The 501280-nt window shown below is 47.3% G+C and overlaps 2 protein-coding genes, 1 long non-coding RNA gene and 1 pseudogene across 3 annotated transcripts; 1 reads left to right on the top strand and 3 right to left on the bottom strand.

Moving 5' to 3' along the window:
* Positions 1-14379: 14379 nt before the first annotated feature.
* Positions 14380-392171, bottom strand: LOC142576740 (TWiK family of potassium channels protein 7-like). The gene is made up of 3 exons (XM_075687020.1): positions 391518-392171; positions 61998-62302; positions 14380-22926 (listed from the first exon to the last, which is right to left on the bottom strand). The coding sequence occupies exons 1-3, from the start codon at positions 391981-391983 to the stop codon at positions 22513-22515; spliced, it is 1185 nt and encodes a 394-aa protein (XP_075543135.1). The 5' UTR covers positions 391984-392171; the 3' UTR covers positions 14380-22512.
* Positions 200743-262947, top strand: LOC142576741 (uncharacterized). The gene is made up of 7 exons (XR_012826951.1): positions 200743-200817; positions 219630-219844; positions 220679-220784; positions 221144-221358; positions 234753-234928; positions 244479-244606; positions 262863-262947. It is a non-coding gene; the product is annotated as an uncharacterized LOC142576741 (long non-coding RNA).
* Positions 392172-423015: 30844 nt separating the features above from the next.
* Positions 423016-423975, bottom strand: LOC142574441 (uncharacterized; annotated as a pseudogene).
* Positions 423976-426408: 2433 nt separating this feature from the next.
* On the bottom strand, positions 426409-427383 carry LOC142575063 (uncharacterized). The gene has a single exon (XM_075684024.1). It carries the CDS (start codon positions 427381-427383, stop codon positions 426409-426411), a length of 975 nt encoding a protein of 324 aa, XP_075540139.1.
* Between the last annotated feature and the right edge of the window lie 73897 nt (positions 427384-501280).

Here is a 501280-nt window from a genome sequence, read left to right as displayed (position 1 = left end):
CTTCCTAGCAGCCGGCCTTCAGCCCCTGGCATCCCGTCGATGAGGAAAGTTACAGCAGTCCCAGGGTTCTTGTCGTCGCTGTCACTTCATCGGCGAGTCTTCTTTCCTGGCCGCTTTGATTCTTTCACTGGAAGTGTCCGGACTGGTTGAGATTCGGTGAGTGCACACGCAGAACTCACCCGCACACGCAGTTGTCCCCGTACCAAGTTCGGCAATTTTCAGCTGTATGTCCCGTTCTGTCGCGCAACTCACATTTCAGCATACTCTTAGGTGGGGCACGGCAGTCAGGGGCCAAGTGTCCAAACCGGTGACAGAGGGTGCACATATGCTGCGGTTTCCTGTGAGCTTCAATTTTTTTCCCACAAAAATCCTTTGTGTTATCGGGACCCTTTCCTAGGTTTGTCCAGTTCTGCGCTTCAAGAAAGCGATCCGTCAAGCTAGCAAGTTCCTCAAGGGATTTGCACTCTCGTTCCTTCAAGAAAATGACTAGCTTTGGCTCACAACAACGCAGAAACTGTTTAGAGATCATGTGATCCCGTAGACCTTCAAATGTTTTAGGCACATTAGCCATCTCCATCCAATGGTCAAAATAGGCTGAAATTCTTGCTGCTAACTTTCTTCCAATTTCGCCCTCTACTGCTCGTTCTTTCCGAAACTTCTCATGGTAGCCTTGAGCCGTGAATTGGAATCTCTGTAGTAAAGCTTAAAGCTTTCTTAACCTTCGGGCAATCTAATGAATCGGCGGCTGTCATCCAACCGATCACAGTTAACGCTTCACCAGTTAGACGCATGCTCACAGCAAGAGACCATTTTTCTTGTGGTCAGTCCTGCCCTGTTGCTACGCGCTCAAATCGCTGTAAATACGCGTGTAAGTCATCGCGTTTCTCGTCGAACAAAGGAAGTAACTTCTGTGGATTGTGGGATGACGAGGAGGTGCTGGCTGCAGTCAAAATTTCAGACGCTGCTGCCGGCCCATTTCGAGCTCCTTCCTGAAGCTGAAGCTTTAGTTGGAAGATCTCGCGCTGCCTCTCCCCAGCTGCCACGATTGCCTCTCGCTCTGCAGCTCTCTCGTCTCTTTGTTTTGCGTGTTCGGCTTCAATCCATATGCGAAGTTGTGCGCCTGACAATCCTATTTGCAGTCCTATAGCCGTGATTTTCTCTAAATCCATGGTGCGGTCTACTAATGTGTGTCTGCGCTCAAGCGAAACTGCCCCCCTTCACTATATTTATGAGTGAATCGTGGCAAGCTCGCCAGTTTGTGATGTTATTGGGTGCAGGATCACTCCAGCTAAAGGCAGAAGCAGCACGCAGAATCACACACACATCAGACTTGTATTGACGCACACAACACAGATAACGGCACACACACACACGTGACAGTTCCCCAAAATGCCTCATAGACGCCGTGCACTATATCTCTGGATCGGTGGATTATAATTGGCCTACAGTTCCGGCGGAAGAGTGTGTCGCCGTGTCGGAGACCTCGTGGAACCGATGTCGGCCAGCGGGGTCGGACAGCAGTGTCGGCCGGCCGGGTCGGACGGCCTTTTCGGACGGTCGGGTCGGACGGCCGTGTCGGACCGCCTCGCGGGGCTCAGGTGGTCCTGCGCAACCGTCGATAGACGGGAGCCTCCGCGTGCCCGGTTTCCCTCCGGCGGGGTATGCGCTCGGGAGCTCACGGCCGTAGTCACTGGGTCGCGTCCACAGCTGGCGGGGTAGCCCTGTGGCCGCTCACCCGAACGTTCGATCGCCCCGGTTCAGGACCGCCAGCCCTCCTGGACCAGTAGCCCAGCGGAAGAGCGGGGCGAGGTAACCTCATAGCGGGCGACAGCGTTGACTCGGGTGTGGCGTAGTGACGCGGGCGGCGATAGCTCCTATGGGCCCGACGCCCAGCGAGGAAGCTCTTTGCCGTGGAACGCCGAACCGCGCGCACTGCTCACGCCACGGGGCCACGGGCCACACTCTCTCGGGCCAAGCTTTTTGAGACGCCACTGCCGAGGCTCCCAAATTGGTGTCGATGATGATGATGGCTCTCTTGCGGGTATTTACAAAGAGTCGCTGGCCTCTTCGCCACCGCACGGCGCACTGTCTTCGTATGTTTATGTTTCGCACTCCCGCGAACCGTATATTATAACAGTAATGAGTTGCTGCGAAGTCCTTAATTGTGGCGGCTCTTGTGTGAGCATGGCAATTTTTCGTCCTGTACGCTGTCAGTTTACAGGCGCGTCACACTCAAATATTATCAAAAATTGCTTGGTATCTCTAGCAAAAAAAAAAAAGGAATAGTGGCGTACAGAACACGTACGCCACTAGTCCTTTCTGTTGTTAAAGACAGCAAGCAATTTTCACCGAATTAACCAGGTTCACGTCAACATAGACTATAGAGCACAAGCCGAAGCGCGCTCATCTTCCAATGAAAAGACGCATCGAGCTGTTGTCATGCAATGCGCACTACATGCGATTGAAGCACAGCTGACAGCTACGGCTGTTGCATCCTTCCAGTCTATTCTACAAATGGTTTCATTGGAGGCCTTATGACCACTCGCATGTCCACCAATGATATGCATCGAGTCATACAATATCAATGCACTCGCACCTATATGTGCACTGCTTCCGCAAAATTTTAAACTCCGCGAGGAAGACAGGACGTAATCAGAAACATAGACGCACACACACAGCGCAGACCGGGGCTTTCGTAGAGAACACTTGCGTTCCGTAGAAGGCAGTCCTCACCCACGGCGCCAGCCTGATCGGAGGCGTGTGAGCCGACACGTCGCGCCGTGGAACGTGGTTCCGGACGGCCAGTCGGAGGTTTGAAGCAGAACTTCGGCCCCTTTTGCAGAGTCTCTTTGATGGCTCCCGGGAGGTCCCGATAGTGCCGTCACGTCCCCCGGGACCGTGACGGCACTATCCGCCATGGGTGCTCGTCGAGTGGTTGAAAGAGTAAGGTGCGCTCTTTGCCGAACAAACTCTGCCATTTGCGCACCGTCCTAGGTAATCCTGAAGCCGTCTCGCCGCAAGCCATTTGTCACATCCCTCATGTATGACCAACCCTAGCATAACCTCACTCTTCTTGAAGCTTCTGATTTCATGCTCGGAAAAAAAAGAAACTTTACGTAGCACGTATTGAGCAACAGAAATCTCTAACGGGAGTTCATTTTGCTCTGCAATTTTCTCCTTGACACATTTCATGCAAATATATAAATTGGTAAGTTGATTAATTAATTAAGACAAATTATATAAGTAGATGGAATACAAAACATAATCCCAGTTATCCTGCTGCTTTTTCCCTCTTTAGTCCCCTCCTCCCTATCTTCTATTTCAGTGTTTGTCACTTCCTTTTTGAAGAGCAGGCAGGCGTTGTGTCCCTTCCGGTGGCAGTTGAAAGCCTGATCTTCGCTTTCCCTTTCCTGTCAAATGTATATATATATTCAAAACAATTATTATTATTATTATTATTATTAATCTCAGTATCGCTAAGCGACAGCAAACATTACCTTGGTTCTTTCAAGCTACGTAGCATTTGTATGTTTTTGAAGTTTGGCCCAAGTGAACAATCCTCTATATGCGTTATACACATCTTTGTGCGCCATTTTTTTTTCATTTTTTTTTTCAATACCTTAAGCGAGTTCTCATATACAAGGATAGTTATTTCATCCAGACCAGATCCACTGGCTTAGTTTTTATGCAATCACGATCAATGAGCATTACCTGCAAGATTTCTCACCTCAAAACTTTGGCAAGTTCGGGGCTCACCGCCCTTTTATGCGCACTCGATTATATTGATCAAGAACTACCTAATTGGTAGGCAATTTTCTGCGATTAAACGGCAGATCTACCGTGTCTTTTGTGAGCTATTCGTCGCGGCTCCTGTGAGGAAATCGCGCGCGATATAAAAGAAACGAGCCACCAAGTGATCGTGGGAGAATATTGTGTATTAGTGATAGCTGCATCATGCTGTATTTAAGGCAACGAAATCGCTCACAAGGTTGCTAGAGAATCACAGAAAGGAACAAACCTTGTTAGTATATATTTATCGAAGACTGACGCGAGCCAGCACCCTAGCCAGCGAGCGCGTGATGTTAGGCTGTAGAATTTGCACACACCTGTCTTCACTCACCATCGGTTGCATTCTCTCGACCCTTCTGCACGACGAAGTGTCTTCTTCACAGAACACTTGTTTCTGTGCTCGGTGAATATTTAGTGAAATCTTCGCGTTTCGAGGTGCCTTGCCTCCCCGTCTGGCGGCCATGGACGCGGAGCATGCCAGGGGCCCGCCTAGCCAGAAGTCACCACGGCCGTCAATCGCAAGGAAGCGAGTTGGCTACCCCATTCACATCGAAGACGCCAATCTGTACTCTATGTCAGAAGACGACTCATCCGACGACGACTTCATACCCGTCCGGGGTGAGAGGGCAAAGAGAAAGATCGTCAACACAGCGCCGTCAACTACCGCGAGTACAACGACTATGAAGTCAAGGCCTGCGCGCTGGCCCCACGTCATCATCCTTATGCCGGAAGAACCGTCAAGCAACCTACGATTGCTGAACAGGCAAGCCTTATCCATTTTTCTGGAATATGCAGTGCCGGATCAAATTAAAGACATCAGAATAAATCCACGCAAGAATTAACTCGCCGTAGACCTGTACAACGAGAGCGCGCTTGGAAAAGTTCACGAAATCACGGAGCCACGCGGAATCAAAGTGCGCCCTTTTATTCCGATCGACGACATATCCACAGTTGGTGTAATATACGACATTGCCATTCCCAGTGATGACTTACCTAGCCTCATCAAGCCGGCAAACGAGGGCACGATCATTACGCAAGTGCGCCGGCTTGGGAATACGCGCTGCGTAAAAGTAATTTTCAAGGGGGATGGTATATCATCCCACGTTAAAGTCAGACATTTCCGACATCCGGTTCGACCATGCATCCAGAAGCCGCTTCAATGCGATCAGTGCTTCAGGCTAGGACACGTCAAGGGCGTGTGTTCCAACTCGCTGTGTTCTGAACCTTCGATGCCTTGGTTCTGAAGTGCACCAACTGTAGCGGCCCTCATGCGGCCTCGTCGAATGACTGTCCCCGCATCAAGAGGGAGCGCGCGGTTCCCAAGCAAATGGCCAGAGACATATCGGCCCACAGGGAGGCAGCCGAAGTAGTCCGGCGTCGGCACCATCGTACGTCTTCAAAAAAGGCGCATGCGCGAAGTGATAGTACCCGCTCCACTACGGTACCATTTAGTCGCGCCGCGAGAGGGCCCGCCACTTCTACGAAGGAATCAGATACGACTTTCTTTAGAGGCATGGGCTACGCTACCGAGCCGCTCCCTTTCTAAGGAACCTAACAAGGTCGCAACCCCACCGGAGCCTTCTCCGGCCTTGGATGATTCTCCTAAAACAGATTGTCAACTCATCTCGGTGCTCCGTTCCCTCATGAAGACCATCCGAGCGATTTTGGTGGACATGGGGGACACCGTTGGCTCGAACCGCACTTAAAGTGCTGGACGCCTTAAGCCTAGTGCCTGAATCCCTCAACTAGAGAGATGGTTACCCATACCCCATCCTTCAGGAAAGAATGCAAGGCAGCGTCCGTTATCCAGTGGAACGCCCGAGGGCTAAAATCACGAATTTCAGATTTTCGTAAGTTTGTGTACACGAATGGGTTTCCGCTAGGGGTGTGTGAATATTCGAAATTTAGAATACGAATGGAATATTTTCCTTATTCGAAGCGTATTCTATTCGAGAAATGCATTTTAGGAAATTCCCGAATATTCGAAGAGGGCCGAATAACGTTACAACGGCGAATATTCTGACAGACGGAATAATTGAACAAATAACGAATTATATGCTTGCTCCGCATTCTCCTCAGAACATGTTTATTCACTGAGAACCTCACATGACCGGCTCAATATTTGTATGCTGTTTCAGTCTATCTGCATGACGATTGTGAGACACGGTCAGTTTCAGTGTCTTATTACCAAGCTTTATTCTATGGCTGTTTCATAATCGTATATGATGTCCTGTGGAGCTCTGTAACTACATGCGATAAAATATGTATCCCAAAAGTGTTACCTGGACAATCTTAAGATGTTTGGAAATAAAAAAAATACGTCTGAGGAGAACGTTGCATCGCCATCGACGACTCTCGCCTTGTGTTCCCGCTTTTCTCATGTAATCGCCGGTTCTTTGCTACCTGCTGCGCTGCTTCTCCGTGAGACAAACGCAAAACACGCTAACTTCGCCACTGTGATATTTACAAGTATCTCAGTGCTGATACAGCCCTCGATCATGCGTGTTCTCCAAGAATGACATCAACTGCAGATGACGAGCCACCGAGCAAGCAAGGAAAGAAAGCCGGAAGAAGTCTCCTTTGGCACCAATACACAAAGCCCTCGCAGTCGACAGCTCGGTGCAGCGTGCGAACATGCACTTAAAATGCCAACGGGAATAACCACTACTACTCAAAATGACACGCAACAGCAGCCTTTGTTGATGGAAGAGCACAAAAAAGAGGCCACCGCAAACTCCCCGGTGAAGAATTAACCGACACTGGACGATATACTTCAGCAGAGACAGCAGTCATAGGCTCATAAGAAAGAAAACGCACTTTACCAGAATGTGGCAGCATTCATTTCTTCACTATAACTGCCACATCAGTTCAAAGCACTGGTCGAAGCAGCTGTACAGTCATGCTACAGTCAGCCATCTAGAACAAAATTGTCGCGTTAGCTCGTCCCGTCCATGTACAACGACACAAGAGCAAAGGTACGACACGAGCTCCGAAAAGCACTTGAACACGGAAGAAGCACTGTAGCTATTGCGAGCGATATCTGGACGTCGCTTGCCAACGAGGGTTTTGTAAGGCTCACGCGTCATTTTCCTGCGGTGAAGTTCAACATGAAAAAGTTCACTTTGAACACGCGACATATGCCGGAGAGTCACACGTCTGTGAACATACTGCGTCATTGGAGCAACTATGCACCGTCTGGCAGACACCAATCGACTGCGCGAAGTACATCGTGACGTACAGCGGCCGCAATATCCCTGCGGCTGCTATATCCCAGCGGCTGCAATATCCGAGCGGCTGCCATGAGAATGCCTTGGCTCCAGCGAGGCTGCTTTGCGCACACTCTGCACCTGGTGATGAGCAATGAGATGTCGTGTACTCCGTCAATCAGCAGACTCTGCAAGAAGGCAAAAGTGATCGTAGGGAACTACAAGCATAGCCCTAGGGCACAGAAAAGACTGAACGATCTGCAGACGTGGCTTAACAAAGACGTGCTCTATGTTGTGCAGGATGTTCACACAAGATGGAACAGTCAGTACCTCATGCACTCAAAGCTCCTTGAAATCTAAAGGCCCGTTTATAGTCCGACGCGCGGGCAAGCGTCGTTCGCGGTCAGTCACGCTACGTCGGGTGCGCTGCGCCAGCCGAGATGCCATCCCCTCTATACTTCCAAGCGCGCGCCGTCGGCTGCTATCTTCGGAGCATGCGCAGAACGTTCAGAGCTGCGCAGAGTATGCGCAGAACAACTCCGCAAAAGCCGCCTGCGGAGGTGTGCTGGCGCCTTTTTCTTCGCGCGCAATGAATTGTGGGTCGACGCGGTCGGCGGCGCCGGCGCGCGAATAGAGCAGGAGCCAAATTTGCGCCGAGCCCGTCGGGGCGCGCTGGCAGCCGCCGGTTACGTCGGTGCTGCAGTGCGTCGGACTATAGAAGTTGTTTTCGCCAACGTAACGTAGCGTGCGCGAGCGCGCGCGTTACGTCGGACTATATTTACGCCTTAAGAGTCCATCAGACTTGAGCTCAACCTTTCGGACACGAGCTTAGATACCTTTAACTATGCAAAGTGAAGAGATGCAGTTGAGCTTTTGGAGGCATTGAAGACCTTATTTGACGCAAGTGTGATCTTAAGTGCTGGAAAGGACCCCTCATTGTCCTGTCAAATTCCAATTATTTTTGGAATGCTGCATTGCTTCGAAGATTGCAAAGGCAACTAAGCGTTTGCTAAAAATCTCGCAAAATGTGTCAAGACTCGCTTTCTGAGTGCGAATTTGACGAAGTGGCCAACCTGGCCATGTTTCTTGATCTACGCTTTCAGGACACAGTTCATCTGGCTTCTGGCTAGATGATCTGTCTGAAAGACATTGTAACAAGGGAGCTCCACGCAGCTGGCGTAGAATCCAGTGAGGACACTGCCACGCCAGCGTCGAGTTGATGTCCGCTGGTGGTATTTACTGTATGGAAAGCTTTTGATGGTCGAGTGATGAGCAAGGAGAACGCACATTTGGTATCTGCCTCTGAGAGGGAAGTTAAAGACTACACAGAAAAGCATCTTCTCCAAAGGGACAAGGATTCTTCTGAGTGGTGGCAGTCCATTGGTCGCTTCACGGACCCCCTTTTAAGTACAGTCGCCCAGAAGTACATCGCCATCGCTGCCACCTCTGTTCCAAGTGAAAGTCTGTTATACCGTTTGAAATGTTGTCACAGTGCGTACAGAGCGTTTACTTTCTGAACATGTTGACCAGTTAATTTTCCTTCATGATAATCAGTAAAAAGTACATTACCTGACTAAAAGCATTACCAGTCATTACCTTAGTGCATTATCTGTAATGAGTGTCTTTTTAAGCTGCAGCAGCCTTGTAAAATGCAATATTATTTTTAACAAGGGTTATAAAGCTATTGTTACCACATTTTGCAACTTTTTAAAACTACGTACATATACGATATTCGAAGACAGTTTTTTGCCTTATCCGTATTTGATTCGTATTCGAAAATTTCAATACTCGCACACCCCTAGTTTCCACTCATCGTCGTTAGTGAGCCCAACTTGTCGAAACCAATCAGACTCTCAGGGTAGGAACTTATCATGTCATCAACAAATGGTGCATATAGCAAAATGATTGTTTTTGTTCGTCGTGAACTCACCTATGTTTAGCAACCAGTTGCATCCCACGACTTTCAATATATATGCATTAAAGTTAAAAAGAGCAAACTCTTGTTTACTGTCATAGGCGTGTATATATCGCCTTCCAGCAATTTCGATACCACAAATTAACGGATATCTTGAGTGTTTGTCCCACCCAATGGGTCATCATAGGAGATTGAAATGCACACCATCCAGCCTGGGGAGGTACAAGAACAAATGCAAGAGGATGAAGATTAGCAAGCTTCGCCTACAACTATGGCCTTCATCTGCTGAACGATGGTAGCCTCACCTTTCTTCGAGGCGTGACATACGGCAGCTCCCTCGACCTTGCTTTCGTCTCGAACTCTCTTGCCAGATGTGTGAAGTGGTTTCCAGATATTGAGGCACATGGGAGTGATACCATTCTCACCTATCTGAACATCAAAAGCTGGTCGTCTAGATCTGGCCCACGCAATACCATTCGGACGATTCAATGGACCAACTTCCCATCTGATATGGTAGATGCCTGCGGCGAGGGCCTATCCTCTGCGTTCAATAAAAAATAGGATGCAAAACGCCACTCGCATGATGGCGATCTCATCCACACGAAACGACTTCGACATAGAATTAGAGCGACTTCGAGCACTTCGTCGCCGGCCGCAACGTCGATATCGGCGTACAAATCAATCCATGACCTCAGGGCAGCCAGGAGGATGCAAAAGAAGATTCAGCGTCGTAGGGAGATTAGCGTCAGAACGTCGAGCAACGTTTTGCCAGACACTCGACCCCGCAAGCCACTGCTTCACATTTGTAAAACGGTGCAAGGTCTGCGTTGCCTTTCGGAACAGCATTTTCCATTCAAGGCGCTCGCGCTTTTCCAAGGGCGGCAAGACATCGATGTCGGAGAAGACTTTTGTGCACGGATCGCAGAGCAAGCGACACGTCCAGATCCTCCAGCCCGAAATAACGTCCCCCATTGCCGTGATTTCCGCATGGGCCTTCCTTTTTGAATGGAGGAGCTGGAGACGGCACTAGCTCTCCGCAGGCGCTCATCATCTCCGGGTCCAGATGATATATCATACCGAGCCTTGTGCTACCTCGGAGAATCCGCACGGATAGAATTGTTGATTGTTTACTACTCCTCATGGCAGGAGGGAAATGTTCCTGACGAATGAAAAGTAAGCCGCCTGGTGCCACTCTTGAAGCAGGGCAAATCTCCACTAGAGCTCACCTCTTACCGCCCAATAGCACTGGCCAGCCTCACGTATTACGTGAGGCCATTCTCGACGCTCTTGCGACGGTTGGCCTAAGTGGTCAAGTCTTTTTGTGGATTGCAAAGTTACCTATCTGCAAGATCATTCTATGTGCTAACTGACGATGGCCCAACTACGCGACGCTGTACCAGCAGGGGCGTTCGTCAAGGCGGTGCTCTCAGCCCGACGCTATTCAACCTCGCTCTTGTTTAACTTGCTCAATACTTGCCTACTACCATAAAAATTTCAATATAAGCAGACATCTGAGTCTGGACTTCGGCAGTCACACGTCCTCAGATACGTGCGCGGCTTCAAAGAGCGGCAATTTTGCCAGCGAGTTACTTGTGTAAACAAGGTCTCGAAACTTATGTTGGAGCTCGCACGAGGTCTGCATGAAACGTCACCTGATAGCAACTTCCATGTTGTGTAAATACTTGACAGGAAATACGTGGCGGATGTCAGTAGACGCAATGCTGAAACTCTGCAGAGGTCGCTTTCTCGGTTTCTTAAAATGTTGTCTACCTGCACTGAACAACACTTGCAAGACAAACATTCGTGTTCTGCATGCAGCACAAGCTCAAGCACTCATAGTTTGCCTTGGTTTGCCCAGATGCACGCCAATAGAGGCAACTATTGCGATTGCTCGCGACCCCATCCAATGCAAACTCACATTACAGTGGAAGCCCTGATAACGCACATAAGACATTTTGCACGTGCCCCCATCACCACCTTGCAACACTACCTTCAGACAGGCTCCAAGCACCATTCTCTAAAACTATCGTCAAGTACAACGACAAACTTCCCTCGGGCTTCACCAGTGCATCTAAACCATCGGTACCCCCTTGGTGTCTTATCAGCCCCAAAGTCTATCTCAGCGTACCAGGACTCGTGAAAAATTCTGACCTGTCGTCGCCTGTGCTCAAACAACTGTCTCTGCTTCTGCTGCACGAGAGGTACGCGAACAGTGTATATATTTATACTGATGGTTATACTGATGGTATACATCCAGTGTTCGTCCGGTGCCGTGGTTGTCCCAGCAAGAGCTATTACCATCAGCTTTAGGACTGACCACCCAACGACATCGACATCTGCGGAACTAGCTGCTCTTCGCGCTGCACTTTGTTTCGTTAATCGGGAACCACCTCGACAATGGTCAATCTTCAGTGACTCAAAGGCAGTCCTACAATCGGTGCTATCACCTCTGCGTCGTGAGCCATTCGAGCAGCTCGTATTCGATATTAGATGCCTACTCCATACATCCCATGAGGAAGGACACCACGTGACGTTTCAGTGGCTGCCAAGTCACTGCGGCGTCATAGGAAACGAAGACGCCGATAATGCCGCTAAGGCACACCCTTGAACACACAGAGGAAGCGGCCATACCACTTCCACGGTCCGACGCAGCCAGCAGACTTCGAGTACTTGCACAGATCACGCTCTCTCTATGGTACACAGCAAGCTGCCAGACCAACCAGAACAATCGTCAATACGACCTGCCCTCTTTGATGCATCTCTGTATGCCAAATGGACTCCACGGAGGAGAGGCCACTCTGCTTTATCGCTTATGGCTAGAGGTGGCCTTCACGAAATCTTACTTATATCGCGTTGGAATGGCCGACAACGCTGTCTGCAATGCCTGTCTGTGCGAGGATACGCCAGAACAAATTCTGTGCGACTGTCCTGAGTATAATGTTCAGAGACTGTCCCTGGAGTCCGTTCTAGCGCACCTTGAGAATAGACCATTCTCAGTTGCAACTATTTTCACATGTCGCCGACAGAAGATATGGCAGGTGAAGTCGACGAAGGGACTACTTAAGTTTTTGAAAGAGATGGACTTCGACACGCAGCTGTGACAGTGATATCACATACCGCGCGAGAATGACTGACTGTGACGATGTGTGTGCTGTGTTATGTGCTCTCTCTCCTCCCCATTTCTCATCCCCCCCTCCCGCTCCCACGTGTAGGGTAGCAAACTGGTTACGCTAAATGGGTTAACCTCCTTGCCTTTCCTTCTCCGCTTTTTCCTTCCTTCCTTATAATAATAATAATATTTGGGGTTTACGTGCCAAAACCACTTTCTGATTATGAGGCACGCCGTAGTGGAGGACTCCGGAAATTTTGACCACCTGGGGTTCTTTAACGTGCACCTAAATCTAAGCACACGGGTGTTTTCGCATTTCGCCCCCATCGAAATGCGGCCGCCGTGGCCGGGATTCGATCCCGCGACCTCGTGCTCAGCAGCCCCACACCATAACCACTGAGCAGCCACGGCGGGTCCTTCCTTCCTTCGACCCTTTTATATACGTAAATGCACCTGTTACCTGATCTGGTCGCAGGTTCAATGGGGGACTCCGGATTAATTTTGACCACTAGGGGACCCCCGACGCACGGGACACGGGCGTTCTTGCACTTCGCTCTTATCGAAATGCGGCCGCCTCGATTGCCTTCAGCGACCTCGTGCTTAGCAGCGCAATACCACAACTGGTAAGCCACCGCATATTTTCCCAAAGGCAACTGGCGCATGCATGGCTGGAACGAATCACAACTTTACCAAACTTGTTCTTCGGTTCAAGCTAGCGCTTTGAGATGATAGGCGCATCGTCGCATATCGCCATTTTTTTTTCTCTTGTGCGAGAGCGCACAAGCTTCCTCCATCTATCCCAGTGGAACACTAGTGAAGGGCAGCTTTGAAGGGCCGCCGGCACAATCGGCGTCATTTTCTCAGTGCACTTCTTTCGGCCCAAATCGTAACGGAATAGGTAGCAACGTTTCACCACGGAAGCGTAATAAATTAGTCGTGGTGTCACAGTCGTTCTCGTACCTCCTCCAGGCCGCCGTCGTCACGCTGACACTTCCAACGTCCCCACAGAATTCCCCGTCATACAAGCCCTTTTCGCACCACACAATAAAGAAATTGCAACCGCAAACGTATGTAAAGCTATGCGCATAATGGCTCAGCATAACATTGATTCCCACAGTATGTGGCAACAGCATAATATAAGCCTGGTTTATTATACTGTGAGAAGTACCAACTGTCAATATTGTAACTTTTGTCATAAAAAAATCGCAGTTGCGCCCTAAGGGTGACTTTGACTACAATAGAAAATACTAGACTGCTACACAAAGCGTTGTTCTAGTTTTACAGGCCGTATACATTGCAGTAAACATTCGTTTACTAATAAGACAAACAAGCGTGTTGTCAAGCGCACACTACCGAAAATGGAAAGACATAGCTCGATTACCGCGAGCAGTCGCTGTCACAACGCTGGCATATGGAGGGGTGCGAACGACTCTTCGTGCTGCCTCTGGCCTCGAATACCACTCGACCTCTAGCACAAGGCGCGCTTGAGGACAGTGAGCATGAAGCTTTTGCACTCACCGCAGTTATCCTCGAGACCTCCGCGTTTGTGCTCGGCAGCGTGGACAGCCATGCGCAGCCACGTTCGGGCTAGGGGAGGAGACGTGGGCTCACCTAGCGCGAGGAATTAAGAACAAAGCTCTGATTGTGGCATTTAGGGGCACGCGCAGTCGACTTACCAAAAAGATCCGCCCACGCTAAACTATGCAGTGCAGGGCAATAGCAGAACGCCAAATGACGGGGTAATTTCTTTTAGGTGCTGTGAGCACACACTTTACAGGCAGTATAAAAATAGCAGTCCTTTGTGACAGCCCTGCAGAGCCATACGACACAGATAAAGCCGTGTCGTTTGATTACAAATTTCTATTGTAATGTTGGTAACATTGCTTAATTGGTAGCAACGTGCGGAAGATAGTCACAGAATGTTGATTGCAATCTGAGACTGCCAAGCATTTGAGAGTATCGCTGTAAGTTAACGCTGCGCTAAAAGTGATGATGCGAACTACTGCCATTAACTCATTCAAAAGTGCTTAAATGAGCCATTTTTCGGGAATTCATTACAGCTGTCCCTAACATAATACAGCAATAAAACTTTGCACATCTCTACTTAAGTCAATCGTGTCTGGCCATGCAAAATCCATATAGCGTTTTAGCTTGGTGATAAGAGTGATTAAATACCTGTACTTTAAACATTGCGCTACAGTTGATCAGAGTGTTACAGAGCAGCTGTACACAACAGAATCCAACTAAATATCGGTTAACTTTCGGTGCACTACCTTGAGCAATACTACTTTGGTCACCGCGCCATGCTTGAAAAACTCAAGTTTCAGTTAGGAGGAGTATTAAATTTCAAACACGTCAAGTAGTTCAACTAAACACTTTATTTTCAAGTTTTATCATTATGTTTGTGGCACTTGGAACTTATACAACTTTACCTCTATTACGGCATACAAACACATCGCTAACTGACATTGAAAAGGAATGGAGAAATCTTAACGTTTCAGTGGCGCTATATAAGAACAATAAAGACAAAAGTAGGCATAAAATCAATAAAATTATGAGCACTCATGAGTCGGATCTGTCTGTTTTATTTTGCAAGATATGCTCAATGCTGTATTCTTCAGGTGGGGCTTCGACAGGATTCAACAGAGGCACCATCAGTAGCCAAGGAAGTGGCTTGTACCTTTAGAGTTTTTATTGAGTACTTTTTCTAATAGGTTTCAATAAAATGCGTTATACTTCTTTAGGAATTTAACTTTATTTAGCAGCAGCTAAATTAGGTTAGCTGTAGGAATGCCAGCTTAAAACAGCGCCTTTAGATCATTGCTGCTTCCGAAAAAGATTACAAGCTGCATTCTTTTATATTCGACTTCAGCCTTTCTCTCAAAAAAAAGAAATGCCGAGCAGGAACTATACAAATTCGCGCGCTGCAGACATTTTTGAGATGTCGCTCTCGCCTATCCGAGACTTGTTGAGTCACCACGACGCCGACCTAAATGAAACAGGCATGCAAGCTGGCATGCGACCTAGTATGCACTGATCACACGTGTAAACGAAAAAAAAAAATACAGCACATGGCATTTTTGGCATGACCACTATATTCGAGGAACCTAAGGATGCAACGAACTTGACACTACAAGGACGAATAGTACAACGAAATTTGGCATTCACATCACTTTCGGCTTAAAAAAGGCCCTGTACATACACGCGTTGCTTCTGCGGTATACAAGGAAGGTAAATGCCCATATCTGTGCCACGAGAACCGCTCTTGAAAACGGAAAGGCGGAAACAGGAAATCATATAGGACGATAAAGTTGGCAAAGGCGTGTATATATCCCAGTTACATACGTATACCAACAAGTTTCTTTTTACAGTCACTTCAACAGCACTGAACAACATAGTCCACCCGACAACACTGCATGCACAGTCTTTGTAGACCGAGTGGAGTGGCCGTCGTTGCAGTATCACAAGAGCCATGTCCGATGTGCGTATTCTGCTTCGTCGAACAGCACAGTGAAAAACGTACATGACCGATACGCACAAGCACTCGCGCATTAACACTTCTATAGTCTGGCCAAGCATAGTTGAGGACGGCACGCTAGAGACACAGCAGACGTCATTTTGCGGACAGCGGTCTGGAGTCCTTCGTAGGCGGCACTTCCGCACGCGGGTGAGCTTGCTTCGTTACTTGACGAAGAAGGTGCGATCTCAAGAATGAGACTGACTTCCCGCTGGACAGGCTCAGTGACATTGTAGCGTACTTCGGGGTCGCTGGAAAAGCGGGTTTTGAAGCGCCTGTGGTGAAATACCGGTTCTGTCTTTTAGCCTCTACGAAGCCTGAATTCTAATGGCAGTTGATCTTCGTGGATGGGCTTTGCTGCACGAATTAAAAACCCACGTAGACACGTGTCGATGAGTAGCGTTAGGTTAAAAAGCAATTTGCTTTCGAAAAAAAAAGTAGGTTTTGTTTGACGCAGACAGCGCGAGTAAAGACCCAATTTAGCAAGTTCGGTCAGGTGGCGCGTACTACGCTGAGTACAGGAAGCAGAAGTTGCGACAATTATGTTGCAAAGGGAGGTCCGGGCAATTGAGAAACCCACTACCAAGTTTATTCGAAAGATACGATATTGATCTTGAAACGGTAAAAGCATAGAAAGACGAGAACGAAGAGAATGGGCAGGACGAGGCGCTTACTCGCAAGTGGAAGATTTTATTGAAAGGACCGAAATATGTACACAGAAACGGAGTAGGACGGCTGCGCATGCGTCGAGTATCACGGCCAGTATCACGGCAAGTATCAGCCAAGTACTACGGGTTGTGTACATGTTTGTTTCTTTTCAATAAATTATTTCAGTTTTGAATAAGCGCCTCATTCTGCCCACTCTCTTCGTGTTTTTACAGTTGCAGGCTGCAAGTAAACGATCTCGCCCAGTTATCCTATTCTGTGATACTATATGGATACGCGAGGGGTTGTCATTCATGCGCGGAGGAGCCGCGTGCGTGTGTGGCAACAAAGGAATGTGCACACATCCAGGCGTATATCTTTCGAACAAAGTATGTGGTATCGGGCTGTTAACTGCCGCATGTGCATTGTGTTTATCTGATTTTGCGCAGTACTGTTGTAGAATCTGATAGAACAATATTTGGTTGTACAACAAGCTGGGCATCTAAGGCGCTATAACGTAAAGTTATTCCATTCCTACTTCATTCCAATATCGTGAACCAATAGCCTGAATTAAAATTTCCTAACATGAAAAAAATTAAATTATGGGGTTTACGTGGCAAACCCACTTTCTTATGAGGCGCGCCGTAGTGGAGGATTCCGGTAATTTCGAAGACATGGGGTTCTTTAATGTGCACCTGAATCTAAGTACACGGGTGTTTTCGCATTTCGCGCCCATCTAAATGCGGCCGCCGTGGCCAGGATTAAAATTTACTAGCCAACGATGCTAGGCAAGGCGCCGACCCGCAAGGTTGTGTCGAGTCTAATCGAACTTTTGTTTTTGTTTACATGAGGTAACCTTTGCTTGGTGCTAAATCGAATAGAATGGCCTACCGCGACAGGTTTCTCTTATACAATCGGCTGTCGAGAAACAAGGAGCGCAGAGGATAGGAGAACGTTTGAGTGGGGCGAAGTTAGCGCAGTGAAAATATATAGCCGCATGTGGAGAGAGGCGCCAGTCTCCGATTGGTCCGCTTCCCCCTGCTTAGATTGCGGTGGACCGTCGACGATTTCGAGGGCGTACAACGAGGCGTAAAAATGATGACGAAACGGATGCTGCGAAAACATATTGGAAAGCCATGTTATATACCTGCCTAAAAAGATTTAGAACGTTATAGTGCAAAGGGAAAAAATGTGTGCGAAAGGAAGCCACTGCTTGCAGCATCTCCGAGTACACAGCACCATCACTGCACTGCAACACAGCACGATCACTGAACAGCGACCTTCTATTCCTTTCGGTTCGAGGCAGTCTCCCGCTATTCCATTAGATGCTCAGTTTTGTTCAGCATATCAATGCATCGTTGTTGCGTACCGGTCAGTTTGAAGTGGTTACTTTCCGCGGTTATGCGGCGTCGCGTGGCAGACAGGCAAACTAGACATGGCGTGAAAACATTTTTATCATTTGCAGAAGGCTGGCAGTCAAAAAGGCGCAGAACCGGAAAGAAACGTTTTTCTTTTGTTCCGCATTATCATACATAATCGTAGTGCATGCGTAATCGTGAGATGGGGTGTTTTTGTTGTCCTTGTGGTGAAGTATCGTGACTGACTGGCGAAGTGGCTGTTGCCCCCAAAATGCCTGACTAATCGCGAAAGGCTAACGAAGGAAATCGTACACGAGCAGATTGGAAGAGCTTTATGTAATAGCTCCTCCTAGTTGACAAAACCTGGCCGTCTTTCATTGGATTTTGTGCCGTGAACGTTTTCTAAACCCTTTAGTGCCCACTGTTGCCCCAGGAGCAACCGCCTAAATGTTATGAGCGTCCCCTCTGGAACGGGGCGGTGGGTTGCGCCACCAAGCTCTTGCTACTATACTGCCTAATATCCTACCTAGGTTAAACAATAAAAAAAAAAACTCTATGAACTACCACGCCCAAAATTTTCTGATCCCCTATTGCGAACTGTGCTTTTGTACATCTCCGTCTTTTGTCATTTCCATACTTTTCTTCCGCCAACCCTCCAATCGCCTCTTACTAATGTCTATTGCGGACATGTTTGCTTCATCACTGCCCCCGCTGAACCCAAGGGCTTCAAGGAGGCCAGTGGTGCCTAAATCGACCGCTGGGTAGACATCTTCACACTCTAACAAAACATGCTCCGTCGTTTCCCTAGCTTTACCGCAGCAAGCACATGCTTCTTCTTCCTTCTTATATCTCGCCTTACAGGTGCGTGTTCTAAGGCATCCCGTTCTCGCTTCGAAAAGTAAAGAGCTTCCCTTTGAGTTATCATGAATGGTTTCTTTCCTGATTTCGTTTTTTCCTCTTAAGTGGTTGCTCATGGCAGGTTTCTTTTCCATTGCCGCCACCCATAAGATTTATTAAGCCTCTCTGACTTTCCGCTTGACCATTTTTGTTGCTGTGTTGCCCCCCCTACAGGCCGCATACTTGCTGGTAACCTTTCTAGTTCTTTTCCTCCACTGTGAATCAATGTTTTTTCTGTACAGATACCTGAACACTCTCCCAGCCCATTTACTTTCTTCCATATTCCTCAGCCGTTCTTCATACTCAATTTTACTGCGAGCTTCCCTCACTTCAAAACTTGTCCAGCCCATATCACCCTGCACAGCTTCATTTGTAGTCTTCCCGTGAGCGCCCAATGCGAGGCGACCCACTGACCTTTGGTTCCCGTCGAGTCCTGATTGTACCTCTGATTTAAAACAAACAACCGCATTTCCGAAAGTAAGTCCTGGAACCATTACACCTTTCCATATACCTCGGAGGACCTCGTACCTATTGTATCCCCATAGCGCTCTGTGCTTCATTATGGCTGCATTTTTCTTCTCTTCTTTGTCTATGCTAAACGATAACGCTAGCGCCATGTGTGGAATTTACCAAAAGTAGCGAGAATCTTGAGCTTAAAGTAAATACATAGAGATGGCAGCACCACTCCTTTGTTGTTTTTTTTCGTGAGTGTTCTGAGAGGTTCCAGCGCAAGGACCGCATACGTGAGTAAATTTCTTCAGCTACGGCGGTATAGGACACTTCTATGACAATTGTCAGACTTAGAATAGCTGCTCATCAGACCTTGTACGACATCTATGAGGAGGCTAAACGGTGTGGCCGCAATTTGTAGAACAGAGGTTTACGCGCCAAAGGTGGTGTTGCCCAGGAGCAACAACGGGCATATGCGGAGGCAGGAGCACATGTAGGGAGATATCGTTTGTGGCAGTTTTTGCTGTGCTGAAGGTAAAGCAAAGCAATCGCAGAGTGTTCATTCTGTCGAATAGAATAAGCGTTCCTCATAACGTCATATTTTGAGTCTTTTATATATATATGGCGATGTCAACAGAAAAAGAAGTGGCTTACTGATGAAGGAATTCAGGAGCTTATCTTTCTTCCCGACGGTGAAGCGACCCGGATAACCCCGACGATGATCCGAGAAATGCTCGAACATTGATTGATACCTGTCTAGTAGAAATAGCGAAAGGCATCTGTGGGAACATCAGCGAGGAGCAAATGAGGAAGTATCTTTCCATATTGGTGATTTCAGGGACAGTCAGAGTACCTCATTTCCAGATGTTTTGGCAGTGCGGCACAAGATTTGCGCCTGTGGCGCATCTCATGTCGTGGAATCGCTTCGAGGCCATCCATCAGTGCATACACATGAATGACAATTTGCAGGCAGTACCACGGGACTCCGAGGGCCACGACCGCCTTTTCAAGATGCGCTCACGTGTAGGCCGACTGAAGAAGAACATCAAGGCTTTGGCCCCAGAGGGGCGGCAAAGTATTGACGAACATATTATTCCGTTCAAGAGGAGGTCACCCCTAAAGCAGTACATGAAATCAAAGCCTCACAAGTGGGGTTATAAAGTTTTCACGAGGGCAGATTCTTCCGGCATTATGCACGACTTCATCATTTATGAAGGTAAAGGCACTGCGCACGACCAAGGGTTCGGCATCTCCGGCGATATAGTCATCAATCTGGTGAAAGATCTTCCGGAGCACAAAAGGCATAAGTTATTTTTGGATAACTGGTTTACCAGCCTGGGGCTTGTAGAGGAGCTGAGGCGCAAAGGAGCCCTGTTTGTTGGCATCGTCAGGGTTGACAGGACAGAGAAATGCCCGCTGGCTGTTGATGCAGCTCTCAAGGCGCATGGAAGAGGCTCTGTGGATTTTCGCTTGGATGAAGAGTCTAATACTGGCATCGTCAAATGGTTTGATAACAGCTCCGTCTACCTTGTCTCTAGCTACGCTGGCGTCAACCAACCGACATATGTAAGCGTTGGTAAGCGATAGTGCAAGGAAAAGCACACCGTCGATGTTCCACGCCCTTTCGCCGCAAACGAGAGTAGTGCCTTCATGGGAGGTGTTGATCTCGCTGATATGCTAATTGAGCTTTATCGCACGGACCACAAGTCCAAAACATGGTACATGATATTTTTTGGATGATTGATGCTTCAGTTGTCAATGGGTGGCTCCTGTACAAACGTCACTGTGCTCAGCTGTCCACCAAAAGAAAGTTGTCACTCCTGACCTTTCGAGCTCAAACTGCCCAGACCCTCGCACTCGTGAAGTCGAAGCCATTGAAAAGAAGATCAGGTGCCACCACCGAGCTTGGAATTCTGGCTGCAAAACAGGTGATCCATTGTCGGGTGACACTAAGGCCCACAGTGGGCGTGAGCTATGATGGCATGAATCACTGGCCTGAGTACGGCGGAAAGAACAACTGGTGTAAGTACTGCAAATGGGGCTACACTTTTCTACACTGCGCAGAGTATAACATGCACCTATGTCTCCTTACAAGCCGCAACTGCTTCAAGGCATTTTATGTGAAGTAGGACCACAGATGCGCAATGTTGGTCTGGAGGAACACCTCATTATGGAGCCATGAATAAACATAATTTTTAAACGCTTTACAGGCCGCGAACTTGCGATTTCGCCGTGGCCGTGCTCCGAGAAGTCACATGACGTCACAACGCGTTCCTCGTCGTTGCGTTCGCCTCCACTGGCTTCGCCAGCTGCGTCGCATGCCTGATAACATGTCGGAGGATTGAAAAGGAGCACGCGTGCGCCGCAATCACAGTTCAGGCGGCAGTATGGATGGCGACAATTCTGATAAGCAAGAGGAGGCCTGGAATCGACATAGGAACGAGATGAAGAGGAAATGGATCGCCCAGGAAACAGACGAACAGTGCGCCGAACGACTGGCTAAACGCCGCAACATAGCTAGACAACCAGACTAACCTGGACTTGCAATCAAGTTTTACCAAGGCTAACCATACTGCGCTTTAGCTTTCGCTACGTATATCCTGGCATAGCCGAGCTAAGCCACTGCCAATTTTTTCTGACAGCATATTTCGCATATTTTGTACGTCCTTTATGCAAGCTAAAGTTTCTCTGATACTCCATATTGAAATAATGTTTTGGGCATCAAAGGGTTAAAGACATCGCTTTGCAATAGGTAACATGGCCTGTCAATGTTCTTTGCAATATATACCTGCTGGCCTCATCTCATTGATTGACCAGGCCGATTACGCCTCGGTAAATTGGTTATGAGCTTCGTTTCTCCACGCTGATCAGTGCCGGTACGGCCACCAGCAGCAAGAGAAATACGACGAAGGGCACTAATTATAAAAAGCGCAGGAAGAGGAGGAATAAACTTTATTTTAGAACAGCAGATTTGAGACCTAGGCCTCTTACCTATATGATGGCCTCGAGCCCTTGGGCCCTGGCGGCATCATCGGACTGCTGTATTGCTTTAAGTCTGTCTTCTGGTGCACAGCTGAGCAACGCGGTCTCCCACTGCTCTCTGGTCTGATTTCCGCTCTTACTTTCTGGTGATCTGCTCCATACAGCAATGCCTTCTAGAATGAAAGCCACAAATTATGCCGTAGATCTCAAACACCGATGCGGCGGATTTGGTAACGGCTCTGCTATGAATCGGGCCCGCAGTACAGGTTACGAGTTGGGGAAGAAGACGGGCGCCGCCATGCTCTTTGGTCAGTCGGCGCACGGCACCTAGAGCGACAACACTGGGGAATGGCGGGAAATCGTAAAAGCAAGGTCGCGTGTCCCTCCTTAGTTCGTCTCAATGAGGAGCGCTAGGACAGCGCAATCAATCGTACTTCTAATAGAAATTCTAAATAACCGGTTTCAGACTGACTCGAGCACAGAGTACTTTCGCAATCACTTGATTTCGCAGCGAACAGAACCAGCATAGAAACCTTAGCTTGCAATCGCGCTCAAAGAGACTTATTTTTTCCAGCTAACCGACGAAGAAGGACAATGGGGCGCAACGCCTCTTTCGGCAGAAGTAGTGGACGCAGCAGCACATCTCAGGAGAAGTCCTCGTCGTCGTCGGCGTCCTTTATGATCCCGATGCGTTTGCCACAGTTTCTCACTTTGTAAATAACTTCCTCTTGCATTAGGTTGAAGCACATAGCTATCAACGCCATGCCAACCAGGAGGTAGAGCGAGCAGATCACGAGCTTCTCCTGGGAGCCGCTGTCTGAGACGACCGTGTCACCCGGCACCAAGTCACCGAAGCCGATAGTGCTCAGCGTGACGAAGCAGAAGTAGGAGCCATCGAGAAACTCCCAGCCCTCCCAGAGCGAGAAGATGACGGCGCCTCCGGAGATGTAGCCGATCATGATGACAAAGCATAGCGTTATCGGCACCGACACTCTCGGTTTGCTGACGCCGTCCTCATACACCTCGTCGTCGCCCGTGGCCAGGTTCTCGATACGGACCTACGGGAGAGAACAGAAATCAACACTCGATCAGCACATTCGACCACTGAGTCACTTGTTCCAGAACAAAATTACCGTCTTCATTATCACAGAGGCAATTCCATGAATCAGCTGACAGTGATAAACAAAGTATGCCGTACTACAAGTAGGAAGCCAGCCAAAACGTCCCGTAGTGTGCACTCACCTTGGCGGGAAATGCTGATTTTAACACATTCGAGCGCACACTGGAGGATCTGTGTGCGCCACATTAAGCTTTGTTGCTTAAGGGGAAAATTAAGCTCAGGGAGAACTTCATGCCGCTTATTCATACACATGCAATAAGCAGGAATTCTTAGTAGAGAACAGTTCTGGACTTATCTGAATGTAATTTGTTGCATTTGAGAGAGAAACAACAATTCTAATTACTAGTGTGAGCGGAATGTTGATCTACGGTTTGGTTGCTTTAACCAAAATTTCTGAATATCGGCTACATAAGAAAACGTAGGCAGCATGCTACACTCCTGTAGCACGTGAAGGCCAAAGCGTACTGCAAACTTAGTGATGCGCCGTCTCGCATCGTCGCAGTTAGGATTCTTCGGCTCGTTTTCCACGCTTACTGCGGTTTCGCGCGCCTGTATACCGCGGTCAGACTCACGCTAGCGACGTTTCCCTTCCACTTCACGTTGCATTTTAATGAATGTATGCACAGTTCACATCACATTGGTGAGCGCTTGTAGCCTCAGCGTTACGGGGGTATGGGCAATTGAGATTGTCACGTGGTTTTACAGAGAAGCTGTTTATGGCTAGGATTCCGTGAAATTTTCATGTGTGCAAGCAAAAACTATCATTATCAGCAATGGCTCATGCCACTGCTCGCGCGTTCATCGTCGTATTCTTCCACAGCTGGCTCCTTGGCGCCCCTCCGCGTAACCGCGCGAACGCGCTCATGTTGCTGCTCCTGCGTTAGTACTCTTCTTCTACGGCTGGCTCCGATGGCGCTCATCATGCCAGCGTTCCCATAGTGCACCTGCCTCTACAAAGGCGCTGACGGCAGAGGCCCACTACAAGCCGGTGCAGTGAGTTCAACCTCAAATTATTTGCCTCAATATATCGCGAAATCAAAACACCAATGCATATAACGAATATGCATAAAGAATGTACAATACAAAGGAACTCGAATGCATAAAAATAAATGTAAGTACATACCTTTCGTCACGATGACCACCACTGAAGACAATAAATGTATTCGTACCTTTGTTCGAAATTCTCTGTCACGTTCTTGTCGTGTGCTACACAGCTTCGCTGGTATTCGAGCCTTACAGATTGGACTGGCTCACAATTTTTTTGGTGCCACTCAACTAGTCGCCGCGTTTATGTACGTTGTATGCGTGATTCAAACGAATCTGTGCACTGTACGTTTCACTTTGCTGAGTGCTTGTAGCCTCTGCATTACGAGAGAGATGAATCATGTCATTTTTTGCTTGCTTAGGGGGCATGAGTCAGTACTGACGCGCGTTTTCTTTTTTTCAGGGCAATCGGGGGTATCGGCCACTTAAGTCTTTCAGCCTTAAGACCCGCAGTTTCCCCCGAAAGCGAAGCATTGGTTGTGATAGCAAATTAGTGGGCAGCTGAACGAAGAGTAGTACTTTTATCGGCCGTATGAAGTTGCAGGCATACACACACTAACTAAATTAACAAGCGTGCTGTCACGCGCGCATAAGCAAACATGAACACATCTCACTCGATGACGGCGGAAACTCGCTGTCAAAACGCTGGAGCCAGTAGAACGGCAGCAGCAGCGAGCGAATTGACCATCATGCTACGTCTCACATCAACGCGAACTAAGCCGCGGACACAGACCACGAGGCGGACTTGTGACCCCGTCGCAAATGGATTTCAGCATACAGCTTCCAGGGTGGGCGGCCTCCCGGGCCGCCAAGCGTAGAACGCGCCCCCTTCTCCCTCCGCCCAGAGCCTCGCGCGACGGAAGACGGCGCGTTTCCTCCCCGCTTCCCTCCCTTGCATGCGCGAGATTGAGTCACGATTGCCAGCTCAACCTCGCACGCGTTCACCCGCACATATGGCGCGCGGCCGCGATTTTATCGCCCGTTGATTTCATACGAAAGCTCACGGCGACGACGACGGGAGAAATGCACCTGCAGGGTCCACATAATTGCTATCACAAGAAAAAACAGAAACCCGGTGTCTACGAGAGCACTACCATGCGCTTACGTACCGTCTGTCTGCAAATCGCGGCCGCATGAGTACTCATGTCGGCGCTACCGAAGATATTTCATTTCATTTATTTTTCCCTTAAAGGCCCGAAGGCATTACATAAGGGGGGAGCAAAATCAAGGTCAAAGAGAAAGAATAAATTGACAAAAGATAACAATAACAAATAAAGAGTATGTAACAGTTAAATGTTCTTGTCACGCGTATACAATGCAAAGTAAATTTCACGGGAATTAAACACGAGAAAAAAAATATATAGATGTATATATGAAGCACTCAATTAATACACGAGAAAAATACAATGAAAAAGGCATCACACGGAAAACAAGTAAAAATAAAGATAATCAACGGTTCAGAGTGCCGAATCTAATATGATAGGAACCTTTTGCCCTCACGAAAAATGGTCATTTAGTTTATCCCGGAATGATGTGCGGTTAGTGCATGATGCGATGGTATTTGGCAGGCCATTCCATAGTGCTATCGCGTCCGGAAAGAATGATGACTTTAGAGCTAGGGTGCGACAGTTGATGCGTGCGATGCTATGGTCATGGCTTAGGCGGCTGGACGTCCTGTGCGGGGGTTGCAGCTTTTCGTGTCTCGTGCGTGGGTGATAGTAGAAATGATGAAGAAGACAGAGGCGAGATATAATGCGGCGTGACTCGAGTGATGGGATGGCCAGGGAGTGTTTCAGCGCGGTAATACTGGCTTTTCTTGAATAGCATGATGATATAAATCGGACGGCGCGATTCTGCACGGCTTCAAGGTCAGCGGCGAGGTACGCTTGTGATGGGTGCCAAATGGATGAGGCATATTCTAGTTTTGGGCGAATGAATGTTATATATGCTAGTTTTTTTATGTCGGGGGATGCGGCCTTCAAGTTACGGCGCAGGTATCCGAGTGTGCGAGAGGCTGCAGCGCAGATGTTTTGAACGTGGGTTACCCATGATAGCGATGGTGTTAGATGGAGGCCAAGATATCTGTAGGATAATGCGGAATCTATGGAAAATGAGCCAATACTGTATTGGTGCAGATTCACGGTGCGTTTTCTGGTGAAAGACATGGATTTGCATTTGTTAATGTTTAAGGAGAGGAGGGATTTATCGCACCAAGAGGAGACAGTGTCAAGATCGGACTGAAGAAAAGATGAATCGCTGGTTGCCCTAATCACTCTGTATATGACGCAATCATCGGCAAAAAGCGGTAATTCCGATTTTATATTGCAAGGGAGGTCATTAATGTAAATTAGGAATAGTAGTGGTGACAGGCCAGCGCCCTGAGGGACTCCCGATGTTACATTGGAAAGAGGAGAGTGGCTATCATTTGAGGAAGTGAACTGCTTGCGCCCTGAAAGAAAACTTTCGATCCATCGGATTAGGTTGACCGGTATTCCTAGTGATGAAAGTTTTTGTAGTAAATGATTGTGTGGGACCCGATCAAATGCTTTGGAGTAATCGAGGAATATAGCATCTATTTGGAGGTTGGCATCCATGGATTCGAGCAAATCGTGTATGAACTCTGCAAGCTGGGTTTCACATGAAAGGTGTTTCCTAAAACCATGCTGGTGCGGATAAAAAAAGTTGATAGATTCAAGATGTGTCATTAGGTTTGTGGATATAATGTGTTCGAGTAATTTTGATGGCACACTGGTTAGGGAAATAGGACGGTAATTAGAGGCTAATTTGCGGTCACCGGATTTAAAGACTGGGATGATTTGGGCAATTTTCCAATCATCCGGAACTTCCTCGGATTCTAAAGACTGGGTAAAGATCAATTGTAGTATCTGAGCCGAAGTCGTTGATGTGTTTTTTAGTAGTTTACTATTGATATGATCACAGCCTGCTGACGACGACAGTTTTAGAGAAGCAATAAGGTTGCTGATACCGTTAGTATCAACCTGGATCATAGGCATCGCCACTGATGAGGATTCTAGTGAAGTTATGGCGGTAGTGTTGCTTACAGGAGAAAACACCGAGACGAAATAGCGGTTCAAAACGCTGGCACACTGATCTGGTTGGACTGGTTCTCCATTAGTTCCCATAAGCGCTATTTGGTTCGGGCGAGACCTAGGGGATAGAATGCGCCAGAATTTGTTGGGATTCGACTGTAGGATTCTATGTAGATCGATGGAAAAGAATTTATTTTTTGCAGCAGCTAAGCTTTCAATGTACGTTTTTGTACATTGATGATATCGGTCCCATGTAGTAGGGGAGTTAGATTTCATTGCTGATCGATAAAGGCGCTTTTTCTTGTTTAGGAGACGTTTCAGGCTTACGGTAAACCACTCATTGGTATGATCGGACCTAATATTTATTTTTGGAATGTATTTGTTTCTGAGGTTTATCATTACTGTTTTGTATAATTCCCAGTTATGGTTAACTGTTCTGGATAGATAAGACTCGCGGAAATGCTCATAAAACCGTGTAAGTTCCGCGTTGATGGCATCGAAGTTCGCTTTATTGTAATTGAAGATTATCTTTTCAGCGGTTGATCTAACTTTCAGCAGTAATGATATGGAAATGTGTAGAAGTGCATGGTCACTTAGTCCAGGAAGAGCCGTTACACCTTTAATGTCTTCAGGACTGCACGTCAGCAAGAGATCAAGGGTGTTATTCCCTCTTGTTGGAAGTGTTATGGCTTGATGGAGACTGTAATCAAGGGTTAGATCGAGGAATTGCTTTGGCTCACTGGACTGCGATTTACCAGGTACGCTAAGTAGAGGCCAGTTAATCTGGGGGAAATTAAAATCGCCAAATAGAAAAAGAGGTGATTTGGGGAAGTTATCCCTGATATACGCTAAACTACGGTAGAGTGAGCTGATGAAAAATGTCCCACAATCGGGTGGCCGGTAACAAATGCCAATTATAGCTTTCATAGATGAGGTATGAACACAAACCCATGATAATTCGAGTACGTCGTCGTGGTATACTAAGGATGATGACAATGTATTTCTTACAGCTATTAGAACACCGCCCCCTCTACGGTTGCTGCGATCGCGACGGTACATGGTGAAGTTAAGATTATCGGGAAGGACTTCGTTATCGAGGATATCTTCAGTTAGCCAGGTTTCAGTTAGAATGATAACGTGCGCGTCAATGTCGTCGATGAAGCTAAGAAGCTGGTCACGCTTTGGAATTACGCTCCTTATGTTGGTAAATGCGATATGGATGTCGAGGTAAGATGGAGGACGTCTGTTGTGAACATGATTCGTTGCGCGTCATTCACTACTGTCAGCGTTGGGAACACGTGCCGTACATTCCGTCACCGTGTCAGTAGTGGTGTTGTACGTAAAGCACTGTTTTCCAACATGCAGCTTGTCAAGTCGTAGTTTGAAGGCACATTTTTTGGGGCAGATGAACTGCAGAAGTTTGGAACGAGCAAGGCGAGTTTCATAATAATAATAACTATTTTTCGCAGTTTGGCGAAATTTTTTCATTGTCTGAGTTTTGAAGATTCATGCCCCCTAGTAACCAATCTTTCTTTCTTGAGGCCGCTAGCGAAAGAACAAGTTCGGTCTGTTTTTAGGTCTCTTCAAAACAGCTGTAGTTGTGACGTTGAAGGTATGCAAATTCCACGTCTTAAATATATTAGGCATCTCATCACACCGATTCTTACCCATTTATTTAACCTTTGTTTCTCAAGTGCTGTTCTTGCACAAAGAATGCAGGTGGCTAAGGTTACAGTATTGTTCAAGAAAGGTGATCCAAATGACATCAAGAATTATTGCCCCATCTCAGTGTTGCCACATCATGAAAGGGTTTAGAAAAGTATATTCATGATCGCCTTTCAATTTTATTCCAGAAAATTTTCTTTGACGCCTGAGGATGCGCAGGTATATAAATATGAAGTATGTGTTCGGAAATAAAATAGTTGTGAGTGCAGCGAGTGCCGTCTTGTGTGTCTTCACTGTATCCGTGTCAGTGCGCTGCTTCACCAGCAAGGTATGATGATGAACTTCTAACACCAGCTCAATTTGGGTTTAGAAAGCATAGCTCTACAGAACTAGCTTTGATAGAATAAAGAGTTTATTTTATCACAGTTTTGAAGTAGGATGGTTGTACTGGGCCTGTACATTGAATTCACGAAAGCATTTGACTGCATTATTCATTCCATTTTACTCAAAAAACTTGAATTGTATGGAGTGCATGGCCATTGCTGGAATCTCATAAAATGTTACCTTGGCTATCGGCTGCAGTATGTTCAAATAGGTGAGCACTCCTCCGACGTATAACCGATTGCAAGAAGTGTGCCTCAAGGCAGCGCTCTAGGACCTTTTCTTTTTATATCTATATAAATGGTCTTGTAAACACATGCGCTGAAGCCAAATGTATATTGTACGCAGTCGACGCCAGCATATTTTTTCTGCTACAGACTTAGAGCAAATCAGCTACGCAGCAAACTCTGCTCTTGTAAAACTTCGGGAATGGTCTGCAGCAAATCAATTGAGGGTTAACACCAACAAAACTGAGGCTCTGCTATTTCGCCCGAAATCAAAACAGCTGAATATGAGCATAGATATTATTTAGGGTACCAAAAAAAAATAGAAACAGTAGGTAGCATTAACATTCCTGGGGTCAGGCGTTCGCGAAATATGCTATGGGATATTCATGTAGATTCTGTTTGCTCTAAACTATCAAGTGTCGTTGGTATTTTATCCAGATGTAGGTCGATATTACCATTCAGCGTAAAAAAAAAAGCAGATATATAATTCTCTTTTTTACTCTCACCTCTCTTACTGCTTTTTAGTATGGGGATCTACCACAGTAACTAACTTAACAAAGGTGTACATCCTACAAGAAAGATATGCTTTTTTTGATGTCCCCTACAATGCTCATCTGTTCATTAAATCAGATATAACGCCTGTATGAAAATTATACAGCTATAGACTAATTGCTGCGTTTAAGCGCGAATTAAACAAAAATCGCATTGTTTTTCGCAACCTATCCAAGCTGAAAATAAAGCCCACATCCTATATTATACGTCACTCTGAATACTGGAAGGTGGTCACTCCCCGTGCTAACTATTCTATGGGTACACTATCGTATATTTTGGCTAAACTTCTTAATATCTGAATAAATGTGGAATTGATTCAGGTCGTACTACAGCCCGCGTACTGCGCCTTTGAACAATTTGAATATTGATTTCCTTGTAATGCATTAAATCGAATCAATTTTGCGTTGTCTTTTGTTAGATTCCTGTATGTTTCCTGTATGCTCCTGCATTGCCTTGGACAGGGGACCGTGGGCTCTAGTCAAGCTGTTCAGTAGCTTTGACTCACGGCTCCTCCATCGCTTTGATGGAAATAAAGCTTATTATTATTATTATTATTATTATTATTATTATTACCGCAGCCTGGTCACGCAGGGTGTCTACGAAGTTGACATTTCCAAATTCCCCGAGTTTTCCAGGTTTTCTCTGAGCACCTTTGCGAAATTCCCTGAATGAGCCAGAACTTTGTTTTATATCAAGACGGGCTGACACCACGTTGCCCGATGCTGTCACTCTCTAGTAAGCATGCTGAAACAAAAAAAATGACTTAATCCAGTTTGAATAGTAAGGAGAAATATCTATTTTACTTAAAAAGAAAACAGAAGCAAGGTGTTAGTAAAATGCACAGCGAAAGAAATGGTAAAGCCCATTCCAAATTGAGTCGAACATTTTCAAATACGAATGAAAAGGAGATGCATACATAAGTAAATATTTTTTAATATGAGCTATTTCTATCAACTGATAGCAAGCTCATCTGTATGAGGCGCTGAACTTTGTCACAACTAAGGTTCTCTCTCAGCAGCTGGGAAGTCAACCTCAACTGTCCTGACATACTCTCAGCCCGTACACAACATCTCAGTGTTGGGTTTCACTGCTTAAAACAATTTATTTTGGTTTGGATGAGGGACACCTGTATCTCAGCGTCAGCCAACACTTAGATTTTTAGCTCAAGCTCCTTCACCCTTCCTTTCCCGTTAATACCTCAGTGCGTCGGTCCTTTCTGTTCTCATCCTCCTTCTACCACGATTTCACACATGGATCATCTGAAGCATCCTCTTGGTCAGTTGTACAGTCAACATTTGATTTTTCGGACTTCCGAGGGGCCGCAAAAAAAAAAAAAGGGCTGTCTGAAAAAAATTTATGCATTTCTTTAACTGCCTTTAAGGGCTAAAATTACCACAGGCACGTCTGAAAAAGCTCTGAAGGCCTGCCAGTACACTTATTAGGCATATCAGTGCTTGTACTGTGACAGGAGACGGGGTGCACGCATGTGTAATTAAGGGATACATATTGTGTCCCGTGGCCACGGCGGCCGCATTTCGATGGGGGCGAAATGCGAAAACACCCGTGTACTAGAATTTGGTGCACGTTAAAGAACCCCAGGTGGTCGAAATTTTCGGAGTCCTCCACTAAGGCGTGCATAATCAGAAAGTGGTTTTGTCACGCAAAACCCCATTCTCCAATTTTTAATTTAACTCCTGCGGGGACGGTAGAGTATCCGTCTCCAGTGCAAAAGGACCGTGATTCAAATCCCGGTGCAGCGCAATTCTCCACCGGAAAATACAAAAAAAAACGTGTGTTGAGAAAATTGCACAAACAGGCCTGGAGTGCGGCCTGATCCCGGTGACCAGAACCGGTAACGCACTCTCTCACCAGAGCAGGATTGGCCACCCTGGTGCAGTACTGGGCCACAACCTCCTATATGAATACAACAATCAAACCCCGGCCCTCAGTCCCCAGCAGCCGCGAAGCAACTGACCACGGCGGCGGTCAGATCTGTGACGCTGCAGAGGGTGCTAAGAATACCTGGCTCCGGACAGGCCGCCATTGGAATCTGAACCTGGCAACGTTTAACGTCAGAACGCTATCTAGCGAGGCGAGTCTAGCAGTGTTATTGGAGGAATTAGAGGGTAGTAAATGGGATATAATAGGGCTCAGTGAGGTTAGGAGGACAAAAGAAGCATATACAGTGCTAAAAAGCGGGCATGTACTGTGTTACCGGGGCTTTGCAGAGAGACGAGAACTAGGAGTCGGATTCCTGATTAATAAGGAAATAGCTGGTAACATACAGGAATTCTATAGCATTAACGAGAGGGTGGCAGGTCTTGTTGTGAAGCTCAATAAGAGGTACAAATTGAAGGTGGTACAAGTCTATGCCCCTACATGCAGTCATGATGACCAGGAAGTCGAAAGCTTTTATGAAGACGTGGAATCGGCGATGGGTAAAGTCAAAACAAAATACACTATACTGATGGGCGACTTCAATGCCAGGGTAGGCAAGAAGCAGGCTGGAGACAAGTCAGTGGGGGAATATGGCATAGGCTCTAGGAATAGCAGAGGAGAATTATTAGTAGAGTTTGCAGAACAGAATAATATGCGGATAATGAACACCTTTTTCCGCAAGCGTGTTAGTCGAAAGTGGACGTGGAGGAGCCCGAATGGTGAGACTAGAAATGAAATCGACTTCATACTCTGCGCGAACCCTGGCATCATACAAGATGTAGACGTGCTCGGCAAGGTACGCTGCAGTGACCATAGAATGGTAAGAACTCGAATTAGCCTAGACTTGAGGAGGGAACGGAAGAAACTGGTACACAAGAAGCCAATCAATGAGTTAGCGGTAAGAGGGAAACTAGAGGAATTCCAGATCAAGCTACAGAACAGGTACTCGGCTTTAACTCAGGAAGAGGACCTTAGTGTTGCAGCAATGCACGACAATCTCATGGGCATCATTAAGGAGTGCGCAATAGAAGTCGGTGGTAACGCCGTTATACAGGAAACCAGTAAGCTATCGCAGGAGACGAAAGATCTGATCAAGAAACGCCAATGTATGAAAGCCTCTAACCCTACAGCTAGAATAGAACTGGCAGAACTTTCTAAGTTAATCAACAAGCGTAAGACAGCGGACATCAGAAACTATAATATGGATAGAATTGAACAGGCTCTCAGGAACGGAGGAAGCCTAAAAACAGTGAAGAAGAAACTAGGAATAGGCAAGAATCAGACGTGTGCGTTAAGAGACAAAGCCGGCAATATCGTTACCAATATGGATGAGATAGTTCAAGTGGCTGAGGAGTTCTATAGAGATTTATACAGTACCAGTGGTACCCACGACGATAGTGGAAGAGAGAATAGCCTAGAGGAATTCGAAATCCCACAGGTAACGCCAGAAGAAGTAAAGAAAGCCTTAGGAGCTATGCAAAGGGGGAAGGCAGCTGGGGAGGATCAGGTAACAGCAGATTTGTTGAAGGATGGTGGTCAGATTGTTCGAGAGAAACTGGCCACCCTGTATACGCAATGCCTCATAACCTCGAGCGTACCGGAATCTTGGAAGAACGCTAAGATAATCCTAATCCATAAGAAAGGGGACGCCAAAGACTTGAAAAATTATAGACCGATCAGCTTACTGTCCATTGCCTACAAAGTATTTACTAAGGTAATCGCAAATAGAATCAGGAACACCTTAGACTTCTGTCAACCAAAGGACCAGGCAGGATTCCGTAAAGGCTACTCAACAATAGACCATATTCACACTGTCAATCAAGTGATAGAGAAATGTGCAGAATATAACCAACCCTTATATATAGCTTTCATTGATTACGAGAAAGCGTTTGATTCAGTCGAAACCTCAGCAGTCATGGAGGCATTACGGAATCAGGGTGTAGATGAGCCATATGTAAAAATACTGGAAGATATCTATAGCGGCTCCACAGCCACCGTAGTCCTCCACAAAGAAAGTAACAAAATCCCTATAAAGAAAGGCGTCAGACAGGGAGATGCGATATCTCCAATGCTATTCACAGCATGTTTACAGGAGGTATTCAGAGGCCTGGAGTGGGAAGAATTGGGGATAAAAGTTGATGGAGAATACCTTAGCAACTTGCGATTCGCTGATGATATTGCCTTGCTTAGTAACTCAGGAGACCAATTGCAATGCATGCTCACTGACCTGGAGAGGCAAAGCAGAAGGGTGGGTCTGAAAATTAATTTGCAGAAAACTAAAGTATTGTTTAACAGTCTCGGAAGAGAACAGCAGTTTACGATAGGTAGCGAAGCACTGGAAGTGGTAAGGGAATACATCTACTTAGGGCAGGTAGTGACCACGGATCCGGATCATGAGACTGAAATAACCAGAAGAATAAGAATGGGCTGGGGTGCGTTTGGCAGGCATTCTCAAATCATGAACAGCAGGTTGCCACTATCCCTCAAAAGGAAAGTGTATAACAGCTGTGTGTTACCAGTACTCACATATGGGGCAGAAACCTGGAGGCTTACGAAAAGGGTTCTGCTGAAATTGAGGACGACGCAACGAGCTATGGAAAGAAGAATGATGGGTGTAACGTTAAGGGATAAGAAATGAGCAGATTGGGTGAGGCAACAAACGCGGGTAAACGACATCTTAGTTGAAATCAAGAAAAAGAAATGGGCATGGGCAGGACATGTAATGAGGAGGGAAGATAACCGATGGTCATTAAGGGTTACGGACTGGATTCCAAGGGAAGGGAAGCGTAGCAGGGGGCGGCAGAAAGTTAGGTGGGCGGATGAAATTAAGATGTTTGCAGGGACAACATGGCCACAATTAGTACATGCCCGGGGTAGTTGGAGAAGTATGGGAGAGGACTTTGCCCTGCAGTGGGCGTAACTAGGCTGATGATGATGACTGTGTCCCGTGACAATTGCCCCCTTCCCACGCTTGTTATGCTTCACCGCCTAACACTAATGTACTGAGGCGAAGCAAACTTTCGGAGACTGGCATTACACAACGCGCTGTGCTCTGGGAGCTTCAAAGCCAATCGCGAAGATTACAAAGGCGGAGTCAGTGCCATTTGTGATAGCGGCGAACTCTTTCAATGAAAAACACGGCACCGCACGGGAAGAAGCTTAATAGCGAATATAGAAGCAGCTAGGCCTAACGTTGCCGCGGTGGTGGATACGGCTGCCAGCGGATCTGCGTGCGAGAGTGCCGGTTCGAGGCGGCGAGATAATCAAAATAGCGGCCTTGGCGGCTTTGATTAATGCCATTTCAGACCTGCAGTCAGGGCAATATACATTGACTGTATGGAGTACGTGGTGGTGCCGCAAAGCCGTGCAAATTATCGGGCATGTCCGAAAAATCGGGCGTCTAGAAAATCGGTCGTTCACTACTGTGGCAATACATCGTGCCGATGACACGGCGTCAATGACGATTCTTTGCGATTCCTCTGTTACTGGAGCCAGCATTAACGACTTTAGTTCCCTTTCAATAAAGTTACAGCTAATTTTCCCTGATAGAAGCACAAATTCCCTGAGTTTTCCCTGAGTTTTTCCAGACTGTTCAAATTCCCTGAGAATTCCCGGTTTTCCCGGTTTTCCCGGTTGGTAGACACCCTGTCACGCCTACCGATGCCCGGTGAAAATGGCAGGAGCATCGCTGGATCTTTCAACCATGTCGGCTGTCACAGAAAACGTCAGCGGATAGTGGGCGTCGCGAACAGACCATCAAGTACTAATGTGGTAGCTTCACGCCATCACAACGGGTCCCGGTGTCGACGAACTACCATGCGCTTACGTGCCGTCTTTGTACAGGTTGGTGCTGCATATCATGCTACTCCTAAACCTAAGAAGCGCCGTTTCTTGTCGACACCGTGGCCCTTGTTTTTGGCCATTTGCTTTATGGGAAGTGTGCATTTCACATGGTTTTGCGTTACGAGCTTTGTAGTGCATCTGCTTATAATTTTTTCCGGACACGTCGAGCTAAATCTTGGACCTCTGACAGAGGCTCAGGTTGCAAAGCTTATGAAAGCTGTTGATGTCATTCCTGTGATTCAAGCAAACCAGCAAAAACTTTTGAAGGAGGTCGCAGCTGTCCAGTCAAATCAAGGCTAATTCACGGAGAAACTACATTGTTTTGCAAGAAAGCTTTCCAAAGTAGAAGAGGTGAGGTCTTTCAGATGCACAGACTGCTGTCACAACCCTTCAGTCGACTGTTGAATCTCTGGCGAAACAAGTTCAAACTTTGTCAGAAAAAAACGACTTAGAAAACAGATCTAGGCGACGCAGCCTTGTTTTTTATGGTATTAACGATACTAAAAAGGCAGAAAAAAATGTTATCAATTTCTGTAAGGATCTGCTTGGTGTGAGGATCAGTCACCGTGACAGTGAACGCGCTCACAGGATAGGGCGATACAGCGTGTAAAAGCCACGACCAACTTTAGTTGCTTTTTCGTCCTGCAAAACTAAACAAGTCCTGCTTCAACGTCGGAAGCTTAAAGAAACGAGCTACGCTATGAGTGAGGAGTACTCCGCGCAGGTTCGCTTACAAAGGAGGCTTCATTCGCCAAAAAGCAAACGCACCCCTTTAAGCTTCGGCTTAACCGTTTGAATATTGGAAACAGCACCTACATCTTTGATAACGAACAAAAGAGGTGGTACAGTGAAATTCAAAGCAAACCCACGAAGTTGACCGCTCTGCGCATGTCAAACATAGTTTGCAGCTTCTAATTGTCAAGTATAACTCTTGCTTGGGCTAGTTGGTTCATGCTTGGATGAGCAAAGGCAAGGCACAAAAGACCAGGACTGAAGAAGCACACAAACGACAGTACCGGCGCCGTCAGGGCGCCGGTCATGTCGTTTGTGTCCTTCTTCAGACCTGGTCTTTTGCGCCTTGCCTTTACTCATTCTAGTTATCAACTGTCGCAGCATAAAGAATAAAGCAGATGAGTTGGCGTTCGTAATTTCCCTGCATTGTCCGGACATTCTCATTGGCACTGAATCCTGGCTGGATGACCGTTTTAAATGCTGAAGTGTTCCCAATAGGCTACACGGTTTATCGCTCGGAGAGGAAGAGGCACGAAGCGGGTGTATTCATACTTGTTTCGCATAACTTGCCAAGCTGGCCAATCGATCTTTGCAACATAGACTGCGAGCTTGTCATGTGTAAAGTTGTTTCATAAACTGGTAGGACACTTCCAATAGCCTCGTTCTATAGGCCCCCCGGAAATGACAGTGCAGCTATATCTAGCCTCTCTGAAGCACTGGCGTTAGTTTCTTTTGAAGTAGTTCTACTGGGTGGTGACTTCAACCAACTAGACATGTCCTGGGGCCGCGGTCTGCCGACCAATTTATCAAACTCATCGTTACATTCAGCATTGTTGGACCTCACAAGTACCTTCAGCCTTACTCAGTGCGACGAGTCCCCGACCAGAGCTACTGCTCTGTCATCCAACACCCTCGATCTCCTCTTCAAAAATGAAGCTGATCTGGTGTCTCCAACTATCTGTCTTTCAGGTATCAGCGACCACGCTGTTTTTTTAACCAGCGTTTCTTATCCACAGCAAAAAAAGAGCTCGGCTTACTCCGAAACTGATATTGTCACGTGGTCGTGACGTCAAAGAACACAGTAGCAATACTGTGAAAGGCAAAAACTAGCTTTTATTGGGCGAACCTGTGCCCACAAAACAGGCTACACTTAAAGCACAACGAGAGCGGCGAACACAGTCGGCGATCGTCGTAAATCTGATCTGCGGGTCAAGCGCGTCGGCTTTTATAGAGCAGTCGTCGAATGTTCCAGACTAATCGTTCGGACCCGCGTGCCTTCCACAAAGTTCTACACCATTTGAGTCAGGTGATGAAATCAGATAACATAAGTCTCTGCGACAACAGACAGCGGATAGAAGCATCGATAACTTTCCAGAACCTTCGGATACATGCAGGCGCGTCCCATGCTGTGCGATTACATTTGTTAGGCGGCGAAACGTGGTTGCCCGATAAAGATAAGTACACGTGTCAATACCCCCCTCTTAAAAAGCATCGTCCCGATGCTACAAATATAAGAGAGCGAAACACAAAAAGACACTTCTTAAACATAAGTAACAACAAAAAGAAATAAAGTCCAAAGGTCAGTTACGCGAAGCCACAAAGTTCATTAACGCTGGTAGTAGGGCTTGAGTCGCACAACGTGGACTATTTCAGGTCGTGAGCGGCGCCGCTGTGATAGCGAAATACCGTCTGGCACGACCTCATAGTCCCGTGCGCCAATACGTCGGATGATCTTGTACGGTCCGAAATAGCGACGCCAAAGCTTCTCGCTCAGTCCTCGTCGGCGTATAGGGGTCCAAACCCAAACACGGTCACCGGGCTGGTACTCCACGAAGCGTCGTCGGAGGTTGTAGTGTCGGCTGTCGGTCCTCTGCTGGTTCTTAATTCGCAGGCGGGCGAGCTGTCGGGCTTCTTCGGCGCACTGGAGGTAGGTACGGACGTCAAGGTTCTCCTCGTCAGTGACGTGAGGCAGCATGGCGTCGAGCGTCGTCGTCGGGTTCCTGCCGTAGACCAGCTTGAACGGCGTGATCTGTGTTGTTTCTTGTACCGCCGTGTTATAAGCGAATGTTACGTACGGCAGGACGGCATCCCAGGTCTTGTGTTCGACGTCGACGTACATCGCTAGCATGTCGGCGAGGGTCTTATTCAGCCGCTCCGTAAGACCATTCGTCTGCGGGTGGTAAGCCGTTGCCCTCCTGTGCCTTGTCTGACTGTATTTCAGAATGGCTTGGGTGAGCTCCGCTGTAAAGGCCGTTCCTCGGTCGGTGATGAGGACTTCTGGGGCGCCATGTCGCAACAAGATGTTTTCGACAAAGAATTTCGCCACTTCGGCTGCGCTACCTTTCGGCAGTGCTTTTGTTTCAGCGAAGCGGGTGAGGTAGTCCGTCGCCACGACGATCCACTTATTTCCGGTTATTGACGTCGGAAAGGGTCCCAGCAAGTCCATCCCGATCTGCTGGAATGGTCGGCAAGGAGGCTCGATTGGCTGAAGTAATCCGGCTGGCCTTGTCGGCGGTGTCTTGCGTCGCTGACAGTCTCGGCATGTTCTGACATAACGGGTGACGTCGGCGGTCAGGCGCGGCCAATAATACTTTTCTTGTATCCTCGATAGTGTCCGGGAAACTCCGAGGTGTCCAGCGGTCGGATCGTCATGTAGGGCGTGCAATACTTCTGGACGAAGTCCTGACGGGACAACAAGAAGGTAATTGGCGCGGACTGGTGAGAAGTTCTTCACGGGTAGACTGTCTTGAAGCGTGAAGGAAGATAATCCGCGCTTAAATGCCCTGGGGGCAACGTCGGTCTGCCCTTCCAAATAATCGACGAGGCCTTTAAGTTCCGGGTCCGCTCGTTGTTGTTCGGCGAAGTCTTCCGCGCTTATTATTCCAAGGAAGGCGTCGTCATCCTCGTCATCTTGCGGCGGTGGGTCAATGGGGGCGCGTGATAGGCAATCGGCGTCCGAGTGTTTTCGTCCGGACTTGTATGTTACAGTGATGTCGTATTCTTGTAGTCTGAGGCTCCACCGCGCCAGCCGTCCTGAGGGATCCTTTAAATTCGCTAGCCAACTCAAGGCGTGATGGTCGCTGACGACTTTGAATGGCCTGCCATATAGGTAAGGGCGAAATTTCGCTGTAGCCCAAACGATGGCGAGGCATTCCTTTTCGGTTGTAGAATAATTGCCTTCCGCCTTTGACAACGACCGGCTAGCGTAAGCTATCACGTGTTCATGTCCATCTTTTCTCTGGACCAGGACGGCGCCGAGGCCTAGGCTACTGGAGTCAGTGTGGATTTCGGTATCGGCGTGCTCGTCGAAGTGCTCAAGCACGGGCGGCGACTGCATGCGTCGTTTGAGTTCTTGAAATGCGTCGGCCTGCGGCGTTTCCCACTAGAACTCGACGTCACATTTAGTTAGCTGCGTCAGCGGCTCAGCGATGCGTGAAAAGTTCTTGACAAATCGCCTGTAGTAGGCACACATGCCAAGAAATCTACGCACTGCCTTCTTGTCGATGGGCTGTGGGAACTTTGCTATGGCAGCTGTCGTCTGCGGGTCGGGGCAGACTCCAGATTTGCTGATGACGTGGCCTAAAAATAGAAGCTCCTCGTAAGCGAAGCGGCACTTTTCCGGCTTCAGAGTAAGTCCTGATGACCTGATGGCCTCTAGTACTGTTGCCAGCCGCCTAAGGTGAACATCGAAATTTCCGGCGAAGACGACGACGTTATCCAAGTATACGAGACAGGTCTGCCACTTCAATCCTGCTAAAACCGTGTCCATCACGCGCTGGAACGTTGCAGGCGCCGAGGACAGTCCGAAAGGCATAACCTTGAACTCGTAGAGGCCGTCTGGGGTGATGAAGGCGGTCTTTTCGCGATCTCTTTCGTCGACTTCTATTTGCCAATAGCCAGACTTGAGGTCCATGGACGAGAAGTATTTAGCGTTGCAGAGCTGATCCAATGCGTCGTCTATCCGTGGGAGGGGGTATACGTCCTTCTTCGTGATCTTGTTCAGACGACGATAATCGACGCAGAAACGTAGGGTTCCGTCCTTTTTCTTTACCAGAACAACAGGGGATGCCCACGGGCTTTTCGACGGCTGGATGATGTCGTCGCGCAGCATTTCGTCGACTTGTTCTCTTATAGCTTCACGTTCTCGCGCCGAAACACGGTAAGGGCTCTGACGGAGTGGTCGAGAGCATTCCTCGGTGATTATGCGATGCTTGGCGACTGGTGCTTGTCGAATCCTCGATGACGTCGAAAAGCAGCCTTTGTATCGTTGGAGCAGACTTCTGAGCTGTTGTCGGTTAATCATAGGGAGATTTGGATTAATGTCGTAGTCTGGTTCGGGAACCATGGTCGTCGGGGTAGATGCGGCGGAATCCGAGAGGACAAACGCATTACTTGTTTCCAGAATTTCCTCGATGTACGCGATCGTCGTGCCCTTGTTGATGTGATTGAACTCCTGGCTGAAGTTTGTCAGCAACACTTCAGTTTTCCCTCCATGCAGTCGAGCGATCCCTCTTGCGACGCAAATTTCACGGTCTAGCAGTAGACGTTGGTCGCCTTCGATGACGCCTTCTACGTCAGCGGGTGTTTCGGCGCTGACCGAAATAACAATGCTGCAGCGAGGCGGGATGCTCACTTGATCTTCGAGCACACTCAAGGCGTGGTGACTACGAGGGCTCTCCGGCGGCATTGCTTTATCTTCCGACAGCGTTACTGATTTCGACTTCAGGTTGATGATTGCGCCGTGTTGGTCCAGGAAGTCCATAGCGAGAATGACGTCTCGTGAACACTGTTGGAGGATAACGAAGGTGGCAGGGTAAGTCCGGTCATGAATGGTTATTCTTGCCGTGCAAATCCCAGTCGGCGTGATGAGGTGTCCTCCAGCGGTGCGAATCTGAGGGCCTTCCCATGCGGTCTTAACTTTCTTCAACTGGGCGGCGATGTGTCCACTCATTACGGAGTAATCGGCCCGTGTCGACTAAGGCAGTGACTGCGTGGCCGTCGAGAAGCACGTCGAGGTCGGTTGTTCTTTGTCTGGCAGTTAGGTCTTGGCGTTGGATCACGGCTGCGTCGTGTTGAACTGAAGTCGGAACGTCGCGTCGTCAAGTCGTCTTTCGTCGGTGTAGTTTTGGCTTCCAGACTTCGTCGGGACGGCGGCGTGTCGTTATGTCGTCGAGATGGTCTCTTCGTCGTCTTCGTCGGCGGCGGAGGATCTTCGTCAGTTCGACAAACAGCAACCGCACCTCCATCGGTTGCTGCTTTTAGTTTTCCGGGTATGGGCTCGCAGAGCGGCCCCGGGCTGGGCCAGTGTATGGACGGCGCTGCGGCGACAGGTAGCGGCCTGGTGACGGCGAACGGGACGGTCGTCGAGAGTTCCACTGAGTGGCGGCTAGGTAATCGGCAATGTCACGTGGGCGCTCCCCAAGCTGTGGACGCGGCGCGTTGACGGCGAACCCTCTCAGTCCCATGTCGCGGTATGGGCATCGGCGGTACACATGGCCGGCTTCTCCGCAGTGATAGCAGAGCGGGCGGTGGTCGGGGGCTCGCCAAATGTCCGTCTTCCTCGCATAGGTGCGCTGGGCGACGGGTGGGCGCGCTGGCGGCGGCGGCGGCGGACGACGGAGTTGCGGTGTTGCAGGACCTTGGCGCGGTCGCGCAGGGGGGCCTTGACGGCGGGCGACGGCGGCGGCGTAGGTCATTGCTTCCGGCTGCGGTGGTTCTGGTTGCACCTCAGGAAATCCAAGGGATCGGTGCACCTCTTCTTTCACGATGTCGGCGATAGAGGCCACTTGAGGCTGCGACGAAGGCAAGACCTTGCGCAGTTCTTCGCGCACAATGGCCCTGATGGTCTCGCGCAGATCGTCGGTGGCCAGTGATTGAATTCCTGCGTAGTGGGTAGAGCTTGTGCGGCGGTTGAATTGCCGGTTCCGCATTTCGACTGTCTTCTCAATGCCGGTGGCCTCGCGAAGGAGCTCTGCTACGGTCGTCGGTGGGCTTCGTACCATTGCGCCGAAAAGTTCTTCCTTCACACCACGCATGAGTAGGCGTACTTTCTTTTCCTCGGCCATATCCGGGTCGGCGTGGCGGAACAGACGGCTCATTTCTTCCGTAAAGATGGCAACGTTCTCATTTGGTAGCTGCACTCGGGCGTCCAGCATAGCTTCGGCCCTTTCCTTGCGCACGACACTTGTAAAGGTGCGCAGGAAGGCGCTACGGAACAGGTCCCACGTTGTCAAGGTCGACTCCCTGTTCTCAAACCAAGTTCTGGCGGCGTCTTCTAAGGCGAAGTAGACATGCCGCAGCTTGTCGTCGGGGTCCCAGTTGTTGAATGTCGCGATCCGTTCGTAGGTTTCCAGCCATGATTCCGGGTCTTCGAATGTTGAACCGCGGAACGTTGGAGGCTCCCTGGGCTGCTGCAGCACGATGGGGGACGCTGGGGCTGCCATTGGGGTTTCCTTGGCCACAATCTTCTTGGTCTTCTCAGGTAGAAGTCCATGCTCCGGGGCAGCTGTTGAAGACGGCGGCTTGCTCGATGTTCCGGGACGGCGCTGGTGTTGTCTTTGCGGTCTGGGCTTGGATTACGGCTTGTCGGGGGCGTCCGGTACATGGACGTAAAGCACCTCCGCCAGATGTCACGTGGTCGTGACGTCAAAGAACACAGTAGCAATACTGTGAAAGGCAAAAACTAGCTTTTATTGGGCGAACCTGTGCCCACAAAACAGGCTACACTTAAAGCACAACGAGAGCGGCGAACACAGTCGGCGATCGTCGTAAATCTGATCTGCGGGTCAAGCGCGTCGGCTTTTATAGAGCAGTCGTCGAATGTTCCAGACTAATCGTTCGGACCCGCGTGCCTTCCACAAAGTTCTACACCATTCGCGTCAGGTGATGAAATCAGATAACATAAGTCTCGGCGACAACAGACAGCGGATAGAAGCATCGATAACTTTCCAGAACCTTCGGATACATGCAGGCGCGTCCCATGCTGTGCGATTACATTTGTTAGGCGGCGAAACGTGGTTGCCCGATAAAGATAAGTACACGTGTCAATATACTATTACGATCAGGGAAACTACCAGGCAATGAACAGTGAATTAACTGATTTTATTGCAGCTTTCTCAGAGGTTTTTTTAGAAAATATGTTAACATTGGTTAGAGCGTACTCAAAGATAAAATACTTGCACTAATTTCGGAGCACATACCATCAAAATTTCTACCTTCCAAACGTCGGAAAAATAAGCCATGGATCACCACCGAAATCCACCAACTCCTTAGAAGAACAGGCAGTCTTTTTCAGAACCTCAGGAAAAGCAAAATGCCAGTTCTTTCTTAAAAATTACTTTCAGTCCAGCAAATTTATAAATCAAAATTAGTGAAGCGAAGCGTCATTTTTTTCAGTACTTTAGATGCAAAGATTCGAAACAATGACAAAATTATATGGAAGCTTGCCAAAAAAATCAGGAAAGAGAAAATTAGCATACAATGCATCAAGGCTGACAACGGAACGATAACAAATGCTGAATTGAAAGCCACTGCTTTGTACGACCATTCCAGGTCCGCCTTTTCTGCTAATTCAGCGATTAACAATATTATTTTACTGGCATGCGCCTCAGTTCTTCAGGAAATTCCCGATATCACTTTATCAATTCATGGTATTTTTCAAATCTTTACCAGCCTAGACACAAACAAAGCGACAGGTCCTCACGGCATCTCCAATCGCGTGCTGAAAGAATGTGCTAGTTCTCTTAGCAACCCTCTTCCCACAATCTATATGACGTCATTATCTGAAGGAATCGTGCCGCACGAATGGAAATTTGCTCATGTGGTTCCTGTCCATAAGAAAAAAAATAACTAGGAACAATATAGGCAAGTTTCTCTCCTATTTGGCGCTTCGAAAATTATGGAACACATCGTGTACAGGAACCTAATAAGGCACCTGAATTCGAAAAACTTTTTTTTACGCAGAACAGCATGGCGTTCGCGCCGGATTTTATTGTGACACACTGTTAACGGAATTTTCTTTTGAGATAACATCTGCATTGATCACGGTACTAGCGTTGACTTTGTTTTTAAATTTCAAAAAAGTATTTGATCAGGTACTACGCGATTGTATAAGACACAAACTTCAGCATTTAAAAATTCCCGCTGACCTAATGAACTGACCTACTTCGTAAACGCACGAACTTCGTAACTACTTCGTAAATCGCAGACAGATAACAGTGGTAAATGGATGTTGCTCATCAGCTGTTCCAGTCACGTCCGGAGTACCGCAGGGGCCTGTTCTGAGCCCGTTATTTGCGATTTTTATTAACGATATTGCTAAAAACATTCAGTCGAACCTGCGATTGTACGCAGATGAAAGCGTTGTTTACCGCTCGATAAACAATCCAAGCGATCGCAAAATCCTTCGAGAGGACCTTAATAAAATTTCGAACTGGTGTGCCACTTGGTGCTTGACACTAAATGAATCAAAATGTAACTACGTGTGTTTTCCTAGGAAAAAAACTGACGTTTGTCACTCTCACAGGCTGAATAATTCGACAATTTCGAGCGCAACAGGGGTCAAGCACCTCGGCCTTCACTTCTCAAGCGATCTTACTTGGCAGGATCACATTGCCGAGATTGCCGCGAAAGTGATTAACACACTAATGTTTTTGGCTCGAAATTTTCACCCCTGTCTTCTGGCAACCAATAAGTTATTATACACGACATACGTACATACGTAAGGCGTATTCTTCAGTACGCGTGCACGATATGGGACGCTTATCACGACAACCTTAAATAGATGTTAGAGCGCGTGCAAAACCGAGCGACACGCCTTAGCACTGCGTCACAGAAAGGAAAAAAAAGCACTGAGCACTTTCTACGTTGCCGAACTCCGGCGTTGCTTGCGTCTCAAATTTTTTCATAAGATCTTTTGTAACAATGCTGGCGTTAATAAATGAAAATACATGCTTAACCCGCATTACATATCCCATCGCGGTGAACATATATTAAAAGTAAGGCCAATGAAGTCAAAAACGAACTAGTTAAAGTATTCTTTATCTCCAAAAACGATCAATGAATGGAATGCTCTGCCTGAGGACACCGTTTCTAAAACACCAAGTTCAGCCTTTTTCAATGAACTGCTTGACATGCGATCAGTTTGTGTGTTTTGATGTGGTTATTCGCGTTTGCTCGCCTACTATATGTATTTGTGAGAGTGAATATGTGTGTATATGCGTTTATATATTTATGTATGCCCATGCATGTGTATGGACGTATATATGTACATATAGTCTTTTTTTCGGTCGTTTTCCTTTTTGCTTGATAGTTATGGTGCCTGCACTGCAATATCGTCACCGTGTTTTTTGTTATATAACCGTAATTACCACTGGTATACATTTGCATTATCCCCCCCCAATCTGATGCTCTCTGAGCGAACGTAGGACTGTATAATAAAATAAAACGTAAATAAACAAAAACAAATAAGAAAAAGCATCAACACATTGCTATCTATGTATCAAAAACTAATACCGCAGTTTTGTAAAGTGTGTCCGCTGGAGAATTTAAAGCGGATAAAATTTGTAGATAAGTTTAGAGATAACGTGAATTTGCTACATCACTTACAAAGGTATTGGAAAAATCCCACTCACGAATTAGCGCTATATTTCACAGGGTCGGATAGTACACAAATTCTGTTCGCTTTAGATGTATATGTACATGCAATTGACATAATTGTGATATTCTTATTCATTGCTGAGTTACGGGGTTGTAAACATGGCATCTTTGCTCCTAAAATATTGAAATTTTGATAAATTTTCAATAAACACTGGCTTCCCACATTTTAAAACAAAACTACACCTCTGCTAAGTACAATCACTAGATTCCAACTTTTTTTGTTAAACGCGATGACACTAATAAAATATAAGGTCAGCTTAAACTTTTTTGCTTTCGAAGAATTAGAATGCATCCACTGTTCGGATTGCTCTTTGGTTTCTCCCGTTTCGAAACGAACCCATTTGTCAACCCCTGTAACGATTTCGGAATTCAAATTCAAATTTATTTTTCATCTCAAGGATGAGGGTAGGTCGAGGAGAAAAGCCGCGTTTGTCTCTTGAGGAGAACCCGAGCCTCCCTGATGCATGGACAACAACGAGGACATAAGGACGAGTTCATTGAAGGTAACAAAGCATGAAAAGGTTCCACACAATACAAGCCATTATATACATGGACACCAATACACACGCTACAATATACAACACTGCGATAAACAGAAACTACAATATGCACTTTTCTTAACGCCTAAATTAACATTGCATGTCTTTTCACAATAAAATAGCTTCCCCAATAATAGGCGGACTGCATTCATGAATTGTGACCTTCTTTTGGAGTAATTTATTTAATAACACAGGAACAGTGAGCCGTAGCATTTGTCGCTCAAAGTGTGCTTTACCGAATGGAATGGTCCGATGTTGTTTGGAGGAGTAGGGTATGGTATAACATATGTTGGCAGACCAAAGATATTCAACAACGCACGATTGTTATTGAACAGCGATTGCTTATACCTTATTGCTAGGTAATACTCGTAGAGTTTGTGAATTGGGACAATGTTAATTCGTTTAAACAACTCACTGGTGTGTGAATAATAATTGACATTAGCGACATACGTGATCACATTTTTTTTGAAGTCTCTATATCTTATTAATGTTGGTTGTCGTTGTGCTTCCCCATACCAGGTAACAAAAATTGATATGTGACAGAAAAAAAGATGTAACAAACTGGAAGAAGGGAACACATTCTTGTAAGTATACCTACACATATTGAAACATTAGTGATTAAATTATTAACTTGAGGTTCCAATGGTATATTGCAATTAAAGAATACTCCTAGAGTTTTAGCGGTCTCTACAATTTCAATTGCTGCGCTACCTAAATGTAATCTGTTTCCTGGAGAAGCAATCTGCTTCCGCGAGTGAAGAATTACAGCTTTTGTTCTTGTTGTATTGATGAATAATGAATTTCGTTCATTCCATGCATTAACCCGTTCTAACGCAGTAATATAGGTGTAGTTAAGGCATCCACATCGTTAGCGGTAAAGAAAATGCTAGTGTCGCCTGCGTACATTACGTATTTAGGTTTATCACTGATTTTGACAATGTCATTCATATATAAGTTAAAAAGCAACGGTGCTAAAATGCTACCTTGTGGAAACAGAGTTGTTATTGCCTTGATAGAAGAAAGGGAATCCTTAATTTTTTACATACTGGAAGCGGTACTTAAGGTACGACTTGAAGAGCAAAAGTGGGATGCGGCGAATGCCGTACAATTCTAGCCTTTCAATTAATGTGTAATGAGAGAGATGATCGAAGGCCTTGGAAAATGCATGAAGACTCCACTGCACAATTCTTTGTTTTTCAAAAGATTTTAGGATTAGTTGTTTCTGGGTTAGTAAAGCAGTCTCAGTCGATCTGCCCTTCATAAAATCACATTATAATGTAGATATTACAGCAAATTTATTACAAAAATTCATGAGTCTCCTAAAGATAATTTTTCCCAGGTCCTTTGAAAATATGGGTAGCATAAAAATAGGTCGATGGTCTGCGATTTCCTTTTTGTCCACTTTTTTATACAGCACTGTGACAACGGACAAGACCATTTGTTTTGGGAAACAGCCTGCCGATAAAGACAAGTTATAAATCTGAGAGAGCACAATATGTGTTGCATGTTCGATCACAGACATCTGAATGCCGTCTCTGTCGCGCGTGCTGCTGCTCTTTAGCGCAGAAAAAGCCAAAGCTACTTCTTGGATGATTCGGAAAAGACGTTCTTTGTTTGTTTAGTCACTGCATGAGTTACAGATGACTGCACTTTTTGCGTTGGCTGTGCAACATTTATGAGAAAATGATTGGCTTATTCTGCAAGGTCTCAATGTTAAACACGCGAGCATCTATGTTCATTTCAGTAATTCCTGGAGAATAAGGTTTCCCGTGAAGCAAAGCGTTAAGTTGCCACCAGAGCTCTTCATTCCCATTGCAGCAGTCCGCACGAAATTGTTCACTCAAGTAATTTCATTCTTATTTCCAGATAAATGCATTAACCTTATTGCGGTAGTGTTTAAATGTTTTTAGGTATGAAATGTCTTTTGTTTTTCAGAACTTACTAAAAAGTTTTTTATCATTTTTAAACATCCGTGATTTATCCATGGCTCTCGACTTTTACAGTTTCTTCAAGAACTTTTTTTTTTCAAAATGTTCAAAATAGATTTGTTTAAAGATAGCAATGAATGTTTCATAGGCTGAATCTGCGGTTTCTCAAAGATAGACTACACTCCAATCTGTTTGAGAAAGGCTTGTGTTAAATGCAGTTAAGGCAAGAGCAGTGATGTTATAGAGTGTTATATAGTTATAGAGTCGATAATTCCACGGATCTTTTGATAGCACGGACCGTAAAAAAAAATAAAGTGTCAAGTGGTCCCCAATGTCCCAGCATGCTACACCTGCCTCTACATTATCCTTGTTTGTGTTAGCAATAAACTAACGTTGCCGAATCAGGTGTGACATGTGTGGGAGTTTCTGTTACTATCTCATAACCACTTGACTCAACTGCAGCTACAAACGCCCCTGCAACAGTAGACGACTCCAATATGTTGATGTTAAGGTCACAGCCAAGAATTAGTTTGAAGTTGCCATTTACATATTTTAATAGTTTTTCAAGACTACTAAAGAAACTATTTACAGGTTAATCATGTGTTCTGTACACGACAGAATAAACGGCGTCCCTTCCAACGTTGGAAGGAGCCATTTCGCAAGGACTACGAGCGCCGACAACCCTTGAATCTGATATGGCACTTGATGACGACAGCGGGATGACATCGGCTGACGATCCGGATTTCGGCGCATGTGCGATTCTTGCCAACAACCAATTGAGTGATTACCGGCTGGACGGTATCAGTCTGCTTCATAAAGCAGCTCTCTTCAGTGCATCGACGGGGCGTGAAACCGGCATGGCGGTAACAGTGCACTTCACGATGTCTCTACTGCTTATGCAGGGTGGTAATAAGGAATCCTGTTATTTTTTTCCGTTGTTTAGCTTGCCGGTTTCACCCCAGAAATTCTTTCACTCTGTTCTGTCGCACTCATATACGCAACACCGTTCAAGGGAACAGTTTCGCCTGTTTCGCCGCTTCTCGTTTTATTTGCTGCTTTTGATATTATGTGGCGATGTTGAACTGAATCGCGGACCTTACCCTGAGGGGACCTTGCAGCAGCTCTTGGCAGGCCAGAATACGATAAAGGAGAAATTAAACAGTATTGAATCTGTAAAGGTTGCAAATAGGCTCACTATAGACTAACTAGGTGGTCGTATCAAATCTCTTGAAGGAATGTTAGCCAAACTTGATGAAATAAAATCGTCCACGACGGAGTGCACCCAACAATACGAGACTCAGGGTCGAGCTTTGAGGTATTTAACGTCAAAGGTTCACGATCCTGAGAACCGCAGTAGAAGGGGCAACCTAATTTTTCATGGCATACCCGACCAGCAGACTAACGAGACAAATGTCGACTCTGAGAAACAGGTCTTGGATATATGTTCTTCGAAGTTCGGAATTTCTACTGTTGAAATAAAAAGAGCTCACTGGTTGGGACGCTTTCACGCTGGGAAGAGTAGACCTATTATTGCTAAATTTGCCTCGTTTAAAGAAAAACCGCGCGTGCTAAGTAACGCAAAAAAGTTGAAGGGTAGTGCAATTGCTATTTCTGAAGAGTTTTCGGAAGCAATGCGAAAGAAACATTTTATGGGACTATGCAAAGGTACATAAACGGGACGCCGTTAAGGCTACCCTTAGGTATGATTACCTACTTTTGAATGGGCAGAAGTTTGTTTGCGATGATTTAACAATGCAGGCAACCTCACAGAGGTGACGATAACAGTCTAGCCCTGTTAACCTTACTTTTCTTTTACTGAACTGTAGGAGTATAAAAAATAAAAAAAAGATTCATTTTGTGCACTCATAGACGCAGTAAAGCCTTCAGTCATTCTTGGCACAGAATCCTGGTTAGAACCAAACATTAGTGATCAGGTGGTATTTCCAGCAGGATACACCTGCTACAGAAAGGACAGAAATTGTCATGGAGGAGGTGTATTTATACTCATAGATAACAGCATTAGGTATTCTCAGATTCAAGTGGATGTTGGCATATGTGAAGCCACATTGTGCAAACTAGAACTTCCAAATCACTTCCGAATCGTATGATCATTACAGTATGTAGCTTTTATCGTCCTCCATATGTATCACCAGACGTTCTCACCTGTTTTAGAGGCATAATTGATGGAGTGCATACGGATACCATGGAAATTGAGGGAGACTTCAATTTGCCGGACATTAAATGGCATACATCGACTACTATCACAGCTACTGCACTAAACAATAGAGAGAGGATGATTATGGTGAATCTGTATGCACTGCACCAGCTAGTCTTCTCACCAACGCGGGGAAACAATATTCTGGACTTGCTGCTAACGAATTGACCTGATCTTGTGCATTCAACACTCGTGATTCCTGGTATAAGTGACCACCACGCTGTCGTGTCGACGATGTCACTAGCCTATGTTAAAACCACAACCCATGTTAACAGAAGAGTGCACAATTATAAAAAAGCAGATCTAGATTGCATTAATCAAGCGTTAGACGCCTATATTATTGTGTTTGAAACAGAAGCCGACTGTAGGAATGTGGAACAGTTGTGGCGGTTATTGAAGCAAAAGATACTGGAACTGCATGAGCGGTTCGTCCCATCTTGGGTACTGACGACGGGAAGGAGTAAAAACAGACCTTGGTTTACGAATAGGTTGCGTCAACTCGCACAAAAAAGGCAGATAATTTATCGCGCCTTTTGCAGAACACCATCAAGAGAAACAGAGGAAAAACTGAAAGAAATAACTCGAGAAGTTAAAGGGACACTAAAGTGAAAAATGATTTCTCCTGCATGAGTAAATTATCGTTCTACAACACCAAAAACACCACTCTTACGACGATAAGACGTTTGGTAAGCCCGAAAAAGCGCAACAAAGTAATACAGGTGACGACGCCTACTTAAGTTCCCGCACCTGGGCGCTGTGACGTCTTGGATATTCATGGCATCTTCTAGGGCCTACTAATTATATGTAGCAGTACAGGTTGGCTACATTGTGTTCTAAAGGAACCAAATATTAAACACGACAAGTTTCGAAAATTTTCATTTAGCCAACGCGGCGAACTTTGGAATCCCTGACGTCACGCTGACGTACAGGCGCTGGGGTTTCGGCGCGAAATTCAAATGCTGATACTTGGACCTTCATTTTATTATCTAATAATCAAACTATTTTTTTGAAATGACTGCCTGCAGGGTGCTCAAACAATGCTTCATTTGTCTAAACTGATTTATTGTTTCGCTTTAGTGTCCCTTTAAGTAGCAACATGCACTGCTAAACACAGTTATTCGAAAACTATTCAATCACGATTAAAAGATCAACCAAAAGAATTTTGGAGAACCGTGAAAAAGAACGGAAAGGACGTAGTAAATATTCCCCCTCACGTGTCCGGTGATGTCACAGTTCATGAGGACACTGACAAAACAGAATGCTTCAACGCCTTCTTCTGTTCCGTTTTCACACCTGCAACAATGCTTTCTGCGGACGAGCTAACGCTGCTCGAAACGACAAGTGACATGAATGATGTTGTAATCAGCATGCGCGGCATCGAATCGTTGCTTCGAGGGCTCCACACATCTAAAGCCTGTGGTGCCGATCACTTACCAAACCTCCTGTTCAAATCATGCGCTGAACCGCTTTCTAAGTACTTGAAATAAATTTTTGACAAGTTGCTGCTCAAAGCCTCCCTGCCTGATGACTGGAAAACAGGTGTTGTGGTCCCTGTTCATAAGTCTGGCCCTTGAAGCGACGTTTCAAGCTATCGTCCAATATCATTGACATCCATCGCATGTAAAATACTAGAGCATTGTAGCTCATTTCAATACTAATTCTGTGGTTACTTCCTCCCAATACGGATTTCGTAAGGGGTTTTCTTGTATTATACAGTCGTTAGAATTCACAAATAATATTGCTTCCGCTTTGGATAAACGACTTTCAGTTGAATGTATCTTGCTCGATTTCAGAAAGGCTTTCAACACGGTACCCCATTTATTGCTCATCGAAAAAATTCATAAATATAAAATTCACCCGCAGGTTGTCGCATGGGTTAAAGAATAGCTTACCCTGCGCCGGCAGGTCGTGGTTGCAAACGGGGTTCAGTTGCACCCGCAAGAAGTTACATCCGGTGTACCCCAGGGCACTGTCCTGGGGCCTTTACTTTTTTTATTGTATATAAATGATATTGGCGAAGGTCTTACATCGCAGCTAAGGCTGTTTGCAGATGACTGCTTGTTATATAGGGTGACTATCAACATGGATGATGCCAGTCTGATTCAGGAAGACCTCAATCTAATTAGTGAATGGTGCACTAAGTGGCGCATGCAGATAAACCTAACCAAAACAGTGAACATGACATTCACTCGAAAGAAGAACTCGATAAGTTTCCCTTACACCTTGAATAACAATTTATTAGCTAAAGGAACACAGTGTAAATACATAGGTGCTTGGTACACGCCAGAATTATCATGGCAGAATCAGGTTAGCGATGTAACCGCTAAGGCAAGGAAAATGTTAGGTCTTCTTCTGTTAGGTCGTAGGAACTCCTGAGCATTCAGCACGTCTACACGAGAGCTGCTATACAAGACGTACGTAAGGTCCGTCCTTGAGTACGCCTGTGTAGTGTGGGACCCTCCGACGGCATGTGACATTGATAAACTTGAGAGGGTACAGAATCTAGGTGTGCGGTACGTGTCAGGTCGATACAAAGTTAATTTCAGCGTTACGAGTGCTAAGGAAGAGTTTAAATGGGATACCTTGGAGGTACGACGCAGAAGGCTGCGACTGAAGCTTTTCGATTTCATATTCTATGGTACGATTGGTACAGAAAGCGACAAATATATAATTCCGCCTCATTACCAATAACAACGCGTGGATCATGCGCTAAAGGTACGAGAAGTTCCATACAAGACAGAACTGCATAAGAAAACATTTTTTTCCGAAAACTATAGAAGAATAGAATAGGTTAGCTGCCAGTGTCATCAACGTCGTGTGAAATGATGTATTTTTTGCCCTGTTGAAGTGCCTCAATTAGCCCGATTCTTTTTTTTTAATGCGAGGGTAAATGGCTCAGGGCATACACGGGTTAGGGATGGGGGTGAATAGGGAGGATTAAATGAATGAAAAAAGATTTGCTGCCCTAATGAAGTCCAAGAGGGATCGATAATGCGGTCCCTGCGTCCAAGCAGTGTAATCGCTCGGATTATGCGGCGAGAGTCCCGCTGCTGCGAGGTGCCGGAGCCTCGTCGGTTTCAGTGCAGGGGAAACCCACAGCAGGTGGTGGATTCAGCATTTCGCGACTTGCAGAGTGGACACTCAGGACGAGGATATAACGGGCGAAAGTGCGGCCACTTCCTAGTCACGGCAGGAGTGAGCGCAACCCCGATCCGGATCCTCCGAAGCGCAACCTCCTCTGCACGGGAAAGACCGCGGGGCAAGTTTACCGCACACGGAGGTATGAGCCTGATTCTTTTATCTTTAGATTGAATTGCCCATGTATAACTTACCGTGTTTTGAAAATGCTGAAACTTCTGTTGTTGTTCTTTCTCACGTCGGGTAAAAAAATATTTTGTGAAAGTTTGTAACTGTTTTGTAAAACCTTCCCCCCCACTGTAATGCCTTTTGGCGCCGGTGGGTACTGAATAAATAAATAAATAAATAAATAAATAAATAAATAAATAAATAAATTATCACGTGAAATAAGTGTTAAGCATTCAACATCAGCACTGACATTCTGCCAGAAAATTCTGGCAGTATACGAGAGTCTATGCTGCTTTTTACTAGCACTGCGAGACCTTTATTCCATTAAGAAAGTATTATAACCTACTCGCTTGTAAATCTAGTCATTTAGAGTATACCAAGTCTCCGTAATCATGATTAGGTCAAAAAGAAAAGCAAACGTTTTAAAAAAAGCTGTTTATCTTGCTTGTGTCGTGCTGAAAGAATGGCTAGATGAAGGCAGCACCAATTTGTCGTGATACCGACTTCCTACAAATTTACCGACGTCCCAAGGTGATATGGCCGTTGAAAGAAAAACCGTACCGTAACGTGCACAGCGCCTCTAGGCGCTCTTTTCAACGTCGCATGTATCAGAATATCCAGTACATGCGCGTTTATACCTTTCTGTGCAAGAATTCATCCATCATTCGTCCACTCGAACTTCCAGCTCACCATTTTCTTTTAGCTATTGCCATGTAAAGAAGTTGCTTTACTGCTGGGCATAAATGTTCATTGATGAACACAGGCGTATTCGATGAGTGACCAAGATCATGTGTTGAGATGCGCGTCTTCTTTGCGTTCTGAAGCATCGAATCACGCTTAGAACGGCTCCTGAATTGCACTACAATGTTTGTTATTGAACTGGCATTCTTTGCGGGTACACGGCGACATTTTTCCACATCATCTTTGGAGATAGCCACTTTTTGCAGTTCGCCAATTCCGTGAAGGGTATTACCAGAGTCCTTCAATGCTTTTATGGTCCCGAACCTCCGCCCGCAGTCAGGGACAGAAGCTGCTGCTAGGGTCGCTGCGTGGGGGCATTCCGTGTCCGCACGCGCCACACTCGGCTGAGACTCTTGTTCCGCTTCGAGGCAATTGTTTATCTTTCATCAAAGAGCCAACATTCTACTACCAGCGGTAAAGGCCTCGGAATTCTTATTAGCCACAAGGTTTGTATTGCAGCACGAAATTATACCTCCCAAAACGCACCCTATTTACGAAAAAGAAATGATTTCATTTGCGTTCGCAAAATAAATTAAAAAAGCAAGAAGTTTACTAGTGTCAAAATTAGCTAATTTGTTGTCTTTTAAACGCTGATTTCGGTCACAGATATTATAAATCGCGTTAGGTCCCAATATGTTGCATGATATATTTCGCTAGTATACGGCGGTCACTTTTTCCTATAACGTCTACCTTTTAAAACACATGTTCGCTGTTCTTGTAACGAGAGGCCCCCTGTGCCCCGAAAAAAAAAATTAAATTATGGGGTTTTACGTGCCAAAACCACTTGCTGATTATGAGGCACGCCGTAGTGGAGGACTCCGGAAATTTCGACCACCTCGGGTTCTTTAACGTGCATATAAATCTAAGTACACGGGTGTTTTCGCATTGCGCCCCCATCGAAATGCGGCCGCCGTGGCTGGGATTCGATCCCGCGACCTCGTGCTCAGCAGCCCAACACCATAGCCACTGAGCAACCACGGTGGGTCCTGTGCCCCGAAAGGGGTGCACATAGGTTTTGATGCGATATCTACTTTCTGAACATTCAGGCTCAAAAAACCTTCACAGTGTTTATATGCATGATAAATGAAATTAAATAACCAGATGCGAAGTCAACCCATTTACAGGAAGGAAAGAGCAGGGTACTATGTAGTATCTACAATGATAGCTCTGGAACATGGCACGTGTACGGTGTTTTTCTGACCCATGGGGTTGGGCCTCATGAGATTGAAAACAAGGCGTTGCCGGCACATGGAGTCGGAATGAGCGGTAACTTTGAGTTACCTTGTAAGGCTCTTTTTAGGGCGCCATATGCGCTAAATCAATGGGATAACTCTGCGAAGCATAGAACTTCTCTATGGTGCCAGCACTACTTTTGCCCCATCAAGCCCTGATGAGAATAGTCAAGAGGGGAGGAGAATTTGTGATTACAAAAACATTTGGGCAACTACACGTACGTCTTCAATTATGCAACAAAATAAACCATGTACTATTATTTCAAGGAATTATCAAATCAATTATCAATTATCAAATTATCAATATGAATTATCAAAATATTTCAAAGAATGTCTAAAGGATGCCTGTTTGTCCGCTTGCGATGGTCCTTTAAACGTGAAGGCTTTTCGGGACTGGTGCAGGCAGGCAAATATTGACTGAGGCTACGTGGAACGATGTGCATCGGAGATTGCCGAAGAAGAAATGGGAACTGCCAGAGGGACGCCTTCTAATACTAAGTGAAAGAGCGGCACCAAGAGGTACTCAAGCCAAAGTTCTGCGTAGAGCCAAGCATCGGCGTTGTCGACAGGTTAGCACTTACAATGGGCATTGCCAGGAGTGTGCCAGAGTAAGAAAAATAACTATGTGGTGGTGGATTGCAGTAAAACACGTTGTGGGGCTAGTTGGTGCATAGCTTTCAATAGATTAGGCGCCAAAAGTGTTCTTTTTGTGTGCTGTCACTTTTGGCGCCTAATCTATTGAAAGGTGGTGGATTGTGTGAACGTGGTGGCCAAGCGATAGATCCAGACCTAATGTTGATAGGACTGCTAAGTATTTGGCTGAGAACAATCTGCATGTGGTTCAACGTGAGAAGGGAGGCTTTCTGGTTGTAGCAAATGATTATTTGCTTTCCTAGCGGTGAATAAGTGCTTTAGGAAATGTGATGTGAATGTAGAAAAAGTAAAGAAGGAGGTGATGAAGTTCTTGAAAAATTGTAACGAGGAAAAGCTCGCGTCACATGTAATGAACTCAAAACTGATGATATTGTATATATTTTTTACTGCAAAAACACACAAGCAAGGAATTCCGTTTAAGCCGATTGTGTCCGAGCGGCGCTGTTGGCCGGCTCTGGTCGTGGGGTTCCTGCAGAAAATGTTTAATTCCTTAGAAGTACAGGATCCGTATTTACTGAAAAACTGTGAAGGCAGTGTGAATTTTCTGGCATCAGATAGTACAAGTTGCAGCTGGGGATTCAGCATAGATATTTAAGATCTCTGCTATCCCTTGCCGCATGGGCCCCTAATGTGTCGGGTCAAGGATTGCGCAACAAATGAGAATGGCGATGTGTCATTCCGTAACACGTGCGGGGTGGCTGGCGAATCATTTCTTGAAATTCTGCATTTTTATTTAGCGAATACACACGTAGGGGGATACTGTGACGAAAGGTATATGCAGGCAAGGGGATTGCGCATCGGGTCAAAGGTAGCTCCCATCCTTTGTAGCATTTTTCTGGGAAGCATAGACTGAGGGCTGGCAAAAGATTTCAAAAGTGTAGTATTAGGATATACAGATATGTAGATGACTACTTGATTTTCGGCTGTCATGTAGACAAGGATGCGTTTAGGAAAAGGGTAGTAGAAGCCTTTAATTCTCTGAGCAAGAACTTGACATTTACTTCGAAAGTACCGGTAGATAATAAGCTACCGTTTCTTGATGTCAAGTTAGAATTTCTACTAGAACAAGTGTGTTGGTAATACTCGCCCCGAGCTGGAAAACTGCTAATGAACTATGCCTCAAACCATTCCAGTCTTGTGAAGAATGGTATAGTCATTTCATGTTTCCGGTCAGCGTTGTTGAAGTCATGTTACCACACTGTAAACATTGCATTTCTTGAACGAGTTGATTGGTTGAGAAAGGCTTGGTACCCGCTCGCTGTTATGCGGGCGTCATGTGCTAGACTAATGAAAAACCTTAAACAGGAAAAAGAACTATGCGCAATGAATCAAAGGCAGCAAGATTTAGCTTCCAAGGTTTCAGTGATTCGGCATGTGCACGGCCTTTCACAGAGACTCAAAAAGGTGGCCGGGAGTCACGAAGTAAAAGTGGTGTTTTCGGCTAAAAGCAAAATAGATAGCGTGTGTTCTAGGGTAAAAAGTAAGTTCGAAAGTAAGGATGATGCAAAGAAACAATTGAGTAATAAACATCTGAGTAAAAACCAATTTCTCTATTGCGCGAAGAACGTTGAGTATCAGATTCCTATGACGTGTGGTCATGTGTACGTAAGACTGACTGCGAGATGCGTTAACACGAGACTAAGGGAACACTTGTCTAGTCTGAAAGGACGCCCTAGTACGGATTTGGCAATGCAATGTCAAGAACATGCTTGCTCACCTTGTCTTATAAACACCGACATATTATTTAGGCATAGAAATCAAACCGTGAATGAAATTATTGTGGAAGCTCACTGGATTGCAAGACTAAAGGAAAAATACATCAGTCATCCTTTTGTTTCATTGTTAGATAAAGAGAATTCGCTCCTGTCACCATATCTTTAACGCGTTTTCATCTTAAGCGCTTGTTTTATGCGTTTTGCTGTTATTATTTTGACCGCATAGCGCCTCATCCGAGGCATTTTATCTCAAGTGTTGTTATAAAACTCATCGATAGAGCATATATGGTTGCAATTCCAAGCACACGTCATGCATTGTATTCAAAGGTTTGTCCCACTAGAACGCAAACTTACAAGAAAGTATAATCCATGGATCACCCGCGAGATAATTCGCGCTAAACGTAAAATTAGTAGGCTGAGGAAAGCTAGGATGTCTGGTTAAGCCAGTAATTTCACCGCTCAGATTTTCGAATTATCTAGAAAATTGAACAGCAAGATACGCGTTTACAAAATGCACTACTATGGTACCACTCTATCCAAGTTCATGAAAGCGTCACCAGCAAAATTTTCGCGTTACGTAAATGATAAACATAGCGATAGAAAGGCTTCTCCTTCAATAGAAACAAAAGATAAGGCGGATCAATTCAATCGCTACTTCCAGTCAATTTTTACAATCGATAATGGCCTAGTGCAACATTCCCCGATTATCCCATCTACAAAAAAAATTACTATAAATACCAGAAATAACCGACAGCGGTATACTGTGTCTGCTAGTAAACCTTGATGAAAAAAAGAGCTGTGGACCAGACCGGATACCGGACGCTTTTCTCAAACGGTATGCAGAAACAGTTAGTAAGTATCTACGCTTAATATTCACAAGATCTATCCAGGATTCAAAGATTACTTTTGAATGGAAAATCGCAAAAATAATCCCCGTGCATAAATCCGGTGACAAGACGATCCCATCAAACTACAGGCCCATTTCCTTGACGTGTACGAGCTGTAAAATAATCGAGCATATTATCCTCAAGTTCATCACAGTTTGTCGAAGACAATGATCTGCTACACCCCAACCAGCACGGATTTCGGAGAGGCCTATCGACCGTAACGCAACTCGTCGAGATAATGCACGACTTGGCCCAAGGCATTAACGAACACTTCCAAATTGACATAATCTTTATGGATTTTTCAAAGGCGTTTGATCGGGTTTCCCATGAAACGCTAGTTTTCCAGCTGGTCCGCAAACTTAGGGATGGGCCAATGAATCGATGGATATCAAGCTATTTGTCCGGCCGTCAACAATTTGTGCAATGCAGTCAGCACTTTTCTGACATAATAAATGTCACATTCGGTGTGCCCCAGGGATCCGTCTTGGCCCCGACATTATTTTTCTTGTTTATAAATTACCTGGCAGTCAACATTAACGCAAATATTAGGTTATTCGCAGACGACCGCGTACTGTATAAAGACGTTAAAAGCTACGGTGACCAAATTGAGCTGAACATTGCACTGAATGAAGTAGTGAGTTGGTGCTCTAACTGGCAAATGGTGATTAATTCAGACAAAACAATTCCAATGTCAATAACAAAAAAGAAAACAAGCTTGGCATTTCCTTATGGTTTTCATAACGTCACGCTCCGAAATGTAAGCCAGTACAAATATATTGGTGTAATAATAACTTCTGATCTCAGTTGGGCTGTTCAGGCGGAGGCTATAAGCGCGAAAGCAATGAAAAAATTCGTTTTCCTTAAGCAGACGCTGCGGCACGCTAACCGTGACACTAAGCTTTCAGCGTACACCACACTTGTCCGACCGATTCTAGAATACGCCAATACGATCTGGTTCCCCTTCAGAAGTAGCGGTATCAGCATGCTTGAAAACGTGCAGCGCAAAACGATTACATTTATTTTCAACCGCTATCGACACCTTGATTCCCCGAAAGAATTACTACGCCGTGCTGGTTTGCTCTCACTCCAAAGTCGAGCTAAAATTAACCGCCTGAAGTTCTTATTTATACTACGGCACAACTATTTTAAGATAGACCACACAAGATATATCGAAACTAAACAAACAAGGCACGTGCATCATACACATGATCTAACACTCTAAGAATATTCGTGCAACAACAACACATCTTATTATTCTTATCTCACTTTTCACAAGAAACACAGAACCCTGGACTGTGCACCATATTAGGACTAATTACAGCTCACAAATGCTAAAAAACAACGTACCAAGGCTTTTAAATGCTTACAACAAATCTGGCATTGATATATGCGCCCTTACCCCATCAGAATTTTCTCAAGTAATTCAGTGTGACTAATATTAATGTTTATATGGCCAGCTATTTCAGAAGTGCAGATTAGATGAGTTTACAGCTTTTTGTTCACATTTAATTACATATATATGTGTATATGTTTTTTTTTTCATCTGTCATATGTGAAACGTTTTGCAACTTCATTACCCGCAACTACTCACTTTTAACTTAGCGCTTCTCATGCGTTCTTGCAAAACTGTGTATTTTTGTATTGTTAAAAACACGCGGCAGCTCCGCGCTGCCCATGTCTAGTGGTCATAGGGGGCAGGGTGTTTTTTCAAGCTGCACTTGCAGCTTTTCTTCCCTGTCTCCCCCAATCTGTTGGAAATAAAGATATATTCATTCATTCATATTCATTCATGCATTCGGGAATGGAATACTCTTGAGCGACTTGCAGTCAAACAGCAAAGAATTGATGATTTCCTTGAGATGTTACATAACTCATTTAATACGTACTCATCAGCTTGATGTAATTTATTTGTATTATCCATATGATTATTTGTTTTTTCTATTGGTATGCTTGTCAATACTCGTATTCATAGTTATTGTTGTACGTATATGTTTTCCCTCTTATTTGTACTTGTTTAGCATATCTGCCCCTGATAATTACTATTATTACTGCTTATTTCTGTAACCCACTACTTTAATAACCCTGTCAAAGGGTTGATATTATCTTGAAATAAATAATAATAAATAAATAAAGATGCGCTATTTGCGTGTTCTGCTTACTGGATCGCGCAGATCTGTGGGTATTTAAGAAGGTTGTTCTTCGAAAATAAAAGCAGTTGTTAGAGAGCACTCGTCCTTGTGCTGCTCCTTTTCCTAGTCGGTTTATTTTGCGCACAAGAAGTTTTTCTGGAAACGAATCTGTTCCAACTAGGCCGACTCGCAGTTATGCTTCTGTACTATAAAGCATTATCCCATCCTGTGGATTTCTGAAGCAACAGCAAAGAACCCCAATTCGTGTAGGTGCAGTAAGCCTGTTGCGAGGACGCACAAAGAAATAAAATAAAGAAAAGTTGAGTGATCATGAAAGTTGCAGACAAACGCTGTAGTTTTGAAACAAGTACCAAAGCTGGAAAGAAGAATCGAGAGAAAACAGAACTCGTTTTATAAACCCACTGCACCTACATATTAATATTTCTGGTGTGTACTGATTCAACGAGAATAAATAAACGTAGGGATCACCTCAGACCGATCGCGGTACAGCGTCCTCGACGGTTCTGGGAAACAGTGCTTGCACAGGGAAGAAGATTCTCTGAGGATTGGGTACCTGGTCATCGCAGGCACGCAGCTTTTCCTGTCCGTCGAGCGCATTGTGCGAGACAATGTGGTGCACTCGGTAGTTCTCGGCCACGGAGTTGCGCTGCAGGTGGTTCGCTTGCAGGGGCACACGGCGCCTGCGCTGCGTGCCGCTCGGCCTGCACGTGCACAGCTTGCCGTACACGTATCGGAACGCCTTGGCTAGAATGTCGCCGATGTTGGTCAGGTAGAGCAGCATCAGAGGGATGCCCACGATGGCGTACAGGATGGTCACAATTTTTCCCCAGTTGGTGCGAGGCGCTATGTTGCCGTACCCTGCGTCGGCACAAACACAACCGAGACGTAAGAGTCCACACAAAGAATAAAAACCAAGAAAGAAAAGGTACGAATAACTCTTTGCTTTAGGGTGTTGTTGAAAGGCAACCTCCAAAGAGAAATGCGCACGAACTTCCCGTATGCACTCTGAGCAATCCTTAAACAAGATGTGCTTCAAGACATGTCAAAACAAACTTTATCAATGCACGATTGCGACACAATACCACCAGGATGAGCCATACCATCAACTCAACACTGTGTAAGTACAGGGCTAAAGTCCACCGAAACATCGATTTCATATACTCTATATACGCAGGTGCTTCGAAAAGCCCAAAAGCACTGAAATAGGTCTCACAGGGATGATATGCGGTGGTTTGTGGTGCAAGGGCCAAGTATGGCCAAAGGGCGCTGGGCTAGTGTTAAATGAGTTCGAAATATAGTGATAAACTTCGAAAGTTAGATGTGATGTGGCTATAAAGAGGCTTTAAAAACCGTCGTTGTAAATTGCGTAAAGTGCATTTGTAATAAGATGTCGGCAATTACTAAAAAAGTGCATGAGAACAAAAGGGATAATTTGGAAGGATATGATGTACTAAAGTATCTTAGAAAAGCACTACTGATTTAACACAACCCTTCAAACACGACGGTTTGGAGGCATGTGCTGTACAAAACACTGTCACAGAAGTATGCTGTGACGAGAGGATGTGCTGCGAATTTCTTCGCGTATAGCATACAATACAACATCACTCAAGAATCCTACAACTCGACTGGTTTCTTAAAAGGGTTCAGCACCAAGAACCGGGTGGAGATGGATATGCTAACGCTGTACCAGAGAAAAGTGTTTCCTTGCCTCAGATTCCCTTGCCTCACTTCACGTGTTTGAATTCAATCAGATTATCTTCAGTTGAGCACCAACGCAGTATTCAACACACTTTATTTCTTTATCTCGCGCACCTCCGCCCTCATCATTCCACCAGGGAACTCGTCTTCTAAAGCAACGTCCACTTCTTCGCGGAATGCACTTTTCTGTTGCGTCAATGTTAAAAGCGGTAAAATAGGCTACTGTCGCATCTATACTAAAATCATTCATAAAATCTCGCGATAAGTATGTTGATTCATTAAAAAACTTCCAGTCAGTCGATGTTATCTTCCACCGAAGAGTATGTGGTGCATACGCACCTTGCTCCACTCGATTAAGCACCATGGGGAAATGGTCCATTCTAGAATAATTTTTATTACTTTCGATTCCAATTCAGGAATTAGCGAGGCAGAGCTAATTGCAAGATCAATGGATAAGTACAAATTGCGCGTGAAATTAAAATATATAGGTTCGTTTTATTAACGAGGCATGCATCAGAGCTTAAAAGGAAATTTTCGACGAGTCGCCCTCTTTTGGCACACTGGGAATCTCCTCAGAGAATGCTGTGGGCATTAAAATCGCCTACGATTATGTAGGTTTGATGAAGCTGATCTACTTCACTTCACTTCACTTCACTTTATTACCTTAAAAACCCCATTAGAGGGGTATTACGTAAGGGGTGGTTAATAAAATAAACATTAGAAACAGGTGTTCATTTTTGAGATATGGGTGACAACAGCTTCCGTAAAGGCAGATGGGCTTGTAATGGCTGCGATGGCGTGTGGAAGGCCGTTCCAGTCCCTTGATGCTCGAATAAAAAATGATGCTTGAAAAGTGGTGGTCCGGGCACGTGCGCGTGCAACTTGAAGCGGATGACCGGTGCGATGAGATATGTATGAAGGGCTATAGGCTATAGAAATAGGACCAGGCTATAGAAATAGTCTTTTCTTAAATTCTTGACAAGGCCGCTGGTATACCTAGCAGATGGTAACTAACTTGTAGTACAAAATTGCTTGTGCTGCCACTGGCTCAAGAGGCACCCGTAGTTCAAAAGGGTGACATGCTGCACACTTATCAACTATGATTGATACACGACCGTGCGAGGTATTAGCATCGTCACGACCTTTTTGAGATTTGCCATGTCGCCGAGGAAAGCTTGTATGTGTGGACCAAGTGAGTCTCTTGAAGGCACAATTCAGCCATTGTATCTACGTAGGAGATCTCTGATATCGTCCAGGTTAAGGAGAAGTCCTCTGAGAATTCATTTTAGTATTCGTGTTTGCATAATAAGACCACTGTTTGTATTGGTGTTTTGAAGAACTGAAAATTAGCTCGCGGGGCCCTTTCCGCGTGCCATGACGTGAGGTTTGTCTTTTTTGGGGCGGTCTACAGAATCGCGCCGCTCCTTAGGCGCTGGCTGAGCCGTCACGCTGGGTGTCGGGGTCTGTCGGCTCTTTCGAGAGTTTCACGCTAATGCCTCGTCTCGAGGGTCGAGACGCTTGACGACACCAGCTCTGCGGGCCCCTTTTTCCGGGACGGCAAAGCAGGGCTGGCATCAGCCGCCAATGAGGCGGATGGCCTGACCGACGGCTCACTGTGGGTGGGCCGTTAAACCATCGGAGGCTGTTTTGGTACCGCCATCTAACGCGCCTATTTGGCAAAGCCGATCTTTGGCATGTATAATACCCACCAGCGTGCCTTCATGAATGATATGTTCTCTTTGGCCTTGAGTGTAACGATTTCTTTCTCTCTTTTTCCATGATGAGCAGGACCGCGAGTTTTCGGCATGCTCCCTATCACCGTTCACACATTGGAAAAAAATTTGAAAAAATTCAGAGTAGTGCTCATGAGCACTGCATTCTGCACAAATCTGGCGCCCTCGGCAGTTCTGTGAACTGTGGTCATATCGCTGGCATTTAAAGCATCCTGGAGCGTTTATGACATATGGTCTGACCGGAATCTTTACGTACCCTGCCTCAATACTCTCGGGAAGCACACTTGAACCAAATGTAAGTATAGGATGCTTGGTTTTGATCTCCTTGCTATCACGTCTTAGCATAATTCGTTTAACATTGATCACAATTTACTTGCTCCAGCCTTATCATAGTTCAGCTTCTATCAGCTGCATCAGGCCGCCATCGGAAAGAACACTGCGGGTGGTGCTCATCGTGCGCTGCAGCAATACTGTCATTGGGATGTACTCGACTGACACTAAGTTAGGCAGCTTGTCATGTTTCGAATGGCGGAGTTCCAAAACGAGATCGCGATGAGCGATCTTCAACGCTTTGTAGCTTGCTCCACGAGCTTTAGCAAGACATCTTGGAACAAGGAAAGGTGAGATCAGCCCCACCGTCTTTTCTGGTTTATCGGAATGGATGACAGGAAAACGCGGAAGATGTTGGGCTCGGTTGCTAAAAGTTTAAAGACAACCTAGGTGCGCCCTCGTTTCTGAGGGCCGTCAGGGAAGTTGGGGAAAGAAATATCCATATGTGTATCTAGAGATTTCGGCAAAAACGCCAGCCACCTTCCATGAAGCCCAACAAGGGGACGCTTGCAGTACTTATAAATAACATGTCCTGCGAATACCAACTATACGTTTCCGCTTTAGTTAAGTAAGTACAGCCAAGGTTGTTTCTGCTGTTAACAGCGCAAAATGTAGACAAGAGACGAGACAAGAAGACACCACAAGCGCTGTTTTCCATCCTGCTGTTAACAGCAGGATGGAAAACCAACAAGCTCAAGCTGCTATTCTAGCAAGGTTGTTTGTTCCACACAAGGTTAATCCTTGTTGCCGGGAAGATCGGATGTAACAAGTGAAGACAGGAAAGATTGAACGTGAGAGAGACAAGTGTTTGAGGGAGAGACAGGAAACGGCAACTGCCGATTTCCCTGCGATGGGTAAGTCCGGGGGTAAGTCAGGTGGGTAAGTCTACATGAAGCCGAGGCTAAAGAGGTGTGTAGCCTCCTCCGAGGGGCCTTAAGGTGCAAACACTCAGCATCGGCTCAACACCCAGAATCTCCTTTCCCCGGTAAACAGCAAAGCCTCGCATGGTTAGACGCGGGAAGGTCCAGCCCTAGTCTGCTTGGGTTCGTGGTGTCAGAACACGCCAAAATCCTGCTGACACAGGGGCCTCAGTGGGGGATAAGGGCGAGGGGAAAACTACACTGCATAGATATAGATGAAATTTTCAGCGACAGCACCAACCACCCACCACGGAGCCAAACAAGGGAACGATGCGAAAACTGGGAAGGACAGGTCGCGCAAGCGCCAGCTCTATGCCACTGCTAAACCAAATATGAATAACCACGGCTGGATATGTTACACAATGTTAACCTTTGCTGCCAGGAAAAACGGAAGTAGGAAGAAATAAAGTGAAGACAGGACAGATTGTAAGTGGGAGATGAAGATAGGATAGGAGTGCAGGAACAGGCACTACCCATTTCCCCCGGGTGGGTCAGTCCGCGTGTCCTGTCTACGTGATGCCGAGGCCAGAGGGGTGTGTTGCTTTGCCGAGGGGCCTTAAAGCCCATGTGCCCTACAACAGCTCGACCGCCAGGATCCGCTTTTCCCCGGACAGGGCTAGGCCACGTACAGCTAGACGCCGGAGGGTCCAACCTGCGCGTGCTCGGGAATGTGGCGTCGCAACACACCAAATGCCTGCTGACACAGACGCCCCTGCGGGGGTCACACAGAAGAGAGCTAAGATAAACGCGACAGTAAGAAGCACCAGAGACAGAGAAACAAGATTAACACACACAACCCTTTGTAGCAGCGTTCTTCTTGCCTCATTTTCTCCACAGCTTACCATCGCAACTCGTGAATAAACTTGACCAACATTGCACGCTTTAGCAATGTAATACCCACCCTGATATATGGGATTTTTAATACACCTAAACGCTTAAATATGTATAAATAATCCCAGATTGAGAGGAAAGAGTTTATATGTTAACGCGGTGATGGCACGGGAAGGTGTGTGTATAGACAATGCAGTACATTAATACTGCAGAACATATGTACGGAAATCACGAGCGCACACATAGTATACACTTTCAGTAAAGTTGTATGAGGCATGGCGTTCAACGTAAGTGCTAATATTCAAGGCCTGGTTAGACATAAAGAAGCTGTATCGCTACGGACGATTGTACCGATCTTCCGGTAGTCTGATGAGATTTCTAAGAGAAACAACTCCTGGCTATAAGCCTCACCCGAACGTGTTTCGCGAACGATGCAACGAACGAGCAATGACAAAGAGTCCCTTGCATCGTCACTCATCTGACATCTCGCGCAGAGACTACGAGGGCATTTTTGTCCAAAGAGGACGCAAGAACAGATTGCGTGAAACGCGAGAGGAGCTGGATTCACGGGAGTTGAAGACGCACCGGAAATATTTCGGGGCCGCCGGCCGCGGAATGGCTATGCAAAGGAAAGGGTAGGTGTGGAGGAGACTTCGCGAGGGGGGATGGCACCTCGCGTAGGCACGAGAAATGCTCCTCCCTACCCATGTCATTGATTAATGAGCACGCTGCCGAGGCGCGCCTAGGATTTATGGACGTCTCGGCGACGTGTCAAGCCTCTCCCGGACGGCAGGAGGGCTCCGGTGAAACCGGCGCCGAGCGAGCTTCCCCCGGGGCATGTTGGGCCGGTGTGTGTGCATGCACCCTGCGTAAGTATACATGGCGCGTGCAGCACGGTAGCCGCCGCGCGCCCCGGGCGTCTTTGAACATCGCTCGGTGTGCACGGGCTGCCGGTGCGAGCCTCGCTTCTCGGCCGTTCTCCGCTGGAGCTCGCCGCGCGTCGTCCATTCATGGTTCTTTTCTAGCACAGTACTTCGCCGTTCGCTTCGATTCGCCACCCTACCACCATCCTTCTGCTTCGCTTCCGTTCGCTCTCGTGTCGGATCGGCTCGGGAGCAGACGAAAGGAAAAGCAACAGGGAAAGAAAGCGGCCCAAGTTCTCGTGCCGTTGCACCCGCAAGATTCGCGCCTCGTGCTTTCTTTACGGTGCCTCCCCGGCGGTGCTTCCGTTCGCCCAGCTCGTGCCTTTCCGTCGCGCGTTCTTCCACCGCCTACGGACACTTTGCATTTGCACACGCTCGCTGGCGTGTGCCTGCGGAGCGCGTGCTCCACGGAGAAAAAAAAAACCAGAAGAGAAACCCGAACTGCGGTGAAGGGCAGGAGCGGGTGCGTCGCGCGTTACTGCGGAGGGCTCGGACGCCTGGTTCAGCGACCAAATACGAGTAGAGAAAATTGGTTTCCGCATGGTTTACAACGATTCTAAAGAGCCCTCCTCGCTTCCCTCCGGACAAGAAATTTCTGTTGTCGGCAGCGAGGAAAAATCCATGAAACACGACAAATGTGCTTCCGCACAATGTGCTTTTTTGTCCTCGCAAATATCGCGTGGAATTTGAATATTGCTAATCTGGAGAAATAGGATCAGCGTTACAGTGCGAGTAGTGATCATCCGACCGTGTGCACGCCTCGCGCTCTTTCGTTGCCACTTTCGTAACGACGAATTGTACTAAACAGCAAATCCCAGCCAGCACGCAGATATTTGGTGAAATTTAATTTCCTTAGTTCAAAAAGCGAGTGTAACTTGTTTTTATTGCCTACGCCCCGCGCATATAGAAAGGTTGTATCGCTCGCTCGAGGAAAGACGTAAACAAATGTGTACAATACCTTCGCGGAGCCGACGTGAGCTTTTGACAAAACAGGACCGACATCCCCGGAAAGAACGGAGGCAAGGAAATGTCAAGACATATAGCAGTAGCAGTAATTGGTTGTTTAATAAATGAATACACAAATAATAAATAGCTAATAAAGAGGAAGAGCAGAAAGGAAACCGAGAGCCGATTCCCGTAATATTTAAGGTTATAATGTTCCCTGCAGCGAAATGCTTATCTGCAAGCCCTACGGCGACTAAAACGCATTGTGCAAAATTAATCTGAGGCGCATTTTAGCTAGTTTATTCGGAACGCCTAGTTATTATTTCGTGTAAAAACGTCCGACATTACTTCGCTAAAAGTTCTAGGGTGCCTGTAGATGCTTGGGCAATCGGTGTTGCGAAAAAAGAAAAACTTATAAGAGGTAGGCAGAAAGGTAACGCATGTCATGCACCTGCAAGATTCGTCAGGATTGTGACAGGCTTTCGTTGTACTACAGCGCGAGTTTATGGACGCTGGAACACGGTCTTGCCACTTTATTTATTTAAGCCAGAAAGTTAATTAGTGAATGTTGCTGAATTACCAATTTATATATTTGAGCTGCCCTCGCAAGTCACGTCCTCAGCTTCGGACAATACCTGTACCTGCCGGAAACGATTTCTAGATATTTTGTTTAGACCGAAATAAACACCCCTATATGAGCAGAGCACTTAAGCCACAACAAAATTTGTTCGCTCTTCCTGGATGTATACTCGTGGTGCGCCGTCTCTCGTCCCTTTCTAACAATTTGGGTTTCGGTGCCGCTTTGTGGGCGTGTGGCCCGAAAACTGGCACGTCTCAAAGGGTGTGGCGTGAAAGAGCTGACATAACGACGGAGAAGAAAATGTCAGAACAACGTTCGGAAAAGCGCCATAGCTGGAAAAAGGAGATACAGCAACAGCTGCGCGTAATGAAACACGCAGTGAACAATACGCGGCCGTCGCATCCCCGTGGGACGCAATGAGAAACAAGGCGGCTGCGAGAGTCCTCGAATCACACCAGTACCAAAACTCCGCTTCGAAGTCAGGCGTGTCCCCGTAGACCAATTTGCGGTGGTTTTACAAGCGGCCAAAAGAAGGAGCAGTAAGCCGGCCACGACGAAATGCGGAAAAGCACGAAAAATACCGCACAAAGAGGAATTGCAGAAGGAACGACGAATAAGAAATGAAAAAAAGCGAACGAGAGAGGAAACTCTTGCGACACGGCGCGGCAGTACCAGTAGACTGACGACAAAATAAAAAAAAAAGAGCGCACGATACAAAACAAACAGAACAGTAACATAGGACTGACGCCGTCTCGAAAGTGCTCGAACTAGAAAATAGGATCCCCTCGTCCTTCGAGACCCTCACCCCCCACAGCGCCAGGAGGCAGATAGGCGAAACGTAAACCGCATAAAAACAGGATACAAAATCAAAATTAGAAAAGGAAACTTGTCTGCTGACACCGTCGTCGTCAAGGCAAGGAATACATGTGAAGCGGTGATTTAAAAAAAAAAAAAAGAAATGCTTTAACAATTGTGGCTTAATTAAATTTTAGGAGGGTCACTTCAGATGCCTTTCCTCGTGCAGGACATTAACAACCGACATTTGATCCTCACTGAAAAATCAATACATGTGTACGCCAGCAGGTACAGAAGAAAGTAATATTTTTTTCGGCGGCATCAATTCTTGACTCCTGTTCTTCGCTTTGCAAGTACTCACGAAGAAGATAGCCCGCAACGAGCACCACCAAGAGCAATGTTAACACAATAATAGCCGCGTCTATAATGCTTCTTCAACGCAGGCGGTGACTTCCGAAATTTTACTTCCGAAATGTTGCGCGGGGTTTTGCATGAACAGGAGCGGCCATTTCGGGCTAAACCACTGGCGCATTCGGGAAACGTGTGGCACTTTGGGGTGGATGCAATTAACTCATTTTGGATACATTACTCGCCTCCGGCGGCGCCAAAGAACCATCGCAGAACTGGCGGGCATGAAGAGGAGATGTCGCCTGATATCATTAGGCGGACACACTGCACACGCACCAGGTCTTTCTCTGTGACAGTGATAGAAGGCGCCATCATTCTGTTCCTGCAGATAATATTTTGATTATTTGGAGTCGCCGTGAAAGCGTACTTATGATTAAACATCGCAGACGACGAACGTGATGCACCTCAAACCCTGTAGCACTGACGCGAAGGTGGTTTAGCGTGAACAGTCATGGACAAGCGGTGGTTTGGTTTGTTCAACATTTGGTGCACGCGCGTATTAGGCGAATGTGTGCCAAAAGCACGTCACATAGACGCAGAATGGAGCAAGACACGTTATGCAAAAGAGAGGTAAGGCGTGCAGGTAAGGCGTACAAGAGTAGAGAAGTAGACAACACGAGCGCCGCGTGTGTTCGCCTTCGCCATTGTGCAAACAGTGTGTGTTATGTGAATGCCTTCTCTACTCTTGTGTCCTGTCTGCCCGCCTTACCTCTTTTTTGCATAATGAATCCTTACCAACTAGCTCAGCTCTCTCTCGTTCTAAGGAGTAAGATACTTTTCTCTGTTAAGCGTTTGCTTCTTGCGACTATTCAATGCTTTATTCCATGGGCGGTTGGTCGGCCTCTCACCGCGAAAGCTGAGAGGTGGGATGCCGCCCACATATATCTGTACTAACCTTGCAAATGTGGCGATCACTGCCTTTGTTCTCTAGTAAGCTTTACATGAGGACAACAAACTCTAAGCCAACTAGGTATCCTGACTAGAACACGTACACTCTTTCAAGAGCGTTATCCCTTGCGTTCTTGCATGGAAAAGGCCACAAAAGCCCTTCTGCCTTTCTTGCAGGACACTGGGTTCTATGAACGCTTGTGAAAGTGAAGATTCCTCCGCGACTGACTGTGAATGACGGACTATTATTTTTCTTTTCTCTCCTTATCTGCTCTTCCCATTTTCTCTCCCCAAGTGTAGGGTAGCCAACTGGGCACGTCCTTGGTTAAAGAGCCTACCTTTCTCTCTTAGTTTCTCTCGCTCTTTGCCTTCATGCACTGCGTTTGGTGCGTCTGCCCGATCGCTTCGTCACCGAGTAAAGTGGGCTAATCTCGGAGACTGGTCGGATATTGGCGAGTGTATAGTGAAAACTGCACTGATCGCGGATACACTCTAATCAATGGTTGGCCTTGGCAACGCGGTTAAATGGCGTGGTGGAGTCAGTGCGTTATCACGCCGCTCTCTTACCACGTGTGTCCTATGTTTATCCTTGCTTTGTCCTTTAGGTGGCTCATATGAAAAGTTTTTCAACACAACTCCAGCGGAGTTGGATGACGTTAACACTGCGTTTCCTAATTGGTATCGATTCCCTAAATAAGTGACCGCAACGCTCCGTTGCATCAACCTGTCTGGGTTGAAACGTGGATCGAAACGCAGTGCAGAGATTATGCGGTCCGCGTGGTTCACTTGTAGTCCGCATCCCTACAACCTTCGCCTGCAGTGCACAGAGACCTGCGTGCGCTGAGCATGTCTGATCGCTGCTTCGAGGCTGCACGCGCCGGGATGCGTCCTGGGCGATGCACAACGCAGGTGGCGACGCCTGGCTGAAGCTGTCGGGAATTTTGATATTTTAGCACAAAAAGAACAGCGTCTGCCCTTATTTCATCCCCTCCGGGAAGATGGCGGGAACACAAAGAAGAATGCTGAACATTTTCCTGGTTATGTCTATCGGCAGTTCTTACTTTATGAAAATGGAATGAGAAAAAGGTTTACCCGAGGCACGTCCGGCTTGCTACCCTACGCAGAGGAAAGGTGAGGGAAAGAGAGCGGGAGGCAAAGTGCACCAGTTGCACGCACACATGAAGATGTTCACCACTATCGCAGAGACCAGTCGCTACTGCGGCTTTCCCTGCGACCTCTGGGGACCACGGAGACAGGAGAGCACTCCACGGTGAGCTCCCGAGTAGGGGCTGAGCACCTAGCCAAAGCGCAAAGAGAAGGTCAAGCACCATTCTTGCTGCCCGGAACAAATGAGATCGCCGGGGTTGAAAAATAAACGCCGAAAAACAGACTTATTTTAGCGACGTCGAACCCGACGACAGCTGTCCGCCCAAGAGCTGCGTCACAGGAGAGAGTAGGAAATTCACATAAAGTGTGCAAAGACGGACATTAGCCTCGTGAAGAAGGAGATTAACGGCCGTAAAACATTGTGGGCGTGTAGAAAGTGTGAATGCACAACGCAGCCACCACATCTTGGACGAACAGTTTCAAAGAAACAGGCTTTGCGCACCAGGGTGGACAGCAAGAAAGACCGGCGACAGCGTCGCTGTCTGGAGAAGCGGGCGTTTGCGCTTTCGATACACAGAGCCGTAACCCTGCTCGTGTGAGGAACAGGGTTACGGGCTGTGAGGAACGGAAACCGTGGAAAGAAAAAAGAAGTCGTGACACTGTTTTACAACACACGCAAAAATATGTTAAAGCAAGAGAAAGCTATGTGACAATATACCAGTTATTATTTGGCGCCACAATTACATACAACCTAACTAGTCGTGGTGTAGGAACCCCTATATTTGATATTGAAGTGTTAGTCTCCAGCCCTGTCTTCCTCTCTGTTTTCTACATCACAGAACCTAGACCAGAGTGCGCGATATAAAAGAGGAGCGAATTAAAACGAGGAAATGAATCCTCGAGAAAGGTACATTCTTCAAACGGCTATTGTACTTTTAACGGACTGTAAAAACTATTTTTAATTTCTCACAATGCTAATTTGTATTTCCCGTCTTAAGAGCAATATTTACATAACACCCGATCAAACGTAGTGTTATCGCTACCACTACAGGAAACCCGTATAAAAATCACGTTACCTATTTTCTAGCACCATATATTCCGTTTTTTTTTATTTTTCCTCATTTTGAGTGCTAGGTAAGAATTAGGACTGTGATGGTCACTTTCACCGACATTTTCAGTTATCATCATCCCTGCCAGGCGTACTCCAATCCCCGCCATTCTCTCAATAAGGGCGGAGCTGGTGCACGGTAGCAGCTTCAGGCCAACACCTTTGCGCATCCAAGTTTTCATCATGCTATTCGCCCTCTGTTCTTGCAAATATTTCTATCACGACGAGTATGCGTAACAGCACATGGGCATGCCCTTTCACAGCCAACATCCCAGGATCCCACCCCTAAACTTTGGAAGGCCGCACAGCTAGTTCGCACCAGCCTGACCAGCAACACCAGGCGTGGCGGGCCCAACAGGAATACAAGTCCGCACAGATCCTCTACTAGGTCTAACAAGCATGTGACGCCCCCTCGGGCATAATTTTCATTGGCCGGCCAGGCTCGGTGGCCTGCCATGTTCGGTAGGCAACATTGGGCACCGCACAGAATAAACGCCGACCAGCTCAGCTGCTCGGCGTTCAATCATCGTTCGTTACCACCACGCTGTGGAGCGTCCGTCTAACCGAGGCTGCCTCGAGCCGTCCCTCGTTCACGAACCCGGGCGGATCGTGACACTGGCGAGGAGTACTCACGGTCCCACGCCGCCGCGCGTGGCGGACCGCCCACCGTTGCTGCCGCCATGCCGCTGTACGGAAGGCTCAAGCCATTCGAGGGAGATGGGTCCGCCTGGCCAATTTACGAGGAACAAGACCACGTGTTCTTAAGGGCAAACAACACATCCGAGGCCAAACAGCGGGACATTTTCCTGGCCAGCTGCAGGACCCGCGTCTTTAGTCTTCTGCTCGGCCTTCTCAAGCCAGGCAAGCGGCATGTTATGACGCTGGGTGAGCTGCTAGCCATACTGCGCTCGCGTTTCAACCCGGCACCATCCACACTAATCGAGCGTTTCCGCTTCAACCGGAGACGCCGTACAGGAGAGACCTTCGGGCAGTTCGTCGCTGCGCTACGAGGGTTATCGAGTGCCTGCGCCTTCGGCGCCCAACTAGACTCGCTGCTCCGGGACCGTTTCGTCTGCGGCATCAACAACTCCGCCATGGAGACGCGACTCCTGGAGCTTCCCGTCCCCTCGCTGGAAAACGCTGTGACGGCAGCGCTGGCAATGGAAGCTGCCGCCAAGGTCGCCAGCGAGATTTCCTGTGCGACTGGCTCACAGTCAGTGGAAGCGGCGGTCAACAAGTTGGCGACAAAGGCCAGTACCTGCGGTCGCTGTGGTGGTGCCCAATCCCCCTCAGGGCGCCAGTTCTCTCAAGCACAATGCTTCACGTGGGGGAAAACTGGGCATCTGGCACGAGTATGCCGAAGGAGGAGGACGAGCAGCAGCAGCAGCAGCAGCAGCAGCAAGCAGCAGCAAGCAGCAGCAGCAGCCTGGTGCAAGCCCACGTACCACACAAGCCCGCGGCCAGGGTAGCCGTCGCAAGGGTACGCGGCGGAGGCGTGCGGCAGTAGGTTCAATTTCTCCCGCGGCCAGGCTACACGTCGTGGCCGAGGTCCCACCGATTTTTGACATGTGGCACACAGGCCTTGTACCGTCGTCTGTGCAGCCGTACATGCTGACCGTCGAAATCTGCCGGCACCCCCTTTCTATGGAGCTGGACACAGGGGCCAACGTGTCAGTAATGGCCGGGAAACTTCAAGCGTACTTTCCCCGGCGTGTCCGACGAGGCTTCGGGAGTGATGCTGCGCAGCTACTCCGGCAGCTCTCCCAGTTCCAGGGTCAGGCACAGGTCTGCGTTCGCTCTGGCGACACGGAGGCAACTCTTCCCCAAGTTAAGAACGGCCAGCTGCAGTGCAAGTTTGCCAGCCATTTACCCCAGCGGTGGCAACCTAATCTTGGAACGCCGCCGCCAACCTCTAGCCACGGCGTGACTAAGTCGACTTTCTGTCGGGAGCAATACGCGCATCCTCCACTCTCCGTCGCTTCAGCTAGGATGCGTTCGACGAAGCAGGCTTCATGCTGAAACCGCCACCGTTACGCTCTAGTCTCGTCGCCGTTGTGACTGAAGGAGTTCGACGAAGCAGGCTTTGTGCGCAACACGACAATGCCGCCCTGTTTTGCTATGAGTAGGGGAGTTGCCGCGGGAACGCCGACGAAGGCCCCTTCCCGCGTGCCGACCAAGACGCAGGACAATGGCTACCCCGACGTGCTACCCAGGTCCCCTCCGAGTTCTACGAAATTCGTGTGGTGTCGGTTTCGGACCGTGAACCAGTGTGTGTGTGCATGTGTGTGTGTGTAAACCATCCCGCGCAGAGGCGGCTAGTTTACGATGACTAAAGGAACGTTCGCGTCACCTTGTATCACGGGAGGACCGAGTGTTTAAAAACTGCTGTTTCGCGGATGCTCGACACACTTTTCTTAAGCAGTCACGTTAGACTGAGACACTCTCTCAAGCAGTCGTGTTAGACTGACGTACTTTCTCTCGCTGTCATACTAGACTGATGAACTGCATGTAAATACTGTAAACAAACCCATATTCCTCGTTCTCGATGAGAAGCAGTCCTTCCCCACATCAACATCCTCAGCGTGGATAAGTTGGACGACGGTATGGACCAGCTACCTTCGAATTCATGCCGGACTCGAATCTTGACAACGGATCACGAGCGATGAGATTGAGCCCCCAACCCAGACACCCTTTGGTTAACGAAGGGGTCGTCGCCGACGCTGCTGGATGGAAGCTGGATTCATGCACTGGGCGATCGTCTGCCAAAGTGCCAGGAGGCCAGCCTGCATGTGGTGCAAGACGTCCCCAGGCTCCTGATCGAGTTGAAGTCCCTTTGCAGGCCAGGGGTGGGCCCATTCGCCGGCATGACGGCTGGCATCAATGGACCTGAAGAAGCCCGGCCCCGTTTTTTTCAAGCCTCGCACATTGCCGTTCGCCCTTAAGGATGGGGTCACCCAGGAGCTACAACGGTTACAGCGAGATGACATCCTGGTGCCCGTCAAGAAGTCTGGATGGGCCGCTCCCATTGTACCAGTCCTCAAGCTAGACAGAAGTATCAGGATCTGCACCGATATGCGATTTCACGGTTCCCATCAACCTCGTTACTACCGTCGAGAAGTACCCGTCGCCCCAGACTGAAGATTTCTGGTGAGAGTTGTGCGGTGGATAGCAGTTTATGAAGGCCGACCTCAGAGATGCTTACCAGCAGCTGGTGCTCCAGGATGCCTGCCAGAATTATGTCACAATATCGACAACGTTGGGGCTCTTTCAGTACATGCGCTTACCGTTTGGCGTGGCCTCAGCCCCAGCCATATCTCAGAGGGAGATGGAGAACCTCTTCAAAGGCATGTGGCACGTGGGGGTGTACTTGGATGATATCTTGGTTACTGGCAGCGACGATGGGGACCACCTGCAGAACCTGCACAACGTCCTGGCACAACTGCAGGACGCCAGCCTCAAGCTGAAGCTGGAAAAGTGCGTTTTCCTAGCCCCCAGTGTGGAGTACTTGGGACATGTCACTTCCCAAGCTGGCCTAGCCCCGGCTCGCAGCAAAGTTGATGCTATGCTCAGGGCGTGTAAGTCCCAGAATAAGAAGGAGCTTCAGAGCTACCTCGGCCTCAACTTCTACAGGAGCTTTCTGCGGAACCTGTGAGAGCATCTACAGCCGCACCATCTTCAGCTTCGAGATGGTCAGCAATGGGTCTGGAAGAAGGAGAAGGACCGGGCCTTCGAGCGCAGCAAGGAGCTAATGATGAAGGTTCCAGTGCTGGTAAACTTCGATTTTGCCAAGCCTGTCGTCCTGACCGTATAGGCGTCGCCGCACGGCGTGGGAGCCCTCCTGGCGCACAGGGACAAAGATGGCCAGGAACGCCCTGTGTCGTTTGCTTCTCGTCGGCTTCATGCTGCAGAGCAACGGTACTGCCAGCCGGACAAGGAAGGTCTGGCCCTCACGTGAGTTCGGAGTCGAACGCTTCCACCAGTATCTGTGGGGCCGGAAGTTCGAGGCAGTCACGGACTACAAGCCGCTATTGGGGCTGCTGAGGCCTGATAAGGCAGTTCTTGTGCAAGCATCACCTCGAGTGGTACGCTGGGCCTTGAGGCTGGCAGCTTACAGTTACCAGCTGGTTTACCGTCCGAGAAAGGGACCTGGGATCGGCTGATGTCCTGAGCCGTCTGCCCTGCCAGAAGTGCCTCATGTCGTTCCAGAAGCTGCTGAAGCGTTCATTAGCGAACATTGTTTAATTGCGGTAACAAACGGACCACAGACATAGCATGGGACAAGGACTGGCGCAGGCTTGCAACTAATGTTTATTCCACAAAGACCATATATAACTACACCCGCGACATACACCACTGCGCGTGCGCGAAAAAAGAAAAAAAGGTAAGATAAAAGAAAGAAAACCTTGTATATGCAAAACGCGACCTACATACGCTCGTGAATAAATCTCATCTTACTGTTGTGTAAATAAGCTGAGGTGTCACTGACACATTCTTGTCCCTTCTATCTAATATGGTACCCCTCGAGTATCTCTCTGGCTCGGCTATCTCGACAGCGGCAAAAAAATCTTTACTTCCTTTATGAACGGCTTGCACGGGCGCGCCAAGCACTGGACAGGCAGGTGCCCATTCGTTTTATTTCTAATTGGCAATTCATGCTCACGCAAGCGCACATTCACGAACCTTTCTGTTTGGCCTATGGAAAACTTTGCCGCATGATAGAGGTATCTGATAAACTACTCCAACACTGCAATCTACGTGGAAAATGGTGTGTTTTGTTCCGCACCCTTGGATCCTACCCTTACTCCTTCCTATGCGCGAGCATAGCCCAGCGAGCTTGCCGGGAGCCTAGAACGCTATCTCAAGTCCATACCGTTTCACAACCTTATTTAAGTAGTGGGAAGTCTTGTGAACATAAGGCATAACTTTACGTTTCTTATCCTTGCGCTCCCTTGCGTCTTGAGTAATATTGCTTTCCGTCTTTATCTCTTTAAGCACTGCCTCCACTACTGCTGAAATAACTGATTGCGGGAAACCTGCTTCTTCCAACCTTACAATCTGTCTGTCAAAGCTTTCCTGTATTTTGTGCGCAGGACTTTTTTAAGGCTGATATGATACACTGGGTGGCTATTGCCCGCTTTACCGTTTTCGAATGAGCCGAATCGTAGGGCAACAATTTCTTTTGGGATCGTGGGTTATATTTCCAGCACACATGGTCGACACAGAAGCTTATAGCGCTGTCTAAAAACTGAATATTGTTATCCTTTGTTAGTTCATGGGTGAAAGTGAAACCTTTGCCAAGGCGCTGAAATATGTGTAGTACACCTTCGATGGCGTCGTCATACACGTGGAACTGGCTTGCTTCTTTAAAAGTACAAGAAAATCGTCAACATAACGAAACACGCTAATAACCTGGTCACGATCGATCCCTTCGTTTACCGCCCTGTCAAATTGCGATAAGTAAACATTGCACAAGATAGGAGCAACGCAAGAGCCTATACATATACCTTGTTTCTGCACGTAAAAGTCTTCTTTAAACTGGATGAAGGTAGAGTTGAGGTAAAACTCAAGCAATGCTAAAAACCTATCAACAGTCAACCCGGCATAATTCTGAAAAGACACTTCGCCATTAACTTCAATACATTTCTGAACAGCCTGAAACAATGCAGCTTGAGAGATAGAATAAAACAAATCTTCTATGTCAATGGAAAAAGCATGGCCAATATCGTCATTCAACTCTATAAACCTAGTAACAGCTTCCGAGTTCTTTGTTTCAAACGCGTCGTCCACTTTCATGTGCGATAAACATTTCTGCGAAAACTTTGTGGAATAAACATTAGTTGCAAGTCTGCGCCCGTCCTTGTCCCATGCTGTCTCTGTGGTCCGTTTGTTAGCGCAGTTAAACAATGTTCGCTAATATGTACCAACTCGCCCAACAAGTTCTGCTAAACTGAAGTGTTCATGCTGGAGCACGCATACCTGGAGGTGCTCTCCAGATCTGCGGTATCGCAAGTGACATGCCGGGACCCAGTCCTGTCTCAGGTGGTAGAGGCGGTGTCCCGTGGGGAGGAATAGGTTCAGCAGGCCTATAGCCACAAGGCCGCTGAACTGAGCTTGCAGCAGGGCCACCTACTGTGGGATTCCAGGGTGGTGATCCCACAATGTCTCCGGTCCTCGGTCCTGCGGTTGCTGCACGCGGGTCATCCTCGCATAGAAAAGACAAAGTTGGTAGCCCGGTCCCATGTTTGGTGGCCTGGCCTGGACAAGGACATCGCTCACATGGTACAGAGCTGCCGAATCTGCCAGGACCTTCAGCGGGCCTCACGTCATGTTGAAATCACCCCCTAGCCGTTCCCACAGAGACACTGGTCCCGCCTGCATATGGATTTTGGGGGGTGGGCCCCGCAAAGGCCATTACTTCCTGGTGGTGTTGGATGCCTTTTCGAAGTGGGTGGAGGTTCTACGTGTCACCACTCCATCAGCAGGCGCGACCATTGCAGCGCTACGACAAGACTTCGCCGCTCAGGGGTTGCCGGACGTCATCGTGTCCGACAATGGTCCTGCTTTCGCCAGCACAGAGTACCTGGTCTGGCTGACGAAGAACGGAATCCGCCGAATGATGGTTCCGCCGTACCACCCTGCTCCAAATGGCGCAGCCGAGCGGGTGGTGCAAACAATCAGGGACAAGCTCAAGAAGAGCCAGACTGGGGATTTCCGGACGCAGATTGCCGGGATACTGTTTCAGTACCGGACCACGCCCCACGATGCCACTGGCCGTGACAACATGGGGCGCCCTTGGACGTCTTGCATCCAGACATCCGATCCAGTGCTCCTGAAGCAGCTGAAGAAAAAGCTGGCTGCTGACCGAGGGTGACATCCCGGGCCTCTGCCGGAGTTGGGAGATTCAGTTTTCGCCAGGAACTTCCGTCCTGTCCCACACTGGTCCGCCGGACAGGTGGTGTCTCCTGCTAGCGCATCATCACTGCTCGCCCACATGCCAGACGGGGCCACCTGGCACAGACATGCCGACCATCTCCGGCCCCGCCTCGGGACCTGGCCAGAACCCTCGACCACCACTTAAGAGGTCCAACCATAGGACTAGCGGCAACACCAGTCGCTTCCAGCGGAGCATCGCCCACCTCAGAGGCGGCAAGCATTGCCAGTGGTGCGGGGCCCATGGGGCCGGTGTCAAGCCCGGCACCACTCACAAGGCCGACCACTGCGGACCCTGCGGATGGAGCGAGGCTGTGTGAGGCAACACTCGGCATTGCCACACGCGGCCCGTCAACACCGGTGCCCAGGCGGAGTACTCGACGGCGCTGGCCAAGGGACCGTTACTCGCCTGAGTTGCAGGCACCGTCCACCCGGCTAAGATGGAGGCAGAGCCTCGTACATTGTAACTGGACGTTATTCTTTTGTTGTCGACAAACAAACTGGGGGTAAATGGGTGTAACCAGCATGTGACGCCCCCTCGGGCATAATCTTCATTGGCCCGCCAGGCTCGGTGGCCTGCCATGCTCGGTAGGCAGCATTGGGCACCGCACCCAGTAAATACCGACGAGCACAGCTGCTCGGCCGTCAGTCATCGTTCGTCACCACTACGCTGCGGAGCATCCGTCTCAGGGAGGGTGCCTCGAGCCCTCCCTCGTTCACGAATCAGGGCGGATCGTGACACTAGGGACTCTCCATCCCGGTGGCGTTCCTTCCTTTTTTTGTTCAGTAACGTTTATTGCTTCACCTGCTCTCTTTATTGACTATGCCGCTGTCTGTGGAGATTTAGTGAGAACAACGCTGAATATGCGTGTATGCGCAGCTCCTGAAATCTTGCATGTACGGAGTGGAGGGAGGCGAGCGCGAGTCGGGTTGCTCGTAACTGAAATGAAGAGCAATCTGAGCTGACAGAGATCGTTCTTTTTCGAGAAAATTGCAGTCATGAGTTCGCAAGAATTTCACAAGCATAGAGCGAGTAAACGACTTCAGTAACGTAAGAAAAGCACCTACAAGTAAGTATTACGAGTTCCTTCGTAATGCGAAACACAAACGCGAAGCGCAAAGAGTTGCGTCACGAAGTAACAGTCGCTGGTCATAGCGCGCCCCACGCACGAGGTTTAATCGAAATGAAATGGCGGCGGCCCATCTAAGCAGAGTTCCATGCGCCCAGGCAATGTCCATTTTTTACGAGTATCTTCGGCGATACTGCTACCAGTTGCTCCAAAACAACTTGTACCAATACGTAGAAGTTTACGTTAGCAAGCATGAGTGTTGCATCCCATCTGTTACAGTCGCTGATGCATTCATACAAGGTGAAACAGTCTTCCACGTCCATGTCATTTGTGCCGGTGAAAATCCTTGGGTCAAGAGGGTGCGATAGCACTAGATGTTATGAAGCCTGGGTGGATGCGGACGGCGCGGCGTCGTTTGAAGACAACGTGACGGAACGGATGTGGAGATCCGGATATGAAGATCAGAACTACGGAGATCCAGCACAGCGTCGTAGCGAGCGTACCCAGCACCTGCACCAAATGTGACGGAGGAGATGTGCACCGGTGCTTAAATAAACGCAGAACCGAGTGCTCCGAACCACACCATCAGAAAACAGTCAACCTCGTCTTCTTCTGTTTTCGCGCTGCCGTGGCACATACCATTCTGTAATAATATGCTAGCCTTTCTCAGGGAGTGCAGCGTTGGAACGCCGCAATGCTCAAAATTTGTGCTCACAGCATACACGTTGTTCTATTGCAAACACGACCGCAAAAAAAAAAAAGCTCTGGCTCCCAAAACAGAGAGAGGCAGAGCGATAGGTTAGTTGACAGAGAAGAGGAACGCATGCTGAGTGACTACCACGCGCCTGACACCTGAACACCGGTTAGGAATACGGGGAAGGAGGACAAGTGACGGAATAACGACAGAGATTGCAAGGAAGACAGAACTCAAAGAACGCCTGCGCGAACTTGCTAGTCCAAGGCTCCTATACTGCTCTATGATTCAAAGCAAACACGTGTGAAATTGATGCACGACTTAAGAAACAAAGATACCACTTAATCAGTAAACGATCCTTATGAATTGCTGTTGTAAACTGCCTAAACGCACCTGTGAAAAGTGGAATCAAAAGAAATTCTGCTAAAGAATGATAACTTCGCTCGTCTACCAGGACCTACATATAGGAACGCGTAGGGTCACTTGAAGTTTCAGATTTCGGGAGAGTGTTGACTTGTACAGCTGGTAGATTAGCGTCCGAGAAAAATGACAAATGATATAGCAGGGCAAATAGAAGGGACAAACGAAGTCTTCAATACTGCGGCCACCGAACTCCTAACTTCGTTAAGCACGACTAAGCAACGTCCAACAAATACGCCTTTTGGCTCCACAGTGTGACGCATAGTCCCCCAAGTTAGACGAGATTTTGGATTAATGGGCAATGAGACTGCCAGCAGTGTAGAGGGAGGGGATTTTAGATTATGAGCGCTGTATCGCGAATCAGAATTACGTTTTTTTAATCAGGATGTATTACTTTCGTTCCTTGCTTCCGTTCATTCGTTCCTTGCTGTGGCATAGTTAAAACATTCTGCTGGCATGCACGATGTCCGCGGTCGATCCCAAGCCGCCGCGGTTGAATCCCCGTTGCAGCGGGTCAGACTGCATGGCTCATCCACTCGAAATAAAATGTGCGGATGACACCATTTTAAAGAGATATCCGCCGTCAAACTTGCGGCAAAAATGTACTCTCGCTCTACTTACGTTCTTGACAAAACGTCCTTTTATCCTTCGAGGCATAAAAGTCACTGGAACGCCAATGCATTTCTCCGTAAAGTTCGGAAATTAGTACCTCGGAAGTGGTGTTATCCTGAGAATTCATTCAAAGTGGATTTATCTAGCGAACTTCCTGGCTAGAATTTGTAAATTGCAATATGTGCCATAAGGTAAATTGTAAAAAAAAAACATAGTGCATTTCTGTTAATTATTCGATTAAGCATATAAATTTTTTTTCTGCAAGTAGTGCCCGCCTCTTCGTGTAGACCAGCTCATGGACGAGAATTGTGTTTTCTACCACAGGCGATTTCTTTTAAAAAAATAAAGTTTCGCTTAAACAGCCGATATTTTATCGCTGATGGGCAACTGTTACCTGACAGGATGACGCTGGATTTTCACTGACGTTACATAGTTCTTTGATCTTGTGCTACGCATGCATCAGCTGTGAGCTCGTATGTTCCACCATTTTCGCTAATTTGTGTGTTCCTTATCGATACAGGCATAAATGCTTTTATATATTTATCCATTAACGTGTGAAAGTACCACGACATGCAATCGCTTCCAGCAGACACTGACAATCTGCCATTCATATCTTACTACTCCAGCCAGCCAGCTCTCAACAGCTACGCCAATCGTACCTGTCTACAGAGGGACGCGTGGTAGATGCCTTGCCACATCGCAGCGTTTCCAGCTAGGCGAACGAGTCCTTTGTTTGCCTACTAAAACTACAAGTGCATAGTTTTGCAGTCCACGTCAAACGTTCAAGTACAAATTATAGGGCTCACTTCGAGCTAACAAAAAAACAAAGAAACAAACAAACGGCGTCTATGTTGGAATACCACACTTAAAAAGCAAAAACATTCATTGGCATTCCGAATGCGCAGGTATGTTTAACGAACTTCGCGCATAGCGTAACACCTGCGCATCTACTGCAGCTACCACGTGAAGACATTCACATCAAAAACGATTACGAAAGGAGTACACAGATGTTTAGTGACCTGTGAAGGCGAGGAAAAAAGAAACTTCCCTATGCTTAAACGCGAACGCGTGTATAACGTTTTCTGCGAGGGTAGTTTGTAAACGACTGACACTGCTCGTCATTAGAGTTTCGATCGCCATGTTTCGCGCTACGGCAGCCTTCAAAGTTGCTACAAACTTGGATATTTTTAAAGCGTAGGCCGCGGCGTGCTCGATATGCACACAAAAGCGTACCTTCAACATTAAAAGCGCGTTTACACACTCGGCGCAGTTGGGAAAGTTCGGTACCGTCGAGCGAGCGCTGCTGCAAACTACAGCTCACACCAACGGCAAGCTGAGATGAGCGATATTAAAATAAATGTAGGCATCGAAAGTTCACGGAAAGCGGAGGTTCCGCAACACTTGTCGCACGTCCACGCAACGAGCGGAGAAGTGCCACAAGCTGTAACATCAGCGAAACAGCGGTACGGAAAACGTTAAATATTCGGCCACAGCGTTGCGCCTGGGAGCGCAATACTGCGCGTGTCGCTGCACGCAGCGGCTCGCTAAATGCATGCAGTGGGCGTAAACAAGCGCCGCTGACGGGTGGCCCACGGCGGCGCAGTTGTATGTCTGCTTCGAGGTCATAACGTTTACCGAGACGCCAGGCGTGTCAAGATTTATCCTTAAGCCAGACTCGGACGATGGGCCGTGAACATGACGCTACTTTACCCTGCGGCAACGAATAAAATTGTTCTCTGAGGGCAATGACCAAAGAAAAAGAAAAAAAAAACTAGGGTTTGCTTGTCTGACTGATCATTTAAAAGGCGAACAAGGCCGAAAGAACGTTACCCGAGAAACGGGATGACGCGCTTACTATGAGGCGGATAATTTATCGCCTGCGATGCTAACAAGATAGACGCAGTAGTAGGTGAGCTAAAAAATCCCACGACGTAAAACCACCAGATGCAATAGGACAGAATCGTTGCTTCCCTATCTCAAGGATAAGCGACGTCATGGCCAGTCAAGACCACCGAAAGCGAAATAACGCGCGGCTTCATGAAATGAGACACGCCTAAACAATTTCCTTCATGCATTCGTATCGATGGCATGTCGGGTTGGCTTCCTGCGCGTGCCACTCGGTTAAGTGGTAGACGCACACATTCGTGCGTAGCGTTTCCTTTCTTTTTCTAAGCGCTCGCTCGTCTTGTCGAGGGATGTCGGCCTGCGTCGAACCGACTACACGGTTGAGGTTGGCTCAGCCCGACCAGCTCGGCACGATGCGTGGCAGGTGCGGTTCGGCAGGAGTCGGAAGCTTGCAGCGAGAAACGAACGATGGGAAGCTGGCGGGGCTTGCGACCACCATGCACGGAAACAAGCTTACGTGATTTTTGTCGGGTACTGGCGCCTCAACCCGACTTCTGACTCCATTCGACGATTTAGAGTCCACGTAAACAAGCATGTCCGGGCACGACACCGCTCGGCACACCATGCTGATCCACGTATCGTTCCAGGTGCTGCTATGCTGGCCCCTTGTTCTCCCGTGCACATTACCGGACCCGTTACCATTGCCGACGCCATCCTCTGGCAACGCAACTGAACCCGTCGCCACCAACCAACCCTTCTCCGCCACCTTTTCTACGGGAAATCCAGTTGCAGCGCGCACGGAAGTGCCCGTCTGGCAACACCCCGCCTCGCCTACGTCACTTGTCACAGGACCGCACTAAGCACTACTTAACCGGGAATGGAATGGCGCCTGCGTGGGGCACGACACCGCTCGGCAGACCATGCTGATCCACGTATCGTTCCAGGTGCTGCTATGCTGGCCCCTTGTTCTCCCGTGCACATTACCGGACCCGTTACCATTGCCGATGCCATCTTCTGTCAACGCAACTGAACCCGTCGCCACCAACCAACCTTTCTCCGCCACCTTTTCTACTGGAAATCCAGTTGCAGCGCGCACGGAAGTGCCCGTCTGGCAACACCACGCCTCGCCTACGTCACTTGTCACAGGACCGCACTAAGCACTACTTAACCGGGAATGGAATGGCGCCTGCGTGGGGCACGACACCGCTCGGCAGACCATGCTAATCCTCGTATCGTTCCAGGTTTGTTACCTCGGCAACTCAAAGGATTTTCGTAGTAATGACCACTTTCTCATTGCGGTGTCTTGCCCCATTCACGTAAATTGGCGCTTTGTGATTTGTTTATGTAGTGACATGATTGCATTTGAACTGCTTTCAGAGCTTATGCTGTTATTGTCAGGTGATGTCGAGTTGAATCCAGGCCCACCTTGCTGCTACCGACCTCACCCCTTTGTTAGAGGCAATTCGAGCAGAAATCGTAGAAATACGAGCATTTCAAGCAAACCCAGACAAAATATTATTGTCCCTTCAATCACAAGTAAATGAGTTCATGAGAGTGGCCTGTTGGGCTAGGTGGTACATGGTTATGCTAGGAGAATGCCAGCAAACTTGAGAGTAATAATAATAATAATATTTGGGGTTTTACGTGCCAAAACCACTTTCTGATTATGAGGCACGCCGTAGTGGAGGACTCCGGAAATTTTGACCACCTGGGGTTCTTTAACGTGCACCTAAATCTAAGCACACGGGTGTTTTCGCATTTCGCCCCCATCGAAATGCGGCCGCCGTGGCCGGGATTCGATCCCGCGACCTCGTGCTCAGCAGCCCAACACCATAGCCACTGAGCAACCACGGCGGGTGAAACTTGAGAGTAGGCAAAAATCGAGAGGCAGACATAGACCTTCCTGTCTCTTTGTCTATGTCTGCCTCTCGATTGTTTCCTACTCTCAAGTTTGCTGGCATTCTCCTTGCATAATCACAAGTAACACTGCTGGAATGCACCAGACAAACACCAGACAATGATTCTTTAAAATCCCAAACAACTCAGATCCGCAACGATATTGCAGCCCTAAAAACTGCAAGCATAAATACTAGTAATAGGATGCGACGAAATAACTTACTATTCTTAGGATTAGACGACGGTGTCGGTGAGTCATGGAAGGAGTCCGAAGATAAAGTACTGGCATTGTGCGCAGATAATCTAAACATTAAATTAGAACCCCACTATATTGAGCGAGCGCACCGAATTGGTAAATTTTGCGAATCAAAGAAGCGGCCTATCATTGTAAAATTCACGCATTTTAAGACAAAAGACAACATTCTGTCTCATGGACGAAAATTAAAAGATACCAGCTATGCCATCAGAGAAGACTTCGAGGCTACAACGCGCGCGTCTAGATCTAAACTATTACAGTTCGCCCGTACTCAGAAATGTGCATTCAAACTCAGTTTCGATAAACTTCATATCGGTAGTAAGTGTTTTTTCTACGACATCGCGTCTTCTAAAGGTGAGGAATGCACACCACCAATGCGTCATGCAAACACGCGAACTATAAATTCTGTAAGTACACCCACAGTCTCGACCAAATGATGCCTCAAGAATACTAGCTCAAGTTCCACTCCCAAAAGGCTGCCTAAGTTCTTGAATTTCAACATAGCATTCACTAACACACGAAGTGTAGTGCCAAAGCGAGATCAGTTGCACAGCTATATTAGCGCCACAGAATCCGATATCATCTTGCTAACAGAAACGTAGCTGAGCTCGGACATAGACGATAACGAAGTTTTCCGTCTACCACTAACTTCACATTATACCGTAACGATAGACAAGGCCGAAGGGGAGGAGGCGTTCTTATCGCTGTTAGAAAGACATTATCATCTTACCTGATATGTCACGATAAGTAACCTTGAACTTTCATGGGTATGTGTCTATAACAATACGATAAGAACAGTTTTTGGCATTTGTTATAGACCACCTGATAAACAACAAGCTTTTGTTGATTTGCTGTCCCAATCCCTAGCAACCATTAAACTCAAGCTGCCGAATGCACCAGTTTTTCTTTTCGGAGATTTTAATTACCCACAGATTAACTGGAGTAGGCTGTCTGTATCAACAGGGACCTTTTCCACTAAAGCAATGCAGTTTCTTGAAGTAACAGAAGATTTCAACCTCCAGCAGATGATAACATGCCCCACCAGAGGCGATAACATACTCGACTTACTTCTTACAAGTCACCCGGACGACATTTCCGCCATTGCCGCGATACCTGGCTTCAGCGATCATTGTCTCCTGCACGTTGTTATTCGTGTTCCACTGAGTAAGAAATCATCTTCCCAAAAACTAATCTCTGACTACCGGAGAGGTAACTATGAGGCCATAAACAGTGGACTAGAGTAATTTTGGCAAAACTTTCAGAACACTTTTTCGTCACGCTCAGTGAACTCCAACTGGGAGCTATTTAGAAACGCAATGTTAAAGCTAAAAGATAAGTACATACCTACTATTGTCGTAAAATCAGACTATAACAACCCTTGGTTCACTAAACGTGTAAAATCTCTTCTTAAACGTAAAAAACGTCTCTGCAGGAAAGCAAATCAAAGTAATAGCACTGCAGCGTGGGAAAGGTATCGCGCATGCGTAAAACTGTATATTCAGGAGGTTAGTCAAGCTAAAGTTAAATTTAACAGTCACGACCTACTCTGCATTCTCCAATCAAATCCGAATAAATTTTGGCGCATGCTCTCCACTGAGGACAGATCCAGCACCATCGAACATGTTGACCTCGATGGTGAACCTATCCATGATGATGAATGCGCAACCACCCTAAATAACTACTTTTCTTCTGTATTTACTGCTCCCATTCACGTACCTGACCTGCCCACACTTACTGCTTCAGTGCAAACTATGCCAGACCTAGACATATACGCGGAGGGCATATTTAACCTAATCAATAGCCTTAAACCATCATCTTCCGCTGGCTGTGATGGTATTAGTAGTAAACTTCTGAAGAACACATCTGATGTATCAGCACAAATACTCTGCGTACTATTCAAACAATCGCTAGAAACGGGGACCGTTCCAGGTGACTGGAAGAAAGCTAATATCTTGCCCATTTTTAATCAGGTGACCGCTCAAACCTTACCAATAACTGCCCAATCTCCCTTACAGGCATCTCCTCAAAATTACTTGAACACATTATAGCCTCAAACCTAATAAAATTCCTTGAAAGCAATAATTTTTTCTACCCATTTCAGCATGGTTTCTGAAAACACTTATCGTGTGATTCCCAACTCGCCGAATTCTCCCACGACATTCTGCTTATCATGGACAGGAACCTGCAGATCGACGCCGTTTTCTTAAATTACTCAAAAGCTTTTGACAAGGTGCCTCACAAGCTCCTACTGCAAAAACTATCTGGACTTGGAATCTGTAATAACTTACTCAGATGGATTGAACAATTCCTATCCGGGTGCACACAATACACTTCCACAAACAATCACCGCTCACCTCTTACCGATGTGACTTCGGGCGTCCCTCAGGGCGCCTGTCTCTCCCCTTTATTATTTCTAATCTATGTAAACGACTTGCCTACTAGCATACATTGTAAACTACGACTTTTCGCAGACGACTGCGTAGTTTACAACACTGTTAACTCCTCTCACGATGTTCTTTGCCTGCAGCATGACCTCGATGCCATTTCGTCATGGTGCGAAAAATGGCACATGCCTCTTAACTTATCGAAATGCAAATCTGTCTTTTACCCGAAAACGCAGTCCTTTTCAGTCAACTTATCGCATTAGCTCTGTCAACATCAGCGCCACTTCATCTTACAAGTACCTGGGTCTTATTTTGACGTCATCACTTTCTTGGATAACACATATCGAAACAATACGTTGCAAAGCTGGTGTTGGGCTGCTGAGCACGAGGTCGCGGGATCGGATCCCGGCCACGGCGGCCGCATTTCGATGGGGGCGAAATGAGAAAACACCCGTGTGCTTAGATTTAGGTGCACGTTAAAGAACCCCAGGTGGTCAAAATTTCCGGAGTCCTCCACTACGGCGTGCCTCATAATCAGAAAGTGGTTTTGGCACGTAAAACCCCAAATATTATTATTATACGTTGCAAAGCTGCGCGCTCACTCGGGTATCTACAAAGAAATCTAAAGAAGGCATCCCCAGAGGTAAAAAAGTTGGCGTACGTCACATTTGTCCGTCCACAACTCGAATTTGCTTCTGCTGTCTGGCATCCATCTCAAGATTACCTAGTCGCATCATTGGAATCCGTTCAAAATCGAGCCGCCCGCTTTATCACTTCACATTATTCAGGGTACACTAGTGTCACTTCTTTGAAGCAAACAATAGGTCTGCCAACACTGAAGTCTCGCCGCATCATATCACGTCTTTGCTTGCTGCACTCTTTTTTTTACAATCCACGCTCAAGGCACCACCTTCCTAAACCACCATTACGAACTTCCTCTCGCATAAGTCACAGCTCTGCCATAGCACGTTTACCCAGCCGCTCATCTGCCATGACCACTTCCTTCTTTCCTGATGCAATCGTTTATTGGAATGCGCTCCCTGACAACTTCGTTACCTGTACTGACCGCAAAAAATTTCGTGAATCCCTAACAAATCACTTTGAATAACTTTCTGTTCCCAGTGTACATCGTTCATGAACCCATCATAAACCAATCGGAATAGTCTACCCTTGTCAACCCTTCCACCTAGTCTTCTTTTTTGTTTCTTCTATTGCGAATGTATTGCCGTGTTACTTCTTTCAATTCGATTTTTTTTCTTTGATTGTTTAAAGTCGTACAAAATCAGCAATGTGTTTCTTTTTCTATTTAAGTTGTTTTGCAAGAAACCACTCTTACACGTGTTTGTATTGCCCCCCCCTTGAGTAATGCCTTCGGGCCTTCAAGGTGATAATAAATGAAATGATATAGCAATTACGAAGCTGTCACATGACGAAGAACTGATGACTGAGTTGCCGACTCCGTATGCGTGGATGCACTTCTACGTTAAAGGCACACTAAAGAGCAACAATAAACTAGTATCTACTGATAAAATAGTATTGAAAAATATACTTCAGTTAATTTCAGAATGGGTCGATTATTAAAACAGGAATTGAGCGACACAGTTCAATTCTTTGAATTTCGAGACATAACCGCAAAGCCAGTACGTTAGTGTGACGTCAAGCATTTTAAATAATTTATTTTTTCGTATTTGGGACACATTCGTGGCGCAAAAGTTCAAGAAAATTGCCATGTTCGATCTTTGGTTCCTTCAGAACCCACGTGTCCGACAGACGAAACACCGGTTCGGTTCGGATTCGGCTTCAACGCGCTATGATTTCGTTCCGATTCTGTTCCAATTCGTGAGCAAGTTCGCAAGACTGAACCGGTTCGCAAACCAGTTCCGCACCGTCTATATTATCCGACCCCATGGCCAAATGCTGCATAGTACTATCGACTTGTGCCCATGGCGCGTGCGAAAGTGTCATCAAAAGGAAGCGTAAATTGACGAATGAATTATACAGATACGGGGGAATTTTCATGTACACAATAAAGACAGAGACAATTAACGAGAAGGTCTCCGTGGCTTCCACACAGGTTAGTTTGACAGCAGCGAGTCGGTTTCGTTTTGCTCCAGGTTTTTTTTTTTCAGACTGGTGGTGAGCGAACTATGGCATGTCCTCGAAGGCGTCGAAGAGAGCGCAAACGGACACTGTATCACAATACACTACAACCTGTAACTTCCAGGCTGGGGTAAAGAAAATATAGGAGCCAGCATTTGGGACCTAGCTCAATTAGGTATTGCTTTAGAAGCAGGTGAGGACACTGATGCTTCTGAACGAGGAGAAGGACGGTTTTCGCTGAATCACGGGTGGATCTTTCTTACGTATCTGCGCCTGCGCGTGCTCTAGCGCTGCTTTCTTCAACTTGAAGGGCGTTGTAGTCTGCCTGGCTAAGGTACCAACATGCGTTGAACCATATGGCACAAAAGAAAAGATTTCGCACGCCGTTTATAGGCGCCGTCACCACTCACTGGGAAGGCGCCGGCAGTGTTATGGTAATAGCATGTCACGCAGGTAGCTGAACTACTCGAGGACATGGCCGTTCCCGCTCTCCGTGTTTTACCCAGTTTATCAAGCTTTACGAACAAGTTGACCTTACGGCCGAAATTGCAGCCTCACCAGAAATATTGATTCCACGTAGCCCCTGAAACTTTTCAACTGCATGCGTCTCTGTCAGTGCAAGCGTCCCTGCCGAGGTGGCCGTAGTTACCTAGCACATACTCATCATTGTCGCACACAGTGCTACTCGTGAGACGTAACAATCTGCTGGAAGGGTGCGCCGATTGAAGAAGTATTCGAAGAATCATGCGAACACCCGTTGTCACCTTATATGTTTCAACGATTTAGAGCCGAATTGACCATCGTTATTTTTTTTTTTCGGTTCAGGTTCGGTTCGGGTTCAGGCACGTTCCAATAACGCCGGTTCTGGTTCAGTTTCGGCCGAAACTGCGGCTCGCATTCAGTTCCATAGCCTGTTTTGAGCGCATTAGAGCTTATTTTTATCGATATACAGCTAACTATAGCTTTTACCCCGCGAGCAGGCGCGGGAACTTGGATGCGATGAGGACAGCCGTACTTCGCTTTTGCGTTCTTTTCTTCTGACTCACCGAACCTCTTCTAGTGGTAATATTGCCATTTTCAGTACAGGTGAAATCATTTTTGTTTTGCTGTCCCTTTAAAATAGCGTCGGGCGCCAAGTCGCTGATACTGCGACTTCGCATTTCCTACGGGGGTATCCCTGCATGTGGGCAGAGGGTCCTACATAGCAGTCGGGGAATGGGGGAGTCGGGGGAGTGCGTCTAAAAGATGGGGCTCACATCCATGCGCCAGCAACGGTTGCTTCCAAGTAAAATAAACAGATATAAAAGGCCATGCATTTGGTAACCGCATGCGCCGGCAGCAATTGCGGAACCGGAAACACGTCACTGGCGTGTTTTGCACACCGCCTCCACAGAACAAGGACTTTGGCAAAGCTCGACAAACGAACGCTAGCTTCGTGCTGGACTGACTTGACAACAGTGCGCGGTGTTTGCGCGAAAAATGAAGCTGCATTGTAGCGACAGTTTTGCCGACGACGTGGAGCCCACAATCACCGTCATGGCGCTGTTGCCTCTGAGGGGTTTGCTCCTGGGCAGTGTTGCCACGTTCCTTCGGAAAACCGTCAACTGAAGATGGATCGAGGGCCGTAAACGTAAAACTATTCCAATATGTTTTTATTCCAATCTCCTGAAGTCAAATTTGCGTAACCGCCGGCGCAAGCATCGGGCGGTCACCCGCAGGGTTGTCGCAACAAACCAATCAAATGCTCCGCTCGTTCATAGCAGGTCGCTTTTGTTTGCTTGAAAAACGATTAATATTGCCTGCACTGAGCGGCTTCTCTGATCTAATTGTCTCACAAGAGGCGAGGAGCACGCTCAAGTGGAGAGGGATTCGATGGGGCCGAGCCACTACACTGAAAATCGATGGCCGGATGAAAAGGGCGGTGCCGGCGTCTGCGATTTGTCCGCTTTCTCTTACGTAGCTTGCGGTGGCTCGTCGACAATCGCGGCGGCATGCAACGGAAGCTTAAGAATGACGCTAAAACGGATCCTCAGCAAAGAAGAGTTGGCAGAACGAAGTCGTAAACGTGCCGAAAGTTCTCGAAAACATTACACGGTCACGCAAAAAGCTTTATTAGACGCAAATAAGCCCATGCTCTCCGGAAGGGGCGAGGAGCCAGTGCTGGAGCGATCGGCGGCAGCCATCTTTTATTCCTTTCGGAACGAGGCAGCCTGCGGCTATTGAGAAGAAAATTCACTTTTTTTTCGGCATATTAATGTGTCTTTAATGCGTATACGTCTCTTTGACGCGGTAAGTTTTTGCGGTTTTGTGACGTCGCGTGAAAGGCAGGTGAAGCGGATGCAGCCCTAAAACTTTTGACCAATAGCCGAGGGCTAACGGCGAAAAGGCGTCGAATCAGTAATAACTATTGTTGGTTGGTTCGGTCGAATTATGCATAAGCAGTGTGCACGCGTCATATCAGATGGGGAGCTACCGCTGTTTTCGTGACGTCGCTTGACAGGCAGGTGAAGTGGAGGTGGTCCAAAAAAGTTTTTGACCAATCGCGGTGGGCTGATTGCAGAACGGGAATAGAAAGGTTTGGAATAGTTTTACGTTATAGTGCCCCAGGCACCCACGCACGTGCCATCGGTCTATCAAAGACGGGTGCAGTGTCCGCAGGATGTTGCGTAAAAGAGCGAATAACGATGAGAGACCGCACGCGGTTGTTCCTCGAGCCAGGGTACCGCGAATCCCGGCACGGAACTGGTCGTGATTTCGGGAGCGTTGGCTGCTCTGCGACCACCCCTGCTTCTTCCGAGGCTTACGTACGAGTCTTACAGCCATGTCAATACAACTACCCTTGCTACTACTACAACTAAGTACCAGTGCGCCTCCAGCTAAGACATATTAACAGTAAGCCGAGAAATATATGACGATAACGAAAGTGACGTTGTGAATTCGGATGGCGATATTTTCGGCACCTGAAGGCTTTCTAACCCTGGCCCTCCATATTGGTATTGTGTACGACTAAATCCGCCACCGTAGCTTAGTGGCGTTGTTGCCCTCGTTTAAACCTGCAGCCGCCCTCAGTCGCGCGCAAATCACTTACGGAAATTAGCATTCTTGGTAACTGGCCTACGCGAACGTCGAGCGCGAGTCGCTATGAAGGAGTTCCTGCGTTGTCGGAAATACCGAACTGTGTGACAAGTCTCGACTATGCACTGTGTGACGTAGAATGTATTAGTGAAACGTTGACTCTGTGTATGGGTATGTGGCGTCTTGACGAACTGTGTGACAGCACACTTAGGGAGAGTTCAGCATTTTCGTTCCTTCTTTGCCTCTCATCTATGGTACCATTTTCCCCCTTCCCCGGTACAGGGCAGCGAACCCATGTTATTCATACAAACTGGGATACATAGCGCAAGAATGACACAGGGACAAACAGAAACACGGGACGAGCGCTAACTTTCAGCAATTGATTTATTGCAGCTGGTGAGCATATATATACTCACTGGGACGCCTTTGCAACAAACACACTGAAGGGAAGGAGGAAAAGCAGTCATGTGACTACTATGCCCAAAAATTCAAGTTCTTTCTTTGATAAAAGAATAGACGGCGTTCTAACTCCCTGGTTCTCTAACTCTCTGGTTAACCTCGCTGGCTTTCCCTTTATCTCTCCTTGCTGAGCACGAGGCCGCGGGTTCGATCACGGTCACGGCCGCGGGATTACGATGCGTGCTGTATGCGAAAACGCTCGTGTACCGTGCATGGGATGCCCGTTAAGCAAGCGCAGGTGGTGAAAACTAATCAGGAGTCGCCCTACTTGGCGTGCCTCATATTATTATTGTGGTTCCGGACGTAAAACTGCGCAATTTATATTTTCTGTATGGCGTAAACGCCTAGGCTCTAACGCAGCCACGCGCAGTTGCGTCTAGTGTTGTGCTCGAAGCCCACTCGTCGTGTTCCAGTGGAAACGCCGAGGCATATTTCATCACCTTATGTACACTCGCACAGAGCACAACGCGCCGATACTGTAAATTAATAGGTGTTAAAAAGAAAGAAAAAAAATTGAAATGTCTTCTTACTTGTGCAACATTTCTTCTATGAGAGAAGCTTATGGGTCTTGAATCGCTTGTTTCTGCTAGCGGTCAAAGACGAATCTTTTTTTTTTATTTTAGTAGAACTGACACCCGTACGGTAAGTGACAAATCATTCACCGTGAGAGAAGTGAGATTTGTTCGCCTCTTTAGGATCCTCAATTAACATTTGTGCGCAACTTTCCCAGTCACGAAAGTATAGGCAGACGGATCTCGTATGCGCGAGCCAACTGGCCTTAGTTTCAGAATAAGATACAGGTGCAGTCATGGAGAGTAATGCCACTGGATCACTACACGCGAAACGTCCAAAAACCAACAGAGGCCCCAAAGTAACCGTCCCCGATTCTCTTGAAAAAAAATTGGGCTAGTTGGTGATTGTGTAAATGAGGTTTCACAAATGTACCTTTCTCGAAAAAAACAACAACATATTGGGTGACGTAAGGCTCTTATAATTTTCTGCGCAATAAAAAAAGATGCCTAGAGTTAATTTTTTTTATCAAGTGTGAAAGAGGTGCACTAAAATATATTATTTTACAGTATTATACAGGTGTGTTTTTTCACGTGACGTCACAGGTGAACGAATTTATAAATTTTTCGCGTTTAATTGGATCAATAAAGAAGCAAAAATTGTGCGTTTTCAGAAATGTTTCGCATAACTATCGTTAACGTTGCAGACAGAATATTTTTAACGATATCTTCCCGTTGTGATAGTTCGTGCTACAATAATTCTGGACTATGAAATCAAGTACTTTGCCAGAAATTTATTTCCGAATTTGGAAAAAAGTTACTTTTTGACGACGTTCAGTCGTGGATTGGCTATAAGTAAGGCCCTCTATATAAACATACACGAGACAGCTCATTACGCGCACAAGCTGTCGTGCTTGTAATATGGAAATTTTAATTCGAGTAAACTTTGAGGCGAGAAAAAAAAAAAAACGACAGAAATTGAAATTGAAATGCTCAACCAATCTCACCGGTAGGCACTCCCGAGATATCTTCACCGCATAACACGTATGCGCCGCGGGCAATTTCTCTGACACACATATGCACTGCGACTATTTCCCGAGCGAATGTGTGCTGTTTCACTTGACATGACCATAAGTAGATCGCAAACAGCGTGTTTTCGTCAGTTCACGAGGCAGCCTGGCAGACGAACATGCCCCAGATGCGAGAGCTTTCTCAACTGCCACATAGTGGTTAACTTAATCTTCTGTTCTAAACGGAAGTAAAATAATCACACGGTCATTTTTCTTTTCTCTGCCGTTTTACACCAAAATCAAACCGGCACGTGACCAGGCCCACGGTCACTCATACGAGTCTATAGCCTGCAAATTGGAAATGTCTTTTCCTATGCCACGGTTGGCGAGTAAGTGTTGATGATTCAAGTTCTTGCATAACTTGTAATCTGCTGATACGTAATAGTCGCAAAATAATATATTAGCGCCGTGCACAGCGTATCCTGTCTGGTAACTATCTGGTCCTGACGACGACCTCGAAGCAGTCATGGTTTAATTGCTAAACAAAAATTATTTATCGTGATATGTAGCTGCGGCGGCATCAAACCTTCAAACAGCGTAAACGGTACTTAACTCAGGGTGTCTACCAAGTTGACATTTCCAAATTTCCTGAGTTTTCCAGGTTTTCCCTGAGCGGCTTTGCGAAATTCCCTGAGTGACACAGAACTTTGTTTTATGGCAAGGCGGGCTGACACCATGTCGCCCGACGCTGTCACTCTCTAGTAAGCATGTTAAACAGTTTTAAAAATGACTTAATTGAGTTTCTATGATAAGGAGTAGTGCTTATTTTATTCAATAAAAGTACAGAAAGAAAAGGGGGGGGGCTACAGTGAAATACTCAGCAAACAATATACCTTCGAAAAAAATGGTAAAACCTAATCGCTAATCCAGTCGCGTGTTCTCAAATACAAATAAAAATGAGGTGCATACCGAAGGAAATATTTTCGAATGTGAGTTATTTCTATCAATTTATTACAAGCTCATTGGTACGACGTCCGATCTTTGTCAACAGTGAGATTCTCTCTCAACAGTAAATTAAATCACCCTCAACTGTCCAGACATGCTCTCAGGCCGCGCACAACGCCTCGCTCAGTGTCGCGTTTCACTGCTCAAAAGTTTATTTTGGTTTCGATGAGGGAAACCTGCATCTCGACGTCAGCCAATACTTTTTTATTACTAATGGTCAAGCTCCTTTAAAGAAGTGGCCGCACGCTTCCTTTCCGTTCATTCCTGAGTGCGTAGACCCTTTCTGTTCTCGTCCTCTTTCCGACGCACGTTCGCTTCAGGAACCATTTTAACCATCCTCTTGGTCAGTTGTACAGTCAACGTACAAATTTTAGTACTCCCTAGGGGCCGCGAAAGCGCCCGTTAAATCGGGCAGTTCGACAATATGAATGCATGTATTTTACTACCCTTAAAGGCTCAAATCGCCGCAGGCACATCCGAAAAAGCTCTGAATGCCTGCCCGTACACTTATTAGGCATATCTGTGCTCGTACTGTGACAGGAGATGGCGAGTGTACGCGTGTATAATTAAGGAATACATACGGCATGCCGTGACAATTGCCCCTTCCCACTCATGTTATGCTTCACCGCAGTACTTTCGCGCATACTTCACTACGTAACAATACTGTACTAAGGCAAAGATAACTTTCAGGAACCTGCCTTATGCAACGCACCGTGCTTTCCGAACTTCGAAGTTAATAGCGAGGATCACAAAAGCGGAGTCACACTGCTGACAGTAGCGAATTCTCTCAATGAAAAACGCGGCATCAAACGGCAAGAACCTTAACAACGAACGTCGGAGCAGCTGGGCCTAGCGCTGCTGCGGTCGTGCCTACGGCTGCAAGCGGATATGCGTAAGAGAGCGCCGTTCCAGGCGGCGGGGTAATCAAAATGGCGGCGGTGGTGGCTGTGTTTGATTAATGCCATTTCTGAGATGTGGTCACGGCAAGAAATTCGGAAAATCGGACGGCGAAGGGTTCTTGAGTCCAAAATTTTGGATGTGCTTCTACATTGACTCTATGGGGCAGGCACGAACCCAGGATTTCTTTTTAGGGGGGGGGGGGGCGGGGGGTAGGCAACCCAAGATAACTGATATGCAAATGAGGTGGGAGGGTATTTTACTAGTACAAATGTGGATAACGTCGACCATTCGCCATAAAAACGCGTAAACCCCCAAAAGAGAAATGAAATAAGGTGTATTTTACAGGTACGCCTGTGCGATACACCTTTCCTTTACTAGGCATAAAAGGAACTACGTCAAATGGACTTGTGCAGGAAAGAAGCGCAGGAAGAATATTTCCAAGAACAAGTAAAGAAGCCAAAGTGTAAAATAAAGATTACTTTAGTAGAACACCACTTAAAAAAAACAGCAGTTGGCAACCAAGGCACACAAACTGCGCGGAGTTGTGTTACTTCGCCCGCCAATCACAGAAGGAAACAAAATCGTCATCATGCGGCCTTTTCAAAATGGCGTCGTACGCGATACCTCCGGAGCGTCTGCTTTTCTTGAAGAGTCTTTTCATCAGCGGAAGGAATGAGGTGTGCAACAGACATGGACAAAATTTATGGAGTCTGAGCATTTCGCTCTGCAAAAGCCTGCGGTGCCATTCATTTCACTGCTCAACCCGTTTTAGTCATTAAACTTCCCTGCCAACCGAAGTGAAACTTCACAATAAATAGTTGCTGCAAAGCTAGCATGTTATTTCAGTTAATAAAGAATTAGGATTTGGCCATTCCACTATAACAGGCGAGGCAAAAGGTACAAAATTACGCGCTAATAATTTTATTTCTCTGGTTACCGCCTTATTTGTGTAACAGGAAAAGTTTGAAGTACGAATTATTTGCAGCCTCGCGGAGGAACAGCGGCTAGCGGTTATGAGGGCGTGAGCGGGGCTTCATTGCAGACTTAATTTTTATCCCACTATGGCAGCGTTTATTGAAATAGCTCTGGCAGAATTATAGAGAAATAGATATGTGGGGAACAATCACATTTCTTTTGGATCCCTCACTTATGCTCTACGAATTGAAGTGCCCCAACCGACTCCTATTGTAATTTGGGTAGTTACGTAACGATGCGTGGCCGCCAGTCACATACAACCGCGTATAGTGCAGGAAGCTGTGATTCTACGCGTACTGCACCCACCGCGGAAGGTTAGAAAAGCTCCTACATAAGCACAGCAGAGAAGTGGCTACGTTAGGCGCCTGGAATGATAACGGTAGAAGCGTCATTCAGAACATACGGAATTGTCCTTCACTTCCGGTGGCGTTTTCTCTACTTCCGTTTTAAAAAAAAAGATGTTGATACATCAATATGTTCATAAACAACTGTTAAATATGTTAATTTTCGCTTTTCCTTCCTGTTTGGCTGTTGCCTTGGCTTTCTCCCTTAGTAGATCGCTTAAGTTCTCAAATCATTGCGACTCTTGTTTCCAGTTGACAATTTTGCACGAAAAAAGCTGTACAATTAGCGAAAAACCAGACGAGTTAACAGGTGACAGTCATATTGCCTATGAGTTTAAGGGTTATTGCAGGGTTTGACGATGGATGCTGGCTCGTATTATTTTATTTTCCACCTTATCTAAACCATATCACGCGTATATGGTTCCGGGGATCTGACAGCGTCGCGGCGAGCCGTCATTCGAGGAAATAATGAAACAAAAAGCAAAGTTAAACGCAATTGGCATCTTCTCTGGTCGGACGGAAGTCGTTCCACGTGCATACAGACCTGCTAACCACGAACGGAATCCCTTTCCTGGTCCCTGGATAAGTCTAAACAAAAAAGGTTGAACTAAAGAATCAACAGCGATGCGCGTGACCGTCGAAAAGACGGCGACAATTGAATGCATCTCCTGTTAATCGCGTTGGCACCGAATCAATGAAGAAACTGGCCTTCACATCCCAGGAGATTCCGATAACTACCGCCATACAAAAGGAGGGAAAAATGCACCAAAATGTTGACCGCCGAATAGCTGTCAAGTTTCAACATTGATTTGGCGGCGCTTTAGGAATGTGTGGGAGAAATCGTGACGAGGATGCGGGGGGGGGGGAGGAGGCGGGGGGAGGGGGGGCTTTGGTACGTGCCTGCTATGGGGTACGTGGTGGTGCCGCGAAGCTGTCCGAATTATCAGGCGTCCGGAAAGATTGTCTTTGACTGTACACTAGAATCTCCTCCAGCTGATGACACGACGCCAAAATAGATTCGTTACGACTCCTCTTTGTTAGTCGAGCCAGCATTACCGCAACTTTCCTTCCCTTTCAATACAATCAGAGCTAATTTTCCCTGATAGACGCACAAATTCCCTGAGATTTCCCTGGGTATTTCCAGACTATTCAAAATCCCTGAGAATTCCCGGTATTCCCGGTTGGTAGACGCCCTGATATTTAACGGGCATAAAAAAGCACGAGCCCATATTTCATGCATCAAGAGCTAATAAGCACGGTAAAAATTCATTTGTGGCCCGCACGTGTTCTGCAATGAAGACACAGCTCAGCAGTGCCTGCTGGTGAGTTTGGTTGTGGACTACACAATTGTTTTTCTCGCCTCAAACAAAGTTAGCTGAAATGAAAATTTTCTGATGCCTAGCTCATATTACACAACATTACCTATTTTATGTCTTTATCTTGAGGGCCTTAATGCCTAATTTAGGTCTGAACATCATCAAAAAGTGACGTTTTGGAAATTCACAAGTGATCTTCTAGAAAAGTACTAAATTTGATTTTCTAACATTATTTTTCGCATGAACTACGGTTGCAGGAAAAAATTTGAAAAGCACACAATTCCTTGCTTTTTCATTTAGTTATTTAAACGTGGAAAATTCATAAACATGTTGACCTATGAATGAACATTAATGATTCACGCCGGTAAATATTCTAAGAAAATTGTTTATTGTACTTGAGTTAAAAATTTTAGCTCCAACTGACATTTGCTTATTCGCGGAAGCATATAAGAGCTCTACGTCACCAACAAAATTTTTTTTTTTCGTAAAAAGTACTTTGCTGGAACCTGATTCACACAATAGCCGACTAGCCCAATTTTTCCAAAGCAATCGGCGATCGTAACTTACAGGGTACGGGACGTTTCGTGTGGAATGACGCCGGTCAGAGCATGGCTGTACGTATAAACTGGTAGAGCCGATACTTGGATGGGTTTCGCGCAGTGCCGTGTGCTTTGGCGCCAAATCTCTTGTCAGGTGGTGACAATCCAATGTGTTCTACGTAGCGTGCTTGTCTATACATGTATGATCTAACAACCGCATCGCATAATTTGACTCTTTCGTACTACAGGAAAGCTGCACTCATTAGGGGAGTAAAATTACTGCTGTAATGAAACAAACTATCCAACAAGATACTTTATTTTGTAAAATGACGGAAAAACAGGCTAGCAGAAGCGCGCGCCGCGAGAAGGCATTCGCGAAGGCGGATGACCAGCGAGGCTGTCTAAGCACGCACGACACGCAGGCGGCACGGAATTTTGAACAGAAGCACGCCTATTGTCTCGGTGGGTGGCGAGCGTGACGAAGAGTGCGCCCGCACATTTATTGCCTTGATCGGTGGTCATTATTTTACTCGTAACTGCAACCACATTCAATGATAATGCAAACCGATACACGTCCGCTGCTGGGTGCTTGGCTGGGCCGGATCGGTGAGGCATCCCAAGCGATGTGTCTGCAACAACAAACGCGTAAACCACTCTCTTTTTGGTGCCGACCCACCCACATTAATACCACCGACAACGATCACAGAGGTAGTGTCATCGCAGCTAACCCACGCAAAGTGAGTAGCCATGAACCCTACGAGACTATGAGCCATTGCATTTTTTGTTTCCTTAGCGGGGTATGAGCCATCGATCATGACAGTTTTCGATATGTTGTTCTGTATGTTGTATGCATGATTAGAAATTAGCATTGTTCACTTCTTTTTTGAGTGCTTGTAGCTTCTGCCTTACGGGGCTATGAGCCATTGCATTTCTGCTTGCTTACGGGAGCATGAATGCTTACGGCTGTATGAGTCATTGATGAGGATAGTTTTTGTTCACGGAGAACAAGAATGCAAGTAATCCTAGCCTATACAGCTTCGCTCTAAAATACATTACAAAAATTGCCATACTTCTTTCTGCTCCTTTCTCTCCACGAACATTTTGTCAGTTTAAACAGTTGAGCGTCAGCTGGATCGTGGACGCATGAGTCACCGTTCTGAAGCAGTCGGGCATCGAGACCCCCATGCTCTGCGTGATGCAACAGTGCCGGTGTGCGGGGCCGGGTTATAAGAAGTCACCGCCTGAATGTGGACAGCTGTTACCTAGTCACTCTGTTCCGTATATGCAAGTAGTTGCCTGTATATGCTAACGGGATCAGGCTGCTTCTCTGTCTTGCAAGTATAAAAGGATTCCCTTGCTGTTTCTATGTGCGTGCGCGTGACGCGAAAGCCTGCTGGAGTGTACTCCGCGTTGTTAACTCCCTGCGACATCAGTCTCTACGACATCAAATTCGGGTCCAGATAGACTACAATATATGACAGGGAAGATATCGGATGAACACGCTCAACAGTCTTCACGGAAATGCTGCGGTAATTTTAAGATTTCTGTCGGTAAACCTACGCAAGATAACCGAAGATAAATTATGAGCAATGCATTTCTCTCTTACATTTGACGTATTGGTGTTTTGTTGAGGGAAACACTACGGGAGCAAAATCTCTTCTGTTGAAATTGCTAAAGAAACGGTGCGTGTAATTCGTAAAGTGACGTTTTAGCGGGACACGAAGTGGCTTCTCAGGGAACGTACTTTGATTGGACTAAAACATTTTTCTATCAGCAGTGTATCAATCATGCATTACGTTCAATTTAACAGCAATTTACGTGCACAAAGAATACAAATATTAATGAAAGGTAAAAGAAATATCGTGTCGTTTTCTATGAGCAAATGTTTCGAAATGCTCATTGGCAATAGTTCAATCAATATTATCTCAAGAAAGAAGTACACACATATTAGGCCCTCCATATTTTACAGTCACTGTAGCTTGTCTGAATTATATATAGGATATATAATTTTTTCAGCGTACATGCAGAAAACTCCAAGATGCTGAATGTTGAGCTTCGTGCATTGACAATATGATCGAAAAACGCTCTGAGTGTAATGTTTGTGCCATTTACGCAGTTTACTTTCCGTTCTAAATGCATTGAGAGAATCTGCGCTAGGTTGTAATCTAAGTTAGTAGATCCTGTCTACCTTTTACAGCGGCAATTGAGCATTCCTCCGGCGCTCAACGAACTGCTTTTTCACTGTCTCCTTAATCACTGAACATGGTCACTCAATGAAGCGAGAACAAGATTATCAGACAAAAAAAAAAAATTCATACATCGAAATTCTCGTCATTCTGGCATCCTATTGCTACAACGACGCGCCTAACTAGCTTTGGGAGCGTTGTGAATGTGCATTGATTTCAGCGAATAAAAATTTTGACACCGAAACAATGAAAACAAAGCGATATTGAGGCATACGTACAGCCTGGTGCACCACTTGGCTTTTACAGCTGGAGGCCAGAATGTGAGAGGCGTCGTGCAGCGAGAAGCGGCGTCGCCACCATGGTTTCTCCCAGTTTTTGTTTTAGGGTTGCCCAAGTTCCGTTAACCAAAGCCGATGTGCGAGTTATGATGCTAATCTACTGGCCGGTTGTAGAGCGAGGTCACTTGCATGCTGATCTGCACGGCCTCAGGGAACAGCTTTTTCGATTTTATTCCATTTGATTTAAGAAATTAGGAAGAGAGGGAACGTTTAACTAACGCTCACGTTAGTTAAACGCGTAGCGCATACTGAGACCAGAAAAACGTGTTGCTACACCTCTACTCATTAGCTTCAAGGCGTAATGCTCGCAGGATATTAAAATAACTAGTTGCGCAGGGAAAGACGCCAAGGAACACATAGGACCACTCACTCGTACTTATTATTTGAATTAAACAAGTGATAAATTAATGGCAATGAAAGTGAATGAAAGAACAACTTACCGCAAGTGGGGAACGATCCCACGTCTTCGCATTACGCGCGCGATGCCCTTGCCAATGAATCCTCTGGCCAATGTGAAGACGTGGGATCATTCCCCACCTGCGGTAAGTCGTTTTTTTACATCCACTTTCATTCCCATTAGATTTGGCATTTCTTTAATTCAATTAATAAGTACAAGTAATTGCCCCTATGTTGGCCTTGGTGTCTTTGTTGTTGGCTTCTCATAACATGCTTAATAAAAAATCGGGCCCCTCGGTTAATTCCCCCCCCCCCCCCCCCTTTATCACGCGTCTCAGATTCAGCAACGCTCTGGGTATGCATTCGTGAAGGATGATGTTCAAGCCAGATACTGCAAACACGCACACAAAAATTCTATTCGCCTCTCTTCCTCAAGAATGTAGCTAATTATACTTGTATAATTCGTCACTTAGAGATTCCTTTTTTTTTCTTGCGTCCTTCTCAAGCGCTACCCACGAATGGTTGGTCCGCCACATCTGTGCGTGGCGGCTCAGTTCTTTTCTTTGTAAGGCTACCGTGCACGCCTATTTATCACACACAGTGACAAGCGCAAGGAACCCCAATCCACGCTCCACCTTTCTCATTTTTTTCTCACGAGTCCGCGAACTTTCTTTGTACGCATCTACCTTTTTGGAATAGCCCACAACAATGAAGCAGAGTCGCCTTTCACAATCTAGCGCGCATAACATTTTCTGCTGCGCGAAACGGTGCCCTGCCTCGCGGACCCACGAACGACCGCCGCTCTCGGCGTGATGGCGGCCGCGGCTGCACCGTCGCGGACGACGCCACAAGAGGCGCGCGCGCCGAGCGGAGACCTCGCTCAAGCGCGCGGGCTCCCGCGTAGATGCTCGCGCGCAGAGTGACCTCCAGCTCTCGCCATATTCAGGTGGCGTGCTAACACTGCGTGTGTGAAGCTGAGCCGTGCGAGGGGAAAGGCTAGACCACACGAGCAGCGCTTTGTGTTCCTCGCCTTTGGAGTTCTCTGTTTATTTTGGAAAGACAACTGCGTCGTTTCTGGTTGCAAACGTTCCAAGTGAGCCTTTCACTTCATATGTTATGGTGAAGCACAGAAGACCAGGAAAATCGAATCTTAATTTTCGGGATACCTATGTTTTCGGCAGGAAGCCTCAATAACTTCGGGACAGTCTTGCACTGAACGGCTAAGAATATCGGGGAGCGAAGCTCTGTCCAACTGAGCGAGTGAAGAATCAGAGCGAGCGGTCACTGACATCAAATGAGGCAGTGGAGCTGTTTGCCTAAGGCTTAAATCAATAATTCAATTACCGAATCAATCCTTGATTGCAATAAATATTGCATACAAATACCGGCGCAGCAACAATGTCGCAACTCAGCAGCAAAAGCATGCCAGCACCACGAAAAAAACACAATAAAAGAAGCACGAAGCTAGCTAATTCCTCGAGTTACGCTAAGCTACAGTTTCGTCAAGGGACTCTGTCTTCCCCAGAGCACATGGCGTATCTTCCACGTCATCTCTCTGGCGATCTTGTTTTATTGAAGCTTGACGCTGCTTTCTCTCACTTCTAACAAGTTTTGTTGCTCAATTTGTTTTCCTGACTTCACGAAACACAGAAGCGCGGCATGATAACAGGGCGGTACCATACACAAGAGAGTGCTCATTCTGAAAGCTTGACCAAGACCGCATACAGGCTTCCGTCGCAACACGCCGCCCCAGCGTTAGGTAACTACCGTCGTCTACCGCCACCAACATGTCTGGAAGAAATTCCGCATTTTCTTAGTAAGTCTTCCTAAGCTCCTTATCGCGGAAAAGAAGCAGTCTGAGACTCCTGCGTGCACACAGCTGTCACTCTTTCCCGGCTTTTCCTTTTCTACTCCATATTCTCTTACCGCACGTGTAGGTTATCAAACCGCACGTTTGTCTTCCTGATAATTGCTTCCTCTCTGACTGAATAACACATTTCCTCGCGCGTGGATCAGCCTTTGCAGCTCAAAGACCAGCACCTAGCTTGCCTTGCCCACATGTTGGGATTTAGCGACGTCGTAGTACAGCTGTTTAAGGCGGTACTGACATGAAATTGACAAGGTTTCTTGTTATATTCAATCATAGGGACATTGAAAGCGCGTTTTCGCCAGCGCCATTTGCATGGCCGTGCTGTTGCGGTATCTACGCGCAGGGGCGGCTGGAGAGTTAGGTCTCTAGACAAGCGCAACAACTTTGGCTACAAAAGCGACAAAGCCAGGTGCGTAACGCAGCGCTCAACAAAGCCCTGTCGGAGCAGCGCTGTGGCTGGAGCGCAGTGCCCACGCGCAATGTCGTTCCTGCTGACGGAGCCGCGTGAAAAAAACAACGCGGTGCATGCACTGGTCTAAGCAAAACGGACAGTAGACGTAAAGCTACATCTTTTTCGTACATCACACAACCACTAGAAACTTTGGCCGCATTCAAGCTTCCGAGCACTCTCCTGAGAATTTTTTTTTACAAAGGCTGTAATTTATCTGCGCATTTGCTCAATGATCGGTTGGTGTACCAATAAATACCAATTTATTCATAGTTCTCCCATGGCCGCGGGCTAAATTATCCGTCGTTCTTAAAACATATTTATAACGCTCAGGCACTTGCTTAGAGAATTTACTGCTCAAGCCGAAACTGATCTACGCACTTTGCACTTCACTTACACCTCACGCATATCGTACCTCTTGCACCAACGAAAAACAAGCTCCCACGTTTAGTAGACTGAGGAGACTGGCGAAACCAACTACGAACCTGGCATGAAGCATTAAAATAGCAAAAAAGAAGGGGCGTAGTTATTCGCGACGCTCTTAATGAGGCCAGAAACATAAAATCTTTAGGATGGAGAGATGGGATAGCTGGTATTTCACTACTGCGCCCCTTCCTCGCCTGTCGTATTTTGCTGCACTCCGAGTTTCGATACAGTAAAAATTTTGCCACCAATTACGCTTAACGTGTGTCAATTTTTGCTAAAGTTAAACTTGCTGTGATGTAGAATATTCTAGGACCATTGGAAAACAGCTGATAACAACCGTAGGTAGCTCGTGAGCACTTCCTTAAAATAGTTCTTGCAAAGGCTATAATGAACTGACACATTAAACACTTTGCCCATGCATCACGCATAAAATGCTTTCTTATGCGCTGAAAATTTCAACTTCGCGGCATGTTTATTTCTTTCCGGACAGTGAGAAAGCTTGCTCAGCCATTAGAACCTTGCACGCTTGTAACGAGTGCTTCCATATATTTTTGCGACGGGCAAAACAGACCCGCACAGTTCAAACCTTCGGTGCATAACACACATAAGATCGCCGCCATTCTCTCCAAATATTTACTTTCTACGGCGTTCGGCCCTCCCAGCAAAGTCGGGAAGCTTTCTAAGCGTTTCATATAGCGCCTTCCACAGATAGAAAACGGCAGTTTGGCAACTTTTATTTTAGCCCCCGATTGACTCGCACACTTCCAAGTTTGCCTGCATAGCACCCCAAGCATTCTCCACATTCCCTATAATCATCATAATCAGCATGGTTATGCCCACTGCAGGGCAAAGGCGTCTCCCATACTTCTCCAACAACCCCGGTCATGTACTAATTGCGGCCATGTCGTCCCTGCAAACTTCTTAATCTCATCCGCCCTCGTAGCTTTCTGCCGCCCCCTAATACGCTTCCCTTCCCTTGGAATACTGTCCGTAACCCTTAATGACCATCGGTTATCTTCCCTCCTCATTACATGTCCTGCCCATGTCCCCCTTTTCTTTTTCTTGATTTCAACTAAGATGTCAATAACTCGCGTTGGCTCCCTCACGCAATCTGCTCTTTTCTTATCCCTTAAAGTTACACCCATCATTCTTCTTTCCATAGCTCGTTGCGTCATCCCCAATTTGAGTAGAACCCTTTTCGTAAGCCTCCAGGTTTCTGCATCATAGGTGAGTACTGGTAAGACACAGCTATTATACACTTTTCTCTTAAGGGATAATGGCAACCTGCTGTTCATGATCTGAGAATGCCTGCACCCCAGCCCATTCTTATTCTTCTGATTATTTCCGTCTCATGATCCGGATCCGCCGTCACCACCTGCCCTAAGTAGATGTATTCCCTTGCCACTTCCAGTGCCTCGCTACCTATTGTAAATTGCTGTTCTCTTCCAAGACTGTTAAACATTACTTTAGTTTTCTGCAGATTAATTTTTAGACCCACTCTTCTGCTTTGCCTCTCCAGGTCAGCGAGCATGCATTGCAATTGGTCCCCTGAGTTACTAAGCAAGGCAATATCATCAGCGAACCGCAAGTTACTAAGGTATTCTCCATTAACTTTTATCCCCAATTCTTCCCAATCTAGGTCTCTGAATACCTTTTTATATATACATTTACACGTTTATACATTCCCTATAAAGTCAGTGAATAATCCAGTTCTTTAAAGCCACATCGAGAACAGCCAGATATTTCCGAGCTGTATTTTTCTCATCTAAAAGCTTCATTGTAAAATACCGGAAAACCGCAGAGCATCCTAAATAATTTACAATCAATGTTTTCCTACGGCCCGCTTCTTCTTCGTTTCTGAGGAAGTGTGTATCGGGAGGTCATTACAAAGAAAGTGGTCACGTGGGAACGGAGCATCTCGATGATTTGGCACTCGCTCCAGCTACATCGGCCACCCGCAATACCGATACTCATTATGCGGCCCCCCAGTGTAGCCGCGCAACAGCAGGCGACCGAGCGAACCAGAACGAGAGCCGAACCGTGGCGATTTTCTGCTCCTTCGTGGCCCCCTTGTGCATGACGACGTCACGACACAAATGCATACTTGGAGACAAAACCAAAACTGGCCGTAGGAAATATCATGTTTAAGGAGCTCTGAGGTTATCCCGTACATTTTCCGGAGTTTCGATATCCGGGGCCTTCATTTAAGGCACACACACACACAAACGAAAATGCCCCTTGAGTGTTCGCCTGAAGTGATGAAAGGCGCCAACTGTGTACACCTTCCATAGAAACGTACTACGTACTGGGCCAGCTTGAGCCGCCTGCCAAATAAACGCCAGTGGATACAGGAAAAGGGCAACTGGCACTGTCGAAAGGGTAGGCAATGGTGCACGGCACAGTCGCGTAATTTATTGCGTGTATCAATATAAATTTGAAACATGGGTCATTCAAGTGTACTCGGAATTTGTGATGACCCTAATGTGGGGCAAAGGTTCGTGTACTCAATGGTTCGGTTGGTTCTCTTAGGCGGAGCCTCCGAGAACCCAATTGAGGACAAAGCCGTTGGTTTGAACACACACACAAAGACTTTTAATCAAACTAAAAAGAGGCATAAAGCAAATAGAAGAAAATAGAAAGCATACCTAAAATAAACACTCAAGAAGATATTGCGGCAAAGAACACACATAGGGCTTGCATGTGGTTAACGGGTGCGCGAGTCCGGGCTTACCACGAGGGCGGGGACGCGTCACAGTCTTGACGCGGCGACGCGGCGACAAGCAGGCGAAAGGAGTGGTGCCGGTCTCACCATGGGGGGTCGCGGTGTAAGATGACCGACCGGGCGACCGGAGTGCGCCCGCCCTGGCTTGGCGAGGAAAAGCAGGCGGCTTGGTGGCGCGAGTAGACGGCGTCGGCGTTCTGGCCGGACAGCTGGCGTAGAAGTCGGGCCCCTAGCCCGACTGTTCTCGTGCTGCCCACGGGCGCAGAAGCTCGAACGCCGGCCTCGGGCAGCAGGCGGCCCGACAGACGGGGCGGACTCATGTGATGTGTGGTGCGCGACACGGTGCGGTGATTGGGACGGTCAGGAGCAGACGACAATGAGTGCACGAGCGCCGACGCGGATTCCGTGCTGGAGGAAGGAAAACAACGACGCCGAAGAGCGTCCGGCACGAGAACGCGCGGCGCATGAAAAACAACAAAAATAAAAGCAAACCAATTAGAAAAGACCACGGGGCGTCAGTCAGCCCATCCGAGAATGCCAAATCGGCCAGACAGAAGAAAAAAGCGTGGTGCGCTGGCAGAAGAGAGGACACGCAGGGAGACGCCGGGGAGACGCCAGGGGAGTCCCAGGAAGCGACGCAGGAGGAGGTCAACCACCGGAGCGGGCGTTGAAGACGGGCCGTCGGGTTCCGGACCCGAGCCCACCAGGACTTCACCCGACCGGGGCGTCCTGCCAACCTGTTCCTGTGCGTCGCCCGTCTACCTGAGCGTGCCGCCAGCTCCTCAAGGCCGGTGAGCTTCTGCGCCAGTGGGCAGGACGAGAACAGTCGGGCTTCGGGCCCGAGTTCTAAGCCAGCTGCCCGGTCAGAACGCCACCTCCGTCTGTCGTGCCGCCTGCTGCCCGAGGCCGGCGTTCGAGCTTCTGCGCCTGTGGGCGAAACGAGAACAGTGGGGCTTCGGGCCCGAGTTCTACGCCAGCTGCCCGGCCAGAACGCCGACGCCATCTACTCGTGCCACCAAGCCGCCTGCTTTTCCTCGCCTAGCCAGAGCGGGCGCACTCCGGTCGTCCGGTCGGTCAGCTGACACCGCGACCCATGGTGAGACCGGCACCACTCCTTTCGCCTGCTTGTCGCCGCGTCGCCGCGTCGAGACTGTGACGCGTCCCCGCCCTCGTGGCAAGCCCGGACTCGCGCACCCGTTAACCTCATGCCAGCCCTGTGTGTGTTCTTTGCCGCAATGTCTTCTTGAGTGTTTGTTTTAGACATGCTTTCCATTTCCTTCTATTTGCTTTATGCCTCTTTTTAGTTTGATTAAAAGTCTTTGTGTGTGTGTGTTCGAACCAACGGCTTTGTCCTCAATTGGGTTCTCGGAGGCTCCGCCTAAGAGAACTAACCGAAACATTGAGCACACGAACCTTTGCCCCATATTAGGGTCATCAGAAATTGGCGTCCGCGACAGGACAAAGCCGTTCGTTTGGATATTTTTTATTCTAGCGGCTAGGAACTATGGCTAGCGCACGAGACTTGTTAGCCTTAGCCGAGCGCATGGGGCTGGAAGGTGCGGAGTTGAGGGCATGGTTGAACGAGCAGGAAGCGCGGGCACGAGAAGAGCGGGCAGCGGAGCGCGAGGCCAAGAAGGAGGAGCTTGCGCTTCAGGAGAAAAATTTACAATTACGCCTTCAAGTCGCACAGGCTGAGGGCGCATATTTGGGCACGAAACAGCCAGAAATTAGTTTGTTTGACTTAGCCACCGGGGCCCAGCGACTGGGTTTGCATGGCGTAGACTTGCACAGGTGGGTGCAAGAGAGATGGTTGTTGATATGCGGGAAAGCTCAGAGGGAGCGTGACAGGCTAATTGCAGAACAGGCAGCTGAGAGGGAACGCCTGGAGGAAGAGCTTCGCAGGGTGCGCGTTCGCATCGAGGCACTCGCGGAGGCTTGCTCCGAAGGGACGAGCTCCATTGTTCAGGATGCAGCACAGCAATGCAGGGGCGACCCGAGGGTTCCCTCCGACATGACGTCAGGCCTTGGCGAGAGAAAAAGGTCTCAAGGAGAGACACCTTGTAATGATGCCATTGTAGGCAAAGATACTGAGGTATGGTCACAAGACAAGGAGCATACTGCTTCCATACCTCAACTAGTGCCGCGTGAGCACAGCGCAAGCGATGACTGGTTCGTGCAGGGTTCAGAGCTGGCGTGCATGGGCCTGGTTGAAAAAGTTGGAACCGAGCACCTCCTACAGGCTAAAGATAGCACGTCTGAGGGTTCGCACCAGGGGCAAGTTGAACCTGAAAACATCAGGGCTCCTGTGGAACCGTGTTTGGTTTCCACAAAAAGTACTGAGGGGTCTTTACTGCGTCCCTCGAATCAGACAAAAACTGTTTGTGACCCTATGGGCAGCTGGCAGGGCTCAGGCCTGTGTACCAAATCAACACATGGCTTTGATGATTCAGAACATCCTTTATGTTCTTATGCACTCGTGTGTGGTTCTACCATTGACACTGATGCTGCAACCACTCATTACACCGCTGACTACCTTAGAACGCAGGCAGTGACTTGGTCGACATCATGCAGAGACATTATTGCCTGGAGCGGTATTATCGCGGACTGGCCAGTGCTAATAATAATATTTGGGGTTTTACGTGCCAAAACCACTTTCTGATTATGAGGCACGCCGTAGTGGAGGACTCCGGAAATTTTGACCACCTGGGGTTCTTTAACGTGCACCTAAATCTAAGCACACGGGTGTTTTCGCATTTCGCCCCCATCGAAATGCGGCCGCCGTGGCCGACTGGCCAGTGTTCTCTGATCGAGAAGATAGATGTCTAGTCCGCTTGATGTGGGAAAGGGTCACCTAAAGGAGCCGATACCTCGCTTATGGCTTTTCTCGGACTTGTGACCGCGGACATGGTGACCTTGGACGTTATTGGGTTTTTTTCTTCAATAGGGTATTATGATAGCCTTTGACGCTACCATTTAATTTTCACTTGCTGTGCATTCTTTGAATTGTGTTTTCCTTTAATGTCTTTTATCTGTGTGCTCAGTGAACTGTGCATTGGAACCATACAGTGCGTTCTTGTGAACGGACCATGGCTGTAGTGTTCCGAGTATGCGTGAACTATGTCGCGCACTGAGCGGCAGTTTTACCTCAGAAAAACTTGTTAAAAAAGGGGCTCATGTGATGTGTGGTGCGCGACACGGTGCGGTGATTGGGACGGTCAGGAGCAGGCGACAATGAGTGCACGCGCGCCGAGGCGGATTCCGTGCTGGAGGAAGGAAAACAACGACGCCGCACGAGAACGCGCGGCGCATGAAAAACAACAAAAACAAAAGCAAACCAATTAGAAAAGACCACGGGGCGTCAGTCAGCCAATCCGAGAATGCGAAATCGGCCAGACAGAAGAAAAAGCGTGGTGAGCTGGCAGAAGAGAGGACACGCAGGGAGACGCCGGGGAGACGCCAGGGAGCATAGAGTTTCTAATAATACCCTAGAGGGAAATGTGGCGCTAGTGTCTACGGGGGTTCTCATGAGCGTTGCCTCAACCTACATGGGAATGATGGGAAGTACAGGCTTCGGATTGACTTCGATCTTTAGACTAGTGGCGTTTGCTTGCGGCGCATTAAACGAAGCTATACTCAAATATTATCGCATAAAAACTAATTTTATTTCTGCAGTATGTCACATAATGTACAACACCAGAGAAAAGACGGGGAATGCGGGAGATGGCAAGTCAAGACGATGAGCAAAACGTGAACAAGGTGAATGCAGGAGGCAACGTTTCGACAAGTGGACTTGTCTTCTTCAAGGCGACATATGCTTTCCTCGCCACAGTATATATAGGTGGGGTTCTTCTAAAGGGGAGGGGGTGTGAGGTGGAAGCGTGGAAACGAGGGAAAGTGTGTTAGCGTGTCGAATTAGTAAAGGAACGCTGTGTACAAGGTGAAAGCCAGGACCCCCCCCCCCCTCACCCCAGTCTATCAACCCACGCGCGTTAGCCGGCGTGTCAAGGGCGTCTGACACGCCAGCTGACAAAAAAAAAGAAGAAAAAAAAAAGAAGGGAAGAAAAAGAAAAGGGGGGGATACGCCAAGAAATCAAACTAAGTGTTGTTGCCTATAGCTTGAGGTTTAGCATAGCCAATAGATTCTGAAGCTCCCTTTGAAACGTTTACGCCTATTGGTTGCAATGTCTTGAACTTATGGATAAGGTATGATTCTCTGTATTTTCTTTCTCGTTCAGAACGGAAATTTGACTGTAAGATGTAGAGTTTAAGTTCATCAAAGTTATGACCTGGTTGGTTGAAATGCTCGGCGACGGCTTTGGGAAGCTTTTTAGCTGTGTCCGCGCGATGTCCGTTTAATCTGACGTTCATTGATTGTCCTGTTTCCCCGATATATTGTTTCTTACAGAAGGAACATTCAAGCATATAAATCACATCCGAACTTGTGCAAGTGGAGCTAGATTTGACTTCATGTGTATAATTATTTGCGGTGCTTTTAATTTTAATGTCACTTTGAAGGTGCCTGCAGGTTTTGCACCTAGGGCGACAACATGCTTTTATTACGGGGGAATGCTGCTGGCTGACTTTTGCGTGCACTAACATGTCTTTAAAGTTCCTGTTTCGGCGATAGGTAACCCTGGGTACATCCGGGAACGCTTTCCGCAGACGCTCGTTACTTGATAATATTGGGTGGTATTTTCTTAGGATGTTGTTTATGTTTGGGAGTGCATTAGAATATTTTGTTATAAAGGCCGGTGGTCTGTCAGATTCTAATGTGGGCTGTCTCTTCGCCAATTCCGACTGTCTCTCCAATCTTGACGCGGTATCATAAGCTCTATCGAGAGCAACTTGGGGATAGTTCCTTTCTGCTAGCGTTGATCTAAGGTCAATTAGGTGGTGGATATAATCATTGTCTTCGCTGCAAATTCTTCTTATACGTTTCGCTTGTCCGACAAAGATTCCTTGCTTGCAATGTCGCGGGTGATGACTGTTGTAGTCTAAATATTGCTGGCTATCTGTAGGCTTCTGGTAAAGTGTCGTTCTCAGTTTTCCGTTTTCTATGTAGACCGTCGTGTCCAGGAAGTTGACCTGACTAGGAGAGTGGTGAGCAGTAAATTTAATACTCGGGTGAAAGCGATTGAAATGGCTAATTAAGTTGGTTAAGGCGCTTGTGCCGTGTTCGCATATTATAAATATGTCGTCAATATAACGAAGATAGGTGTGGGGTTTTAAAGGATGGGATTTCAGCAGGTCTGCTTCAAGCTGTCCCATGAAAATGTTCGCATACGTGGGAGCGAATGGCGTACCCATGCTAGTGCCGAAAATTTGCAGGTAGTGTATAGAATCGAATTCGAAATAGTTGAGCGTGAGAACTAACCTAAGGAGCGATAAGTAGACTTCAGGAGCGTGCTCTTGGGGATTGATTGCGAGGGATCTAGAAACGGCTTCAATTCCTTCACTCATGGGAATGTTGGTGTAAAGGACAGAAACATCCAAAGTGACTAGTATAGCGCGGTCGGAAAGGATTTGGTTGGCGTTGATGCCGTCGATAATTCGAAGGAAGTGCGGCGTGTCTTGAACGAAAGATGAGAGGGTGGAGGGTATGTTTGACAGGTGGTGAGTTAAGAATTTAGATAGTGACTCAGTAGGAGTGTTGTTATTAGACACAATAGGCCGACCCGGGATTTCTGCTGTAAATATAATGACATATATATATAATGTAAATGACACGGGCGAGTTCTTCGAGTCCACGGTACTTATGGGAAGAAAAGAATTAGAGGACGCTTAAACTTCGCTTTTGAGAGCGGAACGAGATAGCATCCAACAATCCCTGACTGCTTGTCACGCTTCCCGGCAGGAAGAGCGTATATGTCACCGTAATGTTTACCAGGAAACCCTGGCCGCGAGAGCTATGCACGAAGGCGGGCTTTCTGGTAGAAAAGCTGCCTCGTGCGCGGGGCGCGATGGGGCTAGCGATGCGGCGGAGGCCAGCGCCATCTGGAGGTACAACAAAGAATCGGGCCCGCCGCTCAGGGGCCCTCCAGGTACTCGCGTACCGGCGCGTGCAAATGGCAGACGTCGTGCCCGGCCTATGTATGGCAGAAACGCTGGAAAAGGGGTTTGAGTATTCGCGTACCAGAATTATCTTTTCTTGTATAGGGAAATTAAAATTCGACGCCATAATGTGTGCAGATTCTGCGTAGATCGTAGTCGACGATTTTTCTACGTATTTTAGATTGATACATTCAATTCAGTAATTTTCTTGCGCCACATGCAGGGTGGCGTGGGTGGTTCGAAAATCTTTTTGCCAGAACGATGTTCCACGCCAGTCGCCGGCGCGGAACGCCAACGCCGGGTTTTCAGCGACACCGGGCCCTTAACGCTGTCGCGTTAATAAATGCAGATGCACGATTGTTATTATCAAAGGGGATAACATATCTCAGGTCGGTGCAATATCCATCGGCAAGACAACATGCGTTAGAAGCGCGCACTTGAATGTGCTTAAGCGGTGAGATAATAATGTCAAACCAACTAGCCCCAACAGCTTACTATTCTAAAGAAAAAGAGAGATGATAGAAGTTATGAAACAAATGCTACACCTCAGACATTTATGACTTCCAGTGAGGGCCAATGACAAGTCGGTGCACCGTACATACAGCGCGCTCTATTAGGCAGGCACCAGGTGCCTCGGTACATTCTCTTGTGTCGGCTCGGACAGTTCTGGCCGTGCCTGCATTCATGCGAGACGCGTTTCGAAACTCGTGGAAACGCGAAGGGGCCGAGAAGATTATCTCGCACCGCGCGCTGCTCCTCGTGGCGCTTCGTGCATTGCGACCGAGTTTGCGACACCGCCACTCTGAGATGTTGTCAGAGCAGCCGCGTTGCTAAGTGCGTTTCAAGGCTCCAAAATAAAGGGGTACACGTGCTACGCGCGCGGCGCGTTCGGTTGCATGCGTGCGTATGTGTGTGTGCACTCATGCAGAGAGTCGAGTGCGCGTTCTTCAGATTAGCGAGAAGCGTCACCGACGTAAGATCGAGACGAAGTCGCTCTTGACTTATGCTATCTGATAGGCGAGAAAGTCACAACAGATTTAACAGTGCAGTAGCGAGAATTAGTAAAGAAATTGTAAATACCACCGGGACACAAATCACCATTTTTCACGGAGGAAGAAGAAAGGAAGTGACAAACTCGCATCTTTCCTGCGCCGTAAGAAGTATATTCTCAGCGACAGCTACGGCTTTAAGTGGGTTCGCCAGCTCGCACTTATTGACAGAAATGTATTTATCCTAAAGGTGTTTCGCAAGAGCAAGGCAAGTCGCTCAAGCGAAGGCGGCCGGCCGATGACGAGCAACACTTACGAACAAAATACTTTGCCAATTGAACCCCGTAATGATTTGTTAAATAGAAAATTTTGACATTTGTAATATCGTTTACATCAATGCGATAACAGACATATCACATCACGTGTAAAAGCTAGTGATGGGCTACGAAGGAGAATCGAATTCTTGCCCCAGAGAAGGCTAGCTTGCGACGGCCGTCTCACTGGGTGAGGGTAAACGATCCTCTCTCTTCCCCGAGGCGTACGCGTCGGGGAAGAGAGAGAGAGGCGGCACCCGCCGTGTCCACCCGCTGGCAACACGTCACTGGCCGTGGACGGGATGTTTTGAGACGAAGGGGGAGGCACCACTTAGAAGCGCTGTCGCGTTGTACCCTGGCGCGCCTGGGCATTCGATACGATACGGACTCACGTAAAGAAACACTGCAGCTGGCTAGCCCGAGCAGGTACGACGCTGATCGTGGCTGTCTTTCAGCCTTTTTTTTTTTGCCATTTGAGCGTTTTTGTTGCCGCAGGGATGGCAGCATGAGAAAAAATACAAGTGTGTACGTTGCAGGAAAAAAAGAAAGGAACTTACATGCGGTTTCGTAAAACCACTTAATTTGTCCACAGCGTCGACCTATGCAGGGCACGATAATGCCTGTGGAAAAGGCGCGAAACCATCGAAAATTGCGTCCACATCTGTCATTCCCTGCGTTTTATCTAACAACGCGAACGGAAGTACAGACATGGAATGTATAGACGGCAAGCTATGCTCTGCACAATGTTCGCAATTTTCTTCGGGCATTCGATTTCGCGTCACAAGTTGCGCCATCATAGTTAGGATGTGCTACATACGACGCAATGGCAGCGTTCTTTCTTTCTCCTTTTTGTTTTGTTCACATTTAAGAGCACGTATCCTCGGTCATTTAAAAACGTCCGAACATAGACCTGTCCAAGAGGACGAACTTAGGGCCAGTTGGTCCGACATGTTTGAATAGGAAAAGAACCGCGACGGGACGTGACGAAGGAGTGGACAGGACGAGCGGTAACTAGCGGCTGAGGTTTGTTACCATGAAACACATAGCAGCAACATGTCCCATCTGCGCCCAGCGTGCCTTGATATACTGATGAACAAAATGAAACACTTAGCAGAAAGCACCCTATATGACTATGGAAAGTGTCAAGGGGCAGAAAATCAGCTGTCATCGGTTAATCATTTCTCTAACTGATTATCTTTAAAAAGCGATTGACGATGGTAATTTTGCAGCGTCGATATTCGTTGATCTATCCAAGGCTTTCGACACACTTATTCATACAATTCTTCATGCTAAACTTGATGCCATCGGAATAACTGGTCCGCCTCTACTTCTAATTCGCAGTTACTTACAAGATAGAAAACAAGTCATTAACATTTCGGGTACTACTCGAAAGAAGCTACTACTTACATTGGTGTACCACAGGGGTCCATATTAGGTCCTCTACTTTTCCTAATTTATATTAATGATCTGCCTAGTTGCCTCTCCTCATGGAAGTGTATTCTTTAAGCTGATGATACTACTATATTTAGTTCTAACAATTGTACATCAACGCTAACACGTCAGCTGAACGAAGATCTCATGAAAATTTCCACATGCTGTCAACTTAACAAGCTGCAGATTAACCATAATAACACCAATTTTTCGTGTTTCCCTCACATCAGCGATCGCCTGAGCTCCTTCCATCTATTTCCCTCAACAATCACCTAATCGCTGCAGTCGATAATTGCACATATTTGGGTGTGGAATTTGATCATCTTAAATTTCACCTTCACATAGCTAATGTGAAAAAGAAAATGGCATACAGAATACGCGTTTTAATCAAAGCACGACCATATTTCTCATTTTTTGAATTGAATTGAATTGAATTTTATTTCTCGTTCATTTAAACGAGGGTAGACTGAGACTAAAGGCACAAAGCCTGAGAAAGGTATCAGCCCCCACGAACGACAGGTTTGACAGCAGGTCACACACATATGCACAATTTTGCGCGTTACAACAACATTGGTTACTGTGAAAGTCCATGGTTATTCGATTCTTCAAATGTATAGTACAATGTACAGCAACGGCTACGTGCAAGTAAGCATTTGAGATGCTAATTATATGCTAAAATTGTACAATTATACAAGAAATAAACGTCAGCTAATTTATGGAGCAATATAGAGCAACAAACATGCGCCTAAAAAACATAATTGTGTGCCAAAAGTAATAAAACACTGGGAACAGTACGTGGATGCAAACATTTGTGTTATTACAAAACCGAACAAAAGATATTAAATGAAATCATGTGAATCCTGAAAAGAGAAAATATGGAATTCATGGCAGAAACATTTTTCATCTTATTACACGCATTTATTAAATTTTAAAGTATATGTTTTCCCTATCTAACCAATCTCTTATTCTTTCTTTAAATGTCTGTAAAGAAGTGTTTAAGGATACAGATGCACTGTAACTGTTCATTATTTTTGTGGACTGATAGAGAAATGTTTGTTTCCCGTAATTGGTCCTTGCTTTTGGTGTGTGTCGTGAGCTGTGTCGCAAAGGAGTATCCGGAGAGGTTACATTGACTACTTTGAGCGCTTGAATTTCTCTTTTGGATTTCTAGAAGAATTTTCATATAATATATCCTGTCCGCACACAGCATATCACATTTTTGGAATAGTGGAGCGGTTCTTAGATCTGAAAAACGACCATAATAATTTGCATATAAGCGGATAACTCTTTTTATAAGGTAATCAATTTTGTGTAATTTGTTCTGGTGGTTGTACCCCAAACCAATATCCCGTAGCAAAGCTTTGAATAAATAAGTGCATTATACAGTTGTTTTTTCAGCCATAGAGGGATCAGGTGTGCAATTTTATAGATTACACCGATGTTTTTGGGAATTCACCGCAAAGGGAATTTACGTGTGTATTCCATGACAATTCTTCACTGAAATGTATTCCCAGAAACTTTTGTTGTTTGACCTCTTTAATGAGGTAGTTGTTAAATATTACTTGTATTCTACCATCAATTCTTTTATTAGGCGCCCTAAATATAATGTAGGTTGTTTTAGTTGGGTTCAACTGGAGTTTGTTGGTCGCCGACCAGTCAGATAACAAAATTGTATATTTATTTACACACTGCTGTAATTATGTTGTGTTATCAGCTGTAAAGAACACATTTGTATCATCTGCATACATTGCCAATGTTTGTGAACTTGATAAATGTGTAATATCATTAAGATAACTTAGAAATAGTAACGGTCCTAACTTTGAACCTTGTGGGACACCTTGATGTAGGGTAAGCATGTCAGATGCGGTAGTTCCCAGCTGCACGAACTGTTTTCTATTACATACATAACTTTTTATCAAGTCATTTGCAACGCCTCGTACTCCGTATCTTTCAAATTTTTCAGTTAGGATATAGTGGTCAATCGAATCAAACGCCTTTCTCAGATCCAAAAACAGGCCAAGCGTTAACTTCTTTTGTTCGATGTTAGCAATTTTAGCAATTCAACTCTGAAGTCGCTTTATTATGCTTTTGTTCATTCTCGTATTAACTATAACATAGAATCATGGGGAAACACTTATAACAGCCACCTAACTTCGTTGCAAGTCATTCAGAATCGAGCTATTCGACTAATAACATTTTCACCTCTTAACACTAGCGCAAATCAGCTGTTACGTGTGCATAATATTTTGAATGTGACTGATCTTGTTAAGTAAAGCCTGGCCATATTTATGTTTAGGGCATTAAACAATGTTGTTCCAGTAACCATCATACCAAAGACATCCCTTACTAATGTAAATAATACTAGATACTAATGTAATAATACTAGATCGAAATGCGGCTGTCGCCACTGAAGATTGAACTAGCGGCCTCCTGCTTACCAATGAAACGCAATGACCTCTAAGCGACAGCGGCAGGTTTCCTTCACCAGTCGCAGCTGACTTGGGCTACGTTCAATGTCATACATTAGTTTTAGTCAAGACTGAGCCTGGTAAAACGAGCACGCAGTGCTATGAGGTTTCGAGCCTTTAATGAATCTATTACGTTTTCGTTCTTTACCAGCATTCCTTCTCTATATTTTTTCTTCTTTCCTCTAATTGACTCTAATTATCTGAAGAGAGAGATACAGAAGAAGGAGGAAAGGCACGGTTAACGAAAGCGGAATTTCCGGTTAGCTCCCCCACGCTGGGGGAACCAACCGGAGGGGGGGGGGTGACGTAAACTGGCAAGTAAGAAGAGACACAGAAAGAAAGTGAGCAGAGATGCAGAGTCGCAATCGATTACTGTCACTGCATACATTCACCCTACAGCAGAGTAGCACTTGTAGGTTCAGGCTACAGCCTTTTGTCCATTTCTGTTGTCTTTCAAAACTGCAACAGAGCCCTCGTCACCCTCAGTTGCGATGGCCTCTGATGGGCTCTGACAGAAATATGCGAAGTGTCATGAATCATAACCTATTTAATGTCTCACCACCAGTGTGCAGTTTAGTTGCAGATATCGCGCACGCCGTGGCAGTCAGAGCTACGCAAGAAATTATAGTTGCGCCATTCGACGTCGCCTACGTTCCATATAGTTTGCTTCATTGTAAGTAAACTGCACACATATTTTCGGCCGGTTCGTTACAAACGAAAAAAAAATTGCTAGAGATAATTACTGTATGGATGCATATGACAATGTGCCTTAATTAGATAAGGTACATAGTCCCTGATGAAATTGAGTGATTATTCATCTAATTTTTATATACGGAATACATTTATTCCAAGAGAGCTAAGAATGTTTCTATGAAACATCAAGCGTACAATTGAAATCCCAGAAATAAGGTCGGTGTAGGAAAAAGTGATTTACCGCCTCCGCTTCCGAACAGTTTCTCAGTTGCTATTTTCTTTCACTATGGTGGCTTTCAGCGGATCATCTTGTTTCCGAGCAAAAACTGCAGCCATGCAAAGAGCAAGAAGAGTGTTCTCCGTTGTGAGGAATAATAGCGATACCCACAGCACCAACCTTATCTACGACAAGGCCTCCAATCTGACATGCGCCAGCACGCGATCATTCTGCAAATGGACAAACAAACGTCGAATCCGCGGACAAAGTATGAACACCAGGACGCCTATCGAGCGGCTTATCACAACGCAACGTTAGAGTACAAACAAGCATATGCAATTGCTAAACATACTTCCTTTGGCGATTTACTACCTTCTCTTTTACACTCTAACCATCGTAAGTTCTGGAGCATTGTTAACGTTCCGAAAAATAATAACATTGAACTTCGTAATGAACTTGGTTCAGCGATTGCAAGTTACAGGTGCTGTGAAGTCTTGCAGGACGTTTTTGTAAACGCATTTTTTACTGACAACGCTTATGATTGATCAATTCTAGCTGATCGTGGACATCCTTGTATAGAACCTATCATTATTGATCAATTAGGGCTTTTAATTCTCATACTTAAATAGAAACATCACCGCCTGGCACAGATGGAATCGCTCCTCAATTCATGAAGCAGACTACCATTTATTGCTCAGTCGTTATTTCGCAACTTTTTTCCCAGCCATTGCCACATGCTTCAATGCAAAGCGATGGGAAGGGGGGAAGGAGATTCCTCTGCATAATCCAGGTGACTCATCTATTCCTTGTAATTACAGACATATCACTTTGACTAGCATCCCGTGTAAGCTTCTTGAACACGTTATCTATTCTAATCTAATCGCATTTCTCGAACAAAGTAAGTTCTTTCACAACAGTCATCATGGTTTTAGGAAACACTACTCATGCGAAATTCAACTACTTCTGTTTAATACCTATGCATTTTCGGCACGTGACAATGGTTCTATTATCGGCTGTATTTTCCTTGATTTCCAAAAGGCCTTCGACACCGTTTCTGACCGTTTGCTTTCGCGAAAATTAAGCAGGCTAAATAGTGACTCGAATTTATTGCAATTAATTAAATGCTTCTTATCTAACAGGAGCCAGCATATCACAAGAAGCCAACAAACACAGACGCCAGGGACAACTTAGGGGAAATTACTTGTGCTTAATAAATAAAATAACGAAACGATAAATTAATAGAAATTAAAGTGCATGAAAAAACAACTTACCGGTGTTCCGGTGTACCGCAAGGCTCCGTCCTCAGACCTATATTGTTTCTAATTTGCATTAACAACCGTCGCACCTTCATTACATCAACGATCAGGCTATTTGCCGATGATTGTGTCCTCTAACGCGTAATATCTAACCCGTATGTTTCTTCTCAACTTCAATCTGATCTTGACAGCATTACTTCTTGGTGTTCACTCTGCTCCATGATACTGAATGTCTACAAATGCAGAATAATGAGGCTTGCCGAAGAACTGCTGACTGTGCTATCCGTGTTTATTCCATTACTAATTTTCAGTTATCTGTCGGTGCTTAAAAATACCTGGGTGTCCACATAGATAACAATTTACCATAGAATACTCATAAAACAACGTCATTAACAAAGCCAACCGCACCATTTGTTTATGGCGACGTAACCTTGATTTGGCACCTCTATCCTTAAAACTGCTTTTTGAAGCGTTTATCAGGTCGAAACTCGAGTGCGCTTCTTCAACCTGAGATCCTCACTCCTTTCGACTTATAAACGCACTATAAACCATACAAAATAGTTCAGCTCGGTCCATTGTTGCCATTCTCGTACTACCAGTATTACGAGAATAATTTGTTAGGAAGGTCTACCAGGTTAGGAAAGTCTAGATTTCTCTAGACCTTCCTAACCTTTCTATCAGAAGGAAGCAGACCCGCCTGTCTTTTTCATAAAATATTTACAAATTCTGAACTGAAACACACATTGTCCTCGCCACCTTGTTACCTTTCATCCCGCGTCGACCATAACTTCAAAGTTCAAGTGCCGTTCTGCCAGACAAACATCTAATTCTATTCCTACGTGCCGAAGACATCATCCGAATGGAATCACCTCCCTGCCTCCATCGCCAGCAACCCTGAGCATGCATCATTCAAGACTGCCATTTTGAACATGTAACACCACTCTTCTCTGTAACGCCTCAATATCATTGAGGGTATTAAATAAACAAATAAAAGGCACCAACCATGTGACCCACATGAGGTTGGACAGTTTTGGTTTGCGCTGCTACACAGTCAACAATTGTCATTTGGATTACCTTCCTAGAGTCGCGCTTTACATCTCCCGCGGCCTCATCACAGCGAAGACCGAAACTATTTATTTCCAATTCACCGGCCTGATATTGCAACGCGTACGTCATTACAACCAGTAGAAAAGCGGGCTCCTGGTTGTAACGCGCAGCGAAAGTGAAAGCAGTATTCTCGATAGCATTAAAGATGCGCTGCGCGCGAGTGAAGGAGCGGGTAGCTATCACCCATGGGAGCACGAATATACTCTGGTCATCCCGATTCGATCCGAACGTCTAAGTCCCGGTCAGGACGTCATGTGGACAAGATGTGGACATTAATTTTGGGATCTCCTATTTAAGATATCCTTCGGGCATTCATACAATTGAACTTCTGGGATCTAAACAAGACAGAGAGAGAAAACATTTATTTGTCATGAGATTGGGCGACTTCCTCGCAGGGTGGAGCCCTTATTTCAGGGCCCCATTGGCTCGCGCCACTCCGCGTGCCCGCCGGATCAGCCGTCGCTGCTCTTGCGCGTCTGAGCTGGTCAGCGCAGTCTCCCAGGAGGAAGGTGAAGAAATATGGGAGTAGCCCGGAGGGTGTGGGCACTCCCAGGTGCAATTATATACTGTGGGCTCTGCTCCACAATAGGGACAGTATGAGGGATATTCTGTGAGGTGGAAAAAGTGAAGAGAAAATAGGCAGGGAAATTAATTAGTTTGAAGCTGTCGCCACGCGACGGCATCTTCTCGATTAAGGGAATTATGTGGTCGAGGGAAGTGTCTCCTGGTATCTCTGTAATATTGTAGAGTTTCAGTGTAGTTCAGTGGTTCTGTCGGTGCGTCATCTGGGTTGGACGGCTCTTCCAATGGCGCCCGGTTAGCGAGCTCTCGGGCTACCGCACTAGCACGTTCATTACCATGGATAGAGGCGCGTCCAGGTGTCCAGGCGATACGTACCCTGTGTAACGCTGTGGGGTGTAATGATGTAAGGATGCGGTGTGTGTAGGGTGCAACCCTCCCTTGTGTCAAAGTCCTGCAGGCGGTCTGAGAATCAGTGACCACTGTGATAGGTCCATCTGGCGCCAGAAAGGTTGAAGCGTGTGCGATGGCTAGGGCGATAGCAGCCTCTTCCGCCGTGCCACTGTCCACAGTGTTGAGCGTGGCCGAAGCCCTCAGAATGCCTGCACTATCTAGTACGACTAGACATAGGTACCAAAACTTTCCTCCTATGGATGTCCGAACGATGTTTTCAACGGGATGTACCACACCCAGTACATGTGGGAACAACACATACAATCGAACACGAACTACCTGATCATTTCGCGAAATGTGAAGTCTGTTTCTCGGCTGCTTTCAGCGCACGCTATTCCGAAAATACATGTAAGCTAGCAATGTGAAGCTGCTGCACTCAAAATTAAATTTCCAATACAGACGATAAATGGAGAAGTTGCAATGAACGATCGAAACTGCACAAGCATATCGGGAGGAAACATCACAAAGCAATACGCAGAGCACCGGAGCAGCAGCGCCATTACCGCAAGGTGTAATCGAATCAATTTTGTCCTACGCTCCTACGCTTTCCGAACATGTCGAGAAAGCCGAGTACGGAACCTCTGCAATGGCTCAAACCCTTGGCGTAGAACAGAGTAGTGCCTGCATTTACCCAGTCGAATCGTCACTGTGTGTTTCATTCCCGCGCACGCTTTGCGCTGATTTGCGCATAGTCGGTTCGGTCACATGACTCGTTCGCCCCCGTCACGTCGTGCTCCTTCTCCGACCTACTCGCCGCACCCCCGACCGGAAAACTAGTCAGTGCAGCTTCTGGAGGTCAAGCTGCAATGACGAAATTAGCACGGAATCCTCGCTTCACCTTACCCACGAACAAGAATCTTTTGGACGTTCTCGTCGACAATGTTCCCGTGTGCGCGTTGATTGACGCCGGGGCGCATCTGTCCATTATGAGTGCTGCTCTTCGCCGTCGGCTCAAGAAAGTTCTGACGCCCGCGCCGAACCGAGTTGTACAAGTCGCCGACGGAGGGACGGTCGCTAATGTTGGCATGTGCTCTGCCCGACTCACCATTGCTGACAGACACACCGTTGTTCTCTTACCGTCATTGAGCATTGCCCTCACGAACTCATTCTCGGTCTGGATTTCCTTGGCAATCATTCTGCCCTCATTGACTGTTCGGGCGGCTCCCTTCGCCTTGACTTGCCTCTTTTTGCCGGCCCTGTGGCCCCGCCTCCAAGCCGTTTGAGCTGCATGGATTTTATTCACCTACTGCCTCACTCTGTGAAACACGTCGACTTGTTGTCCTGATCAGCTGTGCCTGACGGTAATTACGTGGTCGCACCAATTCCGCCAGTTATACTTACACATGGTGTTACTGTGCCGCACACTGTGCTGACAATTACTGGCAACCGCACCTGCATTCCCCTTGTCAATTTAGCGCTAACCACGCAAGTTCTGCCTCAGGGGACTTCATTGGCTATAATTAGTGCTTTGCAGGATGATGAGATCGAGCCATTCATAGTGGAAGACCGTCACAGCTCAGCCCATACCGTGACGTCATCGCACGGTACTGACGTCGACATTGAGAAGATGGTTTCCTCTGACCTGACACCTGCTCAAGCTGAAGCTCTTTGCCACGTTCTTGAAGGCTATCAAGACATTTTTGACTTTGACAATCGACCCTTAGGTCACACGTCCCTCGTGACCCATCGCATAAACACTGGCGATGCGAACCCTATTCACCGACGTCCATATTGTGTTTCTGCGTCAGAACGAGCTGTTATCCATCAAGAAGTCAAAAAGATGCTTGCAAAGGACATTATCGAGCCTTCCTGTAGTCCATGGGCTTTTCCCGTGGTACTTGTCAAAAAGAAGGATGGAACGTTATGTTTTTGTGTAGATTATCACCACCTAAACAAAGTCACAAAAAAAGGACGTGTACCCTTTGCCACGTATTGATGACGCTCTAGACTGCCTGTACGGTGCCACCTATTTTTCTTCTATCCACTTACGGTCCGGCTGCTGGCAGATATCAGTCGACGACATGGAGAGAGAGAAGACTGCATTTGTTACCCCTGACGGCCTTTATCAGTTCAAGATGATGCATTTCGGTCTCTGTAACGCGCGCGCCACCTTCGAACGAATGATGGACTCTTTGCTTCAGGGTTTCAAGTGGGCCACCTGTTTGTGCTATCTGGACGACGTCATAGTTTATTCGCCCACATTTGACACGCATCTAGACAGTCTTTCAGCGATTCTTGACGTGTTCCGCCGCGCCGGTCTCCAGTTGAACTCGTCAAAATATCACTTCGTTCTTGCCAAATCACCATCCTGGGACACCTCGTGGACGCCAGAGGCGTGCGACCTGATCCGGAAAAAATTCGCGCCGTTACGAACTTTCCTGTTCCGAAGTCTACCAAGGACGTTCGTAGTTTTGTAGGGCTGTGCTCTTATTTCCGTCGCTTTGTGAAGGATCTTGCGACGATCGCACGTCCCCTTACCGACCTCTTGAAGAAAGACGCTCTATTTTCTTGGGGACCTGACCATGCCGCATCTTTTTCGCGGCTCACTACTCTCCTTACCACGCCTCCAATTGTGGCCCACTTTGACCCGTCTGCCTCAACAGAAATTAGAACTGATGCCAGTGGTCACGGCATAGGAGCAGTGTTAGCACAACACCAGCGTGGACATGATCGCGTTGTAGCCTATGCCAGCCGAATTCTATCACCCGCTGAGCGCAAATATTCAATCACAGAGCGCGAGTGCCTCGCTCTTGTGTGGGCTGTTGCGAAGTTTCGCCTATACTTGTACGGACGCCCCTTCTGTGTCATCACTCTTCACCACGCGCTTTGCTGGCTATCCTCGCTCAAGGACCCCACGGGACGACTCGCTCGCTGGGCGTTACGCCTGCAAGAATATACCTTCTCCGTGGTATATAAGACGGGACGCTTGCACCAGGATGCCGATTGTTAGTCCCGCTACCCCATCGAAGAACCGGCTGACGCGGACGCCATCGCTTGCGTTTTCTCTGTGTCCCAGTTGCTTGAAATCGGCAACGAGCAACGCCGCGATCCTTCATTACGAGCCCTCATCGACCATTTGGAATCAACGCTTGGCGACGCCTCTCTCCGGATGTTTCTCCTTAAGGAGGGGACATTATACCGGCGCAATCTCGATCCATACGGCCTTGACCTTCTGCTCGTAATTCCATCACACCTGCGTTCGACTGTCCAACAACTTCACGACGCTCCCTTGGCTGGACACTTGGGCGTCTCGCGCACATACGACCGTGTACGCCGTCGATTCTTTAGGCCGGATCTCGCCGGCTCCGTGCGGCGCTACGTTGCCGCTTGTGAGCCCTGTCACCGCCGGAAGAAGCCCTCCACACCTCCAGCTGGATGTCTCCAGCCGATCGACATGCCACCGGAACCCTTTTTCCGTGTTGGTCTAGACATTCTTGGACCATTTCCTCTCTCGGGCTCCGGAAATAAATGGGTCGCCGTCGCTACTGATTATGCTACGCGGTACGCAATCACCAGAGCCCTCCCGACAAGTTGTGCTACTGACATTGCTGACTTTCTGCTATATGACATCCTTTTAATGCACGGTGGCCGCGCCAATTACTCACTGACTGTGGCCACAGCTTTCTGTCGGCAGTCGTCGAGGACATCCTTCGCTTCTGCTCGACAAAGCACAAGTTCAGCACGTCCTACCACCCACAGACCAACGGCCTCACGGAGCGCCTCAACCGGACCATCACCGACATGCTTTCAAAGTACGTTGCGACCGACCACCACGACTGGAATCTTCACTTGCCATATGTGACGTTCGCGTATAATTCATCGCGTCACGACACCACCGGCTATTCACCATTCTATCTCCTATATGGCCGAGACCCCGCGTTGCCCTTAGACACTTTGTTGCCCTCGGCCACACATTCAGCCACTGAATACGCCTGCGACGCGATCGCACACGCCGACCACGCACGCCAGCTTGCCCGCGCCCGTCTCGAGGCCTCACAGGAGCATCAGAGACGCCTCTATGATTGCCACCATCGCGACGTGCACTTAACTCCGGTTCTCTGGTGCTTCTCTGGTCACCCATTCGACGTGTGGGCCTTTCAGAAAAGCTGCTGTCGCGCTACACTGGCCCATACCGTGTGGTGCGACAAGTGACCGATGTCACGTAAGAACTTAAGAAGTCATCCCCGCCAACCTCTCAGCGTCATAGTCGGCTGCAAGTGATATCGTTCATGTGGCGAGACTAAAGCCATACCACACCCGTTTCACCGCGGATTTGGAGGTTAAGCACCGGGACGGTGCTTCTACTGCCGGGGGTGATGCTACGGAACAGCCACCAAAGTGTGGCTGCACTGAGGAGAAAGAAGACGACGTGGGCCCCGTTTGATATGGCGTCGCCATGTTGGCCTTCCGTTAGCTTCCCTGTAAATAAATTGCGTATACATTAGGCTCCAGCTACACGTAACATTATTTTAGTACGTAACAGTGAAACCTTTTCTCAGTTGACTTACTCTATTCTTTCGCATACTCGTAGTGATGACCGTGTCGTGTGTGCTGTTGGCGTTTTGTTTGCGTAGCAGCGATTGCCAAAGTAATTGTAAAACTGCGTACGTTCGGAATAATAGAACTTTTCTTGCCGTTTGTATCGAGATCTGAGAATCTGCTTCCCATGATGGCCGGTCGCGCCGCTGAATTTAACTACGCGTGTATTTAAGGATGCTATTGTTTCTGGCTAACAGTATAGTGCACGTTTTCGCAATAACGAAACAACTAAGTGACTTTTTAAACTTCTGCTTATTTACACGCGAACGGATGCATGCTAGTATGGTGTTAAGTTGAACTTCACATCACAGCTCTGTAACGATGAAACGTGCGTGTTGATTAACTCGTTCGCACGTGGTCGCATTTTTATATTATGGCAGTTTGTGAGAGGCGACTCGATCAATCACTCGTAGTGAGTAACCGTGTCGCTTTGTCGCTTAAGCTTCGTCTGCCATTGGTGTTTTGTTTGCTTAACGATCGCGACAGCAATCGTAAAAAGTGCGCAATGATGGATTAACAAAATTTCCTTTATTTATTTATTTCAATACTCTGAATGTAACGTGGGGCGTTACAAAGAGCGGTGGGATTCTATACAGTAAGTGGAAATCGTGGTTTTGATGGATGATGGAACAGCTTGTCGCTGACCTTGGAATGAGCCTGCAGGTTTGTACGTGAACTTGAGACATAGAATACAGACGCAGGCATCTGTATCACGATCGGAGCACTTGCAGCACGTGAGTTAATTGGCTGACAGCACTGCCGCACTGTATCACGCTTGTCCTTACGGCTGGTATACCAGTCCTAAAGACAGGGAGGTCACGCCTCTTAGACCTATCCCGGCCAATTCACCACCACGTATAGCAATATATATATATATATATATATATATATATATATATATATATATATATATATATCATCTTCAGCGCGCCGGTCGCGCGCTGAAGACGACGAAGTGGCAACAGCCTCACTTCGCGAACTACTGAGTTTCCACCTACTTCAAATGAGGAAGTAACCGCCAATTGCACGTCGCAAGATGCCCAAATTGTAATCCCACCAGTCAATGTTAACCAGACCCAATGCTCCAACGATAACACAGAGGGCGCAGATGAAATGGACATGGATCCTCGATCGTTAAAACGATGTAGGTCCCCTTTGTATAACAAAGCTACGACTCTAACTCAGGCAAAGACAAAAAAGTATCAGAAAGACAGCCTTACCAAGGAAGATTTCTTAAAGGAACACATTTTAGGTAAGGCAGTTACTGAGTCTATACTTACGCAACCATAGGTCTCCTCAAAATTATTCATTGGAATTGGCGATCAATTTACTCAGCAACAACAGATTTATTGTATCTATCATTGAAATTCTCCCCGGACATCATTGCTTTGCAAGAAACATGGCTTTCAGTACATCAAAGTTTTCAATTGACGAACTATCGATCTTTCCGACTAAACCGTCCATCGAAGGGTGGAGGTTTAGCTTTCTTTATCAATAACAGAATTAGCCTTAAGGCAAAGATTTCATATAAACATATGTCCCCCGAAAGTGAAATTCTCGCATTAGATATAACTATACCAGGGTGTCTACCTTTCTCGTTAGTAAACGCATACTTTCCGGCGGGTGTACAGAACACTCGATGTTTGAATTCAGCAGTGACTTCATGGTGTAAGGACAAAATTCTGGTTGGAGATTTCAACTCCCATCATACGTGCTGGGGCTTTCGAACTGACCAATGTGGCAAACGTTTGTGGGATTGGACAATAGATAATAATCTGTCTTGTCTGAACTCTAGAATTCGTACATATATTTGTAAACAGTCCCGCTCCGCACTGGATTTAAGTTTCGTAAGTTCGTCCTTCACTAACTCATCCTGGACAGCCTTGGACTGTGCAACCAACAGTGACCACTTTCCAATAATGGTTGAAATTGCTTGCCCGATTATGCCATCGTGCTCCCAGGTACGCGTATTTGTAGATTATAATAAATTTAAATCCGATCTTAAGGTACATTTGGCTTCTCATTCGGAAGAGCAGGAGGACAGCAAGGCTATGAAACTTTGTGCGGTAATTAAAAGAACATACAAAAAGGCTGAATTCCGTGTTACATCTGCAAAGCAAACATCTTATAACCCTTGGTGGAATACAGACTGCACGCGAGACCACCGACGCCGACAGGCAGCTTGGAAGCAGCTCCTCTACAACTAGTGCCCCAAAAATTGGTTTGATTACAAGTTTCAAGCTGCTGTCTTTAAACGTACAGTTGCTAAAGCTAAAGAGGATTATGATAGGAAACACTATGATTTCCTTTCTAAATCTAAAAACAAAAAATCGTTGTTTAGATATATGAGATATCGGAAAATGCTGCCATCGCCAGCTAATATTGAATATGTCAATCTGTCTTCCGATGAAATGAGAAAATCTCTTGAACTCCTTGCTAAAGACTTGTAGAGAAGATTCACGTCATCGATGTCGTGTAATTTGCAAAAAGTAGCCCCATCTTTAGTGTATACTGAAGTTACATTGCCTGAATTATCCCAAGTGATTCGAAACTTACCTGTTCTCGGTCATGGATCCGGTTTCAATTTCTATAACTTATAAGCGAAAGCCCATTCCACAGGTTGAGTCTCTAAAATAGAGTGGGCTCGTCGGCTGGCCGCCAGTCAACATGACCAACCCGTTGCTTTTTTACATGCAGTTTTTCCTGTTCGGCACGACAGCGGTCAGCGCATTGCAAGATTCAACGCCCTTGCCCATGACCACGGCAGGTTTCTACGGAGACTGCGCATACGCACCGCCACACCATGAAGATCGCTGGGCGTCAATGAGTCCAGACCCATCGACATCATCAAGAGCGCATATAAGAAGCCAGCTGCCACCGGAACCTTCTAGTGGGCTCGTCGGCTGGCCGCCAGTCAACATGACCAACCCGTTGCTTTTTTACATGCAGTTTTTCCTGTTCGGCACGACAGCGGTCAGCGCATTGCAAGATTCAACGCCCTTGCCCATGACCACGGCAGGTTTCTACGGAGACTGCGCATACGCACCGCCACACCATGAAGATCGCTGGGCGTCAATGCGTCCAGACCCATTGACATCATCAAGAGCGCATATAAGAAGCCAGCTGCCACCGGAACCTTCCAGTGGGCTCGTCGGCTGGCCGCCAGTCAACATGACCAACCCGTTGCTTTTTTACATGCAGTTTTTCCTGTTGGGCACGACAGCGGTCAGCGCATTGCAAGATTCAACGCCCTTGCCCATGACCACGGCAGGTTTCTACGGAGACTGCGCATACGCACCGCCACACCATGAAGATCGCTGGGCGTCAATGCGTCCAGACCCATCGACATCATCAAGAGCGCATATAAGAAGCCAGCTGCCACCGGAACCTTCCAGTGGGCTCGTCGGCTGGCCGCCAGTCAACATGACCAACCCGTTGCTTTTTTACATGCAGGTCAGTAACAAAGCTTCTACTGTTAAATCCAGCGATATATGTTTCATCCAGCTGACGTGCCCACGCAGCCTTTGTACGCTCTGTTTGGTTGTACATGATTTTGTCTTCTCTCTTCTTATGCTTTCTGGGGACGTAGAGCCCAATCCTGGACCTGGGGCTACGACTGATGTACTGTTAGTCGAACTACTTAATGGTCAGAAAAAAATAGAAAAACGGTTAGATGAAATTGAAATGAAACTAAAGGTGGTTGAGGAGTCGGCATTGGCTATTAAAGAAGTCAGCAAAAAAGTCTCTGGCCTCGAGAAAAGTGTGCAGAGGTTGCAGGAGAAATTTGTCGATCTAGAAGATCGTTCCAGGAGGAACAACCTTCTGGTTTTTGGGGTCAAAGAAACAGCTGCCGAAACTCATGATGATCTGAAGCAAGCTGCGTTAGAGGGCGTGTTTAGGAGCGTTCGCGGTGTGCAAGTTTCCTCGGCTGAACGACTTCATAGGATAGGGCGCAGACACGGGACTAGACCACGCCCAGTCATAATCAAGCTTTTCGACCACCGCGAAAATATGGCCGTACTACAGAATTGTTTCAAACTAAAAAACAAAGATATTTCGGTCTCGGAAGACTTCTCAGCGCCCACAAGACTTAAAAGAAAGAAACTCTGGGATAGCGCCTCCGAAATTAGAGCTGCTGGGGGGAAAGTCCAACTTGTGTACGACAAAATTAGGATTAATGGCGAGCTATTCCGATGGGATGGCACAAGTGAGAGAAGGATTCCCACAGGCAGACAAACTGAAGAAAGACGCCAGTCACAATGAACCCAAACAGATGCCCAAATGCCGCTCCGTTTCATCAACCTTAATGCACGTAGCATCGTTAATAAAGCTGATGATATTGAAAGTATCATTTTAACACACAAGCCACATATTCTTATAATCACGGAAACTTGGCTTCACCCCGATATCTCCGACGAGGAAGTAACACCACCAGGTTACGGAATTCATCTTAAAGATAGAAGTTCGCGCGGCGGTGGTCTTGCAATTATTTATCAACAGTCACTACTCGTGTCTAGGTTACCTGATATACCTGCTATTGAGTGCGTGCTCATTAAAGTATATTTCGATGGGCACACTGTAATTGTAGGAGCCTTTTACCGTCCCCCTACTCAAGATAACTTCTTTCTCGAGCTTAACTAATTCCTTTGTCCTAGCAAAAGCTATTCTTGTAATGTCCTCCTGGGTGGTGATTTCAATATGCCTTCAATCGACTGGAGTACCGATTTTCCTGAGCCCCTTTCTAGTGCTGCTGAACCTTTTGTCGACCTCGTAGTATTCCATGATTTAGCTCAGTTAGTAAAAGAACCCACGCGCATTCAGAATGATACAGCTTCAATTTTAGATCTATTCCTTGTAAGCAATGCAGTGCTCAGTCGTGATCCCGAAGTACATATTTTTGACGGTATATCTGATCACAAACTGATATCTTTAACAATTGAACTTGGCCGTCCGACTGAAACCAGGAAAGAAAGGTGCCTCGTTCCAAACTTTTGCCGCGCTAAGGACGTTGACATATTGGACGCCATAAATAGGCCGCTGGATGATTTCATACTTCTTTCTGAATCGGGCACGTGCTGTGTGAACGAGCTGTGGTGCTTCTTTAGGAACCTAGTCTTCAAATGCGTCAGGGACTTTGTTCCCATGAGACTAAGCATTCAACAGCGCACACGCCCATGGATTACAAAGGAGATAGTGCGGCGGGAACGGAAGGCTAAACGAATAAGAAAACAGCACCGTCAGTGTACCACAGAGGACAATTCCAGTAAACTTTCCAACATACGTCTGCAAATAAAGGCAAGCATTAAAAAAGCAAAGGAGTCTATCAAAGTGTATCTTTGAAGAATTTTCTGCTGTCTTCCCCGGCAAAGTTCTGGCGTCATTTTTCTTCGAAAAAGCAACCCTTGTCTAGCTTCTGCATCGACGGGGATACCGTAACTGATAAAAGTTTGATAGCAAAGTCTTTCAATCAATTTTTCTGTTCGGTATTTACTGATGACGACGGTCGTAAACCAAGCTACCTTCCAGTTGATTGCCTGCCAATAGCAGATATCTCAGTGACTGAAGAAGGCATTTTATCTCTCTTGTTAAATTTGAATACAAAGAAATCGCCTGGAATGGATGGCATACCTACTGCCTTTCTCGTGAGATATGCCGAGTGGTGCTCAAAATATCTGTGCATCATATTTAGCAAGTCTTTATCGCGTGCGGAAGTTCCGGATGACTGGAAGTACGCAAAGGTTAACCCGATACCCAAATCAGAAAACAGGTCGCTTATCACTTCATACACACCAATTTCATTGTTACCCACATGTGCAAAAACCCTTGAGCATATTATATTTAAACATATTTCAGTCTTTCTTAATGACAACAATATCATTGATCCCAGGCAGCATGGGTTTCGGAAGGGAGTGTCTACAACAACACAGCTACTGGAAACTGTCCACGAACTCGCAGCAGTTCTAGATAAACAGGGCCAAACTGATTTAATATTCATAGATTTCGAAAAAGCATTCGACCGTGTGTCTCACACTAAACTGCTGTTAAAGCTACAAACAATACTTAAAAATGATTCTTTGATTTCATGGATTTCAGCGTATCTGTCGTTAAGGCGGCAAAGTGTGTTTATTGACGGCGCATGTTCTGGATCAGCACCGGTTCGATCGGGCATTCCACAGGGGTCCGTCCTTGGGCCTCTTTTCTTTCTAATCTTTGTCAATGACTTAACAAAAGAAGTAAACGTGAAAATACGTTTATTTGCAGACGACTGTATACTATATCAAGAAGTTAATAGCGTAAATGATCAGGTCCGCTTGAATTCTTCACTAGCCAAGGTAGAAGCGTGGTGTGACACATGGCAAATGAATATTAATGCAAAGAAAACGGTTGCTATGTCAGTAACACGAAAACGCCACCCCTTAAAATTTTGTTACAGTTTCAGTGGTAATAATATATCTACGGTTAGTAGCTACAGATACTTAAGCCTCGTAATTTCATCCGACCTTAGATGGAACGATCACATATCTTTAATTTCAAAAAAGGCAATGCGCCAACTTGGTTACTTGAGAAGGTCGCTCCGACAGTCCACACAAGAAATCCGTCTTTTAGCGTACAGAACGTATATAAGGCCAATTCTAGAGTACGCCTCGGTAGTGTGGGACCCGTACACCCTGAAGAACATTACTCAATTGGAAAATATTCAAAGAAAATCTGTTAGATTCGTGTTTAACTGTTATAGTTGGCACGTATCCCCGACAGTTCTTATTAAGGAAATTAACCTGGAAACATTAAAATTAAGGCGATATAGGGACCGTCTGAAATACATGTATTTACTTTACCATGATATGCTGGGGATAGATAAGGATATGTATATTACTTTAGTCACTAGGCGTGCAACACGATCTAATCATCAGAAGAAAATAAAGGAATTTTCTTGCAGAACAAACGTATTTTAAAACACATTTTTTCTTCGTACGATAGGTGAGTGGAACGCGCTCTCTGCGAGTACAGTGGAATGCCCGACCGTCTAGTCATTCTGCAACCAGCTGAATAGCATTTAGACGATGTTATGTGTATATGTATGAATGTAATTTTTCTTTTTCCTTTTTGATTTACAATATACGGAAGTGCTATTTTCGCTTGCTTGTCATTACTATTTGTAGATTTCTTGCTGCTCAACCTACCGAGCATGCGCGATGTCTTTCAGCATACCAGTATGAATGAGACTCCTTGTTATCAATATCCCGTTGTTATCAATATGCTCTGTACAGCTTTTGCGGTTCAGCGAATATCCGTATTTTAAAATATATTGAATTTTTGTAATGCTTTTTTTTTTGTTGGAATGCTCTGTACGGCTTGTGCGGATCAGGGAATATGTCTATTGCAATGTATTGAATTCTTGTAATGATTTTTGCTGTTAGTTTTTGTTTTGTTCATCTGTATATCGCACTGTCCACTCCTGCCCAAGGCCTAAGACTAAGGCCGGCAGTATCCTGTAAATAAATAAATAAATAAAATAAATAAATAAGATATTTGGGAATCACATATAATGGAAAACTCAACTGGAGTCCACACATAGAGAGTGTAGCGGGTAAGGCACAACGTGCTTTAGGTATTCTGTGCAGAATGAGTAACCGGAAATATGGACTACGTAGGGATTCATTGTTGATGATTTATAAAATGTATGTGCGCCCCATATTGGAATTTAGGTGTGTCTTGTTCTCAGGCGGCCCTGCTTATAAAATAAAGCCTCTGATGCTTTTGGAGCGTGAGGCCCTACGCCTGTGTCTGGGACTTCCCAGGTTTGTGGCTATTAATGTTATCTACCAAGAAGCGCGCCTTCCAACATTGCCCTGCAGATTTCGCATCTTAACAGTTCAAGCATTCCTGAAATTTTACAGCTTGCCGCTTAGACGATCTCAATACGCATTCATTAATGATCCAAATTCCTTCTTCCTTGCTCATTGGCCTCGATTTCACACTCCACAGATCATATTTGTTCAAAAACAATTAGATAGCCTGAACGTGAACATTCGAGAGGTAATTGCGTCAACCGAATCAAATCAGCATATTAAGACAGATTTTCATGACATTTTCCCCCCAAACTCTAAGTTTCAATCTGCCACTCTTTTAAATAACCTGTTGCAAGATTACCTAGCACACGTGCAAACAAATAACATAGTAGCTACAGACGCTTCAGTGAACAACGAAAAGGCGGGCGTAGGCATCTTCTCGCTTCCGCTTGGCTGGTCATTCTCCTTGAGACTGCCAGACTTCACACCTGTTTTTGAAGCCGAGCTTTTAGCAATTCTTTTAGCGCTTCGGAAACTCCCGTCGAACTCAATAAGTGCGGTTATTATAACAGATTCCCTTTCGGTCTGTACTTCGCTTACCGCTTCACCCAATTCGCTACCACTAAAGACGTTTCTAACATTAGTTCCTCCGCAGTTGAATTCTCTAAAACTATTATGGGTACCTGGACATTGTGGCTTACATTCAAATGAAATGGCAGGCGCATTAGCGCGAGCATCCCTGAGTGGACATATAATGCCTGTTCTTCCTTTGGTGGCTCACATAACAGCAATCAGATATAGAAAATATTCAATTCATAGAGATATCAGTGAATCAATGACAACATGGACAGAATATCCGCACCTCAAATTTCCGTGGAAAATCCAGTGGTGTCCATCAAGACAATCAGAAGTAGCGGTCACGAGATTACGCTGCCGTGACCCTCCATTAAACCTATATTTACACAGGGCTGGTCTGACGCTATCACCTAAGTGTCCATACTGCCAAGAACCAGAATCACTAGATCATTATTTTTTGGTATGTCGACGATACAAATTGTTAAGAAAAAGACATCTAGAACTTCCGTTCGCAAAATTAGGGTTAATGTTATCATCAGAAATCATACTATCTTTCGGTGCGTCAGTTATAGGGGTCAGCCACAGGGACGTATTTGATGCCGTTTGCAGTTACATACAGTCAACAAAACGAATAACTTTTTAACTTTTGTCTTGTATTTTGTTTGTTTTTGTACATTTTCTTATCTCTCTTTCGTTATATTTTTTTTCTCATCGAATAAGTGGCACTTCAAAAAGAATAGGTGAACGTTTCAGCACGCAATTCTTGGCCAATCCCCCAGTGTGGGTATGAGCCATAACATGAGGCCATCATCATCATCTCACGATTTTAGCGGCTGCTGTTTATACATGCCTTGTATATACACCTTGTAAATAATTTTATACCCGTAACATTTGCGTTGACGTGCGGGGTACGCGTCTTCGCCACTGAGCTCCACAGCGGACGTCTCACCCAGCCTAGGACCATGCTTCCAGTGGAAGGCACGGCGTCTGCAGCTGCCATGGCGGCTACGTATACCAAGTACGTTGCTCTACCTCAGCCGAGAGACCCCGGAAGGTACACTGGCCTGGATGGTGTTGACGCAGAAGAATGGTTCAATATGTATGAGCAGGTTAGCAAGGTGAGCAGCTGGGATCTGACCATAACACTGGCCAATGACCTGATCTACATCGACAAAACATCGCGAACGTGGTTGTACACACACGAGGAAAAGCTAACCAGCTGGGACATGTTCAAAGAAAAGCTGCACGACATTTTTGGCAATCCGACCGGTCGACTACTAGCCGCCAAGCAACAACTCGCCACGCGTGCCCAAACTGCTACCGAGACGTATGTCTCCTACATTCACGATGTCCTAGCCCTCTGTAAAAAAATGGACACGTCGATGCCAGAGGCGGATAAGATTGGACACATTATCAAAGTCATCGCGGACGACGCATTCAACCTTCTGGTCTTTAGAAACTTGTCGACTATCAACGCCATCATGAAGCAATGTCGCCGTTTCGAGCAGGCGAAGAGTCGCCGTATATACAATCAGTTCACACGGCTTCCAAACACTGCCAGCGACCTCTTCCTGTACCGACCCAACCGACCAATCCAGCTCGCCACCACCAAGCGAAAACGTGACCCGAACTGTACGCCGCGAACTCGGAGCAGCGTTTGCTGTCTCGCTTCAACCGACGTCGTGGAACAACACCACTGAGACGACATCGCTCATCCAGTCCGTGGTGCGCCAGGAAATCGCTAATATGGGTCGTCCCAGGGCCTGCTCCTTGAGTCGCCCTAACACCCGCCCTGCTTCGATGCCTCGGTCCTATCGCAGTCCACCTAACAGTGTCCGTTATCCCTACACTACCCCGAATCCATCGGAGTGACGTACACCTGACGACAGGCCGATCTGTTTCTGCTGCGGCCGAATCGCCCACGTTTCCTGTCACTGCCGGAGCCGTTCGCCGTCCCCTCCTCGAAACACATTACAGAATTCAAGTTCGCCCCGAAGTTCCTCACCCCGTCGCTTCGACGACGCTTCCGACGCCACTACCTCGACTCACAGCTATGCTCGCTTGCCCTCGCCTCAACATCGCCAGCCACGTCCGCCCCAGCTTCACCGATCGCCGTCGCCGACCTACCCAGGACCGTCCCAGCAGAAAAACTAGGCAATGCGGCACCGCGATGTGGCACTGCAATGTAGGATTCGCCGTAAAATCCTCCTTTGACGCTGTTTACGACACATAACGTTCTTGACGTCCAAGTTGATGACCCACCCGTCACTGCCCTCATAGATACCGGGGCACACATATCAATTATGACCAGCCGCCTACGCCGCCATCGAAAAAACTGTTACGCCTGCCGTTACTCGGTTCGTACGAATCTCCGACGGTAGCAGGGTGACGTTGGTCGGAATGCGAACTGCGCGTGTGAGAATTTGCGGCAGCCATACTGTCGTCCTTTTCACTGTTCTTGATCAATATCCCCATGACCTCATACCAGGCCTAGACTTCCTCTTCGCCCATTCAGCGCTCATCGATTGTTCCTCAAGTACTGTGCGTCTTCACCTGCCTCTACTGGACGTTCCTGCAACAGGACACGAAATTCGCCTAAGACCGGCTGACTTTGTTCACGTTCCACCACAGGTCTTGACGTACATCGAAATGTCGCCTTCTGCGCCAGTTTGTGATGGCGATTACATCTTCGCTCCCATAACTGTCATCGTACTCACCCACAGCGTTACTGTCCCGCATACAATACTGAGGGTCACAGACAATCGCGCGTATCTCCCTGTGGTGTATTTCGGGCTCGCTAAGCAAATTCTGCCGAAAGATGTCACCCTGTGTACAATCACTGATTTAGAAGTTAGTTGCGTTGAGACTTTTGCCATCGACCATTCCTGTGAGCCTTTCCGGTGTGCCAAATGTACTGACAACGACGTTATAGAAACGGTTTTATAGAAATAATAAAAGAGTTTATTATTATTATTATTATTAGAAAAATGATAACCCCGATTCTCACTCCTGCAGACTGAACCACTGTGCAATCTATTGCTTTCCTACAAAGATATATTCGACCTGAACAACCAACCCTTAGGCCAGACGTCACTTGTAAATCATCGTATAGATACAGGCGATAATCCACCCATCCATCCGCGACTCTACCTAGTTTCAGCTTCGGAGCGTCACGTTATCAAAACGGAAGAAGACAAGATGCTAGCGAAAGACATAATAGAGCCATCGTCAAGTCCCTGGGCGTCTTCTGTCGTGTTGGTAAAAAAGAAGGACGGCTCATGGAGATTTTACGGCGATTACCGCCACCTCAACCGCATCACGAAGAAGGACGTCTACCCACTACCTCGTATAGATGACGCGCTCGATTGCCTATACGGGGCACAGTATTTTTCGTCCATCGACCTACGGTCCGGATATTGCCAAATCGCTGTCGATGATCTAGATTGTGAAAAGACCGTCTTTATACCACCTGGTGGTCTTCACCATTTCAAAGTTATGCCTTTTCGGCTATGTAACGCTCCGGCTACCTTTGAACGTATGATGGCGTCATTACTCCAAGGATTCAAGTGGTCGACTTGTCTCTGCTACCTAGATGATGTTATTGTGTTCTCGCCCTCATTCAGCACACACATAGAGAGCCTTTCAGCTGTTCTTGCCATTTTTCGCAAGGCCGGTCTACACCTGAACTCCAAGAAATGTAACTTCGGCTATCCTGAGATTACTGTTCTTGGACATGTCGTCAACGCGATTGGCATCCGACCGGACCCAGAGAAAATTCGCGCTGTGAAAGAGTTCCCTGCTCCACGGTCCGCAAAAGATGTCCGAAGGTTCATGGGCTTTTGCTCTTACTTCCGCCGCTTTGTTAAACATTTTGCCACCTTAGCACGTCCTCTCATAGATCTCCTGAAGAAGGGTGTGCCATTTTTATGGGCATCCTCTTAGGCCACCGCCTTTTCTCGCCAAACCACCATGCTCACCACCCCACCGATTCTAGGACGCTTCGCTACTTGAGCCCCCACAGAGGTGCGCACCAATGCCAGTGGCCACAGAGTCGGCGCCGTCTTGGCACAAGTTCAACACGGCCATGATCGTGTCATCGCGTACGCTAGCCGTCTTTTGTCACCTGCGGAGCGGAACTACTCTATTACCGAGCGCGAATGTTTGGCCGTTGTGTGGGCAGTGGCGACATTTCGCCCATATTTATACGGCAGGCCCATTTCTATTATAACGGACCACCACGCCCTCTGTTGGCTTTCGTCCTTAAAAGATCCCACAGGGAGGCTTAGACGATAAGCTTTGCGGCTACAGGAGTATTCTTATCCGGTGGTGTATAGGTCTGGTTGCCTACACAAAGACGCCGACTCTTTGCTCCGTCACCCTGTACGCACGCCCCCCAACGCCGACATGGACGCTTACGCAAGTGTTCTTTCCATTTCGAAGGTTTTGGACATGGCCAACGAGCAACACCATGGCACTAATTTGAGGACCCTCATTGACCGAATGGAATCTGCTCCTACTGATCCATCGTTACGGTGGTTCGTTCTCAACGATGGGATATTGTGACGACGCAGTTATCATCCTGGCGGTCCTCCCCTTCTCCTTGTCTTTCCTCAACACCTCCGCTCAACCGTGCTTCAGGAGCTTCATGACGCCCCAACTGCCGGACACCTTGGCTTTGCTCGCACTTATGACCGCGTGAGCCGTCGCTTATACTGGCCCGGCTTCGCACGCTCCGTACGGGTTATGAAGCTGCTTGCAAGCACGTTCAAGATCGCAAAAAACCAGCAACGCTTACTGCCGGGTACTTACAGCCGATCGATATACCACCTGAGCCGTTCTTTTGCGTGGGTTTGGATCTCCTTGGCCATTTCCCCGAGTCCAGCTCCGGCAACAGGTGGATCGCTGTCGCTACTAATTACGCGACGCGCTATGCCATCACTCGGGAACTTCTCACGAGCTGCGCAACCGACGTCGCAGATTTCCTACTCCGGGATATCATGTTAGTACATGGCTCCCCGCGACAGCTCCTTACTGACCAAGGCCGCACGTTCCTCTCCCAAGTCACCACCGATATCCTGCGGTCATGTTCTACCAATCACAAGCTGGCCACCTCCCAGTATCCTCAGACCAACGCCCTTACTGAGCGATTTAATCGGACCATTACTGACATGCTATCGAAATACGTTTCACCCGCCCACAAGGACTGGGATGTGGCGCTGCCCTACATCACGTTCGCCTATAATTCATCGCGCCAGGATACTGCTGGGTATTCCCCTTTTTACTTACTCTTCGGTCGTGGCCCTGTATAACCAGTGGACGCTTCACTCCCCTTGATACAGGATTCGAGGACCGAGTATGCACGCGACGCCATCGCCCACGCTGACCATGCGCACCAGCTTGCCCCGTACTCGTCTGTTGGCATCGCAGGAATCTCAACGGCACGCTTGCAGTCACCGCCATCGTGACACATATTTTTTACCAGGCTCTCTCGTGCTACGTTGGTCCCCTTGCCGCTGAGCGGGCCTCTCCGAGAAACTACTTCCGTGCTTCCCTTACCGCGTTTTACGTCAAGTGAGCAATGCCACTTATGACTTAATCCCCGAGACCTCCGTCATGCCAACCTGTTCCACATCACCTGACGTCGTATACGTCTCTCGGCTGAAGCCTTACTATGCCCTCACCGACCGCCCCGTCTGAAACACCGGGACGGTGCTTTTTCTGCCGGGGGTCATGTTGCGGTGGGAAAAGAGGACAAGGTCGTTGATGTTGAAGACGACGAAGTGGCAACAGCCTCTCGGGATTCTCGGCTGCTGTTTGTGCAATTTTGACATATTGGGTTCCCAAAATCACATTCTTTGGGGATGCGAGGGCTTACCCCCTCCCAGGTCGCTCCTGCCAGCTCCCTCACAATAGACGTGGGAAGAGCTGCTCAGAACGCCGGATGAAAAAGTACAAAAAGCCCTCGTTGCCTGGGCCGAAAGAGTCGCTCCTCGTGAGGGGCCGTTCTAGGACTCGGGCCTGCCAGATCATAGGTGAGCAGAGTCTCAATAAAGTTGTTACCACCACCGGCTGCTGTTTATATACGCGTTGTATATACATCTTGTAAATGGTTTTATACTCGTGACAATATATTTCGTGCCTAACAGTGCCACGCACATTTTTCAAGATAACGAAATCTCTGGGCGACTTATTAGGCGGCTGCCTACCTGCATGTGGTCGGATGGATGCTGTTATGACGCAAAAAAGACCAAGGCTTAGGTCTCCGCTTGCTGTAACGATCCACACATTTACGTTACTTACACTTTACCTCGTTCGCACATGGTCGTATTGCTTCGTATTAGTAATGGGGATCGTTTGCCGATCTTCGCTGGCTGCTAAATTTGTGTCACGCGCCCGCCCTCGCTGATTAACCGTGTCGCTTGAACTTTATCTGCCGTTTGAGTTTTCGTTGTGTAACCGCAGCTGCGAGAGCGATCGTAAAACGGCGTACGGTTGAAATAACTAAACATTTGTGGGAATTTGTATCGCGATCACAGCCCTCGTTGCACGTGATTGTTGGCCAGCCGCGCTGCTGAATTTTCCCCCTAATTTCTGTCAAACAATGCCGTACACGTTCGTTTCTGGCAATAACGAAACTTTGGCCGACGTCCTGTGAACTGGTGCTTATTTAGGCGCTCTCGGGTGCATGCTCGTATTTCGGTGAAGTCAAGCTCACGTCTGTCCGTAACGATCTAAACGTTTGCGCTTATTGGTCTATTGCTCCGAATTCGCACGTTGTCGTATTTTTATTAATGGATTACCGGCCACGGCACCCGAATTTCGATGAGGGATGCGCAAAACACCCTTGTACTCTGATTTAGGTGCACGTTAAGAACGCCAGGTGGTCCAAATTATTCCGGCGTCCCCCACTATGGCGTGCTTCATAATCAGATCATGGTTTTGTCGCGTAAAACCCAATCATTAAATTTTTTAGTAACGGAGAACATTTGTCCCTTTAGACCGTTAAGTTTCTGTGAGGTAATTCACCGTGTCGCTTAAGCTTCGTCTACCGTTTGAATCTTCTTTGTGTAACCGCGCTTGCAATCGTACAACCACGGAAGTTCCGAACAACGGAACTGTATTCGAGGCATATGTATTTCAATTGCAGCACTTCGCACACAGGGCGGTTGACCAACCGTGCTGCTTCTGTTTTCTACTCGCATTTGCTATCATTTGGGCCAGCGTATGTGCTGACATGTGTGTGCGTCGCGCTGGACAAGATTACGAGACTATATGTATTCCCATACCGTCATTGTATTTTTACTGAAGTTATACAGTCGACATTCGCCTATTTTTTATTATTATTTTTGCAATAGAAATTGTAGCGACACTCCTGACGAAATCCCGCTGATGCGGACGTGCGCCGCGGTGGCTTGTGGCTTGGTGAGCGCTGTTCGCGCGTAGTTTAGTGTCGAAGGTCGCGTAAACTTGGCTCTGGGAACGCATTGTAGCTGGAAGCAGCAAGAAGCGATCGCTTGTCGCTGCTGCACCGCTTCATCACGCCAGCGTTCATACAGTGCGTTTACCGTCAGTGAAAAGTGTTAATGTTTGGCTTTGCGCACGACACCAAGTTTGTTAATTTAACAAGGAAGCTAACGTTTACTGTAATTTACACTGGCGACAACACGTAAAGCTGCTTAATTATAGCTGTGTGGTAATTTGCTGTCGCAATTACTCCTTCGTTTTTCGAACGAAAGTGCGACATTATCTACTGTTATCAGTTCGCTCGACATGGCAACCCTCACGTAGTGACTAGAATTCTTTTCAGTTTTGTTCAGAGTTGAAATTATTACTTCTTTTCTGATAACTGTTAGCTTAGCGAGTTTGTATTAAGCCACAAGGAGACAAAGTTGCGGTCAGCACCTGCAGATTGCTGGTAAAAATGCAGGTTGTAACATGGACATGGTGGGTAGTAATATCTATATATATTTCTAACACGTTTTTATTTCATACTTCAATGCCACGCTGTGTTCCTGCCATCAGCCTGGTGTCACTTTGGGTCCACATCATTCTTCGTTGATTATCAGCACAGAAACAAGCCCACAAAAATCTGCTTACTTTCTTGGTACCTCTGCTCTTAACAGTGGATTTTCGTGCCTGCGACCACTGGAACCAACCCTGTAGGATGACTAGTAAAATGTGCGCGTACCCGTGATCTTTTCTGTTATGCATTTGCAACCAAGGATGAAAGGCTGCACCCAGCGTGTGGTAATTTCCCTATGGGACGATGTACCTGTGAACTCTGGGTAATTTTTTTTCTCTGTGACTGCTCAAACAAGTGTACATAAATACCAGACTAAGTATTCGTACATGTGAACTCCAATGTAGTTGTCTGCGACCGCTGAGCCAGCCTGCATTGAGCCTTAGTAAAACGTCTAGTTTCCATGACACCTGTGAACTTTTCAGAAGTACTTGTATCTGCTGCCATGGAAGAACAGCCACGCCCTGCCTCTGGCAACATCCATCGAGGCTGTCCAATACCCATGAATTTTTAAAATGACTTGTGTTTGTGTGTGACCGCTTAGCAAGCCCACACAAATCCTCTGTTAACTTTTCAAACGGGCCAACTCCTTCAATGTATTTTTGTGTCTGTGACTGCTGAAGCGAGCATGCTGCAAGCATTCAGCAGCAATATGCACTTTTGCTACTCCTTTTGGCAGGTCCCGTTACCACCGATTGCCCTTCGGCATCGCCTCAGCGCCTGAAATCTTTCAAAGGACGATGACTCAAGTATTTGATGGCCTTCCCGGTGTACATGGGTACATTGACGATATTTTGGTATGGGGAGCAAACAAACAGCAGCATGACCAGAGACTGGTTGCGGTCTTGAAAGCGGCCGAAAAGGCCGGCTTAACGTTCAACGCAAAAAAATGACGGTTTGGTGTTACGGAAATACAATTCCTGGGCGATATCATTGGACGTGACGGCATCTCGCCAGACCCAAAACTTATCAAAAGCTTGCTTGAAACGCCGGAACCCAAAACCAAATGTGATGTTCAGCGCATGCTCGGTGTAATCAACTACTTTACAAAGTACGTGCCACGTCTTTCTGAGCGGACTGCGCTTCTCCGAGCGCTTATCAAAACACACGCAGTATTTGAGTGGACTGAAAACCACAGAAAAGAGTGGAACGGTATCACTCAAATTCTAACCATGAAACCCGTACTCGCCATCTTTGATCCCCAAAGGCAGTCTAAAATAACATGTGATGCATCAAAAGATGGCATGGGTGCAGCGCTCTTGCAGTGTCACGATGGCGATAAGTGGCACCCAGTGGCATATGCATCCCGTGCGCTAACACAAGCTGAGCAGCGTTACGCGCAGATTGAAAAGGAGACTCTCAGCATTTCGTTCGGCTGTGAGAAGTTTCACCACTTCGTGTACGGGCACAAAGTTTTTATCGAAACTGACTATAAACCGTTGCTATCTATTGCTGCGAAAGGGATCTGCGACATGCCTCCCAGCCTTCAGAGGTATTTTTTTAAGACTTCTGAAATATGATTTCGTTTCGCAGTACGTACCAGGAAAACACCTCGTCTTGGCCGACAAGCTGTCAAGATCGGCTCCGCTTAGTCACGAGGACATCGCTGGCGCCGCTGACGACGTGTAAGTGCACGCAGTGGAAGTCCTGGGCTATTTGGTCACGGGCGCAACGCGACAAAAGCTGGTGCAAGAAACTGCGCGTGACGGTTACTTGAGCACTGTCATCTCCAATTTATCAAGCGGTGAGAGCCTGCAGGGTGAACTCAAGCCGTTTTCGTCAGAGCTTTCCGTCGTGGACGGTATATTGCTGAAAGGAACAAAAGTGGTCATACCTAAAAGCATGCGACGTGAAATCCTAAGATGAATTCATACTGGGCACCTAGGATTGCAGAAATGCAAAAAAAGAGCACGACGTTTGGTTTTTTGGCCTGGGCTCAGCAGCGACTTATCCCTGCTGATTCAGAGTTGCTATACTTGTCGGAAGTTTTCATACAAGCAACCGAAAGAACCGTTACTCATGCGCCCAATCCCATTAGGCGCACGGGTTCGAGTTGGTGTAGACATTTTTTCTTTTGGGGGAAGTTCGTACGTCGTAGCGTTTGACGCGCATTCAAACTTCCCGGAAGTCCAGAAGCTCCAAGACACCACTGCAAGAGCAACAATTTCCGCACTTAGCGCAATGTTTCCTAGGTATGACGTACCTCTGGAGGTGTGCACCGACAACGGGCCGCAGTTTTCAAGTAGCGTATTTGCAGAATTCGCAAGAAAATATAACTTCGCTCATGCCACATCCAGTCCGTGCTTCCCACAGACCAACGGTCTGGCAGAGAAAGGGGTACAGATCGTGAAACGCCTCTTGAAGAAAAGTGAAGACTCACGCGAAGACTTTTGGCTAGGCTTCTTGGCCTACCGCTCTACGCCGCTTGTGGACGGCCGATCACCTGGAGAACTTCTTCAAGGCAGGCGTCTCAGGTCGAAAGTACCCGATTTTGGCGGTGCAGCCTACGCCAGTCAAAAAACATCGTCAGAACAACGGCGGAAAGCATTTTTCACCCTTGGACAAAGGGTCGATCGTAAGGCTCAGGGACACAACATGGTCCCCGAAAGGTATTGTGATGGGTACAACGTCTCCGAGGTCCTGCAACGTGGAAACAGAAGGTGGTCGGGTGTTTAGACGTAACAGACGGCATCTCCTTCAGACTCGCGAACAGTGGACAGCAGACGAGAGTGATGATGATGGCTGCGGTTTGTCTCACAGCTTGTGCACTGACTCTAGTGCAAGTAGCTCCGTTGATGTTACGCCGTGCCAGACTACACACTCGCATCCTCAAGCATCGTCCGCCGATGGCCCGGCACCAACTACAGCGCACCACGTGCTATCTCCTCCTAGGCCGACGCTAGTCCCAAGAAGGTCGGGTCGCACCAGTAGGCCACCGCAGCGGCTTCGGTACGACGCGGCCTTTAATCAAGTAACCTGAACTGTTGTGCTTCTTCGTTACCCATCAGAGGATGTATCGGGCATGCGCTGTCTCGGCTACCTTATCAGGACAGCACTGATATCACGCGTGCGTCTGACTATTTAAGAGCGTGCCAATAAACCCTTCGCTGCTTCTTGTTTCTGCCATCGTGTAGTTGCCTCGATCTTTACCAGACACACGTCGCACACGTTACAAATACTTCAGTTCCTTTGATAATTCAATGGATCATCCAGTATGAGGTCAATATTCGTCAGCGATATCACTTTGTACATATGACAACTGGCCTGACGTCACTTAACTATTTGTGCTAAAGATGGAGAATTTTTCAGAAGATGGAGTTTTCAGAAAAAAATTATACATATTCAATGTTTTTAAGAAGACCAAGCCATATCTCGTAACCGAAGGGGATCGAAAGCTGGCTGGTTGCTCGCGTTTCCCTTGGCTGTAAATCGAGGGTTTCTGCATCACCTTCTCTTGTCACTCTTTATTGATTCCACATTTCCTTTAAAGCTTTCCACTCATCTTTCATTCCCAAACTTTCCGATCCCCATTTATGCACACGCCATTTAAAACTACGCTAAACAGCGACCATAAGTTCAGGTGTATTTTTCAATTACCTTCATATATTACAAAAGACAACAGCCATATTCTTACCACGCGAAGAGGCGTGGTTAGCCAGAAATGACGCAGAAGTGAAAGACAGGCGGCCAAAGCCGCCGTTAAGTTCCTTCATCAGTTGGCCGTGACGTCCTTCCGTGACATTTCGACGTCGTTCGCACGGGCCAAGTTAACTAGTTATCAATTAAGATGTACTGCATGCTATTCTAAAATATCTGAAAGTTGAATTTAACAAGCTTCAAAACTTTTCCTGAGCGACACAGATTGGAAATACGAAACAAATACTTAAAAATTTATGACGGCGCAATGACCTACCGGCGATGAGGTTTAGGCGCTACATAAAAAAAAATTTAAATTTTACATTCATTTTTCTTTTCGGATAATTAACATGTTCCTGTGAATTTAAGGTAAATCGGGCTTTCAAAGAATGCTTTATGAGTCTAAACTGGTTTAGTGCAGTTGCATCCTTTCACTTCTGCAGATTACCTTTCTAAATTGATTTCCTTCATTTTGCCGTCATACAAATGTGGGACGTGTGTAGATGTCTCCTTTCCCCACGCCAATACATGTTATGTCCTTCGTTTCGCTGTACTTCAAAGTGTGTTTCATTGGCACGACCTGGCTCTCTGGCGAGAGCATTTCTATCCTAGCGTGCGCCGCGATGTGGCACGTCTGTTCCAGCAGATCGGGTTGGTTTCAAGCTTTGCAAGGCACAGCCCGGTTTCAGGTAATGTGGGCGGCAAGTCCCGCTACGGCGGCATCACGTTCCTGCCTGTGGCTCACGAGGAAATCCTGTTAAGTCAGCGTCGTTCCCTTGCGCGCCATAAAAAAGGTGCCAGGAACAGTGCCAATAAACAGAGCGTCGGGAGGCCGCCGAATATCGCTGCCAGGAGGAGGAATTCGCGCGCCAAGAGAGACGTAGGGACGAGATCCGCAGAACACGGGGGCGCGGAGAGCAGCGCCTGTGATGCCTGCGCAGCAGCGCGAGAAGCATTACCGGCGCGACGAAGCGAGGTAATTATTACTTCGTCGGAAGCCGAGAGAGAGAAAACTGAAGGGGCAGGCAGGCGCTATCTCGTAGTCGGGCCGAGAGTAGCGGGCCCGCGCCGTAGACGAGGCAATTGTTTCCCGGAGTTTGTGTCCGGGAGCGCCGTCGGCAGGGGGTCGCCGCTGGCAGAAGCGGTCCAGGTCCCCATCGATCGGCCCCGGTCGATGGGCTCGCGAGGCGATAAGACGCGTCCGGCCGCCGTTGATCACACGTCGCCGGGCATCCGGGAGAGAGATACGAGCCACGACTGCGCGCTCCCAGTGCGGCTGCGCCCGTCGAGCCCCCGAGGGGGCACACACGGGCTCGCACGCGCGCTAGGACTCGCGGCCGAAAAGACGCCAGCCTGCCGGGATTAGCCCAGCGCATTCTTTTTCCGGGGGTCCAACATTATTAAGAACGAATGTCCTGCAACGATGCAGTATCGCTCCGCTATTACTAGCTGCACTCACGCACTATATCTGTTTGAAACGGCGAACCGAGCGATTCAAGTCGTGAATGAGCATGTCTAATGGTTACCTTGAAAAAATAACTAAATCAATGCTTCTTTTTGGGTGAGTTGGTTCATCTTGAAACATATGGGTAATAGCGCAAACAGACGACCAGAAGAAGGAAGACACGTACACACAAGCGCTGTGTGTACGTGTCTTCCTTCTTCTAGTCGTCTGTTTGCGCTGTTACCCATATGTTTCTTGAAAAAATAACCCGGAGCAAGCTATTGATCAACGTCTGCGAAAGAGCAGGAGTCCTCTTGAGTCAGAAGAGGGAACACGGATGGCGAAAAGGAAGTTACCAGGAGAAAGAATATGACGTTGATGCGCATGTGGGAGGCACGTCCTGATTACGAACAGCAGCTTATTGATATCATTAAAAAAGTACAGAGAGAGAGAGAAAGGCAGAAGAAAGACATGGAGGTTCACCAGAGATAATTTCCGGTTGGCTACACTGTACTGAGGGAGCCGTGAGGGGATGCGATATGTGAAAGAGAGAAGGATAAAGAAAAGAAAAAAGAAAAGAAACCTATACACACACACGCACGTAAACACGAACTGTTTCTGTTGGCACTGTCACGCCGCCCGCAAAGGCGTTCCTTGTGTTACGCAGTGTCATAGTGCAATCCTTCGCACAGCGTACAGTCACAATTTGTCACAATGGCCTGTGTCCTTTAAGTAACGCCACAGCGCCTTCATAGCGGATCGCGCTGATGCTCCGTAGACCAGTTTCCAAGGATCTTGTTTTCTATCATTGGGCGCTTGTCCAGTTTGTCTGGGGTGGCTGAGAGGACTGTTCTTTGCGGGTTGAAACGAGAGCACTGACAAAGAAGGTGCTCGATTGTTTCATTGCACCCGCAGAAGTCACAAAGTGGCCTGTTGGCCATTCCGATAAGAAATGAGTACGCATTTGAAAATTCTATCCCAAGCCACAGACGGACTAGAAGGGTGCAGTCACGTCGTGGAAGCTCGGGCAGAATACGGAGCTGTAAATTAGGGTCCAGTGTATGAAAGCGTGCACTTGTGAACTTGGATAAATTCCACTGAGCATGCGCAAGTGCGGAAAGTTTTTCGCTGCGTCATCTCTCGATAGAGGAAAGGCAACGCAGTTGACGCCGTCATGGGTAGATTGAGCAGCTGCATCCACTCGACCGTTGCTATGTATGCCACAGTGACCAGGCAACCACTGATATATTTTATCGTGACCATCGTCAACTATGCGATGGTGGACATGAGCGACGAGCTGCTCATGCGATTCATGGCGCAGTGCTCAGAGTATACACTGTAGGGCTGCCTTGAAATCACGGAAGACTGACGATGCACGAGGTGGTTCCCCCTGAATGAAATAGGTCCCGCACGCAGGGCTACCAGTTCAGCAGCTGTCGATGATACATCTGATGTTTTAGCTGTATTTTGACGGAGCTTGTTGGTATCACCACCGCAGTAGCTGAACTTGGAGAAGTGACTGAGCCATCGATATAAACGTGTACGCGGCCACTGTGCACCTCACGTAAAAGTTGTAATGTGGCCTGCTTCAGGGCAAACGACGGCATCTTAGTTTTCTTCATGATTCCTGGGATGGTGAGGCGTATTTCAGGTCTGCGAAGGCAACATAAAGGTGAGGAGGTCTCACTGCAGGCGTGTAGTTCGATGGCAATGAGGTACGATTGGCAACAATTATACGACTGAAAGTTGCGTGTGGCCTTTCTGCGGGTAGAGCGGCAAGATGGTGAGAAGGTAGACGGGCAACGTGCCGAATATGCGTCTTGAGAGCGTCGGTTGCCAAGTACGCTGATATTCAGTGATCTAGAGCTGTGACAATCGTTGCTGCTGTAGACGCACACCTCGGAAGACGGAGACACGTCCTTAGGGCTTCAGCTTGTAGTCCCTGGAGTACACGCAGGTTTGTTTTGCAGGTGTTACCAAGCACAGGGAGGCTGTATCTTGCGAAACCGAGGAACAAGGCGTTTTAAAGCTGCAGCATTAACCGCACCGATATGCCCAATGACTTTCCGCCGATAAACTTGAGATGTATTATTGTCATTAACCTCTTGAGGTATGAGACGTGCGGCTCCATGATAGGTCGCGGTCGATGATCACCCCTAAGAAGCGGTGTTTCCGTGCATTTGCAATTGCTTGCCCATTGACACTTACAAAGCAACGCTTCATTGCCTTCCGACTGAATGTAACAAGGCGGAATTTCCATGAAGACAGCTCCAAGTTCTGTTTTCGCAAGTACAGTGATGTTAACGTAGCTGCCTTTTGCAGCCGCGCTCGTACTTACAGTCGTGTTACCGCAGACGGCCAAATGCAGATGTCGTCTACATAGATTGATACTTGAACTGTGTTGAGCAAGCATCTGACTAGGCCAGCGAGCATAAGGTTGAATAGCGTCGGGCTCAACACTCCGCCTTGCGGTACTCCACAGAACGTTTGTGGCGTCATCCTCGGTCATCACGAAGAAATGCCAGTCGGTCAAACAGCTGCAGAGCCACTGAAAAGTGCGGCCACCGATTCCGGCTTCCATTAGAGCCTCTATAATGACATAATGTGCTCTATTACCATAGGCGCCTCTTATGTCAAAGAATAATGCCGTAGCGAGTCGTTTCAGATGTTTTTGATGTTGAACAAACGTGACGAAATCAATGACATTATGGATGAGCGCCCACGCCGGAAGCCAGCCATAGCATCTGGGTACAAATTGTGATTTTGCAGGTACCATTCCAGGCGCTTCAAAATCACTCTTTCCAGTATTTTCCATATGCAACTGGCGAGAGAGATGGGACGGTACGATGCCAATCTAACGGTGATTTACCAGGTTTGACAAGAGGAACCAAGCGGCTGCATTTCCATTCACGTGGAACCAAACCGTCGCGCCAAGACTCGTAATGGTTTAACAGAATGAGTGGTGCTTTCTGCCCATGATTGGCGAGCGCCGCATAGGTAACGCCGTTCGGCCGAGGTGACGAAGAGCGACTGCAAGTCGCCTGTGCCGCTTCAAGCTCCTCCACCGAAAACATTACATCCATGCAGGAATCCCGTAGCACAGGAGTGGTACATGGTGTATGTGCGCGTTGGAGCTGCAATCTGGCAAGTCTTGAGCAAAATTCTTCAGCAATGTCAATTTCGCTGTGACCTTGGTGCAAAGCAAGGGATTTGAAATGAACATGCTGTTGCTGTGATACGCTAAGTCCACGCACGGTTCCCCATATCTGAGGTAATCGCTGACGTGGATCCAACGACTAACCGAAATGTTTCCATCTTTGAGATTGTAGTGCATCAATGCGACGTTGAATCTTCTTTTGCATCCGCCTTGCCTCTCTGAGATCATGGATGGATTTAGTTCTCCTGTATCTTCTTTCAGCCCACCGGTGAATTGCTCGTAGTCGCTGCAGTTCGGCTTCAAATTCTTCATATTTCGGGAAAGGCTTAAAACTACGCGTAGCCTCTTACATGGCTTTTTGAATTTCGTGTTCCAAACTTGAATGGTTCCCTTGCTGACATACTTCCTCCATGTGAGACCGAAACGCCGACCAGTCAATTCGCCGGAGGGTCATGGAGGAGAATTTAGACAGTCCCTTGATCTTCAGGTAGGTCGGAATATGGTCGCTTCCATGTGATTCGATGCCTGTAAACCATTGCACGTTTCTTTCAAGAAACGCAGAGAAACCAGGGCCAAGTCTAGGCAGCTGCTGCATGTAAGCATAGAAATGTAAATAAATGCATGGAACACATGTAAATGCAATAAATAAATGCAATACATGCAATAAATGCATGTAAATAAAGAATAAAGAAAAGAATAAAAAATTAAGTCTTAAAAAATATGTGGGACTACCATCGTCGAGGCAGTAAAGGTGGTGCTATGTGACAAAGGATACTAGACTCCTTCCCCTCGAGTCCATCTTTAAATTACACCAAAGCGAATAGTGAGCATTAAAATCTCCGGTGAGAATCGTAGGGCCCGGCGTCGCTGATAGCGCGTCGTGCAGTAGTTTAGGGTCGAAGCCACTTGAAGGAGCAATATAAACAGCCACGAGTGTGAACGAAAGCTTATTCGTTCTCACAATTAAACAAACGTACTGGATGTCGTCGTGAGCCGGGCCTGGGTGCAACACGTAAGTCACATCACATCTAATATATACAATTACCTTGCTAACATCATCATAGTAAGAGGGCATGAATGTCCTCTACCTGTACCCTCTACTTATGTCCTCTACCTTACCGAATGTGCTCTACCTTATACCATCTTTTGTATTTGTCTTATGTTGCGCTGCAACGAGCCTTACTATGAATGCCTATTACATTCTGCACGTTCGGTTCGCAAATTACGAGGATGGGAATATTGTTTTCGAAGACAAAGTGTATAAAATCTGAAATTCTCGATTTGAGAACACGGGTATTCCACTGCAATAGCGATGCTTTCTTGAATTCCTTGTGGAAGGACAGCGGGGGGCGGGCCATGGTGCTATGCGATGCCTTCAAGTACTGGAGTCAGCGCATCCAGTACTTGCAGTGAACTACGAGCAGCCGGAGTGTCCATGTTTGTCAGTAGTAGACGATGACATTCGTGAGCGATTTGAGCATAGCAATCACTTGTGAATTCTTGTCTCGCATTTGGTAAACTTCCTCTGCCGGATTGGGTGCCCGACTCCTTTTGGCGCTGGACTCTGTCGCTGTTCATTGCAGAGGTGCTAAAAGTGGAACCTCTCATCGTTCACTGCAGACCGGAATCGACCAATTCACTGCAGACCGGAGCCTTTGAATCGCGCGCCACCGGTTATCTGTGAACGGGTGTGCTGCCACAACGGGGAAAAGCCGCGGCACATCGTTCGGCGGGAGCGTGTCCCTACAGTCGGTGGCAGCGGCGGAACGCGCTGGACGCAACGGTTTTACCTTGCTCTTCTGTTTTCTCAGGTTGGTGACTATCTATCTGCCGTTTCTTTCTGCGTTCTGCAGCTGCCATCAACGGGTATAGCATTGTGCTACGGTTGAACAGTGTTTGTCGCGAAGTGTCCGTGTATTGGCGATGTCTCGTTGTTATTCTTGCCGCAAGGTACTGCACGATATTGACTCTGTTCTAACTTGTGGTCAATGCGAGTTTTCTGTTCACTGCGGTGAATGCTCAGGAGTAAGCGAAAACACGCTGAAGGGTAAACGGCAGCAGTACAGGAACAGTTGGAAATGTGAGGCATGAGGGGGGGGGGGGGGGGGTCAGGGCTGGCGGAGGCAAAAGTGGCGCCAGACTTGGACATTCTTACAAAACTCGCAGAAATGGACCGTAAGCTCAGTTCACTCCTTGTGGTTCCAAAGAAAACGACAGAAATCGAGAAGTCGATGCAAATTCTATCTGATCAATTTGACAAAATTCAAAGTCGTCAAGATATCCAAGAGAAGGAACTCAATGAAGTGAAACGTAAGGTAGAAAAGATTGAGCGTAGTGGCGCTTCAGAACAACTCTGTCGACTTGAGTCTGACCTTGAAGCACTTGAGTGGCGCAGTAGAAGACTAAACATTGAAATACATAGGATTGCGGAAACTAAGGCGGAGAATGTACTTGAGAATGTTAATAACCTAGGTGCACCGGTGGAAATGCAACCCATCACAGCCCAAGATATAGTCGCTGTTCACAGATTGCCGGCCAAGACAGGGAAAGCGCGCGGGATCATCTTGCGCTTCGTGCGCCAGGAGTCTAGAGACGCTTGGATTGCCAAGCGAAAGCTTTTGCGAGAACAGCGCTTTTATTAATGAAAACCTAACCTCACGAACTAGAAAGCTTCTTGCTGCCACTAAAGAATGGGCGAAGAATGCAGACTATCAGTTTGTTTGGCATTCAAATGACAAGGTGCTGATGCGCAAATCGAGTGGTGAACCAGCGACGGTAGTGAAAGACGTGAATGAACTCCGGGCCATCAGCGCCTGAGTCATCGTTTTTGGTGTTACTTATCTCATTCCAATGGAGCAGCTCGGTCTTATAGATAAACAAAAATGGTTTTCTTCTTTTGCTGCAGTTAAAGGCGTGAGCTGTATACATATGAATGTACAATCTGCTTGTAACAAACTTGGTGAACTAGAAACCTTTTTCGAGGACATCAATGACCTCTGTGATGTCATTATTTTATGTGAAACCTGGTACTCAAACGATGTTAATATTCGACTACCGCAAAACAGTTTGCTTGAACAGAACAACTCGACGCGGCGGTGGTGTCTCTCTACGGGTGAAAAATTCCATACCTTGTGACATACTGGAAGACTTTACAACAATAACGGATAATGTCGAGTCATTGTGCAATCAAGCTGATGGTGTTATACTTGGTGTGTGCTATCGTCCACTAGACGGTATCGTGCAGGAGTTCCTCACTTTTGTAGATCATCTGTTGGCGTATGCATGCGAAAACAAGCAAAAAGTGATCCTTGGCGGCGATTATAACATTGACATGAGTGCATGTAGTGCTAGACAGCATGACTTATTAAATATAATCTTGTCGAACGGTTGTATAAATGTTATAGAATCGAGTACTAGAATCACAATGTCTTTGGAGACTACGTTAGATCTATTTATTACAAATTATGAGCCTTCATATGTGAAAAGCGCTGTTTAAGCAGCACAATCGGTGATCATAATCCAATATGCATTTTTATCGAGCGCCAATTAAGAAAGGTTAACAAAAATATAACTCGGATATTTCAGAACATCAATCAGCGTACAATGGCAGCGTTTCAAACAGAATTACAACGAGTAAGTTGGGAGTACGTACTTCAGGAATATAATGCAGAAAGAGCCTACAATATCTTCATTGAAAAATTCTTAGTTGTGTATAAGAAACACTTCACCGTCAAACAATATAAACCCAAGTCGTGCAGAAAACCATGGATAACCAGAGAGCTATTAAAGAAAATTAAAAAAAACGCCAAAAGTTGTACGCCAGATTCATTAAAACTCGTGAAATTGCTGATCTTAAAGAAATTAAAGTTTACAGGAACAGTCTAAACAAGGAAATAAGGAAAACCAGAGATAACTAGTATCTACAATCTTTTTATTGTGTGATGGAAACTCAGAAAAACTGTGGAGGAACCTTGATAATATATTAGAGCGGAAACAACGCGCAGAACCTATTGAAAGAATTTGCCTAGAAGGTCGTTTACTGTCCGAAACAGACATGGCGAATGCCTTTGACGAATACTTGCTGAACAGAGAAACACAAGCGCATACACGCCCGAAAACCACTCTCTCCCTACCGGGAAACTCAAACACAATATTTTCCCATCCAACTAATGTTGGCGAGGTCTGCTCTGTATTTATGGCAATGAAAAACTCTAAAAGTTGTGATTCAGACGGCCTGTAGATAAAACCCATTAAATATGTTATTCACGATATAGCCCCCATTCTAGTGCATATCTATAATACCTCTATTGCTGAAGGCATCTTTCCATTAAAAATGAAGGTTGCTAAAGTCATTCCAATATATAAGAAGGCAGGCAGGCTGAATATTCAAAACTATCGCACCATATCAATTTTACCGCACTTTTCTAAGGGACCTGAAAAAATAATATTGATCCAGTTAACATCCTTCTGTGAAAAATATCGCGTTGTGACGAAAGCACAGTATGGCTTTAAAAAAAAAACAAATCAACACAGTTAGCACAACTACACCAGAAAGACCATATACTGCAAAATTTTGAAAGGAAGCAACTGACAATAGGTATGTTTATAGACTTTACTCAGGCCTTCGATCATATTAACCATAACCTATTATTAACAAAGCTTGACACGTATGGTATCAGGGGCCTCCCACTGCAGTTAATTAAGTCATATTTAGAAAAAAGACGGCAATATGTGCACATAAATAACTTTAAATCGTTTGCTGGAGAAATAAAAACAGGAGTCCCAAAAGGAAGCATTCTTGAACCGCTGCTTTTTAACTTATATATAAACGACATTGTTCTGATCTATCCCAAGGCAAAATTTATCATATATGCAGACGATACTAGTGTGTTTATTTCATCGGCATCCTATTCTAGTTTAATGAAGAGCGCAAACGAGCTCCTCCAGAACATATCCTCATGGTCTATAGAAAATTGTCTAAAATTAAATTCAAATAAGACAAAAGCCGTAATCTTTTATGTGAAAGGCACAAAGATTCCACAAAGCCACACTTTAGAGATTAACAATGGGAGCATAGAAATAGTAAATGAAATTAAGGTATTATGTACATACTTTTCTTGTACGCTAAACTGGGATCGAGAAGTAGACTCTGTAGTACAAAAGCTTAGCCGTATCACATGAATGCTAAATAAGAACAGATATCGTCTACCAACATCCGTAAATATATTAATTTACCACTCATTATTTGCATCACACATTAATTATACATACCTTGTGTGGGGCACAACTGAAACTAACCTCAGGAAAATACACTTACTACAGAAAAAGGTACTACGTATCATTGCAAACGTGCCATATCACAGTCACAGTGAGCATCTCTTTAAACAATATAACATACCTACGATCTACTCTCTATACAACCGCTCTCTAATTCATATATGGCACTCAAACTCTGAAAACAGCGTATTTAATGAAACTGCTTGTCTGCAAAGAAATACAGCTACCTATATCACCCGTCACGGAGAATATTGGTCTATACCCCCCTCAAGAACCAACTACGGTTCTTGACGAAATGACGAAAAATAAATTACCCAGACTGCTTAATTCTTTACATGACGCTGGCATTGACATCATTAACATAACACGGTCAGAACTGTCGTTACTTATCAGAACCTTCTCCTAAATAATGAATCAAGCGTAATTTCTTTTTCACCTGTATTCACATGTGTGTCTTGTTAAATGTTTGTAATGACATAATTTTTGCTCGTCCTTTGCTTTCTCTTAATTATTCCAATATTAATCGACCATCGTACCTTTTCACCTTTAATTATGCATCGTCAAGTGTACGCGATTTTCACTGTTATTTACGTATTGCCAAATGTATGTAATGTGGTGGTGCGTACTATCTGCATTGCTTTTATTTGTCCTTATCCCATTTCATTGTTCCTTTTTTGTTTGTTCCGTTACAGAAAATTCTCTTGAATTGATTGATGATTGTAATTATTATTTATATGTAATGTTCTTTGCGTACGGTTGATTGCGCTACTCACTGCCACCATGTAACACGGGGGCTAAGGGCACCTCAAGCTGCCTCATTACAGCTTTTATCTTAGCCCCCTTCATTGTATTTTAGCAATGGAAACAAATAAATAAATAAATAAAGTGGCATTTGGCTTTAAGTGGAGAGTCGTGTGTTGTGGCTGTGGAGCGTGGCCTGTCTTCGGCAGTACTGGCCGCACCTCAATTGATGAAGCATGAATAGCATGGCCGCTTTTTTCGTTGACATTCGTGCTTTTACTGGAGACATATTGAACAGGAAACGGCGTTTCCAGACGAGACATTTCCCTTGAACCGGAAGAGGATTTCGTAGACTTTCGTTTCTAGGAGCGATGTCGCCTTATCGCCGCACAAGCATCACTGTGTGATGATCCGTCTCTGGCCATTTTTCTCAAGATTTTCTGCTCTTTCTTTAGGCATGGACTGTCTTTTGAGGATGCAGCGTGCGAGCCTTGACAATATGGGCATTTGAGCTCTTTTGCACGGCAACTGTCAATGTCGTGTTATTCGGAACATCATGGGCATATTGTTATATTTCGGCAGACAGCACTCACATGTCCAATTCTTTGACACCTTCTGCACTGAAGTGGTCTGTGTACGAAAGGTCGTACCACATGCCGACAGTGGCCGACCTTTACACGTGATGGCCGGCAATCACCTTTAAACACGAGCCTTACACAGGTCGACTTACCAAGGCGCCGAGCTTGTAGTAAGGAAATACCATCTGTCGCAGGTTTGATTAAAATTGGCAGGTCGCTGTCGCTAACTGGTGTGTCAATATTATAACACCAGCCGTGGTTTCGTTGTCCTGCGGAATGAGGTAGTGAGACATTGATGTTGCCCACGAGCTTTGCTGCCATCAAAGCATTGATTGCGCTTCGGTTGTGGACATCAATAGTCAGGACGCCACCGTACTGCACGCCGTCTCTCAAACAACCTCAGTCTTCAACGTCTTCACGGCTCTACTAAATCCTTCAATAACTCTTTCTAGCCAGTAGCTATTGCAGAATGGAATAGTTTACTTGACCGCATAGTAATCGAACGTAACCTTACCAAGTTTCGGAACATACTAACGAACTTGCTGAGTACTGATGCTAAACGTATTTGATTTATTTTTACCACATCGCACTTTCTTGAGTGCATTGGTTATTACTTTTTGTTTTTTCTGTCATTTCATTACACCTTCTATACCCTTCTGCATGTTGCTGTCGTTTTCTTCAGTCATGACTGTTCCAACCTTTCTTTTTCTTACGTATGCTCCCCCCCTATGTAAATACCCTTTTAAGAGTCAATAAATGATGATGACGATGACGATACGTTATTTCGAGTATTAATTCTCATATTTTTGGTTTCTCCAGAGACAACAGCCTCCAGAGAAACGGAAATCGCTTGTCGATTAAGGCGGTTGAGGTTGTCGGCAGGTGTATCTGGCACAAAAAGAATTGTGTGCGCCAATGACCTTCGCTGTGGCATCGCGGTAGACTGACTTGACGATGACCGTCCGCAGATGTTTCTTCTTTTTGTCTTTCGGTGTACCACTCCTTCGAAGCCTTCGTCATCTGACGCGTCATCGCTTGAGCAGGAATACAACACAGTGTCCTCGCTGTCAGCTTGGCTAGGAGGGCAATTTCTCTTCCTCGGGTCGGTTCCTGCCGAAGCAGTCACGTTGCGTCGGCATTCTGCCGACTCCACTTCCATTGCCGTGGCAATGAGAGCGGCGTCTCCCAGTAAAACGCGGGAAAAAGCCGAAAATACTGCAGCGCGAAGGATGATGATGATGATGAAGTCTCAGGTAATGGCACAAACCCACTGAGGGGGATAGGCGACGAATCGGGTGGTAATATGACTCAATAAATAAAATAAAATAAGTTGGTTAATAAATAAATAACACGCAAAAAGAAAGGAAAACAAGTAACCCAAGATGTGAAATAAACTATGAATACATGAGATGAAGTATTGGTCAATACTATAGTAAGCCTTGCGTTGATAGGAATGTTAAAAAAGGATACATTTAACTTGAGTAACGTAAATTATGAATAAGAATAGTAAGATTTCAACTGTGAATTTGTGCTTTTACTTTTTGAATTTTCTAAACTGGGCAGTAGAAATAAATCAATTCTTGAAACTAAAAACTATTAACAAGGCATTCTTTTTGTGCCACATAGGAAATTATAAATGGCTAGGCAACGTTCCTGTGGCTATATCCCAAAACTGTTGCTCCAAGAGAGAGTATAACAGTGCTGCTAAAAGGTAATCCTAAATTATGAAGTGGAATTTCTAGACATACTTTTCGATGATTAGAAAACCGCCGGTATGAAAATAAAAAATGATCTATAGTTTCTGGTTCATTGCAGAGGTAGCATAGAGGGGATACCGTCAGACCACATCTGTGCAAGTAAAAATTAAGTGTTGGAATACAGCAACGCAGCCTAGTAAATAAAACTTCATGTTTGCGGTTAGGACACCATTGCCGGTTCCAAGAATAACTTGTGTAGAAAATCTGAAGATTTTGCCAATGACAGAGCTTTTTCTCCTCGCGCAAAGAAAATTGTCGATATCTGGCTGCAGTAATGTGCGCAGTTGCCGGCAGCACAAATAGCACAGGACCTGCTAAAGAAGCTCTTGCTAAGGAATCGGCTTTTTCATTAATATGAATGTCTCGGTGGCCAGTGACCTATACTATATGCACTAAACTTAAGTGAGGTGGAGCTAACGAATAAAACGTGTTTCCGGTTGGCGACTTTGTAGACGCAGTAAGTGCACTGCATACAGATGGGAACCGCGGTCTCTACGACAACCACTTCGTTTTCGTCCCCAGTTTTTGCATTCTATATGCACATGCGTGCAGGGCTGAAACTAGCAAGCAAACCAATGAAGAGAGCCTACTGGACGAGTTCGATTCTGTTGATAATAGCGTCCCACAATTCTTCTAAAAAACTTCAGTTCTATGTGACTGCTCGTCCTGCCTTCTATCTTGTCCGTCTTCCCTTTTCGAGCTCTGAATGTTCATTAAGAACCAAGAACTTCGAGAAGCTAGGAAACCACAAACGACCACTCTCGAGATAACAAGTATGAAAATGCCAGTTTTGATTAGAAAACGCACCTTGGTAGCATATATTCAAGCTGAGATGCAAACGAGGACGTGTACTCGGGGCGGTCGTGCAATGGGCAGAAAAGTAAAGGGCTAGCGTAACAGAAACGGTGTAAAGGAAAACGTATCGAGGGTGTCACGCAATTAGATGCAAGAGTGCAACAGTAAACTTGCTGGAGTAGGAGGCAGTCAGCTGAGAGAGGAACATGAAATTGGGAATAGATGGCAGATGCCTTCGTGGCTGCTTGATTTCAATTAGTAAAATGACAAGAATGATGCAGGAGAGTTAGTAAAGCTGATCCCGGCTGCCTTGATGTGCTGTAGTATCTCTCAATGTCGGTTCATGCAGGCAGTTAGCAGAGGTATCCTACAAGATATCCTAGAGCTGGACTCAGTTACCATAGAACTCATACACCGGTTAGGCAGACCGCAAGCGAAAAAGACTAGGCCGGTAATTTTTAAACTTCTAAATTCCCGCGACAAATCGGCAATATTGAAAAAAAGGTTTTAAACTTAAAGGCTCAAAATTTGCCATTGGGGAAGATTTTTCTCCTAAAATGCGGGTCATTAGACAGTAACTGTGGAACAGTGCCAAAGAAAATCGCGACAGACACAACAGTCTCCCTCGCCTTCGACAAACTGTACATAAACAGTCGCGCATTTGTTTCGGACGACGAAACCAATGACAAAGTACCCCTTAAAAAATGAAGCAGATTTAAGCAAAACAAACGGCTCGCCAATGACGCGGAGAAGACCTTGATAAGAAAACTAACAATCATAAATGTAAATGTAAGAAGCTTACTAAACAAAATTGAATCTTTGGAAAACCTTTTAACTGATCGCGAACCTGATATAGTCGTCATCACAGAAACGTGGCTTCCACCGGATGTTTCCAGCCATGAAATCACGCCACCGAACTATTCCGTCATCGCAAAGATCGGGGTTCCCGTGGCGGTGGCATGGCTCTAGTGATAAAGAAAAACGTCCAATTTGTTTTACTGCCAGATGTGTCAGGTGCTGAAAGCGTGTTTTGCAGGCTTCTTTGTAACAATACTACTTTTTGTGTGGATTGCTTCTATAGAATCCCCTCTTCGGCTGATGAGATCATTTCTGCCATTCATGAGTTTCTATACCGATAGGGTAACAGCTCTAGAATTTTCCTTATGGGAGACTTTAACCTTCCGGACATGGACGAGGTAACTATGCATCACACATCTTCTTCAGAAATTCTTTTTGACCTAATGTTGTCACTTAACCTTCACGAAATAATCCTAGAACCGACGCGTAAGCAAGGTTCAGCAAACAATATTTTTGACCTTATACTAATCAGTGATCATTTTTCAGGGCACGAAGCACAGACAAAAATTAGATAGATAGATAGATAGATAGATAGATAGATAGATAGATAGATAGATAGATAGATAGATAGATAGATATAGATAGATAGATATAGATAGATAGATATAGATAGATAGATATAGATAGATAGATAGATAGATAGATAGATAGATAGATAGATAGATAGATAGATAGATAGATAGATAGATTTTATTAAAATAATAAGCAGGAAAACCGCTAATGATGGAGGTCCCTAGTCCAGGGCTCCGCTGGCTCTGCCATCTTCTTAGCTATATCCCCTTGGGCTGGTCGTCGAGGGCCGAGCTGGACAGCAGTCCCTCCCATTGCTCCCTCGTGGTGTTCGTGTCGAGGTGTTATGTTGTGTAGTGTGCACTTCCACGTAATGTGGTATATGGTTTGTGTGGCCCCACACCACGGGCATTCGTCCTTGTAGGCTGCGGGGTGTACCTGATGTAATATGTGTAGGTTCGTGTGTCTGGAGCCTACGCCAGGCAGCGGCATCCTCTGTCTTTAGATTTTGATGTAATGGTGGATATCGCAAGCGACGCCCTCTGTGGTAGTTCACGATGGCTGAATACTCGAGATCGACAGGGTCCGGGTCTTCTGCTGCCGGCGTGATGAATGCTCGATTATGTACGAATCTTCGAACTGCTCTGTCGGCATGCAAGTTGCCCGTGTTGCTAGTGTGGCCCGGTATCCAGATGATGGTTTGGGTGGTGAAGTCCTCAGGGTCCTCCTTGAGTATCTAGGCTAGGACTTGTGCAGCAGGTCTTCCAATTCTTCCCTGAGTAAGTTGCGGCCGGCTTGCTGGGAATCCGTGAGGATCGTCAGTGGTTGGTTCGCGTATAGGCGCTCGCGGATGGCTAACGCGATGGCCAGCTCTTCGGATTCCGTAATCGTGCAGGGGCGGGTCGATGCAGCGGAGGTAACGTCTTCTCGGTAGTCGCATGCCACTGCCACTGCGCCCTTGTTCGTCTCATACATGACGGCGTCCGTAAAACAGGCCGTGGTATTGAACCTGAACGCTTTCTCCATGTACAGGGCCCTTGCTTTCATCCTGCTGGAGTGTAGGTTCGGGTCCATGTTGCGTGGTATCGGGGCAACGTGAAGCCTGTCTTGGACGTGACAAGGTATCAAGCAGATTTCTTGGGTTGGCGTTGTTATAGGAGGGAACCCCAAGGTTTTTAGGGCCTGCTATCCCGTGCGAGCCCGCGGAAGTCTCTGTTGTTGCGAGAGGTAAAGAGATTCTGTCAGTTCGCTGAGGGCGTTGTGCAACCCTAGCGCCAATAATTTTGCAGTCGATGTACTCATCGCCAGGCGGAGAACGGTCTTGAAAGCCATCCTCAAAAGTCTGTCGACCTGCTTCGTCTCGGACTGTGTGAGATGGTAGTAGGACAGGTTGTGATTCTGCTCACCACCAGGCTTCTGACCAGTCGGAGGGTGTCCCTTTCCTCCATGCCTCTGTTCTTGAATGTTACGTGGGAGATCATGCGTGATATAACCTTGACACTGGTTTTGAGGAGTGTAAGGGTGTGTGTGGCCCACTGGTTCGACTGCACCCACATGCCCAACACCCTGAGCAATGGCTTCTCTGGTACGAGGCCCCCGTTGAGGCGTACCTCGAGTCTTCTTGTTGGGTCTGTGGGGACTGTGTGGTTACCCCGGCCTCGCCAGACTCTTAGTAGCTCAGATTTCTCGGAGGAGCATTGTAGTCCCCGTTGGCTGACGTATTCTTCGATGAGATTTACTGCAGTTTGCAGCCGTTCTTCTTTTTCAACGAGGGGCCCTGTTGTGGTCCAGACTGTTATGTCGTCCGCGTAGATTGCGTGCCGAAGACCTGCCACGTACTGCAGTTTGCTTGCGAGGCCGATAATCGCGACGTTGAACAGCTTGCGTGAGATGGCAGCACTTTGTCGTGTGTCCTGGTTGGGAGGGTGCCACACTGGAGTCTGGACCTCTCCCATCTTCGTCTCAGCTGTGCGGTGGCTCAGGGAGCTCTTAATATACTTGTACGTTCGCTCGCCGCAGCTGCTGATGGCCAGCCCTTCTAGGATTCTTTGGTAGCTGGCGTTGTCGAAAGCCCCTCTGGTGCCGATTGCTAGGAGGACGTGTTCGCCGCTGCGGGAAACGTTGCTGAGGATTTCTTCTTTGATTTGGAGTGGCACATCTTGTGTGGACAGGCCTGCGCGGAACCTGAACATGGTGTCGGCAGGTGTTTGTTATCTTTTAAGTGTCTCTAGTCTGGTGTTTATAATTTTTTCGTACACCTTGTCGAGGCAGGACGTGAGCGAGATGGGTCTGAGGTTTTCAAATGCCAATTTCTTGACCAGTTTGGGGATCATAATTATTCGTGCGTGTTTCCACATCGCCAGCACCATACCTTGTCCCCAGTGTTGGTTGAGAAAGGACGTGAGCGCACAGATAGACTTGTCGCTCAGGTTTCTGATCATGGAGTTCGTGATCTAGTCCGTGCCCGCCGCTGTGTTACGGGTGGTGGCTGCGATGACAACTCTCATTTCGTTTTCTGTGATAGGTTCGTCTATTAGTTGGTTGGGTTGTCCTATGTAGGGTGTTCTACATGGTTGTGTGGGAGCATCCCGCTCCCACACAACCAATAGCACTTGGTCTTTATGACATCGATGAGGTCTTGTTGGCTGCCTGAGTAGGTGTGTAGTAACCGCTTCAGAGCCCTGTGTCCTTTTTTACCAGTTCTCCTTTGGTTTTGGTGGAGTCCTGGATGGTTTTGAGGATGTGCCACGTCTTCGCCGTATCCAGGGTGCTACCGAAGGAGTCGCAGAATCAATGCCAGTTCGCGGAGGCGAGGAGCATGGCCTATTCTTCTGCTTTCGCTGTTATTTGTGCTATGCGCGTCTTCGGTTTCTTGTTGTATTTCTGTTTTTTTTTCAGTGGCGGATAAGTCCCCGTTTGGCATCCCACACGTGTAGTAAGTGGGGATCCACCTCCGGGGTCTCTTCCGTTCTGGCGATTTCCTTTGTGTGGCGTTGTTTATGTCGACTGACGTTGTCGCACCAGTTTTCCAGGTTCGTGATTCTGTCGGCGTCCTGTTCTTGGGTTTGCCCGACTTTTCGCCAGTCATTGGGTTTAGCTGTGCCGATCTGCCTGCGTAGGCGTCCAGACTGTAGTGTTATGTTTATTATGTAGTGATCGCTGCCTAGGTTTTCGAGTGTTGAGCCGTTCGGTTCGCGTGGTTTGAGTGATGAAGGCCAGGTCGGGAGTGGTGTCGCGTGTGACGCTGTTTCCTTCCCTCGTCCGTATGTCAAATTTCTAAGTTTTCTTTGGCATGCCTGTATGGTCTAGGCATTGCTGGATGTTGTGGTCGGTGATGTTACGATTTGGTTCAGTGCTGCTACAGATGTGCCCTTGTAAAGGTTCTGTCGTAGTATCTTTCGTAGTTTTATGGAGTAAACCTGGTTCTTAAGCTTGCTGTCTACAGTGGCTTCCATGTGTTTTATTGCTGCATCTGTGCATTGTATTGCAGTCTGTGTTATTTGTTCTAACTGGGCACGTGTAGCGTCCATCAAGGCTTGCATCTGGGTGCGGATGACATCGACATGGGTTTGTAGGTCAATGATGACCTTGTGTGGAGCCATCTCTTGTGGTATTTGTGTGAGCTGTATCACTTGTTTGAGTCGTCTGTTTTCTTGCGTTTGTATGCGTGCGCGTATGGTCGCGAGTTCCTGTTCAAATTTCATAGATGGTGGCGTCTGTGGTTTTTTATACGAGGGGGAGGCTACTGCTGACCAGCTTACCTCGTGCCCTTTGGTGGTAGTCCTCTGGAGTGAGGCTTCCTTGGCCTTTAGTTGGTGTTGCTGGGGCCCCTTGTCTTTGAGTGCCGCGGTGGTTGGTGCTGCCTGCTGTTCTTGCTTGGGCGTTGACCGAGATCGTCGTCTGGGCGACCGAAAGTGAGACCGTGGGCGAGAGCAGGAGCGGGACCTGGACCTCTGGTTGAAACCGGACCAGGATCCGTAGATGCTCGAAGTCTCCGAGTGGTCGAAGTCGGAGTCTTCCCGCTCGGAGCTGAACCATCGCGAGCGAAGGTCAGCTGCCTTGGTCGACTGAGTGACCGCGCGGGGCTGTGGTTGGGTTTTGGGTGTGGTGGTGGATGCAGGATTCTATCTGGGGGGAATGCGCTTGACCTTGTTGTTGCACTTTGTTGCGGCCGTGAGATGGGCCCCTCCACATAGGGCGCACATCGGACCACAAGTGCGTCTAGCGCCTGGGTTAATGTGGTTGCAAACGTTGCACGGACGAAGCGTTGGGTTGGGGCAGACGTCTGGTCGTTGTCAGGTGGTCCTACAGATGGAGCAGAACTGCCTTGTAGGCTGGTAGACTCAACGAGGCATGTCCCCTCCATAGAAGTACACAAATCTAGGCCCCTCGAAGTGGAGTAGGGCTGTCTGGGATTGTCCGAGCATACGGGCCCGCACGATGCGGACTCCATGTGTGGGGACCCGAAGATTCGCCATAAGCTCTTCTTCGCCGGTGCCTGCGTCGATGCCGTGTACGACACCTTTAAAGGGACACTAAAGCGAAACAATAAATCAGTTTAGACTAATGAAGGATTGTTTGAGAACCCTGCAGGCAGTCATTTAAAAAGAAAGTTTGATTAATAGATGAGAAAATGAAGGTCCAAGTACCAGTATTTGAATTTCGTGCCGAAACCCCAGCGCCGGTACGTCAGCGTGACGTCAGGGATTAAAACGTATGTTTTCGCATTTGGGCCGCGTTGGTGGAAGAAAGGTTCCCGAAACTTGCCATGTTTAATATTTGGTTCCTTTAGAAGACAATGTAGTCAATCTGTACCGCTATATATAATTAGTAAGCCCTAGAAGGCCCCATCAAAATCCAAGACGTCACAGCCCCCAGGTGCGGGAACTTAAGTAGGCGTCGCCACCTGTATTTCGTTCTTGCGCTTTTTCTGGCTTACCAAACATCTTATCGTTGTACGAGTGGTGTTTTTGGTGTTGTAGAACACTAATTTACTGATGCAGAAGAAATCATTTTTCCCTTTAGTGTCCCTTTAAGCAGGCCCTCGGGTGCTGATAGGTACACCTTCACAGTGTGTGATCGTCCGTGAAAGGTGAGGCTCATAATAAAGGTGGCCGCCGTAGCCTCATGAGGGCTGCTCACGATGATGTTCAAGCCGTGTCGCAGGCGGAGGATGAAGTCGTCCCCCTTGCAGGTCGGCGCGCCTCCGGTGGCTTGGACGATCGCCTGGGCCACTTGGTGGGTAAGTAGTTTCCGAACGATGAGGCCCAAGGTCGGGCGGATAATGATTTTCATGTCAGTGCGCGGGAGTGGAGGCGCGCGTCGGCGAGGCCTGGTCCTTGCAGCCGCGTCTTCAGAAATAGCTGTTCCGGCTCCGCGCTCTTCGCAGGTAGCTTGCGACGTGGCTTCCGCGGCGGCAGCTGGCGCGTGGGTGAGAGCTAGCCCTAACGGTGGGGTTTTCGATGCCGGAGTTTGCCCAACTGGGTCTTGCTCACCAGTGGATTGTTGTTTTTGCAGGCAGCTTTCCGATGACGGGAAACGAACGTTTGCCCCTGCGATTCTTGATTGTGGAGCTGTCCGAGAGAACGGAGGACGGCCCGGGCAAGGCCTTGTCAGGCAGGGGTCCCGGGTGACTCTCGGATACAACTTCCATGGCTTAGGTGCCGGTGGGTTGATGAGCAATGGTGCCCGGGTTTCCCGCGATTGTAGCGTTCCGGGCTGAGTGGCCCCCACAGCTCACCGTAGACACGGTGACTGCTTGCAGGTTTCCGAGCTTCCGCGCGCCAGCGTTCGGCGTTAGGGCTAACTCTACTGTCGGCGCGGTCGAACGAATAGGGCTCTCGTTGGTCTTAAAACTGCGGCTCACCGCAGTTCGGTTCCGTTAAATCCCCTTGATGTTTACAAAGACATTCCGCTGATCCCAGTGGTACCAGGAGATTTTGGCCGCTTGGAAAATTCAAAATCACGGAGCCGATGCGAAGCACGTCTGCACACCTCGAGCTTCTTATTCTTCCCACAGAAATTATTCAAGGCATTTCAGATCCCAACATACCGCTATGCTTGTTGCCTCTGGACTGTTCGATAAGAACGCGTTGTAGTAGATCTATAGTACCCAACATCGAGAAGGTGGTCGACGCCATCATACTAACCCACCTTGCGCACGAATTTCAAGCCTTTACTGAAATGACCTCCAACCCGTCAATCGATGTGAACACAGCCTGCCTTCATTTTAAGAATATGGCTTCCTACCGCGTAACTATGTTCGGTTAAAAAAACAAGCGACCACAAAAAAACAAGCCCATGGCTAACTCCGGAAGTCATCCAGGAAAAGCGTCATATAAAAAGGATACGCAACGCTATTAAAAATCGTGGATCATGCTCAAAAATAGCAAACTAGCATGCACAGTAGCACATTTTGGACAGACAGCCAAAGATGCCAAGGAACATTAATTTCATGTAACGCTGCCTAACGTTCTGACAACCAGCCCTCAGCGATTATGCAACCATTTCCGCCATACTAAAGACACGTTATCGGAGTTGTCTCCTGAGGAAAAAACTAACAACACTAATGCGTACAATAACTATTTTCACTCGAACTTCGCAAAAGACGACGGCAACCTTTCAGACTTGAGTAGCAGTTCAACATCGCGCATCTATCCTTTAATAAGGGTCTCTCTTAATAAGGGCCTCTTTTCTTGTGTATTTTCCTTTTCCTTTCATCAGTGATCTTTTGTAAAATTGTTGACTTGTGTTTACCGCTGTATACTCCAATGTATTTTCTCTACCTTTTTCAACCCACTCCTGCTATAGCGCGAAATGCGCTGCAGTGTGTATAAATAAATAAAATAACTAAATAAAATCATATCTGACGCGAGTAGCCTTAGCATGTTGCTCGCCCTTGACCCTAAAAAATAATGCGGACCAGATTACATTGCAAACCATTTTCTAAAGAGATACGCAGAGCGGCGCAGCCGATACTCGGGCCTGATAATTCAAAAATCCCTGTTGGAATCATCCTTACCCGACGACTTGAAAAATGCGAAAATCATCCCAACACACAAAACAGGAGTTAATTTCCTTTCCCTTTGTCCTCTCGTAGCTTCAACGGTAGTCAAGGAGGGAAGGTGTTGAAGGTCCGAAGTCGGCGCCCCTCGATGATTCGAGTGCACAGTGGCAGCGCGAAGGAAGAGCCGTTGTCCGACGAAGTGACGTTTTATTCAAACGCCGAAGCGTCTGCTCGAGTCCAAGCCCGAAGCTCCGCTCCCCGAACACTCCCCTTCAGCTCGGGCCTTCTACCCTTTTGTTCCGAGCGGGGGTCCAGTTCTAGTGCCTTTTCTACGGTGCAGCCACTAATCCGCTTTCTCTTCACGCGTGAGTGTTGCCCGCGTCCCCTCTTCGCGGAACCCATATGCGCGCCTCATTTCCGGTTATTGGCAGATACAGCAGGTGTGGGCTCGTCCTACGCTTTGCTATAGTCGCCTAAACTGGGCCACAAAATAACAGCGAGGTCAAGTCCCTAATCTCAAACTGACTCCTCCTCCCTCAAGAGTGTTACTGGACACTCGATGTCCACGTAACATGATAAAAACATAAAAAAATTTGCACAAAAATTAAATCAACCCTTCCGCACACAAGACGAATCTCCATTTCATAAACAATAGGATAACCTCGTGTAGTAATGGCGAAGAGGAACACATGACAATGCTTCCAATACAGTAGGCCTCACACTCGCATCAGTAAACAAAAATCTCGCCATTCTACCAACGCAAAAACAATTATGACACACTCCGCGCTGCAGTCAACATCAATAAGTTCGCGTAGGTTTGACTCCTCTAACACAAGGCACATGAACAGTACGGAGTCCCAATCGTCCAGTTGTATAGTGTCTCTCGCGGTCACCAGTCCGCACCGTGATTGTCCCAACACATGAGACCCACTCTGTGCACCCCGAGGTCCCCCAGAGCACACTCAACGGGAGCGACGGGATCGGTGTAAGCTATACCCTCAGCTCAATCGGTCGCACCAGCAAATGAGTGGTTATTTGACACGCCACCAAAGACGTTTCGACATTATAAGCAAAAATATTCAGCTTTTAGAGTTAGCTTAAAACTACACTTAACACTTGTCTTTGAACATGAAAAACAAATCCTGCACGGTGATTCGATATACACACTAATTCATGGCTAAAGATCAGCTAATATACGCGCCTGAGTCGAACATAACAGCCTATTGATTCAACAAATATATAACACATCCCGAATGTTCATCCGAGACGCAAAAGTGCATCAGCAGCCTTGTTCAGCGCACCCTTGATGTGAACAATTTCTATGTCGTACTTTTGGATCGCCAATGCCCAACGCGTCAACCTAGCACTGGAGGGAGCCGCGCAAGTCAGGAAAGTCAGCGGATCATGGTCAGCCATTATTTTGATCTTTGTGCCGAATAGCCATGTACCCAAAGACTCTAGCGCCCACACAAATGCAAACGCCTCCCGCTCAATTGTGGACCACTTTTGTTGCGACGGGCTCAACTTCTTACTAAGAAATGCAATTGGTCGCTCGGTTTCACCTACTTTTTGGGAGAGGCAAGAGCCAACTGCCATTTCCGATGCATCCGTGGCCAAACAAAAATCTTTGCCGGGGTCTGGTGCTGTCAACCAAGAAATAGACGCGAGGGCGTTTTTAACTGAGTCGAACGCAACTTGCGCCTCCGAGTTCCACGGCACTGTGTTTGGAGCCATTTTATTTTTCAGCCCTGTCAGTGGCAGGACGAGTCTTGAATAGTTAGGCACATAGTCTCGATAGTAGTTGAGAAGCCCGAGAACACTCCTCAGTTCACGTTTTGTCTTGGGCGGTCTCAGCTGCTGGATAGCGCGTACTTTCTCAGGGTCTGGAGCATGTACACCTGATCCCACTACGTGTCCGAGATACTTAACCTGCGGCTGGGCAAATTTGCATTTTACCGGGTTTACCGTGAGGCCTGCATCCTGAATCGCTCGTAATACTGCTCGTAAGTGGTGCATGTGGTCTTCCCATGTCTCAGAAAATATGGCTATGTCGTCAATGTATGCACAAGCATACTGACGATGACTGCTGAGTAACTCGTTGACTACTCGCTGGAATGTTGCCGCAGAATTGCGTAGTCCGTAAGGCATAACCTTCCATGCGTACAAGCCGCTGGGTGTTGCAAACGCTGTCAGCCTTTGCGATTCTTGATCAAGCGGTATTTGCCAATACCCTCGGGTCATATCTAGAACTGATATGTACTTTGCTTTAGCTATAGAGTGCAAGAGCTCGGTCATATTTCCCATGGGAAATTGGTCAGGTTCTGTGACGGCGTTTAAGTTCCTGTAATCTACAGATATTCTGATGGATCCGTCCTGTTTGGCCGCACACACCACAGGATGGGCAAACGCGCTCTGAACTGGGTAGATAAAGTCCAAGGCCAGTAACTCCTGCATTTGCCTTTCCACTTCCGCCCTCAAGGCCATTGGTACCCTATACATATGTGGACGTGTCTACTTAGTACCGGGTGGTAATATAATTTTATGCTCACCAAACTTACTTCGACCAGGCCGGTCCGACATCACCCCTCTATACTCATCCAGAATCACGCTGAGTTCCTGCCGCAGACTAGGACTTAGGTCATTTGTCTGTGCAGCTACATGAATTTGGCCACACGACTTGGTAGCGTGGACTAAGCTACTCGCGTATGCTACTTTCGTTAGACCGGTTTTGGAGTGCCCCTAACACAGTTTCGTTTCCCCTTTCAGTAACTAATACAACGAAACTTGAAAAAGCACAGCGAAAAGCGCTGCAGTTTATTTACAAGTATAAGCACGCAGATTCACCCACTAACCTTGCGGCTATATCGGGTTTGCGACGCTATCATCAAGATCGAAACAAGCACGGCTTAAATTTTTATATGACTTGATGCACAACTATTATAATATAGACCTAATAACATACATATGTTTTTCGCAGTCACGATCATCGAGACATAAACATGCAAAACCTTTACCAGAATATTCATGCCATAATGACAGATTCATGTACTCTTATTTCCCCCGAGTGATAAGGTAATGGAATCAACTCGATCCTTCAGTGATTTCTGCAGACTCATTACCTCAGTTCACATCACGATTGGAATCCATATCAAGCAATCAGTAACGCAGTCTTGTTCACATAATATGTTTGTCAACTCTTGTAAGCCATGCTGAATATCGTGAAGGTGTTTACTGTTATTTTTGTTCCCGTTTGCTGTCCTTTTCATGATGTATTCTCTGTTTTGTTGCGCATGTCTCCTAGACATGTGATATCTATATTTGTTTTTATGTATTCTTGTTCTTTCGCGCTCCTTATTGACAAGCTATTTGTACGTGCACGTTGGTTACCATGTATTTCACTTTTAAATGTCCACCTGCTATAGTCTCTGATGGGACTGGCAGTACTGAAGATAAATAAATGAATGAATAAATAAATTAAATAAATAAATAAGACGATTGTTTCCCGTTGGGATGATGCGGAAGAGGCCCTGGATGCAATGCACAGCAATTAATCGCTGCAGGCAGGATAACCGAAATAATGCGATTGATAGGAGCCACGTCCGCCGAAATTATTACGGTGTCGCACTTAAACAGCCTTTGCGGATAGCGGCTTCCGTCACTGATGTGCCCTTGGTCCCGGTGGCGGGTCCCAGCGACGAAACACACTTTTTCATGACAGCCTAGTGAATCACCGCTTCATCGATAGCAACGTGTATTCAAGGTAGTACACGTCATTAGTCCTTTCGGCGAGCACGTAATCTGTCAAGCTGTTATTGATCAAGACGGCTAGAGCAAACAGGTGTTTTTGAAACACCATAAGCAAATCATGTAGGTACTCAGTTCAGAGCGGCATTGATAGGGAAGTGTCTCGAGTTGAGAAAGCGGGATACCCTAATCCGCGCTGTTTATTTCGGTAGCACACACATTGCCAAAGAAGTTAAGGCATTGCCAATGTGTGTGTACAACCGCTAATGACGTACAGGAATCTGCGCGGTGGAAAGTCCCCGTGATTCCATGCCTAACGTATCGTAACAATTAGGCAACATAGACCATCAAGCGGATGTCAACGTTGCCTTTTCGGCTCCATATAGCTGTCCAAATTGTCCAGTAAACATCGGCAGAGTCCATTTCACAATGACTGTCAACGGTAATGCTCTTAGCATTGAATCATGTAGCGACACGACGTGTTCCCACCATGGAAACGAGTTATGCATGAAGCGCGCACTGCAGCAGGACTCCTCTATGGCGCTCTCGGCGCCATCGAGCATCGCCGCCGCGAAGCCTGCACGTTGCCTACGAAACGCATGGCGCGCCGGTGCGAACGCTGAGAAACGCGTCATGCGGCCGCCGGGCTCCTCTGTCACGCTGCTTTCTAGACACGCTGCGCCATCTAGTGCCGCTGCCGAAGTGCGCGTGACCTCCGAGACTAGAAACGTGGCGCGCCGGTGCCTGGAAACGATGAGGATTGTTTGCTTGCTTGCCGCATATCCAATGGAACAGAGTTGGTGACTCGAGCTGGCGAGAGGCCCATTAATGTACACGCTTGCAATTTCTTAACATTAACGCGCGAGCGCCGACCACACGACGTGTCAGTGGCCTTGCAGCGGTGAGGGGCACTCCTGAAGCGAACAGTGCAGCAGTACACATTCGAACTATAGGTCACCTTGCACGACCGCACGTAAAGTTGCCAATCCCGCCGCCCCTGGCAACTACAAGGCCGCGGACACGCCTTACCGTCGACGCTCGCGTGCTGTCGTTAAAAAATTGCAAGGGTGTACGTACCCAGTGCATTCATGCATTGCACAGCTTGCTAAAGCGCTGGCGTGATAGGCGTTCACTGAAAAGCACCATATGCTCAGTGCATTTGCGGTGCAGCCTGCTATGTCGGGTTGCTGTCCGTGAACAATTCCTGTGACATGGGCTCGATACCATCCATTTATTGAAGGGTAAGGTTCAGAAGAAATCTGAGCACTACGGCAGTGGATATACGATAGACGCTCACCAACGCAATAGCGGAAGCGGAAGAGCCGGAAATTTCTCTCTCGAGCTTATCTTTTTTCATTCGTCGACTGGCCGTGGTTGCTCAGTAGCTTTGGTGTTGTGCTTCTAAGCACGACGTTGCGAGATCAAATCCCGGCCACGGCGGCCGCATTGTGATGCGAGCGAAATGCAAAAACACTGGTGTACCTAGATTTAGTGCAGGGTAATGAACCCTAGGAGGTCAAAATTAATACGGTGTCGCTCCCTACAGCCTGCCCCATAATGACATCGTGGATTTGCCACGTAATATCCCTAATTTATATTTTTCATTGACGCGTTTCGGCACTGATGGCATGCCATTAAAGAAAGAAGGAATTCAAGAGCTAGCAGCGATAAAGAAATGCTAATAGAGCAAGTCGATACGAGCGAGGTATTGCACTGACGCGAGGCCCAAACTGCCCAGCTGATTCTGCGCAATTCGAAGCTACGTAAGCGCACAACGGGCGGGTACTGAATTACGTTACACGGCACGAAACCACGCACGGAAGCAAAAAAAAAGAATACCGAAGGCGGGCACCGCACTGACAGAAGGCGCCAGACGAGCCCGCGCAGGCTATTCGCGTCGCCGAGTACGAGCGACGGAAGCCAGATGGGACGAATGGCGTCAGAGCTAAAAAAGGGGAGCCGATTGCAGAACGCCCGCAGGATCGGCATCTTCAGAGGTACGGCCGTAGCGCGACAGCGAGAACTGCGTATACCGTGCGTCCACAGCTTTCATCAGCCGTTCTGTATCAACAAATTGTTGCCGCGTTGGAGCGGCCAATGGATTCGCTGCGCCCCTCACGAATTGCGAGGGAAAAGAGAACAGCTGTACTGTATGACGACGGCATCAAATGGCCTAGTCAAGAAAGTGGCACGACACGGGTCATGCTTCCTGAACGACGCTCACGACTCGACACAGTTGACTAGGAACAAGCGACCAAATGCATTTCGACGAGCTACAGCAGCTTGAAAAGCGCACGGTTTGAGTAACATCATCTTTAAAATGGTGACGGATTAGTCTCCTCCAGAACAGAGCGATAGCTAACGATTCTGCTATTAAGATGGCTAACACAGCAAGTTGTCCACTATAAGAAATGAAAGAAACCGAAATACACGAGGGAATGAATGCGGTTACGTATCGCGTCGCAACAAGCTTATGTATATTAAGGTAACGACGGAGATTACGGTTACCGTCAGCATCCGTGGTTAACGTATGAAGTATGTGATGCTCACACGGAAACCCCGTCTCAATTGTGAGAGCTAGCCGGCAGGGTAATCTTGATATTTTTTGAAGCAGCATGCACTGCCGCTGTATTTCGAATTTATAAGACGCTTTAGAAAAACTATATGAAGCGCCTTACTATGCCTCCGTGTCGTGTCGTGCAACATAACTACAGTCGCCCGGAGTCAAATTTGAGCAAGTCAAGAGGTCAGCGAGAACCATGAAAAAGTTAAGCGTGTACCGAGTATGCAGTATTCTGCGAGCACTATGCCGCAAATTAACAAGCTTTATCTCTGAATCTACTATATAAATACATGGAAACGGACAAATCGCGTTGTTCGAAAAATACTGCACCAATTTTTATTTAGGTTGACGCTTTTCAAAGAACAAAGAAAAACACCGTTCGTAGTAAGCCCATATTTAATGTCGGCCGTCAATGTTCTGGCCAAAATTATTGAAAATTGCGAACAAAAAAACAATAACTTCAGTAGGAAGTTCGCAACTGTGTAGCTCAGCAATAAAAATAAAAAATCTACATCGCAATTGTGTAGACTGCGCCTATATGGACATCTAAAGTGGACCCAAAATTGACGATTAAACGTCATTCCACAATATGCGAGTGCTTCGAGTAGAATTTTTCCAAAACCTTTGTGAACATTGTAAAACCGTAAATTGTAAAATCGGGCATTACATTTGTCCGCTTCAGGGGCTCTAACAGAGACGGCATACAGATCTGTATTATCTATTAAAAGAATTATAGGGTTTCGCGTGCCAAAACAGCGATCTGATTATGAGGCACGCCATAGCGGAGGGGGGGGAGGGGGGCTCCGGGTCAAATATAACCACCTGGGGTTCTTTAACATGCACCTAAATTTTAGTACACGGGTGTTCTTGGATTTCGCCCCATCGAAATGTGGCCGCTGTCCCCGAAATTTCATCCCGCTACGTCGTATTAGCACCGAAACACCGAAGCCACTAAGCAACCACGACGGGTAATATCTATTTCTATTGCGGACCTATGAATGCGCACGGTCGCCCAATAGTTTCTTCGAAAGTTGCCAATTCTCGGCAGTCGTATATCTGCGACGCCAAATGTCAATTCTACTTCTACGTTAGGCAAATACATGCAACAAATTTCATTCAAGTAAGTTAACCGGTTGTGCAGTGGGAAATTACAATGCGTTTTACGCTTACTTGAAGAACGCAACTGAAGTTCTCTCCAATTAGCTCCCTTTTAAAAGCAGCGCCCGAACAGGTAGCGGTTAAAGAACGAACAGAGGAGATGCGTTGTCTATCAGCTGCAGGTTTATTTTTTCTTAAATCTGCGCTAAAGTGCGATAGCCTTGATACGAATCAAGAAATTTTCTTAAGGTTACAAGAACAATAAAACCATGAGCCAGGAAAAATAGATATTCTCTTTCTTAATGCACTATTATTAGAGTTCAGCTCTTACGCGCCTGTTCCTGAGTGAGCATCGGCGTGCTACCGCCTCCGTCGGCGTCGCTTGTAACTGAGCGAACGAGCCCAGCGAAAGGTGAAAGAGCAAGCGCGAAGCTCAGCGGGAGATGAAAGCCAGCGATGGCGAAGAGAGCGCGAGGAGGAAAGCAGAGGATGGGGCTACAGTGGAAGCATGAGGCGAAAGCGACAGAAGCGTAGTGCCGCGCAAGACGGGTTGTGCGGCGACGACCGCCAGGAAATGGCGCCACCAGAGTAGGGCGCCGTCGTCTGTTCACCTATGGCATGCGGTGAGCGCGTCGACCGATACCATATAAGGAAACAAAGCGCTGCAATGAGCCGAGGCCTCTCTGTGGCGGCTGCAATGAATCGCACCCACGCGTTCGCGCTGCTTCTCGCGATCTCGCGAGGCAGTCGCGCCACTCTTCGCTCAGTTCGCAATGAGCCGCACGAGACCGATTGTCGGCGTCACCTAATATTTTGCGAAATAAAAGGATGCATAGAGCTGCGCTGAAATTTCGCATTAGGGAGTATCGTGGGGAGTACCGTCGATGAATTTTTTGTCTTGTTCAACTAACAGGAACACCTTTAGAAATATGTGGCGAAATATTGAAATGTAAAAGTTGTAGCAAGGCTGAATAAGTGCAACGTCACGCTAATATGTATGAACTGCGCAAGATCCACTGCGGCACTACTTTGTATATATATCCCGTTCATTCTTCCAGTAAAATTGTCCATTGCATGCCTGACCCCGACTCGCCCTCATGGTGGCAGCGGTAAACTATCGCTATGTCGGCCCCACCAACGCTGCTTCCCCCGCCGAAACCACTGGACCCGTCAGCAGACGCATGACTGGGATGGAAAACTTGGAAATGTGAGTTCACATTGTTCTCCACGGCTACCCTGTTAAGTAAGCAGCCCAAAGAAGTCCAACCAGCAACGTTACTTGGAACAGTTGGAGAGGAGGGCAATAAAGCTAACAGCGCCTTCAAATTTGAAAATGAAGCGGATAGGAACAACGTCGACATTTTACTTCAGAAATTTGAAGAATTCTACAAACCAGTGACACATTTGACATTTAATGAATTTCGTTTCGCATCAAGAGACCAAGGGGAGTGTTTCAATGACTGGCTAACCGACCTCAGGCTTTTAGCAAAGCACTCAGAGTTCGGGGACCTAGAAGACCGTTTGCTCCGTAGCCGAATCATTCTGGGACTGCAAAACAAAAGCTAGCAGAAAAGGCTTATTTCCGAGAACCTGGCATACAGTAAGACCATTGAAATGTGCCGGGCCCAGAAACTGGAAAAAGAGCAATTTGAAGAAATCGGTGAAGGCGCAGAAGCAGCACGTCCTACAGTAATTTAAGCAGTCACCACAGAAAGGAAACCGTGTGGTCATTGTGGCTATACCACTCACCGTGGCGAAATATGCCCGGCTGAAGGAAAAACATGCAAAAAAGTGTGGTGGGCGTAATAACTTTGCTCAAGCATGTAGATCGTCGGTGCGAAGACAAACCAGAGGTGTTAAAAACGTGCTTCGCGAGGTACAAGCGGAAGATTTCTTTTTACAAGCCCTGACTGTCGGTGCAGTCAAAGCGGCAGATCATTGGAGTGCAGCAATCGACATTGAAGGCCGCAAGTTTACGTGCAAGCTAGACACAGGTGCTAACTGCTGCGTCATTTCAAACAAGGATGCTAAACTGCTGCCGAACAAGCCACAGCAAACCTGCCACGCCACATTGACCGCTTTTTTCGGTCATAAGACTACTGCGAGAAGAAAAATTTGGCTGCAACTGTCAGCTAACAGCAGAGTGCAGGAAGAGTCGTTTTTCGTGGTCTAACAAAACGTGCCCGTGACTCTGAGCGGATCAGTGGCGGAACGCCTCGGGTTTCTTTGTCGTGTGCAAAACGTTCACGTCGAAGAGTTATACCCGGCAGCACAACCTTTCGCAGAAGTTTTCAGTGGACTGGGACAGCTGAACGGCGTGGAGTATACAATGCAGCTATAGCTAGGAGCCGTAGGAGTCGTCGTGCCAGCCAGGACAGTTTCAGTGGCCTTTCAAGACAAAGTCAAGGAAGAGCTTCTGCGCATGGAAGAACAAGGCTTGACATCAAAGGTAAAGGGCCCGACGGAATGGTCCAGTTGCATGGTCACAGTCATGAAGAAAGATAAAGTGCGGATCTGCCTAGACCTTATAGCCCTGAACAAGGCGTTGTTACGGGAAAACTATCCTATGCCTACTCTCGAAGACGTTGTGCCAAAGCTTGCAGGCACCAACCTTTTTTCAATCTCAGACGCACCATCGGGGTATTGGCAGATAAAGCTAGACGACGCAAGTTCCAAACTTTGTAGCATGAGTACACCGTACGGACGCTACAGGTTCTTGCGCATGCCTTTTGGCATTGCCTCTGCTCCGGAGATATTTCAGGCAGCGATGCACCGCACCCTAGAAGGTGTGCCAAATGTCGCAGTAGTAATGGATGACATTCTTCTCTGGTGCAAGACTAAGCAAGAGCACCACCACAATCTACAGCTTCTTTTAACGCGCTGCCGTGAACAGAATCTTCCACTAAACTTCAAGAAATGCTTTATTTTGCACCGAGAGGTGCGCTACCTGGGACACGTGCTCAGCGCCGAAGGCCTGCGTGTGGACGCCCAACGTGTTCAAGACATTCTGGAAATGCCGACACCAAGAAACTGTAAGGAATTTGAAGTGTTTTTGGGCACTATGAATTTTGTACAACGCTTTATCCCAAACATGTCTGTAGTAACAGCACCACTACTAGCTTTGTTGCGAAAATACATTGCATGGGTTTGGACGGAAAAACAGCAGGAAAGCTTTCTTAGATTGAGTGAGGCTCTGATTTAAGCACCTGTGCTCAGTTATTTTTATCCGAGCAAACCCGTGACGCTATCAATTGATGCAAGCCAGCAGGGGGTAGGCGCTGTGCTTATACAGAATGCGCAGCCTGTTGCCTTTTCCTCGCGGATACTTAGAGGCACAGACCAGATACGCTCAAATTGAAAAAAGAAACATTAGCTTTTGTTCATGGATGCACCAAATTTCATGACTACATATTTGCACAGCATGCAGTAATAGTTGAAACTGACTACCGCCCCTTAGTCGCGATATTCAGCTACACCAGTGCCCGCTACGTCTGCAACGCGTGCGCCTAACTCTTCAGCGTTATCCTATCAATGTGACGTACAAACATGGCAAAGAGCTGACGCATTATCAAGCTTTCCTAGTAAAAGATTCCTGGAAGAAAACGAGCAGTTTCGAGTCAATGTTTTTGAATGTGGTTCAGCCTCCCAACGCTCCCTGCAAGATTTACTAGCAGCAACCAATGATGACGATACCCTCGTAAAGCGCGGGAGTACGTGAATACAACGTGACCGCTTCACAAGCAACAAGTCCCGGAGCCACTTAGGTCGTACTGGGCGTACCGGGACGAGATTGTGATGTGTGGTACGCGACATGGTGCGGCGATCGGGTAGGTCAGGAGCAGACGACAAGGAGTGCGGGCGCCGAGGCAAATTCCGTGCTGGAAGGTGAAAAACGACAACGCCGAAGAGCGTCCGGCACGTGAACGCGCGGTGCAAGAAAAACAACTAAAAGAAGAAAAGCAAACCAATTAGGAAAAACCACGGGGCGTCAGGCAGCCAATCGGAGAATGCCTAATCGGCCAGAGAGAAGAAAAAGCGTGGTGCGCTTGCAGAAGAGGGGAGACGCCGGAAGAGTTCCAGGAGGCGACGCCAGGAGGAGGTCAACGACCGACCCGAGCCACCAGGACTTCACCCGACCAAGGCCTCCTGCCAGCCAGTTCCTGTGCGTCGTCCGTCTACCCGAGCTTGCCGCCAGCTGCTCAAGGCCGGTGAGCGTCTGCACCCGTGGGCAGGACGAGAACAGTCGGGCTACGGGCCCGAGTTCTACGCCAGCTCCCCGGCCAGAACGCCGCCCCCGTTTGTCGTGCCGCCTGCTGCCCGAGGCCGGCGTTCGAGCTTCTGTGCCCGTGGGCAGGACAAGAGCAGTCGGGCTACGGGCCCGAGCTCTACACCCAGCTACCCGGCCAGAACGCCACCACCGTCTGCTCGTGCCACCAAGCCGCCTGCTTTACCTCTCCAAGTCAGAGCTGGCGTGCTCCGGTCGCCCGGTCAGTCAACTTACACCACGACCTTTGGTGAGACCGGCGCAACTCCTTGCGCCAACTTGTCGCCGCGTCTCCGCATCGAGACTGTTATGCGTCCCTGCCGTCGTGGCAAGCCCGGACTCGCGCACTATTTAGCTTCACACTAGCCCCAAATCTGTCTTACTGCCGTGATGTCTATTTGAGTGTTTATTTTATTTTTTCTGTTTCTTTCTATCATATATTTTAAGCTTTCTTTAGTTCCATTAAAAGTTTGTGTGCGTGTTCGAAACTAACGGCTTTTTCCTCAATTGGGTTCTCGGAGGCTCCGCCTAAGGGAACCGTTAGAAGCTTTGAGTACATGAACCGCTGTCCCCATATTTCGGCATCACGAATTGGCGTCCGTGACAAGACAAAGCCGTTCGTTTGGACTTTCTTTTTTTTTCTAAAGGCTAGGAACTATGGCTGCTAGCACACGAGACCTGTTAGCCATAGCCGAACGCATGGGGCTAGAAGGTGCGGAGTTGAGGGCATGGTTGAACGAGCAGGAAGCGCCTGCGCGAGAAGAGCGGGCAGCGGAGCGCGAGGCTAAAAAGCAGGAGCTTGTATTAGAGGAGAAGAACTTACAGTTACGGCTTAAAGTCGCGGAGGCTGAGAGCAATCGTGGCGAGACGAGCCAACGGCATCCAGAATTGGAGGAGCGAACGCTTCAGTTGCGCCTTCAAATGGCGGCAACGGATGCTGCAAGAACAGCTGACCGAGGGCCTGAATGGAGTGCCCCATTCAGCGTCAATCCTCATAGTTTGATGCCGGGATTCAATGAAAGCCGGGACGACTTGGACGCCTATTTAAAAGGTTCGAAAGCGTCGCCAACCGACAAGAATGGCCTAGGGACAAATGGGCCACGGCTCTAAGTTTATGCTTGAGCGCAGAACCTCTGAAAGTTTTTGGACGTCTGTCTCCGGAAGACTCCCTCGACTACGATAAAGCCAAGTTGGCGTTGCTCCAACGTTTTCATTTTAAGGCGGAAGGCTACCGGGAGAAGTTCAGTACGAGCAAACCCCAAGATGGCGAAACTGGAAAGCAGTACGCAACTAGGCTACTGAGTTTCTTTGATCGGTGGGTAGAAATGTCCAAAACCGAAAAGGAGTATTTGTCACTTCGCAACCGAGTGGTGACGGAGCAGCTTCTGAGCAACTGTCATCATCGGTTAGGATTCTTCCTGCGCGAGAAGCTACCCCCAGCTATATGACATGGCCGAAGCTGCCGATAATTTCTTAGAGGCTCAGAGACAGCCCAACTTGTTAGTGTTCCGGCAGAAATCGGAAGGCATTAACCCTACGGAGAAAACCGGAAGCTCATCCGAGAGAGTCCCAATGCGTTGCTTCGTATGTGGAAAATTGGGTTGCGGGGCATCGGACTTGGTAACCTTCAACTTGATGGTTTATGGTGTGTTGTGATAGCCTTTGATGCCACAGTTTTTATTCTTTAGAGTTGTTGTGATGTTTTTGAATTAGTGTCTTCCGTTAATGTCTTTAATCTGTATGCTCAGTGAACTGTGCAACTGTGCGAACTGTGCAAGAAACCTTACAGCACAATCTCGTGGACAGACAATGACTGTAGTGTTGTGAAATATGTCGCGCACTGACCGGCAGTTTTTCTTCAGAAAAACTTGTTAAAAAAGGGGGCTTATGTGATGTGTGGTGCACGACATGGTGCGGTGATTGGGACGGTCAGGAGCAGACGACAAGGAGTGCGCGCGCCGAGGCAAATTCCGTGCTGGAAGGTGAAAAACGACAACGCCGAAGAGCGTCCGGCACGTGAACGCGCGGTGCAAGAAAAATAACAAAAAGAAGAAAAGCAACCCAATTAGGAAAGACCACGGGGCGTCAGGCAGCCAATCGGAGAATGCCTAATCGGCCAAAGAGAAGGAAAAGCGTGGTGCGCCGTGTTGCGTTTCGCCTGCGACACGTGGTTTTGCCGGCGCGACTGCGGCGGGGCGGCGGACATTTTGGCCCGATCGTCGTCGCCGCAACACTCATCGCCAGGTGTTTCCAGGCGCGACTGCGGCGATGCGACCGCCTAGGGATCCTCCTCGCATTCCAGTCATTGTGCCCGAAACAGGCGATGCCAAAGCAGGGATCTCATTCCAGTCATTGTGCCCGAAACAGGCGATGCCAAAGCAGGGATCTCGTTCCAGTCATTATGCCCGAAACAGGCGATGCCAAAGCAGGGACCATCCTCTCATTACAGTCATTGTGTCCGACCGGCAGCGCCACGACAGGGTGCTACGAGATCGTGCTCGACATGGTGCTACGGCATCGCTACGACAGTGTGCGTCACCATTAGCCCATTGTACATTCACGTGCTCGTCTTTTGAGGGGTTCCTTCTTGCCCTCAACTGCGAGAGTATAAAAACAGCTGCCCCCGGACGCCAAAAGGAGGGCTCCGATTTCTTCTGTTGAGTGAAGTGCTCTCCCGTCTCTCTACTACGGTCAAACCTGACCGCCAACTCTTTGCGATGTTAAAATAAACAAGTTGTTTCGTTGTTACCAGTCGACTCATGCTTTGCCGGGACCTTCGGATGCTTCCAGTTGTACCCCAGGCCGCCAGGCCAACGCTACCCTTGGGGCTTGCGACCCAGGTACAACCACGGGCGTCAGCGCCGAGTTCCCAACAGATCGTACCAGCAGTCCGATCCCAAACATCTGGTTGGCAGCGGTGAGATCGCCTCCGACTTCAAACAACTGTCTGCCAGCGGTGAGATCGCGACAACGGAGGCCAGCAGCGAAGAGATGCAGTTGACTGTATGCTGAGCAGCTCAACGACGATCCGGGAGCAGTGCAACGAGCCCTGTGTGACGACTGGTTGCCTGCAGCGGAACGACTGCGTGGAATTCCTGCCTGCGAGGTTTGGTGAGTGCGGGACTTTCTTCTTCTGAGCTTTGCCAGGCTTTTGTTAGTGTTAGAAACAGAGCTGGTAATTGTGGTTGTCGTTGCTGCCGGGTTAGTTGCGGCAAGACAATAATAGGCAGTAGAGAAAGCAGCATTCAGAGCAGCCATGGATTTGAAGTCGTTGCGCAAACCGAAATTGTTGGAGCTTGCAAGAGAGTTGGGTCTGGATGTCTCAGACAAACTAAGAAAACCTGAACTGCTAAAGGCTATTCTTGAGTTAGAGGCTGAGGATGACGAGCTGTCGGAATGCCTTGAGACCATTGAAGAGAGAGAGACTGCAAAAAGACAGGAGCGCGAACTTAAAGAGCAGAAAGAAAAAGAAGAGCGTGAACGTAAAGAACAGAAAGAGCGAGAGCAACAAGAGCGTGACCGTCAACACGCTTTGGAAATGAAGCGTCTTGAGGTAGAGATGGAACGCGCTCGTAATGGAAGTCAGGCACACGGTGCAGGAGAACGCGTATTGTTCAAAATGACGGACCTGATGCGGCCGTTTAAGCTTGGAGAGGACATTGGTTTGTTCCTGGTTAACTTTGAGCGAACGTGCGAGAAGCAGGGGTTCTCTCGGGAAACGTGGCCACAGCGCTTGCTCACTTTGTTACCCGGCGAGGCGGCCGACGTAGTCGCTCGCTTGGATAGAGAGGAGGCAGAGGATTTCGACACAGTGAAATCGAGTCTGCTAAAAAAGTACCGGCTGTCTGCGGAGGCGTTCCGTCGGAAGTTTCGGGAAAATGAGAAAGGCAAAAGTGAGTCATATACAGAGTTTGCGTATAGGCTTATGTCGAACATGCAGGAGTGGCTCAAAGAAGAGAAAGCGTTTGGTGACCACGATAAAGTTCTGCAGTGCTTCGGGCTAGAACAGTTTTATAGTCGGTTACCGGAGAACGTGCGATACTGGGTCTTGGATAGGCCAGACGTTTGTACGGTGGCTAGAGCCGCTGAGCTAGCCGAGGAGTTTGTGACGCGTCGAGCTCGCGGAGCTAAGGACGGTCAAAAGGGTGAATTTGGCTCGAAGTTTGAGAGGCCGAAATTCACGCCCATGAGATTAAAGGGGGACACGCGTAGTGCGGATGCGAGTGAAAGCAGTCCGACCAGACGTAAAGAGACGGCGGCAGCCAAACGCAGAAAGCGGTTCGAGATGAGGCGAGCGGGCGTTTGTTATACGTGCCAGAAGCCGGGTCACTTTTCGGCGCAGTGTCCGGAAACAACACCAAAAGTTGTGTTTTTTTCAATAGGCAGCACTGACGAGAACATGAAGCTTCTCGAGCCTTACATGCGAGACCTCCTCGTAAACGGGAAAGAGTGCCGAGTGCTTCGCGATTCCGCAGCTACGATGGATGTAGTTCACCCGTCTTACGTAGAACCCCATATGTTCACGGGCGAGTGCGCGTGGATCAAGCAAGCCGTGGAAGCTCATAGCGTGTGTCTGCCAGTAGCAAAAGTGCTTATTGAAGGACCTTTCGGAGCGCTTGAGACGGAGGCGGCAGTGTCATCTATGCTGCCACCCCAGTACCCGTACCTATTTTCAAACAGGTCCGATCACCTCCTGCGCGAGAAGGGGCTTTTGTTTGGTGAAGCTAGTGTTCAGGCCTTAACCAGATCGAAGGTTCGGGAGCTCGCTGCAAAGGCGGTAGTTGCGGGGCCGACGTTATCAAACAACGAAAAAGGGTCAGAGGCGCAGCAAGCTGATATTCCGAGCACGCCCGAACTGAATAAACTTGAGTCTGTAACGTTAAAGGCGCCAGATACTGGAGAGGAAACGCCCGACGCGGGAAAGTTAGAAGAGCTATCTACTGATTTGCTCATCGCGCCTACGTCAGACGGACTTGATAGGTTGCTAAAAGTCAGCCGGTCGGCTTTGATAGCCGAGCAAAAAAAGGATGGCAGCCTGGAAAACGTGCGCTGCAATGTCAAAGAAGGTATCGCCAGGAAAACTGCGCGTTTTGTGGAACGAGGTGGAGTCCTGTACCGGAAGTATCTAGACCGCCGAGGAGTGGAGTTCGATCAGCTGATCGTGCCTCAATGCTATCGTCAGGATCTGTTGCGCTTGTCACACGGGGGTTCGTGGTCCGGACACCTAGGAGTTAAGAAAACTAAGGACCGTCTCTTGCAAGAGTACTATTGGCCAGGGTGTTTTCGGGACGCAGACCATTTCGTGAGGACATGTGACACTTGTCAGCGGGTGGGCAAACCAGGGGACAAATCAAGGGCGCCGTTGAAATTGGTACCTATCATTACGGAGCCTTTTAGACGGCTCGTTATTGATACAGTGGGACCTCTGCCGGTAACAGCCACAGGGTACAGACACATTTTGACTGTGATCTGCCCAGCGACAAAGTTCCCTGAAGCAGTGCCGCTTAAAGAACTCAGCTCAGTTGAGATAGTTAATGCACTACTGTCCATATTTGCGCGAGTTGGTTTTCCTGCGGAAATCCAATCAGATCAGGGCACAGTGTTTACTAGCGCTTTGACGACAACTTTTCTCGAAAGGTGTGTGGTAAAGCTGTTACACAGCTCAGTGTACCACCCACAGTCGAATTCCGTTGAGAAGCTCCACTCCGTCATGAAGCGCGTGTTGAGAGCCTTGTGTTTTGAACATCAAACTGACTGGGAGCTGTGTCTGCCTGGGGTGATGTTTGCTTTAAGGACCGCGCCGCATGCGGCTACGGGGTTTTCGCCAGCTGAACTGGTGTACGGTCGCTCGCTTCGATCTCCGCTTCGCATGCTTCGAGAATCGTGGGAAGGTAGGGGCGACGACCCAGTCGTGGTGGAGTACGTGCTTAAGCTCCTCGAACGCTTAAGAAGGGCACAGGAGTTGTCAGGTGAAGCAATGACAAAGGCCCAGCAGAGGGCCAAGGTTTATTATGATCGGACAGCCAGGGCCCGTCGTTTTGAGGTTGGCGATGAGGTCATGATATTGCGCACATCGCTAAACAACAAACTAGACGTGCAGTGGGAGGGCCCAGCACGAATTGTTCAGAAACTGTCGGACGTTAACTACGTGGTAAGTCTGCCAGGAAAGCGGAAAGCACAGCAAGTTTACCACTGTAATCTGCTCAAACCTTATAGACAAAGGGAAGCAGTGGTGTGCATGATGGTAAACGTTCCTGAAGAGCTTCCGGTCGAGCTTCCGGGACTAGGCTCAGTGACGAACAGGGAAGACACCGGTCAAGTCATTAGTGACCTTATCAGTAAAGCACCGCTGTCGCCCGAGCAGAAAACCGAACTACACCAGCTATTACAAGAGTTTCAAGGTCTGTTCTCTGAGAGGCCTGGTAGGACTTCTGTACTTACTCATGATATAGAACTTACCTCCCCAGAGCCAGTACGATCCAAGGCGTATCGGGTGTCACCCCGCCAGAGCGATATTATGGAGGCTGAGGTAAAGAAAATGCTACAGCTCGGTGTTATTGAGGCAGGTGAGAGTGATTATACCTCCCCTTTGATTTTAGTTGAGGTACCGGGCAAGGAACCTCGTCCTTGCGTCGACTACCGCAGGCTTAATTCCATCACTAAGGATCAAATTTATCCGATCCCTAACATCGAGGAGCGCCTTGAGAAAGTTAGTAGCGCTCAGTTTATTTCCACCCTAGATCTTGTCAGGGGTTATTGGCAGGTTCCACTTACAGAAGAGGCTAGTAGGTATGCGGCGTTCATTTCACCAATGGGAACATTCCGTCCTAAAGTGTTGAGTTTTGGTTTGAAGAACGCGCCATACTGTTTTTCAAGCCTCATGGATAAAGTGTTGCGGGGACAGCAAGAATTCGCTTTACCGTATCTAGACGACGTAGCGATATTCTCCGCATCCTGGTCTGAGCATATGACACACTTGCGGGCAGTGCTAACCCGCCTGCGCGAAGCGGGCTTGACAGTCAAGGCTCCTAAGTGCCAGTTAGCACAGGCCGAGGTTGTCTACCTCGGTCACGTGATTGGTCAGGGTCGTCGCCGCCCCTCTGAAATAAAAGTGGCCGCTGTGCGAGACTTTCCGCAACCGCGCACCAAGACCGATATTCGGTCGTTCTTGGGTGTCGCCGGCTACTATCAGAGGTACATCCCTAGGTACTCTGATATCGCGGCTCCCCTGACGGATGCTCTAAGAAAGACAGAGCCTCAAACAGTCGTCTGGGACGAGACCAAGGAAAGAGCTTTTAGCGCCCTAAAGAGTGCCCTAACAAGCCAGCCTGTGCTACGATCGCCAGACTATACAAAAGGGTTCATTGTTCAGTGCGATGCTAGTGAGCGAGGCATGGGCGTTGTACTGTGCCAACGGGAAAATGGAGAAGTAGAACACCCCGTCCTGTATGCTAGTCGTAAGCTGACCAGTCGTGAGCAGGCGTATAGCGCCACCGAGAAAGAGTGTGCATGTCTCGTGTGGGCCGTTCAGAAATTGTCATGCTATCTAGCCGGCTCGAGGTTTATCATTGAGACGGATCACTGCCCTCTCCAATGGCTGCAGACCATCTCTTCCAAAAATGGCCGCCTCCTGCGCTGGAGCCTCGCTTTACAACAATATTCCTTTGAGGTGCGTTACAAAAAGGGGAGTCTCAACGGTAACGCCGATGGCTTAAGTCGAAGCCCCTAACGTAGGAATCAGCCTCAAAATTGTTTGTTACTGATGTTTTTTTTCCTGAGGCAGGATTTTTTTAACATATTGCTTTTGTTTAGTGTTTCAAAGTGATGATATGCTTTCTAGTGCAATTTTTCAATTTGTGGACGCGTTCTGAGTGATGCTAGACTACTGTAAGGAACTAGGCAGTGGTATAACAAGGGGAAAGAGCCTGGCAGGGCTTAGTGAGGGTTGTGCCGTGCTTGCTGACTGAGCGGTTGAGTTTCAGCGTAGTTCTAACGCTTGCCGGGAACGAGAACAAAAATGTGAACTCTCCCGAAGTCACTTTGCAGTGTCCCGTGCGAACCTGAACGAGAGAACGAGGCCTTCTCTGTGCGCTGCGCTCAAGAAACGTCGAGGGACGCCCGACTTCGGTTATGAGCATCATCGAGCGACATCCCTCCGGACAGCGGATGCAGTCCCCTGTCCATCGGGATCTCCTTCCCCCGGCGGGGCGGTCTGTTGCGTTTCGCCTGCGACACGTGGTTTTGCCGGCGCGACTGCGGCGGGGCGGCGGACATTTTGGCCCGATCGTCGTCGCCGCAACACTCATCGCCAGGTGTTTCCAGGCGCGACTGCGGCGATGCGACCGCCTAGGGATCCTCCTCGCATTCCAGTCATTGTGCCCGAAACAGGCGATGCCAAAGCAGGGATCTCATTCCAGTCATTGTGCCCGAAACAGGCGATGCCAAAGCAGGGATCTCGTTCCAGTCATTATGCCCGAAACAGGCGATGCCAAAGCAGGGACCATCCTCTCATTACAGTCATTGTGTCCGACCGGCAGCGCCACGACAGGGTGCTACGAGATCGTGCTCGACATGGTGCTACGGCATCGCTACGACAGTGTGCGTCACCATTAGCCCATTGTACATTCACGTGCTCGTCTTTTGAGGGGTTCCTTCTTGCCCTCAACTGCGAGAGTATAAAAACAGCTGCCCCCGGACGCCAAAAGGAGGGCTCCGATTTCTTCTGTTGAGTGAAGTGCTCTCCCGTCTCTCTACTACGGTCAAACCTGACCGCCAACTCTTTGCGATGTTAAAATAAACAAGTTGTTTCGTTGTTACCAGTCGACTCATGCTTTGCCGGGACCTTCGGATGCTTCCAGTTGTACCCCAGGCCGCCAGGCCAACGCTACCCTTGGGGCTTGCGACCCAGGTACAACCACGGGCGTCAGCGCCGAGTTCCCAACAGATCGTACCAGCAGTCCGATCCAAACAGCCGGCAGAAGTGGGGAGACGCCGGAAGAGTTCCAAGAAGCGACGCCAGGAGGAGGTCAACCACCGGACCGGGAGTTGAAGACGGGCCGTCGGGTTCCGGACCCGAGCCACCAGGACTTCACCCGACCGGGGCCTCCTGCCAGCCCGTTCCAGAACGCCGCCCCCGTCTGTCGGGCCGCCTGCTGCCCGAGGCCGGCGTTTGAGCTTATGTGCCCGTGGGCAGGACAAGAGCAGTCGGGCTACGGGCCCGAGCTCTACACCCAGCTGCCCGGCCAGAACGCCGCCGCCGTCTGCTCGTGCCACTAAGCCACCTGCTTTACCTCTGCAAGCCAGAGCTGGCGCGCTCCGGTCGCCCGGTCAGTCAACTTACACCACGTCCTTTGGTGAGACCGGCGCAACTCCTTTCGCCAACTTAGCGCCACGTCTCCGCATCGAGACTTATGCGTCCCTGCCGTCGTGGCAAACCCGGACTCGCGCACTATTTAGCGTCACACTAGCCCCAAATGTGTCTTACTGCCGTGATGTCTATTTGAGTGTTTATTTTATTCTTTCTATTTCTTTCTATCATTTATTTTAAACTTTTTTTAGTTACATTAAATCTTTGTGCGCTGTTCGAAACTAACGGCTTTGTCCTCAATTGGGTTCTCGGAGACTCCGCCTAAGAGAACCGTTAAAACCCTTGAGTACACGAACCGCTGTCCCCATATTTGGGCATCACAAGTTAATTTGTGATGCCCAAGTTTCGACCGGGCGACCGGAGCGCGCCAGTTCTGACTTGGACAGGTAAAGCAGGCGGCTTGGTGGCACGAGCAGACGGCGGCGGCGTTCTGGCCGGGCAGCTGGGTGTAGAGCTCGGGCCCGTAGCCCGACTGCTCTTGTCCTGCCCACGGGCACAGAAGCTCGAACGCCGGCCTCGGGCAGCAGGCGGCACGACAGACGGGGGCGGCGTTCTGGCCGGGCAGCTGGCATAGAACTCGGGCCCGTAGCCCGACTGTTCTCGTCCTGCCCACGGGCGCAGACGCACACCGGCCTTGAGCAGCTGGCGGCACGCTCGGGTAGACGGGCGACGCACAGGAACGGGCTGGCAGGAGGCCCCGGTCGGGTGAAGTTTCTGCTGGCTCGGGTCAGGAACCCGACGGCCCGTCTTCAACTCCCGGTCCGGTGGTTGACCTGCTCCTGGCGTCGCTTCCTGGAAATCTTCCACGCACCACGCTTTTTCTTCTCTCTGGCCGATCAGGCATTCTCCGATTGGCTGCCTGACGCCCCGTGGTCTTTCCTAATTGGTTTGCTTTTCTTCTTTTAGTTGTTTTTCTTGCACCACGCGTTCACGTGCTGGACGCTCTTCGGCGTTGTCGTTTTTCACCTTCCAGCACGGAATTTGCCTCGGCGCGCGCAATCCTTGTCGTCTGCTCCTGACCGTCCCGATCACCGCACCATGTCGCGCACCACACATCACAGAGATACCTGCACAGGACGGCCTCGTGTTTCGAAGGAACAAGGTAATTGTACCGCAATCAAAGATATGGGAAATGATGAGTCTTCTTCACGCGGCGCACGTGGGAATGGATAAGATGAAGGCGAGGGCAAGGAACGTGATGTTCTGGCCCAATATTTCGCGCAACATCGAGCAGTTCTGTAAAGCCTGTAAAGTGTGCCAATAGCATCAGCCTCGACACTCTAATATGCCACTCCTAAGTCATGATGTACCCTCACTAGCATGGGAAGTTGTCGGCATGGACTTGTTTTCCTTTGAAGACCACGAGTTCGCCCTTATTGACGACGTATACTCCTTCTTTGAAATTCGAGTTTCGTACAACTGCAAGCTCTCTTAACACATGGTGTTCTCAAGATTTCTCGGTCCATGGCTTGCCCAGGAAGTTGTGCACTGACAATGGTCCGCCTTTTAACAGCCGTGAGTTTGACTTTCTCAACACCTCGGCTGTTGATCACATCAAGCCCCTATCATCCGCGTTCCAATGGCATGACGGAGAGAGCGGTTCAGGAAGCAAAAAGCTGTTAAAGAAGTGTTCCTTTTAAATGCCTGTGTTTCAAATGGCATTACTTGAATGGCGCAATACCCTACGTGATGATGTGCTCCAGTCCCCCGTGCAGAGGCAAATGGGATGACAGACTAGGACTCTTATATCAGTACCTACCAGCCACTTGGAACCACGGACAATTCCACCTGAAGTGGTCCAGGGCCGCCTTCAAGAAATACACCAACGACAGAGTACCTATTATAATCGCGGCAGAAGGAACTTGCCGCCTGTAATGTCAGGTCAGCAGGTCACAGTGTATGATACAAACCAGCGGACCTGGTCTCCCGCCGTCTTACTCCGACCAGCTGATCAACACCGCTCGACGATCGTCAAAACTGAAGACCGCCGGGAACTTCGGCGCACACGAGAGCACCCCCGCCTGGTAGACCCACGATCGGAAGCGAGCCTCGTGTCCGAAGGCGTATCTTCCACAGAGCCCCCTCAAGAACTACGGAGAAGCACAAGACTTCGACGCGAGCCCTGTAGGTACTCTCAACACGAGACACGGTAACCATGTCTTAAGTTGTAATGGAAAAGGTAAGATGTAGCAAGGCTGAATAAGAGCAACGTCACGCTTATATGTATGAACTGCGCATGACCCACTGCGGCACTACTTTGTATATATCCCGTTCATTCTTCCAATAAAGTTGTTCATTGCCTGACCCCGACTCGCCCACAAAAGTTACGTTATATTACGAGTGATGCGCAGGTATAGCTCTGTTGCGACATCACTGTTACTGTAGCAATAACTGTTACTGCAGCAGTAACAGTGCCAAGAAGCTCGACCGAAGCAGGGCCGACGTTCAAGCAGATTGATTCCACATAGGTTACCTGCAAAGTGGTACATGGATGGATGGATAGAACTTTCTTTTACGTCATGTTTCGAAATGTTTCCACTCACTTCACCGCACCTATGTAAACGGGATTAAGAGTGCGGCAGTACCCACACCTGCCAGATGCGCATGCCATCATGCTTACCAGTTCCAAACATTTCAGTTATTGCACGCGTGCGGTGATGACGATCCCTCACGAGTACGCGGACGTGCTGTCAATACCGGCACAAATCCCCACTAGCGACACTGGCTCAACAAGTGGGAACGCTGGATCTTTCTAACATGCAGCGTCTTTTATTTGGGTCTGCATAGGGAGTAGCTTGCGAGTAGTGCATGTAACGAAAACATATTAAAGCACTATCGCATAAATGATGTACAACCATCCTTTCCACGCAAGCTATTTTTGGTACCGTTGTTCAAAAATTGGAGGACGCTTAAGCTTCGCCTTCAAGAGTGGAACGCGACAGCGTTCCCGTCGACCCGCCAAGGGGTGTAAGACAATGCGCTACGGCGCAGCGATCACTTACGAGGCGCCCCCGCGTCGGACTTTTCACCCACCAATCACGCGGTGAGTGTCGAGCAACGCAGCGTTCGGCGCGGCAACGAAACGTGCGCCTGAGCAAGCGGAACGAACCAAAGAACTCGGTATCTCGGAGGGGGAAACGATGTACGCCAGCCAAACGTCGTGATCGGCACGGGCAGAGAGATAGACAGATAGTGATCTAAAGAAAGGAAGGACACTTGATTATGCAACCCGTGAGGGAGCATGGCGAAGCGTCGTCAGGGGAGAGGGTGTCCGGGCAGCGACGCGCCTCGCACTGGTCCCCGCACAGCCCCAATGCGCGCGTGGCGCGCGAGCTGTCGGGGCAGCGCCGTACATTGAGAGGAGGGGGTCTTCTGTGTTTGCCGGAAGATGGCTCTGCGTGTGCGGAAAGCGCAGAAGAAATGAAGCGGAAACGCCCATCGCTACTCGCGTAACTGCGACTTCTGTAAGTTACATGGTCATAATTACCGATAGACACCGCAGTATAACTTTCTACGGCTCGTTTCTAAGGCAACACCGCATTCACTAGAGGCGCTTTTGTACCGCTTTAAAGCGTCGAACTCGTGGCTGAGGGGTAGCGTCTTCGTCTCACATTCCGGAGACCTTGGTTCGATTCCCACCCAGTCTATTTGCAAGTTGTTTTTTATTCTTGAAGTGCCTCCCTGGATTTGTCGCTCACGGCCAACGCCCCGACGCCGACGACAACGGCTTTTCTGGGACACGAGCTCCTTAACGCTGTCGCGTTGAAAGAAACAAACGACTACTGGGTCATGTAACTGTCGCGTGCGCTGATGACTTTATTGTGCAGCCACGCATGACGCAGTCGGAGCCTATGTTTGCCTCGCGGGTCGCGTTGAGAGATGTGGCTCGGCAGGGCGTTTGTAGTAGGTCTTTGGAAAGAGTCGTGGCGTTTCAGAGAGTTCACTTTGACATAGCAGGTATAATCTATCACACTCAAAACGGTGCTGAAGTGTGCTACTTGTTGCAGAGGTTTCCAGCTTGCTCGGCTATGCCTCTGCTTGCGACATGTGGGGTTCCTAAATGGCGTGAGCAGACTCGGGCAGCAAGACCAAGATTACGCAAGCCTCTTGACCAGCTCACAATGTGTCCACGGAGAGTAAAGCAGATTGAGCAGAGCGCAGGAGCCCCAACCATCCGCGAGTGCGGCGCGCTGGAGCGGCGCAGGGCATGTATCGGGCGCCAGAAGTAGGGCGGCAATTTTTGTACCATAATGCCCAAGCACCCTCTATAAAACAAACCGGTTTTAAGAACAAGGAGCAAGGATGACTCCAAAATTACACCGTAAGGCCCCACTAGCTCTAGCATAAGTTAAGCATGCAAGCTTTTTAATGCATGAATAAATTTAAGTTGTGTATTTGATCAGGTCAAATACACATGACTACTATGACTACTACTACTACTATACACATGAATACTGAGCCCTACAGCTCATAGCTACCTTCTGCTGCACGGGCAAGACATCTCGCGTATCCCATTGCGGCTGTGTTCCCGGTACAGCCTACCCGATTTTCCAAAGGAATCACGATATTCACTATAACGAACATAAGTGCGGCAATCCGTCTGCAAAATATATACTTTGCCACAGGTTGAAGGCAAATTGTCACCTTCTTCAAATTGTCAAACTTCTTAGCCCTCGTGCCTATGCGCCGTGCTTTCGATGAATCAGTTCCAATCTGCCCCATTCTCATGTTACGAGATCGTGTTAGCACAGGGTCCTCGCGCTTTACCTGCGCTGTTTCTATACGTTACATTCCACTGTTTGTCCATTCCTCACTTTCACTACTCCCTAGAATCTGATCACTGTTTTCTTTTTTATTGAAGTGAATAATAGGAAAGGTTGGCGCCTTTATGGTGGCACCGGCTATACTCCTTTTCACTTAGCAAAGGAAACGAATATGCGCAAAAAGGGAAAATAATTGCCATTTGTTGGGCGTGTTGGTAAACTGACTTAGAAAGCATATTTAACGCCGGCCCATTCAGCGAACAAGGACAGAAGGGAGCGCATGTGTGTGTGTGTGTGGGGGGGGGGGGGTCACCACAACCCAGACGACACCACAATGCGCATAGCGCATGCATTGTTGCGTCGTCTCCCTTCTGTCTTTGTTCACTGGCGCTAAGTATACTTTCCAAGGAAGAGTAATGTCACGAAATATGGCACGCAGTGGAACACCAGATGAATAGAAACTCCTTTGTCTTCGGCAACTCCTTTCTAACATCTGCAGCGTACGTGCCGTCAGAGCTGTCACAGAATTAAACACGCGCGGTCGTAACTCGGCGAAGTCGAAATACCCCGCTAGTTCGCAAAAAGAGAGAGAGAAACCGTTCATAACGCTTTCACTTTAGCGCTCTTGCCTTAATCAAGAAGCAAATCGGGAAAATTACCTGCTCTTTCTTTACTTTGTAGGTCTTATTAATTTATTATGTTTCTGTTTGAAAAAATAATATGCCTACAGGCGTCTCTAAATGCACCGAAGCGCACTACGGCATCAGGACAGACAAGCTTTTGCCAAGTTGATGTGGTTCTTTGTAGAATCAGCGATTCGGGTAAAATATGATGGCCGCGAAGAAATCGAATCTCGTGAAAAGAACGCGGGAAGAAATAAAGAACGGGTGGCAGACCACGCACACGACAGGAATGCGTCCTAATAAGCTTCTGCATGGGAAGGCAATTAAAGGGAATTTTCGAATATTTTGCTCTTAAAGGAAAGCTCACGCACGGCACCTACCTCAACACTAATTATCCTAAGCACCGCAGCCTCGTGCACCGCCCGAGCGATTTCCATGACGACGAAGAAAAGGCCATGGCGCAGAAAGTATACATATAATCGGAAATTTCTGTCGGACTTTCACGATACACGTTTAACACAGTATAAGAACGAAAGTGCGCATATTACAAAGGCGACAACGCCATGTGCTCCTAATCTTTGCAGATCCACTTTAAAAGCAATGCACTCTACATCTTTGACGGCGTAAAGCGCCATCAAAGATATCGCCATCTTAGACGGCGCCTCGTGCCACTACCGCATTCCATTAAGGGCTTTAAAAAGTGTAGTGCCACATACGTATAGCAATGTCCCGTAAGGAGACTAGTGACCTGCGTGAAGCTTGAGAAAAGCGTTTCAGCATTATTGGTTGAGCTGTGCATTTAGTTGCGCACTCTTATGCAACAGCGTCCAGCGGCGGTGGTTATTCTGCTAAGACCAGTCTACACTGGCCCCGAAGCACCACGGTCCCAGGAGTGATCCGAAGGAGCGAACTCCGCTTACTGCACGACTCGCCTGGAAGTGACAAGCTGCCGCTATGGGCTTCCGCTGATCTAGAGCTGCGTGTTCCGAGTCAAGATGACAGCCTATGTGGTAACGATGCGCTTGCCTATTATGACAATAAGCAGAGTTAGCTCGACCAAATAGCTTTTGGGAGCACTGTTGAAATCACGGGAAGCTTTTTTGATCCCGCGTGCCAAGCGTAAAAGAAACGCCGAAAACATCATTGTTACTTGACATAGCGCTGTCAGTGTATCGGGTGTGGCTATCCCGCAAGCGGCCAGATAACAAGCCAGCATCCCTTATCCCTTCCCTTCGCTGCAGCCGCAGCTATAAAACGAAGCGCAATAAACGGCCAGGGTTTTTTTTTCCTGGCCTAGCCTACTGATGCGTCGTGGCTCTGCTTGAAGCGAACGATCCATGGAGTCAGAAGCGGGCCCCTCTGCCCATCATGATCATTCCCGTGGCCAAAGCAATGAACATCGTCAAACCACCGGGACCGCTTCTGCTAACTGGAAATGTCAGAAGAAACTGGCTTGTCTTCAAGCAGAAACTGCAGCTGTTCCTGACGGCGACACCGACTGACAGTCCAAAGACGGCAGCGGTAAAAGCGGCGATCCTTCTCAGCGCTGCTGACGACAAAGCCCTCGACATCAACCACTTGAGCTTCACAGAAGGTGAGCGCAAAGATGATGACGACACGCTGCTCAAGAAATTTGACAATTACTTCTATCAAAAGGAAAACGAAGTCACGTGTTTCGTATGCGTGTGCAAGGTGAGGCCGAACCATTTCAACCTTTTGCACGAACCCCGAGGACTGAAGCTAAGCTCTGTAATTTTGGCGGCCTCGAAGAATCCATGGTAAGTGACCAGATTGTTTTCGGCACTAATAGTACGGCACTCAGAGAAAAGATACTCCGAGATAAGTCTCTCACATTGCAGAGAGCAGAAGAAATGTGCAGGGCGGCGGAGGTAGCCGTGCAGCAAAACGTTACATGGCGCACAGGAAGTCTGCAAGTAGACTACGCCGTAAGAAATGAGCCTTGAAAAGGAAAACATATTCGTTGTGAAAGTAAAAGTGAAGCGAAAGTGTAAGTTTATTTTCTTTTCAACGAAAAGAGGGCGCCAAGACAAAAGGCAAGAGCCTGACAAGGTCCCGGTCACCCGTAAAACAGCTGGCATTGTGCATGAGCACTTCACAACAAAATACACAATGAATTTCTCAAGCATTGTAAAAGCATCAAGCAGTAAGTTAACATGCTCAGAATTTGTACAAGAAAAGAATAAATTGAATACACAACTTATCGTATTAGTGGTGCAAAGACACAATATCTTTTTTATGCAAACATAAAAATATCACTCCTTAAACACAGAAACAATATCACAGCTTACAACATGTGCGTTATAGAAAAAAACATTTGAAAGGTAGTAAAATAAATACAAATAAATACAAAGTATGTCGACTAAATAAATGTATCATTCCGTTTGTTCCAAAAGGTATTTTTTAATTGTAGATTTAAAGCGTTTTTCTGGAAGGTAATAATCAGTTTCAAAGGGAAAGTTATTTATTACCGTGGGAATCTGGTAGCTTAGTGTTTGCTTGCCATAATTGGTGCGTGTAATAGGAACAAGCTTACGTTTCGTCCGAAATGCATAACGGCTGCTGGAAGTATCTGGGCAAGAAAAGAACAATCTATGATGATGGATGTACTTAAGTAGACTGAAGTTGTATACTTCTTTTACTTTAAGGATGCCATATTTCTGAAATAGCGGTAACGCAGGTAAATCTGTAGGTCTGCCATGAAAGCCCTCAATGGCACGCATAGCGCGTTTCTGAATTGAAATTAGTTTGAGGTAATTGCTGGACGTCGTAGTTCCCCATACAAGGATACAGTAAGATAACCTTGAGTACAGAAGTGCGTAATACATGGATATCTTTAACCAGGGGGGCAACAAATGAGATATCTTATACAAACAGCCAACTGTTTCACTTAAATCAGACATTAATTTGGTGGTATGAAAATTCCAAGAAAGATTCTCATTGAACCAAACACCAAGAAATTTCTGGTTTGAAACACGCTTTAATTCAGTATGTTCGTAGAATATGTCCAGGGTGATACTTTCTACTGTATTAATAGGCTGAAAAATTATGTAGTTAGTCTTTGATAAATTGAGGCTTAGCCTATTCGTCAATAACCAAGCAATGCAGCCGGCCGCACGCGCCACGACAATGCTCAGCTTGCGGGAATCGCTGCTACGCGTGCAACAGAATGAACAACTTCTCGGTGTGCTGCAGAAATCGCTAAGTCAACCAAGTACAAGAAGAGCTGGAAGGTGATGAAAATTCCCAAGTTTCGGACGTCAGCATTAGCGGTGTCAACAAGCAAGCAGGGCCGGATTGGATGGTGCGAGGCCAGATTTCCGGACGCCAGGTCAGCTTTAAAGTTGATACAGGCTCCCAGGCAAACTAGATTGTCTACCAGGTTGACATTTTCAAATCCCCTGAGTTTTCGAGGTTTTCCCTGAGTGCCTTTGCAAAATTCCCTGAGTGACGCGGAACTATGTTTTATGTCGAGACGGGCTGAAACCATATTGCCCAATGCTGTCGCTTTCTAGTAAGCATATGAAAAAAAAACGACTTAGTCAAATTTCAATACTAAGCAGTAGTGTTTATGTTATTCAAAAAGAGAATAGAAGGGAACTGTTAGCAAAATGCACAGCAAATAAAGTCTTCCAATAAAAATGCAAATCGAGTTGGACATTCTCAAATACGAATAAAAAGGAGATGCATACGGACGCAAATATTTTCGAATATGAGCAATTTCTATCAACTGATACAAGCTCACTGGTATGAGGCCCGAGCGTTGTCACAATTGAGTTCCCTCTCAACAGCTCGTAAGTCAACCTCAACTGTCCTGACATACTCTCAGCCCGCGCACGACACCTCAGTGTTTTGTTTTACAGCGTTAAAGAGTTTATTTAGGTTTGGATGAGGGGCACCTGCATCTCGGCATTAGCCAACACTTTGTTTTGTTGAGCTCAAGCTCCTTCAAAACAGCAGCAGCACGCTTCCTTTCCCGTTCATTCGTCAATGTGTAGGTCCTTTCTGTTCTTGTCCTCATTCCACCATTCGTTCGCCCCACGGACCATTCGAAGCACCTTCTTGGTCAGGTGCACAGTCTACGTCCAATTTTTCGAGCTGCCTAGGGGCCGCGAAAACGTCCGAAAAATCGGCCAGTTGGAAAAAATAAATGCATGTAATTTACTGCCGTTAAGGGCTCAAAACACCACAGGCACATTCTAAAATGCTCTGAAGGCCTGTCAGTGCACGTTTTAGTCATATCGGTGCTCGTACTGTGAACAGGAAATACCGGGTGCACGCGTGTATAATTAAGGAATACATAATGTGTCCTGTGGCAATAGCCCCTTCCCACACTTGTTATGTTTCACTGCAATACTTTTGCGTATGCTTCACCAAGTAACATTTCTGTACAGAGGCGAAGCTCACTTTTGGGAACCAGCATTATGCGACGCACTGTGCTTCCCAAACTTCTAAGTCACTCGCGAGGACTACAAAGGCGGCGTCCGTGCCCTTGCTGACAGCAGCGAATTCTTTCAATATAAAACGCGGCACCCAACGGCAAGAAGCTTCATAGCGAACGTCAAAGCAGCTAGGCCTCGCTTTGGCGCATTGGTGGCTACGGCTGCCAGCGGATCTGCGCGCCAGAGCGCCGGTTCGAGGCGGCGAGGTAATCAAAATGGCAGTGGCGCTGGCTTTGATTAATGCCGTTTCGGACCTGCGGTTGCGGCATAACGCCCGGAAAATCGGACGGCGAAGAGTTCTTGCGTCGGAAATGTCAGACGTTCTGATACATTGACTCTATGGGATACGTGGTGGTCCCGCGAAGCCGTCCAAATTATTGGGAATCCGGACAGTCGGTCGTTGACTGTACACAGGCAACTCATCCAGCCGACGACAGGGCGTCAAAGACGATTCATTATGATTCCTACGTGTTACTCGTGCCTGCATTACCTTGACTTTCGCCCCTTTCAATAAAATTATTGCTAATTTTTCCTGATAGAGGCAAAAATTCCCTGAGTCTCCCCTGAGTTTTTCCAGACTACTCAAACTCCCTGAGAATTTCCGGTTTTCCCGGTTTTCCCGGTTGGTAGACACCCTGAAAACTCCTCCCCATCAGCATTCTTCAACGCATCCGTGGTAGTCCCTGCGCAAGAGTACAGCGGTCCTGAGTGCCTACAACGGCACCGTCACCAAGCACGTCGGCATTGCCACGGCACCCGTGGTCATGAGCGGAGCGAAGCACGAGACAAGCTTTTTTTATCGTGAAAAAAGGACGACAAGCAATCCTTGGATTTAACACGTGCCTGCAATATGGCTTTATCTCAATAGCTGTGGATGCCATTAAACAAGACAGGCACGAATCACCAGAGCAAACTGTCCTGCACCTTTTCCGTGGAATCGGCAGCGTGAAACGACAGTGCAAGATGGCGTTACGGCCGGATGCGGTTCCAGTGGTACAACCAGCCCGGAGTGTATCCTTTGCGCTAAGGGAACCACGACGTGAAGAGGTCAACCGCATGGAGAAGGCATCGTCATCATCATCATCATCATAAACATCATCATCATCATCAGCCTGGTTACGCCCAAAGCAGGGCGAAGGCCTCTCCCATACTTCTTCAACTACCCCGGTCATGTACTAATTGTGGCCATGTCGTCCCTGCAAACTTCTTAATCTCATCCGCCCGCCTAACTTTATGCCGCCCCCTGCTACGCTTCCCTTCCCTTGGAATCCAGTCCGCAACCCTTAATGACCATCGGTTATCTTCCCTCCTCATTACATGTCCTGCCCATGCCCCATTTCTTTTTCTTGATTTCAACTAAGATGTCATTAACTCGCGTTTGTTCCCTCACTCAATCTGCTCTTTTCTTATCCCTTTACGTTACACCCACCATTCTTCTTGCCATAGCTCGTTGCGTCGTCCTCAATTTAAGTAGAACCCTTTTCGTAAGCCTCCAGGTTTCTGCCCCGTAGGTGAGTACTGGTAAGCCACAGCTATTAGACAACTTTAGTTACATGTACGTGGAGGCTTTGCGTACGTAGAGCTTCTACATGTAAGCAGTGCGCATGCGTAGAACGTAGCGGCCGCGCGCTGATCTCACGGACGTACGTGAGATTCAATTGTTTGAGTGCGTTTCTTGCGCCCGTAGACAGCTTCGCGCGGGAGTTTCGCGAGATCACAAACAAGCGATAGCGGGCCGTGCGCGCGCAGACGGCTTGCATCGCAACAAGGCGACAGGATCGAATTGGCTACCGCAGTGTTCATATTTCCCGATAGATGGAGCTAAGTGGTCTCTCTTGGCACGCGTCGCGTACGTGTACTCTCTAAGAACAGTGTACACCCTTTGGAATGCCCCTTCTGCCACACAACGATAATCGTCATCTGCCGTGATGCGTTTCCTTTCTTTAACGCTGGGAGCCCGGTACTTTCCAGTAACGAACGGCACGCGCGTTATCAGCATGATAGAATTGCCGACAAGAAATCGCCCGGTGGTGAAACACCGCCAGACGTCCAATGGCACGCCATTGCTTCCACTGCAGCAAGGAGACACTGTACGGGTTCGCGACGGCCGCTAGTGGTCACGCAAAGCGATGATTTTCCATAATGTGAATCCCCGGTCGCACATAGTGAAAACAGACAACGGCCGCCTTCTAAGGCGAAATAGGCAACACCTGCTGCGAACACGGGAACACTACAAGGTAGTCAACGACAGCGATTACGACTATGTGGACATCAGCCCCAAGGCTTACCGACCCTCAAGTCCTAGAATCACCGGCGGTCATAATCAGCCATGTGCTGGACATGCAACAAGCATTCAGCTCGCAGCATCAGGTACGGCTGCTGTAACAAACATTGCAGCAGTTTCACGCAGTTCAACCCAACTACGCACAGAGCCTACATGGCTGACATACTATGCCAATTTTCGGCAAGTTTCTTAGTGCATTGTCAGATCTGATTTCTTCGGAGATAAAAAGATGTATTGGGTGTGGCTACCACGCAAGCGGCCGGATAACAAGCCAGCGTCCCTTTTCCCATTCCCTCGCCGCAGCCGCAGCTATAAAACGAAGCGCAATAAACCGCCGGGGGTTCTTTTTCCTGGCCTAGCCTACTGATATGTCGTGGCTCTGCTTGAAGCGAACGATACAGTAAGTAGTACTGAATTGAGTGGCATGATACGCGCTAACAATTTTGCTATCGGAAATCACGCCGTTATTCCTATAGTCAAAAACTGTTTAATTATTATTACATAATAAGCCAGTGAGTTAGCACAAGAAATTAGGCCCGTGAAGGAAGGAGAATAGTGACTTAACACTGCAATGTCATATTATAGTGAAATACAAATTTTTCTTTTCCTTTCTTTATGCTTTTCTTAATCTTAGCTAACAAACATCAGCGGGGACATACTGTATAGTATTGCCTCGTAGGTACTTTAATGAACGCAGAGCCCTTTGAATTGTGCATGTTTCAACAGCTTCCTCATCCTTTTTTTTACATTTCCTACCCAGCATACAGCACACGTGCTGATGCCAATCGGTATGTACCGCTGGGACACAAAGAGGGCATAGAAACCTTAAATATACTTCTGTATCTGTACTATAGCACTAGGGGCATATCAAAATATGCGTCTTATATGCACACAGCTCGCTTCAGCATTCTTTATCCGACATGCAATAAACATCGCCTTAGTAGGTTCTAAGAGAAGGAGTCGCTGGGTCGACGTCCTACAGTGTGGAACAACCTGTTTACAACGCGGCATAATTTGCAGACGGTACAGCACATAAACGTGAACATTTACGGTAAAGTTGTGACCTGTGTGATGCATAGAAAATTAAAGAGACAATAGCGGGCAGAAAATGAAAACGAAGACAATTCGGCGCATCGCATGCACCGTGAAAGATAACATCGCCGTGGCTGCGAGCCCTTGAGATGCAGACACTGTCGCTGATGCAGATACAGCGGCTGCCAGTGACGACGCCGACGAGCCAGCAACTGAAGATGGAAGAACCGACCCGGCCGACGCCTCTGAGCGCACTCCTGCAGCGGTGGACGTCGTGCTGCAGTAGTTCGCAGACATCGAAACGCATGACATCAACGCTGGCCTTCAACGCTGTTACGTTTCGCCTACGACGCGCGGTATAGCCGGCGCGGATGCAACGGACGCCGGGGCTTCATTCAAAGCGGCGGACATTTTGGCCGTTCAGCGCTGCCGTAACGCTTCCTGCCAAGCGCGTCCACGCATGTTTCAATGCCACGTGTCTTCGTGTGTGCGTGTGTGTGTGCATCTTGGTGCCCACGCTTGTCAAAGCGCGGCAGCCGGGGAGAGGAGCTCCCCAAGTGTGAAGCGAGGAGGGCTGACCGGCGCCGGCCCGGCGGATGCGTCACTACTCGTCTCAAGGTGCCCGAGCGGCGCCGTCACGTGCGCCCCATCCAGAGCCGTTCCTTCTTGCCCTCAACTCCGAGAGTATAAAAGCAGCTGCCCCCGGACGCCAAGAGGGAGGCTCCGATTTCTTCCGTCGAGTAAAGGCTGTTTCACATGCTGCGACTGCAACGACGAAAATCGGTGCTGTCGCACGCGTCGCAATGCGATTTTTAAAGGGTTCATTTCACATGATTGCGATTTCAACAATGCGACTGGTGCGACGCCCAGGGTTGCTTACTGCCAGGTTTCGTGGCACACGCTGCATAATTCTTTTATTGTAGTGAGTAAAACGTTTACACTATAATATTATTGACTTCTCTTGATTAAAAGCAAATAATATGTACGTTTACTAATTTAAAAACGTTAGTTAAGATTTGTCTTGGGGTGCGCGACGGCGGTTTCTGTAGTTCAGTGCGACATCGCGCACGTAAACAGCTGTTCGCAGGTGGTTCAGCGCTGTGTGTTGTCTTATCTACCTTCTATGACCGTTTCGTTCTGCCTGCGCTACAACAATCTACAAGATGACCCATCGACAAGTTCATATAGCTACCCTCACCGTATATGCAGTATTCGGAATTCGGCTGCCACGAAGTTGTCGTGTCAGCCCAACAAGATACTCGCGCTACCCGTGCTCGGCGTCAGCTTCTGGAGAAATGATGCGTGTATATTGCCCGTCATTGCGCATATGTGGTGCCTGCTCCTAGCCATATTCTTACGCCGAACGCAACAAGAAGCACCGACCCGAACGCCCGCGTGTGCCCCTGAACGAAGCCTCAAACGATCTGTGTGATTACGACGTGGAATGAAAATTGTGTCGTGAAATTCAACCTTAGCGCTAGCCTGGTTCGTCCATCGCCGTGATTGCGCTGCGAATATATATAGGGGAGCCCCCTCTAAATACCTCTAAAGGCGCAAAAGCCGACGCATCAAATGTTTCGAGCAGTTACCGTCACTTTTGTAGAAGCCTGTACGTTGTAACATAGCATTCTAAAAGACACGCTTCTCGTCCACTTTGTTGTCCCGTGTCTCGCGCTGGTAGTATACTCGGAACTTCTAACGAGAACACCATATCAATACGCGCTATTCATAATGCAGGATCGTAGGCCCACGGCAGGCGCACTTGCCGTAGAATTTTTCAGCTTTCTGCTCAGCCTCGCACGCCTCTCACGGTTAGCCTGTTTTGTGGAAATAAATATTATTATGATATTATTAATGTTATTAGATATTATAGTTTCTTCACTGTAATTTATAGCAATCATCCAGATTTCTTAACTAAAGCTAGTCATGCATTTAACCTGTATTAGATCAACATTGTTACGACATGCTTATGAGAGTCATTTCAAGCTAGATTGCTCAGCCAGAGAAAGTACAAACGCAAGCCTCAATGTTTATTCCAATTTGGTATTCCTGAACAGAATATATTGGCAGAATTTTATGCCTGCTTGCATTTCCTGCAATTCAATGTTCAGAGCTGGAAAAACTGATTCCTTTTCTTGCTGTCGAAAGGCTGCTTCAATGTCGATAGCAAGCTATAATTGTTCGTTTCGAAAGTGTTAAGCAATGACTATATGTCTAAGCTTATCAATGCGTTTTTGTTCCACGAACAAAATGAATGAATGACGTGCTTATGTACTAAATTTATATACCTCGCAGGCTACAAGGTTGGAGTATTATGCAAAGGGGAATAAAAAAGTTGTTACAAAAGGAAGAAGGGCACAACATTAAGAAAAAAACCAGCAAAAAAAGCAGTACCAATACATTGCATCAACTAGCCCGTGTTTTACTGGCACAACATTATACAATACTTAACAAAGAATAACAGAAAAAGTTACTGTCCATGCACCCTGTACAGACGGTAAACCAGCGAAGCTGATATGTGCAGCCCCGGTGTTTATCACTGGGTTAATTCCAATGGTTTATTCAAGTCTTTCTATATTATTGGTTATGTCTGTGTTTCTTAAAGGGATACGGACACAAAATCTGAACATTTTACGATAATACAGAAAATGAGTCCTCAGTGTGCGAGTACACCGAAAACAAGCAGTCACTTCGCTCATTTTTCAGCGGATGGCTTTATTTTTGGCGTTTTTGTGAGCGCGCGCAACGCCGCCCGGCCCAAGCGAGTTGGAAGGCGTGACGTCACGACACCCCCGTCGGATAGCCAGCCGGCCGGCCACGGTCATTCGAGGCGCGCCGCCGCCGCAATCGCGAGCATGGATTCGGGTTCTGCTGCCTCTACCAGCGATGAGTACAGGTCTGTAGATAAGGGCCGTTCCAACTTAGCAAGAAATATAATCGCTTACGGTTACGAGCCTTCCGCGTCAAGCGGCAAAGAAGAGCAGGCGGCCTTGAACGTGCCGGTCAGGCAGTCCGGGCCAGCAAAATGGTAATTTCTTTTTCTAGTAAACTTGAAGTGCAGCAGCAGCAGTTCCTAAAATTATGTTACGTAGGATGCAAAATGCCTAGTTTCGTGACCCGCGTTGAGGCAGAAAGGGAGCTATTACGGCTGAATCGTAGGTAGCGTAGCTCGTCGCTTTGTGCTTACCTACGCTGTCGGCTTTCGATCGCTGCACACTTCGTTTTTACGCGACGAGGCACGGCATGTGTAGAATTTTCCAGCCGTTTCATAGCCCTGTGTTTACGGCTACTTTCACATTCACACCATTAGAAGCCATTTACTGGTTGAACTCGTTGAGATGGGCGGCTGCGCTAGGGACCCGTCGACCAGATCACTTAGCTACATCGATTCTGTGGCCATAGACAAAGGAAGGTCTTTAGCTGGGACATTTAATAGGGAAATGCTGCGCGAACAACCAAGTCATGAAACCCGACGCATGATTATGCAGAGACCTATGAAAATCCGTAATTTTTTGCTTGAGGTTGAAAAGCAACGTGTGAAACGGCAATGTAGATAAATGTGCTGCGCATTTTAGATTACTACACATGTATGCTGTTGTCTGGCGTTCATTCACTGGCTGTGTTTTGTATATTTGATCAATTAGAAGAGCGCTCGTATGCTGTCGTTCAATATTAGACGCAGCGAAAGTGCACACAACATGACTATTTTGTTTTATGATAAACACATGCATCCGCAGGGTAAACAATTTCTGTCACAAGCCGAGAATATCTGTTCTTGCACAGCCAATGAAACGGTAATTTCCCTTCTTTCAACAGGCACTCCAGCGGTCACCGCTGCGGCTACATGCATACAGAAAGAGAGAGGGTCTGTTGCTAGAACATCAAAAGTTGGCGAACACAGCTAACTGTTACGAATGCATCACTAAGCACCCGCTCTTTGAATTGTATTGCCTCAACAGGAGCCTTTTGAGCGGCATGCCAAGGCTTTTGAGCACAGCCGGGCTGGTCGCATAAGCATCGTTGACGAAGTGGTCCGCGCAAATGAAGCCATTTTTTAGAAGTCTCCATGCTGGGTGTGGTGGCTGACAGGCACGTATGCAAAGTTCACGCACCTTCTTGTCTCTGGGAAACGTGCGCGACGGCGTATCACGACCGATAATGCTGTTATAACAGCCGTGGGCGCAGTAATGTCTGGGCATTTTCTTCCGCTACGAAGAATGCTTCAATACCGATCGACGACCATGCGAACACGCGTGTAAGATGCACCACCTGCATGGAGCACTGCCGGGGATAATGTTTCAGACAGACCACGTGCGAACATAGCCGACGGCGATAAACAAACGCTGCAAGGGACCGACACTCCGGAAAGACTGCGCCGGCTGTGGCTGACCTTGGCCGCGCGCGCGCGGGCACGCGGGGGTGTCATGACGCCAAGTTTCAGCTTCTCCCGGCGGCCGCTTGGAGGCAAGGCGCAACAGAAAATCGCAAAAGAAAGGTGTTTCTCGTTCTTTTTTTCTAAGCAGCTTGTTGTATTCGTCATTTTTAACAGTTCAACTTTTGTTCTGACGCAGAAAACCGCCCACCAATTTTTGTGTCCGTATCCCTTTAATGAGGTTATGCACATGTTTGGCTTGGGTTTATCACATTGTTTATTTGGAATGCCACACATTGCACTTTGCAAGATCACCATCATGTAAAGTGAAATGAGTGGTTCATTGTGTTAATGCAGCGGGTCCATCAAAGTCTTTCTGAATTATGTTACGCACTTGTGTTTTGTAATGCGTTAATCATAATGTTTACGACTCGGTTATGCACTGTAGTTACGAAGTGACACACCGGGGCTGAACATTTCATTTAATTAAATACAGGGACACATTTTCAAACCTATTGGGAAGTCTGAGAGAGACTGCTGCACGCGCGCACTGCTGCTAGAGAGAAACGACGTCACTATCGGTCTAGCCACTGGCCCACCACACCTTTGCTGTGAGATAATAATGACATCATGATCTTGTCTTAACCGCATCCCCCTCTGTGTCCCTTCCCTGCAATAATACGCAGATAAATGTATGTTTGAAATGCATAAGCATTTCTATGTCTACCCAACAAGAAATGTCTCCGTCCATCATGCAAGACGAATGCAATGGCTCACACCCCCTTAAACAATGGCTCATACCCCTACACTAGGGTTTTTGGGATCGGACCATGAGTGTTTCGCCTAGGCATATACAGCTTCACTGTAAAAAGAATGAACACCTTTCTGCTAGAGACCAAGACAATCATAAGGTGTATTAACAAATGAAAGTTTATTGAACATGCCGAGTAAATGCTGTTCGACAAGCAATAAATCGAATTTACACAAAAATCAGAAGCAAGATCTGATGTGTGTCCATACAGATCCCAACAGGAAACGCATCCATCTCTGAAAGTGTAACAGCGGCCATGCTGACACAAGATTCTTCCAGTGTATTTGCATCTACAGCATCCATAATTTCTCTAGGCAGCCGATCTCCACAGAATGCTAGCTTCTTCCTCTACAATGCACTCTCCACATCTGAGCGTGCATTGTAGAGGAAGAAGCTAGCATTCTGTGCAGATCGGCTGCCTAGAGAAATTACGGAAGCTGTAGATCTAAAAATGCTGGGAGAATCTTGTCAGTACAGCCTCCGTTAGAAATGGATGCATTTGCTGTCAGGAAACGCACATGAATTTTTGCTTCTCCTTTTTGTGTATGTTCAGTTTATTGCTTGTCAGCGAGCATTTACTCAGTGTGTACATTAAACTTTTGATTGTTAGATCATCTCGGTTTTCTTGTTTGTCCTATGTGTTCTCTGGTGCCATTTGCAACCAGGCTATTCGTTTTTTTTTTAGACTGCAACAAGTCACTTTAATGGCCCTCATGATACCTTATAAAATCCTTTATTTGGCCAATGTAGCAAGAATGTATAGTGTGAAGCAGTAAGAACACGGTACGCTAACTCCTACTTAAAAGGTTTATTGTGAAAATGCAGTGATCTATAAAGGTTACCAGAAAGTAGTACAGCAATAAAACCTGATAAAGACTAGTGCTTACCCGCCGTGGTTGCTCAGTGGCTATGGTGTTGGGCTGCTGAGCACGAGGTCGCGGGATCGAATCCCGGCCACGGCGGCCGCATTTCGATGGGGGCGAAATGCGAAAACACCCGTGTGCTTAGATGTAGGCGCACGTTAAAGAACCCCAGGTGGTCAAAATTTCCGGAGTCCTCCACTACGGCGTGCCTCATAATCAGAAAGTGGTTTTGGCACGTAAAACCCCAAATATTATTATTAAAGACTAGTGCTTGATGAAACCAAACATAAAAGCGGGAAAGGCAGAAAATACACATATATATACAAGTCCAGGGAAAAAAAAAACATTGTGATCACTAAGTGTGCATGTGGCTGCATTCCAGGAAACTCATTTTTTTTTCCAATGGCATGGAACTGGAAAAATGTGCTTGCATAAGCAAGCTGTCAGTCTGTCTACTGGAATAACAACAGTGTTTCTTGAAAGGTGCTGGCATGCAGGATTGGCAATTGTAATGATTCTTTTCCTGCACTTGGTATTTTTCTGCATTTTCTTTCTGTAGCATTTTTATTTATGTTTGGCTGCATCAAGCACCAATTTTTATCTATCCTTCAAAGATGTCTTTCTTTTTCTGGGGAAAACACAGCGAAGGCGGAAGATGGAAATTCAAGACGATGAGCAACACAAGAACAAGGTGAAAGTAGGAGCCAACGTTTCCACACGTGGACCTTGAAGAAGACAAGTCCACTTGTCGAAATGTTGGCTCCTGCTTTCACCTTGTTCTCGTTTTGCTCATTGTCCTTTTTTTTCTGGTAATTTATATAACACGCCACATTTTTACAAATGAACCTGAGTTGAAAGTTCGTCCTCATCCATATCTAGTGTCATCCTGTTGATACTGCTTCATGCTATGCACTCTTGCAACATTTGTGTGTGTGTGTGTGTGTGTGTGTGTGTGTGTGTGTGTGTGTGTGTGTGTGTGTGTGTGTGTGTGTGTGTGTGTGTGTGTGTGTGTGTGTGTGTGTGTGTGTGTGTGTGTGTGTGTGTGTGTGTGTGTGTGTTTGCACGCGTGGATTTGGATGTGAGATTGGGCCCTTGGGCAGAGGTATCATTCTTCTCCTGTGCAGCCTTATGAATTCATTAACTATAGTGCAACAGAAATGCAATGGACAGGAACGAAGTGAACACACAGAGCGCTTCGTTCTTGTCTGTTGTGTATCTGTTGCACTTTAGTTAATAATGAATACACACAAACTCATCTAGTTTTCAGTTATTATGTCGGGCTTATAAGCCTGCTTGTGTCCTGAAATATCTGCATGGCTATGTATCCTGTAATTTAATTTCCGGCCATGTGCTTACAAGCCGCGTGTCAGTCTCCTGATTTTCCTGACAATCTTGTGTGACGTGCAGGCCCAGACAGTTTCTGGTGAATCCATGCAGGGTGTTGTGCAGGGTGTAATCTGCACTACAAGTGCTTCTTTGATTGCTTTCACTTCAGCTTTTCTAGGTGTAGGATGACCTGGAATTGTACTCACTTATATGGGGTTTAGTTTTATGTAGTGTCATACTACTGTTACACTGCTATTGCCAGATCAGTGTACTATATGTGCCTTATGTTTGCTTGCATCTTCATGATTAGCAACCTCCTCTGTGTGTTTGGCAGTTGCATATAGTCTCCTGGCCTAATTGGTTGCCCCCATATTGCACGGTATGGGCCTGTTGTGTTTCAAGTTCAGGTACTCCCGAGGTTGTGTTTCTGAAGGGAGGGGTAGTAGTCTTTGCATCTCATATGCTAGCTGGCATAGTATCTTGGGACGAGGTTCTGAGCTCTTGAGACAAAGAATTTGTGCTGCAGGCTGCAACTCTACTCTGTCTAGGTACTTGTTCGTTAGCTCTTTCTCATAGAGGTCTTCAAGCATGGTACAGTTGGAAAGACCTGTTATTACTACCCGATGCCTGTATTCGATGAGTTGTCTTTTTTGTGTGCTGCTGGTAATTCACACCGTGCCATACCTTGGACACAAGCACAGCATCTGCGATTTTCTATAGTATCCACTCGTCCACCCCCATTATTTCGAGATTATTCTTTTCACCAGGTGTGGAAGTTGCGTCCAGGCATTGCATAATTGTTTCACCCACGTGCTGGCTCTGCCGTAATGGGCTTACACTAGCTGAGGATTTGTGGATGTTGACTTGCGGGCATATTTGTCCAGCTATGTGGATCACAATGTGCAATCTGGGGTAGTTCTTGATTCTAGTCTTTCTTTTTTTTTCCGACGTAGATATGAGCTGACTTATCAGAAAGCGAGAGGCCAGACTGGCCAAGAAAGTCTGCAGTGTTGTCGAGGGCTTGTTGCATCATTCTTGATTTCTGTATAACATAGCTTTCCCATAGACTGTAATACACCATAGGCTGTAGTGTTTCTTGTAGTATGCCCGTGTTGTTGGTGTGTGTGGGCCAAATGTACCTCCAACTCTCACCTGGAATTTTCTGTCTTTCAGAAAGTTACTGTTTAAGTGCTCTACCAGAAATGTTTTTGCTCATCGTTCCTCTTATTAGAGCAGCATGAGGTACTGCTGTTAAAAGCCTCTTCACTCTCTTCATTCTTTCATAAGCGGTATTACACAATGTCCTGCAATAAAGTTTCTGCTGCTTATGGCCCACTCATATCTGCCAGAAGGGACAACTCTTGAAAAAGGTTTTCTTTGTGCTATGTGTGCGACGTAGTATGAGCATTCATGCCTTTTATACATCTGTAGAACCAGCTTCCTGACAGAGTACTTGTTATACCTGATCATGCTTATTTGTGCAGTGCTGTTGAACAATACATATTGATGCAATGAATATTTACACACTCGAATTATCACGAAAGAAAGTTGTTTTACAATTCTGCCCTTTGCCTTCTATTGCTGTTAGATTTTGCATAAGCATGCCCCCCTATGCAATAGTATTTTGAAGTGTAAGAGTTCAATAAAAGGTGATGAACTAAATCTAAGTGCAAGAGCTTTTTTTCTCACCTATGACTCCCATCGAAATGCGACTTCCATGGCTGGCAAATCAACCCCTCGCCTTGTGTTAGCAGCAGAATGCTATAGCCACAGTGGCAGTTGAACAAATTGAAGAACAATATTTCTGTCTATATTTTTTTTTCTTGCCTGTATGTAAGTAAAGTTTGGAATAAGTTTGTCATTGCAAAAAAGCCCAGTTTGTGGTCTTTTATTGAATAAACCACATATTGTGTATAGTTGAAATGCAGAAATTTGTTCTAAAATCCTCGGGTGATATATGTTCTTGCAAGTAGCATGGTATTTCATTACTTATAAAGATAATAATCGCAGCGGATATCGTTATATGGGTTTACACACTAATATATGTGATCACAAACTTATTAGAAACTTACTAGAAACATGTAAGGCATGAATGTTTCTCCACACTTGATCCGCTGTGAACGTGCAAGAACTGCTTGCACTGGCTGACTTCACTGCACAGTTTTGATTTACTTTTCTTCAGCGTGTCGCTTTATACTGTTTTATCCCCACAAGAACAGGCCGTTTGCCTGATTTTCGCGTTGTTGCACGAGTTCTACATAATTGTGCACGAGGGTACGTTGTCACTTTGCCACTATAGCAAGCAATTTACTACTAGCTCTTGAGTTAATTACCTTTCAAAGCAAGTGTTAATACAGATGCAGTAAGGATACAAAGTCCGCAACATAGCCAATGTTTATTGGTTTCTGTGCAAGAAAAATTCTCCAGAGAAGAGGTGCAACTTAACGTGCATGTAATATTTTATTCAAGCCACGGATTTAATGCTATCGTAGCAAATTCATTACGATAGCCTACACTTTTGCTCTGTCAAATTTAAGAAGAGGCAAGATAAGCTTTCAAGATGCATCGGGAAATTCATGCTTGAAAACCGACAAGAAAATGCAACTGAACGGTACCGCGTTCAGCGCAACGTTGAAACTTCGGGTACTTTGCTGTCTTGTCATTTGCCCTTGCCGAGGTTGAAATAATTCAAGCTGCTCCGTAAGCGCGATTTTTGCATGCTACTCAACAAAAGAAAATTGTGACGACCTCGTCGTCTGCTGGGGATCGAATACCTCCTAGCACTGACAACTCGCAAAGGCGCACGAAGCAAACGTGAAAATGCACTTCATTTGCTGTGTAGCGTGTCAACAAACGCATAGCAATCGGAGAATGCAATCTGTACAAGTTTTTTATTCTCCCTTCGCCTACGTACCGAATTCGACGATCCACGTCTCCGCGATTGCACTTGTCGTGCGAGACGCCATTTTCCAAAACAAACCGGCGAAATAGCTCCGTTGACAGCTCTCCGCGCAATTTCGACGGAAAATCGCAGCGATCGGCGCGACGGTGCGACTGTGCGACCAACCGGTTGGTCGCAGCCGAAAATCGGGGGGACGGCACTGCGACTGCGATTTTCATCGCAAACGACGGAAATCGCACTTCCGGTGCGACGAAAATCGCATCATGTGAAACAGGCTTAACGTGGTCTCCCGTCTTTCCACTTCGGTCGACCTGACCGGCCGCTCTTTTGCGATGCTAGAATAAACAAGTTGTTCTGTTAGCAGTCGACTCATGCTTTGCCAGGACCTTCGGATGCTTCCAGTTGTGCCCCAGGCCGCCAGGCCAACGCTACCCTTGGGGCTTGCAACCTTTTTGCAACAACGCATACCGCACGATCAGATACCGCACGATCACCCGCCGCGGTGGCTTGGCGGCTATGGTGTTGCGCTGCTGAGCACGAGGTCGCGGGACCAAATCCCGGCCGCGGCGGCGTTTCGAATGCAAAAACGCCCGTGCATTTGGTGGGCACGTTAAGGATCCCCTCGCGGACAAAATTAACCCGGAGTCCCTCACTACCCCGTGCCTCGTAATCAAATCGTGGCTTTGTCACGCAAAACCCCACGATTCAATTCAGAGTACACAATTTCTTTGTAGCAGAAAAATTACAAGATGGTTATGTATACCGACTAAGGTGGGTACCAGGGGAACTGTTCACGAGGATAAGCCACAGGCCTGAATTAGAAGCTACAATGGGCAGCTTCGTGTGCAAGAAAAGAACAAGTTGCTTAAGTGGCGCATTTGGCACGTGCGTTTTCCGAATTTTATATAGCAGCCCGTGTACAACGCACTGATCATAAAGACATGGCCACGCGGGATGAAAAACGCAGGCGGGGCGCGCCACCGGCGGTAAAGCCCTTCTGCGGCAGTGACGTTAGAGAGTGAAAATCTCGCCTTTTTTACTCGCCGTGTAGGTGCGAGACATATCGCGGGCTTTTTTTCTTTGTTTGCTGACAGATCGGCACTGTGTTTACGTTCTTCGGCATTCTTTCTTAACGCGAGCCATTCCAGATGAAGACGAAGTCGGTGTCCCTGTGATCCTAATGATGTTCGTGTGCTCCCTTTTGTTACGGCGTCGTCATGTTCCATAAACAAAAAGAATAAACCGGTTTCACAAGACCACTTTTCATCGCTATCACGCCCGATCTGGATGGGAATTCTCGACTGCGATTGCCTCCCTCACGCAGTCCTCGCAAAGGAGCCAATCACGACCGAGAAATTCGACTCGGAACGGGCGTGATCGCGACCATAAGTGCGCCGTGTGACACCCGTATAAGGTATTGCGTGCCGCCTCCGCAAATTTGTATTCAGGGTCCCTTTTGTTGTATAGAATGGCATATTGGCGCAGTCTCTTTCGATCAAACAACTTTCGATCAGGAAGTCGAGGTGTCATAGCCGAGGTGTCATAGTCGAGGAGTCATAGCCGAGGTGTCATAGTCGAGGAGTCATAGCCGCAAACGAGAGCTGACGCGAGCAGAAGACAGTGCGAAACGAGATGACCGGCTGACACCAGACGCTAGTGTGAATGGACAGGCCGGGCAGGCGCACATGACACCAGTTTTCCGAGCGGCACGACAAGGAACGGGTTGCGCTCTCACTGGCCTCCCTTGGTTCGTTGAGCCACGAAAAATTGCTACAGTAGCGATGATCCCTCAACGAAAGAGCTTCCCGCTTTGCCGGCGTGCCGAGCGGATGTTTCCTTTGCTGTGGCCAGTCTCATATCACGGGGTTCGGATGTATGCTTCACATATTGATTTCTTTTAGCCTACAAAGGGAATTCTTTGAAACTGAACTTGACTGTCCATGAGTCCTGCACTGGGGTGTGATTTTGTAGAATTGCCTCTTTTTATGCCAATGCCTTTTCGCGTGACGTCAGCGATTGGGAAATGGTAGTTGCGTATGCACAACGTTTTTTGGGTACTCCAATCAGAAACTTCCTTCATTGGCCGGATGTTTCTTTCGTGTTCTCTTTTTCCGGGGCTGTATAGCATATTTGTATTGTAAAACGACGCTTCATAAAAGCGGACTTCCATGCTGAGTAAACCAAATTCATTTTGTTACCTTACAACGCAAAAGCTGCCGCAGCTTAAAGAAATGCAAACGCAACCAGGCCTATTTTCGAAGCCGTAGCCACATATTAGTCGGATGTGCATCCCATCCGTGCAGTTGGGCGCACGCAAAAAGTTGGCCTCTGTTTAACCGACAGCTGACAGCCCCTAGCGTGTCTGTAACGCAGCGCAACTAATTGCGGCCCACAGCGGTATACTTGAGTCTGAGAAGAATCTGCGCTGCTTGCAGGAACCGTGAGATGCAGGGGCGAAGTGAGTAAATATTGCTCGTGTAGTGCTTGCATTGCCGTGTGGTTTGCGGTGCATGTAATGACGTGTCATAATTTTTCTTTAGGAAGGACCAACAAGAATTATCCGTGACACCCGAGGACAAACTCTGCAACACAGTGGATCGAAAACTGTCAAAGCACTCAGCACCTTTCAATAGGGCACCACCACGACAGAACAATAGCTTCGTCAAAGTGATCGCAGCAACGGTAATACATCCTGGGCCAGGCGCCCCTGCACTGACGGTTACTCTCCGAGAAAGAATCTGCTACAACGGTAAATGTGAGTAGAGACATCACCTTTTTTACATTAGTTGTATAAAAAGGCAAAAATAAATCGTAGTGAGCTCTTTATGCAGGCGCTTAGCTTAGACAGAATGCTTGCCTCTAAATTTTTTACTGTGTTGCCGGCCGGCTGAAATTCCCAAGTTTAAAGATATAAAATGGCGGCAAAAGGGCCACGGGTCTCGAAAGAGCAGGCAACTATTCTCGTGCAGTTGATCGAGCAGCACCCATACCTGGCGAGACCTTCTATAGAGTTCTCGCCACGTATGACCGCTGCTCGTAAAAACGAGCTCTCGGAGGAGGTGGCGCGGTTCCTGAACGCAGAGGGTCCAGCCGTAAAGACCACCAGCCGTTGGCGGAACCATTGGGCCGAGATGGCCCATAAAGCTAAAACAAAAGTGGTCAGGGCCACGAGCGAGAAGAGGTGAGCTTGCTAATGATGCTGACAGTAACGTCGTTTCACGTTGTTGTTGTGGTGTGGCGGTGGTGGTGTTTGCAGGGCAACGGGAGGCGGGAAAGTCGGGGGGAGGGGGGGTTGGCAGGCGCGTCCTAGATGTGCTGATGAGGGCCGGGGGGTCCTTGTGCCCCCCCCCATTTCTTCGTCGATAGCGAGGTTCGTACATTGTATTTAAAAAGTGTTGTCTGTGTGACCTGTGGCCTCACAAATTTTCAGCATTACATTCGTACACAACATTGCAAAATGTTTTCAGCCATTTTTTTTCGTTTTCTTGTGCAAGTGAATATATATATTATGTACAATGAGCAGCAACTTGTGTAAATAATGCGCATTGCATGCACTGCTCGCGATGTCTGAACACTACTCTGACTGCAGGACACCAGTTCGGAGGAAGCGGCAGGGCCCAGTGCTTCCCACAGAGGTGCAGCAGACACAAGCGTGTTCTTGGTGTCGGGTGTTGCTGGGCCGAGTTGCCTTACACGTAAGGCAGTGACCTAGATATTGTAGTAGAATTGTTTGCAGTTGCTGTATGATCTTGCTATGAAATACTCCACTGTGCTGTTATTACCTTTCTGTCCAGAATCAGCTCTTATTTATGGAGCAGAAATGCAAGCCTACAAATGACATGATGTTGTAATAGAGATTCCTTGTGCTTCTTATAGGTTACTGTTAACCAACAACTTTCTGTGGCATTTTTTTCTCTAAATACGCAACTGCCTTGCGTATCATTACTGTAGCTATGCAGCTACAATGACATTTCGAAGTGACTGGTTAGGACAATAAAGCTGTGTGGGTCGGATAACATTGAATGAGCAGTCTTTCCTTTTGTCTTGCATAAAGAGCCACCGGCTACCCTCCAGGGACCGCAGCCCACCGCCCAGGCGCCGCAGCCTACCCCTCGGGAGCCGCAGGCACCTCGCAGACAGCCGAGGCAGCAGGACCTCGAGGGTGCTGTAGTCATGGCTACTGCCGAATACGTTCGGTAGGGCCAGTCGGCGGAAGCCAGGGCTCAAGAGGCCCGCTTCCGCCAACAAATGCTGGAGCAAAACCGGCAGGTATGTGTAAGGCCACAGACGTATATTTTTCTGGATATGAAATTGATGAGCATATGACCTCTCTAAAAATTATATTAATCAGTAAACAACTATAACCTATACATGTAGTGCTGTAGTGGCCATATCTTGTAAACATTTGCGTGTTATAATATGTGTCAATATCTACGCAATTATGTGGCAAAAAGAAAGTGGCGTTAAGTTCAAGGAAGCAGATATAGCCATGTAAGAAATCTTCATGGAATGGGACGGCATAAATTTGATAACACCGACAGATTTTCAGTGTTTCAATATACAATGACAATAGCTTGCAAATGCGGATGAATGCAACACACCAAGGCGTTCTTACTGAGCTTCTGTAATTAAACGAATTATACAACTTTGCTAACAGCACCACGAGACCTAAATGCAGAGCCTGCGGCAGCTTAGGGAGGAGGTGGTACGGCATGCTCAAGGTATGCGCGAAGTCCAGCAGCAGCGCTTCGAATTGGAGCGGTGACCAATCAGCGCCTGCTTCAGCTGCAGCTGGCTTCACTGACGCATGGTGGCGGCCAAGCACCTCACCCCTCTCAGGCCCCACATACCTAAAGGAAGTGAAGGAATCATTGGCAGGGAATTTGTCACCATTTTTTTAACCTAAAATTTATTAACCTAAAATGAAGGCCGGATATCCCTAGCTTGACAAAAAAAAATGGTTGCTGAAGTCACCCTTTCATGCAACCGCAAGTAGCATAGCCATTGCAGCATGATTTTTTGCTTGACGTTGTACTTCAGCAATAAGAGCGTCCACATTATCACGCTCACCTGCACAAGTGCCGGCAAGCCCGGTGGTGCCGGCATTCTGACTGGGGCACTGTAAATTGAGGTTCCTAGTTGTTCTCATGTCAATTTAAGCATGAAGCCGAACTTTAAATGTTCTACAATATAATCCTGTCTGGGTGCAGCGGTGGCGTAGAGGTAGAATACCCGCCTCGCGTGCAAGAGGTCGGTGGTTCGAATCCCGGTGCCGCGCAATTTCCCACCGGATTTTAAAAAAATATGCGTGTTGATAAAATTGCATAAACAGGCCTGGAGTGTGGCCTGATCCCGGTGACCAGAACCGGTAACGCACTCCCTCACCAGAGCAGGATTGGCCACCCTGGTGCAGTACTTGGCCACAACCTCCTATATGAACACAACAATCAAACCCCGGCCCTCAGTCCCCATCAGCTGCGAAGCAACTGACCACGGCGTCGGTCAGACCTGCGACGCAGCAGAGGGTGCTAAGAATCCCTGGCTCCGGACAGGCCGCCATTGGAATATGAACTTGGCAACCTTTAACGCTAGAACGTTATCTAGTGAGGCGAGTCTAGCAGTGCTATCGGAGGAATTAGAGGGCAGTAAATGGGATATATTAGGGCTCAGTGAAGTTAGGAGACCAAAAGACGCATATAGACTGCTAAAAAGCGGCCACGTCCTGTGCTACCGGGGCTTAGCGGAGAGACGGGAACTAGGAGTCGGATTCCTGATTAATAAGAATGTAGCTGATAACATACCGGAACTTTATAGCATTAACGAAAGGGTGGCAGGTCTTGCTGTGAAACTTAATAAGAGATACAAAAGAGATTATTAAGAGATACAAAATGAAGGTTGTACAGGTCTACGCCCCTACATCCAGTCATGATGACCAGGAAGTCGAAAGCTTCTATGAAATCGGCGATGCGTAGAGTGAAAACAAAATACGCTATACTGATGCCAAGGTAGGCAAGAAGCAGGCTGCAGACAAGGCAGTGGGGGAATATGGCACTCACGCCGATAGTGGCACCCACGCCGATAATGGAAGAGAGAATAGTCTAGATGAATTCGAAATCCCACAGCTAACGGCGGAAGAAGTAAAGTAAACCTTGGGAGCTATACAAAGGGGGAAGGCAGCTGGGGAGGATCAGTTAACATCAGATTTGTTGAATGATGGTGGGCAGATTCTTCTAGAGAAACTGGCCACCCTGTATACGCAATGCCTCATCACCTCGAGCATACCGGAATCTTGGAAGAACGCTAAGATAATCCTAATCGATAAGAAAGGGGACGCCAAAGACTTGGAAGAATTATAGACCGATCAGCTTACTGTCAGTTGCCTACAAACTATTTACGAAGGTAATCGACAATAGAATCAGGAACACGTTAGACTCCTGTCAAGCAAAGAACCAGGCAGGATTCCGTAAAGGCTACTCAACAATAGACCATATTCACACTATCAATCAGATGATAGAGAAATGTGCGGAATATAACCAACCCTTATATATAGCTTTCATTGATTACGAGAAAGCGTTTGATTCTGTCGAAACCTCAGCAGTCATGGAGGCATTACGGAATCAGGGTGTAGATGAGCCATATTTAAAGATACTGGAAGATATCTATAGCGGCTCCACAGCCACCTTAGTCCTCCATAAAGAAAGCAACAAAATCCCAATAAAGAAAGGCGTCAGGCAGGGAGATACGATCTCTCCAATGCTATTCACAGCGTCTTTACAGGAGGTATTCAGAGACCTGGATTGGGAAGAATTGGGGATAAATGTTAATAGAGAATACCTTAGTAACTTCCGATTCGCTAATGATATTGCCTTGCTTAGTAACTCAGCGGACCAATTGCAATGCATGCTCACTGACCTGGGGAGGCAAAGCAGAAGAGTGGGTCTAAAATTATCTGCAGAAAACTATAGTAATGTTTAGCAGTTTTGGAAGAGCAGAGTAATTTACGACACGTAGCGAGGCACTGGAAGTGGTAAAGGAATACATCTACTTAGGGCAGGTAGTGTTGCGTTTCGCCTGCGACACGTGGTTTTGCCGGCGCGACTGCGGCGGGGCGGCAGACATTTTGGCCCGATCGTCGTCGCCGCAACACTCATCGGCAGGTGTTTCCAGGCGCGACTGCGGCGATGCGACCGCAAAGGATCACCCTCTCATTCCAGTCATTGTGCCCGAACCAGGCGATGCGAAAGCAGGGATCATCCTCTCATTACCGTCATTGTGCCCGACCGGCAGCGCTACAACAGGGTGCTACGAGATCGTGCTCGACATGGTGCTACGGCAGCGCTACGACAGGGTGCTACGAGATCGTGCTCGACATGGTGCTACGGCAGCGCTACGACAGTGTGCGTCACCATTAGCCCATTGTACATTCACGTGCTCGTCTTTTGAGGGGTTCCTTCTTGCCCTCAACTGCGAGAGTATAAAAACAGCTGCCCCCGGACGCCAAAAGGAGGGCTCCGATTTCTTCTGTTGAGTAAAGTGCTCTCCCGTCTCTCTACTTCGGTCAACCTGACCGCCAACTCTTTGCGATGTTAAAATAAACAAGTTGTTTCGTTGTTACCAGTCGACTCATGCTTTGCCGGGACCTTCGGATGCTTCCAGTTGTACCCCAGGCCGCCAGGCCAACGCTACCCTTGGGGCTTGCGACCCAGGTACAACCACGGGCGTCAGCGCCGAGTTCCCAACAGATCGTACCAGCGGCGCGATCAAAACATCTGGTTGGCAGCGGTGAGATCGCCTCCGACTTCAAACAACTGTCTGCCAGCGGTGAGATCGCGACAACGGAGGCCAGCAGCAAAGAGATGCAGTTGACTGTATGCTGAGCAGCTCAACGACGATCCGGGAGCAGTGCAACGAGCCCTGTGTGACGACTGGTTGCCTGCAGCGGAACGACTGCGCGGAATTCCTGCCTGCGAGGTTTGGTGAGTGCGGGACTTTCTTCTTCTGAGCTTTGCCAGGCTTTTGTTAGTGTTAGAAACAGAGCTGGTATTTGTGGTTGTCGTTGCTGCCGGGTTAGTTTGCGGCAAGACAATAGTAAGCAGTAGAGAAAGCAGCATTCAGAGCAGCCATGGATTTGAAGTCGTTGCGCAAACCGAAATTGTTGGAGCTTGCAAGAGAGTTGGGTCTGGATGTCTCAGACAAACTAAGAAAACCTGAACTGCTAAAGGCTATTCTTGAGTTAGAGGCTGAGGATGACGAGCTGTCGGAATGCCTTGAGACTATTGAGGAGAGGTCAAAAAGACAGGAGCGCGAACTTAAAGAGCAAAAAGAGAAACAGGAGCGCGAACTTAAAGAGCAAAAAGAGAGACAGGAGCGTGAACGTAAAGAACAGAAAGAGCGAGAGCAACAAGAGAAAAAAGAAGAGCGCGAACACGCTTTGGAAATGAAGCGTCTCGAGGTAGAGATGGAACGCGCTCGTAATGGAAGTCAGGCACACGGTGCAGGAGAACGCGTATTGTTCAAAATGACTGACCTGATGCGGCCGTTTAAGCTTGGAGAGGACATTGGTTTGTTCCTGGTTAACTTTGAGCGAACGTGCGAGAAGCAGGGGTTCTCTCGGGAAACGTGGCCACAGCGCTTGCTCACTTTGTTACCCGGCGAGGCGGCCGACGTAGTCGCTCGCTTGGATAGAGAGGAGGCAGAGGATTTCGACACAGTGAAATCGAGTCTTCTAAAAAAGTACCGGCTGTCTGCGGAGGCGTTCCGTCGGAAGTTTCGGGAAAATGAGAAAGGCAAAAGTGAGTCATATACAGAGTTTGCGTATAGGCTTATGTCGAACATGCAGGAGTGGCTCAAAGAAGAGAAAGCGTTTGGTGACCACGATAAAGTTCTGCAGTGCTTCGGGCTAGAACAGTTTTATAGTCGGTTACCGGAGAACGTGCGATACTGGGTCTTGGATAGGCCAGACGTTTGTACGGTGGCTAAAGCCGCTGAGCTAGCCGAGGAGTTTGTGACGCGTCGGGCTCGCGGAGCTAAGGACGGTCAAAAGGGTGAATTTGGCTCGAAGTTTGAGAGGCCGAAGTTCACACCCATGAGAGCAAAGGGGAACACGCGTAGTGCGGATGCGAGTGGAAGCAGTGCGACCGAACCTAAGGAGACGGCGGCAGCCGAAGCCGAACGCAGAAAGCGGTTCGAGATGAGGCAAGCGCGCGTTTGTTATACGTGCCAGAAGCCGGGTCACTTTTCGGCGCAGTGTCCGGAAACAACACCAAAAGTTGTGTTTTTTTCAATAGGCAGCACTGACGAGAACATGAAGCTTCTCGAGCCTTACATGCGAGACCTCCTCGTGAACGGGAAAGAGTGCCGAGTGCTTCGCGATTCCGCAGCTACGATGGATGTAGTTCACCCGTCTTACGTAGAACCCCATATGTTCACGGGCGAGTGCGCATGGATCAAGCAAGCCGTGGAAGCTCATAGCGTGTGTCTGCCGGTAGCAAAAGTGCTTATTGAAGGACCTTTCGGAGCGCTTGAGACGGAGGCGGCAGTGTCATCTATGCTGCCCCCCCAGTACACGTACCTATTTTCAAACAGGTCCGATCACCTCCTGCGCGAGAAGGGGCTTTTGTTGGGTGAAGCTAGTGTTCAGGCCTTAACCAGATCGAAGGTTCGGGAGCTCGCTGCAAAGGCGGTAGTTGCGGGGCCGACGTTATCAAACAACGAAAAAGGGTCAGAGGCGCAGCAAGCTGATATTCCGAGCACGCCCGAACTGAATAAACTTGAGTCTGTAACGTTAAAGGCGCCAGATACTGGAGAGGAAACGCCCGACGCGGGAAAGTTAGAAGAGCTATCTACTGATTTGCTCATCGCGCCTACGTCAGACGGACTTGATAGGTTGCTAAAAGTGAGCCGGTCGGCTTTGATAGCCGAGCAAAAAAAGGATGGCAGCCTGGAAAACGTGCGCTGCAATGTCAAAGAAGGTATCGCCAGGAAAACTGCGCGTTTTGTGGAAAGAGGTGGAGTCCTGTACCGGAAGTATCTAGACCGCAGAGGAGTGGAGTTCGATCAGCTGATCGTGCCTCAATGCTATCGTCAGGATCTGTTGCGCTTGTCACACGGGGGTTCGTGGTCCGGACACCTTGGAGTTAAGAAAACTAAGGACCGTCTCTTGCAAGAGTACTATTGGCCAGGGTGTTTTCGGGACGCAGACCATTTCGTGAGGACATGTGACACTTGTCAGCGGGTGGGCAAACCAGGGGACAAATCGAGGGCGCCGTTGAAATTGGTACCTATCATTACGGAGCCTTTTAGACGGCTCGTTATTGATACAGTGGGACCTCTGCCGGTAACAGCCACGGGGTACAGACACATTTTGACTGTGATCTGCCCAGCGACAAAGTTCCCTGAAGCAGTGCCGCTTAAAGAACTCAGCTCAGTTGAGATAGTTAATGCACTACTGTCCATATTTGCGCGAGTTGGTTTCCCTGCGGAAATCCAATCAGATCAGGGCACAGTGTTTACTAGCGCTTTGACGACAACTTTTCTCGAAAGGTGTGGGGTAAAGCTGCTACACAGCTCAGTGTACCACCCACAGTCGAATTCCGTTGAGAAGCTCCACTCCGTCATGAAGCGCGTGTTGAGAGCCTTGTGTTTTGAACATCGAACTGACTGGGAGCTGTGTCTGCCTGGGGTGATGTTTGCTTTAAGGACCGCGCCGCATGCAGCTACGGGGTTTTCGCCAGCTGAGCTGGTGTACGGTCGCTCGCTTCGATCTCCGCTTCGCATGCTTCGAGAATCATGGGAAGGCAGGGGCGACGACCCAGTCGTGGTGGAGTACGTGCTTAAGCTCCTCGAACGCTTAAGAAGGGCACAGGAGTTGTCAGGTGAAGCAATGACAAAGGCCCAGCAGAGGGCCAAGGTTTATTATGATCGGACAGCCAGGGCCCGTCGTTTTGAGGTTGGCGATGAGGTCATGATATTGCGCACATCGCTAAACAACAAACTAGACGTGCAGTGGGAGGGCCCAGCACGAATTGTTCAGAAACTGTCGGACGTTAACTACGTGGTAAGTCTGCCAGGAAAGCGGAAAGCACAGCAAGTTTACCACTGTAATCTGCTCAAACCTTATAGACAAAGGGAAGCAGTGGTGTGCATGATGGTAAACGTTCCTGAAGAGCTTCCGGTCGAGCTTCCGGGACTAGGCTCAGTGACGAACAGGGAAGACACCGGTCAAGTCATTAGTGACCTTATCAGTAAAGCACCGCTGTCGCCCGAGCAGAAAACCGAACTACACCAGCTATTACAAGAGTTTCAAGGTCTGTTCTCTGAGAGGCCTGGTAGGACTTCTGTACTTACTCATGATATAGAACTTACCTCCACAGAGCCAGTACGATCCAAGGCGTATCGGGTGTCACCCCGCCAGAGCGATATTATGGAGGCTGAGGTAAAGAAAATGCTACAGCTCGGTGTTATTGAGGCAGGTGAGAGTGATTATACCTCCCCTTTGATTTTAGTTGAGGTACCGGGCAAGGAACCTCGTCCTTGCGTCGACTACCGCAGGCTTAATTTCATCACTAAGGATCAAATTTATCCGATCCCTAACATCGAGGAGCGCCTTGAGAAAGTTAGTAGCGCTCAGTTTATTTCCACCCTAGATCCTGTCAGGGGTTATTGGCAGGTTCCACTTACAGAAGAGGCTAGTAGGTATGCGGCGTTCATTTCACCAATGGGAACATTCCGTCCTAAAGTGTTGAGTTTTGGTTTGAAGAACGCGCCATACTGTTTTTCAAGCCTCATGGATAAAGTGTTGCGGGGACAGCAAGAATTCGCTTTACCGTATCTAGACGACGTAGCGATATTCTCCGCATCCTGGTCTGAGCATATGGCACACTTGCGGGCAGTGCTAACCCGCCTGCGCGAAGCGGGCTTGACAGTAAAGGCTCCTAAGTGCCAGTTAGCACAGGCCGAGGTTGTCTACCTCGGTCACGTGATTGGTCAGGGTCGTCGCCGCCCCTCTGAAATAAAAGTGGCCGCTGTGCGAGACTTTCCGCAACCGCGCACAAAGACCGATATTCGGTCGTTCTTAGGTGTCGCCGGCTACTATCAGAGGTACATCCCTAGGTACTCTGATATCGCGGCTCCCCTGACGGATGCTCTAAGAAAGACAGAGCCTCAAACAGTCGTCTGGGACGAGACAAAGGAAAGAGCTTTTAGCGCCCTAAAGAGTGCCCTAACAAGCCAGCCTGTGCTACGATCGCCAGACTATACAAAAGGGTTCATTGTTCAGTGCGATGCTAGTGAGCGAGGCATGGGCGTTGTACTGTGCCAACGGGAAAAGGGAGAAGTAGAACACCCCGTCCTGTATGCTAGTCGTAAGCTGACCAGTCGTGAGCAGGCGTATAGCGCCACCGAGAAAGAGTGTGCATGTCTCGTGTGGGCCGTTCAGAAATTGTCATGCTATCTAGCCGGCTCGAGGTTTATCATTGAGACGGATCACTGCCCTCTCCAATGGCTGCAGACCATCTCTCCCAAAAATGGCCGCCTCCTGCGCTGGAGCCTCGCTTTACAACAATATTCCTTTGAGGTGCGTTACAAAAAGGGGAGTCTCAACGGTAACGCCGATGGCTTAAGTCGAAGCCCCTAACGTAGGAATCAGCCTCAAAATTGTTTGTTACTGATGTTTTTCTTCCTGAGGCAGGATTTTTTTTAACATATTGCTTTTGTTTAGTGTTTCAAAGTGATGATATGCTTTCTAGTGCAATTTTTCAATTTGTGGACGCGTTCTGAGTGATGCTAGACTACTGTAAGGAACTAGGCAGTGGTATAAAAAGGGGAAAGAGCCTGGCAGGGCTTAGTGAGGGTTGTGCCGTGCTTGCTGACTGAGCGGTTGAGTTTCAGCGTAGTTCTAACGCTTGCCGGGAACGAGAACAAAAATGTGAACTCTCCCGAAGTCACTTTGCAGTGTCCCGTGCGAACCTGAACGAGAGAACGAGGCCTTCTCTGTGCGCTGCGCTCAAGAAACGTCGAGGGACGCCCGACTTCGGTTATGAGCATCATCGAGCGACATCCCTCCGGACAGCGGATGCAGTCCCCTGTCCATCGGGATCTCCTTCCCCCGGCGGGGCGGTCTGTTGCGTTTCGCCTGCGACACGTGGTTTTGCCGGCGCGACTGCGGCGGGGCGGCAGACATTTTGGCCCGATCGTCGTCGCCGCAACACTCATCGGCAGGTGTTTCCAGGCGCGACTGCGGCGATGCGACCGCAAAGGATCACCCTCTCATTCCAGTCATTGTGCCCGAACCAGGCGATGCGAAAGCAGGGATCATCCTCTCATTACCGTCATTGTGCCCGACCGGCAGCGCTACAACAGGGTGCTACGAGATCGTGCTCGACATGGTGCTACGGCAGCGCTACGACAGGGTGCTACGAGATCGTGCTCGACATGGTGCTACGGCAGCGCTACGACAGTGTGCGTCACCATTAGCCCATTGTACATTCACGTGCTCGTCTTTTGAGAGGTTCCTTCTTGCCCTCAACTGCGAGAGTATAAAAACAGCTGCCCCCGGACGCCAAAAGGAGGGCTCCGATTTCTTCTGTTGAGTAAAGTGCTCTCCCGTCTCTCTACTTCGGTCAACCTGACCGCCAACTCTTTGCGATGTTAAAATAAACAAGTTGTTTCGTTGTTACCAGTCGACTGATGCTTTGCCGGGACCTTCGGATGCTTCCAGTTGTACCCCAGGCCGCCAGGCCAACGCTACCCTTGGGGCTTGCGACCCAGGTACAACCACGGGCGTCAGCGCCGAGTTCCCAACAGATCGTACCAGCGGTGCGATCCAAACAGTAGTGACGGCGTCTCGGGATCATGAGACGGAAATAGCGATAAGAATAGGAATGGGCTGGGGTGCATTTGGGAGGCATTCTCAGAACATTAACAGCAGGTTGTCATTATCCCTCAAGAGAAAAGTGTATCAAAGCTGTGTCTTACCAGTGCTCACCTACGGGGCAGAAACCTGGAGGCTTAAGAAAAGGGTTCTACTTAAATTGAGGACGACGCAACGAGCTATGGAAAGAAGAATGATGGGTGTAACGTTAAGGGATAAGAAAAGAGCAGATTGGTTGGGGGAACAAACGCGAGTTAATGACATCTTAGTCGAAATCAAGAAAAAGAAATGGGCATCGGCAGGACATGTAATGAGGAGGGAAGATAACCGATGGTCATTAAGGGTTACGGACTGGATTCCAAGGGAAGGGAAGCGTAGCAGGGGGCGGCAGAAAGTTAGGTGGGCGAATGAGATTAAGAAGTTTACAGGGACGACATGGCCATAACTAGTACACGACGGGCGTTCTTGGAGAAGCATGGGAGAGGGCTTTGCCCTGCAGTGGGCGGAACCAGGCTGATGATATATATATATATATATATATATATATATATATATATTATGTTGTGACATACCGGGCTAGAATGGCGTCTTTTCTTGTTTTTCATTAGCAGATGTGTTGTCATTCAGTGATCCTTCAGGTTGATACATTGCTCGTGCGGTGCAGTTTGTGTGCAATATTTATGCAGTTTCTTTTACTGAATATGAAAGTTAGATGTTATGGCTTGCTTTCCTGTATCGAACTCCACGACAGTACGTTCCTTTCACATGCAGTGAAAAGAACATGTGAAAGTGAACTTCTACATTTTGCTGTGATAAATATTGTTCTGTTGGTACGGGATGACTTACGCACCTATACAATGCTGATCTGGTACAGCTTTAAGCCGGTTGCTATTTCTGATACTTGTGCAGTGCACAACAGTTCTTTTAAACAATACCTGTGGTATTCTATGACGCAGTTACCTGTGAATCTTTTAGATGCAGGAACAACGTGAAGCAATATTTATTGCAACGTGTCTGTGATATCTTGCATATGCCTCTACTACTGCAATATTTATGATTCCCGCACTTCTTTAATGTAGAGACTGTCGCACGTGATGTCTACATAAACAAGTGTTACTGTAAAAAAGGTCTATACGTTGAAGGCTGAAATAAGACAGAAAGGTGCAGTTTTCCTGTAGTGCTTTTATTTGAATGTCGCTACCGTACTGGCAATGTTAGTTTGAACTGTAGAAATATTACTCTGGAACATTCCGGTTACTGAGTTCTGCTATTTACTATTGAGGGCACATTGTTGAAATCTACCAACTGTTCCTGCGTGCACACATTTCAAGGGACCAATAGCGTTTGACATGTCGGATGACCAATTGGACGGAATTTCAGTCACTACAAAGGAACTTAGCGGTTGTTGCGAGACAAAATGGTGGAGGAACTAGAAGGTGCGCGTGTAACAGCACGTTGAATGAAGTGGAAGGTGTGACGTACACTGTACATTTTGGCATTTGTGAGCTTCTCTGCTCGAGTAGAAAGCGAGGAGACAGGCGCTTCTGTCCATCATGCGTAAGGAGACACGAGAACTCTGAGCGATACGAGTAAGAATAAAAATTACAGAGCTGCAGGCCACATGCATCGCATGCAGGGCATCTAGATGACGACAGCAAATGATGGCAGACACTTTGAAAATGCACTTTTGTTTTCAATGTTATATGTTACCACTAAAGATACTGTTTCACTTACAATAAATGCAGGTTTTACATAACCCTTCTCTAGACAACTATTACATTTCTAAAAAATCATGAACATTTGCATTAGGTAGACGTCAACTATAACTGAGCATGGGAATTGTATCTGCGATTTCACAACATAAAATGTACAACGCAATTATTTAGCACCTGTTACACAACTGTGTGCATGCACCTAGCGATGCTGGCGCTGCTGTTTCCGTCGCACACTCCTCAGGTAACGGATGTGCTGGGCACCGGTTGTGCCAAACATGCCAATAACAGTGTCTCGAACAGCCCACCTCCTCAAATGATGCATTCTAAACCCCGTGTTTCGGGGCAGACCATGTGGAATGTGGTCAACGTTACCGTCGAGCTCACTACTACTACTGCTGCTGCTGTTCTCTTCGCTGTCATCGCCATTCTCTATGTCGCCCTCAGAAAGGCGAAGGTTGCGCAACACAGCACATGCCGCGACAATTTCGGCCGCACGTTCCGGCTAGTAGAGGAGGCTGCGATATCGCTGAAGACAGCAGAAACGGCTCTTTAAGAGCTCAATGCACCTCTCCACTACGAAACGCATGGCGGCATGCGCTGTGTTGTACTGCCCCTCGGCTGTCTGCACTGGAGTATGGCCGCGAACTGGGGTCAAGAGCCACGGCTCCAATGGGTAGCCACTGTCAACTGCACGAAGATGGAAATAGTACAATGAGTACTCCACTGACGAGAGGCAAGTTGGCAACTGAGGAAAGCTACATCATCATTCAAGAAAGGTAGACTTCAGAGGTTGCGAGTCCTAAGTAAAAAGCATGAGTTGAGCATGTCCGTATTCAGCACAACTGTTAACCAATTTACAAGTGCACTACTGGGTGCCTGCCACAAGCAGAAGAAATCAACACTTGTTGGTGCTATCATTGACAGCAGTAGTAGTAGCACTAACGTGTGTTCATTCCTTCTACCTCTGGCAGGCACTGGGTGCAGTAGAACACTAGCACGTGTTTCTTTTGTCAGCTCCTCGCAGGCGCATAATGTGCTTGTATCTTAAAATTTCGAAAATTGCCAATGGTAGCAGTCAATGTCTTCATTTCTTTTACTCCCGACTTGCTTATGTGCTTGTAATTTGGTTAAAAGTTTGGGTTCAAGCGGACACGGCGTTCTGCGCTACTGAAGCGTGACAGCGCCAAAAAAAAATTCTTTGTCTCACCGAGGAGGTATTCCACGGGATTCGCGATGCGCCCCGCTTGAAACCGCCGGCGCGGCCATGTCGTCCGCCAGACGAACGCGTCGTGGTCTGACCCCGGTCGCAGAGGGTCCGCGGCCAGGTCCACGGCCAGATCTGAGGTAAAACGTAAATAGAGAAAGTGCCCGTTGACAAGAGCAGCATAACTGTGAAAAAGGATCGGCACCAGAAAACGTGAGGTTTACTTACGAACATGCAGTTGAGGGCGTAGTATCCCTTGAGGCACACGAATGCAGCCTTGCGGTCACCCTTGGGTGCGACAACAGCTATGAGGCTGCCGTCGACGCATCCGATGACGCCGTGGATAGCACCGCGCCGAAGGAAGCCCTCATTCACGGCTGCCTGCTCCTCGGCCGTGTTCGGAAAATGGACTCACTTGTTGCGGGCCCCTGCGCTCACGACAGCCTCTGCCAGCCGTTGCACGCACTCGCTGACCGTCGGCTGCGGCACGCTGATCGTCTCCTCGCTCCCAACGGACGCTTGGCGGCTCCCGGCGGCAAAGAAGCGCAACGCCCACAACACCTTCCGCTCCAGCGACAGTCCCGTCGCTCGCTCCGCTTCTAGTTCCCCCGCCAGTTCCTAGCACAAAAACCGCACCGTTTTCTTCTAGAGGCGAAAATTCCGTCGAAAATGGTCATCCGGCATGTCAAACGTGTCTTCCGGCTCTCCGTGTTCACGTCGGCGACGGCCAAGAGCCACGGCCATAGCGATGAGCGGGGCAGGCATTTTTTATTCCTTTGGAAACGACCCTGTCTCTGGCCGTGCCAAAAATGTGTGCCTTATGCTCCGCATAAAGCGTGCGTCAACGTCAATTTAACGTTTCTGGTATTTGCAGGTTCCCCACGTCGCGTGATTGACAGAGAAAATGGGCGCGGCCCGGTCATTTTCGACCAATGGCTGCGCGGTGATGGCGGCAAAAGCATAAAGAAAGTAATAGAATTCTACAAAACCGCACACCTGGTTTTGTCCGGCATGATGAAGCGACGCACAAACTCCGAGCGCTAAATTTACGTAAGTAGTCTTTCTATTCATACTACTAAATTATTGTTAATTGATTTATTTATCGCATACTGTGAGGCTAGGCAGGATCCACCAAGCTAGTTGCAGAAAAAAAAACCCATCAAAAATATTGTATTCAGTTACCCATTATAAATATATGGGATACATCTTTGAGGCCATTGCAGGGTGTTATTATCGTATAAAATGTATTTAGAAAGCCCGGTTTATCGGAAGTATGTTGATAGGCAATGCAGTTTTGTTAAGTGTCGCGTGCCTCTCCTCAAAACTCTGCTTTTGGTCTGTCTCGTTGCTAGAGGTGACACGCACTAGTAGGGGTTGACTAAAAGTTTTAGACAGGAATTGAATGCGCCGAGATATTAAGAATGAGCAAAGCAGGTCAATAGCTCTAGCTTTCATAATCAACATAAAAGATCTTGCCGGGAATATATAGAGCGATTAAATCTGCCAGCGTTTCTTTGTATTCGCCCATTTTCGTGGACGCTGACGTCAGTAAAGTGCAGTGCGCTGCAATATGCGGTGTTTTCGAAGAACACCGACTGCCTCCTAATGTATATAAGTCGCTTTGAGAGACATGTCGCCCACTGCAGACGCTTACACAACGCACCAAAACACCCACCTGTCTTATCATTATGTGCGTAGCAACAGCCGGTTATAATTATCACATGGGAAGCTAGCGAGGCCGCCCTATTCGCTTAAGTACGCACTTGTCTAACTTGCCGTCACTGCGCAAATTTCTCGCGCCAACTTCTCTAGAGCGAGTCCACTCATTATTTAATAAACGAGACCGCGGTGAGGCTATTCAGCACCAATGTCTCGGAGAGGCAACCCAGATTGCGCAATTGCATTCCGCAATATATAGTCATAGATAAGGTTCACTGGTTCACGAGTATCCGTGAAACGAAGATAAGTGAGTGTCGCCTCGCGCATTCAGGGCCGGCGGAAGATCAGTGGAGGTGACTATAGTGACGGTGGCTCACCAGACTTTATTACATGTAGGAAGAGCAGAGAAATAAGCTTTTAATGCTAGCCTTCGAGGCGTTCGTAACTTGGAAAAAATAATATACAAGACAGGCACTAAACAAATCATTTCTGTCATTTTTGCTGGCGTTGCATATTGCAGGAGGGCATTGTGTCAATTCAGGCGGCAGTTAGGTGATATTCAACAAGAGGAGTTACGTTTTCTTCACCTAAAATTATTACTAGCTTGATTTCGTATAAAAATCAGGCAGAACCTATCCTTTAGGAATTATTTTCTGCATTAGTGCAACTAGCATTCAAGTGGTGTTGCATATGTTGTAATTGGGTTTGACGTAATAGTTCTGCGGAAACCCGGAAGCTGAAGAGAAATAATTAATAAAGGGAAAACGAGACATCCACCCAACCGTAGCAATTGCTACAAATGAAACCCGACGGGTTCCGCAAAAGACAAGCCTCGTAGTTGAAGAAAAACTCGTCCAGGTCCGGGACTCCAACCCCGGACCACTGCCCTTCCAAAGGTGGTGGTCGAATTTTTCTTCAACTGCGAGTTGTTGCAATCTCACCGCTGGCACCAGTTGTTTCAATCTCACCACTGGCACCAGTTGTTGCAATCGGGTCGCAAGCCCCAAGGGTAGCGTTGGCCTGGCGGCCTGGGGCACAACTGGAAGCATCCGAAGGTCCGGGCAAAGCATGAGTCGACCGCTAACAGCACAACTTGTTTATTCTAGCATCGCAAAAGAGCGGCCGGTCAGGTCGACCAAAGTGGAGAGACGGGAGAGCACGTTACTCGACGGAAGAAATCGGAGCCTCTTTCGGCGTCCGGGGCAGCTGCTTTTATACTCTCGGAGTCGAGGGCAAGAAGGAACGGCTGAGGAGAGGCGCCCGTGACGGCGGGGCACGGACACGCTGAGAGACACGTTGAGACAAGAAGTGACGCATCCGCCGGGCCGGCGCCGCTCAGACCTCCTCGCTTCACAGTTGGGGAGCTCCTCTCCCCGGCTGCCGCGCTTTGACAAGCGTGGGCACCAACATGCACACACACTCACACACACACACGAAGACACGTGGCATTGAAACATGCCTGGACGCGCTTGGCAGGAAGCGTTACGGCAGCGCTGAACGGGCCAAAATGTCCGCCGCTTTGAATGAAGCCCCGGCGACCGTTGAATCCGCGCCGGCTATACCGCGCGTCGTAGGCGAAACGTAACAGACCGCCCCGCCGAGAGGAGGAGATACCGATGGTCAGGGGACTGCATCCGCTGTCCGGAGGGATGTCGCTCTATGTTGCTCATAACCGAAGTCCGTCGTCCTTCGGCGTTTCCTGAGCGCAGCGCAGAGAGAAGGCCTCGTTCTCACGTTCAGGTTCACACAGGACACTGCAAAGTGACTTCGGGAGTGTTGCCATTTTTGTTCTCGTTCCTAGCAAGCGTTAGAACTACGCCGAAATTCAACCGCTCAGTCAGGAAGCGCAACACAACCCTCACTAAGCCCTGCCAGGCTCTTTTCCCTTTTATACTACTGCCTAGTTCTTTACAGTCTAGCAGCACTCAGAACGCGTCCACAAATTGGAAAATTGCACTAGAAAGCACGTCATCACTTTGAAACACTAAACAAAAGCAATATGTTAAATCCCGCCTCAGGCAGAAAGACATCAGTAACAAACAACTCTGAGGCTGATTCCTACGTTAGAGGCCTCGACTTAAGCCATCGGCGTTACCGTTGAGACTCCTTTTTTTGTAACGCACCTCAAAGGAATATTGTTGCAAAGCGAGGCTTCAGCGCAGGAGGCGGCCATTTATGGAAGAGATGGTCTGCAGCCATTGGAGAGGGCAGTGATCCGTCTCGAAGCATGCGAAGCGGTAACCGCAGCGAGCGACCGTATACCAGCTCAGCTGGCGAAAACCCTGTAGCCGCATGCGGCGCGGTCCTTAATGCAAACATCACCCCAGGAAGACACAGCTCCCAGTCAGTTTGTTGTTCAAAACACAATGCTCTCAACACGCGCTTCATGACGGAGTGGAGCTTCTCAACGGAATTCGACTGTGTGTGGTAAACTGAGCTGTGTAACAGCTTTACCCCACACCTTTCGAGAAAGGCTGTCGTCAAAGCGCTAGTAAACACTGTGCCCTGACCTGACTGGATTTCCGCAGGAAAACCAACTCGCGCAAATATGGACAGTAGTGCATTGACTATCTCAACTGAGCTGAGTTCTTTAAGCGGCACTGCTTCAGGGAACTTTGTCGCTGGATAGATCACAGACAATATGTGTCTGTACCCCGTGGTTGTTACCGGCAGAGGTCCCACTGTATCAATAACGAGCCGTCTAAAAGGCTCCGTAATGAGAGGTACCAACTTCAACGGCGCCCTCGATTTGTCCCCTGGTTTGCCCACCTGCTGACAGGTGTCACATGTCCTCACAAAGTGTTCTGCGTCACGAAAACACCCTGGCCAATAGTACTCTTGCAAGAGACGGTCCTTAGTCTTCTTAACTCCTAGGTGTCCGGACCACGAACCCCCATGCGACAAGCGCAACAGATCCTGACGGTAGCACTGAGGCACGATCAGCCGATCGAACTCCACTCCCCTGCGGTCTAGGTACTTCCGGTACAGGACCCCACCTCTTTCCACAAAACGAGCATTTTTCTTGGCGATACCTTCCTTGACATTGCAGCGCATGTTTTCTAGGCTGCCATCCTTCTTTTGCTCGGCTATCAAAGCCGACCGGCTGACTTTTAGCAATCTATTAAGTCCATCTGACGTAGGCGCGATGAGCAAATCTGCAGATAGCTCTTCTGACTTACCTGTGTCGGGCATTTCCTCTCCAGTATCTGGTGCCTTCAACGCTACAGGCTCAATTTTATTCAGTTCGGACGTGCTCTGAATATCAGCTTCCTGCGCCTCCGACCCTTTCTCATTGTTTGACAACGTCGGCCCCGCAACTACCGCCTTTGCAGCGAGCTTCCGAACTCTCGATCGGGTTAAGGCCTGAACGGTAGCCTCACCAAACAAAAGGCCCTTCTCGCGCAGGAGGTGATCGGACCTGTTCGAAAATAGGTACGGGTACTGGGGGGGGGGGGGGGGCAGCATAGATGACACTGCGGCCTCCGTCTCAAGTGCTCCGAAGGCTCCTTCAATAAGCACTTTTGCTACAGGCAGACACACGCTATAAGCTTCCACAGCTTGCTTGATCCATGCGCACTCGCCCGTGAACATATCGGGTTCTGCGTAAGAGGGGTGAACTACATCCATTGTAGCTGCGGAATCCCGAAGCACTCGGCACTCTTTCCTGTTCACGAGGAGGTCTCGCATGTAAGGCTCGAGAAGCTTCATGTTCTCGTCAGTGCTGCATAATGACAAAAACACGACTTTTGTTTTTGTTTCTGGACACTGGGCCGAAAAGTGACCCGGCTTCTGACACGTATAACACACGCGCGCTTGCCTCGTCTCGAACCGCTTTCTGCGTTCGGCTTCGGCTGCCGCCGTCTCCTTACGTTCGGTCGGACTGCTTTCACTCGCATCCGCACTACGTGTGTCCCCCATTGCTCTCATGGGTGTGAACTTCGGCCTCTCAAACTTGGAGCCAAATTCACCCTTTTGACCGTCCTTAGCTCCGCGAGCCCGACGCGTCACAAACTCCTCGGCTAGCTCGGCGGCTTTAGCCACCGTACTAACGTCTGGCCTATCCAAGACCCACTACCGCACGTTCTCAGGTATGCGACTATAAAACTGTTCCAGCCTGAAACACTGCAGAACTTTCTCGTGGCCACCAAACGCTTTCTCTTCTTTGAGCCACTCCTGCATGTTTGACATAAGCCTGTAGGCAAACTCTGTATATGACTCACTTCTGCCTTTCTCATTTTCCCGAAACTTCCGAGGGAACGCCTCCGCTGACAGCCTGTACTTTTTTAGCAGACTCGATTTCACTTGGTCGAAATCCTCTGCCTCCTCTCCAAGCGAGCAACTACGTCGGCCGCCTCACCGGGTAACAAAGTGAGCAAGCACTGTGGCCACGTTTCCCGAGAGAACCCCTGCTTCTCGCACGTTCGCTCAAAGTTAACCAGGAACAAACCAATGTCCTCTCCAAGCTTACACGGCCGTATCAGGTCAGTCATTTTGAACAATACTCGTTCTGCTGCACCGTGTGCCTGACTTCCATTACGAGCGCGTTCCATCTCTACCTCGAGACGCTTCATTTCCAAAGCGTGTTGACGGTCGCGCTCTTTTTCTTGTTGCTCTCGCTCTTTCTGTTCTTTACGTTCGCGCTCGTCTTTCTCTTTTTGCTCTTTAAGTTCGCGCTCCTGTTTCTCTTTTTGCTCTTTAAGTTCGCGCTCCTGTCTTTTTGCCCTCTCCTCAATGGTCTCAAGGCATTCCGACAGCTCGTCATCCTCAGCTTCTAACTCAAGAATAGCCCTTAGCAGTTCTGGTTTTCTGAGTTTGTCTGAGACATCCAGACCCAACTCTCTTGCAAGCTCCAGCAATTTCGGTTTGCGCAACGACTTCCAATCTATGGCTGCTCTGAATGCTGCTTTCTCTACTGCCTACTATTGTCTTGCCGCAAACTAACCCGGCAGCAACGACAACCACAATTACCAGCTCTGTTTCTGACACTAACAAAAGCCTGGCAAAACTCAGAAGAAAGTCCCGCACTCACCAAACCTCGCAGCCAAGAATTCAGCGCAGTCGTTCCGCTGCAGGCAACCAGTCATCACACAGGGCTCGTTGCACTGCTCCCGGATGGTCGTTGTGCTGCTCAGCATACAGTCGACCGCATATCTTCGCTGCTGGCCTCCGTTGTCGCGATCTCACCGCTGGCAAACAGTTGTTTCAATCTCACCGCTGGCACCAGTTGTTGCAATCGGGTCGCAAGCCCCAAGGGTAGCGTTGGCCTGGCGGCCTGGGGCATAACTGGAAGCATCCGAAAGTCCGGGCAAAGCATAAGTCGACTGCTAACAGAACAACTTGTTTGTTCTAGCATCGCAAAAGAGCGGCCGGTCAGGTCGACCGAAGTGGAGAGACGGGAGAGCACGTTACTCGACGGAAGAAATCGGAGCCTCTTTCGGCGTCCGGGGCAGCTGCTTTTATACTCTCGGAGTCGAGGGCAAGAAGGAACGGCTGAGGAGAGGCGCCCGTGACGGCGGGGCACGGACACGCTGAGAGACACGTTGAGACAAGAAGTGACGCATCCGCCGGGCCGGCGCCGCTCAGACCTCCTCGCTTCACAGTTGGGGAGCTCCTCTCCCCGGCTGCCGCGCTTTGACAAGCGTGGGCACCAACATGCACACACACTCACACACACACACGAAGACACGTGGCATTGAAACATGCGTGGACGCGCTTGGCAGGAAGCGTTACGGCAGCGCTGAACGGGCCAAAATGTCAGCCGCTTTGAATGAAGCCCCGGCGTCCGTTGCATCCGCGCCGGCTATACCGCGCGTCGTAGGCGAAACGTAACAAAGGCTTTTCTTTCAAGGAACCCGTCGGGTTTCCTTTGTAGCAATTGCTACGATTGGGTGGATGTCTAATTTATGTAATTGGGTGATGCGAAATTCATGAATGGGGGAGACCTTCAGTTTTTATGTTCATATTACGTAATTGTGCAGTGTTAGTTGTCTGTTCGGGCCGCGCTTCATACACTGTGGTTCGGGAACATATCGAGTGGTGCATACCCTGTGACCCAGGTTATCTAGCAAGTCAGACAGTAGACGACAGCAAGTTGTTTAATCGACACCTAGCTAATAATCTGTCGGGTTTAACGTTCCGAAACTGGCACAGTGCCTTATGAGTAGCGATTGAGGTTGCGCCCAACCATCGACTGAAGGGAGTAATAGGTGTAGAACACTGTATTGATCAACGGCGCTTAGAAGAAGAAATTATTGAACGTATTTACTATACAGCTGTCCTGCCCCCTATACTGTATGTTCTTTGCATCCCGTGACAATGCAAATGATGTTTTCGTAATTTCACCGCCTAAATATAGGATGTTCTTATGCTATTTTCCGGAAAGAATGCATACACCTGTAGTCTGCTCCACATGGGACGCCTGGTCGAGATGCACCAGTATGCTATGACATGGCTTCATGTTATCATGCTTTAGAGGAAGAAAGCAGAGGTGACGCTTAGTAGTAAAGTGAAGTTGCCTCTCCTGGCAGCTGCTGGCTGGTGCTGCCTTACCTACTGCTTACAGCTACCTGTGTACGCATCCCGATCTTGGGCCACTGAGTTTGTGCCATGTTGGCACCAATTCATTACAGAAGCTTAGTTTTTCAATTTAGCTCAGCTAATTATTTCCCTCTGCAGCATCTTCAACATTCTGCAACATGCTTGTGTAAACAATCAATGCGCGTTATTTATCCCCCCCCCCGCATGTACAACTTATTTTATGCTTACTGCAGCACGAAGGCTATTCGTTCTTATAAAATGCCGTAGAATCACAATGATTTCTGACATATTGAAAGCAGCGACTGTACAGCTATTGCAATAGTGAAATTGCGATCACATCTGTATCGGAGAGACACAGCCCACTCGACATTGCAAATAATTTACCAAAGGAAATGGCAAGAGGACGCGAGACGCCGGACATCACGTCCAGCGGATGAATCTGGGATTCTTTCAGGTCCAACAGGCAGCGCAGAGACGGGTCGCAGGCTTAGCGACGACTGCTAGATCTGTGGAGGAAAGACGCACCCGACGTCCAGTCGCTTCACTTGCAAAATTTACATAACAGCAGATTAAGCAATCAACTTAACTAGTTCATGTGATGGTGACTGCTCCCTTCTGGAAACGAACACCAGGTTTGCTGTGCAGTGCGCGCACCTTGCATGGCAGCCGATTCTTTGTTGGCTTGTCGATTATTGGCAGCTAGCACCAGGTACAGCTGGCTGAGGACTGGGTGTCCGTTGTCGGTGAAATTATGGGTCGAAAGCCGATTTTAGCATTGTAGATTGGAACGTGCAAAGGAGCGCCAAGAGCCTTCCTTATGCAAGTGTATGTCCCCGCAAGGTTATGGAATTCTTCAGCCTCTGAGATTCCCGCTAAGGTCGTCAGCTATGGTCTTCCCATGCTACCAGGCGCAAACGGCTTAGGCAACTTAGCATTCGTTCACTGACTGAGAGAATAGTGCGCCCTTTTAATGGATGTAGAGGACTTATTTTCTCGGTAGGGCGTGATAGTTTGATGTGTGCTGTCCGTGAAGCGATAGAAGGTTAGGGGGAAAACTGAACTTTCACAATTTGTGTATCTTGCCAGAGACAATTTTTAACGCTTTTAGATCTTTATCTCATTCAGCCGCCATCATTTATGATGCAGGCATCTGTACAGGGTCAGTTATTTCCTCCATTTTATGCGATATATTTTTATCCTCTGTTGACAATGCAATTTCAGCTAAGTTGGTGGACACGCCTGTAACATCAATATCTAAGTATGTTGACAACTACTTAATTGTTATGAACGAAGATTTGCGTATGCATTGTTCATGCCGCGCGCAAACAAATTTTGGGCATGTTCGCTAACTCATCGGGAGAGCTTAAGTTCATGTACAAATTGCCGATTTATAACCGCACTCAAGTTTCTTTATAATGATCTCCATTTTTCTGTGCATAAGCATGTATGCTGGGCATATCATCCCAGATCCAAGAAAACCATGGGGCCATGGCGACCCCATGCATTAAGGGAGCACTAAGTAAGTCGTGTAAGCACGAGTGTAAGCGAAGTTTACTAAATCAGATAGCCCGATTACACAGCGCAGGTATTATGCGTTCTGTCATCACTTCAGTATGCGAAGCAATCTTGCAGAAAGAAAAAAATAATAAGTATGGAGCCTGCCCCCACAGAAAATAATAAAGACGATACCACTGACCGTGGCGCCGTGCTTGCACAAGAGCCGCACAAGCAAAGCAAAGTTACCAACAGGCATAATATTAATTTACTTTTCAGTGACCCGTGCAAGCGTTCCTCGGTATGTAAGCCATTGGGGGGGGGGGGGGGGGACGCTCAAAGAAGTTGCCTAACCTAGCCAAGCATAAAACTTGTTTCGCTAATTGCACGGTCAACGTTATCTGTCAGATACCACTGAGGAGGAGGAAAGAGAAAAGCAGAAGACTGGTAGGTTTAACCAGAATAACGTCCGCTTGGCTATCCTACACCGGGGGAATGGGAAAGGGGAAAACAAAGATGACAGGGAGAGAGAGGAGGGAAGGAAAGAAGGACATTAGCCGTGAATTCGGTGACGCGTGTGGTCTAATAAAAAATGCATTATTAGTCACAGACGTTCACACAAGCCCGTCGTCCACAAAAAGCACAAAAGCGCCTTCACCACTTTATGCGCCGACGAGCGATGGGCGCGGTGTTCCAGCAGCACCTGCACGGAAAGCGGCCGATTGTCCAGTTTTTGGAAAGCGTTTGCAAGTTCTTGTCTTGCTGGGGCATATCATTAGTGGCACAGCAGAGAATTGGTAAAACTTATATTGGACAAACGGTACAGTGTTTGCATGATAGAACACGTCAGCAGTGCTGTAATTTAAAGAATGGATATGAAACCTCACACGCTCCCTTTCTTGCTTTGTAGGAAAAAAGAAATTGCTTTTTCGCCTGGAAGATTATGATCTCGTTGATTTTGCTGGCATGCATACGATGCAAAAGGTACCAAAATGGCAGGTGCACTTCAAGTAAACTTGTTCAGCGTTTGTACGCGTGGTACGTGTTTCTTCGTGTCATTGTTTCATTCGTGCTGTTCAGCCTCATTTCTAAGTATCAGCCAACTAGCCCTCATCAAACTGTTACCAGTGAATACTGCGCGTTAATTCTACTACTTGCAGTAAACTGTCATGCGAAGGGCTCTAATGGCAGCTGACACAGCCTCGATCTGCCGAACTAGCAACAGTAGCGGGTCGGCGGCACCTGGTGTCCGCAGCCATTTTTCAATTCCCATTGGAAGTAGCCTTCACAAATTAATCATCATCATTTATCATCATTTATTTTCCCTTAAGGACCACTTTCAGGGTATTACATAAGGGGGGGGGCAGAAGCATCAAGAAACACTATGGTCATTATTATACAATGGTTAACTGATTTGTACAACGGTTAACAAAACTTAGTGTACATGCTAGTAGACGATGGGCAAAAAAAATGAAAAAAAAACAAGGTAAGGTACGAACCGGCAGTAGAAATGGCAACACAACCGTCAATATAACAGAAAAGTAAAAAATAAAGTTACACGTTAGAGTAACAGCATAGTAGTGGTAGGTTAAGGGTTTCAAAAACATGACAATAGGTGTCTAATTTTATCTGGATTACTTTCATTCACTATGCTGTTGGGTAGAGCGTTCCACAATTTAATAGCACTAGGTAAGAAAGAGTTGTTAAAGACATTAGAGGAACCATGGAGACGTTGTAGAGTCAGGTTGTTAAAGAGACGCCAAGAAAAGCGGCTGGGTGGTAGTAAAAGAGTGTTCCTGAGATGTGGGAAATTATAATATAGTTTGTGGAAAAGGGAAAGTTGTGAAATCTTCCTACGAAGTGTTAGGCTAGGGATGCTGAGGGATGATTTATTGCCGCTTATACTTGTATGCTAGTCATACTTTGAAGCGATAAAACGTGCTGCGCGATTCTGCATTGCTTCGAGCGAGTTAGTCAGATAGGACTGGTGAGGGTTCCAAATTGCCGAGGCACACTCAAGTTTAGTCCGAATGAACGTTTCATAGGCGAGCTTGCGTACGGGAACAGGAGACAAAAAAAATCGATATTTTGAGTAGGCCAAGTGATTTAGAACAGTCGTTAATAAGTTGAGTTATGTGTGCAGACCACTTAAACTGATTAGTGATAGTAACGCCTAGATAACGGTAAGAGTCAACTTTAGTCAGGGCTGAGGAATTACGAAAACACTAGTGGTTAATGATGTCCCGCTTGCGAGTTAACACATGCATTTACGCTTATAAACGTTCAGGGACATGAGCCAAACAGAGCACCAATTTGCTATTTTGCTTAGGTCTTCCTGGAGTATTAGTTGGTCATTATGGGAGGATATGCGCCGATACAAGACGCAGTCATCAGCGAATAACCGAATTGATGAAAGAATGCTATTAGGGAGGTAATATATAAAAATTAGAAACAAAAGAGGTCCGAGCACAGAGCCCTGTGGTACACCTGATAAGACTGGACTACTTGACGACTTGAGGCTATCGATGACTGTGTGTTGTGAGCGATTAGTGAGAAAACATTCAATCCAGGACAATACAAGTGGGTCGAGATTAAGACAAGCAAGTTTCGCGTTAAGACATAGATGGGCGACACGAAAAAACGCCTTTGCAAAGATAGATAACATCGGTTTGGAAACGGGAGTCAAGGTGGAGGTGAAGGTCTTTGGTGAATTCGAATAATCATTACTCAGTAGAATGACTGACTGGCACATGCTTTACATGGCTGGCGTAGCATTGCGCACCTTATCTCTCGCTCCTATCTTCAATATCAACTACTTGAAACCACGTGCTGCTCCCAACCATTAGGTAACCGCCTCTAAATAAAGGAGGTTACCAGTCGGTTTGCGAACACTGAGGCTTGGAGGGATTGTTACGCACACGCTTCGATTTACCTCGTTCACGTGAGTTGCATCTACCTCGGTGCTTAGTTTGCTCCATATATGAGCACGTGGAATCAAGGTAGCGATTCGAACGCATATGTACGAATTTTGAATTTCAACTCAATTTTTTATGAACTATGAACGCGTTGAAGAACGTAGGCAAGAAGCCACATAGGGACTTTACAGGACCGAGCATACATTTATGTGCCCATCAGCTACAGAGGCAGCCCTTGTCGCCAACATTTCCTGTAAAGTACATTAAGTACGCTAAATTCATAGGAAGGATAACATTAAGTAGTGGCTGTACTGTAGCGCAGATATTGTTATCTGTATTGCTCTTTAGTGGACTAACCTATGGTACTGTTACAAAATTCATAACGGATAACTAATAAACGCGCTAATACTCATGTGAGTTGAACACTATGCGTAGCACCCACGGTGCTGCATGACATTGTGAATCGCTTACCTTGGGGCTCCTTCAAACGTTTGCGATGTGATGGTTGTGCACGCGTCAGATACCTATCTTGTGTCTCGCTAGATTCAATTGTCAAGAAAGCGTACTTTCCCTCGCGTTCGTCTAGCCATCTTTGGCGGCGAAACGCTTGTGAGTGTCGCCTGAGCTTTCTCTTTCACAAACGACGCACGGTGTCGAACTGTATTGCACCACCTCCAAGGAAGCATGGGCCTGTCCCCGGGGCAGCTTGACAGCCCTCGAAGGCAACAAAGAGACGACGTCCTTTCTGCCAGAGGCGTTTTCTCGTTGATAGAGCGCGTCAGTCGGTCCGCGCAGAGTCATTCGTGCCAAGCTCTTCGCTGCTGCCGTGTCGGCCTTTCGTCGCACATCGACGAAAGGCCGACACGATTGCACGACCAACGGGGCGAACTGACAGGCCGCATAAACGGGAGATCCAGATATGCGTTATACGACCCCCGCACGACGCATACCTTGCGCTTATACCGAACGTGAAATCACCGGTCTCGACTGGCTCCTTATTCCTGTTCTCACCAACCCCGTTTATCCTCATATCACAACATTTTAATGCACCACTCTTTCTTTTGCTGTATTTTGTGTTATTCATGCATTCATTAGTGTTTTGTTTCCTTAAATTGTTCCCGCGTTCTTCTCGCCTGTTTCAATTCTTCGTCTTTCCAAGTGGCGGTACATTACTTGAGAGCCTTGCATTATCCGTGGCATATATGCGCCACAACCTGTGTTCAAAACATACTCGGTGATCTCCAATCGAGTGTTCGGTGCAAGAAAGTGTTTCTGGCTTGAAAGTTCGCAGCGCACTGAATTAAAACACAATTAAACACAGTATCGTCCTTTCTGCCAGAGACTTTTTCTCGTTGGGCGGAGTGTCATTCGTGCAAACTTCTCCGCTACTGCCGGGAATGGGGAGGTTTATTATACGCTTATTATAGTCGATGGTCGGGTGCACCATTCGTCAACTTTATGGGCGATCCGACTGACTGAGTTCAGAGCGAGCTCACGTACACAATGAGCAGCACTTCTCGTATAGCGGCACACAGCTACGGGTTTTGTTATGATGCTTATTTCAGTAAGGGACGTTTATTGTAATTTATGGCCGTGAGAACTGATTGCTCAGTGTAAAGGTGATCAGGCTTACACAAGTCCGACTTCACCTGCAGTGAAACTTCTTGCATAGCGGACACTTGGCTGTTACCGCACCGCGTACTATGTGCGAGCGATCGCGCACCGTCCTCGGCCGATGTTCCCCAATGGCTCGTTGCGCGCTCTGCAGCGAGGAATCCCGGCGCCCTCGATGCCAGCACCACTCGGTCCGCGGAAATGTGCTGAAGCGCGCGCACTGGGGAAGCGAGATTTGCGGCTACCACGGGCTGGCGCGCCCGGAGCCGCCTATTGTGTGGCGCAAACCTCGTCAGCTGGCTTCGACCCCTATTATGCAAGCTCGACGTTTTTATTGCGAAGCAATACTACTTTAGGTCGCACTTCAGCCCGTTCCGTGGCGAGGCGGTGGTAGGCACCATTGACCTTTAGCGTGACCTCGCTGCGTGACGTCACGCCACGTGACCTAGAGTGACGTCACACCAGCCGTGTAAAAACGGGGCCCCATCTCACGCCGTCGCGAGGCGAGGCGGTAGCCACCAACGGCGACCAGGGGCGCTACGGTCACTATTGCTTCGCAATCACCAGGCTTAACCAAGCTAAGACACGGCCGTTTTTGTTTCTTTGATATTCCATTCAATACTTCTGCGTTCTTGTTTTAAACCGGTCTAGCTATCATGTTTGACCGATGTTGAAACTTCTTTTTCTTCTAAGGCATAGTCACAAGAAAAAACACTGGCAGTTCTTGCGCGCGCACCGTTATTTGCTCGCCCTTCCATCTGTCTAGTATGCACCCGGCTCCCATGCGCCACCGGTGTTGGTTGACGGGCTCTTTTACATTAGGAAGACAATTTGTCTTCATACGTGAGTATTTACTGCAGATAACCGGGATAAGGGGCACGACATAGGGCGGCATTGTCGAACTTCACGGAAGATGCAGGCAAATTAAAAAAAAAAGACGGTCTGTAGTGTATCATACACTACCTATAGATGCAATTAATCCTAAAAGCAATATTGACATATGGCTCCTGCGTACGTTGAGAGACTGTCACGTAATCTCGATAAGAGGCTTCCGATATTCCTGCACGATGTTGACACAACTCCAATGCCGCGAGAAAAGCTGCGGAAACAGTGATTAACGACTTCCCCGTAGACAAAATAAGCGTTCCATGCAAACAAAAAACTGTCGCCAGCGGTAACTGTTTGCGTTTCCTTGTCACACAGTGTTTTGTCATTGGTTTCCCATCCATACCCCTCCCTTCTCAAGCGCACGTAGCACAAGAGCGTTGAAAAAGAGCGAGCAACGTTTACGATGCATTCGACAACGCTTGCGCTAGTGCGGCGCCGCCGCTTGTAGCCTCGTCAGGAAACCGCCCCGAAAATGAGCGGCGAACTATTCAGCCAGCGCGAACGATGTCGCTAGCGAATGGAGAACGCATTTTTTCTTGAAGAGCTTGACAAGCGAAAGACGAGCTCGACAAGAACGCGCTCGCTCGAGGCGGCTTGCGCTCACGCGCAACAAAGAGCAGCCTTCTGTGAGCCGTGACGAACCTGTGCCCCACTTTATGGCCGCTGCCGCCAGCTGGGGTCGGCTCGAGATTAATTTCCAGGACACGGGGCTCTTATTCATGACGCCATGGGGGGAGCGGGCCAGACGTTCCACGCAGATCGTCCGTGCTATTCTCAGCTGCTCGCGCAAGTTAATAAATGACTGCGGAGAGTGTTGTCCGAGTAACGAGCGAAAAGGCGTTGATGACACGCCGCGACATCCGACGCCCCATTTGTCTGCGCAAGCATCGCAGGGATAATGTGCCGAAACGCGGCGGCCGCTGCAGGGGAGCGCGAGCAATAAGACCCCGCTTATTACATACCTGCACAGGAAACGCGAGTGCCCTGCAGTGAAGGATTCTGTGCGAAACTGTCTTTTCTTTATTGGCACAAAGGAGCGCGTTTCGAATGACTTTGACATGCAGAAGGAAACAAAAACGAGCGCGTCGAGGCGCATGTGACTCTTCCGATACCGATTATATTCCTGACGTAAACACGAAGCAAACAACCAAGATTGCCGAAGAGCCTTCCGAAGAAAGAGAGACAGAAAGTGACGAAGAAGGAACTGCACTGGGGTTAACGAAGTGCCACGTCCAGTTGGTAAACCTACACTTGAGGAAAGAGAAAGGTGCAAATATCAGCAAGAAAAGAGAGATAATCGAGGCAGCCAATGTGAACATACCCGAGAACGAACGTTCACTGACAGTCACGTGCGTTCGCATAGTTCCGTCACCTTCAAAAAGCGCCAAAGGGCCTTTGTTGCCTTTACGGAAGAAGGAGTGCAACAGAGCCCATTATGGAGTCGCCAAGACGGGCGGAGCCGCACAAGGGGCTATTCGCTCATCAGAGGCGCAAAATTTGCGTAGAGTGTTGTTGGCCCCTGGGATTAAGGATCAATGAGCATTCATAAACACCGTGCCCAACAACATGCGACAAAACAAAGTTGTTTCACGACGGGAGAGTCCAACTAATATAACAACTAACCAACTAACTGACTCACTGACTAACGAACCAAATAAGTAATACCTGGCTCACCTGTGCGGCCGAAACTTAGACATTAACAAATGAATTTGAAAAGAAATTAATGACACTGCGACGACCATTGGAAGCGAGAAATGCAGCTGCAATGTCAATGACAGAGAGGCGGCAGGTATGGACAAGAAAACGAACAGGAGGAACTGATTTTTATGTTTAAGTTAAGATGTTGAGATCGGCAGGTCATATAGTATACGACCACTCGTCTAACAGGGTAGCAGTATACGTGCCAAGACAAGGGAAAGGGTGTCCACGACGGCAGAGGAATACTATAGGTGCCTTAGTCCCATTGGGATGTATGCTAGCTCTCTTCCGAATTTGAGTGAATGATTGCCTAAAAAGGCCATCTATTCACTGTGTATTGATAAGCGTTTCCGTGTTGCATCGCTTTTAGTTTAGCGCCTTAGGCCATGCCAAGACTGACCCTTTTTATAATCATCATTACGAGTACATTGGAGCTCTGTTTCTATCGCAGTGCCTGTTCTGTTGAAGAAAGGTCGCTTTCTGCACCGGTGGAAGGAGTTCTCCCGCGGCTCGGTTCCCATCACTGAGCAGGTTTTCCAAATTGAGTAATGCTACCAGCGTTTCTGTGACTGCACGACACCCACCCGAGGCGGTGCGCACCTGTTTCTGTCTGATTATACTGCGTTCATAGATTGACGGCGTGGCAGATAGCTGCCGATATATTGAGCACGGATACGCTGCACTGTCACCTTTCTTCCTGCCCTGTGAATTGTGCGCAAAGGTTTTATCAGAACGCCTCGTGACGTTAGCATTTCTCGTCAGGGAATGCTTTGAGTGCAGAAAGCCGCTTTAAAACTGAATTTTTTGGTGATCTAAAGAAGGGGCCCTCCAACAGCGGAGAAGAATAATTTTAGACTCAATAAATACGTTTCAAAAGGGTTCTCTACTGTTCTAGGTGCGACCCCAAAACGCTACGAACCTTTCACCCACCGACACGCTTCCCGACTGATAACGAAAGTTGCAGTATTCTATTTTATATGACTTCCGTTGCGAGCACCTTAACTGTAGAGTTCTTCACTCCTTTAAGAATGTCCAGAGTTTCTTGATTGTTTTTCACAACTTTCGTGCTGCGAGAAATCTTGCACACAAGGACTCCTGCAAAGCCAAACTAGCTCTCAAATCGCGCGTCTCATTCTTTCTTCTCTTGATTTCTCTGACGCTTTCAAGCTGATTTGCAAGAAAGCGGGGCAGCACGAATCATGAGGCACTCTTGAAATAGAAAAAGAAAACCGAAAGAGACTTGAAAAGAGCCTGCTTTTCGACGGCCTCGCGAGAGTGAATATGAGATATCCCTTCAAAACGCGTCGATACATTCCCCGAGGGCGAAGCTAACGAGATCACTTCAGAATTCGCAAGCAGCTTCCGCTGTTCCCACACATTTCGCGATCCACGGAGGAGCTTTACAAGAGTGCGATGCCAGTGGGTGCCGAGAAAAAAAAAAGTGAACGGGCGGAGAAGCGCTGAGCAGCGCAGACGCACTTGGGCTTCGCCGACACTGCGGCGGGGGCCCTCTGTTTGGCACCGTCAGCAAAGCTTCGTGGCAGGAAGTGCCGACAGCAGCAGACCAGCGCCATTGTAGGTCATCCTGGGCTCAATTCACCCGACGATGTGGCGAGCCGGAGCTCATCTCGGGACGCGCGGAGCAGGCTTCCCTGTGGACAAGGAAGGAGCGCCGCCACCGTTGCGCCGCTATGCAGGCGCATTTTTTTTTTCAGGAAGGCTCACCGTGACGGTGCAATTACAGAAGCGGCCGCTTGCTTTTACCTAATCTTCAAGGGGTTACAGCCATTCGCGACGACCACGTGTCTAGCATTGCTTCGACACCTCGCCAATTGCTCTTTCTCAGAAGTGCCCTGTACTATGCTGTAACAGGGGCGACTTAAAATCATTCTTTAAAATGAATCTCTTGGAAGCCTACGCTACTTCAAACCAATCTTCGCTGTTCACTGAATTGGGCTAAAAAATTTAATTATGGGGTTTTACGTGCCAAAACCACTTTCTGATTATAATGCACGCCGTAGTGGAGGACTCCGGAAATTTAGACAACCTGGGATTCCTTAACGTGCACCTAAATCTAAGTACACGGGTGTTTTCGCATTTCGCCCCCATCGACTGAATTGTGCTGTCTTGTTTTCAGAAGCCAAGATGCGTAGATCATAGCCTTGCGCGTCGCTGGCGCAGAAACCAACGAGGTGGTTGCTCCAGTACTTCAAGTCGGCAGTTTCTGCGATCATTCATAGACTTGGCGCGCACCTTCAAGATTGCGCGTAACTATTGCCTTCTCTTTCCCGTTCTCTTTTCACTCCTTTATGCAGAATAGGAAATCGGGGGTGCTTCTGGCTAGCCGCCCTTCATTTCGCTGCTTCTCTATCACTGCAGCTGCGGCCACATTGATAAAGACGGGGGGGGGGGGGCAGGGGGATAAAATAGAAAGTACTTGCGCGGATGTTAAGCACGAGTGAAGCCACTCTTTGGGCATGCGTTCAGGATTGGCGCGAGAGAAGTTGGCAGCGACAAATGGGTAGCAGCCCGCAAGCTTGTAGCGCAGCTCAGCAACACACGCGCTTAGGTCAGCTGCCCCACATGCCGGCGCGGAAATGACAGCGATACGATCGGGAGCGCACCCGTATGGCGTAGCAGCGCGGGTGCGTCAAAAACACTACAACCTCAATAAATGTGCATTGAAAACCTAAAGCAGAAAGAGCCGCCGGCCAGAATTCTGTTTTTACAGCGAAGCTGTATGCCTCAATCCAGCAATGCATTGATCGCGTCCGTGCGCAAGAACTCGACCAGTCGCAGCCGGAGGCGAGCGCCGCGTGCGCCGCTGGGTTCCTTGTAGCACCACCGGATGGCGCTAGCCTACGCGCATACGTGGCGCCGGCCGTGCAGGCGAGAAAAAAAAAAGAACCAGGAAACTCGCCTTTGCACATAGCGTTCGCAGCAAGCGCGTACCGGTAAATATTACTGTTGAACAACCTGCAGTTGCCAGGAAGCGGGAATTGAAGGATACAAACCAGGGAGTGACGCAACTACGCTTTCATAAGTAAAAGAACGCAATTGGGAACTGATTTCATTCGTGTTCTCATGGCGCAGTGGAAAAGACACGTAAGGTTAGGTCTCTAGAAGAGCCTTCACAGCGCGTTCACACCTTCACGCCTTCAACCGCCTTCGCAGCGTACATTGGAGTCATTTTCAAGCGAAGCTTCTATTGCGTCACTCGTGTCGACGTCGGTGTTTGCTTTGCGAAAAAAAAAAAAGAAAAACCAGGACGCGCGAAAATAAAAATTGCATGTCGGGCTGCGGATTCATACCACCGACCTTCGCGTTACGAGGACACCACGCTAATCGACTCAGCCACTGTTCTTTCTTTTTCATTGCCCCCCCCCCACCTTGTTTTGGCATTCAAACACAACCTTTCATAACAGCGATAAAACACGCAACAGCCACACTTCGGCTCCGCAGTGATACCATATAGGGCTCTTCCAGACCTACGAGACTGGATTACCTTATTGGATGAGCGGGTGACTCAAAAACTTTTGATTCAGCCACTGTCGGTTCACCATACGCGCATTATAAAGGGGCGTTTTATATGCATGAAGAAGTAGACGCAGCGCAAGTCGCGAGCCAATCACAGGCGACCCCTTCCTCCGGAGGAGGAAAAGGGTTTGATCGCGTGTTCGCTGGCCTCGGGGGAAGAGGGGGGGGGGGGGGCGTTTCCCGTCAGTTAAGGCCCGACATTCAGATGGGTAGGCCGCGTTTTCCTTCGTTCTGCCGATGGGGATAGCAATGGGGGCTTGTTTGTACGGCATATCTTATTTTGTTATAGCGCAAGCTTGACACGGACAACAAAAGGCCCATCTGACACACACAGCGCTCCTTTCAACAAATTTATTTCTCGTTCTCGTCGCTATATGTACACCCTCGACCCGTCATACAGCACGTGTAAAACTTTTGGAACAATAAACAAAATATAAACTGGGAACCACACGTAGGCAGTTTCTTGACTCGCATATTCACAGACATGTACACGTTCAACGCGAACAAATTTAATTCAGCTCTGTTGAAGATAATGAAATGGAAGGTTTACTGACGCATGCGTCGCCGAATGTTGATATGTGCCTGGCTTCTATTATCAAGCGCGTCATTTCACACCAGCTTCTACTCATGATGACTGTTTCTTTAAATCTTGGTTTGCACTTGCATCTCTGGCCATGGATGGCAAGAAAGCCGTCAGCGGCCACGTTGTTCACTTTCTTGCCGTGTTCACGTAGCCTGTGATTTATGCATCTGCCTGTTTGACCGATGTAGGATTGTCCACACCCGAGAGGAATACGCTATACCACACGCCGGCGATGCAATAAACAAATTTCTTTTTATGTTCTTTTTCGCATGCGCTACGTGGGATTCTTTCTGGCCTTGTGTTTTTACAGAGGCTGATCAATTTATTAGGTGCCGAAAACACAACGTTGATGCCGCTCCTTCCAGCAACCTTCTTTATTCTATGGGAGAACCCGTGTGTGTAGGGGATGACGGCAACCTTTCTTTTGTTCATGTCAGTGCTCGACACGTGCAGCTGCTCCGAACTGCTTTGCTGCGCCTTCTTAATCAGTCCTTCGGCGACTGACACAAGCACGTGGCTCGGGTAACCAGCGCTGCTTAAACGCGAGGCTTGCCGTTCGAAGCTATCCTGCATTAGGTGTCGGCATGATTTTTTCAGTGCTTCGCTGAAACACTTCTTCGCGATTCCCCTCTTCACAAGCTTTGTATGCGCGGAATGAAATGGTAAAAGTGGCTTACTTGCCCTAGGTTCGTAACACCAGCAGGTTTCGTTATCGGTGAGCACAAACTTGATGCCAAGGAATCTAATCCTCCCGTCACATGGCATTTCAAAGGTCACTTCTACTGGATTTAGACAGTTACGAATGGTGGTAAAAACAGGAGCACATTCATTAGTATAACAAGCGGATGAACAGTCAATTAGAACTAAAAAGTCGTCAATATATCTTAAAACTTTTACAACCTTAGATTCGTGAAGGCGCTGTGACAGGTCTCTGTCAAGTTTGGCTAAAAACAGATTACTTAGCACTGGTGCTAGGCAAGAACCTATACACACTCCTTGTTTCTGCAGATACAGGCTACCTTTGTTCTCGATAAACGTAGATGACAAATAAAACCTAAGTAATTCTAAAGAATTGTCAATGGATGTACCTGCTTCCGTGCTAAATCTAACGGCACCATATGTATATGCAACTGTCAATAGAGGTTAATAATTCTGATTGTGGCAGAGAATAATAAAGGTCCTTAACATCAGCAGAGAAGGCGTTTAAACCTTGATTTTCATGAGCCCTTACAAAATTTCAAACCTCCTCAGAACTCTTTGTCAGGAAAGGGTCACTGATGTCTAGCAAGTTTAGTTTTTCTTCAAGGTACATGGCGAGAGATTTCTGCCACGTGTCCCTCTCAGAAACTATCACCCTGAACAGTACACCTTCTTTGTGAGTCTTAGCGATGAAAAATACTTCCAGACAATCCGTGCTTCTTTTGATGCTGTTCATTACACCTTGCAGATTCATCTTGCAGATTCATACACAATTGTTGTGCTTTTGCTCTGACCTTATTGCAATAGACGTCATTTCTTTCATTAAAAACTGCCGAAACAGCGTTTATAGCTTTCTCATTGAATTCTTCATGCTAAAAAACTGCGAAGCCGCCTTGTTTATCAGCTGGCAGCACACACAGATCATGCTGTAACAAGTATGATTCTACGTGTTTCACAGGTAATTTCTGACGTGAATGCTTACAGCTTTTTAAGGCGTCGACACTTTCGGAGTTGATCCTCGCGGCCTCGTCTCTGGAGCACGTCGGGAGAGCTGACGCACAATAGATAAAAGTTTAGGTTTTTTCTTCGGGGGTTGCAGCGCAAAGTTTGGTCCGAGCACCAAGACACCACGTACAGGTTCAGGGAGCCAGAGTCCTTCCGGTATATGTAAGTTGCAGGTCGCATTCACGCGCACTTTGACACAGGACAAGGATCCTAAACATCCAGCACTCAGAATGGCTCCGGCAGGCTAGACTTTTCAGAGCCTTTCTGGGGACGCAGCTGCGCAGCACCTATGAACAGGACACAGCGGAAGTGCAAGAACGAAAGCATCTACGGCTGGCAATCCAAATGATGGAGTTCCACTGGAATCTTCAGCTGAGCCATCTACGTGACTAGGTGAGCGAAGTGCGCGTGAATGCGACCTGCAACTTACATATACCGGAAGGAATGTGCCTCACTGAACGTGTACGTGATGTCTTGGGGCTCGGACCAAAGTTTGCGCCGCAACCCCCGGAAGGAAAAAACAATCTGAACTTTTATCTATTGTGCGTCAGGTCTCCCGACGTGCTCCAGACGACGAGGCCACGAGGATCAACTCCGAAGGTGCCGACGCCTTAAAAAGCTGTAAGCATTCACGTCAGAAATTACCTGTGAAACACGTAGAATCATACTTGTTACAGCATATATCTGTGTGTGCTGCCAGCTGATAAAGAAGGCGGCTTCGCAGTTTTTTCGCATGAAGAATTCAATGAGAAAGCTATAAACGCTATTTCGGCAGTTCTTAATGAAAGCAATGACGTCTCATGCAATAAGGTCAGACCAAAAGCACAACAATTGTGTAAAAAGATGAATCTGCAAGTTGTGATGAACAGCACCAAAAAAAAGCAAGAAGGATTGTCTGGAAGTATTTTTCATCGCTAAGACTCACAAAGAAGGTGTACTGTTCAGGGTGATAGTTTCTGAGAGGGACACGTGGCAGAAATCTGTCGCCATGTACCTTGAAGAAAAACTAAACTTGCTAGACATCAGTCACCCTTTCCTGACAAAGAGTTTTGAGGAGGTTTGAAATTTTGTAAGGGCTCATGAAAATCAAGGTTTAAAGGCCTTCTCTGCCGATGTTAAAGACTTTTATTATTCTCTGCCACAATCAGAATTATTAACCTGTATTGACAGTTGCATAAATACATATGGTGCCGTTAGGTTTCGCACGGAAGCAGGTACATCTTTGACAATGTTTTTTAGAATTACTTAGGTTTTATTTGTCACCTACGTTTCTCGAGAACAAAGGTACCCTGTATCTGCAGAAACAATGAGTGTGTATAGGTTCTTGCCTAGCACCAGTGCTAGGTAATTTGTTTTTAGCGAAACTTGACAGAGACCTGTCACAGCGCCTTCACGAATCTAAGGTTGTAAAAGTTTTTAGATATGTTGACGACTTTTTAGTTCTAATTGACTGTTCATACGCTTCTTTTACTAATGAATGTGCTCCTCTTTTTACCACCATTCGTGACTGTCTAAATCCAGTAGAAGTGACCTTTGAAATGCCATGTGACGGGAGGATTAGATTCCTTGGCATCAAGTTTGTGCTCACCGATAACAAAACCTGCTGGTGTTACGAACCTAGGGCAAGTAAGCCACTTTTACCATTTCATTCCGCGCATACAAAGCTTGTGAAGAGGGGAATCGCGAAGAAGTGTTTCAGCGAAGCACTGAAAAAATCATGCCGACACCTAATGCAGGATAGCTTCGAACGGCAAGCCTCGCGTTTAAGCAGCGCTGGTTACCCGAGCCACGTGCTTGTGTCAGTCGCCGAAGGACTGATTAAGAAGGCGCAGCAAAGCAGTTCGGAGCAGCTGCACGTGTCGAGCACTGACATGAACAAAAGAAAGGTTGCCGTCATCCCCTACACACACGGGTTCTCCCATAGAATAAAGAAGATTGCTGGAAGGAGCGGCATCAACGTTGTGTTTTCGGCACCTAATAAATTGATCAGCCTCTGTAAAAACACAAGGCCAGAAAGAATCCCACGTAGCGCATGCGAAAAAGAACATAAAAACAAATTCGTTGATTGCATCGCCTGTGTGGTAAACCGCATTCCTCTCGGGTGTAGACAATCCTACATCGGTCAAACAGGCAGATGCATAAATGACAGGCTACGAGAACGCAGTAACAAAGTTATAAACGTGGCCGCTGACGGCTTTCTTGCCATCCATGGCCAGAGATGCAAGTGCAAACCAAGATTTAAAGAAACAGTCATCATGAGTAGAAGCTGGTGTGAAATGGCGCGCTTGATAATAGAAGCCAGGCACATATCAACAATCGGCGACGCATGCGTTAGTAAACCTTCCATTTCATTATCTTCAAAAGAGCTGAATTATCTTCGTTCGCGTTGAACGTGTACATGTCTCAATATGTGAGTCAAGAAACTGCCTACGTGTGGTTCCCAGTGAAAATCTTTTGTTTCTTTTTCCAAGAATGTTACATGTGCGGTATGACGGGTCGAGGGTGTATATATAGCGACGAGAACGAAAAATATATCTGTTGTTGAAAGTAGCGCTGTGTGCGTCAGATGTGCCTTCTGTTGTCCGTGTCAAACTTGCGCTATAACAAAAAAATTGGAGCACGCTTAAGCTTCGCCTTCAAGAGTGGAACGCGACAGCGTTCCCGTCGACCCGCCAAGGGGTGTAAGACAATGCGCTACGGCGCAGCGATCACTTACGAGGCGCCCCCGCGTCGGACTTTTCACCTACCAATCACGCGGTGAGCGTCGAGCAACGCAGCGTTCGGCGCGGCAACGAAACGTGCGCCTGAGCAAGCGGAACGAACCAAAGAACTCGGTGTCTCGGAGGGGGAAACGATGTACGCCAGCCAAACGTCGTGATCGGCACGGGCAGAGAGATAGACAGATAGTGATCTAAAGAAAGGAAGGACGCTTGATTATGCAACCCGTGAGGGAGCATGGCAAAGCGTCTTCAGGGGAGAGGGTGTCCGGGCAGCGACGCGCCTCGCACCGGTCCCCGCACAGCCCCAATGCGCGCGTGGCGCGCCAGCTGTCGGGGCAGCGCCGTACATTGAGAGGAGGGGGTCTCCTGTGTTTGCCGCAAGATGGCTCTGCGTGTGCGGAAAGCGCAGAAGAAATGAAGCGGAAACGCCCTTCGCTACTCGCGTAACTGCGACTTCTGTAAGTTACATGGTCATAATTACCGATATACACCGCAGTATCACTTTCTAGGGCTCGTTTCTAAGGCAACACCGCATTCACTAGAGGCGCTTTTGTACGGCTTCGAAGCATCGAACTCGTGGCTGAGTGGTAGCGTCTCCGTCTGACACTCCGGAGATCCTGGTTCAATTCCCACCCAGCCCATCTTGCAAGTTGTTTTTATTCATGAAGTGCCTCCCGGGATTTATCGCTCACGGCCAACGCCGCCGACACAGGCTTTCCTGGGACACGAGCTCCTTAACACTGTCGCGTTAATAAGATATTCGTTCCGCCGAAGAGCAGGCTGCGTTGAAACGCTGGAGCGGGCCGCGTGTCGTGCGTTCCACCGAAGAACAGGCGGCGTTTCATGAACGGCGCCGGGAACTCGCTCGAGAAAGGGCTCGTCGCCGACCTAGCCGCGAGGCAGCGCGGAGCCGAGGCGTTACGACAACGAAGAGCCAAGCTTCGCTTGCAGCCCTCTTCAGAGTAGTGGAAAGATGGCAATTTTTTTTTACTGATACCATAACTTGATTAAACTTCTTACAGTATATAGAGAGCGATCGTGATGCCCTTAGAGTAGGCGTACTGCCGTTTGCAGTATGTGCAGATAATATAGAGAAATTACATTCCCTGGGGATTTTCGACGATTTGTTGAAGCAAATTCTTTGTTCTTCACTGTAAAACACTGAACACGTGCACATTACAGCTTGATTTTCCCTAAACTGGCCAACAAGCAATAGTTCTTACTTTGTGAATTTTACCTTTTATTACGAATACGTTAGTACTCAATGTGATGTTAATGCGAGACACAAAACTAAAGAAAAAGGCCAGGGAAAAGATAACTTGTCCAATAATCCTAATTTAATAGTTTATTTGAGTCGGAACAAAAACGCAAGTTGCACGAGTTGGTATAAATTCATAAAATTGCTTCAATGCGAACTCCCAATTACCATGGTTACGTTAAATTACTTATAATTATGGTAATCTAGATTAACATAATTAGACATAAGGTTTTCGACTGACTAAGAATTTTGGGAGTAATTTTTCACGAAAACATCCAGTGGAATAAACAGGCTGAGCTTGCTCCCCCTGAATTTCTCGTACCATAGGTGTCTTATCGAGTTTGAGCTTTGCCTTGCTGCAAAGAATTAAACTCTCACTATATGATTCTCTCTTTTAATCGACACTAAGCTATATTATCTGGTATGAGGCACCAGAGATGAAAAGAACTTAGAGTATGTAGACTAAATAAATAAGCTGTGCGTATAATTACAGGTGCTCCACGCGATTCACACCGTAAACCCATTTGCGATGCCATTAATTTAAATCTAATGCTTGAAATTTATATTTCCATTTTATTGAAGCGATATCGTACTTGTCGAAATAAATAAGTATTCTATTCTGATTGAGCTAGCACATCTAACACCATAAACTGCCCACATAGCACGCAAGCCGCTGAAGCTTGGAGAATCCCTTGTTCACGTTCCAACTATTGTCGCCAGACGATCAGCTATTTACTGCCGCTAAAACTTAACACTGTTGCACAATAAATCAATAATATCGTTATTTTCTACCAACAGCTTTTTTCCCTTCTTTTGCGTGTACAATGTACGTGTGTTTAAAATGCACTCAATTTCAGACCCACCAACATGTATGGCATTTTATAAGATTCATGATTTCACGAGCTGCACTGTTAGTGTTGCTGTGTGTTAAACGGGGCGAGAGCCTTCCACGACCCTACAATGGCTTTTTGCTTCCACCCAATAGTATCACTGTTGAAACTGTTGTATTGCCTCCTCTGATGCTGAAATAAACTGAATTGAATTGAATAATTGGAATCAAAGGTCGCGAAAGGGTCAAAGGGCACCAGACTCAGACAGCACGTCTCTACATGTGACCTACCATACAGATTCACTGTCGAAAAAGAACCATGGGATGCCGAGGAAATCTTTCGAGATCAGCGTACGCATTTAGGAGACGTACACAAAATACTGTGTGAGCGGTCATCATAATCTTGGCTGGCGACCCCGAACACGTCCCACCGCCGCTCCACGCATGCTGGCAGTTGTTGTTCTAGCCAACAACGACATCAAGCACAGGTCGCCGATGAGCTGGGCTGTGACTCACACAACAGGGCGGTATTTTCTTACTCTTCGCCGATAATGTTGTACGCGCCCACTAGTGCCAACATCACGTGCTCCAATGTTACACATATCCAAACAACATATGAAATTTTCACAGTGATCGACGGACTGATACAGATGCACTTCTGTGTAATCAATTTGTGCATTTACTTATCACAGTGCCGCAAGACTAACACACCTGTCCTGAAATTGTATACTCTAGAGCATTCATTCCCAAGTTTTTAACGGAAGCGTATCTCCGACATCAAAAGCACTGGGCACTAGGGGCGGGCAGCCGTTTCTGTGCGCGCCGAAGTTTATATGTAAATTGACGCAGGATTCTCATGGCTACAGCTTTGAAAACTGAATCGCTAACAAAGATTTTGCGCAGTCTCAGTCTCAACAGGAGATCGTTGCAAGAATGATATACCAGTTTCTAAAATGCATTTAATGGCGCCTAATTTCATTTCACCGTCTAGTTCGACAAGAAACTTCTTTTCCTGTTATGTACTCGAATTATTAAACTTTTTAATACGGTGGTAAGACTGAATATTTTGTGGGTTTGTCAAGAACAATCTGTCAAGGCCCATTGACACTACGGCGCGTATTAGTTCCCCGGCAGCCTTCACCAAAGCAACATCAAGCACTCTAGTTTTTGTTTGATTGCCTTTGCCTTCCTCTCAAGTCTCCACCTGTTATTCAGACTATGATATTGTATGGAAATTCATCAGTAAAGTCAAGACGACACATATATTCCACGAACTTTCAAGAACCGATGTTTTCATTTTGCACATGAAATGGCATATTTCTTTTGCATTTTCTTCTTTGCTTCAGTAGCTTATATGAACAACAAACAGGGGAGAAGTAAACATGTCCGCAATAGGGATTAGTAAGATACGATTGGAGGACTGGTGGAAGTAGGGAAACAACAAAAAACTGAGACGTACAAAAGCAAAATTCGCAAAAGGGGATCAGAAAATTTGGTTGTGGGAGTTCATAGTGTTTTTTTTTCGTCTTTTTTTCTTGTTTAACCTAGGTTGAACATTAGGCAGCACAATAGCAAGAGCTTGGTGGCGCCATCCACCGAACCGTTCCAAAGGGGACGCTCATATCATCCATCCATCCATCCATCCATCCATCCATCCATCCATCCATCCATCCATCCATCCATCCATCCATCCATCCATCCATCGATTCATCCGCGGAAGCGGCGGCGACTGTGCTGGGGAAAGGAAGCAACCAGAAAAACGCCAGCACGTCCCACGATCTATGCCAGCTGTGTGTTTCGTCTACAAGGCATTGGTATTAGCCACTCTACAATGACTGAATAAAGCCTTCCTCTGCAGATATTCAATAAACACTAACTCGCGTTTCGACTGTTTATATGCATTCACACAAAGCTTCGTTGTATGAAGATTCCAAGTCATTTGATCTGCTACATTTTAATGTCTTATTTTTCATGGTAGGCATTTCTGTCTCGAGAAGATTGTTTGTCCCAATAAACACTGGTACGCGTTCTTTTTTCTCTTCTTTTTTTTCTATTTCACGCTACCTGTGCAGTTCACATGATTGGTGCGTAACTCCCGCCCCCCATCCCCTACGCGCCATCATCTAAAAGCCATACAATGATTCAATTATGGGGAGCTTATGCGTCCTTCTTATGAGTTCAGACTGCATACGAAGGACGGATTCGGATACCCGAAAACTCGAACGACTGGCTCACTCACTAAAAGACGTCGGCGTATGGCAGGGGCTCTTGTTTGTGCGCGACTGCTGCGTGCCGTGCTGAATTTCACGCAGCAGAGGACGTACCCCTGCTTACGGGAAGTGTCTGCTGGTTGGCCAGGTTGGTCGTATCGCATATTTTAACGTATCGTTCAGCATTGACAAACAGAGAATAAAATGAAAGCTTTCGCAAGCGCCACGAATCTCGGGAGACTATTAGCCTCAAAGAAGCCGGCTTAATGCCTCGGATTTGGGATGTAAGCCTCGGATAATCTTGGCATGATGCGAGTTTGATCGCCTTATCCTAACTACCGCAAAACTCCCGGAGAAAAAGTGCTCGCCAAAATAAGCGCACACGGTACCACGGAACCGAACGGCTAGTCACGGTCGCCAGAGCGGCAGAAGGATTGAAGGGCTGTTTCATGTTATTTATTCAGTGAACATGGCAACACCCATTACGAATCTTCAAAGGGTACACGAAGGTTACCTCTTAAGACTCGCATCCTGGATTAAGCCATACGCTAAAGCCAGAAGCAGTGCCTGCTGAAAATTATGTATAGGGAGACGGTGGTAAATCACGATGTGGTTCTGGATAATTTCTTTGCAGACGCACGGCAGTATCTGTGCAACTATTCATGTTTCACGCTCCTGCCCTAACAACCACTTCATGTGAAGAGAGGCAACGCAGGAGTCAGCGAAACTTGTGCACGAGACAGGAAGCGAAGTGCAGTGACCGAGAGGCAGCGACTCTGAAGGACACGCCCGTCGTCGTCGCCCACTTCTCTCGCCGCCATGCAAATGAGCACTTCACCACTCACTTCAGCCGCCACGTGCATGCATCAAGTGCCTATGTATATCAAGCGGCGGCTAAATAAAACACGAAAATCAAGGCATCCCCTACTGATGCGATCCCTTCATTTTAACTACGTATTTTGACTAAGCATTTGGCGCAGTTGGCTGCGCGTTAATTACGATAATGTTAACTGCGCGATAATGTATCCTATGCAGTTAACGCAGTCGGCTGTGCGTTAACTGCATAGGAAACATTATCTCCCTCTCTTTGCATGTGTGCCGAATGCGGGAAGAAAAAACTTGGAGGACACTCAAGCTTCGCCTTTAATAATGGAACGCGATAGCTTTCAAAGATCCATGACTGCTTCTCCCGCTTCCCGGCAACTGCAGCTTATGTGACCGTATTGTTTAGCGGGCAACGCTCATAGGGAACGCTATGCACGAAGGCGAGCTTTCTGGTAGAAACGCGGTCTCTTGCGTGGGCCGATCCCGGCGGTTATGCACAGCCGCGGCAGTAAATTAAATCATTTTCAGATTTCCGTTATTGTTTCGCACTTTTCATATTTAAGTCTGAGAACATTTAACATAAGATCATTGCGCTGTCGGTGTTTTGTTATATGACATTTGTGTGTGGGCTGTCAGCCTCAAAATTCCGAGGAATAACTTTGTCAATAATGTGAGACCAGGGATGAGCACTTTAGTAACAGAATGGTGTGGCAATATTACCCGCACATAACAAATGTCAAATAAAAAGGCGTGGCATATACATATACCTAAATAATACGGCAATTTTCGCTCACGGAGCTGTTAGGAGCAAGCATTATGCAAGTAAATACTGTATATAAAAGGGAAAAAAATTCATTCATTAGATCGGGAACAATGTAAATAGCTGCGTCACTGAAGCAAGACAAAGAAGAAAGGGCACAAGGACTAGGAATATTCATGCCATTCACTGGCTACCCTGAACTCTAGTCAGGATGATTGCCAAGGTTTCCTAGCTCGATGCCCTTGTACCAAATTGTCACAAAGCACCGCCCCACAGTGAACTCCGCCGGCGCCGAAAATGGATTTTTTGCGACACGGCGCCCTTAAAGCTCTTGCAAAAAAAAGTTGCGTTCTCGGCTTTATTGGCGCGATGGCTGGAGCAATATAACCCCAAGCAAGTCAAGCTCTGTTTCGTGGGATATCAGTTGGAGCAAACATTCGCAGATGCGAGCGAACAATAGAAAAATTTAGAAGGTTTCGGTTGTGAAAGTGGCGCTTCCCAGTGACTGACAAGCATAGACACCCGACTGTTTTAAATGCGTAAGCGTTTCTATGCGGCTCACTGAGCAAAACCGACGCTCACGCGTGGTGCTCAGAACCCGAGTTACTTATCCACCGAGCTAAACACCCCCGATTGCAGAAGAAAAATATATCTGAACCATGAGTGCGTTGTACTGCGTTGTCTGTGTTTTCGCGGAACGCAGAAACATAAGTAGTCAATGAGGTTAGAAGGATGATAAGTGATGCTGAGGACTTATATAAACCTCATCGCAGTCGATAACTGTTCGAGGCGGACGGATGAGGTGCTAAAGAGCGATAACATCTTATAAAGTCGGATGAATTTTTATAAGGTTGATGCGACCGGTGAGGGTTGATAAGGGTCGTAACAAGTTCGATAAAGTTTGTAAGAACAAATGAGAGCTGATAACGATCGGATCGATTCCGATATGGTTCATAACGACTGATGAGCGCTGATAGGGATTGCATCGAGTCCGATAAAGTGTAACGACCTATAATAGTTGATAAGGTCGGATCGAGTCCGATAATATTAATAATGACCGAGAAAAGTTAAGTGTCTAGAAGGGATGGATCGTGCTCGATCACGTTGATAACCGCCGATAAGGGTTTATACTGGTCCGATCAAGAGCCAAAACAGATTACAAGGACAATAAAGCATCTATTTATTGAACCGTCTACCACTTCGTCTAACGCGGTAAACAGCACACGCCGCGTCCTATGCGTGGAGATGAGCTGACACAATGCTTATTACGCATGCTCAAGCAAGTACAATGACGTTCTTTAATAACTTTTATTTCTCCTGTTTTCTGTTCTTCACTTCTTACTGCTGGCTTGGTCTAAATTTTTTCGCCGCAAGACTGGTTTACGGGCAACCAGCAGATTGTGGCATCAGCCAATCATAAATTTCCAGTCAGTCACCTCTCTACATTTTCCAGTCATTAAAATACTTCTTCTTCAGTCAGTCACAGCAGCTGGCGACGCGACAGCGCTGTCAAGTCTCGGTATTCTTTGCTGCAGCGTCGGTGGGATGGATGAAGATCAAGCATAGATAAAGCCTTTAGTGGGAACGAAGTTCGCACGCTCGCGGCGGACTGGAGTACCTTACTTGCAACTTTAGGATTCCTGCTACTGTCCCAAGAGGACATCAAAATGACCACGGTAGTTTGCCCGCGGCAGGTAACGACATGAAATGCTAAACGAGAAAAACATCAATGCTGCATTCTACTGCCCTTAGTTTGTGTGCTGTGAAGAATCGAAAAAAGCGCCGTTTAATTTATTCCTACCCTAACGGCTCATGAAGACATTTGTAGAGGGCGCACGCGCTTACCAAAACACAGTACAAGGAGCCAGTTGCCTAAACAGTTGGAACATTCCTGCAGGAGATATCTATCGCGTGAGTTTCTAAGCGACTCAATCTCGTTTTACATTCCTCGGGTGTTGGGGATCGCTTTAATTAACACAGGCAATATGATTGCTTCTCGCACAAGACTGAAGTGCGCTGTTAGAACCCTCCGGATCACATGTTCTCGCGCTGCGGCTGTATAGACATCAGCGCGTATAAGATTAGCGTTGCGATTCTTTAAACGCAAAATAGACATAAAATACACCAGCATGTTCCTGTAGTAAGCACAAACGAAATAAAAAAAAAACTCAGTGCCCTTCCACTCTGTGAAGAAGCATGACCAGTGAAGCTGTGTATAAGGCACCTTAATGGCGAACTGCACCTCTCTCGCGGGTCCGCCCGGCATAGCACTTTCTTTGGCATCGGTCCACGTATGGGGAGTACTTAACGTCTGCTTCACCTCCGCCGGCGGTCGGCTCGGCATTGCACTATCTTTGGAGTCGACTCACGCATGGGGAGTGCTTAACGCCTGCTTCACTTCTGCCGTGGGCTGGACCAGTACTGTACTATCTTCGGGATCGGCCCACCATTGGGGAGTGCTTAACGTCTGCATCACCTTCGCCGCGGGTCGGCCCGGCATTGCAATATCTTTGGGGCCGGATCACGTATCGCGAGTGCTTAACGCCTGCTTCAGTTCTGCCGCGGGCCGGCCTAGTTTTGTGCTATCTTCGGGATCGGCCCACGTTTGGGGAGTGCTTAGCGCCTGCTTCCCCTCCACCGCGGGTCGGCCCAGCATTGCGCTATCTTTAGGGTCGGCTCACGTATGGGGAGTGCTTAACGCCTGCTTCACTTCCGGCGCGGGCCCGCCGAACATTGCACTCTCTTCGGGATCAATCCTATTACGATCAGCCTGCGGGGATAGTAACCTTGGAATCTCCCCATAGCGCTGCGGCGAATCGCTTTGTGAAGCCAACAATGCGAATCCTTCGGTCAGCTCCACGGCGCCAGCAAGGCTAGGCACGTTTGGCGGACCGAGTGTCGGTTCGTTCGCTGTCGCCTTCACGGTCTAATTGGAGAAGAGAACACCTCGAACACCTTGCTGCGCATTCTCACAGGCTCCTGTAATCGTCACATTCGTTTGACAGATGCGGGGGCTAACTGCGGAGTCAGCTCTGGAATCAAGAGGCGCCAGCTTGAATCAAGCGTGACAACGCCTGTCTACGAGGACTCTCTCCGCTCGGTGTGTCCAGTGAAACAAAAGTGCGGAAGTGAGAGAGTGAATCTTCGCCCTCAAAGGCGACTTTGGAAGCTCCGTTTGGACGAAGGTTGGACGGCAGTTTTTCCTCGCCTGGGGATCTAGGGAGGACAGAGTTTGTTTAAGCAGCCGGTTTTTCGGCTGCTCGGTGTGCTTCGTTTTCAGTCATGCTAGACTAATGAAGTGTAACGTTCGCCTGTCTTCATGTAAATATTGTAAAGAAATCCCGCACTGCTAGTTCTCCATGAGAGCAAGTTCATCCCTTCAACCACGTCCGTAGCATGGATGAGTCGGACGACGGCATGGGCCAGCTACCTCTTATTACATACCAGACTCCAACTCGTACAACTCGTCGCAGCGGTGGGATTGTCCTGCATCTCGTAGACAGCAATGACATTGATCTCACAAACTTTGGGACGCGGTGACCGACCGGTATCCCGATCAAGTTGGAGGCGAATTGGTATTAACCACCTTTTACAACTGACTGGATACGGCGGAGGACTCTTGATATGGTGCTGCTTCAGTGGGTAAGCATTTGGTTTCAGCTGAAGATTTAGCAGGCCTCAATCTCTCTGGGTTTTTAGATTTGAATCCCTGGGGACCTTTTACTTCTATTCTGATTTAATTGGGTGTTGCAGCAAGTATTGTGTGACAGCAGAGCCAAAGCTTAAAGTAGGGACAATAGTCCTACTTTGTCTGACGAGAGCTAACCTGTTGTGAAGAGCTCAAAGTAGACGTACAGGGCTTGACGGAAGCAGAAATTTGTAAGACCATTTGTAAGACCACAGCGCCAGCTGGACGATACGGTTGAGGGCGATTCGCAGGATTACAAGCTGCGTAGCTCAAGGGAAGACAACTGCATTGTTCAGGGATCGGTGCAGCTGTCCGCCAGTCTAGCTGGCCAAGAGATGAATGATTTAGTTATGAATCACTCGGACTGTGCGGGTGAGACCGCAATCGAGACCGACTAGCTGTGTGCCGGTGCACAGCGTGAGCTGAGGAATGCAGTAGATGGCATTTAGCAAGAGCGCGAGTTGCGTAGCTCGAGTAAAGACTTCTGCATTGTTCCAGAGCCAGTTGAGCTCTCCGCCAGTCCAGTCAAAGAGAGAGTTGCTTTAAATAAAAATCATTCAGACTGTGCGGGTAAGAGATCGATCCGGACCGACGACATACATGACCGTCAGCATGAGGAGCGAGCAGATGGCTCAAAAGTGAGCGCTAGAGAAAGACGCCGGAGAAAAAATAACGTAAAGATTGGCATGCGGTGAATAATGTAGCGCAGCCAATGACGGCGATAGACGCGAAAGGCCGGGCGCGAAGAAAGCAAATGTGCGGTCGTCTTTGACGACGTTTGCGTATCAAGCGCGTTCTAGTCGTTGGTCGAAAAGAGATCGAGAAGCATCTTCTGCGCGAACACGGACAAAGGGCACGGGGCAGTTATCCTCCTCGTTGTTCCGTCGTTCTTTTCGGGGTGCAGCATGCAGGGCGAAAGAGCGCAAGGTGGCAGGACGAGACGAGGTGGTAAGGAGTCGCGACGCCGTCAGTCGAGGTCATGATGAAACGAGGATGCAAACTGGCAAGAGACTGTAACGTTTTGAAGGAGCTCATAGAGTCTCCAGCCTTTTGTTCCTGGATAGCCAGAATAGCTTTTGATGCGCGACCACCTCGAGCACTTGCTCAAAAGTATGAGTCCATCGTAAACTATTGGAACGGGAGACCAAGACAGCGTCCGTAGAAATTAAACGTGTTGTTATATTTTATTGAGCATATGAAAACTTTTGCAATTTGAGACTAGAGTTTCTTTGAATGTGTAAGGCATGCGTTTTCTTTACGTTTTCGTTTGAGAAGCTCCTAGGCTTGAAACATGTCTTTTACCTAAACCGTTACTTTCAGGAGTTGTTAATTAATAAGTAGGCAGGTTTTCTTCTTTTTTTTTTTTGAGTCACCTAAACCGTAAACGTTATCGGTTAGAGGCCTAAGGGAACGCGCGTGTGTAATAGTTAACATTCTTTCTTTAGAATTGTTTTCGAAGTTTCTAAGGTTAAGCGCGTAAGTTTTCAGTAAGCGCATAATTTTCACTGAGAAGCGTTGTTAGTGCCAGTAGCGCATGTCCCGTGCATGGAAGGAAGCAGAATGCTTGACTGGGTTGCCCGTGTGTGTGGAGAACGGCCGCGTTCTGACTTTTGAAGTGAGCGTGAGCAGAACTAGTTATTAGAAGATGCATTTTTGAAAGGTTCTGCTGAGTGCATAAGTTATGCAAGTTTAGCTGTACTTTTAAGGTACGTGTCCCGCATGGACTAGAGGAAAAAACATGAGTGAGCGTTATGAAACGTGTATGTACGGCGCAAATACGCGTTGTGGACAAGGACCACAAAACCAGCGCGATTTTTGACTACGCACTTCTGGAGTTGACGGGACTCTTCAGCGTCACAAGTACGTGCGATAACTACGCGACTGCGATAGGGTAAGAGCAGGCTGTTCGTGTAATTAGGCTGCATAAGTTGTGTTGGGGCACTGGTCGCTTAGAAGCTTCAGTGTAGTTCTGCGTATGCCTTTGCTCTTGTGCAGCGCGACAGTCAGGTTTGGTTAAACTCGGGTGGAACGCGAACGCTCGCTTTTGCGGCACAAAATTTTGGGGTCAAAATTTGCGGTTCCCAGTTGAGCGGCTTGCATTGAAATTGTGATAGGAAGCCTGATGGGTTAACAGCTGATTCCAAGCGTTTGCCCATTGGGTGGTATTTTGTTGCCGCGATCGACTCTTATATACCGGTTGTTGTGAGGTGGTTTAAGGCATTCCAAGTCTGCAGTTGTTGCAGAGAGCCAAGCCATATTCATGGTCGCCAGCCATTATCCGTCCCAGCGATTATCAGCGCAGGCCCATCGAGATTTTTCGGGCCATAGAGGAGCTGTTACGATTGGTCTGCGGGGATAGTAACCTCTCCAGCCCGCTGCAACGAATCGCTTAGTGAAACCGACAATGCGACGCCTTCAATCAGCTACACGGCCCCAGCAAGGCTAGCCGCGTTTGGCAGACCGAGTATTCTTAGTTGGTTCGCTGTCGCTTTCACGGTCTAATAGGAGGAAAAGGGTTTTTTGCGGGGATTTCTGACGGGCCCCAGTAATCGTCACATTCACTGGACAGACGCGGCGGCTAGCTACGGAGTCAGGTCTGGAATCAAGAGGGGCCAGCTTGAATCAAGCGTGAGAATCCCTGTCTACGAGGACCCTCTCCGTTCGGTGTCTCCAGTGAAACAAAAGTGCCGAAGTGACTGCGTGAATCCTCACCCTCAAAGGCGACTTTGAACGCTCCGATTGGACAAAGGTTGGACGGCAGTTTTTCCTCGACTGGGGATATAGAGAGGACAGAGTTTGCTTAAGCAGCCGTTTTGTCGGCTGCTCGGTGTGCTTGGTTTTCAGTCATGCTAGACTAATGAAATGTAACGCTCTCCAGTCTTCATGTAAATGTTGTAAATATATCCCGTACTCCTAGTTCTAGATGACAGCAAGTTTCTCCCTTCAACCACGTCCTTAGCACGGATGAGTCGGACGACAGCATGGGCCAGCTGCCTCTCTTTACACGCCCGACTCCAACTTGTAAATCCCACGTTTGGGTAGTGCTTACCGCTTGCTTCATCTTCGCCGTGGGTCGACCCGGCATTCCACTATCTTCGGGATTTTATTCTACACGCGGACACGATAATGGGGAAAGTAACCTTTAACAGCTTCGCTGCAATGAAGCCATTAAAAGGTTATACGATTTTTAAGCAAATCCTCCGCGATATCAACTGCATGACGTCATTCTTTCTTTCTGCACTGTGGCTAATGAGGCAACAAGAGTGCTCCAGAATCCACCACCGAACACGGCGTTGCCCCCCCAAGAACAAGCAACACTGAACAAGCACAACGTCGCGAAGACGATCACAGTTCGAGTCGAACGAGACCATTATAGATGGCACCAGGCAACGCCAGCCAGCGCGACGGCGTTTCATGCTTACAAGCACACGCCAACGGAACCCCCGACCTGTACACCCAAGTGCATTGTCTGTGGGGAGGAGCATCATACTGGGAATATTCAGTGTAAGTACCGGTAGGCACGCCCGCCACCACGCACCCAGCCAACCACCGACGCCAGTCAAGAACCCGGGAGCAGAAGCCAGCCCCGCGAAAGTCATCGCGCAGTGCAAGCACTGCGCGCTCCATTTAACGCGACCGTAACCACAAACCCCAGCAGGACCTCACATGGGCCGACCGTGCAAGAAAATCGCCGCCTGCCCCCGCCCAGAAAACTCCGGACCACAACGAAGGGGAGCTCCGGGCCCTGTGGGAGGACGTAAGACGCCTCACAGTCCTCACTCAGAGCTCACTTCCCTCTCCTACTCTTTCTCACTCCCCCCCAACTTCACCTCCTACTCTATCACAAAGCAACACCGCTCCCTCTCAATCACCCCCCTCAAAAAAACAACGCATCACTCCCCCACCCCTCACCTGCAAGCCGATCGATGTAGACTCCAAATTGAAAGACCTCTCCGACCAATTTGACAAAAAACTCAGAGAGATTGAGGTTCGCCTCGAAAGCAAATTCAATGCTCTCATCACTGACCTCACTACGAAAGTGGAGACGCACTTGGAACGCTGCATGGAATCTATACTTCAGAAAATGGTCAACCTCCTCGAAGCACGCCTCACGCAGCTCCCCCCGCTCTCTACCCCCCTTCTCCCCACTGCACAACTAACTGCCATGGAACCCCACATCCCAATAGACGCGAGACTAACCTCTCTTATCCATCCCTCTACGCTCCAATATGGCGGGACGGGGCAACAATAACTCCCTTGACATCATAACCTGGAACTGCCGCGGCTTCCGGGGCAAGCGCGCGCCCCTGCAGCTTCTACTTCCTACACTTTCCCCAACACCCCAAGTCCTTCTTCTCCAAGATACCGCCAATCAGGCCACACTCCCCAGTTACAACTCCACACACTCTGACACCACAAACAGACCCAGGGCGTCCACACTTGTGCACAGCACTTTAACCCACAAGACACATTATATCACATCAGAGACGCCCTGCGTGATCACCGAAATTATCTATCATACACATACACTATCATCACTATCATCCATCTTTATTGCCAATATCTACCACCCCCCATCCCAACCGATGGCCTCGTTGGACTCCCTCCTCCGAGAGTTGTACCGCCTAGCAGGGAAGCACCCCGTACTAATCGGTGGGGATTTCAACAGCCAGCACACTGACTGGGGATATAAAACAACCACACACAGAGGTCGCAGGCTCTGGCTGCTCATGCAGAACCTCCAACTTTCCGTCCACAACAACTTTCAGATGCCTACGCGAATCGGCAACAGTGTCAGCATGGACACTAGTCCGGATCTGGTGATCAGCCGCTCCCTCCGTGATGTGACCTGGACGAGAACACAACACACACTGGGCAGTGATCATTACATGATACAAGTCACTGTCCCATTCAAGCCACCCCGCCACGCTTACATGACACACAAACTCATTAACTGGGACGCTCTCCGCACCGCGCGGACTGCCCTCCCTGACAACCCCATCACCGACATCACCGACTGGGTAGACTCTCTTCAGACTGACATCCAAGACCATACGCAGCTGGTTGAAACCACCACAGACACCCCGACACTAGACACCCGACTCGCCCACCTTTGGGAGGCCTACCACAGCCTCCTAGAAAGGTGGAAACGGGGTAAACATAACAGAACACTAAAGAAACGCTTAGCCGCTTTACAATCCCAAATTCAACTACATTCGGAGGAGCTCTGCCGCTCAAATTGGGCGCAAGTATGCGACGGCATCGCCGGCAAATTGACAAACAAAAGGGCGTGGCACCTCCTCCGACACCTCATCGATCCATCGAAAACAAAAAACACCACCCAGCACCACGTCACCCGGCTCATACACACACACATGGACAACCCCGATGCTCTCTTGGGTACACTCCGCGACACATACACTTCACCTGGCGTACCATCTCCTCTCCCCTCATACACAGGACAGCCGAACCCCGAACTCGACACCGACATAACAGAGGCGGAGGTCAGAGCAGCCCTCATAACTCTCCGCACCAATTCCGCGCCTGGCCCCGACCAGGTCACCAACACAACGCTTCGTAATCTGGACAATCAATCGATTACTCGCATCACGGAGTACTTCAACCAGTGCTGGAAAGAGGGCACCCTCCCCCAGTCCTGGCGAAACGCAAAGGTAATCTTCATTCCGAAGCCCAACAAACCACTTACACTCCAAAACCTTCGCCCAATCTCGCTAACCTCGTGTCTCGGAAAGCTTTTCGAGCATGTGGTATCAGCGAGGCTCGCACAGCACATGACAGACCATGACTTATACCCTCACAGTATGGTGGGATTCCGCCCTCATTTGTCCACACAAGACGCCATGCTGCAAATCACCCATGACATCTTCGATCCGCTCATTCCAAGCCACACCAAGGCAGTCCTGGCTTTGGATGTATCCAAAGCCTTTGATCGCGTCGAACATCACGCGATCATGACTGCACTCTCCCCACTGAATGTGGGCGCGCGTAGGTACACCTACATTCAGGCATTTCTCACAGCACACACGGCCGAGCTTCACTTCGGCCCGCTCACCTATCCCACATACTCACTAAAAAGCGTAGGCACCCCGCAAGGCTCCGTCCTCTCACCTTTCTTATTTAATATCACACTCATCCCCCTAGCACGACAATTGGCAACCGTTCCTCACCTGAAACATACTCTCTACGCAGACGACATTACACTATGGACTACCCATGGCAGTGATGGCGCCATACAGGACACCATCCAAGCAGCCACCAATCTGACCCAAAACTATGCAGTTAGCGTAGGACTTTCTTGTTCCTCAGAGAAGTCCGAACTGCTGTGCATTCGTCCCAAGAACCGCAGCTTGCCCTGCTCCCCCATCGTCATCGAGCTGGACGGTAGACCGATACCAGAGGTCAAAACCCTCAGGATACTTGGTATGCATATCCACAGTGATGGGAAGCACACGACTACACTCCGGAGACTCAGGCAGGTAGTAGGGGCGATCTCGCACATTATCCGCCGGGACTCGGGCCACCACAGAGGCATGAGGGAGCGTGATCTATGCCGACTTGTTCACGCCTTTGTACTCAGCCGTGTACTCTACTCCACCCCCTATCTCGAGCTCTCTCGCCGTGAAACTGACGCCATGGACGCTCTTATTCGCCGGGCATACAAAGTCGCCCTCCACCTTCCCATAAATACACCTACCGACCGACTCTTACAGTTAGGCATCCACAACACAATCGGGGAACTTGTAGACGCGCGCCGCCAAGCACAATATCTTCGTCTCACACAAACCAACACTGGCCGGTACATACTGCACTCCCTTGGAATCCGGATACCAGCCAACGATCCGACATTACGCCCCATATCAAAACCCTTACACCGCGAACTGCTCATTAAGCCACTACCCCGTAACATGCACCCCGACCACCACGATAAGCGCCGCAGAGCTCGAGCTACAGCGCTGCACCGATACTACGGCTCGGAACCGGACGCCGTATGGGTAGACGCAGCCTGCAAGGGTGATGAAGCGGTCGCTGTCGTGGTGGATCACAATCTCTCTCCGATTGGAACGCACACACTCCCCCCAGATACCTCTCCCGAAGCTGCAGAGGAAGCCGCCATTGCCCTAGCTATCATCAACACAGAAGCTCGGTATGTTTTATCAGACTCCAAAACTGCAATCCTAAATTTCGCACAAGGCCGAGTCCACGTCCCTGCTTTTTGCATACTGGACTCGCCCGTTGCACCCCCGCCCCGTCATGTGTAGCTGATTTGGGTGCCCGCGCACTGCGGGAATCCTGGAAACGAGGCCGCCAACCTCTTAGCCCGAGGTTCTTTAAACCGGGCTCTTGGGGCCTCCGATCCGGGATTCACGAAGGAGCGCGCGCACACTTTCAACGAGCTGACGAATGCCTCCAAGGCGGCGCGTCAGCTGTACCCCGCACCGCACAAATCCCTTGGCAATCGACACGCAACCCTTTGGCGCCGATTACAAACTCACACTCTCCCATCTCCTCTGACTCTTTCTCACTATCACCCACTTTTCCTCACATCAGCCTGTAATCTCTGTCCCGAACCTCGCGCTTCTGCTCTCCACCTCCTTTCTCATTGCCCGGCGCATCCTCCCCCGCGGGGCCTCGAGCACCTGAAGACCTGGGAGGACTGGGAGACCCTGCTGCGCTCTGGAGACCCCGTCGTGCAGACCATGGCTAGTGATCGGGCTGCCAGCGTTATGGAGCGAAGCAACATAAACACTTGAGTGCAGTGGGGTCGTGCGGGGGCCCGGGAGCTTGCGTGCTCCAAACTCCTCAGTCTTACATTAAAGTTTTTATGATGATGATGCTTCCTTCGGCGGCCCTTTAGCACTGCCAGCAGCTTAATTATTCTTGCCGCAATATAGCACAATCCTGGTGTTCTTGCTATTCAGCGTTACAGCAGGTTCTGCCTCTAAAAATGTGTAACCTGTGTTCGCAGAAGATAAGCACTAGAACGTATGCACCTTCAGGGCAGCGAGCCCATTTCGACTGCTGCAGATGTTCCATACTACACAAATGTCCCGCCGACCTCGAGCTGCCTTCGCCACCCTTCTTGCCAGGTTTTGAGTATCCAGACAACAGCCTTCGAGAACCCCACGCGTGTTCTCTATATCATCGTCATCATTATCCTGGCTACGCCCACTACAGGACAAATGCCTCTCCCAAACTTCTGCAACTATCCCGGTCATGTGCTAATTGTGGCCATGTTGTCCCTCCAAACTTCTTAATAATCCGTCCGCCTAACTTTTTTGAGCCCCAGCTACGCTTCCCTTCTCTTGGAATCCAGTCCGTAACCCTAATGACCACCGGTTACCTTCCCTTCTCATTACATGTCATGCACATGGCCATTTCATTTTCTTGATTTCATCTGTGATGTCATTAACTCGCGTTTGTTCCCTCACCCAATCTGCTCTTTTCTTATCCCTTAACGTTACACCCATCATTCTTCGTTCCATAGTTTGTTGCGTCGTCCTCAATTTAAGTACCTGTTAAACACTTTTGTCTTGAGGGATAATGGCAACCTGTTGTTCATGATCAGAGAATGCCTGCCAAATGCATCCCAGCCCATTCTTATTCTTCTGGCTATTTACGTCTCACGATCCGGATCCGCGGTCACTACCTGCCCTCAGTAGATGTTTTCACTTACCACTTCCAGTGCCATGCTACCTATCGTAAACTGCTGTTCTCTTCCGAGACTGCTAACCGTTACTTTAGTTTTCTGCAGATTAATTTTTAGACCTACACTTCTGATTTGCCTCTCCAGGTCAGTGAGCATGCATTGCAATTGGTCCCGTGAGTTACTAAGCAAGGCAATGTCATCAGCAAATCTCAAGTTACTAAGGTATGCTACATTAACTCTTATCCCAAATTCTTCCCAATCAAGGTCTCTGAGCACCTCCGCTAATTTATTTTTATTTATTTATTTATTTCATACATACTGCTAGCCTCCATTTTGAGGCTGTTGCAGGACATGGGAAAATACATTGCATCAAAATAAGAATGACAAACTTATACACTTGTTAGTATTGTAGTTTACAAGTAGACGTAGTGGAGTAATACAACAAAGGGTGTGACCTTCCTGAGTCAGGCCTTAAAGGTTAATGAACAGAAATACAGAAGCATAAGATAAACAACAAAAAAGTACATCAAAACCAATTAGAGACAAAATGCGGGGTCTGCAGACGATACTGGTAAATCAAGATGCACATTCATAGACATATTTTTCCAGCATAGGAAGGAAATCGTCAGGTGGGCAAATTATGATATCACTAGGCAATGAATTCCAGTCTCTGATTGTCTGGGGAAAGAAAGAATACCTGAATGTGTCTGTGTGGAACCTGTATTCAATTAAATGTTTATGATGTTTAGTTCTAGTGTTTCGCTGTTCAGTGAAAGATACATATGCACCACTGTTTAATTTGTAGACCCCGTTAAGGAGGTGGAACAGAAACTTGAGGCGTAAGTATTTCGCACGCTTGTAAATAGTCGGGAGATAAGCTTTATCAAGGAGTTCTGTCGGAGAATCATTACGGTTGTACCTATTATAAATGAATCTGATGGCTTTTCTCTGTATTGTTTCTAGGCGTTTTATGCACTGTTTGGTATGTGGAGACCAGCAGGTAATACCATATTCTAGTATAGGACGAACGAATGAGGTGTAGGCTAGCATCTTAGTGTCTGGTGAGGCAGATTTTAAAGAGCGTTTAAGCGAACAAAGTGTTGTAAATGCCTTAGAAGATATGTGTGACACATGCTTGTCCCATTTCATATCAGATGATAGGACAATGCCCAAATATTTATAATCATCGACTATCTTTAATTTTTGCTGTTCGATCGTGTAGGTGAATTCTAGTGGGGTTCTTTTTCGGCTTACTCTCATAAAAACAGTCTTGTCTAAATTAATCTTCATTTGCCATGCCTGACACCAATTTGCTACTTGCGCAAGCTCGTGATTTAGTATTACTTGATCATTATGGTTCCTAATCTCCCTATATACAATGCAATCATCTGCAAACATGCGCATCGTTGATTTTATGTTATCTGCCATGTCATTGATGTATAGTAAAAAAAGAATTGGTGCTAAGACTGTTCCTTGTGGTACTCCGGATGACACTTCTACCCAATCAGATTGCTGACTTTCGATTTCTACGTACTGTTGCCGACCTGCAAGATAAGCTTTTATCCAGTTTATTATGCTGCCAGATCCGAGAATGTGTTGTAGTTTGCCCAGGAGTTTAGGATGGGATACCCGGTCGAAGGCCTTCGATAGATCTAAGAATATTATGTCAGTCTGCCCGCGGTTATCAATTGTTAGAGCGAGATCATGCACAGTTTGTGTCAGTTGCGTAACAGTAGACAGTCCTTTTCTGAAACCATGTTGGTTGATGCTAAGCAAGTTATTATCTTCCGCAAAGGTTACGATGTGTTTTAGTATGATGTGTTCGAGAATTTTGCAAGATGTGCAGGTTAGCGAGATCGGTCTATAATTTGATGGGCTTGTTGCGTCACCTGATTTGAGAATCGGGACAATCTTTGCTATTTTCCAGTCTTTGGGCACGTCAGACGATTCTAGAGATTTTTTAAAGATAAGTAAGAGGTATTTAGAGACCCATTCTGCGTATCTCTTGAGGAAAGTATTGGGGATCCCATCTTGGCCACAAGATTTTTTAATGTCGATGTTAAGCAGCAGTGAAAGTATACCTGATTCTGTTATCTCTATATCACCAAGTATGTCGCCGGTTCCCCTCGGCTGATGGTATAAATCTGGTGAAATTCCGTTGTCTTGTGTAAAAACGGATTTAAAAAAGTTATTAAACTGATTTGCTCTTTGGAAAGCATCCTTCTGCGGCAAATTGCTTTGCTTATGCACGTTCGCGTTAAAATATCTCCAAAATTTTTGAGGAGCCGTCTTGATGAAGTTGCTAAGTGTGACGTTCATGTACGTATGTTTTGCTTGCTTTATCACTACTTTCAACTCATGTGCCAATTTTCTAATTTTGTCAGAGAAACAGGGATTTGATGTCTTACCCTTAAGTTTCCTCAGCCTTGACATTTTACGTTTCATATGTATTATATTCCTTGTGATCCAAGGGTTTCTTTTGTGCACTTTCTTTTTTTTCATGGGTACGAAGTTTGATAAACATTCGTGTACATAGGTCTTAAATTTCGCCCATAATTCATCTACTGTCACAGAATTATCATGGAAAAGACAAGAAAAATTGGGGTAGTGATAATCAAAAAAGTCAAGAATGCCGACATCATCTGCGTTTTTCCAATCATATATTCGTGTGATCAATTTTTCTGAGCGTGCTGACGACGGTAGTGATAGACAACATTTGGTTGCCTTGTGGTCCGAAATTCCGTCAATTATTTCCCATGATATGTCCTCTACAGGAATGTTTTCACTCACAAAAGTTAGATCAAGAATTGTGCTGCTCGACAAAGTGACACGTGTGGGTTGCTGAATGATTTGCTTTAAACCACTATTGAAGGCCATATCAAGTATCGCCTCAGCGCTGTCCTTATCGATAACACCAGCATCGTACGAATCCCATCTTATACCTGGTAGATTGTAATCCCCCGTAAGGACAACCTTTTTGTCCCCTTGAAGGTGACGCTGCATGTAGTCAGACAAGATATGTAATGGCTCCGGGCCAGAATTCGGTGCTCTGTACATTGTACCAACATAAAGGGAATATACGCCGATCGTGATCCTACAAAACAGTGCTTCTGCGCCGGTAATGTTAGGTAGCGGTGTGGTCTGAATGTCGTCTTTCACTAAAATCGCGACGCCACCGCCACGTGTACATCTATCCTGACGAAGAACTATATAACCTGGGGGAAATATATTGTTGGTCAAGATACATGATGACAGCCAAGTTTCACTAATGGTTATGATATCAGGTTCATGTTCAAGAGACAAGGCCTCAAGTTCTACCGTCTTATTAACTATACTCCTGGCGTTGATATTAAGAATAGTTAGTTTTTTCTTAACTTAGCAGGTTGCCGTTCGGCAATTCGAGGAGACACTTTTTTTACTGGTATTTTCTCGCCTAATTCTTCATCCCATGCAAAGAGTTCATCATTTACTTTGATCTTATCGTAAACGAGTCTGACCTTTTCATGCTTTTCTCTATTAAGTTTGCAACTATCCCAAAGTTTTTTTCTTATATTGCGTACCGCCAGAGAAAAATCTTCGCTGACAGAAATTTTGGAACCCTTCAGTCTAAAACAGTTCTTAAGTATCTTGGCTTTGTCTCTGTAATCGAACAGCTTGAAGATCACGGGGCGCGTTTTGTTAGCCTTCTTCCCTCCCAAGCGGTGAATTCGCTCGAAACCGGAAAACGTTACACCAAGCACTTCTTTAATTAGTTTAGTGCTAACCTCGTGTTCTAGGATTTCTGATGTTTCATCCTCGAGTTCGCTTAGTCCGTAAATAATTAGGTTCGACCGTCTGCTTCGGTTTTCTAGGTCGTCAATTTGACGCAGAAATGATTTCATGGTCTTTTCCAGTTGCATGCACTTTTCCTCGATGGTTGACATACGACTTTCAAGCTGTCCTAAAAGATCTAGTTTGGAGTGAATACTTGCTAACGACTCACTTGAACCCTTATTTTCGTTTCTGATAGCGGTGATGTCGGCAGCCATTTTTCTAATTTCAGCAGCAAGTTCCTGCATGTTGGGACCAGGGTTGCTCTCTACATCCCCTCCCAGCAACAACAGGTATCTTAAAGACACTATGCAGTTTCGAAGCAAAGAACACATTTGCCTTGGGCACGGCAGCACAAGAAGAATCAAGCAATTACTACGGTAACATTTGCCAAAACGTTTGCTCACCTGGAGCATGAAGACAAAGGGGTTTGTCAGCCACATATTCATTCCGATGCGACCGTGCCCAATGCTGTACTCGTGGAAGCAGCTGCTATTTAAAGCGGTTGATGTCGATAAGGTTGCCGATGTCGCTGCAGCCATGAAGAAGTGGTGATCCAAACGGAACGGAATGGAAGCCTGAGGGTCGTTGCGCAGACGTTGTCGCGCAGCCCAGTTATCGTCCGTGAACGCGTGGTCACTGCTTTGAGGCTCGTCGATGTGGACTGGACGGGAGACGACGAGGGCACTCGGTCCAGCCACCAAGAATACAGGAAGCGCCTGGAGCATGAAGACAAAGGGGTTTGTCAGCCACATATTCATTCCGATGCGACCGTGCCCAATGCTGTACTCGTGGAAGCAGCTGCTATTTAAAGCGGTTGATGTCGATAAGGTTGCCGATGTCGCTGCAGCCATGAAGAAGTGGTGATCCAAACGGAACGGAATGGAAGCCTGAGCGTCGTTGCGCAGACGTTGTCGCGCAGCCCAGTTATCGTCCGTGAACGCGTGGTCACTGCTTTGAGGCTCGTCGATGTGGACTGGACGGGAGACGACGAGGGCACTCGGTCCAGCCACCAAGAATACAGGAAGCGCCTGGAGCATGAAGACAAAGGGGTTTGTCAGCCACATATTCATTCCGATGCGACCGTGCCCAATTTCACTGTGAATAGCATTGGAGAGATCGTATCACTCTGCTTCACGTCCTTCTTTATTGGAATTTCGTTACTTCCTTTATGGAGGACTACGGTGGCTATGGAGCCACTATTGATATCTTTCAGTATCTTTACATACGGCTTGTCTACACCCAATTCCGTAATGCCTGCATGACTGGTGAGGTTTCGACCGAATCAAATGCTTTCTCGTAATCAATGAAAGCTATATATAAGGGTTGGTTATATTTCGCACATTTCTCTATCACCAGATGGATAATGTGAATATGGTCTATTGTTGAGTAGCCTTTGCGAAATCCTGCCTGCTCTATTGGTTGACAGATGTCTAAGGTGTTCCTTATTCTATTTGCGATTACCTTAGTAAATACTTTGTAGGCAACGGAAAGTAAGCTGATCGGTCTATAATTTTTCCAATTTTTGGCGTCCCACTTACTCATGGAACAAGATTATGTTGGCGTTCTTCCAAGATTCCTGTAGTTTGAGGTCATGAGGCATTGGGCACAGAGGGTTGCCAGTTTTTCTAGAACAATCTGCCCACCATACTTCAACAAATCTGCTGTTACCTGATCCTCCTCAGCTGCCTCCCCCTTTTGCGTAGCTCCGAAGACTTTCTTTACTTCTTCCGGTGTTACGTGTGGGATGTCAAATTCCTCTAGACTATTACCTCTTCCATTATTGTCATGGGTGCCACTGGTACTGTGTAAATATCTATAGAATTCTTCAGCCCCTTCAACTTGCCTATTTCAAGTTTCTTCACTGCTTTTAAGCTTCCTCCGTTCCTCAGAGCATGTTCAATTCTATCCATATTATCGTTCCTTATGCCAGCTGTCTTACGGTTGTTGATTAACTTGGAAAGTTCTACCAGTTCTATTCTAGCTGTAGGGTTAGAGGCTCTCATACATTGGCGTTTCTTGACCAGATCTTTCGTCTCCTTCGATAGCTTACTGGCATCTTGTCTAACACAGTTACCACCGACTTCTATTGCACACTCCTTAATGATGTTCATAAGATTGTCGTTCATATCTTCAACACTACGGTCCTCTTCCTGAGTTAAGGCCGAATACCTGTTCTGTAGCTTGATCCTGAATTCCTCTATTTTCCCTCTTACCGTCAACTCAGTGATCGGCTTCTTATGTACCAGTTTCTTCCATTCCCTCCTCACATATAGGCTAATTCGAGTTCTTACCATCCTATGGTCACTGCAGTGCACGTTGCTGAGCACGTCCATATCTTCTATGATGCCAGGGTTAGCACAGAGTATGAAGTCTATTTCATTTCTAGTCTCGCCATTCGGGCTCCTTTACGTCCACTTTGAGTTATCCCGCTTGCAGAAGGTATTCATTATCCGCATATTATTCGGTTCTGCAAACAACTCTCCCCTGCAACTCCTAGAACCCATGCCATCCCCCCACTGACTTCTCTCCAGCCTGCTTCTTGCCTACCCTGGCATTGAGGTCGCCCATCAGTATAGTGTATTTTGTGTTCTTTAGCCATCGCCGATTCCACGTTTTCATAGAAGATTTGGACTTCCTAGTCATAATGAGTGGAGGTAGGCGCGTAGACCTGTGCGGCTTTCAATTGGTACCTCTTATTAAGTTTCACAAGACGACCTGCCACCCTCCCGTTAATGCTATAGAATTCCTGTATGTTACCAACGATATCCTTATTAATCAGGAATCCGACTCCTAGTTCTTGTGTCTCCTATAAGCCCCAGTAGCACAGGACGTGCCCATTTTTTAGCACTGTATATGCTTCATTTGTCCTCCTAACCGCACTGAGCCCTATTATATCCCATTTAATGCCCGCTAATTCCTCCAATAGCACTGCTAGACTCGCCTCACTAGATAACGTTCTAGCGTTAAACGTTGTCAGGTTCAGATTCCAGTGGCGGCCTGCCAAGATCCACAGATTCTTAGCATCCTCTGCTGCGTCACAGGTCTGACCACGGCCGTGGTCAGTTGCTTCGCAGCCACTGGGCACTGAGGGCGGAAATTATAAACGGCGCTTGAAACAACACATGAATGACCTCGCGAAGGGCCACACAGCCGCGAACGCCCTGGCGGAACATCACGAACTAACCGGACACATCATTCACTGGGACTTGGTAGCCATCTTCGCCGAAGAAAAACGCTTATCTGCCTGTTTGCTTTTAGAATCTTTTTACATCCAATCAACTAGACACACGATAAACAGGCCACGGGGTAATCTTCCCGAGATATGCACCCAAACGCAGCGCCACCTCACCCATAAATAGCCGCGCGCCCAACGTCTTCGTTGTGTTCAAGGGACCCGTACGGGGCCTGAAACGTGGGTTCTTTAGTTTTATTTTATTCTTGGGGAGTGCACGTTTTTTGGCACCAATATGTTTCCTCGCGAGACGATTCGGCAAACTCTTGACTATGTTAGTCTTCGAGAGAATCATCGGACTGCGGCCATAACGCAAATCCGTCAGTTCGTCAATTTAAAAACGAGACTTGCCTTGTTCCAGTGCCACGTACAGTTCAACACGCACTACAAGCTGCATAGACTCACTCCGCGGTCCCTGCGGCTCCCGGTTCTTGTCAAGAATACCATGGGGAAGCGGACTATTGCCAAAACCGAGGAACATCTTTTACAGGCCCGCATCCTCGAAACAAAGGCAACAATCAAACGGCTGGACAACGACATCTTCGCCCAACGTCGGGTTGAAAACCAGCTGCCCATCGAATTGCACGGTGTTCTACTTCACGCCAACAGCACTGCTGCCGCCACGCGGGAAAAAAAGGTCAGCGTGCCAGGATTCCAAGTTCTTCCTTCTTTTACGCAGAAATGCCAATAATTCGGGTACACTAAGTGTTCAGAACTTATGTTCATGCAGGCTCGACCCTGGAGAGCATGCTCTGCTCAGCCACGGCCTTATGTCCAACATCGGCACACGATCAAATGTCGGCCAGCTGACTTGCGCCGTGGAACAAGCGGTACGACTTTTTGAGCCCAGTCTACGGGAAGAAGCTCGCTCGCGTGCAATTGGGGTCGTCTCGAACGTTACGAGGACCAATCCTACGACGCTGCCGGTAGCAGAAAGAAGCGCGTTGAAACAGTTACAAGAAAACGAGGACATGGTCATCCTCCCTGCGGACAAGAGAAATGCCACTGTGGTTTTGGACCGTGTGTACTACGTCAACAAGATAAATGGGCTGCTCCAGAACACGTCGACCTATGCCAAACTGGCTGCTTACTGAAGTTTTCAAGTTTGTCCACCCCCCACCCCCCCGAAAGGAAGGAGGAGGAGTAGATTTTAATGAAGAGAAAGGAGGAGAGGTTGGCCTGGAGAGCGTGTCTCTAGCTTAGTACTCCTCACTGGGGAAAGGGGAAGTGGGAAATACAGGGAAAGGTAGGTGGCGGGTGATTATGTTATGGTACAATGAGATACTATATACACGTTGTTCAATATGCGGATGTGCACCGTAGACGCAATACACGTAAGCGTAATCTTGTCCACGCAAAACGTAATCTTGTCACAAAAAGTTATTGCGCTAACACATTTCGCCCTGACTCTCCGTCTCACAGGTTCTAGAGGCGATCGTCTAAACCAATCTCAAGTTCAAAAGTGCTTTTATGGCACGTTTTAAACAGTCAACACTCCACGCGCTCAAAGGCTTTTTTTTCTGAAAAGGGGTGGGACTCCAAGCAGTCAACAGTAGATTTGAGTATTCTTCGTTCAGCCGCATATTGAGGGCACACGCAAAGTACGTGAGCTGTTGTCTCAGGAGTGTGACAGACGCTACAGTCAGGGTCCCGCGTTTGTCCAATCTTGTGAAGGTATCGGTGGGTGTATGCCACACCCAGCCGTAATCGATGAATGAGTGTTTCCGGGCCCCTCCGCCACCGAAGTGGAAGCCGGAATTGTAAACCAGCGTCAAGTCTATGGAGGCGCTCTTGTTGATGTTCGGGGTTACCCAATGTCCTTCCATCGAAGTTTTGATGCAGTTATGGAGCAAGGCGTTAATGTCATACCGGGAAAAATGAATTTTAATAATGGTTCCCTCAGTGTGCGCCTTTTTGGTTCCGCGCCAGCTTGTTCATTTCCAGCTATTCCACAATGGCCAGGAATCCACTGCAGCACAATGGTATGCCCTGAATGAGACGCCTCAGGAAGCAGAGATATGATGTCATAAACCAGAGGACTATATGCGGTTCTGTCATTCATACAATTGCTGATGAGTTGCAGTGCTGGTTTTGAGTCACAGAATACTGTCCACTTCTCGAGACTTTGTTGAAATATGCAGCGAACTGCTTCTCGAACTCCGGTCAATTAAGCTGCTGTAGACGACGTCCTGTGTCCTATCTTGAACCGTTGTGCGATCCCCATTCCTGGTACCGTGTAGGCCGCCGCGGAAGAGGTCTGTGTCACAGAAACATCTGTAAAAACATGTTCGTAATATCCATACATGTAAGCAATGTATGATAGCGCGAAATCCGAAAGACAGAATCTCTACTACAGGTTACTCTGCAACAATGGATCGGCTCCCGCGCTCTACGGACTGCCGAAAATTCACAAGCCGGACGTCCCGGTACGACCAATTCTGCACTACACACGCTCACCGCTGTACGAACTGTCCGGCTATCTGCACCGTATTCTTAGGCCTCTTGCAGGACCTACGCCCACTCTCGTCAAAGACTCCGCCCATTTCATTGAGCAAATAAGAAGCGCCTGCATTGACGATGGCGAAGTCACGATCTCCTTTGACGTAAAGTCAATGTTTACATGTGTTCTTATTGACTATGCGGTCGAGTGCTGCAGGAAACGTCTCGAGGCTGACTCTTTATTGCCCGAACGCAAGCTATTCGAATCCCACGACATTTGCCGCCTTCTAAAATTTTGCCTTGAGAATACGTACTTCGTCTTTAACAAACAGTATTACAAGCAAATATTCCGCAAAGCGATCGGAGCCTGTGTAACTGTCGTTTGCGCTAACATTGCTCTAGAGGATCTGGAAAGCGCCGCCTTATCTTCATTCGAGACGCAACCAAAGCTATTTCTAAGATACATGTATAACTGCTTCTGCATTATCCCTCGCCGGCACGCAATACATTTCCTCGAGCACCTGAAATCTTTTAAGCCCAGTATACAGTTCACGGCTGAAGAAGAAAACAATGGGCGAATTCTCTTCCTGAATGTCCTCGTGGAGAGGACTTCAAGCGGCTTGAGGACTAGTATCTAGAGAATGCCAACGCACACCGGAAAGTACGTGAGCTTCGACTCGGCACACCTAATTGGGCAAAAGCGATCCGTCGCAGCAGCACTCTTCTCCCGGGCATTCCGCGTCTGATCCAGCCCCACTAAACGTAGGAAAGAGCCACAGGTTCTCAAAAGGGACCTGTTGAACAATGGTAACCCTCGACAACTACTCAGAACGCAGGAGCGCAAAGCAGCGAAGCCCCGCCGTGAAACGGCGAAAGAAACAGTGAAGCGCGCGGCGGTACCCTACACAGTGGGTACAAGCGAAGCCCTTCCACGAATTTTTAAGGTTTACCGTGTTACAATCGCCCGTGTGCTTTCCCGTAAAATTGGCAACAGCTGGTTCGCGCAAAAGACCCTTTGCAACACACGGACTACCCAGGAGTGATATACTAAATACCATGCAAGGAGGGTGACGTATCGTACATGGGCGAGAGCGGAAATTTTGAACGGCGCTTGACACAACACATGAATGATGTCGCCAAGGGCCACACAGCCGCGAACGCCCTGGCGGAGCAACGCGAACTAACCAGACACATAATTGACTGGGCCTTGGCAGTCATCATCGCAAAAGAAAAAGCGCTTATCTGCCCGTTGGCTTTTATAATCATTTTACATACAATCAACTAGACATACGATAAACAGGATGCGCGGTAATCTTGCCGAGATATACACCCTAACGCTGCGCCACCTCACCCATAAATAGCCGCACGCCCATGCTTACATTTTCATTGTGATCAAGGGACCCGTGCGGGGCCTGAAACATCGGTTGTTTATCTTTATTTTAATCTTGACGAATGCATCTTTTTTGGCACCAGTAGTAATGCATTCATCGCAAATAGTTTGCAATACCACACTGGAAATTAATTTCGTTCCTTTTAGGAGTTTGACAGGTGTGTTATCGAGGCCAGGCAGACTTGAAGTCTTCAGGTGACGGATAAGTTTGGATATACCTTCTACTGTAATTGTTATGGGTGGTACCTGCGTGAGGTTGAGGAGCGGTAAGGGAGGCATTATTTGGTTGGATTGCCGAGTGAAAATTGAACAAAAATAAGAATTCATATCATCGCAGCGTTGGAGATTCGGAACTTGGGAGCCATTTGGTCTGAGTAGGGCGATGTGTTGTGATGGAGCAAAGTTGTTTGTTAGTGTGATCCAGAACTTTCGTGGGATATCAAGAAGGCTGTTCAACAGATCCTGACGGTAAACTTTGTGCTTCGTTTGTTTTAAAAGGGAGTTGTAGCTGCGCAAAGTCTTGAAGTAATTTTTCCATTTCTGTACAGAGCTAACTTTTTTTGGTCTCTCGGAAAACATTTTGCGATTTCGTTGAAAATTGGCGCAACGTGTTTGAAAACTAGAGCTTATCAGTATTTCCGCGAATGCGCACGAGAAACACCTACTTCTCCATCAGTGATAGAACCTGTTGTTTCTAGGATAGCCAGTCCTGTCCGATGGTTTTTGATTTGGCTACCCTGGTGAAGTGCTGAAGTAACACGGCGTCTTCAAGGTTAATTTCAGTGAAGTTAGCTTTTATGCAGTCCCGGATATATTTCGCTAAAGGCAGACAATTAGGCATGTTAATTGAAAGTGAAAATACCAAACAGTATTTAATGGTCATTTAACCCATTGGTTATTTGCATTAAAGTAATAAACTGAGGATCCGCAGCTAGTACTAGGCGAAGAACGTTGTTTCCGCTTCTTGGTATGTTGACAACTTGAGCGAGATTGAACTGTAGAGTTAGGTCAACCAATTAACTGGACAGACGTGAGTTACTAGCAAGAATGTTCTAGTCAAAATAAGTAAAGTTCAAATCACCGCACATTACATAATTTGCGCGGGGAAAACGGGAGTGGAAGTTTGACAGGCTGTGTGACAGACTGCCTCGTTCAACAACGAAAGTTGGTGAAGGACACCAAAAAAGAAAGTATGTAGCAGCGAACTAGAATAATCGTGAATGATTAGAGGGATACCTTTAGGCAAAGAATTTCATGGTTAGAAGTTACAGCAATGAGAAAGAGGACCAGACCATTTTTCATGAATACGAAAATGCCGCCTCCCCGCCTTCCCACCCTGAGGAGCCGGTGAACGCAGTAAGGGATATTGGTGCATAAGAGCTTCTGGTTTTTAATGCGCGGGATTAGCCATGACTCCGTAATTATGACGATGTCAGTATTATTATCAGTAATGATGGCTTCCAGCGCTTCTATTTCGGGCATTAGCTACGGGCGTCGATTAGCATGATGGATAGAATATGAAAAGTAGAAGTACGTATGTGCATACACTGCCACTTCGCACAGTGGTTCGTTTGAGGACAGCGAAATTTACTGCTCAAGTTGCTACTCAAGTACGAGCTACTCAAGTATATTATTGTGACTAAGAAAATCGGGCCCCTTCGTTCTCGTTATTCTCATTCGCTACTCAAGCTGACGTATTCCGGCGAACTCAGCACATGAATGGAACCCAAACAACAGAGCGACTGGCATAAACAGTAATCGTTTTAAATATTACTTTAGCATAGCTGTAAGCAACAGTAACGAGCTAAGAATAAAAACCAACCGAGCGAAAGGTATGGCTAAGTTAGGGTAGCCGCGCAACGTTAGAACGGTTCGTGCAGCGAGAAAGAGGCGAGAGACACCTTCGTCTGAGACGGCCCGGCTAATAGTGATAGCGATTTTTCTGAGTTAAAAACCACTCATCCCCGACATCTTAAAACGGCTCCTTTTTTTTCTTTGGCGGCAGCCAAGAATAAGGCTGGCGTGCGCTTCCGCCAGCTGCCGCACAGGCAATAGTACGTCGATGAGCAGGGGCAGAGACATTAAACTTGCAGGTCAGAAAGCTGGCTCGCTCCATGGAGGCGGCTCCTCTTTTAAACCTGCTTCGTGATTAGATTTCAGTCGCCTGTAGCCAATGGTTGCACCGAAGGAACGAATAACGAAAATACTTCTGAACGAACGGAGAGGCTAAAAGAAAAAGCGGCGAAGGAACAGGGGGCGGTCGAAGGCGTGGCGCTTCGGCTCAATCACAGCTCAGTTGGCGCGCGGCACACAAAGAACACGGCTGGCGAGAGTACGCTCGTGTTCCTGTGGACGCCATTCCTTTCGCAGGTCTGCATCGGGCTCCGCGACAACACGCATAAATAAAGATGACGCATTAAAAGGAGCACAGCTCCCGGGGCGCGACGACACGGCGGTCAACACGCGCCAGTCGTGTCAAGAGCAGCGCCCCGACGAGCGCCTCTCGGCGGGACGCCGCCTCGTGACGCGACCGGACGAGGCGCCGCCCGGACGTGCAGACTGATCGAAGAGAACAGGGCGGAATGCGTTACGTGCTGGCAACGTCAGCGCTGAGGCCGCTTAACCAGGGAAGCGGTTTTCTTTTCTGCCACAACAGGATGCAGTTTCGTTTATAGAGTTCAGCTGGCTGATTTACCAATGCAAAAAAAGTAAATAAAAACTTATGGCAAGTGCATAAAATGTGTTCTCTTCTGGAAGACAGGCCACAATACCCCGTAGATCATGATTTTGCGCGATGCCTACTGCGATGGCATCCTTTTTTCCCGCTTTTTGTGCTTCGTTTGTGGTCAGAGCGACGCTCCGCCCGCGTTATCAGTAGAATCAGCGGGCCGTGAACTTTCGGTGGATGATATCATCATCATCAGCCTGGTTACGCCCACTGCAGGGCAAAGGGCTCTCTCATACTGCTCCAACTACCCCGGTCACGTACTAATTGTGGCCATGTTGTCCCTAGAAACTTCTTAATCTCATTCGCCCACCTAACTTTCTGCCGCCCCCTGCTATGCTTCCCTTCCCTTGGAATCCAGCCGGTAACCCTTAATGACCGTCGGTTATCTTCCCTCCTCATTATATGCCCTACCCATGCCCCATTTCTATTTCTTGTTTTCGACTAACATGTCATTAACTCGCGTTTGTTCCCTCCCCCAATCTGCTCTCGGTGGATGACAAGAGTTGCCTAAAATAGAGCGAGAGCAATCGCTATAGAATCGAGGCCCCTTTCCCGGACCTTTCCTCGATGACCTTCTCCAGCGCTCAATGTCACGCAGGAGTGCGCAGTGCACCGCGCACACGTTGGCGAGCGCGTCCAGGTGCGTAGGGGCCGAATTCCGGCATAGCACCTCGAACTAACCTTTACACTGCCCGCGGGACTTCCAGTACATTTGTCGGATACATTAAATGCAATACCTTCATTTGGCAAAAACGGAACACCATTTACGCGCACCCCTCAGCTTTCCTAGTATTGGATATACGTCGTGAATGCGCATACTGAGGACAATCTGTGACAGTGTGCGGATAAGACACATGTTTTCCGCATAGCCCCTTGGCAACTCCTTAACAAGCTCCTTAACTGGCAACCAACCAGCGGTGCCTCCAGCAATCCCTCTCTTTTGCTAATGTCCGGTATATCTAACCTGGCACAGCGAGAACGAATAATACGGCAATACGGATTCCCTGTGACTCCGTAAAATAGAGCTCTGAGCGCACTAGGGAAGAACGAAGGAATTTTTTTCTTTAAGGAAACGTGTTTTGTGTGAAATCACTTTGTAAATGTCTTGTCATTAAGTAACTGCACTTTACAGAACAGCTTGCAGAGTGTAACTATCGGTTGTACTTATCCCAGCAAATCCCCCTTCCAGGTTTATATAGTACTGAAAGGCCAGCGTGCGTGTGTGGACCATAGTTACGGAGTGGCCACTCCGGATTTGAATTGATTCTGAAATCATTCCACGTCCTCATACACCCGGAATGGAATGAAAATTAAATGATGGTACCTGTCAAATAAATGGAATGGGAGCCCGAGATTCCGGAAAAGGAGTTGCAATGTTATGGCCACACAGTCTTGGAACGCTAAATGTTGTTTTTCAACGAAGCAACCAAACTGGCAAATTTGCCGTGTATACTACGGTAGACTTGGCCAACATGTTGTATTTGTATTGGCTGTTCTTTCAGTATCTATCTATCGGTGGATACACCAGCTGTGGTAATTAGACACAACACAATATTCCGCGCATTCTACACTTCTGTAGACACGGAAACGTTTCTGGGTTTCTGGAACCGGTGCCTATAAAGACTGTCGCGAAATATAATTCGCTCTACCAAAAGCACACTTCACCTACGATAGAAGGATGGAGGCCTAAATGACGTCGCTAACAATTGTAATCTGCAAAAATCCACGTTGATTTATAGTGCACGCTAGGTTTTTTGCACACTTTCAAGTATTGAGAAGGAGCGATAACAGGAAGTCAGATAGATGTGCTAGAAAAATTGGTCCCCGTTAATACGCAAGTAGATGTGAAACAAAAAAGATCGCCCTGCCAAATACACCAATGCGTGTCGCTTTTACTTTGGTTCTCAAAGCTAAAAGATAATCGTACTGAATGCATGTCATACACAACGCTATAAGGTTATTTTCACTTTTGATTTACGCGATTGCATTCCGAACGAACTTAAGAGGTTTTGGAAATGGTTCATCTTATTTATAAAGCAACCCTTGCTTGCTAGGTGTTGCAGCGTGCGATGTGTCTGTGAAACGTATAGGGCATATGCAGCTAAAGTGAAGCTAACTTAAGCGGACATAAAATAGCAGCTTATACTCTAGTACTCGAAAAACTGGTGCACATATTGTCATAAATGAATGTCAGGTTCGGCTTAATCCTAAATTGAAAAACAAGAAAGACACGCGCAAACATGACGACACGTAATTTCTCTATTTATGCCTCATCTATCGTAGATATCTTTTTTTTTAATATATTTTAGCTTCGATGAAGCCAAGAGAATGAGCCTTTGCTTGATGTCTGGGCTTTTTCTTCGACGTAAGGAGGCCGGCACTACGGTAAAAGAACCGCAATTCGAGCTGCTGTACGTAAAGTTCCCATGGTTGCTAGATATCTTGACAGCAAGAAATAAATGTATTTTTGGAATCACATCACCTATTCCTGACTTCCAACCCGCGAAGCTAACATATTTATTGACGTTATTTTATAAGCTAGAAATTAAAGTTTACATAATAAAGCTCTAAGCCTTTTCTTTGGCTAATCCTAGATGTATACGTGCGTTTGTCTTGAGTATGCATCACGGGTATGTGTTTGTGGAATATGGTTCCCTGTGTATGGGTACTGTATTGACCAGGCATGTCGCTCTACCATACAAGTGTTTGTGCTTCGTTCGAGGGCTGACGATCCTTTTCAAAGCAAATAGGCAGATTTTTTTTTTTTCGCAGAAACCAACTTCACGAAAGATTTTTGTTAACTATATGGGTCCAGCGCACATAGTAGAATCTAAGTGCAACGACGCCTTTGTGAAGCGGCTATTGAAACGTGGTGAATTTTCGGAATTCATTTTTACGTCTTCGGTGTGAAAAAGAAAACCGAGGCGCGCCCTCGCGCACCGGTGCCGCGCAACACGGCGCACGCTCGGGCATCGGTCGGCGAGGCGCGCGAGTGCTGGTTCGAGCGTCGGGCTGCTGTGGATCGAACCTCGGTCTATCCAGACCGCGCTGCGATCCCACCATCGGGCCAGCAGTTCCGTTTTTCTTATTTCAAAGCATAGGCTATTCTGCATGACAGCAGCACGCAGTCACGGTCAGGAAGGTCTGGGAGCGCTCGCAAAGAAAACTTCGCTATAAAACATACTACAGGAAAACACCAGGAATGGCGGGAGATGAAAATTCAAGACGATAAGCAAAACGACATTTCACCTTGTTCTCGTTTTGCTCATCGTCTTGAATCTCCCGCCTTCCCCGTGTTTTCCCTGGATTTCTGCCGACGGATGATGAAGGCACGAGAGACATGATAGCCTGCGACCCCCAGTGAAACAGGTAATACAGGGCTGCTGTGCACGCCGTTGACTCGCCGGCTGACACGCCGGCTGACACGCGGGCGTTGACACGTGATTGACAGACGGCCGGGTCCCTGGCCTTGGGCACAGACCTCCTTTATTCTAAATTCGACACGCTAACACACCTTCGCTCATTGCCGCACCCTCTCGCATTACGCTCTCTGCCCTTTAGAAGAACCCCACCTATATATACTGTGACGAGGCAACCATATGCCGCCTTGAAGAAGACAAGTCCACTTGTCGAAAAGTTTCCTGCATACTACAGTGATTACAGGCACCAAAGCGCTGAAGAGATAACAGGTCACGAACATGTTTCTTTTGCGACAGAGTTGTACGTTTCATTATTTGCAACGATGTTCAGAATTCAAAGACTAAATTTTTAATTACAGAGAACGCGAGTACACGCAAGTGCAAATCAGTCGCAGAGAAAGCGTTTCATTTACTGGAATTTAAGAAATCGAATGTTTCACCTCAGCCACTAAGGAGCGGCAAAGCTCCAACTCTCACCATTATGGTAAAAAGAGTGGAATTACCGGGCACCTCCACTCGCCAGAATCGAGTGGGAATCGAATTGAGAGCCCCCACTGCGCAACTATGGTGTGGACTCATTTAGATGCCCTTTTCAGTCGATGCCAAACATCGAGAAAAATTCACAAGTACCCTGCCACGTCGCATAGCCTCCACCGAACTTTTCGGAATTGCGACACTTGGTCAAACAAATGTTAGCTCTGGCAATAGAGTGCCTGAGTTTGAAGCCACGACACAATGCTAGCAGCCAGAGAGAGGGAGCCAGAAAGAGAGAGAGAGAGCAGCACAAATATCTAGACACGATAACTAGCTCCAGACGTCAGTTAACCGCCCTTGAATCTGCGTCGTTTGCTCACGAAGTGCTTTCTATTGTAAAAGCACTTCCTGTTGGGCTAGTTGGTAGCTCTTCATTATCAATTATAAGACTCCAAATAAACGGACACACACAAGAAAAGAGAACGGGACAGGGCGCCCTGCCCCGTTCTCTTCTCTTGCGTGTGTCCATTTATTTGGCATCTCTATATTTTATAATGCTTTCTATTGGCCGGCAAAGCTATTCCACGTAGTGACCCTCTGCGGGATGTTGAAACTTTCGACATTACATTGTGCAACAGGCAACTAAAGCATCCTACTGGGCACCCCAAAAGCCTGGCGAGTGAAGTCAAGAGCATTAGCAACTTTAGCCTATAGGAGTTGAAGTTCGCTTGAACTGAACCCAATTGGAAAACATATTTAATAGTGTATCTATAATGTTTCCATTATCTTGGCAACCTGCAGTGCGGAACTGTAAATGCGAAACAGTGTGCCAACACAGAAATGAGCACTGAAAAGTAAAGATCTCCTTTTAAGGTTGTAAAAAAATTGTGCGGTTCTTAATGTGCATCTGTGGTATAACGCTATAGTCAGTTGTAACGTAATTTTTTGTTTTCAATTTCTAAGAAGTCTTCTCGGACTATTTTAATTTCTGTCTCTCGACGTGAACAACCAGCACATCTTGCAGCCCCGGCTGGAAATGGAGGTATGCACACTCTTTCACGAACACGCCGCCAAGCGGAGGAGCCACATATGAGAAATATTCTGAGCACCTCGGCAGAAACCACTCACGGTGCTACTGCTTCCCATTTGTGGCACAATAGAGGTTCAGGCTTCTCAGATGTTCCCACTACACACGCACGTGTGTGGCATTTTACAAAGAAGGTATGCCACACAAGTCAATGAAGCATCGACAATGAGTATCTCAACTGAATTCTTCCCCAAGCCTCCAGAATGGGCATGCCCAACCATGTAGAAGTCCTACATAAAATATGAACATATAAAACCATATGGAACATATGGATGTCTCTGGAGCAGACACACCTGGTAATAGAACAGCTAATTATACTTCCTAAATTATTTGATTTATTTTGCTTTCTTTGATTTAGCCAGTCGCTATGTGCCAGTAGAGGCTGTGCCCGTTCTTCGCCAACCCTCCAGAATGAGTATGTCTCACTCTGACACAAGAGGCACAGAATGCCGAAATGTTGCTTGATTGGTGTCGTAATTTTCTGCGCATTCACCTCTCATCGCTAAATTGTACACATCACCGTTAGCAGCAAATAATTTAATATGCGCTTAACTTAAGCTTCGCTCTGCGCAGATTTCAAAGTGTGCATTGGATCTGAATATAATGATTATTATTATTCTAGTATTATTGCTATAATGTATTCGCATGCCGTGCGGTTAATACGAAGCCTACAAAGGCCACCAGAGAACTTCACCTACTTGCACGCAAAAAGTTACAAGATCTCTGGAGTTCAAGTACGTTCCATTGCCGATTGCATAACCATGGGCCCCACCTTACGGCTACAACTGCCATCTAGCCCTTTCCGCCGCGAAATCACCTTGCTGTGCCGCTTGTGGTTGGGAGTGACGTTCACGAGCGCCTACTCCTATCGTATGGGAATGGGTGACAGCCCGGTGTGGGACCCCTGTGGGTGCGAGGGAACCTATTGTGTGCCTGCCCTCGCTACGACGTACAGCGCCTCTCTCTGCTCGCAACTTTCAACCCACTGGACTCAAGACCATTCTCTGAGTCAAAGATACTCGGACCGTGGCCACAACCGTCACTGGCACGAAAAGCGATTCGTGCGCTGGTACGAAGTGCAGCGGCTTCAGAGACCGTTTGTGGTGTCCCTGTGTCCCACACGCACTCAGAGCATGCTCTTGCCCTTTCTTTCTCTTTCTATTCCCCTTTCCCCCGTCCCCAGTGTATTGTAGCAAACCGGCTGCTCGTGTGGCTTTCTTGTCCTTGCTCTTTCTCTCTCTCTACACAGGTTTGCCTGCCATGCTATTATTAGTCATTACTGGTCATCACTAAGCATTTTAGTCATTTCTAATGAATTACAGCCGTTACAAGTTGTCGTCAGACATATTGGTCCTTTCGTAGTCATTACTAGTCGTTATAAGTCACTTAAGTCATTATTAGTAATTACTGCTCACTACTAAGCCTTACAAAGCATCACTATTAAGCATCAAATGACTCGTGCACTAGTACAATGCTTAAAGTGGACCGGCTTTATCATCACCGTCATCATCAGCCTGGTTACACTCACTGCGGGGCAAAGGCCTCTCCCACACTTCTCCAACTACCCCGTTCACGCACTAATTGTGGCCATGGTGTCCCTGCAAACTTCTTAATCCCATCCGCCCGCCAAACTTTCTACCGCCCCCTGCTACGCTTCCCTTCCCTTGGAATCCAGTCCGTAACCCTTAATGACCATCGGTTATCTCCCCTCCTCATTACATGTCCTGCCCATGCCCATTTCTCTTTCTTTAGTTCCACTAAGATGTCATTAACTCGCGTTTGTTCCCTCACCCAATCTGCTCTTTTCTTATCCCTTAACTTTACACCCATCATTCTTCTTTCCATAGCTCATTCTGTCGTCCTCAATTCAAGTACAACCCTTTTCGTAAGCCTCCAGGTTTCTGCTCCTTACGCGAGTACTGGTAAGACACAGCTGTTATACACTTTTCTCGTGAGGGATAATGGCAATCTGCTGTTCATGATCTGAGAATGCCTGCCAAACACACCTCAGCCGATTCTTACTCTTCTCATTATTTCAGTCTCATGATCCGGATCCGCGGGCACTACGTGCCCTAAGTAGATGTATTCCCTTACCACTTCCAGTGCCTCGCTACCTATCGTAAACTGCTGTTCTCTTCCGAGACTGTTAAATATTGCTTTAGTTTTATGGAGGTTAATGTTTAGAATCACCCTTCTACTTTGCCTCTCCAGGTCTGTGAGCATTCATTGCAATTGGTCACCTGAGTTACTAAGCAAGGCAATATCATAAGCGAATCACAAGTTACTGAGGTATTCTTCATTAACTCTTATCCCCAATTCTCCCCAATCCAGGTCTCTGAATACCTCCTGTAAACACGTTGTGAATAGCATTGGAGACATCATATCTCCCTGCCTGACGCGTTTCTTTATTGGGATTTTGTTGCTTTCTCGATGGAGGACTATGGTGGCTGTGGAGCCGCTGTGAATATCTTTCAGTATTTTTACATACGGCTCGTCTACACCCTGATTCCGTAAGGCATCCATGACGGCTGAGGTTTCGACTGAATGAACCGCTTTCTCGTGATCAAAGAAAGCTATATATAATGGTTCGTTATATTCCGCGCATTTCTCTATCACCTTATTGATAGTGTGAATATGGTCTATTGTTGAGTAGCCTTTACGGAATCCTGCCTGGTCCTTTGGTTGACAGAAGTCTATGGTATTCCTTATTGTATTTGCGATTGCCTTAGTAAATACTTTGTAGGCAACGGACAGTAAGCTGATCGGTCTATAATTTTTCAAGTCTTTGGCGTCCACTTTTTCATAGATTAGCATTATGTTAGCGTTCTTACAAGATTCCGGTACGCTCGAGGTCATGAGCCATTGCGTATAAAGGATGACCAGTTTGTCTAGAAAAGTTGCAAAAGTAAGGTGCAGCGGTGGCGTAGACGTAGAGTATCCGCCTAGCGTGCAAGAGGACCGTGGTTCGAATCCCTGTGCCACGCAATATTCCACCGGAATAAAAAAAATCCGCGTGTTGGTAAAATTGCGTAAGCTGGCCTGGAGTGCGGCCTGATCCCGGTGACCAGAACCGGTAACGCACTCCCTCACCAGAGCAGGATTGACCACCCTGGTGCAGTACTTGGCCACAACCTCCTATATGATAACAATCACTGGCTTAAGAGACCGTTTATAGAGTCCCTTTGTAACCTCCCACACGCACTCGGTGCTTACTCTTTCCCTTTCCCCGTCCCCTGTGTAGGGTAGCAAACCGCTGACCTCTCTGCCCTTCTTGTCCTTGCTCTATCTCTACACAGGCTTGCAAGTGCGCGAATGAGTCTCACTGGTCGCGCGCGTGTGAAGAGTCCCACGTAGGGCGGACGCTCGCGCGATGTTATTGGACATCCGGGAGGATATCAATCCACGTGGCAGTCTGCATCATCGCTGAAGCTTGAAACTTTGGGAGTTTATTCGGTTTAATATTTGTAACTGCACTACGCCGCGCGGTCGCAAAGAAGGCTGAGCCAGTAAACACATCTAGAAATTATGCGTGCACGACAATCCTCTGCGCCATGATATTGGGCTTGCAAAATCTGGCTGTGCACGCTGACGCCATTGGTTCGACACCATGTACCAATCTGGTTTTCCTTGTGTTCAGTGCGGTATTTTCGGTACAAGTTCTTACGCGGTGAACACCTCCAATGGCATCCCGACCTCAACGCATTGTTGTTGAAGCTTCCAGCTTAGCATGCAACATTCAGGCAGCTTGCCTGGACTGTCAGAACGCTGCACGGCTTCAGTGCTCCGCAGTGAAAGTCCTGTCAAACCTACACGAGAACTTCTTTACGTTGCTACTTAGAGCTACTGGAGAAATCAGGTGGTCGTCGGCATATGCCAATTCGGTGACGCTCGATTTAGACGACAACTGAGGCTTGCCTCCGATATATTTGCCGCAACACATTTGCTTATTTGAAGACTGAAATAAGTTGTATGCGTTCGTACATTAGAGAAATCGTAACTTGGCTAATACTTTCGTCATTTAACGAGATCAGAACCTTATTTCATTCTTCGACGATATAAGACGAACTCAAGGCAAAAAGCTACAGTCAGTACCTTGACTGGATCACGGATCTGTGGGTACATGGCACACGACATGTCAGGCAGGAAATAAGAAAATACATAACGGCAATGTGAAATTTACACCCAAATCAAATAATGTGAAATTTCCACCCAAATCAAATATTATATTGCATAATATTTCCATGTGCACAACTACTAAAAAATGAAAATATCTATACACGAATATCTGCAATATTCAGGCAAAAAATAAGAAAAGCGCAAAGTATAAACATCGCTCAAGAACAGAAAATCTGCGCATTATTTAAAAACCGGTAATGCTGACGAAAAAGCAATCTTTTCAATGAGTGTAAAGTTCAGGTCACAATAAAAGGGGAAAGAAAGCACATCAATGCCCATTCACACGTAACAATCTGAGAAGCGAAACTTTCGTAAAGCGGTTAAAAAATGCCAGGCAAGTTATTCCACACAGCGATCTGCAGCATCGCGATTACCTGCCTGCATGCCACCGAAGACGGCAAGGCGCAGAGATACGCACAACGTGACCTCACATTTAACGGTCTGAGGGATTGGTTCCCTTTGCTATGACGCTCTATCCAGAGTCGGCTAGAGCGGGCCCATCTCGAAGATAGTGCAACAATAAACCGCACTTTACTCGCTGCAAGACCGAGCAAGATGGTGTTCCAAACCATACAAACTAGTCACAAAACCAGACTTGCTTTCTTAAAGAAGTTTCGCCCCTCATGACGCATACTCATTGCAATATGGATATTTAGGTATGACTTGTTTATCACTGTGTAATTTCGCAGAAAACAAGGTCAGCAGCCAGGATACTTGTAAGTGCAATAAAGATGGCGGCGCTCTCTTGCATAAGAGCTATTAGGCAAGAAAGCAGCAGCACTTCCGTTACGAAGACAATTCATGACACAGACAATAAAATTTATAAGCGCCGCACGCTGTTTACTAAACGAGAAGCATTTTAAATCATCGACCTTTAGGGATTCAATGTTTACGCCTTTTCGTATCCAATTGATTGAAAAATCGTGGTAAGCGATTTGGAATGCTTGTGGAACCATGACACGTTCTTGAATATACGACCATGTATGATAGCGTGTTACTAAAATTGTCAGGGGAATTTGATATGTGTTAGCTTATACTGATTAAGCCGATCACTACGAAAATTCTTGCAATATTTAGCAAGAATTTCGCAACTCAGAGAGTGGGCACTGATGTCGTGCCTGTTTAAGTAGTGCCTCTAGAAAGAGCGCAGACTACTTGCAGAGACGTGATACATCGTTAGCAAAAACGAGGTTAAAAAATAACGAGAGTTCAGTTGTGAAGACCCGTCGGCAGTTAAGAAGACATGAAGCGTGCAGCAACACAAAATAATTGCAGCGGAAGAAGCCACGCCTCAATGAGCTCTTAAAAGGGTTGAGCACCCCAAACCGCAAAAAAAAAATAATAATAATAAAGCACCCTCTTTATGAGAGCTACATTTGAACCGCTGTCGATAAAATTATTTTGTTCATTGAAGCGCTCCTGCGGGCACACATAGTCATGTACAAAGAATCAAAAGCGGCCTGACGTGTTCGGCAGCTGCGTCCCGAATTGCATTCTGACGTTGATTAACTTTATTTACTTTTACCTCCTCCTAGAAGTGTTTGTCGACAGCAGATGGCTAGATGTTGTCTCTAGCCGGCAAAATGTGAAGAAGGTAATCAGTCGAACAAACACGGTCTGCTAATTACTCCCCGGGGCGTCTTTTATAAACGCTTCTTTCCATCCTGTTGCTCTTTGTGGCAGCGACGCCCACTGGAAAAATACGGAAGCGGGAGGAGGAAAATGTGGTCGAGGTGCTGTGCGCTAAAAGTAGCCTCGGAAGTAAGGAAATAAACTACAGGCGAATATGGCACAGGCAGACGTTGAACAGAAATTGACGTTCACAACGAACAAAATTTACAGGGTCTCTTAATATCTCTTTTACGAGGTGAACGGCGAAAGCCTACTCTTCCTCCTCTCATCATTCTCCTCTTTCTCTTAGCCTCTTCAATTTTTCTGCTTTTTTTAGTCATTACTGCTCTCTACTAAGCATTTTTAGTCATTTGTAAGCAATTGTGGCCATTACAAGCCGTCGTTAGACATGTTGGTTATATCCTCGTCATTATTAGTCATTAGAAGTCATTTCAGTCATTCTTAGTCATTACTGATCATTACTAAGCATTTTAGTCACTTGTAATGAATTTTAGTCGTTACACCTTTTCACTAGACATATTGCTCTTTCGTAGTCATCACTAGTCCAATGCCTCCTCTACTATATGCCTGCCACGTTGTCCGGTAAACTCGGTTCCAAGCCGTCTCCCTTTTCGCGTCTCCGCGAAAGGGCAACGAGCGCCTCTCATGGCAAACGTCTGCAACTTAGATCACGTGCTGCAGCCTCTGAGAGTACCGCGGCATCTGTCACCGCCTCGGAGGCCTGCGATAACTCTCGCTAACAGACGCCCGCGCATATCGTCTCTACAAACGCGCCGGCGGAAACATTCGGGCGCCGCTGCCGCTTCCGCCGGAAGTTGAAAAGGCAACGAGCGCCGCCTCATGGAATTAACGCTGACCTAAGGGAACCGCCGCTACAAAGGGAAAGCGAGCAACGCGGCGCGAATCCAGTAAAGGAGGCATTGACTAGTCATTACAAGTCACTTCAGTCATTATTAGTCATTACTGCTCACTACAGACACTTCCGGACAGGCCGCCATTGGAACATGAACCTGGCGACGTTTAACGCTAGAACATTATCTAGTGAGGCGAGTCTAGCAGTGCTATTGGAGGAATTAGAGTGCAGTAAATGGGATATTAGTAACTATCCTTAGAAACTTGCGATTTGCTGATGATATTGCCTTAATTAGTAACTCAGGGGACCAATTGCAATGCATGCTCACTGACCTGGAGAGGCAAAGCAGAAGAGCGGCTCTAAAAATTAATCTGCAGGAAACTAATGTTTAACAGTATCGGAAGAGAACGCCAATTTACAATAGGTAGCGAGGCACTGGAAGTGGTAAGGGAATACATCTACTTAGGGCAGGTAGTGACCGCGGATCCGGATCGTGAGACCGAAATAATCAGAATAAGAATGGGCTAGGGCGCGTTTGACAGGCATTCTCAGATGATGAACAGCAGATTGCCATTTTCCCTCAAGAGAAAAGTGTATAACAGCTGTGTTTTACCAGTACTCACGTACGGGGCAGAAACCTGGTGCCTTACGGAAAGGGTTCTACTTAACTTGAGGACGACGCAACGAGCTATGGAAAGAAGAATGATAGGTGTAACGTTAAGGGATAAGAAAAGAGCAGATTGGGTGAGGGAACAAACTTAAGTTAATGATATCTTAGTTGAAATCAATAAAAAGAAATGGGCATGGGCAGGACGTGTAATGATGGGGGAAGATAACCGATGGTCATTAAGGGTTACGGACTGGATTCCAAGGGACGGGATGCGTAGCAAGGGCGGCAGAAGGTTAGGTGGGCGAATGAGATTAGGAAGTTTGCAGGGGCGACATGGCCACAATTAGTACATGACCGGGGTAGTTGGAGAAGTATGGGAGAGGCCATTGCCCTGCAGTGGGCGTAACCTGGCTGATGGTGATGGTGAAATGGGATATAATAGGGCTCAGTGAAGTTAGGAGGACAAAAGAAGCATATACAGTGCTAAAAAGCCGGCACGTCCTGTGCTACCGGGGCTTAGCGGAGAGCGTATCGAACAGCATTGCAAAGCTGGTTTCAACCGCAAACTCTGTTCGTGAAAAAATACAGAGATGGTCACAGCATAATGGCTTAAACCTTAACACTGACCAAACAAAGGCTATTTTATTTCAACCAAGAAATAATGGTGTGAACTTAGAGACTGATATTAAAATAGATTCTTCAAGAATTGAGCTTGTTCAGTCTGCGAAGACGCTAGGTGTCTTTTTTGACAGCCATATGTTATGCACTGATCCCATCGACTTCCTTGGAGGCAAACTTGCGCAACTCGCTGGGCGCTCTTCAGTTTCAGACCACTGCCACGCAAGGTCAAACTTATTTTGTACAACACTCTCTTCCTGAGGCACGTACACTACTGCTGTCTCGCGTGGAGTACGACGTCTGCTACAAACATAAACCGGTTATTCTTGCTTCAAAAAAAAAGCAATACGTAGCATCTGTAATGCTCCAGTAGACGCTCACACTGCACTACTATTCAAACAGTTGAAATTACTCACACTGCATTCTCTGTTAGAGTTTAGGCTGTTACTAGCCTATCGTAAAGAAGTAAAACAAAGACAGTCAAACATCACGTCGTCAGCGCAATTAATTAGAAATAGAACAAAATACAGTACACGATCACCTGAACATTGGTATATGCCGCATCCTCGCACTAAGTATGCTCTTCAAATGCTGCACCATCGTTTACCACCCCTGTTAAACACGCTTAAATGTAATAACATAGATGTCACTGCTTTTCCTATATCGCATTTATATGAGCATATAAGTTATTTTAGAACACCAATTAATTTGTTGTTTGTGACTGTTTCTGCGGTAAATTGCCGTTACACATCTGCGTTTGCTATTAGCCTCGGTCGACGGTTCAATGATGTCTTATTCTTTCGTTACCATGATTACATGGTTAATGATTCTATAACTGCTTTTGTTGCTCTAGTGTACACTGTGGATTGCGTAGTTCTTTTATGGTTTCTAATGTTTTTTACATTGCATTTCTGTTTGCTGTCGTAATGTCTAAGCGAACTTGATTTTTTTTCTTATGTACTGTTTTTGTCGGTCCTGAATCAGTGCCTGTGCCTTCTGCTGCTGCCCTCAGAGAAGGTGAAAGGCCCGTAAAGCTGCTGCGAGCAACGTTTTCCTTAAATCGCCCACAAACTGAATGTTTATGAAAACAAAGGTATATAGACGAGAACTAGGAGTCGGATTCATGATTAATAAGGATATAGCTGGTAACATACAAGAATTCTATAGCATTAACGAGAGGGTGGCAGATCTTGTTGTGAAACTTAATAAAAGGTACAAATTGAAGGTAGTACAGATCTACGCCCCTACCTCTAGTAATGATCACCAGGAAGTTGAAAGCTTCTACGAAGACGTGGAATCGGGGATGGGTAAAGTCAAAAGAAAATACATACTGATGGGCGCCTTCAATGCCAGGGTAGGCAAGAAGCAGGCTGGAGACAAGTCAGTGGGGGAATATGGCGTAGGCTTTAGGGAACAGCAGGGAAGAGTTATTAGTAGTGTTTGCAGAACAGGATAACATGCGGATAATGAATACCTTCTTCCGCAAGCGAGGTAGCCGAATGTGGACGTGGAAGAGCCCGAATGGCGAGACTAGAAGTGAAATAGACTTTATACTCTGCGCTAACCCTGGCATCATACAATATGTCGACGTGCTCGGCAAAGTGCGCTGCAGTGACCATAGAATGGCAAGAATTCGAATTATCCTAGACTTGAGGAGGGAACGTTAGAAACTGGTACATAAGAGGCCGATGAATGAGTTACCGGTAAGACGGAAATTGGAGGAATTCCGGATCAAGCTGCAGAACAGGTATTCGGCTTCAACTCAGGAAGAGGACCTTAGTGTTGAAGATATGAACGACAATCTTATGGGCATCATTAAGGAGTGTGCAATAAAAGTCGGTGGTAACTCCGTTAGACAGGTTGCCAGTAAGCTATTGCAGGAGACGAAAGATCTTGTCAAGAAATGCCAATGTATGAAAGCCCCTAACCCTACAGCCCCTTACCGGCAGAACTTTCCAAGTTAATAAAGAACTGTACAACAGCTGACATATGGAGTGTTGCAAATGGGTCGCAAGCCCCAAGGGTAGCGTTGGCCTGGCGGCCTGGGCCACAACTGGAAGCATCCGAAGGTCCTGGCAAAGCATGAGTCGACTGCTAACAGAACAACTTGTTTATTCTAGCATCGCAAAAGAGCGGCCGGTCAGGTCGACCGAAGTGGAGAGACGGGAGAGCACGTTACTCGACAGAAGAAATCGGAGCCTCTTTCTTGGCGTCCGGGGGCAGCTGCTTTTATACTCTCGGAGTCGAGGGCAAGAAGGAACGCCTCGTCGGAGGCGCACGTGACGGCGGGTCACGGACACGCTGAGAGACACGTTGAGACGAGTGTAGTGACGCATCCGCCGGGCCGGCGCCGTAGGACCTCCTCGCTTCACACTTGGGGAGCTCCTCTCCCCGGCTGCCGCGCTTTGACAAGCGTGGGCAACAACATGCACACACACACACACGCACACACGAATACACGTGGCATTGAAACATGCCTGGACGCGCTTGGCGGGGAGGCGTTGCGGCAGCGCTGAACGGGCCAAAATGTCCGCCGCTTTGAATGAAGCCCCGGCGTGCGTTGCATCCGCGCCGGCTATACCGCGCGTCGTAGGCGAAACGTAACAGGAGGTATAATATGGATAGAATTGAACATGCTATCAGGAACGGAGGAAGCCTAAAAGCAGTGAAAAAGAAATAGGCAAGAATCAGATGTATGCGTTAAGAGTCAAAGCCGGCAATATCATTACTGATATGGATGAGATAGTTCAAATGGCTGGGGAGTTCTATAGAGATTTGTGCAGTACCAGTGGCAACACCCCCTACGATAATGGAAGAGAGAATAGGCTAGAGGAATTTGAAATCCCACAAGTAACGCCTGAAGAAGTAAAGAAAGCCTTGGGAGCTATGCAAAGGGGGAATGCAGCTGGGGAGGATCAGGTAACAGAAGATTTGTTGAAGGATTGTGGGCAGATTGTTCTAGAAAGACTGACCACCCTCTATGCGCAATGCCTCATGATTTCGAGCATACTGGAATCTTGGAAGAAGGCTAACGTAGTCCTAATCCATAAGAAAGGAGACGCCAAAGACTTGAATAATTATAGACCGATCAGCTTACTGTCCGTTGCCTACACAGTATTTACTAAGGTAATGGCAAATAGAATCAGGAACACCTTGGACTTCTGTCGACCAAAGGACCAGGCAAGATTCCGTAGGGACTACTCAACAATAGACCACATTCATACTATCAATCAGGTGATAGAGAAATGTGCGGAATATAACCAACCCTTATATATAGCTTGGATTCATTACGAGAAAGCATTTGATTCAGTCGCAACCTCAGCCGTCATGGAGGCATAACGTAATCAGGGTGCAGACGAGCCGTATGTATAAATACTGAAAGATATATATAGCAACTCCACAGCCACCGTAGTCCTCCATAAAGAAAGCAATAACATCCCAGTAAAGAAGGGCGTCTGGCAGGGAGATACGATCTCTCCAATGCTATTCACAGCGCGTTTACAGGAGGTATTCAGAGACCTGGATTAGGAAGAATTGGGGATAAAAGTTAATGGACAAAACCTTAGTAACTTGCGATTCGCTGATGACATTGCCTTGCTTAGTAACTCAGGAGACCAATTGCAATGCATGCTCACTGAGCTGGAGAGGCAAAGCAGAAAGGTGGGTCTAAAAATTATTCTGTAGAAAACTAAAGTAACGTTTAACCATCTCGGAAGAGAACAGCAGTTTACGATAGGTAGCGGTCATGAAGGGTTACCGACTGGATTCTAAGGGAAGGGAAGCGTAGCAGGGGACGGCAGAAAGTTAAGTGGGCGGATGGGATTAAGAATTTTGCAGGGACAGCATGGCCACAATTAGTACATGACCGGGGTAGTTGGAGAAGTATGGGAGAGGCCTTTACCCTGCAGTGGGCGTAGCCAGGCTGAAGATGATGACTGCTCACTATTAAGCATCTTTAGTCAACTGTAATCAATTGTGGTTATTGCAAGCCGTCGTTATATATACTCGTCATTTCGGAGTAATTAGTAGTCATTGCAAGTCATTAGTAGTCGTTATTAGTCATTACTTATCATTATCAACCTCTACCACTCTCTATTATAAGGTTATCATTTACTGTCACTATCATTTTCATTATTTATTCGGTCTTGCATCTGTCTTCATATGGCGTGATGACGCTTCGGCGGACATTGCGGCGGTCAGGTGTACTGACAGAAACTTCACCATGGGCCTAGAAAGGCTTTCGCCTTAGTAACATCGCACGATGCAACGCAGAAACAAAGAACGTATGCACAAAAAGCTCTTACGCTAGCGTTGGTCGCAGGAGAAAATTCCAGCCAATCCCGATGCAGTACACATTATTGATTGATTCGATGCATGGTGTTTTTTGGCGCAAGGGCGAGGCATGGCCAAAGAGTGCTAGGAAATGGTATGGGGAAGTCGATGACGCGGTGAATGCAAGTGCTAGGTGTAAGGAGGCTGTATAAAGGCCTAAAATATTTGCTATAAGGTACGTAAAATATGGAAGTATTAAAATAATGTCAGGTACGAGTGATGTGGGAGATCACTATAGAGTATATTTCAGAAAGTGACAACACGATAGAGAGAGAGAGAGAGAGGAGACGAGAGGCAGGGATGTCAACCCGAGGCGAGTTTCCGGTGTGCTACCCTGCAGTGGTGTAGGAGATATAGGGGTTGTAAACAAGACAAAGAGTGGGAGGAGAAAAAAGGGAGCAAGAAAGAAAAAAATAAAAAGATCAACAGGTTCGAATCACAAGGCGTTCGAATCAACAGGCGTTCGAATCACAAGGCTCGACACAGGCCGTGCAAGCGCAATAGCGCTCGCGCGTCCTTCTGACGCGATGTCAAGTCGCGTCTATGTTTCAAAATTGTTTCTTCCGACAGAGGCTGGTGGTTTAACCGGTTCAGCACTGCGAAAAGCCATTGTCTCTGCCCACTGTACACAGTGCGGGCACGGGCATAGAACATGACGAATCGTTTCCGTGTCGCCGCAATCGCCACACGCTGCGGTTTCGGCCGTCCATATGCGGAACGCGTAGGCACTTGTAAACGCGACGCCCAACTATAACCCACACAAAAAGGTCGCGTCTCTTCTGGGAAGTCTTGGTGGAAGTCGGAGGCTTGAGGTTGGATACAGTGTGTATAAACGGGCGTGCATAAAATTTGCTTCATTCATCTTTGATGTAGTGCACTGGCGTGCAAGTAGTTGGAGCATGCTTACAGAATTTCTCCTAGACAACGGGATCGACAGGTGGTTGTCTTCTGCGTGAGCTGAACGAGCCGCTTGATTGGCACGTTCATTGCCAATGATACCACCGTGACTTGTTAGTCAATGAAAAATTATTTCACGTTCTTTTTCAGTCAGGTGGCGTATGGCTTCTATGATTTCAAATACCAACTGTTCTTACCAATAGCAACCTTTCTTAATACCAACCGCGCCCTAAGACGGACAATAAACACTGTAGTGCCGTCTTTGAGTCTCAGAAAGTCGACCATTTGCGCGTTGGTTCCTCATTAATAGAGTGTAGTGCGACTCGGAGCGCTGTGAGTTCTGCTGCCGTCAACGTTGTGAAGTAAGATGTTTTCAACTTGATAGTGGTGGCTTTTGCTGAAATGATGACAGTTGCGCTAGAGATCTTCGGCAGGACGGAGCCGTCATTATATATGTGGGTGTAATAGCGGTACTTGCCATTTATAGGGGTAAGGTATGCTGTTTAAGAGACGGCGATGACATATCTGCCTTCTTCCGGACTCCAGGTATTGTCAGGTTGATTTTTGATTGAATGTCGCACCAAAGAGGAGTCGAAGGTCTCGCGGCAGGCGTGAAGCAAGTGTGAAGCCTTACGATGTGCGGATACCGTTCGGCCGAACGATGCACGTGGTCTTTCCGCAGGTAGATAGGATTTATTTATTTATTTATTCGTTGAAAGATACCTTCGACCCCTAGAGGCATTGTGTAAGGGGGCAGAGTGCACTCAAAGATTATACAATATTTATTGAAAAGAACCTTACAGTTAGACTGGAAGCATAGCGCACAAAGGACGATCCACAAAGACTAGACAGGTTCTCAGAAGGCTGTAGGCTTGGGCTGGTTGGTAAAACATAGTTACACTGGAAGCATAGTGCGCAAAGGACGATCCACAAAGGCTAGACAGGACAAACGCTAACTTTAAACACAGCGTTTATTGCGGAACAGGAGCATATATACGCAACTGATTCTGCTAAGGGAAAGACGGACAAAAGCTTGACAAAAAACGCCACATGCCTTCATGCCATCAATTCAAGCTCTGTAGATAATAATGCTACAGACGGCCTGCTGACGCATAGATCACCTGCACGTGCAACCTCGGATGCTTCAGGTTAATGCGAATCAGTTGCGTACATATGCTCCTGTTGCGCAATAAACGCTGTGTTCAAAGTAGCGCTTGTCTTGTCTAGTCTTTGTGGATCGTCCTTTGCGCACTATGCTTCCAGTGTAACTATGTTTTACCAACCAGCCCAAGCCTACAGCCTCCTGAGAACCTTACAGGTCCTAAGGCAGGGCATAAAGTAAGGGGGGCACATTAAACCGTAAAGGTATAAATAGTTCAAATCTCCAACAGGAAGAGTGCAATAAAAAGATTACCGCGTTACAGAATATTGAAGGCACAGGGAATACAAAGAAATATCTGAAGGCACACGAACACTTGTTACTATTAACAGAGCAAAAGGAATGCTGTTTATGAGAATAATATACAACATTGCAAAAATGCGCGATCAAATACACTAGATTGGGCACTCGTGAAAGGTATTATATGTGAAAAGCGTGAGTAACTGAGAGCGGAACGTGTCGGGATTAGGTATGGAGGCTATGTTATCAGGGAGGTGATTCCAGAGACGAACGGCACGAGGTAGTGCAGATAAATTAAATGCATTTGTTTTACCGTATATGCGCATGAAACTGAACTGATTATGTAATCTGCGTGAAAAAGAGTGCGGTATTTGCAGTTGTAACAGGGTTCATTTATTAGAGTACATATATTTGTGGAATAAGCAAAGAAGAGCGATGCTGCGGCGGACATCTAATACCGGCAACAGAAGGTCTAGTTTAATTTGTGTAATGCTTGAGTTTATACCGTAGTTAACTGATATGAACTGGGCTGCTCTATTTTGTGTCATTTCCGTCATATTTATTTGGTAATTTTGATGAGGGGAACGAATTGAGGAGGCGAATTCTAACTGTGGCAAAATGAATGTTTGGAAGGCGAGTTTTCGAATGTTTGGCGGGACAATTCGAAAGTTGCGGCGTAGATAGCCAAGAGAACGTGATGCCTTGGCGCATATAAAAGAGATGTGTGGGACCCATGAAAGATTCTCTGTAAGAAGAACACCAAGGTACTCATATGATGAAGTATGAGCATAGTGTTATTAAGATGATACGAAAATTTAGAATTTACATATTTTCGGCTGAAGCACATCACCTCGCACTTTGTGAAGTTTAGTGTCATGAGCCATTTGTTACACCAGTTATTGATAAGGTTAAGAACTGCTTGAAGTGCCAAGTGATCGTCAGTTGTGTGAATAGGACGGTAGATTAGGCAGTCATCGGCAAAAAGGCACGTGCAGGAAGTAATCTGGGTGGGTAAGTCGTTAATGTATCTTCAGAAGGGGCCGAGGACGCTGCCTTGTGGCACACAACAGCCAAGAGAAGAAGGCGGGGAAGAGAAATTGTTAACAGTAAATTGTTCTCGAAAAGAAAGAAAATTACGAATCCTGGATAATGTTAAAGAGTCAAGTCGTAGGGCAGATAATTTAGAAATTAGGCGACAGTGGGGCACGCGGTCAAAAGCTTTAGAAAAGAAAGATACAGTCAGTTTGAAGGTTGCAGTCTATGTTAAAGTGCAAGTCAGTCGTTAGTTCAAATATTTGTGTGTCACAGGAAAATCCCTTCCTAAAACCATGCCGATTAGAAAAAAAGAAATTGTGAGGTTCTACGTGGCTGTACACGTGCGAAGTGATTATGTGCTCGAGCATTTTGCAACACGTGCAGGTTCAAGATGCGGGCCGATAGTTGTCAGGTGTATGAACATCTCCAGATCTGTGAATTGGTATTATTTTTCCTATTAAACAATCGGTGGGTAACTTTCTAGAGGCTAGGCATTGTTGAAAAATATGGCATAAGATCATGCTTGAGGCAGTGACGGTATTCTTTAAAATCTTGGAATTAATGCTGTCAATACCGGCTGATGTAGATATTTTGATGTTACTAATGAGTAATATAACGCCTTCAATAATGATAACGATTGGTTCCATGTATGCGGCGTCAAGTTCTGGAAAAGTTGGAATATTAGAAAAGTCCTCCTGAGTGAAAACATATGAAAAAAACGTGTTGAATACGGTGGGGCAATCGGCGCTAGAAATAGGTATGTTTTCTGTTCCGTGTAAAGTTACGGTGTTAATATATTTTGTCGGAGATATGGTTTGGCGAAATTTTTTAGGATTGGAATTTAGCAGCGATGGTAGGTCTTGCGAGTATTCCGTATCGGTGGCGGAAGATATCGCTGAGCAGTAATTGTTTAAACATTCTTTGTATATCTGCCAAGCCTCAGCAGTGCGCACGCGTTTATCCCTGCTATAAGAAAGCGTCTTTCTATTCCTTAGTTTGCCAAGAGACTTGTTGAACCAAGCGGTGGATTTGTCGTTAGTTATGGAGACTATCGGAACGTACCGGTCTACTAATGCAGTTAATTTATCCCTGTACAGTACAGTTATCGTTTACGGTTCGACAATTAAATGAAGGTAGTAGCACTTGGCAAAAAATTATTCTAGTTGGGAGTTAATCTCATCGTAATTTGCCCTGTTATAATCGCGAATTTGTTCTCTTGTGTCAGACACGGGTTTCGGGATGCTAACGGCTAGTTGGATGAGGTTATGATCACTAAAGCCGCTCATATTTGAAATGGAAATAATTGTGTCAGGAGCGTTTGTGAAAACCAAGTCCAAGATATTGGAAGCGCGTGTAGGCGCCTTCACTATTTGGAACAGGTTAAAATGTAACGTTTTATTGATTAGTTCCAGAGACGCGTGACATGATGATGACATATGTTCCCAGTCGGTAAGCGGAAAATTCAAATCACCAAGAAGATAAACGTGGTTGGATGGACACAGCTGGAGCACTTGAATAACACTGTCCCACAAGTCATTCAAAAAGGAATGGTTAAAATCTGGTGCCCGGTAAGAGGCCCCCATGAGTACAGCGCTCATGGACACATAAAAAGCAGCCCACACAATATCGAGAGATAACCCGCAATCGATAAAATATGAATAAAGGGTTTTTTTTAATGGCGATAGGTACACCCCCACCGCGCCTATCGATGCGGTCGCTTCTATAGATATTGTAAGGGTTATTTGCTGGCAGAATCTCATTGTTGTCTATACCTGAACTCAACCACGTCTCTGTTAGTATTATTATGTCACTATAGTCTAGAAAAGCACAAAGTGTATCACGTTTAGGTAGCAAACTTCGGATGTTTGTGTAGGCCACTGAGGCGAGAGAGCGGCTTGCGGCAAGAAAGACAGCTGATTATTTTGCGAGCTTGGGCTTGTATCTAGCTATCTGGTAATCTACCAGATCTGAGTTGCTAGCGGCTACCTAGACGTGTACTTGTTGGTCTATATAGAGCTTGTCGCGCACCAACTTGAAAGGCTTGTTCAAGTGGCCTGGCAAAAGCTACCAGCTTTCATCTAGCTACACGTGTTGATGGTTATAAGTCTCCGCCAATTGAAATTGTTGTCCCCTTAAGTTTACAAGCTGGGGACAGGATACGTTGCCTGTCTTTGAATGAACACAATTTTGCGATTATGGGCGGTTTTTCTTTTTTTCAGTAGAATATTTTCTCACGCAATGAACCCGTTCGTACTGCATGCTGGTTGTGGGAAGTTCGAGTTTTTCTTCGCAACACTTGATAATCTTTTCCTTAGACGTGGCCCAATCATCTTTTTCGTCGTCTTCTATCCAGAAAAATAATAAGTTTGATCGTCTTAATCTGTTTTCTGCATCGTCACATCTTTATGTTATTCGCTGTAGCTGGCTTGAAATATCTTGCAGGGTATTCTGAGGGGAACACCTTCAGTGGGAGCAGTAATGGTTGAACTAGCTTCAAGTGCAGTGACTCTCGCTAAAAGTTTTTTGATTTCATCGTTAGTAGCGGCTTTTTCGTCCTTGATACCCTTAGAATTAATTACAATGCATATGTGAATACATATACAAAATATACAGTGTAAGAAATGCGCTAACGTGCAGTAATGTGGTGTAAAAATGGTACAAAAGACAAACCAAATGCTTTTGAACGTGAGAAGTCAGTGAACAAGAAACTTTCGCCCAAAGTAATATATTCGCTATACATTTACAAAGCGAGTGGCACAATATTTGGCTATAACAAAACAGTATTTAAGGGATAGTAGCACAATAATAAAGGGATAAACTAAATAAAAAATAACACGTTAGGTTGTGTAGCGTTTGAAAAATACGATGTTAGAAGGCGCCGGAATTTAGCCTGGTCACTCTCATAAGCGATGGCGTTGGGCAGATTGTTCCAAAAGCGAATGGCTCTTGGAAGAGCGGACTAGTTAAATGGCTCAGTTAAAAGGCTCGTAGATGCGCATCAAACTGAAGTGTTTGTACAGTCGGTACGACCTGTAATGAGGCATTCCAAGAGGCAGAATTGATGGTGCTGTATTATGGACATATTTATTAAATAATAATAGCAGGGCTATATCACGACGATCATGCAAGGACTATAATGAGAGACCGAGTTTAATTTGTGTTATGGTTTTGTTGTAGTCATAACAACGGCAAATAAAACAGGCAGCCCTATTCTGAATAGATTCGAGTTTTCGATCAACTACTTCTGTTGGGGAGACCAGACGGATGCGGCGTATTCTAGCTGAGGTCGAAGTTAGATAAGCTAGTGTAAGAATGTCTTCAGTACAATTAAGCAACTTGCGTCTTACATGCCCTAATGATCTCGAAGCACTGGCGCATATGTAGGCAATGTGCGTTGACCACGAAAGAGTCGAAGTTAGGTTAGCGCAAAGATATTTATATTGAGTATCATGCAAAATAATGGTGTTATTTATGTGATAAGGAAACGTACATTTAGTATGTTTGCGGCTAAAAAAGACAATTTTACATTCTTACAGGACGTCTACCAAGTTGACATTACCAAATTCCCTGAGTTCTCCAGGTTTTCCTTGAGTGCCTTTGCAAGATTGCCTGAGTGACGCAGAACTATGTTTTATGTGAAGACGGGCTGAAACCATATCGCTCGATGGGGTCACTTTCTAGCAAGCACCTCAAAAAGAAAATTTAAGAAAACGACTTAATCCAGTCTGAACACTAAGGAGTAGTGTTTATGTTATTCAAGAAGAGAATAAAAGGGAGGGGTTAGTAAAATTCACAGCAAATAAAATGTCTTCAAAAAAATTGCAAATCGAGTCGGACATTCTGAAATACGAATCAAAAGGAGATGCATATAGAAGCAAATATATTCGAATATGAGATATTTCTATCAACTGATGGGAAGCGCATTGGTATGAGGCCCAAACTATCACAATTGAGATTTTCTCTCAACAGCTCGTAGCTCAACCTCAACTGTCCTGACATACTTTCAACCCGCACACGAAGCCTAAGTGTTGCGTTTAACTGCTTTAAAGAGTATATTTTGGTTTGGATGAGGGACACCTGCATCTCGGCATCAGCCAACAGTGTTTTTTGAGCTTAAGCTCCAAGCTCCTTCAAATCGGCGGCAGCACGCTTCCTTTCCCGTTCATTCCTGAATGCGTAGATCCTTTCTGTTCTCGTCCTCCTTCCGTCGCTCGTTTGCACCCCGGATCATTTGAAGCATCTTGGTCATTTGCACAGTCAACGTCTGATTTTTCGAACTCCGTAGGGGCCACGAAAACGTCGGAAAAATCGGCTAGTTGAAAAAAATGAATGCATGTCCTTTGCTGCCCTTGAGGGCTCAAACCGCCACAGGCACATTCGAGAATGCTCTGAAGGCCTGTCGGTCACGTATTGGGCATATCGGCACTCGTACTGTGACAGGAGATACCGGGTGCGCGCGTGTATAATTAAGATATACATACTGTGCCCCGTAGCAATAGACCCTTCCCACGCTTATGCTTTACCGCAATACTTGCGTGTGCTTCACCAAGTATGATTTCTGTATAGAGGAGAAGCTGACTTTCGGGAACCGGCATTATGCAACGCATTTGTGCTTTCCGAGCTTCTAAGCCAATCGTGAGGATCACAAAGGCGGAGTCAGTGACATTGCTGTCAGCGGCGAATTATTTCAATGGAAAACACAGCACCCGACGGCAAGAAACTTAGTAATGAACATCGAAGCTGCTAGGCCTAGTGTTGCAGCAGTGGTGGCTACGGCTGCCAGCGGATCTGCGGGCAAGCGCGCCGGTTCGAGGCGGTGAGGTAATCAAACGGCAGCGATAGTGGTTTTTATTAATGCCTTTTCGGAGCTGCGGTCGCGGTAAAAAGTCCGGAAAAGGCGAAGGGTTCTTGCGTCCTAAATTTCAGCCGTTCTGATACATTGACTCTATGGAGTACGTGGTGGTGCCGCGAAGCCGTTCGAATTATTGGGCATTCGGAAAGTCGGTCGTTGACTGTACACTGGCAACTCCTCAGCAGCCGAAAGGCCCTCAAAGCGATTCGGTACGATTCCTGTCTGTCACTCGAGCCAGCATTACCGCGACTTTCGCCCCTTTCAATAAAATTACAGCTAATTTTTCACTCTAATACAGTATATCCCCCACAAGCCCATACCGTTACTTTTCAGCAATCATTTTTTCTGCGCACAACACGAGACTGGAATGGCCTGCCCGCCGAAGTTGCCACTATCATCGACCCACTTGCATTCAAGCGACTCATCGGAAATATCTCTTTGTAATTTGTAGTATCTCTTTGTCACTAACTCCCCACTCCCTCATGTAATGTCTCAACAGAGACCTTTGAGGAAATGAATAAATAAATTTTTCCTGATGCACAAATTCCTTGAGTTTTCCTTGAGTTTTTCCAGACTACTCAAAATCCCTGAGAATTCCCGGTTTTCCCGGTTGGTAGACACAGTGATTTAGAAACGCATATAATGGCAAGGAGTGCGCTCAAGGTGCCTTACGCGCACTCTTATTGCTGTAACTGCGATGTAGGCCTTGACGAAGTGCTGTCTGGCGATTGCAATAGTTGCCGCCGTTGATGCACTTCGAGGAAGGCCTACACAAATCCGGAGTGCCTCAGCCTGAACGATTTGAAGAGTACGTAGGCGTGTTTGGCCTTCGTTAGTTACTGCTGGCAGGCTGTGCCGCAAAAAGTCGGAAAAAAAGTACCCTAGTTGAAGCATAGCGCTTGTGGACATTCCGTAGGTCTTTCCAGCGAAGTACTTGAGAAGGTGACAGATGACCACCAACCGTTTCATGTACAATACATGGCGGCTCCATGAGGTACTTCTTTCAATTATGACACCCAACAATTTGTAAGACCTTGCAAATGGTGTCGCCTGCCCATTGATTAAAACGCTGCAGTGCATCAAGGGCTTACGCTTAAATGCCACAACTGCGCATTTATCCGATGAAATCTCCAGGCCTTGATTGCGGAGGTAGAGTGTAGTGTGAGTGGCAGCTTTTTTGAGCCTTGCACTCAGCTGTAAGCGTGTCGCCCCAGACGCCCAGACGCATACGTCGTCCGCGTAGATTGATAATTTAGCTGTGTTTGGAAGATTATCAAACCGGCCAATCAGCGTGAGGTTAAACAACGTAGGACTCAGTACGCCGCCCTGGGGGACGTCACATTATGTGTAATGCATAGGGCTGTGGCCGTCCTCGGCGCTCACAAAGAAATATCGCATAGACAGATACCATCTAAACATCCGACCAGCGAGACCAGCTCTTCGAGAACAGCGAGGATGGCTTCATGTGTAACATTGTCGTGCGCCCCTTTGACGTTGACGAACAGGGAAGCGCTGAGTTTACATCCTTTTTGGTGTTGAATGTAGGTAACCAGGTCGAAGACGTTATCAATCGATGAGCGGCCACCTCGGAAGCATGCTACGGCATCTGGGTAGACGTTCTGGTATTCCAAGTACCATTCCAGACCAGGGCTTATGGGCTTTAGACCCCACCCTCCCCCCCTCCCCCCGAAACCTTTTCGTGCTGTCCATGCACCGCCGACCAAAAGCACCCCCGGCGCCGGAAATCATTCTGTATTTTGTCTAGAATATCTTTTTCAAGCTCGAAAAGGCATTTCACTGCGAAGATTGGGAACTCGGGCTGGATTTCGTGGCCACGTTCATGCACCTGGAGTCACGTAACACAAAAAACCCCATCCGAGTACGAAGTTTCAAGGGCGTTTTGATGGCGAACGGGCTCGTCACGGCATCTCGCAGAGGCCGCGTAATGTACAGAGCGCATGGATTTAAATCCCAAAACTTTATGGGTGCAAAGTTCTCATAAACGTTTGATGATGCGAAAGGAGCATCGACAGTTCCAATGTCGTGCTTCAGATTTTCAATTCCGGAAATTTGTAGGTTTAATTTTCTTAATAAACATTGCACGCCTAACGTTAATTGAATTTTCTTAAGTCGTACATTGTACCATACAACGAGACAAGCCAAATCAACACACTATCAGACAAGCTGACCAAGCACGCAGCGAGGCCCGATGAGACGAAGCGCTGAGGTATAGTTCATTTGTACTGTCATGTCACAGGAAAGAATATCAACATACTTTTCACCTACGCCAAAGCAACGATGTCAAAAAACTAAAACCAGCAACCGTAACTACGTTCTCATTTATTTTTTGTATTTTGACTTTTATTCGCGAGGACACATTGAGCCTGTTCAACGTTCTCGTTCTCGCTGCCCGCGGGCCGCCAGAGCCGACCAGAGCTCGAGCACAACCCTTCGGGAAAGTCTCCTCTCGCCGGTGCGGGACACCGAGTAGTAAGCGTGTGGTTCTCTGTGGACCAATCGTCTCACGTTTTCTTCGATATTCTTTCGGTGCGTGCCCAAAGTAGGCATTCAATTGTGGCCAACATGCTTCCTTTATTTTTATTTCATTTCGGCGGCCCCGCGCCACAAAAGAAAAGAAATAATACATTAATGCGGCGCAGAGGATTGTCGCGAGGTGAAAGTTCGATTCTCTTACTTTTGGGCAACGTATTGTGCCACGGGACGCTCCAGTTGGCGAATACTCTTGTTTTATTATTGTGATAGCGATTATACGGACAGTTTCAGCGCATTCTTGCCGTCGCCTTCCTATTCCGTAAAAAGTCCAAGGGCGATAACATCATGTTCCTCGCGACATGCAGTACGTGCGAGTGAAAGCGTAGGGGGTGGGAGGGGGTGGCATTGGTGAGCCAACGATGGTGGCTCACCAATGCCTCACGATGGTGGGTCAGTCTTGTGTGCAAGGAAAAAAAAAGCGAGGAACGGCGCCGCCTTCCGTCGTACGCGATACATCCGCGGGAGTGGAGGGGGGGAGGCGCTGCCTTAGGAATTGCGCAACATGTGACTGCGCAACATGTTTATTTGCCTTGTTTGATGCATTATATACAGTTACTTTTTCGTAGATACGTAGATTTATTGGAGTTCGCCAATGCAATCGGGTGATACGATGAAAACTCCGACGGAGACTTGCCAGGCTTCAGTAGCGGAACTACGCGTCCAGTCTTCATGCTCGAGGGAAGTGTGCCAGTTAGCCAGGATTTTTCAAGCAGGATAGTCAGGATATTTCAAGCAGAACACTACTCGCCCGCTCACTCAGATGACATAGAGCTCTGTAAGAAATTCCGTCAGGTCCTGGTGACGGCGTCCGCCTGCCGAAAGCTAGCGGCGCCTTGAATTCATGGATATAAAATTGTAGATCCATGCGGGGGTCACGTGGTGGCGCGAAGCTGATGGAATGTGATAAGTTGTTAGAAGCTGTGAGTTGCCCGGATAATGTCGTCGCTGCTGAAAGTGGGCCAGAGACTTGAATGGAGACCGCTGTATGGGTGGCGTCCTAAGCCCTCGCACTGTTCTCCGTAAGTACGGTTGGGGATTACCAAGGTCTAAGGATTCACAGAAAGCAATCCAGCGTTGTGACTGCAGTTTATCTAACCGGCGCTGGATCTTGTTTTGAAGGCGTCTAGCGGAGTGTAGATCGTCTAGTGACTTCGTGCGTCGGCATATACGTTCAGCACGTCGCCGGACTGCTCGAAGTCGCTTTAATTCTAATCAAATTCAGTGAATTTCGAAGAGCACATTAGAGTACGCATACTGTCTTTCACTGTGCTTTTGATTGTGCCTTCCAAATTATATATTAAATTACCCTGACAGAGGTATTCCACAACAGACGGAAATTTAGGCCAGTCCACTCTTCGGGTTATATCATACGAGTTGGAAGAAGAAAGTCCCCTAATCTTGGCATACAAGGGAGTATGGTTACCCCGTGCAGCAGGGTTCTATAAAGAAAAGAAAACACCTTTAAAAGGGGTGTGAAACTTTTAAGACCTAAACAAAAGCTTCATGAAATTCAATGCCATCGTCATCCAAAAATACGGATGGCGTATTGACGCAGTTGTCCGCCAATATTTTGATAAAGAAAGCTTCCACGATTACTCGCTCGGTCCTGTCTTTTGCTTTCATCAGAAATTTAGTGTCATCAAATTTTGGCTTGCAGCCACACAGCTTGTAACGTTCAGCCAGAGAGATGCCTGTGTTATTACGTACATTAACATTATGATCCCTGGCCCGCCCATTGAAACATCTTCCCGTTTGGCCTACATACCGGCGACGGCAACCCACAGGAATTTCATACACAACATTTGCCATACAGTATGTGAATTTATTTCTGTGCTGAATAGTGCATTGTGGCAACTTCTCTTTGTCATTGTACAATTTTTTTGACAACTTACAACGCGCAGAAAACACAATCGGAACGTCACGCTTCGAAGCAATCATCTTGATGCTGTGTGATAATCTATGAATATACGGAATTACCTGCACCGACGTTTTTTGCTTACCAGGCTTACTTTTTGGATTAGGGTTCTTAATCTTTCGAAGCAAGGCTTCCGAAACCACACTAAGTAAAACCGACGGGTATCGGTAAATGAGCCGGTTTCGGTGCAAAAAAAACCGGTTGTTAGTCAGCGCTTGTGCTGTGGTCTGTGTTTCTTTGTCTCCGTCCCAGTCAGGCTGTGCCTTTTGAATGCACTGTGATGTACGTAATTAAGAAAAGTAAATGAAACTCGGCGTAATCTTTAAGTCGTCTTATATCCTAGTTACACGGGCAGCTTAACCGCGGTTAAACTTAACCGGGGTTAACTCGCTCAACCGTGGTTAACGCGAACCATAGTCCGCTAGAGTTACACGGGTTATCCCGATCACGGTTAAAGGTCTGATGACGTGTCACGTGATCTCTTGTGTACAGGCTTTATTTTGAATAATTTTTCTTCGACGTTTGATTACATTGGTATAAAGATCTAATTGTTCAGCAAAACAATTGTCATATTTGAGAGTTTTGACGTGTAAGACAGCGTTTTGGGCGGGTAGGTTAGTATTTAGCCTAATTTGGTTTAATCTGCAAACGCTGGTCGCAGTCGGCCGTAGAGTTGGTTTTACGGCTGAAAAAATGCGCCATTTTCCCCGCTCCCGAAACGTCGGTTACACTAAACCGAGGTTGCCAAGCTCATTTGGCGGTCAACCGCGGTTAGCCGTCTAACTGCAGTTTCATCTGACGTGTAACCGCGGTTACGTTAGCTGTGGTTAATGTCGCCCGTGTAACAAGGGTATTAGTGGCTAATTGGCCTATCATTTAATTTGGGATAGTTTTGATAAGCGAAGAGTTACAGCCGTTTTCTGTAACCACACTCCCTCCTTACATGCCCCTGTATTGACAGGAGATAGGAATTCTGAAACGTTTACAATTTCACTGAGCTAACTAATAATGGCAAGTAAATGAAACTCGGTGTAATGATAGAGTCGTCTCAGCGTCCAATTTCAGCACGATTTTTTTTCCAAGACCTACGCAGCATTAGTGACAATGCTGGCTTTGCCGCAAGGCGCTTTCTATTCGCCGCCACGATTTTTCGGAAGAGTAGCCACATACAGCTTCTCAGTAAAATTGCCGCCGTCTAGGGTTTGTGCGGTCCACTGACACCATTTATTGGTTACTGGGGTCGGCATGACACTGCGCAACTAGCATTGTCTGTAGTTGTGGCTGCAAACTGTCGGAATCGCCGCCACAATTACATCTCCACGTATCTGATGCGGTGATGTCTGTGATGCCCCACCGGTGTCTGACTCTTTTTTATGAGGTTTTCCCTGGTGTTTTCCCTGGCATAGGCACAAGGTCTCGGGAGTCAAAATCTGGCGTGATCAGTGTTTTTCCAAGTGCCCACTGACATTTGTTCTGTGCCTCCTTAAGGTAATATCACGCTTGTCATCCACGTATAACATTTGCGTACGTGAATAATTGGTGATGTATTGCCTTTATTATAGTATTCACGATTTATTTTGTGTGCAGCGTTTCCACAACGCTGCTGTGTTTGTCACGGAGTCTCATGGCAGTGCCTCAAGGATTCCCTATTTTGCGTCGCCCCATGAAAAACAATGTAATGTGTGCTGACATGTTTATGCACAGTCAGCGCTTCGTCATATTATAGAAGCCGTGACGGTGTTCCAATGCCTAGTAGAATCATCGAAATGAGTCACGAGGCGAAAGCATAGGGCATTGCTCTTCTAATCATTACAAGATCAACATAAGAAGTTCGCGAGTTTATTCGCTGCCGGTGCTTAAGATTCCCCTCAACTGCAATGATTCCTGCAACGCCAACGCAATGCTTCAGAAGCCAGGAAATGCGCGCAGAATTTTCTCTTCCTCCTCTAAGAAGACCTTCCATGTCGCTTCAAGGGTGAGGCCAGCGCCGGTCGCCGGTTGCTGCAGTCGGCGGCCTCCACGCGATGACACCACCCCGGGCGGAATTACGCGAAGAGACGAACACCCACTGCTGAAGTCAAGGCACGTCGCCTATCACACGCAGTCGCGTAGACAAATCCCCCTATGCAGTGACGCCTGTCCATAATGCGAACCGGAGCCTCTTTTCTTAGCCGTAAAAGACTTCAGGCGCACTGCTGCGCTTGTTCAGCTTTAGCTTAGAAAGGAAACAGCCTAGACATAGGGGACAATAAGGAGATGACGCCGTGGACGCTCGCCAACAGAGGCTTTAAAGGATTTCCAGAAGAAAAATTAGCAGAGAAGGGCAAGAAAGATTTTCAACCGCCTAGCGTGCTGGCGGTGAATATAATGTGAACGATAGTCGACGCGAACACCATACTCAGGGTCGTCGCAAGCTAGTTGCACGTTAAGTTACCCCAAAATCAAAATTTAGAAAGACAGCGTAAAACAGAACTCCAAATTTTCGTTCCAGTGAGATCGACCTGCTAATGAAAGTCGGTGAAAGTAGAGAGAGAGGAGAGAGAGCGCGTAGAAGCAGGGCAGTGGGCTACTGCACCCGCCCGTGTAGCTGTCGCGAGTGGGCTCGCTTTGAGCGATCCCTTCATGGTTCTGCAGGACTGCAGTTTGTGTGGGACTCAATGCGAATCCGAAACTCTCCTGCCTCTCCGACTTTTGGGGGAAACCTAATTTGTAACACGAAACAGCGGATCATTCGGGGCGCGGAAGGATCGAGTTCGCAGGCGGAAAGAACTGTCAGGTGAAAGCTCATAGTGTCAACCGTTGGAATACTGAAAGGGCGCCTAAAGCATGTTCACTTTGTTTAAAGGCAGTGCTACAAATGATGAAATTCAAATTCATGATCATCGCTCAATGACGTGTCTGTAGTGAACTGAACTCATCAGGAGTGATCGCGGTACTGGCGTGAGAACGCTTCTTTTTAATTATATTGTAAAGGGGGTTTATTCGGGTCGCAGAGAAGCAGCGACCAACGCGGCAACAACAGCTAGGACGCAGCCAGTGAACGAACTGGGTATGAGCCACGCGATGGCAACGGGGCTTTTCAGCCTGGCGATGTTCTTCGTCCTAATATATATATATATATATATATATATATATATATATATATATATATTGCCACATGGAGTGGCACAGCAAGAGGACTGAAGAAGAAGAGAACGAAGTTCGTCTCGGCATCGCGCGTCAACGGTTACGTTTGGTGAAGTACAAACGCCTGGATCCCCATTCAGCGTGTATACTTCAGCAGGGTATACGCGACAATTTGATGGACGTGCGGGGAATCGATCGCCGTACCTCTCGCAGACGACTCACTACGGCCTATATTCAAACATCTGGAACGACGAAACACATCACCCCGGCACGTCGCTCGAGGATTGTCGTCTTTTTGTTCACGACATGGCTTCTTGTACAAGAACTCCGCTGCCACCAACAAGACATACCTTTTGGTCACTCCAGCAGACCTCCGTGCCGCAGTTTTATTCGCCTGTCATGACGAGCCTCCGTCTGGCCATTTGGGTTTTAAGCGAACGCTTGATGGAGTGCGCAAATCCTACTACTGGCCGAAACTTGCTGAGTGTGTTAAGCGGTACGTCCAAGCCTGCCGTGAATGCCAGCGCCGAAAGTCGCTAGCTGTGAAACCTGCGGGATTGCTGCATCCGATTTACCCACCTGGCAAACCTTTCGACCAGGTCGGCATGGATCTTCTGAGCCCGTTTCCACTGTCATCTTCTGGGAAGAGGTGGATAATCGTCGCTACAGACTATTTAACGCGGTATGCTGAGACAAAGGCGTTGCCTCGAGGCACAGCCTCCGAGGTTGCCAAATTTTTTCATACAGAGCATCGTCCTACGGCATGGCGCCCCATCGCACGTCATCATAAACCGAGGCAAAGCCTTTACAGCGCAGCTCATTGAAGACGTTTTTAAATTCAGCTGCACGACCCAGCGATGGACAACTGCCTATCATCCGCAGAGAAACGGCTTTGCCGAACGACTGAACAAAACGATGACTGACATGCTGTCTATGTACGTAGACGTACAGCACAAGACGTGGGACAAGATACTGACATACGTAACGTTTGCCTAAACACTGCTACGCAAGAAACAACACGCTTCACGCCGTTTTACCTCGTTTACGGCCATGAAGTGCAGACTATGTTAGAAGCAATGCTGCCGAGCGACAACATCGATCACCTCGATCTCGCCCAAGATGCCGAACTCTTAGTGCAACGCGCGGAACAAGCCCGTCAGCTTGCCTCAGTGCACATAAAGAAACAAGAGAGCATCGATGCGCAACGTTACAGTCTCCGCCATCGACAAGTCGAGTTCCAACCTGGCGATCAAGTTTTGGTCTGGACTCCCGTGCGCCGAAAAGGACTATCCGAGAAGCTTTTGAGTCGCTACTTCGAACCTTACAAAGTGTTGTAGACAATTAGTGACGTGAATTACGAAGTCCTTCCTGACGGAAGCCATCCTCCCCGACGTCGACAACCGCAATCTGAGATTGTGCACGTTGTGCGGTTGAAACCGTACTATAGCCCCTAAAATTCGATGTTTTCAGCCGCTTAGGTTAGTTTTTGTTGTTGCTCGTCCCTCAGTGCCCTGTGACTATATCGCACACCACAGTGATTGTGACTATAGCCTATGTGTCCGTCCTAGGCCACCTCGGCGCTCTCACGTCAAGCCTATGTATGTTTTCATTCTTTTTTTTCTTTTTTTTTCTTTTTTTCTTCTTTTGATGAGGGGGTGGTGCCACATGGTGTGGCACAGCAAGGGGACTGAAGAAGAAGAGAACGAGGTTCTCTTCGGCATCGCGCGTCAGCGGTTACGTTTCGTGAAGTACAAACGCCTGGATCCCCATTCAGCGCGTATACTTCAGCCGTGTATACGCGACAATATAAAGTGTCTTACTTCCTTTCACCCTTTAGAGTGTGCATTACAGTGAAGCTAGAACAAAAGAAATGGTATAGAGAAACGCGTGACTTCCGTAAACTACGTGACTTGCCACGACAGACTGCGAAACGAGAGTAGTCGATGCACATAGTTGTAGAGGTAACAGTGCTTCTCCGCAACGATGATTCGGTTGTTCAAATTACTCAACGCAGTACTATGCATGTGAATATCGGATTCCAGCTCAGAGGTATACATAGACCAACGCATGCTACGCATTTTATGTCGACACTTCAAACTAGTATACGAAAGACAAGGAAAAGGTGCCACGGTTAAGCCATGCTGTTTGATATCAAAGTAGAGAAAAGTGATCACCTACATAATCTGACTGAACTGTTCAAAGCACGCTTTTGGGTAAACGCCTGATGCTTGCGTGGATTTTCAAGACACATTTGCAATGGCTTGCATGTGCACTCCTTGTTTGCCGAGTGTTCACAAGATATAGACGCCACAGAGAGCGCAGTCCCCATGCGCGAACGATATCATTATTGCAGGTCAAGTGCTTAGACGTGCCAGTTTAATGTGTAAGCATTCTTTGGCAAGGACCACAGCAACATTTCTCTGTCACGCAAAAAGCGCAGTGTCTTGTATCTGCACAAATATGCGCTTATGCGAAGACATTCAATCGTTATAATACTGTAAATGTAGATGATTGGTGGCTTTATATACGATAAAGAACAATCGAAAAAAAGAAACCAGTTGATGAGAAAGAAAACCGTTCCCATTCGGTCACCTTGAAAGCTTACTTTCCCGGGCACCGGTATCTGTGCAGAGAAAGCTGCTGTGGGGCTGCAGAGCAGAAAACGAAGAATGACTGGTACATGTGATAACAGTTTAATAATAACAATAAGTTATTGATGACATTAAAAAAAAAGCTTGTGTCGTCGCCGTCGCCAGGTCAAGGTCGTAACAAAAAAGCAAGAAGAGAAAATGAAATTAAAAATGGAATAAATTAGGATACTCCCTAATGCGAAATTTGAGCGCAGCTCTATACGTGCTTTTCTTTCAGGATATCTTTGCTGGCGCGGACAGTCTCTCGTGCGGCCCGTTGCAAACGGTGCGAAGTGTGGCCCTGCTAATAGAGAGCTTTAGCCCAGCGGGTTTACGGCCAGCGGAGCGGAGCGGGCGAGCGGAGACACGACTGCGCATGCGCACAAAGCTGAGGCGGCCATCGGTTTTACGGAGCAGCGTTTACGCCCGCTGGAAAGCACTCCCCAGTGGAGGGTATACGCAGCGCGCGAGCGTGCGTAAGCGCGCGGGCGTGTATGGGAAATGCAAGATGGCAGCCGCGAAAATGAACGCCGGCAGTTCTGCATCGACGACGGCGACTGCGGCGCTGACCCGTACATTAGTACTCAGTACATTATTAACAAATAATGTACTGAGAACATGTAATATATCTTTATTCAACATTTCTTGCATTATAAAGGCAAGCGTAATTCAAATTCATTTCTCAGTAACTCCTATTCGGACCACTAGGTGGGGAAGCAGAGAGCCCCGCTCTCTCCGCTCGAGCGGGTGAGTGATCCGCCGGGCTAAAATTCTTTTTTCGCGAGCCGCTCCGCTGGCGCAACGGTGGCGACCACGAGCGGAGCGAAACGTAAACCCGCTGAGCTAAAGCTCTCTATTGTGGAGCCCGCGAGTGCCGACGCGAGCGTGACCGCCGCCAGAGACGACGCGCGCTATTCTTCCTGAGCCATGCTTTTCTTGTCACCCTCCCTCCTCCGCTTACCTCCTCGCGTTTTTCAACCCCCCCCCCCCCCCGCGGCACTCCGCTTTCGCTGTGCTCGTTCGCTCGGCTGCGTCGACGATCGTCGCAGGAACGGGCGCCTAAAGGCTCAGTCACACCGGCGACTTCAGGAGGTCGCGCGACCATTTGCGACTGAGAACCAAAAAAAGCGACTGAAAGCGACCGATGAAGCGACCGACTGAAGCGACCACCGGAAAACCCGGCTGAGCAGAAGCCCAAAGATTATCCTTCTCAGCGAAAACTGTACGGATGTACGAAGTTCGCGCGCACATGCCATGGCAAAATGCCGCGGATCTTGATTCGAGCGAATAGGAAGACGTGACCACAGTGCCTACGCGCTTTGCCGTGGTGTCAGCTGTGGCAGCGCGGAAGGCTCCGCAGAAAAAGCTACGCCCGTGCCTCCGTTCGTGACGAGTGGCTGGCAACGCTAGCCGCCTCCTGCCCGAACTCCGCGCGCATGACGAGGAGTGTTATGGAGAGTAAATTGCAGTCCACGTAGAGTGGACATCGGTGCGTAATTTTTTTTGCTTTCTTTTGGTGCTGTTTAGCTTCCCGCGAATGCTACTGCGTACATTCGACACGTTGCTGCAACTGCGGTGTCCAAGAATTACAATGGAAGACACGAATTACAGTCCTGCAGTCTGCCATGGTGCCATACTTTGAATTTCGCGTGACGCATGAGGACGAGGAACAAAAACTGTCAAAAGGAAACATGAATACCACTGGAAAAGCGTTTGGTCATACAATGGGAAGATTTTCGCGAAAGAAGCTGATGATTCACCCATTGTGTTGATAACGAATATAAATGATGTCAGCAAGATCTGTGCTCGTCAGGTTACCGGTACACCAAGCGAAGCGCCCGCCGACGTGCGAGGCTCTGCTGTGGTGCAGTGAAGGAAGTTCCGCTTCTGCTTGAAACAGCGAAGACGCGATGAACTATCACGAGTTTTGTTTGCCACACACAGTTCAGCTTTATGATTTATCGTGTGAATCAGCCCTACACATTAATATACGTTCTGTCAACAACAAGCAGGATTCCATCGCTTTCTTCTTAGACCAATTTTCTTTCAAGTTCAGCATAATCATGTTTTCGGAGACCTGGTATCAAAATGATTCCCAAATATTAAATCTAGCCGGTTACAATGCTTTCTACATAAATCGGAATAGTAAACGAGGAGGTGGAGTTGCCACCTATGTTACAGATCGAAAAAAATGCGAAATGGTTTCAGAATTTACCAGAATCACCGACGACTATGAAATTCTTACTCTGGTATACAAAAAGCAAATTTTCTCCGTTATCTATCGCCCTCCGACAGGGGATGTGCTGCGTTTTTTAGATTTATTCGAACAGTTGCTAGATTACATAAGTAAGAACAACTATTACCTAGTTTGTGGTGGAGACTTTAATTTAAATATCCTGGACCAAGATTGGTCTGTCCGTGAGTTCAACACCATGCTGTCTTCATACGGTTTTGTCAACTTAATTACCACTGCAACCCGAGTAACACAACATAGCTCTACTGCGCTTGACCTTCTTATTACCGATATTGACACTACCATTTGCAGTGCTGGCACAGTAGCATCAGATTTAAGCGATCATTGCCCAGTCTTCCTTATTTACTCCTCTCGTTCCGCGGAAAGGGATGCCAGATCTGGGGTGCTATGCAGGATGCGCCGAGTTTGGCGAAACTCGGGATCTTCACGAGCTCTGGCGACACCCCAAGATGAAAGCACAAATGGTACCGAGACACAGTTTATCTTTCGACAAGCCTCCAGTTTCATTGGTTTATCTAGATTCACTCTGGGTGGATATCATTCCTTGGGCGTTGCCTTCTGGGCGGTCGACAAACTGGGGCTCACGTGATCATACCGTCGGTGCATGGTCGCGCCTTCTTTCACTTGTTTGTCGTTCCACCGAGTGCATTACACGCACAAGCGAGTTATAAAACAAATGCATTTAATGCAATATTATTAGTTAGTTTGACGTGGTTTAAAAGCATTTTAAAGCTTACAAGATGTACACTGAATGTGTATTCGACTAATTTGTAATTTAGTACGCTTCGCATTATACCACGAGGGAACGCTGTGGTGGCGTCATCTCATACATTCATCGGGCGAGCATGGCGGCTAAACATCGAAGAGGCCCAGTGTAAACAAACTCGTACAACGAGCTTGCAGTGCGCGACGTAGTGATCAGGCTCGACAATGACCACTATTTCTTGGATAGTTCTGTTCTTCCGTGAGCAATCTTTCCGTGCACCCCGAAAGACTGCGAATACCTTAGGCGATTTTACAGATCGCAACGCGTACCTACTGTTCACAGCACAATCCTGAACAAACAACTTATCCGGTGCTGCTTCTGTGAGTGCGCTGAGTTCCTCCACTCTGCGTGACTGCGAGCGTCACGAATATTGCATAGTGTGCGCAAAAGGAAGACAGCCGATATAGCCACGATGCGACAAGGAGGTGGTGCCGACGATGGATCTCGCAACCAACACAGTGACGGAGGCATCGACAAACTGCGGATAAGTATATTTCTACTGTTTCATATTTAGCATAATAATAGTGCACGGATTAAGTCACTTTCGTAGTAACGAACTAAATGTCCAGCAGTTTAAAAAAGGCATTGAGAGCATAAGAGTGTTTGTGCTTTTACATGTACGTGGGCCCGCGAAAATATGGAAAAGATAAAGGTAACCTTCACTAACTTAGTGATATAACAGAAATTCATCAGTGACATTCAGTCCACAGAATCTATGGAAGAGTATTTTATCCAGGTAAAATATCAATAGCAGGTACTGATATAAAGCAGGAAACTTATACAAAAATTTCATGGGTTGAACAGCACATGGGAGGCATTCCCGCATCGTGATCGCCACGTTACCGATATCCTTGAAAAATGTTTAGAATCGTTGCATTTTACCGGTTATCCAATATGGGACATAAACCTGGGGGTTAACAAAGAAACTTGAGAAGTCGAGGACTGTGCAGAAAGCGAAGTAACAAAAATTGTTGGAAATCGCATTAAGGCAGGAAGACAGTGGCGCAGTAAACCATGGCAACTGATATGCTAGTTGAGATTAAGAAAAAAATGGAATCGGTGGGCAGGCCATGCATGTCTTCAATCACTTGTTGCCAATTTATAACAGGTGATTACATAAGCGTGACAGAATGGATGTCAAGGAGAGACAACTGCAGCCGAGGATGGTAGAAAATTACGTAATGGGACAAAAATATGATGTTTGTATACATAGGATGCAATCAGCTCGCATAAGACGGGATTGTAGGGAGCGCCATTGATTTTGCAGCGAACAAAAATAGGTTTTGTGGTGCTGACAGTAGAGACTCGTGAAGGTTCGAGGACACCTCATCTGTTGGCACACTAATAAACATTACAATTGGCTCTGAAAAAAACAACCCGTTATGAAAAATAAAGCAATGTTGTCCCGACAAATTGTTTTATTATGCATACACTAAAGGCCTCCACAGTTAAGGGCAGTTAGTACCCATAGTGCAATGAGCATTTTTTTTTTGTAAATAATAATTTATATGCAGTTGATTCATTCCAACAATCCACTTTTTTTGCAGCAAAACATTCTGTTGCTGGAGGCACTCAACCGCCTGGTGGCAGTAGGCGAGCGCCAGGCACATGCTCTTGAGAGTGTGGCAAGGTCCAGAGGGCTGCTCTGCAACAGTAGGATCAGTGCACTCACTGCTTTCCAGTTGAGCCCCCAGAAAACACCTTATAAAGGAGCTTTCAGTTTATTATTTTGTTTATTATTCAAGAACATGAATAAAATTATTGCAGTAAACATTGTGCTGTGCATATTGGGACACTTGTAACATGCACTTGATGTCTCTTCAAAATGGGCAAACACGTAAAAACCTGGACCGTGTAAATGAAAAAGACACTAATGCAGCATATATGTCATTGTGCTGTTTGTTCTTTCTATGTGCAAGAATACAGTGGGTGTTGATTAGCCACAAGATGAACGGTGTGTGTATTTCGCAATGAAACGACAGGAAACGGCATGACCTTAATAATGCTATCACCTATAGACTGTGCACATGAATGCAACACTCCCCGATTTAAACATGCCATTACATGCATGTTCGATACCACATATTCTTTAACAATGTCATATATTTGCATGTACTAATTTTCACACAGCTTAAGCCCATGCATAGTTCACTTGTGATGTATCCATTTCATAGGCCAAATAATTGTACACTTTGTCCTTTTGTGTTGTATGAAAAGCGGCATCCTCTAGTCGGATACAACTTCACAAGACAGGAGAGGCCTCACCCAGATGACCAAAGCGCAGCAGCCGATTGCCTCCACGTCTAAAGAAATAGTCCCTCTCCAATGAGCGGGTATTAGTGCGTCCATCGGCACAATGTCAGTGTAGTGTGTGTGCCCATTGGTGCAGGCTTGTGTTCACCTGCCGTTGAAGTGCAGATTCTGCGGCCTCCTAAAGTTTTATCCGACTATAGAATCATGTAATGCCTTGCACTGGTTGCATAGACTTTAGCAACTTGATAGCAAACAATGATCAGGAACAGAAATCTATAAAGGCACCCAAGTAAAGCTGGCTGGCCACACTTCCATCATGAGGGGCTGTAAACAGTTCTCGCCAAATATTCCCATGACATCCTTGAAAAAGAGGTGGTGTTTGGCACTTTAGAATCAAAAACAGATTACAGTGAATGTTGTGTACCTCATTAAAACAAACTGAGCTTGGTTATCTGCACAGCATGTAATGAAAGCATGTGCTTCACATAGGAAACAAAGTGCTCTGTCCAATACAATTGTCGAGTTCGCTGTAGCACCTATTATGTCATTAGTGTCAACATACAAATTTTCAAAGGCCATTCATTTCACCATTATTTTTGTATGTTGGTTCTATCAAATAGCGCTTGTATTACATGAGCAGGTGGATTTGAAAGCAAAGCTTTGTTTGCAAACCTTCAGACTTCCATAATTGTGTGGCAAGGCACTGGCATGGTGTCGAATAGCTCACACTTCCTCGGTCCTGCACCAAAGAGGCCCAATGCTCTATTTGAAGTTGGATAGCGCAACAATTCGACGGCACACAAAGAAGAGTAACGCACACAGCAGAGCGTTCTGCTGTGTGTATTTCCCTTCCTCGGTCCTGCACCAAAGAGGCCCAATGCTCTATTTGAAGTTGGATCGCGCAACAATTCGATGGCACACAAAGAAGAGTAACATACACAGCAGAGCGTTCTGGTGTGTGTATTTCTCTTTATTGTGTCCCGTCCAATTGTGGTGCAATTCAGCTTCAAGCTTCTATACCGATACGAGTCTTCAACCTCACCAATGATCTAGTTATTAAGCCACAATGGCGCACATCTTTGATATGTCCCAACACGAATTAACTCTCCAACAAATCACCACAAGCATAAAATTTTGCTGCGCAGGTGTATGCACGTGCCATATTCTGTACCACTAAACTCGCAAGAATCAAAGGGGCAAGCATTAACCAGCCTTACTGCTGCCGTTACCATCATCATGACACCAATAGAAAGACAGTGCTGCGTTTCAGTAAAGGGAGTGCCGGAGGGAAAGGCGTGATAGCGAGGCTTGAGGCTTACAATAAAAATAGCATTTACAAGACATGTTCAATGCCAAAATATGCTGCATATCGCTCATGCTACTTTGGCATTGCGGCAAGCTTTTACACGTTTGAGCATGTCACAGTTTGTGTAATCATTGCTCTAAAGCTGTACAAAAGGTCTATGCGCTCTGCAATCTTTATTTTTATCATGGTGGGTTAAAGGCCCACTTTTCATTGGCATCTGCACCACATTTCTCCCGATATGTAATTTTGCCTTGGTGGTTCACGACATCTTCACGCACACTGAGTTCTGCAGAGCATTCGATCTGCATTGTTCTACTGCTGAAGAATTAGAGCCCCATTATGAGACGAAAATATATGATTTGTCCATACAGAATAACGCTGACCCCCCCCCCCAAAAAAAAAGAAAATACACTGAACCACTGGCACATGCACCAACAGTGAACACGGCAAACACTCTGAAGTATTTTTTTTCATGCAAGCCAGCACACTAAGATTCTCAATGCATTTTCATTTTGCCATAAATTCATAGGCACAACAGGCTTGGCGCGACATCCACATCTCGCACTGCAACGAATTGTGCAATGCCTTGCTGTTTCATAGTGCGGCCGATACATGACGCATGACCAAAATTCAGAATTATGCATACTAAGTAATTTGTGCTACGTAGTGAAGTAATCTCATAAAGAACCCCAAGTTCTTTGTGAGATTAGCATTCACAGGGTACTTCACACAATTTGTGATATCCATTTATCTATTTATACTTCATTAACCTCCTTCCCCAAAAAGTGAGCCATATGGAAGGCACCCTGATAGACAAGTAGAACAATCGGTAAAATGTCAGCAACCAGCGAAAAAGTCAGTATCATAGGCTGTCGCATGTGTGACGTCGGTAACACAAAATTTAAGTCGGCTACACAGAAGTGACAAATTTGACAATATGGTGCGTCTAGACATTGCTTCAATGCTAATCACAGTAACGCTGACATTGAAGGCACCTTAATTCCTACGTACGTTCCGTCGACATACCCGACTACGTTCGTAATGTTTCCGCGAAGTAGGAAGCGTTCTTTTATAAATGCCCGCTCAGCCGCAGTCTTCGGGAAAGCCAGCCACCGCTTCAGCACTGCCGCATCAATAAGCGCATCAGACATCGCTGACACAGAGGCTCACAGTAGCTTGATGACGTCCAATGTAACGCTCGGCGCCGACGCTTCCCTGAAAACTCCCAGTCCCGTAGAAACGGAGGGCGCAGAGGACTTGCTCTTCAACGGTGAGCGAATGAAGCCCGCCACGCTGTCTCCACAGACGAGGGTCTTCGCCTAGCTCGTCACACAGCCAGCACACTGATGTCTTCGACAGGCCGAAATGACGCTGAAACTCCACGGCGGTCACGTACGCGAACGGGTCCAGACGGTCATACTGACGCTTGCTGCCGCTGGCTGCAATAACACAGGCTGCTGCTGCCGCCGCCATGTTCCCGAGTTGAACTCGGAGGGGGTTTCGCGATGTACGAGTTTAGCACGAGTTCGCCTGTCAATCAAAGCCAGAGGTCACGCCCCGCGCGAGGCACGTAACTCTTGTGCGCGCACCCACCACGGTTGGGCCACGCCCAACTTATCTTTCGGCAACAGCGACGCGGTGCCGAGCTGAGAGGCATCAACAATATTCACCACCGACATAAAACACGCACAACACACTGTCATCGGTTATGTACTGCGCACTACTATCAAAAACAAAGCGTTGACTGTCGCTGGCTCATGCATATATCTTCTCGGGCTGAGAGGGCCCCACAGCACGGTTTCATTGCCTGCATTGTGGCGACGTAGCGCACAGTAACCAATTATCGGCACGTCACTGTAGCTGCTTGCAAGGCGTCGATGTGCCGAGGGTGACGACGATGCTGAGGAGTGCGTATCGCAGCAGACGTTTGAGATGGCTGCTCTGTCATCGGTGATGTATCGGAGCCATAACGTCGTAAACACGATCAGCGTCCGAGAATCGCTCGCTCTTCTAGACCCAGTGCAATGGGATTTCTTCATCACAAGCACTGCGCACTCAACAGTTCCAACACGTTCCTCAGTTCGAAGTCTCATTTCATAATCGCACACAAGAGCCCTCACCTGCCAAAATGCGATTGCTGCGGTGTCGTTACGATATCCTTCTGCGATCGCTGCTGGCTCCAGCATAAGTAATCCGCAAGCACCTTGGTGCGCACAAAACACTCAACTACTGCGTACATGCGCTCAGAGGCACTGTCACTGGGCAAGCGATGACAAGCGATGAATTGTGTCGATGGGAAGCACGCACTTCTTCGCAATGCATCGCCGAGGCTTCGCGCACAAAGATAAACTGGTACATTTTCACTAAACTGCGTCACTACGGGCACTAAGGACCGCCATTTTGCATCGACAGCCGTTGCTCCCGCATTTATGACTAGTATGTCGTTTTTAGTTGGTAAAGTGGAGGCCTTAAGGCGCCTGCGATGGACAGCCGTACCACGGCGCTGCGTTTCTATTCCCCTAATAGAGAAAGAGCGGTGATCACTGACATTATTGAGAATAGCACTGTAGCGCCCCTAGGCGACATCTCACCGTATGAACTGCCTCGTGCGTGCGACCCGCTTCAATGTATCCGCTTCTAAGCTTTCGCCTCACTGTCGCCACTCGCGGCAAGAAGTGCAAATTTAATAATTTGCTCGATCTCCGTTTGTCATCACAAATTTCTAGCATTCAAAACGAAAAACAGACACTTAAAGAAATAAAAATGTTCGTTATTTTATTTGTTGTATTTTAACGTATTCGTTTGAGCGAAAGCGTAGGTGCAAGAATGCGCCGCATGTACCCTGTTCACATTCGATCGAGGATAGACAGATAGTCGCCGAAAGAGGAGGCACGCCCTTGACGCGCCCGGGAAAGGCGTGGCAAGCGGCTCACGGCATGTGTGCAGACAGACAGCGGCACAGTCACAGTATTGCTAAGTTGCGATAATCCGTTGATAACAATACGCGGCGCTGGCGCGCTTCGTTGTGCAGCCTTCTGCGCTTGAAACGTGGAAGCAGCGTGCTGCGCAGGGTGCGCTCATGTTGTCATACGCGGCTTTTTGTCTACATAATTTCTTGCCTGTAGCTTTTGCGCGTTCCGCGCTATCTCCGTTCACTGACTGCCGTCGAGCAAACTCGGGTAAAACTCGGGTGAACGAGAAACTCGGCGCATCCTGCATAGCACCCCTGAGCCTTTGATTGTTCAGCGAGTTACACAGGACAGGCTCGTATCATTTAAACAAGACGTCATGAACCATGATTGGTCATCTGTGTTTCATAAAACCAATGTAAGTGATGCGTACACAGAATTCCTGCAGGCTTTTGTGCGCATTTACACACGACATTTCCCGCTCATAGCGATGAAGGTATCTAAAAAGATACGGAAGCCTTGGGTGACTCAAGAACATATAAACATGATAAAAAATAAAAATCGCCTCTATCATTCTTTTTTGCGGACGCGTTCAGAAAAAACGCTGAAACAATTTAAGAGATTTAGAAATCAGCTTAACACAGAGTTGCGGCGATCCAAGATAAACTATTATCAACACATTTTTGGACATATTACTCGGCAACGCCCTGATGTTGCTTGGAAGACAATAAATGATGTTCTCGGTCGTAATACCAGTACGCCTTCTATCAAAACTTTAACTGTAGGCCACCGCGAACTTAAAGGCAAAGAGCTTGCAGAATATTTTAATACTCACTTTGTTAATGTAAACGTAGCCGATAATAGCCCACCAGACATCGGCACACAATATAGCAATTTTGTTGACAGTATATTTCTCGAACCAACTAACGAACATGAAATCCACAGCACGTTCATGATATTGCGAAATAGTAAGGCTCTAGATATCGACAACATCCAAGTTGAACCCGTCAAACATGTTTTGCCGTTCATCACTTCCCCACTTACTTACATCTTTAACTTAGCGATGGAGAGTGGAACTTTTCCCGATGCCATGAAAAAGGCTAGAGTATCAGTAATATACAAGGGGGGAGACAAAAACAATGCATCGAATTACAGACCAATCTCTGTTCTATCTGTTTTTTCTAAGGGGTTGGAAAAAAATCATATTTTCACGATTAACGAAATTCTTTGACATAAAAAATGTAATAACAGATTCTCAATTTGGCTTCCGAGCGGGAAGATCTACAGAATTAGCGTTATTATCCTTAAAGGAAACCATCCTGGGAAACATTGAACAACAATTATATACAGTAGGTCTTTTTTTGGATTTTAGTAAGGCTTTTGATTCCATTGACCACGACGTTCTTACGACAAAGCTTACACAATACGGGATTCGCGGGAAACCTTTGGCCTTGCTTGAGTCATACCTGCGTGACCGACAGCAATGTGTTTTTATTAACAATAACAAATCATCTTTTTTACCCGTCACGCACGGAGTGCCTCAGGGTAGCGTACTGGGTCCACTTTTATTTAATATTTATATTAATGACATTGTCCTGATAGACACCGAAATTAAATTTATGATATACGCTGATGATACCACTTTTACTGTCTGCGGTTCTAATTTAGATCAAACAATTATGAAATGCAATGAAGTTCTCAATAAGGTATCTTTATGGTCAAAAAAGAATAGACTCAGGATTAATGCAACTAAAACGAAGGCGATCATATTCTGTGCAAACAACAAAAAGGTTTCCTCGTCCCATCAGCTTAGTTATGAACACCAGCCTGTTGCCATTGTCAGTGACCACAAAACTCTAGGAATATATTTTTCTTCAACTTTGAAATGGGATACTCACATCGCATTTCTTTGTCGAAAGTTATGTGCAGTTACAGGGGTACTATCGCGCTGTCGTAGTATTCTTCCACTACAAGCAAATCTTCAAATTTACTACGCTCTGTTTTACTCACACAAACTACTGCAACCTGGTTTGGGCTACCACAACAAAAACTAATATAAATAAGATTGTCACCATACAAAAAAGAATTATACGCCAAATTTCAAATCTTGAACGCACAGATACCACGAAAGAAGCATTTCTAGAGCATAATTTAGTTCGCGCGGATAAAATGTATGAATTTCGGTAATTGCAGTTGTTTAATTTTTTATCAACTAAAATCGTTAATTACCTCTCTTCTCTGGCATCGTTACAACGTTACTCGTCGGCTGTTAAAACGCGCTTCACTGATATGTGGGCAATACCACATTTTCGTACAAATTACAAACTTCAGTCACTTGCTCACAATGTTCCCCTAACACTTAACAAGCACCAAAATACTGCTGGATATAGTAGAAGGCAGCTTCGAACATATGTTGTGCAACTGTAACTAAATAAAAGATCCAGCGTATTGTGAATGACCATTTGGTTTGATATCGTGTTTTTGGCCTATTGTGTATTGTTATGTACAGAGTGTTTGCGATTGCTTATGTATCGTGTTGTAAGACATATTGTTTTTTTCATTTTGTGTTTTCATGCCTACTGATTGCGTATAGTGCATTTTGAAATTGTTATTTGAGAATGAACTTCAACTTTGTGTCTTTTCGTTACCTGTTCTCAACTTTGTTTCTTTCTTTCAATACTTAATTTGCTGTTCTTTGACGTATCTTGCAAAACTGATTTCTTAAACTGAAATCGTGTTTGATTCCATTGCTTGCGATTATACCTGTTTTTTTTTTTATGTGACTTGTCCGCTATGCCTTGTAACGGCTTCCTGCGCCTTTTGTCAAGCTGCTCTAGCAGCTTTTAGCCAGGAAGCCGTCCAGATGTTTCTGGGAAATAAAATTGAATTGAAATTGAATTGAATCGAAATTGAAAACACATGATAACATAACTATAGCGTACTAGAATAGAAATAACATAACTTTAGGTGCATCGCTGATCGGTTTAGCAGTTATGCGGCCACAGGTCGAGAGACTCAAAAATCGAGCAGCAAGCGACTGGCCCAAATAGTAGCGTTTCGAGAAAAGCGACCATTTGTGACCATATGCGACAAATTTGGTCGCACTACCGCTGTTAGTCGCCGGTGTGAATGAGCCTGAAGAGCTGCCCTCTAAAACAGCTGTAGTGAAGCCGGTTGTGACGGCGTTTCGGTTCAGTGGATGCGATCGCTTTGAAGGGGCCCTGCAGCTTCCTGGCAACTCATCTCCACACCGTTCCGCTGACTTCATTTGTAGGGTACCGGAAAGCGATGAGTTAACATGCACAAGCTCGGAAAAGCAAGTAAGCAAAAGCGGTGTAATAGACGAGCGAAAGAATGCTTACGCATTAGTAGACAATTCATAAAATTTCTGTAGCATTTTCTCGGTGGTCATTGTGTGACGTCGCATAACGGAACTAAATTGATGAACCAATGCAAGTCTTTTGTTTTCATGCTTTTGCAGGACATCCCCTTTTCGTTAGTTTGTGCTAACTTTCACACTTTATTATTGATGTTGACAAAAGACGTAGTGACAAATTTGAGTGGCAACCATTGTGACGCAAAATACGGCGTTCAGCCTATCAAAACCCCGCCGCTCTATTGCGTTCAGTAGCTGATGGCGGAGTCATGACAGGTCGTTCCAAACTCCTCCCAGCATTTTCAACATTCCGAAGTCTCAGTTTCGAAAGAACGTAAAGAATCAGAGACTTGTGCGGCGAAGGAATCTTCCAAGCCGCCTCTGCTTCGCAATGCGTCGCACATACGCGCTTACTTTCCTGCTCGTAATACGAAGGAGGAAAATATGTGCGTCAATTTTCTGCAGCACGGGTAGCAGAAATGAGCACTACAAAGGCATGAGCATAGCGATGGATACGTGCGCTCACAATCCATCGGTGGCCATTGCATTATACGGTGTAGTGTCCTTGGCTTCTTCTGCAGTGGAAGTACAAGGCGTGGGGCTTCGTGTACAACGCTTTTATTGCTCCGTGCTAAGGGGTGTTCTGCAAAGAGTGCAGCGCCACGTGTCATCTGGCTAGCCCCGCATTAGGGCGTCGCTCGCGTGAGCGGACTCGGGGCCACGAAGCAGCGCACGCTCGAGCCGAGCACAACAGCGTGTGAGGGCACTTGTGCCGACCTCTCGTCCGGGAATGCGGATTGGGGGGGCTGTGACAGATTTCGGTGCCGACAACTCTTGTCAGGCTACCTACTCCTATGGCACAGACAAGGCACACCTGACAAAGCTTGCGCACGTCAAAACGCATGCGCACCGTTATGCACGTGTTTGATGGTGGATGTTTGTGAGAGTGCAGAAGCGCCGTCCGAGTTGCAGTGCAGTTCCCTTGCTTTAGCCCAGCAATGTTCACGCTTCTCGATTTCCCACTTTGGCCCTGCATGTTTTGGTGCAGACAAACGTTTTCGATTCGTTCCTTCACGATAACCTGAGAAAATTGACAAGAAAGAGCCCCTCGCAATCAGACCTCTACTTAATTCAACTAAGAATTCCGTTTACTCTCGCCAACGTCCAAAGAACTGCAGTAGTTGCTTAATGAAGACAGTAAAGACCCAGACTCCAACTATAGTTCATGTCTACGTAAAGTGAAGCATTCTTGGCACGAATGGCTCATGAGCCATGTTCGCGCTAGTCTCTTTTTCTCTCTATCTCCCCCTTCCACTCTCTTTCTCGTTTTATCCTCCTTAACCCTTCCCCCGTGCAGGGTGGCCAAACGGAACTACCCATGGTAAACCTCCGTACCTTTCTCTGTATTATTCACTCTCTCTCTCTCTCTCTCTCTCTCTATATATATATATATATATATATTGTAGCGAAGAGATTGTAGAAGAGACGCTAGTGGGTTCAGCGCTACTGGCTCTAAACGCTAGTGGGTCGAGCGCTCCTGCTCAGCAACGGCTCTCGTGCTTGGAAGCTGTGACTGCCCTGCCCGTCGACTTCGCGCTGCTCCCGAGCTCTGCCAAATAAACACCTTTAGAATTGGTGGAGTGTGCGGGGTAACCTCAGACGATCATCCTGGAACTCCGGTCCCGTACCCTACCATCTACCATGCCCCAAGACGCCTCCCAGCAAACGCCTCCTCCTGCACCCACTGCGTGTCCCGGGGTGCCTCGTCATCGCGACCTTCCTATCTACACTGGAGCGGACGACACTGACGTGGACGAATGGCTCACGGCGTACGACAGGGTAGGCGACCATAACAAGTGGGATGAAGCAGCCAAATTGAGCCATGTTCTGTTCTACCTCGCTGGAGTGGCCAGCCTGTGGTATAACAACCATCAAGCAGAGTTCCAGACATGGTCGGAATTTAAGACTTCCCTCGCCGATGTATTTGGTCGCCCTGCTGTTCGCAAGCTGCGTGCCGAGCAACGTTTGCGAGAACGAGCTCAACAGCCAGGCGAAACATTCACCAGTTATATCGAAGATGTCCTGGATCTATGCAGGAAAGTCGATTCGACCATGGCGGAGTCTGATCGAATCCGAAACATACTGAAGGGCATAGAAGACGACGCCTTTAACATGTTGCTGGCCAAAAGTCCACGCTCTGTGGCTGAAATTGTCACACTGTGCCAGAGCTATGAAGAACTCCGCAGGCAGCGGTCACTGACCCGTCGATCTCTACCACGTGACGAACACCTCGCTGGTTTGGCTGCCATGTCCACCCAGGCAGCGTTGCTCGCGGAAATGAAGGCGTTCGTCCGCGAGGAAGTTCCCCGGCAACTCTCGTTGATGGATTTTGCACAGCCGCAGTCGGTACACGCGCCTACGCCAAGTTTTGCGCCTCCGCTTCGCCGCGTCATAGCGCAAGAACTGCACGAGGTTTTGCCTGAGCACCACCAGCGTGTTCCTGCGGCTGCGCCTCACAGCTACGCCGAAGTCATGGCCAGGCCCCAACAGATCCCGACGGCTGTGCCACTCAGCTACGCGGAAGTCGTCACCCAGCCTCAACAACTCCCTCAACGGGGACCTCTCACGTACGCCGAAGTCCTCGCTATGCCCCGACAACAGCCTGCTATGCAGTCACTTCACCAGGCGCCACGTCCAACGCGTCCTTCCACATGGATGGGACCTGCCGCAACGACTCGGTGGCGTACAGCGGACAATCGACCAATATGTTTTGCGTGCGGCTATGCAGGCCACGTCGCACGCTACTGTAGTCGCGTGCAGTCACCTAGCGCTACACCTTATGGGCCAAGTTCTATGGCGGGTTCTCCGCGCCCTTATTACGACGACGAACCTCGGGCTGCGTCACCACCATTCCGCCAGTCCGCCAACATCCGCCGCTCAATTTCTCCACGCCGACGCTCCCCATCACCGATGCGGCCTCGTCCCGAAGCTCGGGATGAGGAAAACTAATTTATTTAGTTATTTCAGATACCCTCATGGCCCACAGGGCATTATTGAGGGGAGTGGTACACACATTGCAATAAATTTGTACAAAAGGAGACAACGCATATATATAAAACATATATATACCGGAACAAATACATAATTAACAACCCGGAACATGAAGCGAGTTCAAAATTGTACAATTTGCAAGAAACGCTAAATCACGCACAAAAATGTTGAAAATTGCAAAACGCCACCATTAGCACAAACATGAACACAGCAAATCTGGGGGGAAAATACAGAAGGATGCGCATGATAACGAGAAAAATGGAAATGGAATCAAAGCTATGGCAAGCAATAATGTGTTGATAATTTCTTCTTAAATTCATCAAAATCTTTCGAAAGTGCAATATCCCATGGTAGCTGGTTCCAGTCCAACGATGTTTTTGGAATGAAAGAATTCCTGCAGGATGTTGTACGGCACTGTGAAACACCAACTTTGCATGGATGATCTAAGCGGGATGAAACATATGTTGGCGGCGTGAGTAATGTATCTTTAAGGGAGCAATTCATGTGGTAAATTTTAAAAAACTGACACAGGCGTGATATCTTTCTGCGCGTTGCGAGAGGGGTTAGTGACAATGTGTTTTTTCATTTCTGTGACGCTGGACAAACGATCATAGTTACGAAGGATGAAACGGGCTGCTCTGTTCTGTACAGCTTCGAGGGCGTCGATAAGAGAGTTAGTGAAAGGGTCCCATACTGAGTTAGCATATTCTAATTTGGAGCGGACAAGCGATTTGTATAGAAGAAGTTTAACAGGTGTCGGGGCTAAGGAAAAATTCCGTTTCAGATATCCAAGCATGCGGTTAGCGGACGCGATGATAGAAATGATATGTGCCTTCCAAGCTAGGTTTGACGTTATAATGACACCGAGGTATTTGTAAGATGTTACCGGTGTTAGCAGGGAAGAACAAATAGTGTAGGGAGCGGGGCACGGATTGACGCGACGCGAAAAACGCATTACTTTGCATTTAGTATCGTTAAGTGTCATCTTCCATTGTGAACACCAGTTAGATATATTAGCTAAGTCTTCCTGGAGTAGTACGGTGTCATTAGTATTTTTTATTTCCCTGTAAACTACACAGTCATCGGCAAAAAGTCGCACTGTGGATGTTACGTTGTTAGGCAAGTCATTAATATATACCAGAAAGAGCAAGGGACCGATAACAGAACCTTGTGGGACGCCTGAGGTCACAGATACCGGTGATGAGTTAATGCCGTTAGCGTGCACGTACTGGAACCTGTTAGACAAAAAGCATTCAATCCATCGTAGTACATTTTGGTCGATGTTAAGTTTACTTAGTTTGTGAAGAAGCAAGCTGTGAGAGACTTTGTCGAATGCTTTGGAAAAGTCTAAATAGATGCAGTCAACCTCACTGCCACGATCAAGTAGGAAGTTAATATCATTTGTAAAATTTATTAGCTGTGTTTCACAAGAAAAGTGTTTTCTAAAACCATGCTGCGCATGAGTAAAAAAGGATGATGACTCAAGAAAGTTTGCTAGGGATGACAAGATGACATGTTCCATTACCTTGCAAGGAATGCTGGTTAGTGATACTGGCCGATAGTTGAGTGATAGGTGCTTGTCGCCTGATTTATGGAATGGAACCACCTTAGCCAATTTCCAGTCGTCTGGAAGGTCACAAGTTTGAAGGGATTGCTCAAATATTTTCGATAGTATGATGGAAGAATATACTTTAGTGTTTTTCAGGATTTTAGTACTGATATTATCGGGACCACATGAAGAGGATAACGTTAAACGATCTATGATACTTATAATGCCTTCAAAGTCAAAACGAATGGGATCCATAGGAAATATGATAGCGGGAGTATAGTCTGGTGGTGATGCGCTAAAAGGGACAGAAAATGCATTAGCAAAAGTCTCGTTAAGTACATTAGCACTATCACTGTTAGGGATGGGATTTGATTGAGAATCCAGGAGAGAGATTGATGGCTGATCTGACCCATTAACAACGTTCCAGAATTTTTTAGTATCAGTTAAAAGAAATGATGGCAGTGTGACATTAAAGAAATGTTGTTTAGCATCTTTTAACGATTTTTTATAAGTGCCAACTGCGGCTCTTAGAGCTGACCAATGCTCCGATCTTCCGGACGACCTCGCCCTGACATATAATCGCCTTTTTCTGTTCCCAAGGCGTTTTAAGGAACGAGTGAACCATGGGGATCTACGATTAGTCGTGATGATTTTACGAGGGACGTGCAATTCGATTAATTCATGCAGTTTTTCTTTAAACATGCACCAGTTGTCGTTAACAGATCGTTCGGCAAATGCCAGGACGAAATCGTCGAGAAAAAACCGGAGGCCATCATTAATTGAAGAAAAATTTGCTTTAGCATAATTGTAAATGGTTTTCGTTTTATTTGGCGTTTTATTCGACGGTAAATTCAACGTGATGTGCAGTAAACAATGATCACTTAAGCCTGGCAAGTATTTGACCTCAGAAACAAAATCTGGGGTGCTCGTTAGCAAAAGGTCTAATACGTTAGAACTGGTAGCTGTCGTCCTTGTCGGCTGGGTAACCATTTGTGTTAGCGAGAAGAAGGAGCAGAGGGCTGAAAAACTTGCCGACTCGGAAGATCCGTCACCGTCCACGGCAGGGCTAGACCAGTTAATGTTCGGGAAGTTGAAATCACCAAAAATAAAAATAGGACGACCAGGAAACTGTTTGAATTATGTTCAGAATATCATGAAGGTCGTTAGAAAAGCCGACGGGCGTAGATGGTGCGCGGTAGCATGCACAAAATATTACAGCTTTATGGTTAATTGTTACCTGTACACATTTGAACTCCAGTGTAGTATCAACACTAACTTCAAAGCATTCTAGATTGTCCGACACAGCGATTAATACACCACCGCCGCGACCAAAAGAACGGTCACAGCGAAATATACGGTAACACTTTTCCGTTGAAAATATTTCATTATTATGCACAGTTTCATTGAGCCAAGTTTCTGTTAGTACAATGATGTCAGCTGCTGTAGTATCGGCCGTGCAAGATAAACTATCACGATTGCCAATGACACTGCGTATATTAGTAAAAAGAACTGAGACGTTATGTGGTGCCTGCGCAGGTCGGTGCTCATGTTCGTTGAGCTATCTAGGAGACAAAGGGCCAGAGTTAGTTACAACACGTTTTTCAACTTTTTCTTGAACGCTATCAGTTATAGGGCAGTAGGTATAGCATTTTTTCTTCAGAATAAGCTTGTTAAAACGAAGACTAAACGGTTCACCGGGCTCAGTTTGCTTCGCGAATTCAGCAAGCTTCTTCCGTGCATGCCTGGTGTCCGGAGCAAAATCTTCATTAATCGAGAAATCGGACTCTTTTAGTTTGTTTTTTGCGCCCATGACCTGTTCTTTAGTTTTGTAGTGCGTGAATTTCACAATTATAGGTCGCTGTTTCCCCGTTACGGCCTTACCGATCCTGTGCGCGCGTTCAATGTCCAGTTCGGCTAAGGTTAAGGACATGTTCTTTTGAACAATACCTCTTATTTTTTCCTCGGATTCTGCCCATGTTTCATTGGGTCCCTCTGGAACATTATAAAACACAATATTATTTCTGCGAGACCTATCCTCAAGGTCATTTAAACGGATTTTTAATATCTCATTTTGAGCTAGTGCTCTTTCAGCATTTTCGCTCACTGTGGTCATGTCCTCCCGAACTGCGTCGAGCAACTGCAATTTATTTTCAACAGCGTTAAGGCGGGCGGAGATTTCTGTAATGTTTTTACTCAGTTCCTTCCGATTTGCTGTAAGGCTTTGCAGGGAGTCAATTATGCGCGCCTGTCCTTGTTCTATGTTGCCGGAACGGTCCCGAAGATCATGAAGCAGCGTTAAAACTGAACTGTCATCACCTGAAGCTTTCGCGGATTTATTAGAATTCGGCCCGGGATTCAGCTCGACATCCCCGGACAGCAACATTTTTATCACGCAGAAACACTCATGCACATGGTTCAAAAGCAGCTGTGGGCATGGGAACACGACAAGGAACGCGTTATCTGAGCGTTTAGAAGATGTGTAACAAACCTGGAACAGGCAGAAGCGGAAGATATTTGTCAGCCGCATTGTAGCGTTGTTCCCATGCCCACTGAACTGCTGCGGACGGTGCCAGTAGTTTAAGTAGAGCGGGGGCGTTGATGTCGATGGTGATGCAGTAGACCATCCAGGGAGAGTCACAGGATCTGGCGCTGGCGTGGCAACTCCTGGGTCGGTGGAGGATGCGTCACTTGGCGCTGGGTTTTCAGTGCGCAGCACGTGTGGCAAAGCGCCATTGCAGCACCGATAAGGCGCCGCAGCGGTGCTTGGGCTGGATGCTGTCACGAGCTGGAACAGGCAGAAGCGGAAGATATTTGTCAGCCGCATTGTAGCGTTGTTCCCATGCCCACTGAACTGCTGCGGACGGTGCCAGTAGTTTAAGTAGAGCGGGGGCGTTGATGTCGATGGTGATGCAGTAGACCATCCAGGGAGAGTCACAGGATCTGGCGCTGGCGTGGCAACTCCTGGGTCGGCGGAGGATGCGTCACTTGGCGCTGGGTTTTCAGTGCGCAGCACGTGTGGCAAAGCGCCATTGCAGCACCGATAAGGCGCCGCAGCGGTGCTTGGGCTGGATGCTGTCACGAGCTGGAACAGGCAGAAGCGGAAGATATTTGTCAGCCGCATTGTAGCGTTGTTCCCATGCCCAATTGTCGCAGTCCATGAGGCAAGGGCTGCGACGCCGTCGAAACGCGGAAGTCCTCAACGTAGCCCGACCAATGTGATAGACGTGTTAGTTGACGGTGTGCGCACATATGCCCTCGTGGATACCGGAGCCGCTGTATCAGTTATGGACGCAAAGCTTTGTCGCTTCCTTCGAAAGGTTACGACGCCCATTGCTGGATTCGTCCTCCGCACAGCAGGCGCACAGCGTATTCACCCGATTGCGGCGTGCACCGCTCGTGTTCTCATCGAGGACGTTGTATACGCCGTCGAATTTATTGCGATTTCCTCGTGCTCCCACGAAGTTATCCTGGGGTGGGACTTTCTCGCCCGCCACGATGCCGTCATTCATTGCGCACGGGCCGAACTATAACTGTCGCCGATCTCAGATATGACGCTTGCCGATAATGCTTCTTTTGCAAACAAACTAGTCGTCAGACACGACACCAACGTTCCTCCCAACTCGTCAGTGATTGTATCAATGCATTGCAGCAGCCTCTCTGACGCCATCGCACTACTTTCTCCATCAGGCCGCTTTTACACTCGAAAACGTCTGCTGCTGCCTTTTGCGACTGTGAACGTCAAACAGGGCTCCACAGCTATTTTTGTCTATAACCCCTTCTCATACCCTGTGATGCTGCTTCAAGGCGAATGTCTTGGCTACGTGAAAGTGATCGACGCCGTACAAATTACGGATGTTCCCGAAGACACGTCCTGCGCCTGTTACAACACGCTCGGTTCTCTCGCGACGTCCGACCCTTTGCCCACAGGTGTGTTCGATTCATCTATTGCCGATGGCCTCACCCCACCTCAGCGTTCGCAGCTTCTGCGCATCTTAGAAGAATTTCGTTCTTCTTTTGATGTCGAGCAACCTTCCTTGGGCCGGGCGTCTGCTGTCACGCACCATATTGACACTGGCTCCCAACCGCCATTGCGGCAACGACCATATCGCGTCTCGGCCACGGAACGTCGTGTGATTAATGAGCAAGTGGACGATATGCTTCGCCGCGAAGTGATCCGACCCTCGAACAGTCCATGGGCATCCCCTGTCGTCCTTGTTACGAAAAAAGACGGCTCGGTACGGTTCTGTGTAGACTATCGCCGCCTGAACAAGATCACTTGCAAAGATGTATACCCGCTGCCTCGAATTGATGACGCCATCGATAGCCTACAAGGAGCAGAATTCTTTTCATCTCTAGATTTACGCTCCGGCTATTGGCAAGTACCCATGGCTGACGTCGATAGGCCGAAGACAGCCTTTGTCACACCCGACGGCTTATACGAATTTAACGTCATGCCGTTTGGACTTTGTAATGCGCCAGCAACTTTTGAACGCATGATGGACACAGTCCTCCGCGGTTTGAAGTGGCACACGTGCTTATGTTATCTCGACGACGTTGTTGTTTTTGCCTCTGACTTCACCACGCACCTTCAACGCCTACGGCATGTTTTGACTTGCTTAGCGAACGCTGGCCTTCAACTGAACCTAAAGAAGTGCCGATTTGCAGCGCGGCAGCTCATGATACTAGGTTATGTCGTCTCGAAGGATGGAATCCTCCCCGATCCAGCCAAACTTCGTGCCGTAGCTGAATTTCCTAAACCGACGTCCGTCAAAGAACTGCGCAGTTTTGTAGGTTTGTGGTCCTACTTCAGGCGCTTCATTCGCAATTTCGCCGCCGTCATATCACCCCTGACGAAGCTCCTTGGCAGCAACGGACCTCTCCATTCGTGGTCGTCCGAGTGCGACGAGGCGTTCACTAAGCTCCGTGGTTTGCTGACGTCTCCTCCCATTTTGCGCCACTACGATCCAACGGCACCTATTGAGGTACACACAGATGCCAGCGGTGTTGGCCTCGGCGCTGTCTTAGCACAGCGCAAAGAAGGGTTTCCTGAATATGTTGTGGCATATGCCAGCCGTATGCTTACTAAAGCCGAGACCAATTACACCGTCACGGAAAAAGAATGTCTGGCGATCATCTGGGCGCTTACCAAGTTCCGGCCCTATTTGTATGGTCGCCAATTTGATGTCGTCACGGACCACCATGCACTATGCTGGCTGTCGTCATTGAAGGATCCCTCAGGCCGTCTCGCCCGCTGGGCGCTTCGCTTACAGGATTACGATATCCGCGTACTGTACCGCAACGGACGCCAGCATGCTGATGCTGACGCCCTCTCACGTTCTCCCTTGCCAGACGACAATGCCTGCTGCGCAATATCCCAGCTTGACGTCTCTTCCGTCGACATTGGGACCATCGCTTCTGAGAAGCGCAAGGACCTCTGGATTGCCTCCATCATAGACTGCCTTGCTGATCCGTCATCGCAGCCAACCACTCGTGCACTGCGCCGTCAAGCTCGCCATTCGCGACGACCTGCTTCATCGACGCAATTACACCTCTGACGGCCGCCAGTGGTTATTAGTTGTACCTCGAACCCTGCGTTCTGAAATCTGCGCATCGTTCCACTCTGATCCACAGTGTGCGCATTCGGGACTTTTCAAAACCTACCAGCGCCTCCGACGACGCTACTACTGGCGAGGAATGTACAACTACATTCAAAAGTTTGTTCGTTCATGCGCCGACTGCCAGCGCCGAAAATCTCCACCCCACCTCTCGCCAGCTGGCCTGCAGCCTCTACCCTGCCCTACCCAACCGTTCGGGCGCGTTGGCATCGATTTGTATGGACCACTTCCCCTGACGTCGGCTGGTAACCGCTGGGCCATTGTGGCAGTAGATCACCTTACCCGATACGCTGAAACCGCCGCTCTCCCAGCAGCTACAGCGCGCGATGTTGCATCATTCCTTCTTCGCCGATCCATCCTGCGGCATGGTCCACCCCAAGAATTGCTCAGCGATCGCGGACGCGTCTTCCTGTCGGAGGTAGTTGAAGCGATTCTCAAAGAGTGCCACGTTGTTCATCGTACGACTACGGCGTACCACCCTCAAACGAATGGCCTCACAGAACGCTTCAACCGTACGCTCGGCGACATGCTTTCAATGTACGTTGCCTCCGACCACACGAACTGGGACGCCATTCTGCCATTCGTCACCTACGCGTATAATACCGCTACGCAGAGCACCACTGGATTTTCCCCCTATGTCTTGCTGTATGGTCGACACCCTTCGCACACCATCGACACCATTCTTCCATACCGGCCGGATGCATCCGAGTACGTCCCTATTTCTGACACGGTCCGACATGCAGAAGAGTGCCGCGACCTCGCACGGGCCTTTACTTCCGATGATCAAGAGCGCCGGAGGAGCACTCGCGGTGACGCCACTGCCACGGTCACCTTCGATCCGGGAGCGCTCGTGTGGCTCTCAGTCCCTTTAACTGCCCCTGGCCTCTCATCAAAACTGGTCCCTAAGTATGAAGGCCCTTATCGTGTTCTCGAACGCGCATCTCCTGTAAACTATGTCATCGAACCAGTTGAGCCATCTGAAGACATGCGCCGCCGTGGACGAGACATTGTCCATGTCGACCGTTTAAAGCCTTACTACGACCCGCTCATAGTGACGAGCTCTTAGGTCGCCGGACGGCTCCCTTCTCGCTCCCGGGGGGTGGTTGTAGCAAAGAGATTGTAGAAGAGACGCTAGTGGGTTCAGCGCTACTGGCTCTAAACGCTAGTGGGTCGAGCGCTCCTGCTCAGCAACGGCTCTCGTGCTTGGAAGCTGTGACTGCCCTGCCCGTCGACGTTGCGCTGCTCCCGAGCTCTGCCAAATAAACACCTTTAGAATATATATATATATATATATATATATATATATATATATATATATATACATCTGTGTGCATACATGGCGTGGTTTTCGCGGCATTAGTATTAATATCAAATAACAGCTAGCATGTTATACGAAGAAGTGGTTTTGTTTGCAGCGAACTATATAGACAGGCCGTCCAGAAGGCCCACGATACGTCGGAAAGGCTAAACCTTACTGTCCCGACGTGGGAGCCGCCTGCGTCAACCTAAAGGTTGATCTTCAGGACATTAAATAAAGTTCATCATACCATATATATAGACAGACTGGATAACTTATACACATATGTACATGCATTGTACCATATGCATGTCATTTCTTTAAACTTTCAGTGGTGATCCATAGGGTCGCGTTTCATTCGTGGTGTTTCTGATGCCTTGGTTTCATCTAGTGTAACTGTGGATCGAAACGCGCCAAGCATCTCAACACGCTTGCTAGCCCGCGACGCTCAGTGTCAGAGGCCAGATACGTAGGAGAACGTGCCTGGAACTTGGCAAGATAGCTTGGCATTAAAAGAAAACGGCCTCACTGCCCACTCGGAGTGGAAGCCCGACAAGTGCGTCCGCCTACAAGGTTGTACGGGCAGCCTACACGGGAACCACTTAATTATTCGAATAAATCAGGAACAGCGGACTGTGTCAGGACAAGCATCAAACCAAGGACTCACTTCAGCGACCACTAACGACGGGTGTGAGGTGTGCACTCATCGACCGCAGTACCTTTGCCCACTTGCGCGTTCTGACGCGCCTTACCGCATTCATGACAACTGTCTGCGCTAAATGGAAGCTGGCGAAGGCGTGCGTACCGAATGGCAGCGCACCGCCTCCTCCGTCGATGTCCCCGAGACGAACGTGCGGCATCGCACAGCAGATCGAGGGACGGGGAGACGCCCGGGCACCGCGAGACTCGATGTTGGACGTAGCAGCGTCCCTGGCAGTCGCTGGAAGCGATGGGGAGGAGAACCGTCTAGCAATCGCCTCGGCGTTTGTAAATAGAAGCCGAGGAGCTTCGGCCGTGCACAGTCGGATTCCCGCTTGCCTGCACGCCCTGCGCAGCCGGCCCGACGAACATCATCAGGTCGGCGGCAAACCCAATAACGCTGAGCGCTGCTTGATGGCACAGCTAACCGCTTGCCGCAATCGATCTGCACTCTCCCTGCACCACCACCACCAGAAGGGAAGGGACAGCGCGAAAAGCTACGCCTCGGTCCTCGTCGCATCGCTCAACAATTCACTCCTTCTACTTCAAGGTTTCATTTTGCTGTTGTTTTCGTCACCATACTTTAGCGTGCTTCAACTTTTGTGGCGCGCGTGCTTTCGTATTTCGCACAACCGCAGTAGCAGGTCACGAATGCCTGAATTCTATGCGGACTCATAAGCGAGGTCGTGCCCAATGATACTTGACGACCGGGCTCGATCGCAAACTCATTAAACATTTTTGCGAACGGGTTCGCTGCGCGCGAGAGAGAAATAAAATGAAAGTCGCCTTCAAGAACAACCACTTTGGGATGACTTCAGAACCAAATGCACTCCAACCTTTATTTTCAGCACCCCTGAGAACAGGGCCGGGTGAACACTGCCGTCATGCCAACAACTCACTCGGGCTTTGGCAGCCTTAGGTGATTCGTCAAGAAGGAGAAAATAAATGCGCGGAACTGGCAACAACGAGAATCCTGTGTTATTATGATTTGCCTCGTGAAAGAAATAGCATTTCCTTCTTGTCCGAAATTCCGGTTATGCGTGTAGCGCGTTCCTCCTTATGATGGGTGGCGTGTTGAAAACCAAGATAGCCTGATCAACAGCTATTGAGGTTGTAAAGTTGCTACTGAAGTTACTCAGTTGGTCGTATACGCATGTCAGCCTGTACTACCACTAGAGTTACTCCGGTCACCGGCTCGGTTCTCTAAGAAATTACGATAACAAAGAAATTAACGCTAACTGGACCTCCGCAATGGAAGAAATATACGCCGTCAAACACATCATTCCTATATTAAAGATAGTCGATTTAGTTGATTTTTTTTCCACTTCTCAAGCAAAATAGTCTTCACCGGCTCTTTCGAACGTTTTGGTACTCGAAAAAAAGATATTGGCTGTTAAGTGTGCTCCGAGCCGCGTTTGTTGCCGAAATGTGCTATTCGCCTCGTGTCGCCATGCGGGCCGAAATGTGCCCTTTCCCATAGCTAATACGCACTTCGACACATTTTTGCACACCCATTGGTGAGTTCTCTTATATTTGTACTATGACAATCAGCGATCGCAGGTACTACAGTAACCTATGTTCGTTCAGAAATATCTTTTTGATGCGAAAGCGTAAAATGGCTCATTGAGCGAGAGAGGTGGCACCTGGCGTCTGTAGCAGCCAAACGTCACCTAAATTTCCATTAGCTGCGACACCACAGCACGAGCCCTCCACAAGAGAGCAGTCGAAAGGGAAACACCTGCTGCCACACTGGCGCGCCAGGTGTTGCGTGAGAGGCAGAGGGCACCGCCGTAACACAAAACCACCCTCACTCTCGCTCTCGAAGGGCTGTGTTATCCCAGCATTATTTGTCCGCGCAAGCTCTCGCCTGCGTTCTAACTGCGCTACGGTAAGGACGAATCAAAAGTTACAGTGACATTTCACAGCCTGAATTCGGGCTAGGCCCAAGCGTGTGGGTGTTGTAGCGCACACGACGTTATCTGTCCTCAGTGCACCTAGACGCCTGCACTGTCCGCACCACCGATCGTATTCGAGACACGGTTCGCGCGGCCGCGCTATAGGCAGCAGCTGCCGGAGCAGAACGCCCGGATGTAAACATTCGCTTACCATCTAAATTACCTAGCATGGTGTCAGTGCGCACGGTCAAACATGAACACTTCCCACTCGATGACCGTGGACACTCGCTGTCAAAACGCTGGCGTGAGGAATCGCGGCAGCAGCAGCGAGCGAAGTGACCTTCGTTTTGCCTATCGCTTCAACGCAAACTGAGCGCTTAGAACATAGCGCACGCAAAGCTACGAACCGCTGGCCCACCTAGACTGTCCCCCAAAGCAGATAGCTCTCAAGATAAAGCCCGCGCGACCGCACGCGGCCAAGTACAAAACCCCCGTTGCCATGGCGCCATGCGCGCGAAGGAATACGGAGCCCTTCCGACCCTTGCGCATGCGAGAATGAGCCGCCATCATCGGCTCACCGTCGCACGTGTTCACTCGCACATACAGCGTACGTAGCGCGAGGAGGATGTTACCAGGTACGTATGCATCACAAAAATGACCTGTAATAACTGCCAGAGCAGGTCACCTCGGTGCAGCTCCGCCTACCCTCCGCGACACCTCATTTCTGCATCCCCACTTCACTAAACGTTGCCTGCACATTCGTCAAGGTGGCGTTAATCTGTCGCGCGTCCAGCAAGCTCTTTTGCACTTTCCCCGGCGCGCGATTCTCTTTACCGCCTTTCTCGTTCGCTTGCTTCGCCGCCTCAGAGAGACAGCGCCGATATGAAAAACTAGCCAGTTACGCTTGCGCGTAAGAACTTGAGAGGACGCTTGAGCTTTGCTTTAAGAGTGGAACGTGACAGCATTCTAAGATCCCTGAGCGCATCCCATGCTTCCCTGCAAGGGCTGCTTATGTAACCGCTATATTTACCGGGAAACGCTGGCGGCCAATGCACGAAGGCGAGCTTTCTGGTAGAAACGCGGCCTCTTGCGTGCGTCAGTCCCGAAGGTGGTACACAGCCGCGCCGAAGAAAGTTACGTCAGGCTTCTTTTATTCGTTCGCTCTTTTAATATTTAGGTCTGAAAATATTTGACATAAAAGGCACACGCTGTTGGTGTTTTCTTTCGTGAAATATTTTCTGGGCTGTGATTCTCAAAATGCCAAGGAATAAATTTTTCAACAATGTAAGACAAGGTATGATCAACTTTTTTTACAAAACGGTGTGCCAATATATCCCGGATATACTGCACTTCACATAGCAATGCGTGGCATTTGCATATACCTAAATATATACGTCAATTTTCCCTCACGAACAACTCCTCCTGCGCTGGCCTCAACACCGGATTTCTTGTGACAAGAAGCCCTTAAAATTGTCGCCTTATATCGCGCCAAGCGCCTCAACGCGCTCGCTTGCCCGAGACGAGTTGAAAGGAACATTTATGGTGTCGCACTCACAATTCAGAAGTGCTTTGTCGTCCTCAGATTTATTTATTGTGTGCACGAGAAGCCTATAAATTGTTCGCACACTGTTCCTCTTGTCCGAAAATTCATCTTAACCGGGCCCGTCTTAGCGTGAGGCCACTGCGTTAGAAATTGATCGCATAATTCCACCGATAACAGAAGAAAATTCATGCAGACTGCCCAGCAGTACGGCTGTCTCGTGAAAAGCGGCCAGCAGAGCGGCATGACGGAAGTAAAGATGTGAGGACAGGAGAGCAGTTAATAGAAGGAGACAACACTACTGATATACCAATCACAACTAAACAAATCGTGCCACCATCGTCAGCATGTCGTACGGCTCACATCCCAGTGACTACTGCACGCGCCGCACGACATCGCTATATAGGGTGTTTATAATTTAGGTTGTGAACACACATGTAAACACATTACGCGATGCTATACCAGCAAGCACTACGCTATCATGACAAGGGCGTCATTTGGCTGGCTGTTCGTTTGTCCTCGCTGCGATATTGAAACCCAAGGAGTACTATTAGTGCACACTGCATAAGCCAAACCAATCGTGCCAACGAAAAAATATGTAAATGCAAGACTAGACATCGTCTCCCATTAAACGACATCGGGAGCGCGTTCAGAAGCCAGGATACTGCTCGCGGTGTTCCGATATGGCAACGCTCGTTTGTAGTGCGCTCGGCGGTCTTGCTTCTACCGAGGCGCTTTTGCAACGACGCCTTTCACAGAGCATCATCGGCGATAACGAGCCGCGTTGGCACAAGAAAGCCGTCTGTAGCCTTAGCCTCTCACGGCAAAAGAAAAAATGGAATGGCTCTTTAATGACGACAAGTCATTTAAAGGCCATTGCGCGTCCTTCGCCGTTGAATGGGGAGCGTATGAACCACAACAGCAGACAAGCTTTGAGCGCCAATACAGTTCGGAAAGGAAGAAGCTGCGGGAGAAGCTGCGCGCATATTGAAAAAAAAAGGCAAAAAGTCGCAGTTTCGCCCGACAGGCGCAGCATCCATTGTGATAGCACATAAGTAGACAGCTATGCGAAGTAAGGATAGTAGTTTTATCGCCGTTATAAGATGGGAAACATTCGCTTACTATGTAAATTGCTTAGCAAGGCACGTACAGGCAAACATGAAAACATTGCACTCGATAACCGCGGCCAGTCAACGCACTGGCGAGAGGAAGCACGGCAGCAGCAGCGAGCAGAGTGACCACCACCGTCCGTCCCTTCGACACAATCTGAGAGAACATGCCCAGCTAGTGGGCCCCCGAAGCAGATCGCTTCCACGCGAACGCGCGTGGCTTCCAAAATACTGCGCCAGATCAGATCATGGTTTTGGCACGAAAACCCCATAATTTATTCTATCTTTTCTTCACGGGTAAACAGTTGCCGAGTAACATTCAAGCCTGCGCTTAATCTTGGCTGCTGTACATTTTCAAATGACACAAAACTTGCACAGTGGTGGTTGCATGCCAGGCATTTAGAATATTACAAGGCAGAATAAGGTAACCCTCTATAGTGTACAACGATAGATGATTTCCTGGTTAGTGCTTACTTTCTTCAAGCAGTGAAAGTGCACATTTATGCTGGCCAAATAATAACGTAAGAGCAAGGTAATCATAAACTAACACAAACAAAAATCGGCTGTAGCATTCATGATGTGGCACTGCATGCCAGGCATGAACGGAAATTTCCCCATACCGTTGAAAAGAACACTATGCTTTCAATGCATGGGATATTGACCTTTTCGCGGTGATGCCTTGGGCGTTGCTATGTTTGATCACGTGGTGACGCATCCATAGCTTGCCTCAACTGCCTCCGTTGCCTCCGTGTTTACAACGGGTGGGTATGATGCCGTTGGGCTTAGAAAACCACTGTTTCGGGAGATATCGTAGACGGTGATAGGGTGGACGAAACGAAGGTTTGGCCACAGCTTCAGAGAGCATGCAAAAGCGCATTCGGAGTTGATTAGGCTATGTACAAACGGGGCGAGCAACGCACATGGTGGTTGTTCTGAAAGCGAGGCTAAATATGTATTTCAAGCTATCCAAAGTTTTCGCTCATGAATTGAATCGGGATTAGTGTATCTTACTCTTCGTTGTTTAGTCGGCAAATATTTTGAAGCAGCGGCTCGCCACATTTCTGACTCAGTAAATTTATTTGGTAGGGTCGCTATCTGATCATTTTCTACCTAATCGATCGCAGGTGTGCTACGTTCCGATATATTTTTTTCTTGCTGCGCGCAAGACTTGAAACGTAGCTGTTTTCTGCCTTCCAATACCTTGGAGCAAAGATGTATTTTCGCTAGTAACTCGCTTACTATTGTGGACCGCCACGAAACATTAATCTTCAGCCATTTGTTTGCTACCGGTGTAGTCCGTCATTTATTGTGCGTATATGGTGCGAATATATTGAAGTGTGCGCCCATTCACTCACTGACACGTTGGCGATAGAGTGGGCGTAAGTTTTCGTGCCAGTTGGGTTATATGTGTGTTAATACTGTGCGCGAAACGTATGATGAGAGTACGCGGCTCTACTCCCTTTGTCATTGTTTAGGGAGTGGTAGTCACTCTTGCCGACGACCCTGGGCTGAAGCCCTTTCTTTGAATCTTAGCGATACAACGATGGCGGACTGGGAAATTTCTGTATCCTCGAGGAATGCCGTACATATCGAAGTGCCGGTAACAGGATCGGAGAGTTTGCCGGTAACACGCATGGACAGTTGCAGCAACTGTCCGCGAACTAAGCTACACAGATTCATTTCATTCCTTAATATGACAGTCACTATTTTGTAGCCAACTACTTCACACGTCTTCAACCCATATGATTCAATCCGGCATGATTGGAGCAGAGTGCGATAGCGAAAACTCAGTTGCATTTCCGATAGCTGATCGCAGAAGCAGTACTGGTTTCGTATTCATGCGATACCAGTGAGGCGAAAAAAATAATTAAATCATGGGGTTTTACGTGCCAAAACCAATTTCTGATTATGAGGTACGCCGTAGTGGAGTACTCCGGAAATTTCGACCACCTGGGGTTCTTCAACGTGCACCTAAATCTAAGTACACGGGTGTTTTCGCATTTCGCCCCCATCGAAATGCAGCCGCCGTGGCCGGGACTCGATCCCGCGACCTCGTGCTCAGCATCTCGACACCATGGCGATGCGCGGCGCGCCGCCGAAAGCGCCGTCTCGTTTCTCTAGAACAAACTACCGCGCGAAGAATATCAATAGGCTTGAAGGAGTATGAAAATTTCTAAGGAAGGTATGTTCGAACGATGGAACAAAGACTGGTAGACGGGATATTGAGATATAGAAGGACAGCGCTATAATTCAGACAGCGAACGCAGCCAGATAGTACTCCAATAAAATTTAGGGGAAATAATATTTGCGCCAGTCAACAATACAAATATCACGTAAAAAGTGGTCTAATAGAGAGAGAGAGAGAGAGAGAGAGAGAGAGAGAGAGGGAGGGGCAAGGAAAGGCAGGCAGGTTAGCGAGACTGAGTCTAGTTTTCTGCCCTGCACGACAGCGTGAAGGGGGAGTCTATTAGAGCAACCTGATGGGTACAGAGGTGCGTCTCAAGATTAGATTTAGCGTTCACACCAACTCCTCCATTAACACATATTGCTTACATGGAGTGACGTGGTTACTAAATTTGCAGGTATGTGATGACTATGGGTGAGCGCTTGACCCTGCAGAATGCATCTCCTGTAATTAATTATGTGTACGCTCCTCCCTTTCGCGTGCTGTGAAAGCCTTAGTGACGAGCTGCTACTCCGAAAGGTCACCCCGGGCAACTTTCCAAGGAAGACAAACGTTTGGCACGATTATCTTCCGTTTCGTTATCACTGTAGACAGGCCGGCCACATGAACCACCAGAATTTGTACCACCAGATGAGACGGCGAGAATTCATCGCCAATGCGCCATGTGTTGCGTACTCCAGGGTAGCGTACCGTACTGCTGCCGAGAAGTAGCGACGCCTGCCTATCGAAGCTCGACCGACATTACTTATTGGGTAGCATGGCGTTGTCGGCGGGCTGCAGGCATCCGGTAGATCATGGCGACCAAGCAGGGGCGAGACGATTTGCTAGTGCGAAACTTGCACGGTTTATTCAAAGGTAGTTGAAAGAAAATAAGAAAAGCATGAATACGAAGTATCAAGTATGAAGTCTCTCAAAGTACCTTTCGGAGCCCCTTAAATAGGCTCTCTACAAGTGTGGGCGGGATCTTGCTTCCGCCGATGACACGTGACAGGCACGGAGAGAGGGCCCCTCCTCCTGCAATACCGAGCACGGGTGAATGACCTCTCCGGCACCGTGGGGTCCGGCCAAGAGAAGGTAAAGGGGATGAGGTAAGCACACACGATGCCACGACCATGAGAGGAGGGGAAGGGGATGAGGTCACCCGTGGGCTCCGGCTCAGGTGGTAGGGTAAATGACCTGTCGCCACGTGGTGTCAGACGCCAACCCCAACAGCATCTCCGGCAGGGGAGGAAGATCCCGACGGGTAGGGGCCAGCAGCCGCTGTACGAGGGATCGGCGTTTCGGTATCAGGGTTCCCCGTAGAGGTCACGAACCCTTCGTTCGTAGCAGGTAGATTCCGGGGAGTGGTCATCCGTCCTCGTCGCGCTCTTGTGACTTTTCTCCTTGGTCCGGTCCGGTGAAATTGGTCTTTGCAAGCAGGTCTCGCAACTTTTCGTCTCCTGCGTGGGCAAGCAATCACCCCAGAACAGTGCCGGACCCACAACCACAAAGCAGCGAGCACAAGGCCACTCTCCCCCATGACACACCCGGCTTTTTACAAAAAAGAAAACCCTCTACACCTTTCCCGTTTCCTACGCGCGCCCTCCCCCCCTTAACACTAAAAACAGCCATTTTTTGAAAGCGCTAAGGCGTGGTTATTAAAAACAGCTAACAATCGGCTTCACTTCGGGAAAACATATGAATGCACGAAAAATATGCCACGGAAACCCGGATGAGCATGAGGCTTTCGCTACTCTGGGGGCAACGACTTAAACCGTCGGCATTGCCGTTAAGCTTACCCTTCTTGTAGCGAATATCGAAGGTGTACTGTTGAAGAGCCAAACTCCAGCGCAAAAGACGACCGTTTTTCGTAGACATGGACTGCAGCCATGTGAGGGGAGAGTGGTCAGTCTCTATGATGAATCTTGAGCCAGCGATATAGCAAGCTAGTTTCTGTACCGCCCAAACTACGCAAGCGCATTCCTTTTCTGATGCAGTGTATGCTTCCTCACGAACTGAAAGCTTTCTACTGGCGTACAGTACAGGATGTTCGTTCTCGTCATCTCTCTTTTGACAGAGCACCACCCCCATACCCCTGTCACTGGCATCCCACTGAAGAATGAATGGCTTAGAGTAGTCGGGCGCGTTCAACACTGGCTGACTCGTTCGTGCGTTCTTCAGCATACTAAAATCCTTTTCTTTTGCGTCATACCACTTTACCGTTTGTGGTTCTGTTTTTCTGAGAGCATCCGTTAAAGGACTCGCAATCTCGGAATACCGCGGAGTATATCTTTGGTAATAACCCGCCAAGCCAAGGAATGATCTGATGTCCCGCTTGGTGCGTGGTTGCGGGAAGTTGTCTATCGCGGTCAGTTTAACCTCGGAAGGCCGACGATGGCCTTGCCCTATTGCATGACCTAGATAAGCTACCTCCGCGCGCCCTAATTGGCATTTGGGAGCCTTAAAAGTTAAGTTGGCCTCTCGTAGCCGACACAACACGGTTCGCAGGTGTTGCATATGGTCCACCCGTGATGAAGAAAAGATAGCTATGTCATCGAGATAGGGAAGTGCAAAGTCCTCCATTCCTCGTAGCACGTGGTCCATAAGGCTAGAGAAGCAATATGGCGCATTCTTCAATCCAAAACTCAGGACTTTCGGACGAAAGGTTCCCATCGGGGAAATAAACGCTGCAAGCCTGCTTGCCCTCTCGGTCAATGGAACCTGCCAATACCCTCTGACTAAATCGAGCGTAGAAATGAAATTAGCACTGCTCACTTTCTCAAGCCTTTCCTCGATATGCGGTATTGGATAAGTCTGGTCCTTCGTGATTAAATTGAGCCTGCGGTAGTCGATACATGGCCGCGGCTCTTTTCCTGGGACCTCAACCAAGATAAAAGGTGAGGTATAATCACTCTCTCCTGGCTCGATTACACCTAGCTCTAACATCTTGTTTATTTCAGCGGTCATGACTTCACGTTGACGAGGCGAAACGCGATAAGCTTTCGAACGAACAGGGTCCGACGAGGTTAACTCGATATCGTGAACGATAGCAGTTGTCCTGCCCGGTGTGTCTGAAAATACGTCTTTAAATTCAAACACGAGTTCCCTCAGTTCGGCCCTTTGATTGGGATTCAACTCCGCCTGTTCCACTAACTTATCAATGGTCTCGTGAATGTCTTTTGTCTCCGTCACGGCTCTTAACTCTGGAAAGTCGACAGGCATTTCCTCAGATTGGTTATTCAAAGAGGGTTTCACGATCATTCGCTTTTCCGCAACTTCAAAGCGTCGCGTGCGAGCCGTCCTGTCATAGTAATGCTCAGCATTGTTTTGTGCTTTACGCATTTCCTGCTCGGCAATCATTGTGGCAGGGCTTACGTTTAACAACTTTCTCCAACATTCTGCCTCTCGCGACATTTCAGGCTCCGTTGCTTTCCTGGTTTTTTCATTAGCTGGAGTACTTTCCGCCTCATCCCCTATAGGGCTATCCTGTTCACTACTAGTTGACCAATCAGCTGTAAAACCGGTTTCTTTCACCACTGGACTTTCATCTACTGCTTTAGCGGCGACCTCCTTTGCCTTGGAACGAGTTAGGGCTTGCACTGTTCTCTCACTAAACCCGATTCCCTTGCGTCGTAGCAAATCCTCTGATGTGTTAGAAAACAAATACGGATACTGCGGTGGAAGATGTGCCGAGACGGCGGCTTCAGTGTCCAGTACTCCGAAAGGGCCTTCAATACGAATTTTGGCCACCGGGAGACAAACACTGGAGGCCTCTACGGCTTGCCTTATCGAAGCACATTCCCCCGTGAACCGGCCTGCATCTACGTACGACGGATGCACTGCGCCCATTGTGGCTGCCGAGTCGCGAAGCACTCTACACGGTTTGCCGTTTACCACGAGGTCTCGAATGTACGGTTCGAGCAAGTTCAGATTCTCTGCGTTACTACTTAGTGACATCAACACTAGTTTGGCATTTCTGCATCCCACGGAGATATGCCCCGTTTGCCGGCAGTTGTAGCAAACTACTGGTTTCTTGGCCTCGAAAGCCTTTTTCTTTTGCTTTTCTGCCCTCTGTTCGGGTGACTCCTTTTCTCCTTCGCTGTCCCCGTCACTACTTTTCCCTGAATCTGATCTTTCCTTTGTTTTATACCGACTCGACTTTGACCATCGTTTTGGCTTGTCGGGTTTGCATTTATTCCTCTGTTCCTTAGGAGCTTCGCTGCCTTCGTCCGCACGGCGAGTTACGTACTCCTCAGCGAGATCGGCCGCTCTCGAAACAGTGTCTATGCCTGGCCTATCCTGAACCCAATACTTGATGTTTATTGGCAGCCGGCGGTAGAACTGTTCTAAGGCAACGCACTGCATTGTCTTTTCGGCATCGCCGAGTGCACCCTCTTCTCTGAGCCATTCCTTCAGGTTTACCTCCAAGGTGTATGCAAAATCTGAATATGACTCACTTTTGGTCTTCTCGACTTCCCTGAACTTTCGCCTGAATGCTTCAGCTGATAATCTATACTTTTTAAGCAGATTTGCTTTGACTTCATCGAAGTCCTCTGCTTCTTCTTACCCCATGCGGGCGATTATATCAGCTACCTCACGTGGCAGTAACGTAAGCAAGCGTTGCGGCCACGTGTTTCTCGCAAATTGTGCCTTCTCACACGTGCGCTCAAACTGCACCAGAAAAAGACCTATGTCCCCTCCTACTGCGTAGGGTGCCATCAAGTCTGTCATTCTGCGCTCGCTTTCACGTGCGTCTGTGCTAGGTCTTTCGCTATTTTGTGCTTTCAGAAACTCAATCTCTAGGCGCTTTATTTCGAGTGCTTCGCGTGCAACACGGTCGCGCTCTTCTTTGCCCTCACGTGCGGCGCGCTCGCGCTCTTCTTTTTCCTCTAGGCGCTTACGCTCTTCTCTTTCCTCTAGGCGCTTACGCTCTTCTTTTTCCTCTTTCTCCAGGCGCTTACGCTCTTCTTCTTTTTCTTTAGTGCTCTCGAGGCATTCCGTCAGTTCCTCGTCGTCTGCACCGGTCGCTTCGATCGCCTCAATGATCTCCGGCTTTCTCTTTGATTCCGCAATTTGGAGGCCCAACTCTTTGGCCAAGCTCAACAATTCCGGCTTCTTTAGTGCCTCCAAGTTCATGGCTGCCCTTAGTGCTGCTAAACCTTCACTCTATACAACCTTGACGTACTCAAACTTCCATCAACGGTTTAAAGAAAAATCACTGCTATGTACTTTCCAAAAAATACGTAAAAGCCAAGTGATATCTCAGTGAAGAAAAGCCGTGCACTCACCATATGCAGTCATGATCCAGACACCTTCCTTCCGAACGTTGTCGCCAGGACGAAGAGGCTACGATCTCGTAGTTGTCGTCCAAGTTGGGGTCTCCAGGATTCCGTATCCCAATCGCTGCCAGTCAGTTTGTTGCGTACTCCAGGGTAGCGTACCGCACTGCTGCCGAGAAGTAGCGACGCCTGCCTATCGAAGCTCGACCGACATTACTTATTGGGTAGCATGGCGTTGTCGGCGGGCTGCAGGCATCCGGTAGATCAAGGCGACCAAGCAGGGGCGAGACGATTTGCTAGTGCGAAACTTGCACGGTTTATTCAAAGGTAGTTGAAAGAAAATAAGAAAAGCATGAATATGAAGTATCAAGTATGAAGTCCCTTAAAGTACAGTTCGGAGCCCCTTAAATAGGCTCTCTACAAGTGTGGGCGGCATCTTGCTTCCGCCGATGACACGTGACAGGCACGGAGAGAGGGCCCCTCCTCCTGCAATACCGAGCACGGATAGGAGAAGTCGATCCTCTTTTCGACGAATCCGGGGAGAATGTCGGGTGAATGACCTCTCCGGCGCCGTGGGGTCCGGCCAAGAGAAGGTAAAGGGGATGAGGTAAGCACACACGATGCCACGACCATGAGAGGAGGGGAAGGGGATGAGGTGGCCCGTGGGCTCCGGCTCAGGGGGTAGGGTGAATGACTTGTCGCCACGTGGTGTCAGACGCCAACCCTAACACATGGCTGCAGCAAAATGAACAACCACGAGTCATGGCCAACTACTCAGTGGCAACGCAGCGGAGATCTGGACGACCATCCTGTTCGCCGTCGCCTGGCCCTCACTTCCTACTCCAGCGTTTGCTATATACACTCTAAGAAAAGTTTACCCCCTTCGGAGTGTATATTTGCCACAAAACATTAATCGTCATCTGTCTTGTCCGCATTTCCTTTCTTTAACGCGGCGAGCCCAGTACTTTCCTGTAACGAACGACATGCGCGTTATTCGCATGACATAGCATTCCCGATAGGAAAGTAGCGGGCGCAGCGTTTTCAAGAAACGAAATACGGGCAAGGCAGATGACAATTATTTTTGTTTGCAACTGTTTTTAGAGTGTACAGGCCCAACCCGTGGAGCGTCCTTTATCCCTTACTCGGAGAAGGAATGGCGGTAAACTATGGAGGCGCGGTTCCTTTTTGTCGAAATTTCAAAGATTCTCCGCCGCTGCGAGGACGTATCAGAGACACCGTGCTGTACGGGCAGAGACGCGACCGTGGAGCCACGCAGCTCGACAACCAGACGCTAGCGCGGCGTATCAGAAATATCAGCGACGCAGGCCCACGAGCCAGTCGTGATGCGATACCGAGAGATAACTGCAACGTGAGACGACGAATCACCGGCGTCGATACATCCAACGACAGCAAACAGGCTGCAGCTGTAGCCAACACAGAAGCCAACTTTGTGATGGCGTTGTGACATGTGTGGTTGTCTCACATTTTTGCCAATGATTGCTTTGACCGAATGAATTGTCACAGCGTTATCACTCTCGCTCAAGACACTCGTACTGTATTAGAAAATCCGCTTCGTTTCTATAATTTTCTCGCAAACGTCTGTGGTTTGCTGGCGGAAGCAGCATGTCTAATCATACTGCTCAAGCGGCTGTATACTTTTGCACTTTGTGCAATATCTGCGAGCTCCACCGATTACTCTGGCATACACGGTGACGCATGTGTAAGTAGTGTATCGACTTCAGAAGTGTTGTTAGTTTCGGCGGCCGCTAACGGCACTCATCGTTTTTATTGACGCCGAATTAGGTGCTGCGTTGCTTTGTTGTCACAGTTCACAAAAAAAAAGAAAGCAGACACCTATGATGCCTTCTTGCTGCAAGCCTTCCTCCTTCTTCCATCAATACGTCGGGACAACATCATGATCTTCTCTCAACGCTGTTACTGTAAGCAGAAGATGATACGGGAAGCTCATAGATTACGAACAGCAAAGCACCGGCTGTTTATTGGAACAAGTAAGAGAATCAGCGCTAAGGGAATAAAAATGCAGGCGAGAATGATCGAGGCTAAGGTGTTCTGATGCGATTCGGGCACCTCAAGGAATATAATAAAGTCAGCTGGTTGAAGACAGCGGTGATTGAACATCTCTGGCAAAGGCGTTCGTCCTCCAGTACACCTAACATGGGCTGATGTTCACGGGAAAGATATGATGCTGACAGATAACTGTTGCTTTGCACACTTAAGTTAACGTATATGAAGAATATGATTCTTTTTCCTCAACACAGCTTGTCGAAAACAGAAAGTGAGTAGTTGTACCGAATTGAAGAGGTCGCGGTTTCGGCTGCAGGCCGCGGAAGCCACATATTGCTCCGAGAAAAATGAAAAAAAGTAGAAAGAAAACCCGTGTTTTTCCATAGTCCTTCACTGTGGCGTCTCAAGCCCAGTTCTGCTTTGGGGCGTTAAACGTCGTGGATCATATCAAACATTCTATATTGATGTCGACCCATTAATTAAAACACATACTTCGCAAAAGCGACGAAAAGACAGCTTCCGGTTATACCTCTAAATTTTCATTTCAGATAGCACTGGGCGTCTCGTGTAGAGAGGAAGCTTTAGCTCGGGCCCAACATCGATGAAGGCCATTAATACACACGTAAAACGCAGAAATGCTCCTATGAGACGACCTCTGAGCCCATTTGATGAAATTGGTTGGGTTTTAAAGACAACGGCAAATTTAGTGACTGTTGGAAGCGAAATTTGTTTTAGGGCCTGAATGTAGGAACTTATTGAATGATTTTTTATTGTCAGTTTCAAAATAAAGAACATCCGCAGTTCAAAAAAGTTGTACCTCTGTATAAAAAATAGATACCGCCATTGATCGAAAGTGCATCCCTTATAACATCTAAAGTGGACAAAGTTGAAATATTAATTTACAACTTACGTGAATTTGTTAGTGTTTACAAGGCCTTCGTAAAAGTCATGCTCCCGTAAGAAAGCTATATTGCAGAGGAGTTTACGATACATCAATCTTGTCCGATTTAAATGTACTATTAGAGCAATTTACGGAATTGTAATATTTGTTTTATTCTTCGGTGACAGAGTTCTCAAATTCATCGTTTCGTTTTCTGGAAATATGTGAATTCTCACCTTTTGTAAGCAAAGATCGACGGTCTAAATCGAAAATCCACTTAAAACTGTCACTAGATTTCAACTTCTCCTTTTAAATACAACAAACCTCCTCAACTTTGATGCAGTGGTTGCCGGGGTAAACGATTTCTCTTTTCCTAGGTATCTCTATAGAAGCCGCCGAGCTGAAGCTTCATCTTAAAGGACCCATAGCAAATTTCGGTTATAAGGTGGACGTTGTTACGTGTCCTCTAGGGAGCGCGTTGCCGCAAGATGTTTTCAAATCGGCTCATTAATAGCCGAGATAGAAATATTTCAGTGCCGCGAACCCATGATTTCAGGAGGAGAGCTCCACTGCATAGCGAGACATGAGGAGGCTAGCGTCTAGCCTCCGCAAGCAAAATTCTTTCCCTGCGTTTTCCCATACCGGATATTTAGGATCGCGTGACGCATACGTCACGGGTCCCGTCTTCTACAATCACACGTGACTACGTCACCGTGTGAAGTAGTCGTGTCCCTGCGCCTACGTCACCGTCCGGCTTGGAACGAGGTTGCCGTGCGGGAAAGGGAAAACTGCGTTGGGATTGAAATTTTAGACCTTTCGGCGGAGCGTAGAGACGTTATTCTTTGCAAACACGACCGTTGGCGCGCATTGTACGCTCTGCGCTTGTCAGCTCAGAATGACCAGACCTGCTGAGGGGCCCTATAAGGGCGTGCTGTTGATTACTGCACAATAGTGGGCCAATTTTAGATTAACAGCATCACTCTGGTCATTTCTGCGGTGTAGTTTACGCGCGGCTCTAGTGTCATCGAAACTCCTCCTGTTTTGTGGTGATCGACATTACACATAGTGTTGGCGCAATGGCTTTCGCATTGCACTGCTATGCACGAGGGCGCAGGTTCGAATCCCGGCCTAGAAGACCGCACTTTGATGCAAAGACACCCGTGTAGCGTGCATTGGGTGCACGTTAAAGAACCCCAACGGCCAAAATTATTGCTGAGTTCACCACTACGGCGCGCCTCAAGTCTTGTCGTGGTTTTGGCGCGTAAAACCCCAAAGTTTCATTTTAGCGATCGACATACGCTCAAAGCTGCTGTAAAAATTTCTTTTAGGCACCACTTAAACATTTTGTAAGTCGTGAAAACGACTACCTCAATACACACAACTGATCTCAATTAACTACTTACTGCGAAGGATGGAGCTACATTCGTGTGATTGTAGAAAACCCTACTCGATAACTTTTTACGCCTTTTCGTCAACTTGTAAAGGCAATGTCGTATCAAATATCTTGCTTTCGAAACGTGGGATAGCGTCCTGGAGCCTGCTATTGAGCACTTTAATCCCAGCAAATCACAAAAGATGCGCGATTACATCAGAGTTCACAGCTCCAAACCCCTCCGCGCAAAACTTGCATATTGTAGCAACGCGCTTCGCAAATTATACGTGAATAACGAAGTCAGCAGAAGTTCGCAGTAAATCGTGCGATGTTCAACAGGGAGCAGCAACAGCCGTCGGCGCAAACCCCGCATGTTGCCTACCCGGACTAGGCCCATACACAGGTCTTTTTCCTCCTAATGGAAGCGTGCATTTTTTCTTACCTCCAACCACATCAGCCCGGAACGTTTTTGTACGAGAAGCGAAAACTAATGCATGTTCTGTCATTTGAGCAAATATTGAGTTGCAGCCCATTACGGGCGCGAAATGTTAGCAATAAAAACGATATCGGCATATTTCAATGGGCCAAGGCTGGCCGACGTTGGTAAATGTGAACACGATATCATAGCCGAAGAGGTTGCTCCGTCTATGAGCTAATGTAGTCCTGTGGACCTGCTGCAGCGCCGTTAATGCGCGGTTTATACGCGATCCTCAACTCACCTGTGCGCTTTTCAGTTGGCCCGGAACGGTGGATGTCACAGTTCCGGCGACGTCGACCGCCAAAAATCGCCACAGGGAATTCGCTCGCTTCTCGAGCTTTTGTCATTCCGCACGTGCGCACCTGCGTTCTCGTGCTGTCGGCAATGAGTGGGCGACGGAAGACGGAGCACTTCCGTTTCTTTTTTATCCAAACATTTCCGTTTTCATTCAAACGGGAAGTTGATAACTGCTGCGCTAATACAGGCTATACCAGCTAAGAGTGTGGCAAAAAGAAAAGAAATACGCGAAAAATGCGTTTCCCCTCTTACTGAAACGTTTCAAGAAGGTACCCACAATATAGCACAATCGGTCATTAATTCAATCTGAATGCAAAAGTAACTCAACGAGACTTAACGTGAGTGATGCGTTCAACACACGGGGAAAAAAGAGAAAAAAAAGGCACCTTCGACATGGCTACTCTCATTGGAAGCTAGGCACACCTGAACCTAAGCACGTGATAGCCGGAGACTTCGAATAGTAAGTTATCGGGACTTTTTTTTTCGGTACTTACTACTTTAGGTTTTCCGATCCTTCATTCTTTTCTTTCTGTTTATTTTACTACACAATGAAAACAAAATGCAGCGACAGAAGCAAAAACCGGTGGTCTGGTAACAACTTGACAACGCTCTTATCCCATTTCCTCGGCACAGAAAACAGCAGAGGGTATATATGCAATGCTTTGTAGGAGCAGATTATATTAAATAATTTACACAAACTTAAATTCATCAAGGCGTTCTGAAAATGAACAAATGCGCAACAAAATCAAAAGAAATAAAGCAGCACACTAGCAGAAATAAAAGACAATCGGACAAATAACCGTATACAAACCCACAATTCGCAGAATAAGTGGCGATAATGCACTACAGAAAACATGTTTAATACAAAAACAGCTAGGCATAATCTGCTTCGGTTTAAATTGGAACACATACGTACATGAATCTTGTATGGCAAAGTACGTGGACGCATTCTTATTATTAATATCCGTCCACGTGCCGTGCCATTAAGCAAAGCAGGACCCCCTTGGCCAGTAGTCCCATTTCTAGAGTACAATAACGCTCTTTGTACCATCGTGAGAGTTGCAGTTCCTCGAAAATTATTACGGGCAGGCTTTGAATCAACGCCGCAGTTGTGTACAACCACTCTGGATTCCAATCTAAGCTGCGCACTTGGCCGTTGGCGGAAGACCAAAATCTCTGCGATGGAGCTGCGCAATCTAGTTTCATGTGAGCATGTCTTTCGTGGGCACACAGAATAGGTGCGGACTGTTGTGAAAAAAAAACATGAACTATTGAGGGAAAGCAAACGCTATGGGCTGGGCAAGTGCGCGTGAGTGAAGCTGCGCCTCATTGCTCTCTGCGAGTTATAGCACAATTTCGAGCAAGAGAAAACATCGGTGAATATTGGGACGTGGGACTAGAAACCGAGGTATGCAGGAAAAATGAATTATGACATCGCTGATTTGAAAGGTTGCTGCAGCTGCGCCCCCCAACCCTCCCTCCCCCCCACCGCTTAAACGCTTCAGCTTTGCATGTGCGGCATTTTATAAACACATTGGCGTTGGTGCCATGAAAATTTGCTTGCTACACGTTCAGACTGTCACCACACGTTTTATCTGCACAAGAGCGCAGAGCCCATCGAAAGGCGGATCGGTGAAGTAGACAAGGAAATAAAAAATAAGAAAGAAACCAAGCAAGGCATGACTGGGCACAGCCACAAGAAGCTGAGCGCCGCGGCAATTAAACTTATGGCACGGAGATGAGGACTGACGCAACCCAACTGCGCGGACGAGAGCAGATGCAGAAAAAGCATTTGCGTTGGTGAGAAGTTCTGAAGAGCATGTTTTCCTATCCGACCAACAACATGAGCTTGCCAAACAGGACCGAAGTTCATTTTAGCGGTGCTGTTCTGAAGTGTGAACTGCATGCTGAATTACCTCACCGCGTCGTGATTATAACTATCGTTATCACCATACCTATTCGGTATTCTTTAAAAGCCCGTTGCGCTGCATTCTATAGGGCAGAACAAAAATGCCCGTAAGACACAATCGTGACCTTTATGAGCATGTAGGAAACGCATTGAAATTGAACGATACAAAGGTAGAGAAAACAGTTGAACTTATACTAGAGGATAGAAATACAAGAAAGCAACCATGGTTGTTCAGTGGCTATGGTGTTGAGCTGCTGTGCACGAAGTCGCGGGATCGAATCCCGGCCACGGCGGCCGCATTTACATGGGGACGAAATGCGAACACACCCGTGTACTTAGATGTAGGTGCACGTTAAAGAATCCCAGATGGTCGAAATTTCCGGAGTCCACCACTACGGCGTGCCTCATAATGTGGCTCTGGCACGTAAAGCCCCATAATTTAATTATTTGTAAACACAACAAAAACGTGCAAAAACTCGCAAATGGCGTATCCGAGATGGCCTATAGAAGTATAAAAAGTAAGGAGACAGCAAAGTGGGTGGGGGAGGCTACGGGCTTAAATACCTTTAGGCTGAAAGCACAAAGTTTATGAGATTCACCGCCTCAAAGTAAAATGAATTCAAGAACAGCAGCGAACCAGGCCAGTAGCTTCACTGTGTAAAATGCACGCAGAGCGAGGGCGCGTGTCAAGACGCGCGCCCCGGCGACAACCGAGCGCATACGCGGAAGGATGCACGAAACCTGTGCGCCGCCCGGAGATCACCCCTCACTGCCTATACCTTACAATATGGTAAAGAAATTGTTAAAACTTGGCTAAACTCCGTTTCTTGTCGCCGACAACAACTTGACACGGAAGTGGTTTAACTGAAACGTCACGCATCATACATTGTATCTCCAGCGGTCCCAGTATTGAGCAGCTTTGTCGACTCTGAACTTGGGAGGAGAATTGGGTAACACCACTAGGGTGGCGTAAAGAGAATTGTCTGGTGGTCTCCAATATATATTAATGTCTAGCACAGGTAGACCACCTAGATATCGTATACCAGGTATTTCAAGAGACGTGGTGGGTTTTTTTATTCCACTTATGCTGAGAAAAAGTGCATTCTCTTGTTTTACCTTCGTCTTATAATTCACTTCAGGAACGCGTTTCCTTGGTCTGGTCACAGCGAAAAAAAAACAGTTTTATGTTACACGTCTAGTCATTCCCCATTTCTTTAGCTTGGAAATATCTGTGTCATCCCCAACGTCAGCGTGTACTAAGTCTTGTTCACATTCCGCGAACCACAACTTCGTAGCCCAGGCGGAGAGGTTAAAAACGCGGGTTGTCCATACTCAGTTATATTGACCTCCCGTGAAAAACAATATTCGCAAAGTGAAGGGCGAAAAAGAAGGCATCAACGCACGTGACCGACACGGCGAGAAGAAAACTTTCAGGAATCGCCTAACTTTGCACTGCCCATATCACACCTGTAGCATAATAGCCACTATGTTTACGGCGTCGATGTCCCATTTTCGATCGCCAGCAAGCTCGGAAAAGAATGCCTAATGTGACTGAAGCAAAAGGGGAGGGAAGAGAAACCAATTATAGAAAATAGGCTGTGTCGTTGAGCGCTTCGAAACTGTGGAGTGGGTTTGGGGGGTCAGCGTAGTGGAGGACTCAGGGGTGACCACCTCGGTTTGTCTGACGTGCCCCCAATGGATGTTACACGAGCACCTCCGTCTGAATGTGGGCTCCTCAGCTGGCGTGGAACCTGTGACATTCTGATCAGTAGCGCAATGCCACGGTCACTGAACTACCGCGTGACGTGGAAAGAATCAGCAAACGTGACATTCGCAGGACACGATAGAGTGTGTGCGCCTGAAGTAGAGTGCGTTGCGTTACGCCGCGTGCGGCAAGTACTGCACAGGCGAAGCAAGTCGCTACCGTAACACTGGTGGCACAGCAAGAGTTTGAAGTCTTTTGCCGGCGGCAATCTTGCCTTGCATTTGTAAAGAGTGCCAGTGAACGCACAGGCCTCGTCGCAGATGCCAGTAATTTCGCGTGGTGAGGATCTTCACATGCAACGAGCAGGTAACTTGTGCGCCAGCCATGTCTCCGTACTTCTGCTTGAAACTAAAGTGAGCCGCATAGACATTCACGTGATGTTAATAATGCTTTATTAATTATAATCACACACAGGAAGTAACGGCTAGAGTTGCGTGCAGCAATGTGTTTGTTTTAGTTACAAGTACATTCTGTTAAAATTAAATTATGGGATTTAACGTGTCAAAACCGCTTTCTGATTATGAGGCACGCCGTAGTGGAGGACTCCGGAAATTTCGACCACCTGGGGTTCTTTAACGTGCACCTAAATCTAAGTACACGGGCGTTTTCGCATTTCACCCCCATCGAGATGCGGCCGCCGTGGCCGGGATTCGATCCCGCGACCTCGTGCTGAGCAGCCCAACACCATAGCCACTGAGCAACCACGGCGGGTTAGTACATTGTGTGTTTCAGTAAACGCTCGGTTGTGGTCGGCGACTGTGTCTAGCCTTCACTTTTCTTATCTTTTCTGAACTACAACTAATTCCGTAAAATTTAAGCGTACGTCATGGGAAAGAAACGTAGGCGGTTTTATGGCGGCGTGAATGCGTAACAATTTGAGGGTCCCTTTTAAGCGGTTTATGCTCATCTGCTCATCATATGCAGATGTTACAACACTGGCCACGCGAGTCTGAATTTCCCCCATGGAGTTAATCAGTTAAATCTGGAGAGGGTTCTAATGGGTTGGTGCATGTGCAATGAGTGGGGGGGGGGGGGGGAGAAATCATAAGAAACAAGTTAACGAAGAAAAATTCCTGCCTCATTTGTACAAAACTGGGAATGAGAATGATGCCAGTGACAAAGGTGAAGCCCCTTGATTAAACGATGTAGCGGCTGCCGTTAGAACCTTTCAAATGGCCAAGAACATCCCTCGTGAATTTACGCGCAGCCTTCGTGCTGCCACCATGTGTCCAGACGCGTCATAACACGTGCCCATCGGAGGCCAGCGGCAAACTCCATGGCGTGGTCGGCACTCATCAGATGTCCGGGTCACGCCTTCCGAGTCAACTGACGCCCAGTAGCGAGGCCAGGAGGGCGAGTAGGCACGCAAATGGGGACAGCAGCCCTCGCTCGTCACGGCATGCATAAATTAGCCCCGTCGAGGCTGGGAACGTCGGATGAAATGTTCCGGCCATATCACGATCATATTCACGAAACCTACTAGATGTTACCGCGAAGAAACAAAATTCACCGACGATTACGCTACTGCCTCATGGGAAATTTGAGGGCAGGTCTATGTGTGTTTTAATTTCGCGATATCTTGAAGCAAAGAATAAGAGAGAGATAAGTAACAGAGTCGCCAATCGTCGAAAATCGGATCTATGCGTCAAGGGCGTACGCTTTTATACATGACTCATCGAAGGTTCCAGTGTAATCGGTGGTGCCGCTTGGCTTCCAGAAAGTACTACATAATTCACGTGGCGCTTACAATCAGATTACAAAACAATAGCAAACCATACGACAATCCAAACAAACGCGAACCAGACCAAATCAAGCAATCCAAACAAGCGCGAGCAAGAGCTGACACAAGAAGACGGTAGCATGAAATGAACGATCCGGCTGAGGCCAGATACGAGAACGCATCGAGCAACTGGGAGGTGGGGGGGGGGGGGGGAGGCAGTGGAAGCCCGCATGAAACCAGTTTCTCGCGCGCACGTCACTGAAGGGGCCGCTCTCATTGGCCGCCGCCGTTCGTGGCTCGCGTTTCTCTTTCACCTTTCGCTGCTGTGCTCATTCGCTCGGCGACGCCACCATCGCCTCCGTTCGCTGCAGGAACGGGCGAATTGCGCTCAAAACAAAAAAGTGCGGCGTTATCGCGTTTACAAAAGCCATCGGGGCGCAACGTCAGTGAATACATGGGTCAAAGAACAAAGCCCAGTTTCTACTGACGCGGGACACAGCCCTTCCAAGGTCGTCGTCCCGATTTCTCGACATTTGTCGTGTTTGTTTCGCCTTCGTGCTGCCGGGTTCCCTTAAGCTAGTGTCAGGCTACACGAACCTATAACCGCAACCTCTCGAAGCACACGTGCTGAACAGAGTGCAGCGGAACGAGATATCCTCACCAGGAAGCACGAAGCTTAGCTGTTACTCTATTGGATTCCAGAAAGCATCGGTACCAGCTCGTCTGCACTCTGACAATGACGTTATAGCAAATGATCACGCGATAGGAGCATAGGAGAAACAAAAGCTTTTCTCGGCGCATGGTAAACAAATGCTTGCCTACAGAACGAAGTGCAAACAAACAGGATACGCAGAAAAAGCGAAACGCAGAAAGACTTGTGCGCTTCTCAACTTCTCCTGTCTGTTGGGGTTCTGATATGAAGATTACACCATCTTGTGCAGATTTCAGTTCCTTTACAATGAATGCTCTTAGGGATGTGTGCTCGACTACAAACAGTCAACCTCCGGCAAGTTCCCTAAACATTGAACTATGTTCTTTAAAACCTAAATTGTGTTTGGCAGCAACACGTAAAGCCATGATGTAAAATAGACTCCCCAACACACACACATGCACGCACACACACGCACGCATGCATGCAAGCCCACTACAGTTGATGTAAATGTAGCCTCGCCTGCATCACTTCTCTTCAAAGAGCCAAAGCATCCTCTCAGCTCCGTTCTGTGCCCTTCTCCGCGTAGTCTTCCGAGAAATACGGGCGCTTTAGTAGGCGTAACCATGTTAACGACTAAGGAGCTGTGGTTTCACAACAACGACAAAGCTGGCGTGGTTTACATTGACTATACCGAATATTTTTCTGAGCTTCGCCTTTAAGAGTGGACCGCGATAGCATTCAAAGATCCCTGACTGCTTCTCACGCCTCCAGACAACTGCAGCTTATGTATACGGTAACGTTGACCGGCAAACGCTGGCGCAAAACGCTATGCACGAAGGCGAGCGTTTTGGAAGAAGCGCGGCCTCTTGCGTGGGCCGATCCCGGAGATTGTGCACAGCCGCGCAAAAAGAATTACATTATTTTCAGGTTTTATTATTGCATCGGACTTTTAATATTGCAGTCTGAGAAGATTTAACATAGAAGGCATGGGCTGTCGTTGTTTTGCTTCATGACATTTCTTACTGGGCTGTCATTCTCAATATTCCGAGGAATAATTTATCAAGAATGTAGGACAAGGTATAAGCAACTTTAGTGATAGAATGGTGGGGCCCCCCATATATCGCATTTCATGTAGCAAGGCGTGGTATATACACATAGCTAAATATATAGGGTAATTTTCGCTCACGGGACGCCGACGACGGACGCCGACACATGATATTTTGCGACACGGGGCCCTTAACGCTGTCACGTTAAAATGAACAGGGACACTTCTCAGCGGGCTGCGACCGCTCGTTCATGTGAATCGCAGTTTCAGGACAGTAAGACTTTAGGAAAAAGCAATAACACAACTGCACGCGAATTCATAGTCATATTAAGAAGAAAGATTAACTGCATCAGTGAAACCTCTGGTATAGCAATAGCGTGGCAGTTTGGGCGAGTTGGTATGTCATGAATTTTTTAGGCTTGTAGCGCAGCTCAGAAAGAGCAAAAAAGGAAGGAGGTAAGGGTAATGAAAGGGCTCACTCTGTTTTCCGTTCCCTTTCATTACCCTTACCTCCTTCCTTCTTTGCTCTTTCTGAGCTGCGCTACAAGCCTAAAAAAATGGTATAGCAATATAGTGTAATACAGTGTTTTTTTTAATAAGGAGGCACCTTCCTCACCAACACTTTCACGATAGAAGTAAGTCTATATTTCGCATAGTGTAGCCCCGTTTTGATATATTCCTAGGTCTATGTATGGGATCATCTATAGATGGATGTTACCGACATCGTTGGTCCTTAAAAGGACACTAAAAGAACACTACAAAGGACTCTACTAAGCAGAACTAGATGGAAAGATTGAGCTACTGTAATAACAAATTCTTCATGCGAAGCGAGAACGCAACTTCTGTAAATGACAAATATGGCGAAAATAGAAAATCGCCGTAGCGCCGCTTGTTTTGAACTATGGTATCTGATTCAATGTCAGCCCTGGGGAGGTATTCTGTAAGATTCCACCTAGTGGACTATTCATTTCGACCGCTGCTGATTGGCTAGGGCCACTCGTCTCCTCTCTCGTACAGCAGTATCCAATCAGCAGCGGCCAAAGTGGACAGTCCGCTAGGTGGACTCTTACAGAATACCCCCCCTGGCTTATTCACAGAGAACAGCAGACAGGACGGTCACGTGGGGAATACGTCAACTGGTCCGTTTCGGCATGAGCGACTGTGAATCATAATGCAGAAGCAGGATCTTCGGTGGAAATTTTCTAATGAGCAGCACGGTGTCACACTGGCGCATAGAAAACAAGGGTACACTTCAACACGAATAATATGAACTTGAAAAAGGGGGGCACCAGCGAAACACAACGGACGCACACAAAAGGAAAAGGTGTTAGACACGGACGGACGCTCGACATATTATTCGCGCTAATGCACGAATAATATGTCGATGTAACTCTGTCAGTCAGTCAGTCAAGAACTTTATTGAAGTCCTGAGGAGTTTCAAGCCGTTGGAGATGCCACGCGGGGAACTCCTCCGGCCGAAACAGTCAGTCGGTCGGTCGGTCGGTCGGTCAGAGTCAGTCAGAGTCAGTCAGTCAGTCAGTCAGTCAGTCAGTCAGTCAGTCAGTCAGTCAGTCAAGAACTTTATTGAAGTCCTGAGGAGTTTCAAGCCGTTGGAGATACCACGCGGGGAACTCCTCCGGCCGAAACAGTCAGTCGGTCGGTCGGTCGGTCGGTCAGAGTCAGTCAGTCAGTCAGTCAGTCAGTCAGTCAGTCAGTCAGTCAGTCAGTCAGTCAGTCAGTCAGTCAGTCAGTCAGTCAGTCAGTCAGTCAATCTGTCAGTCAGTCAGTCAGTCAGTCAGGAACTTTATTGCAGTCCTGAGGAGTTTCAAGCCGTTGGAGATACCACGCGGGGAACTCCTCCGGCCGAAACAGTCAGTCGGTCGGTCGGTCGGTCGGTCGGTCGGTCGGTCGGTCGGTCGGTCGGTCGGTCGGTCGGTCGGTCGGTCGGTCGGTCGGCGGTCGGTCGGCGGTCGGTCAGAGTCAGTCAGTCAGTCAGTCAGTCAGTCAGTCAGTCAGTCAGTCAGTCAGTGAGTCAGTCAGTCAGTGAAGAACTTTATTGAAGTCCTGGGGAGTTTCAAGCCGTTGGAGATCCCACGCGGGGAACTCCTCCGGCCGAAACAGTCAGTCGGTCGCTCGGTCGGTCGGTCGGTCGGTCAAGAACTTTATTGAAGTCCTGAGGAGTTTCAAGCCGTTGGAGATCCCACGCGGGGAACTCCTCCGGCCGAAACCGTAGGCGACGCCCAAGTCGGGACGGGAACGTGGTGACACTCCGCCAGTTCTTGGGCCCTCTGGACGGCCTTGAGTTGGAGTTTGAGGTCCGGGCTTTTGAGGGCTTCTTCCCATTCGGGCTCACTGGAGAGAGGGCCATTTGGTAACGCGGTACATTGCCATAGCATGTGCGAGAGTGTGCAATAAAGTTCTGGGCAGTCTGGGCAATTTGCAGGGATTTCTTAGTTTTAGCGGCTTAGTAGGACTAGTGACGGATACGAGTCCGTTTGTAGCATTCGAAACGCGGCCGCCTGCGCGCGTTCGAGTTTGGCGTGTGAGAGCGGGAATTTGGTTCTGCCTTTCCGATAGCGGGAGGTAATTTCTTGGTAAGTGAGCAGCGTAATATTTTCTTTTATGCACCGCGGTGGCTTAGCGCCTACGGTGTTGCGCTGTTAATAAGCCCGAGGTAGCGAGGTCAGATCCCAGCCGCGGCGCCCGGATTTCGATGGGGACAAAATGCAAAAAGGCCCGTCTCGTGCATTGGGAGCACGCTGAGGAGCCCGCGATGGCTAAAATTAATCCGGAGTCAGCCACTACGGCGTGCCTCAAATTCAAATCGTGGTTCTGGCACGTAAGAACAACAGAGTTCATTGAATATTTTCCTTTAGTACCCCTTTAAGAATGGCATATGCAGACAACAATACTGCGCAGAATACTGCCATGCCACATCGTTCGTCTCCTCGACCGCGACAGACAAATTGTCGCTTACATCAAAGACCGTTCGGCACAACGCGCGCTTGCTACATCGGAAACAACGTGGGCGTTGTAGGAACTTCATTGGAGAGGCGGGTCCATTATTATTAGATTGTAGACACGTAAAATTTCACGGATGTCTTGTAACCAGAATTCAGTAACGTTATTTTCGATTCTACAACCGGAGATTGTACTCACCGCTATTCTTGTTGAAGTAATAAATCTTTCTCGGCACATGACGACTGAATAAATAATCAAGCTTTGAATTCTCACTTTTTTATAGTGTTTGCGCCACATCACCATCGATGCTTCGTGACGACATTTGACGAGTGTAAATACTCTGGCATAAAAAGACACGGGCGGGTGGTAAAGCATTAACTGAGGTTGGGACATTAACTGAGTTTGGGGAAATTCGCCACGCGATGACCACTCTTAAATATACATCGCACGCTCAGCCCACAAGCTACGACGACAGCCTGCCCGTCTTGCCGTGTCTAGTGCACGAAGGGCTCAAGAACTACTCCTATACACACGTGGTTCGCAAGAAAACCTCAATGAAGCAGGTTTTCTATGCTTCTCGCTTGATATCCGTGGGATTCTCTGCGACGGCGCACTCCTGTAGGGCCACAGAATGTGGCATGCCCGCCCCGAGGGTGCGGAATGTGGCCGCGATTCCAGGAGGCTTGGCGCTGCCAAAGATCGCGCGATACGATCAGTTGATGCCACAAAAGTGGGCAGAAAATGGTGGCCAGCACCCAGTTTTGACCGCGGAGGCACCTGGCCGTGGCCCAAAGTCGTGTGGTGTGCGCCCAGGTGTACTGCCGGTTAGATCTGACCGTCAAGTTGTTGGAATGCGGCCGCATTGTAGTCGACGTAACAATGTTGAAGCAATCGACTACCAAGCTCGGCTTCGCTGAGTCGACGATCATTTGTGTCAAGGTAGCAGTGCGCGAAATTTAATTTGGTAATCACCTGCCGACGTGTCCCGCGTACGCACACATTTGTGCACGTTAAATAGTCAAAAATAACCAAGAGCACGAATCTAAGCCCAATATTCTAGAACACTGCTCATTTCAAAACTACACCTGGACCCAAGAAAGGGAATGGCAGCACCACCCGTTGATTGAAATGGTCACTGCGTTTGAATGACACCTCCACGGCCACATATAAGGGAAAACATTGCAACCAGGTATTCTAAGGACCTATTATAATGCACTGGCGCGGGCAGTTTCTTAAAGGGAAGCTGAAAGTTTTTCCAGAAAAATGAGTGAAGAGCATTACGCCGTTGTTTTCAACCCTCTGAATTCGAATATCGCATCGAAATTGAGCGAAAGAAAGCGCAAACATATTTTATTTCGTCGAAAAGTGCAGCAGCAGACACGCCCAGCTCGCGCGCCTCGTTTCCGCCTGTGATTGGTCGGGCGCCTCATGACGTCAACAATGGTGTTCGTCCGGACTGACTGCTGCCGCTACACACGCAGCACGGTGCAAGTTGGTTTGGTGCAGTTTTGCTGAGACGGTCATGGAAAATTTCGAGACCTTGCATTTCTCTGAGGAGTTTGGCGTTAAGCCCTAACTCCACGAGAGCGATTTTGCGCGCGACGGCTTCGAGCGACAAAACGGGCCGTCGCTTGAACAGATCGTTCGGTGCTGTCGCTCGATCGCTCGTTTCTAGAAATCTAGAACTCGTCGCTCGTCGCCCGGAAGTGTTATGAGCGACTAGCCATTAGTGAGAAGCCGGAACTGGATGTACAAAACTCAAATGCTACGGTTTGTCGCACGGAACGAGCAAACTATTGAATTTTACACGTGCAAGAATAAGAACTTAATGCGAGACCTTCCGAAATATTTTATGCTCCTTTTTCAGTAATGCATCAACTTAAATTGATAAAGCATGCGTCACGCTAGTTTCGGCGCGTATATTGCTGCCCTCATACCGGGAAGCCTTCGCTTAAAGCCGTCGCTGGCGTGGAGTTTGGCTTGCAGGCGACGAGTGAACGTGACAGCCATCGCCTCGCTTGCCGCGCTGTCGCTGTCGCGAGGCAAGATCACTTGTAGGGGTTTATACTTTACTCCCTACATGTACGAGCCGATTGCGAAGAGCTGGCCTCCCCAAGAAGCAAAAAATGCTGGTGCAAGCACTGCTTTCCACGCGAACGAAGGCGAAGTGTTAGCATCTCCTTGTGTTGGAAATGTTCTTTGGCTAGTATGTTTTTTTTTTTTTTTTTGCTAAGCTGCATTCATCGTTCCAGTGAGTACGTTTCCAGGCAAACAACTGTAGTATTATGTTCCTGCATGCCTCCTCGTAGAACGTAAGCGGCGATGCGATCTTCGGCATCTGTGCGCTGCCCCAAAGCTGTCGGCAATCTACACAGACGGTTTAAACGCGAGAAACGTTTACCGGCTCTTGTAGCACGTGTAGTATAGAACCTTCATCAGCGCGCCGTCCGCACGCTACTCGCAACCGGTGAATTCCGTCGACTACGTGAGATGGTCGGTTTCTCTATGTGTGCGAGAGAAGGGGGAGCGCAGCGTCCTGGCGTGAGCAGGCTTTCCAACACATGCAAACTTTACGCTTGCACTGCGTTATGGTAGCTGCATGCAGGCCGTTTCACAACACACATGCGAATAGAAAATTGGCGACGCTTCGCGATGAAACCTGCGTCAAGGGTGGGAGATAAACATGCACCTTCCGTTCAGCGTGGTAACACGAAGGCGAACCCAAAGCACGCATTGGTAGTAATCGTCACGGAAGTGGTTAGAGGACAACACTGTTGTTCTTGAGCGCTTGAAGTTGTTTCGCTTCACAGCAGCCTCCCACTTAGCTGAAAGCTTCTTGTCTTGCAGGAACTAATGGAACATCAGAACATCGTCGCGGCGGCTGGTGTTCGTGCAAGCATAGGCTGCACAGAACGCCGTCATGATCGGCCTACAAGTTCAATTGATGCTGCGCACGTCAACTACCACTCCTATATACACACAAAGGAATGTAGGGTCGAGCGAAGCAGATTAGGACGGCACGCACGCAGAAATAAGCCCGATCAGGCCCGGTCGCGGAGACTGCGAATAAACGGAACACCAGTGCCGACGTCACTACGCCGCGGTTTCCGGTCTCCGCTGGCGTCGTCAGCGTCAGCAGCAGCGCGCGGCACTCGACGGGGGGCGGAGCTACCGGGCAATTTTAACCGACGATTGCGTCGCTCCTAAGTGAAAAATCCCCCCCCCCCCAAATTTTACCTGCATGGTTTATAAGGTTCCCGCTTCCGTATATGAGCGTCTTATTGAATTCGACAGACTCTTCAGCTTCCCTTTAAGGGGCGCTTCTTAAATAACACCACGGCATAGGAGCTAAGAGCATTATCACAGTGTGCTTACCCCTTTAGTGGAGTGTCGGGATAATCTACACTCGGCCGAACTCGAGAAGAGCCGTTCTTGAAAGAAGGGATAAAGCATGCCCTTGCCTGACTATGTAGCTTTCTGACTACCAGTCAAATAATTGTCTGCCAAATTTGTAACTGAAGCCGGAAATCTGGAGGTGCGCCTGGGTGAATACGGAACACGAGAGTGACTTCGCTTTTCACGAAAAGAAGAATAATGACAGTCTAAGCCACCCCGAAAACAACGCAAGAGAACAAACGACTAGCAGATTATGACAAATGCTACTGTCAACTCAATAACCAACGCTCAGTCAACGCAAGCACAGGTGGGTCAGCAAAGATGCACTGGGAAAACAGCACATTTTATATCCTTTTGCTGAGCGGATTTACGCAGGCGCTTCACAAATTGTACGCAATCGAACTGCTACGCGAGAAATGACGTCTGCCGTCGTTCTCACTTGAATATCACCTTCACCAAATATGGACAATGCTTCCAAAAGGTTTATCGCGACGACCGCTAAAATGACTAGAATCAGCTATACGTGTTTAGAGAAATATGGTCGCCAACTTCCCCACTCAGTGCCGGAGAATTAATGGATCGAACGATGAACAACTTCAAAGGGTAACGGTAGGCCCTGCGTGACATGCCGCCGAAATCATAAGAGCACGGGCCAGTACTGCGAGGGGGGAGGAGGAAAGAAAAAAGGCAGAGACGCTAACCACAAATGCGTCCAGTTGGCCGCCCTACACTGGCGGAGATGAAAGAGGGAAAGACAGAAAGGGGAAGAAAGCCGCAGTGAGCTCGCGCACGCACGCCTGAGCATCGCTACTAGATACTTTTCAGTTGTAAAACTCCGCCTGGGAGCGGCGCGTGAACGTGACCCTCTGCCGTCTCCTCTCGCGAGGTGGCGCTGCCGCCACGGTTGGCCCGGTTGGCTACGGAAGCTTCCCAAGGCAGCAGCGCACCGCCGACTCAATGCCAGTTTTTGCGTTTTTTTCTGCTCTTCGTGGCGCTAAATATTCAAAGAATAGCCTTTTTACATTGTGCACTCTGTAAAAAGCAGCCAATAAATGAATGAAGAGGAGAGTAAAGCCTTTCGTTTGTGGCATTTTGTTTTATGTACACACGAAAAAAAGAATAGTGCTGGTACAATGCCCGATTGATGAATCTAAGCATGCTGCATCAATATTCATAAAAGATGCGCTTACTTGGTTGCTACGGCTACCTTGTGACTGCTTTCTAGTTGACAGTTTGTATCCCTGGAGAAAAATGCATCCTCATAACAATGAAGAAATTCAGTACTTCGCACGTGAACGCGAACCTATGCTCTGGACAACCAAGAAGAGGGAGGCAGCACCCCTCTAGTTCATCTAAAACCTTCCAAAATATCTCTCCGTAAAGGCCTGCCTCATCCAGGAAAGCCGACACACTTTTGTTAGCAGTCTTCATAAAGCCCAGCATCTTCGGCGTCGGGTGCTTTTAGGAACCTTGCTTGAGACTCTGTACTCAATTAAGGAACTGTCGCAGCCAACTGCTGGGATTTCAGAGCTTATGTCCACTATGCATAGATCACATGGTGCGCCCTTTCTGACTTTATGAATGACATATCCACACAGATAATAACCAACATTGTCCTCTATGTTTCCTCGAGCATAAGTGTGCTCATTGCGAGCCCATTCTGGTGAGCTGCTTGGCTCCACGCAACTTTTCAACGTCGCTTCAATGGCATTGCGAAGACTATGTTTTGACTTGCAAGCTTCTCTGAGCTGCTTGAATGTGTCGTTGACGCCGACGTGCACAGGGTTCGGCAAACCTTCCACACTCCCACGTAGCGCCGTTTTAACAGGTGTATACAGGCTTAGAAGGCGGAATATCTGCGTGAAGTTGATTATTCTTGGATGGGACTCATCTCCACCGAAGGAACGCACCAGTCCAAAGTGTCGCTGAAAAAACACGAGTGAATTTCCTAGCAAACAGGGCAATGTGAATGCAGTCACAACAAATGTGAACAGTGTGCCTTACCTCCAATGGATCTTGATTTAACTTGGCTGTCAAAACATAGAGCGCACCTTGACGCAGCAGATTATCGACAATGTTTAAAGTCTACATCAGAGTTACTCGCAGCGACTCTGTCGTTTATGATGCAAAAAGCTTCAGGTTCTTTAGAATTGCATTCTGTTCTGTCAAGTTTAGCAGTTCCAAAAAATGTTTGATGGCCTGAAATGATTAGTAACAAGTTTATAGACCTTAGGAAATGCTCGCGAAGTTCAAAGGTGGTGGTCTGGTACACTATTTCGTCGTAGAATGCTTGCAAGGTTTTATTAACACAAACAAAAAAAGACAACTAAAAACAGACAAAGTGATAGGAAGGGCGCTGCACCCTCCCTAGCTATCACTTTGTTTGTTTCTCGTGGTTTTTATCGTTTCATTGTTTCATTGCAGGCACGTTAGCTCACAAGGCGAGCAGCATCTTCCTGGCACATAAATAAGAAACACGAGCAAAACGTGGCACGCTGCTGCGCGCATCGGCGTCTCTGTCCGCCCGCAAAACGTTGCACGCACCGCCCGCCGTCGGGCCGACAGTGTCGCGCGCGCCGCCCCGCGGGCGCGACCGAAAAGGGGACAGGTGCCGCGGCGGAGTTTGACAACTGAAAATAATCTAGTAACGTTGCGCCTGAGCGAGTCAGAGGCGTTCACATAGGCCAGTCAAATCGCCAACAACAGCAACGAGGAAGTTCAGAAAGCTTCTGCAAGGAAAGATGGATGGTGGTGAAGCTTTTATACAATGTATAAAGTAGAATACTCTCGACAATGTAATGTAATGTAAGACGTAGTGTCTAACAGTCTCGGAAGAGAACAGCAGTTTACGATAGGTAGCGAGGCACTGGAAGTGGTAAGGGAATACATCTACTTAGGACAGGTAGTAACTGCGGATCCGGATCACGAGACTCAAATAATCAGACGAATAAGAATGCGCTGGGGTGCGTTTGGCAGGCATTCTCAGATCATGAACAGCAGGTTACCATTATCCCAAAAGAGAAAAGTGTATAACAGCTTTGCCTTACCAGTACTCACGTACTGGGCAGAAACCTGGAGGCTTACGAAAAGGGTTCTACCTAAATTGAGGACGACGCAACAAGCTATGGAAAGCAAAATGATGGGTGTAACGTTAAGAGACAAGAAAAGAACAGATTGGTGTGGGGGAACAAACGCGAGTTAATGACATCTTAGTTGAAATCAAGAAAATTAAATGGGCATGGGCAGGAGATGAGGAGGGAACATAACCGATGGTCATTAAGGGTTACGGACTGGATTCCAAGGGAAGGGAAGGGTTACGGACTGGATTCCAAGGGAGGGGAAGGGTAGCAGGGGGCGGCAGAAAGTTAGGTGGGCGGATGAGATTAAGAAGTTTGCAGGGACAACATAGCTACAATTAGTACATGACCGGGGCAGTTCGAGATGTATGGGAGAGGCCTTTGCCCTGCAGTGGGTATAACCCGGCTAATGATGATGATGATGACTCTCAACAAGTTACAATATATTGGGCAAATTTTGGGGATGACGCGTTCAACGCAGAAGGTTGCAGAAATTGTGGTGCGACTATAACAATGGCGCCACTGCGGCTTCGCGCCGGCTTTATATTGTGCATCAGTTTTGCTCACGCACGGCAACCAACTGACCAGAGAAATCAGTGAAGCATACCAAACAAAGAACAGGACGTCTGTGAGCTAGCCTTCATTAACATTGCATGGAAAAGATGTGTCCTCCCTAGGTGAAAGGGTAACTGCAATCAGTCCACGCTTTTCTTTTTCTTTTTTGCAAATACGGTGTATCGTGCTTTTGTCTTTTGTACCGAAGGCTACGCCATCCATCCGAAAGAACTGGCGCGCAATACAAGTGAGCATTCAGAGGCGCTGCGGTTATCGCGCAAGCTTTCCTCCAAGGTAAACCTTCCGTCGACACTCCACGCTCGTGTCGTGTGGTCTTCCGTCCGAGTGTAACCCTTGCACTGAAAAAATTACACGTCAACACGTACTAACTCGCTCAGTTCACCCTACATGTAAAACAGTAATCATGGAATACCCATAGCTCTAATCGCCATGAGCTTTGCTGGGATAATGCGGCCGTGCCAAGATATATATTAGAACAATTTAATGACGCAGAGTAATAAGAGGAGGCATGCAAATTAACCTGCTCTGGTAGCCACTAATGATGTCCAAAGGCGGTACAAGCGCGCTCAGTTGTTCCTAAACCCCACACACTCCACATCGCCAAAATCCGTCAGTGCTTCAGTTCCACTGCGGTTTAACATAATCCGTATGCACCGCATGACCAGGAGTACACTTCAGTTATTGTAGCAGTGCATTACAAGCAAGGATTGTTTTGCACTTACAAAACCTGTTTCTTGCACTCTCGCTATTCATTTTAATGTAGCTAATCTTGTGGATGACCTAGCCAGCTTCTTTTTGTGGAGCGCGCTGAGAACACACACAGAAGGCATTCTACAGATGGTCCCATATCCGAAGGCCAAGGACTGCCATTGGAGCTACGAGCGGCGCAGTTGTTCCTCACGCTGGCACGTCCCCTCCGACGGCGCACGTGACGCGTCGGCGTCACTGTGAGCCGCAGCCACGCATTCACGCTGACAGGTGCGTGTGTCTTGTGGTCAAGACAATAAGGTCGTGTAAGTAGTCATATAACGATATATGAAAACCCGGTGACAAGAGGGACAGGCGAATCACTGATATCGATGACGACATGCGAAAAGAGACACGAGCGAAAGCATGAACGCAGTCATTCCGTATGGCGTAACATATATAAAAAAAAAAAGATTCCGTAGCTTTACGTGCCAAAACCAGAAACCGACTGATCGTGAAACACAGCGTATAGTGGGGGACTCTACATTGATTCTGACCACCTGGGGTTCTTTAACGTGCCCCAAAATCTAACTACGGGAACGTTCTCGTATTTACACCCATCGAATGCGGATGCCGCCGCCAGGGTCCAACTGCAACAGCACATATATCCGCTAAGCAACCACGGAGGCTGATCGTGCGGCCTACAAATATAGGTGATACAAGTGGTAGAAGAGCTTCATTCTGCATTAAATACATCAATATCTTAGCGTTACTACGAGCGAACATCGTTGCAAAATGAATGCATGCAGCATCTCCGCGTGACGTTTCTTGTTCCAAACTTAAAATTTCAACAAGTATATTTGTGATTGTGAATATCTGCTTATTCTGAAAAAAAGCTAAATATTGTCGCTTTGAAGTTCCGCACAATCTGTCAGTAATTTATTGCAAGTCTTACAGATGACGGACGCATCATGCAATGCTGTTCCAGCGCCAACTGTGAACTACAGAAGAGGACACCCACAAGAAAAGGTCATGGACAAAAGTTCCGAAAGAAAATGTGTTTTACTTGTTTTCATCAATCGAATTTGCGCTACTGTTCGTTAGTCTGGGATCTTACGAGTAGTACAAAGCTCAATTAACTTCTTACTTTTTTATCCTTCAAAGGATGGCAAGAAGTGATGCTGCCAACATACCGTATTCTGAGGCATGGCCACATATTTCAATTCCGTATGTATAAGGAACATAAAACCACTAATGGCCTATCGTTATGAAAGAGAATCATATAACGCAGCTAATACTACAGTAAATATTATGTTAAAACTAAAATAACATCAGCAAACTAATTATGACTTAGGCGTGTCTCTCGAACACCACGTAGAACGTATCATGGAGCAGAAACGCCGAAATGTCAACTTACATATTTTCTTAAGATTAACACAAACATTGTAAAACATCACCTACGAGAGTAATTCTTAGGGTTTACAAAGAGAGTGTTACGCTCTGGCTGCTGCATAACAGAAAGTAGTATACACGGTGTTCTTTTCTTAGCTGCACGAATTTTTTTTATATCGCCTGTGGCAAATAGCACAAATCTGGCCCTTTGTCTAAATTACTTGATCAGGCGGACATTACTTTCAGGAAAAATGAAAATGCTTAAATAGTTAACGTAATTACGCTGACAACCACTCGAATTAATTAATTTCATATACAGCTCACATCTTAAAGGGACACTAAAGCGAAACAATAAATCAGTTTAGAATAATGAAGCATTGTTTGAGAACCCTGCAGGCACTAATTAAAAAAATAGTTTGATTATTAGATGAGAAAATGAAGGTCAAAATATCAGTATTTAAATTTCGCGCCAGAAGCCCAGCGCTGGTACGTCAACGTGAGGTCGGGGATTCCAAGGTATCTTTTCGCATTTTGGCCGCGTTGGCTGAATAAAGGTTCCCGAAAGTTGCCATGTTTAATATTTGATTCCTTTAGAACAAAGTGTAGTCAATCTGTACCGCTATACATAATTAGTAGGCCCTAGAAGATGCCATCAAAATCCAAGGCGTGACAGCCCCTAGGTGCGGGAACTTAAGTAGGCGTCACCACCCGTATTTCGTTCTTGACCTTTTTCTGGCTGTTAAGAAGGGCCAGCTGCAGTGCAAGTTTTGCCGACCAGTTGCGACTGTGGAGGCAACATTCCGGGAGCGTCGCCGCCAACTTCTAGCCACGGCGTGACTAAGTCGACTTTGTGTCGGTAACAATTCGCGCATCCTCCACTCTGCGTCGCTTTAGCTAGGATGCGTTGTGACTGAAGGAGTTCGACGAAGCAGGCTTTGTGCGCAACACGACAACGCGGACCTGATCTCCTACGGGCGGGGGAGTTGCCGCGGGAACGCCGACGGAGGCTCCTTCCCACGCACCGACCAAGACGCAAGGCAACGCGCTACCCGCAACGGCTCCGAGTTCTACAAAATTCGTGTGGTGTCGGTTTCGGACTGTGAACACGTGTGTGTGTGCATGTGTGTGTGTAAACCATCCTGCCGAGAGGCGGCTAGTTTGCGATGACTAAACGAACGTTCGCGTCACCTTGTATCGCGGGAGGACCGAGTGTTTAAAAACTGCTGTTGTGCGGATGCTCGACACACTTTCTTAAGCAGTCATGTTAGACTGAGACTCTCTCTCAAGCAGTTAGACTGATGTACTTTCTCAAACAGTCATGTTAGACTGATGTAAATAGTGTAAATAAACCCTTATTCCTCGTTCTCGATGAGAAGCAGTCCTTCCCTTCATCAGCGTCCTCTGCGTGGATAAGTTGGACGACGGCATGGGCCAGCTACCTTCGAATTCATGCCGGACTCCAATCTTGACAACGGATCACGAGCGATGGGATTGAGCCCCCAATCCTGACATGGCTTAACAAACGTCTCATCGTTGCAGGAGTGGAGTTTTTGTTGTTGTAGAACGGTAATTTACTGATGCAGAAGAAATCATTTTTCAGTTTAGTGTCCCTTTAATCCACGATTGTAGCTAGTGTCTTCGAAGGCGTATCCGCTGGGAACCATTTCGCACGACTGCACCAGTTTCGACAAGGAAATCGCACCCTCACGCCACATTTTTCCTGCATCATTACCAAAGAGCCGAAAAAAGTGACTTCTGCTTTCTTCTGCATTCCTGCAAAAGGTCTGCAGTAGAGTAGCAAAAGCAAGTATACTCGAACGATTCCGGATAGGATTTTTCAAGTTAAGAAATTTACAAAACTTTTATAATCAACTGAGGCCGATCCGCAGGCCTCTCCTCCTTCCAACTTGCACTGACGGAATGCGCATACCATGCCTTATTTTCTAGAAGGCTTGCTACAATGTGCCGGTCCTTAACGAGAGATGTTGGTGCCAGTTAAGCAGATTCCCCGTGCATATCCTAGCTACGTCGTTTACTGCCGAAATATTGTGGAACGATATATTTATATTTTTTTTCTTCCTTTTATTACATCACAATTACCAAAGAAAGTTTTCATATCTGATAGGGCGATATGCATAGAGTGGCCGAAAAGGCCATAGCACCCTACTTCCCTCTGTCGCTTCAGCATGTGAGACGAAACATAGGCCACACCATCACTTGTGAGACCTCCCCAAAGCTACATTTGAAACAGCGGTCAAGAACAGCAAATAATACAGAAGGTTGCGCTTCCCCTTCTCTGTAAAAGTATGCCAGCCTTCGCAGTGAGTTCCTGAAGATGTTTTAGGAAAGTAGGGTAAAATAATTAGGTGAATAGCCTAAACGTGGATAAGCAGCATAATGGGCCCCAAGACAATAGCGCGGGGCGCTTGGTGGAGAAAATACGAGTAAAAAGAATAGTCATCGAAATCCATAGCGTCGACTGAAAGTTCTGGAAGGTGTATCTTTACATTGATGTGGAATGGATTGAATATTGACGTTTCTGTGTCGGCCTTAGGTGCGCTTTCCTAAGTTCCAGACATTCAAATCACGGTGCAGCCAGTGCTTCGTTGTTGTTTAATACCTTCACAGAGACGATGGGAGCAGGTATTTCGAGTCGCTTCGATGTATACATCTGGAAAGTACGTGCAGTGAGTGCTCATTGCCAAGTGCATAGTGAAGCACCAGATGCCACAACGCGTACCACTGCCGAAAACGCGTACTGCAGAAAAATACTTGAACACGACGACTGCAAATACTCTCCTGACGTTATCCGTAATCATGCAGTAAGAAGACATTACTATTTGTACTGGCCAGAACAGCTCAAGCTACCTTTTTTTTTTTTTTCTTTATCAGTCGCCAGCTGCTCCAGGAAGCCTGTACATTGCTGAAAACGCTATTAGCGCCGTCCATCGCAAGTGGACACCTGTTGTTGAGGCAGACATTGTGAAAATCTTTTTTATCCTGGTTTTCTTTTGTTTTTTTGCAACTACTGGAAGAAATTCTGTTATACAGCGCGGACTTCCTAACGTGCTACGATAGACTGGTACACTTTATGTACGTCGTTGCGAATACGCTTGAGAAGCGTCTTTCTGAGAGACGTATGGCCGCAAGTGTCCACATGTAAGCGATAATGGCCAGGAGGCATTAGTTTGATGAATACGCAACTGTTCAACCGACTTGTCCGGCCGCCTGACGGGTTGGTCAAGAAATCAACGAATGCACGGTCCGGAAATCGATACACTACAGGAGATTATTATTTGCGAGTTGACACGTTACAAGCGTGCATGCTTTCTTAATGCAAGATCAACCACGTGTTCCATGGAGTCGCCTGTGACATTAAACGACATGGGTTTCTCTCATATCATCTCAGCGCGGCGGCAAAAAGACTGGCTCTTATTTCACTGCGCGAATATAAAAAAATACATTTTATGGGAATGAAGAACAATGAGGTAAACAGACGAAGCAATCTTCAGTGATGCACCCGTCACACCTGTGCACTGCGTACTCACCGATTGTTGTGATGACTGTGAGGGAGTAGAGAAAAGCCCCCGAGAAGGACCACTGCTGTCCGCCCGTGCCAATCTCCTTGCCGTCGTAGCCGTCCTTAACGGCGGCTATGAGCCGCGCCTGGAAGTCCAGTATCTCGTGGGACACCGCGGCTGTCCAGTTCTCCTTGTAGAGCACGTTCAGCCGGTCCGTGATCTCCCACAGGCGCGTCACGGTATCGCGGCGCATGGCTATCACCTGGCTGGCCTTCTCAACTTCGTAGGGCGCTTCGAGCGCGCGGAAGGCGAATGCGCCCAAGATGCTGTAGCCGACGACGAGCGCACACAGACCCACGTGTGAAAAGAGGAACGCGGTGAACTTGCGGCAACACGACTTGCAGCGGTTCTCGGGCGGCGCCACGGCCGACGCGGCCGCCCCGCCGGCTCCGTGGTGGTGGTGATGCCGGCGGGAGGACCGCTTGCGCTCCATGGGCTACTCAGCGAGGCCGCGCCGCCAGTCGCCCCGTCCATGAGCCGGCCAGCATGGCTGCGCACTGCTGCGGCCGGAGGGGGGAGAGCGTCGCCGCAGAGCGCCTACGCGCCTGCGCGACGCTGGCTCTTCCCGCCGCCGGGGAAACACAGGAAGGCGAGCTCGCGCGTCGAACACCGTGGCCGCAGCGGCCTGCCGAAATTAACAAACGCTCGCAATAAAAGCGCCGGCGAACGGAATTCCTATCGCAGCGCCACGTCGTGGAGCAGAATCAACGGCGCCGGGAGCGGAAAGACGCGCGTGGGGAGAGCGGGCGTCGTTTGGGAAACCACCGCGAAGTGGCGCAGCGTGTGCAGTTGCGGAAATTTATTTCGAGCGAGCCTCGTTCTCGGAATTTTTCATTTCGGTTGTCTCACTCTGCTTTGTCAACTCAAACCCACAGCGGCGCGCTCGCGCGGGCGCCAGCCAAAAGCGAAAGAGAGCGTGAACGAGAAGCGCGAAGGGGGCAGCAAGCTTTTTCTCCGGGGTTGTGACGTCAGCGCCGTCGACGCCGCCGTCATCGTCCCCGGGCGCCAAGCCGAGAGACCCGGCCCAGAGAAACGGCGCGGGAGCGATCGGCGCTCCTCGAGCTCTCCAGTCCAAAACCACCTCCTCTCGGTCCCTATCTCTGGGTCGTGGGGCCGTCCAAACAAACGGAACGCAAGCTTGCGCTCCTATATATCGACATGAAAGGCGCACCCTTGAGCGGACTCAATGCCGGTCGGTCGAGAAAGCGCAAAGAAGCAGCGGCCAGCCGCGGTCCTTTAAACGCGCCGGAAGAACATCGGGTCGAAGCAAGAACCGAACGGGGCGCAGCTCGGCCGCGTTGAACGACCAGACGCCGTGCTCGGGAAATGAGCGAGACTGTCTCTGACGTCGGAGCGCTGCGCGAAGGCATGCTTTGCACTGACGGCTCGGGGGAGACGCGTTCACAACCTCGCGAAAAACGTTCAACTCGTTCGCTATACAGCGGAGAGAGCAAATGCAGTGATTACTGGAGAAATACTACTGACTTTGCATGCTTCTCCATGTTACAATCTCCGTGAACAATTAAGAAAGAGTGGCTGAAACAGAAAAGAACACATGCGTTAAACGCACCTGTGAATTACTTTGAGCTACGCAGCGATCTTGTAAAAGAAATTAGGAACAACTTACTTGAGCAGTTGTGAGCAATTCTAGGATACCTAGCAACTGGCATTTCTACAATTCCTACCTGCCAATTTCTCTCCAATAAAGTTATCATGCCTCGTCATCAGTCATACATCTGGGTCCCCTCAATGCAACCTATATTTCGGCAATTTAGGCTCTTTTACAAGAAATTTGGCTCACTTACACAGCTGACTGCGGAGCAGCTAGCTTACTCTTCCGTTTTGCAACAACTAGCTCACGGTCGCCAATTTTTCATTCAAAAGGCCTCCCCGAGAACTTGATAATTTACAGACATTAGCTTATATTTGTTGTCATCTAGTCTGAGCAGCTGCTGTGCTGTAATATTTGCCCAGCCACTGCAGCATATACAACACCGTGGCAGCTCGCCATGCTGCTGAGGAAAGGGGAAGGCTTAGGTGACGATTGTCTACAGCTTTTGAGAGAGATTTACCTAGAAAATACAATTTGCGTTGAATGGAAAGGGATGAGGAACAAGGAGAAAGTTGATATCAACAAGGGACTGAGGCAGGGGTGCCCTTGATCCCCACCTCCTGTTTATGATGTACATGGTGAGGATGGACAAAGCGCTAGAAGGAAGTAATATCGGGCTTAATCTCTCATACAAACAGGCGGGTACGGTAGTAGAGCAGCACCTTCCAGGTTTATTTTATGCGGACGACATTGTGTTGCTAGCTAACAAGCAAAGTGGTTTGCAACATCTGGCTAATATCTGTGGACAGGAAGCCAACAATTTATGTTTCAAATTTAGTGTTAGAAAATCAGGTGTTATGGTATTCAATGAAAACATTGAACAAATAGTGACGACAGTGCTAGCGGGAGACATTGAGAGCAATCCAGGCCCTGATCTAGCGCAAATCGTAAAGCAGTTGAAGGTAGTTGCAGCCGATATCAAGCAAATTAAAGAAGGACGGCTTGGCAGTATAGATTAAAAACTAGACGCTCTGTCATGCCTGGAGTCGACGATAACCTAATGCGTAAGCCAAATACAAGACATTCATGAGAGTGCAAGGAAGATGGAAAAACGAATGGACGACTTGGAAAACCAGAGTAGACGGTCAAACCTAATAGTATGCGGCCTGACGGAAACAGAAGGCGAAAACAGTGAAAAGCTAGAACAAACTGTAAATAAGACCATTATCCAGGACACGCTTGGCTTGCAGCCTATTGCCATAGAGCGAATTCATCGTCTCTGTAAACCGGCGCATAACAAAACAAGACCGGTAATCTTTAGGCTTCTGGATTCTAGAGAGAAATCTATAATGTCGGGAAAGGGGCGCAAGCTAAAAAACACAGGTTTATCTATCGGGGAAGACTTCTGTAAAAGAACTCGAGAAATCAGGAAACTGCTGTGGAATAGCGCCAAGGAAAGCCGAGAAAACCATGACAGGCTTTCTTTGTCATTAGACACGCTTTACATTAATGACCAAGTTTTCGCTTGGGACGAGGACAAGGGGGAGAGAGTTTTATTAAAAAGAAACGTAGGAGCAAAGCGTCTAATCACGCGAAGCCAAGCGCAGTCAAAGAACTAACGTTATTGAATGTAAACGCGAGAAGCATTTTAAATAAGACTGAGGCGCTTGAAAATCTACTCTTTGAACATAATCCTGACATAGTAGCGATAACTGAAACGTGGCTTCCCTCGGCTGTCTTAAATCACGAATTTGTGCCTCACGATTACTCCGCCATTCGAAAAGACACACAGACACGTGGTGGTGGCGTGGCACTGCTGATAAAGAAATCCCTCCCATACGAACCGTTGCCAAATGTGAGGGATACTGAGGCTGTGTTCTGCAGAATTACCTGTAACAACACTGCCATAATTGTAGGATGCGTTTACCAAAGTCCTGACTCGGACGAAAGCTTCATAAAGAACGTACATGAGTTTCTGCAGTGCCCCGCTCACCGCCTAAGATTTATCATCATGGGGGACTTTAACCTTCCAGAAATTAACTGGAAGAAAATGCAATACTCATCACGTACTTCAGAAGCGCTAATTGATTTAATGCTCAACTTCAACCTAAAAAAAGTAGTTGATCAACCAACATGCTCACATGGTACTGCAAGTAATATACTCGATCTAATACTACTCTCTGATCACTTCTTTGTAAACAAAATACATACTAGTATTATTGAAGGCATATCCGACCACGATATTCCAATATGTCACTTACCTCTGTCGTATAGCATAGAAAAAAGGTCTTTAGAAAGCACCGTTATCGACTTTGCGAAATCGGACGACGCCAATGTTTTGACGTACACGGCACATGAATTCACGGATCTTGCGGAAATGGCTTACAATCCTTCGGCAGACGAAAATTCCCTCTGAATTAAATTTAAGACAGTAATACATGACTGCATTGAAAAATTTATACGGCTAAAAACAAGAAAATGACGGAAATACACCCCATGGCTGACGCGTGAGGTAATTCATGGCAAAAAAGTGAAAAGGTTGCGTCGGTCTTTGAAGAAGACTAAAAATCAATCACTCTAGACATCAAAGTTGATTACCGCCAAGGCAGAACTTAAAATCAGACTAAGCCACTCCAGAAAAAAATATTTTAATGCTACGCTGCCCAACTTCGTAAAAGGTAATCGGCACAGATTTTGCAATCGGCACGCAAAGTAATCACGCCAGAACGACCGCACGATGAAAAAGTTTCTCAAGCTAATGCACACAACAAGTACTTCCAATCGTTATTTACTACAGATCACGGGTTTGTCCCCCCAGTAATTCCAACTGGTTTCACCATCCACTCACTAAACGTAACTGACTCAGGAATCTTTAACCTTCTACTCGGATTAGACGCGGAAACATCCAGTGGCCTTGACGTCCCGAACGAATTCTTACAGCGATACGCAGAATGGTGCAGCAGGTATCTTGGCATTATCTATCGCATGTCACTTTCAACCGGACGTGTGCCAGGTGACTGGAAAAAAGCAAACATATTACCAATCCATAAATCAGGTCACACGAACTCTCTTTCCAACTACAGACCGATATCACTAACTAGCACATCATGCAAGATAATAGAGCATAGAATTTTAAAACACCTAACAACAAATTTTGAAGAGAATGGCATACTAACAGCCAATCAGCATGGATTTCGGCACGGGATGTCAACAGTAACACAGTTGACTGAAGTTATACATGACCTAGCACAGACTAATGACAACCGCTGTCAAACAGATATAATTTTTCTAGATTTCAGCAAAGCATTCAACTGTCTGTGTCACAACAAGCTAATTGCAAAATTGGAGTCAATTATTGGAAATGGAAGCATTACAGCCTGGACTAGGGATTTTTTGTCACAACGTTCACAGTTCGTTTTCCATGATGAAGCATCATCTGATACAGTTCGTGTCACATCTGGCGTTCCCCAGGTCTCGGTCTTGGGGCCCTTAATATATTTAATATACATCAATATTATCGGCAATAACATAGCGTGCAGAATAAAGCTTTTTGCAGATGATTGCATTATATATAAAGAAATAAGCAGTTATGAAGATCACCTTACTTTCAACTGATGCCTTAACGAGATAAATGCCTGGTGTGGACGATGGCAAACGTCTATTAACATCAAGAAATCAGTGACAATGGCAGTAACCACAAAGATTAAGTCAGGATTCACCTACCTTCTCAATGGTACACCCCTAACTAATGTTCAGCAACACAAGTATCTAGGACTGACTCTAGCATCTGACTTGAAGTGGAACAAGCACATTGCCAACATCACTTCAGCAGCCACCCGTAAGCTTTTCTCCCTTAAAAGGTCCCTGAAATGTGCTCCCAGTCATATCAAACTGCTATGCTATAAAACCTTTGTGCGGCCAGTACTAGAATACGCCAACACGGTTGGTTTCCTCACACAAAGACAAACATAGCCGAAGTGGAAAATGTTCAAAGGAAAGCAATACGGTTTATTCACAACAAGTACAAAACCACTGACTCACCCACAGAACTCCTGTATTCATCCGGAATGGACAAACTGCTAAACAGAGCAGAGCAAGCTCGGCTAAAATTCATACACAACCTGTTGCACAACCGCTTTAACATAAATTCTTCAAAATACATTACTTTTTCTACGTCCCATATTTTACGCCATAAGCATAATAAAATGTTAGTTGAGTACTCTTGTAAAACGGACGCATTTAGATACTCCTTTTTTCCTACTGATGTTACGGAGTGGAACCACCTCGACTCAGCAATAGATGATATAGACTCGCCTTCAATTTTTAGTAAAACGATAGAAAAGAGTAAGGAATAATTGCTAGAAATATTTTAGTCTTATGCAAATTTGTTTTTGACATTGTTTAGATATATCTCTTATGTTATGTTACATTGTATTAAGTTATACACTGTTAGGTTGTAAATGGTTGTGTTGCATTTATACTTCACGAGATTGTATTGAATGACAATTTATTGTATTTATAACATCTGTTTTATCGTTATGGTTGACTTCACTAACTATATGGATGAAACGATGTCTTTTTTTGCATTTTGTGTTTTTTCAGACTGTACTGTGTAGCTACATGTAGCGTATCTAGTTTATTGTACTTTGTATACACATGTTCTGTGAAAAATGTTGTATCAACGCTTACATTGTAACAATATGCCCACCTGCTATGGTCTCGATAAAGAGACTGGCAGTATTGAAAATAATAATAATAATAATAATAATAATAATAATAATAATAATAATAATAATAATAATAATAATAATAATAATAATAATAATACAGGGCCAGAAAATACCTCGGGTCATCATCACTATCATAATCACAATCATCATTATCAGCCTGGTTACGCCCACTGCAGGGCAAAGGCCTCTCCCATACTGTTCCAACTACGCCGTTCATGTACTAATTGTGGTACTGTTGTCCCTACAAACTTCTTAATCCGATCCGCCCACCTGACTTTCTGCCTCCCCCTGACGTAGTCCGTAACCCTTAATGACCAACGGTTATCTTCCCTCCTCATTACATGTGCTGCCCATGCCCATTTGTTTTTCTTGATTTCCACTGAGATGTCATTAACTCGCGTTTGTTGCCTCACCCACTCTGCTCTTTCCTTATCCCTTAATGTTACACCCATCATTCATCTTTCCATAGCTCGTTGCGTCGTCCTCAATTTCAGTAGAACCCTTTTCGTAAGCCTCCAGGTTTCTGCCCCGTACGTGAGTACTGGCAAGTCAGGACTGTTATACACTTTTCTCTTTTGGGATAATGGCAACCTGCTGTTCATGATCTGAGAATGCCTGCCAAATGCACCCCAGCGCATTCTTATTCTTCTGATTATTTAAGGCTCATGATCCGGATCCACAGTCACTACCTGTCCTAAGTACATGTATTCCCTTACCACTTCCAGTGCCACGCTACCTATTGTAAAGTGCTGTTCTCTTCCGAGACTGTTAAACATTACTTTTGTTTTCTGCAGATTAATTTTTATACCGACCCTTCCTCTTTGCCTCTCCAGGTCAGTGAGCATGCATTGCAATTCGTCCCCTGAGTTACTAAGCAAGGTAATATCGTCAGCGAATCGCAAGTTAGTAAAGTAGTCTTCTATAACTCTTATCCCCCATTCTTCCCAATACAGGTCTCTGAATAGCCCCTGTAAACACGCTGTGAATAGCATTGGACAGATCGCATGTCCCTGCCTGACGTCTTTCTTTATTGGGATTTTGCTGCTTTCTTTATGGAGGACTACGGTGACTGTTTAGCCGCTTAAGTTTCTTTCAGTATTTTTACATACGGCTCGTCTACGTCCTGATTCACTGATACCTCAGGTAAAGGAATAGAAATACCTTGGCATACAGATTCACGAAGGCTGTAGGTTTATGGAAACGCAGGAAGAAACCATAACAGTAAAGGGGAAGAGAAATTCAGCCATAATGAAGCACATAGCGCTACAGGGATACAATAAGTACGAGGTCCTCCGAGGTACGCGAAAAGGTATGCTGGTTCCAGGACTTACTTTTGGAAATGCGGTTGAATGAATGAATGAATGAATGAATGAATGAATTTATTTCCATAAATATACAAGTTTATGGAGCATATAAGGAAAAAAAGTTACAAAAGAGCAACTTGACTAGTCCTTAAACCTTCTCGTGACAGCAGCAGCAGAAACCAAACACAAGGCACAAGGTTTGCTTTAAATCAGAGGTACAATCAGAACTCGATGGGAACCAATGGTCAGTGGGCCGCCTCGAATTGGGCGCTCACAGGAAGACTACAAATGAAGCTGTGCAGGGTGATATGGGCTGGACTAGTTTTAAAGTGAGGGAAGCTCACAGTAAAATTGAGTATGAAGAACGACTGATTAATATTGAAGAAAATAAACGGGCTGGGAGAGTGTTCACGTATCCGTACAGGAAAAACGATGATTCACAGTGGAGGAAAAGAACTAGGAAGCTTACCAGCAAGGATGCGGCCAGTAGGGTGGGAAACACTGCAACAAAGAACGTCTAGCGGAAAGTCAGAGAGGCTGAAATAATCTCATGGGTGACGGCAATGGAAAAGAAACCTGCCATGAGTAACTACTTAAGACGAAAAAACGAAATGAGGAAAGAAACAATTGATGAGAACTCAAAGGGAAGCTCATTACTTTTCGAAGCGAGATTGGGATGCCTTAGAACACGCACCTACAAAGCGAAATATAAGACGGAAGAAGAAGCACTTGCTTGCAGCGGTGAAGCTAGGGAAACGATGGAGCATGTTTTATTAGAATGTGAAGACATCTGCCCAGCGGTCGATTTAGGCACCACTGGAGTCCTTGAAGCCCTTGGGTTCAGCGAGAGCAGGGGAAAAGTACACATCCGTAATAGAGTTTAGTAAGAGGCGATTGGAAGATCGGTGGAAGTAGGGAATCGACAAAAAACTGAGACGTACAAAAGCAAAATTCACAATAGGTGGTCAGAAAACTTGGTTGTTAGAGTTCATAGCGTTTTTTCTTCTTTTTTATTGTTTAACCTAGGTAGGACATTAGGCAGTATAGTAGCAAGAGCGTGGTGGCGCAACCCACTGCCCCGTTCCAAAGGGGACGCTCATAACAACCATCCATCCATCCATCCTCGCTAACTCATACACAAAGCAGTGCCGCTACCAATAAAATAAACACAAGTTTACGGCGCAGTACATTCCATGTACGGTACCTTGATGTTGTAGATGCATTTATGATGCACTTACTCCAAACAGCACGTTTTGTTCAAACAGAAGCAAGCATTAGACTATGTGAGCGTTTGAGAAAGGACAGCGAGTGAAAGTGCTTTTAGCTATTATAAGTGATGTCAAAGTCCTTGGCATTGCTAACATCCTATAATATACGAAACCGGGAGTTTGTCAAAACTGTGTTCATTTGGACGCGCTAATTGCATTCCACGAGAAGGAAGGCTTTTTCTATTTTAAGGACGCCTTATGCGTGCAAGAATTCATTAGCAGCCTGTCAAAAGAAACGAAACGAGACCTAGTGCTAGGACAGAAACACACAAGGTGCCGCCATTTCGATTAGCGCGTGGGAACATCTGCCCTCGGTTGCCTCTTTTTGCACGTGTGCGCTTGAGAGCCGGAACAACGGCAGCCGCATTTATACAAACCTGGGCTTGCGACAAACGGTACCGTCAGACCGTGCAAGCGAGGGCAATTTCCGCAAGGAGACGAGCAATTGAGAACAACTAGAACTCGTCTCTGGGCTGGTTGGTAACATCTTGGTAACTTGCTTCAGAGCGGACTCACATGCACACATACCCACTCAGACACACAAACCCCCCAAAAGTGGACGCCCCCCCTCCCACTTTATCACACAATCGCTCAGCGAATAAGTGTATGTGTTCAGAGGTTCCTTTCTTTGGTGTGCGTGCGTGCTTGTGAGTGTGTTCTCTGGCTTTCTGAAGCAAGTTATGAAGGAAAGAATTCAGACAAGCTTATGTAGGGCTGAAGAAGGACAGGACTTCTCCTGAAGGTGCATTTGAGCCGAGAATGTACTTCCCTGGTGCCAAGGCATTCGATAATATTATATTTAAAATTCCGAACACACGCGGCATCACGGCAGGCCCTACCGAAAATTGTAATGGAAGGTAGGCTTCCCATTGACTTGAGAAACCGACGCAAAGAAAAAAAAACACACTGTATACACATCATTCTTGTCGCGAGTACGCGCAACGCTATTCATTGCACGCACGTGTACAAGTACAAAACAAAAGAGTAGATAAGTCGTACCGATTGCGTAACCACACCAGCGCATTTGGGAAGATATCACGGAACTCTATGGAGGAACACACTCAAGTGCAGGTTTCACGTCTTAATCGCGAGAGCTGCCAAAGTTATGGGGCCAGAAGCTTTATATCAGGCCAAGATTCAATTTTCCTAGTTCAAGTACTATAGGTAGTTAAGGATATAGGAACCTTTTCCTTAAGCAACAGAGGATCCTATGAGAAGGAAGGGTATTTAGTTAGTTTAAAATTTTTCTTTAAAATGGCGGTGATACAGGGTAGAATAAATGCAATTAGGGCCCTCAACCTTTGTGACAAATTATTTAAGAGCAATGCGGATTCAAATTTTTGGATTGAGTACGTTCAGATTTTTGAAAGTATTTGTCTATGTAGTGATTTCTCCAAAACATTACTGGCCAATACCACATTCACATTCCAATACCACCTCAATAAGTGACGATACGCTTTCTATTAGAACGGATTTTGATCTAGCCACTCGGGGTACAGCAAATCATGAAAATTCTTCGCCTAAAATGTAATCATTAGCCAGACCTGGATGGTGATCTTGTGCTGTAGTTTGCGGCAATATTGTTACGGGGATGTTGCGAGTATAGAAAGACTATATTTACAATATATATACATGCCGAGTCACAGCAATTAAGATGGCTGACCACCAAAAATACGCAGCAGCCAGTGTCTCCGATCCTCTTCGTCCTCTTTCTTCTTTGATCCTTCCGTAACAATATATCGCTTGATAGCCTTACAGAAGCTCTCAAGAAATTGCAAACCCTCATACTGGAGTGTATACTGCTCACTCAAAAGAAACTCCGGCACCAGACACTTCACTGAGCGACCGGAAAGGTGTGGAGCACGACGACTTCTTGAGTGACCTTTGTGTACAGGGTTTGTGGACTCCTTTGCTGGTCTGCCTGCCGTTGTCACAGTGTTGGGCGTCTCGTTCAGTGTTTCGGTAGGTGGCCAGGAGAGCGCTACTTCAGGCATGGCTCTGTATCTTCTTTCGAATAAACTTTCTCTCGCTTGCAAAGAGACAACTTTTTCACAGTAGCTGCTCAACTGGGAGAAGGCTTTAGTTCTAATGAGGGAAAACGAACTTCCACTGTCACTGATAGTGGAAGTTCGGAGCTCCTGCGTTGCTCGCATTAGCGTCGCTTTTCCTGTATTTCAAAAAAAGGTCAGCTGCTTTCATGTTCTGTGGGATATAAAAAATTGTGCGCGTGTGTGAATTCGTGCGTGTGCATGTGTGTGTAAATTATACACAGGTGTAAAAGGCTGGTGTCATTAATTTTTCATCACATTGTGGATATAAGCAGCTATTGGCCCAGTCAGGCGCCCATTGGTAAAAAAATGTTAGTCGAGTGGTACAATAATTTTCTACATATTTCATCGTTCTTGTAGTAAACGTGTGCTGCACCATTATGTATATGGTGGTACCATGCTTATGTTGCCGGCTCTAACTGCAAAGCAAAAATCTTTTCAACAAAGCTTTCGCACTGATCCTGCCATTTCGTGCGTCAACCTGATCGCCGTCTCAGCTTGCCAGTCTCGAGTGGTGTCGTGTTGCTGGAGAAAAAAACTGGTGCCATTGGATGTACAGTCTATCTTCGGCGTCTTGGAACCGTCTTCTGGGCCCGTCAGGCGCGTGTGCGAAATACTCAAGTCTGAGTGGCGCCGGTCCTGTCGTTTGTGTTATTCTTCTTGAGTCCTTGTCTTCTGCGCCTTGCCTTTATTACTTCAAGCGTGAACCAGCTAGCCCAAGCAAGAGTTTTACTGTGTAAATGTTCGTGTCAACGAATTACCATCGTTCTAATTTGCACGATGGTAATTGCTTCGACAACCAGCACTTTTCAGGAGATATCCGGAGTACAACAGGAGCTATTCTTCGCTAAAGCATCATGTGGCAGTAGCGTGGAACGAGCGCGAGGAACTGGTCTCCGTCTGCATATTAATGTTTTGCTTTGCCAGTCTTTTCTTTTTCAGCGTCGTCCGTTCTAGTGCAGTTGCTACCTAGTGGCGCTCGATTTTTCCTGCGCGGAAACTCGTCGAAAGAAATAGTAAGGGTAAAAGAGGAAATGAAAAATCAGCTCTATCAGTCACTCAAGACAAAGAGATATCTTCTATAGAAAGTGTTGAAAGCGAAATATCAGGTGAAACTCGTTAGTTGCGAGCTGTGCAGAAAGCACAAAAAAGAGCTTTGGATACACCAATGAATCCACTGATTATTTGAAAAACAGGCGATTCATAAATTACAGCAAAGGCAATGAGACGTTTTTGATAGAGTATTGAAAATTTCAGCACCATGAATACTGTACAAGATAAGCATATATTTCCATGTAACAAGCATAACAAAATATAACATCGAAATCCAAGGTCTGGGCAAGAAGGGTGGGGAAACATTATAATTATCATATGCATGATTTTTTGGCGCAATAAATGAGCAAATTCGTGCAAGCAGCGTCGGGTTTTGTGAAAGATCGCCTAAATACAATCCTACAAAGAGTAAATTCTGGTTTAAGTTTCCTTCAGAACAATATATCACGCTTAAAAAATGAAGGAAAGCATGATCGAACAATGGTACTTTTGTATTGTCAGCTCGCCAGAAGGCTCATTAACGCAATTGTGTTGAGTACGCTGGTCATCAGATCTCATAAGCTGCACTCACTACAGGTAAACGCCTTTGTCGAACTCTAAAGAAATACGACATGAGTGACTGTGTAAATTGCGTTGAACGTGCAAGAGAAAAAAAATTCGCTATGAAAATTGAAGTTTAGGACACCATGCCCCAATTGCTTGTGCGGATAGTTTGGCAAAGATAAAAGAAATATAATCTCGCTCCGCTATCCTATTGCGTCTTGCGTTCTTTTGTTGCGTCTTTGTCGAATTATTCGATTCGATGCTACCTCAACAAATATGTCCTACTGCCTGCTCACTGCACTCTGTTCTCCATTTAAATGTGCATTCTGTCCACAGCAAACGCGAAATTACTGAGTTACCGCACTATATTTTTCTTTAATTTCAACACCTTAATTCAAACCAGGTATTTAAAGAGCTCTCAGGCTGTTTGCTTAGTCGGGCACAAGAAGGTTTATAATGAATTCAGAAGGCCAGGCATGCTGACACACACACACACACACACACACACACACACACACACACACACACACACACACACACACACACACACACACACACACACACACACACACACACACACACACACACACACACACACACAGACACACACACACACACACACACACACACACACACACACACACACACACACACACACACACACACACACACACACACACACACACACACACACACACACACACACACACACACACACACACACACACACACACACACACACACACACACACACACACACACACACACACACACACACACACACACACACACACACACACGCACACCCTTAGTCGTTAACTATATCATCAAAGAGCAGGATGGCACTAGTACCAAGTTTAAGGAGTATAGGGTGACCTCCAACTCTAAAATTGGCCTAGAAGAAGTAGTAAAACATTCGTTAAGTTCGCACGCTATAAGACCCGAGCAACTAGATGAGCTAAAAGGGGTGTTAGGGAAATATCTCGACAGATTCAGCGCTCGGCCAGGTAGAAGCGGACTAATAACGCAAGAAATAGAGCTTACATCAACCGAACCCGTAAGATCAAAGCCTTACAGGGTGTCTCCATGACAGAGAGAAATTATGGAGGTAGATTTACAGCGCATGCAAGAGTCGGGAGTTATTGAGCCCGCTGAGCGTGACTGCACGTCACTGCTAATACTGGTAGAAACCCCTAACAAGGACCCTCGTCCGTGTGTTGACTACAGGAAGTTAAATGCCATCACTCAGGATCAGCTGTACCCAATACCCAACATTGAGGAACGATTTGAAAGAGTTAGTGCTGCTAAATACATTTCTACTATAGATCTCGTGCGGGGGTACTGGCAAGTTCCCCTTTCAGAAAGTGCCATCCGCTATGCCGCATTCATCTCACTTGTAGGCACTTTTCGCCCTCTCGCACACAGCTTCGGGCTGAAGAACGCGCCATTTAGCTTCTCTAAGTTAATGGATATTGTCCTAAAAGACTTTCAGGAGTTCGCCTTGCCATATCTGGATGATGTAGCAATTTTTTTTCGGACAGCTGGGAACAACACCCATCGCACCTCAAACAGGTGTTCTCGCGGTTGAGGGAAGCCGGCTTAACGATGAAAGCGGAAAAGTGTAGATTTGGTTGTTGAGAGGTTACTTATCTGGGCCATGTTATCGGCCAGGGCACAAGACGGCCGGCCGAGCTGAAAATAGCTACGATTGGAGAATTTTCTCTACCGCGCACGAAAACAGATTTTCGTTCATTTTTGGGACTTGTGGGGCACTATCAACGGTACATTCCGAATTACTCACAAATGGCAAGTCCATTATTAATGGTCGCCCTCCGAAAGGGAGCACCGAGTAGCGCACACTGGGATAAGGACAAAGAGAACGCTTTCCTAAGTTTGAAAACGCTATTGGTTTCTCGTCCTGTGCCTTGCGCGCCAGACTACACAAAGGAGTTCATAGTTCAATGCGACGCAAGCGACAGAGGTATGGGCGTGTTACTTAGTTCGGCGACGATGACAAGGAGCATTCCATCCTCTATGCCAGCCGTAAACTCACTGTAAGAGAGGAAACCTACAGCGCTTTAGAGAAGGAATGCACTTGTTTAGTTTGGGACGCCCAGAAGTTGCCGTGTTACTTGTACGGAGCGAGGTTCATCTTCCAGACCGACCACTGTCTTCTGACGTGGCTCAATCAAATGTCACACAAAAATGGCCGCTTGTTCCGATGGAGTCTCACTCTCCAACAGTACAACTTCTCCGTTAGATATAAGAAGGGAATGTTGCCTAGCAATGCGGATGGTTTGAGCAGGCTAAATTGAATTCTGCGTTTAAGGTCCCGCCTAAATTTTAGGGTTATTATTGTTAATTTTGTTAAGCCAAGAAGATCCCCTCTCATTTCGCAGGATTCCCGCCATGATTGCTGAATTTGTCAGCGCGAAATTGCTTCAAAAATTGGCAGAGCGAAATACAGCATTTTTTGTTTCTGCACTTATGTTTTCTTTGAAGCCTAGCGGGTCTAAAGTGAGATCCAAGGTACGTCATCTCGGCGCAGAGCAGTGTTGTGGGGTTCGTTTTGCAGTTGCCTGTCTATGTTGGATGTTTTGGGGCGGTGACATCATTACACAAGTGGTCGCTGCGAGCCAAGCCATCACCCCCTGGCCACCAGCCATTCTCTTCCTGCCCAGCGGTTGTCAGCGCTGGACAGTCGAGATTTTCCGGGCCATGGAGGCGCTGTTAAGAACGGCCCGCTGAGGTGCAAGTTTTGCCAGCCAGTTCCGACAGCGGCGTCAACTTTTCTTGGAAAGCCACCGTTACGCTCTAGCCTCGGTGCCATTGTGACTAAACGGGATCGGCGGTCCAGTGAACCCGCCACCGCCGATCTAATCTGCTAGGAGCGGAGGAGTCACCGAAGGAACGTCTCCGGAGGCCACTTCCCACGCTTTGTTCAAGACGCAAGACAATGGACAACCGGCGGCCGCGCTGCGGGGGTCCGCTCGGGAAATCGGATGTGCCGTTCCTGACGTCAGCTCCGAGTTCTGCGAAGGCCGTCTGACGTCGGTTGGTGACCGTGCACCTCGCGGAAAGGTGTGTGTGTGTGTGTGTGTGTGTAAGACCTCGTCTACGGTGCCCGGTCAAACGTTTCCCTCACCTTGGTATCGAGGGAGGACCAAGTGTTTATAAACTGCTGTTGTGCCGCTGCTCAGTGTACTTTCTCTCGCAGTCATGCTAGACTGATGAACTATACAACGTTCATATGTAGATACTGTAAATAAACCCATATTCCTCGTTCTCGATGAGAAGCAGTCCTTCCCTTCAACAACGTCCTCAGCGTGGATAAGTTGGACGACGGCATGGGCCAGCTACCACCTAATTCATGGCCGACTTCAATCTTGACAACTGGTTACGAGCGGTGGGATTGAGCCCCCAATCCTTACAGCGGTTGTACCCGCCTTTGCACTTGATGGCTGGGAGGCGCTGATTGTTGTGTTCCTTAAAACGACCCAAACGCTGACTTTTTAGGACTGTGGGCAAGTAGTGCGTCGTTCCGAACTGTGATCCGTGGTACTTGACCACGGGGTACTTGACCTACACGAAACACATTATCGTTTACGTTCGCATGGTATGTACTAGCCACCGTTATTCAGCATCTAAGAAACGTTTGGGCGCAGTTTACTTACTGAAAAACAAGGGCCCTATAACGTAAAACTATTCCAGTTTGTTTCTATTCCGATCTCGTGAAGTCAAATTCGCGTATCCGCCGGCGCAAGCATCGGGCGGTTACCCGCAGGGTTGTCTTAACAGACCAATGACACGCTCTTCTCGTTTATTGGAGCTCACTTTTGTTGGCTTTAGAAACAAATAGCATTGCCTACAGTGAGCGGCTTGTCTTCTCTAATCCGCTGACAAGAGGCCAGGAGCACGCTCAAGAGGAGAGGGGTTCGATGGGTCCGAGGCGATGCACTGAAAATCGATAACCGGATGAAGAGGGTGGTGCCAGCGTCTCTGATTCGTCCGCTTTCCCTTACTTAGCTCGTGGTGGCTGATCGAAAGTCACGGCGGCATCGAACGGAAGGTTAAGAATGCCGCTAAAACGGATCCTCAGCAAAGAAGAGTTGGCAGAGGGAGGTCGTAAACGTACCCAATGTGCTGGAAAACGTTATACGGCCATGCAAAAAGCTTTATTGTGCGCAAATAAACCCATGCTCTCCCGCAGGTGTGAGTAGCCAGTGCCTGAGCGATCGCCGGCAGCCATCTTTTATTCCATTCGGAACGGGGAAGCCTGCGGCTATTCAGAAAAAAATTAGTTTTGTTGGGCATATTGATGCGTCTTTAACGAGTACGCATCGCTCTGACGCTGGGAGTTTTCGCCGTCATATGACGGAGCGTGACAGGCAGGTTTTCACCAATAGCCCAGGGTTAATGGCTAAAAGGCGTCGAATCAGAAATAACTCTGCTTTTTTTTTGGTTCGGTCCAGTGATGCATAATCAGTGTGTGCGCGTCATATCACACGGGGCGCGATCGCGGTATTCGTGACGTCGCGTGACAGACAGGAGAAGTGGGGGTGGTTAAAAAAGTTTTTGACCAATCGCGGAGGGCTGATTGCAGAATAGTAATAGAAAAGTTAGGAATAGCTTTACGTTATAGCGCCCCAAATCACATGCACCATAGGGCATGTCGAATGGCGGAGCAATAGAACTGGCAACCGGGCTCGTTGGTGATGAGTCGTCATGATAGCTCAAGATAGGAAGACGGCAAACCATCATCATGTTTACTTTTTTGTCCTCGTCCTGTCTGGCGCTACTGTGCTTCTAATGAAAGAACCATGCATTATTCCGCACCTCCGGCTGCCACGGCGCATCCCGTAGCTTTCACTGTACACACTGCACGAAGTCAGTGAGACAGAGTAGTTTTAAGGCTTGGGCGTGCGCTGACCGCTTTTTCCTACGGAAAGAAACAGAAGCTCGTCATGCGCGATTCGTTTATAGCCGGGTAAGAATATCGTCATCACCACTGTAACTATGTACTGTTGTTTATGTTGTCCTGGTATTTATGCATCGCTGCTGCCACGAAATGCCTGTAATGGGCATATGGGCCCAGTTAAACCGCAAGCGGGGATTTCACCCTAACCGACCATCCAGTATATGTCTGACCAATAAATTCGAAACAGAACTCAATGTTTCTGTAGCTTTGCGGGAGCTGGGAGAAATAACGTTGACCCTATCCTTGGGAACGTATCATGGGATAGAAAGAGATTTATAATCAAGCAGCACCCTTTGTACACTTTTCATAACACCGCAAAGCTTCCTTAGTGGCGTATTGCAACGCGGCCTCGCCTATAAGCAAATACTCGGTGCAACAGCCACATTCACGCTTTGTGCGAAGTGGAGCCTCGTAAAATTGGTTAAACAGCCAAGGAAGCAGTTATTTGTGGCTTTCTAACATTACATAATGGTGAACATATTGGTGAACATGTTGCCCTTATTTACGGTAAAGCATGTTAGGGGCAATGCAGAAATCGCAGTTCAGCGAGAAAATGTACGTGCGATTCCAATACACGCATCCTGTCTGCTTCGGTTGGGGTTGAACAGTAAATTGTAGCACAAAATTTTTACTGGAAAAAGGGAGGAAAAGAACTGTTGCTAGCCACAGGCAGACTTATCGGTGCAATTCAGGTCAACAATTCTTCCGCCTGAGCGTCAGTTATCAATTTAGAAAGAGGCTGGAGCCAGCCAACGGAAACGGAAGACAAGTGATGACGACGGGTGCAGCATACCGCGTGCCATCCATCTGACTTGGCGTTGCCAGCTAACCCGCACACTTCACCCCTGCCCTTCCAGTTCTGTATCGCAGAGGAATTCGAGGATGAGCCGAAGCTCCTCTCTCCTGAATATACTATGACCTTGCGAACACCAAATGACACTTGTGCTTTTGTGTAGAGCCCTCCGATGCATCAGTTCATCTGCAAATATGTTTCTTTCGGTATCGAATTCAGCATACTCTAACGAATAATGATCGTTGTTATCGCGAGCTTAGTATTGCACACACGACGATGACGTGCTCAGTCCTGTTTTGCACCGCCACGCTGGAGTGTGCGCTGATCCTGTGCGGTTGCGATAGAGGAGATTGGTTTCAGTTTGGTGCAGTCAACGGGTCGCGTAATATACAAAGGTCACATAAGAAGTACGATAAAGACCACCGCGAACGAAAGTGGTGTAAGATGACCTGCTTCATAACTCTGGGCCCTATAACGTAAAACTATTCCAATATGTTTCTATTCCAATCTCCTGACGTCAAATTCGCGTAACCACCGTCGCAAGCACCGGGCGGTCACCCGCAGGGTTGTCTGAACACAACCAACAAAACGCTCTCCTCGTTCATATGAGGTCACTTTCGCTTGCTTGAAAAACGAGCACTATTGCCTACACTGAGCGGCTTGTCTTATCTATTTAGCTGACAAGAGGCGAGCAGAACGCTCAAACGGAGAGAGATTCGATGGGGCTTAGCCAGTACACTGAAAATCGATAACCGGATGAAGAGGGTTATCTGCGATTGGTCGGCTTTCCCTTACTTAGCTTGCTGTGGCTGGTCGAAAATCGCGGCGGCATGCAACGGAAGCCTAAGAATGACGCTAAAAGGCACACTCAGCAAAGAAGAGTTGGCAGGATGAGGTGGTAAACGTGCCGAAAGTGCTCGAAAACATTACACGACCACGCAAGAAGTTTTATTACGCGCAAATACACCCATGCTCTCCGGCTGGTGCGAGTAGCTAGCGCCTGAGCGATCGGTACCAGGCATCTTTTATTCCTTTCGGAACGGGGCAGCCTGCGGCTATTCAGAAGAAAATTTAGTTTTGTTCGGTATATTAATGCATCTTTAATGCGTACACGTCACTTCGACGCGGTGAGCTTTCGCGGTTTTATGACGTCGCGTGACAGGCAGGTAAAGTGGGTGCAGCCCGAAAACTTTTGACCTATAGCCGGAGCCTAATGGCGAAAAGGTGTCGAATCAGAAATAACTGTTTTTCTTTTTTCTATCAAATCATGCACAATCAGTGTGTACACACAATATCAGATGGGGAGGTATTGCGGTTTTCGTGATGTCGCGTGACAGACAGGTGAAGTGGGGGTGGTCGAAAAAAGTTTTTGACCAATCGTGGAGGGCTGATAGCAGAATTGGAATAGAAAAGTTTGGAATTGTCTTACGTTATAGCGCCCTCTATTTGCGTCCTGAGGGGCCTTCTTCGTTGGCTTGAATGTCAACACTATGTGCTCAAGATTGTCAGCAGCTTCACTGCCTGCTTCGCCACCGTCGGAAGATAGCCACAAAAATGTGATGGCCAAACCCATGCACTGTTATATTTATTTAAAGGTAGGTAATGTACGCTCAATGCGTTTTCTCTAGGGCGGAGACGCGGTGTAGTAACTGTAACACAGCCTTGCTATCTAGAACCAGACTAGATTGCAGCCGTTAGAACCTAGTTTTCTCCATGGTGCTTTAATGTCGGTAGTCATACTCTGTAGAGGACATGCCGCAGTCAAGCAACGCAGCTCATGACACTTGAGAACCAGCGATAGAATTCACTAAGCTGGCAGTTTGTATGCAATTCCTTAGCCAAGGAGTCCTTATGCTAAGATAAGGGTGCAACCGAAGTGGCAGCGCATTTAACTTGTGGCGTCGTATGAGAGCGAGGAGGAAGCAAAAACACATGTTTTCTGCCGCAATTGAACACTCACAAAAGGAAGAGACAGGCCCGTGTTGTCTTTATGTGTCTTCCGTTTGTGAGTGTTCAATTGCGGCAAAAAACATGTCTTTTAGCAAGCACCAACTAGGCCAACAAGCAGTTCTGTTGCGAGGAAGCAAAGCACCGATTAAACGACAAGAAATGAAAGAAGTGCGGTAACTGATAGCATGATCGTACATTATGCATCTGGAGTTGAGGCTGTATTCTTAAGCAAATCGGTGCACACCCCTATTGGACAACTTCCTTTTCCGGCGGTCTACTACAGCGCCGACAAGCGCAACCAAGCTCGCCCATTCACCGCACCGCCGTCAAAGAAATGACGGTGGAAATGTTACGCCTTATTAGATGTCTGAGAAATGAAGGACTGATAGACAGATGGTGAGATATTTGGAGCAGAAAGAGCCGCTCAGACGGAGCAATAGCCGGCCTCATTTGCCAGGCTGATCTCGCCTCTATACACCACCAAAACCGCATTACAAAGCGATAAAATGTATTTATTTGGACAGTAATTACGGAAAGGAAAAAGAGAGTTGCCTAATATATAGTTCATGTGTCCTCGAGACAAGGGGCCCAGCAGCCGTACGTTCAGCTGTATGCTATATTATCCCGCTGCACACGGTTGCTGGAGTGGTTCTAACGCCGCACGTAGGCTCAGTATCAGCTCCCTCGGCAGCAGGTCATGCCTAAGGGTCTGGTTGACGATGTTGGCAAGCGCCTACCGACGACGAAATGAGCCCTCCTTTCGCGTAGGATCGCTGTCGAGGGCACAGAGAGCTGTTTAAGTAGCCCTGAAAAATAAATAGAGCAAGAAGCCGTGGTTACCGACACGCCCAAATGATGACGCAAAACTTAACTGCGTAACATCCAAACGCGCAAGCCTCGCGGCCTACCACATTTTTACATCGTATCAGTGTCCATCCCATCTTCTTGGCTTCTCAAATGATAAAACAGGACGATGCCTCATACCGGGTCACGAGTTTGTACTTGCAGGTGCAGGCGGCCGCATTTAAACAGAGGTGAAATGTACAAAGGCGCTTAGACATCAATTTTGGAGACCGGTAATAAATCATAGGTTGGTGATGTAAGGGCCTGAAGCCCCAATATTTGCGATGTATCATAACCAAAGTGGCGTCTCATAAATGTCAAGTCAATCAGTCAGTCAGTCAGCTGATCAGCTAATCAGCTAGTCAGCTGATCAGCTAATCAGTCAACATCACCACAATGTTCAGCACAAACATTTCTATAACTTTACTACGCTCATAAGAACACATGTTCAAGTGTACGTCAGTATAGTGCACAGCACCGTACACAAAGCACTTAAGGGTTCAACATATTGGTTGGTGTCAAATCAGATAAGTTCAAGTCGTCGATCCTGTGATGCTGACGCACTTCGCTGGGAGCAGACACTGCCCACGTGTACAATGCCAAAGTGGGGATGGTGGCATCCAAGCGGCACCCGACATCGCTCTGTAAACATTCGAATGCGGCCTCGCAGTACGTAGCGAACTGCGGCGCAAGAGCAACAGTCCATTAAAAGACGGCCTAAATTTAGGGTGCTGCAAAAACATCATCAGCCTATTTCATGTTCACTCCAGGACGAGAGCCTCTCCAAGCAATCCCTAATCACCCCTGACCTGCGCTGGCTGATTGCATGTTATACCTAGGAATTTCCTTAAAGCATTACCCCGGCCAATTGCCTGCCGTTTGCTCTCTGATCCACACCCCTCTCTTCCGGTCTCTTAGCGTTAGACCTAGATTTTTTTGTTCCATCGCTTGTTTGAGAGGTCCTTAGCTTGTTGTAAAGCTTCATTGTTAGTTATAGGTTGGACTGCCCAACATTTTGACGAGACACACAGAAGAGAAACACACACCACCTCCGAATTAACCTCCTAGTTAAGGCCTCATATGATAGTACTGGGAGCATGGAATGGTTATACACTTTTCTTTTCAACGACAGTGGTGAGGGGGCTCCTAGTCACGATTGGGTGATCCCGGCCGCATGAGGTCCGAACCATTTTCATTCTTCTGTAAATTTTCTTTTCATGATAAGGGCACCCTGCCAGTAAGTGACCTAGATAAGCTTTCTCCGGTACTCACTCTAGAGGCTGACTACCAATCATGAATTCTTGTTTGATTGACCGATTATTCTACATTACCTTGCCTTCTGGATATTTTTCTTGAAGTTAATCTTGCACTTTCTCGAGCTAAGGCCCTGAAGCAATTGTTGCACTATATTCGCATAGTTTCTGAACAGGACAATGCCATCGACCAGTTGATCATCGCTCCTAATCCTTAACAGTCGACCCATTGGACCACAAGTATCCTCTGGACATCCCGATCTGACCTGAACGTCCAAGTCCCGGTTAGGAAGTCCAGTAGATAAAATGAGGACATTAATTTCGGGACGTACAATTTAAGACATCCTTCGGACAATCACAGGATTGAACTTCTGAAATCTAAACCAATCCCAAAACTTTAATCTTATGGATGTGCGAAAGATATTTTCAACGGTATGTCCCATACCAGACATATGTGCGACCAAGGCACACAATCAAATACGTACTACATGATTATATCGCGGAATCCCATTGGACCGCGAATATTCTCTGCACATCCCGATTACATCCGAACGTCCAAGTCCCGGTTGGGACGTCCAGTGGATAACATGAGGACAATAATTTCGGGCCATCCTATTTAAGACATCCTTCGGACAACCACAGGATTGAACTTCTGGGATCTAAACAATCCCGAACTTTAATGCTACGGATGTCCGAAGGATATTTTCTACGGGATATCCCATGCCAGACATATATGAGAAAAACACAGACAATCCAACACCTACTACGTGGTCATATGGTGTAATGTTAAGTCTCATCCCCTGCTTCTTTCAGCGCACGCTCTTCCAAAAAGACATGTAAGCCAGCAACATGAAGCTGCAACACTAAGGATCAACTTCCAATGAAGACGATAAATGGATAAGTTGCAATGAATGACTGAAACTGCGCAAGCATCTCGGGTGTAGACATCACAAAGAGATAGGCAGAGCGCAGTTAACAGCTGCGCATTACCACCCACCAGAAGGCGCAACCGAATCAATCGTGTCTGACGCTCTTGAAACATATTGACAAAACCGAGTACTGCAACTGCTGTAACCTCGGCCTAGAACAAAGCAGTGACTGCCTTTACCTAAAACCCCTGAAACTTCGCGTAGTAGCGACACCTCCTCCTCCGTCTTCACTCTTCCTTGTTTCTCCTCTCTTTCGCACTCCGCCTTCGACCGTGGCGCTGTCTGCGTAGCAGACGTCGTTTCGCAGAGTCAATGCACCTAGCAAAGCGGTGCGTTTGAAGCGTTCCCGCTGGCCTTCTAGTTCCGAGGAAATTTGTGTACAACATAGAATTTCAATACGGAGGGTTGCAAAAATTCACTAACGACAGCTTTTCTTCCCCTGTTCTTTTAACTATTTTTAAAAAGTATCGAAACGAGCATTAACGCCGCACCCTGATGACCCGGAATGTATTGCCTGCGCTACAATTAGGTACGCAACAATTGTCAAGCGCGTGTTGCAAGATGTTTTGGCTAGTGGCTGTAAATAACACGTTTACAGTCATGTGCTGGCATCCTGGCCTTCAGAAATCCCTAAGTAACATAACCTATATATATAGCGCCGTCCCTGCCATGTGAATTACCTACGCGTATCAGGTCTGACGCACAATGCTGACAGAGGGCACGATCACTGTCCTGTAGGTTAAATGGAATGTTAAAAGCAACGTTGCGACCAACTTGCGTGCTTGCCAATATTATGAGTATGCGCAAAGGATCAGAGTTTCGCGATGGTGCTCGTACCTCAAAGATGACATAAACAAGCTCGGCCGATCATCGAGTCGGGACTCTGCGTATTTAGAAAATGATATCAGTTTCGAAGTATTCGTTCGCGAAGCCGGAACGCGGTAACAGCGCTTTATACGGGCTAAAGGAAGAGCACAGTGAGCTTACGTAAACTATTTTTTCAGGTCAGTAACTCATCACGAACGGCATTTCACGCGCGTTAGCTCGTCCGTTCACGAAAAGGCGTACTTGTCGCGAACCGAGTTGCACGAAGGTGAATGTAATGAGGATGGTAGCGCTCTCTCCGAAATAACATTTGCGAGATTTGCTAGGTATTGCTTTAGTGAAGTGATGGAACCGCAAAGAATTCCTGCGCTATGATGCGGCTGAAAATGCGGTGAGTGGTGCAGCGGTGGCGCAGAGGTGGAACACGCGCCTCGCATGCAAGAGGTCCGTGGGTCGAATCCCGGTGCCGCGCAATTTCCCACTGGATTAAAAAAAAATCCGCGTTTTGATGAAATTGAATAAGCAGGCCTGGAGTGTGGCCTGATCCCGGTGACCAGAGCCGGTAACGCACTCTCTCACCAGAGCAGCATCGGCCACCCTGGTGCAGTACTTGGCTACAACCTCCTATATGAACACAACAATCAAACCGCGGCCCTCAGTACCCAGCAGCTGCGAAGCAACTGACCACGGTGGCGGTCAGACCTGCGACGCCGCAGAGGGTGCTAAGAATCCCTGGCTCCTGAGAGGCCGCCATTGGAATATGAACATGGCAACGTTTAACGCTAGAACGTTACCTATTGAGGCGAGTTTAGCAGTGTAATTGGAGGAATTATCGGACAGTAAATGGGATATAATAGGGCTCAGTGAATTTAGGAGGCTAAAAAAAGCATATACAGTGCTAAAAAGCGGGCCCGTCCTGTGCTACCGAGGCGTAGCGGAGAGACGGGAACTAGGCGTCGGATTTGTGATTACTAAGAATATAGCTGGTAACACACAGGGACACCATAGTACTAACGAGAGGGTGGCAGGTCTTGTTGTGAAACTTAAAGAGAGGTACAAAATGAAGGTTGTACAGGTCTACGCCGCTACATCCGGTCATGATGACCAGGAAGTCGAAAGCTTCTATGAAGACGTGGAATCGGCGATGGGCCGAGTGAAAACAAATACCCTATACTGATGGGTGACTTCAATGCCAAGGTAGGCAAGCAGCAGGCTGGAGAGAAGGCAGTGGGGGAATATGGCGTAGGCACTAGGTATAGCAGGGGAGACTTAATAGTAGTGTTTGCGGAACAGAATAATATGCGGATAATGAATACCTTTTTCCGCAAGCCGGATAGACAAAAGTGGACGTGGAGGAGCCCCAACGGCGAGACTCGAAATTAAATAGACTTCATACTGTGCGCTAACTCTGGCATCATACAAGCTGTGGACGTGCTCAGCAAGGTGCGCTGCAGTAACCATAGGATGGTAAGAACTCGAATTAGCCAAGACTTGTGGAGGGAATGGAAGAAACTGGTATATAAGAAGCCGACCAATGAGTTAGCAGTAAGAGGGAAAATAGAGGAATTCCAAATAGAACAAAACAGAAAAAGTATTCGGCCTTAACTCAGGAAGAGGACCTTAGTGTTGAAGATATGAACGGCAATCTTATGGGCATCATTAAGGAGTGTGAAATAGAAGTCGGTGGTAACTCCGTTAGACGGGATGCCAGTAAGCTATCGCAGGAGACGAAAGATCTCATCAAGAAATGCTAATGTATGAAAGCCTCTAACCCAATATCTAGAATAGAACTGGCGGAAGTTTCGAAGTTTATCAACAAGCGTAAGACAGCTGACATAAGAAAGTATAATGTGGATAGAATTGAACATGCTCTCAGGAACTGAGGAAGCCTAAAAGCAGTGAAGAAGAAACTAGGAATAGGCAAGAATCAGACGTATGCGTTAAGAGACAAAGCCGGCAGTATCACTATTAATGTAGATGAGATAGTGCAAGTGGCTGAGGAGTTCTATAGGGATTTATACAGGAACAGTGGCACCCACGAAGATAATGGAAGAGAGAATAGTCTAGAGGAATTTGGCATCCCACAAGTAACGCCAGAATGAGTAAAGAACGCCTTGGGAGCTATGCAAAGGGGAAAGGCTGGGTAGGATCAGGTAACAGCAGATTTGTTGAAGGATGGTGGGTAGATTGTTCTAGAAAAACTGGCCACCCTGTATACGCAATGCCTAATGACCTCGAGCGTACCGGAATCTTGGAAGAACGCCAACGTAATCTTAATCCATAAGAAAGGAGACACCAAAGACTTGAAAAATTATAGACCGATCAGCTTACTGTCCGTTGCTTACAAAGTATTTACTAAGGTAATCGCAAATAGAATCAGAAACACCTTAGACTTTTGTTAACCAAAGTACCAGGCAGAATTTCGTAAAGGCTACTCAACAATAGACCATATTCACACTATCAATCAGGTGATAGAGAAATGTGCGGAATGTAACCAACCCTTATATATAGCTTTCATTGATTACGAGAAAGCGTTTGATTCAGTCGAAACCTCATTAGTCATGGAGGCATTGCGGAATTAGGGTGTAGACGAGCCGTATGTAAAAATACTGAAAGATATTCACAGCGGCTCCACAGCCACCATAGTCCTCCATCGAGAAAGCAACAAAATCCCAATAAAGAAACGCGTCAGGCAGGGAGATATGATGTCTCCAATGCTATTCACAACGTGTTTACAGGAGGTATTCAGAGACCTGGATTGGGGAGAATTGGGGATAAGAGTTAATGGAGAATACCTTAGTAATTTGCGATTCGCTGATGGTATTGCCTTGCTTAGTAACTCAGTGGACTAATTGCAATGCATGCTCACTGACCTGGAGAGGCAAAGCAGAAGAGTGGGTCTAAAAGTTATTCTGCAGAAAACTAAAGTAATGTTTAAGAGTCTCGGAAAAGAACAGCAATTTACAATAGGTAGCGAGGCACTGGAATTGGTAAGGGAATACAGCTACTTGGGCAGGTAGTGACGGCGGATCCGCGTCATGAGGCGGAAATTATAAGAAGAATAATAATGGGCTAGGGTGCGTTAGGCAGGCATTCTCAGATCGTGAACAGCAGGTTGCCATTATCCCTCAAGAGAAAATTGTATAACAGCTGTGTCTTAGCAGTACTGACCTACGGGGTAGAAACCTGGAGGCTTACGAAAAAGGTTCTACTTAAATTGAGGACGACGCAACGAGCTATGGAAAAAAAGAATGATGGGTGTAACGTTAAGGGTTAAAAATGAGCAGATTGCGTGAGGGAAGAAACGCGAATTAATGACATCTTAGTTGAAATCAAGAAAAGGCAATGGGGGCATGGGCAGGACACTGTGGTCCTGCCCATGGACAACCAGCAGGGCACAGCAGGACAACCACAGCAGGACAACCGATGGTCATTAAGGGTTATGGACTGGATTCCAAGGGAAGGGAAGCGTAGCAGGGGGCGGCAGAAAGTTAGGTGGGTGGACGAGATTAAGAAGTTTGCAGGGCCAAAATTAGTACATGACCAGGGTTGTTGGAGAAGAATGGAAGAGGCCTTTGCCCTGCAGTGGGCGTAACCAGGATGCTGCTGCTGTTGATGAAATGATGGAGTCGTTGATATTTAGGAACTATTGTGTTTCTCACTATGTAATAAAACGCACCAGTGTATTTGCGTCTAAGAGACATAGTGGCAATACGAACTAATAGTAAACCGAACGAGTGCTCGAACCACTAAACGAATGAGCAAACGACTACACGAACGAGCAAACGACTAATCGAACGAGCAAAGGATGACTAAACCAGCCAATGAACGAGTGGGCGATCGCACGTTATCTTTGCGAGTGCTCCACCACCGCTCTCTAACCTTCACACGCTTTAATGTTCACCCGAATTAGCACGTACATGTCTGGAAGACTCATCATGCTGTCGCTCACCGACAAACGAGTCCCCTAAGTCGCTTTCGGGAGAGCACGCACGCTTTTCCTGCGTATCGCAAATCCACTGGGCGACCGCCAGCGAACAACCCGAACACCTGTTCGCTCTAAAGAAGCGTAGTAAGTATATAGCCACAAAAGGCAGAGAGTTCCTTTCCTAAGATGACTTTTCACGCTCTAGCCTCAAATTTAGTCATAACGACGGAGCTGAATCTTCAAAGTTTTGTGATCACGTTTTCGCATGCACCAGCACCTGCCCGCGAATTCAAGCCTGTTAGCGTACGAAAACATTAAGAGCAAGAAATAGGACTACGCACTGCATATATTGAAACGGGCAGATAGATAAGGTTAAATTGGACCGTGCTATACTGTGCAGAAGATATGGCCGGTACAACCAGTATGACCGAAGGTTAGGGTAGCCCCACTACATTGTCTCTTTCGTCTTGTTGGTTATCGTCGTCTTTGTCGCTCTCGTCACACCGTGACATAACCCCGGTGGCCAAGGCACCGACCCCACGCCTTCTAGATGGTGACCCCATGATATGGCTTCAGAGGACCCACGTGGACGATATCAGTTGACGTGGACGATGGGGAAGCATCGGCTGGAGCTCTTTCATAAGTCACACCGCTGAGCTGTCGCACGACGCCATAAGGGCCAGAGTACCGGGAGAGCAGTTTTTCCGATAGGCCCACACACCATGAAAGAGTCAGAAGTAGGACCAGACCGCCGGCAGAGAACTGGACATCACGATGACGGTTGTCATAAAGAGACATCTGTCTTGCCTGCGACTCAGAAAGGTGATGGTGAGCAATCTGGCGTGTACAACATGCAGAGAGTAGGGAGTGAATTAGCGATAGCTTGTCTGTTATTGTATACTTACTACCTATAAACCACATTCCGCATTTAGAGTACAGCTAGCAAGCTCATGCTATGCTGTTGCAGTGCAGTGCAACATGTGCAAGATGAAATTTGAAAGCTCATTTTTTTAATGAGGCATCTAATGGCGGGCGTCACTATACTCCTCAAGCAGCCGCCACGCCCATGAATGCTGAACACCACATATTATCTTCTTTCAGCTTTCTTTTGAAATGATTTCTGATGGTCGGAAAGGTACCTTACAGAGGAGGAGAATACAAAATCAATTAAGTAACAATCCTATCTTTCATTTTCACTAAGCGTGCGGAAGGTCGGCTGTCACGGATGGAAAGCGTGAACGTGCACCACGCCTAAAACGAGCGTGCAAAATATAGCCTTCACTCACACTTCGCAAGCGTTACGCATCCCGGGAGTCATGCTTAGGAACCGTCATTTGTCACTGTGAGAGCAGGCCACGCTTAGAATAGGCGTGCGAAAAATCGTCGACACTCATGCTGGCAAAGCGTGAGCAATCTTAAAGTGCAGCGTCGCCAGCGTATTCAGATGGGGAGTCGACAGCCGCTGCCAGGAGCGTGTCGAAAGGCAATGCAGGGTCACGGCCATAGCGGAGATAGAAGGGGCAGCAGAGAGCGGTGTCGTGACGTGAGGAGTTGTACGCGAACATCACAAATAGAAGAGCGGCGTCCCTGTCACGATGATCTGAGGAGACACACATCGAGAGCATACCTGCAAATGTTCGGTTCAGGCGTTCAGTGAGGCCGTTCGTTTGAAGGTGGTAAGCTGTCGTGAAGTTCTGTTTCGTGGCACAAGAGCGAAGTAGATCTTCAATAACCCGAAATAAAAAGTTGCGGATCCTGTCTGTGAGAAGCTGGCGAGGAGCTCCGTGGTGTAAGATGGCGTCTTGGAGCAGGAAGTCTGTGACGTCGGTAGCACAACTGTTCTGGAGGGCTCGTGTGACGGCATAGCGGGTTGAGTAATCCGTTGCAACGGCGATGTACTTATTTCCAGCTCTGGAGGTAAGGAAAGGGCCCAACAGGTCGAGACCAAGACGCTAAAATGGTTCGGTGGGTATATCAATTGGCTGGAGGGTTCCAGCTGGAAGGAGGAGGAGTAGATCTTAATGAAGAGAAAGGAGGAGAGGTCGGCCTGGAGAGCGTAGCAAAGCAGGCTTCTTACGACGTGGACCGTAGAGTCCAGGCCAGAAAAATCATCGCCGCACACGGTAGTAGGTCCCAGAAACACCCAGGTGGTCAGTGGTGGAGACATCATGGAGTTGCGTGAGTACAGTTGCTCGAAGATGAGGAGGAACGACTACCAGCAGTTCATATCCTTTGGCAGGCACGTACCCAGGGGGGGGGGTTGCGCCCCTCCCCCCAAAACATAACTAAGTGGCATACCTCCACCCCCTACCCTCGCCACCACTCCTCCCACACATTCCTAAAGCGATGCCAATTCATTCTTGAGGCCTGACAGCCATTCGCGGGGCCTCTCTCCTTTTGGATGGCGGTAGTTATCGGCATATCCTGTGGTTTGAAGGCCAGTTTTATCATTGATTCGGTGCACGCGCGAATAACTCGAGATGCGCTAAGTTGTCACCATCTATTGCAACAGTCACTTCTTTAGTTGAACCTTCTTTGTTTAGACTGATTCAGTGACCAGGAAAGGGTTCGTAGTCACCTGGTCCGTATTCTCGTGGAACAAGTTGCGGCCGGATACAGACAGTTTTAGTTTAGCGTTTGCAAGCAAGAGTAAACGCATTACGTACGTAAATAGCGTTGTCATCACTGCGCATACTCTGAAAGTCATTTATTAGTTTTCTGCAGGTTTTCTGGAGTTTACGTGCGCTATGATAGCGTACGTTATTTAGCGAGTTTAACGTTCGAATGTTTACGTACGCTGAGAAATAATGTAGTCGAACATGGCGGCACGCATGGCTCCTGCTTCCGCGTGAATTCTCGTGATGGCTGCGCTCTGACTCACGTTGACCGCCAGTAACCATTGAAATGAGCTTTCGCTTTTTCTAAACTCACCTGAAACGTTAGTTATGAGCACATAGCGCGTCCAATTTATGAGATCGTTCAGCGATTCCGGCGTCGGTACGCAACGAGACGCATCGGCATAACAACAGGATGATCGCTGGGATGCTTACCATCGTGCAGAAGCTGAGTACGTTTATGCGGCTAGCAACCTAGTTGAAAAACACAACAGGAAATTTCAGTCTGTCGAATTTTGGGACGTTGTTTCTGTAGTTCTGTTGCCTGTAGTTCTATTGTCTGTAGTTCTGTTGTCTGTAGTGTGACGTCCTGTAGTAGAAAGTTCTGTAGTTCTTCATTATTATTTAATTAAAAATTGACGGAGACCTCCTTAAGGCTATGTAAATTTGTTAGTAGAATAAAAAATAAAAAGTAAAAAAAAATAAAAAGGAAGTCCGGATTCAGGACTCGAACTTGCGACCTCACGATTCCGAGCCCGGCATCTTACCACTGCACCACTCTTCACGTTTTTTTTTCTTTATTACATGGAAAAGAAAACTGAAGGTGTATTACAAAGTGGACAAAACTACACACTTAAAACTCAGGCAAACACACACATGCATCCAGCAAGTGCATCCAGTCTGGCGGAGGGTCCTGCACGGCGTACACACTTCTTACATACGCAGCACTTTCGCGAAATAAGGATTTTGTAGTTCGTGGGCTTTCGGCATGGCGATCACAGAGTCTACTTCTCCACAGGCTATATAAACCAAGTACAATGAACATGTCATAGGGAGGACCACCTGTAACCTTAAACGGCAGAAACCTAATTGAGTATGGAGTCATGTCAATGTCCTTCTTAAGTGTCCGTTGGAGAATGTCCCAAAAAAATACAGCGTCCCTACAGTCTATGAAACAGTGATCTATGGTTTGGGCACGTGGACAGAGCCGACAGTTTGTGGACCACGGCACAAAGCAACCCCTCGAATTCAACCAAGCTTTAACAGGAAGTGTTTCCGAATGTAATTTAAAGAAAAAAGTTTTTACTCCAGGAGGCACACACATTTTTCGGACGCGTTTAAGTACATCCTGATAAGGTCGATTTAAATAAGGTGCACTATACAAAGGATCTGGGAAAATAGAGTCAACCAGTGCCGCAGAAATTGCTTTTCGACTCGCTGTGAACACGTACTCCAGGCTGAATCTAACTTTCAAGAAAAGCAATGTGTCAACAACCTCCCTGAGAAAGCCCCAAGGAGCCTGTGGGACATCTTTGACATTTGATGACACCACTATGTTAGGAACATAATGAACTAAACGCAGTTGCAACATTTCACGCAAGAACGGATGGTCACTGTCTCGAAAGAAAAACAGGCGAGAAACAATTTACCTGACGAAGAGGTGTACTAATCCTAGACCACCACGTTCAAGGGGGAGAAACAGATTATCGCGCCGCATCCATTCACATCTCGAACTCCAAATGAATGTTGCAAATACGCCATGCAGGGCCTGAAGGCGAAGTCTTGAGCAGTGCAGTACTTGGAGCACATACATAAGACGGGAACCTAAGAAAACGTTACACACTTCAGCACGAAAGAACACTGACAAATTCCGCCCTCGCCATGAATTCGCTTTACGTTGAATTTTGCCAACTTCTCCCGACCAATGAGCGTTGCTATTTCTATATTTTGAGAGAGGCACACCTAAATAACGCAGATCTTCTTTCCATTGAATTACTGCGTAATGTGATGGCATTGTGGCCCATAATCCAAACCAAAAACCTGAACTGTTTTCAAAGTTAACGCTTGCACCAGAAGCAGCACAAAATTCTTCTGTAATTGCAAGAGCAGTGTTTACACTCTTTTTATCGGTACAGAAAAAGGCCACGTCGTCTGCATACGCAAGAGCCCGAACCTCATTAGTCAGTAATTTAAACCCTTGGAAATTTTGTTCTTTAAGAATGCCCATACAAAGTGGCTCTAAATACAAGCAGAACAGAAGCGGTGACAAGGGCCATTCTTGTCGTACTGATGATAAAAGCCTAATCGGATCGGAGAGAGAGCCATTCACTAAGCCGCGTTGAGCCATTAGCATAACATATCCTCACGCCTCTAAGGAGCAGAGATCCGATATTTATATGCTCTAGTAAAGTAAACAGGAATGAGTGATTCACCCTATCGAACGCCTTAGCCAGATCTAGCTGTACCATTGCCACCTGTCCAATCCCCTCAGCTACACACTCTAGCACCGATCTCGCAACATGAATGTTCATCAGAATGGACCGTCCCCTGATGCCACATGTTTGATGATCACCGATCACAGATCTTACTACAACTTGCAAACGGTTAGCTAATACCTTAGCAAAAATTTTATAATCCACATTGCATAAGGAGATAGGACGATATCCGTCAACTTTTTGCAATTTCTGTTCATCATCGGTTTTGGCTATAAGGACGGTGTGTCCTTCGTACATTGTGGTGGTTAGGTACCCTACTTCCAAGGCCTCTCGGTACACCTGAAGTAATAATGGCGATAAGAGGGAACGAAAACACTGATAAAATTCGGCAGTAAGGCCATGCGGGCCGGGCGTTTTGCCCTTCGCTAACGAATCGATGCATGAAGTTACCTCATTGATATCAATGTTTTCGTTTGTATAATCGTACTCATCCTGATTTAACTGGGGCAGCAACGATACAATTTTTTTGGCAGCATCTGTATCCAATGGCATATGGTCTCGGAATAGTTTTTGGTAATGTTCAAAAAATGCTTTAGTTATTAGAGTGGGCTCGTTAACAATGATTCCACCATACTCTATTTCTAGTATTTGTTTAGACAGCGCGTGTCGGCGCTCATCACCAAGGGCCCTACTGCAAGGCTGTTCCTCCAGGAAACGCTGCTCTCGCGCCCGCACTAGTGCACCTCTGTATTTCTCTGCGTTCAAAGTTTGTAACTGTGCCTTGACCTTATGAATATCATCAATATATTGACCCGGATGTATGCATTCAAGCTCATGCAACTCACTCAAAAGTCCATACAATGCTTTGTAATTATTCTTTTTTTTTCAAAGGCTAATATTGATGATTCTTCGATAGCTATCATTTTAGCTTCCTGTTTGAATAATTCCCACAAAGCAAAGAGTGGCAAGTCTTTGCGGCAAGACACATGAGCTATCGGCTCAGTAATACGATTTAAGAAACACTCACGCGAAAGTAACTGGTTATTAAACTTCCACAGCTCCCAGCACATACGCCGACTTTGGTACCGACGGCTGCCAAAAGATGCTGAGACTAGGCAATGGTCACTAAAGAATATAGGATGCACAGTGTAACCATGAATAAGAGGTAGCGCGCTAAGTGAAACGTAAATTCGGTCAAGCCTTGCATGCGAGGTACCCTGGAAGTGCACATATCGACATCCCGCCTTTTCATTTTCCCCAATGTCCACAAGCTGATAATCACATATCAGGCGTTGCAACGCATCACTACTTGGATCATGTCTCAGCTTCAGTGACGTACGATCTTGCGCGTTACATACACAATTAAAGTCTCCAAAGAGGACCAATGCACGATCAGTACAGAAATGATTTTCTAGAGATAAGAAACACTCGCGTTCACGTAACTTGTTCGGGGCATAAACACACACGAATCTAAAGCTCGTGCCACTGATATCAATATCGCAGCAGATTAGGCGCCCTTCCCTATCTGTAAACAAATGTAGGAAATCAGACTGTAAATGTTTGCTAACAAATAAAATACAGCCTGCGGAAACGCCTACTGCATGGCTGACACAAACATTATAGTCAGACATGAATGGAGATAGAGCTACTTCTGTGTTTTCGTCGGATTCAATCTTTGTTTCTTGGATAGCAGCAATATCTAATTTTCTATTGCGTAACAAACGAAGAAGCTGTACTTGCCGTCGCTTACTTCGTAAGCCACGGACATTTAAAGTGCCAAAATGGAATGGAAGAGCGCCCGCCATGATTACCTATGTAGGTGCAGCTTCTAAACGCTGCTCCAGAGGTGCACCACTCCCTTCTTGATGAGGTGATGCACTATGGACTTTTTGGTGCACGTTAACACAAGGGACATCAGCAGGTGTAGGTGTTCCCCGGAGCGGTTTTGTTAACTTTGACACCTTGGGAACGCGAGCCTCCTTTGCCGAGGGCGATGGATTGTCGGATGGCGCTGGACGCTTCTTGGCGGCCTCGCACATCGATCCAGATTCCACTGACAGTGGGCGATCTTGAACTGGTGGAGATTCTGCCCAAGACACAGTTGGTTCGTCGTCAGGTGCCTTAGTCTCCTCCTCGCTCGCAGGCTTCTGGCTGAGGCTTATGTCAGCCGATGACGGTTTAATCTGTTCTTGTCGATGAGTCTCAGGGAGTGTTTCTCCAGTTGCATCCACAACTTCGCTCACGTCCGTGAGATGATCGGTGATGGTATCAGCCTCAGCTGGTCTATTTCCACGAAGCTTGTCAGCGCAGGTTCCGACGCATGCATCTGCAGGGTGACCGTAGCGGTGACAGTTACTGCAGCGTGGTGTTCGACATTGTCGCCGGATATGCCCAACTCTGTTGCACCGGAGGCAAAGTGGTGGTCGGCCAGGTACCAAGATAAGGCACTGGTGGCCATATATGCTCAACAGATGTGGCAGATTACCGGCAGAAACGCCATCTTTCAATTTGAACGCCACGTCTCGGTTAGTCATTTGCCAGCCCTCCATGCCGTCACACCGCCACATTTCTCTCGTGATGGACTGCACTGTGCCATATGGCTCTAGCGCTTCAACAATCCGTCTCTGTTCGAGGTGTGGGGGAAGCCAAAGAAGCTTCATCTTGATATTCTTGCATTCCGGGTCAATGACAAGGCACTTGAGGCCTTTCACCAACAACTCGCCTTTGTCGACAAGTTTCTGTTTCGCGATGCTATTAACACATGTCACCAACCACAAATGGCTCATCTGGTATTGTCCAGCGCCGAGTATTTCAGTTGCATTTAGCACTGAAAGGAGAGCATCGCGAAAGTCCGGGGCTCGATACGGCCGCCCTGCCAGGTCAGCATGCAGGAAAACTGAATTGAGGACGGTGTTGCCAGTCGGTAGACGAGGAAGAACGACTTTATAATTACCGGAATCGGTAGATGACGGTGGGTGTGATCCTCGGCCAAGGGCCGATGCGCTGTTTCCAGCGGAGCTCATCGCAAACGTGACCGTTCGAACAAGCCTCTTCTTACTCTTCACATGTCTTTCGAGTGTACATTTTGGCCATGTCAATAGTACTATGCGCTGATGTTTACATTTGCATCTTAAGAGCCAAGATCCCCTATCACTCCACCGCGTCCCCTGCCGCATCTCTAGAAGAGAAAAAGTGTTGTTACCATCGACAGGTACATCGTAGTGTGCCAGAACATCAATATTGATGTACGATGTCCATATTAAATAAGAAATTCAGAAATAGACAACGGTGACTGTTGGGGCTTTTACTGCTAATTTCGACAGTTCTTTCTCGTTCTTTACACTTTTTAGCGCGCACATAATTCGTGTGTTCAATGCAAAATAGCTACATAAACATTCGTGGATGAATGTTCTTTCTGACGGCATACTGGTTTCTTACCGCAGCGCTGTACCAGAATAATGAGACCAGATCGAAACAGCTTCTCGCGCAATTTTGAGGAACAACCCAAGACTTCCTTTTCGCTTCGCAAAAGCTTATGCGATATTTCTGGGAAATTAACCAATGTGTCAGTGTAACGGCACATTTAAGTCCTCAGGCCTGTGTGCCACAACTTACCAAATAAAGTAAAACGGATACGCAGCCATTCCCGCAGATGGTATGATTTTGAAAAGGCCAGTATGGCGTGGCTAGTGCCTCGTCGTAAGGCACAATTATAACAATTGGCCACGTCGACTTTAATACCGATGTCGGCGCTATCATCATTGCCGGCTTCAGAGAAGCACGATTGTATACCGTGCAAGAAAAAAGTACAGTGTACACCACCAATGCGAAACTGACATACAATTTTAAAGCGTCGCGACGGAACGCGCTTCTGTCGAAGCGTCAGAACTTATGTCGCTGGGACAAAAAGTAGCACATTTCTGTGTAGTCCCGACAGAGAGTTCCTGTTGCGACGTCAGAATCGCTGTAGCGTTTAAAAGCTGTTGTTGCGACTTCATACACCCTTGTGGTCGCGACAGAACGTTTCTGTTGCGACTACAGAACTCTCGGCCGTCGCGACCGAGTGTTTCTGTTGCGACGTCAGAATTGCTGTCATAAAGTCAGTCGCTGTCAGGACAGAAAGCTGTTGTGACTACAGAATTCTTGTCACGACAGAACGTTTTTGTTGCGACTTCAGGACTCTTCGTCGTCGCGACAGAATCTTTCTATTGCGACGACAGAATTTCTGTCGTAACGTCAGAATCGCTGTCACGATAGAAAGCTGTTGTAACGACTTCAGAACTCTTGTTGACGCGACAGAACGTTTCTGTTGCGACTTCAGAACTCTTGGTCTTCGCGACAGAATGTTTCTGTTGCGACATCCGAATTTCTGTCGTAACATCAGAAATGTCTGTCGCAACTACAGAAACATCAGGAACTTCTGTTGTACAACAGAAATTTCTGTGGTTGCGACAAGAATTCCTGTTGTCTTTTTCAACTGGGAATGCCAAAAAAACCTATTTTAAGGTCACATTGCCATCCCTCTTACTAACTAACCCACGTAAATTCTCGAGTATTGTTGGCGACAAGAAAGCTGACTCCATTCATTTAGTTCATGTAGATGGCAGTGATGTTGACGAAAACGAGTGTTGCACTGTGTTAAATGAAGTGTTTACCTCATTCCTTTGTGATTATAACTTTGCCGATTTACCAAATATTCCTGATTCCTTGTTCTGTGCTATGGACCCCATATTATTTGATTGGGTTGGTATTAACCGTTTGATTGATAATCAAAAGATCTCAGCTTCTGCAGGTCCTGATCTTATTAATTCAAAAATGTTAAAATGTACTGCATTATTTTCATCTATTATTCTATCTAAACCGTATACTCAGTCAGTACAGTGCTCATCGCTTCCTTCAGACTGGAAAACGGCGAGGGTGGTTCCAATCCATAAATCAGGTAACGCATTATGTCCCGAGAACTACCGACCCATCTCATTAACCAGCATTCCATGCAAACTCTTAGAACACCTAATCTATTCTCACCTCATCGATTTCCTGGAAAGCAACTCGTTCTTCCATCCATCTCAACACGGTTTTATAAAAACTTTTTCATGCGATACTCAACTTCTTTGCTTCACTAACGATTTGTTTGCCGCCTTAGATCAAGGATTCGATATTGACTGTACTTTTTTAGATTTTGCCAAAGCTTTCGATACCGTATGTCATAACCTACTTATCCATAAACTTAATCAGCTTAATATTGACCCAAATGTGTTGTCTTGGATTAAACAGTTTCTTTCTAATCGAACTCAGTAAGTCACAACCAATAACTCTTCATCTGCATTCTTAACAGTTACATCCGGAGTGCCACAAGGCTCCGTCTTGGGGCCTCTACTCTTCTTGATTTATATTAATGATCTCCCTAACTGTGTAAAGTCATCATCAATTAATTTGTTCGTAAACGATTGCGTAATATACCGAAATATTACTAACCCTGATGATTCAGATAAACTGCAAGGAGATCTTCACAATATATCACTCTGGTCTACAAAATGGCTCATGAAACTTAACGCTAACAAGTGTAAATCAATGCGCATATCACGTAAAACCAGCAATAGCAATCAGTGTCGATATGTACTGAATGACACTTCATTAGCATCCGTTAACGCTCACAAATATCTTGGCCTTCACATAACTAATGATCTTTCATGGAATTTGCATACTAATTATATTACTGCTAATGCTAATCGTATGTTAGGATATCTTCGTCGTAACTTTTCTACCGTTCCTAGTTCGGTAAAAGTAACGCTCTACAAAACCCTAGCTCACTCAAAACTTGAATACGCATCTGTCATTTGGGATAACAATCAAGCATCACTAACCGTAACGCTTGAAGCAATTTAAAATCGAGCAGCTCGCTTTATTTTATCTAACTATTCCCGCCATTCCAGTGTTACACGTATGAAAATAACCCTGAATCTGCCAGATCTTTCTTTACGCCGCAAATGTGCTCGTCTTTGCCTATTTCACAAGGTTTATCACTCAAACCAGGTGCTCAAGAATCAACTTATCACCCCACCTTCCTACACTTCATCCCGTTCAGACCACAGATATAAAGTTGCCGTCCCATCCTCCCGAACGAACAAGAATCATGATTCTTTTTTACCCCGCACAAGTGTCGACTGGAACCACCTTCCTGCTTCCATCATTCAGATCACAGATGTAACTTCATTCAAAACAGCAATCTACCACGCTATCGCTTAACGTTGCCTGCTTACCATTGTCTGCATATTACATTGCTTTGTATGTACCACTCCTTTCTGTAGTGCCTTTGGGCCTTGAAAGTATGTATAATAAATAAATAAATAAATAAATAAATTGGTAATGGATTGTCTTGGCTTGGATACGCTTGGCATGAAGCACCAGAGGCGCGGTGTTTTATAACCTCTTCCTTATGTTTGCGTTCCCGTAGGGTAAAGGCCTTGAAAGGACACGCAGCGTAACGTCCCGCATAGGTGATCGTGTTTAACATACGTGAGGCGCCAAACGCTACTATAAAACTGCCTAATGTCAGTTACGTTTACCTTTTCATTTTGATTCATTATTCCCCCGAGTGACGGCTCGCCGCGACGCTGGCATATCCTCGGCACCATATAACCGTGATATGGGTTATATAAGGTGGAAAATAAAATCATGCGAAACAGCGTCCATGATCTAACCCTGCAATAACCGCGAAATCCATAAGCAATATGAATGTCACGCGTTACCTCGTCTGGTTTTTCTCTAATTGTACAGCACTTTTCCTGCAAAATTGTCAACTGGAAAAAGGAGTCGCAGGAAGTTGAGAAATTAAGCGATCTACTGAAGGAGAGAGCCGAGGCAACATACAAACAGCAAGAATAAACGAAAATTAGCAAATTTAACAAACAATTTAACAAATCCTGAAACTATTTACGGATAAACACCTTTTTTATTTAAGAAGGAAATAGGGAACACACCGCCGGAAATAGAGGGATTCCGTGTGTTTTGAATGACGCTTCTACCTTTATCACTCTAACCGACTGACGTAGCCACTTCTCTGCTATGCTTATGTGGGCGTTTTTCTAACATTCCGTAGTGGGCGGAGTACGTCTAGAACCGCAACGTCCTGCGCTCTGCGTGGCTGTACGGGAATGGCAGCCACGCATCGTTACGGAACTTCCCAAATAACAATACGAGTCGGTTTTCGCACTTGGCAAGCACGAAAGGAGCGATCCAAAAAAGAACTGTGATTGTTCCGCAAAGATATATATCTCTGCATTTCTTGCAGAGCTAATTAAAAAAAAGGAAGCGCTACTACAAATAGGTATTTTACACTTTCTCTTGTTCACTTGTTCTTGGCAGTGTTCTTCCTGCGCTTCTTTCCTGCGCGAGGCAACTTGATGTGGTTCCTTGTTTTTCAAGCAAAAGAGAGGTCTATCTCACAGGCGTGTACTAATGAGATACACCTTATTTTATTTCTCTTTGGCGGAATTGCACGTTTTTATGGCGAACGGTGGGCATTATTCAAATATACACTAAGAAAGTTACCCCCTTTCCTTGTTGTCACAGGGAGGTGCGGTCCCAACCTTGGGTTGGGACCGCCCCCCTTCCTCCACCCCGCCCCCCCCAACAAAAATTCTGCGTACGTGCCTCTCCTTCTGTGCGTATATTTCGGCGGTATAAGATGCCATCCTGGGCCCCTGTAACGTAAAACTATTCCAATGTATTTTTATACCAATCTACTGACGTCAAATTTGCGTAACCGCCGACGCAAGCACCGGGCGGTCACACGCAGCGTTGTATGAACAGACCAATAAAACGCTCTCCTCGTACATAAGAGGTCACTTTTGTTTCATTTCATTTCATTTATTGAAGCCTTAATGGCCCGGAGGCATTACATAAGGCGGGAACAAACAAAGTGTGAGGAACTCTTCATCATGCAAGAGAGGGAAAATAGGAAGATAAGATAGACGAAGAATAGAAAAAGAAACAACGCTCAGGAAGGAACCAAGCAAGCGGCACTATCATCAAAATCGCTGTGTAAAAAACAACAACAACAAGAGAGCTACTAAATACAACAAAATACATACTATATGAATACTACTAAATACATACTATGTATAAGAACAAATCACTACCAATTAATTACTTAAAAGGGGTCAAGTACCAAATGCATTTTTAACAAACCATTCTAGGTGCGGTGGATTGTTAGTTTCTCACGGAAAGTCGTGTGGTCGGCGGAAGAGACAATACAGTCGGGAAGAGTGTTCCACAGCGTTATTGTATTTTGAAAAAAAATAAAGAATCCTTCATCGAAGACGTACGGCACTGAATGTGCGCGATTGGACAGCTGTGGTTGAAGCGGGGAGCGATTCTAGGCGGGGGTTGCACTGGAGGGTGTCTGGATATTGGGTGATAGTAGGAAGAGTGAAGCGTGCACAGACGCGAGATTAAACGACGTGATTGAGGACTGGGAACATCGAGTGTGCGTTTTAGTTCAGTTATGCTGGTTTTTCTTGAGTAGTTTGACATGATGAAGCGTGCAGCACGATTCTGAATGGCTTCTAATTCGTAGGTGAGATATGCTTGCGAGGGGTGCCAGATAGATGATGCGTACTCCAGTTTCGGCCGAACGTATGTCTGATATGCAGTTTTTTTTTATAGCGTGCGATGCAGAATTCAGATTGCGACGCAAAAAACCAAGTGTGAGCGAGACGTTCGCTCATATCGTTCCAATGTGAGTAACCCATGATAATGACGATCTCAAGTGAACACCTAGATACTTATAGCAGTCTGTTCGTGGTATTGTAGTTCAGCTTACGTGGTACGCGTAATTTGTAATGCTGCGCTTACGGGAAAAGGAGATACATTGTCGCTTATTAAGGTTAAGAGGCATGAACCATTTTTCACACCATGAAACGATAGTGTTCATGTCTTTTTGTAGGTCAATGGAAACACCAGGGTTATGGATGTCGTTGTAGATGACGCAGTCATCAGCAAGAAGTCGAAGTCTGGTTCTTGTGTTACATAGCTGGTCATTGATATAGATTAAATATAACAGGGGGGATAAGCCTGCTCCCTGAGGGACACCGGACGTAACATCAGAAAAGTGCGAGTGATGAGAGTTAGTGGATGCGTATTGTACGCATCCTTTTAAGAAATGTTCGATCCAAGTAGTAAGTGATGGGAGGATTCCAAGAGTAGATAATTTGGCAAGTAGGTGATTGTGGGCACGCGGTCGAAGGCCTTCGAAAAGTCTAAGAAGATGGCGTCAATTTTTAGGTGATCGTACATGTGTTGTAAGATTTCATCGGTGAATTCAGAGAGCTGAGTTTCGCAGATAATAGTTTTCTAAAACCATGCTGGTATGAATAGAAGAAGTTAATTGATTAAAGTTAGAGCATTAGATTGGTTGCTATGTTGTGTTCCAGCGGTTTAGAGGGGAGACTGGTTACAGAAATTGGGTGACAGTTACACGCTTTTGTTCGATCACCAGATTTATGGACGGAAATGACTTGAGCGTTTTTCCAATCGTGGGGAAATTCAGTGCTGATTGATTGCTGGGAAAGTCAGCTAAGCATTGCGTTTGACAGGAAACTGGTGTTTTTAAGTAATTTGCTGCTGATTTGATCGCAACCAGCCGAGGAGGATAATTTTAGAGCCTCTATAAGCCCAGCTATTCCATCAGCGTCAACCTGGATATCGGGCATTGTGGTCAGTGAGTGGTGTGGTTATTCGTTAGAACTAAAGTTTATAGCAGGGGAAACACTGACGTGAAGAAGTTGTTAAGGGCTGTAGCAGATTTTTCACTTTCATTTAGTACGTTGTCGTCGTCTGATAGCTGGAGCTGAGTTTGGAGTTTAGGCGGGGAGATAATCTGAAAGAACTTACGAGTTAGACGGAAGGATTGAAAAAAGGTCCGTTGAAAAAAATTTGTTTTGGAAGCTTTCAATTCCTTGATGTATTTTTTGACACTTATTTCGTACCTATCGCAAGCTCTGTGGTTGTCAATTAACTTTGCTTTCAGTTAATGGCGTTTTTCTTATTAAGTATACGGTTTAGGTGTTGCGTAAACCACTGGTTATATTTGTCGGTATTTATAAGTATAGTAGGTATAAATATGTTTTTTAAGCGTAGCAAAGTGTTTTTATATAATTCCCAATTGGCGTTGACCGAGCGAGCAGAGTATGACCGTCGAAAATCTTCGTAGAAGAGTGCAAGTTCGCGGTTAAATGCGTCGAAGTTAGCTTTCTTGTAATCAGTGGTAAATTTTTGCGTGGGGTCTTTCTTTTTTAATGTCAATGGAATGCCGATATGAAGTACGTTGCGATCGCTAAAGCCAGGGAGCGAAGTCACATTTTTTATGTTTTCCGGGCTAGATGTTAATAAGAGATTCAGGGTGTTGTCGCCCCTAGTTGGGCATGTTATTGCTTGGTGGAGGTTAAAGTCTAGTGCTAATTCAAGAAACTGTTTGGGTTCACTACAGGGTGTTCTGTTGGGTACTGAAAGTAGTGGACAATTGATGCTGGGATGATTAAAGTCTCCAAAAAGGAAGATAGGTGTAGCGGGCATATCTTTTTTTATTTGTTCTAAAGAGAGGCGTAAGAAATTGCAAAATGAGGAGTTACTATCTAGTGGACGGTAACAGATTCCAAACACTATTTTGCCAATTGTACTGTGCAGGCTTACCCATGTTAGTTCGATGTTGTCGTCGTGATTTATCAGGGATGATGGTAAGCTGTCTTTAACGGCGATTAGTACACCTCCCCCTCGCCCATCATGCCGATCGCGTCGGTAAACTGTAAAGTTAGGGTAGGATGGAAAAACTTCGCAGTCGCCGACGTCCTTATTTAACCACGTTTCCGTTAGTAAAATCATATCGGCTGTGGTGTCGTCTATGAGACTTTCGTGTTCGTCAAGTTTTGGAATTTTACTGCGGATGTTAGTGAAAGTCACGCTAATGTTACAAAATGAATCAGGGCGGTTTTTGAATGAAGCAGGCACGGAATTTCTTGTTTGTCACTGGGGCTGGTCAGATAAGGTATAACTTGGAGCTGACATTTGATTACTGTTAGGTGTTGTGGTATGTTCAATGACTCTATCGGATGTAGTATCATAAAAATAGCATCTTCTGCCTACATGCAGCTTGTCCAGGCTAAGCTTAAACGCGCATTTTTGGGGCTCGATAAATTTTACAATTTTGACCGTGCAATGCGTGTCTTGGGGCAAAATCTTCTCTGGCGGCAAAACATGTACCTTTTTGCTTACGCCCACATGCCAATATATTTTCTTGCGTCTTGAAGGGGGCCAGTTTTACTACTATAGGGCGTTTTTTTGTTTCGAATCTTCCAAGGCGGTGTGCACGCTCAATATCGCTGGCGTTCAATGTTAAACTAAGATTCTTTTTGCACAGGTCTAGAATTCGGTTCTCTGAATCACTCGAATGTTCTTTACCGGAATCGTCAATGCCAAAGAAGAGAAGGTTGGCTCGCCGCATACGGTTATTAGCGTCAATGTTCGCGGCTTTCAGGATAGTGAAGTCGTGCTGTAGTCGGCCGATAATGTTAACAGTGGTTGAGGTCGTTAGCTCTTGTTGGTCTGAATCTAAGATGTTGGAGCGGCTCATGATATCAGCTATAAGCTTGTATTGGGTAGTTCGGGTTGATTTAATTTGCTCAAGCCTACACTAATTGCGGTTTGAACACTTTCTAATCGTTTGATAGCATCGAGGATAGGACGGAGTTCAGCACTAGGGGATGGACCGATGGACCTCAACGGCACCGGATAATGATAACATAACTTCACACAGAAAATCGAAGGCAAACGCATTGCGGCAAAACAGCACCACACCGCCACACTTCAAGTCGTAGGGGCACGACACCGCCACTATACATCTATCATCACTTCTGAATTCCTTAGAATAGGCTAGGTAACAAACCTGGAAGGTTACAAGCGTTGTGAACGTCGTTGTTCTGGCAGTGTTGTGCCCCGAGTAGTCGGCGATTCCTTGCTGTTTATATCGCGCGCAACGTGGTCCCGTGCTTGCTGACGTCGGAGAGTACCAAGGTTGCCAGGCGGTGTGCCGGGCTCGTGCTGGAATCAGGCGGCTGGTGCCATTCGGCTTGATATGAGGCAGGGGGTTGGCGGAGAACTTGTTTCGTGCAGGTAGGTGGTTCCAGGCGCGCTTTTGCCGGTCAAGGAAGGACAAATGGGTCCAGGTATCAGGTACGTCAGTACCTGGAAGGTTAGAAGCGTTGTGAACATCGTTGTTTTGGCGGTGTTCTGCCCCGGCGGTGTTTGCTTGAAAAAGGAATAACATGGCCTACACTGAGCGGCTTGTCTTGTCTAATTGGCTGACAAGAGGCGAGGAGCTTGCTCAAGTGGAGAGGGATTCGACAGGGCCGAGCCACTGCACTGAAAGTCGATAACCGGATGAAGAAGGTGGTGCCGGCGTCTGGGATCGGTCCGTTTTTTCTCACTTAGCTTGCGGTGGCTGGTCGAAAACCGCGGCGGCATGCAGCCGAAGAAGCTTAAGAAGGACGCCAAAACGCATCCTCAGCAAAGAAGAGTTGGCAGAATGAGGTCGCAAACGCGCCGAAAGTGCTCCAAAGCCTTACAGGGCCACGCAGAAAGTTTCATTATAAGCAAATAAATCCATGCCCTGCGGCAGGTGCGAGTACCCAGCGCCTGAGTGATCGTCGGTAGCGATCTTTTATTGCTTTCGTATGGCGCAGCCTGCGGCTATTCAGAAGTAAATCAGTTTTTTGGGGGCATATTAATGTATCTTTAATGCGTACACATCACTTTGACGCTGTGAGGTTTTGCGGTTTTATGAGGTCGCGTGACAGGCAGGTGAAGTAGTTGCAGCCCGACAACTTTTGGCCAATATCCGGGGGAAGAGGTGTCGAATCAGAAATAACTGTTTCTTTTTCGGTCAAATCATGCTTAATCAATGTGTACACGTCATATCAGATGGGGAGCTATCGTGGATTTCCTGGCGTCACGTGACAGACAGGTGAACTGGGAGTAGTCCAAAAATTTTTTTGACCAATCTCGGAGGGATGATTACAGAATTGGAATGGAAAAGTTTGGAATAGTTTTACGTTATTGAGCCCCTAAACGAGGAACAAGCTAAGCGAGGGGTCTCACGGGACAGAACGTTCGCGCCTGATGAGGTCGCACAAGGATGTCTCATGTGCTTTCTCCGGGCCGATGCGGTGGAAGGTGAATATTCCAGCAGTTGCATCACTGAAGTATGGAGCGTCGACGGGGGGCTGAGACAAACAATCGGCATCCTGCTATAGCATACTGGAGTTGTACACCACTCTGTAGGTGAATTCTTGAAGGCGCAGTGCCCAGCGACCTTGACGACCCGTTTGATCCTTAAGTGTCGAGAGCCAACATAGAGCGTTATGGTCCGTGGTAACAGTGAAAGGTCGATCGTATAGGTACGGCCGGAATTCGCTCTCTGCCCATATGACTGCGAGGCACTCGCGTTCTGTAATGGAGTAAATGCGTTCAGCGTATGAAAGCAGGCTACTTCCGTACGCAATAACTTTGTTACGCCCACGCTGACACTGAGCTACGTCCGCGCTAATTTCATAGCCACTAGTATTTGTACGGACTTCTGTTGGGGCAGATGAGTCAAAGTGAGCAAGAATTGGCGGAGTAGTGAGTAGGGTGATAAGGCTTTCAAAGGCAGCAGCTTGGTCAGGACCCGATGAAAAGGAGGCGCCATGTTTCAGAAGTTCAGTCAGAGGCCGAGCAATGTACGCGACATTTCTGACAAATCGACGGAAATAAGAGCATAAGCCTACAAAGCTGCGGACGTATTTCGCACAGGTTCGTACAGGAAAATCGAGAACAGCACGAACTTTTGCAGGATGGGGAGGACGCCAGATGTGTCGACGAGATGATCGAGGATTGTAATTTTTCAGCGAGCAAAGCGGCACTTCGAAGAATATAATCGTAGCCCAGCAGCACGGAAGACGGGAAGAATAGACGAAATTGTACCGTGAAGGTCGGCGAGAACACGATGACGTCGTCGAAGTAACAAAGGCATACAGACCATTTAATGTTGTGCAAGAGCGTGTTCATCATGCGCTCGAAGGTAACTGGAGCGTTGCACAAGCCCAATGGCATGACTCGAAACTGATAAAGGCCATCTGGCGTAACAGATGCGGTCTTTTCATGGTCCATGTCATCGACGGCAATCTGCCAGTAACCGGAGCGCAGGTCTATCGATGAAAAATACGTCGCACCGTCCAGGCAATCCAATGTGTCGTCTATGCGTGGCAGTAAATAGACATCCTTCTTTGCTATCTTGTTTAGATGGCGGTAATATATGCAGAATCGCCAAGTGTTGTCCTTCTTTTTTACCCAGACAACAGGAGTAGCCCACGGGCTCGACGATGGCTCAATAATGCCCTTAGTAAGCATTTTATCTACGTTCTGTTGTATTACTCGGCGCTCGGCGTGTGACACGTGATAGGGCCGTCTGTGAATAGACGGTGCATCGCCAGTATGTGTGCGATACTGAATTAAGGAGGTTTGTCCCAAAGGCCGACCATCAGGCTCAAATATGTCGGAATAATATGTAAGCAGATGACGAATACCGTCGGTTTGTGTGGGGGTAAGGTCCAGGGTTGTCACCTTGGTAATGTCGTCGTGCGAATCCGCATGTCGAAGAGACAATGCAAGCTTTTCTTCGCGTTAAGTTTGGTCTGGCTGCTGCTGGCAAAGTTCTGCTGCAAATATTTTGAGCCAGATCAAGATTCTGTCACGCTTCCACTCTGTAGTAGAACTACAGAGTGGAAACACTATATATGGTCGAAGTGTCAGTGTACGGTAATTCAAGTGGGGCTAGGTTGTATAGTTAATCCATTTGCGTAAACCCCCGGTTTCAGAGGTGTTAACTGGGACTCTACGCAACGTCTTTTCTTTTCGTTCTTTGGTTTAGTCAGGAAGCTTTGTATTACGTGAAATTTGCGATTGTTTCATGGTACTTCTTGGACCTTGCACATTAATACAATGATAAGCTCTGTAAATGTATGAAAAGCGATGTTCGTCCACAGTAAATACGGCAAGACAATTGCTCACGAAAGATCGGTGACGCATTGCCTTGCCAACGACGGGGTGATAACTCGTCGGTTTACATACCGTAGCCCTGCGAAAATGTCTTTCCTTGAAACTATGTGCGTCCTAGTAATTGCAATTATTGCTTAGTTTTTAGACACACCTACTTAACAATCATTGTAATTCCTATTTGCTCGTCTTACTGCTATTAACATTATATTTTCTCACCCGTATTTTTCAGCTGTGATGAGAATAAGAACTGCGTTGGATATACATAATGGGTTCTGGTAGTACTCTTATTACGTCCATATCTTATTATTTTTTGTACACATCGCAGTGGTGGCTGGACAAAGAGTTCTTGGCATCTTGTAAAGATGTACATAGTTTTATACTGACTTCCTATTCTTATGAATGGCGCTTGAATTTGTTAGAGAAAGGAGTTTACTTTGTATTTAAGTTCATGACAGCCGTGCGTGGGGGGACCCATAAAATCGATTTTGTGTGTTCCCTAGTGTAATTACAGTTCTTTTTCAACTCGCACTGAAATTATAGTATACAGCCCCCTCGGAAATTTGGCAGCGCACCGATTCGTGCCTGCGTTCGCAAAAACTCACGAACATGTTATCGTATCACGCATTTCAATTCTTTTCGATATTACTACTACCTAGATTATCGTAACCGCTGTAATCCAGGTGGCAACTAAAGCTATAAACTTTAATTCACCGCTTTTGTTATGGGCCAAGAGGTCGTTCAGTTTCTTCCCACTCAAAGGCAAATTGAAGTCGCAACTTTAGGGTCTTCGCACGAGGAAAATGCGAGAAGGTTTTAAGTTTTTTCCAGAGCCCCGTGTGCCTCCAAGGGCTAAGATTCGTTAACTCAGCGTCGAGCTGCTTTCGAGCAAAAAACCCTAAATTGAGAGAGAAACACAGAGAGCGGGAGAAAAGTAACGTGTTTATTTTATGAATTAAGCTTTGGAAAGGCATCCCTATTCCAAAATGCCTTGAGGTCGGACCGCCACTGGGGCACTCGATCGTGACCAGCGGAAGCTGATCCTCAAGGCTGGAGCTGGCAATTTTTTGCCCGACTCTTATACAAAAATGTCTCGTGTAAAGTGAGGCGTGGACTAAAATTTACTCAGAACGTGGCTCAGTAAATACCAGTAACGTCATGAGTAAATGGGCGAAGTGATGCTTCGGCTCATTGTAACAATGAGTGATGTCCAAATCCCCGCCTGAGTGGCAGCTCTCACTAGAATTCCTTACGCAGGTTTTGAGGGCAGTGTTGTGCCGGTTGTATTTCGCTGGAAGTTATTTAGGAGTCGAAAATACACGGTAAGATTTGGACACCAATCATAAGGCAACGGCAGAACACCATCAAACGTTTTCGCTATGTTTTTGGCTACTTTTCGCTCACGAAAAATTTCTGTCTGGCTATTTCTGGGCTACATATTCAGATCACTTGGCTATTTTTTGCTGGGGTCATCTTGTAACCCTGCAATGGTGCGCTTCGAGCTCAGTAGCCAATTTTTCTCTCAACGTGGTGCTTATATCATCTGCTGATCAGTTCCCGCGTCAACGGCTGTCGGCTCCAGTTAACGTTCTCGTCGTGCGCTTCGGGGCTCCATCTCCGCGGCGCCTGTACGTCTTACACGTATCAAGAGGTAAGGGACAGGCCCTTGGGTCGGTGCTTTTCCATTGGCAGGCCTGCAACCTTTTCGACAAGCGTGTCGTCGTGTCTGCGCATAATGCAATGACTGTACGTCCCCATTGTTTGCGGTCACATTAATCGGCGATTCACTATGCGTTATGCTCCTGCAGTTTCGTCACATCGTGCTGCTCTTCTGCAAACTTGCGAACTTAGTCTGTGCTATATCGATTCTGTGCAGCGCTGAGATGCGCCGAAAAGAAACTCTGAATGCGAACGTTTGGAACCGCCGCCTACTACAATGCAGTTCATAGGATGGATCCGCGAGAGTTCTTTCGTGAACAGTGGCAAGTAATAATAAATAATAATAATAATAATTTGGGTCACGCACTTACCGCAGTACCGCAATAGTTTGGCCACTCGTGGAGGGTCGATTGGGGTAATGCAATAGAAACCGTTTAGAATAGCTTGACGTTGTAGCGCCCAAAGACAGAAATGAAGTCTGAATGCGGAAACGAAGGAACTGAGATGGGTTCTACTTCCTGTTGGCAGGGGGCACAATGCTTTGAGCTTTAAAGGGGCCTCGATGAGGATAGCTATAGGGGCTTGTTTGTACGGCATATCTTATTTTCTTGTAGCGCAATCTGTACAAGCATAATAGAAAGGCACATCTGACATACAGAGCGCTAACTTTCAACAACAGATTTATTTCCCGTTCTCGTCGCTGAATATATACACCCTCGAAGCGTCATACAGCACGTGTAAAATTAAGGTAAAAATGAAAAAAAAATAAACTGCAAATCATACTTACGAAGTTTTTTGACTCACTTATAAATCTGGAAATAAATCTGTTGTTGAAAGCTAGCGCTGTGTTTGTAAGATGTTGCACTCCCTCACCCGCGAGGTTACGCAGAATTTGTGGAACGCCAGTGAATTCCCGAACGCACGTCTCCACAGATTGGATCCGCGTCTGCAACTTAGTCTACCACCAGGGTTACCACGAGCGGAAACAACACTTCTGTGCTGCCTGTGGCTCGGCGTGGCATTCGCGAACTCCTATTCCTTCCGCATTAGAATGGCCGACAGCCCTGGTTGCGACACCTGCGGCTGCGAGGAGACCATTGAGCACCTCCTTTGTAACTGCCCCCGTTACAAAATGCCAAAAGAAGTGCTCGTGACTGCGCTCGAAAAACTGGACAGTTGCCTTTTTACTGAAGAAAAAGCTCTAGGACACTGGCCCAGATGAGCTTCGGCACTCACGAACACTGGCTAACCTCCCTGTCTTTCCTCCCCTTTGTCTTCCCTCCCCCCTTTCTGTTGTCCTTGTTCAGCTTGCGCTACAACAAATTAAGTTAAGGCGCCGACAACCGCACGGTACGCTTTTTTTAGCAAAGAAAAGCTCGCCGGTCAGGTTATCCAATCCCACAAATGTAGCGCGGAAAACAACGCACACCATTTTTAGCAGAATATTACGATGTGTAGCGAAGGTATTTTTGTATGCCAGAAACATGCTGAAAACAGCGATAGGTGACAGCGATAGCGATTATCCGCTGGCATTGATGGGAAGCAGACGACAAGTGCGGTCCTATCTGTAGGAAGGCAATAATTTTAATTGAAACCAATGTTCCTCCGATTCATGTTTTCTGAAGTGCTGCATTATTTCTACGACAAAAGCTATGTGCTTTCATGCTTTGCTGTTCAACTCATTTGGTCATATAGACTGTTCTATCGCCAACGATAAACATAGCAGCCTTAAACCAGCGCACCACGCCGCTCTCCTCCTCGCACTGGTATGTGCGGATCGCCGTTTCTTCCGACGGCAACATGGGAGGGTAGCGGAGTCATGTCTAATTAACGTGATTCTAACTTGTTCCTTCTGTGGTTGCTGCAATGTAAAATGGCTTACGGCCAACGAGCAACCACTGCGCTGCATTCGGTTGCAAAACTAACTTTCGGGAAGAAGAGTTGAGTGCATCTTCAGCCTCGGCGCCTCCGTGGATTCCGCCGCTAAAGTTGCAGGAAAGCGTCCGCTTTGGATTGCCAATGTGAACAGAAAGAACTTGGCGCCATCAGCTCCATCCCACGTATGTTCAGAACCTTTTGTTTCCAGTGAGCGCACGCCGATGAACACGGAACCCTTGATCAAACGGGGATTTGAACGAAAGTTGCGTATTCGAGTCGGTCAACTATTGCGAATGGCCGAAGTCTACTATTTCTTCCTCCCCGCATATTAAAGTTATTCTGTTGAAATGTGTTGTAAGATTGCCGTGCTTGGCAACCAACGTTCTCGTGGAATTTGACCGAGGACGTATTATGAAAACTATACGTGCCGACTAAGAAAACGAAGGCCTGTTTTTATTTGTTTCGAAACCAAAGCCATGCCTATCGTGTATCGTAAATGGGCTCTCCCGCATTTCTGAATCTCGCGGGCAAGCTGAGTGGTCGATGCCACCTATCACGCGCTGTATTACTTCCAAAAATAACCTTGCTGTTGCAAAGAGTAGTAGTTGATTTTGCAGCGCTATCGAGACGTAAGAGTGCGCAGATTCTTTCAAACGTCGTGAGTGTTTGGCATATTCGCGGCCAGTGACATCAGGTCGTTTTAACCATGTGAGCGGCCCGCCTGGTTGGATTATTTCACAATTATTTACTTTGCAAAGCTTGATGCCCGGGTGTCAATTATACAATGGACAGGAAATTGTACTGCGGAAGTTTTATTAGCACGAAAACTACGAAAACATGTTCCTCGGAGCTTCAGAGTTACCCTTATTGCCATGTAAGCTGGTGCGGCACACCGCGTGGCACACAGAGACACCTCTGATTGCTTTCACCTGAGTAATACCTTAATATAGTTCAAGGCTATACTTACACTAACATATTGCAGGTGTGTTACGTATCGACTATCTTCAGATTTGATTCGCACTTTGACCGTGTGCGGAGCTGTGGTGACGCCTCTGGGCCCGCCAACGCTCGATATTGTGGCCACATCGAAGCTCAAAGCTCAGCAACGAGACACCAAGAAGTTTTCCTATCCCAAAGGCCTATCGAGACCTCTCAAGAAAACCCTTGCCACTCGTCAACAACACGTTCGCTTAGCACCCTCCACCGCCATCCCACACAGCAGCATGACACCGTATGGTAGACGGTGCTATGGTCGCAAAGTGGCGGCGCCCTCAACAAATCTAGTGTAGTAGAATGGGGGAGCGGCGTTGAGTGCGATACAAAAAAAGACTGAAATTGCGGCGCGTTGCCGTCGCCTCATCCTTAATCTGTTTCGGCTGCACCCATCGGAACAGGCAATCTAACAGCCTGGGTCGCTGTCGTCTGCTGGATGCGCCTTTTTTTATTAATATTATATAAGGAGATGTTGATGCACAATTTAATGCGCCGGCTACTCCTTACCTCTTGAATTGGTTTAGCTTACGACATACAGGGTTGAAGATTACATATCAAATAACCTTTTCATACAAGCACGAGCACTTGTCAAGGAGCGCTTTCCCAGTAGCACTGTGACCTAAGATACACATGACACATACAATATACAAGTTAAACCACTCCACAGTTCTACAGAAAAGAGTCTCAAAATAAAAATGACACTGTCGGCTAATACCACAGTCTCTAGTCAGCGGGTGGTACCTACATTGCGTAAATGCATTATCAGATGTAATCACAACAGAACAGTCTACATAAAATAACCCATAAACACATACATGACAGTGACATTGAAATGAAAGGAACAATAAAAGCGTTCATAACGGCCAACAATACCGCTGTTTTCAAGGAAAGTCTTTAGTGCTTTTCAAGCGCTTTTCTGCGAGGACGTTGTTGGCCAAGGACCCAAAAGTTTCTTTAAACTGAAAGGTCTGCGGTCTAATGTAATTAGGGTTGATTTAGGTTGTCGTCTTGGTGTGTCGTGATGTGGACAATGTAGAAGGCGGTGATGGAAATCTTCGTCTACAAATCCACAATCACATTCGGGGGTCTCCACCCGGTCAACACTGCGTAAGAAATGTTTTGCATATGCAGCGCTGAGCCTTAATCGATGAATAAGGGTTTCCATATTTCTGCCTAATGACAATAAAAGTTTGAATTCAATAAACGGTTCAATATTATACAAATCCGAGCTCTTACAATTCCGGCCATACCACGTATTTATAGACATAACGAAAGACGTTGTCCTTATAGTGCAGCTTAATTCATTCTCTGATACTGGAAGCGGAACCACGTCACCTTTGAAGTGTACTTGTCGTTCTGCTTCATCGGCAGCTGTGTTGCCAGGAGTGTTACAATGCCCTGGTATTCACTGGAATGCCTTTAATGATTCCCTTGGCTTGCCTTTGTCAGGCCTTTAAATGTTTTGTATCTTATACACTCAATGATTGCTTTTCCTTTTGTGCTGAAGAGTGATGTTAAAGCTGCCTGGGAATTCCAGAAAATTACCCATTTTTGCGCATCTCTTACAGACAACACAAATTTTATCGCACATGGGATTGCGAACAGTTCAGCCGTTTTGGAGGAAGTCGCACGAGATAGCTCAAATGCTTCGTGTTTGTTGAGGTGCGGTATAATGAATACTGAAGTAGAAGAGGTTGCTGTACTGGAGGCATCTGTATAGACGTGTCTGTATCCTGAATACCCCGCATATATTGTTACGTGTGGAAAGGCACAGACAAAAGATGCTATTTACACGCTATTTACGTTGGAGCCAGGCAGCCAGGCTGACAATCGCTCGTGCCAAGGCCACCGACCAACTTCGTCGTTCTCGCGGCGGCTCGTCTCTTGAGAATCGCTCGATGATATCGTAATATTACCCCCGGCGGCAAAAGCTCCGTCACGGTGCTGTTAAATATCCAAGGTGCATGGAGAGTTGTAGGGCTTGAGTCGGGCAACGTGGGCAATGTCACTGGTTGTCACAGCGGAGGACGTAGTGGGCGTGGCTAGAACGATTTCATAGGTGACATCGACCACTTTGCGTATCACGCGATATGGGCCTATGTAACAGGAAAGCAGTTTTTCAGAAAGGCCAACTTTACGCGATGGTTACCAAAGCAACACGAGGGCGCCGGGCACAAAATGGACATCACGGTGATGGAGGTCGAAGCGTTGTTTCTGCTTGCCTTGAGACACTTGTAGACGAGCACGCGCAAGTTGGCGAGCATGGTCAGCATGGGTGATTGCATCACGGGCATAATCGCTAGTTGAAGCTGTGGTGGATGGATGCACAGTGTCCAGTGGTAGCGTCGGTTCGCGGTCATACGAAAGGTAAAACGGGGAAGAGCCAGCAGTTTCGAGACGGAAAGAGTTGCATGCAAAGGTAATGTAAGGTAGAGCCAGGTCCCAGTCACGGTGGTCGTCTGAAACGTATTCGGATAGCATGTCTGTAAGGGTGCCGTTCAAACGCTCAGTGAGGCCGTTCGTTTGGGGGTGGTAGGAGATGGTAAATTTATGTTGCATTGAGCAGGCACGCATGATGTCGTCACTGACTTTGGCTAAAAAGGTGCGGCCGCGGTCTGTAAGCAATTGACGCGGAGCACCATGCATCAAAATGATATCATGTAGGAGGAAGTCCGCAACATCAGTTGCGCAACTGGTCGGAAGAGCACGGGTTACAGCGCAGCGGGTCGCCTAGTCCGCCGCGACTACAACCCACTTGTTTCCTGATGTGGATTCCGGAAATGGGCCAAGAAGGTCCAAGCCGACACGATGGAAGGGCTCGGCAGGGATGTCGAGCGGCTGCAGGTAACCAGCGGGGAGCTAGGAAGGCTTCTTGCGTCGTTGGCAAAGTTCACAAGCGGCGACGTAACGTCGTACGGAACTGGCATGGCCCGGCCAGAAAAAACGGTGACGTACACGGTCATAAGTTTGAGATACGCCGAGGTGTCCTGCCGTTGGTGCGTCGTGAAGCTCTTCTAGAACGGTGGAGCGGAGGTGTTCGGGTATGACAAGCAGGAACTCAATGCCGTCCGGATGAAGGTTACGATGGTACAGAGTACCATCGCGGAGGACGAAGAGACGTAGAGCAGCATCGGCCGGAGAGTGTTCAAAACGGTCGATGAGTGCTCTAAGGTAGGCGTCACGGCGTTGCTTGTTGGCGAAATGAAGCAGCTGGGAGACAGATAATACGCAAGAAGCACTGGCAGTATTGGAGGAGTCAGAGTCGTCTAGAGGGTAACGCGACAAACTGTCAGCGTCTTGGTGCAGGCGGCCAGACTTGTACACCACGGAATATGAAAATTCCTGCAGCCTCAAAGCCCATCGACCAAGCCGGCCTGTAGGATCTTTCAGCGATGAGAGCCAGCAGAGAGCATGATGGTCAGTGACTATGGAAAAAGGGCGACCGTAAAGGTAAGGACGGAACTTCGCAACCACCCAGACAAATGCAAGGCATTCTCGTTCCGCAATGGAATAGTTGCGCTCCCATGGTGCTAGGAGGCGGCTCGCATAAGCAATAACGCGATCCTGGCCTCGCTGACGCTTAAGACGGCTCCTACGCCGTGACCACTGGAATCTGTAAGCAATTCTTTAGGGGCATCAGGGTCGAAGTGGGCGAGAATGGGTGGTGAGGTTAGAAGAGTGACGAGACGAGAGAAGGCGGAGGCTTCTGCAGTACCCCACGAGAATTGTACGCCTTTCTTCAAAAGATTATTTAGGGGCCTAGCAATTGTCACAAAATCTCGAACAAAACGACGAAAGTATGAGCACAGCCCTACAACACTTGGAAAGTCTGCGGCTGTCTTCGGAACCGGAAGCTCTCGGACAGCGCGAGTTTTCTCGGGATCAGGCTGTACTCCGGAAGCATCAACCAGATGGCCGAGGAGAGTAATTTGTCGGTTGCCAAAACGACATTTGTGCGAGTTAAGTTGCAGCTTCGCCTTTCGAAATACATCAAGCATAGTTGTTAGACGCTCAAGGTGAGTGTCGAACGTTGGCGAGAAGACGATGACGTCGTGGAGGTAGCAGAGGCATGTGAACCATTTGAAACCTTGGAGCAAGAACCTTGGAGCAAGGAGTCCATCATACGCTCAAAGGTGGCAGGGGCATTGCGTAATATAATCCAAACGGCATTACTTTAAATTGGTATAGGCCATCAGGTGTGATGAACGCGGTTTTTTCTCTGTCCATATCGTCAACAGCAATCTGCCAGTATCCAGAACGAAGATCAATAGAAGAGAAATAGCTGGAACCGTGGAGGCAGTCAAGGGCGTCGTCCATACGTGGGAGCAGGTAGACGTCCCTCTTAGTAATGCTGTTCAGATGGCGGTAGTCTACACAGAAGCGCCACGTGCCATCCTTCTTCTTAACCAACACTACAGGAGACGCCCCGGGACTCGAAGAAGGCTCAATGATGTTTTTGTGTGGCATTTTGTTCACTTCACTTTGAATTACTTGGCGTTCCGACGCAGAAACTCGATACGGTCGTCGGTGAATAGGAGTTGCATCCCCAGTAAGAATCCGATGCTTGAACGCGAGCGTCTGACCTTAAGGGCGATCGTCGAAGTCGAAAATATCGCGGTAGGACGACAATACTTCACAAAGGTCTTCAGCCTGCATAGAGGACAGGTCCGTCGCAACCATTTTCTTTATGTTGGGATCAACGCCCGAGGCTGGCGCGAGGGGCATGCCAAGCTCGCGAGAACCATCGGTCGATAACGCTGCCACGTATTGATCGCCGAGACAATCAATGGTGGCAAGACAAATACCTTGCAGTAGAATTTGTTTTGCCAATCCAAAGCTACAGACAGGCATGTGAGTGCGGTTCGCAGAAATAGTAAATATACTGTGAGGCATGGTGACGTCATACTGTATTGGGATGTCGGGCAGAGGAGTGACGAGGTACTCGCCATCAAGAACTGGTGGGAAAGACAACAGTTCAATGTAGGCTATGGACTTTGGCGGCAGGCGAAGAAGCCGGTGGAGCGTAAGCGGCAGTGGGGTGCGTCAGAAGGTTTTGCGAGCATCGGCAACTCAAAGCGAAAGGTACTGGAAGAGCAGTCAATAAGAGCAGAATGGGCGGAGTGAAAATCGAGGCCGAGAATGAGGCCGTGGTGGCAATGAGCAATTACGGTGAAGAGGACAGGAGTGTGGCGGCCGGCGATGCTGACACGTGCCGTACACATGCTGATGATAGGCACAGTACCGCCATCCGCAACGCGGATGACGCGTGCCGACGCTGGGGTGAGGAGCTTGTTCAGTCGTCGTCGGAAGGCAGCACTCATAATAGAAAGGTGTGCTCCTGTATCGTTGAGTGCAGTGACAGGATAGCCGTCAACGTCATAGCCAAGAAGGTTTCGGTTACCAGGTAACGTGAGCAGAGGACTTGAGGGCAGGGTCGACAACGCAGCTCCACCTCCAGAAGCTGCAGTGCCTAGTTTTCCGGCTGGGTCCGGGAGGCGGTAGGCGGCAAAGAGAAGCGGCGGGGTTGGGGCGAACGAGACTGGTGGCGTCGAGGTGAGGGCGAGAGGCTGTAGCGAAAGTTCGGAGCAGGGGCATCAGCGGTAGTGGGTTCATGGAGGGTGGCATAGGGTACAGAAGGTCCAAAGGAGCGGGAATAAGTAGCTGCGTAAGTCCGAAGAGGTGGTGGCCATTGGTTTCGGCAGTGACGGGCGACGTGGCCGATGCGACAGCAGTGGAAGCAGATCGGCCTGTCATCAGGGGTACGCCATTCGGACGGGTTGCGGCGATATGTGGCAGAAAAGGACAGCCGGGGACGAGGAGGGCCGCTAGATAACTGGGGAACGCTGGGTGGAGACGTGGAACACACGGTGTTCAGACCCCTGTTTTTAAATTCCTTTCTGACGACGGCCTGAATCATCGCAATTGTGGTTGCTGGCGGATCGGGAGGCGTCGTGGAGAAGGCTGGCGAACAGGCGGCCTCGGGTTCGCGGCGAACAATACGGGTGACGTCGTCACAGGTGGTGGTCTGACGCGGTCGACCCTCACATGTCGACGAAGCAGCAGTGTTGGGTAGTCGCGCAATGTGGTGTGAGATACGGCGGCTCTTAGCCTGTTCAAGGCGACGGCATTCTTTTATAATGGCGTCGATAGTCGAGACGTTGCCGAAAACAAGCAAATTGAAAGCGTCGTCGGCGATGCCTTTTAGCACGTGTGCCACTCTATCTGCTTCGGACATATTATCGTCAGCTTTACGGCACAGAGTCAAGAGGTCGAGGATGTAGGAAACGTATGGCTCTGTAGATGACTGAACACGAGACGCAAGAGCCTTTCTCGCGGCAGCCTTGCGCCCAATGGGGTCGCCGAACAGTTCCCGTAGCTTTTCTTTGAAACTGTCCCAACTGGTTATTTCGTCATCATGCGTTTGGTGCAACACGTGTGGGGTGCCGCCGAGATAAAAGATGACATTGGCAAGCATAATCGTTTGGTCCCACCTGTTATTCCCACCTGCAGTGGCATGTTCATACAGCTTGATCCAGTCGTCGACATCCGGTCCCTCCAGGCCAGAGAACACACCTAGGTCACGGTGTGGGGCAACCGTGACGATTGGAGCAGTCAGACAAGCCGAAGCCGTTGCAGAGGCGGGCTCGTCGCCGGGAGGCATGGTGACAAGCTCGGTGTGCCGACCACTTCGGAGTTCCGTGGTGAGGACGGGGATCGCTGACCTCCACCAGAAATGTTACGTGTGGAAAGACACAGACGAAAGATGCTATTTACACGCTATTTACATTGGAGCCAGGCAGCCAGGCTGACACTCGCTCGTGCCAAGGGCACCGACCAACTACTTCATCGCAATCGCGGAGGCTTGTCTCTTGAGGATCGCTCGAGGATATCGTAATAATATCTAGTAAAGTGCTAGTTGTTGAGCCGCTTCAATGAACACGTCTCTTTTTCTGATTATCCCGTCCAATGACAATTCGTTTTTTTTTGTAAGTGAAAGCAGCCATGGAGGCTAATCGACGTCTGAGTTCCGAAATTCATTTCTTGGCAGTATATGAAGATTTTCCCGAATTTCTTTATAAACATTACTTCTACCTCTTTGCATTATGTCTAGAGCCAATGGGTGGCTTTTATGCTGTGTTCGGAGATTTAAACGACGTCGGAATGTTTCTGACGTTCTCATAACTGTTAAAAGGTGATTGGCGAGCCTCAGCGATTACAAGACAGCTAGAAGTCGTTTGTGGAACTCCTAGACATATGCGTAGTTTTACAAGTAAAAATCTTAGAAGTCGCTCTTCGGACGTGTGGGAAAGTCCGTGTAAGATGGGCATGGAATACGGAATTTTTTTGTCATATTAATGCATTGTAAACAGTCAGTGTGGATGATAATGATCCGCCCCATGATGTGCCTGCAAGTCTGCGAAGTGCGTTCGTTCTTACGTGGCTTGCGCTGTTTCCGTCGCTGTTTCTCCATTCTGTTTGCAACACGTTGATGGGGAATGAAATAGCTGTTTCCGCCATCGAGTAGCAAAACTGGACAATGCACGTTGAAACATCCGTCCATGATTTGTGCAGCTGCGGTCTACAACGCGACACGCGTACGGTCGGGTCCGCTCATTCAGGTGAAGGAGGGGGTGGCGCCACCTGCATTTCAATCGCAAACGCCTCAGCGGGGAGGCCAAGCTGGACACAGTACCCGCATCTAGTACACTATAATAAAACGGTATGTACAGGTCAAGCCCTTTTCCTAGCGAAGCTAAGCGAGGTGTTTGGATGTGCCAGTAGCTATTCGATTCAACCAAGTTTCTTTGCACCTCCTTGAAATGAATTTGTGTATGTGACCAATAAAGCAATGCAACGATATTGTAACTTCTAGCACCTATGAACTTTGTTTTTATGCTGAAACAACTGTCTTGTAGCTGTTTTAGTACCTGTGAACTATCCAGTTGTGTTAGTTTCTGTCACTGCTAAATGGAGTCTTTAGCAATTTTAGTAAAGATCAAGGTATCTCTAAAATTTTTAGTATTTATTCTACTGTGTGTGACCGCTGAATCAAGCATGTAGAAAGCCTGAATGAAGTAGCTTCCTTGAAAGCTGAGACACATGTGAACTTTTCACCAAATGTTGTGTTTGTGTGCCATAGATCGCTGAGGGAGGAAAAGAGATAAGAAGAAGGCAGGGAGGTTAACCAGAATCACGTCCGGATGGCTACCCTACACCGGGGGAAAGGGAAAGGGGGAAACAAAGATAACAGGGAGAGAGAGAGAGGAGGGAAGGAAAGAAGGAAATTGCAGTGAGTTCGCTGACGTGTGTGGCCTTACGGAAATTGCATTAATAGTCACAGATGGTCGCACAAGCCCGTCGTCCTTAAGAAGCACAAAAGTGCCTTCACCGCTTTATGGGCCGACGGGCGATGGGGGCGGTGTTCCAGCAGCACCTGCACAGAAAGCGGCCGATTGTCCAGTTTTTGAAAAGCTTTGGCAAGTTCTTGTCTCTCAGGGGTGTATCGTGGACAGTGGCACAGCAGGTGGTCGATGTTTTCTTCCGTGCCACAGACCTCGCATGCTCCACTGTCAGTCACTCCAATTAATGTAGAGCATGCCCTTGTGAAGGCAACTCCTAACCAAAGGCGACAGAGAAGCGTAGCTTCACGTCGAGGAAGTCCGAGTTGAGTACCAGCCTGCAGTAGAAATATTAACTTCCTTTGTGTCCCACTCTTACAAAGGCATTTCGAAAATCCTTTACTGGCCGAGGTGCATCTGCAAAATATTTGCTCAGCTGTAATGGTCTCATCACAACTCGATTTTGTTTGCTCCGATGACCTTCACCAGAATGTGTCATGGATGGAGAGTGCATTTGCGCTATTAATGGGTGACCATACAGCAGCTGTTTGTGCAACGACCGCTCAACTGGCATCAAGTAACTTCAAGATATCAGTATATCAAGTTGTGTTAGTGTGTGTAACTACGAAAAACAGCCTGCAAAAAGGGTTTTGTCACATACTTACAGTGGCTGAAATATCTCAATTTTCAGCAAATTTTTGTTGATGTGCCTGCCACCACGAAATTGAGTCCGCAACAAGCCTCATGATAACTTCCATAGTTGCCCCACTGTGAGTTCTTAACATTTCTTGCTCACCAAAGTGCACCAGTAAGCAGTTTAATTCCTGTGCACTTTTACTCGTGCTTTAAATCACGGAGCTTGTAAGAGGAAATTATTGGATCTTATTTCTTTGAATTGATGTGCGTTAATACTGAAAACTGCTGGGTGCATTTGAGAGTTGAACTTGTGATTTTCCGGCAATTGTTTTATTGAAATCAGTGCCGCATTTCAATAACATTGTCAAATGATTCAGCAGCCTGCAGAACATAGTGCTGTAGGTTCGTTCCTGTTAGCACAAGGAAGTATAGTTTGCATATCCTGGAAGTATAGTTTGCATCACATGCTGACCTTACTACTGCGAAGCAGGCCCGGAGCACCGTAACACTATCGCCGGCTGACAAAAAAATGTTTGTTAAATTCACAAACGTCTATGAAGGTATGACGAACGAAGTAGTTGAAAGACGTTAGTGACTTCATTGCGCCCAGGACTGATGTTAGTCCGCGGCTCAGAATAAGCATCTCTAAAGAATCATAAGACGACGATGGCTGTCGTTTGCCGTCGCTTTCGCTTTTCTTGCGGTCTAAGGTTTTTTCGGTTTTCGTTTGTTGGTGTTCTGTGTTGTAGGTGTTTTGTGCTGTGAATGCCGCCGAGCGTCAGTTCTTTTCACCAGGTTTCACCCTTTTCATAGTTTGGTTTGTAAATTCGAAACGTCGCCTTCCATGGTTGTTTTCATTAAGCCATATATTGAGCCTTCGTACTTTCCTGACGTCATTGCCACATTTGTTGATGGGTGTGATGTTCCCCGTTTTGTTTTTATATTGTTTTCGGTTTTATTGTTTCTTTTTGCCTTTTTGCTTTTTTTCAAACGATTTGATGCCCTCATTCCTCCCCTATAAACTCGTTATTTGTTAAGTGCCATATCCGTTTCCTTTACAGACTCGCTGTGTCTTCTTGTTTTTCTTCTGTGTATTTTTTATTTAATCTCTCCCACTTTTGATGATACTGTAAGAATGGCTCATGGTTATTTTGGTGATCGCTTGTTGCAATCTTGCTCTACACTGATACCCAGTAGATAACTTTTACGCCTTTATGCTTATCGGCACATATGAGAGTGACAACGCGGACACGTGCACAGGTTCCTGAATGTAATATATGTCTTTTTCTTGCTTTCCAAAAATAAACAATTGGCAGTTTCCGCTAGTGGTGCGGTGGACGTATCTTTCTTGTATGCTCGTTTTTTTTTTTCGTTCAGTTAAAAGAAACGCCTAAAGCTATATGAACCAACTACCCCTCCAGAACGTCCTACTAAAGTACTGTCGCTTTTCTTTGTTGTATGGTATTTCCATGACCTGGTGCCTGTCACTGGCTTCGAGCATGTAAAACAATAACACTGGGGCGTCTTCATTAAGCTTACGTGGTGCGCTTTTTCCCCGAAAACAAAGTGTCTCTCGTGATACGTGTCAGTGAGGTTACACATACTGACACAACTATATTTGGGACAACTATATTGCCGCGGGTATGTGCCAGTGGGGACAAGGTTGAAGTAGCGCTGGTTTTTAGGCTAAGCGTGGGGACGAAGAAGACGTTGATTTTCTCTGACGACTGATAAAGTGTATTTCTTTGTGATGCTGCTCCGCATTCTCGTCGATCCCACATCGTCACACTGGTGGAGGGGCTGGGCACCCCTTCGCGGAGTCGACGATCGAGCCCGGAATCGCCATAGCGCATCGAAAGACTGGTCCACCGGTTCAGTCGCCGCCTGCTAGGCCTAGCTCCCGAGTCCAGTCCCCTGCAAGAAACCCCGAGGAATCGTTTACCTCCTAAAACTATCATGGCCACTGCAGCTCCATCACAAGTAACACTGCAGAATCGTATGGTTCCGGAGAGCTTTCATGGTGATGCCTTTGAAGACGTCCAAGATTGGCGAGACCAGTTCGAGCGCGTCGCCCAGTGCAACCATAAGACCAGCTTGGAGGACAAACTCTCGAGTGTCTATTTCGGCCTAAAGTACAATGTTTGTCCGTGGTACCTCAACCGGGAGAGGAGCTTTGTCACGTGGGAAGACTTCCAAGCACAGCTGCTGGATACCTTTACAAGCATCGACAGGAGGGAAAATGCGTAGCGTCTCCTTCAAATCCGCATTCAAAAACCCAATGAGAGCGTTGGTATGCTTCCGGAAGACATGGTCCGTCCTTTCTGTAGGGCAGACCCCTACATGCTAGAGGAGAAAAAAAAAACATGCGGTAAGGTTTCGTCACGATGTCACCGTCACCGTCGGTACAGCTCCCTGAGCTGTTCACCTTCGTTATCTTATTTCCTACGGCGGCAGCTCATTGTCTTCAAGCAAGCGACGCGCTAAACCTGCACCATCATTGCGTCATCTGTCGCTTCTACGACAAAGCAAGCTTTCGGCGGCACGCACTCGCTGCTATATTGATATTAAAACTGTGAATTTCCTGTCTTCGAATAAACAGCGTTAAAGAGAAGCTGAAGAGTCTGTCGAATTCAACAAGACGCTCATACACGGATGCGGGAACCGTATAAATAATGCACGTAAAATTTTGGGCAGGAGTTTTCACTTAGAAACGACGTAATCGCTGGTTAATATTGCGCGGTCGCTCCGCCCCCTGCCCTCCCCCCCCCCCCGTCGAGTGCCGCGCGCGGCTGCTGACGCTGACGATGCCAGCGGTGACCGGAAACCGCGACTTAGTGACATCATCACCGGTGTTCCGCTCTTTCGCAGTCTCCGCGACCGTACCTAACCGTGCTTGTTTGTACGTGTGGGCCGTCATAATCTGCCTCGCTCGAGCCTGCATTCCTTTGTTTGTGTGTATGTAGAGTGGTAGTTGACGTGCACAGCATCAATTGAAGTGGTGGGCCGTTCATGCCGGCGTTCTGTGCAGCCTACGGTTGCACAAACACCAGCGGCCGCGGCGATGTTCCATTACTCCCTGCAAGACAAGAAGCTTGCAGATAAGTGGAAGGCTGCTCTGAATTGAAAGAATTACAAGCGCGCAGGAAGAACTGTGCTATGCTCTAGCCACTTACGCGATGAAGATTACTACCAAAGTTTATCAATAATGCATGAATGAGTGAGAGTACGACTTTCTGCTAACATGGTTTCTAAACGCAGTGCGAAAAGCTCGGGGCAACGAACGCACAAAGGCGGGACGGGTGCGGGCGGACGGATGGTAACATGTCTACGAAGACCGTGTGAATACAAGAACTCGTGCAAACCCGGATTTTGATTTATTGCTCCTTCGTGTTAGAACGCTGAACGGAAGGTACATGTTCATCTCCCACCCTTGACGCAGGTTTCGTCGCAAACCACCGTTAATTTTCTATTCGCACTTATGTTGTGAAGCAGCCAACATGCAGCTACCATAATGCAGTGCAAGTGTAAAGTTTTCATCTGTTTGAAAGCCGGCGCACGCCAGGACGCTGCGCTCCCCCTCGCGCACAGAGAGAAACCGGCTGTCTAACGTAGTCGACGGAATTCGCCGCCTTTACTGCGCCGGTGACGAGTAGTGTGCGGATGACGCGCTGATGAAGGCCACTACACGTGCTACAAGAGCCGGAAAACGTTTCCCGCATGTAAACCGTCTGTGTTGGTTGCCGACAGCTTCGGGGCAGCGCACAAATGCCGACGATCGCATCGCTCCTTACGTTCCACGAGGAGGCATGCAGGAACATATCAGTACAGTTGTTTGCCCGGAAACGAACCCACTGGATGGCTGAATACAGCTTTGCAAAAAACATACTCACCAAAGAACATTTCTGACACGAGATGCTAACACTTTGTTTTCGTTCGCGTCGAAAGTACTGCTTGCTACCAGCATCTTTTGCTTCTTGGAGAGGCCGGCTACGTATACATGTAGGGAGAAATGCCGAACTCCTCAGAGAAACGCAAGCTCTCGAAATTTACAATTACCGTCTCACCAAACCACAGTGCCAAACCACTTTGCAGCGTGCTTCATATGTGGCGGCAGCGGCCGGTGCGGATGAACACCAATGTTGACGTCACGAGGCTCCCGACCAATCACAGGCGGAAACGAGGCGCGCGAGCTGCCCGAGTCTGCTGCTGCACTTTTCGTCGAAATAAAATCTGTTTGCGTTCTTTTTCGCTCAATTTTGATGCGATATTCGAATTCGGAGGGCTGCAAACCAGTACCTAGAGCTCTTCACTCATTTTTTTTTGGAAAACTCTTCATCTTCCCTTTAAAAGAAAGCTTTAGCTCGGGTGCTCCCTTCTAAATACATGCAAAAGGAGAATTCGTTTTCTCGGCTACCACTGCACCAAATTTGACGAGGTTTGCTGCATTTAAAAGAAAAACTTAAAATATAGTGACTGTTGGTTTGGAATTTGTGAGTTAGGTCGTCAATTTCTTATTAAAAATTGGCAAAAATAAATTTTCAGGGAACGAAACTATCAAGTTTCCAACTCTATAACTAAACAACTAAAAATGATAATACAATTCTGTGAATTCGATCTAATAGTACATCTAAGCCTGCCAAAACTGATGTGTTACAGATGAATATAAATAATGTAGTAATAGGGAAATACAACTTTTGCAGAACCCTTGTAACCAACGTAAGAAATTCCCGTAAGATGTAAAATGACATAGAATTTGTCCGCTTTGAATGATCTAATGGATACCGTTTACAGAACCGCGATACCAGTTCTTGATGCAGAACGATGGATTTATCAACACTGTGCTCTTATATTTTTCAAAGGGTCAAATATTTGAAAATCTTTTTAAGAAAATTCAAGCCCTAAATCGGAATTCCGCTTCTAACAGTGACTAGAATTTACCTTGTCCTTTCAAATACAATAAAGTTGATTAAAATCGGTCCAGGGGTTAATCTCATGAAAACGTTTTTGCGTTTTACATGTATTTGAATAGGCCGCATCGGAGTTGGGCCCGAGCTAAAGCTTCCTCTTAAGAGGAAGCTTTAGCTCGGGGCCAACTCTGACGCGGCCCATTCAAATGCATGTAAAATATGTAATACATGTATATATACACATACCTTGTTGCGAGGTTTTGTGTATACGTGCAGTGAACTTTGCTTCCAGTGACAATTTTTTGCCTTTTAGCAAGCTGTATCTTCGCATTTCTATATTCTATTGTATCATAGCATTTGTAATGTACGAGGGCGAGTAAAATGAAAGTGATCCAACCAACCCGGAGCAATAATGGTTCTTTTCGTTATCTGCGAGGCATGCGCGTAGCACACAGGCATCTCTAATTTACAAGTGACATGCAGGTGTGAGGATAAATGTTATTTAATGCTCTCATACACTGGGTTGAACAAGATTGCGTGACGTAATGGACACTCTAAAAGTTGAACAGAGTGGTAGCGTGAAGCCTTTGACAGCTAAAGGTGTTTCCTCAAAAGAAATTAGTCGCCATATGGCTGTCGTGTACGTTGAACAATGCATTTTATTGGACGCTGTGAAGCGTTGGAGCAAATGGTTAAACGAAGGACGTGAAAGTTGCAAAGACGATACAAGACCGGGCCAAAGCCACCATGCAATCACCCCCAACACAATTGCAAAGGCTGATGAGCGGATTAGAGAAGAACGAAGGATAAGCATCGATGTATTGGTGCGACGTGTGAACACCAGTCACGGTTCGGGTCACACCATAATTCATGAAGATCTCGGTTATCGGCTCTCGTATGCGCAATAGATGCCCAAGATGTTGAACCCCTGCCAGAAGACGGAGAGGTTCGGAGCTGCCTTGACTCATCTAATCCGGTAGCACAATGAGGGTGAAGCCATTTTGTCTGCAGTCGTGACCGGGGACGAATCATGGTGTCCATACTACGAGCCTGAAACACGACGGGAAAGCTTACAGTGGAAACATTTGAATTCACCAGCCCCAAAGAAAGCAAAGGCCGTCATTTCTGGCGGAAAGGTGTTGTTGACTTTTTTTTTCTATCGTCAGGGGCCATCATCGATCGACTTTACAAAACCTGGAGAGACTATCAATTGTTTTCGATATTGTGGAACTCCAGATCGCCTGCGTGTCGCAATCAAGAACAAACGAAGTGGAAAATTGACGAATGGCGTCATCTTGCTCCACGACAATAGCCGTCCCACGTCGCTAATGTGGTTAATACAAAACTGGCAAAGTTCAAGTGGGAAACGCTGCAACATTCGCCATACAGTCCAGACCTGTCGCCTTGTGACTTCTATATTTTGGGGCAATTGAAAAAACAGCTCAAGGGAACCAGATTCGTCTCGGACGATGACGTGAAAGAGTCAGTTACATATCTTTTTGAAGCAACAGCCCAAGGACTTTTATGAGACGGGAATCACGCGACTCGTTAGTCAGTGGGACAAATGTCGAAATGCTCATGGAGGCTGCATTTAAATAAGGTATCCCGTTTGCCGCATATTCGCATTCGCACACATTCATTTGACTCGCCCTCGTACATTTTGCATAACGGCTTTTTATATGTGCTCTCTGTTGCGACTATAACATCGGTGCAATTACAATACACTTTCATTGACAGCATTGGTGACAATACATTTGTACAAAGGACCTGGCCATTGCATATGTACAAAAATGGAAACAAGGTTCTTGGATGACCAAGTCTCGTTAAAATATTTGTCCTCAATAAGTTTTTTCATGGCCTTTACATTTTTCATATAAGCGGCATGCACTGCTTTGCTGGTTTCAATCTGGTATAGTTCTGAAGTTCCTGGAATGTTTTCTCTACTTATTAAATAGAGAGAGAGAGAGAGAGAGAGAGAGAGAGAGAGAGAGAGAGAGAGAGAGAGAGAGAGATAATGTTTAATGACAGAAAGGTGGAGAGGTCAGCCTGAGTGAAGTGCCTCTAGCCTGCTACTCCACGCTGGGGAAGGGGTTTGAGGAACAACAGAGGTGGGATGAGAAGAGGAAAGAGGGTGGTGGTACGGCAAATACGATGAGGGCTGCACATTATAGTGTATCTGAGCATTGTGTACGTGCACACTTCACACCACAGCACAGTAATCTTAGCGAGCAGAGTTAGAAGTTACTGCAATGTAGCCATGACACTGTCTATAGCGTTCATAATTTTAACTGCTGTTAGCTCCACTGGCGTATTTAAAGCGGACAGTAGCAGCTCCAGGCGGCGATTATTTGTCGCAGCATGGTTTTGATAACAGAGTAACATGATAACAGATTAGAATAACAGGTAACAAGATAACAGAGCTAACATGGAAGCTTTGTGTCAGTTATTTCGGGCACAGTTTTTAGACATACGAGTACATTCTTTATGAAAAAAATACATATTTTACTTGACGTGACATTGCGTGGCGTTCAAGAATTCGTTTCCAGCATCTTTGGCAATGGCAATGCAGTTATTATTCATGTATTTGATGTTTCGACAAATTCTATAAGAACGAAGCCGAGCTGGAACGTGAGCCACCCCCCCCCCCCCACCCCCCGAGCAAAATTTCTGGTTACGACACTGTGTGTAACATATCAATTTTGTCCGCTTTTGATGTACCATGGGATTCAATACACGGAATTGTGCTATGATTCTTGTTTGCTGAGTTACAGGGTTGTAAACTTGTTAGTTTTGTTTTCTGAAAATTTTAAAATTTGCCTATTTTTAATAAAAAAATTGACGACCTAAATCGAAAATTCCAAACCAACAATGAATAGATTTGAAGTTTTTCTTTTAAATGCAACAAACCTCGCCAAATTTGGTCAGTGGCTGTCGAGAAAAATGAATTCTCCTTTTACATGTATTTATAGAGGAGCAACCGACCTAAAGCTTCCTCTTAATAAAAATCGAAAGCGGACTGGCCACCAGGAACACGCTCACGAAGCCCCAATTGTGCCATCACAAAAGGCTACGTGCGGTCAGGTTGACTTTACAGGCGTTCTTTTTCTGCGTCAGTTGCGCTCTCCGAGATCGTTTAATTGGAAAATATTTGTTCGCATAGCTCTTACAGAAGCATGTTTAATGCAAATGTCTTCGCTCACTAGATAATCTCGAGGACGGGCTCCGAACTACTCGTTTTCTTTAGAAATTTAAGATCAGTACTTGAAAATATAATTATTGTAGCTTCGATAATTACGCACACAACATCTCAACTTACTCCCTATATAGAGGTTAACAAAATGAACTCTAATGATAAAATGCTCTCACAAAGACTTACATTGGTTAGTATTTTTATCTGGCGCAGTTAAAACCAGCCGACATATTGACAGTGCAGTAGGCTTGCTATGAAGCAAGTGTGAAAGCATGGACAGCTTTTCTTGGCGCAAATCACGTTCATTAGCTTAAACGCACGTGCCCAGCCGTGAACTTCTGCCTTTACAATGGATTCTCCTGTATTATACAAGAAGCACCTTAGCGCTACGGTACGTCACACAAGGTGTGCGAGAACATTGTGTGCGCTCCCGATTACATTTCTTAGCGTTGCTGGCATAAGGCTGGATTTCCTGGCGTCATTAGGAATAAAAAGTCAGGAGACGCTTAAGCTTTGCGATTAAGAGTCGAACGCCTGCGATAGCGTTCAAAGATCCCTTACTGCTTCTCACGCTTCCCGGCAACTGCAGCTTATGTAACTGTAATGTTTAACGGGAAACGCTGGCGGCTAATTCTATGCACGAAGATGAGCGTTCTGGTAGTGACGCGGCCTCTTGAGTGGGCCGATCCCTGAGGCAATGCACAGCGGCGCCAAGAAAATTACATCATTTTCATGTTCTGACGTTGTTTCGCACTTTTAATATTTCAGTTTTAGACGCTTTGACATAAAAGGTATTCGCTATTGGTATTTTGTTTCATGGAGGAGGAGGAGAAACATTTATTTAAAGAAAAATTAAGGACAAGCAGGTGTCTTTCTGCTTGTGCGGGAGGCGCCCTTAGTCCAGGACTCATGCGGCTCTTGCTGTCTCCCGGGCCCGCCGCACCAGCTGCTGCTGGTTACTAGGGTCCGAACTTTATTTATTTATTTATACAAGTACCTGCAGCGCCAGAAGGGCATTATTGCGGGGGGGGGGGACAAATTGAAGAAAAATGAACATGTGACAAAAACTTGATACAGCAGAGCACAGGTGGTAAAACAAAATACGTAACATCGGTGAGTCATCTCGACGGCAAAACGGTCTTCAGTGAAATGCGGTGCAAATTTGCAAGACAGAAATGGAAAGGGTACACTATCGCATGAAGTGCAATGTCAGCCAAATGATATAAAGAAAAGTGGATAATATACTACGACAGACTGCGTGACATTAAAGACAGAAACTCTGAACACGTTTTACATTCACCAATGCTCCTGGGAAGCCTATTCCAGTGTGCGGAAACATGCGGAAAAAATGAATTACGGTAGACATAAGTACGACAGCGCATTTCAAGGACTTTCAGCTCGTGATACATCGTTTAGTGATGAAGTGGGGAGGGAAAATGTACAAGTTCTTGTTTATTCCTGTGAGATCAAAGTAGATTCGGAAAAAAAGTTCTAATTTTGCAGTTAATTGGCGGTGTGCTAGTGTTTTCCAACCAAGGTCCTTTTTAAGTAATGTAGTACTGCTACGGAAGTTATAATTACCAGAAACAAATCTTGCAGCGCGGTTTTGGATGCGTTCGAGCTTTTTTATAAGTTTAGAGCTTTGAGGGTCCCATGCCTGGCAAGCATATATTCGAGTACCGGACGAACATTTGTTATGTAAAGCAGTTTGTTTACTTTTTGGGGGGCGTTATAGAAATTACGTCTAACAAGGTTTAGTATACGAGATGATTTTAAGGTTAGGTATTCAATATCTCTGTTCCATGTTAAGTTTTCTGGAAACTAGACCCCGAGCTATTTGTAGTGTTGGACCTGTTCAAGAAGTAGTCCGTCCAATTTATGCCCCAACCACTGGCACGCGCCGGAAAGCTTCGGCGCGCGCCGAAGGATCAAATGCATCAAAGCGTCGGTCGGAAACGCGGCGAAGCGGAACGTCGCGCAGCGATTATGTCTACTGCCGATGGTAGAAGTTTGCCGACGCGCGGCAAAGCTGCGCCGGCGTGCACCAATGAGAGGCTGCGACGAGTCGCAGGCGTCAACCAATCGGAGGCTGCGGAGCCTCCGGCTGCTAGGCCTATGATGGCCGCCCGTAGGAAGGCGCCGGCACCAACGATCGTCCGAGTTCCTTGGGCGTACGACGCGCGCGACAGTGTTCCTGAAAGACAGTGTTGTAATACTATGCCGACGACGACACGACCGACGACCGTGGGTTGTGGCAGTGCGACGTGGATCCGAAGCGACTTAGAACGACGCCGACTAATCCAACCTGCCCACTGGGTTCCGCCGGGCTCAGTGCGATCGTCTGCTAAAACAGCCAACCGAATCACGATTACTGCAACGCCTGTGCTTGTTGTGTGTGTATTTCGTTGTGCTCAAAACGAATGGAAACATGTTTACGAGTTCCGAAGTCTGGATAATCAGCACTCGCCTATCGCTGATGTTGTTTACGTTACGCGTAGGCCTAGCGGATCCATCGAGCTCGTAACTGGCTAGTGAACGGAGGCCAGCTAAGAAACTCTGTCGAAGGAAGTGAATTTTCAGGTCCCTTTGGTGCTGCAGTGATTTCAAATATGGCACTCCTGACTTCGTGTGATGTGGTGAATGAACCGTGTGGAAGTTGGGTTGGTCAACCGCGGCGTGTTTCATGTGGTGTCGGTTGACTCAAGTTTCACGGGCAAGCTCTGCGCTGTTTCCAGTGGTAAAGATAACTTCCGAAAGCTAAATACACTAGTAGCCGAACTATTGGAAGTACTTACATAATCAGCCATGCCGCCTGTTTCATCTGACACTGCGCTCTTCTATTCGGCATGTGAATCCAGTTCAGTACAAGTTCACTGTACTCATTCACTCACTTCTTTCAAGTGCGTCCGTCTTTTGGGCTATTTGGTATAATTCGCTCGTGTAGCAATCAAGAACACTGACGCACTGAAGCATACGTGACAACGCAGTCATGTTTGAGTCAGTGTGTCCTTATAGTTGAGCACTGCAAAAAGAAATTATCTCTTTGCAACGTGTGCCCTGTGTGCAGTGCAGAGCAGGACCTGCATCATGCATGACCTATGCATGCAGCAGCGTATACCGCGATTGCTTTGATGCCCGCTTCAGAAGCAGCAAGTACTGAGTAAATGAAACTGTAATTGATTTTTTATCTCACTTTTTGCTTATGGAAAGTGTAGATGGTGTGAGTGCATTGTGGGGAAGGTGAAAAGGTGTCATCAGTGTTTTGTGCAGTCGGTATGCTTAAACTGCTGGAATCCCTTCAGCTTCTACTAAAATGTTTCTTGCTGCGATACTATAAATTGTAGTCAGGACAAAGATCTACTCAAAACCAAGTTACTAATGCATCTGCACAGAATGTGTTCGATTAACAAGTTAACACTTCCACAACAACAATATGCCGATGCACAGCATATGTGCTTACAATAAATACATTCCATAAAGGTGAATGACTGGGCCTACAATATCAAACTTTGTAGTAGCACCGTAAAAAGTGTTGCCATGCCTATCAGCCACAATGAAACTGCTGCACGTCCAACCTTCTTCCTTGGAGGTACCTCTATAAAGACTGTTCGGGCCCTTCCCGATCTGGATGTAACATTTAGCTCTTCTCTCAACTTTTCCGCATATGTCACCAGCACTGTATGCGCGCACAGGCCCATTCTTGCGTTTGTGTCCCGTGTCTCCCTTCCCTGATGACCTAAGGTTTTCCGAGCACTCTACACTTCTATCATTCTGTCACGACTTGAGTACTGTTCATCAGTATAGTTCCCGTACCAAACTCGCGACGCTAACAAACTTGAGCTTGTTCAGCGCCGGACAACACGCACCCTCTACTCTCATCTTTTCAGTTGCCGCAAGCTCATGCCAGCCTACGAGGATTGCCTAAAACCCCTCAAGTAGCACACCCTGCAATACCAGCGCAACATTGCTCTAGTCTATACTGCAGGGTGTTTGACGGCTCGATGAACAACACTAATCTTTCTTCAGTTCGTCTGAACAAGTGGTCACCACAGCCCGAGCCCTCATCGTGCCTCTTTGGCCCGACACCACAACTCCATGATTATATGTGGCATACAGAGCTTTCTCTTCACCCCCCTCGGCCATTTGGGTTCTCCTTCCTTGGAACCAGACTGAATTGGCACTCCTCTGTGTTGTGCACCTGTCGAATGTGTGCGTGTGTGCCGTGCTGTGTTATTGAGCAAGTGTTTGTGCACGTGGAGGGGAAGGAAGTGTCTTCTGCATCCTGCAAATTCCTGCTCTAGATGGCTGGTTATCAGATGCTCTAACATACCGGCATCAGCCTTCTTTTTAGTCTAGTGTGCCAAGTTACCACTAAGTTAGTTAGTTAATTCGGGTTTTATGGCGCAAAAGCAACTAAGGTCATGCTGCGCCAGCCACAAGATATTAAGGATTCAAATGTTAAACAGTGGAAGCAGCGTTATTTTAGAGTCTGTGTAAAAAACCGGTTTCTTCTAGAAAGCTGAACAAGTCAGCGAAAGGTACTACCGGTTCATCTCCGACTATTGAGGCGGGGTGTAAAGGTATGTGTAAGTTATAGAGATTCTGTAAAAGCTTGTGTCTCTGTGTTTCAATATTTGGACATGTCATAATAATGTGCATAACGGTGAGTGGTTCATGGCACTTCTCGGAAGTTGGCGGGTTTTCGTTTTGAAGTAGAAAATTGCGGGTCAAGTGCGTATGCCCGATTCGGAGTCTACATAGGATCACCTCATAGAAGCGTTGCTGGTGACAGCACGACTTCCATTCTCTAAGCACGGGTTTTATTGTGTGTAACTTGTTATTTGTGCATGTGTCCCATTCTAGTTGCCACTTAATGTCAGGGCCTTATGAATAGCTCGGATACTGTCTTGGTATGGAAGTGTTGTTTGCGTTATACCTGTGTGTGCTGCCATGAACGCGCATCTATCTGCTGCTTCATTCCCTGGAATCCCGACATGGCTTGGGACCCAGCATAATCGTATTGTTCTTCCGTATTCGTTATAAGCGAACATGTTTAGGATGTCACCAAGTAGGGGTTCGGACGCGGAGTTAAGGTTTAGAGCTCTAAGTGCGCTTAACGAATCGGTATATATGATAGCATTCGTCTGCTTGTCACTGGTAATTTTCTTTACTGCCGTCCATATTGCGAAAACTTCGGCGGTAAACACTGAAGAAAAGTTATTTATCCGAATGCTATTTTGCCAATTTTTCGTAATTATTCCGACACCTACGTATTCTTGTGTTTTGGAGCCGTCGGTGTAAAATTCCGTGTAATGTTTATGTTTTTCTTGTATAGCTCGAAACTCTTGTATTATGTGTTCTTGTGGGATGTCTTTTTTCTTTAGATGTGTTAGTGTCCAGTCGCATAGCTGTGAAAAGTTGTACCATGGTGGCAATCTTGGTGGCCTTTCAGCAACCTGCAGGGCCTCGTGAGGAACATCATAAGCCTGACAGTATTCTTCGTATCGTAAGATTAGTGGCCGAATCATGTTCGGTTTGCTTGTGTAGTGTATCCTTGATATGCACTGTGTAACGGTGTTGTAGCATATATGTTGTGGTGATGATCGAACTCGTAGTACATAGGAAAGTGTAAGCAGTGCTCTGCGTTGCTGTAAGGACGGCTCATTGCAGCCAACATATAAACTTTGGACAGGCGATGTTCTGTAGGCACCGCTTGCCAGTCGTAGGCCGAGATTATGAACTGGATCGAGTCGCTTGATATATGACTGCCTAGCTGCACCATAAACTACACTACCGTAGTCGAGGATGCTACGTACGAGGGACCGGTATATACGTAGTAGACAAGTTCGGTCAGATCCCCAGTGCTTGTGTGACAGCACCTTGAGGATATTTAATGCTTTATTTGCTTTAATTTTAGTTGTGTTAATGTGGGCCAGGAAGTTCAGCTTTGTGTCAAACGTTACGCCTAGAAATTTATAGTGTTCTTTGACCGGCAAGGTTGTACCATGCAATGTGAGAACTGGGTTCAAGTGTAATCCTCGTTTCTGGGAGAAGAGAACTGTAACAGTTTTGTCTGTTGAAAACCGGAATCCATTTTTGTCAGCCCATTGTGTAAGGTTATTTATGGTTATTTGCAGTTGTCTTTCGCAGGTGGATAGATTTGAGGCGCGGCAAGCAACTTGCAGATCGTCGACATATATGGAGTGCATAACAGAGGATGGTATGATCTTATTAAGAGAGTTCATTTTGATTATGAAGGGTGTCGTGCTCAGAATACAACCCTGTGGAACGCCATTTTCCTGTGTAAATGTGCGTGAAAGTATTGCGCCGAGACGCACCTGAAATGTTCTATTTGCCATAAAATCAGATAGACAGTCTAGCATTCCGCCACGCACTCCCAATTCAGCCAGGTCTCTTAAAATTCCATACCGCCAAGTGGTATCATACGCTTTCTCTAGATCGAAAAATACTGTGAGACAGTGTTGTTTGTGTAGAAACGCTTTACGTATTTCATGTTCTAGTCGTACGAGGTGGTCAGTTGTCGAGCAGCCCTTTTTGTATCCGCACTGGTGCACGTCTATTAGATTCCGTGATTCAAGGATGAATGTGAGCCTTATGTTGATGATACTCTCGTTGGTTTTGGCTAGACAGCTTGTTAAGGCAATGGGTCTGTAGCTGCTTGGGGACGTTGTGGATTTACCTGATTTCAAAAAAGGCACTATTACTGCATTTTTCCAGTCTGTGGGCATTATTCCAGATTCCCAGATCTTGTTGAAAAATTTAAGAAGTGTTTCTGTTGATGCTTGAGAGAGGTGTGCCAACATTGTGTAGTGGACACGGTCAAGGCCTGTTGCTGTTTTTTTACCGGCAGAGAGAACCCTGTTCAATTCTTACATTGTGAGGGCGTTATTATAAGGTTCATTTGAAGCCCCAGTAGTGGGCAGTCTCTGTTTCTCCGCCGACATATTATATTTTAAGAAGTCACTTGAGTAGTTTGCTGAGCTTGAGACCTTGTAAAAATGTTCGCCTAATAAGTTCGCCTGGTCCTGCAGTGTTGTTTGTGTGCCTGGACATGTGAGTAGTGGAATTGTGTATGATGTGTACTCTCCTCTAAACTTTCTTACCTGGTCCCACATTCTTTTTGACGTGACCGTATTATTAATTGAGGATACGTATTTTTGCCATGACGATTTCTCTGCCTGCCTTCGAATAAATCGTGCTTTGGCTTTGGCCTGTTTGAAATTTAAAAGGTTGCTATAAGTGGGGTATCTACGTAGGATTTCCCAGGCCTTATTTTGTTTCTTTTTGGCTTCGGTACACTCGTTCGTCCACCAGGGATTTAACCTTTTGTGTACAATACCGGATGACTGTGGTATTGCCTTTTCTGCTGCAGAGATTATTATTTCAGTGATTTTTTTATTAAGTTCATCAATGCTTAGTTCTTGTGAAAAGAGAACTTCCAGTCTCGCGTTTTCCGTAAAAAGCGGCCAGTCAGCGAGCTGTAATTTCCACTGGCGTGGCCTTGTGATTAAGGTTGGTGGTAATGATAAAAATTTGATGATTGCGGGCAAGTGATCACTGCCATAAGACTTATCGACGGTTTCCCACTTAAAATTATTAAAAAGAGATGGTGAGCAAAAAGCTAAATCTAAACAACTAAAGGTGCGGGAAGTTGGTGAAAAGTATGTCGGTGCACCTGAAATTAAAGGGCAGATATCATTGGATAGAATAAAACCCTCAACCATTTGCCCTCTTTGGTCAGTTTTGATACTGCCCCAAAGGGTACCGTGAGCATTAAAATCCCCCACTAAAACAAATGGCTCCGGTAATTGACCTGTTATATTTTCTAAATGTTTAGTGGTAAAATGGGTGTGGGGTGGGATATACAGCGAGCAAATGGTGATGGTTTTGTGAGTTATAACAGTGACAGCAACGGCTTCTATGTGACTGGTAATCGGAACTTCTCTAACTGCAATACCGCCCTGCACAATAATGGCTACACCACCCGAAAGCCGGTTCATCTGAGTACGGTCGCGCCGTACAACAGTGAAACCTTTTAAAATATGTTTGTGTTTTTCACCTAGGTTTGTTTCCTGTAAGCATAAGGCCACTGGAGAGAAGTTAAATAACAGGTCTTTAAGGTCACCTAAGTTATGTAAAAGACCTCTACAGTTCCAGTGAATAATAAAAGCCATTATGGAATTGAAGGGTAAAAAATGGCGTTAACAGTTGAATAGGAGGTAGGTAGGATATTAGGTGACGTTGATCTCAGGAAGGGTGATACAAAGGAGTGATAACCTTCAGGTTATTGCTTTCTTATTTTGGGTGGTTATTGGGATCTTGTCCCTCTTACCGCGCTCAAGAGAGCGCTTGTCCTTCGGTGTCAATGACACCAGGTTTTTTGTGTCGACCTCCATCGCTCTCTCTGAGGCGCTGGAGGACCGAGAGTTAGGCGCCGAGACACGTGCCTCGGGCCTTGGGGTTCGTTTGATTTTAGGGCCCTGCGGGGCTGGTGTCTGCAGGGCCGTCGAAGAGGTTGGAGCAGTACTGACTGCTTCCAGCACGGGGGCGGGAGGAGTCACTGAGGCACCACTGCGCGTGGGCTCGGAGGACTCCGGAGGCCTCTGTGACGCTGCCCCCGCCTGCGTCACTTCGGCATAACTTCTTCGGGGCAGGTGCGACAGTTTTCCTGGCTTCGAAGAACGAGATTTTTTCTTTAACAGTTAGTGCCATGACTTCTTTTTCTTTTTTCCAGCAAGGGCAGGACCGCGAATAAGCTGGGTGATCTCCCTTGCAGTTAACACAATGTGGCGAAGAAGTGCAATTCTCTGATTGGTGGTCGTTGGAGCTGCATTTAGCACAAGTTGTTTGTCCTCGGCATGCATGTGAAGCATGTCCAAATCTTTGGCACTTGAAACATCGTCTAGGATTCGGGATATACGGTCTCACATTAACTTTGACATAACCTGCATCGAGTGAAGTAGGCATCACGCTTGTTCCGAAGGTGAGTATAACATGTTTGGTGGGGATTTCTTGATCGTTTCTGCGGATTACTATTCTCTGTACTTTGGTAACATTTTGTTCCTGGAAACCTTCCAGCAGTTCCTCGTCGCTTAATCCAATAAAATCTTCTTCAGATATTACTCCCCTGCTTGGGTTGAGTGTTCTGTGGGCTGAAACAGTCACTGTCGCCTCGCCAATACTGGTAAGTTCAGACAGCTTATCTGCTTGATCTTTACTATTCAATTCTAGGAGGAGGTCCCCGCTAGACATTTTGGAGGCTTTGTATGTCTGTCCGATTTTATCTTTCAGGCATTTGGCGCCAGGAATGGAGAAAGCTTTCTAATAGGAGTGTTACTTTCACTGTGGACTACATAGTATTTGGGGAAAGATAGAGCGTTGCTTCGAAAGCAGAATTGAAATGGTACTTCGGTGTGGCATCTTTTGAGACGCCGATCATGGACAACAGAGATTTGAGCTGCCATAGGAAAGTGTGTGTGTTCGGCAACAGCGCCGACCGCCACCACGGAGCCCAACGAGGGGACGCGGCAGGACTTGTGTCCAAGCCTGCACGACGCCAGCCGTACGCCGTCACTATAACCAAATATAGTGTACCCAAGGTAGGATATCCACACAAGGTTAACCCTTGCCGCCGTGGAGAAAGGAAGTAAATGGAAGAGAGAAGAAGACAGGAAAGACAAAAGGTGAGAGATAAAGACGAAGGTTTGAGGGGAGAGAGATAGCAAGAGGCGACTACCGATTTCCCCCGGGTGGGTCAGTCCGGGGGTGCCGTCTACGTGAAGCAGAGGCCAAAGAGGTGTGTTGCCTCCGCCGAGGGGCCTTAAAGGTCCGAACACCCGGCATCGGCTCAACCTCCAGGATCCCCCTTTCCCCGAACACGGCAAAGCCGCGCACGGCTACACGCGGGAGGGTCCAACCCTCGTGTTCTCGGGTCCGTGGTGTCGCAACACACCAAACGCCTGCTTACGCAGACGCCCCTGCGGGGGTTACCACTAAGATTATTATTATTATTCTAATTTATTATTATTATTATTATTATTATTATTGGAATCCACTTTGACTACATTGATTGTGTTGAAGCCAGCGTGACACATAATTTAAAATATTTCTGGTGCTTTGTGGGCTCTCTGTTCTAAAAAGAGTGCCAAAGATGTACGTCTTCTTCATGAAAGTAGTGGTGTTGTCTCGAACACTGCTGATGCCTTTGCAGAACATTTCTGTTTGCTATATGGTGTGAAATATGCTTCAAGTAATCTTCCTTCTCAGTCTGGCGCAGTGTATGCTAACAGTCAATGAAAACCTTGTTTCCGAGTATATGAAGTGCCTTAAGCTTTCCCTTTCTTGTGGTGTTGATGGCATTTCCTCCACAGAGCTTAACCCTTTGAGACGCTGTCTACACAATTGGGCACAGCAGGAGCGTGCATCAACAGCAAAAGCACTGATGAAAGTAATGGTATTTAAAATGTGTTTCATACATCTTGAAACACTTATTATTGGAACTGTGCTGCAATTTTGAATAACGTGCAGAATGCTTTAACAAAATGAGTGGGAAGGTAGACGGCTGGGTGTTGTTACTCTGCGTCAGTACGTTGTATGTAGCGGGTTCACTTCTTTCATTGTTTTTTTTACAATGTCGTGCACCAGGCATAATTGTCAAGTGGCTGGATAAGTGCTTTTCAAGTTTTTCAAAACACGAAATAGTACATGTTCTCATATCTTGTGTTCCTGTAGTGAGTTTTCGCATGGTGTCGAAGTTTTGCAAACTTGACAAAACTCGCTAAACATTTGAAAATTCTTAATATTTGCTGCAGCTGCACAGTTTCTACGATTCTGAGTATGCAAGAGATGTGGTGAAAGCAACTTTTCAATCAACGGGATAAAGTGGTGTCTGAAAGGGTTAAGACGTATGGAAGCATACCTGTTCCTCGTTCTCACAAGCATCTGCAATAGTTCCCTAAAGTCTAGTACCTTTTCTAGCACTCGGAAGGTAGCATGAACATTGCCCATGCACAAATCAGGTGCTAGATGTGCAGTTACTAACTGCCGACCTATATCTATCCTCTTCAGTGCGTCAGGTGTTTGAATCGATATGGTATTCCTCGCTTTCTGTTAGTGCTAGGAGCATCTTAATAAATGAACAGCATGACTTTGTGTGCCGACAACTTAAAACTATTTCAGAGTGTCAACAGTGTTCACCACTGCATCGACTTCCAAAAAGACATTTTTTCACTCTCAAACTGGTGCAGCAACAATAAGTACTCCTAAATGCTTCCAACACTACGGCATTAAGTTATATGCACAAAACGCACCATGTGAAATTTTGATACAGCCTACGTTATGCTCCGCTCCTTAGGGTCGATGAAATGAAAGATCTTGGTGTGTACTTCGACAAAGTGCTAAGCTTCTCTTCACATAGATAATTACACAAGATGCCCTTCACGCTCGTGGAATTGCATGATTTCCACTCACCTGTTGTGTTTCTGAAATTCTGCTGTGTGCCTCCAACTACCAGAGTATGCCTCTGTAGGAGGGGGATGCAATGAGCAAATCTAATTCTGACCTAATTGAACGCATCCAGAATAAATTGATGTCTATCTTAAAGCACCACTTTTGCCATTCTGGCGACCACAGTTGAGCCTTCTCAAATATACTTCAACTCGCACCTATAGATTCAAGTCTTAATTAATCACACCTTTTGTTAATGTATAAGGTGGGCCATGACATTATACATTCCTTAAAGCTTCTTGATCATATGCATTTGTTTGTGCCGCAACAGTATACCAGGTAGCATTCCACCTTCGTTGCCTGGGCTTGTTACAAGATTGTGCTAATAAGACTCGACTCCTAAACATACTTCAGAGTTCATTTCCTGTGTTTTGTGTATCTGTAGATAATCACGTAGGATTAACTCCGTCTTACTTTTCCGCGTTTCCTTTTTTCCCTATTTGTTTCTCTATCTTCTATTTTTTTGTCTACAACATTCATGTTTTCTGTACATTTTGTCTCACATAGTGCTCGTTAAGTGCGCCAGTACAAAAGCTCTCTAGCTATTCCTGGGCACTACAATAAAAATTTGAATGATTGATTATTATCGTAGTTTAAAATTGTGCTTTTTAAGTATGTACTAGTATACTATTTCAGTGCAGTAGCTTTTGTGCAATTAAAGAAAGGGCATGAATTAAGAAGAGAGAGAAAATATGATAAATGAAAGGTAGGGAGATTAACCAGGACTGAGCCCGGTTGGCTACCCTACACTGGGGAAAGGGAAAGGGGGACGGAAAGAATAAAAGAAGAGAAAGTCTACTGGGGATATCAGTCGGTCACTCAGTCCGAATCACAGACGCTGACTCTATCCGGTATCTTTCAAATATTGCAGCAGCGCTTTTGTGGCCTTTTGTAGCTGCGATATGCGACGCCATGGTCCCAAGATCTTGTTCAAGGTGAACGGCTTTCCATCTAGCTGATTGAGAGCTGTGCAGAGGTGTTGCCTTTCATCTTCAAAAGATGGGCAGTAGCGCAGTAGGTGTTCTATGGTTTCCTCGACACCGCAGGCATTGTACTCGGCGCTATCAGCCATTCCAATCAAAAATGCATATGCATTGGTGAATGCGACGCGCAAACGTAAGCGGCACAACACTGTTTCCTCATTTCGCGGAAGACCTGGTAACAGCCGCAGTTGCATAGAGGGATCGAGGGAATGCAATCGATGTTGAGTGAATTCAGGTGTGTGCCACTTTTCCAATGTCAAAAGAGTGCGCTAGCTTGCCTAAGTGTTGGGCTGCGTCGGTCCGCGATAAAGGTATAGAAACAAGGGTTGCTCCTTTGTGGGTTTTCCCAGCAGCTTCGTCAGCGAGGTCGTTGCCGGAGATACCGCAATGACCAGGCAGCCACAGAAACACGACGTCGTGTCCTTTCATGATCATGTGATGGTGCATATCTCGTATCTCCGACACGAGTTGTTCACATGACCCGCGACGAAGAGATGACAGAAGACATTGTAAGGCCGCCTTTGAATCGCAGAATAATGCCCACCGATTAGCCGGTTGGTTATTAATATAATCAACGACACCTCGGAGGGCAACAAGCTCCGAACCGGTCGATGTTGTCAAGTGAGAAATCTTGTATTGGATGCTTAGTGATCGTGATGGTATAACCACAGCGCTGGTGTAGCTGGTCTGAGTGGAAGAACCATCCGTATATATGTGGACTCGATCAAAGTAGAAAGTGTGCAAACAATCCAGAGCTGCTTCCTTCAACGCCAAGGTAGGCAGGTCAGTCTTCTTTCTTATCCCTGGAACCGTAAGACGCACTTGAGGTTGTTTTAAACACCACAAAGCTGAGGTTGAACGTGCTGAGGGTGCGAAGCCCGATGGTAAGGAGGCACGAAGGATGCTGACCTTGTTGGAGAAGGACGCCTGTGGTCGTCATTCTGGCATGAATTAAGAAAGTGCAATAATATGCCATGTGCCTGATCATATGCACTGTGCTATTAATTTCTTCTGAGTTTTAATAATGGCTGGCTACTGTATGCAGTGTTGTGCAATAAAATAATATGCCACAGCAATTATTGCGTGCCTCGCAGAACAAATTGAATGTATCTTTCTCAGTCAAAACATCATGGCAGGCTGAAAACAATAAACTGTAATTTTTCTTTTTGTGGTGACGAAGTGTATAAATTGTGAAAATAACCTGTTTATATATTTCTTATACTATGCAAATGAGCTGCTCCCATACATTCGAATAAGTGCTTCAATTGTACGACTTGGCGAAGGGCAGCAAAAGACTCCTATTAAAACCCTCTAATTCTCAAGCTTGTATTATCTGACGGTATGTCATTTCATTAATGTAAAGAAAGGCAAACTTGATATGTTGAAACCAGTTACAATAGAACATGGCCCTTACACAGTGAAAATGTTTTGTAGCAATACACTCAATGTGATGGCCTCCGGATGCGGTGTTGATGCATCAAAACAACCTAGAATAATAGAGGTGCTCCATGGGCTAGATTTGGCAGAATCAAGAACTGGGGGGAGACAAGATACGAATTACATACATTTTAGCTATTCTAGTTTTTTTTTTGTGAGTGCTACAGGTGTTTCAATTCTGTTGTGCCGATTTCCTCAGAACCCACTTTTTCACGTTTCTCTCATGCACCAACAAGCATAATTATATTGACACAGATGCTTTATCTGTATCCGGTTACCGTATTTCACCGGCTAAAAATGTTAAAAGTTATCGCTCGGTGCAGGATGCGCCTGAACGTATCGGAAGTTTCGCGAATGCTATCGATGGTTCTGTCTGTTGTCGACGAACCTTGCTAATCTGATTGCATACGCAACACGAATTGTGTTGTAGTTTCTGGAAGGCGCGCGGGCGCCAGCGAATAGGGTGCAACTTTCGACGACTGACGTATGCAAACCGACGCGCTTGACCCACAGATGAGATTTTCTACGATTGCCGACATAGCTCGCCGCTATCGTTGTGATTGAGCCGGCACTATTTATTTACCGTCACTACTACGTGGCAATATTTCCAACACAGATTTTTTCAGTTATACATTGCAAGCCTAATTCTTACATAGTTGGCTGTGCAATAAGCTACCAAAAATGAAATGGTACAACAGTTTTTGATATATGGCATCGTTGTGCAGGTGTTTGCAAAGTGATCTTGCAGACACACGACGCGCGAGCGCTGATGTCGATATCTTGTACGCTATTCTTACTCCAAAAATAAAAACAAACTTGCGGCAGGTGTATATTCATTATTCAAACGTGTTTCTTTTATATCTAAAAGCACATACAGATCGCTAACTTATTGTTTCAAGCTCAGTTTACAGCAGGCTGTTTTAGGTCGGACTTTGAGGGATGAAGACGGGATAGTCCTGCAACAGTGCGCCGCAGCCGAGGAGCGAGCTTCGGCGCGCGTCGGAGCTTGTCTCCAGTGGTTGCGCGCCCTTTCCCTCCAGCCGAAGCGAAGGGACGCGTTCGCTTGCCAGCGCGCGCCGAAGCTTTCGGCGCGTGCCAGTGGTTGGGGCATTATACACTGATCTCACAGGAAAGCGTTTACGGGTGAATGACACAAGTTGGCATTCAGCATTGTTCAAAGACATGCCCCACTTAATGCACCAAGCATGAATTTTGTTTAGATCATTCTGCAAACTATTAACATCACAATCATTTTCTACATTCTTGCATATGGCACAATCATCAGCATATAACCTCACTTTGCATTCTAGATTGCGGACAATGTCATTTATAAAGACTAAAAATTACAAAGGCCCCAAAACAGTCCCTTGGGGCACGCCAGAGGTTACGGTGACAGGTGTTGATTTAGTGCCATTTATTAAAACATGTTGTGTTCGTCCAGACAGGTAATTTCCAATCCAATGTACTATTGTAGGGTGTATACCGAGACAAGATAATTTATGTAAAAGCAATGCACGAGAAACGGTGCAGAAAGCTTTCCGGAAATCCAAAAATATACAGTCGACCTGAAATCCAAGGTCAAAAGAGTAAAAGAGATCATGAGAGAACTCTACCAGTTGAGTCGTACATGACAAGCCGGGCCTGAACCATGTTGAAAATCCGAAAAGAAATTATTGCTTTGAAGGTGTTTCATCGCAGCACTGCATATGATGTGTTCTATTGTTTGGAACATACACATGTTAGAGAAATAGGCCTGTAGTTTTCTAGCACATTTTTGGGACAATTTTTATGTATAGGAACGACGTGGGCTACCTTCCACTCTGCAGGTAATGAAGTGGTATTTAATGATTTATTAAACTGAGCGACTAAAAAATGCGCAATTTCTTGAGAGCAGGATTTCAATACCTGCGACGGAATACCATCAGGACCGCCAGCTGATTTGTTGTTCAGATTGGAAATAAGCTTCAGAACACCGTTATATGTGACAGTGACCATAGGCATATTCTCATAGACTATTTCTTGTATTTCAGGCGGTTCACCAGTGTACGTCTCAGAAAAAAACACTTTTAAAATAGGAATTCAGACAGCAAGCCTTCTCATAATCATCAAGCACTGTTTTCTCGCCAACTGATAAACTAGGGACGGTTGTGTCCACTTTACCATTTATTTTAACAAATTTCCAAAATTCTTTAGGATTATCCCTTAACTTTGCGTCAAGCGATGAAATATAAGTTTGTTTATTTACCTTCATTTCTTGCTTAATATTGTAGTTCACGTGACGCATTTCCTGGAAAACAGATTGATTGCGAGTCTTCAAATACGAAGCATACAGGCGGCGTTTTTTTTAATTCGCGAGCGAATTTTCTTATCTAGCTACGTTTTATCTTTCCGGCGTCTAGTTGTCAAAAGTTTGGAAGGTATGTATTTTTCAATTAAAGCGTTTAATTTAACTCTAAAAAGAATCCAAGCTTAATCTATCTCCCACTGTCTGGCTGACCTCATAAAAAATAGGGAAGAAATTTGAAAGCTCTCGTGATAAAGACATGTAATCCCCTCGGTCGTAGAAAAAAACCTTTCTAGGATATTTATGGGTTGGTCTAACTGAAGCGGCACTAGAAGTGGCAACAACGCAATCGTGATCACTGATACCAGGGATGACAGCTACATTTTGGATCAACGATTCAGAGCTAGCAAAAAACAAATCTAAAGTGCTGGCAGAAAAATGGTCTCGTCGCGTGCATTCGGAGACGAACTGGGTTAGGTCATTAGTTATAATAAACTCTGAAAAGGCAAGAGATAGGGCAGTCGAGCCTGAGAACACAGGTTTGCCATCTTCCCAGTCAACAGCAGGCATGTTAAAGTCACCCCCAAGTATATACTCAGTATTTACGGTAGTTAAAAAGTTTGATACCTCGGTAAATGATTCCGGATTACAAGAACTAGGAGAGCGGTAAAAAGACCCAACAGCAAGGTAATTGCCATTGCTCATTCTAACCCTGTAACATATGGATTCAGAGTGATTGAAAGAAGTAGGGAGTTCAGTACTGTGAAGGCACTCATTAATGAGAAGAAAAACGCCGCCACCATGTGTGTTTCTGTCACACCGGTAAACATCATAACCACACAGAAATACTTCGTTATTGGCGATGGATTCATGAAGCCAGGATTCAGTTCCGATCACTATGTGCGGTTGAACAGCGGAAAGTAAAGCTGCAAACTCATCGGCCTTATTTTTCAAGCTTCGGCAGTTAACTAACAGAAGATTAAGTGTAAGATAACAAGAAATGTTATGTTCCGCGCCAGTACGCAAGGTTTTAGGTTCTGCACGATGCTTGACGTTTAACTATCTTATTTCGGTTACCGTGCACCTTTTTTCCGCTATCATAGCCAAAGATTTTGTTGCCCATGTGCAGTTTATTGAAACGTAGTTTAAATGAGAGGTTTGTGGCTAAAGCATATTCAACCAGTTTTGATCGTGCATATCTGATAACAGGACTGAAATCCTCTCGATTTGCGTATTCCTTATCTTTCAGCCTGGATCCGCACGACAAAAGTTGTTCCTTAACCTTAAATCTACAGATATTAACAATAATTGGCCGGTTCTTTCCCTCGCGAAATTTTCCCAGCCTATGATCACGTTCAATATCTTCTGTTGTAATAGTCCGTTCGAGCTCAGTTTCAAAAAACGCGATGGCTTTTTTCTCAGAGTCTCTCCAACTTTCATTTTCGCAATCACATAGGCCCAAAACTATCAAGTTATTTCTGCGCGACCTGTTGTTTGTATCCTCAAGGGACGTCTTAATTTCGACCATTTTTCGCAGATTTTCTGAGGACTCTTCTTTGGCTGAAAGTAGGTCACTTTGAAGAACAGCGACTATGTTCTGTAGTTCTTGTCGCGAAAGAGCGAGAGCAGACTGTTCCTTCTTGACAACTTCTAGCTCGGTGAAAAAACGAGTCTGCCCTTGCTCAAGCCGGCGGACAATAGCATAAATGCCTTCAATACTAGCACTTCCTTCAGCACTACCAGCATCTGTACCAGGGCCAGGGTTTACTTCGACATCCCCGGAGTGAAGTAAATGTAATCCAGAGAAAGCATGGTAGGCAAAAGCACGTAAACTGATGCATTTTCTCGCGTACTCCAATAGACTGTCGGGGCACGACACCGCAGTCACACATCGGTCAGAACACCGGTAACAAGATGCAGGGGTTCGGTAACTAACCTGTGCAAAAAGATGAGGTAAGCTCATGCCGACAGCGATGTCGCGCCCCGGCAGTAGTCCGTCGAAGTGCAGCTTAAGTAGTGCCTCCGCCCCTCTTGTATCAGTTGACATAGGCGGTTGCCAGGCCAGATGAGTGAATGTATCCAAAGTGGGTGGCTGCTCGTTGATATCCGGGAAAGGCGATGATTGTGCGGCGAAGCACGCGCCCGTTTGCCACGTAGAAACTGAAGGCGGTGGCAGGTTCCCAGCCACATCGAAGAAACCACCGCCGGGCCACGGAATCAGTAGGGCTCCGAAAAGCACCTGTGCAAAAAGACGAGGTAAGCTCATGCCGACAGCGATGTCGCGCCCCGGCAGTAGTCCGTCGAAGTGCAGCTTAAGTAGTGCCTCCGCCCCTCTTGTATCAGTTGACATAGGCGGTTGCCAGGCCAGATGAGTGAATGTATCCAAAGTGGGCGGCTGCTCGTTGATATCCGGGAAAGGCGATGATTGTGCGGCGAAGCACGCCTCCGTTTGCCACGTAGAAACTGAAGGCGGTGGCAGGTTCCCAGCCACATCGAAGAAACCACCACCGGGCCACGGAATCAGTAGGGCTCCGAAAAGCACCTGTGCAAAAAGACGAGGTAAGCTCATGCCGACAGCGATGTCGCGCCCTCTAGTCAGCACGGCCTCCCACTGCTCGGGCGTGGGGTTGGGTATTTGCGGGGCGGTCTTCACGTTGGGGCACGCCCATGTGGTGTGATAGAGGGAGGCGTAATCATTACAAAGGGGATATTTGTATGATTATAGTGTAGGGTGCATTGCGTGTAGTCTGCTTAAATGAAGGTATGCATTGGTTTGTAGTTGTCGCCATGTTACGGCGTCTTCACGTGAGAGGGTCTTGTGTGGGGCTGGATATTGTCTTCTGTGTAATGTGTGATGTTGTAGTATGGAGTTGTATTGCAAAGGTACGGGCTCCATGGATGCGGCCGTATCCCTCTCTTGTGGCGCCCGGGAGGCATGAGTTCGGGCTACAGCGTGCGCACGCTGATTTCCACGGAGGGACTGGGTCCTGGAGTCCACACTGTTTCAACGTCCGGGAATTGGGTGGCTTGTTTGAGGAGTCGGTGGGCGATTGAAGATATTCTGCCTCTCGCGTAGCTACGGCAAGCTACCTGGGAGTCACTAATAATTGTGACGTACTCGTTGGTCAGATTAGAGGTGATGGCCAAGGCGATCGCTGTCTCCTCCGCTACGAGGGCGTTGGCAGTGCGGACCGTCATCGAGACCACCTCTTGTAGGTTATAGTCGACAACGCTGGCCGGCATGGCTGCTTTTTGGGGGTACTGCGCGGCATCTGTGTATAGTGTAATGGGGAGACTGCCACATTTTGTCTGTAGAGTTTTTGCGCGGGCTTGGTGACGATCGGCATGATGTTCCGGGTGCATGCTTCTGGGGATAGGCGCTACCTTGATGTGTTCACGGAAGTTGGGGGCCCGATGGATTGCTTGTTCGTGGCCTTTGCCGTGTGTGGGGTTGCCTAGGCGTGCTAGGACTGTTCTTCCTTTTGGTGTGAGCGCTAGGCGTTCTCGTTGGCTAGTGAGGTGGGCGTCTATAATTTCTCTTATAGTGTTATGGACTCCTATGGCTTCAAGCTTGAGTGTCCCTGTTCCCGGTGGTAGGCCGAGCGCTTGCTTGTAGGCTTTCCGAAGAAGTACGTCTAACTGATCTCTCTCCTTGGGAGTGAGGGGCAAGTACGGGGCAGCGCAGGCAATGTGGCTGAATATCAGGGCCTGGACGAGCTGTTATATGTAATCTTCTTTCAGTCCGTATTGTCTGGTGGTGATGCGGCTGACCATTCGCATGATTTGGAAGGTAGTCTGCTTGAGACGTTGGATGGTGTATGGGCCTCCGACCTCCTGTTGTATGTGGAGGCCGAGAATGCGGACGCGGTTTATTGTCGGTATTTATTTGTCTTCGATGGTGCGTGTGATGTGGGGGAGGTCATTGAGTTTTCTTCGTGATTTCTGTCGAACGACTAATAGTTCTGACTTCTCGGGGAAGCACCGGAGTCCACTTGTTCTTGCACATTGCTGGACGACGTCGGTCGCTTCTTGAAGAGCGTCTTGTTTCTCTCCTTCGGAACCGGTGGTGGTCCAGATAGTGATGTCATCGGCGTATATTGCATGTCTGATTCCTGGTATTGCGTTGAGTTTGTCAGGGAATTTCATCATAGCAATACTGAAATGGGTGGGTGGTAGAACAGCACCTTGTGGGGTTCCTTTGTTGCGGGTAGGTAACGTCGGTGCTGTGAGTGAGCCAATGCCTATTGTGGTCGTGCGGTTGCTTAGAAAGGCGCGTATATAATTGTAATTATTACGACCACAGTTCGTGAGGCTTAGGTTTGTAAGGATGGTATTGTGAGCAGCATTGTCGAAAGCGCCTTTGAGATCGAGTGCTAGAATCGCTCCGGTGTTGTGCGGTGAGATGTGTTCACCGACTTGTTCCTTCAGCTGAAGAAGTATATCGTGGGTAGAAAGGTGGGCCGGAATCCGAACACTGTTTCGGGAAAGAGGTCGCTGGATTCTAGGTGAGGTTGAAGCCGGTTCAGAATGACATGTTCCAGAAGCTTGCCTAGGCATGAAGTCAGTGAGATTGGTCTCATATTTTCTAAGCTGGAGAGTTTGCCTGGCTTCGGAATGAGTATGATGTCCGCATGCTTCCAGTCTGCTGGTAGCGTACCCGCTTCCCAGTGATGATTAAAGATGTCAGTAAGAGATTGAATGGTGCCATCATCCAGATTGCGCAGGAGCTTGTTATTTATTTTTTCCTTGCCTGGGGCGGTGTTTCGTGTGAGTGCATGGAGTACTTGTTGCACCTCAGTGATAATGATCGGCTTGTCGAGGTCGTAATTGTCGCTCCTGCTTTAGGTTGGAGGTTGGTCCTTATGCGGGTTCGAAATCGCCAATGTACCGCGCCCGCAACTACTCCAGGATTTCGTCATCAGAACCCGGATGGTTGTGGAGGATACGTAGGATTGTTTGCTGGCTAATTGCCGTGCTTTGTGTGGCGTCAAGAAAATGACGTACCAGCAACCATGTTTTGGCGGTGCTAAGATTTCCCTGCAACTTGTTGCATAGTTGTTGCCAGTTGTGACGGGTGAGCTCCCCAGCATAAAATTCTGCGGTTGCCGTGAGTTTCACTATACGTAGTTTCAATTTACGATTATCTTTTTGGCGCTTCTAACTCCTAACAAGGCCTCGACGTGCTTACCAGAGGTGAAGAAGGTGCGGGTCTACGGCCGGTATGTCTGTGATGAGTGTGATCTGGTTTGAATGTCTGGCTACGTCTTGTTGGAGCTCTCGTACCCACTGCTCGAGATCCGTAATAACCATTGGGGAGTCATCCGCTCGCTCTTTGCGAAAAGCTGTCCAGTCTGTGAGTGTTGTCTTTTTTATCAAGTGGCGCGCATGCGTAACGTTCAATGTGGTGGCAAGTATGCAGTGGTCACTGACCAGAGTTTCCTCAGTGTTGTGCCAGGCAGCTTGTTGTATCCCTTTAGTGAGGTTAAGGTCAGGGCATGTATCTCGGGAGACGCTGTTACCTAGGCATTTGGGGTATGCGGGGACTGTGACGATGGTGAGACGATGCTGCTATATCGTGTACTGGAGTGCAGTGCCTTTTGATATGGCTGTCGTGTAGCCCTAAGCCTGCTGAGCCGCATTGAAGTCGCCTACAATCAGCAGCCTACAACCGGACAAGCCGCCATTGGAATATGAACCTGGCAACGTTTAGCGCCAGAACGTTATCTAGTGAGGCGAGTCTAGCAGTGCTATTGGAGGAATTAGAGGGCAGTAAATGGGATATAATAGGGCTCAGTGAAGTTAGGAGGCCAAAACAAGCATATACAGTGCTAAAAAGCGGGCACGTCCTGTGCTACCGCGGCTTAGCGGAGAGACGAGAACTAGGAGTCGGATTCCTGATTAATAAGAATATAGCTGGTAACGTACAGGAATTCTATAACATTAACTAGAGGGTGGCAGATCTTGTGAAACTTAATAAGAGGTACAAAATGAAGGCTGTACAGGTCTACGCCCCTACATCCGGTCATGATGGCCAGGAAGTCGAAAGCTTCTATGAAGACTTGGAATCGGCGATGGATAGAGTGAAAACAAAATACACTATACTAATGGGTGACTTTAATGCCAAGGGAGGCAAGAAGCAGGCTGGAGACAAGGCAGTGGGGGAATATGGCATAGGCACTAGGAATAGCAGGGGAGAGTTATTAGTAGAGTTTGCGGAACAGAATATTATTCGGATAATGAACACCTTCTTCCGCAAGCGGGATAGCCGGAAGTGGACGTGGAGGAGCCCGAACGGCGAGACTAGAAATGAAATAGACTTTATAATCTGCGCTAACCCTGGCATCATACAAGATGTGGACGTGCTCAGCAAGGTGCGCTGCAGTGACCATAGGATGGTAAGAACTCGAATTAACCTAGACCTGAGCAGGGAAAGGAAGAAACTGGTGCATAAGAAGCCGATCAAGGAGTAGGGGTAAGAGGAAAACAGAGGACTTCCAGATCAAGCTACAGAACAGGTATTCGGCTTTAAATCAGGAAGAGGACCTTAGTGTTAAAGCAATGAACGACAATTTTGTGGGCTTCATTAAGGAGTGTGCAATGGAAGTTGGTGGTAACTCCGTTAGGCAGGATACCAGTAAGCTATCGCAGGAGACGAAAGATCTGATCAAGAAACGTCAATGTATGAAAGCCTCTAACCCTACAGATAGAATAGAACTCGCAGAACTTTCGAAGTTAATCAACAGGCGTAAGACAGCCGACATAAGGAAGTATAATATGGATAGAATTGAACATGCTCGCAGGAACGGAGGAAGCCTAAAAGCAGTGAAGAAGAAACTAGGAATTGTCAAGAATCAGATGTATGCGTTGAGAGACAAAGCCGGCAATATCATTACTAATATGGATGCGATAGTTCAAGTGGCTGAGGAGTTCTAAAGAGATTTATACAGTACTAGTGGCACCCACGACGATGATGGAAGAGAAAATAGTATAGAGGAATTCGAAATCCCACAGGTAACGCGGGAAGAAGTAAGGGAAGCCTTGGGAGTCATGCAAAGGGGGAAGGCAGCTGGGGAGGATCATGTAACAGCAGATTTGTTGAAGGATGATAAGCAGATTGTTCTAGAAAAACTGGCCACCCTGTATACGCAATGCCTCATGAACTGGATCGTACCGGAATCTTGGAAGAACGCTAAGATAATCCTAATCTATAAGAAAGGGGACGCCAAAGACTTGAAAAATTATAGACCGATCAGTTACTGTGAGTTGCCTACAACCTATTTACTAAGGTAATCGCAAATACAATCAGGAACACCTTCGACTTCTGTCAAGCAAAGGACCAGGCAGGATTCCGTAAAGGCTACTCTACAGTAGAGCATATTGAAACTATCAATCCGGCGATAGAGAAATGGTCGGAATATAACCAACCCTTATATATAGCTTTTATTGATGACGAGAAAGCGTTTGATTCTGTAGAAACCTCAGCACTCATGGAAGCATTACGCAATCAGGATGTAGACAAGCCGCATATAAAAATACTGAAAGATATCTACAGCGGCTCCACAGCCACCGTAGTCCTCCATAAGGAAAGCAAGAAAATCCCAATAAAGAAAGGTGTCAGACAAAGAGATACGATCTCTCCAATGCTATTCACAGGGTGTTTACAGGAGGTATTCAGAGACCTGGTGTGGGAAGAATTTGGGATAAAATTTAATGGAGAATACCTTAGTAACTTGCGATTCCCTGATGATATTGCCTTACTTAGTAACTCAGGGGACCAATTGCAATGCATGCTCACTGACCTGAAGAGGCAAGGCTGAAGAGTGGGTCTAAAAATTAGTCTGCAGAAAACTAAAGTAACGCTTAACAGTCTCGGAATACAACAGCAATTTACAATAGGTTGCGAGGCACTGTAATTGGTAAAGGAATACATCTACTTAGGGCAGGTGGTGACGGCGGATCCAGATCATGAGACGGAAATAATCAGAAGAATAAGAATGGGCTAGGGTGTGCTAGGCAGGCATGCTCAGATCATGAACAGCAGGTTGCCATTATCCCTCAAGATTTTTGGATTGGATTGTAAAACTTTATTTGTCCAACAGATGTAGGGAAGGCTTTAAGTCTTCCCACCTAGACGACGGCCAGGAGTCCTTGGACCCTAGCGGCGATTTCGGCCAGTTGGACGGTCTTCAGTTGAATATCCGGATCGGAGCTGAGTAATAAGGTCTCCCATTGTTCTAAAGACTTTATTCTTCCCTCAGAGGGAGCCTGTGGGCATTCCCACAGAATGTGATTAAGATTAGCCCTGGCTTTACATAGCTTACACTGGCTGGAGTACTGACCCGGGTAGTAGAGGCTGCACGACACCGGGCTTGGAAACGAGTTGGTTTGCAGGCGACGCCAAGTGGAGGCCTGGCTTTTGATGCTGCAGACTATGGCAACGGCCGCATGGCCGTAGCTGTAGCGAGCGCTGAAACTAGACCGATAGCCAGTGGCACAGTTCCAACGGATTGCTCTCAGATTGGAGAGAGAGAGAGAGAGAGAGAGAGAGAGATAAACTTTATTTGGTTCCTTCAAGGACTTAGCGTCTCGAGGTCTCGGTCGTCTTGGGCGCCGGCGACTTGGAGCCTCTTCCGGCAAGGGTGGGCCCCTATTCCAGGGCTCCACTGAGCCTAGCTACCTCACTAGCGTGCTGCACTAAGGCCCTTTGGGCCGTGAGCTCGCAGCTGCTAAGCCGACTCTCCCATTGCTCCGCACTCGGGTTATTGTGTTGGTGGAATGATTTATTGTGTTTACATTCCCATGTGACATGATATAGTGTGGGTGTGGCCCCACACCATGGGCAGGTGTCTCTGTATTGTGTTGGGTACATTTTGTTTAGGATGTATAAATTTGGGAAGGAGTTTGTCTGCAATCTGCGCCAACTCGTTGCTTCCTCCTGCGTTAGAGCTTTGTGCGGTGGGGGATATTTGGCTCTCGTCCCTCTGTATAAGTTTAAGATTTCTGTGTATCCTCCTTCAGAAGCGTGTGGGTGATACTCCGGGGCGCGCGACTGCTCTGCTCGGAACGTGGTCTCTCGAGCTAGGCTGTCTGCCCTTTCGTTACCCTCTATGCCTGCGTGGGCCGGAATCCAAATTAACTTGTGTGTAACGTTCCTCTCGGCGAAGTTGGCTCCGCCAAGAATTCTGAGGGCGGCTTTGCTAATCCTGCCCCTCGTGTAATTTCTGCACGCTTCCTTCGAGTCTGTTAAAATGTTTAGAGGCCTGCCTGTCCTATATCCTTCTACTGCCGCCAGCGCCACGGCAATTTCTTCGGCCTCCGCTGTGTCGGCTGCCTTTGCCGTCGCACATGTGATCAGATTTCCGTCGCCGTCCACCACCACCGCCGTGGCCGTGCGCTTCCCTTCTCGCGGGTACGTGGCAGCATCCGTGTACACCGTGTTCTCTAGTAGCGCTAGTGTCTTTTCCACGTATTCGGCTCGCGCCTGCCTTCTGCTCTCGTGGAGGTTGGGGTCCATGTTCTTAGGCACTGGCCTAACGCTTATTGTTTTTCTTAAGCAGTCGGGCACGTCTGCGTATCTATCCACGTGTCCGCTCGTGTCCCGTCCCAGCCTAGTCAGGAGCGCTCTCCCTGCAGGGGTGCTTTTGAGTCTGGCGTTTTGCGTTTCAAGCAGGGCTTCCGCCAGTTCGCTGAAAGTGTTGCCGATGCCCAGTTGGAGCAGTTTTTCGTTTGACGTGTTTTTTGGCAGATGGAGAGCCGCCTTGTATGCTTTCCTGAGTATCGTGTCCGCCTGTTCCCTCTCTGCTTTGGTCATCGCGTGGTACGGTAGCGAGTAGATGACTCGGCTGACGACCAGGCTGCCGACGAGTTTGAGTGTGTCTTCCTCTTTCATGCCGTATCTTTTTTGGGAGACCCAGTTGATCATCCGGCCCACCTGCTCCGTCACTTTGCTCAGCAGGCTGATGGTGTGGCTGCATTTTCTGCTGCCCTGTAGCCACATGCCCAGGATTTTGATCATATTCTTTTCCGGGATGTTTTGACCGTCAAGCGTTACTTCCAGTGTTGCTTGGGTGGGGTGTCTACCTACTCTCAGTAGTTCGGATTTTTCTGTGGAGCACACCAGTCCCCTCTCTCTGGTGTACTTTTCGACACAGCGCGCAGCCTCTTGTAGCTTCTCTTGTTTTTCTCCCAGTGAACCTTGCGTGACCCAAACCGTGACGTCGTCCGCGTACATCGCGTGTTGGATGCCCTGAATCTCGCCGAGTCGTTTTGCTAGGCCGATCATCGCCACATTAAATAGCACGGGCGATATCACGGAGCCTTGGGGTGTGCCTTTACACGGTGTGGAGAAGGTGTCGCTTCTCAACTCCCCCAGCCCTACCGTTGCCGTTCTGTCGGTTAGGAAGTCCTTGACGTAGTCGTGTACTTTCCTTCCGCAGTTGATGTTGTTGAGGCCCTCCATTATGGCCGCGTGGCTGACGTTGTCGAAGGCGCCTTTGATGTCGAGCGCCATCGCAACGTTTTCACCCGCCTTGGGCATTGTGTCGAGTACCTCCTCTTTGAGTTGCAGGAGGACGTCCTGCGTCGATAGGTTGGCCCTGAAGCCATACATGCTGTCAGGGTACCACCTCCCGTTCTCCAGGTGCTGCTGGATCCTTCTGGTGACTATTCTCTCATACAGTTTTCCCAGGCACGACGTAAGCGAGATCGGCCTGAGATTCTCGATCTGTAGTTTCTTGCCCGGCTTGGGTATCATGACCACGACGGCGTGTTTCCATTCCGCCGGTACCTTCCCCTCTTGCCAGAGCGTGTTGAGGTACGACGTCAGCTGATCGACTGCCTCGTCGCTTAGGTTTCTTATGAGCGAGTTTCGAATCTTGTCCGCTCCCGCCGCTGTATTCTTGGTGGCCGCTCTCACGGCCTCGGTGACCTCCTCTCTCGTGATGGGTCGGTCCATTTTCGGGTTTTCCTCACCGAGATAACCTCCTTTGTAACCTTCGATTTGGAGAAGAATCTGCCATAGCACTTGCAATTGCAAGTACTTCAGCCAAAATTATAGTAAGCGACTCTAAGGTTGCGGTGATGAGCTTTGCCAGAGGCAGAATTTCTCCCGAGGCGAACAGAATCCTGCAGAGATAGCAGGAAAATTGAAATAATCTGGGCACCTGCGCACGCCTCCCTCGCTGGGAACGAGGCGGCCCAGGAATTAGCTCGAGGACTTACATTCCGAGCTGGTGGGCTAGCCGAAGGCTTCACGGGGCGAGACGGCTTAGTGTGCTACAGAGAAATCACACAACACTACAGACTAGGGCGGGTTAAATATCCCTCAAGAGAAATGTGTGTCATAGCTGTGTCTTACCAGTACTCACCTACGGGGCAGAAACCTGGAGGCTTACGAAAAGGGTTCTACTCAAATTGAGGACGACGCAACGGGCTATGGAAAGAAGGATGGTGGGTGTAACGTTAAGGGTAAGAAAAGAGGAGATTGGGTGAGCGAACAAACGCGAGTTAGACATCTTAGTTGAAATTAAGAAAAAGAAATGGGGCATGGGCAGGACATGTAATGTGGAGGGATGATAACCGATGGGCATTAAGGGTTACGGAATGGATTCCACGGGAAGGGAAGCGTAGCAGGGGGCGGTAGAAAGTTAGGTGGGCGGATGAGATTAAGAAGTTTGCGGGGACGACATGGCCACAATTAGTACATGACCGGGGTGTTTGGAGAAGTATGGCAGAGGCCTTTACCCTGCAGTGGGCGTAACCTGGCTGATGATGATGATGATGACGATGATGATGATGAAATCAGCAGACTATTATTTTTGGCTATACCAATCGCTTTAGTGATCAAGTAGTCCAACTTGGCCTGCTTCTGCTTGTGTGGGCTGTATATATTCAGTATGAAAAGGCTCTTTCGGCCTCGTTGGAGCGGCAGGATCTCAAGTAGGTTATAATCGAAGTCACTGCCATCTATTGTGTGTTTTGTGGTTGGGAGCGTTTTAGTTGTAAGTGTGGCCACATGGCTTTCAGGCGTGGTGGTATGTGTGTTGTAGCCAGTTTGAGTTGGGTGTGTGCCTGTTTCTTGCAGTGCGATTACGCTTGGTGTCGTTTTTGGCGTTCCTTATGTGCTGTCTCAGTGATCCTTGTTTGCGTTTGTAACTGCGACAATTCCATTGCCAGATTATGAATGGGTTTTCGTTCCTGTGGTTGGTTTTGCTATTCGTCCTGGCGGATGGGTGGATCGGCAGGGTGTCCCTGCTCTACTTCCTGTTGTACCAGTCTTCTCACTTTCTTGCGTCACTCATCTTTTGCGAGCCATGTTTCTTCAATAACACTTGCCAGTTGCTGGATGCTTTGTTGCCTTACTAGAAGCTGCCGTTGCAGTGCATCGGCTTTCTCCTTGACTTGTGCGATTTCTGACGGCTTTGCTGATTCCGCGAGAATCATGGGTTCAGAACGTTCCGAAGATGATGGTATTGAGGGTGCGGGTATTGGTGTAGAATGCTGAGTGGCAGTGCGAGTGGCGTATAGTGCTGCAATGTGCGTGCGAAGTTTGTTGTTTTCTTCATGAAGGCGTTTGTTTTCGTCTCTGATGGCCTTTAGTTCAGCTAGAATTTGCAATTGAACATCAGTATTGTGCATGGGTGAAGAATTGCGTGGGGTGGGTGCTGTGTGTAGACGTGATGAGAGGGTGTTGTTTTGGTGGGCTGTGTGAGAGGAGGAAAAGCCGTGCTGACCAGCTCACCACTTTTGATACCGGTACAGCCGGTACGCTGAGGTTCCGGGTCGCTCCGGGTTGGTTCCGCGAGCAGGAGCGAAACCTGGAGCGGGAACGCTTCCGTTACTGGTCTGTACGTGACCGAGACTTCGACCGTGAGTAGTCCCGGCGGCTTGTCCTTTGGAATGCTGAGGATACCTTCTTCAGTCGATCAGGGCACTCCTTGGAAGCCGTAGGATGAGGACCCTGGCATAAGGCGCACCGGGGGTGACAGGGGTGGTCCTGAGATTGGTTCCGTATACCACACTGGGGGCATACGTTTGCTTCTCGAGTTGGGCATACATCGGTCCGGTGGCCGACTTGTTGGCAGATGCGGCAGAAATGCGTGGTTGGTCGGTATGGCTTGAATCGTACTTCACTGCTGTAGTATCGCACGTGGAATGGTACAGCCTTGCCAGTGAATGTGATCACTGCCGCAGTGGTTTATTCGAGCATACGGGCAGGTAAGATGTCTCGGCCAGGTGCATAGAGCCCGTTAAGGAGGACTTCTGTGGCCGTTCCTGCGGGAATGCTGTGATTGACCCCTTCGACGGAGCTGTCGGGTGCCGCCACGTATGCCGTGACCGCTAATTCTCGACCGCCCAGGTGAATTGTAGTGATGTGACGGATGCTCATAGCTAGCTCTTCGTTTGGTGTGCTACCAATAGCGATTTTTTGTACTGGGTCAATTCTTACAGTAAGGGTCCGTACGTGCTCAGTAGTGGGGTGCTGACACGCCAGCTCGATGCCTTCAGCAACCTGTGGCGTGGTCCAGGTGGCAAGGTTGAGTTCCTCTCGGGGACGGATGATTACCTTGAGGTCGTTTCGGGGCAGCGATGGGAGTCGGGGTTGTCGGGGAACCGATGGGTGTCAGGGTTGGAGGGGTGGGCTGGTGCAAGTCGATGTTTTCTTCCGACCGTACTTAACAGTGAGCCAGTCCCCGCTGGCAGGTTCATCGGGAAGTGGGATTTGTGCGTGCTTGAGATTCACCTCGGTGCCATCATTGGGGACCATTGATGCGCCGAACTAGGTCAAGGTCTTCGGCTAGACCGCACCCGTCGTTAGGTTTAGCTGGGCGGGCGCCTCGTGCAAAGTTCAGAGTCCGGTAATTCGTGGAGCAAGCGACTCACGGTATAGATTTTGGTGTGCACGTGTTCCGCTCGACGTAAGGAGTTGATTGAGACTGGTTGTGGCGGCGCTGCCATCAATTACCCAGGGTTTGGCGATGTAAAGCAGGAACCCATGCGCGGTGCAACCGTGCGCAGCCTCTTCTTCCTTGTTTCATAGCGTTTGTGTGTGGGCTGTCACTCTCAAATTTCCGTGGAATAACAATGTTAAGACTGCAACACAAGGTATGAGCAACTTTAGTGATGGAATGTTGTAGCACCACAACACGCATATACGGCATGCCATCTAGCAAGGAATATGGGCGGAAATGTGCGGCAACGCCGCCGCCGCCGACACGAGATTTTCTGAGACACGGGACACCTAACGCTTTAGCGTAACAACAGCTGCCTGGGGGAAAGAATTGGATGTATATTTTAGCGCTTTGAAACTGATGGAGCAGCGAGGACATGCAGGTTAGAATGAAAGGTACTAATGTATTAAGATGAGTCTTCGCGGCATATATTCCTGCTGTCTAATGTAAAAACCTAAAATAGTAAATACCTCAATCTTGTTACAGTTATTGCTGACGTACGTAAAGTCACGTGAAATATGAGCTCCGACATAGCGCCCGTGATGGAACTGGCCCCTAGACTAAGACTACAGAGCTATACATTGCCACGCGACATACTGGTTTAATAACTGCCAGTAATCTGAAAGTGTTTAGCTCTGGAAGTTTTGGTATGTCTGCGCCGCTCTGCATTTTGGAGGCCCCTTTTACCACGCGCATTATACTTTAGCTGATATTGAAGTAATAGTATATTATTATTTTTTTTACGGGTGAGCTTCCTTTAGCGTCTCCACCACTGTTCCAATGTTATCGCTTAGCTCAAGACGCGCCTGCATGTATTTCAAGTATCCAGAATGTCGTCACGGGTTCATAAGCAAAAGAGAGTTATCTAAACAGATTGCGCGCGTGAAGCGAATACTGGCGTATACATCCTCGATCACATTTCAGCGCCCGCGATAGCGCTGCTATGTACGACCATTCAAATCTCATGAACCGATGCCTTGATTCGTAGATGAGATTCAGAGAAAGCCCTATATTGCGAACAGCCATCGTTGTGCTTTGAGTGTTTTCTTTTCCAGCGCAAGCTCGTCTGTATAATGAGTTATGTCCGCGACTCACTCATTAGGAACAACTGCCTTGTCCTTCACATCACTACAACTTGACAGTATAGACGGGCTACATTTTCATTGAGTGAATACTGGGAAATAAACTAGGATTTTTTTTGCGTGTCCGTTTACCCATTTGTAGAAATAATTCGCCCGCTGCGGTTGCTCAGTGGCTATGGTGTTAGGCTGCTGAGCACGAGGTCGCGGGATCGAATCCCGGCCACGGCGGCCGCAGTTAGATGGGGGCGAAACGCGAAAACACCCGTGTACTTAGATTTAGGTGCACGTTAAAGAAGCCCAGTCGGTCAGAGTCCTCCCCTACGGCGTGCCTCATAATCAGAAAGTGGTTTTGGCACGTAAAAACCCCATAATATTGAAATTTTTTTAGAAATAATTTAATATTCACAACTGACTTTTTATATCTTAGAAGTTGCAAATGACAGGAACCCGGACATTCACAGATGGTCTCAGGAATAAAGAAAATTCAAATGCTTATTAGTCTGCTTTCGCATGATGGCAAGGACGGAAATTTCAATAAAAATATCCTTTTTCACATGAGTTCTCCCTTTGCAAGCTGATACCGACTTGAAGGTGTTTCTTATTGTGGGTCCTTGACGTATGTCAAACCTTCGAATAAAGGGTCATTCCGAATTTTTCATTTCGGGAAGGTGTGTTACCCTCCTGCCTTTCACTCCCGTTCACAACTCCGCAAAAGACGAAAGTTCTGGGTGCGTAGCGTCGTTCGTCCGAACCCACGAGCTACTGTAACTCACCTTGCCTGTATCGCTGTCATTTAGGCTTGGATAGGAAATGTATATTTTAAATCGACGCATCAGGAATATGAAAAAACCTGCCCTCAACTAGCGCAGCTAGGTTACTTTCATTTTGTACTTCGTCCTGCGAGAGCTGACGCATGCCACCGACACAAAAAAGTGCGACATACTAAAGAAAAGGGCAGATAATGGAAGTGCGAAAGGCAAGGAGTTAACCATGGACGTGCCTGATTGGTTACCGTACACATGGGGAGGGAAGAAATTTAATGGTAATATAACGGTAAATGCAAGAGAAATGCCACAAGCATTACGTCGCACCTCTCTGAGGTCCGAAATTCTTGATTTATGCCACGTTTATTACTTGCAGTGTTGTGCAGTACTTCACTCAACACACGTTCTGTCTCGGAGAAGCGAAGTGTAATCGTCGGTGGGGTTTGGAGCATACCACCACGCTTATATATATATATATATATATATATATATATATATATATATATATATATATATATATATATATATATATATATAAGAAGCCAACAAACACTGAAACACTGATACCAAGGACAACATAGGGGAAATTACTTGTGCTTAATATATGAAATAAAGAAACGATAAATTAATAGAAATTAAAGTGGATGAAAAAGCAACTTGCCGCAGGTGGGAACCGAACCCACAACCTTCGCATCTCGCGTGCGATTCTCTACCAATTGAGCTACCGCGGCGCCGTTTTCCCATCCACTTTCTTGGGTATTTATGTGTCCTAGTAGAACCCTGGAAGTGTTCGCCAGCGCCACCACTCAGAGACCTTGGCGGCGGACGTGGAACGTCCTTTATGCCGCAGGCGTCACGAGAACGTGATCTTTTTGGGTGAAGGCAACTGGTCAATAAACCCACATATGCTACCTGAAGGCATCAATGTTGCCTGATTCGAGACCCTCGTTAGGCCACAATTGGCAACTATAGACACCGTGGCGTGGGTGTGGGAGGTGGCCACCGGAATTCCTTTTGTGGGCCGACAGCTTGGTGGACCTTCTTTGTGCAAGCCGTTGCCCTTGGATCGCGGTTGAACCTTTGCCAAATAATAGGCGGCAAAACGTCGTAATCAACGTGCTGACGTGGCGAGTAAAGAAGCCGAGAGCCGTAGTAACAATCGCTTACGAGATGGCCACTGTTCTAAAAACGACCCAGCGCGCACCAAAACGAGTTCGCTTTATTAACATATTCTGCTTGTATTTGCTAATGAAGTAGACCCAATAAGCAAGAAAGACTGCCGGGTTATTTGGTGATATCAGGATTACAGCAGGAATTGTGAATGCGAATTGATTTTGGGAGCAACAAATTATGACAGGTTGCACACTTGCTAGAGGGGTTCTGTGAACTTCACATATCCGCATAGCAGGGCGCACATGTGCGCATAAAATAAAAGTTATGAGTTCCATTGCATGGCTTCACAGGAATTCGCCAGCCACGATATCTTAAGTATATCCACAGACTGCCAAATGAGCAGTCCTTACGTCACTCAAAAACGGCATTTCATTCATATCTTCGCCAACAGCGAATGTTAGAAGCAATTATTTAACCTGACTACTCACCGCCTGTGACTACGCGTTTCTGCACTGCAGAGAAGATAACAGCAAGGAAACGTCGCTTGGCATTGTTTATTTTCTAAGCTATAGAGAACAGGATGGACACAACATAATATATAAGAAGCTCGTACCTTTGAAAATTCAGTTAAGCGTGCGCAAGCTTAGCGCAAATGTTTTTCCGCACCACAGAATATAACGCGTTTCACTGCCCCTCGGGTGAAGGCGCGCAGCCATATGTTAAGTGCGCCCCTACGGGGATGCCATGTGATTGAGTGGGGAAAGTGCGAATGTCAGTGTCAGCATTGTGCGCGGCCGAAGTTGCACACGCTGACGCCGCCTCCACGTTGTCGTACCGCCGGGAGAGAAAGCAGGCGACCGAGGTGACCAGTGTGCCGACCACGACCACGACGGGCCCCAGCCACGACATCCATTGCCGCAGGTCGTTGGCTGCATGCAGTGAGAGGGAGCAAACGTTATTGTATTCTTGACGAATGTAGACCAGTTTTTTCTGCAGGGTATCTGACCGCTTTCATAGGTCGCTCCCAAAGGCCATGCAGCGTTTCAAACACTGACGCAGGTCTGCATTTGGAGTTCTCATCAGTTGTCCGACGTCCAGATAGCACTCAATATAGAGGTTTAAAATCGCGTTGACAACTAGATGCAAAAGCATTGCGTGCGCAAAGAAATAGTGTTGTCTTCACTAGGCATGCTTCGTACGCTTTTGCGCTTTCATTGTTTCCGCGAGCTATGACAATGTATGCTATTCGGCGAGTTTAACGTTCGTAATGTTCACGAACGCTTAACAATAGCCTTGTCTGACATGGTGGCACACATAGCTACCGCTTCGGCGTGAATTGTCGGGATGGCTACGCTCTCACTATGGTTGATCGCAAGTAACTATTAAAATGAGCTTTCGCTTTCTGTAAACTCGCATGAAGCATTAGTTAATGAGAGCTTAGAGCACACAATTGCTAAGGCCATTCCGCGATTCCAGCCTTCATTGGCCTAACGATACCTGCACGCATAGAAACGACCGTATGGTTGCTAATGGACTGTTTTGGCATAGATACGTCTGCCACGAGGCGCCACGCGGCGCTCTGCCTTCCAACGTCTTCCTTGCGGTTGTGTTCCCGTAAGAGCACGAGCAAAGGTGCTTGCTTTAAACGTACGTAAATTGGCAAGCTATTCGAAACCTGTCTGATGTGACTTTCAAAACCAGTGGAGCGCAGATGAAAAAAGAATTGCGCTAGAATGTATCTCATGATAACTGTCAATGGTGCATGGTGTGCCTGTGCGTGCGAAGGCTGAGAAATGCGTCACGTGGCAAGTGGGCTTCTCTCTCTCACTGGAAGAAGAAGAAGGCACCGACTAGTGCGGGCGTGGAAAGATCGGCTCCCGCTTTCGTAAATATTTTCGGTCTGCTTTTTGTGTCACTTACCGCGGAAATGCACGCCATTCGACACGGTTTCTTCTGAGGACTTCCTTCGGTGAGTGGCCTTTGCGCGTTAACTGTGGAACTTTTTGTGTAAACCACGCCGCGGCGACTCTAGGCGCGGGTAGGCTTATGCCTAACCCGACGAAGAGGGGCAGTATGCCCGAAGTAGAAATGGTGGTAGGAGAGGAAATCTCCTCCGAAGAAGCCAACAGCCCAGACTTGACGACAGCGTTGGGCAAGAACAAGAAATCCCGGCAAGAAACACCAGTTTCAACGAGCAAGAAAACCCACGTGGGCTCGAAGGGTGGCTGCCGCACGGCTGCCCCGCAAGGCGTGTTGCAACGTCTCGCAGCCTCGTCGAGGCTCCCCAGACTACCTGGGGAGCACATACGAATTATTGTCCGCCCAAGGGGCGGGCTGGACGTCAAGAAGATAAGCCAAATCAAGCTGGCTCAAGCCTTGGCCACGGCGGCTGCACTGGCCCCCACAGAAACTGAGGGCGACGTAATGTGCCCTAATTTCACTCAAAACGTTCTCGTCGTCTCCACCCCGGAGAAGAAGAACGCGGCCGCTTATGCAGGAATCCAGCAAATCCGCATAAGCGAAGGACTATACAAAGTGGCCGCGTACATAGCGGCCCCAGACAACACCTGCAAAGGGGTCATACGAAGGGTCGACGCAGACATGAGCGAGGCCCAACTCCAGCGCATGATCGTCAACCATCGTAACCTGAAGGCTCTGGAAGTCAAACGAATTAAGAACACCACCACAATGGTCGTCTTCTTCGACGGCATGAAAGTGCCTAGCTATGTCATGTGCGGCGTCAGCCTTCTGCGCTGCACGCTCTACAAACGCCAAACCGAGGTGTGCTACGCGTGTGGCGGCTTGGGACATCGCGCGGACGTCTGCCCCTACCCCACTAATGAGGATTGCCGGGGCTGCGGACTAAGCTCACTACCCGATGACCACCAATGTTCTCCGAAGTGCGCCCTTTGCGGAGGCCCGTATCTTACGGCGGACAAAACATGTAAGCAGCGCTTTCAAGTCCCATGCGTCGTACGCAGACGCCGACGGCGCCGTAAGCGCACCACGAACAAGCACCAGCAGCAACAGCTGGCCAAGGAGAACGGGCCACGTGGCTTCAGCGCGGCCCGAGCCCCCAGGAGGGAGCGCTCCGTCACGCCCTCTGGTCGACAACGCAGCCTCTCCAGAGGGCGCTCTCGTTCCCGAGGGCGCTCTAACTCCCGGGTTCGGATCCAGGAAACGCCAACCTCGGCCGATCGTGTCAAGTCGAAGCAGAAGACGCCGGCTTCAAAGGTAACGCAGGTAGCATTTCCGGAGCATAAAGTTGATCCCGGAGTCGCTCAACTCATGCAAGAGAACGCTCGACTCAAAGCAGAAATGCAGCAGATGAGGGCCGACTTTGAGTCTTTCCGTAAGTCGTACCCCTCGCAAGTCGAGAAGCAACAGGTGCCCCCCTCAGGGGAGCCACAGGCGCGCTCGCGTAAACGTAGGGCCGCGCCCCCAGAGGGTGACGCTGACTCTATGGAGACCGAGTCCAATAACAAAGACTTAGAAAGCGTGCAGCGAGCAATTCAGCGGCTCGCTGAAAGCGTGACTGTCCTCTTTAAAAGGATGGCGTCGCTGGAAAGTGCACAGGCCGCGTTAGCTACGGCTAGACAGCCTACGAGGGAGCCCCGTGGGGCACCTTTACCCGCAAGCGCCGTCCCCGTCAACAAGACGGTGGAATAGCCAATCCAAGGCAATCACCATGGCGGTCAATCCCAATAAGTTGGTTGAGTGGCAGTGGAACTGTGCCAGTTTCCAACGGCGCAAAGCTCCACTGCAGCAATTCGTTTCGGCACAGGCGGTCAAACCGCACGTAATTCTTTTACAAGAAACTCTCGATGACGCACTCACCTTCCCGGGATACGGGGTTGTATCGATACGGGAGGAAGGAAAGCGGGGTTTAGCAACCTTGGTTGCACGGAAGTGCTCCTTTCAAGTACACAAATTACCTATTGGCAAAACTAAGGCGGAAATCATTATGGTCGAAATTATCCCTAACAATTGGCTTAAGAGCAGTGTCTTCCTTTTAAACATATACAGCTCGCCGTCGGATCAACGGCAGGCATTCGCCACGATCACGACAAAGGCGGTGGCCTTCAGCAAGGGCGTCCCCATAGGGATAGCGGGTGACTTCAATGCCCCCGACAATGCCTGGGGATACCCCCGCCAATCCACCGAGGGCAATCTCCTTGTCCAGGCAGTTGCTGACTGCTCACTGGAATTGATTATTTATTTATTTATTATTTATTTATTAGATACTGCCAACTGCCTCTTGGCCGTCCAGGCAGGAGTGAGTGTATACAAAGTCGGCACTGCAAGTCGAAATAACAAAAACATGGGTTACAAGGAACCATAAAAAAATGCTGAAATATACAGACTATTGCATCGGGAAAGGCAGCATGTACAAATTTACACAAATAGGAAAATGGTGATTCTAAAACGAACACGCTTCATTGCAAAGATTGTACGGCAGACACAAATGATTCAACCGAGGGCATACAAGCGACTTCTTACGGTAGAGCATTCCACTCTGCTATAGTTCGAGGAAAAAACGAGAAGCGATAAGCAGTAGTTTTAGTAGGTGGCATCACAATCGTTTTGCTGTGCTTGCGCCTGGTTTCTCTTGTTTTATTAAAATTGATGTATATGTCGGGATCTATTTTTGTTTGTTTATTAACGATATTAAATAAAGTTTGTAGGCGATGCAGTCTACGCCGAAATTCTAGCGATGGGAGGCCAGACCGTGTTCTGAGATCAGTGATCGAGACTTGTCTATTATAAATATTATAAATAAATCTAAGGGCTTTCTTTTGCACGCTTTCAATGTTGTTGACACCGGTCTTTGTGTGGGGATCCCAGACAGCATTGGCATATTCAAGCAGTGGTCTAATGAGTGTCGTGTAGGCAGCGAGTTTAGTCCTACTAGTGCAATGTTTGAGCCGGTGTTTAATTAGCCATAGCTTCCTTAACGGATGCTCAATACCCGACGCGAACCGGCACATCGGTAGTCCGAGACACCACTCCGGACCTGGCGTTCGCCAAGAACGCCCCCGGAGCAGGACGTCAAAATTTGCACGAGAACCTGGGCAGCGACCACTTCATTGGGGAGATTACCCTAACGATTAGCACAGCCCCTACCAGGGAATTTAAAGTGACGGATTGGGATGCCTTCCGGAAAATACGGAAGGCCGACCAGACCGACTACGATAATCTCGATAGTCTGTTCACAAGACTACAGAAGGACGTACAAGCTGCGACCAAGGTGGTTGAGACCAACGTAAAAGTAGATCGTATGGACGCGCGCCTTGCGCACCTCCTAGAAGCCCAAAACTCCCTCCTGCGCCGCTGGAGAACGCACAGACTCCACCGCCGGCTTCGTAAGAAAATTGCGGAGCTCAATCGTACAATAGAAACTCATTCCATGGAACTGTCCAAACAACAATGGAAGGAAGTGTGCTCCTCGATTGATGGGCAGATTAGAACGGGGGCAAATGGAACCTGCTCAAAAACTTACTTGACGATTCGCAAACCAAAAGCAATCAGAGACTAGCCATTGATCGCATAGTTCATAATCAAAAGGCGGCGGGCGTATTTGAACACGTCCTCCTGGCCGAAAAGTATCTTCCGCTGGGCCACTCCGGTGACGGGGATTATCCTTGTTATCACGGGGAAGCGGTGGGAAAGCTCGACGCCCCCTTCACGGAATCCGAAATCTGGGAGGTGCTCCAAACGCTCAACGGTCGCTCAGCACCGGGCCCGGATGGCATCTCCAATAAGCTCCTCCGCAACTTGGACGAACAATCAGTTTCGCTGCTCACCGGGGAGGTCAATAAAATTTGGGAAACGGGCCTAGTCCCCGACTCCTGGAAGACAGCCTCAGTGGTCCTCATCCCGAAACCAGGCAAACCTCTTGCGCCGGAGAACATGCGGCCATCTCGCTCACGTCCTGCGTGGGTAAGGTGGCCGAACATGTCATTCACAACCGTATATCTAGGCATATAGAAAATAATGAGTTATTCCCTCACAACATGGTCGGCTCTCGGCCGGCACTCTCCACACAGGACGTCATGTTACTTATAAAGAGGCAAATCATTGATGTCGACACTAGAGACACTCGGGGCATCCTTGCTCTAGACTTGTCCAAGGCTCTTGATAACATCTCGCGCCGGTTCGTACTAGACGCCATATCGGATCTGGGCCTGGGGCCACAATTCCATGCATACGTTAGCTCCTTCCTCAGGGATCGCAAGGCCACTGTCAAAATAGGGCAAATCAAATCGAAGGAATTTACACTGGGAGCGAGAGGCACCTCGCAAGGGGCGGTCATCCCTCCCCTACTGTTTAACATCGCCACGAAGGGCCTCTCGGACAGACTGGCCACAGCAAGGGGAACGTGTCACGCCCTTTACGCGGATGATATTACCGTGTGGTGCATGGGAGGGTCTGACGCTGCAGTAGAGAGTGCGCTCCAAGAGGCGCTCGACATCACAGAACACTTCCTACTAGACACGGGCCTGAGTCTGTCACCAACCAAGTCCGAACTTCTATTGTATAGGCCCACCCGACGGGGGTTAGGTGCTCCACACCCTTAGATCAAGTTCCCATAGCCCTCTATATGAGTGACGGACAACAAATTCACAGAGTGGATACCATCAGGGTCCTCGGACTCTTGCTGGAATCACGCGGGGGCAACTCACAGACTATAGCCCACATTACTTCCAAGACGGAGAATATGCTTCGGCTTATCCTCAGGGTCTCGAACGGCAGAGGGGGTTTAAGCGAGAGCCATCTACTCAGACTCTACCACGCGTTTCTGATGAGCCACGTTAACTATGTATCCTCCGCGTTGCGCTGGTCTAAACGGGATGAG

The sequence above is a fragment of the Dermacentor variabilis genome, chromosome 3 (assembly GCF_050947875.1).
Source record: "Dermacentor variabilis isolate Ectoservices chromosome 3, ASM5094787v1, whole genome shotgun sequence".
Taxonomy (NCBI): domain Eukaryota; kingdom Metazoa; phylum Arthropoda; class Arachnida; order Ixodida; family Ixodidae; genus Dermacentor; species Dermacentor variabilis.
This window is presented reverse-complemented; position numbering and strand designations above follow the sequence as displayed.

Coding starts and splice junctions, on each gene's coding strand:
- LOC142576740 (XM_075687020.1), bottom strand. CDS start 391,983: ATGGAGCGCAAGCGGTCCTCCCGCCGGCATCACCACCACCACGGAGCC. Junction 62,303..391,517: donor CACAGTCATCACAACAATCG/GTGAGTACGCAG, acceptor GTGCCGACGCAG/GGTACGGCAACATAGCGCCT. Junction 22,927..61,997: donor TGCGTGCCTGCGATGACCAG/GTACCCAATCCT, acceptor TCTCTCCCGTAG/GTCCGTATCGAGAACCTGGC.
- LOC142575063 (XM_075684024.1), bottom strand. CDS start 427,383: ATGAGCCATTTGTGGTTGGTGACATGTGTTAATAGCATCGCGAAACAG.